General features: G+C 44.8%; 2 protein-coding genes, 2 non-coding genes and 2 pseudogenes across 4 annotated transcripts; 3 read left to right on the forward strand and 3 right to left on the reverse strand.

Annotated features, from left to right (window-relative positions):
* Positions 1 to 91741: 91741 nt before the first annotated feature.
* Positions 91742 to 395538, reverse strand: LOC126092680 (meteorin-like protein). Its single transcript, XM_049908402.1, has 4 exons — positions 395078 to 395538; positions 112365 to 112795; positions 101843 to 101899; positions 91742 to 96747 (listed from the first exon to the last, which is right to left on the reverse strand). The coding sequence occupies exons 1-4, from the start codon at positions 395536 to 395538 to the stop codon at positions 96437 to 96439; spliced, it is 1260 nt and encodes a 419-aa protein (XP_049764359.1). The 3' UTR covers positions 91742 to 96436.
* LOC126093139 (5S ribosomal RNA) lies at positions 171431 to 171548 on the reverse strand (annotated as a pseudogene).
* On the forward strand, positions 281432 to 281506 carry Trnas-cga (transfer RNA serine (anticodon CGA)). The gene has a single exon. It is a non-coding gene; the product is annotated as a tRNA-Ser (tRNA).
* Trnas-cga (transfer RNA serine (anticodon CGA)) lies at positions 281942 to 282016 on the forward strand. The gene has a single exon. It is a non-coding gene; the product is annotated as a tRNA-Ser (tRNA).
* Positions 371150 to 371267, forward strand: LOC126093179 (5S ribosomal RNA; annotated as a pseudogene).
* An 82234-nt stretch (positions 395539 to 477772) lies between the features above and the next one.
* Positions 477773 to 513748, reverse strand: LOC126092681 (uncharacterized). Its single transcript, XM_049908403.1, has 5 exons — positions 513621 to 513748; positions 505185 to 505287; positions 497280 to 497456; positions 495318 to 495408; positions 477773 to 478079 (listed from the first exon to the last, which is right to left on the reverse strand). The coding sequence occupies exons 2-5, from the start codon at positions 505207 to 505209 to the stop codon at positions 477773 to 477775; spliced, it is 600 nt and encodes a 199-aa protein (XP_049764360.1). The 5' UTR covers positions 505210 to 505287; positions 513621 to 513748.
* Positions 513749 to 535161: the final 21413 nt, after the last annotated feature.

Consider the following 535161-nt stretch of genomic DNA (forward strand, 5'->3'; position numbering starts at 1 on the left):
ACAAATAGCTGGATGTAACACTTCATACAGATATTGAGTGGTACGATTACATAGGTTCAGTCGCAGATGAAGAACTTGGCAGCCTGTTGAACATGGTCGGTTGTCGATGACTCTGGAGTTGTCGTCCGATGACGTCCCGTATGTGCTAGACTGGAGGCAGATCTGGTGATCGAGCAGGACAAGACAATATGTCGACAGTCTGTTGAGCATATGGCGAGCGTTATCCTGTTGGAAAACATCCCTTGGTATGCTGTTCATGAATGTCAGCACAACACGTCGAATCATCAGACCGACGCACAGATTTGCAGTCAGGATGCGTGGGATAACCACAGGAGGGCCCCTGCTATCATAAGAAATCACACTCCAAGACCATAATTCCACATGTAGCTCCAGAGTGTCTAGGCCGCAGACAGGTTGGTTTCAGGCGCTCACGTCGCCCGGTCCTTTCCAACAGACGACCATCACTGTCACCGAGGCAGAACCGGCTTTCATCAGAAAACAGAGGAGACCTCCGACCTCCAATGAGCTGTTGCTTGACACCACTGAAGCCGCAAATGGCGATGACTTGGGGTCAGTGGAATCCGCGCTACTGGGCATCTGGCTCGGAGGAGGAGGAGTAGCAGGTAAGAGGTTAGTGTTTAACATCCCGTCGACAACGAGGTTATTAGTGACGGGGCACAAGCTCGGGTTAGGGAAGGATGGGGAAGGAAATCGGTTGTCCCCTTGAGAGATGGCATGAGCCCCCTCTCATATTTCTATCTTACGATTCTCCTCTCTAATTGCATGCGGTGGAAAGTTGCTATTCCTTCACACGCAGACTTCCCACGCAGCGTCTCTCGTCACCCGGGTGGTCCGGTGACAGGCGGGCTCTGATGACTTTGAAAGGGTAAGCCGACAGGCGTGAGAGAGTCGAGTGAATGCTTTCCAGACGCCGACATTGTCAAGAGGCACGCCCGCAAGGGCCTGAAGTAGCGGCTGGGCTAGAGGTTCCGTTACTTCGCAGAAACTTAGCGATAACACTTTCTGGCGGGCTACCAGCGAGGCGTGGGAATGACTTGTGTACCCAGGCAGTTGTGGCGGGAAAATTCCCGCGCTTTCTGCAAAATCGTAACTGTGATTGGCTTACTCAGGGCATAGCTCCGTGACGTAGCAAAATCGGCGCAGAAATTGGCGCCAAGAATCTCCATTGGTGGAATGGTAGTGTTCCGGCAATGGAGTGGAATTTTCCGCCGGTTTTCGAGTTGCTGATTGGAACGGTTAACCACGGCCACTGTCGTGGGGGCGGGAATGTTCGGTGTTCGGTTTTGTACGGGTGCTCTTGTGGGTAGTCGGCTCTCGCCTTTCGGTCGAGGACGTCGAAGCAACCAACCATCGCCTCCGGTACGCCAGATCGTGTTCTGCCAATTAAGAAGACAGATTGGTAAGGTATGTCCGCAGCACCGGCAGACAGGGATTTTCCTAGGTGATAATCAGAGCTCAGCAGAGCGCGCCTGTTCGCCTTTTTCTAACTTTGTTCTGTCTTGGGTAGCAGCAATTAATGTTGGGTTGGCTATGTGTTTTCTCTAAGATTTGAGTTGCAAGTAATTGGCTGCACATACCACTTCATCATAATCCTCACAATCTAGTTTAGGGACAACTTCACATTCACAGCGCTTGTTTGAGTATCCAATTTGATGTATTGTAAATGTTTCATGTGTTTTTGTTTATTATTTTGTGTTTAGTCTTAATAAATCATATTGTTATTTTGGACAGAACTTTCATTCTGTTAATCGGTAGAGCAACCCTATCATTCCTCACTATGTTAATGAAACCTTCATTTATTTAACTTATTTATCAAATTAAATTATTGCAGGTGCCAAACTCTCTTCTGCTCCACTGGCAGGGTTGATTAGAGTCAGTTCGCGTATTTTTTTTATCCTTGTGCAACAGCAAAAGTCGGAGTTAGAATAGGGGGGGGGGCTTAGAGCATCATTTACATATGTAGATTCTAGAAGAATTTAGTGTTAAATACACTGCTAGCCCCGGCACCTCGCACCCTTTCAAAGGAGCCATCCCGGCAGTTGCCTGAAGCGATTTAGGGAAATCACGGAAAACCTAAACCAGGATGGCTGAAGGCGCGTTTGAACTGTTGTACTTCCGTATGCGAGTCCAGTGTGGCTTGCTCAGAGATGTTCTGAAGTGACCGATTTGTATCAGCTCATTGTTTCACTGTGGTGCCATCTGCTGCTTGAACTGCTGCTGCAGCCGCATTACGAACCGCCACAGCCATATGACGAACACAACGGCCTTCCCCGTCGGTACGGCCACGTGCCCATCCGGACCCCTGTCTTCTGGTGACCGTACCTTCCCGTGTCCAGCGCCGTCAGCATTCATGTACAGTGGCTACATTCCTGCCAAGTCTTTCTGCAGTATCGCGGAAGCAGCATGCAGCTTCTCATAGTCCACTTGTACCACCTCGTTCAAACTCAGTGAGGTGTTGATAATGCCGTCTGCGCCGTCTTAAAGACATTCTTGACTAACCTCAACTCACTAGGTCCAATCTCAAAGGTCACTAACGCTCACGACCGTCACTGTGCGTATTTAAACATACACTCCTGGAAATTGAAATAAGAACACCGTGAATTCATTGTCCCAGGAAGGGGAAACTTTATTGACACATTCCTGGGGTCAGATACATCACATGATCACACTGACAGAACCACAGGCACATAGACACAGGTAACAGAGCATGCACAATGTCGGCACTAGTACAGTGTATATCCACCTTTCGCAGCAATGCAGGCTGCTATTCTCCCATGGAGACGATCGTAGAGATGCTGGATGTAGTCCTGTGGAACGGCTTGCCATGCCATTTCCACCTGGCGCCTCAGTTGGACCAGCGTTCGTGCTGGACGTGCAGACCGCGTGAGACGACGCTTCATCCAGTCCCAAACATGCTCAATGGGGGACAGATCCGGAGATCTTGCTGGCCAGGGTACTTGACTTACACCTTCTAGAGCACGTTGGGTGGCACGGGATACATGCGGACGTGCATTGTCCTGTTGGAACAGCAAGTTCCCTTGCCGGTCTAGGACTGGTAGAACGACGGGTTCGATGACGGTTTGGATGTACCGTGCACTATTCAGTGTCCCCTCGACGATCACCAGTGGTGTACGGCCAGTGTAGGAGATCGCTCCCCACACCATGATGCCGGGTGTTGGCCCTGTGTGCCTCGGTCGTATGCAGTCCTGATTGTGGCGCTCACCTGCACGGCGCCAAACACGCATACGACCATCATTGGCACCAAGGCAGAAGCGACTCTCATCGCTGAAGACGACACGTCTCCATTCGTCCCTCCATTCACGCCTGTCGCGACACCACTGGAGGCGGGCTGCACGATGTTGGGCCGTGAGCGGAAGACGGCCTAACGGTGTGCGGGACCGTAGCCCAGCTTCATGGAGACGGTTGCGAATGGTCCTCGCCGATACCCCAGGAGCAACAGTGTCCCTAATTTGCTGGGAAGTGGCGGTGCGGTCCCCTACGGCACTGCGTAGGATCCTACGGTCTTGGCGTGCATCCGTGCGTCGCTGCGGTCCGGTCCCAGGTCGACGGGCACGTGCACCTTCCGCCGACCACTGGCGGCAACATCGATGTACTGTGGAGACCTCAGGCCCCACGTGTTGAGCAATTCGGCGGTACATCCACCCGGCCTCCCGCATGCCCACTATACGCCCTCGCTCAAAGTCCGTCAACTGCACATACGGTTCACGTCCACGCTGTCGCGGCATGCTACCAGTGTTAAAGACTGCGATGGAGCTCCGTATGCCACGGCAAACTGGCTGACACTGACGGCGGCGGTGCACAAATGCTGCGCAGCTAGCGCCATTCGACGGCCAACACCGCGGTTCCTGGTGTGTCCGCTGTGCCGTGCGTGTGATCATTGCTTGTACAGCCCTCTCGCAGTGTCCGGAGCAAGTATGGTGGGTCTGACACACCGGTGTCAATGTGTTCTTTTTTCCATTTCCAGGAGTGTACCTGATTTGCATCCTCATAGTGGCACTTTTAGATGTTGTCTAGAAACACACCTACCAACTTTTTCTTTATCTCGTACAATTCGTTCTTGGTGTAGTGATTTTTGTTCCGTAAGTATATGTTCTTCCCATTATACTGTACACAATTACTGGTTGTTCTTTGTATGTTGCAGCTTTAATGTCCAGTAGTGTTGCTAATTGGAAGAACCTGATACAATTGATACAGCTGATACAGTTACTACTCCGTCAGTAAATGAAATACAACAAGCAATAAAGAAATCAAAGAATAACAAGGCTTGTGGCGAGGACAAGATGTACGCTGAGTTATTAAATAATGGAGGCCCACAACTGGAATTAGAAATACAGGCGTTAATAGAAACAATTTGGGAGACAGAAACCGTTCCTGCAGATTGGAAAACTGCAATTGTTTGCCCCATATTTAAGAAGAATGATCCACTAGTTTGTGATAACTACAGAGGAATTGCCTTACTGGATGTCACCTACAAAATCTTATCGAGCTGCCTATTAAACAGGCTGATACCAATAACAGAAGAACCGATTGACGACTATCAATGCGGTTTCCGCAGAAATAGATCCACATTAGATCACTTATTCATCCTAAGAGAAGTAACTGAGAAAGCGTGGGAATTCAATGTATATGTCCACATATTATTCGTAGATTTTAAAAAGCCCTATGATAGCATACACCGACAGACACTCCTAGATATAATGAAGGAATTTAAAATACCATCAAAATTAATCAGATTAGTTAAAGTGTGTATAGACGAAACTTTATGTCGCATAAAGACACCGGTAGGAGAAACTGAAGATTTTAGGGTGTACACTGGACTGGGACAAGGGGATGCCATTTCACCTATTTTATTTAACCTTGTCCTAGAGAAGATTGATAGAGAATTTTCTAAAACCAGTCCACAAGGGATCCCGCTACAGGATGTGAACATTACAAGACTTGCCTATGCAGATGATGTAGCACTAATAAGTAATTCCAAAAGAGAATTAATCAGAATGATGCAAAATTGCTACAAAATTGCTGAGAAAACAGGATTACATGCTAATGAAGAAAAGACAGAATACCTGCCCGCAAGTAAGAAAACCAGAAAAGATGCACCTCTGACTGTAGATGGATTCAGTTTCAGGACTGTTGACCACTTCAAGTACCTAGGAAGCCTTTTTAGTAATAACAACAGAACAGATATAGAAATAGATATCAACAGCAAACAAGATACTTCTTAGTTTCATCAAAATTCTACGAAAAAGATCACTTAGCAGTAACTTCAAAATCGGCTTATATCAATCGACCATTATACCTGTGATGTTATATGGATGTGAAACATTAATATTTAGAAAGAAAGATGAAGAAAAACTGTTAATATTCGAAAGAAAAGTATAAAGAAAAAATTTTGGACCTGTATATGACGAAAATAACATGGAATGGAGAATAAGAAGTATTGAAGAATTAAGAGGGCTGTACAAATACCGTAACATCGTCAAGTACTCAAGAGGAGAAGGTTGAATTGGGCAGGCCATATAGCAAGAATGACAGAGAACAGACTACCTAGAATGGCATTCAGCAGAACAATAGATGGAACGAGAGGAAGAGGGAGACCCAGAATCAGATGGCGGGATAACATCCGGGAGGACACAACTGGGGTGAACAGCAACAGCAACTGGACAAACAGCGCATTGGAGAGTCAGAAGTGGAACAGGATCATAGAGCAGGCTATAGTCGATAAGGCCCTCGCCACATGTAAAGTAAAGTAAAAGTGTTGCTATGGCTAAAATGCATGTACTGTAAGATACTTGCGAGTTTGGTTGCAGCGTTGGATATGACGTGCCGCTGTGCCACATCGTCATTCAGAAGCCCGCGGCAGTGGTCGATGCCAGCGCCCATCGTCCGGGTAAACGGATACACGCCCCGTGGCGGAGAAGCCAGCCACGGGGGGTAGGTCGGACCTAACACGCGATGCGCGTGCAGCACCCCGGCATTACGGGGGAGGAAACTGACGGTCTCCAGGGGGTTGGGTGGCCGGCATTATGTAGCCGGAGCGATCCCCGGTCCAAATTGCCATCCCGCGCGGAGACAGCACCAACCCTTCCAGGCTGGGGGTGACCTGGATGCTCGCCCTTAAACGCAGAAAAGCTCCCCTAAACGCCGGGGCGCCACCCACGGCCTCTGGCAGTACCCGCCGTAATTCTCGGCGGACCGCTTATTTCGCACTTACCGGTCGTTTCCGTGGAGTCAAAATTAGCCCCGAAATGATACCGGCCCGCAGTAGAGCGACTAATGACATTCCATCAGTCGCCTGGGGACAAATATGCCGCGCGCAGGCCTTCGTGCAAACGTGTAGACGGAATGCGGCTGTGGTGCTTTTTGAAGTATATACAAACAAAACAAAAAAGAAAAGAAAGAAAAGGAAAAACCGTGGTTCATGGTTCCTGGATGTTGCCCTCTTTGCTCAAAAGTGGTCTTTCAGGAAAATACTGTTACTGACCTGATGATTCAGCCTACGAAACTACATTTGCGTCTGCATCCATATACATCTACAATAAGCTCCTTATGAGCTCTAATTTCAGTGATTTTTATGTTGTTATCATTCCATGAGGCGTATGTGGGAGAAAGCAATATGTTGCCCAATTGCTTTGTTTTTCGGACATATTCTACATCCTGGAGGACCTCCTCATTACGGATCTATTGGAATGAAAGTAAATCTAATGTAATCTGTTTTCGTTCTGTATCAGGTCGCATTGAAGGAAGACATCGACGCAATTCGGAGGTGGCCTGCTGGATGTGTTACCGATACGTTCGAACAAAACGTAAGTGTTACGGAGATGCTGCGGGAACTCAAATAGAAATCCCTGGAGGGAAGTTGGCGTTCTTTTCGGGAAACACTATCCAGAAAATTTAGATAACAGGCATTTTAAGCTGACTACCGAACGATTCTACTGCAGCCAACATACATAGCGCGCAAGGACCACGCAGATAAGATACGAGAAATTAGGGCCCATACGGAGGCGTATAGACAGTCGCTTTTCTTTCGCCCTATTTTCGACTGGAACAGAGGGGAATGGCAAGTAGTGGTACAGCGTACCCTCCGCCGCGTACTTTATGGTGGCTTGCAGATTGTTTATGTAGATGTAGATGTGTATGTAGATACATTCATCGGGATATGTGGATACTGTCTGCGACTTTTTTATTTTTTTATTTTTATTTTATTTTATTTTTTATTGTTATTTTATTTTATTTTATTTTTTATTTTTATTTTTATTTTTATTTTTTATTTATTTATTTATTTTTTGCGAATGGAGTTAGTGACTAAAAAGTAATAATTTCAAACGGCATGGCTGCTGTGGCAGTTTTTCATGCATCTCGGTGTTTATAATGTCATATCTCCTGGATTATGTCTCAAGCAATGATACATTTTTGGATGTACATTCAGTGGCGTATGTGAATACTGCCTACAAAATGTGTCGCGAATACAGTTAGTAATAAAAAAAGTAATAAATTAAAAGTCATGCTTGATGCTGCAGTTCTACAGCACGAACAGCCAAATTGTGGTAAGCGATAAAAGGTTTTTTCATTCATCATTTTGTGGTGATTGTCAGTGGGAAAAGTTTCTTAAGGGTTTGAAATTATGTGTAACGTTTGTTGCAAGTCACTAAGCGCTCTCGGTCTCAAATATTGGATAAATAAAGTCTGGATGTTCGCGGATCCTGAGCTATTTTTCATCTCCATCCCTTTCCGTCACCCCCAACCCCTTTGAGAGGGAGCTAGTTACTATCCCCATAGCCATTATTTCCGGATAGCAACCTAGTCTGGTTGAAGTCGGCCCAGTGGTTTAGGAGCAGATGCGGAACAGACATACATACATACGTTTTTATAATACGTATGGATTTTAACAGTGGAAGATATCGTTGCCTTTTTATAAAGTTACAGAATTTATCGTTGTTGGTTTACCTTCAACAGTCTGGTGCCCAAGAGGTCATCGAAACGACTGATAGCCGTGAAGTGTCACAGTGTGCCCTGACGAAAATGAAAAGTGTTCCTCTGTGAAGCAACAGTCCGATATTTATCAAACTATGTGGAACTTGTCACCAAGTAACTGTATTAAATGGTTTAATATTTGTTCCGTTCGTTACGAAAGTCCATCATCACCATTATGAGGAGTGACCCCTACAGGCGTGAACACGCTCTTATATTCGTTGCGGCCTCCACATGTCATCTCGACAAACTCCTTGTCATACCTGAAATACGTTGTGTTAGATCAGCTGCCTGGAGACCAGAGGAACAATGAGACCAGGCAGTCCAGTCTAGGATCCGTACGTTCTTCAAGACATTTGTGGTCAACTGCTTTACGAAATTCATTCACTAATGAAGACGGAATAAACATTCCAGAATTCGAATGAAGAACTGCCAAACGAGTAACTTACACGTAGGTATCGTCGGTGCAGCGAATCAGCTTAAATAATTTAATAAATGCGAGGCTTCTGGCCCAGACAGTATACCATTTAGATTCCTTTCAGACTATGCTGATACAATAGGTCCGTACTTAGCAGTCATATATAATCTCTCGCTCTCGAAAGACCCGTATGTAAAGACTGGAAAGCCGGCCGGAGTGGCTGTGCGGTTCTAGGCGCTACAGTCCGGAACCGCGAGACCCCTACGGTCGCAGGTTCGAATCCTGCCTCGGGCATGGATGTGTGTGATGTCCTTAGGTTAGTTAGGTTTAAGTAGTTCTAAGTTCTAGGGGACTGATGACCTCAGACGTTGAGTCCCATAGTGCTCAGAGCCTTTTTTTTTTTTTTTTTTAAGACTGGAAAGTTGGACAAGTCACATCAACACTCAAAAAAGGAAATAGGAGTAATCCGTTGAATTACAGACCCATATCACTAACGGCGATTTGCAGTAGGACTTTGGAGTATACAGTGTGTTTGAACGCCAGCTGGAGTGGCCGTGCGGTTCTAGGCGCTGCAGTCTGGAAGTGAGCGACCGCTACGGTCGCAGGTTCGAATCCTGGCTCGGGCATGAATGTGTGTGATGTGCTTATGTTAGTTACGTTTAATTAGTTCTAAGTTCTAGGCGACTGATGACCTCAGAAATTAAGTCGCATAGTGCTCAGAGCCATTTGAACCATTTCTGTGTTTGAACATTATGAATCCTCTTGAATAAAACGATAATTGACAAATAGCCAACACGGATTCAGAAAACATCGTCCTTGTGAAACACGACTAGCTCTTTATTCTCGTGAAGTGATGAGCGCTATCGACAGGAGACGTCAGATTGGTTCCATATTTTTAGATTTCCAGGAGATTGTAAACACTGTCCCTCACAAGCGATTTCTAATCAAATATCGTGCCTATGGACTATCGTCTCAGTTGCGCGACTGGATTCGTGATTTCCTGCCAGAAAGGTCACAGCTCGTAGTAACTGACGGAAAGTCATCGAGTAAAACCGAAGTAATATCGGGCATTCTCCACAGAAGTCTTATAGACGATTTGCTGTTCCTTCTCTACATAAACGATTTAGGTGACAATCTGAGCAGTCCTCTTAGATTCTTTGCAGATGATGTTGTCATTTACCGTTTAGTAAAATCACCAAATGATCAAACAAATTGCAAAATGATTTAGACAATATATCTGTACGGTGAGAAGACTACAATTAACATAATAATGAAGACGAAAGACGAAGTCATTCACAAGAGCAATCAAAGGAATCCACTAAATTTTAATTACGCGTCAAAATCAAACAAATCTAAGGCTGTTGATTGAACTAAATACTTAGGGGTTACAATTTAAAATAACGTAAATTGAAACTAACACGTAGATAACGTTGCGGGGAAAGAGAACCAGACTGATTTATTGGCAGAAGGCTTACAGGACGCAAGAGGTCTGCTAAAGACTACGCTTGTCTGTCCTCTTCTGGAGTATTGCTGGGCGGTGTGGGATCGGCATCAGTTGGGATTGACGGAGGACATCGACAATATTCGAAGAAGGGCAGCTCTTTTTGTATCATCGCGAGTTAAGGGGGAGAGTGTCATGGATATGATAAGCGAACTGGGGTGGAAGTCATTAAAACAAAGACGCTTTTCGTTGCGGCAGGATCTTCTCATGAAATTTCAACCATCAAATTTCTCCTCTGAATGCGAAAATATATAGTTGAAGCCCATCAACACAGGGAGAAATGATCAATTTAATAAATTAAGCGGAATCAGAGCCCGCACAGTGAGATTAAAGTGTTCGTTTTTCCGGCGCGCTATTCGAGAGCGGAACAGTAGAGAAACAGTTTGGTTCGGTGAACCCTCCCCCAGACACTTACTGAGAATTTCAAAGTAGTCATGTAGATGCAGTCAGAGGTGATGCATACCGTGGTGGGATAGGACATTTATTGCTCTGGTCATGAGCGGTATGGTAGTACTGTTTACTATAGTTGCCATATTCTGGCGAGCGTTCATCCTCGCTTAAACATCAACCAAATCAAATCCAATAGCTCTCCACTTCATGGCTCCAGAGGAACGCTGCTTCCCGTGACTTTCAACCAGATCGTCTACTCGTATGTTCGAGATGACTGGTGTTTGTGCTGTCCTCATCATTTCATCATCATTCATGAAAGTAGCACGATTGGACTGAGCAACGGTTGGGAATTCGTACGGACGCTGATAACCGCGCAGTTCGGCGCCCCACAAACGAAACCAAGCATCATCATCATCATCATACTCGTATGTTGGCCTGGATCTGATCGCCATAAACAGAAGCGATCTGTCGCTGAATACCACAAAATGCCGTTTAATATCCCACTTGACACTGGCTCTGTAAGTCTCGCAAGTCTCTGTGGTAGGATGTCCGCAGTGAACAAAGTATAACAAATCGAGATCTCAACCTGTTCCCACGGTTTCGTGGTGACCCCCTGCCCGGAGCTTCTGCCTCGATTTCAGCTGTCATCATTCGTCTATTCTTCAGTGGCAATCGAACAGTCCTACAGTCTTCTCATGGTGCAGTCCTTCTGCAAGGACCCATGTGAAGTCTTCTTGGCCTACTGTTACCTTGAGTCCATATCGTCACCTCTTGTCATGCAGTCATTATGCTGCAACCAAACGTCTATGTGATGTGTCGGTATGACGTCCGGATGACACACATTTAAACTGTCTGACCTTTCTAAAAGTCCGACAACAGCAAATGAAATGCACATGCACATCCTCTGAGTATGGCGTGTGTTGCGATTGTGTCGGATCAAAATATTCCCAAAAGATTTGCTAAGGGAATGAACTTGGATATCAGATTCTATTATGAAAAAAACTTAAGTTCTGACACTTCTCAACACTTTAGTGACTTGGAAGTAATTGATAGTATATAAATGTTGAAGTCTTAACTGTCATTATACTGAAGTTTGTACAGAAATGCGAGAAATTTTAGTTATTTAGTGAAATATTGCTACGTGCTGACTTACTTACGTGTATGTACGATACATACACTGAAGAGCCAAAGAAACTGGTACACCTGCCTAATATCGTGCAGGGGCCCCGCGAGCACGCAAAAGCGCTCCAACGCGACGTGGCATGGACTCGATTAATGTCTGAAGTAGTGCTAGAGGGAACTGACAGCATGAATCCTGCAGGGCTGTCCGTAAATCCGTAAGAGTACGAGGGGGTGGAAATCGCTTCTGAACAGCACATTGAAAGGTTTCCCAGATTTGCTCAGTAATGTTCATGTTTGGGGGGTGTGGTGGCCAGCCGAAGTGTTTAAGGGGCTCCGGAACGCCCTATACTTGCAATGTTAAAATAACGCTTATAAATTACATCTTTCCTCACAAAGTATGTGAGGTAGGAAGTTGAACTTTTTACAGATTATTTATTGGAATATGGGCTACAACTTAACACAGGGATTTTACAAAATTTTAGTTCAGTTATTAAAGATGATTTTTTTTCAATTGTAATGAAAATTCACAACATTTTTTTGCAATTTTTTATTTATATATTCAAAAATATACAGTTTTTTGGAAAAAGGCTGTGTTAAATTATGCAGAAGGTACTGTGTAACATTTACTGAAAGTTTGAAACAAATATGTTTGGAAGATCCTTAGAAAACATGTAATTAGTATGAGAAAATAAAAGTTTTGGGAATCGAGCGACAAAGATTGGATTAACTTTTTAGTGCATTCCAGGTCCATAGGATGAATTATCTTCATCCTCTGCAAACTCCTCCTCCAGCTTCCTCTTGTTCCTCCTCCTGTGTACTCTTGCTTGTATTTCTAGACTCTTTACAGCCCTGTCTGCAGCCCGAAGGCGTTCCTTGTCTAAAGCAAGCATCGGTCGTACCATGTTAGAACCTATCGTCATTATTGTTTACAGTAGTAACACATACCTTTGGCTTTCCAACATTTCTCCTTTTCTTAAAAGCCTTCAGAGGATTTCTAATAACTTTACTTTTAGTCATTATTATACTTCAACAAAACAGAGACTCAAGAAACAGAATTAATTACGAATATTTTCGAAATAACGACAGAGTAAATAAACATGAAACAATCGGCAATCACACCAGCGATATATATTGAACCATCACAGGTTAGCCACAACACATACTTTATCTCACATCACTAAAATGTACCTGATCAACACGGACGTTAATAATAACACCATTTGACAGCAGTTTAACAGCGCCACAGTGGGTCACGCCCATGTAGAACACATTTCAAAAAAAATTTAAAAATAGTTGTAGTCTTCGGAATTGAATAAATTATATATCTATTAAAAGGTAATAGTCTGCAGATTCAGAAAACGCAAAAAAGTAAAAATTGAACTTTTCATGATTTTGAGCCTTTCCGGAGCCCCTTAAGGGGGAGAGTGTCATGGATATGATAAGCGAACTGGGGTGGAAGTCATTAAAACAAAGACGCTTTTCGTTGCAGCAGGATCTTCTCATGAAATTTCAAGCATCAAATTTCTCCTCTGAATGCGAAAATATATATTTGAAGCCCATCAACACAGGGAGAAATGATCAATTTAATAAATTAAGCGGAATCAGAGCCCGCACAGTGAGATTAAAGTGTTCGTTTTTCCGGCGCGCTATTCGAGAGCGGAACAGTAGAGAAACAGTTTGGTTCGGTGAACCCTCCCCCAGACACTTACTGAGAATTTCAAAGTAGTCATGTAGATGCAGTCAGAGGTGATGCATACCGTGGTGGGATAGGACATTTATTGCTCTGGTCATGAGCGGTATGGTAGTACTGTTTACTATAGTTGCCATATTCTGGCGAGCGTTCATCCTCGCTTAAACATCAACCAAATCAAATCCAATAGCTCTCCACTTCATGGCTCCAGAGGAACGCTGCTTCCCGTGACTTTCAACCAGATCGTCTACTCGTATGTTCGAGATGACTGGTGTTTGTGCTGTCCTCATCATTTCATCATCATTCATGAAAGTAGCACGATTGGACTGAGCAACGGTTGGGAATTCGTACGGACGCTGATAACCGCGCAGTTCGGCGCCCCACAAACGAAACCAAGCATCATCATCATCATCATCATACTCGTATGTTGGCCTGGATCTGATCGCCATAAACAGAAGCGATCTGTCGCTGAATACCACAAAATGCCGTTTAATACCCCACTTGACACTGGCTCTGTAAGTCTCGCAAGTCTCTGTGGTAGGATGTCCGCAGTGAACAAAGTATAACAAATCGAGATCTCAACCTGTTCCCACGGTTTCGTGGTGACCCCCTGCCCGGAGCTTCTGCCTCGATTTCAGCTGTCATCATTCGTCTATTCTTCAGTGGCAATCGAACAGTCCTACAGTCTTCTCACGGTGCAGTCCTTCTGCAAGGACCCATGTGAAGTCTTCTTGGCCTACTGTTACATTGAGTCCATATCGTCACCTGTTGTCATGCAGTCATTATGCTGCAACCAAACCTCTATGTGATGTGTCGGTATGACGTCCGGATGACACACATTTAAACTGTCTGACCTTTCTAAAAGTCCGACAACAGCAAATGAAATGCACATGCACATCCTCTGCGTATGGTGTGTGTTGCGATTGTGTCGGATCAAAATATTCCCAAAAGATTTGCTAAGGGAATGAACTTGGATATCAGATTCTATTATGAAAAATCTTAAGTTCTGACACTTCTCAACACTTTAGTGATTTGGAAGTAATTGATAGTATATAAATGTTGAAGTCTTAACTGTCATTATACTGAAGTTTGTACAAAAATGCGAGAAATTTTAGTTATTTAGTGAAATATTGCTACGTGCTGATTTACTTACGTGTATGTACGATACATACACTGAAGAGCCAAAGAAACTGGTACACCTGCCTAATATCGTGCAGGGGCCCCGCGAGCACGCAAAAGTGCTCCAACGCGACGTGGCATGGACTCGATTAATGTCTGAAGTAGTGCTGGAGGGAACTGACACCATGAATCCTGCAGGGCTGTCCATAAATCCGTAAGAGTACGAGGGGGTGGAGATCGCTTCTGAACAGCACATTGAAAGGTTTCCCAGATTTGCTCAATAATGTTCATGTTTGGGGGGGTGTGGTGGCCAGCCGAAGTGTTTAAGGGGCTCCGGAACGCCCTATACTTGCAATGTTAAAATAACGCTTATAAATTACATCTTTCCTCACAAAGTATTTGAGATAGGAAGTTGAACTTTTTATAGATTATTTATTGGAATATGGGCTGCAAATTAACACAGGGATTTTAAAAAATTTTAGTTCAGTTATTAAAGATGATTTTTTTTCAATTGTAATGAAAATTCACAACATTTTTTTGCAATTTTTTATTTATATATTAAAAAATATACAGTTTTTTGGAAAAAGGCTGTGTTAAATTATGCAGAAGGTACTGTGTAACATTTACTGAAAGTTTGAAACAAATATGTTTGGAAGATCCTTAGAAAACATGTAATTAGTATGAGAAAATAAAAGTTTTGGGAATCGAGCGACAAAGATTGGATTAACTTTTTAGTGCATTCCAGGTCCATAGGATGGATTATCTTCATCCTCTGCAAACTCCTCCTCCAGCTTCCTCTTGTACCTCCTCCTGTTTACTCTTGCTTGTATTTCTAGACTCTTTACAGCCCTGTCTGCAGCCCGAAGGCGTTCCTTGTCTAAAGCAAGCATCGCTCGTACCATGTTAGAACCTATCTTCATTCCCATATTTCTAAATACCTTTGGCTTTCCAACATTTCTCCTTTTCTTAAAAGCCTTCAGAGGATTTCTAATAACTTTACTTTTACTCATTATTATACTTCAACAAAACAGAGACTCAAGAAACAGAATTAATTACGAATATTTTCGAGATAACGACAGAGTAAATAAATATGAAACAATCGACAATCACACCAGCGATATATATTGAACCATCACAGGTTAGCCACAACACATACTTTATCTCACATCACTAAAATGTACCTGATGAACACGGACGTTAATAATAACACCATTTGACAGCAGTTTAACAGCGCCACAGTCGGTCACGCCCATGTAGAACACATTTCAAAAAAAAATTTAAAAATAGTTGTAGTCTTCGGAATTGAATAAATTATATATCTATTAAAAGGTAATAGTCCGCAGATTCAGAAAACGCAAAAAAGTAAAAATTGAGCTTTTTATAATTTTGAGCCTTTCCGGAGCCCCTTAAGCACAGAAGAGTGTTCCTGGAGCTACTATGTAGAAATTCTGGACTTGTGGGGTGTCGCAATTTCCTGCTGGAATTTTTCAAGTCCGTCAGAATGCACAATGAACAGGAATGGCCGCAGGTTATCAGACACAATGCTTACGGAGGTGTCACCTGTCTTGAGTCCCGTATCACTCAAACTGCACGCGCCGCGCACAATTACAGAGCCCCCACCAGCTGGAATAGTCACCTGCTGACATGCAGTGCCCATGGATTCACGAGGTTGTCTCCATACCCGTACACGTTCCAACCGCCCCATACAATGTGGAACGAGACTCGTCCGTCCAGGAAACATGTTTCCAGTCATCAAGAGTCCAATGTCGGTGTTGACGGGTCCAGGCGACGCATAAAGCTTTGTATCGTGCTGTCATCAAGCGTACACGAATGGACCTTCGGCACTGAAAGCCCGTATCGATGATGTTTCGTTGAATGATTCGCACGCTGATGGCCCAGCACTGAAATCTGCAGCAGTTTGCAGAAGCGCAGCACTTCTGCCACGCTGAACGATTCTCTTCAGTCGTCGTTGCTCCCGTTCTTGCAGGATCTTTTTCCGGCCGCAGCGATGTCGGAGATCTCATGTTTTACCGAATTCCTGACATTCACGGTACACTCGTGAAATGGTCGTATGGGAACATCCCCACTTCGTCCGCACCTCGGAGATGTTGTGTCCCATCGCTCGTGCGCCGACTATAACACCACGTTCAAACTCACTTAAATCTTGATACTCTGCAGTAACCGATCTGAAAACTGCGCCAGATAAATGTTGTTTACGTATGCGTTGCCGACCGCAGCGCCGCATTCTGCCTATTTACATATCTCTGTATTTGAATAGGCATGCCTGTACCAGTATCTTTGGCGCTTCAGTGTATATTGCGAGATTCGTTAGTAGGGAGCTAGTTCTTGCATTCGGTCTGTTGTATGTTGATGGTCCTTTCGATAATGTATTTAAACGGAGGTGTGCTACAGTGATGGGAACTACAATTGCTAATTCGATCAAGCACAAGACTACTTATTGGTCATATAGTTGCTCGTGCAGTGTTTCTAAGGATCTGTGTTCTTCTGAGATATTGGATAAAATTCCTCTGCGCCTCTCCACGAATAGTTACAATATTTATTTATTTTATATATTCCTCCCGATTTTCTTGTGTACTGGGACTCAGTGGTGCCTGAAAGCTTTTACAGGCGTAATTACATGGACACTAGTAGGCTGCAGTTCCGCCAGATTGCACGATCTCCACCTGAAAAGTTCCAATAACGTTAAGAACACACACAGTTTTAGATTAGAGAGGCTGCAGTCCTGGATATGTTCTTAATACATTGTTTTATGACTTGTATAAAAATGTTATAAATCTGTAGAAGACAGTTTACTAATGTTCGTAACTAGCAGTTACTGAATGTTAAAAACGTATTTTTGCATTCTGATCTGCTCGAGGCTGAGAGTTGTGTACATTCTTAAACTCACAATTCATTTCCCGCGTAACGAACTTAAATGTGACGACCAAAATAGCACTGAAAATAGTAAAAATAACGCATACACGTACTCACACTATCCGTAGGAATTTCGTATTTTTCACTACTGAAAACACACTCCCTTAATTATGAAATCTTAATCATAACACCCCATAGTCGTAGAAATAACAAAGAATCAGTTCAGTACCTTCGAAATCACCCAGTGCTGCATTGACTGGAAGGTGAAAATCAATCGAAGAGGAGCCAAACAATCCTGCTCATTACCAAGCTCAAGCACCCAAAGAGCCAAGTCACAACTGATGGTGCGGACTAGAAATCGCAGTATAACTCAGTAAAATAGCTTGGACATACTACAAAGCAGAGATTGTCTTGGCAACCGCAAGTAACCAGTGTCGTCAACTAAGGTTGCAGCCCACGTTTGTACCGGTTCTTTAACAGCGACAGCCTATGCAAACCTACGATACAGAACTAACAATCTGGTTCAAATGGTTCAAATGGCTCTGAGCACTATGGGACTTAACATCTGAGGTCATCAGTCCCCTAGAACTTAGAACTATTTAAACCTAACTAATCTAAGGACATCAACACATCCATGCCTGAGGCAGGATTCGAACCTGCGACCGTAGCGGTCGCGCGGTTCCACACTGGAGCGCCTAGAACCGCTCAGCCATACCGGCCGGCTAACAATCTGGAGCCCCATCGTAATTCCTACCATCTTATATTATCCAGAAATGTAGTCAATGGCCACCAAAACTCATTTGAAACGACTACAAACCCTGGCAACTTGGTTTTCGGGTTGTAACAAATGCTCTCCACAATACACTGAAAAAGTCACATTAGGCTACACTAGGGCAACCATCGGTCTATCAAATCATTCAGAGAATCTCCATTAACTTTTTCACTTCAGTACTGAAAACGCTCTTGCTTAATGATGCGAGAAGTGGCAATTGGCACTAACAAAAGTGCGAGGTCGTCCACATGGGTACTAAAAGACATCCGAAAAATGTTGGGTATACGATAAATCGCACAAATCTTAAGGCTGTCAATTCGACTAAATACCTAGGAATTACAATTACGAGCAACTTAAATTGGAAAGACCACGTAGATAATATTGTGGGGAAGGCGAAACAAAGACTGCGCTTTTTTGGCACAACACTTAGAAGATGCGACAAACGCACTAAAGAGACAGCCTACATTACACTTGTCCGTCCTCTGCTGGAATATTGCTGCGCGGTGTAGGATCCTTACTAGGTAGGATTGACGGAGAACATCGAAAAAGTGCAAAGAAGGGCAGCTCGTTTCGTGTTATCGCGCAATAGGGGTGAGAGTGTCACTGGTATAATACGCGAGTTGGGGTGGCAGTCACTGACAGAGATCCATTTACGAAATTTCCATTACGAAATTCCATTTACGAAATTTCGATCAGCAACTTTCTCTTCTGAATGCGAAAATATTTTTTTGACACCCACCTACGTAGGGAGAAATGATCATCATAATAAAATAAGAGAAATCAGAGCTCTAACGGAAATATTTAGGTGTTCCTTTTCCCCACGCGCCATTCGAGAGTGGAATCGTAGAGAAGTGGTATGAAAATGGTTCGATGAACCCTCTGCCAGGCACTTCAGTGTGAATTGCAGAGTAACGATGTAGATGTAGATACACAGAAGCACCAAAGAAACTGGTATAGGCATGCGTATTTACCTACAAAGATATGTAAATACGCAGATGGCCCGAGATGAATTCTATCGAAAATTTATGGGACGTAATCGGGAGGTCGGGCCAACGGCGTTGGTAACACTGGTTCCCGTCAAATCACCGAAGTTCAGCGCTGTCGGTCTGGGCTAGAACTTGCATGGGTGAACATCCGATTTGTGAAGCGCTGTTGGCAAGCGGGATACACTCAGCCCTTGTGAGGCAAACAGAGGACCTACTTGACTGAGAAGTAGCGGCTCCGGTCTTTTAAATTGATATACGGCCAGGAGAGCTGTGTGCTGACCACAAGCCAGTCCACATCCGCATACACTGACGCGTGTGGGCTGAGGATGACACGGCGACCGATAGGTACACTTAGGTCCTCATGGCGTGTTCGGACGCAGTTTACTTTAAATTTTTTAATCGGGAGGTTACTTCGTGCAGGAAAGCCTGCAGCGACAACACTTTCGGTACTATGGATTGCTACAGGGGCAGCTCAGGTGATGTCATGCTGTTAGCAAAGGCACTTGCGTCTATCGTTTGTTGCCATAGCCCAGAAGAATGGAAAAAATTGCGGATGTGTTATATGACGATCAATTTGGCATAAAGAAAGGTAAATGCACAAGACAGGCAGATCTGATGCTGTGGTTGACAGTGGAAGAAAGGGTTTAGGAAAGTCAAGACACGTTCATAGGATTTGTCGATCTGGAAAAAGCGTTCGACAGTGTCAAATGGTGCAAGACGTTCGAAACTGTGAGGAAGATAGGAGAGAGAGAGGCGTAATATACAACATGTACAAGAGCCAAGAGGGAATAATAAGGATGGAACAGCAAGAACTAAGTGCTCGGAATAAAAAGGGTGTCAGACAGAGATGTCATCTTTCCCTTATACTGTTCATTCTATGCATCGAAGAATCAACGACAGAAATGAGAGAAAGTTTCAATAGTGGTGAAAGGATATCAGTGATAAGTTTCGCTGATGGCATTGCTATTCTCAGTGAAGGTGAAGAAGAATTACAGGATCTACTAAATGGAATGAACAGTATAAAGAGTACGGAATGTGGACTGAGAGTAAACCGAAGAGCAATGAGAAGTAGCACAAATGAGAACAGTGAGAAACTTAACATCAGGACAGATGGTCACTAAGTAGATTAAGGTAAGAAATTCTGCTACCTAGACAGCAAAATAACCCATGACGAGTGGAGCAAGGACATCAAAGCAGACTAGCACTCGCAAAAAGGGCATTCCTGGCCAAGAGAAGTCTACTAGTATCAAACAAAGGCCTTAATTTGAGCAAGAGATTTCTGGGAATGTACGTTTGGAGCACAACATTATATGGTAGTGCAAAATGGACTGTGGAAATACCGGAACAGAAGAGAATCGAAGCGTTTGCGATGTGGTGCTACAGACGGATGTTGAAAATTATGTAGATTGATAAGGTAAGGAATGAGGAGATTCTGTGCAGAATCGGAGAGAAAGGAATATATACACTCCTGGAAATTGAAATAAGAACACCGTGAATTCATTGTCCCACGAAGGGGAAACTTTATTGACACATTCCTGGGGTCAGATACATCACATGATCACACTGACAGAACCACAGGCACATAGACACAGGCAACAGAGCATGCACAATGTCGGCACTAGTACAGTGTATATCCACCTTTCGCAGCAATGCAGGCTGCTATTCTCCCATGGAGACGATCGTAGAGATGCTGGATGTAGTCCTGTGGAACGGCTTGCCATGCCATTTCCACCTGGCGCCTCAGTTGGACCAGCGTTCGTGCTGGACGTGCAGACCGCGTGAGACGACGCTTCATCCAGTCCCAAACATGCTCAATGGGGGACAGATCCGGAGATCTTGCTGGCCAAGGTAGTTGACTTACACCTTCTAGAGCACGTTGGGTGGCACGGGATACATGCGGACGTGCATTGTCCTGTTGGAACAGCAAGTTCCCTTGCCGGTCTAGGAATGGTAGAACGATGGGTTCGATGACGGTTTGGATGTACCGTGCACTATTCAGTGTCCCCTCGACGATCACCAGTGGTGTACGGCCAGTGTAGGAGATCGCTCCCCACACCATGATGCCGGGTGTTGGCCCTGTGTGCCTCGGTCGTATGCAGTCCTGATTGTGGCGCTCACCTGCACGGCGCCAAACACGCATACGACCATCATTGGCACCAAGGCAGAAGCGACTCTCATCGCTGAAGACGACACGTCTCCATTCGTCCCTCCATTCACGCCTGTCGCGACACCACTGAAGGCGGGCTGCACGATGTTGGGGAGTGAGCGGGACCGTAGCCCAGCTTCATGGAGACGGTTGCGAATGGTCCTCGCCGATACCCCAGGAGCAACAGTGTCCCTAATTTGCTGGGAAGTGGCGGTGCGGTCCCCTACGGCACTGCGTAGGATCCTACGGTCTTGGCGTGCATCCGTGCGTCGCTGCGGTCCGGTCCCAGGTCGACGGGCACGTGCACCTTCCGCCGACCACTGGCGACAACATCGATGTACTGTGGAGATCTCACGCCCCACGTGTTGAGCAATTCGGCGGTACATCCACCCGGCCTCCCGCATGCCCACTATACGCCCTCGCTCAAAGTCCGTCAACTGCACATACGGTTCACGTCCACGCTGTCGCGGCATGCTACCAGTGTTAAAGACTGCGATGGAGCTCCGTATGCCACGGCAAACTGGCTGACACTGACGGCGGCGGTGCACAAATGCTGCGCAGCTAGCGCCATTCGACGGCCAACACCGTGGTTCCTGGTGTGTCCGCTGTGCCGTGCGTGTGATCATTGCTTGTACAGCCCTCTCGCAGTGTCCGGAGCAAGTATGGTGGGTCTGACACACCGGTGTCAATGTGTTCTTTTTTCCATTTCCAGGAGTGTATATAGAAAACACTGACATGGAGAAAGGATGATAGGACATCTGTTAAGACATCAGGGAATAACTTAAATGTTGCGAGAGGGAGGTATAGAGGGTAAAAACTGTAGAGGAAAACAGATTTGAATAAATTCAGCAAGTAATTGAGGACGTAGGTTTCATGTGCTACTCTGAAACGAAGAGGTTGGCACAGGAGAGGAACTCAAGGCGGGTCGCATCAAACCAGTCAGAAGACTGATGAAAAAATAAATAAAATAAAATGAGACAGCACGGCTCTATATTTTTGCAGGAGACTCTCAACGACTTGTTGAGTCCGTGTCAGGTCGAGTTACTGCACTATGCCGGCTGAATGGAGGTGCGACAACGCTGTAGAAGGTATCTCATGACTTTTGTCACTTAGTTGTTAAGAATACTAAAAACTGGATCTCTTTGTTGCCCCTGCAGATCGTCAGATAGGCAACCTACAACTGGGACCGGTTGTCATGAGCCGGGGAGGCCGTGTAATAGTATAGAGACGTCTGGCTGAATGTACGAGGGGCGTTAAAAAAGTTGGTGCAAAGTCCGCGAGATGGCACCACCGGCGTGTATCGAGGTCATGTTTAGTTAGTAGCATCTTTGGAAAGAACGCACACCAAGTTTCAGTCATATGGGTCTATTTCTTTGTGTTTGGCATTCGTGTGAATCAAGGAAGTCGAGTGATTGTCAAAAAACGGACGAAAAAGAATTTCTTGCGGTGATTAAACATTATTTTATGGAAGGCAAAACACCTCAGGAGACTAAAGAGAAGCTTGATAAACATTACGGTGACTCCGCACCTTCGAATATAACAGTTTATAAGTGGTTTAAAAATTTTCGGAGTGGTCATATGGGCACAAGTGATGCTGAACGTTCTAGACGCCCTGTGGAGGTTATGACTCCAGAAATCATTGATAAAATCCATGATATGGTGATGGATTGCACAAGAGTTAAGGTGCGTGGGCATCTCGAATGAACGGGTACATAACATTTTGCATAAATATTTGGACATGAGAAAGCTATCCGCAGGGTGGGTTCCGCGATTGCTCACGCTTGACCAAAAACGGAATCGTGTGAAGCGTTGCAAGGATGGTTTGCAGCTGTTCAGGAAGAATCCGCAGGACTTTAAGCGTCGTTTCGTCACTATGGACGAAACATGGCTTCATTACTGTACTCCTGAGACAAAACAACAACCTAAACAATTGGTTACCACCAAGGGCGAATCTGCACCAAAAATGGGAAGGCCATTCCTTAGCCGGAAAGGTTATGGCGACTGTCTTTTGGGATTCGCAAGGGCTAATCCTCATCGACTATCTGGAAAAGGGTAAAACTATTACAGGTGCATATTATTCACTGGACCGTTTGAAAACAGAGCTGCAAGAAAAAACGCCGGCGATTGGACTGCAAAAAAGTCCTTTTCCATCACGACAATTAACCAGCACACACCTGAGCAGTTGGGGTCAGAAAATTAATGGAAATAGGATTTCAACTCGTTTCACATCCCCCCTATTCTCCAGACTTGGCTCGAGGGACTACTACACTACTGGCCATTAAAATAGCTACACCAAGAAAAAATGCAGATGATAAACGAGTATGCATTGGACAAATATATATACTAGACCTTACATGTGATTGCATTTTCACGCAATTTGTGTGCATAGATCCTGCGAAATCAGTACCCAGAACAACCACCTCTGGCCGTGATAACGGCCTTGATACTCCTGGGCATTGAGTCAAATAGAGCTTGGAAGGCGTGTACAGGTACAACTGCCCATGCAGTTTCAACACGATACCACAGTTCATCAAGAGTAGTCACTGGCGTATACTGTCGAACCACTTGCTCAGCCACCACTGACCAGACGTTTTCAATTGGTGAGAGCTCTGGAGAATGTGCTGGCCAGGGCACATTCTGTATCCAGAAAGGCCCCTACAACATGCGGTCGTGCATTATCCTGCTGAAATGTAGGGTTTCGCAGGGATCGAATGAAGGGTAGAGCCACGGGTCGTAACACATCTGAAATGTAACGTCCACTGCTCAAAGTGCCGTCAATGCGAACAAGAGGTGACCGAGACGTGTAACCAATGCCACCGCATACCATCACGCCGGGTGATACGCCAGTATGGCGATGACGAATACAGGCTTCCAACGTGCGTTCACCGCGATGTCGCCAAACGCGGATGCGACCATCATGATGCTGTAAACAGAACTTGGATTCGTCGGAAAAAATGACGTTTTGCCATTCGTGCACCCAGGTTCGTCGTTGAGTACACCATCGCAGGTGCTCCTGTATGTGATGCAGCGTCAAGGGTAACCGCAGCCAAGGTCTCCGAGCTGACAGTTCATGCTGCTGCAAACGTCATCGAACTGTTCGAGCAGATGGTTGTCTTGCAAACGTCCCCATCTGTTGACTCAGGGATCGGGACGTGGCTGCACGATCCCTTACAGTCATGCGGATAAGATACCTGTCATTTCGACTGCTAGTGATACGAGGCCGTTGGCATCCAGCACGGCGTTCCGTATTACCCTCCTGAAGCCACCGATTCCATATTCTGCTAACAATCATTGGATCTCGACCAACGCGACCAGCAATGTCGCGATACGATAAACCGCAATCGCGGTAGGCTACAATCGGACCTTTAGCAAAGTCGGAAACGTGATGGTACGCATTTTTCGTCCTTACACGAGGCACCACAACAACATTTCACCAAGCAACGCCGGTCAACTGCTGTTTGTGTATGAGAAATCGGTTGGAAACGTTCCTCATGTCAGGACGTTGTAGGTGTCGCCACCGGCGCAAACCTTGTGTGAATGCTCTGAAAAGCTAATCGTTTGCATATCATAGCATCTTCTTCCTGTCGGTTAAATTTCGCATCTGTAGCACGTCATCTTCGTGGTGTAGCAATTTTAATGGCCAGTAGTGTAATTGTTCCTCAATTTGAAGGAATGGCCGGCGGGACAATGTTTTTATTCAAACGAGGAGGTGGCTGCAGCAAGTAGTAGTTATTTTGCAGACTCGGACAATTCCTATTATTTGGAAGGGATCGACAAATGAGAACAGCGTTGGACGAAGTGTGTAAGTCTAAAAGGAAACTATGTCGAAAGATAAAAAAGGTTTGCCCCAAACACGTGAGCAGTTTTTATTTTTGCACGGATTTTTCAAACGCTCCTCGTGAGAGAGAGCAACGTGGCCCTGAGCTTGCGGGGATAAGGAAATCGATGAATAAAAGAGATAGTAGCGTGGTGCTGGAGTGGAGGCCTCTCGACCCAGCTCGAGCAGCCGGCGGGACGCCGCTGCGCCCTTAAAGCGGACCACTCGTCTCCACTCGCCGGTCTGGCCGCGGCGACGCGATCGATAGCCGCCGTCTGGCCCTGGCGCGTTGACCTGCTTCCTCGCGCCCTCCGCCACCCTTCCTGCCTCAGCTAGCGGGCGCTGCCTCGGCCCCGCGGCTCACCCGGAGCTGCGTGAGGACGACCCGCCCACAAAGAAAAGGCTGGCAGCACCTCCCGTGGAGTGGCGCGGGGGTATAGTGTATATCAAAGGGACACAGCAGTACATAGAGATGCTGTGCAACGCTATTCGGCGCTCCCTGCGGTGCAACGCCGTACTATTAGCCGTCGCGTTTTGGGAAGTCATTCCGCGGTTGTTTTGAGAGCGAGAGAGATCCTGTCAGGTTGGTTTTGTAAGCTAAAAAATTGCTGAATTTCTTTTCAGAATTGTGTTGTTGCGGGCTGAGAGTATACACTAACAAGCCAAAACATTATGATTGCTAACAAAGTCAGACAAATGAATTAAAAAATATTTGTCGAATAATGAAAACTGCAACACTGCATGTAATACAACCCGAAAGAGGCCCTCAATGGCTAAGTGCAAATAATCGTAGGTAACCTTCACAGTGCACAGCAAATGCTGAAAGTTCTCTGTTGGATTCCTTTCATGTTAATTTTTTAAAACTGCTGTCATTTACGGCATACATTCCTCCTCTAAGTTTACTGTGGTGTTTCTGACTATCTGGGAGGAGACTAAGCAGTGGAACGTGTTACTTTTACACACAAACAAGAACGATCTGTCACACTACTACACTTTAAACCACAGTTTATATGTAATTCATGTCACACAGTCTCATACGGAACCTACATCCGCTTTCTTTTATATACTGTGTATGATAAGATACTGTCATCCCCCTTCCCTTCTGTGTGAGATGATGAATGAGCAAATGTATTTCTAGTTGCATGCTCGATGGTAGCAGACAAGCCTGTCTGCTAGAGAACAGTAGGACCAATGTCGGAACAGGTAGCTACCCTTTCTAAAACCAAAGACGTTTCTATTCTTAGTATGGTCCTGTCCGTCCCTTGTCATGTTGGTATAGGAAGCTGCCTCTCTGGTGACTTCCGTTTGTATCTGTGAAGCACACTCAGTAGGGGCCCAGGCCAGTCTGTCCGCGGCGAGCGTCTGAAGTGGTAAGATCTCCGGCTAAGCGCGTCTCTGCTAAGTCCGTAGGACAATGTATTTCTTACGTTCAGCATGACTGAATATTTAATCACCTTTATTTCAGGTTTAGATCTAAAATATCTAATGTTATCTTCCATTGCAACGCAGTGTAATTCGAGTGTGAAGTTCAGAATATCTTCCAGTATTTGGTTTGTAACAATTTGTGAGTAAAGTGGAACAACGTGTTGACGGTCCGTAACTCTAACTAAGATCATCAATCTCAAATGCGAATGTGCGTGAGATTATAACGTCTCGTCTTGACAATATTTTCAATATAGCAACTTTTCTTTATGTTCAACCCACGTGGGGTGTACTTCGTGAGACCAGTATCACGTGCTTATACAATTGTTTGACCCATCAGTAAGACGATAGTAACCAGTTCGAGGTTTTTCTTTTGTAAATTGCGTTTCGGTCTAATTTATTTTAATTATCAAAATTATTGTAGAGTTACACTGTTTGTGTAAACCAAGTTGACCACATGAAGCATGTGGTGTAATCATCAAAGTAGCCCTCAGCTATTCTTTTCGGGAAGATTTCACAGAGAGTTAGTATGAATTTAGTATACCAGTGTGTGGTAATTTCATGACGGACAGGATTGCGCTACGAACGTAACTTCTTTGGGTGAAAATTGAATCGGTTGGTTGTGGTTGATTTCCTCTTACATGTGTTTCAACGTTCTTCGTGTGTTATTTTATGAATGCAGTGTTGTATGCAGTCTCCCAATCTTGGCTCCATATTTGATGTGTTCCGTAAGATTACAAACTCACATTTTCACAATCCTAAACAAGGCACCAGTTTAATTACGAATCATGTTTAATATGCTGAAATTTTAATGGAACAATGATCAATGTTAAAATAAATGTCCAAATATAAACTGATTTATTTCTTTTTATTCAAATTGTCTATATATATATATATATATATATATATATATATATATATATATATATATATATATATCACCGGTTATCGTAAGATGACTACTAAAAGAGTATAATTAATGTTAGTCTGGTGGGAATTTGGAATTTGGTAAGCTAGACTGGATACCTGGTGAAACAGTTGCACAGTAATGCAAGGTTAACTTCCCCAGATAGCGCACAGCTTTTAACCCGCTTTTATTGTCTTGAATATCAGCACCACTTTCAGAACAAATTAATGCATCAACATTACAATGCAATTTACAACAACTGTCAGTTTGTAACGTTCCCTTAGAAAAATTAATGAATGACTGTGCTGATAAACCTCCTACATTATTTGATTTTCAAACATCTGAGCAAAACTGAACGTAATCAGACATTACTCTCTTTACTTATTCTGATCAACACTAAACTGACACACAATATTTTTAGCGCAACGCAATCTGACTTTCAATAATCCCTACAAAAGAATGGCACTGACTAACATTAACCTATACCTTTCACAAATCACTTACCTCACAAAAATCTTCGTTACTCAAGCTACTGCAATACAGCGAGCGCCACTACTGCCAGCTAAATAAAAGATTATAACTACTGAAGGCACTAACTACTCATAAGCATAGTTAGCAAATGAAAGATTTTGATAAAGAACAAACAATGTATTTACCTTAACGATGTGCAAATGTCATAATATATATCAGTTCATGACATCCAGTCTTACAAATTTTCTGTCTCTGATGGACACACGTCCAGATCATCCGCTCTCAAAACTCCGCCATCTCTCTCCCCACATCCACCACCGCTGGCGGCTCACCTCCAATTGCGCAGCGCTACGCGTTGTTCACATACAACTGCCCAACACTACAATAGCGACTTCCAACAATGCAAACCAGCCAAAGACTGCACACAGCACAGTCAGTGATTTTCATACAGAGCTCTACGTAGCGTTACCAATATAAAAACCTAAACAGCCTACTTACAAGTTCATTAAACGACATTCCCTGTCTAAGTGAACCCTGGACACTGAGATACAGGGTGGTCCATTGATAGTGAACGGGCCAAATATCTCAATAAATAAGCATCAAACGAAAAAACTACGAAGAACGAAATTCGTCTAGGGTGAAACCAGATGGCGCTATGATGGGCCCGCTAGATGGCGCTGCCATAGGTCAAACGGATATCAACTGCGTTATTTTAAATAGGAAGTCCCATTTTTATTCCATATTCGTGTAGTACGTAAATAAATATGAATGTCTTAGTTGGACCACTTTTTTCGCTTTGTGATAGATGACGCTGTAATAGTCACAAACGTATAAGTACTTGGAATCACGTAACATTCCGCCAGTGCGGCGGTATTTGCTTCGTGATATATTATCCCTGTTAAAATGGACCGTTTACCAATTGCGGAAAAGGTCGATATCGTGTTGATGTATGGCTATTGTGATCAAAATGCCCAACGGACGTGTGCTATTTATGCTGCTCGGTATCCTGGACGACATCATCCAAGTGTCCGGACTGTTCGCCGGATAGTTACGTTATTTAAGGAAACGGAAGTGTTCAGCCACATGTGAAACGTCAACCACGACCGGCAACAAATGATGGTGCCCAAATAGGTGTTTTAGCTCCTGTCGCGGCTCATCCGCTCATAAGTAGCAGACAAATTGCGCGAGAATCGGGAATCTCAAAAACGTCGGTGTTGAGAATGCTACATTAACATCGATTGCACCCGTACCATATTTCTATGCACCAGGAATTGCATGGCGACCACTTTGAACGTCGTGCACAGTTCTGACACTGAGCACAAGAAAAATTACGGGACGATGACAGATTTTTTGCACGCGTTCTATTTAGCGACGAAGCGTCATTCACCAACAGCGGTAACGTAAACCGGCATAATACGCACTATTGGGCAACGGAAAATGCACGATGGCTGCGACAAGTGGAACATCAGTGACCTTGGCGGGTTAATGTATGGTGCGGCATTGTGGGAGGAAGGATAACTGGGCCCCATTTTATCGATGGCAATCTAAATGATGCAATGTATGCTGATTTCCTACGTAATATTCTACCGATGTTACTACTGCATGACAGAATGGCGATGTACTTCCAACATGATGGATGTCAGGCATATAGCTCGCGTGCGGTTGAAGCGGTATTGAATAGCATATTTCATGACAGGTGGATTAGCCGTCGAAGCACGCACGTACACCGGATCTGACGTCCCCGGATTTCTTTCTGTGGGGAAAGTTGAAGGATATTTGCTATCGTGATCCACCGACAGTGCCTGACAACATGCGTCAGCGCATTGTCAATGCATGTGCGAACATTACGGAAGGCGATCTACTCGCTGTTGAGAGGAATGTCGTTACATATATTGCCAAATGCATTGAGGTTGACGGACATCATTTTGAGCATTAATTGCATTAATGTGATATTTACAGGTAATCACGCTGTAACTGCATGCGTTCTCAGAAATGATAAGTTCACAAAGGTACATGTATAACATTGGAAGAACCGAAATAAAATGTTGAAACGTACCTACGTTCTGTATTTTAATTTAAAAAACCTACCTGTTATCAACTGTTCGTCTAAAATTGTGAGCCATATGTTTGTGACTATTACAGCGCCATCTATCACAAAACGAAAAAAGTGGTCCAACTAAAACATTAATATATCTTTACGTACTACACGAATGTGTAATAAAAAATGGGGTTTCCTATTTAACAAAACGCAGTTGATATCCGTTTGACGTATGGCAGTGCCATCTAGCGGGCCAACCATAGCGCCATCTGGTTTCCCCCTTCAAGCTAGACAAGTTTCGTTCTTTGTAGTTTTTTCGTTTGACGCTTATTTCGTGAGATATTTGGCCCGGTCACGACCAATGGACCACCCTGTATAACCACGTGGGCGAGAGCTGCTCTTCTGTCTTCCGAATAGGTTTCAGTCCGTTGTCGTCCGGTTATTGGCGGATTGTACTCAGCCGGCAATTGGCCGAGGCGAAGTCGATATCTTCATCCTCACCGCCGCCCGTGGCGCTGGTGGAACTCCCGAAGTGGCTAGTCTGTATGGCTCCGGTACCAGCTCGCATCTTTGTGCCTGTTGTGCTTTTACCCTGGCTGTGTCTTGTTCGGACGACACGGCAATGACTACAGCCCACAACGAGATTGTATGCTGCCTGTTGCCGCTGAAGGCAAGTGTGGCGGTAAGAGAAGTATACGAGCGGAGCAGAGACGAATGGGGAATCGTTCTGGCGACGATAAGTGGCGCAAATACGGAAATCCGCCGACTTAAGTCTGAAGCCAAAGCCTTGCAGACAAACAAAAATTACGCGAAGCGAAATGTAGTGTGAGGAGGGCTATTCGAGAGGCGTTCAATGAATTCGAAAGTAAAGTTCTATGAACTGACTTGGCAGAAAATCCTAAGAAATTTTGGTCCTATGTCAAAGCGGTAGGTGGATCAAAACAAAATGTCCAGACACTCTGTGACCAAAATGGTACTGAAACAGATGACGACAGACTGAAGACCGAAATACTAAATGTCTTTTTCCAAAGCTGTTTCACAGAGGAAGACTGCACTGTGGTTCCTTCTCTAGATTGTCGCACAGATGACAAAATGGTAGATATCGAAATAGACGACAGAGGGATAGAGAAACAATTAAAATCGCTCAAAAGAGGAAAGGCCTCTGGACCTGATGGGATACCAGTTCGATTTTACACAGAGTACGCGAAGGAACTTGCCCCCCTTCTTGCAACGGTGTACCGTAGGTCTCTAGAAGAGCGTAGCGTTCCAAAGGATTGGAAAAGGGCACAGGTCATCCCCGTTTTCAAGAAGGGACGTCGAACAGATGTGCAGAACTACAGACCTATACCTCTAACGTCGATCAGTTGTAGAATTTTGGAACACATATTATGTTCGAGTATAATGACTTTTCTGGAGACTAGAAATCTACTCTGTAGGAATTAGCATGGGTTTCGAAAAAGACGGTCATGTGAAACCCAGCTCGCGCTATTCGTCCACGAGACTCAGAGGGCCATAGACACGGGTTCACAGGTAGATGCCGTGTTTCTTGACTTCCGCAAGGCGTTCGATACAGTTCCCCACAGTCATTTAATGAACAAAGTAAGAGCTTTTCGACTATCAGACCAATTGTGTGATTGGATTGAGGAGTTCCTAGATAACAGGACGCAGCATGTCATTCTCAATGGAGAGAAGTCTTCCGAAGTAAGAGTGATTTCAGGTGTGCCGCAGGGGAGTGTCATAGGACCGTTGCTATTCACAATATACATAAATGACCTTGTGAATGACATCGGAAGTTCACTAAGGCTTTTTGCAGATGATGCTGTGGTGTATCGAGAGTTTGTAACAATGGAAAATTGTACTGAAATGCAGGATGATCTGCAGCGAATTGACGCATGGTGCAGGGAATGGCAATTGAATCTCAATGTAGACAAGTGTAATGTGCTGCGAATACACAGAAAGATAGATCCTTTATCATTTAGCTACAAAATAGCAGGTCAACAGCTGGAAGCAGTTAATACCATAAATTATCTGGAAGTACGCATTAGGAGTGATTTAAAATGGAATGATCATATAATGTTGATCGTCGGTAAAGCAGATGCCAGACTGAGATTCATTGGAAGAATCCTAAGGAAATGCAATCCGAAAACAAAGGAAGTAGGTTACAGTACGCTTGTTCGCCCACTGCTTGAATACTGCTCAGCTGTGTGGGATCCGTACCAGATAGGGTTGATAGAAGATATAGAGAAGATCCAACGGAGAGCAGCGCGCTTCGTTACAGGATCATTTAGTAATCGCGAAAGCGTTACGGAGATGATAGATAAACTCCAGTGGAAGACTCTGCAGGAGAGACGCTCAGTAGCTCGGTACGGGATTTTGTCAAAGTTTCGAGAACATACCTTCACCGAAGAGTCAAGCAGTATATTGCTCCCTCCTACGTATATCTCGCGAAGAGACCATGAGGATAAAATCATAGAGATTAGAGCCCACACAGAGAAATACCGACAATCCTTCTTTCCACGAACAATACGAGACTGGAATAGAAGGGAGAACCGATAGAGGTACTCAAGGTACTCTCCGCCACACACCGTCGGGTGGCTTGCGGAGTATGGATGTAGATGTAGATGTAGATGTAAGTGACTTCGACAAAAGCGAGATTGTTGTGGCCCAGTGGCTGGGAGCGACCTTCTCGGAAACGGCGAAGCCGGTCGGCTGTCCGTGTGCTGCTGTCGTGAGCATCCTTGGAAAATGGTTGAAGAGTGCTGAAAACACGAGTAGACGACAAGAGGTTGGACGTCCATAGCTCATCTGAATGTCAGTGGACGCCCCATGATAAGTAAACTAATGGCTCTGAACACTATGGGACTTAACATCTGAGGTCATCAGTCCCCTAGAACTTAGAACTACTTAAACCTAACTAACCTAAGGACATCACACACATCCATGCCCGAGGCAGGATTCGAACCTGCGACCGTAGCGGTCGCACGGTTCCAGACTGAAGCGCCTAGAACCGCTCAGCCACACCGGCTGGCACCTCAGTACATCAGTAGAATCGATGGCATTTGTAATGAAGCACCCGATTCAATGATTATGACAGTTTAGTGACACCCACGTTTCGAATGTTCCAGCACCTATCATGAACAAGCTGCTTGTTAATCCCGAGATGACAACATCCAAGCAGCCATGGCCTGCCACTCAGTGGGGCTTCACACTGGCTGCCTACTGCATCGCAGATACAAAAAATGAGAGTCTTCCAAAAACCAGCACATCTCACGGTACTTATTGCGTTAACATCATAATCACTGCTGCGTGAGAGGACCATCCGGTGTCTCTGTTCCTGATCGTCGCTGCATGCAGTTCTGGGTGCAATGGGCCTCCCTGTCATGTGGAGCCAGGATCAGCCTACTACACGGCTTCTGACATTCTGATTGGTCGCCACGAGTCATTGTCATCTTCCTGAGTGGGACCGGGATGCTGTAATGCATTGAAGGAGAGAGAGAGGGGGGGGGGAGGGGGAGGGCAGTCTGCAAGACCTCGGCCAGACTACTGGTGTAGCGACCTTCGTTATTAGCACAGCCGAGCCAACAACAGCAGTCAGCGGAATTCCTCCGTGTGGGTCGCACGTGGCGTCAGAAGACGCTGACGAGAAGACACAGAACTGAAAATCTGAATGAATAAATATTAATATATGAAGATGGTATCTGTTCTTTCGGACATATCAGTAAGAACAGATACCATCTTCATATATATACAGGGTTATTACAAATGATTGAAGCGATTTCACAGCTCTACAATAACTTTATTATTTGAGATATTTTCACAATGCTTTGCACACACATACAAAAACTCAAAAAGCTTTTTTAGGCATTCACAAATGTTTGATATGTGCCCCTTTAGTGATTCGGCAGACATCAAGCCGATAATCAAGTTCCTCCCACACTCGGCGCACCATGTCCCCATCAATGAGTTCGAAACGGTAAGGCTTCTGCTTTAGCCTTTTCCGTAAGATTTTCCAAACCGTCGGCTGTGGTACGTTTAGCTCCCTGCTTGCTTTATTCGTCGACTTCCGCGGGCTACGCGTGAAACTTGCCCGCACGCGTTCAACCGTTTCTTCGCTCACTGCAGGCCGACCCGTTGATTTCCCCTTACAGAGGCAGCCAGAAGCTTTAAACTGCGCATACCATCGCCGAATGGAGTTAGCAGTTGGTGGATCTTTCTTGAACTTCGTCCCGAAGTGTCGTTGCACTGTTATGACTGATTGATGTGAGTGCATTTCAAGCATGACATCGCCATTTTGTCTCACTGCGCTCTCGAGCGCTCTGGCGGCAGAAACCTGAGGTACGGCTTCAACTGAACAAAACTTTATGAGTTTTTCTACGTATCTGTAGTGTGTCGTGACCATATGTCAATGAATGGAGCTACAGTGAATTTATGAAATCGCTTCAATCATTTGTAATAGCCCTGTAGTTAAGGCTCACCGGCCATTTGACCATCTTCTTCTGTGCGGATGCACAAACAATGCCCGAACTCTTACGGCAATCGGCAGTAAAGCCGCGAGTAATGAGTACGATGGGCAGGGGCACTACGAATATATTGCGGGACAATAAGTTGCGAATGTGGGTAACACGGGAGGCGTCCCAGAGATAAGTCCCTGCAGTCGCACTATCCTCTGAGTCCTCGGGGGCTCAGATGGAGCCGGCACGGCAGCTCAGCGTGTTCGGTCAGAGTGTTTAGCTACCCTCCGTAATAAAAAAACTGAGTGAACGGATCAACGAACGACCTGAACGAGTGTCATCAGACGTCCGCCACGAACAAATTCAACGAACAATATAGAACAAAATGAGATTAAAAAAGCATGGATAGAGCGTCTGCCATGTAAGCAGGAGATCCCGGGTTAGAGTCCCGGTAGGGACACACATTTTCAACCGTTCCCGATGACTTATATCAACGCCTGTATGCAGCTAAGGGCATTCATTTCATTGTAATAAATATTAACTTACTAATCGTGTTTTATTAGCTCCGAAATACGTTTTACACCTTCCACAACACCATCGTGACACTGTAGACATGTCTTCGCTCGACATCCCCGCACACATGTGTCCACAGCAAATTCAATCGAAATCGAATCAGCGGTTAAATCGTGAAAACGTAACAGACAAAGTTATTTTCGCATTTGTAATATTAGTATGGATGATGGGCATTGACTCTGTGACCAGAAGATAGCAAACAGTTTAATGTGTCGCCACGAGTATAAATGTGAATGTCATATGGCACAGTTGGATCGAATATCCTGACACTGGGTCAGCCGCCTGTCGAAAAACGTGTTCTTCTTCCTCGTACAATGGCCCATCTCCTTGCGGAAAGGGAGACTGGGCTGGTATTCTTCGACAGTTGTTCAGACACATCACTGAAAGTGTCCCTAGCAGAGTTCAAGAGGTCATGAAGTCGAAGGGAGGGCGCACCCCATATTAAAGTTAAAAAATGGTTCAAATGGCTCTGAGCACTATGGGACTTAACATCTAAAGTCATCAGTCCCCTAGAACTTAGAATTACTTAAACCTAACTAACCTAAGGACATCACACACATCCATGCCCGTGGCAGGATTCGAACCTGCGACCGTAGCGTCCCGCGGTTCCAGACTGAAGCGCCTAGAACCGCTCGGCCACACCGGCCGGCCCATATTAAGGTCCTCTAATATGCGTCCGGATGCTTTTGATCAGATAGCCTATCTGCGCAAGTCTTTTTATAACATGTTTGGCGGTATGACCATAATATAAAACATGTAGAATACTTGGTACACGTAAGGGAGGACGTGCTGGCAATAATCCTGCCAGGGTAAATAAAATAAAAAATAATTCTATAAGTTTTCTAATATGACAAGAGAAAGTGATTCCGTTGAGCTATTATTTGACAGACGACCGGACTACGTCAAGGTTCTGATGTTAACTCTGGAAAGTGTGTGAGGTCGCCAGGGGTCAAACGTGAACGTCCCGACGGTGCGTCCTGTGCACTGCGAAGATTAAAATTCAGGAACGACTCTGTAGGGAAACTGCCGGCCGAGTTAAGCCGTTCTCTTCTTTTACTGCAGGAAGCGGCGACTCGGTAATCCGACGGGACGACCTCTCCGCTGATTGAAGGGGTGGCGGAGTTGAACGCCCAGCCGCCAGACGTCTGGCTGGGGACAACGACCGCAGCCGAGGGGCGGTGGGGGCGGCAGCGGGGGTGGTCGGTGAACCGCCTTCCCCCCTGGCTCCCTGCCCCCACCTTACCGACCACACCGACAGTGCCAGGCAGTCCTGCCGTCCTAACCTCGCAGTGCCTCGACAGTGGAACACGATAGGGTGGTTTTTATTTTTCAAGTCTGGTTCTTTCTTTGTATTGCTCCTTATTTTGGTTCTATTGTACAAAAAGAAATAAATTGTGCTTAAATTAGGCTTAATAGCAAAAGAGAATGGTGTGCTCCTGTGACTTCATTTTTGGTAAAAAAAAAAAAGAAAAAAAGAGCTGAAAGCTGTTCATATTTAGAGAAAAACATAGGCCATTCTCATAAGTAGTGATAACTTACCCCTGATATTTTCAAGACATGCAGCATATGTAGGCGTTCTAGTGAACCAGAAACATCTACATCTACATCTACTTGATTACTCTGCTATTCACAATAAAGTGCCTGGCAGAGGGTTCAATGAACCACCTTCATGCTGTCTCTCTACCAAATGGTTCAAATGGCTCTGAGCACTATGGGACTCAACATCTTAGGTCATAAGTCCCCTAGAACTTAGAACTACTTAAACCTAACTAACCTAAGGACATCACACACATCCATGCCCGAGGCAGGATTCGAACCTGCGACCGTAGTAGTTGCTCGGCTCCAGACTGTTAGGCTGCGTTCACACTGCCGGCCGGGCCGAGCCGAGCCTGGCCGGGCCGCCGCCCGCTTCGATATCAAACACATGGTTTGGAATTGCGGTGTTCACACTGGCGGCCGGGCCGCGCCGACACGGCGTGAGCCTCCCGGAGCCGAGCCGACGACATCCCGAGTGTTTAATATTGCCGGCGCGAGCCGACCGCAGGCGCGAGCCTGTGGAGCAGCAGTACAGCTTCTGCAGTACACGCATCACACGTCTCCCTTCTGCTTTCATCACAAGTGTGACTGCACACGTCTTTTATTTTAAGATGTTACCTCACATTTATTGTAATGATACATGCGAAATTACTTTTATTTCATTTATTTAATCTACATGCATTTACAACAATAGCTTGCCAGCGTTCGCGGCATTGCCGCCACTGAATAGTTCGCATTTACTTGTAAACGGAGGCAGATATGAGTGTCACTGAGGGACGGAAATGTGTCCCTACCAGATGACAATGCATTGTAAAGTCATGTTGTGGCACGTTACTATAAGCTGTTGTCTGTGACATCTTTTTGCGATGTTCTTACTTTAATGGATGCAGAATAACATATACATGACATTAACTTGTGTCCATCAATTTGGTATCAGAATTTCGGCTAGTATGACAGTAATGATGCAGTTTCCAGATTATGGAACGAAGTAACCAAGGAGTGTGTTTCAGATAGTACGCACAAATATAAATTATTTTCCTTTATAATTTTGTTTTATTTACAGTGAAATGAGATACAAAAAAATACAGTAAATAGCAAAGTAATTTCAATTCCAAAATTTATTTGAGAGGTTTTTTAATTATTTTAAGTTGCATTTTTAACGAAATATTCAACAAAAGTGTTCCTGACAGTTTTCGAACGTAATGTGGAATTTCTGTTGAATGTGGCACCAGCTGTCTGCATATCAGCATTGTTACAAAACTTTTCAGCTTCAACATTGCATCCTTCTCTGTCAATGACAATATTATGAAGTAGACAAATGCACTTGACTATGTGATCAGCTACGTCAACGGATGTTTCAATTTCCTTCCTCAGTAGTCTCCATTTATTGGTCATTATACCAAATGCACATTCAACAACTTTTCTTGCTCTGGAATGCATATCATTGTATAGAATCTTCTCGTTGTCCAAATTTCTGCGAGGAAAAGGTCTCATCAAATTCTCTAATAAGGGGTAAGCTTCATCTCCCAAAATGACGTACGGTAGTTCCTGACACATTCCTTCAAGTCTTGTTGGTGGCGGTAATAACAGCTCCCCATTTGTAAGTTTCTTATATAACATACTTTCTTTAAACACGCCTGCATCAGACTGTTTAACGTAGGCACCAACATCCACAGCTATAAATTTGTAATTTGCATCAGCAACTGCTTGGAGTACAATCGAATAATACTGTTTGTAATTGTAAAACATGCTGCCAGAAAGTTTAGGACATTGGACACGTATGTGCTTCCCGTCTATACATCCAACACAGTTTGGAAATCCCCATCTCGTATGCATTTCACTGGCAATTTCTTTAAATCGAGAAACAGTTGGCGTTGGTAAATGAATGGGGGAAAGTGACTCCCATATGGCCATACAAACGTCTTTCACCAACACTGATACGGTGGACACTCCTAATCGGAATGACGATGCTAGTGCATGAAAGGAGATGCCAGTGGACAGATACCTGAGAAAAAAAATCGTAAAATGTGTTACTCAAGTGTGGTGTTGGACGAAGTTTTTACAGTTTTGTTTGCACAGTAGATATTTACTTAGTCCATGTCATTTCATAGTTATACAACAATAAATAATTAAAGAGACATTTTCTTGCATCCTTCTATATTCTTTCAATTAAAATAATGAAATCGAAATGCAAAGACCTGAGAGACAGTTACAGAGAATAACTTGTATAACTTGGCAAAATAAGGTCATGTGATCCAGGGAATAGTATATTAAAATGCAATTCCACTCGGGCTTTGTTCTGTCATATGATTTTCCTAAGTTCCAAGAGCTATGCACAGTTCCTTACCAGTGGAAATAGAACCACTGAGTCAAAGGGCATATCAGTCTGTCTATCTTACAAGGTAATGAAAAGAATTCTGTGAGGTCATCAGTGGCTCCACATGATGAACCATCACCACTGCCAAGCGCTGCATCATGAAAAAAAAACGAAGAAAAAGTTGGAAAATTCTGAAGGAGTGTATCTGCGATTCTTCGTTGAAGGCACAGCAAGACATTACCCAAAATGACGAAGCTAATTACTTACTGATGATTCTCAGGAGTCCCATAAACTCTCTTCCCCTCAGAGGTAAGCGTTTGTGAAATTTAAAATACAAAAGCATGACTACAATTAATTGGAGGTAGTGAATGCTGCACAAAGTTCTACTGCAAACCAAAAAGTGTGTACTAACGAATCTTACCTTATCGTTATACACAATTTTTCTTCTGCTGTTATACTTCTGCGAAAATTTGTGTTCTGTTTCGAAATTTTGTCTTGAATGTTCTGCAGCACATACTGAAATGTATTATGATTCATTCTGTAATATGAATAAAATTTTTCAGGATAGTTTTTAAGTTCTTCATGTAAAGAAAAAAACTCTCCTAAATGTCTGTCGCTATTTATGGGATGAATCCATAACCTCCTAGTTCTTCTGTACTTCAAAACTCGACGAGTAACTGCAGAGTCAAAACAATACCAATAAAAGAGTGAAGACATTGTTCTACACGACAGCACACACTAGCCAAAGGCGAGCAACTGTCGACTGCAGCTGCGTTTTCTAGTGACTTGCTTGTCAGCTGTCGAAGGGTGGGGATTTTTTTTAATTTATTTATTTGGCCTTCGGCAACTAGCAGCCATTTAGCCAAAGAGTAGGGATTACCTTGACGGTGCAGCGCAGCCCGCCAAGGAAGGAAAAAAATAATGAAGAACAATGAAACGCACGTCTGTGTCGATCTACAGTAGTTTCATTAACTCTCCATTATTTTTTTTTTCTGTCAAAGTAGACAACGAGACTACAGAACTGCGCTTCAGTTTCTGCAGTAAACGTATCAGAAATCTCCAGTTTGTTTTTGTGATTAGTTTTACACCACTGATCACTAGTAATTAGTTTTTTTCTGTCCTGCATTATATGACTACATTAAACCAAGCTGTAACCGCTCGAACTCCGTGGCTTGCGGACGCGGCACTGACGCCACTGAATATCTCGCATTACTTGTGACCAGAGACAGATATCAGTGTCATTATCATTTCAAAAACTTTTTGGTACTTTTAGCTACATTTCATACGAAACAATGTATGGTCTAAAACGGATCTAACAGTAAGCTACCCGCTACATAACTTTTTCACTACAAGATCTGTAAATCAAGTGCACAACGTTGACAAATAGCATCATTTAACAATGACTGTTAAGAAATACGAAAAGATAAATGATTCAATACGAAGCTAAGATGTTACACTAGCACGTGTACAAAAATCAGATTTTTTAGCCGCATAATTTCTTCAAAATCGGCTGGGAAGCGTTACGAAACTAAGAAATCACGCGAAACGAAAAGTAGACTTTTTCTTTTTTCACGACGTAAGTAACGCTTTTAAGGAAAAAATGAGTTCATAAAACGATGTGGCGCAGTCTTATATACCTCTAAGAATTTTTAGAACATGAAAATCGGAGAAGTGGATTTTCCCCCATTCCGCCGACCCGGCTCGGCGCGGCGCGCAGTGTGAATGCCCTACACGTCGGCCTGAGCTGGCTAGGCACGAGCCGAGCCAGTACGCGTCAGCCCGGCCCGGCCCGGCCGGCAGTGTGAACGCAGCCTAACGCCTAGAACCGCACGGCCACTCCGGCCGGCGCAGCTCTGCAGATGAGTGGCTATTCATCTGAGTACTTCTAAGTACTACTAAGTTAGCTTACGTAAGATAATGAGATGATGGCCAAGCAACGTGGCAAATCAAATAGACCAAACAAAAAATGATCACAAAGTTTGTAGTTAAACAAAAACGAAAAAGTGAATTAATAAGTAGTATATAGTCGGTAAATGCAATGAGATAACTGAACAGTCTTGTAGCAAAGACGCCCATACTCGGGAGCAAGTGGAGCAGCCCCCCTCCCCCACTCTCAGTCAAAAGGAAAAAAATAAAAAAAAATATAGTGCGGTCAGGTGCTCTTCTTTCAAGAAAATTAAAAGTCGGTACTATGCATCGGAAATGGATCTTTTTAATGGTTACTTGTAAGTCGCCATTTGTCTTCCAAAATATTGAAAATACTCGTACTTCATGCCACCAAGTCTCCACCCCCTCCCCTTTCCATCCAGCTACAACCTATCCGCTCTTGCTCTGTAGGGATGTTTCAACCTACAATTTCAAAATGGATGTTTCAACCTACAATTTCAAAATCTGAATTTATAAGCCTAACTGCACGAGAAATTAATCGTTATACTTCCGGAGAGGGTGATCTTTGTAATATTTCGAAACAAAATAATGCATGTGAGATGTAATAAGCAGGTCTCAAAAAGTTACGCATCAGCAACCTATCCTGCTGTACGCAAGCACGCGCCCCGGTCTCTACACACGTACTGTTTTCAACTGAATCGTGCCATACTAACCTCGTGATGAAAGCTATTTTTATTATAGCAAATAAACTGTAGTGATCTCAAAAACAGTTGCAGCTGTATAACAGCGTGCAACTCTTCCAGACAAAGGCAGCCTTCAGAACACAGCACAGAGCCTCTTCAAGTTTTCCGCCCAGAGTCAGTCAGAACACCTAAAGTAGTGGCATCTTTCGTTCAAATCGAGCAGAACTACATGGCTGCACACCCGCGGACGAATCCTATTGGCCGAACCAAAAACACACTCCCAAAGACATACAGGGGTCTAGCGTAGGAGTCCTTGATATTAAAATTAAATACCTCGTAAATTAAGATCGACAGACGACTGTGAGCCGTGAGCGGCTCGCGGTCATGCCGTTTATTGCTCGTCATCTTGTTTTTATGGTTCTGTCACCTCTTTCTTATTCAATTTTTTTGGCGTAACTGAGTTGCTGGTTTGCTTGCTCGTGAGTGGCAGCGGCAGCGCTTATCGATAAGTGCACTGTCATACTATCTCTGGAGCAACCTTTAGTAGTTCAGGGTCGCCGTCTGTCGTGAGGTCAGTCGGGGACGGAACGCCAGTGACGCGCGGACAGCCAGTACTTGCCGACCGCTGGCCACACACATGAACTGTCCGACGGAAGGAAATTGGAGCGGGAACGACCGCCGGTTGGTCATTCGGTTGGTCTCTCATTGGGCGACGTGTATTTGGTCTTTTGACCGTTCCTGGGACTCGTCAGTTGGTCAGCTTGCCTGGTGTGGGTCGGTTCCTTCCTCGTGCAGAGATGTCGTCGCCGATGGTCAAGAGTTACCTGCGCATGGGAAGGTCCGAGCCAGTGTGCCCGAGTCGCCGTGTCTCCGAGTTCCGAACGGACATTGAGTTGAGTCGGGTTGGAGCTGCAGTCAGCTCCAGACAGCCAAGACTCGCCCCGTCCGCAGCTCGTGGTTGTGCGGTAGCGTTCTCGCTTCCCACGCCCGGGTTCCCGGGTTCGATTCCCGGCGGGGTCAGGGATTTTCTCTGCCTCGTGTTGACTTGGTGTTGTGTGATGTCCTTAGGTTAGTTAGGTTTAAGTAGTTCTAAGTTCTAGGGGACTGATGACCATAGATGTTAAGTCCCATAGTGCTGAGAGCCATTTGAACCAAGACTCGCCCGACTGCTGCCGACACTCATAACTTGAGTGGGGACGACCTTGGTTGGCCGTTCGGTTGGTCGTCTCATCGGACGACATGTATTTGGTCGCCGACTTCTTATGGAAACTCTGTGTGTGTGTGTGTGTGTGTGTGTGTGTGTGTGTGTGTGTGTGTGTGACTTGTCATTTCTCCTTGTTGTTTCACGGTGAATAGTTTTAGGATTGTCGAAGATCTTGGTGAAAGTGTTTATGTGGAACTGTGTGTAGCTTCTGTGATTTCCGCTGAGCAGATGAATGCTGTCTGAGTACTGGAGGAGCAAGTTGGCCGGTTGCGACAGAGCAGCGAGGAAGTCTCCACGGCGTAAGGTCAGGCCGGGGCCGCTGGCGGCATGTACGCGCGGTCGGAGATGTGTGGCACTAGCTGCCAGAGCTGCCAAGTTCGTCGCCCACCAAACCTGCATACTGGAGTTGAGTAATCAGTGAACCTGTTATGAAATCTCAACTGCTGTAACATCTCATCTTTGATTGCTGGTTGTTGCTTCCTGGGCTGTTCCCGCAAGCAGCAATGTGACTGTGTGCTGCAGTTGGCAAAATTTTGCAGCCGTCTTCTTCCTGTATGATGTTTAACTTTTGAAATGATTATAATTTATTAGTGAAGTGCGCCAGCGTTATCTTCTTCCTTGTGGCCGTTAACGTTCCGGTTTCCATGCCCTGGTCGTTAACATAGTTTTCCGACACTGTGTTTTCCTCGCTGTATTGATGCTGTCTGGCATGGCGTGTACTTCGACAGCTTGATGTTGTTCTCCCTTTTACTTTGAATGGTTATTGTGCCTTGACTGTGTTTAGACGCCAATTATTAACACATGGTCCTGCTGCAATCCTTGTCCTCGTTGATATTTTTGAGTGTCGTGCCATTGGTCGGGTGGAAGGGAATTGATTAGGCTGTTGCTTGGTTCTTCAGCCGTCCCTAGGTCGTGCCGCCATCCGATTATTTAGTGTTACGCTTGGCTGCCTGTCTCACCTAAAATGTTGTTACAGTTTCCTCCCCAGGCCAACCCTTGGAACACTTCTGAGCACCACTATTCTGTTGTTTGTGATTGTGATTTTCTTTTGTCGCAAGTACTGTGCCGGGCCTTCAGCCATGTATTAATTTTGTCTGCTCTATGTTTAGTATGTGGCCTTCAGCCGAACCTTATGTGAAGTGTTTTAAGATTAGGCCTTCAGACGTGTTTTATTTAAAATTCTTGTTTGCTCTGTATTTAGGCCTTAGCCGCGTTTGTTTTAAAATTTGTGGCTCTCAGGCGTAATGTGTAAATTCCTCTCTGTAAGGTTTCTCTTTAATTATCCTGAATTCTTAAATTGGCCTTCAGCTGTACTGTGTAAATGCTTATCTTAAAGTTTGTCTTTAACTATTTTTAATAATTGTTTGGGCCTTCAGCTGTCAAGATACTTCAAGTTTTATTAAGATGCTTGTCTTTAAAGATTGCCTTTTGAAATATTATTGGGCTTTCAGCCGATGAATTAATTTAAATTTTCCGACTATGGCTTTTGGACGAAATTGGTAAATGCTTCCTTTTTAAAGAACTTCCTTTGCTGATCTCAAATATTATTTGGGCCTTAGCCGAGAAGAAATTTTAATTTTACTTAAAGTAAGGCCTCCGGCCGTTTGTCTAAGTTCTTGTGCCTTAAAAGGAATTATTTAAGGATATTTTAATTTTATTAAGTAAGGCCTTCAGACGTTTCTCTAATTCCATGTGTTTAAAAAGGAATTGTTTAAACCTTATTATTGAGAAGTTACTTGGGCCCTCAGCCGTGAATTGATCCTTGTTGTTTTAAAGAGAAAACTGTGCATTGTGTTTTCGAGGAATCAAGTTCTGTGTTCTGGTGTAACTAACAGTAACTGATGTTGGTCGCTTTCCACAACCTGATCCCCTCTGTCATGCCAAACCAGATTACAGAGTGCAACAGAAAGTTTATTTATAGTGCAAGCTGTAAGAATTTTATAAAAGAAGTTGTACAGTAGTTCCGAAATACTTCGAAAAGGTGCTTACATATGGCAGTGTACGCTGCACAGATAGTACAGCATCAGCGTGCGTTTTCCTTTCTTTTTTTTTTTTTTTTTTTTTTTTTAATTCGTCCTCCGCAAGCAATCTTTTCAATCATATCACAATCTTTTCGAAATATCCGCCACTCGCAATATGGAAGGGACGCAAACGAACAATGAAATTTACCATCACATCCCGTGGTGGGTTCAGAAGCAGACAGATCGCCGTTTGAACGTCGTCTAGTGTGGTAGGGTGGCACAGGTAGACAGTGTCTGTCAATATGCCCCACAAAAAAGTAGTCACAGGGAATCAGATCGGGCGAACAGAGAAGCCGAATCATCCCTGCGCCAGGAAATTTCCAATAATCCAACACAAAGGCTCTATTTCCGAAGTACAGTATTCATGATGAAACGAAACATCTATTCGGTGCGATGTGGCTTGGCCCCATCTTTCAAGAACCACTCGGTGCCTAGTCGATTATCAAACGCTGTGTGGTGATAAATTGTTCCAAAATTGCAATGTAAAGTTCACTAGTAGTAGTTTCTCGCATAAAAAAAGGGCCAATAACGCCTCTTCTACATACCTCAGCCCAAACAGAAACCTTGCAAGATTACAGAGGTTTCGCTTCACACAGATCGTGATTTTTGGAACCTCAAAATCACCAGTTTTGTTTACTCACGACTCCAGTCAGATGAAAGTGTGTTGTGAACCAGAGGAGGCCAATATCATATCCTTCATTATCAATCACTGTAAGAATCTGATTTGCAAAGTCACAGCTCGTACAGGTGGTGGGTTTCGGTTTTGAATGGAAACACGTACAGGCTCCGTCTCAATATTTCTGCATGGAGCGAGTTTCAAACCAGTCTCTGCCTCAGTTCTTTGGGCGGATTTCCTTGGATTTAACTGAATAATTCCAGAAGCCATGGCAGCATTTTCAGGAGTAGCTAGAGTTTTATTGAGGCCTACATCCCCGCTCGGTCATCAGCCACGCTGCCTGTCCGTTGGAATTCGGCTAATGGTTTTCGCATTTGGCCCTTTTGGAACATTAAATCGTGTCTGAACACTACTCCCTGTCGCCGTAGGATTGTGTTCCAGCCTTCGGTATTTCAGTACCAGTAAAACACGTTGCTCAGTGGAAGACATGACTTCGACCTCTTCCTTCGGTACACTAATCCCCTCTCATGTTTCAACGGTGGAACTGATCGCTCTGAGCTGCAGCGCACTATTTACAGCCACGATTACAGCGTCATCTGTTAGCAGGTTTCCTGTTTCGAAACTTGTGTATAAAATCCTACAGTTTTCACAATAATATACCGTTTGTTGCACTCGGTCTATAGACTTCAGTTTTCGAGGTTTTGAAATCACGGAGTCTTTCGCTGGACACGCTGTAAGATTGCAACAGTGACCAGGCAAAGAGGTTGCTCCAGACCTGATCGAAACTGATCAGAGCAGATTCGCATCGAACATAACAGTTATAAGTATTGCAGCCCAGAGAAAACGAGATATGATATGAGGAAAATGGGCATGCTGAGTAAACAGACACATTTCAAACAGCTTAAAAGTTCCATTTATTTTTCTTATCTTGTGTGCTATAGTACAGAACTAGCTAATCATCGAACAACTACATTACTTTCAATTTAAGAATTAATACCATCTATAACACTTTTACGTACAACATCTATGCCGGAAATACAAGATGTTGGGAAATTCGTGTTAAAACTTCTAGGACTTGTGGAGGGGGAGTGAGTAGACAATACATCTACATCTACATGGATACTCTGCAAATCACATTTTAGTGCCTGGCAGGGTTCATCGAACCACCTTCGCAATTCTCTATTATTCCAACCTCGTATAGCGCGCGGAAAGAACGAACACCTATATCTTCCCGTACGAGCTCTGATTTCCCTTATTTTATCGTGGTTATCGTTTTTCCCTATGTAGGTCGGTGTCAACAAAATATTTTCGCATTCGGAGTAGAAAGTTGGTGATTGGAATTTTGTGAGAAGATTCCGTCGCAACGAAAAACGCGTTTCGTTCAATTATGTCCAGCCCAAATCCTGTATCATTTCTGTGACACTCTCTCCCATATTTCGCAATAATATAAAACGTGCTGCCCTTCTTTGAACTTTTTCGATGTACTCCGTTAGTCCTATCTGGTAAGGATCCTACACCGCGCAGCAGTATTCTTAAAAGAGGACGGACGAGCGTAGTGTAGGCAGTCTCCTTAGTAAATCTGTTACATTTTCTAAGTGTCCTTCCAATAAAACGCAGACTTTGGTTAATCTTCCCCACAACATTTTCTATGTGTTCCTTCCAATTTAAGTTGTTCGTTATTGTAATCCTAGGTATTTAGTTGAATTTACATCTTTTAGATTGGACTGATTTATCGTGTAACCGAAGTTTAACGAATTTCTTTTACCACTCATGTGGATGACCTCACACTTTTCGTTATTTAGGGTCAACCGCCAATTTTCGCACCATTCAGATATATTTTGTAAATCGTTTTGAAATTTGTTTTGATCTTCTAATGACGTTACTAGTCGATAAACGACAGCGTCATCTGCAAACAACCTAAGACGGCAGCTCAGATTGTCTCCCAAATCGTTTATGTGGATAAGGAACAGCAAAGGGCTATAACACTACCTTGGGGAACGCCAGAAGACATTTTTGTTTTTCTCCGTGACTTTCCGTCAGTTACTATGAACTGTGACCTCTCTGACAGGAAATCACAAATCCAGTCACATAACTGAGATGATATTCCATAAACGCGCAGTTTCACCACAAGCTGCTTGTGTGGTACAGTTTCAAAAGCCTTCCGGAAATCCATAAATGCGGCATCGATCTGAAACCCCTTGCCAATAGCATTCAACACTTCATGTGAATAAAGAGCTAGCTGTGTTTCACCGAAACGATGTTTTCTAAGCCCGTGTTGACTATGTGTCAATAGACAGTTTTCTTCGAGGTAATTCATAATGTTTGAACACAATATACGTTCCAACATCCTGCTGCATATCGACGTTAACGATATGGGCCTGTGATTTAGTGGGTTGCTCTTACTGCCTTTTTTGAATATTGATGTGACCTGAGCAACTTTCCAATCTTTGGGTACCGATCTTTCGTATGGCGAACGGATGTATATGATTGTTAAGTATGGAGCTAATGCATCAGTATACTCCAAAGGAACCTAATACACTCCTGGAAATGGAAAAAAGAACACATTGACACCGGTGTGTCAGACCCACCATACTTGCTCCGGACACTGCGAGAGGGCTGTACAAGCAATGATCACACGCACGGCACAGCGGACACACCAGGAACCGCGGTGTTGGCCGTCGAATGGCGCTAGCTGCGCAGCATTTGTGCACCGCCGCCGGCAGTGTCAGCCAGTTTGCCGTGGCATACGGAGCTCCATCGCAGTCTTTAACACTGGTAGCATGCCGCGACAGCGTGGACGTGAACCGTATGTGCAGTTGACGGACTTTGAGCGAGGGCGTATAGTGGGCATGTGGGAGGCCGGGTGGACGTACCGCCGAATTGCTCAACACGTGGGGCGTGAGGTCTCCACAGTACATCGATGTTGTCGCCAGTGGTCGGCGGAAGGTGCACGTGCCCGTCGACCTGGGACCGGACCGCAGCGACGCACGGATGCACGCCAAGACCGTAGGATCCTACGCAGTGCTGTAGGGGTCCGCACCGCCACTTCCCAGCAAATTAGGGACACTGTTGCTCCTGGGGTATCGGCGAGGACCATTCGCAACCGTCTCCATGAAGCTGGGCTACGGTCCCGCACACCGTTAGGCCGTCTTCCGCTCACGCCCCAACATCGTGCAGCCCGCCTCCAGTGGTGTCGCGACAGGCGTGAATGGAGGGACGAATGGAGACGTGTCGTCTTCAGCGATGAGAGTCGCTTCTGCCTTGGTGCCAATGATGGTCGTATACGTGTTTGGCGCCGTGCAGGTGAGCGCCACAATCAGGACTGCATACGACCGAGGCACACAGGGCCAACACCCGGCATCATGGTGTGGGGAGCGATCTCCTACACTGGCCGTACACCACTGGTGATCGTCGAGGGGACACTGAATAGTGCACGGTACATCCAAACCGTCATCGAACCCATCGTTCTACCATTCCTAGACCGGCAAGGGAACTTGCTGTTCCAACAGGACAATGCACGTCCGCATGTATCCCGTGCCACCCAACGTGCTCTAGAAGGTGTAAGTCAACTACCCTGGCCAGCAAGATCTCCGGATCTGTCCCCCATTGAGCATGATTGGGACTGGATGAAGCGTCGTCTCACGCGGTCTGCACGTCCAGCACGAACGCTGGTCCAACTGAGGCGCCAGGTGGAAATGGCATGGCAAGCCGTTCCACAGGACTACATCCAGCATCTCTACGATCGTCTCCATGGGAGAATAGCAGCCTGCATTGCTGCGAAAGGTGGATATACACTGTACTAGTGCCGACATTGTGCATGCTCTGTTGCCTGTGTCTATGTGCCTGTGGTTCTGTCAGTGTGATCATGTGATGTATCTGACCCCAGGAATGTGTCAATAAAGTTTCCCCTTCCTGGGACAATGAATTCACGGTGTTCTTATTTCAATTTCCGGGAGTGTAGGTAGTCTGGACCAGTCTGGACCAGATTACCTGGAATTCCGTGCTACAACAATTTCAAAACATTACCAAACGCGGCCACTTTTACAGGTAACGGATTGGACGTGACTCAGTACTTCACTTGTTATACAATACTAGTAATTAACAACCAAACATATCGCTCGTGTACTCGTTGACGGGTTCTCTTCAACGTGGTGCAGTGCGACCTCTTCCAGTTCGGGTATAAGGCGTCTCCTTGGAGCACCACAGTCACGCCTGCTGACTGCGAAGGTACCCTTTCTCGAATGCATTGCATAACTGTGACAAAAAGGGTGTGCGATCGAGTCAGACGTTGTAGAGAACGACCTTGATAAAGGCAACGAGCAGCTCTTCCATGACCATGAGCTTCGCCGTTGCAAACGTGTAGCCAACCTTGGTGCTCTAACACTCACAGACACGTGAATGAGGCTCGAACCATGTCAAAGAGGTGAGACGAACGTCAAATGTCATCAGCCGATCCAACGTAAGCACCTCCAACGACGACTAACCTGTTGCACACCTACGTAGCAAACATGTTTTAAAACGGCTGTAGCACAGAAACGGTACGTTCCTGGACATGGGTTCCTATTCCAAAGATTATGGACACACTGCCCTCTGCGAGTCCTGGAAGCTTGCAGCGGGAATTTCCGAATCCCTGTGTAATGATCTAACATTCTGCGTGGTGTCTGTTTGTTCTAAGTCGTGTCTCCCTACCACTTTCGGGCAACGACGCTCTGAGCGTGTATTTTAGGGATTTGACTAGTTTGAACCTGGGACCTGTTGCTGGTAATGAGACGCCAGACCACACATGACATGTAGAGTTCAGAAGAGTTCAGTGAGACTAGCGATGATATAATCAAATACTTAACGATTTCAGCGTCAACTCCACTGCGCTCCCTGTAAAAGAATCTTAATACTAACTAAATTTAGTGGAAGGGGTTCAAGGCTTTCCTATTTTTAGTTAGCTGGTAAAATAACGTCGAAAAAGCAGTTAAGTTTACCATTGGAAATTTTATTCTACTCACAAAACATTGTTTATAAATTGCACTATTGATAAAAGGAAATATTTTAATACAGGATGACAAAAACCAACTGCGTTCAACAAAAATGTCAACGAATATTCCCTGAGTGGGTTTCCAAATTCTACAATGGATCGAAGGATGACCTGTGTCACATCACATCTATAATCTAGGTTTAAATTAAGTTTCACAAAAGAGAAAACTATCAGAATGGTCTACAGTGACCCTCAATTATCTTTAATTACTTATCTAACTTGTCGTAAATTACAGTGGCTGATGTGGCTTCTCAATAATTATATAACAGAAAAATCATCGCGTTTCAGATTTTAACTTACGTAGCAAATGTGAATACCATGAGGTTCAATTGACGATCGACACTAGTATTACGTAAAAAGGGGACGTAATAGATGAGACTTCTGCAGTTCTGAGTGAAGCCTTATGCGTTCAAAAATGCGGCATCGCATGCGTTCATTACCTTGGCGGTGTTCGTCAGGGGGCAGCGGGCGGCACAGCTCCACGCACCTCGCCGTCTCGGAAGCAACTTTCTCCTAACTTCTCCTTACTACAATTTACCGAAGTTGGTTTTAAAAAATTATCTGGCTGTGTTTTCATCTGACCAATCAGGGTCTCAATGTTAACCTTAAGCTCCGCCTACAAAAATTCTGTCTATCCAATGAGAAACGTTATACTTTTCGTGGTGGGGCAATGTTTTTAACGTTTGCAACGTAACAGACACGCGAAAAAGTCTCACGCTAAAAGTTGCAGCTGGTGTGGCCCTTTTATCGTAAGATCTATACTGTTCTTCTGGAGGGCTCTATCTTTTAACATGGGCTGGGGGGTGGTCCTGGTGGTTGGCTGGCGACTTGGGTGTCCGTCCCTTATCGTAGGGCCTTCTAGCTTAACACGGTTCTGCTCTCGGCTTCTGTTCTCGTTTCTTCCCTCGGAACTGCGTCTGTTTCACGGTGGGAAGATATGATATGCATTTAGGCGTCCTTGTGTTAGTCTGTGGTATTCCATTTGCTCCCTCGTTGATCGTATTACTTTGGTTAATTTAATGTCAGGATTTATTCGGAGCTATGTGACATACTGTCGGATTTGCTTATCATGTCAGGGTTTTCATGGAAGGTGTTGGATTTGCCTGACACCTTACAATGTTAAAATCATATGCTCTGTTACACGTTCTTCAACTCAAATTTATCATGGAACTTTTTCAAATTGTTCCCTACACCCACTTTGCATGACTGATAGCATCTGGCACGTAGAAAAATACACCCCAAAATGGTGCTTCCCCAAGAATGATCACAGTTAATTTAAAAAATCAGCATATTTTTTGTAGTTCCATCCATTTTTGATAGAAAGCTACTAAATTTGGTATGGAGTTTCTCGGCTCCTGTCTTGGAATTTTTTCAACAAAATTTTTACTTCTCGCACTGGTACGGTGGTACTTGGTAGCACAATTGTATTAAATACTGCAAATTGTAAAATAAAACCGTAAAAGTCTGTTTGATGGATGTAGTTTGAATCCAGTTATTTTATGCGAGTAGTGTACCACTAAATACATTACCTCCTGGTAACAAACTGGAGATGAAGACATTGTACTTACTACGACCTCTGCCTTCCCTCGGAAATGAAAGACGAATGGGGTGGCTTCGGTCGCTCCGTAAGAAGGAAGTGCTCACTCGCTCTCTTCCTCTGACCTCTAAAATAACTGATGTAATGTCGTAAGAGTGACTCTGAGACCCCGAAGGGCACATTCAGCCACTTAACTGGTAAAGTTTTTCTGTCCCTCGCGCACAATGGCACCTATCGCTCGCGAAGTGACTGGCACCTGTCGATTGCGATGTGCGAGTGTTGTGTCTTTAATTGTATCTTGGAACTGTAGGTGACTGTAATGGGTGTGTGTAGTGTCGTGTCTGGTTTATGTTGTACGATGATGACGATGATGATGATGAGGAGGAGGAGGAGGAGGAGAGAAGGGAGAGGGTGAAATCGACTACTGCTCTCAAATAACATCGAGGGCCGCAGGCTTAGTCACCATTCGACGGACGGATCGTCAACAGTGGTACATCTGTCTAGAACTATATGTAGATCTGAACCCGATCGAACACATCTGGGACGCGACTTGGCGTGATTAAATGTGGCGTCAGAGCTCATTGCTCCCCCTCAACCACCACTCCACCCCCGCTCCCTGGAATTTACAGGAATTGTGAAATTAGGTGTGTGCAGATGTGGTGCTAGCTCCCTTCAGTGGCCTATTAAGGCCTCATTGCTTCCATGCTGCGAAGCGTCGCTGCTGTTATCGGTGCCAAAGGTGGACGTACCGGCTATTGGGTAGGTGATCATAATGTTCTGGCTGGTCAGTGTATATGTTCTCTCTTTCAACTAGGGAAATGTGCTTCAAAAATTAAAATGAAATAACATAGTACTGATTTTGAGAAATGGGGGTGTAAATTGGAGGAGAGGGATAAGATGATTGTTTATCCAGGAGAACGTAAATGAACACTAGCAGTGCAATATTTTGTCACGTTTGTGTAGTTTTGCAAGCCAAAAACATCAGAACCAAGTCAGGAGCACCTGTAAAATAGCCAAGCAGATGAAGATTCCAGAAGTACGCGTAAATCACACAAAACTGCTACCGCTGACGATATTTTAAACGAATAAAATGAAACGCAGTTTTTAGTAGTCACAAAGACGGATTTCAGTTACCTTTAACAGTGACAGAATGCCAAAGATCTTGCTGAAAGCTTCGCGAGGTAACCGCCCGGTCTGAGGTGCCATGCACGGTTCGCGCGTCTCCCCCCCCCCCCCCCCCCCCCCGTCGGAGGTTCGAGTCCTCCCTCTGGCATGGGTGTGTGTGTTGTGATTAGCGTAAGTTAGTTTAAGTTAGATTAAGTAGTGTGTAAGCGTAGGGACCAATGACCTCAGCAGTTTGTTCCCATAGAACTTACCACAAATTTCCAAATTTTTTCTCGCCGAAGTATAAACCAATATTACGACTGCACAAGATAAGAAGACAGTTTCCACTGAAGGAGTTACAGTTTCATAGGCCTAAAACTGAAAGATAACAATGATGATGTTGATAATGAAACAGTTCACGTGCCTAGGCACGTCACACAAGGATGACGTGGGTAGACAGTTAAAACTAAGCCAAAGGGGAAAGAATCACACAGGAAGAAGAAACTATTAAATATGAAACTGAATCTATTCTGAGAAAACAACATAGTCACGTGTTTTATGTTGTGTGAGGTTATTGGTTGGGTAGACACATAGGCAATAGGGAAGGGGACGAAAAGAAATAGAGGCTCTTTGAAATGTAAGCTAGGAACGGTAAGTTGGACAGGAAAGTTAGGAACGGTAAGTTGGACAGGGAAACTTGAGGAAACGTTAAAGAGAACTTGTCGAAGTAAACAAATATGGTTGAAAATAACAGTAGAAAAATTAGCTGTCCAACTAGAAGACCCTTATCAAGGGATGCATTGGAAAGAATGATGAAATGAAAAGGAAGAGTAGGGAAGTAAAGGTTCAAGATGATGAAGAAAGTGAAGGTACAAATACAATTGTGTAATAATAAGTACAGTGACACAAGACAAGAAAGATGAAGAAATATACTTATTTAAAGGCATGCATGTGGCTCAGAGCGCTAAATAACAAATAATGAAAAGTAATTTTCTGTTCACTGGCTTTTCCTACTCTAATGGCAACTTTAGAAGCCTCATAAAGCTAGTTCTTGCCTATCAATAGTGGCGGCGTACTTTATGTCTAACTTTAACTAACCGAAAAGCATTCAAATTGAGAGAATTTGAACTACGAGTGTGGAATTACTTCGAGTACAGTGCTGAACCATCAGGGGCATCTGCTGGATCAATATCAGTAGCGAAAAACTCAGTGTGTCCAATAACCAGCTTGACCCCATGTAATGCATCTCAGAAGCACGTGCTTCAACGCCAAACCAGACCCTTGCCACACTGAGGACAGGTAAGCTAGGGCGATGGGCCTCCCTTCATACGGATCTCGTAATCTCTGTCATTGACAGCTAGATGTATACCAAAAATTCACTGCCTTGTACTGATGTCACTTATTAATCATCCTAATTACTGAACATTTATGCAACAATGAACTCAAGTTTCATTCAAATGCATCAATTTAATTGAACATTTCATGACGTGTTCTGCCACATGATACGTAACTGTGACACTGAGATATCATGCCGGCCACTGTGGCCGAGCGGTTCTAGGCGCTTCAGTCCGGAATCGTGCTGCTGCTACGGTCACAGGTTCGAATCCTGCCTCGGGCATGGATGTGTGTGATGTCCTTAGGCTAGTTAGGTTTAAGTAGTTCTAAGTATAGGGGACTGATGATCTCAGACCTTAAGTCACATAGTGCTTAGAGCCATTTGAACCATTTTTTTATTGAGATATCATTTAGATCTACTGTATAATGTTGTACGCGAACACATTTTTGCGTACTTGTTCTGCGAAGTAATTGTTGAAGTATCTACATATACGTGATTACTCTGCTATTCACAATAAAGTGCCTGACAGAGGGTTCATTCTTTGGTAAGAAATGTTTATCACATCAAATAGGTCATTACGGTAATGTAATATTGTGCTAAAAGGTGGATTAGTCTCTGAAAGATATTAGCCACTGAATAATTCGAGAATAATATAGAGAGATAAGGGATGGACATTGGCTCTCCGTTGAAAAAATCGTCAGGTTTGGTCCTGAGGCAGGAATGAGCACTATACTTGGAATAACGAACGGCGGCAGCCCAGTTCAGGCTTGCTCTGCACATCTACATCACGCATTCTCCGAGAGTCAGCGAGCGCTCAGTAGTCAATGCGAGCGTCAAACGTGTTTGTAGCGAGTCATTTAGTGAATTTTTATGCCATTTGTTGCGAGTTGTCATCGCTGATGGTGGTGGTAAACGAGAAATTCTACATAAGCAAGCGAGAGACACAATTTTCACAATACACGCTTTCTTCAAGCACAAAGTATATGTACGCTCAAGATCCGTACAGAAATAACGGTGGGCAATAAGCGTTCTGTGCTGCTACTGGTTGACGCCGTGACGTCACTAAGGAACAGCGACTGTCCCAGAAACAGCCATGTAACGTGTGGGACGCGCACTTACGCGATGCATTTGTAGGACGTTTTAATTTCTAATGAAATAAATTGTGAATGAATGGAGCATTCTGACTGACTGATAATGAATTTACCCACCAAATTACTGATGATGGCACTGTGGAAGCACTGTCCGCTCTTTTTTTCTGCAGACGAGACTTTCAGTGCGACAACTACACTCCTGGAAATTGAAATAAGAACACCGTGAATTCATTGTCCCAGGAAGGGGAAACTTTATTGACACATTCCTGGGGTCAGATACATCACATGATCACACTGACAGAACCACAGGCACATAGACACAGGCAACAGAGCATGCACAATGTCGGCACTAGTACAGTGTATATCCACCTTTCGCAGCAATGCAGGCTGCTATTCTCCCATGGAGACGATCGTAGAGACGCTGGATGTAGTCCTGTGGAACGGCTTGCCATGCCATTTCCACCTGGCGCCTCAGTTGGACCAGCGTTCGTGCTGACGTGCAGACCGCGTGAGACGACGCTTCATCCAGTCCCAAACATGCTCAATGGGGGACAGATCCGGAGATCTTGCTGGCCAGGGTAGTTGACTTACACCTTCTAGAGCACGTTGGGTGGCACGGGATACATGCGGACGTGCATTGTCCTGTTGGAACCGCAAGTTCCCTTGCCGGTCTAGGAATGGTAGAACGATGGGTTCGATGACGGTTTGGATGTACCGTGCACTATTCAGTGTCCCCACGACGATCACCAGTGGTGTACGGCCAGTGTAGGAGATCACTCCCCACACCATGATGCCGGGTGTTGGCCCTGTGTGCCTCGGTCGTATGCAGTCCTGATTGTGGCGCTCACCTGCACGGCGCCAAACACGCATACGACAATCATTGGCACCAAGGCAGAAGCGACTCTCATCGCTGAAGACGACACGTCTCCATTCGTCCCTCCATTCACGCCTGTCGCGACACCACTGGAGGCGGGCTGCACGATGTTGGGGCGTGAGCGGAAGACGGCCTAACGGTGTGCGGGACCGTAGCCCAGCTTCATGGAGACGGTTGCGAATGGTCCTCGCCGATACCCCAGGAGCAACAGTGTCCCTAATTTGCTGGGAAGTGGCGGTGCGGTTCCCTACAGCACTGCGTAGGATCCTACGGTCTTGGCGTGCATCCGTGCGTCGCTGCGGTCCGGTCCCAGGTCGACGGACACGTGCACCTTCCGCCGACCACTGGCGACAACATCGACCCACTATACGCCCTCGCTCAAAGTCCGTCAACTGCACATACGGTTCACGTCCACGCTGTCGCGGCATGCTACCAGTGTTAAAGACTGCGATGGAGCTCCGTATGCCACAGCAAACTGGCTGACACTGACGGCGGCGGTGCACAAATGCTGCACAGCTAGCGCCATTCGACGGCCAACACCGCGGTTCCTGGTGTGTCCGCTGTGCCGTGCGTGTGATCATTGCTTGTACAGCCCTCTCGCAGTGTCCGGAGCAAGTATGGTGGGTCTGACACACCGGTGTCAATGTGTTCTTTTTTCCATTTCCAGGAGTGTATTTTGTACAGATCGCCATATTTCACTGACACTTAAACCTTGCAAAAGTGGTCAACAGATCGTCAAATACGGCAACACACTTCCTCAATTACACTGCTCTGCCACAGATGGCAGAAGGTTGAATATTTCAGCGTGAAACCGATCTCCAACCGTGCTGTATATCAACACATACCTTTTGAATGTAGTAAACACACAATTCGTATCCTGCGCCATACAAAATCACCACTGCTGCGTCTTGCATATAGCTATCGACCGCCTGACAGTCCTACATATACGGTGAAGACAGACAGCATAAGCACATGGACCTTATATAGTCTTCACAGCACTAGATATGTACTGCGAGCTCGGTAGGTCATCCTCTGTAGCCGACGGTCACAAGTCATCTGCCTACACACACACACACACACACACACACACACACACACACACACACACCGGCCCGATGCATGACCAGAGCACCCTAAGTGGACCGAGGTCACTTTCCGAACTGGTTTAGAAATGTTGGCTGGTTGTCCTGGTCACAAAGGCATTACTGCTTCTGGCCCCAACCTGCTTACTTGCTTAGTACACACATCTCCAGACTCTGTGTGTTTTCACATGGTTTACCAAAATACACTCCTGGAAATTGAAATAAGAACACCGTGAATTCATTGTCCCAGGAAGGGGAAACTTTATTGACACATTCCTGGGGTCAGATACATCACATAATCACACTGACAGAACCACAGGCACATAGACACAGGCAACAGAGCATGCACAATGTCGGCACTAGTACAGTGTATATCCACCTTTCGCAGCAATGCAGGCTGCTATTCTCCCATGGAGACGATCGTAGAGATGCTGGATGTAGTCCTGTGGAACGGCTTGCCATGCCATTTCCACCTGGCGCCTCAGTTGGACCAGCGTTCGTGCTGGACGTGCAGACCCCGTGAGACGACGCTTCATCCAGTCCCAAACACGCTCAATGGGGGACAGATCCGGAGATCTTGCTGGCCAGGGTAGTTGACTTACACCTTCTAGAGCACGTTGGGTGGCACGGGATACATGCGGACGTGCATTGTCCTGTTGGAACAGCAAGTTCCCTTGCCGGTCTAATAATGGTAGAACGATGGGTTCGATGACGGTTTGGATGTACCGTGCACTATTCAGTGTCCCCTCGACGATCACCAGTGGTGTACGGCCAGTGTAGGAGATCGCTCCCCACACCATGATGCCGGGTGTTGGCCCTGTGTGCCTCGGTCGTATGCAGTCCTGATTGTGGCGCTCACCTGCACGGCGCCAAACACGCATACGACCATCATTGGCACCAAGGCAGAAGCGACTCTCATCGCTGAAGACGACACGTCTCCATTCGTCCCTCCATTCACGCCTGTCGCGACACCACTGGAGGCGGGCTGCACGATGTTGGGGCGTGAGCGGAAGACGGCCTAACGGTGTGCGGGAGCGTAGCCCAGCTTCATGGAGACGGTTGCGAATGGTCCTCGCCGATACCCCAGGAGCAACAGTGTCCCTAATTTGCCGGGAAGTGGCGGTGCGGTCCCCTACGGCACTGCGTAGGATCCTATGGTCTTGGCGTGCATCCGTGCGTCGCTGCGGTCCGGTCCCAGGTCGACGGGCACGTGCACCTTCCGCCGACCACTGGCGACAACATCGATGTACTGTGGAGACCTCACGCCGCACGTGTTGAGCAATTCGGCGGTACGTCCACCTGGCCTCCCGCATGCCCACTATACGCCCTCGCTCAAAGTGCGTCAACTGCACATACGGTTCACGTCCACGCTGTCGCGGCATGCTACCAGTGTTAAAGACTGCGATGGAGCTCCGTATGCCACGGCAAACTGGCTGACACTGACGGCGGCGGTGCACAAATGCTGCGCAGCTAGCGCCATTCGACGGCCAACACCGCGGTTCCTGGTGTGTCCACTGTGCCGTGCGTGTGATCATTGGTTGTACAGCCCTCTCGCAGTGTCCGGAGCAAGTATGGTGGATCTGACACACCGGTGTCAATGTGTTCTTTTTTCCATTTCCAGGAGTGTATCATACCATTTTCGCGATACTTCTCGATATGAAGCACATGGCAATATCACTTGCATAGCAGTATCGCTTGGGCAGTATAATTCCGAAGATACAGACTGGGAATTATTTCTCTAGAAACCCGAAACTTAGCGAGGTGCATCGTGCTGTAAACCACTGAGAAACTAGAAAATTATCTCATCTGCGAAGACCTTTACATAAGAACTAGAAAAAATAGAGGAAACTGATATTTCCACTCGCGAATATCTATGTCAGCGATATAACAGATTCCAAATCATCCTTATAATTTACAAAGTCAGTGTTTCCCATGTCTACAGAATCATCAAACATGTCTTACACCCGTCTTTCACCTGCTACATGCACACAACATGCACCACAATCGATGATCTCTCGCCGGCCGGTGTAGCCGTGCAGTTCTAGGCGCTTCAGTCTGGAACCGCGTGACCGCTACGGTCGCAGGTTGGAATCCTGCTTCGGGCATGGATGTGAGTGATGTCCTTAGGTTAGTTAGGTTTAAGTAGTTCTAAGTTCTAGGGGACTGATGACCACAGATGTTAAGTCCCATAGGGCTCAGAGCCATTTTTTTCGATGATCTCTCAACTAAATAAAGTTGGGAAATGTGCGAAGCTGTCAACTGGACAATTTACATGGGAGGGAATAATGGTGCAGTGCAAACACACGTCCATATTTAATCTTCTCAAATTCCCACGAGTAACACATGTGATCATGAAGGCTGTCCAACACATAGCGAGTATTCAGTCGTCTAGAGGATGACATGGTTAACCAGGTACATTCCTGTACCCCAACAGGTCTTTCCATTTAGGGAGCTCCTGCCCTTACCTGGAAACGTGAACCATTCCCCCCACAGGCCGCCGCCGTTGTGCGCCACACACCCCCAGACTGAATTGTCCTAGGAAACCGGCCACATACATATTTGATCACTATACTTACAATTAAATATTACGATTGCAGTCTCAATTGGACAACATTCAATAATGAGCAAAGTACCGGAAATACTCCCTACTGACGACTGAGTCACTGGAAATAGAAATATCTGTACCATTGCTATGACTTGACAGTCTTCCAATTAGAAAAAAATCTTTCATTTCATTCGCTTTGCAGCTGTTGCAGTATTCCACATCAAATCCATATTTTCCCTTACAACAGTAAATAATCATTTTCTTCGCACATGTCAGAACACACATACACACACACACACACACACACACACACACACACACACACATTTTATAAGCCTGATGCTCAAGGCGAACGTATCACACATGCCCTACTACAAAGTACACTCCTGGAAATTGAAATAAGAACACCGTGAATTCATTGTCCCAGGAAGGGGAAACTTTATTGACACATTCCTGGGGTCAGATACATCACATGATAACACTGACAGAACCACAGGCACATAGACACAGGCAACAGAGCATGCACAATGTCGGCACTAGTACAGTGTATATCCACCTTTCGCAGCAATGCAGGCTGCTATTCTCCCATGGAGACGATCGTAGAGATGCTGGATGTAGTCCTGTGGAACGGCTTGCCATGCCATTTCCACCTGGCGCCTCAGTTGGACCAGCGTTCGTGCTGGACGTGCAGACCGCGTGAGACGACGCTTCATCCAGTCCCAAACATGCTCAATGGGGGACAGATCCAGAGATCTTGCTGGCCAGGGTAGTTGACTTACACCTTCTAGAGCACGTTGGGTGGCACGGGATACATGCGGACGTGCATTGTCCTGTTGGAACAGCAAGTTCCCTTGCCGGTCTAGGAATGGTAGAACGATGGGTTCGATGACGGTTTGGATGTACCGTGCACTATTCAGTGTCCCCTCGACGATCACCAGTGGTGTTCGGCCAGTGTAGGAGATCGCTCCCCACACCATGATGCCGCGTGTTGGCCCTGTGTGCCTCGGTCGTATGCAGTCCTGATTGTGGCGCTCACCTGCACGGCGCCAAACACGCATACGACCATCATTGGAACCAAGGCAGAAGCGACTCTCATCGCTGAAGAAGACACGTCTCCATTCGTCCCTCCATTCACGCCTGTCGCGACACCACTGGAGGCGGGCTGCACGATGTTGGGGCGTGAGTGGAAGACGGCCTAACGGTGTGCGGGACCATAGCCCAGCTTCATGGAGACGGTTGCGAATGGTCCTCGCCGATACCCCAGGAGCAACAGTGTCCCTAATTTGCTGGGAAGTGGCGGTGCGGTCCCCTACGGCACTGCATAGGATCCTACGGTCTTGGCGTGCATCCGTGCGTCGCTGCTGTCCGGTCCCAGGTCGACGGGCACGTGCACCTTCCGCCGACCACTGGCGACAACATCGATGTACTGTGGAGACCTCACGCCCCACGTGTTGAGCAATTCGGCGGTACGTCCACCCGGCCTCCCGCGTGCCCTCTATACACCCTCGCTCAAAGTCCGTCAACTGCACATACGGTTCACGTCCACGCTGTCGCGGCATGCTACCAGTGTTAAAGACTGCGATGGAGCTCCGTATGCCACGGCAAACTGGCTGACACTGACGGCGGCGGTGCACAAATGCTGCGCAGCTAGCGCCATTCGACGGCCAACACCGCGGTTCCTGGTGTGTCCGCTGTGTCGTGCGTGTGGTCATTGCTTGTACAGCCCTCTCGCAGTGTCCGGAGCAAGTATGGTGGGTCTGACACACCGGTGTCAATGTGTTCTTTTTTCCATTTCCAGGAGTGTATAATACTTCATCAATAACTGATATCTGGCAATACGAAACAATATTGAGTGAAAATTAGCGACGGGTGGACATGTTTTTCCTGCGATTAGTACCACTGTGTCTTAGAAAGAGAGGCGTAATCATTTTACAGAAACGCCAGATGTTAAAAACACAAGCGCAACGACCATGTTACTATCACAATCGGTCTTGGTTCTATAGGTGTTCACAAGTATCGCTAACGATATCCTTGTTAAAAATTATACAAGCCTTCCGAATGAAGTGGTTTTTCCAGACAAATACTGGTACACTGAATATAGACAATGGTCACAGGAGTGCATATTATCAGACCAACAGTGCAGTTACACGTCGCTGACGGGTTTAATGTTGTAATAAAATCATCGAATTTAGAAATTGTTCTGTACAAGAGCGTTGCGGAAATACTTCGTCAGTTTATGTGGGAATCCTTGGAGGGAAGAAGACGAACTTTTCGTGAAACGCTATGGAGGAAATGTGGAAACTAGCGGTTGTGACTGCAGAACGATTCTGCTCGCCCAATGTTCATGTCTCTGAGGCACATCAGAACCAAACAACGGACATTAGGGCTCATGTAGAAGTATACAGTCTATTATTGTCTTCTTGCTCCATTTCTGAGCCGAACAAGAAGTAGAACAATTAGCAACTGTACAACCCACCCCTTGCCTTGCACAGTTAATGTCTGACACGTTCGAGACTGTTTCTGATCTATTTTCCTACCACTGTTGCGTAAGGATGCTCTGCGAGTGTTTTCGGAATTTAGTGTTGAATCTACAGCCTGCAAGGTAGGAAGATCACGCATGCAGAGCTCATAAGAGTGCAGCAGAACAGACAGTGTTGTAATCAGACAGTGGTCTCAATGTCGGTCTGACTACACTCCCTGTAATGGAAACGTTGTCGCTAACAGAAATTAGTGTACGGGTTCAGGCGTACTATATATTAGCAAAAACTTAAAATCTTAGATTTTCGTTATCAAGGTTTATTTTTATTCTAAGTCTGACTTCATGACATAGCGTGTTAGCAGAATTACATGAAGGGTGGTAAAATATTGATAGTGGGTGTTCACAACAGTGACGCGAAATTCCTAACTATTATAAGGTCCTTTAATGGTAAGATGGTTGATGAGCATGTCTGGGAGTCGATAAAATACGAGGGCAGTTCAATAAGTAATGCAACACATTTTTTTTCTCGGCCAGTTTTGGTTGAAAAAACCGGAAATTTCGTGTGGAATATTTTCAAACATTCCCGCTTCGTCTCGTATAGTTTCATTGACTTCCGACACGTGGCAGCGCTGTACGGAGCTGTTAAAATGGCGTCTGTAACGGATGTGCGTTGCAAACAACGGGCAGTGATCGAGTTTCTTTTGGCGGAAAACCAGGGCATCTCAGATATTCATAGGCGCTTGCAGAATGTCTACGGTGATCTGGCATTGGACAAAAGCACGGTGAGTCGTTGGGCAAAGCGTGTGTCATTATCGCCGCAAGGTCAAGCAAGACTGTCTGATCTCCCGCGTGCGGGCCGGCCGTGCACAGCTGTGACTCCTGCAATGGCGGAGCGTGCGAACACACTCGTTCGAGATGATCGACAGATCACCATCAAACAACTCAGTGCTCAACTTGACATCTCTGTTGGTAGTGCTGTCACAATTGTTCACCAGTTGGGATATTCAAAGGATTTCCATATGTTTGGCCCAATGAAGGACGCAATCCGTGGGAGGCACTACGCGGATGATGAAGAAGTTATTGATGCAGTACGACGTTGGCTCCGACATCGACCAGTGGTATGGTACCGTGCAGGCATACAGGCCCTTATTTCAAGGTGGCGTAAGGCCGTAGCATTGAATGGAGATTACGTTGAAAAATAGTGTTGTGTAGCTAAAAGATTGGGGAATAACCTGGTGTATTTCAATGCTGAATAAAACAACCCCTGTTTCAGGAAAAAAATGTGTTGCATTACTTATTGAACTGCCCTCGTACAAACAAATTAAATACAATTGAGGCCAGAGAAATCAATTACGCTAAAATGCACAATGAAAGTACTTAAAATTGAATGTGGGTCGGTAAAGAGCAATCAAAAGGAAGTACGCAATTAAAACAATTCATAACTCTACAGTGACTGATCAGTCCTTTTCGTTAATCGGATATATCGCGTTTCTGCTTCAATCAAGCCCAATAATCGTGTATATGTTTAACTACAGTTCTTGGCTGAATGTACGAAAATTAGGAGAGATGGAGACGACCGCAGTTCTGAGTGTCAATTGAATATCACTTGCTAGCATAGCGTGTGTGCTTACCTTGTATCGGTGGTAGCAGTGGCGACTGTCGGAGCGAGCTGTGAATCTGAAAATCTATTCTAAATATCTCTTGGCTGTTAAACACCAGTCTGATGCATTTACTACGTCTTTGGTGAAGCCGATACTCCTATTTATTCCCTAGCTAAGTTAATTGCCATGGTACACGCTATATATATGGAATAGCACATACGTTGTTGCCCTCAAATCGCTCGCGAGAATTAACCCTCAATGCTTGGTGTGATTCTCCGTACTCAGAGACTTCGCAGTTTAACTCTTTACGAAAGACGTGCCTGTGAACAAGCGTTCACATAATGACTCGCAATCGTCTCAGCGCGGCGCAAGTCGCCTTGCTCAAACACTCAACAATTTTCCGCAAGAGAAGATGCGAATTACTCTGTCTGCAATTTGCTTAGATCAAAGCTGGTGGCCATGCGTTTTCCTTCTGGGCAATCAGGGAGTTTGTACTTGTTATATCTCCACCTACTAGAGTTTTTGTAGCCAATCACAGGCATCGTTTCTTTCATAGGGCAGAGTTTAACTTCTGCTATGTAATACTGAGAGAAACAGCTTTTTCATTCGTGCGAGTTTTTATGCAGATGGCTACAGTGAGTCGCCATTGTTCTGAGTTGGGTTTCTCCAGACATTTCTCTGAGCTCTCCGGCTGTGTTTCTGTAGAAAGGCTTTCCGAAGGGCCTTGTTAAAAGCAGGAACAAGGGCTGCTTTTGCCAGCGGCCTAAGCAGTGTCTGCGGTATCTCATTGTGTCTGCTAGGTGCCCTGAATCGAGGGTTTTAACTGTGACACAGCGTGTCATCGTAAATTCTCCTTTCCCTCAGAACTGCGTCTCCTAGCTCGGGTCGGAGAAATTACTTGTGTGCAATTACTAGTGTGAGTGTTAGTGGTTTATATTCGTGAAATGTCGGTTTGTTTTTCGCGTTGCTTTGCCTATCAATAAAATTCATGCATTACCATGTAATTATGTCGAGTTAATCGGAATTCTTTCAGGAATTCAAAATGAGGTGTTTTATTTGTTTGACTCCTTACACATGTTCTGATGTAGATACTTTGTAACGAAAGTATCAGTTGACTAAACCGATGGCAAAAGTTAACCATTGATGATGAGAATGTGTTTGAAATAGATGTATATTTTCGAAACGGAATATCTGTTTAATGAAACAACATAGAAATACACTTCTGGAAATTGAAATAAGAACACCGTGAATTCATTGTCCCAGGAAGGGGAAACTTTATTGACACATTCCTGGGGTCAGATACATCACATGATCACACTGACAGAACCACAGGCACATAGACACAGGCAACAGAGCATGCACAATGTCGGCACTAGTACAGTGTATATCCACCTTTCGCAGCAATGCAGGCTGCTATTCTCCCATGGAGACGATCGTAGAGATGCTGGATGTAGTCCTGTGGAACGGCTTGCCATGCCATTTCCACCTGGCGCCTCAATTGGACCAGCGTTCGTGCTGGACGTGCAGACCGCGTGAGACGACGCTTCATCCAGTCCCAAACATGCTCAATGGGGGACAGATCCGGAGATCTTGCTGGCCAGAGTAGTTGACTTACACCTTCTAGAGCACGTTGGGTAGCACGGGATACATGCGAACGTGCATTGTCCTGTTGGAACAGCAAGTTCCCTTGCCGGTCTAGGAATGGTAGAACGATGGGTTCGATGACGGTTTGGATGTACCGTGCACTATTCAGTGTCCCCTCGACGATCACCAGTGGTGTACGGCCAGTGTAGGAGATCGCTCCCCACACCATGATGCCGGGTGTTGGCCGTGTGTGCCTCGGTCGTATGCAGTCCTGATTGTGGCGCTCACCTGCACGGCGCCAAACACGCATACGACCATCATTGGCACCAAGGCAGAAGCGACTCTCATCGCTGAAGACGACACGTCTCCATTCGTCCCTCCATTCACGCCTGTCGCGACACCACTGGAGGCGGGCTGCACGATGTTGGGGCGTGAGCGGAAGACGGCCTAACGGTGTGCGGGATCGTAGCCCAGCTTCATGGAGACGGTTGCGAATGGTCCTCGCCGATACCCCAGGAGCAACAGTGTCCCTAATTTGCTGGGAAGTGGCGGTGCTGTCCCCTACGGCACTGCGTAGGATCCTACGGTCTTGGCGTGCATCCGTGCGTCGCTGCGGTCCGGTCCCAGGTCGACGGGCACGTGCACCTTCCGCCGACCACTGGCGACAACATCGATGTACTGTGGAGACCTCACGCCCCACGTGTTGAGCAATTCGGCGGTACGTCCACCCGGCCTCCCGCATGCCCACTATACGCCCTCGCTCAAAGTCCGTCAACTGCACATGCGGTTCACGTCCACGCTGTCGCGGCATTCTACCAGTGTTAAAGACTGCGATGGAGCTCCGTATGCCACGGCAAACTGGCTGACACTGACGGCGGTGGTGCACCAATGCTGCGCAGCTAGCGCCATTCGACGGCCAACACCGCGGTTCCTGGTGTGTCCGCTGTGCCGTGCGTGTGATCATTGCTTGTACAGCCCTCTCGCAGTGTCCGGAGCAAGTATGGTGGGTCTGACACACCGGTGTCAATGTGTTCTTTTTTCCATTTCCAGGAGTGTACAATTTTTGTGGGTAATAACTCAGCGGACGATAAAAAACGTAACAACAATTTATTTTGTTTCAGGATTGTATACAAACATGGCGTTATCGTGAGATCGATGGAAATGGATGCTAAAGTGTTACTGGCAAACGGAGAATGTGAAGTACAATGATGTTGGACGTTGAGTTTGGAACACCACCACTAACAAGGGTAACAATTACAAGAATCCGAGATATGTTTGACATGGAAGGAATGTTGCAGGATATGAAGAAAGGACCCTGCGGAAGAAAGAAATGTGCTCAATGTAGACTGGCTGTTTGGCACAGTAACTGGGGTTGCTCAACGAGGACCGAGATCAGGTTTGTTGTATTTTGGATGGCTGTGGAAAGTGGTCAGTACTCACTTGCAGCCAAGGATTGGCTTCCAAGGCGTTGAAGAATTACTGCTTCCCTCTGCCTTCATGGTAGCGGGCTTGCCTCTTAAAGAGTTCGCACATTCCTTATTTCGGCTGCGTTGATAATGGATGGTTGTTGTCATTGTTTACTTACTACCGGACATAGGCACACCAAACAAACAAAAAAGACACCTTTTCTTTCTTAAGTGTAACTAAAAGGCTTATTGTCATTCAGAAGACCGCTAATTCACTGAGCAAAACTCGGCTTTGGTCCTCACGTATAGATGATGCCTAGCTTAGATCAGTGACAGTTATTAGGGTGGTGCATAAGTTCGTAGTGCTTTCGTTTTGCATGTTGGTAGTCCGATTGCTATGTGTTTGTTTATTTATTTATTATCATTTTCATTTGTAGTTCAGTGTTCCTATTCGAGTTTACATACACTACTGGACATTAAAATTGCTACTCCAAGAAGCAATGCAGATGATAAATGGGTATTCATTGGACAAATATATTGTACTGGAACTGACACGTGATTACATTTTCACCAAATTTGGGTGCATAGATCATGAGAAATCAGTACCCAGAACGACCACCTCTGGCCGTAATAACGGCCTTGACACGCCTGGGCAAAGAGTCAAACAGAGCTTGGATGGCGTGTACAGGTACAGCTGCCCATGCAGCTTCAACAAGATACCACAATTCATCAAGAGTAGTGACTGGCGTATTTTGACGAGCCAGCTGCTCGGCCACCATTTACCAGACGTTTTCAATTGGTGAGACATCTGGAGAACGTGCTGGCCAGGGCAGCAGTCGAACATTTTCTGTATCCAGAAAGGCCCGTACAGGACCTGCAACATGTGGTCGTGCACTATCCTGCTGAAATGTAGGATTTCGCAGGGATCGAATGAAGGATAGAGTCACGGGTCGTAACATATCTGAAATGTAGCGTACACTGTTCGAAGTGCCGTCAATGCGAACAAGAGGTGACCGAGACGTGTAACCAATGGCACCCCATACCATCACGCTGGGTGATAAGCCAGTATGGTGATGACGAATAGTCTACACGCTTCCAATGTGCATTCACCGCGATGTCGCCAACACGGATGCGACCATCATGATGTTGTAAACGGAACCTGGATTCATCCGAAAAAATGACGTTTTGCCCTTCGTGCAACCAGGTTCGTCGTTGAGTACACCATCGCAGGCGCTCCTGTCTGTGATGCAGCGTCAGGGGTAACCGCAGCCATGGTCTCCGAGCTGATAGTCCGTGCTGCTGCAAACGTCGTCGAACTGTTCGTGCAGATGGTTGTTGTCTTCCAAACGTCCCCATCTGTTGACTCAGGGATCGAGACGTGGCTGCAGGATCAGTTACAGACATACGGATAAGATGCTTGTCATCTCGACTGCTAGTGATACGAGGCCGTTGGGATCCATAATGGCGTTCCGTATTACCCTCCTGAAACCACCGATTCCATATTCTGCTAACAGTCATTAGATCTCGACCAACGCGAGCAGCAATGTCGCGATACGATAAACCGCAATCGCGATAGGCTACAGTCCGACATTTATCAAAGTCGGAAACGTGATGGAACGCATTTCTCCTCCTTACACGAGGAATCACAATAACGTTTCTCCAGGCAACGCCCGTCAACTGCTGTTTGTGTATGAGAAATCGGTTGGAAACTTTCCTCATGTCAGCACGTTGTAGGTGTCGCCACCGGCGCCAACCTCGTGTGAATGCTCTGAAAAGCTAATCATCTGCATATCACAGAATCTTCTTCCTGTCGGTTAAATTTCGCGTCTGTAGCACGTCATCTTCGTCGTGTAGCAATTTTAATGGCCAGAAGTGTATTGTCATTTTGTCATTTGGAGATAGTGAGTGGAGCTGTGTATGCTAGAAAAGGGAGTGCCAAGTGGAGAAATGGTAACATTTTCGACATATTCTTCTACTCGCATTCAGTAGAAGGCTGACAGCAACGGAGGCAGCCGAAACATTTGCTCTGTGTATGGGAATAATGTTACTGGGCAGAGCACGGCAAGACAATGGTTTTCTCGTTTCAAGGAGGATCGTTTTTGCATTAGTGACTCTCCACGTTGAGGAACGCCTTCGGGGTTTGATAAAGATCGTTTAAACACATTAATCCACAATGCTCCATGTCAGTGTACTCTACAACTGGCAAATGTGATAAACTCTGATCATTCCACCGGCGTCCTACTATTCTTCTGAGTAGGCCGGGAGGCAGCAAAGACTCCTAACCGTATTTGGACGACGCAGACATTTAATAGCGAATTGCGGACTTGCCGAAGATCCCAAGTGTGGCTGTGGAATGGAACATACCAGGACCATATTTTAAGTTCTACATCTACATCTACATCCTTACTCCGCAAGCCACTTGACGGTGTGTAGCGGAGGGTACTTTGAGTACCTCTGTCGGTTCTCCCTTCTATTCCTGTCTCGTATTGTTCGTGGAAAGAAAGACTGTTTGTATGCCTCTGTGTGGGCTCTAATCTCTCTGATTTTAATCTCTTCGCGAGATATACGTAGGAAGGAACAATATACTGCTTGACTCCTCGGTGAAGGTATGTTCTCGAAACTTCAACAAAATCCCGTACCGAGCTACTGAGCGTCTCTCCTGCAGAGTCTTCCACTGGAGTTTATCTATCACCTCCGTAACGCTTTCGCGATTACTAATTGTTCCTGTAACGAAGCGCGCTGCCCTCCGTTAGATCTTCTCTCTCTCTTCTATCAACCCTGTCTGGTAGGGATCCCATACAGGTGAGCAATATTCAAACAGTGGGCGAACAAGTGTACTTTAACCTACTTCTTTTGTTATCGGATTGCATTTCCTTAGGATTCTTCCAATGAATCTCAGTTTGTCATCTGCTTTACCGACGATCAACTTTATATGGTCATTCCATTTTAAATCACTCCTAATACCTACTCCCAGATAATTCGCAGAATTAACTGCTTCCAGTAGCTGATCTGCTATACTGTAGGTAAATGATACAGGATCTTTCTTTCTATGTATTCGCAGCACATTACACTTGTCAACATTGAGATTCAATTCCCATTCCCTGCACCATGCGTCAATTCGTTGCAGATCCTCCTGCATTTCCGTACAATTTTCCATTGTTACAATCTCTCGACATACCACAGCATCATCCGCAAAAAGCCTCAGTGAACTTCCGATGTTATCCACAAGCTCATTTATGTACACTCCTGGAAATGGAAAAAAGAACACATTGACACTGGTGTGTCAGACCCACCATACTTGCTCCGGACACTGCGAGAGGGCTGTACAAGCAATGATCACACGCACGGCACAGCGGACACACCAGGAACCGCGGTGTTGGCCGTCGAATGGCGCTAGCTGCGCAGCATTTGTGCACCGCCGCCGTCAGTGTCAGCCAGTTTGCCGTGGCATACGGAGCTCCATCGCAGACTTTAACACTGGTAGTATGCCGCGACAGCGTGGACGTGAACCGTATGTGCAGTTGACGGACTTTGAGCGAGGGCGTATAGTGGGCATGCGGGAGGCCGGGTGGACGTACCGCCGAATTGCTCAACACGTGCGGCGTGAGGTCTCCACAGTACATCGATGTTGTCGCCAGTGGTCGGCGGAAGGTGCACGTGCCCGTCGACCTGGGACCGGACCGCAGCGACGCACGGATGCACGCCAAGACCGTAGGATCCTACGCAGTGCCGTAGGGGACCGCACCGCCACTTCCCAGCAAATTAGGGACACTGTTGCTCCTGGGGTATCGGCGAGGACCATTCGCAACCGTCTCCATGAAGCTGAGCTGCGGTCCCGCACACCGTTAGGCCGTCTTCCGCTCACGCCCCAACATCGTGCAGCCCGCCTCCAGTGGTGTCGCGACAGGCGTGAATGGAGGGACGAATGGAGACGTGTCGTCTTCAGCGATGAGAGTTGCTTCTGCCTTGGTGCCAATGATGGTCGTATGCGTGTTTGGCGCCGTGCAGGTGAGCGCCACAATCAGGACTGCATACGACCGAGGCACACAGGGCCAACACCCGGCATCATGGTGTGGGGAGCGATCTTCTACACTGGCCGTACACCACTGGTGATCGTCGAGGGGACACTGAATAGTGCACGGTACATCCAAACCGTCATCGAACCCATCGTTCTACCATTCCTAGACCGGCAAGGGAACTTGCTGTTCCAACAGGACAATGCACGCCCGCATGTATCCCGTGCCACCCAACGTGCTCTAGAAGGTGTAAGTCAACTACCCTGGCCAGCAAGATCTCCGGATCTGTCCCCCATTGAGCATGTTTGGGACTGGATGAAGCGTCGTCTCACGCGGTCTGCACGTCCAGCACGAACGCTGGTCCAACTGAGGCGCCAGGTGGAAATGGCATGGCAAGCCGTTCCACAGGACTACATCCAGCATCTCTACGATCGTCTCCATGGGAGAATAGCAGCCTGCATTGCTGCGAAAGGTGGATATACACTGTACTAGTGCCGACATTGTGCATGCTCTGTTGCCTGTGTCTATGTGCCTGTGGTTCTGTCAGTGTGATCATGTGATGTATCTGACCCCAGGAATGTGTCAATAAAGTTTCCCCTTCCTGGGACAATGAAGTCACGGTGTTCTTATTTCAATTTCCAGGAGTGTGTATCGTTTTCTTAACTCTACATTTGTATTTTACCAGTCTTTTCGCTTTGTGCTGCGTCAGTTTCTGTACTCGACGATCACCACTGAAATATTGGAAGGTGTCGACACATTTGTATGGGTGTCACAAATCACAAAAGAAGCTCTCTAGCATGCGATGCCAGGTCTTACTTGTTGGCATTGTCATCATGGAGTGGTACTTTTAACCGATGATGATGGCTGTGGTTACTGCATAAAGAGTGATAGAGGTACTCCTTTGCTGTCACACCTGGGACGGTACGGCAGTTCGATGATTGGTTGACTACCGACGATCGTCACCCAATATTGTGTTGTGACGCCTTGGTACTTCACACCTGGTTCAGTATGGCAATTTTTTTATGTGGTAGGGAGAATACTGTTCATTTTGCTGAATCTATTGCTAGATAATGTTGGTTGGTACTACTTAATATTCCGTTTGCCGTTTGCTTGTATTTGTTTGACGATTCAAGATTTATTTTTGGAGAGGTAGTTGTAGTAGTTGCCATGCTTCAAAGTTCATGGAAAGACGTTTATAGCAGTTTGCTTTGCAGGGTAGGAGAGAAAGGTTTCTTGCTGTCTTCTGCGCTTCTTCATCTTGCATCTTCTGTTCTTCTCTTTTTTCTTGCATTCCTCTGTTCTTCTTGAGCTAGGAATATGTGTATTTTAGTGTAGGAGTGATATAGCATTTGTAGGATCTGACTGCCTTTCCAAATGTTACTTGATGAGTTTGTAGATCTTACTAATTTTTTGTACCTTCATTGTCGTCTCGTCGTATTATGATTCTCCCCACGCTCTTCTGTTGTGTAGCAGTGTCGTGACATATGAAATGTCCATGCTGTGCGTTGTCCTCCTGAAGTCCAACCTGGTTGCAACCTGCATTTCTAGTGTGGCGTTGGCCTTCATGTTGTTGTTATTGCCATAAGTGCTTTCTCAACATGTCTGTACCCTCTCCGTCGCTATCTCGAAGCATCTGGTGTTAAGGGAGCTGGTGATTGGAGTTGGTGGCGATGTCCCTTTTTTCGTGTAGAGAAATTTTTTACAATGATTTGTTTTATACACACAACAAGAGAATTTGACTCTATACAATGCAATGTTTATAAAAATGAAGAAAATTATTATCTATTTCTCATATGATAATTTGATTAAAGCATATATCTATCATTTTTATAGCCTACCACTTCTTCATTCTTTTAATTGTTGTGTACCATTTATTGTTTGTGTGCATGTTGTAGTGTACTTGATACTACAAGAGATTGTTAGTGTGTATTGTGTCTCTTTTTCTTTTAATTAATGTGTTATTCTGTTGATCTATTAATTTAACTTTTATTTAGTGGTTAGTATAAGATAGAGTGGACGTTAGTTTGCATAACCTCTTCCGCATTTTTCAATTCAATCTTTACGTTTTGCAGTATTTGGTGGCCTAACTTCTACTTCTGGTTTCTCTTTGCTGTGTTGTTCTTGTCTCTGTGGACCATAATTTCCTCTGTAATTATTCGCGCCCTGGTCTCGCCAGTTGCTGTTTCTAACATCGCGACCTCTTCCAAAGTACCCTTGACTGTTGGCATTTTGATTCTGAAACCCATATCCGCCACTGTATGAGGGTCCATTACCGTTCCTATTTCGGTACCAATTATTCTGGTTATCGTTTCTAACCCAATTGTCTCCATTGTGCCACTGTCCTTGTCTGTTAAATTGCTTGAAATTAGTGGTGTTAGGATTACGATTAGCCGGCCGGTGTGGCCGTGCGGTTCTAGGCGCTTCGGTCTGGAACCGCGTGACCGCTACGGTCGCAGGTTCGAATCCTGCCTCGGGCATGGATGTGTGTGATGTCCTTAGGTTAGTTAGGTTTAAGTAGTTCTAAGTTCTAGGGGACTGATAACCTCAGAAGTTAAGTCCCATAGTGCTCAGAGCCATTTGAACCATTTTTGATTACGATTATTATTATTGGAATACTCGTTCCTAGTCCTCTCCTTTTGCTGTTCCCTTTCCTTTCTTTTTTCTTTTACCTCGTCTTCTTTAAACATAAATTCAAGTTCCCTTAAAACCTCTTTGAATTCTTCGGTTTTTCATTTTTTCCTACTGTCGCTTGTTGATACTTTACCGGTAATTTCATTCTACATAGACGTATCAGCTCTCCGTTACTGTATGGTTTGTCTAGGCATTGATTGTTTTTGTCCATTGTATCAAAGAATTTTACCACGCTTTTCTCTCCTGAGTTTTCATATGGTGTCATCTGAAGTAACTCGTATTTAATTATGTTTTGCGCCTTCTTAGACCAATGTCTTTCGAGAAATGCTGTTCTGAACTGTAGGGAAGACGTACAGGTAGCCGCGATCACCGCTGCTATTGTCCCTGACGTGTGTGCACAAATGAAGTCAAGTTTGTGAGCTACGCTCCAGTGGTTTGGTAAGCCTACTTGAAACTGATCGATGAATGTGCGTGCATGAAAGCTACCGCCTTCTTCCTTGAAATGTTGAAATTTTCTAACTGTAAGGAAGTGGTCTGTATCATATCTACTCATAAATCCGGTTTGTGGCTGATTCATGGACTCAAATGATCTGCCACTGCTTGTGTCGCGCGTGTTTATTCTCTGGTATTCTACTGCCTGTCTGCCTATTCTCGATTTCCTGACTCATATCCACGTCATATCGTATCATTGGTGAACAAAAGTGTTGTTCGTGTGTTTCTACTCTCGTCGTTCGCGGTATGGTACCTGTGCTGCTATTATGTTGTGTCATTGGATTTACTGGTTCAGTTGCCTGTCTTTCGATTGGTATCGGGTGAATGTATGTGTTCCGTTTTTCTAGATACTATGCCTAGTCCTGTGGCATGTCATGTACCACTTTAATCGGGGTTTTCTGTTTCGATTTCTGTGCGAGCATTACGTCTAGCCTTAGTTCTACTTGAATTTAGTTAGACGGCGCGTGTTCGTGTACTGAATTAATGCTTGGCGTGTCAGTTGTTTCGCTACAGGTGTAAGTGGTCTCTTTCTTTTCTTCGATAGTTTTTATCAACTCTGTTCGAAGCTTTTCAAACTGATCTTTGTTTTTAAGCTCTATTTTATTGATCCGCTGATCATATTTTTTTCAGTGCAACCTTTGCGACCTTGCTTTGAATTGCTTGTTCTTCCGAAATCTGTATTGCTGTTCGAGTGGCTTTTTTCGTAAATCGTTCCACCTTTTTGTCAACGTTTACTATGTCCAATTAGACCTTGTCCACGTCAGGGCGTATTTGCTGTTGATCTTGTGTTAGTACCTGAATTCTTTCTCTAGATTCTTTCGCGTCTTTGTCCGCAGCTCGTGGTCGTGCGGTAGCGTTCTCGCTTCCCGCGCCCGGGTTCACGGGTTCGATTCCCGCCGGGGTCAGGGATTTTCTCTGCCTCGTGATGACTGGGTGTTGTGTGATGTCCTTAGGTTAGTTAGGTTTAGGTAGTTCTAAGTTCTAGGGGACTGATGACCATAGCTGTTAAGTCCCATAGTGCTCAGAGCCATTTGAACCATTTTTCTTTCGCGTCTTTGTTTATCTGAGTGATTTGACTATCTATTCTGGCGATCCCTTCTTCCATCTGGATATTAACCTGTTGGATATGTGTCTTAATAGCCTGATTGTCTTGTTGAATCTGTGTCTTCACAGCCTGATTATCCTATTTCAATTCCTGATACTGTTTTGTCATCTGTGTATTAATAGCCTGATTTGTTTCGTTATCTGTGTATTAATATCCTAATTCTGTTTCGTCATACTAGCGTTCATTTTTTGTAACATCTACATGATCGCGTCCTGTCCTGTAACACTACCTTCTGCTGAACTATATATTCTCGATCTATTGTTTTCTGCTCGGTCAGTTACGTCGTTTACTGGGCTATGCTGTGGCGTTTCTAAGTTTGATAACTGCAATAACCCGTGCTGTCTGTGTTGAGGACTTGTTGCGTTTGTCATTGAACCATTACGTGGCGCTAACAACTCCGCATTCTGCCCTCTCTCTTGTGTATGTCTTGTGTTTGCAAGTACAGTTGCGTCTGTTACGGAACCTTTTCTTGGCGCTCGTAACTCCGCAAAATTCTGTGCCTGTTGGGGCATATTTAGAATGTGTACAAGACGTTCGACATATTCTAAATGTTCCCCCTCTTCCTCGCTGTCTACTTCTCTTTTAACGTTAGCTAACTGCCGGTTCATTGACTGTATTGACGCGTATTCTGTCCCTGAATATGCGGCAAACAAGCGCGTTTCCTTTGCTCGTTTCGCTTCTAATCTTTGCCGTTTCTTACGTGGGCTGTCTATTTCCGGCTCAGAATTTGCCCTACCTGGAATTTCATATTCTGGAAATTCGATGTTCTCGTCCCTTTGATTCCCATCTGTCTGATCTGTCTCAATTTTATTCCAGTCTAACTGAGCCTGCTGATTCTGCAGCTCCCCGACTGTCCTATTCTCTGATTCACCGTCTGTCCTATTCGCAGGTTCACCTTCTGTCCTATTCTCAATAAGTTCGTTTACTTGCTGTCTATCTGGTTGATTCTCCCCCATCTTGTCTACTTGCCGTCTCTCACGTAACCTTTTGGCTTGTGCCCTCGTTAACATGGAAATTCTTTCAACACACCACAACCCTATCTACAAAACTGTACGACCACTTACCAGTTGGTTGAACCAACAACAACAACAACGTCGTGACTTCTCGGCTAATGTTCTGTCTGCTCTTCTACAGTCTCCAATCTCCACCTGTGCGCTTGCAAAGGGAGAAAAATGTTATTTCTTAATTCTAACTTATATGATGCTGCGTCACACTGCGTCTCTGCGTCACTCTGCGTCTGTGCCTATTACCTGAAAATCCTATGCCCTAACACCTACACAAAAATCGTAAAAAAATGCAAAATTTTCCAACACAATAACACGCCCTTTTCCCTACAATTCTGCTTTCTTCACTATCTGTATCTATACTGATCCCAATCTTTGCAAATAGCTGTTTAATACATGAAAGAAAGTTCTTCAAAGTGCTACTGCTGCGACCTGCTGTACCTAACTATCCTGACACTTTCCTATTCTGGTAGCTTACCTGTTTTACCTATCCTGGCAGGGTCGCCATTATCTGTGTGCGTGCTATTCTGTCATTCTGCCCAATGGATTAATCTGAGATGTACCCTTTACCCTGTGGCTCCTGCAAGATGCAATTTCCACACCCACACTACTACAGAAGTCAGACAGACGCTCCTAACGTTCTAAAGAGAAATGTCTGAAAAACTTTCAACAATAAATATCTTCTGGAGTCATCTGCTGCAAGGAAATGACACAAAAATTCACAAAATTTCGTACGTAACTAGTGGGATACTTGGGTACTGTGTAACCTCCCCCTCACTTATCGACCTTAATGACAGTGAAAAATTAAACCGTGTGTACCTAATGGAAATTTGGGAAAAGCAATCGTCACCGAAGTTAATTTGTCGGTAAAGAGGGAGGAAAGGGTTACATCTAAATGAAAGGAAAAATGCAAATAAAACTGGTGGAAATTAATTTTGAAAAGGGGTAATAATAAAGAAAGTAAATGTGCGGCCATTACGTTAACAATTAACTAGCAGTAATTAGATATTTGAGATTTGGGGGAAATTACGGTCGCCAGTCCTAAGGACAATTACTATAGTAACTGAAAAAGAAAGGTTATTACACATATAATTAGCACTAGAAGCGTGGCAACTGAAGGTTGACACGTGTAGTGTGAAAACTAAAAGTTTGTCAGAAGAAATAAAGTTTGCTACACTCTGACTTAATTTAGCAAAAGAATTAATAAAACCGGAAAATCGAAAGTTAATTTAGTGACTGAAGTTAATAATGAGCTTTCTTTCTGAAGCACATCGAAATTCAGTAAAATACGGTTAGTCTTGGACTACCTCAACAATCATTTCAAAAGCTACTTGAATCTACGCAATTTAGAAATAAGGGATTTAACTTTGAACTTGAATTAAATGATTCTGAACAATTAACAATAGTAAAATTTAGTACATACTAAGCTGAGCTGCAGTCACAGGTAAGCTAAAATACAGTAACAAAACTCGCACTCTTAATTTGTGCTTGTGTAATCTAAATATTGTAGCCAGCTATGAATACCTTAACTGAACTTTGAAATTAAAGCAGTGAAATCGAATTTCAACGACACTCGGGCTCATTCCAGAAAAGGAAGGGACCGAAAAAGGAAGGACCTGCTTGGTAATGCAATTGGAACAATGAGCAACAAACGTTCATGCTAAGTTGCTGTAATTTTGTGATGCAACATTTTTAAAAGTTTGAAAAGCTGAAGTCTGCCATACAGTTCTAAAACTTTACGTGCTTCCAGTCTTCCTTGTTGGTTGATTGAAGGTTTGAAGCCATCGATAGAGGAGGTGGCGACAGTCACTCATTGTCGGCCGTCGCTGTTGCAGAAGCTGGATGTTGGCGCGCCTTCTTCTCGACACGGTCACCAGACGAAACGGGCTCTTGATGTGCGCCAGCTAATGCTTCCCGTCTGCGACACCATGTCAGAAACTATCATCGCAAGTCGAGCGCAATTACATGCTGCCACACCCCGAAAGTGCGGCAACTCGCGGGAGCGTCACACAACACACCTGCTCCAATGCACCACCCCAGCCAGACTCCCTCTGCTCTGCCCGCGCTCCACGCGGCAGAGTTAACGCTACCAAAGATCCTAAACATTTTCGTTCTCCACACGACCTATCGATGTATTCGTTCGATAGTATAGTTTTCCCTAGGCCAGACCCAGCGTAAAAATACAAATAATATTTACCAAACAACCAATTATACATCGCCATAAATGCATAAATATATATATACAAATAGTAAAACAATTACAATATATAAAGAGAAAGAAATGTCACATCTTGAGGTAACAAAACAAGGAAAAAAAATTATAGTACAATAGATGGAAATGGGAAGATATGCATTTCCAGCGTTACAACTGGAGTAGTGCTAGTTGGTGTAAGAGAAACATGAAACTAACGAAAATTATTATTTATTTTGCAAAAATTCTGAGAAATCACAATGGCACTTTTGGTTATGAACTGAACAAGTTATTTCTGGGTTCTTTTCGGAATGTGAAGTTACCTCTTAAGGACAGGATTCGCTAATGAAATTTCTATACAAAGTTTAAGATAGTTATTGACTTGGCAGAATGGCTGAGAGCCACGCCTACTCAACTTGAATAATTATCCACTAGAATGTTTCTAGGTGCAGTCGAGGCTGTCGTGTGTGAAATGCAGTGAAGTGTACTGTTGTGGAGGAAATATGGGGTTCACAAGAGCTGTAGCCCACAATACCATAAACTACGATGACTGCTGTCTGCGCCACTTGCTGCTGACAAATAAGATGACTCTCGTTCTATCTGGATTGACCTTCACCTATCAAACTCTCCCTACGCCTTGATGAAGTCAAGGAGTCCTATTCGCCCCTAGTCTAATTATTCATGTGGTACACCGGTCAGATAACCAGTCCATCATGATGCCACTCAAAAATTCGCTCACAGGAGTTTAACTATAACTCTGTCCATTCACACCGCACAATAAGTGTGGCGGCCAACACAGTGAACAATGCTTAATCGCAAGAACTCAATATAGAGTCGCACTCCGATTCGCTCTCAACAGAGGTGCTCTCTCTCCCAGTGAAGTACTGAGGAGAGACTTATTCCTTGCTCTTTGAGTACACGTTCGAGCACACACGCTCTCGTTATGTGTTCTCACTCCAAGAGTGGCAACGGAACGGCCCCTCTCCATCCCAAACGTGAAGCGGTATATCTTTCGGTCTCTTCCATTATTCCTTCAGCTCAAGGTGTCAGGAATATCGTCTGCCAATCAGGATTGCTCTTCTAAAACTGGAGAATGACGTTTCGTTTACAGTGACCAATCTGGAAATCTGTAGCATCGGCGTTTGGCGTTTGCTGTCTCCCTATGAAAATCTCTGGAACTGTGTTCTATGTTTGTAAAGAATGCGTAGGCTGGGCGCTCCCACACAATGTAGCGGAATTTGCTTTTAAGCCGAACATGGGGTCATTCTTCCTTTCACTCGGGCAAACCTTGTCAGCTCTACGGGCGGTTGCCTCAGCGTTTGGCGTTGACTCGTCCTCTGAAGGGACCGGCCTCCTGGCGTGTGGTCTGCCTCTCCCAAACAAAAAGCTCCTGTGACTGTCATGTCTGGAAAGTGTGTGTGTACGCCAGCCTCGACTATTTCAATCTCGGTGCGAATTGCGATTTACTAGTTATTTGCATATCATTTACATGAATTCATACAACATTGACTTTATCTTATCGAGTTTGGGTTCGAATGAAGCGTCTTGATGTGCAGAATATGATTGTGAGGGCGTAATATGCAAGCAATGAAGGTCAGGAGACCACGATGTCTTACACTGTTTTTAAAGATTAATCCCTTACTTCAGTTCTGAATTTTATGTAGCATATTTGTTTATTAACAGAGTTTACGATCACATTGAAGAACTAAAATTAAACTTTTCTGCAATGTATAAGTTTAGATCTTAGCAGCCAACCATTTGTTCTTTCCTAAAATTTCTTGATTCGAAATGATTTGGTGGATCGTTTTTCTGCAGATATGATGTATTTCTTCCGTTGTGATGTCTTGAATGTCAGTCGTATGTATTTGTTATTTAGCAGCAGCTTCTCTTCTCTATTCTAACTGATGTTTGTTAATGTTCAATTCGTTTAGATCCATTTATACTTCTTTAAAAAGAATTGTTTTTTGTCTTACTATTCCAAAAGTAGTAAGAAAATTGTTTCAGGAGTCTAGTGACGAAAAAATGCGACCCTTCTGTTTCGTATTGTATCAAAAATGGATTTACTTTCTTGGTCAACCACCGAATGGAGCAAGAGTTCCCGCTGGCCATTAACGTGGTATTTTTTATTGATAATCGTTCGGAATATTCTTCTATCAACTTTCTGCAATTTATCAGTTGTTGCTTGAATGTTTAGTTTAAGCAGTATTTCACTTGCATACGTTGTCTCCAGTTTTAACGACGGAGGATTAATGCCGAAGTTTAGCTTTTATTGAAAGAGTTCGTTTTTTGTAAATTGACCACGTAGTTCTCTACGCTCACTGTAGTTTTAATGCTCTACTATCTGTTGATGCCCTTTCATTGGCATTCCAAGTAATAATCTCACCAAAATATTTAAATTTTTTTACCACCTTAATTTTGGAGCACTGTGGAGTATAATATGGGGATGTGTCAGCTGGGAATGTGGACATCATTTCTGTTTTCTCAAAAGAACTTTGTGACTCCATATTTGTCGCTGATCATTGCAGTTCTTCTGTCTTTGCTTCTTCGGTACTGTTTTCTAACACCGCCAAATCAATTGCAAATGCAAGATAGTTACGTCGATGATTTTCTCCAGTATACAGTTAAACAGTAATGGGAGATAATCCATCGCCTTGTCGAAGGGCAGTTCGAATTCCATAAGTTCGGAAAATTCGTTTCTGAATCTTAATCCAGGTTTAGTATTTCGAGGAGTGACTGCAATGAGGTTGACGAGTTTCTGATGTAAACCAAATTCGGTAATGACAGACAGGAGAGACTGATGATGAATACTGTCATAGGCCTTTTTAAAATCGACTATGGTGATCCCTGGCTTCTTGTTCCTGACCCTTTGGTGTTTCACTATGTCATTTCATTTACCTAGCGTAAATATAAAAAATTACAAAAATCCGACTGCCTTCTGGTACCCTTGTTAGCCCTTTATGTGAATCAGCATTCTGCGTTACTAGAATATGCCCAAGTGATTTTGCAGAAACTAATAACCCAAACTGTAAGTTTTATTATGTAGCGTAAGTATGTTTAAATGCCTGTGTTTCCTGTTAAAGGACCATGTGTTAAATTTCGTCGATCATTTTGGATTTTTTCCTTTTAAATTGTTACAATATTTTAATTCGAGAAAACTGTGCCGAATTATACAAATTTGTATTGTTTAGCTGAAGTCTGAAAGAGTCTTGTAAGATTTCCTGGTATGTGATTTGTGGTTATGTAGCTTAAATATTCACTCTGTAGTTGTTTTAGATGTGACCGAGCAATGTCTGAGCTAAGGTGAAGCTAGTAGCCTTATGTCAATGCTTCATTGTTTCAGCTCTTTTGTGATTTACTGTTTTGAAAATTTGGAAATTTAACATCCGTTTTCAAACTGTAAATGAAATTAAAAAAAACAACATGAGCAAAATTTAAAATTTTATTTAAATGTTTTGAGGTGCTGTTCTAACTGTCTGAATCAATAACTGTCTTATGGTGGCTATTCTAATACTTGCTGCAACTAGACAAAATGGTTATTAACAGCTTTCTGACAGACGCAGAGGCCAATAAAGACTGTTACAGGTCTTTTTCATGTTTTATTCAGCACCTTACCACTCCACCCCACCCCTCGCCACAGATCCGAGTGGGACGGAAATCTGTACATCAGCAGACAGGATGATTTATTCAAGGAAAGAGCTTCGCAAATTGAGGAAGCCAATAACAAGTTGGTCCACCTATTGCCCTCATGCAAGGAGGCATTAATTGAGATTTGTTAGGTGTTCTCCAGAGGGATATCGCGCCAAATTTTATCATTAGCCCGTTTGATCGTCAAAATCCCAAACTGGTTGGAGGCCGCTGCCCAAAATACTCCAAACGCTCTCAATTGGGGAGAGGTCTGGTGACCTTGCTGGCCAAGGTAGGGTTTGGCAAGCACAAAGACAAGCAGCAGAAACTCTTGGCATGTCAGTCGGGATAGGTTTGCCATGAAGGACAACAAAACTGGTCATAGAATATTGTCCGCATACCGCTGTAATGTAAGGGCGCTGGAAATGACAACCAAAGGGATCCTGCTATGAAATAAAGTGGCACCCAAGTCTGTCACTCCTAGCTGTTGAGCCATATGACGGGCGACAGTCAGGTTGGTATCCCACTACTGTCTGGGGCGTTTCCAGACACTGGACAGGGACTTGTCACTGAAAACGGTTCTACTCCAATCAATAATTCCAGGCAGAATGTGTGCCCGACACCAATGCAAATGGGCTTTTTGATGGACAGAGGTCAACGGTAGTTGGCCCAAGGGGGTGCTCAACCTCCTTTCTGTGAGCCGCCTGTTAATGGTCTTTGTCTTCACTGAAGCACCAGTTGCACATCAGATCGATGGTAACGATGAACCCAAGGCTCTAGATACCTCTCTGGTGATTGTTCGGTCCTCACTTTCCGTCATCTCTCTAACTCAACCATTTCCTTCTTGACGCTGTGTTCGCCAGTCTTTCACTCATTCATTGTATAGATTGTCGAATAGCAGTATCGCTCTTATTCAGATGTCGAGAGATTCATTGGCGGCTCCAAGTGGTTTCTTTAATCCCAGCTACATGTCCTCTCTCAAATGCTGACTATTCCTTACGCGCCAGTCTGCGAGACATAATTAGTACCCAACTGAGTACGAAATTCGCATTGGCTTTGTGCTCTGGTATCAACATGTCCCCTTTTTATCATTCTTGTCAGCTGCGCGGTGAAATTCCGTTGCAGTGTCACACGTTCATCTACCGGCTGCCAAAGTTTACGATTTCACAGTTTTCCTCAGTACCTGTATGAATATCAGTTTTGTGAGCAATCTGCAGAACACCTTAGTGGTGCGTAGTTTTTGTTGTCTTAGAGTGTATATTTAAAGTGTTTTGTTGTTATTACTGAGTGGGTTCTACTGGAACACACACTAAACAACAAATGGCATATCAATTTTCTTTTTCCTTCTTCATGCCGATGTTACTTACATTCTCTCAGAATGAGCTCTGTTCCTACCCTCAGGCCGAGTGGTCCTTTTTTTCTATATTGCCATCATGAACTTTATACCTAAATATTGTCCTCTCAAAGATTTCCAGCTTTAATACATAAAATTCCAAAACCTGGTTGGTTCCGTTCTTTAATATGTGAATAGAATTTTACCGAGCGTTTATTGTTGGATCAGAATAAAAGTTGGTTAACTTTTTCAGTTTCCGTATTTTCTCTTAGCTTTTATGTGCCTTATTCAGTTCATTTTCGAGCTAAGGCTTTCTTGGCTGTTTTTCGTTCTCTTTTGTGTCTTTTTTAAGATTAATCTCTAGTTTTAAATGGTTTTTCTGCAAGTTTGATGGGTATTTCCATATCTCAAAACAATATCTTCTCTGCATCTTTTCAATGCGTTCGCCTAAACATATGAACTGCGATACCCTCTTCCCGTATTTAACCTCTAGAACTTTTTATTACAGTGTTTATTTGATGCATTTATTGCTGGTGACCTTGACATATGCCAATGCCCCAGTTTTGAATTCCTCAGTAGAATGTTCCAGTAGCTGTTTTATGTCCTTGCAGCGTTTTACAAGTCAACAAACGGTAACAATTCTATACAGTATCCTCTGTATTACAAATTACACATTTGGCGAATTATTTAAACAAAATCAATGGAAGTGATAACCATAACAAGGGTGACCTGTAATTGATCTTGTTGGCGCTCTTTCGCTCCATGGACGTTGTAGGACAATTTTTCTGCTATGTAAGGGGACTTTACACTTATTATTTCCAGTGTGCAGTGTCATACATTGTATATGATGTTTCTAAAACGTTCATTTATCAGTTTCTTTGCAGTGGTTTCTTCAGTGATGAATTATTTATTTGTTTTGTTGATGTAAGCTAGGTAGTCTCTCACCATGAGCTTTAGCATGGCATGCATTAAATGATTACTTCTTTTCCTTCCTTACAAAACGAGGTTTAATTCTGATGACAGTTACATTGTTGAATGTTCTTGTAAAGATCCTTTGTCTGCGCCTACATATGCATGTATGTAGCATATGCCACAAATATGTAGCATACTGCACTACAATCAGAAACGTGCCAATGTCAGTGAACCCTGGTCTGCAAAGCAATTGCTTGTGAGGTAACTATGAATTTCTTGTTCTTAGCTCTCACCAACTTCATTGTCTGCAAACATCATACCCCTTGTTCATTAAAAGCAACTGTATTTCCATCAATATCTCCAACAGTCCAACAGATTTTCAGGCCCATTACGATTTACCTAACTAAAACCTGGAGTGGCTGTGGGAAAAAAAAAATCCTTCAGGGACATATCTTCCCTGAAATAATTTTGCTTCTAGTTTAGTTTACATTCAATTGTGCTACTGTGTCTCAGTAATTACGATACACTCTTTACACTCCACATGTCACTTCTGTAAGGTCATGCTAGAGTGTACAGTATTTGACACTCGCTTCCACATTCCATTCGGATGAGAAATGACAAAAAAATTAAAAACCCTACTGCCCATATACCTCCGTATGTGTCCTCAAATCTCCTACCATTCCCTCGTGGTACTTAAGAGTGGAATGCAATTAATGCAGCAGAACAGTCACATTCTCAAATTTAAAAAATTAGAATATTATGGTGTAACATGAAATGTATTTCTGGCAGAATAGAGAAGGAAAAAAAGAAAAAAATGGTCTCAATGGGAAAGAGTCCTGTACTAATCTATCACTCATCATCCAACCTAAAACTATTTCTGTGTGATGTCCCACAGGGTTTCCTCTTAAGAGTCCCTCCTATTTCTTGTGTATACCAATGATCTTGCATAAGTAACAGGCCAACTGGAAGATCAATGAAACTTTCACGAACATTAATATATGGTTCCTAGCAAACTCTCAGTCATTAAACTCTGAAAAGATACACGATATGAAGTTCAGAATCTGTAAATGGTTCCCCCTCCCCATTTGTTTAAAATGTGTTTAGTGTGCTTTCTGGGGACTATAACTTGACAATTAATCCAACAGGAGGAATGCATACCACAGAACTGCAGAAGCACATAAACAAATTTTTATTTGAAATGTGGATGCTGTCAGATTCAGATGATGTCATAATAAGAAAGCTAGCATACTTCACTAGCTTTCATTGCATAATTTCATGTGGTATCATTTCTACATCTACATCTACATTTATACTCCGCAAGCCACCCAATGGTGTGTGGCGGAGGGCACTTTATGTGCCACTGTCATTACCTCCCTTTCCTGTTCCAGTCGCGTATGGTTCGCGGGAAGAACGACTGTCTGAAAGCCTCCGTGCGCGCTCTAATCTCTCTAATTTTACATTCGTGATCTTCTCGGGAGGTATAAGTAGGGGGAAGCAATATATTCGATACCTCATCCAGAAACGCACCCTCTCGAAACCTGGCGAGCAAGCTACACCGCGATGCAGAGCGCCTCTCTTGCAGAGTCTGCCACTTGAGTTTGTTAAACATCTCCGTAACGCTATCACGGTTACCAAATAACCCTGTGACGAAACGCGCCGTTCTTCTTTGGATCTTCTCTATCTCCTCCGTCAACCCGATCTGGTACGGATCCCACACTGATGAGCAATACTCAAGTATAGGTCGAACGAGTGTTTTGTAAGCCACCTCCTTTGTTGATGGACTACATTTTCTAAGGACTCTCCCAATGAATCTCAACCTGGTACCCGCCTTACCAACAATTAATTTTATATGATCATTCCACTTCAAATCGTTCCGCACGCATACTCCCAGATATTTTACAGAAGTAACTGCTACCAGTGTTTGTTCCGCTATCATATAATCATACAATAAAGGATCCTTCTTTCTATGTATTCGCAATACATTACATTTGTCTATGTTAAGGGTCAGTTGCCACTCCCTGCACCAAGTGCCTATCCGCTGCAGATCTTCCTGCATTTCGCTACAATTTTCTAATGCTGCAACTTCTCTGTATACTACAGCATCATCCGCGAAAAGCCGCATGGAACTTCCGACACTATCTACTAGGTCATTTATATATATTGTGAAAAGCAATGGTCCCATAACACTCCCCTGCGGCACGCCAGAGGTTACTTTAACGTCTGTAGACGTCTCTCCGTTGATAACAACATGCTGTGTTCTGTTTGCTAAAAACTCTTCAATCCAGCCACACAGCTGGTCTGATATTCCGTAGGCTCTTACTTTGGTTATCAGGCGACAGTGCGGAACTGTATCGAACGCCTTCCGGAAATCAAGAAAAATAGCATCTACCTGGGAGCCTGTATCTAATATTTTCTGGGTCTCATGAACAAATAAAGCGAGTTGGGTCTCACACGATTGCTGTTTCCGGAATCCATGTTGATTCCTACATAGTAGATTCTGAGTTTCCAAAAACGACATGATACTCGAGCAAAAAACATGTTCTAAAATTCTACAACAGATCGACGTCAGAGATATAGGTCTATAGTTTTCCGCATCTGCTCGACGACCCTTCTTGAAGACTGGGACTATCTGTGCTCTTTTCCAATCATTTGGAACCTTCCGTTCCTCTAGAGACTTGCGGTACACGGCTGTTAGAAGGGGGGCAAGTTCTTTCGCGTACTCTGTGTAGAATCGAATTGGTATCCCGTCAGGTCCAGTGGACTTTCCTCTGTTGAGTGATTCCAGTTGCTTTTCTATTCCTTGGACACTTATTTCGATGTCAGCCATTTTTTCGTTTGTGCGAGGATTTAGAGAAGGAACTGCAGTGCGGTCTTCCTCTGTGAAACAGCTTTGGAAAAAGGTGTTTAGTATTTCAGCTTTACGCTTGTCATCCTCTGTTTCAATGCCATCATCATCCCGGAGTGTCTGGACATGCTGTTTCGAGCCCCTTACTGATTTAACGTAAGACCAGAACTTCCTAGGATTTTCTGTCAAGTCGGAACCTAGTATTTTACTTTCGAATTCACTGAACGCTTCACGCATAGCCCTCCTTACGCTAACTTTGACATCGTTTAGCTTCTGTTTGTCTGAGAGGTTTTGGCTGCGTTTAAACTTGGAGTGAAGCTCTCTTTGCTTTCGCAGTAGTTTCCTAAATTTGTTGTTGTACCACGGTGGGTTTTTCCCGTCCCTCACAGTTTTACTCGGCACGTACCTGTCTAAAACGCATTTTACGATTGCCTTGAACTTTTTCCATAAACACTCAACATTGTCAGTGTCGGAACAGAAATTTTCGTTTTGATCTGTTAGGTAGTCTGAAATCTGCCTTCTATTACTCTTGCTAAACAGATAAACCCTCCTCCCTTTTTTTTATATTCCTATTAACTTCCATATTCAGGGATGCTGCAACGGCCTCGACACTTACAGAGTCGAAAAGTTCGGGTCTATTTGTTATCAGTAGGTCCAAGATGTTATCTCCACGAGTCGGCTCTCTGTTTAATTGCTCGAGGTAATTTTCGGATAGTGCACTCAGTATAATGTCACTCGATGCTCTGTCCCTACCACCCGTCCTAAACATCTGAGTGTCCCAGTCTATATCTGGTAAATTGAAATCTCCACCTAAGACTATAACATGCTGAGAAAATTTATGTGAAATGTATTCCAAATTTTCTCTCAGTTGTTCTGCCACTAATGCTGCTGAGTCTGGGGGTCGGTAAAAGGAGCCAATTGCTAACCTAGCTCGGTTGTTGAGTGTAACCTCCACCCATAATAATTCACAGGAACTATCCACTTCTACTTCACTACAGGATAAACTACTACTAACAGCGACGAACACTCCACCACCGGTTGCATGCAATCTATCCTTTCTAAACACAGTCTGTACCTTTGTAAAAATTTCGGCAGAATTTATCTCTGGCTTCAGTCAGCTTTCTGTACCTATAACGATTTCAGCTTCGGTGCTTTCTATCAGCGCTTGAAGTTCCGGTACTTTAGCAACGCAGCTTCGACAGTTTACAATTACAATACCGATTGCTGCTTGGTCCCCGCATGTCCTGACTTTGTCCCGCACCCGTTGAGGCTGTTGCCCTTTCTGTACTTGCCCGAGGCCATCTAACCTAAAAAACCGCCCAGCCCACGCCACACAACCCCTGCTACCCGTGTAGCCGCTTGTTGCGTGTAGTGGACTCCTGACCTATCCAGCGGAACCCGAAACCCCACCACCCTATGGCGCAAGTCGAGGAATCTGCAGCCCACACGGTCGCAGAACCGTCTCAGTCTCTGATTCAGACCCTCCACTCGGTTCTGTACCAAAGGTCCGCAGTCAGTCCTGTCGACGATGCTGCAGATGGTAAGCTATGCTTTCATCCCGCTAGCGAGACTGGCAGTCTTCACCAAATCAGATAGCCGCCGGAAGCCAGAGAGGATTTCCTCCGATTCATAGCGACACACATCATTGGTGCCGACATGAGCGACCACCTGCAGATGGGTGCACCCTGTACCCTTCATGGCATCCGGAAGGACCCTTTCCACATCTGGAATGACTCCCCCCGGTATGCACACGGAGTGCACTTTGGTTTTCTTCCCCTCCCTTGCTGCCATATCCCTAAGGGGCCCCATTACGCGCCTGACGTTGGAGCTCCCAACTACCAATAAGCCCACCCTCTGCGACTGCCCGGATCTTGCAGACTGAGGGGCAACCTCTGGAACAGGACAAGCAGCCATGTCAGGCTGAAGATCAGTATCAGCCTGAGACTGAATTATTTGTGGCATGAACTCAAAAATGTCCTGCAGAGCCTCTTTCATGGTACTAGTGGATCTAAACTGCTGCTTCCCAATGTACTTAATTCCTTAATAACATTTGCCATAAATAATATAATTATTTTTTAAACCAACAGCTCAATTCATGGAATCAATCCTAGAAATAGGAATAATCTTAAAAATACTTACATTGGCCCAGAAGGGTGTCAGATATTCAGAAACACATATTTTCAGTATCTAGCCAGCAGCCGCAAAAGGTATAACTTCCAATTGAGTCCATTTTAAGAGCAGCCTAAATGATTTACTGGGCTGTGGCTACTATTCCACTGTTGTTAGAACCAGTTGGTGTATACATTAATAATAATAATAATAATAATAATAATAATAATAATAATATCAAATAAACAGTATTATGTAGAATTTGATTTCTGCCAGTTTACAGTCCAATACTGCGATCATTGTAAATAAACTGATTTTCTGTTTGAAGATTTGCGGCTGCTGTAGCCTAAGTGTGTTGTCCATTAATGTTTAGTGGCAAGTTTGTTATTACCTCTTAAATGAAAATATTGTTATAATTTGGCCTATTCTACATCTATGAATACAATTCCATTTATAATCTGTGGAACCAATTTAAAGAAAAATGTTCTTTTTTTTCTTTTTTTGTAACATTATATTATGTATTCCTGTTTTACAACTCATTTTACATGCTTGAAGAACTTATTACAAATTTAAAGAACAAAAACTAATCCATATCTAATCTAATCTAGTCTTGAATTTACTCTGCATGTTATGCAACAATTCTTAATTAAATTCACTGCCAAGCTTTGCTGTATTTTTGAATATGCTAAACTGATTTATTATGATCTACAAGTTGACCTCTGATTTCTTCTGAGGACTAGTTAGTTTGACTTGATAAGGAATCAGAACACTGCAAAAAGTTCTCTAAAATAGGTTGCACTTTATCTTGTACATATTTTTCTTGACAAATTCATCACTTTTCCTACAATTACCTCAAGACATCAGTCTTCAATTTACCCTCCTTGCTGTTGACCTCATGTGTTCATATTTGAAATAAGACAAGTCCCATAACTTCTCACTAATGCTGTACTTTGGTACTGTCAGGTTCTATTGCTTGTTGGTATTATATTAGAAGGAGCTACTACACAGTAAAAAAGATGGAAATACTGATTACCTGATTGGAATCTAGAAAATGAGCAGACGTGCAACTGCAAGATGTACCTTCAAGATGACAAAGACACCTGTTGAAATAACATGAGCAGTAAACTGAACCATCATTCCAGAATGAGACTTTCACTCTGCAGTGGTGTGTGCGCTGACATGAAACCTACTGGCAGATAAAACCTGTGTGCTGGACCTGGAAACCTCATAACATTCCTTTGATACTGCACAACTCGTTTTGCATTTCCTTACACATATCTCCCTATGACAAATTTGTGTATAGTCACTATAGAATAGCATACATCGGCACATATTTTGGCAGTTACAATGGAAATGTAGTTATTTTTATTTTCAAATTTACCCATATTGTCATCAGCTTGTAAAGCCAGTTTAGTTACATGAGCATCAATAGTGTCTGGCATTCTGTAAGGAACACTGTTTAAAATAGCAACTTATTTATGCTTTTTAATCCAGTCTCCAGCCAACAGTAATGTTACTTAAAAAACCTGTTGACTTGTAAATGATGTCTTTAGCACTATTTTTAAGAAGACTACTTAACTCACAGAGTAGTTAATACTGAGCTATCTTTCCAATGAGATGTGTCTACCATTGGAATCTGCTACATATTTAGTTTAGAAATTTTATGTTGGCAATGCATTAACTGTGTTGGCTAATGAATAATTGTGATTATTGTTTTGTTTACAAAATGAACACTTTACAGTCAGTGCTGTTATGAATTAATAGTAAACAAACTGAGTTCCAACTAACCAGCAATTTTCAAACAGTGTGCCTGTGGATATACAACATTCGACCACACAATTGAGCAGCAAGACAGACATTCATGCACTTATTACATGTCCAAAATATACTTCAACACGAAATGTGCCCAAAATTATGTTACAAATGGTCACTGTCTGCAGGATACAATGTATGTGAGAACCACAAACTGTCTTTCACATGAATATTCTTCTTTTTCTTTTGTATTTTACCCCTGCTGTTTCATACTTCTCTTTTGTGTGTGTGAACTCTTTTATTGACTTGGCTAATATATATAATTTCAATATCAGATAAAATTATTGATACAGCTAGTTGCGTAAACAACTTTTATTTATTTTTGTTTAGTAATGACAGGCTAAGTCACTCACAATAAATTCTTGTTTTGGTCTTTTTTTGTCTTAAGCTTGCTGCAAACAAAGAATACTTTTCACCAGACATGTATGACTTTTACATGTTGTTGGAGCATCTTCTGAGGCCATTCTGGATATATCGCATATGTTATGTCCTCTACATTTTGCTATTTTTAAATTAAAAACAAACACGTAGTATATATACCATATTTCCAGAATGACCACAGAAAATGTTTATAAATGAAAAAGAAATGCATCTGGTGAAAAATGTTCTAGTTGCAATAGGCTTATGATGAGAAAAAATTCTGTGTATATATAATGGTTGCTGTGTTGTATGATCATGCTAAGAAACATATCTTGTTTTAATGGAAGAAGCACTAGCATTCCAAAATTTTTCCATTGAATAGATAGATAGTTCCTTCCTGTGATAAGCATCCTTGCCGACCTTATGCAGCATTTCATCTGTTTGTTTAGGAATATGACTGTTATTCATTTTAATCTGACCAAATACACATAAGTACCTGTACCATGCAGTATGAAAGGCTTTGAATACTTTGACTGTGAACTACTGTGAAGAGACAGTGTGTAATGATTGCACAGGAGTGATAAAGGTTTATGTCTCTGTCGCTTAAGCTAACTTGCTAAGATTCATTAAAATGGGATAGGTTGAAATATTTATTAAAGTAATAAAAGTAATTTTAACTCCTTTAAACTTTATTGCAGCCCAGTAATCTCTTTACAGTCACATGTGGAGCTTTGCAGTTATTCACTTTTCTACACTATAATGAATTTAAGATCTAGCAACAATGAACTGTCACTTTCTTGAAGAAGAGTTCAACAATAGAAATTAATCTGCAAAATTGCAACACAACTCATATTCTGCTTGAATATTTTTAAGCTGATTTTCTCAAGATGTGCGTTCTGAATGTTGAAAAATTAAATGCAGATAACAGATTTTGTTTATATCAAAGTATTTACTACACTATACTAAAGACTTTATACTCTTTAAAGGTTATTACAAGATAAAAAGAGTTCTAATATTAATGATAAAGATAATTTTCCAACAGTAACATTTATAACAATGACAATATAATTCTGAGACTTTCTTCTCAGACTGGAATCAGATGTGGATACTGTAATACTAGAAGACACTGACTCAGACTATCAGCCAAGAATAAAGTTGGAAATATTAGTTTGGATGTGTTTAGGGAACACTATGCTGCGCTACAGAGCTACTATGCAAGTGCATCTGAAACAAGTGCTCAGACCAGAAATATGTAAGGATGGTGGTAACAGATACATAAGCATAAAATATGTTTCAAAAATAGTTTCTAATACTCTGACTCTAATTTATCTGTGTAACATCACAATACCTTATATTGTTAAACTTCTCGAGATCCATTTTTATACAATGTACAAAAGAACATTTCATATACACAACTGGCCAATACTTTCTCTTATAATGGCACAGTGCATAAATTTTATACATCAGACTATTTACATTTTTACAGCCTTGTAATGTTATTGACAAATATTACACATTCCAAAATTATTAAAAATAGTCTGTTTACACAATATTACAGCTTACAATGTTATAACTGAAACAGTAAAAAAACTTAAGTGACTATGTAACTGTCAGTCACATCATTATACAGGAAACAATCAAGAGAGGAACATTCTACTTGACACAGCTCCATACACATACACCAGTGTCAAAATAACAACACATATTTTTGCCTGAAATTTTAAAAAATTTATTGGAATAAACCAGAAAGCAAATAATTATGGAAGGAGAAAAGTAAAGAATTTAATAACAAGGCCTACTTAGGGTAGGCATTTTGGCACGATGAATTCACAAGGAAGACATATGTTGAAGTATTAATTTATTAGTATAAAAATAAACCATTTAGAGAATACTTTAGCAGTGATATAGCTGGTTTTCTCATTTTCAAATGGAAAATAAAGTCATGTTAAAGTATTTACACAGTAATGGAAATAAAAATTATTTTACAAGAGAAAATTCCTTCTACTATTCTTGGCACTGCTCTTTCCCACATTAAGATGCTATAATGTTGCCTCTGTGTTTTATTACACTGGGAATTCTGAAGACCTCTCAAACATTTCCAGTGTAAATACCTCCAATATGAAGAATATATTAAAAAGACATGAATAAAAATAATTTTATTTTACAACAAGCATAGTAAAACCTATTAACATGGAAGTTGTCTACATCATACTGTAAAAAAACTATTATTGATGACACACACATTTTGGCCGCAGCTACAGCAGCCTTCATAGGTGTACAACATAACGTAGTACTGTATACAGACAACTTTCATGTTAGCTGAGTGTAGCCAGAGTAGCCTATGCAGTTATACAATAAAATCTTTTCAAACATGACTCAATTGAATGACTGGTAGGTTTTTGATGGAGGTTAAAAATTTGACCTCTCTTAACTAAGGGTGTGTCTGATCTGATTACAAATTTACTACAAATAATATTGCACTTTTAACAGGTTTAAAATAATATCTTTCATTGTGCATTCAAAATACATATTGCAACAATATAAGTGACACATTACATAGAAATTAGCATCACTGTCTACAGGACATGCTAGATTAGAACATAATGAAAGCCAATGGAAGAAACTGTTTTCCTACTCAAGATAATGATTTTGCTTCAGTTTACTTCTTAAATATTTATTGTCTTTGTAGCATTTGCTTGTCTTTTTCTTATTCCCACAATAATAAACTGCATTGCACACCCCTAAAATCAATGGATTGTTAAAAATAAGTCTTGGTAAGACAGCAACAGATTGTTTCTGATTCATATCCACATTATGCTTACAACACACATTTTTGTTATATTTTAGTAACGAACTGCATAATCAGTTTTATTGAATATGGAACTATGATACCCATCGAACAGAAACATGGACCACATATTTGATAACTGCTAATTATGTCTCACATTTGGAATGTAAATTTATGATGAAAGCAACAAACAGATTGTACCAAGGTCAAGAGCAAGCTATCAGTTACTAAGGAGGCATACTAGGGGTGGGCAATTTAGGAAAATGAGATAGGAAAACAGTTTTCTTGGAAACACATAACATACTTCCTAAGTTGCCAAATAATTATTGTTACTGTACTTGTTGCTCGTGAGTGAGTGCAAAAGATAATATTCAGGCCTACAACCAATCTCGTGTCCACAGCATGCTTAAGCAACATCAAGTTGTTACCATGTCTCAGATACACAAATTATAAGCAGGAAATCACAACACAAGGATATGGCATCTGAATTTTTCCTTCGGTCTCTAACACTTCTAACACCTACAACATAAAATATTTCTCTTACCCCTCAAACAATCCATTATGTACATCAAACTCTGCTTCCTCATAGGTTCAGTCTCATGTTTCATAATATAAAGTATATCACAACAATGTTCACAAATATTAACAGAACAACCTTTTTTCACACCCACAACAGTCAGTTATGTCTCAGTCCACTGCAGGCAATTGCACATAGAGTACAAGAACCAGATTTTATCACAGTCCTATAGTTTTACGGAACTAACACATTTCCACATATAACACAAGAATGCTCGATCATGGGTTTATTGTAACAAAATCAGTTTTTCTTCTGTCCAGCACACGCATGTATAGTCCTCAAGCACCGAACTGCTTATCATCTGCTTATTTCATTACTTGAGAAATGTCCATGTTTGAAGTACTGCTGCAGTTTGGTCCACAATTTAAAAGGTATAAAATAAAACCCATTCCTGCACTCAAGCCAGGAACACACATGATAATGTAGATGGTGTTGTGATATATAGATGGGTGAAAGTATTTGTGAGGAAATTTGCTACTGGCGCTGATAACACTTCTGTTTCTTGCATATGTATTACCTCCACTAGTAAATACTATTCATAAAACCAAAGTTAATAATCATCACTCACAGTGCAGAGTAAATTCAAGCATTTTTTATATAGGAATCCCTCTTTGCCTCTAGTAAATTTCTACAGAGTAACTTGTCCAGTTGGTTCCTCTATTTCAAATTGAATACCTATGCACCTGTGGAAATTCGTGTAACTGTCTTGTGGTACTCACTGTTACCAACATAATTGAATTGTCTCACCCCAGATGACTATTCTGAATCCAGTGCTGTTTCCAGTAGTATCAGGTAATGTATCAGTGAACAGTACAGTAGTGTTTGCATGTACTCTATGTTTTCATTAACTGTTATTGCACATCTTGTAGAGTTCAAACCTGTAAGTGAGGAGGCTGATGGCCTCTTGAAACCCTTTTACCTTATTTTACTAAAATGACATTCCACATTACATTCATCTGCCCTTCTTTGTAGGTGTTCTTGACTGCAATAAGTCAAAGCAAATCAGAGCAACAAACTGAATGAATTACTCTCTAACAAGTCATAAAAGCATTCATTGCCTCAAAACAGCAGACCATCACAGTCACTTTCGAAGCAGAGATTGGATTCATGCTATAGAATGTCACATCTTTTGCCAAGTGTGCTGCATCTTCATTTAGGACTGAGGAATCTATACCTCGTTTCTGAAGATGAGTGTGATGGAGGAGGAACATTGCTTGTACATGATGTCTGAATGGTGCTGGCAAATATCTATTGAGGTTAAAGTAGCACTTTGAAGTTGTTACTTCCAACGATAACATGGAGCAATTCTAAGATGCAGGAACTAATGAGGACTCATCTAGAGATAAAATGGACAGGACCTATTGACTCAGTTGCAGGCTTCAGTAGTTGGTTCCAGAGACTGATAGTCCAGAAGAAACAAGCAAGAGAGATTACAGCCCACTTGGAGCTTATTGGAGCAGCTGCTACACTAGTTTATTACCAACTAGCTGGTCTGGACAGAGCTATCTGCTGGGCCTAATGGGACTAGCTAGGAAAGACACATGCTTGGTACAGACACAGCTCGCTGGAGAGAATGCTGTACTGGCCCCAAAGTAATTAACTGTAGCGTATACAGTGCCAATCCATATAGATATAGCTTGAGACAATAGATAACTATGAGGATGCCACAGGAGCCAGGAATACAGTCTTGTCTTCAGCACATGGCCAGTTATCCCAGGATGCACGGGTCATGCACCTGAAATTAGCTCCAGAGGCTGCAGTGCTGATCCACTTCGATTTAGCAACAGATGGCGGTTGGTTCAGCTGGACACATCTGGACATGATGCCGTGCACGAACAACCTGAGCTAGCTAGAGAGGATGCAGTGTGTGGAGGCTGCCTCACGAGCTGTCAACCTGGCCCAGTCTTTAGCAAGTGGCGTCTGGTTTCAGACACAGATGATGCAGTGCCATTCCAGGTGGATTTAGTGGGAGAGGATGCGGTGCTGGTCCAGTTGAAGCTAGCTGGAGAGGATGCAGTGTGCCAAGGCTGCCCCGCGTGCTGTCAGCTCAGCCCAGTCTTCAAGGCGTGGTGCACAGACCAGTGCCAGTTCGCCCAGTTTCCGCCGGGCCATGACGACAAATTCGCCAACACCACGGCGCGCGCCACAGTGTGCTGGCATCTGCACTGTCACCTCAGACTCATCGGAGCTATCCATGTCGACACTGTTGTCTACTGTCGAATGGCGCAGCCGCTTTGTCAGCTTGACGTGCAGCCGCGAGACCTCTGCTTCCTCATCCAGCTCCACGCCCTTGATGATGCCACGTGCCACTGAAACAGAAAAGTCTTGTCAAGCAATTGCCAACTGTATTTTGATCCAGAGCAAAGGATGTCAAGGTAGTAGTGAGTTGGGTTATGGCATGGCAAATGTGACGTGGAGTTCGAATACTTGGTGTAAAAGGAAGACCACACTTATGGATGCACTCCTGATCATTCCTAAGCTAGGTTTATAGATTTGCAGATGGTTTGATGATGATGATGATGATGTTTGGTTTGTGGGGCGCTCAACTGCGTGGTTAGCAGCGCCCGTACAATTACCCAATCGTTGCTCAGTCCAATTTCGCCACTTTCCTGGATGATGATGAAATGATGAGGACAACACAAACACCCAGTCATCTCGAGGCAGGTGAAAATCCCTGACCCCGCCGGGAATCGAACCCGGGACCCCGTGCTCGGGAAGCGAGAACGCTACCGCGAGACCACGAGCGGCAGACATGGTTTGATGGGGGGGGGGGGGGCGTGGTACATATGACTTCAAAGATCTGATTTAGAAAATGTCCATTTGATAAGATACAGGGTTCTTAGAAAGTTGGAGGTAAGAAATGTAAATTTACAGTGAAGGCTTTATTGGCTCATTCTGAGGGTTGAAAAATTAAGTCCATGAAGCCTTCACAATAGCTTATGCATGTTATTCAGAATAAATGCGTTTGGTGCTGGATAAGCTGATGAATCAGTTCTCTCAAAGGCAGTTCTTTGAGTACTTACAAAATGTACTCGTTGGCAGGCAACTGGCAATACTTTGACAGGCTATGGAGGAAGTAGAGAGAACAGAAGGGAGGACTATAGGTCAGACTCCAGAGGTATTATGAACTGTTGGGAACTTCTAAGGTGGCTTCAGTTGAAACTGATGATTTTGCACACTTTGTTGATCAATTTTATATTTTTGTATTGTCTACAATTTTTATTTGGTACTGATATCCTTGTGTGGTTGGTTTTCCATGTGGATATGAATTTAGTGCAATTCCATCTATTCTAATTTGGAGAATTTGCTTATTCAGCGGGTCACCTGATGTGACAGATGAGATCAGGAATGCCCGAGCTTTGGCACCTCACTTTGTGGTGGGCTGCTATAGTGGTTAACTATGCAACCATGCTTCAGTATCGGTACCAGTGCCATTACTAATGTCCCATTCTTATCATAGCCTAGTTTTGGGATGGGTTACATTGGTGGTTGGCTTACATCAGGGTTAGATTTCATTTTGTTGTTATCTTTGCTCATTATATGTCACTTTTCTATATTTTACAAAGAAAGACTGGAAGAGCGATGTATGACCTGCTTCAGCCTGCAGATGGTGGGACAATACATGGCGAAAAAATAAATTAAATATAAGTTGTCAACATTAATATTCCACTGTTGATACTGTTCTTCACACAGAAGGAACACAAATTTGAAGGGAAAGTAAGGCATATTTAGTAGCCAATACGCAGAGGGTGAGAGCAGACAAAATATCACAACAAGGCTACAGGTGAAGGGAAGGTGTGAGTTGCAAGCAAACTACAGAAGTCACACCATATAGTATGCTGCACTAAATAAAGTACCAGATAATGTTATGGAGAAGATGTGAGAATGTACACTGCCAGTTTGATAAGATAAATGATTAAAACCAACATGATTATGAAGGAAATGAAACAGAAATTGTGTTTCATAAATATTAATTAATAAAATATGTAGTACAGTAGAAAAATTGGTTTTGGGCAGCTAACAGCAGACATATTTCGAGAAATGCATAACACAGTGCTGTAGAATATTTCTTATTTATAACGACCAGTTTTGGTCCTTCATCCAGGTAGATATATGAAGTATAATAAAGAAAAACAATGCAAAATGAGAAAAATGGTTCAAATGGCTCTGAGCACTGTGGGACTCAACTGCTGTGGTCATAAGTCCCCTAGAAGTCAGAACTACTTAAACCTGACTAACCTAAGGACATCACACACATCCATGCCCGAGACAGGATTCGAACCTGCGACCGTAGCGGTCGTGCGGTTCCAGACTGTAGCGCCTTTAACCGCTCGGCCACTCCGGCCGGCTGCAAAATGACAAATAGCAGGAGTGTACACAAGTAACTAATCATTTTTGTGTTGCAAAATAAAAGCTTCACATGTCGTACATTAGTCCAATAAAAGAGTAACTTCCTGAGTACAGTCCACTGATAGTGGGCATCCCACAAAACGAAATTTTCGAAAATGAAACACCGTGGCCCATTTAGTGGCAGAGAAATAACTGGATGCTATGATTCTATGTGTGACCAAAACATGTGTGGAAGATACATGACCACAGAGAATACATACCAAATACATAAATATGACAGTGCTTATTTCTATGTGTTAGTTGGCAAAGTTACATCTGTGTGTTTTCTTTGGTCATGTATCTGTCACCCTTGTTTTGGTCACACCTGGAATCTTAATTGTTTGGTCCCCTCCCCAAATCAACCAACCAACCTAGAATCTTAGCATCCAGTTATTCCTCTACCATTGAATGGGGCAACATTATTCGATTTTTCGAAAATTTTGTTCTGTGTGATATACACTACACTGCACTGTACTGTACTCTAGAAGTTCCTGTTTTTGTGGAATTACATATGACATGTTAAGCTTTTATTGTATTCTTTCGTAAATAACACAAAATGGTTGGTTATTTCATGTTGTTTTCTTATCCATTGTTTCTAGATCGTGTTTTAAAAAATGGCAAAAATGGTTCAAATGGTTGAGCACTATGGGACTTAACATATGAGGTCATCAGTCCCTAGAACTTAGAACTACTTAAACCTAACTAACCTAAGGACATCACACACATCCATGCCCGAGGCAGGATTCGAACCTGCGGTCGCGCGGTTCCAGACTGAAGCGCCTAGAACCGCTCGGCCACAACGGCCGGCTAACATGTTTTATTTTATGACTATACAGATACCTGGATGAGGGTTGAGCACCAAAATCGGTTGTATAATAAGTAAGGAATACAATACAACACTGTGTTATGCATTTCTCGAAACGTGGTACAGTAGCTAACAACACAGAGGAAACTGTACAAACATTCCATGGCTTCATTAAATGTCGATATAGTTCAAGCGAAAAATAAAGCACAATATATGTAACACTAAAAGTAATGGTATTCTGATAACAAAATATTTTGCATTTTTTTTTGTTTGTTAAATGTAACAATCCCTGCGTACCAAAAAAAGTTATCATTTCGTTCCTACACTAGTCTCACGTCAAAGTAAAGGGACACCATATAACTGTGGATGCAACATTGACCTATCACAAGACGATGACATAAGACGATAAAAACCGGTTCGTGATCCAATGAACAATATTTTTCAGAACAGTGGGTAGATGTTTCATTTTTAATAACATTCACTGTAGGTCCTTGCAGGTGTTCAGTTTGTTGTGACAACGACTGGTTCGCAATTGTGTTATTATGGCTCCAGGACCACATTTTCTCGGTAGCATTAAAAATGAAAAGGAGAGATTCTACATTTCAACTTACCACTGAAAGAAATCCGATGTACACGCACACATTTGGCAAGAAATGCAAGACGTTTCTGACAGAATGATCCACGGGGAATACTACATTTTCAGTTGGCCACCTGGTAAGATGTAAATGTGCTCGCGCGCCATCTACCGCATCTAATCGGTGCAACACAGTGTGCCATTCAGTTCTGTATATAACGTCGGCCAATGCAATTTAGTATTTGGGTGGTGTAGGAGTTCTGTCTTGGGCAAAGCGTTGTGGCTGTCCAACGCGTAGTGGGTTAAAGTAGAAACCGCAATTTCCGTATCGCAAAAAGAATGACAATTTTCAGCCGGACAAAATAATGTCTAGAGGCGTATTCAGTGGCCAGTGTGAAGCAGAAGGGATCTGAAATTACAGTTCGAACGCCGGAAAGTAGCCAACAGAGGCCACAGCAATCTGTCCATCGCCATTCCAGAATATAAAAAACAAGCGACAAGTGGCTCAACAGGTAAAGCCGGGAGATCAAGTGAGAAGGTGCAATTTCTGCAGAAGATTCATGAATACTAGACGCAATTATAACAAATATTGTGATATCTGATGGGGCCAACTTCCCTCCGAATGAGTTTGTCAATAAACAAAACTTCCAACGCTACTCCGACACAAACAGGCAGGTCATTCATGAAAAGGCCCTTGGTAACCCCCCCGCCCCCTTTTTTTCCGCACAGCAGCCGTCCAGTGAGCGTCAGTTCCGAGTGGTGCGTGGCCAAGGTTAATGATTCCTTTATTCTATAGCTGCAGGGACATCCCCGTTTGCACGCATATGGTTTCAATAAGACGGGGCTAAAGTTCATACGGCTACACTGAGACAGCACTTTCCACATCGAAGAGTCTTTCGATTCGGCGACATCTCATGCACGGCGCGATCACCTGATCTTTTAGTCCCTATTTTTTTCTGTATGGTCATCTCAAATACAACGTCTTTTCACGGAACACCGACGAGTCAAAAGGTGCAATCCGGGAAAAAATAGAGTCCACGCCTCAATAAATGTTTCAGAACGTAATGAGGAGCTTTCAAGAACGTCTTCAACAACCCATCGCCCATGATAGAAGTCGTTTGTGTGATGTACTTTTTAATAGATGAACTTATATCTTGGTTTTCTTTAATGGCAACGTGCGTAGATCTGTCATCAGTACGTTATATTGTTGTAAATGTACGCTAAAGCTCACAATAACCCAATTACTTCCTGTGGGCCAACCTGCACTCCAGGGGGTGACTATAAGGACGGTTTTCAATCTGAAAGACCAGATGAATATGTTGCAGTGAAAACATCGACTCACGGACTGGCAGAAAGGTCTGCAATTCTGCATCTTAAAAAAATTCGCATACCATTCGCCAAGAGACAAATTGTGGGCAGTTGGCAGCCTCTGACGACTCTTACGTATCTTCGAGTTAACGTTTTCAAACCTACTTATAACTTTGTCAGGAAATGGATCGGTTGCTAACAGAGCGAGCTCGATAACCACATCCCAGAGTACAGTATGTATCTGCCTGTTGTGAGTCTGGGTACAGCTGAAACATATTTCTGCAACTGCACTGTTACACTATGGAAACTCTTGGCTGTGACAACTTACCAAAATCGCTGGTGCAGAACGCAGTAGTCATCTCGTCTGGGGTACAGGGCCGGCACTCTGGAAAAACAAAAACAAAAGATATAATAACAGCCTGTGTTAGCTAACTAAATGAATGGCTTATTTCAGTAGTGGTACGAGTCCATTTTTGTTCATTACAGTACATTTCTGGTATCTCAACTGCAGATTTTTCAGCGCTCATTTAACTTTAAGACTCTGTATCTCAGAACGAACAAAAAAGGACTTGTATCACTATTGAAATAAGCCCTTCAAATGTAAAGCAATATAAGAATGAGGAAAGGTACGCCAAAAAGTCGTGCATGTAAGGGGGGTCCGCAGAAATTGGTCGATTTGTCAGACGAAAGGAAACTTGAAGTCATTATCTGATCAAAGGTATCCAGACACCTGTTCGTGGACATTAATACGGGTGTGACCACCCTTCCTCTTTATGCCAACCTGAACTCTGCTGGCGACTTTTCAGTTAGATTTCTGAATGTCTCTGGAGGAATGGCAGCCCATTCTTTCTCAAGAGCCGAAACCAGAAAAGGTAGGACGTTGGACGCTGAGGTCTGGAGCGAAGTCAACGTTCTGACTCTCCCCAAATGTCTTCCATTGGGTTAAGGTCGGAACTCTGGACAAGCCAGCCCATTTCAGGAAAGTCATTGTTGACAAACCATTGCTTCACAGATGCTGCTTCATGACAGGGTGCATTGTCATGCTGATACTATCAAGCATCGTCTCTCTATTGTACTAAGTAAAATTTTAATATCCTTCCGCATTTGGCGTTTCTTGAAGTGGACTAAGGAGTCCACACCCTACACACGAGAAACATCGCCATTGCGTACACAACCTCCTCCGCACTCCACGTAATGGAAGGTATCGTAGTCCAGGCATTTGCCAAACCCAAACCATTCCATCGGATTGCCGCAGGCTGTAGCCTGGTTCATCACTCCAAATCATTCGTTTCGAGTCATCTGCTGTCCAGTGGCGTCGCTCTTTCCTCACCTCAAGCACTGGCTATAGAAATGTGTGGTTTAGGAGTCTTCTCGACCATTGTATCCCATCCAACTCCCTACGCATGATCATTGTGGTAGCACTTTGGAAGTCACGCACGATTCCTCTGGCTGATTTCATGTCTTTCCCTCAACCATCCCCGCAATGCCCGACGGTCAGTGCCGATCAGCACAGAAGGTCTGCCTGGTGTTGATTTAGCTGCTCCTTTTCTCCCCCCTTTCCACTTCACAATCACACTACCAACAATCAACTAGGACAGCTTTAGAGGGGTTGAAATTTCTACTTTTGGGAAGTTAGTTTTACACTTCTGAACATTTAAGCAAGTTGCCAATATTTTAACCACTTGGAAATCTCATCAAAATCAGACTGAATACTTGTGCAGTTTCTGTCAGACAGTACTTCGTTATTAGTAACAGTATCGCCTGTGAAAAGTCTGAGGTTACTATTAATACTTTCTGCAAGGTCGTTAACATCCAGCACGAACAGCTATGGTTCTAACACACTTCCCTGGGGTACAACCGAAGTTACTTCTGCACCCGAAGTTACTTTGCACCTGTCGCTGATTCTCCATCCGAGATAACTTACGCCCTATGAGTGTAGCGGACACTGTGCTCTTTACAGTTGAACCAGAAATTTGCCTTTCGACCGGATACTCGAGCACGGCTCGCCTACACAGATCATTCTCTGCCGCTTCTACAGGAATTGACTCTCCACAGGCGCGAGGGATATTCATTGAGGGCTAGAGACACGGGAGGCACGTCGTATTGCGGGGACACAGTGCCGCTAGTCAGTGTGTTTGGGTGGCGGCAGCAGCAGGCGTCCTGTCCTGGGTAAACAGTTTACGCAGAGCGCGCTGAGTGAACGCCGTGGGAAGCGAGGCTGACTCGGGCACAGCCGTACCTACCGTATGTATGCCTGTTTGCCGCCTGTGCACCAAGTCGCGTTTTTGCCCTCGCCACAGCCACGGGCGTCTGCACTGCTGCCAGGGCCACGCAGCCGCTAGCACAGGCTTCGGGCGCGAAGCCCAGCAAATTAAGCGCGAGAATGGCGTACGTGTCTGCGGACCAACAAAATGCTGTTAATCCCGACCGATGCTGCCGTTGCCGCGACGGAGCGCAACGACCTTTCTTCCCCCTGTAACTGTTACACCTGCCTAATATCGAGCACGGCCCCGCGATGCACGCACAAGTGCCGCAACACGACGTGGCATGAACTCGACTAATGTCTAAAGTAGTGTCAAGGGAATTTACATCATTAATCCTGCAGGGCTGTCCATAAATCCGAGAGCAGTACGAAGGGGTGGAGATCTCTTATGAAGAGCACGTTGCAAGGCATCCAATATATGCTCAATAATGGTCATGTCTGGGGCGTTTGGTGGCCAGCGGAAGTGTTTAAACACAGGAGAGTGTTTCTGGAGCCACTCTGTAGCAATGTTGGATGTTTGGGGTGTCTCATTGTCCTGCTGGAATTGCCCAAGTCCGTCGGAATGCACAATGGACATGAATGGATGCAGGTGATAGAACAGGATGCTTACGTATGTGTCACCTTGTCAGAGTGTCCGCCCCGATAGCTGAGTGGCTGTAATGAAAAAAACTGAGTCAAAGGATCAACAACGAACTTGAACGGATGTCATGTGACGTCCGCAACGACCCCACACAACGATCAAGAACGGAAAAAAGTGGTCGCGTGAGGATTGCCGTCCTATGGGTGGCTGGGTCGGGGGTTTTCTCCGCTCAGGGACTTGGTGTTGTGCTATGTTCATCATAATTTCTTCCCTATTCGACGCGCATGTCGCCCAATGTGACATCGAATGTAATAAGACCTGCAACAAGGCGGCCAGACCTGTCTCGCAAGAGGCCTCCCGGCCAATGACGCCAAACGCTCATTTCCATTTACCTCTCAGGGGTCCCATATCACTTCAACTGCACACGCCCCGCACCATTACAGAGCCTCTACCAGCTCGAACAGTCCTCTGCTGACGCGCAGCGTCCACTGATTCATGAGGTTGTCTCCATACCATTACAAGTACATCTGCTCGAAACAATTTGAAACGAGACTCGTCCAACCAGACATGTTTCCCGTCATCAACAGTCCAATGTCGGTGCTGACGGGCCAAGTCGAGGCGTAAAGCTTGATGTAGTGCAGTCATTAAGGGTACAGGAGTGGGCCTTCGGCTCCAAAAACACATATCGATGTTGTTTCGTTGAATGGTTCGCACACTGACACTTGTTGATGGCCCAGCATTGAAATCTGCAGCAATTTGCGGAAGTGTTGCACTTCTGCCACTTTCTCTCTTCAGTCGTCGTTGGCCCCATTCTTGCAGGATGTTTTTCCGGCCGCTGCGATGTCTGAGATTTGATGTTTCACGGGAAACCTGATATTCACCGAATGCTAGTGAAGCGGTCGTACGGGAAAATCCCCCACTTCATCGCTACCTCTGAGATGCTGTGTCCCACCGCTCGTGCGCCGACCGTAACACCACGTTCAAATTCGCTTGAATCTTGGTAACATGGCATTGTGGCAGCAGTAACCGATCTAACAACTGCGCCAGACACGTGCCTTATACAGGCATTGCCGACCGCAGCGCCGTATTCTGCCTCTTTACATGTCTCTGTATTTAAATACTCATGCCTATACCAGTTTCTTTGGCGTTTTATTGCATATTAGTCCAGAGCCGTGATGAAGCTGTGAAATGATTTTATTCTGCTAGGCTGTTTCTTCTTCTTCTTCTTCTTCCTGCATGTATTAGGCGTTGCGTATGTTATGGCGCTACAAGTCCCTTGTAGGGGATCAGGGCAATAAGACATGTCGGCCTGCAGACGTGACACAATGGCATAAAGCAGCTGTGGTGTATGGACATCCGAATCACCACACGCTGAATAAAGTGAGAAACGCGACAGTAGTTGATTGGAGGTGTGTAGTGTAGTCCGAAAAGTGACAATGTTTCCTCTTTCCCAGTGATACAAGGCGTCGAATGCACCGACGGCCGAACGAGGGGTTTAGTTCGCAGTGTACGGAGGGAATAGTTCGGGCAGGAGGTGCTTCTGTGATGCTTGGCGGTTTTTTTTCTTACAATGACTTGGATCCACTCAGTCAGGTTACCGTGAACACGGCCCGTGATGCTTATTCCAACATTATCGATGAACCAGGGTTGGCCCTTGTTTTAAATCGTGATATAGAGTATACTGTGAATCCTGCCGCCTTCCAAGATGACAGCACTCCTGTTCTTACTCGGCTGCACGCATACGTTCTTGGCTTGGCAAAACTCAGGCACCCTCTCGCATTTCAACGGGTCCGCTGATCCACCCAATCTTGATCAGATATAAAATGTCTGGGATTATTTGGAACATCGGATGAAACCGAACAGTTAACATTCCTGCCTGTAAGTTGGTAGATCAGCGGGATCGAATCATCAATGAGTGGCTCCAATTGGAAGACACATTTAGACTCTTCCTCTTCGAGTTGATACAGTTATCTAGGCTAGAGATGGCGTCACCACGTATTAGCACCAGGCCTCCTGGAGCCGACTACCTTCATGTCATTTGTGCTAGAATCAAAATCAGTTATTAAAAATGCTATCGAGAATAAATTTCCTTTCATCACAGTAGTGAAAGATGCGCAATTTCGCAGGTCAGACACCGTCTGTTCGATTGTGCTATAGCTTTTCGGTCACAGATGGGCTAGCAGAAAGCTACTTTGTAGCTGCCTAGAAGAAAAAGAAATCGACCAAAAGATGACAGAGTTCATACGCCACGGAAACAAGCCCGTATGATGGCCTCAGTAATAGTGAAGCTGTAGGCACGGAAGCCAGGTACAGCTTACTTTCAGTCGAAACCACCAATTTGCCATTAAGGGACGCGTGCTTTCATTTTTCAGTCCTACTACGTCATGTCCGCTAGTGCGAAACAATAGCATGGATAAAGAAACTAGTAATATGCTGTGCATCATATACGGAAATTAAAATGATTTGCATTATGTAGGGGTTTTGAAGAAGATAATCTTTTATATGAATACAGATAGAAACTTACGGAGGGTTTCAACTTGAGCTTAGAGACTAAAAGCTTAGTTTGGCGCAGTTGTAAGCTGCCAGTTCAAACGCTTGCCTGTAGATGGCTCCCTGCACCACCTAACCTAGCTTGCTAGTTCATTACTACACTTGCGCCAAGTCGAGATAACACAACAACAAAAGATGTTTTGTGTTTTTCGCTTCCACAGGTGAAATTTCGTCACAGCTGTGCGCCTTGGTTTCCGACGTGAGCACGGCACTGCAGTTCCTACAGCATATGGTGCGCTCGGAACTGGCATTGCATCATTGGCCTCCAAGGCCGCCTCGTTCATTTCCGTGTCCGGCCAGCTTTTCCAGAAGGCAGTCACTCCAATGACCTTGTTATTTGCCTCGGTCACGTCCTGTGTCGTGCAAGGCTGTTCAATAGAGAAACTATGAGCAAGTAGCCCGTATTTTACATTGCTCCACACTCGCAGGACACGTTACCATCAGATGGAAGGGTGTCCCATTTTTGCATATTGGTCTGACTGATTGGTCTCCAAACAGGATAGAGTACATCATTACCTAAGACTAGCTGTTCCTTTGCAAAGATATCTGGCGGCAGCTTGTTCTTTTATTTGGTGACTCAGACTCTTAGAGCTCTTTCTGAATGTCAGAGGACAGACTAAAGCTTGATGTTCGTGCAGTACACGACTGCTCCTCAAAGACAGCGATGGCCATTCTGATAGTGGGTGAGCTACTCCAACAATGGGGTGGAAGTTGTCGACTGGTGTTGGCCTATTCAGACAGTCTCACTGACTTCAGTGTCATCCTGCTTGGTGAGAGCAGATGCAGTCCACACACGTGACGCCTTCCCAGCAGCTAGCACACACAAATGAAGGGCAGAAGTTCCCAGTTCGTGAGAACTAGCTCCTCAGGTAGCGGCTGTGGGCTTCCTCAAAACATTGTTCTTTCACCGTCCTCCAGTATGGTGTTATGACAATGTTTCTGTGATGAGTAATACTCTGATATAAAAATGTTGGAAGATGCTGAAGTCGCCTGTTTTGTCATGTGACGTCCAGTCAGCGTCCGGCTTCTCTATTCCGTATGTGAAATGTGCACATCTGGGTCTTATTGGGATTCGGCTTTAGATGAATGACCACATACTAAGGGCCAGGCGTATATAAATATGAAGTCAACTTTTCCTTTTATCTTAGGCGGCCACTGTTGTATCATCAGCGTAGATGAAATGCCTGGAGTGTTCTGTAATGGTGTGGCTGGTTTAAAGACTGAAAAGCACAGTACCGGGCATACTGCCTGGAAGCGAGCCTTTCTTTTATATGCGTCATCTGCTCTTCTTATCCTCGACAGAGACCTGAACTCTTCTATACTGCAGGAGAGTCGCTATGAGGACTGTTAATCGCTAATCACTAGCAAGGTGGTAAATTTTCTTCGGCAACTTGTAGTGGTTAACAGCGTAGTACGCAGGTGTTAAATAGACGAAGCAACTCCAGTCATTTGACCCTGTTCGAAACCACGCTCACAGAGATCGCTGATTTTCAGAATCCGACTGCACCACGATTTTCCAGATTGAAAACCAGCTTGCTGAGAAATGAACTTTCCTTCGATTATGCTGTTATGCCTGGTCTCAAAGTGTGTGAAGTTTTGTTTGTGCGTATTTCTGTGAGACTCCCATTGCGTGCCTCCTCATCCACTAACTTTGGGCTAACACCTACGTCGCGTACCGATAGCTGTAAATATAACAACTTGAGATGTGCCCGGAGAAGCACGGGACGTGTTTTACTATCACCAAGACGTCTGTCGAGGGGGCGGTGGAGGGCGCAGCGGAGGTTTGCGGAGAGCAAATCGACTCTATGATCGTAAACGTCGTTGTAAAACGTACCCCAAGGTTTTACATTCCTGAATATAAACTCGGTAAGTTCTGTTGAAAAGAAATTTTGTAGTCTACATCTACATTTATACTCCGCAAGCCACCCAACGGTGTGTGGCGGAGGGCACTCTACGTGCCACTGTCATTACCTCCCTTTCCTGTTCAAGTCGCGTATGGTTCGCGGGAAGAACGACTGTCTGAAAGCCTCCGTGCGCGCTATAATCTCTCTACTTTTACATTCGTGATCTGCTCGGGAGGTATAAGTAGGGGAAAGCAATATATTCGATACCTCATCCAGAAACGCACCCTCTCGAAACCTGGCGAGCAAGCTACACCGCGATGCAGAGCGCCTCTCTTGCAGAGTCTGCCACTTGAGTTTGTTAAACATCTCCGTAACGCTATCACGGTTACCAAATAACCCTGTGACGAAACGCGCCGCTCTTCTTTGGATCTTCTCTATCTCCTTCGTCAACCCGATCTGGTACGGATCCCACACTGATGCGCAATACTCAAGTATAGGTCGAACGAGTGTTTTGTAAGCCACCTCCTTTGTTGATGGACTACATTTTCTAAGGACTCTCCCAATGAATCTCAACCTGGTACCCGCCTTACCAACAATTAATTTTATATGATCATTCCACTTCAAATCGTTCCGCACGCATACTCCCAGATATTTTATAGAAGTAACTGCTACCAGTGTTTGTTCCGCTATCATATAATCATACAATAAAGGATCCTTCTTTCTATGTATTCGCAATACATTACATTTGTCTATGTTAAGGGTCAGCTGCCACTCCCTGCACCAAGTGCCTATCCGCTGCAGATCTTCCTGCATTTCGCTACAATTTTCTAATGCTGCAACTTCTCTGTATATTACAGCATCATCCGCGAAAAGCCGCATGGAACTTCCGACATTATCTACTAGGTCATTTATATATATTGTGAAAAGCAATGGTCCCATAACACTCCCCTGTGGCACGCCAGAGGTTACTTTAACGTCTGTAGACGTCTCTCCATTGATAACAACATGCTGTGTTCTGTTTGCTAAAAACTCTTCAGTCCAGCCACACGGCTGGTCTGATATTCCGTAGGCTCTTACTTTGTTCATCAGGCGACAGTGCGGAACTGTATCGAACGCCTTCTGGAAGTCAAGAAAAATAGCATCTACCTGGGAGCTGTATCTAATATTTTCTGGGTCTCATGAACAAATAAAGCGAGTTGGGTCTCACACGATCGCTGTTTCCGGAATCCATGTTGATTCCTACATAGTAGATTCTGGGTTTCCAAAAACGACATGATACTCGAGCAAAAAACATGTTCTAAAATTCTACAACAGATCGACGTCAGAGATATAGGTCTATAGTTTTGCGCATCTGCTCGACGTTAATATTCACCCCAACTTCCTATTACTCACTGAAGTAGGATATGCACAAGACGTGTTTGCAACGATCATTCGAAGCGAGAAGGTCAAGTAAAGATGGCGACAAAAATACATATCTGAAGAGCTATGACTGTTTCTTCATCTTCGATGAAGAACTCTTAGCCCTTTTAGAGCCCATATTTACTATAGTTTTTTGCTTCGAATGATAGGTCTTGTCACATCCCCGAATGCTGACCATTCCTTTTGGGATACCCTGTACTTGTGTCCTCAGATAAATGTTCTGAAACACTTTGTACAGGGCAGCACCCAAGGATATGTACAGTCCTTTACAAAAGCAGTATTGTGTGCATTTGTTTAAGCACGTGGTGGAGCGAAGAAGCTAGCTAAGTGGCCAGCACGGTAGAGGAGCTACTGATGCCGCTGGAGCTCGGTTCCCACAGTCGGCAGGAGTTGCATGGTGTGGCGTAGCGGCTGGACAACTTTTCCGAGCACGTCTGCCCGTCTGTATTCCCAGCACTCGTCTCCCGTCCAGCTAAGTCCCGGCTGCCCCGAGTGCCGATCTACCAGGAGTACAGAAAGATACGGCACAAGAACTGGACCCGCCAGGAATAGCGACCGGCTGCTCTTACACAATACGTGGAACTACCGCAATGGCGCGAACCGCCTCTTTTTTTTTTTTTTTTTTTTACCTGATCTACTGTCAACACAGTTCCTTCCGTCCTACCTATTCGCAATATAATTTGCGTATATAAAGTTTACGTGCCCTCAACTGCGTTGTAGTAGTATATCCCAAAACTAGAAGTTATTATCAAAAACAGCCCATAACATACTCTATTAGTAACGTGTGATAACTAATAAGCTTTGTGTGACTAATGGAACATTTTTTTTGAAAGCAGGTTGCTTTCATTCATAATTGCAAGACACCATATTAATCTCCATTCTTTTGGCTACCAAACGCTATTTTTGAACATAATCTCCGTTCAATGTCATTGCTTTACACCACCTTAGTGCGAGAGCTTGTACGCTCGCATGGTTCCACTCTAATGGTCAACATGGGAGCGAACGTCTTCCCACCGTCCACGTACAGCTTCTGGCTGGGCCCATCCTCCATTGCGCCGAACGGATGGAACTCGGAAGGTGAAAGGTCTTCGCCATAGGGTGCATAAGGAAGATCAGTAAAATGAAGTTTTGAGTTCCTCTCGGGCTAGCAGACTTTTTTTTGCGACGAACTCACTGAAGTCATTTCTCCAGATCTCTCACCAATTGAAGACGTCTGGTCAATGGTGGCCGAGCAACTGGCTCGTCACAATACGCCAGTCACTACTCTTGATGAACTGTGGTATCGTGTTGAAGCTGCATGGGCAGCAGTACCTGTAAACGCCATCCAAGCTCTGTTTGACTCAATGCCCAGGCGTATCAAGGCCGTTATTACGGCCAGAGGTGGTTGTTCTGGGTACTGATTTCTCAGGATCTGTGCACCGAAATTGCGTGAAAATGTCATCACATGTCAGTTCTAGTATAATACAGGGTGATTCAAAAAGAATACCACAACTTTAGGAATTTAAAACTCTGCAACGACAAAAGGCAGAGCTAAGCACTATCTGTCGGCGAATTAAGGGAGCTATAAAGTTTCATTTAGTTATACATTTGTTCGCTTGAGGCGCTGTAGACTAGGCGTCAGCGTCAGTTGATGCTAAGACAGAGCACTTCATCACTGGCCTCCAAGAAGCACTGATCTTACCACCTGCGATTTTTTCTTATGGGGGTATGTTAAGGATATGGTGTTTCGGCCACCTCTCCCAGCCACCATTGATGATTTGAAACGAGAAATAACAGCAGCTATCCAAACTGTTACGCCAGATATGCTACAGAGAGTGTGGAACGAGTCGGAGTATCGGGTTGATATTGCTCGAGTGTCTGGAGGGGGCCATATTGAACATCTCTGAACTTGTTCTTGAGTGAAAAAAAAAACCTTTTTAAATACTCTTTGTAATGATGTATAACAGAAGGTTATATTATGTTTCTTTCATTAAATACACATTTTTAAACTTGTGGTATTCTTTTTGAATCACCCTGTATATTTGACCAATGAATACCCGTTGATCATCTGATTTCTTCTTGGTGTAGCAAGTCGCGTGAGTTATACGTGGTTGCCTCATTCGTTGCTTCATGTCTGGGAAATAGGGTGACTTTGTGACTACCCTGTTGTTAGTGAAGAGGCGCCAGTTAGGAGAGTGGTAGGTGTGGGACTGACCTTCGAAGGGGTCGTAGGCGGCGGCGCCGCGCGGCAGCGGCTGCAGGTCGTAGACGAAGGCGGCGGCGGCGCGCGGGGGCGGCGCGCCCGGGGGCGGCGGGTCGGCCTCGACGTAGAGCGCGGCGCGGCCCCCGCGGCTGTTGAAGCAGCGCGCGGCGCGCGTCTCGCCGGGCACCAGCAGCGGCGCCAGCGCGCGCTCGCCCTCCAGGAAGACGCGCGCGCCCGCGAACTGCCGGCTCTGGTTGCGCCCGTGGTCGCGGTCGTGGTCGTGGCCCGGCTGCGCCCTGATGCAGCCGCGGAACTCGCGGCCGCCGCCGAGCCGCAGCACGACGCGCAGCGCGCCCCGCGGGTAGGACCAGCGCACGGCGCCCTCGCGGCACCGCAGGTACACCGGCGTCACCAGCCGGGAGCCGCCGCTGCCCGACAGCCCGCTGCGAACAGCACCGGACACACAGCGCGTCACTACTCGCTCATCAGCACGAGTCGATGCTAGCACGTACAGAGGGACCGCACGAATTTGCCTCATCGATTAAATTCGCACAATCGGTGTGTTGTAGGGCTGCTGACAAAATATAGATATATCGCTGCATCTACATATCGATTTTGTATACATAAGGTCATCTTAACATCGATATTTATACAAAGACGTATCGGCGTATATCGGCAATATTTTTCCCCGGTGCACCGATATCGAAATAGCAGTACTGAGTACCAATATTTTTATTTTAGATTAGTCGGCCGGGGTGGCCGTGCGGTTCTAAGCGCTGTAGTCTGGAACCGCGAGACCGCTACGGTCGCAGGTTCGAATCCTGCCTCGGGCATGGATGTGTGTGATGTCCTTAGGTTAGTTAGGTTTAACTAGTTCTAAGTTCTAGGGGACTAATGACCTCAGAAGTTGAGTCCCATAGTGCTCAGAGCCATTTGAACCATTTTTTGACTGATGACCTCAGAAGTTAAATCCCATAGTGCTCAGAGCCATTTGAACCATTTTATTTTAGATTACATTTCTTTCACAATTTTTCGGTAAATATTTGGAATTGTATTAGAGCATAATTTTACTTTCGTTGTATGGTCTTACTACTTTTTGAGTTTTCATCCAAAGTCTGTCACTTTGACTGTGTGAAGGTACCATAGGTGGCACGAAGTAGTAGTCTGGCTGCATCCTGGCAGGGGGAAGTGGGTGGGGTGGCCGTGTGATTGCAATATCAAGATTTCCAATATGAAGAAGTAGCAGCACCCCTGTTGTGTTAAAAAACAATTTTTAGCGCAGTTAGTGTGCTATTTCTTCACAATGGCATTTTTCAGAACCATTTCAAAGGGGGGGGGGGGGCGCTCTGAGCACTATGGGTCTTAACATCTGAGGTCATCAGTACCCTAGAACTTAGAACTACTTAAACCTAACTAACCTAAGGACATCACACACACCCATGCCCGAGGCAGGATTCGAACCTGCGACCGGATCGGTTGCGCGGTTCCAGACTGTAACGCCTAGAACCGCTCGGCCACCCCGGCCGGCTATCTAATAACAATAAATCGATACTTAAATATACACATCTAAAATCAGCAGTATATTTACAATGTGCAGGTGATATTTTTATAGGGCGATTCGTCGATATGCACCTACTTCTTTCGATATATCGACGGAAAATAACGATATACTTTGAAATATCGATACATCGGACTCCTTATATTTATAAAAGAATCAATGGTCCTAATATGTAGGACAAGACTAGGACTATAACATATGTGCACAAGAAGACGCAGTTCCCTGTCATTTTCATGAATATCGAATTTGAAAATTTTATGCGTGCTTATACACTATGTGTGGTCGTTTGTATGCGAGGAGTCTGCAGCCGAGCGATAAGCAATTAGTTTCAAAAGCGCGCGATCGAAGGATCGAATCTCACTGCCGATACACCTTTTTTTCCATTCTCATGTAATTCTAAGAACACTGATTTAATCGAACGTTATTGTGTATCCTTTTGTTGTTTCCGATCTCGTTACGAAAACTTCCTGTCCTTTTTTCAGGATAAATACTATAAAAATAATAAATGACTCATTAAGTATTGATAATGTCCATATACGTAATAGACTATGTCAGAATTACGTGGGAATGAAAAAGAATGCCGGACGGGATATTGGATCTGCAGACCTCGCGCTCTTTGTACTAGATGGTTACCCGCTCGGATACGAACTGCTTGAACATTTACGACCATATAAATAATATAAGCACGCGCAAAATCTTCAAACTCCAATTTCTCGAATACGGTTGAGAATTGTGTCTTCCTGTTTACATATCTGTTAGTCCTAGTCGTGCCCTACACATCCTGCCAGTATGAATCCGATTGGTGTGGGGAAGTTCCGTACGGTTCCCTGATTATAACGGAATATCCGTCTGACAAGCAGATGTAATTCACGTTTGTTCCGGCAGAGGCGCTGAAAATCGTCCTATGCTTCAGGCGATGAAAACTGCCCTAGCTTCTAGCCGGCTAGAAGAATCTCATTTAATATTTAGTCGTGGTGCAGTAGTGGTCGCATGTTTCGTTCTGCCGATTTACCCAAGAAAACGTGCTACCATTCCAGATCAACATCGCCCCAAAGGCAGATGTTCCAGTTAAGAGCAAATATTCACCCGCCTCACAGATTGAGGTTCCTGAATTCGCACTATTGCCCTTCACAGACGGATAATCCAACTTATTCTTTAAATTCTTTTAAACCCCATTTTCAGTTACCTGACTACGCTACAACGTAAATTCATACTTTATTGAGTTTGCTTAAAAGAATTTGTAGCAAATTACTTGGTTCATAAATCCACAACTTCCAAATTACTTATTTCTTAAAGGAATTTGGAAGATGATTGGGGGGATGTTTTCTGAAGACTGGCTCTGCAGTTGACTTCTGACGAAAACGATCTGCCAGTGGTAGAACACGACAGAGGTTCAGAAATACCCGAAAATGAATTGGATCGGAATATTTTGTATGAGGACAATATTGCTATTACTACCAAAGTCCATCAGCAGCGCCCAACTGAAAATGTGAGCAACCTCAATTCTGATGATGCTGATGTGCCAGATACGATAAACACGAAATGTGGCCTTCCATATTCACCACATGTTCGAAATTCGTCTGTTAGTTTATCTCAGGACTACGGAAGTAGGTCATAAAGATTTTTAATGAGTCGTAAGTAAGTCCATCATACATTTTCAACAGAAACTCATATAAAAAAAAGGCAAATGTGAGGTAATGTCAGAAAATGAGGTCAGGACTAGCCCAGGGACAACGTGGACTGAGAAAAGAGAAACAGACACACATATATGCACACAAGCGCGCGCGCGCCCTTCAGCTACTTATAAACTCCGAAAATACTGGAATATAATAGCTTTACGTGATCCGCTATGGTTCGATCGTACTTAATAATATACTGTTTTCATGTTTAAAGCCAATTTTTTTGAAACGTTTTTAGTAACCATCGATACTGAATGCACGAAGTAGCGACAACTATACCTCTGCTTTGATTTGTTATCCAGAAGAAACTTCTATGGTCGTTTACCCTTTTACATGTTTGCAATTAGCTGATTGTCATTTAGAGCTGTGCTTTCACGTCCCACACATCAACCTCCTCATTACAGGTATTTTTTAGTTCTTTTTATGTCCAGCGGTTCAGATGGGACTGTCCTAATGACATTGTCATATTGATATGGTATGACATGATACGTGAAAACTAGCAATGTTTGTTAGTATTACGTTATACCATCTCTTCTCTAAATGATTGTCCCCTGTGCATATTTGATTATTTCATACATTTTTGCTGTACAGAGATCCTGTGATGATTGCAATTAACCGCAATCGGTAGCGATGACAAAGGAAATACCGACAGCTGCATGCCATGCATTTTATATAAGTGACATTTCGTCATTCTCTCACTGAAGCAAGTGCACTGACAGAAGTATGTCAGCTGGCCTTCGTCCAGAAAATCTGTAAAAGTAGTTACGGGAGTATTATTTCTTTAACGACTATTTATAGGTTAAAAAAGTTGTGATAAGTGTAACAGAGGACAAGTATGGGTGAGCGCTAGAGGTCATCAAAGTGCAATGCTGTCGTTGTTTGTCTAAGGAATCCGCAGGGTGCGGCTCTGGAATGGGATTCTGCGACCCGTAGTGGACAGAGGGCAGAGATGTTCCACAGAGAGGTGTGGTGGCTGGTGTGTGTGTGAGAGGACAGGCGGCTCAAAGTCTGTTTGAGGACGCGTCGCCGCCGTATGTCCGCGGCTGTTTGCTCAAACAGAGTTTGAGAATGCGTCTGCTGCGACTCCGCCTTCCTCCTCTCACCAGCAGACACGCCACCGTCGACTGTCTCACGGAACGTCTGTGAGACTGTAGTCAGTGTCTCTCCTCCCCCCCCCCCTCTCTCTCTCTCTCCTCTCTCTCTCTAGCAAGCGTCTTTCCTTGATCTGGGCATTGAGAATGGGCGTCTTAGCTGCGCAACCGTGTGACCAATTACGTCATCACAATTTTCCTGGCGAAGCTCAAGGACTAAAACTTAATTCTACTTGCGTCAAGCGACAGGTTTATCTGGCGTCTATTCGCACAACATTAAATGTAGACTTAGGTTGAGGCCACAGTGACACCGAAAATGGCCAGCGAACATCATTGCCAAAGATTGGCCAAGAAGTTCGTCACATTCAGACCGATCTCCTCCGTCAGTTTCTTTTTTTTTTGGGGGGGGGGGGGGGAGGGAGACAGAAGGTGAGAGGGTGTGGGTGTTTCGGTGTCACAACACTTCTGTGCTTGGAGATGAGTCGGCTATTGCGACTTTTCATAGTAACACGACGATCAATCCCTGTGATTGAGCTGTATCTGTTTCGAGAAGAAGGTAGCGAATGCAGTATGCCCCTTCCTCAGTTACTGAAACAACCACACAATTTCTACGAATTTAAATATGACATGAAGAGAGAAACTTTGAATGACATACGGTTCTAGATGCTACAGTCTGGGGCCGCGCGACCGCTACGGTCGCAGGATCGAATCCTGCCTCGGTCATGGATGTGTGTGATGGAATCCTGCCTCGGGCATGAATGTGTGTGATGTCCTTAGGTTAGTTAGGCTTAACTAGTTCTAAGTTCTAGGGGACTGATGACATCAGAAGTTAAGTCCCATAGTGCTCAGAGCCATTTGAACCATTTTCTTGAATGAGATACTCGAGGTGAGTCTTGGTGATGTTAAAAAGGAAGATTACAAACACTGTGGACAGCTTCAAATAAATTCAGCAGAACAGACTATGGCAACTTGCAGTGACTGTCGCTTAGCGTATGTGCGAAAAGATAAATAAATTTCAAAATAAGGTACTGCGAATACCTAAGGCACTGAAAAGTAGAAACGCATAGCGTACATTGGCCAACTACCGCAAATAACAGAATTAATACCCTACTGGCATCAAGACATCAGTATGCAGGTAACAACAGTTACCACAACCCAAGACGGAAGGAAGGAAGACCGAGTTTGACGTCCCGTAGATATCAACGCATTAGAGGCGGAGGACAAGGTCGGATTGTGTGAAGGATGTGAGAAGAAAAGCGGCCGTGCGCTTTCAAATGAACCATCCCGGCATTTGCCTGGCCAGGTGCGGGTTTGAACCGTCGTCCTCCCGAATGCGAATCCATTGCGCAAACCATTGTGCTGCCTCGCTCGGTCACAACCGAAAAACGATTCACTATAGTAAATTAAAGCATCAAAATTAATGCACGCCACCTTTCTCACTTGAAGATACAATTATCTCAGATTATAATCTAAGCCTGGAGTATTCTGGCCTACGCTTTCGGCAGCACACCGATCGGCGCTAAGAAACATCGTATAGAGGGCTCTGAACTAGGCGCGCCTACGAAAAGAGAAGACCAAGACACGCCCCCAGGCTACGCGCCGTAACGCCCCCTGGGCAGTGTCCATATAGGCCACCGCCGCCGCCAACCAGTCTCAATCTCCATCTCCATCTCAGTACCCCAGTAGGTAGCATCGGGACTCAGTTCGCATTGCTCCTCAATACGTCGCACTTGCTCTAATCTTATACAGTGATATTAGTCGCCTCGGACCTTAGCCAGCTGTGAGGGAACGTTAGTCATTGTATATAGCTGTGATATGGACACGGACGAGATTCAAGAATTAGCACACGTAATTTGATTGCTGTTAACCACACAGCTTCAGCTTGGATATCATCGAAGTCAAGTATTTAGTTGGTTATTGTTAATAAAGTTTATTTTAACAACGTGTGCATTTTGTGTTGTAGTGAGAGGAAAAAGGCCACCCACCTGCCATACCACCCTCTCCTCATCCAGCTAGGAACCACAAAACATTGCAAGAGGCCACAGCCACAACAAAGTTTCTGATGAAAATTTTCCTTGGGTTGCAGATGACACGCGGCATTAAGTAGACATGAGGGTGAAATGGCTTGACAGCAACAAAACATACATATGAGGGTAATCCCAAAAGTAAGGTCTCCTATCTTTTTGTAAGTCCACAGACCTGTTTATTTATGCAATGGTTTACATCAGTTTACAGCTTGAACATTTAGTTATTTTTCGACATAATGACCATTTCTGTCGATGCATTTTTGCAGACGCTGTGGCAGTTTTTGTATGCCCATGTCATACCAGCTCGCCGCCATGCTGTTCAGAAATTTATGAACCTCTTCTTTCACTTCGTCGCCGGAGCTGAATCGCTGGGACCACAATTAACGCTGACAGGTACTGTGAGACTCTGACAAAACTCACACGGGCAATTCAGAATCGGAGAAGAGGAATGTTGAGCAAGGGCGTACACATTCTCCATGACAACGCTCACCCACACATCGCTCGGCAAACCGTTGCTCTCGTGCAACAGTTTCACTGGAACATAATCACCCACCCACCCTATAGTCCTGACCTGGCGCCCAATGACTATCACCTGTTCCCTAAGTTAAAAGAACATTTGGGCGGAAAGCGAATCAGCTCCCACAACGAGGTGTAAGAAGAGGTTCATAAATTTCTGAACAGCATGGCGGCGAGCTGGTATGACATGGGCATACAAAAACTGCCACAGCATCTACAAAAATGCATCGACAGAAATGGTCATTATGTCGAAAAATAGCTAAATGTTCAAGCTGTTAACTGATGTAAACCATTGTGGAAATAAACAGGTCTATGTACTTACTAAAAAGAAAAAAGAAAAAAAAACAGGAAACCTTACTTTTGGGGTTACCCTCTTAGTTTAATAGAAGGCACCGAACGTTGAATTAATTGTTATTAAATATTTAAGTTGTTCGGAAGTTGTCATTTTCAATAATGTACTATACATTTTGAGACCTGTCCCTGTTATATTTTTCATCCTCAAAATGCCATGAACTCTTCTTTCTAGTACTAAAACTTAAAACATTTCCCACAAACCATGTTTTGTATGTGGGAGCGTTGTCCGAGAAAAACTGAATTATTACGTCGAACGTCGTCAGTAGTCTCTATGTCCGATATATCTGATATCTGTTACATCGGAACTGCGCACGTATAAGCGTACTCGTTTTGAGAGATAGGCCGTCTTCGGCCTACGTCGTCGGCGGAACACCCAGACCTCGGTGCGCATGCCAACTAGCGGAAAGGTCAGGAACTAACATTGTTAAACGGGAATAAAACTTTACTGCATTCAATGCTGTATCAAACTTTTCTGTGATGTACTCAGCCTTTTCACAATTAAAGATTACTGTTGCGCAACTAATTTATGAACACCCTGTATATGTTCAAAGGTTGAGGAAACTGCGAGTAGTTACTTTTTTTATAATAATTTATTTGTCATTTACCTGTTTCAGGTTGATTTTTCCATCTTCAGACAAATTATGTGATAGTTTGGAAAGTGACAGCTTGGTTGCCAGTTGGCGAATCCACGGAATGCGTGAAAGCTGAAAGCTAGATGGAGTGTGTTGGGCTCCGCAGAAGTGTCACTACGTTCCACACCCGCGCAAATGCCCGTCCGCTCAACTGCCACAGACTCTTAGTATTCACCTGTGGCGGGATATCCTCAGAAGATCGGCGGCTCAGATCAGGTGTGTAGTGATTGACGGATTTGCTCGACTCGCTGCTTACGGAGCAAGAAGACGCACGGCCCACCTCAGTGCAGACCGGGATGCCCTGCCGTTAAAAGGAATATTGGCGGCGAGGAGGTCGTTACTGCAGTAAGAACTGTCGTAAAAGTGCCGGTGTGGCCCACGGCGTATCATCTTCCGCGAAACGGCGATCGGGCAAGAAGCGCCACACGGCGGGCCCTCCGCTTAACAGCTGACGCATTCTAGCGGCGGCTCCTGAGGACTCCGGGTGAAGAACAGGACAAGATGCAGCGCGGCAAATCACCACGCAGTCGGCTTCACTACAAAGGGGGGCGCCGCTGCAAGCAGCGACGGTAATCCACCGTGTCTGCCCGTCTGACTAACAGCACAGTGTTCTGCCGCCTGCTATGCCCTCACCGGCAGTTACGGCATGCACGTACAGGTCGCGGACAGAACTACGGAAATATCGTAAACGCATTACCATGACTAATAGGGAGTAGGAAAAACGTTGGCATTCAAAACAGCTTTCAGTCGACTCGAAATGGACAGAGGCAGGCCGCGCATGATTTTCAGGTAAGTTCACGCAACGATGTGAATAGCAGTAATGCACTCTTCTCTCCAAAGTCGACCACAGTGTCTCAATAATATTGAGATCTGGTGGTTGGCGTGAGCAAGGAAGAAGCGACAGCTCATCGTCGCTCTCACAAAACCAGTCCTGAATTACGCGAGCTGTGTCATATCGGGCCGTGACGTATTATAACACCGCCTCACCATTGGGGGACAAACTTTTACTACGAAATGGACCTGATCAGTCACAATGGTCACAGAATCGTCGGCAATAATGCAACCTTGCAGAGTAACCTTGGGGCCGATGGAATACCAAGATATGGATGCCCAAGTCGTCACCCAAACCGCGCCATGTTTCACTCTCGAGATGTACACTTGGCCAGAAGTTGGAAATAGTCTGCAGAGAGACTCATCCGCCCGAATGACTTCCTTCCATTGCTCCGTAGTCTAGGTTTCACGGTTTCGGCACAAGGATTTCCTTTCATGGGCATTTGCAGTACTGATGTGCGCTTTTGGAATTCCTCCTCGCTGTGCAATTCGCAGCTTATTGGTTGTCTTTCGTGTTCAAAATGGTTCAAATGGCTCTGAGCACTATGGGACTTAACATCTGAGGTCATCAGTCCCCTAGAACTTAGAACTACTTAAACATAACTAACCCAAGGACATCACACACATCCATGCACCAGGCAGGATTCGAACCTGCGACCGTAGCGGTCGCACGGTTCCAGACTGAAGCGGCTAGAACCGCTCGGCCACTACGGCTGGCTGTCCTTCGTCATGTCTTGATGTTGGTAAGTTTCGTGAGTGCGATATTCAGTTCTGTGCAGACTTTTGCAGGTGTCGCCGTCTTAGGTTTGGTCAAAATCCTCTTCAGTGGAAAAACTGTCAATGAAAAACTGTCAGTGAAAAACTGTCAAGGAAAAACTGTCAAGGAAAAACTGTCAAGGAAAAACTGTCAAGCAAACATGGGCTCTAAAATGCATAACTGAGCAGCTGTGAGTACTTGTTCATAGAGGAGAGTTTTCACACTATCTAAGATGAACAAGTGCTCATAGCTTTTAAGGTATGCGTTTTACAGCCCATGTACACTGTACACATTTCTTGTCTCGATCCGTACTACCACCTCTGATAGTTGTTTACCATACATTTTTAGTTAAGTATAGTACTGGTGCATGTACAGGGCTATTATAAATGATTGAAGCGATTTCATAAATTCACTGTAGCTCCATTCATTGACATATGGTCACGACACACTACAGATACATAGAAAAACTCATAAAGTTTTGTTCGGCTGAAGCCGCACTTCAGGTTTCTGCCGTCAGAGCGCTCGAGAGCGCAGTGAGACAAAATGGCGACAGGAGCCGAGAAAGCGTATGTCGTGCTTGAAATGCACTCACATCAGTCAGTCATAACAGTGCAACGAAAACTTCAGGACGAAGTTCAACAAAGATCCACCAACTGCTAACTCCATTCGGCGATGGTATGCGCAGTTTAAAGCTTCTGGATGCCTCTGTAAGGGGAAATCAACGGGTCGGTCTGCAGTGGGCGAAGAAACGGTGGAACGCGTGCGGGCAAGTTTCACGCGTAGCTCGCGGAAAATTGGCTCATGCCACAACCTGAGACCGACAGCGCCGACTTCATCTTTTAACAGGATGGTGCTCCACCGCACTTCCATCATGATGTTCGGCATTTCTTAAACAGGAGATTGGAAAACCGATGGATCGGTGGTGGTGGATATCATGATCAGCAATTCATGTCATGGCCTCCACGCTCTCCCGATTCAACCCGATGCGATTTCTTTCTGTGGGGTCATGTGAAAGATTCAGTGTTTAAACCTCCTCTACCAAGAAACGTGCCAGAACTGCGAGCTCGCATCAACGATGCTTTCGAACTCATTGATGGGGACATGCTGCGCCGAGTGTGGGAGGAACTTGATTATCGGCTTGATGTCTGCCGAATCACTAAAGGGGCACATATCGAACATTTGTGAATGCCTAAAAAAACTTTGAGTTTTTGTATGCGTGTGCATAGCATTGTGAAAAGATCTCAAATAATAAAGTTATTGTAGAGCTGTGAAATCGCTTCAATCATTTGTAATAACCCCGTATTTCACTGTCAGAGGTATCAGAATTATTTTCGCTTTTAACTTTCAACTCCTTTGTTTCCGAACTTGGCACCCTTACCTCAGAGTGATACATTTGTCCTCGAAAATTTGCATCATCATTACTCTGTATACACACACATTTGCAGGTGCCTGCACTTACAGCGCTGACGCTCTGTAGCGTCGTTGGTTGACGTTTCCAGACATGGGTTCCTATGTAAAACTTAATTACCAAGTGCCCTCTACAACCTCTGTAATTGTGTTACACCTTGTATACGTCGTCAGCGAGTTCAGCTCGCTTGGTGATGTGGCCTTTTCGAGTTGGCACGCCACTACACGCACAGGCAGGAGGGACCCCTTGGCAGACTGTGCCCAGCTGTGGAATGTAGAGGACACAGCCGGGCAGACCCAGAAAGGAAGAGTCTAGCCTGGCGGGGTGGGGTCTCGCCTCCTGCCCTGTGCTGGTCCGTGTCCCTCGTTAGGGGACACTGGCGTCCGCCGCTAATGAGGAGATACGGCGCTGGCAGCGGCGGCCTCCTCAAAGGGCGAGGCTGATGACCCCGGCCGGCCGGCGCACGGCGGCTGCCTGTGTCGGCGACGAGGCGGCAGTCGGCGCGTTGCTGCCCACATAGGGCAGCAAGTGCAGGGGTAGAGGGATTCGTGCCTCAGGCCGCCTGCCACAGACGTTACAGTTCCTCGAAGTGGGATCTACGTCTACTGTGAAGTGCGTGGTGGAGAGTACTTCCCACTGTGTCGCATAGGGCAGTGGTCGTCAGACTGGGGCCCACAGTTCTCGGCTCTTTATACTGCTTCTAGCAACTAATAGCAGAATCCAAAAACGTCAACTAAAGCTAAGAGCATCTTAGCACTTAGGACGGAACATCGGGCTGACAAGCTGACTGGTTTACGTTTGTTCCGCCAGAGAGGTTGAAAATAGTCTTATGGTTCCAGTCCTCTATGAGAGTCTCATTTGGTATCTAATCGTAGTGCAGTGAAGTTCACAAGCCTCGTCGTGCCAATTTACCGAGTAAAAATAGCTGTCTTTTTACACACACACCGCCGCGCTGGATTAGCCGAGCGGTCTAGGCGCTGCAGTCGTGGACTGTGCGGCTCGTCCCGGCGGAGGTTCGAGTCCTCCCTCGGGCATGGGTGTGTGTGTGTGTGTGTGTGTGTGTGTGTGTTCGTCCTCATGATAATTTAGGCTAAGTAGTGTGTAAGCTTAGGGTTCAAAATGGTTCAAATGGCTCTGAGCACTATGGGACTTAACATCTGAGGTCATCAGTCCCCTAGAACTTAGAACTACTTAAACCTAACTAACCTAAGGACATCACACACATCCATACCCGAGGCAGGATTCGAACCTGCGACCGTAGCAGTCGCGCGGTTCCGGACTGAAGCGCCTAGAACCGCTCGGCCACTAAGCTTAGGGACTGATGACCTTAGCAGGTAAGTCCCAAAAGTTTTCACACAAATTTGAACATTTTTTTTCTTTTTTACAACCACGCCGCCTGACAGGTAAGAGCAAGTATTTACCGTCTCATACACTTAAGGTTCCTGAACTCACACTATTACGCTGCAATGCAAAAGAATGGTTCAAATGCCTCTGAGCACTATAGGACTTAACATCTGAGGTCATCCCCCCCCCCCCCCCCACACACACAAAAGTATAAAGCAAAAAAGTTTGTCGCTTGCTACATTTTGGATGTTGGTTTGCTAAAACATTGGCGTCGATTGGCCAGAAACTTTGCACACGTTAGCGTCATGCACTACTGAAGTGAACTGCAAAATTATGTTGTACCACACAATTTAGGAGATATGGCGCTGCAGATATGAGAAGCGCGAAAAACCAACATTTCTTAAAACTTTAGCAAAACGTTTCACGCGGTGTCCCGGGGCCCGCATCGGACAGCGAAAGAGGTTTACTGTCTTCGGCCCGAAAAAAGCATGTTCTTGGAGAATTTTTTCTGGGGATGTGTTATAGATATCAATGTCGTATTTGGTAAAATTGTTTATTGATATTTCCTCTACAAACTGAATTTTTTCGACGCGAAATGTCGAAGAGCAAAGGCGGAAGTGTTGTCGGAACGAAGCAAAATTTCGATGTAGACCACGCGCGGCATGTCATAGGTCAGCCGGCTCGTCTGAAATCAAAATTTAGTTGACGTTAGCGAACTATATAAGATTCTTTAGGAGTTGTACCTCCCATAAGTTATTTGGACCATAGGAAACAAAATGGCGGCCATTTGAAAAAAAAAATTGGGTTTTTTTCATCGACTATTCGACTTCGTCGGCCAAGTAAAAATCATTTATAGTTGATGGATTGGAATAAAAGTGGTACAACTCCTAGACAATTTAGTTAGCATCATCGGAAACAAAGAATCATGCCAATCGGTTCAGTAGATAGTTACTATACTGCGCGATAAAAAAAAGTCATTTCGAGAAAAACGCGTTTGAAGTTTTTATTACATGTAAATGCAATATTATGCAACGTTCGTTCAATCTGCTATTCCGGGTCATAAACTAGTCCTTCCTCTTCCTCACAGAGGGCGTTCTGCTCGATCTGGGCCATCCTGCGCTGCTCCAGAGCCGCTCGTACGGCCGATGACAAGCAGTTTTCGGCCGCTTGAATCCGGTGGTCGTCGGAATGCTTAGCGAACTGCGTCGAATAAAGTCCCATGGTGACGTCCATCGTTGTCACGCTCTTCAAGATTGCTGAATACCCTTCGTTGAAGCTGCTCACTGCCAGGAAAGTCGCAATCTCCAGTGCCTTCGCACCAGAATGCAAACGCTTGGGGGGCTAACTTCTCAACATACGGGTACAAACTTCCATTTGAATTTTGTGTGTTTCCTCCCAAGCACCGGTACAATAAATCGTCCTCCGAAAGAAAAAAAAAAAAACTGGTGCGTGAAAAAGGCCGATATCAGGCAGGTGCATTTTTTTGTTGAACCGCGAATAACAAATATTTCCGTTCCGTATTCGAAAAAACCGTTTCAGGGGTGGATTCTAAATACTTTTATGGATCCAAAAACGCAATTTTAAAAAAATCGATTTTTTGATCAATTTCCGCATCTCTTAGAACGTAGCGTAACACTGCCTACTCAGTTGGCTGGTCGATTGCATATCTGTTCCCAGAATGAGATTTTCACTCTGCAGCGGAGTGTGCGCTGATATGACACTTCCTGGCACATTAAAACTGTGTGCCAGACGGAGACTCGAACTCGGGACCTTTGCCTTTCGCGGGCAAGTGCTCTACCAACTGAGCTACCCAAGCACGACTCACGCCCTGTCCTCACAGCTTTACTTCTGCCAGTACCTCGTCTCCTACCTTCCAAACTTTACAGAAGCTCTCCTGCGAACCTTGCAGAACTAGCACTCCTGAAAAGGTCCCGAGTTCGAGTCTCGGTCCGGCACACAGTTTTAATCTGCCAGGAAGTTTCATATCAGCGCACATTCCGCTGCAGAGTGAAAATCTCATTCTGGAAACATACCCCAGGCTGTGGCAAAGCCATGTCTCCGCGTTATCCTTTCTTTCAGGAGTGCTAGTTCTTCAACGTTCGCAGGAGAGCTTCTGTAAATTTGGAAGGTAGGAGACGAGGCACTGGCGGAAGTAAAGCTGTAAGTACGGGGCGTGAGTCGTGCTTGGGTAGCTCAGTCGGTAGAGGACTTTCCCGCGAAAGGCAAAGGTCCCGAGTTCGAGTCTCGGTCCGGCATACAGTTTTAATCTGCCAGGAAGTTGCATATCTGTTGTTTGCAGGCGTTGTCTACAACACAGCCTCGCAGTCAGCGCACTGACGTCGCTTGGACGCCAGACATAAAATCAGTCTCGCAACTTTTTGGAGGGACAGCGTAGTATCGTGTGATCAAACAATGCCAATGCCAGGAACGGAGACCGCCCGATGGGTACACGAACCGAGCAGCCAGAGGCGGAGGCGAGAGCCCGTGCGCGTGCCCGCGGTTAATGGCGGGCGCTGATGAGGGAAGGCCCGATCCTAAGGAGGCGATCGTGGCCGCCCCGGGTGTCGTTCAGTCCCGTTCCGTCCGGAGCTAATAGAGCACGGAGAATGGGCCGGCAGTGTGGGGGTGGGGGTCACCGCCGGACAACAGCGAGACCGGTTCCCGCAGGGAGGGGCCCGGACTACGGGCCAGAACAAAGCGGGAGGCCGCCCACGCCAAGGCTGCGGCATGGCGTCGCCCGCACGAGGAAGCGCGCGCCTCTGCTCTGCCCTGGTCTGGTCCAGTATAGGCCACGCAGCCTGTACGAAGGTACTGGAGCAGCTTACAGTTTCCCGCACAGGGAACGAGTTTGCTAGCGTTGACGTGCGGCCTCCGGGTTTTGTTCAAATGTGTGTGAAATCTTATGGGACTTAACTGCTAGGGTCATCAGTCCCTAAGCTTACACACTACGTAACCTAAATTATCCTAAAGACAAACACACACACCCATGCCCGTGGGAGGACTCGAACCTCCGCCGGGACCAGCTGCACAGTCCACGACTGCAGCGCCAAGACCGTTCGGCTAATCCCGCGCGGCCCGGGTTTTGTGACGTCACTTCCAGCTCCTCCTCGTTGAGAAGCTGTTTCGTCAAGTGAAACGCAAAGTTAGTTCTTCCACGTACAGTGGAACCAATAAGAAGCAAGAACGCTCCGTGCAGCACAACCACAAAGCAAGACGCCATACTGTATTTGTCGTGTTCAACCCATGTTTTATTTTATACGTTAAGCCGTCGGCACACAGACCGCGCTTTCGATCGTCAACGTTGAGCGTGCCGACTTAAACGCACCGCTGAACGCCCAGGAACGATGCGACCTGTCCGTACGGCACATGGGCCCCAACGTGGTATACGCGATCGCAACGGCAATTGGCTAAATCTGGATAATAAACCACACTCATTACGAAATGGACGGCATAAAACTTCTGTTCAAAATGGTTCAAATGGCTCTGAGCACTATGGGACTTAACATCTGAGGTCATCAGTCCCCTAAAACTTACAACTACTTAAACCTAACTAACCTAAGGACACCACACACATCCATGCCCGAGGCAGGATTCGAACCTGCGACTGTAGCGACCGCGCAGTTCCAGACTGAAGCGCCTAGAACCGCTCGGCTACGCCAGCCGGCTAAAATTTCTAAATTTCCTCCATTAAAACGTACATTTCCTTCCTGGTCCATCTGCTTCTGAGGTTTTTCTCTGTGTAGTCTACATAAATAAAAACTCCAATATCTGTGAACACTTTATAAGACGGAAAGGAAAGGAGATCGACTTAAAAATTCCATTACTAATAGTTATATCAGACTTTACAATAGTCCTGCGCTTGAGGTGAACATTATTTCATCATTCTCAATTTTTAGTACAACCCCAATGTCATTCTCACTTGATCGCACTTCCTATTCAGTATCAGAATCCACACAACAGATGAAACAAAAAACTTAAAACAAAAAAGGGCAAAATATCTTACTGCAAATAGTTAAAGCTGCCCTTTACATTAAAGCAATCTAACGAACTCACTCCTGAAGAAGACCGCGCTTATATTTACGTAACATCGAATATTATATTATATACTAATATTAAACTAATAAGGAAGTATCAAAATCTATTAAAAATGTGGAACATACCAAAAAAAATAAAGAAAGTAAAAAAAATAAAAATCCTAAACTGACCACCATGGTGTGATGACTACAGCATCTTACGATGTCCTGAGAGCTTCAATCGTACCTATGTTACTAACTGAAATTTAACTATGAAAACCTGATCATAGAACAATGCGTTTTTGATCGGTCCTCAATGTTCCGTTGCCTTCAAAAGGGACATACAATACGGTTCGCAAATTACAATAACTCTGACCGCGAATATGAACCGAACAGACGAGACACACAAGAAAGCGACGTAATAAAAACGTGTTAATAAATTTTTAGCGTGCCTGTGACCTACCTGTGAAGATCCTCTTAGCCCAACAAGATCCCCAGGCTCCGCAGAGATAACTCTGCAAAAGTGCCAGGCTTAAGTGCTGCAGCCCCACAGGTAACAGATATTAACAGCGGATCCTCATTTGCGATGTGGGCAGCAGCTGTTTACATCTATTTACATCTTCGTCAGTTCCCACCTTTCCTGTTCCAGTCGCGAATAGCCAACACGAAGGCGGGAAGACCAACTGTTTGCAAGCGTTAGTGAGAGCTCAAATCTCTGTAGTTTCACCTTCATGATCTTTTTTTGAGATACAAGCAGGAAAAGGAATATATTGATTGACTCTTCTAGCAACGTACGGGCTCCGAATTTTAATAGCAAACCATGCCATGAAACAAGGCTTCTTTTGAAGCATTTGCTACTGGAAATGGGTGAGCATCTCTGTAACGCTTACGCGCTGCTCTTCTTTGTATCTTCTCTACTTTATCAGTCCTATCTGGTTACAGTCCCAGACTAATTCGCAGTATACAAGTATCGGTCGAAAGAGGGTGCATTACACATTCCGAGCACTCTTCTACTGAATTTCAGTTTGGCATCTGCCTTTCCACTAATTAAACGTTGTTCGATCGTTCCACCTTAAATTGCTCCGCGCGGGCCGGCCGGAGTGGCCGAACGGTTCTAGGCGCTACAGTCTGGAACCGCGCGACCACTACGGTCGCAGGTTCGAATCCTGCCTCGGGCATGGATGTGTGTGATGTCCTTAGGTTAGTTAGGGGACTGATGACCACAGCTGTTAAGTCCCATAGTGCTCAGAGCCATTTCATTTCGACATGGTTCCTGCTATAACGCCACGGCTGGCTACGTGTTCCATTTCTATAGAAGGAGTGCGCTCGGCCAGTAGAAATTAATTTCCGACGTTAGCTGACGCCGGCACAGACCTCTGTTCCAGGGCATGTGCAGCAGACTTGCAAATTCAGAACTCGGCACTGGGCACAATCGATAGATCGTTCAGGTCATAGACACACTCATGACGTGGTTGCCTGTTGATTTACACGCAAGCAAGAATGGCGCACGCACAAGTAGTCAATTTTGACCAGAACGTCGCTCGTGCAAAGTGGGTTTTGTATTTGTGACAGCGATCTCTGTTAATGACACCCAGCGGAACAATGCCTCGTTTAGCTTTTACAAACTCGACATGGCAGCATGGAACGCAACGCAATGCGACTGATACGATAAATTTCTCCGCGTTCACCAGCGGTGGGTACAGAACGCCCAGCGGGCTGCCTATACACGCAGGCGAGTTCACTACTCCGCTCTGTTGCGCCCACTATGTCTGACTGCAAAGCTACGGCACTGAAGGCAGTCACCATCTAACTTTCCCGGCACTTCCGGAGTGATCGTGGGGGTATCAACAAGGTTTCCGGCACTGGACAACGTACCAAGAGGTACACACTAACACCTTAGCTCCAACAAGCGTATCTTGATTCACGTGCAACGCATTACCGTTTATGTAGATGTTTCCCGTTTGAACTGAGGTATCAACAAACTTTTAGAGTTGCCTATAGATCCGCGGTGTTTAACTGACCCGTCGCCGTACCGTGCTTCACAGATTCCAACGAAGGCGATCTCTTGGCGCCACCTCAGCCTAAAAATCTGGGGATTTTTGAGCTGGTGTCCTAGTTTAAAAGTTGCGCTCGGTCTGCGAAACGAATATATGAGAATGTACGCTGCAGTTCAGCACTGTATGGAAGAGAATCGTGCACTGCTGGGAAAACCGTAAAGGAGAGATTCTGTTTTTACATTTACCATTTTGTTTTGTGTATCAGAGAAAACATAAGTTTTCACTTTTAGATCTGTACGTAAGCGTGGAATAAGAGCCAGTTTGAACTTAAATTTACCAAGGAAAACAAGCAAAACCTCTAATCAGCATTATCTGTAAGAGATTACAATTTTAAAATAAATTTCTGGAGGAGATGAAATGCTAAAACGCATTTTTTTAAAAGGAAAGGCAGCCAAAACACACTTCATAAACAACGTCCGAATATACAACACAAAGTTACCTAAAGGACTCACAGTTGCGGTTAATAATGAACGGGCGAACTACAAAACCCTGTCGCATTACAATACAATGTCACAGTGTAATGATCATACGAGGAAATCGTGCGGCAAGATGTATATTTCATGATAGTAACGCCGGCCGCGGTGGTCTAGCGGTTCTGGCGCTGCAGTCCGGAACCGCGGGTCTGCTACGGTCGCAGGTTCGAATCCTGCCTCGGGCATGGGTGTGTGTGATGTCCTTAGGTTAGTTAGGTTTAAGTAGTTCTAAGTTCTAGGGGACTTATGACCTAAGATGTTGAGTCCCATAGTGCTCAGAGCCATGATAGTAACCTCTTGTCATTCTTTTGAGGTCAAGACCTCTCATCAAGGAGGGGCGCTGAATCAGTTCTTCCCACGGACTGAAGGAAAAAACGCGAAGACCCGAATGAGACAAAGTTGAATGTTTACAGGCCGGAAGTCAGTTTTCCGAACAGACTGGAGTTAATGTAAGAGGCACAGCGGCATGTTCGTGGGCCAGGATTCGCCACAGGGTGTGTCTAGTGTGTGCAGTGATGACGTGCAAAACTATTTTTATACAACAAATAACCTGGAGCAAATTGCGCATAAATAAAAGTACATGGGACCAATCGAATGAGGCAGTGCAGTTGTTAGGACACTGAAGTCGTATCCTCGAGGATAAGTTTGTTCTGTACAGCTATTCCGGTTTCAGATGCGGTGCTACAAATGGATATTGTAAATTCTGCGTCTCTGCAGAATTGGGGAGAAAGGAAATATGCGGAAAACAGTGATAACGAGAAGGGAGATGGTGATAGAACAAGTGATAAGACAGGGAATAACTTCCGTGGTACTAGAGGGACCAGTTGAGGGAAATCAGGTATTCTAATGCACACAATAAACAACAAATAAATACGCAGAGTGGAAGTGCTACACCAATATGATGAGAGATTAGCATAGCAGGAGAAACAATTACGTGCAGCATCGAACTATTAACACGATTGACTAGCAGAAAAATAAAAATGATGATGATGATGATGAAGATGATTGGTTTGGGCGGCGCTCAACTGCGCGGTTATCAGCGCCCGTACAAATTCCCAACCTTTGCTCAGCCCAAGATCGCCACTTTCATGAATGAGGATGAAATGATGAGGGCAACACAAACACCCAGTCATCTCGAGGCAGGTGGAAATCCGTGACCCCTCCGGGAATCGAACCCGGGACCCCGTGCTCGGGAAGCGAGAACGCGACAGCGAGACCGCGAGCTGCGGACAATTAAAAAAAAGCCTGCTTGCATCTGTCTACCAGGAGATACTCAGTTCAGTCACAAAAACTGGCCCGGAATACCGTAAGCTCGTATTTTGTTCACAAGGCAGCAGTGCGGAACTGTATCGAAGGAGAACCGGAAATCGAGTAACGCATTTTCAGTCCGGGTGCCTACCTGCCGTCTACCTGCCTCACAGAGCTCGTGGATGGACAGAATAAATCTAGCTTCACAGGACTGCTTGAGTGGAAATTTTCGCTGTCTAACAAGGTTTTAATACGCCTGTGTAGGAAGTGTTAAATAATTGGGCAGTGACGTCAGCAGCGTAGACGTCAACTTTTTTGCATCCGTCCAACGGCTCTCATAGATGACGGGAATGATCTGCGTCGCTTTGCAGTGAATTGGAACGCTTCGTTACTGCAGTGAGGTATGACACGCAGCTGCCAGCTAAGCAGAACGAAAACTATTAAGTTCCTGCTTACGGTAACATATGAACATTGTACAGTGTTAGTGATTTTCTGTCGTATTCCATTCGCGTATTAAGCGACGGGGAGATGAGTGGTTGTACGTCGCGTAATCTCTCTTAACTTCGCCCGTGATTCCTTCGGGGGATATACAGGGTGTCCATAAAGTCCCGTCATTTCAGATCATAACCTGCAAAATATTAGAGACAGATTGTCGTGGATTGTTCTGAAACAATTAGCAGCTCTCAAAGTTTTTTCCTCCTTTGTCCTTTCTTACAGATTTGACTCTGAGTGCTTGCAAATGGCGACAGACGAGGAGAGGGTGCAATGTGTCACGTAGTATGCAAAATCCAAATCTGTGACAACATTACAACGGAATTATTGACGCTAGTGTGGGAATACATCACCGGCAGAAACAAGAATAATGAGGCGGTTCATGAACTTTCAGAACGCAGTCATTGTCAAAGACCTCCTTCGAAGTGGATGTTCATGTACTTCAAGGCCGTGTCGACAGAACAAGCTGGTTTTTAATGCAACCGCCAGAGGTCAGTTCGTTGTGCACCAAGCGAATAAAAAAAAAAAAAAAAAAAAAAAAAAAAAGAAAAAAGGAGAGAGAGAGAGAGAGAGAAGAGTTCAAATGGCTGTGAGCACTACTGGACTCAACTTCTGAGGTCATCAGTCCCTTTTAACTTAGAACTACTTAAAGCTAACTAACCTATGGATATGACACACATCCATGCCCGAGGCAGGAGTCCAACCTGTGACCGTAGCGGTCGCGCGGCTCCAGATTAGAACCGCTCGGTCAACCTGGCCGGCCGCGCGAACACAGGAAGCAAGATTAGCTATGAAAATGTTACATGAGCTGTTACGCCTTTGTGTACGAAGGGCAAATGTTCCAAGCATTGGCGCCAAACGACCGTCCTCTGCTGTATGCATTCGCATATTCCATGCTGCCCTCCATAGATGCTGACAATGACTTCCTGAAATCGTACCGGTTTTCACAGGAAGTAACTGTCCATATTTCTGGACGCGCGAATCGCCTCAACATTATGATCTGGTGCTTCGAAAACCAGCACAACACCGTAAAGAGATCCGCGATAGCCAGAAGTGTAATGTTTCGTGTGGCCTAATGCGCGTTAGGGCGATAGGCTACTTTTTTTTTTTTTTCTTCGCACAGAAAATCAAAACGTGAAATGTTTACCTGTACATTAAACTGTACGAAATAAAATCGTCGTAATTTCTGAATGGTTTGCGTTAGGGTGCTCGAACTGCACGGTTGGTTGCGGGGCATGATGGGAATGACTATCGTTTGGTTCAGGAACGAAGCCCACTTTCATTTGGAAAAGTTCGGCAGTAAGCAAAACTGGCGCATTTTGGGGACTGAGAATCCGCATTGTGCGACCGAGAAGCCTCTCCACCCACAACTGGTGACTGTGTGGTGTGCAACGTCCAGTCACGGAATAATCGGTCCGATGTTTCTTGATGACACTGATTCCGAAAGGTACGTGAAGGTTTTGGAAGACAATTTCATCCCCATTATCCAATGTCACCTTGATTTCGACAAGATGTGGTTCATGCAAGACGGAGCTCGACCCCATCGAGGCAGTAGAGTGTTTGATGTCATGGAGGAGCATTCTGGGGCCCGCAGTCTGGCTTTCGGGTACCCACAGGCCACTGGCATGGGCCTCGATTGGTCGCCATATTCTACGCATCTGAAAACATGTAACTCATTTTTGTGAGGCTATATTAAAGATAAGGTGTATAGCAATGACCCCCAACACCATTTCTGAGCTGAAAACAGCCATTCAGGAGGTCATCGACAGCATCCACGTTCCGATACTTCAGCGCTTCATGCAGAATTTCGCAATTCGACCGCGCCACATCGTCGCCAATGATGGCAGGCACATCAAAGAAGTCGTAACCTAAATCCGAATATTTGTAGTGCCGTTTACATGTTAATGTGTGCGAGCTGTAGTTTATGAAAATAAACGAAAATTAATTACATAGTTCAATAACTACATCGCAGTAATCTGTTGTGAATTGGCAGGAGCCAATTCACGGAGTTTGGAGGAAGCCGAAAGGCACGCGATTAAGCTCACGCAGGCTGGCGTGATGTCTGGAACAGATCAGAGAAATAAGACTAGCAAAACAAGAGTAACTGGTAGAATACTTAACTTTAATCCATAATTGGAGTACATCGGTCTGATGGTTCATGCTTCATTAGATACATAGCAAAGGATAAATGGCGCCTTGCTAGGTCGTAGCAAAGGCTATGCTGAAGGCTATGCTAACATCGTCTCGGCAAATGAGAGCGTATTTGTCAGTGTAGCTTCGCTAGCAAAGTCGGCTGTACAACTGGGGCGAGTGCTAGGACGTGTCTCTAGACCTGCCGTGTGGCGGCGCTCGGTCTGCAATCACTGACAGTGGCGACACGCGGGTCCGTCGTATACTAGCGGACCGCGGCCGATTTAAAAGCTACCACCTAGCAAGTGTGGTGTCTGGCGGTGACACCACAATATCTGGTCCGACTTTCGATATGACCGATAAAACAGTACGGTAACTAGATAAAAATTGCTCGAACAGTCCACGGGTGTACTGCCGGTCCATAGTGTCCAACGGGCACAATATTTCGGCGATCAGACATGTCGCCATCGTCAGGTGCGCTGACGAACTGAGCTCCTGCGGGCGGGCGGCCGATTTAAATCCCCTCCCCCCGCGGGCCGCCCTCTTCGCCGTCCGCGCCCGCGCGCCGGCGGTCGCGAAGACGTGGGCGTCGGAATCTGTCGTAGCGTCGATGTGCTTGCTACGTCCGCCCTGGTCGCCAGTTCGTACTTCTTGCTGAGAGTCTTCTTAATTACACTCAGGAACTCAGTTAGTCAGCGCACCTGACGATGGTGACATGTCTGATCGCCGAAATACAGGATGATTCAAAAAGAATACCACAACTTTAAAAATGTGTATTTAATGAAAGAAACATAAATAACCTTCTGTTATACATCATTACAAAGAGTATTTAAAAAGGTTTTTTTCACTCAAAAACAAGTTCAGAGATGTTGAATATGGCCCCCTCCAGGCACTCGAGCAATATCAACCCGATACTCCAACTCGTTCCACACTCTCTGTAGCATATCAGGCGTAACAGTTTGCATAGCTGCTGTTATTTCTCGTTTCAAATCATCAATGGTGGCTGGGAGAGGTGGCCGAAACACCATATCCTTAACATACCCCCATAAGAAAAAATCGCAGGGGGTAAGATCAGGGCTTCTTGGAGCCAGTGATGAAGTGCTCTGTCACGGGCTGCCTGGCGGCCGATCCATCGCCTCGGGTAGTTGACGTTCAGGTAGTTACGGACAGATAAGTGCCAATGTGGTGGCGCTCCATCCTGCTGAAATATGAATTGTTGTGCTTCTTGTTCGAGCTGAGGGAACAGCCAATTCTCTAACATCTCCAGATACTGTAGTCCAGTTACAGTAGCACCTTCGAAGAAAAAGGGACCAAAAACTTTATAGGCTGAAATGGCACAGAAAACGTTCACCTTAGGCGAGTCACGTTCATACTGAGTTGTTTCCCGCGGATTCTCAGTGCCCCATACTTCGTTCGAAATGCACTGTCGATTCACTTCTGCCGTACTCAATAACACAAAAAGGTTTCTGTTGAGCGGTCGCCATCTTAGCATCAACTGACGCTGACGCCTAGTCAACAGCGCCTCAAGCGAACAAATGTACAACTAAATGAAACTTTATAGCTCCCTTAATTCGCCGACAGATAGTGCTTAGCTCTGCCTTTTGTCGTTGCAGAGTTTTAAATTCCTAAAGTTGTGGTATTCTTTTTGAATCACCCTGTATTGTGCCCGTTGGACACTATGAACCGGCAGTATACCCGTGGACTGTTCGAGCAACAAATACGCCGGGAGAAACTGAAGAATCACAGATAAAAATTACTTTAAAAACCTCAACACTTAATACTATGGTGTTCTTACTCCTTGTCATATGCACTATCTTGGAACATCCACATTTAAAGACAGCTGTCATAACACGAATCGGAAGTTTTGTACAAGTCTTCCACTGTTTCGTTACAATAATTTTTTTTACAGTTTTTCCTCGGACTCCTGCACCGCTGAGGGAGCGACGCGAAGAAGCGTCTGTACTGAGGCGGCGTGCTTGTGTGTTGTGGGCGGTGGCCGCGCATGCGCACAGAGGGCGCTTTGTGCTGTGTGGAGCTGCAGCTATGCCTGTAAGGACAGGGGTGGGCGCGCTGACGCGGCACTTATGACGTCTGGCCTGCGCTCTGCGCTCGCCGCTTTGTCTGCGAGGGTTGCCGGGTTTTCCTCTGCACCTCGATGCCTCTGCCGAAGAATTCTCAAAACAGGAAGACTTGAAACCTATTTTGAATACTTTTATATCACTATCGCGGTTACGCTGTTGGCGGTAGGTCACTGCAAACAGTAACAACACCTGGGAGTAAACTTCCGGAGCAACGCAACGTGAAGCAAATACATCAAACTAAATTCATTCGTCCGTAGTTGCTCTACAATTACTTACAGTACTGTGGGCACGACTACGCAACTACTAATGACGTACATCAATTCACTTCGTTCTAGAGACTGGGCAAACGATACTCGCGTTCGAAAGGATCCAGAATTTCCAAATAGGACTCTAATTTCCGACAAGCCGCAGCGCTCCATGCAGCCTGGAGAACCACCACCTGTCTCTAGAATGCTGGTGCCTGGCGCGTGCTGGAACAATCACGAGACAAATGACTCTCGCACAACTCAAGTGCCAGCGATGTAACAGAAATTACGAACTAAGACAGATGCGAATTACTGACACTGGCTGCGAGCGGGCGTAGATTGAAATCAATGGGGAAAGCTGAACATTTGTGCCGGACACAGTAGTCATCCCAACTGCCCGAACTACCCTAGCACGCCTCCCGTCATACCTGAATTCTCAACTTATCCAAACACTAATAACGTTGTGTCCCTTGCCCATTATCCTCATTACTCGCGGCATTTCGCCGATTCCTGTATGAGTTCGAGCCTGGTGCACATCCACACTGAAGAGACAATTGGCCGTCTTGGCCTCATATACAGGGTTATTACAAATGATTGAAGCGATTTCACAGCTCTACAATAACTTTATTATTTGAGATATTTTCACAATGCTTTGCACACACATACAAAAACTCAAAAAGTTTTTTAGGCATTCACAAATGTTCGATATGTGCCCCTTTAGTCATTCGGCAGACATCATGCCGATAATCAAGTTCCTCCCACACTCGGCGCAGCATGTCCCCATCAATGAGTTCGAAAGCATCGTTGATGCGAGCTCGCAGTTCTGGCACGTTTCTTGGTAGAGGAGGTTTAAACACTGAATCTTTCACATAACCCCACAGAAAGAAATCGCATGGGGTTAAGTCGGGAGAGCGTGGAGGCCATGACATGAATTGCTGATCATGATCTCCACCACGACCGATGCATCGGTTTTCCAATCTCCTGTTTAAGAAATGCCGAACATCATGATGGAAGTGCGGTGGAGCACCATCCTGTTGAAAGATGAAGTCGGCGCTGTCGGTCTCCAGTTGTGGCATGAGCCAATTTTCCGCGGGCTACGCGTGAAACTTGCCCGCACGCGTTCAACCTTTTCTTCACTCACTGCAGGCCGGCCCGTTGATTTCCCCTTACAGAGGCATCCTGAAGCTTTAAACTGCGCATACCATCGCCGAATGGAGTTAGCAGTTGGTGTATCTTTGTTGAACTTCGTCCTGAAGTGTCGTTGCACTGTTATGACTGACCGATGTGAGTGCATTTCAAGCACGACATACGCTTTCTCGGCTCCTGTCGCCATTTTGTCTCTGCGCTCTCGAGCGCTCTGACGGCAGAAACCTGAATGCGGCTTCAGCCGAACAAAACTTTATGAGTTTTTCTACTTATCTTTAGTGTGTCGTGACCATATGTCAATGAATGGAGCTACAGTGAATTTATGAAGTCGCTTCAATCATTTGTAATAGCCCTGTATATAATTACGAACTAGTTGGCCAACAAGTCATGGCTTTATTGATTGGCGACTCCATAGAGTGCTGTGTGCACAACGACCATATGACCCATGAAATTGGAAGGAAGTTCAGCGTTGGACGTAATTTTGATGCTTTAACATCGATTTAGCTGTTAATAAATCATAAGCGCTGACCTTCCTTCCAATTTTATTAGCCAAGGCTTTGTTTTAAAGTTCTACAATTTCCTGAAATAAGAGGCGAATCCTGAGGACGAGCGGCAGAGGAAGGGTGGGTGGTGAGGTGGTGTGTGGTTATACTATTGTAGCCCACCCTCCCTCCAGGACTATACCTGATGATTCTTCTTTACCTGTTTGCTACATACCTTTCAGACTTAACACACTCGAAAATTTTCTTGCTATTGAAGTCTGTATAATAATAAATTAAGAAAACGCATTCGCTTACTCTAGAGGATTTATTGATGGTACGGTGACTGAAAATGTCTGTGAGCTCAACCCATCCCTCCCTTCTCCCCATGCCCCACACAAAAATCCTGGATTAGACTGCGTGAAACACAGGAGTGTATTTAACAATTTGGAAATAAGAGTTCTCGTACACTATTGGTGAACATGGATACATAACCATTCACGATGATTTTTAAGTAAAGGAAACAGACAATTAGGGCGAAAATATTGTCTTCCAAAAGCTATTACTTGACTCAACCCTGTCAACACTTTACTCGTTTCCGAGAGACTGTAATCATTCACCAAACTTGTTCCAAACAAATATTTCAATCCCTGCTCACATATCCATCCGACCCGTCACTAAATTGCCGGTAGATCGAAAGATCGAGCAGAAACATATTCCTCCAGATCATCGATGTTTTAACCTAATGAAACGAGACGCGTAAGGTGAAACAGATACGCATTCTTTAAAGTGGCGCAGATAGATCCAAAATACTTCAAGCGCACCAACTTCCCCTTTCTACGAAATCTTTTTAATGATTTTTTATGGCATTTGAATATGGCGTTGATGGAAGGATCAGCAAGTGGTACTGACTACACTGCTCTTGTTTTCTGTCTCAGTTGGCGGTTAAATTTATTAGAGACTAGTTTCGATGCAATGTTCATTTTAAAATCATCGCCTTTAGTGAAGACTCCAAACTCCGTGGTTAAAAGAAGGTTGGAAAAGCAGCTGTGTGTTCAGAACTGGTCACCAAGAAATTTGAGTGTCAACACAGAATTACGACAGAAAATAAAAACAGAGAAAAAAACGTAAGTGTTTCACATTTCTGATAATACACCACTGATTTATTTATTCTCCTCTCGCTCCCTATGGGGCGATTGAATTGAGGAAAAGGAACACAGCGAACGCTTCTATTGCGCACTAGTATCACGCTTAAGGCCGTTCGCTTTATGCGTCAATTTATGTGGCTATCTTGTTAGGTTGGTCCAAGTTCCGTATAATATTGCATGACGATTCGCAAAGGAATATTTTATGTCTCATAAAATGAAATGTCTGTCAGAGTTGCAAGATTTAAGTTTGTGAGTTTATTTATTTCCGACCCAGGCGTTCATTTCAACCGGACTTTGGGGAGATTGACTGAGGTGAACTCCAGATGAAACACCTTGTTGTATTTTTTCCCTCCGCAGTCGACATCGATTCTTTTTCATTTTCATCCGCGATACGACTGTCCACGTGGGTCATTAACTTCTTTAGGGAAATATACAAGTGCTTTTTATTCCAGTCCAGCTCGTTTCAACAGACAAAAAGCGGATTCTTCCACTGATGAAGTTCAGTTTACGTTATTCCCGTCGACGGTTGTGATTTAAAACGCGGAGGGCCGTTCCGCGAAACCGGAATACTTTCATCTCCTTTTTTCCCTCCGTCTTTAATATGACGGCTGCAGCCACTTTAATTGATGTGTGACAGTATATTTTATGAGGTCGCTACAACGTAAACATGAAGTAACTATTATAGCGGCAGAGTCCGGCTGTTTTCATCAGCATTTTTCCTGTTTTTCAGAAGGAAAAACAAATTCAGTGCACAAATTGGAAAGAGAATCAATAAACATTCAAAAGCTTTTTTCCCCTTGAGTTTAAAGTACCGCATCTCTTTGTTGTGTGCTTATTAAGACATTACTATCAAATTAAAAGCTTTCATGGCCCGAAAAGATGATTTTTATAGTCAGAGCGCAGAAATATTTTCTCATTTAACTTTAATGAGTGCATTGTACAGAAACAATCGCTTCATTATTCTCTCCTTGTAAAAAGAGATATCTAGAATTACTGCGCTGTCTGGAAGTTATAGTTGTGTGTTCTAATTTTAGAATTACCACGGACACACACTGCGCTACAAGAACTGAGCTCTAAATGTATACTTTATATTTTAGTTTAGGAGATATTCAGTGGGGCAGAACAGAAGCAACATAAAATTGAAGCAGTGGTTGAAAAAGGAGTAAGACACTGCTGCAGCCTACCCCGAATTTTATTCGCTCAGTACGTTGAGCAGACGGCAAAGGAAACCTAGGAGACATTTGGAAAGAGAACTCAAGTTCAGGAACAAGAGGTAAAAAGTTTGGCGTTCGCCGTGGGTATCGTAATTTGTCGGAGACGGCAAAGGACTTAAAAGTGCTTGAATGGAATGGGGTAATGGCTCGAAAAGAGGTTGAAGATGGACGTCAACAAAAGTAACATCACACACGCAAACTCGTCGGAAATGAGCGAATTGTAATCTTCCACACCTTCTCACTCTATTTAGATAGTTATTAGAGGCCGAAAATTTAATTAGTAGCCATCGGGAATTACTTAGCTGGAGATGGAGAACATAAGTGATGGTGACCTAGGGAAGGTGAGAGGTGGAATTGTATGGCTAGTACAAATTTAAGGATCCTCTTTGGATCTTTCAATACAATTGGATAAACTGTTCATTTTAATAGATGATAGGATCGCCAAGTCTCTCTCTCTCCCTCCCTCTTCAAGCATTAATCCCCGCCCCTGATTTCTGGCGTCCCAAAGGTAGTGTTATAGGGCCTCTACTATTCCTTATTTATATAAAAGGTTTAGGAGACAATCTGAGTAGCCGTCTTATGTTGATTGCAGATGAAGATGCTGTTGTTTATCGTCTAGTAGTCATCAGAAGATGAAAACAAATTGCAAAACGATTTAGAAAAGAAACCTGTATGGTGAGAAAATTGGCAGTGAAAAGTTTGAGGTCCTCCAAATGTGTGCTAAAAGAAATGCATTAAACTTCGGTTACACGATGTATCAATCAAATCTGAAGGCCGTAAATTCAGGTAAATACCTAGGAATTGTAATTACGAGCAATTTAAGTTGAGAGAACATAATAGAAAATGTTGTAGGGAAGGCTTTCCTGGCCGAACGCTTATAAGATGCAACGCATCTACTAGAGAGACTGCCTACACTGCGCTTGTCCGTCCTCTTTTGGAGTACTGCTGCGCGGTCTGAGATCCTTTCCATATAGGATTAAAGGAGTACACCGAGAAAGTTCAAAGAAAGCAGCACGTTTTGTATTATCGAGAAATAGGGGAGAGAGTGTCACGGACATGGTACAGGAATTGGGGTGGATACCATTAAACCTAAGACGTTTCTCGTTGCGGCGAGATCTTCTTACGAAATTTCAATCACCAACTTTCTCCCCCGCTTACAACAGGATTTTGTTGATACCGCCCTACATATGGAGAAACGATGATAATAAAATGAGGTAAGTCAGAGCTCGCACAGGAAGACATAGGTGTTTTTTTTCCGCGCGCTGTTCGAGAGCGGAATAATAGAGAATTATGAAGATGGTTTGATAAAACCCTTGGCAGGCATTGATGTGTGATTTGCAGCCACGTAGACGTTTTTAAGCATGGCTGAGAAAATGTATGCTGGGAAGGTATCTCGCAGAGATGCGCTTCCTCCTTCCGATTCTCCGCCGAGAAAACGCTTCGGCTTCAACAACCCTAACGTCGACGTCGACCAGACATGCTGTGATCTCGCCCACATTAGTAACTCGTTCCTTCTGGCTGACAAGGGAACCTCCCCATCGCAGCCCCCTCAGATTTAGTTATAAGTTGGCACAGTGGATAGGCCTTGAAAAACTGAACACAGATCAGTCGAGAAAACAGGAAGAAGTTGTGTGGAACTATGAAAAAAATAAGCAAAATATACCAACTGAGTAGTCCATGCGCAAGATAGGCAACATCACGGACAGTGTGGGCTGAGGAGCGCCGTGGTCCCGTGGTTAGCGTGAGCAGCTGCGGAACGAGAGGTCTTTGGTTCAAGTCTTCCCTCCACTGAAGAGTTTAATTTTTTATTTTCAGACAATTATTATCTGTCCGTCCGTCCATGTGATGCGATCACTTTTTTGGGAGTGATAATAACATCCACAAGAAATCCTAAATCGGGCAAGGTAGAAGAATCTTTTTACCCGCCGGCCGCGGTGGTCTAGCGGTTCTAGGCGCTCAGTCCGGAACCGCGCGACTGCTGCGGTCGCAGGTTCGAATCCTGCCTCGGGCATGGATGTGTGTGATGTCCTTAGGTTAGTTAGGTTTAAGTAGTTCTAAGTTCTAGGGGACTGATCACCACAGCTGTTAAGTCCCATAGTGCTCAGAGCCATTTGAACCATCTTTTTACCCATTCGCCAAGTGTACAAGTTAGGTGGGTCGACAACATATTCCTGTCATGTGACGCACATGCCATCACCAGTGCCATATAGAATATATCAGACTTGTTTTCCTGCGGAGGAATCGGTTGACGTATGACCTTGCGATCAAATGTTTTCGGTTCCCATTGGAAAGGCACGTCCTTTCGTCTACTAATCGCACGATTTTGCGGTGCGGTCGCAAAACACAGACACTAAACTTATTACAGTGAACAGAGACGTCAATGAACGAACGGGCAGATCATAACTTTGCGAAAATAAAGAGAGTAAAGTTTTCACTCGAGGGAAGACTTGAACCTAGGACCTCTCGTTCCGCAACTGCTCACGCTAACCACGGGACCACGGCGGTCCTGAGCTCACACTATCCTTGATGTTGCCTCTCTTGCGCAAGGACTACTCAGTTTGTATATTTTTCTTATTTTTTTCGTAGTTCCAGACAACTTCTTACTGTATTCTCGATTGATCTGTGTTCAGTTTTTCAAGGCCTATCCACTGTGCCAACTTATAACTAAATCTGAGGGGGGTGCGATGGGGAGGTTCCCTTGTGAGTATCCTACACCACGGTGGAGTTCCCACCGCCGCACAGGGTTCTGCGCCGTTTGCTGCTCCCGAGTGCGATGTCTGCTGGGCCATCGTGTGTTTGGAAACGGCGACTCTATAGTCTCCCGTGGCTAGGGCAGTGCCTGGAGACAAAGAGTGGGGGAGGGTGGCTTCGGCATCTCGGCTCCGGTCCTGATAGGAGCCCCCGCGCCAACAGACGGCCTCGTAAAGGCGGTTTTACGGCGGCCTGATCTGTGCCGTGCCAGCTGGGGCGCCGGCCGAAGGTAAACAAACACGAGGCCACCACACGTGTGTTTGTGTCATCCAGGCGCCCGAGACACCACCACGCACTGCGTACAGTACACGGCTGAGCGCGCCCGCGGGGCTGTGGGAAAACGCACCGGCTCCTCCGAGGTGTGGCGGGCTGTGGCACAACCTGCAGGCCACCCACAAAACACCAGAAACGCAGACGGCTTCACCTGCTATATGGACGCGCACTACACCGGAGGCAGTTGCAACAGATACGAGGTACAATCATGTCACCCACTAAAACGTTAGTAACCAGACACTTTTCAAACGACAGAGTTTAATATTTAAATGCAAACATTTCACATTATCTTATACCGTGACTTACTCTGTATATAAAAGGCAATGTTCCGACTGAATAACTCACTGACTCATCAGCATGGAGCTCAAACCGCTAAGGATAGAAACTTGAAATCTGGTGAGGATGTAGAGTTTGTATTGTTGGTATAGTTTAGGAAGGGATTTTTTAGGGGGATGAGAGTTTTTTCTGAAAAGTAATAGTACAGAAATCTTGAACATAGACCTATGAAAATTGGTATTTTGTTTCTCGGTCAGAAATAAAGAAATACGTGTTTCATCATTTTTTGGAATTTAAACCCTATGGGGTTAAACTGTGGGAGACAGTTCTTTATTAAATAAATAATTAAGAACTACTAAGGCATTTTTAGGGTTTCTTCTATGAAAACTGGTATTTGACTTCTCGGATGAAAATAAAAAGAAATGTGTATTTCTGTGATTTTGGAAATTCAGCCCCTTAAGGGAGTGAAATAGCGGATACAAATGTTATGAAATTATTCTATTATGAAAGCCTCCTAGAAGCAAAAAAAATACGTGTTACGCTGCTTTTGTAAACTCAAACCCTAAGGGGGTGAAACAGTGCATGAAAATTTTTAAGAAAATATTTCGTTATTTTTAAAAAATTTTTAGCTAAATCTATGAAGACTGGTATTTCAGTTCACGGTTAGTTAGAAAAAAAAATGTGTGTCAGGGGATAAAAGTTTGATTGGTAATATCCCCACAAGAACGCAAAGCCATAATTAACAAAAACCTTTGATTCCAGCTACCAGAATCGCTTTTTGGTCAGAAGTTCGTTTGGAAATACCCTGCTTCAATGGCCTTTATTAGCGTGAAAAGTTTATGAAGTATTACAATTTGTAAACAATGTAAAAATTCGATTAAACAGAAGCAAAAGGAATCTGTGCGGACCACACACACCACGATAGTGAAGCAAAGGGCGCTAAGCTGGTTAGTAACACATGTGTGGCATATATTCTTTCGGATATGTCAAGAGAGAACAGACCCCACACATTCATGATTCCGCAGCTGTATATATACGTGATGAAAGAGAACGAACCGGAACTCTGATTTCACGCTTTATGCGAGCTGTCGCCGTAACGGTTTCGGCTATCCGTGCACGCTTCACGTCCAACAGCAAAGGGGGGGGGGGGGGCGCTACGGAAATAGTGTACGACATGTTGAAATCTGGACTGGATGCGAAGCGTGATCGGATAGCCGAAGCGCTTTAGGCGACCGCTCGCGTAAAGCAGGAAATTCAGTTTCGATTCCTGGTAGCTCAGATTTTTTCCCTTAATTATGGAAGTCTGGTACGGGGTCCCTTCAGCCTAGTGGGGAAAAATCAGGAGCTGCTCGAACAAAGAAGCAGCGGCATCATCCGAATTCATCTTCTGGCAACAACGGGTGGAGTGACTGGCTACATGCTAAGCTCACCTCCTACGATTATACATCGCTCCTCGTACTGCCTTTTAGGCAGCAGTCGGGCAGTCGGAATAGTCTAAGGCCTAATCGGTGAGTGGTGGTGTTCTGATGAGGAAGTCAAATGAGATACATTGTGTTTTGAGTCTCCTGACAAATGTGAAACTTGACTCTTATTAGAGCGTTCGATATTCCCACTTGTCATATGTATATTCAATCGGTAATAACGGACATAGCGGCTCAGCCACTCCAGAAGTTATCGCACCTGGACTGGTGTGTACACACCGCGCCAACGAACGACTGGATTCGGCGGAAAATTTGTCGCCAATGTGTTAGCTTTAGGCTTCTCATTCATGCCAAACGAAGGGCTTGCGACAAAGCGATTCGGCCCTGTGGGACCACAGTCGGCTCTGGTATCTTGCGTAGTTGCTCCCATTTCGTTACTGCTGTAAAACAGCGTTGCATTTAAGGTTTCATCAGCCGATGTTATGAAGGAAGAAGAGGATTTAGCAGTTCGGATATGCAGCATTTATTTTACTACAAGAAGCTCATCATCTTCATCATCATCATCATCATCATCATCATCAACTGAAGAAGCAGAAACGAAACTGGTGAACTACCTCTCTCTTAAAAAATTTGGGAGCAGTATGTTGGGACAAAATTTATGTCTGACTCAGAAGTGTATTGGAATAGGGGATATTACATAATTTTTTCCTAACACAAGCTACAGATTCCGAATTGTTCAAATGGTTCAAATGGCTCTGAGCACTATGGGACTTAACTTCTGAGATCATCAGTCGCCTAGAACTTAGAACTACTAAAACCTAACTAACCTAAGGACATCACACACATCCATGCCCGAGGCAGGATTCGAACCTGCGACCGTAGCGGTCGCGCGGTTCCAGACTGTAGCACCTAGAACCGCTCGGCCATCCCGGCCGGCTCCGAATTGTTGCTGAATATTGTAGGCCTTAATATTTCCAAAGATAACACCTCTTTTAGGAGAGCCGTACCTGCAGCATAAGGTTAATAGTCACTTCCAGTTTTGTTTGTTTCTCTTTGTCGTTCACGGCGAAAGCGTGTCAATAGAAACACAATTTTCTTTTTCAATTGGAGCATTTCACTTTGTAATAACCAAGTTATTTCCCTCCACGCGTCTAGTATTTTGAGTTTGTTTCTGTAATCGGAGTTCGTCGGGGCCCATAAACATCTCCGTCCACGACAAAACTCTTGTCAGCCTGAATGCTCTTTCCAGTATTTTTAAAGAAAATAAAAACCCATCCTCAGTGAGAGCAGGAGTTGCCTGCAGGGGAAACAGCGACTGATGAAATTAAGTTTTTCAGAACAGCTACAAGTCGCATGCAGTACGTTTTATTGACCGGTTTCTCTCTTCAATTTCGCAGACAATTACTGTCCTTTAAACGCCGGCCGGGGTGGCCGAGCGGTTCTAGGCGCTACAGTCTGGAACTGCGCGACCGCTACGGTCGTCGGTTCGAATCCTGCCTCGGGAATGGATGTGTGTGATGTCCTTAGGTTAGTTAGGTTTAATTAGTTCTAAGTTCTAGGGGACTGATGACCTCAGAAGTAAGTCCCATAGTGCTCAGAGCCATTTGAACCATTTTGTCCTTTAAACTGTAAATCCCGGTGTTTTTGATGATGCTCTTGTTCAATTAAAGATGCAAACCGGTCAATAAAACATGCTGAGGGCGACTTGTGGCTTTCCTGAAAAACTTAAATACACGTAACAAAAAGCTACTGAACCAACGAACGTATAACCCAGCGTTCACATTACAGGATGGGTCGCGAGGCCAAGCAACCGCCGACTCTTCAGTGTTGACGCCAGCAGGCCGAACCGCAACCACGGCCAAACGCCTCGTTAGCACCCATCTGCTGCCCGTACTCAGTAAGCAAATTTTGATCAACGAAGCGGTTGGCTGTTGTTCGTTGGTCGTAAGTGTGACTATTAGTCCCCCAGTGCTGTTGGTTCGTTTCTGCTTTTCTCGGACATCCATCTCAAACATCTCGTGCGCGCGCGCGCGTATGTGTGTGTGTGTGTGTGTGTGTGTGTGTGAGAGAGAGAGAGAGAGCGAGAGAGAGAGAGAGAGAGAGAGAGAGAGAGAGAGAGAGGGAGACCACTGTAATAACAGCCACTCTTGGGACTAGTTCAGAGTCCTTGTTTGGAACGTTGCTCTGGCTGAGCCGCCATCCGGTCGCCCACATCCGAAGGAAAATGAGATGAGGCAGAAGACCGTCGGCCAGAGAAGCCCCATCCCAATACCAATATAAGAGACCGCACCAAAACGCTTTTGCCAGTCTCCTACTCTCCCACCTCCCGAAATCCAATTACCGAGTCGCGCCAGGAGAGAAGGCGCGGGGACCCCTACCGGAAATCCGAAGCGAAAACAATCGCGCATGAGATGCGTAAACTTCCCGCTGCAGCGTGGGAAACGGCGGGATGGAACATCGCCTTCCATGATGGCTGCGGCGCCATTTATATATATTTTTTTCATTGTGTCCATCGCAGACGGCGCCGCAACTCTTGACTGTAGTATTTCTACAAGACACTGGGGAAAAGTATACATCTTCCGCCACAAATAGCGCCTTTATCCACGATGTATGACGCATTCTGAACTCTGGGGACTCCCAAATGTTCAAATGGCTCAGAGCACTATGGAATTTAACTTCTGAGGTCATCAGTCCCCTAGAACTTAGAACTACTTAAACCTTGGTTCAAATGGCTCTGAGTACTATGGGACTCAACTGCTGTGGTCATCAGTCCCCTACAACTTAGAACTACTAAACCTAACTAACCTAAAGACATCACACACATCCATGCCCGAGGCAGGATTCGAACCTGCGACCGTAGCGGTCGTGCGGTTCCAGACTGAAGCGCCTAGAACCGCTCGGCCACACCGGCCGGCGGGGACTCCCATTTGCAGGTTTCTATCAGTATTGGGCTGCCATTCCTATTGGATATCAAATTTTTTTGAATGTTAATCACTTGTGGCAGTGACTGTCATGAACTTGCACATAAACATCCTCTTTTGTTGTACGTCCCACTACTGAACACTTTCGATTTGTGTCAAAGAACAGGTAGTGGAACAGGTTTTATGGCACAACGTGACTCAAAGAAGGCATAGGTTGATAGGATGTATACAGCGTTGCGCAAGAAAGTTTACGGATTCATTCTGACATCAAAACACTAAAGGAGTTGATGTGAACATGGGGCCGAAGTCCTTCATTGGGTAGAAATGAACGGAACTCCCTGTAGTGGCTGCTGGCTATGTAATTTACCTCAAATCTCCTTTTTTAATCGGTTTCTTGTTTACGGTTGGTCATGGCATTTGTCTTGTTTCGCCTCATTACCGTTTCTTTTCTTTTAGACTAACTTCCATTAAAACGCATCACTGCGATGTATCCGCTGTCTGAAATAAGTTTTGCCCTAGACGTACGCTTGCGACAGACATGCTCATTTGAGAAGAGAGTTGCAGGTGGTTGCAGACCGCGCTATGTACGAACTCGTGGGCTTCAACAACGGGTTCTTCGACTGTGGATGAAACTGTATTAGCTAGTGCAACGAGCAATGAGAGGCACACAGCGATGACTGGTAATCCCATTAGTTTTTATACCTCTTTCATATCCAAATTTCGGTTATAAATAGGCATCTTCAGTTCATTTGAGTTACAATCCAACAAACTCGCGGTAGTACATGTCACCATACGATTTTACTGGTCTATGGGCAAGAGTTTCCTTCTGCCTGAACACCAAGCTACATTTACTCTGCAAATCACATATCCGTGTAATATTACCATTCACGTTGGGTAGAAATAATAAAGGTGTTGCAATGAATTGCCACCTATTTGCAGAAGATTGTGCCATGTTATCGGAAAGGACGGCAAATGAAGCAATGGAGCCGGCCGAAGTGGCCGAGCGGTTCTAGGCGCTACAGTCTGGAACCGCGCGACCGCTACGGTCGCAGGTTCGAATCCTGCCTCGGGCATGGAAGTGTGTGATGTCCTTAGGTTAGTTAGGTTTAAGTAGTTGTAAGTCCTAGGGGACTGATGACCTCGGAAGTTAAGTCCCATAGTGCTCAGAGCCATTTAAACCATTTTTGAAGCAATGGAAGTCATTTTCGACAACGAGAAATAAAATTTATGACGAAACTAGAAAAAAAAGCAAGCAAGAAAGAAAGACAGAAAGCGCTCCGAACTGTTCTTCCTCCTCCCCCAGGTCTCCTTCTGTCAGCCGCTCCACTCGTCTGAAGGCGATTCGTTTCAGTATTTCGCAACCATGCCTTATTAAACTTGTCGCTCGGCAAAATACCTGTGACAACCTAGCTCCTTTGGTAACGGAATTACTAAATTCTTCTTTTAAGTCTGGGGAATGAATACCAACAAGGTAGCCAAGATGTTTAAAGAATACATTAAAATTTATTTACCATGAAGGAACCAAGTAGTGCATTATCTTCTATATTCCGGGGAGGAGACTCGCGACTTCTCCATACGCACAAACAAGACAAATCAGTTTTCATACTGGCAGCAAACTCGTTGACAAACTTGGACGGCACGGCAAGTAGATGCTCGCTTGTTCCCGGGTTCCCAGTCGACCAGCCAAGTCACATCTCCAAATAGGGCAGACGAAGGGAGTTAATGAGCGCCGTGTTTCATATTTTTACTGCCTGTCCGGCCCTGGTCGTCGTCAGACTGACCCAGCCCAATCAGGAGCGGGGGCCGTGGAGCCACACATAAAACTGGGAGATTTACGGCGCACGGAATCACTTTCCAGGCGGCATGCAGATAAGGGGAGGAAGATTCCGAACACTCCAGAGGAGCAACAGGCTGTTCGTTGCTCAACAGCGTCCAGATGAGGGCTGGGTCATGTCCTAGATATAACATTCGGCGACATTATACCAGTCCACAACACTCTGAAATCATTAGTGGATCACCATTGTTATAACAGTCTTGTTGCCTTAGGCATGTTGTATAACCCAAACCAGAAATTATGACTGTCACAGACAGTGTTGAGTAAACGAGAACACTGAATTAAGAAGAGATTCTGGTCAAGAGGCACGAAAAAATCTGAAGTTAAGAAATTTTTTAAACCTCTCCTATCCCATAATAAATTAAAAATGGCGGCTGCAGCCCGTGTCGAAGTATGAGCTTCGTGGTGCGTCCTGGTTTCCGCGAAGCGTTGTACAACCTCTGGTATTTCACAAACCCACAAAAATAGAAAATTCCTAAATCAGAATGGATCTGAGGGGCCAGCACAATAGGGTTTTGAAAAATATCCCAAAAATGGTACCTACTTGAAAAACACGTCAATTTCTTACCATGCTTTTCTCAGTTCAAGTATTTTTTAAAATATCTGAAGACCACACACACAAAGAGGCTCTCGCTATGGCCCCCAAATTTACTTATCTTCCATTTAAAAAATTAAATGAATCGGTTAATCTGTCGAGGCCCTAGAGTGCTTCGAGCGCTGAACAAATATTTTGAGAAAAACGCATTCAAAGTTTGGAGTAAGAGAATTCGTTTTAAAACTTATGGTTAATCTGCGATTCCAGGACAACAGAGGCATCCTTCCTCATTCTCAAAAATGCTCTGATTCTGAAACTCGTGCCGTGTTTCTTCCAATCCTGATTTTTTTAAACAAACTCAGCGGCCACGAGTTTCCTGTCAGTTAACTCCGTTACGTTTTTACCGTTCGCCTCTGTGACAATTGCTAACAAATTTATGGCTATACAGAGTGAACAATAATACACTACTGGCCATTAAAATTGCTACACCACGAAGACGATGTGCTACAGACGCGAAATTTAACCGACAGGAAGAAGATGTTGTGATATGAAAATGATTAGCTTTTCAGAGCATTCACGCAAGGTTGGCGCCGGTGGCGACACCTACAACGTCCTGACATCAGGAAAGTTTCCAACTGATTTCTCATACACAAACAGCAGTTGACCGGCGTTGTGATGCCTCGTGTAAGGAGGAGAAATGCGTACCGTCACGTTCCCGACTTTGATAAAGGTCGGATTGTAGCCTACCGCGATTGCGGTTTATCGTATCGCGACATTGCTGCTCGCGTTCGTCGAGATCCAATCACTGTTAGCAGAATATGGAATCGGTGGGTTCACGAAGGTAATACGGAAAGCCATGCTGGATCCCAACGGCCTCGTATCACTAGCAGTCGGGATGACAGGCATCTTGCCCGCATGGCTGTAACGGATCGTGCAGCCACGTCTCGATCCCTGAATCAACAGATGGAGACGTTTGCAAGAGAACAACCATCAGCACGAAACAGTTCGACGACGTTTCTAGCAGCATGGATTATCAGCTCGGAGACCATGGCTGCGGTTAATCTTGACGCTGAATCACAGACTGGAGCGCCTGCGATGGTGTACTCAACGACGAACCTGGGTGCACGAATGGCTAAACGTCATGTTTTCGACTGAATTCAGGTTCTGTTTACAGCATCATGATGGTCGCATCCGTGTTTGGTGCCATCGCGGTGAACGCACAATGAAAGCGTGTATTCGTCATCGCCATACTGGCGTATCACCCGGCGTGATGGTATGGCGTGCCATTGGTTACACGTCTCGGTCACCACTTCTTCGCACTGAGGGCACTTTGAACAGTGGACGTAACATTTCAGATGTGTTACGACCCGTGGCTCTACTCTTCATTCGATCCATGCGAAACCGTACATTTCAGCAGGATAATGCACGACCGCATGTTGCAGGTCCTGCACGGGCCTTTCTGGACACAGAAAATGTTCGACTGCTGCCCTGGACAGCACATTCTCCAGATCTCTCACCAATTGAAAACGTCTGGTCAATGGTGGCCGAGCAACTGGCTCGTCACAGTACGCCAGTCACTACCCTTGATTAACTGTGGTATCGTGTTGAAGCTGCATGGGCAGCTATAACTGTACACGCCATCCAAGCTCTGTTTGACTCAATGCCTAGGCGTATCAAGACCGTTATTACGGCCAGAGGTGGTTGTTCTGGGTACTGATTTCTCAGGATCTATGCACCCAAACTGCGTGAAAATATAATCTCATGTGAGTTCTAGTACAATATATTTGTCCAATGAATACCCATTTATCATCTGCATTTGTTCTCGGTGTAGCAATTTTGATGGCCAGTAGTGTAATACATATATACTGCAGGGAAAGATTCCTCACTTGAAATCGAGAAAAACGGTCCTGTGAACATGCTTCCGGAAATGCATCTTTGCCACGTTAGATGGTGCTGACGAATGAGAGTCCCTCTGACGAAGTGCCGTGAGTTCCCTGTGTGTTGCAGGCTGTGTGACTGACGCAACGTAATGAAAGCAGCAGAATGGGCCGGTATTCGTGCCGGGAACAAGCCGAGATTGCGCTTGTGCACAGCCTAGCAGATGGAAACGGTCGGGAGGCAGCACGGCCATAACGAAACAAGTACCCACACAGACACCAACCTTATCATATATTATATCAAGCTCTTTTTGGGCGTTCGTGTGATCGTGGATCCTTTCAGACAGACGAACATACAGAGATGCGGTGGACTGTGCGTACACCAGATCTGGAAGACCGGATTCTACAGGATACTGAGCCGAACCTTAGTACATGCTCGAGGCAAGTGGCCCGCCAACATGGTATAAGCCACAGTGCAGTAATGTGTATCCTACATGACAACCGCTACTATCCCTATCATCTCCAACATACAGGGAACACACGGCACGTCGCCAGATGAACTGTCATTCGTCGGCACCATCTACCGTGGCAACGATGCATTTGCGGACACATGTTCATAGGACCGTTTTTCCTCCATTTCCATTCAGGAATCCGTCCCTGCAGTTTGCCTGTTTTATTAATGTTCATCCTGCATATGTTGCTATCGCAACAGTTCCAAGAAACTACTCCAGGCGAGTGTAAAATGAATGTGCGCAACGGAAAATAATAAACGCTAAAATGAAGATTTGGCCCTGTCTGACTACCCCCTGAAGCAGATCTTAGGACCTCTTAATGGACTTTAACATATAATTTACAATCTAAACATAAATGAATGATGAAGGCAACTAACCCTACTAAATGATAATCGTTGTTCCCGCTTATATATTTATTGTAGATTTAAAAAAAGTTTATAAAAATGGTTCAGATGGCTCTGAGCACTATGGGACTCAACTGCTGTGGTCATCAGTCCCCTAGAACTTAGAACTACTTAAACCTAACTAACCTAAGGACATCACAAACATCTATGCCCGAGGCAGGATTCGAACCTGCGACCGTAGCGGCCACGCGGTTCCAAACTGAAGCGCTTAGAACCGCACGGCCACACTGGCCGGCAAAAACCTTTATATTACAAAGTTTACATTTCCTAAGTAAAATTACGTACTAATCAGTAGCCCAACTCTGCCCCTTACTATGACTGCGCGATCTAATATCAATAACGCGCAATGACTGACGTCATCTATGTACCAAACACTAGAAAACACTACTTTCAAAGATGATCTACGGTGGTGTGGAACCTCAGTGGAAATAAACTAACGTGATCACAGCTGTTTAGCTTTTTAACCCTGATAAGCCGAAGCAGTTTGCGGTATCACCGTATGTACTGCATCCGGTGAGTCGAAGTGATGGTTCTCGTACTCGTATGCGACGATGGAAGAACTCCAGCCACAAATAAACTCTTTCAAACACTAGGACGGCAGGAGCTGGTCCTCTGACTAATATACTCTAATACTGTCTTCTCCCAGCCACAAAGACGGAGTTCAGATAACGTCTCAACGAAAGTTAGGCAGAGGAAGTGCTCTCAATTGCTGAAAGCTGCGTACTCACCGACAACTTCCAACCCGGAGGTGAAGTCCAGAATCGTATAGGTTCGCAACAGTACAGTGCCTAAATGTTCTAACTATAAACTCCCCGGAGAGCAAAGACAGCAAGTCCGTCCGCACCAACAAAGCTGATACCGAGCGACCGTCACACACGGGCGCTCACAACGGAAGACCTCGTCTCTCCACCGCTGGCTTCCTAGCAAGGCTCAGCTCCCCACCATCGTAATTCCGAAAACGAATCACACTCCCAGAACCACGGAATATTCTCCCTCTCTACAGATTCTTCCGAACACCGACCAACCATATTTTAGTCTTTTTATGTCCAGCGCGGAAAGTTTGAGAATAAAAACCTATATTCGTACAATGGTACGCTTCTGAGTAAAAATCCTGCGTGGTGCCCCTTCTTCGTTCCCCTCACCTGTGTCCAAGATCTGCAGAGGGTTCGAAAGTATTATCCGGTTATCCTTCCGGTCCTACTACAATAGCGGCCGAATCGCCCGGTCGCCCCTGTATTGTGTATTTGCACTCAGGTGTCCAGACTGTCCGTCCTGGCACTTCATGTGTGGGCCTTCCACCCAGGGCTTGAATTCCGCCTCCCACTTCATTTCCACTGTCGTTCCAACCTCTACTAGTATAGGCAATCACTCATTCCGCCGTTCTGATAATACACACACTCCGTCACCTTTCATGCAATAAGCGTTAACAATTATTTACAAGGTGTACGTGACAATGTCAGTCTCCTTTATGTATTCATATATATGATATACAACCTATCACATGATACCTAATTGTGTTTGTAGATCACGGAAAAATATGTGGATGGGTGCTTGTAAGGTGCAAAATTATAGCCACCTTACACAGTGTTTCGGTACCACTTTCCAAATGCACACACATATATATCGCGTATTGGCACCGGTGCATCTTTTAAGTATACATTCACTGGACAGACATCCGTACAATGGACGAATCTTTTCTTGAACTAGTTCACCGAGCTGCTACAGCTGCCTACATTTCGATCGGCGCTTGGTTTCAATCAAACCGTGTAACTTCTTAACACTTTCACAACCAAGAAATCCTTTTGCAGCTACAATCTGTAGACTTCAGGGAGAATATTATATAAAAAAAATCCATCTTTTCCTAGGTCTCCATCAGAACCTCCCCTATCGCAGGCGTAGTGTGGCGGATGTGTCGTCCCTAGTCAGGCTGTAGAACAGGCCTCTTCACGCAGACAGCTCTTTCTTGACAGCGGTCCTCCCCAGGGCAGTGGAGAGCGGAGCGGAGAACGCTGGGCTGTGTCGCCCCCCGCAGTAACCGGACCCGCCACGTGCTCACGCGCACACACACACACACACACACACACACACACACACACACACACACACACACGCACGCACGCACGCACGCACACACACCGATATATGGGGGCGCATTCTGTGCGCCGTCTCTGGCCGTAATACACGAGAAAGAGCTCGCCCCCGTACAAAATCCGCTCTTCCTGTTACTCGGAATCACTTGGCTCTAGTAAGGAAGATTTACCGGCCTGTCGCTTTACTTATCGACGAGAGAGATAAGTTACGTGACTAGTAAATCTCTCTTCAGCATAAAACTTTACGTAGTAAGGAAAAAAAACATATAAAGTAAGATTTAGTTCAGCTGTCCGTGGTGAGAAGATGGTAAAAATCTTATGTTAACATTACATCGCACACATCGCAACCCGGCAAGAAAAGTGACAAGACAAAGAAAGGCAATTTTTAGTTATGTCGAAGAAAATTACGTATTAAGGACCCCGATGTGCACAGAAAATGCCACACCTCTATCTCGCGTTATGTCAGCTTCAGGGAAGTTGTGTCAGTTTCGTTGTGGTCATTCAAGAACAGAGGCACTTTCTGTGCTGTGAAGTTTCATGTGTAAGGTAAGCTGAATGTAATTTTTAATATGACTAATTATTAGGACGTCTGTGTTTATGCAGTGTCTGGATTCAGACATGCATGCATGCATGTCTAAAGGAAAAGAAAAGACTGTTTGGACGATTGCAGCTGTTTTAGATATTACGAAGTTTCGTACTTGGCAGTGTACAGGAAAACAATGGAAATTTCTTCTATGATGAAAGTTCGTACTGAATACTTTTTCTTTGCGAAACTTATTCCTACGCTGTATAAGCCCATATACGATTCTATGTCTTCATAAGTTGGGTTCCTTAAATTGTACCTAACTGATGTTGCTTATTCAACTGTATTAATTTCCATAAATTATAATTTTGCATAAACAGTTTAGACAAGAAGAGACAAAGCTTTTGAAATGTGGTGCTCCAGAAGAATGCTACCCATCTAGAGTAGATCACATAACTAAGGAGGAGGTACTGAATAGAACTGGCGAGAAGAGAAATTTGTGGCACAACCTGACTAGGAGGGATCGGCTGGTACGACACATTCTGAGGCAACTAAGGATCACGAGTTTAGTACTGGAAGGAAGCGTGTGGGGTCAAAATCGTAGAGGGATACCAAGAGATGAATACAATAAGCAGATTCAAAAGGATGTAGGTTGCAGTAGTTAGAGATTAAAAGGCTCGCACAGATGGAGCAGTATGGAGAGCTGCATCAAACCAGTCTTTGGACTCAAGACCACTACCACCACAATAACAACATTTTTTCTAATAAAGCAATTTCAACTTTTTTCTCGGTTTTTATTCTAATTTAAATACGATTTTGCCTGATGGAGCTTCGAGTGTTATATTGTTTTACAGCAAGAGAAAACAATAATATTCGGCGCGGAAAAGTTGTAGAAGTATTAGATTAGGGGTCGTGACAAAAAGAAAAATGTTTTTAGAAAAGGAAAAAAAAGTGAAAATTCAAAGAACTAATTAATAATTACCTTATAACACTTCACATACAAGAACAGAACTACATGTCCTTATTACTGTTGTATAGAATGTAATGAAATTTACTGCAGAAAATACTTTCTTGAAATTGAAACGAGGCATACTATTTCAACATAAGTTTTACTGAATTGTGTAACTCGATATTTCTCACGTACTGCGTTTTTGAGTTTTGTTACTTCTCTTGTCGGGATGCAATATGCTAAGGATCTTCTGATAAACAATGCACTAACGTCTGACCATGGTTAACTCACACTGCACTTCGTTACAGTCCCGTAGCTATTCGGCCTCTCTCGAAACTGCTGCGCCGCTCGTTAACTGCCTCAAAGAACCAAAAACACTGCCTGGCAGGACAGGTCCGCGCGTCGTACAAAGCAGCTTCCTATCGCACGCAGAACTCCTTTTTCGCCACCTACGGCGAGTCCCTGTTAAGAACGAAGTAGAGTGTGGAAAGTACCGGAGACTTCCCGGATGTCGAAGAACATGGTAATTTAATAAACGCTTCACGGAGTTCTTGCCGCGTCAGATTCGTATTCAGTCAGCTCTCCACGATTTCCTCCCTACTGATCGTCAGGCGATGTCAGGAGCCGTTAGATACATTAGTTAGTTGGCCTAATTATGTCACAGACTTCGCGGAGTAACAGGACTTCGATATGCCACTATAGATTATACCGACATCGACGATGGAGTATCATAGGTAGCGATAGTGATTTCGTTGGATGGTGGATGCTTCAGCTGATTTCTCGGTTGCCTTTCGGCACCAAGCGTCCATTTCCATCCGCCAATAAGCGTATAGCTACTGTCTCGGTTAAAGCACTTGTCACACATCTGATATGAACAGATCTTTGTTGACAGAACCCCCACTAGGTAGATGCATGGAATAGTATTTAGTTTTCATCTAAACTAATCATATGTTTGTCCAAGAGGCTGTGTTCGGTAACAGCAGATTCGTCGAAATAGCGATATTTAATGTGGTTTCGGTGATCTGTACAGTGTCCTCAAACCTTTCGTATTGACTGACGAACTTAATGACCTGCTCCCAGATTTGCAAGGTATTTTATAACGTCTAGCAATGTCGAGATTGAGGCTATTTTGTACTGGCCGCAGTATTTACATAATTCTGTTGGGTGATCGGAAAATGGATGGAAAACGTATCTGCCGAGGACACTGCCTATTTCGTTTGTTGTAGCTCCGAAGAAAGAAATGAATTCTACAGGCTAATCAGTTTTTTTATGTGTGTCTCTGAGTTTTTGTTTCTTGCAAATGTGAAACTTCCTCTTAGAAAAATTGCCATATGAAACTTCCCCTTAGAAAATTTGTACAGGACTGTGCTTAAACTGACATAGAATATTTTTAGCGCAGCGCAATCTGACTTTCAAAAATCCCTACAAAAGAATGGCCCTGACTAACATTAACCTATACCTTTCACAAATCACTTACCTCACAAAAATCTTCGTTACTCAAGCTACAGGAATACAGCGAGCGCCACTACTGCCAGCTAAATAACAGATTCAAACTACGGACGGCACTAACTACTAGTAGGCATAGTTAGCAAATGAAAGATTTTAATAGAGAACAAACAATGTATTTACCTTAATAGTCATCAAAAGTCATAATATATACAGCAGTTCATGACATCCATTTTTACAAATTTCAAAACTCCGCCATTTCTCTCCCCACATCCACCACTGCTGGCGGCTCACCTCCAACTGCCCAACACTACAATGGCAGACAACAATGCAAACTAGCCACAGACTGCACACAGCACAGCCAGTGATTTTCACACAGAGCGCTACGTAACGTTGCCAATAAGAAAACATAAACAGCCTACTTACAAATGGGTAGCACAGTTTTTCGACTGCTGAAGCCGTTCTTCCGGAACACGTTTCGCAATACAATTCTGTGATTCTTTTCTCCAGGAATGTCGTCGCGGAAAACTACGTCGTCGTAACAAGATATTAACCTACAATTCAGTCGTCTGGAGTTTTTGAACGTGGACGCAAATCGCAAAACCGATAGAAGGTGACTATGCACGATTGGTTGCAATCGATGTTTCTTACAAGGAGCGACTATACGGTAATGAATCTCGACGGCGTTAGAACTGAGGAACACGTTAGCTTTCAACGAGCAACAGATGCGGCTGATCACCGTGGTGCCACGCAGCCGTGAAAGCTTCACGGCGCGATGGAAATGGCGGCCATTACGGTTAACTCTTAAACGAGAAGAAGAGGACAGCTAACGCTTACTGCTGTTGGTACCGTAACACTCGCTGCCACAGCACAGCGTTCACTCTTAGTGGCGGCGGCAAGCTCTGAGTTTCCAGCAAACGACGACAAGGTTCGCGTTAAACTCCGCATTTGATGGCTGCCTTGGCACCGAAGGAGCAAGTCTCTCGTGTAGTTGCCGTCTCTGGTTTAACGGCACAGTTGCTAGATCTGGCTATGGCTATTAACACTGAGTGAAGCGGAAGTACAAATTGTGGAAGTTTCGCCAAAGCGGATGATTAACATTTCCTGACCAAATGTAGGTGACAAACTCAAACAGATGGGACGCCCAACAAAACGGTAGTGTGGCCCGTGAAAATGGAGTTGTAGCTACGAAAGGCATTAGATTAGAAAAAAGAAAGGGCAATATTGTAACTGAGCAAATCACCCTGTTCCAACAGGCAGGGGGAAAGGCTGGATTACAATATTCTTTCGAATACTCGTAGCGAATATTGAAAATTCTTCAAAATTTCTAAGCGTATGATACTGTAGAATTAGCAGAGTGGATAAATTTGTACATAGGGAAAATAATGCAGCCAAACGTTCTAGTTAAAGAAGCAAACAGAAATAGAGCCCACAAAATGGAAATGGTTTATCAACTGACGACGGACGTTTACAATAAAGAAATCATTCTCGATAAGAACAAAAATCGAACAATAGAACATTGTCATACAACCGCAGTTCCTTTATGCAACGGAATGCTTAGTCCTCTACACGCATGGAGAAACTGGAGAGTTGGAGACAGAGCAAAGGAAGGTACTACGGAAAATACTCTATCCCACGAAGCTTGGCAGTACATATATGAGAAGAAGTAATGAAGAAATGTACACCAAAACTGCAAACTTATATGATTCTCTCAGGGAAAGTAGAATATCGTTTTATGGTCACTTGATCCGAATGAACCTGCGAAGACTGACTAACAAAATATTTCACCGTTTCGACAAAAATCCTAAATCGCGAATCAGCTGGTTCAGGGGAGTAAAAGGACCTACCACGAATCAGCGTTACAAGAGGGGATACCCAAAAGGCCAACTTTTCGAAACATGCTTAGAATTTTCGGAGGGGGGATGGGGGGGAGGGTGTTGGGTGGTGAGTTCACGAGAGGTTCATAAAGCTTTTGACTGTAACGACAGATGAAACAAGAAAAGAACACTTAATCGTGAGTGAACGACGTCAAGGGATCGATAAATGGCGAAAATTTAAGAACGGAGATCATGACTGATGAGGGGTACTGCTAACGGAAGTTTTCCCTCGCTGTATTTTCGAGTGGAACAACAAAGAAAACTATACTAGTGGTACTCAGTACCCTGCGCCACACGCCGTACGGTGTCTTGCGGAGTATGTATGTGGATGTAGAATTAAGGGAAAGCTATATACAAAATGGATGGAGATGGGCATTTTTTCTTTGAGTGCAATAATTATGAAATTCAATGTTCATGAACGGTGGTCATTAACAAACATCATAAATTTTGTTGTTTTGTGTTTGGTCAACCCAGAAGTACTGAATAAAATGCAGATATATGCTCAAACTCGAAAAACCGTGGGAAGTTGTCAGGAGACGGTAAGCAGTCTCCCGACGTGCCACTGTTTATCTTAATGAAACCATTCTTACGACAGGCGCACAGACATCAAACTCGACGTAATTAGCAATTTGCTAACTACGGGAAGTTGTGTCGCCAGTACGAGATGAAGAAGCGGAGGCAGTAAATGGCTTCTGTATACATTCCAGAGCTTAGTTTGGCGTGTGTGAAAGTAAACGGAAATCTGGCTAGAAGATTTACTACAGATAAATTGTCCTTTAATATACCTAACAAATGAAAGCCGTTTGCACTACATATGCTGTCAACCAAACTGTCTAGTGGAAAACTGTACGCATTTCGAATAAACACGAGGACCAGTCGTTCCAAACTCAAACTGAATTCCCTGAAAATGTTAAAAATGGATCAAGTACAAATATTGTTATAAGGAAGGTTAGAACTGAACGTCTCGTCGGCGCCGAAGTTGTTGGCGACAAAGCTGTAAGCTGACACTGAGGAAGGAAATCGGCCGTGTCCTTCCAAAGGAACCCGTCTGGCAGTCGCTGTGAGTGATTCAGGGCAATTACAGGAAACCTAAATCTGAATATGAATGGCAGCACGGGGATCTAATCCGCCGTTCTCCCGGATACGGATCAAGTTTCTTGCCAGTGCGCCAATTCGCGCGGTGAAAGCTCAGTAAGAATTAGGGGAAAACACAACAGCGGTTTGAAAGGAATAGTGGTGTTAGTAATTTTGTCAGATTTACTTTACTTTTGTGTTTCATCAACACTGTTTTCACTGAGAGAGAGAGAGACGGGGGGGGGCGGGAGAGGGAGGGAGGGAGGGAGGGAGGGAGGGAGTGGGGGAGAGAGAGAGAGAGAGAGGGGGGGGGGGAGGAAGACACACTGTAGCAAAGTAACTCATGTAACAGAGTCACACTTCAACCTCTGATCTGAAGACTATGGAAGAGTCTGTCAATTACCGCTATTTCCTTAAGATGCGGAGCCTGTGAGGAAAAAAAATTACCAGTTAATGTTTCGATAACAGATATCATCATCATGCCACTTCCGCGATAGCCAGCTTACCACAAGGGGTATCAGCGGAAGTAGCCGGAGCTGTGGGCTCGAGATTCCGGCCGCAGAGGGCGCCTAGAGAGACCGATAAACAGAGTCACGAGTGACTCGGGAGAGCTCCGACATCCGCACGATGACCATTCATACACAGCTGGCTGATTTGGGAAACCTTGAGGAACAGGGACCCCAATTACACTCACGGAAGAATCGACCAGCTAGGAAAGGCAGCATGCGTTTGTTACAAACCCTTCAATCGACGCATTATAAATTTTTCCACTCACATGGTATATTTATCAGCTTGCACTTTTCCACATGCTATACTGCGAACTATGGATGAAGGCAAATTGGCAGATTCCATATTCCTAGACTTCCGGAAAGTGTCTGACACGGTGCCCCATGGCAGGCTGTTAAAGCACGAGCATATCGAATAGGTTCACAGATATGCAAGTTGTTCGACTATTTGGCGAGTTATAAATCCAGTATGTTGTCTTGGACGGCAAATGTCCATCAGAGACAAGTTTATCATTACGATGTGCCCTAGCAGAGTGCCATGGGACCGTTATTGTTCTCTACATAAATAAATAATTTGGCGGACAGGGTGACCAGCAATATGTGGTTGTTTGCTGATGATGATGTTGTGCACGGTAAGGTAACGAAGGTGAGTCAGCATAGGAGGATACAAGATGACTTAAACATAATTTCTACACTCCTGGAAATTGAAATAAGAACACCGTGAATTCATTGTCCCAGGAAGGGGAAACTTTATTGACACATTCCTGGGTTCAGATACATCACATGATCACACTGACAGAACCACAGGCACATAGACACAGGCAACAGAGCATCCACAATGTCGGCACTAGTACAGTGTATATCCACCTTTCGCAGCAATGCAGGCTGCTATTCTCCCATGGAGACGATCGTAGAGATGCTGGATGTAGTCCTGTGGAACGGCTTGCCATGCCATTTCCACCTGGCGCCTCAGTTGGACCAGCGTTCGTGCTGGACGTGCAGACCGCGTGAGACGACGCTTCATCCAGTCCCAAACATGCTCAGTGGGGGACAGATCCGGAGATCTTGCTGGCCAGGGTAGTTGACTTACACCTTCTACAGCACGTTGGGTGGCACGGGATACATGCGGACGTGCATTGTCCTGTTGGAACAGCAAGTTCCCTTGCCGGTCTAGGAATGGTAGAACGATGGGTTCGATGACGGTTTGGATGTACCGTGCACTATTCAGTGTCCCCTCGACGATCACCAGTGGTGTACGGCCAGTGTAGGAGATCGCTCCCCACACCATGATGCCGGGTGTTGGCCCTGTGTGCCTCGGTCGTATGCAGTCCTGATTGTGGCGCTCACCTGCACGGCGCCAAACACGCATACGACCATCATTGGCACCAAGGCAGAAGCGACTCTCATCGCTGAAGACGACACGTCTCCATTCGTCCCTCCATTCACGCCTGTCGCGACACCACTGGAGGCGGGCTGCACGATGTTGGGGCGTGAGAGGAAGACGGCCTAAAGGTGTGCGGGACCGTAGCCCAGCTTCATGGAGACGGTTGCGAATGGTCCTCGCCGATAGCCCAGGAGCAACAGTGTCCCTAATTTGCTGGGAAGTGGCGGTGCGGTCCCCTACGGCACTGCGTAGGATCCTACGGTCTTGGCGTGCATCCGTGCGTCGCTGCGGTCCGGTCCCAGGTCGACGGGCACGTGCACCTTCCGCCGACCACTGGCGACAACATCGATGTACTGTGGAGACCTCACGCCCCACGTGTTGAGCAATTCGGCGGTACGTCCACCCGGCCTCCCGCATGCCCACTATACGCCCTCGCTCAAAGTCCGTCAACTGCACATACGGTTCACGTCCACGCTGTCGCGGCATGCTACCAGTGTTAAAGACTGCGATGGAGCTCCGTATGCCACGGCAAACTGGCTGACACTGACGGCGGTGGTGCACAAATGCTGCGCAGCTAGCGCCATTCGACGGCCAACACCGCGGTTCCTGGTGTGTCCGCTGTGCCGTGCGTGTGATCATTGCTTGTACAGCCCTCTCGCAGTGTCCGGAGCAAGTATGGTGGGTCTGACACACCGGTGTTAATGTGTTCTTTTTTCCATTTCCAGGAGTGTATATGGCGTGATAAATGGCAGCAAGCTCTAAATGTCAAAAAATGTAAATTATTTTGTATGAGTAGGAAAAACAAAACCGTAATGTTTGAAAACAGCATTAGTAGTGTGTCCTGCTTCACACAGTGAGATCTTTTTAAATATCTGGGCGTAGCGGTGCAAAGCGATGAAGCGAGCATCTGAGGATTGCGGTAGGAAGGGTCAATGATCGACTTCCGTTTACTTGGAGAATTGTAGGAAAGTGTGGTTCGTCTGTAAAGGAGACCGCATGGAGGTCGCTAGTATGACCTTTTCTTGAGTAATGCTGTAGTATTTGGGATCCATACAAGGTCGGATTGAAGGAAGACGTCGAGGAAATTCACAGGCGGACAGCAAGATTTGTTACTGGTGGGTTAGAACAACACATAGGTCTTACAACGAAGCTACGTGAACTCAACTGGGAATCCCCAGAGGAAAGGCGACATTCTTTTCGAAGAACGGATATGATGTGCGATTTAGGGTGACAACATCGAAACACTCTTCTCACGAAATTTCAATCGTCAACTTTCTCCTCCGAATGCGCAGATATTCTGCTGATGCCGACCAACACAGGAAGAAACGATCCTCATCATAAAATAATGGAAATCAGAGCTGACACGAAATGATACATGTGTTATAGGTGTTATTTTTTCCCGTGCGCTGTTCGACAGTTGAAAAACAGGTGGTTCGACGAACACTGTGCCAGACACTTGCGTGTGACCTGCAGAGTAGCCATGTAGATGTAAATGCGTCGCTGCGGATGGAATTTTTCAACCAGTAAACTCAGGAGTTGGTAATAAAAATGTGTTTGTACTTTGCGTTACCGGTGGTGCCAAGTGCGAAGTAACAGCCGCATCGTTGTTTCGCTAGATTTTATGCCAGCACACGCCACTCGGCACATATGGGCTTCCGATGTACACACAAAACGTTTATTTTCCACCGGCCGAGGAGTCAACGGCCGCAGCTAGTGTTTGTGTTGTTTGTGCCGGTATGTGTGTGTGAGTGAGCGCGAGGCCTGATTTGCATACCCGCCGGCAGAGGCAGCACTATCAGTCAGCGTCGACAAACAAGAGCTGCTTTATGCTTTCATGGCGACCCTGTGACGCACGAACGCCTCTTGTCTGGCGCACAGAAAAGAGAGAGACTGTGACTGCTGCGCTGCGCTGCTTCGTTATTTTCCTTTTCCGTCAGCGCCGGGCGCCGAAAGAGTAAACAGACGATAGTGGCGTCTGGGCTGCAAGGTCCGGCCAGCGCATTCCTCACAGCCAGGTGGTAAGGGCAGTCGCCGGCGAACGGTACGTTCACTGGGGTTACCGATCGATTTCGACGTCAGGGAATCACACAACGTCTCAAGGCCATTTTGGACGTTTATGTGATCATGAGTCCTTTCAGATAGACGAAAGTGCAGGGAGGCGGCAACCTGTGCGTACACAAGATTTGGGTGATCGGGTTCTACAGGTGATACGAACACTAGTACAAGTTTCTGGCAAGAGACCCACGAACATGGCGTAGGATGAAGTACGATTACGTGTATCCTGAATGGCAACCACTACCATCCCTACCAACCGCAACAAGTGCAATGATTGTCAGCAGCGGGTTTCCCTCTACGGGAAGGATTTTGTTGATGGTTTTTGCACCAGACCATCAAAATTATAGGAGTTCTGTCATCGGCCCTCTACACCAACGAAGCCACCTTTAGCAGAACTGGTATCATCCATTGTAATCTGGGGGCTACAGACAATCAACGGGGAATGGCTGAGGCGTCGCATCAGCATCGGTTCAGCGTCAATGTAGGGGCAGGGATTCTTGGCAACGACACACACAGACCAATTATTATTTGTAAGTGTGTGTGTGTGTGTGTGTGTGTGTGTGTGTGTGTGTGTGTGTATGCGCGCGCGCGCGTCACGGTAGTGGATCGAAATGGCGTGACGTACACGCTCATGGCGATGCAGAACGCCGTGCTCTCGGAAAACACCCCTGCATTTGTCCAGACTCCATATCTGTCTCTCGCCAAATAATACGAAATGCAGGGAGACCTACGGAGGTTGGATGACCGGGCAGGGCTAGCAGTTAACACTGAACGTGAATAAACGTATTGGCACACATAGGCGAACAGATCCACTACGGTTCGATTACACTACTGTCAAATAACAGAACAGCAAGTAGCGCAAAATATCTAGAAGTGAGTATCCGGAGCAACCTAAAGCGGAATGACCACGTCAAACAAACAGTAGGAAAAACAATATGCAATTCACTGGTAGAGTCTTAAGGTAATGCAATTCGCCCAGGAAAGGAGTAGATTTCAGAACACTCGATCTATTGATTCTCGAGCATTGCTCATCGGTCTGGATGTCTTAACCAACTTGGATTAATATGAGAGACAGACAAGTTCCAATGGGAAATGACGCTTCTGGTCGCGGGATCGCAAACTACAATGGCAGACGCTGGAAGATAGGTGCTGTGCTTCACTGAAACGTTGACTGTCAATCCGAGAGCGTACATTCCAGGAAAAGTTGGGCAACGTATTTCCTCCCACATACGTCTCGCTAAATGACCACGACACGAAAACTGGACAACTTAGAGCTTATATGGTGGCTAATCGACAATCATTCTACGCAGTTTGTCAATTGCTGCAACAAGTAGTCGTCTTGTTAAAATGTTGCTTTTTTTGCTATATACATGTTTATAACTTTTTATTACCGTTCCTGGGAATCCAATAACGTCGAAATATCTGTAACGTTTGATCATTTGATCATATTCCTCGCAGACTTCTTTTGGTGGACTATTAAATAGAAATGTAATAATGAACTGAGGCGGGCGGAGTGACCGAGCGGTTCTAGGCACTACAGCCTGGAACCGCGAGACCGTTACGGTCGCAGGTTCAGGTTCGAACCCTGCCTCGGGCATGGATGTGTGTGATGTCCTTAGGTTAGTTAGGTTTAAGTAGTTGTAAGTCTAGGGGACTGATGACCTCATAAGTCCCATAGCGCTCAGAGCCATTTGAACCATTTTTAATGAACTGAACAGAGCCCACCCTCTTACAAGAACACGATTTCTTGTTTTGTTTAAACCCCTACCGTATTTCACCACAACTGTGGCACTTTCAGTAGGTTTTCTTTCTTTTCTTCTTTTACATTGTGTGTGCCCTATGCCTGCCAAGAGAAAGAAACGAAAAAACCACCGGAAATGTCACAACTGTGAAGAAATATGTTTAAGGATTTTTTTAAAAAAAAAATTGTGTTCTTGCATGAAGTAGGGCCTTTTATAGTTCATTGTTACTTTGTGCAAGCACAGTAATGTAACCAACTACTCCATTACGATAAGAAGAAATACAATAATTCAGCGAAACTTTTACTCCAGAAGTCGCAGCAATAATGCAGCTGAACTAAACATCGGGACTGCCACTTGACCACGGAACAAATAGTCAGAAACGCGTCGTAAATTAAACAAAACTTACAGTTTAGTGACTGGCTACGTCGTGTTTCTGTTTGTATTTTAAATAGATGGTCACGGAAGCAGCCTGACGGTGGTTTGTTGTTCAGCCACATGGATCCTGGCTTTGGTGTCTTCTTCTCTATGTTGCGAGCTAACGTCGCAGGCGTGTTTTACAACGAGAAAGTCTTCCATTCTGACATCAATGGTAGGTATCCTGTGCGGCGCAGTTTGTACAGCCTGACTGACTTTCTTACCCGTGGCCACGATGGCCTCGATGGAGAGCTTAGGTGTGCCGACACATGCTGCCGCTAGCCAATCAATATCTGACATGTTAACGAAGACCCTCTCCACCAGGGCTCGGGCATAAACACAAGACATCTCTCAATTATCGCCTCCCGGATTAAGGCGCGGACCCCAGAACACTTCAGCTAATACCTAGCGGTACTTGCCCACTCACTGCGGCTCTCTCGGTCACGTCAGAGACGTGTCCGCCGTTAAGATAGCTCTGTTTTAATTACGGAGGCTCGTAACGGGACGAAGTGCTCATCCGTCCTGATAGACAAATAAAGCGAGATTACACAGGAATGTCGCCGCTTCCGTGCCGGCGTACAAGTTAACACAACCCCGCCGATCTCCTACGGGCTAAGTCTCTGGTTTATGTGCGTGCTGGGACTCAGTGAGCGGTTGTTATAAGCCTCAACTGCGTCCTCAAATTACGAGGCGTTTGAATTTATCGAGTAACAGGAGTAGTGAACTAACAGCAAAATTCAGGGTAAGACGTAACAAAAAAAGATTACACAGAAACTAAGTTATTTCAATAAGAAATTAATGATTACCATTGGCAGTACATTTTTTATACCGAGGTCTTTACTGTTACTCTTGGCAAGGATAGCGCCATGTTGAACCAAATGGGAAGCCTTCGTAGTTTAAAGCTTAAGTGGCTCTTAATGCACATCAGAAAAGTCGACACATTTACGGGGTCAAAATTCAAATATTTCTGGAACACTGAATGTACTGAACACACGTTTTTATGAGTCATATCGCGCAAAAGATGTCTGCATAGTGGTTCATACATCTTTCATTCAGGACTGTCTCGAGTCCACTGAATGGACTTCAGACAGCTGACTGGTTTCAAACTTTTAAGCTTCCCATCGTATCACTAATCTTACTTCGTATTAATTGTAGTTTCACAGTAGTACAATCACGAACATTACTCCAATCACATGCTACGCTGGTATAACAACAACAGCAACAAAGTGACAAATTTAAACGTTTTCCTAGCAACAAGGTACACGACGCAGACTGAACACGTCCGCCAACGCCGTGGCCACTGGCGAAGTGATGTTGCATCCGCCGCCAGTAGTCTGGGAATGCAAGCCCCCATTGTTAAGGGAAGCCGTGCTGTACCAACCTGTGGTTCCAGCAATTTCAACGCTCAACGATAACAGGCGCAATTCCATAACAAACCCAGAAGAGACTGCGGTTTCCACCCAACGTCTTTAGAGTCATCATCAGAATCAGTATCCTGCCACGATAGTAACACGTCATGCATCTAGGGCCCGTCTTTGTCCCTAGAAATAAATTTGTGTTGGTTTCAAGTGACCAAGATGGGCTTATCTGCGATCAAGGCCACTGTGAACAGGAAGTCTTTTTCAAAATAAATCGTATCATCCAATTTGACAACACGAAATTTAATCGGTACTGAGTTACGGTCAACCGTCTCGTTGTGTCTCTGCCGCAAAATGAAGCAACTGTCAAGTGAAAGTATGTTCTTTAACGGCATTCGATGTGAGAGTGTTGCAAAAGTTACAAATCTCAGAATTTGCAGCGATATATTTCGTTGGAAAGGGGTATGGAATATTGGAAATCTGATGCTGTACAAATCGTGGGTTGAGTGGCTATAGGTGAACACCTGCCTGCCCCTCCTCTTCTTGCCGATTTTTATGTATGAGGTATAGTTTGTGAACTACTGCCTTCGTTTGTTATAAACTGAACAATTTTGTACTCAATAAGAACTAAATGAAAAAATTACAAGTTATTTAAAAATAATGTTTTCACAAAATTTTACAACATTTATGTAGAATTATTTTAATTAATATAGCAACCAGCCACTTTGCAACGTGTTTTTATTGAAGCAGTCTTCAGTTACCGTAATATATATTTAAGTCTTCAATCATAGTTACAACATTGATAGCAAACTCGAGGTTGTAGCTGCCCTGTGCAAAATAACAATTTTGTTTAGCTACTATACTTTACGAGTTGGAAATTTACGATGTACTGATTTCGATGTCTTACATATGTACGGACTGAAGACTCAAAAAATTGCGCTAACTGAAGATGTATGAAAGCCCGAAACGCTTATTAGCTTAAACAGATAAGCTTGACAGAGTGGCTGGTTGCTGTAACTATTAAAATAATATAACCCACCGCCACAGAGCTGAACAGCCAATAAAATAGACAAATTGTTATTTATGTAAAAACTTGTGTAAAGTAAATCTAAATACCCTACTTCCGTCTGCAGCTACATGAACGCCTAGACTGTCTGCTTATAAATTCAATGTCTGTTGCTCTACAACACAATTGGCGTGAAGACTTACATTAACGAGTCGTGGAGTGTGTTGTGAGGGGTGGTGGTGGGTAGTGTTTAACGTCCCGTCGACAACGAGGTCATTAGAGACGGAGCGCAAGGTCGGGTTAGGGAAGGATTGGGAAGGAAATCGGCCGTGCCCTTTCAAAGGAACCATCCCGGCATTTGCCTGAAACGATTTAGGGAAATCACGGAAAACCTAAATCAGGATGGCTGGAGACGGGATTGAACCGTCGTCCTCCCGAATGCGAGTCCAGTGTGCTAACCACTGCGCCACCTCGCTCGGTGGAGTGTGTTGTGAAAGAGGGTCATGTTTGCGCTATCGTAGGGAGTTTTATTTCTGTGGAAATTGGTGAATAACTATAAAATAGTTGCTTGTTCACTGTGAAAAAATACAGAGGACAAAAACATACGGTAACTTGTATTATTTAGAAGAAAAAGCTACCTAGATAATCCACACTAAAGGTTGCATGAAATTTCTGCTACTGAAAGCTTGGGCCAACAATCATATCTGAAGAATACAATAAACTAAACTAAAACTAAACTCCTCCCGAACAGGCCATGAAAGCCCAACGGTACTGACTGGCTGCCGTGTCATCCTCAGCTCACAGGCGTCACTGGATGCGGGTATGGAGTGGTATGTGGTCAGTACACCACTCTCCCGGCCGTATGTCAGTTTCCGCGACCGAAGCCGCTACTTCTCAATCAAGTAGCTCCTGAGTTTGCTCCCCACGTGCCAACAGCGCTCGGCAGACAGGATGGTCACCCATCCAAGTGCTAGCCCAGCCCGACAGCTCTTAACTTCGGTGATCTGACGGGAACCGGTGTTACCACTGCGGCAAAGCCGTTGGCACTAAGAACACAACGAAGCAACCAAACAACATGTTAAGCACCCGATTTTATAATTTATTAGTGCAGACATGACTACTTTCATTACTTTAAGCAAAAGGACAAATCTGTAAAGTTCGTACATCACTGGAATAATAACCCCCACTGAAAGAGCACGTCTGTACGACAGGGAGGAAGGATGGAAGGAAGATTGTGGTTTAACGTCCCGTCGAACATCAAGGTGATTAGAGACTGAGTACGAGCTCTAAATGTTTCAAGGATGGGGAAAGAAATCGGTCGTCCCATTTGAAAGGAACCATCCTGGCATTTTATTGTGTACATAGTTCCGCGTAGTCAGCGCGTACACAACTTTCCCACTAGAGCGCACCCCGCTAAGCACAACAGCGCAGGTGCAGCGCTCGTCCATCTCCGCACTGCGAGATGGCGCTGCCTTAGAGACGGACCAAATTGTGCTTCCGCCGATCCGCGTATTAATATGTAATGCAGCCAATGAGATTGCTGCAAACGTAGAACCTTTTCTTCTCGCGGATCACACTCGCGCAGTGATACCTGAACGCGCGAGGCATTAAACGAGTGTAGAGACCTCCGATTAGTCAGTCTGCATTAGTCTGCATTTGTCTGCACCAGTCTGTACAAGTCTGCATTTGTCTGCACTAGTCTATAGTCAAGTTTCAGTCTGCGCCTAATAAGATTATCACATTCCTGTACATAGCCATGAAGATAAATGTATAGACACTTTTGTCAAGTATCAGAGATATGTGCGAATAAGATTAACATACCAATACCAAGGGAACTTCAGATTGTCAATTGTAAATAGCATCCAGAACCAAGTTAAGTAATTTTTATGCTTGTTATTATTTTAATAAATGTGTGTGAAAATTAACCAAGTTCTGTTTAAAGTTGTTCACCGTCAATCTGCTACTCTAAGCGTGCAAGTGGCATTTCTATCGTCTGACCTAACGGCAGAAGATAAACACGCCACGATAAGACCACGAGACACATTGCTGACACTCACCTACTTCGTTAGAGCGATAACTCAAATAATCTGATGGTGTGTGTACTGAAGGTCTTACAGTAGGCACACCACACATTTGCTAGAGCAATTAAGGAAAATCACGGTAAACTCTAAACAGGAAGGCCGGACACGGATTTAAACCATCGTCCTCCCGAATTCGAGTCCAGCGGGGTAACCAATGCGCCACTTTGTTCGTCCCGCTCAATTGGCTGAATTCCTTTATTTGCTCTCCTTTCCAGTGATGCATTTTAATGAGTTCTGACACCTTCCTTGCTTAGACTACTGAGTGCAATCGTATCTCCTACTGAGGAGAATTGTCTCTTCTTGCAGTACAACCTTACAGAAAGCTACTGAACACGGTGAATCACTGGAATTCAAGTGCCCCGAAGGACGGCGAAAATCAGAAACAGGGCCGGAGAACGCTTCCGTAACGGCTGGGAGGTCCCGCGCGTTACGGATGTGGAGAGAGAGATCCAGGCGGCCGTGTTGTTGGTTGCTTCTCGGCGGGATACGGACTGGAAGCCCTCGGGTGCTCCTCAGTCCCCGCTATCTGCTGCCCGCCATCGGCCTGCGCCGTCGATACGCTATCGGCGCCATCCATCACCGCCGTAATTGCAGCGAGAACAACAGGTGAGGCATCGCAATTGGGTGCTCGTGTGCGCGCGCAGCGGCCGGCCCCCAGGGTGGGGGAAATACTCCAGAAGGTGGCTGGCAGCGTGGCACGAGCTGGAATCTCGAAACCGGCTCCTGGCTACAGCCGTCCATGGTCGTCATGCCAATTACGCGCAACGGTACAAGGCAGCGTCCAGTGTGGAAACGTGGAAAATGAGCCACGACTACTCTGAGATGGGGTGGCGTTGGCGAGGAGAGGACGCGCGAAGTGAAGGAGTCACGACAAGCCTTTCATCTGCTGCAAACCGGTGCTTCGCGTCAGTGCTTAGTCAGACCTGACGTGGCAGTCCATTATTCGTATTACCATTTAAATATACGACAGTAAATAGGTAAATAAAATAAAGGCATCCATGCATATTATGAAAATGTATATATGTATATTCCACATCTCCTCCTAAACCACTGGACCGATTTCACCCAAACTTTGTGTTGTGTACATAGTTCCGCGTAGTCAGCGCGTACACAACTTTCCTACTAGAGCGCGCCCCGCTAAGCACAACAGGGCAGGCGCAGCGCTCGTCCGTCTCCGCACTACGAGATGGCGCTGCCATAGAGACGGACCAAATTCTGCTTCCGCCGAACCGCGTATTAATATGTAACGCAGCCAATGAGATTGCTGCTAACGTAGAACCTTTTCTCCTCGCGGATCACACTCGCGCAGTGATACCTGAACATGTGAGGTATTATAACGAGTGTACAGACCTCCAATTAGTCAGTCTGCATTAGTCTGTAGTCAAGTTTCAGTCTGCACCTAACAAGATTATCATATTCCTGTACATAGCTAAGAAGAGAAATGTATAGACACTTAGTCAAGTATCAGAGATATGTGAGGATAAGATTAACGTACCAAGACCAAAGGAACTTCAGATTGTCAGTTGTAAACAGCATCCAGAATCAAGTTACATAATATCTATGATTTTTATTATTTTAATAAATGTGTGTGAAAATTAATTAAGTTCTGTTTAAAGTTGTTCACCGTCAATCTGCTACTCTAAGCGTGCAAGTGGCATTTCTATCATCTGACCTAACGGCAGAAGATAAACACGCCACGATAAGACCACGAGACATATTGCTGACACTCGCCTACTTCGTTAGAGCGACAAGTCAAGTAATCTGATGGTGTGTGTACCGAAGGTCTTACAGTACGCACACCACACTTTGTACAAAATGGCTCTGAGCACTATGCGACTTAACTTCTGAGGTCGTCAGTCGCCTAGAACTTGGAACTAATTAAACCTAACTAACCTAAGAACATCACACACATCCATGCCCGAGGCAGGATTCGAACCTGCGACCGTAGCGGTCGCTCGGTTCCAGACTGTAGCGCCTAGAATCGCACGGCCACTCCGGCCGGCACACTTTGTACACATATATATATACCTTACTGTCAGCCGACAATCGCTGTGGGGTAAGAACGCCTATCTAACGAAGAGGATGGGAGGAGACGCGTGAATTCCCACACTTACTTCATCCAGTATTTGAGACTGAAAGCACTTAGCGACTTTCTACAAACTTTACGCATACACTACGTGATCAAAAGTATCCGTGCACCTGGCTGAAAATGACTTACAAGGTCGTGGTGCCCTCAGTCGGGGATGCTGGAATTCAGTATGGTGTTAGCCAACCCTTAGTCTTGATGAGAACTTCCACTCTCGCAGGTATACGTTCAATCAGGTGCTGAACTCCGTTTCTTGGGGAATGGCAGCCCGTTCTTTACGGAGTGCTGCACGGAGGAGAGATATCGATGTCGGTCGGCGAGGCCTGCCACGAAGGCTGCGTTCCAAAACATCCCAAAGGTGTTGTGTAGGATTCAGGTCAGGACTCAGTGGAGGGCAGTCCATTACAGGGATGTTATTGTCGTGTAACCACTCCGCCACAGGCCGTGCACTATGAACAGGTGTTCGATCGTGTTGGAAGATGCAACCGCCATCCCCGAATTAATCTTCAACAGTGGGAAGCAAGAAGATGCTTAAAATATCTATGTTGGCCTGTGCTGTGGCAGTGCCACGCAAAACAAGGGGTGCAAGCACCTCCATGAAAAACACGACCACACCAGAGTACCACCGCCTCCGAATTTTACTGGGGGCGCTACACACGCTGGCAGATGACGTTCACCCGGCATTCGCCATACCCGCACCCTGCCATCGGATCGCCACTTTGTGTAATGTCATTCGTCACTGCACACAACGTTTTTCCACTGTTCAATCGTCCAATGTTTACGCTAGTTACAGCAAACGAGACGTCGTTTGGCATTTACTGGCGTGATGTGTGGCTTGTGAGTAGCCGCTCGACCATGAAATCCAAGTTTTCTTACCTCCTGTCTTAACTACCAGAGTACTTGCAGTGGATCCTGATCCAGTTTGAAATTCCTGTGTGATGGTCTGGATAGTTGTCTGCCTATTACACATTACGACCCTCTTCAACTGTCGGCGGTCTCTGTCAGTCAACAGACGAGGTCGGCCTGTACGCTTTCGTAATGTGCGTGTCCCTTCACGTTTGCACTTCACTATCACATCGGAAACAGGGACCTAGGGATGTTTAGGAGTGTGGAAATCTCGCGTACAGACGTATGACACGAGTGACAGCCAATCATCTGCCCACGTTCGAAGTCCTCGAGTTCCGCGGAGCGCCCCATTCTCCTCTCTCACAATGTCTAACGACTACTGAGGTCGCTGATATGGAGTACCTGGCAATAGGTGGGAGCAAAATGCAACTAATATGAAAAACGTCTGTATTTGAGGGTATCAGGATACTTTTGATCACATAGTTTAATTTCTAATCTTTAGGGAAATTTCTAGCCTTTAGGGACATTTTTTTCTCGCTGACGACCCCTACAAAATGATGAAAGGAAAAATCTTTATCGCTTACTTTTCCGCTGTTCATGCAGTAAAAGTATCGCACGTGGCCTAACGTTGTAATTTATTACTACTTTAACACTGACCATCCAGGTATACTGAGTAATTTGAATAGAGAAACTTATCAGTCGGACTACATTATGATACAATAAAGGTTTAGGAACTGTCTGAAGAATCCCAGAACTTTCACAGGAGCAGAAACAAAATTCAGACCACAACCTCGTAGTGGGAGAAATACACGTGAAGTTGAAGTAACTGTCGAGAGGTAAGACAAAATAATAATTAAATGTGGAGATACTCAAGAAGAGAGGTAAGGTTTCAAGAGATGGAAGCCAGGTTTATGGAAAAAATGGGAGAGAGCTAGAAAGAAAGAATGACTAAATGAAAAATGGATAAAAATGAGGGAAGGACTCATGGACTCTGCCAAAGCTGTGCTATGAATTAAAGTGTCCAAAAGTATGAAGAAAGAATCGGTAATGGAAAACACTTTGAAAAGGATGGAAGAAAGGAGAAAGTGGAAATTTTGGAAAATAAAGAATGCAAAAAGAGAAACAAGAAAGTGAATAATGAATTAAGAAGAGAAACTGAAGAACCAAGAGAAAGATGGATGGATGGGAAATGCGAGGAAACAAAATGAAAACAGAGGGAAAGTATGAAATGATGTACAGGTAAGCTAGGGAGATTGTCCGCTTTCTTTTACTTCCAAAAACTAACACGGAAATGGAAAGAGTGGGCCGCGCGACAGCTGTGGAACCACAGGAAATTTTGAGCAGATGGCAAGGAAATTTAGAATGTATGTATAAGATGGATTAAATACTAAGTGAAATCAAGCCTGCAGAGGAGGAATGTGCGCCGGAAGATGGAAACGGGTGCAGCATCATTCAAGTAGAAGTAGAAAAGGCTCAGAAAGAGATGAGGAATCTGAAGGCGACGAAGGGGAATGGCATGACGACTTTCTTGCAACGGTAATGATAGCAACTGAGAAAAAGAGAAACACCAAAAAATGTGAGGAGCGTAGTACTATTAGCCTAATTTCTCATGCAACTAAAGCATTGCCGAGAGTGCTGAAAAGACGGTTATATGGTAAGTTGGATAGATGGGGTTGAGAGATACAGTTCAGATTTTGAAGACGAAAGCGAACAAGAGACGCTATTGGCCAGTTAAGAATCATACGGGAAAGGTATATCGAGAAACGTTGAGAAATTTATGTAATTTTTGTTGATCTGAAAAAAGTATCTTTCGAAATGGTACCATGCAACGAGCTGATGGATATCTTGAGGAGGAGGGGGGAGTAGACTGGAAAGAAAGGTGACTAGTACAGAGCCTATATTCACAACAGAAAGGAAGAATAAGGATTGGAAATGAAATGTCTGTAGGATAGTGCACTGGAAGGGGCATTCGACAAGGTGTTTACCTCTCCCCTTTATTGTTCAACTTTTACCTAGAAGAGGGGACAGGTCTGCAATTGTAACATTTACTTAAATTGCATTCTTGTGTCATAGGAAATTATGAACTGTAAAGACTGTTTAGTCAAATTTGTGAACAAGAAAATCTCTAAATACGGATATATACGTTAAGAAATAATGACGAAAAATTTGCACTGCAGCTGGTTTCTGAAACTAGTAAGCTGGTACTACTGAAGCCACATCTTCAATTAGCTTGTACACTCCAGACTGCCAAAAAACATCGTCCCCACGTGAAAGCATTTTAGTATCTTCGCGAAAATCGCGGTGTACTGCGTTTACGACCAAAATGTTGCCCCAAGTTGCCTCTCGCAGCTTGTTTCGGTAGAACCCTACCTGCAGTTTTCAATTACGAGACAGCGCCTCAGTAGGAGAGAACCGCCCCGTCTGAAATTACACCACGGCTAATTTATTTTGTCCCCTTTCCCAATTTTCGAGCCACTCCTTTTTAGGACCAGCAGCGGCAAGGAACTGTCCCCCGTCCCCCTCCCCCAGGCGCTGTCCCGAGGACACAAAATGTAACCTGAGACGAGGAGGTGGACAGGCGTATGAGGTGATCAAATTTTAGGGCCTTATCTGCATTTAAATGGACGCCCAACTTTCGAGGCGTTCCTTTTGCTGCCGCCTAGAAGGCATGGGACGGTAAACCGGGTCAGTAATGAGGAACTGCCGAAGGTTTATTACGGCGGTCCCAAGGTAAGAAAGATCCGGCGGCGAAAAAACGAGAGTCGCTACGGCGTTGCGCGCATGAGTGACACACACACATACACATATACACACACACACACACACACACACACACACACACACACACACACACCGCAAGAGAATACATTTCGAGTGCTCACACGTAAGTGTGAAAACTTCGAGTAACACGCAACGAAGGCTAATTCTTGCGCGCGTGAATTGAGAGCAATTGCATCACTCTATGGAGGAGAGACTCACGTAATAAACAGATGTTTTACGGAAGAAGCAGTTGCATCGGTTTTTCGTGGTGGTTTCATCTGATGGATTTACAGTGTTTTCGCCCAACATTTATGGGGTATAGCAACAGTGAAAAAATATACGTGCGTTAAACAATTATGTCAATTACTGTAGCATGTGTGTGAGAGTTTAAGAAGTGGAAATAAAATGTACTTTTTGATCATATTGAAGCACCAGACACGGGTTCCCAGGTAGATGCCGTGCTTCTTGACTTCCGCAAGGCTTTAGATACAGCTCCCCACAGTCGTTTAATGAACAAAGTAAGAGCTTTTTGACTATCAGACCAATTGCATGATTGGGTTGAAGAGTTCCTAGATAACAGAACGCAGCATGTCATTCTCAATGGAGAGAAGTCTTCCGAAGTAAGAGTGATTTCAGGTGTGCCGCAGGGGAGTGTCATAGGACCGTTGCTATTCACAATATACATAAATGACCTGGTGGATGACATCGGAAGTTCACTGAGGCTTTTTGCAGATGATGCTGTGGTGTACCGAAAGGTTGTAACAATGGAAAGTTGTACTGAAATGCAGGAGGATCTGCAGCGAATTGACGCATGGTGCAGGGAATGGCAATTGAATCTCAATGTAGACAAGTGTAATGTGCTGCGAATATACAGAAAGATAGATCCTTTATCATTTAGCTACAAAATAGCAGGTCAGCAACTGGAAGCAGTTAATACCATAAATTATCTGGGAGTACGCATTAGGAGTGATTTAAAATGGAATGATCATATAATGTTGATCGTCGGTAAAGCAGATGCCAGACTGAGATTCATTGGAAGAATCCTAAGGAAATGCAATCCGAAAACAAAGGAAGTAGGTTACAGTACGCTTGTTCGCCCACTGCTTGAATACTGCTCAGCAGTGTGGGATCCGTACCAGATAGGGTTGATAGAAGAGATAGAGAAGATCCAACGGAGAGCAGCGCGCTTCGTTACAGGATCATTTAGTAATCGCGAAAGCGTTACGGAGATGATAGATAAACTCCAGTGGAAGACTCTGCAGGAGAGACGCTCAGTAGCTCGGTACGGGCTTTTATTGAAGTTTCGAGAACATACCTACACCGAAGAGTCAAGCAGTATATTGCTCCCTCCTACGTATATCTCGCGAAGAGACCATGAGGATAAAATCAGAGAGATTAGAACCCACACAGAGGCTTACCGACAATCCTTCTTTCCACGAACAATACGAGACTGGAATAGAAGGGAGAACCAATAGAGGTACTGAAGGTACCCTCCGCCACACACCGTCAGGTGGCTTGCGGAGTATGGATGTAGGTGTAGATGTAGATGTAGCAATCAAGTGTAGAGTTTAATATATCGTCTACGTCGTCATTACTATAAGCAGAATAATGACGCCATCTGGCAGTGATGGGGCAAAGAGCATATCGAAGAAACCTTCTGGAGTGGTTTTGGCAAACCACAGGGAAGAAATGTGTGTGAATATCTAAGGAAACAAACTGCTGAGGCCATCGTTCCCTAGACTTACACACTACTTAAACTAACTTATGCTAAGAGTAACACACACACACCCATGCCCGAGGGAGGACTAACCTCCGGTGGACGGGGCCGCGCAATCCGTGACATAGCGCCTCTGACCGCACGGCCACTCTGCGCGGTAAAACCACAGGGAACCTTAGTGGGTGTATTAGCTGTTGTATGGACGGGGTTGCTTCAGAATACTAGGCCGAAGATTCATTCTGTTTGCCACATAACTCAGTATACAGTTACGAGCCCATACCGAACGAAATCTTCTAGAATTAAGTATAGGTTTCGATGCATAACCTGAAGCGCGATCTTCACATACGAAAGGAATGAAGATTAGGAGTCTAAGGTCCCATCTACATCGAGGTTATCAGAGACGAAGCACAAGCTGGGATTAAGGAAGGATAGATAACAAAATCGGTCATATCTTACGAAGGAACTGTCCTGGACTGCCGGACTGGGATTTGAACCGTTCTCCTCCCGAATGTGAATCCGATCACATACGGTATCGTCAAGTGAACACAATACCGAGCAGCACTGCATCCACCTCACAACACATGTCCGAAGTGACTTACGTGGGATTGTAGGCGATTCGTATGGTTGAATTTTCTCATTTTGTGAGAACTGAATGGCGATCTGTTAAACTGTTAACCATTCAACAGCCAAGATTGCATAAAATATTTATTTATTTAAGACAACAGGTTTCAACAGACTATGCTGTCATCTTCAGATCACAAAATCTTTTGTAAATTCATTTTACGCTGACCTCACGCACAAGATCTCAAGTGGATAAAAATAGCACACTATAAAAGGCTTGTCATCGCTAAAATATTTAAAAACAGAGTACCTTTTGCAACAGAGAAAGTCTACATACATATTACACATAGCTGCTTCTTGCATCATACAAACACAGTACAGAATAGCACAACTGTTTACAAATTCTGGAGACATTCTAAACAGTGCGAATCCACCTTGAAAGATTTATTTGCAATGCCTCTGCGATGAGTAATGCTTTGTCCAGTAGGCTCGAAATTAATTGACAGCATGCTAGAGAAGCTTAGGCAGTACATGGATGAAAGTACGTAACATTTGCCGGTATAATATTACATTTTTAACTAGTTGTATAAATAAATGGCCGAAGTGGGAAAGGCAGACTCCTTCGGAACGCACTTCATATCATTCTGCTATCGCTAAGAAGATACAGTTTAGTTGGGTAGAGGTACGCCATCTGCTCGATCTTTGCGTGGCATGGAGTAAATCTCTGTCTGTGATCATCCCCGGTCAGTATTCTGTACTGACAGCTACTGACAAAGTGCTGTCTTGCAGCGTAAAACACACTGTGTGGAACAGATCAGAACGTATTTACGAGGTCTGGTGTAACAGATAATTAAAGCTCAACTTCTCTCTTCAAATTCTTAGTGACACGAACATAAGTACAGGAGGAAATTTTTTTTCCGCATAGGGAAGGAGGAAGTCGTACGCGAAGGCCGTATCGGCCAAGGAAAAACACAAGAAAGTAACCATCTGAAAAACACGCAACTGTCGTCTGCTGCAATTTAATCGACAGTCGATACTCCACGCGTTGCAGGCTACCTCCAATCAGAGATCTCGGCGTCACGCCCGAATCATTCGCCGCTGCCAAACTGCCACAACAACTGGTCAAGTCAATTCCAATTCCTTGTCCGGCTTACTTTTTCGTTGTCTTTGGATCCCCAATCACGGGTCTGGCACATGCATTTCGTATTTCATCACACGTGATAACCCCCCCCCCCCCCCCACACACACACATGAAATTCACACAAATTCACACATTTCACATGCAGCACTAACCAGACACTACTGGGTACGTCCGCAAAAAACGCGATACAGTGTCACATGTACAGTTATCATAATCATAGCGATCGGCTTACAATAGGTAAGCTTCGCACGGCATTGCGTGAGGCAGAATTTTTAAAGGCTGCAATTCATCATTGCGACTGTCTTATCACAGTCATAAGTTCGCGTCACACTGTTGTCTTGTAGCGTGTAGGTTAGGGTATAACCCTGACAGATGAAAGGTCACAAGATCGACTGCTGCGAAATGTTTTTGTTCCAAAAGTTTGATTATTTTTGCTGAGTTATTTGGTTTGAATGAAATTTCTTTGCCGCGTCATTTATCATCATCTTACTGACTTTTTTATTTGCTCTTACTTTTTTATCATTCCTTTTCGTTTGGAAACTGGCTGCGTCGCCTGTAATATGCAACCAAGTGCAAACCAGGACTGCTTATCGGTAGGTAAAGCTGCAGCTCGTGTGTCAGTATGAGGATAGTTTCAGGCAACTAAGTGAGTGATTACAGTTTGCTTTTAGCACTGGAATTGAATTTTTTCTGTCTTGAGTTTGCTCGTGGAGGTTAGCTTTAATCGTCGTGAACAAAGCGATCGTGATTTTAGTTCAAAAATGGTTCAAATAGCTCTGAGCACTATGGGACTTAACATCTGTGGCCATCAGTCCCCTAGAACTTAGAACTAGTTAAACCTAACTAACCTAAGGACATCACACACATCCATGCCCGAGGCAGGATTCGAACCTGCGACCGTAGCGGTAACGCGGTTCCAGACTAAAGCGCCTAGAACCGCACGGCCACACCGGCCGGCCGTGATTTTAGTTCCGTCATTGATTGTCGACTGCCGTTTTCTCGGATACACTGCACATCACGTGGTTGTGGTTAGCTTAGGACGTACGTTTAAATTAACAGCTACAAAACATGTTTGTCTGTCGCAGTTCAGCCATTGGTCACTTAAACTCAGCTGTATACATATCATCTCGCACTTCCGACATACTTCAAGGCTGCTGCTTACAATATTGCTTCACGCCACACATCAAGAGCATTTTGTTTTTGTATCACCTATAACGCAGCAGAAGCCGTCAGCCCACGTGGCAATACTGTAGCGGCAAGTGGCATTCGTCAATTGCCAAGTAATTTTAATCGAACTTTAGTGAAATATTCTGCGAGGTAACGTGTCGAGAAAAAGAGTTCCTTTCTCTTGTCAGCTGTAGCAACCCGAAAAAAAGTTAATTTTATGGTAAATGTGAAGGGATTAGATAGCAAGGCCTTAGTGTGTCGTAATGAAAAGAATGCCGCAGAGAAAGCAAGTAGGCCAAGTTCCGATAGGCCAGAAAGGTGGGCTGACGTAACAGTCGTTGGCTAGGCGTTCCAGACGGCAATGGAAACCACCTCGTCACTGGCGTAGTCACTTAAGGGCCAGGGATGGTGGGGGGTCTTATTGCTGCAACCTCTCTCTTCTTAGCACTGCTCCCTTCATTTATGGATCATTTTAAGTTTTTACAAGTTATAGAATATCTTGTGACTACGTACGCTTTCCTGGCATAATAAGTCTAGAAAGTCTCTTCGGGCTTGCTGCCGGATCCTAAAATCAACCTGACTCAATATTTCGGCGATCCAACTGGTCGCCACATTCAGGAGAACGCTGCATCTGCTGATGAGTGCCACATTCTCCTGAAGATGGCGACCAGTTTGATCGCCGAAATATCGAGTCAAGTTGATTTTAGAATCCGGCCGCAAACCCGAAAAGACTTTATAGAATATCTTATTATCCTCTGATTTCATCACTTCGCATGTTTTGACACACTTTTTCTCTCTCTGTACCACATACTAGTCACAACACTTTTTTTTCACTTTATTTCATCAAACCTTCACTGAATGTCTTTGAATGAATCTGAACTTCGCAGACAAAATCTCTGAGGTTGTTCAACGATACCCTCTGATTGTATTGATACCAGGAGCCTCTGATCTTCAGTGGCACGTCCGAGAGTAATTGCATTTCATTTGATTTCTGAAAAAAATCAGTAAAACTGAACACGAAAGCCCCCGTAGACGATCAAACAACTCGTAAAAGTGCACGAGTTTGTCAGTTTATGTGGCAGTGTGTCGCTTTTTACGACGTGGTTGTCAAACTCGGACTCTGTTTAACGCGTCTGAAAGAAATTTCGGTTGACATCTGACGTGACAAACAAGCTTGGCCGTTTACGCATGCGTTTGTCAACCAATAAGCAGTTGCTTGCCGGAGTATTATAGCTTTGAGGTACCTGCAGGTAGAGTATATTTCGAAGATATGAAATTTATATCCTGCGTTGTACTTCGTGCGTTCCCCTCGGATGCCAAAATACTTCGCTGCACAATGCGCACAGCTTGACAGTTTCTACAAACGTGAGGTTAAATTTGACAAAAGTCGTTGGTCAGTCTGCGCACTAGCTTGACAAACACCGAATTTGACGAACAGGTTTGATGGTTTTCAGGGGCTTTTAACGTGTAAGTGGCGGAAATGAGGATGCTGAGGTGGATGCGTGGGGTAAGAAGGAAGGACACAATTAGAAATGAATCTGTTAGAGGAGCTGTGAAAGTGGGACCCATGGGGATAAAGATACAAGAGAACAGACTAAGGTGGTACGGCCACTTACAGAGAAAAGGGGAAGAGTGTATCGGAAACAGAGTAGAAGATATAAAGATTGAAGGAGCGAGAAGGAGAGGAAGACCGAAGATGAGGTGGGAGGATAAGATATCCGGGGACCTAAGGGAGAAAGGATGGAAGAAGGAAGAGGCAATGGATAGAGAACTATGGAGGAGAAGGATCCAGAAGAGCAACGCCGACCGTACGTGACGTGGGACAAGGCGACGATAAAGAAAAAGAAGAAAAAGAAGAAGAAGAAGAAGAAGAAGAAGAGCGGCTTTTAACGAATCACAATAGCGTCCGTCGTAAATGACTAATGCCGGCTGGAGTGACCGAGCGGTTCTAGGCGCTTTAGTCTGGAACCGTGCGACAGTGACGGTCGCAGGTTCGAATCCTGCCTAGGGGATGGATGTGTGTGATGTCCTTAGGTTAGTTAGGTTTAAGTAGTTCTAAGTTCTAGGGGACTGATGACCTCAGATGTTAAGTCCCATAGTGCTCAGAGCCATAAATGACTAATGTAGTTGGGGTAGAATAGCGGAACGGCCACGGTGAGGAGAACAGACGACGAAACTGGTTACCTGTTGCTCTGGTAACTGTCCTCTAAACAAGTAGGCATTCATCACTTTTTTTTTATCTTGGTATGGTTAGAAAATATGACGTAGGCCCTCCAGTCACAGATTGACTTGAAGGGAACGTCCACCGGAGATTTTTTTTTTTGTAAGTGAATGGATGAAATTACGTGTTCTATCATCTCTGGCGTCATAACACTCGTCAACCTCGGTTTATTCCAACAAGGAACTGTATTATGGAGGTGTGCTCGTTTAATTGGATACGCCAGAGTAGCTTCGCGCGAGAAAAGCAGGATTTCTGACCCACATCAGCTGTTCATTGTTCGGAGAATAGCCCAGAGGAGTACCGGGCCGCGATGACTTGAGACTACAGTGGGCGCCTGGCCGCATAGCCCGTAAATCTGGCGGCAGGCGGCAGAGGCGGCGGCAGCACGTGGAGCGCGTCCTCTCGCCTGCCCTGTCCGCCCTTTACGACACGATCCTAAATTAGGGCCGGCACCTCGGTAAATTACCGACCCCCGCTGCCCCCTCTACACTTCCTGTGCACTTTCACCGGCACTGGCCGCTCCAGCGGCGAGCGCAAGGCCGCGTCCTCCATACTGCGTATGACAAGGCGGTAGAAGGGAACTCCCTACTGTAGCTGACCACCGCAGGCCGCAGTCACATTCAGAACTATGTAACCGCCTCTGCACTACCCCGCTGCTAGTTCTACACTACTGGCCATTAAAATTGCTACACCAATAAGAAAAGCAGATGATAAACGGGTACTCATTGGTCAAATAGAACTGACATGTGATTACATTTTCACCCAATTTGGGTGCATAGATCCTGATAAATCAATACCCAGAAAAACCACCTACGGCCGTAATAACGGCCTTGATACGCCTGAGCACAGAGTCAAACAGAGCTTGGATGGCGTGTACAGCTACAGCTGCCCATGCAGCTTCAACACCATACCACAGTTCATCAAGAGTAGTGACTGGCGTATTGTGAAGAGCCAATTGCTCGGCCACCATCGACCAGACGTTTTCAATTGGTGAGACATCTGGGGAATGTGCTGGACAGGACAGCAGTCGAACATTTTCTGTATCCAGAAAGGCCCCTGCAACTTGCGGTCGTGCATTATGCTGCTGAAATGTAGGGTTTCGCAGGGATCGAATAAAGAGTAGAGCCACGCGTCGTAACACGACTGAAATGTAACGTCCACTGTTCAAAGTGCCGTCAATGCGAACAAGAGGTGACCGAGACGTGGAAGCAATGGCACCCCGTACCATCACGCCTGGTGATACGCCAGTATGGTGATGACGAATACACGCTTCGAATGTGCGTTCACAGCGATATCGCCTAACACGGATGCGACCATCATGATGCTGTAAAAAGAACCCGGATTCATCCGAAAAAAATGACGTTTTGCCATTCGTGCACGCAGGTTCGTCGTTGAGTACACCATCGCAGGCGCTGCTGTCTGATGCAGCCTCAAGGGTAACTGCAGCCATGGTCTCCGAGCTGATGGTCAATGCTGCTGCAAACGTCGACGAACTGTTGGTGCAGATGGTTGTCGTCTTGCACACGTTCCATGACTCAGGGATCTAGACGTGGCTGCACGATCCGTTACAGCCATGCGGATAAGATGCCTGTCATCTCGACTGCTACTGATGTCAGGTCGCTGGGATCCATCATGGGGTTCCGTATTACCCCCCTGAACCCACCGATTCCATATTCTGCTAACAGTCATTGGATCTCGACCAACGCGAGAAGCAATGTCGCGATACGATAAACCGCAATCGCGGTAGGCTACAATCCGACCTTTATCAAAGTCGGAAACGTGACGGTACGCATTTCTCCTCCTTACACGAGGCATCACAGCAACGTTTCACCAGGCAACGCCCGTCAAGTGCTGTTTGTGTATGAGAAATCGGTTGGAAACTTTCCTCATGTCAGCACGTTGTAGGTGCGGCCACCGGCGCCAGCCTTGTGTGAATGCTCTGAAAAGCTAATCATTTGCATATCACAGCATCTTCTTCCTGTCGGTTGAATTTCCGCCTGTCGCACGTCATCTTCGTGGAGTAGCAATTTTAAAGGCCAGTAGTGTATAAGGTTTCAGATGTAGTCCAAATGTCAGGTCAGGAGTTCAAATACAGGCTGAGGCCAAAATTATAAAACACACCTCGAACACAAAACATTGACATGCCTGGTACACTGAAGGAAAACCGTTTGCATTCGAAACAGCTTCCAGTCGTTTAGGGATGGATGAATACAGATCCTGGATGGAATTGCGAAGGATTTTATACTTTTTTTCCTGTAAAACTGCGAAAATATCAAATAACGATGAAGCAGTTGGACAATGATCGTGCAGGCTTCTCTCCAAAGTAGACCACAAGGATTCGATAATACTGAGATGTAGTGACTGTGGTCGCCAGAGAAGATGCGAAAGCTCACTCTTGTGCCCAAAAAACCAGTTCTGGACGATATGAGCTGTGGTAACAGGGGCTCTGTCGTCTTTGAACTCATCACCACCACTGGGGAACATACACTGCACATGGGATGGACCCGATCACCCAAAATGGTCACATTACCCTTGGCAGTAATGTGACCATGCAGATTAACCAAGCGGCCTACAAAATACCATAATCACATAAATAGCTACTCAAAATATCACAACCGAACCTACACCATATTTCACTCTCGGGACGTAAACTCGGCCAGAAGTCGAAAACACTATGAAATAAAACTCATCCGCCCAAATAACTTTCTTCCACCGCTCTGTAGTCCAGGTTTTGCGGCTTCGGCACCGCATTTTCCTCTGACGGGCATCTGCATTACTGATGAGTGGTTTTGGAGCTCCGGCTCGCCCAGCTTTTCCGAGCTTACGGAAGTTTCTTGGTGTTATGGTTCGCGGGTGCGACACTCAATTCTGCAGTGACTGTAGCAGCTGCCCTCTTCTTTGCCGTCACCATCCTCTTCAATGACCGACCGTCACGCTCACTCGACATAATTGTTGGTAAGGCGGGTGCCAGGTTGAGATTCATTGGGAGAGTCCTTAGAAAATGTGGTCCATCAACAAAGGAGGTGGCTTACAAAACACTCGTTCGACCTATACTCGAGTGTTGCTCATCAGTGTGGAATCCGTACCAGGTCGGGTTGACAGAGGAGATAGAGATGATCCAAAGAAGAGCGGCGCGTTTCGTCACAGGGTTATTTGGTAAGCGTGATAGCGTTACGGAGACGTTCAGCAAACTCCAGTAGCAGACTCTGCAAGAGAGGCGCTCTGCATCGTGGTGTAGGTTGCTGTCCAGGTTTCGAGAGGGTGCGTTTCTGGATGAGGTATCGAATATATTGCTTCCCCCTACTTATACCTCCCGAGGAGATCACGAATGTAAAATTAGAGAGATTAGAGCGCGCACGGAGGCTTTCCGGGAGTCGTTCTTCCCGCGAACCATACGCGACTGGAACAGGAAAGGGAGGTAATGACAGTGGCACGTTAAGTGCCCTCCGCCACACGCCATTGGGTGGCTTGCGGAGTATAAATGTAGATGTAGATACACTTTCGTCCGCTTTGTGGTTTAGCGCTTTCCCTGTATGCCGTATAAATCTGTGGTGCGGTGCCTTTTGGAACGCCATACACTTCTGCTCCCTTGCTTGCGGAAGCACGCATCATACGAGCACCAACAATTTGGCGACATTCGAATACTCTTAGCCCCTACATAATGCATTCCCAGCTACACAGAACGCTGTTCTGATCACAACTGACTCTTGCAACGTGTTGAGGACGTTATCGCACAGGTGACATTCGAGACCAAATACAACAGCACAACCTGCAGGCTTGGAAAGCATCTGCATTTACCTTCAAGCATTCATTTCTTGCCGTGTCCATGTATTTGTCAGACCCTTATGTAACGCGTTCGCATCGAAATTAAGAGATATCCAACAGAATCTCTCTGGCATAAAATATTTGTCCTCTCAGTTTGAAGCACTATTAACAGATGCAGAAGGGATCACTTAATAACTGCTGTTGTTGTCTTATGTCGAATGATTAGTTTCATGGAGTCCTCCACGCTCATGTACCCTGTGCATGTTAATACCGCTGCATAAACTACTACAACCTCCATTCATTTGTATCTGCAGACTGTATTCAGGCAACAAACTGACCGTAATGTCTGAAGGTACGTCGTATCAACAGACCTTTTCACGCTGTGCGAAAAATTTCTTTTCTCCCAAATTCGATTCAGTAGCTCCCCATTATTTACGCAACCTACCCATCAAATATCCAGCAGTCTTCTGAGCCACCTTATTTCAAAAGTATCTATTCTCTTCTTGTATGGACAGTTTATAATCCACTTTCCAAATGTACTTACGGCTGCTCCCGGCGGAGGTTCGAATCCTCCCTTGGGCATGGGTGTGTGTGTTTGTCCTTAGGATAATTTAGGTTAAGTAGTGTGTAAGCTTAGGGACTGATGACCTTAGCAGTTAAGTCCCATAAGATTTCACACACATTTTAAAAAATAAAAAAATGTACTTAAGGCTACACTGCTAACAAATACTCTCAAAAATACTAAATTCATATTCAGTGTTAACAAATTCCCCTTTCTCATAAACTCTTGTTATTGCCAGTCTATATTTTATATCCTTTCTACTGAGGCTACTGTCAGCTACTTAATTGACCAAACAGAAAATTCATCTACTTTTAGTGTCTTATTCCCTAATGTATTCCATAAAAATCATCTGATTAAATTTATACTGCAATCTGTTACTCTTATTTTAATTCTGTTGATGCTCACTTTACAGTCTCTCTTCAAGACTATCCACCCCGTTCAGCCAATCTTCCAAGTCCTTTGCCATCTCTGACAGAATTACAACGCCATCAGGAAAGTCAAAGGCTTCCTTGTTTCCTCTCGATCTAAGAAACCACTGTCTACATTTCACGGCAAACAGAAGTCTTATTACATGTCGGTACTCGTTATGTACAATTAATAATGTTCTCTATTTCGGGATCTTGCAATTGCCTGTTCACGCTACTGGAGCTGCACTTGACAGTCGACTTCTACAAAATATTTTTCCTCGGTTCCTACCCTTTCATCTTCCATCAGTTGTACCACAGCGAGCGGAGTGAGGTCTTCCAAAGCGAGACAGCCCGCGCACTTCTTCAGGAGCTGGCCTCCCTTGGTACAGCGTCCTAACTGTTCCGTCGCCGTAAAATGAGAACAAATAAGGATGTCGAAGCGCGGCAACATACATTACCAGACTTCAAGGCGTTCTGCGGTGGCGGTCCTCACCTGCAATAGAAAGACAGTATGTAGAGCGACGCACATTTAACGGTGACGCGAGAAGAATGATTAATGCTACACTTACAATTACAAGACACAAGAGAAGCTTACAAAACTACTTGGATAGCAGTCTCGCTCAAACTCAACAAAGCGTGTAATATGTTATATGAAGCACATCTAATAGTTTGAACGCACCGCAATCAGGAGCAAAGAGAGTACTTGATGGATTTTAAGGGAAGAATAAATTGGGCAGATACTGCTTGGAAGATGATGATAATAAATGAAATAACAGCTCGATAAAAAATTCCCCTGACAAGCGGGATGAGCCATACGAAATTTTGTTAAAGGAACTGTTGCAATGCATTATTATTATTATTATTATTATTATTATTATTATTACCATCGCATCAAAAACCATAAAATTCAGTTATTTACGAATTTTGAACGTATCTACAAAATGCTTGCAACGTACACAGGATATCTTCACATCATACGGATTCTGAGACCCAGAATCAGCAATCTTTGATCTCTCTGGCATGTGCTGAAACTGGGTCATTCATTGTGCAAGTTACAAGGAAGCTACTTCGTCGAAGATCCGTCTGCTTGCAACATGATATCACAGAGGATTGGGCGTTCCCTGGGGAATGGCAGAATCTTTAACCACTAGAAAAAAAGGGCCAAACTGATTGTTTCAAGGCCAGATATGACTGTAACCTGCACTTTAGACGAACCAAGCTGAGTATCCAATCTCATCTGCTTGGTTTTTCTGGCTTCCAAGATCTAAATTTTTTACTAAACTATAATAATGACAATATATGATAGTATACCTAGTACCCAGTGAGAGCATAGTAATTTGAGATTCATAAATGAGTTTAGTCCCATTTCATTTCATTACCCATTACATATTGCTTGCCAACATAGTTGCAGTGATATAATTAGTAACTCAGAAAACGGAAGTATGAATTATTGTTAATTGAAAAGGTTCATACAGTACGACCTTACATATTTAGTGAGCGGTAGGAGACATCATTTTAAAGTACATATTTCCAAATTTTTCCAAAGGTATCTAAAATGTCGCAAACTAATCATCTTCAGAATTAATTAACATTTTAGACCACTGCTAACTTCAATTAAAAAGTATGTCAGAATTACTGTTAGATTATGTACTTCGGCGTTATAATTTTGTTGATATATTTTTGAAAGTTCAATATTTTGAGGGTCATAGAATATTTTATCTAAAATGGATGCCGTCAATAATGAGTAGTGTGAAACATGTTGTTCATTGGTGAAACTATATGTAGATGTAGCACCTATGACGTTAGGCAGTCTGGTGCTGAGAGTAAAGCGAGCAGCACCTATGTGTCTTGTCGTGAGCTATATGCCGTATTCCGGTAATTAACACTCTGAAATATTCTCATATACTGCGTATATGGTAGTTCATTTTCTTCAATCGTTGGTTTAATTCATGACTTCTGTGACAGTAATTACTAATTAATTCTGAGTGAGAACTTATTGGAGAAGAACAGTGATTATTGACTTCTGTGAACAATGACTGGTTAGGATGGCAGTGTTGACGGACTTTTTGATTATTTTTGTGCACTATCTCAATTTTAACGAGTTCATTAAACGTGATATGGTGAACTGATACGTTAAAATTTCGCCACATGTGAATCGTTTTGAACCACTGGACTGTGTTGTGATTGCTGCAGGAGGACAATTTATTGACCTATGAACTAGTGTAGAGGTAACAACCTGCTTTCCCTTAATTCGAACTACATGTGAGATCCGAATCTGCTCACATAAGTGAACACTTTACACCAAGGGTACAATAAAAGTGTTTTATATCTGCCTCTTCTGTCGACGTCATATTGCAATACTCTTAGAGCATCAGGAGAACTAACATCTTTCAGTCAGTTTTGGAGCCAGCGCAGCTGCCTAGAATAACAGAAGAGCCTTATGCAGAAGAAATCAGGTTTTTTCCTACACACTGCACTGCTGGTACGGAAGAAATAACGCTGAATTTTTTGTTACGCTGTGTGTCTTACTGTTGGCATCCGCCTCCGAATGTTAGTGGCTGACAGAGATGGTTGGTTGGTTGTTTGGAGGAAGAGACCAAACATCGAGGTCATCGGTCTCATCGGATTAGGGAAGGACGGGGAAGGAAGTCGGCCGTGTCCTTTGAGAGGAACCATCCCGGTATGTACCTGGAGCGATTTAGGGAAATCACGGAAAACCTAAATCAGGATGGTCGGACGCGGGACTGAACCGTCGTCCTCCCGAACGCGAGTCCAATGTGCTAACCACTACGCCACCTCGCTCGGTGGCTGACAGAGATTTTATGTTGGTGAGAGGATTGAAACGGCGTGCACTCAGCCTCGTGATGCCAGCTGAGGAACTATTTGAGTGAGAAATAACATCTCCAAGATCAGGCTCCCACGCCCCTCCATATCGCATGCAATGACACCAGTGGGCAGAGGATGACACGGCGGTCGGACGGTCTGTCTCGATGGGAAGCTTTGCATGTCTTAGCCGTAATCAAATCCTGGCAGCCACAGGGATTTGAATCTGGGATGTTCAGATATCTGTCGGCGTCAGCTTGCGAGTACAGCACTTCGTGAGATTATAGTAACCTATGGGCGTGGGCCAGATGCGGAAAGGGTTGAGTTAGCTGTGATCTGTTTGCACACTGGGTTCGCCAGACACTGTCCATACACACGCCAGCGCCGCCCACGCACGGGTTTTGTAGTCTCCTGTTCCATATACGCTGCACCCCGCTGTTTACCCTTACCGCACTCTGTACGTAAACAAGGGGAAGCGGATAGGCTGAATGCTGCGCTATTAAAGCACAGAGCAGCCTGCAGGGAAGCCAAACAAAAATAATAAAAAAAAAGAGAAAGCACTCCAGGGGCCGAGCGCCATCTAGGGTGTCTGTCTCTCTGGCGATGTGTGACGTCATAAGAGGGGGGAAAGACTACCAGACAGATTCCATTCCACGCCACACGGCCTTCAGGGGGCGCCGACATGCGTGCTGTACCTCCAACCCCAGTACACAGCGGCTTGATCGCATTACCGTGAACCTCCTAACAGTTCTCATGATCCTCATTTCATACCTCCGCTGCATTTCTGCGACGATATTAATCACCTATGGTGACTTGACGCGTTAAAAGTGGGTGACTCATAAATATTTTATTTACTGATGAAACCTCACTGATTCCGCCTTCAGATGGCTAGACCTTTTTTTGTCAGATCCGATAGGTAAAGAGGAGAAAAATTTCTTAGAAAGCCAACTGCGTGACATATCACGAGAAGTTGACTATATATATATATATATATATATATATATATATATATATATATATATATATATATATATATATATATTCTCCCTGGCGAGATACAAGGGAGATTTTTTTTTTTTTTTATTTGCTAGCATAGACTTTTGATTCGCTGTCTAGATACTGCAGCAGGTCATGTAATAACTATTACTAGCATGTTCAGTTTGATAGTATTGTGTTCAACTAAGGGATGAAATTATCCAGCTAAGCGATTTTACTGAGTTTGTAGACTACAATTACGTGTCTTATGGAACTATGATAGCAAATTATCGGTAAATCAGCGATTCTTTCAAGAATGGAACTGCGATATGTAAAGCGGCTTCAAAGGTCTGATTACTTTAAAAATGAGTTACTATGTTATAAATTTGTAGTAAACGAGAATAATTTTAGAAACGGTTTGAAATTATGTTTCAAGTTTATTCGAAGTTACTAAGTGCTCTCATTCTGAAATACTGTATGAATAAAGTAAGGGTGTTTGCGCGCCCTCAATTACACTGCCTCAAGACCAACACAAAGTTTGTAACTGTAGCACCTGTCTTATTGTGTTGAACTTTTAACGTAGGATTATACGTCTTAATTAGTTGATTACGGCAGCATTTTAAATTTCAGTCAATAATTAGGCGAAAAATTAAAAATCGAATTCCCCTGCAACTGGCAAATGATGTAAAAAATGTTGTAAACGCTTTAATTTCTTCGTAATGTCACCATATGGGCCAGTTTCAACTTCATCGAGAGAAATGTTCCCTTCTTTCCAGAGGTCTATCTACGCGGTTTTGCCATTTGCTTTTTGTAATTCCAGTCCACAGCCTAACGTTAGGTTCCATAACCGGTTCCGTCGTGATCTCATACTTTTTCCCAAGTCTCAACTTGTCTGACAAACGCTCGACTGGAAAAAGACACACTCCGACCCGCTTACTGCCACTGTCTGCATAGTTATAAAACGAAGCCGCGTGAATGGTCACCTTCCGTATATTTATATCAGCTGGCAGCGCCCCCTGTTTCTTGGTTTATCAGCTGAATAGTACACGGAAACGCTTGAAAAATTAAAGACTGTTCAAGTATGTGATTGAACTGTTGCTATGCTTTTATTTACCACATTAATATCGCATCTAGGGTCAGAAACTGGTAAGTTGTGATTATCTATAAACTATTATTGTTGATAAAAAGTTTCCAATTACAATGGATCTCACAATCTTAGCTCAAAACAATTTTGTAATTCCGATTGTGCTACAGAATGCACATTGTTTCTTTACCAAAAGTTGGGTATTGGAAGGCAGATTATACAAACAATATTTGTTTCGCGAGCACTAATTTAAAAATGAGCTTCAAAATCTATATCTACATCCACACCCCGCAAGCCACCTGACGGTGTGTGGCGGAGGGTACCTTGAGTACCTCTATTGGTTCTCCCATCTATTCCAGTCTCGTATTGTTCGAGGAAAGAAATATTTGTCGGTACGCCTCTGTGTGGGCTCTAATCTCTCTGATTTTATCCTCATGGTCTCTTCGCGAGATATACGTTGGAGGGAGCAATATACTCCTTGACTCCTCGGTGTAGGTATGTTCTCGAAACCTCAACAAAAGCCCGTACCGAGCTACTGAGCGTCTGTTCTGCAGAGTCTCCCACTGGAGTTTATCTATCATCTCCGTAACGCTTTCGCGATTACTAAATGATCTTGTACCGAAGCGCGCTGCTCTCCGTTAGATCTTCTCTATCTCTTCTATCAACCCTATTTGGTACGGATCCCACACTTGTTAGCAGTATTCAAGCAGTGGGCGAACAAGTGTACTGTAACCTACTTCCTTTGTTTTCGGATTGCATTTCCTTAGGATTCTTCCAATGAATCTCAGTCTGGCATCTGATTTACCGACGATCAACTTTATATGATCATTCCATTTTAAATCATTCCTAATGCCTACTCCCAGATAATTTATGGAATTAACTGCTTCCAGTTGCTACCTGCTATATTGTAGCTAAATGATAAAGGATCTTTCCTTCTATGTATTGGCAGCACATTACACTTGTCTACATTGAGATTCAATTGCCATTCCCTGGACCATACGTCAATTCGTTGCAGATCCTCCTGCATTTCAGTACAATTTTCCATTGTTACAACCTCCCGCTATACTACAGCATCATCCGCAAAAAGCCTCAGTGAACTTCCGATGTTATCCACTAGGTCATTTATGTATATTGTGAATAGCAACGGTCCTACGACAGTCCCCTGCGGCACACATGAAACCACTCTTACTTCGGAAGACTTCTCTCCATTGAGAATGACATGCTAAGTTCTGTTATCTAGGAACTCTTCAACCCAATCACACAATTGGTCTGATAGTCGATAAGCTCTTACTTTGTTCATTAAACGACTGTGGGGAACTGTATCGAAAGCCTTGCGGAAGTCAAGAAACACGGCATCTACCTGGGAACCCGTGTCTGGTGCTTCAATATGATCAAAAAGTACATTTTATTTCCACTTCTTAAACTCTCACACACATGCTGCAGTAACTGACATAATTGTTTAACGCACGTATATTTTTTCACTCTTGCTATACGCCATAAATGTTGGGCGAAAACACTGTAAATCCATCAGATGATGGGTACCCGAGTGACAACTGCAACAATAACAGTAATACAAAGGAATTTTCCCAAACAAACTTGCCTGCTTGAGGATTACTTCAACAACCCTTAAAAGGAGACTGCCTGTTGATGGAACTGAATCCAAGCAGCTTACGTAATGCCTGCTGTCTGGGACTGATGCGGTGATAAGGAAATGTGCTGTTTTATCTGCCTGTGGCGGTGAGAGCCTCAACTTGAAGGAGAGACGAGAGGTAGCGAGTCTCCAGGGCAGTGTGTGTGTGTGTGTGTGTGTGTGTGTGTGTGAGACGTAGCGCAGACCCCGGGCTGTGTCCCTTCTGTCTTCGGGCCTCGCCCCGCCACGGGTTGGGGAAGGCAGCCCTGAGTTGCCACAGGCCGAGCCCGCTTATCGCACCAGCTCAGCTCTGCTCAGTTCAAGGGTCACGTGGCAGGCAAAGTCTCCTCCGTCCGCCTGATAGCCTCTGTTATTACTCCCACACACTCCCGCCGACAGATACACAAGGAGGGGGTGTAAACCACACTGCAGCAGGGAAGGCATTTCAGTGAAACATTTGGAGCAAAGCGAACAACAAGTGTAAAAGCACTTCAAGTGGTGGCAGGGTCGACCACACGACACGCTAAAGCTCATCGCCTCTCAGATAACTTAAAATTACTCTGCTGATCGCGAAATCTTTATTGCCATCCAGTCTAAACGTGGTTATATGCTTCAAAATTCCAGTTTTGTTAAATTTTCTTTCAAAAACTATGTGGTAACCTTTTGTCACTAACACTAGGTCCCAATGATTTTTTTTTTTTTTCGAATTAAAGGACATAAAAATCTCTGTTATCATCTTGAAAGTATAGCAACAGAAGAAACTGCTAGAATGAGAACAGCGAGCATGTGAAATAGGAATATAACAGGAATGTCTAAGAGAGAAAAAAAGGCAAAACCGTCGTTAGCATGTAAGTAGGCTGTTTAGGTTTTTACGTTGGTAACGCCACATAGTGGTCTATATGAAAATCACTGACTGTGCTGTGTGAAGTCTGTGGCTGGTTCGCATTGTTGGAATATTTGTTATTGTAGTGTTGGGCAGTTGGATGTGAACAGCGCGTAGCGTTGCGCAGTTGGAGGTGAGCCGCCAGCAGTGGTGGATGTGGGGAGAGACATGGCAGAATTTTGAGAGCGGACGATCTGGACGTCTGCCCATCAGAAAGAGTAAATTTGTAGCATTGGATATCATGAACTGATATATATATATATATATATATATATATATATATATATATATATATATATATATGAGGTAAATACATTGTTTGTCCCCTATCAAAATCTTTCATTTGTTAACTATGAATATCAGTAGTTAGTGGCTTCAGTAGTCAGAATCTTTTATTCAGCTGGTGGTATTGGCGCACGTTGTATTGCAGTTGTCTGAGTAACAAAGATTTTTGTGAGGTAAGTGATTCATGAAAGGTATAGGTTATTGTTAGTCAGGGCCATTCTTTTGTAGGGATTATTGAAAGTTTGCGTTGCGCTACAAAAATGGCTCTGAGCGCTATGGGACTTAACAGCTGAGGTCATCAGTCCCCTAGAACTTGGAACTACGTAAACCTAACTAGCCTAAGGACAACACACACATCCATGCCCGAGGCAGGATTCGAACCTGAGACCGTAGCGGTCGCGCGGTTCCAGACTGAAGCGCCTAGAACCGCTCGGCCACCCCAGCCGGCTGCGCTACAAATTTTGTGTGTCAGTTTAGTGTTGGTCAGAATAAGTAAAGCGAGAAAAGTCTGAGTACGTTCAGTTCAGCTGAGCTGTTTGAAAATCAAATAACGTAAGAGGTTTATCAGGACAGTAATTCATAAATTTTTCTAAGGGGAGGTTTCAAGTACTTTGACACTGTGTCACAAAAAGCTCAGCAATAACAATGGTTACTTAAGAACTACTTCATACAATCGAAATGGGTCTGCTCTATCAGGCAAGACGCGGCTGTCCACTAAATCGTGTCATTAATGTCATTATTCAGGAGAGGTATCTCATACCTCCTGACAACATTTCCACTGTTGCCACAGCTGGACGTAACCTAGAAACCAATGTGGGATTAAAGGGACCAGACTGCTACGGTCATCGGTCAGAAACCAATGGCGGGCCGGCCGCGGTGGTCTAGCGGTTCTGGCGCTGCAGTCCGGAACCGCGGGACTGCTACGGTCGCAGGTTCGAATCCTGCCTCGGGCATGGGTGTGTGTGATGTCCTTAGGTTAGTTAGGTTTAAGTAGTTCTAAGTTCTAGGGGACTTATGACCTCAGATGTTAAGTCCCATAGTGCTCAGAGCCATTTGAACCAATGGCGGGAGGCTATATGGACAGAGATGGCGATACGACATTAACGACTGCGTGAAATTTGTTGGTCTCATCTCAAAAGACACAACAATAAGATGAAGGTGGCGTTCGAAGGTCTAAAGAAACGAAAACAGCTATGACGATTATTGTAATGAAGAAAAAAGGGGAGGAGAATTAGCCAAAAAATGAAAATGAGAAAGAAGAGGTGATTGCAACAAGGCAAAGAGAGGGAGGAAAGAGAATGATGAGTGAACGAAAAACAGCAAGATGAAGAATAACGGGAAGCTGAGAAATAAGAAGTGGGCGAATAAAAGATGGGGACTTTTGCAAACCCTCGTCGCCACTTTTGTAAAGGCTTCCTCGCTACGGTTGTGGAGGTCGAGTTGCCGCTGTTTTAACGGAAGGACGAGTTTGGCAGTTCGTGATACGGTTTCTGGTGCAATAAAGCGCTAAGACAATTTCTCCCCACTACTATCACACAGTAACAGCATAGGAGAACGAAGGTCACATAAAGTCACACAAATGAGCTAAAAAGATTTACTTGTCTTTGTGACTTGTCGGACACTGAGGTCTGCAGCATTGCATGTAATATAACGCAAAAAAGTTCTTCAATCGATAAGTGCAAATAATCGTGGGTAAACCAAGTGCAAATAATCGTCGGTAAACTTCACAGTACATAGCAAACGCAATTCACAACAACTGTGTGTTGTTCACTTTTAAGAGTTCGTTAAAGGTCGTTTCCTGTCTAAGCCTGGACGATGATCTATAACCAAGTGGGCGACGGCTGCTCTTCTATCTCCAGGTAGGCTTCCGTCCGTTGTCGTCCGGCCATTGGCGGACTGAACTCGGCCGGCAGTTGCCCGAGGCGCCGCACGTGGCGCTAGTGGAGTTCGCGCAAGTGCCGAGTCTCTATGCCACTCGCACCAGCTCGCATCTTTGCGCCTGTGGGGCTTTTGCCCTGGCTGTGCCTTGGCTCAAATGGTTCAAATGGCTCTGAGCACTATGCGACTTAACTTCTGAGGTAATCAATCGCCTAGAACTTAGAACTAATTAAACCTAATTAACCTAAGGACATCACACACATCCATGCCCGGGGCAGGATTCGAACCTGCGACCGTAGCGGTCGCTCGGTTCCAGACTGTAGCGCCTAGAACCGCACGGCCACTGCGGCCTGCGCTGTGCCTTGTTCGGACGAGAAAACAGACAGGAAACAAGCAGAATAAGCTAAGGAAGAGGACAAATGATAGGTGGTACAGGGAGAATAAGAAGCACATTCGAAAGAGGACGAGGAAATAGAATAGTTAGGCCAGGTGAATAGACTCTTACTTCAATGTTACTAGAACGTTGCTGCTCTCAGATGTGGCTTCAGCAGTACACGACCGCCAGCAAAATCATCTACATCTACGACTGCATCGTTACTCTGCAATTCACAGTTAAGTGCCTGGCAGAAGGTTCATCGAACCATTTTCATACTACTTCTGTACCATTTCACTCTCGAATGGCGCGTGGGAAAAAGGAACACCTAAATCTTTCCTTTCGAGCTCTGATTTATTTTATTATGATGGTCATTTCTCTCGAAGTAGGTGGGTGTCAAAATATTTTCGCTTTCGGAAGAGAAAGTTGGTGATTGAAATTTCGTAAATAAATCTCGCCGCAGAGAAAACAGCCTTTGTTTCAGTGACTGCCACCCCAACTCGCGTATCATATCAATGACACTCTCACCCCTATTGTGCGATAACAAGAAACGAGCTGCCCTTCTTTGCACTTTTTCGATGTCCTCCGTCAATCCTATCTGGTAAGGATCCCATACCGCGCAGCAATATTCCAGCATGGGACGGACAAGTGTAATGCAGGCCGTCTCTTTAGTGGGGTTGTCGCATCTTCTAACTGTTCTTCCAACTAAGCGCAGTCTTTGTTTCGCCTTCCCACTGTGGTCTTTACAATTTAAGTTGCTCGTAATTGTAATTCATAGGTATTTAGTCGAACTGACAGCCCTTAGATTTGTGCGATATATCGTATACCCAAAATTTATCGGATTTCTTTTAATACCATGTGGATGATCTCGTACTTTTCTTTGTTTAGTACTAATTGCCACTTTTCGCGCCATACAGAAATTCTCTCTAGATCATTTTGTAATTGGAACTGATCGTCTGATGATTTTACTAGACGGTAAATTACAGCATCATCTGCAAACAGTGTAAGGGGCCTGCACAGATTATCAGCCATATCATTTATGTAAATCAGGAACAGCAGAGGCGCTATCACACTACCTTGCGGAATGCCACATATCACTTCTGTTCTACTCGATGATTTATCGTCTATCACTACGAACTGTGGCCTCTCGGAGAGGAAATCACGAATCCAGTCACACAACTGAGACGATACTCCATATGCACGCAATTTGATTGACAGTCGCTTGTGAGGAACGATATGAAAAGCCTTCTGGAAATCTAGGAATATGAAATCGATCTGAGATCCCTTTTCGACAGCACTCATTACTTCATGGCAATAAAGAGCTAGCTGTGTTGAATAAGAACGATATTTTCTGAATCCGTGTTGGCTATGTATCAGTAAGTATTTTCTTCAAGGTGATTCATAATGTTGGAGTACAGTACATGCTCAAAAATCCTACTGCAACTTGAGGTCAGTGATATGAGTCTGTAATTCAATGGGTTCCAGTGTCCAGATTTTCTAGTCAATCGTGACTTTTCACAGTTAGTTCCTCCACCCCTACCCTCCCCCCTCCTTCCTTTAGGCCGGTATTACACTATCAAATTTCTTTGTCAAAGATTTGATCAAAGATGTGATCCAATATTCCGTCCAATATATTTGACAAAGATCTTTGACGTAGCGCTAGAGGGGGTATTACACTTCATCAAATTTTTCGTCAAAGTTCAAGATGGCTGACAACAACTTGGTATTAACCGCAGCAGTTCTACGTACTCCAATTGCATCGTGTGCACATGCGGAAAAGACGTGGGGGGAAAAATGGAACCATACATACGAGGTTGAAAGTCTTAAAAGTCCTGGGGTTACAACTTGATAATAAATTCAGTTGGGAGGAGCACACCACAGAACTGCAGAAAGGCCTTAACAAATCTGTATTTGCAATTCGAGTGTTAGCAGACATAGGCAACATAAAAATGAAAAAGCTTGCATACTTTCATTCCATAATGTCATATGGGATAATATTTTGGGGTAAATCTTGAAGTCAAACAAGTTGTCAAGGTCCAAAAGCGTGTAATACATATTATTTGTGGAGTAAATTCACGGACCTCCTGCAGAAACCTCTTCAAAGAACTGGGTATACTAACTACTGCCTCTCAGTATATTTACTTCTTAATGAAATTTGTCGTAAATAATACATCTCTTTTTCCAACAAACAACTCAGTTCACACATACAATACCAGGAACAAAAATGATCTGCACAAGGACTTAAAAGCACTTACTTTAGTTCAAAAAGGGGTCCACTACTCAGGAACACTCATCTTCAATAATTTGCCAGGAAACATAAAAAATTTAGTTAGAAATAAAGATCAGTTTAAAAGGAGCCTGAAAGACTTAGTACTGGCTAACTCCTTCTACTCCATTGGCGAAATTTTTAATAGAAACAAATGATGTATTTATTCATACTATTAGTATTGTTATTTCAGCTTAAAAAAATCGACATGTTCCACATCCACGAGGCTCTCCTCAGCACGGAACTATGGAACGAAAAAGTAATCTAATCTGGGTGAAGCCGTGGGTTTTACGACGACACGATGAAAGCATTCAACAAAACTTGTTACGTGAGCTTACAGTGGAAGACGTCAAGTCATACACCAATTACTTAAGAATGGATGAGCATACATTTCTGTATGTGCTCAATGAAGTGTATCCTCATATCACAAAGCACAATATTCACTTAAGAACTCCTACATCTTCAGAAGACAGGCTCACTGTAACACTCCAATTCCTTGCTACAGGAGAGGGTTATGTTAGGTTAGGTTAGGTTAGGTCGGGTCAGGTCAGGTCAGGTCTCCAATCTCCTTAATCTATTTTTGTATTCAGGGTGCCTCACGTTGTAAAGCTCCCCACCAGCTTCATACATCTCTATTAATTTTGTAGTTGTCGGCACACATCAATTGTATTAACCGCCAATGTTTATAAAAACACTACAGACGACACAACGCTGCAGCGATGCTAGCGCTCCATGTGGTAACATGTCACATTGCAGTGAACAGAAGACAAGCGGTTTCTTTGATCAAATATACAGCGAGGCCCTAGATTTGATCAAATATTGGACGACATTTGACAAAGTCCCTATTACACTATCAAATATCTTTGACAAAGATATTGGACAAAGATATTGGACAAAGAAATTTGATAGTGTAATACCGGCCTTACCAACAGTTCTCCCGTTAACGCGTCACGCAGTGTGGCGTGCTGTGCGCACAAAGGCGGGGCAGTCGAGTCTCCCATCTGAATTGCCCCGCTAGCTGTAAACGAGGAGCTACCGCCTTGGGCTAGGCTGTTTTTATTGGTGCCATAAGCGATGCCCGTTTCTAACTTGGGCCCGTCCCTACCGCGTCTCAACAAAAACGCAGGTTTATCGGTGAGCTGCCTGCCGAAACGTTTCTGCTGTTCCACTGACCGCCTCAGCGCAACTGTCGACACAGGAACCCACTTTGCAGCGGCGCTATGCTCGCTCATGGCTTTGCCTTCGCACCTCCAGCCAGGAAAGCGACGCCAAGGGAAAGACTGTACCTTACAACTTGCAGGAAAGCTCATTTAATCCTAATATTTTTGTTTTCTCTCAGTTTTATAAGGTACTCTTTATACAAACGGAAGTGTTGATGTTAACTGTCTTCAAATGGCTCTGAGCACTATGGGACTTAACATCTGAGGTCATCAGTCCCCCAGAACTTAGAACTACTTGAACCTAACTAATCTAGGGCATCACACACATCCATGCCCGAGGCAGGATTCGAACCTGCGACAGTAGCGGTAGCGCGGTTCCAGACTGAAGCGTCTAGGGCCGCTCGGCCACTCCGGCCGGCTAACTGTCTTCCCTTGAACGAACATATAGGAGACAGATAAATGAAATCCGAACACCTGCCACAATGGAACCATGGAATGGCTACCTTCAAAAGTAATCACCACACGCGTTAACATACGTATCATCCTGCGAGACTGGACGATCAGTTCCTGTTTCGTAGAATGCGGTAGGCCGGTGAAAAATACACAACCGCACCCACTCTTCCATCTTCTCGTCAGACTGAAACCGGAGTCCACGCATGTCTTTTTTCAGGTAGCAAAAGATGTACTCAGCTAAGCAGGAGGACAGAAATGTAATAACGCTATGACTGAGACGTACACACGGTAAGGTCGTTTGAGAGGTATATAACACACTGAGGTGACAGAAGTCATGGGATAGCGATATGTACACATACAGACGGCGGTAGTATAACGTACACAAGGTATGAAAGTGCATTGCATTGGAGGGTTCGTCATTTGTACCTAGGTGCTTTATGTGAAAACGTTTCCGCACGATGGGAATTAAACTTTGAATGCGGGAAGAGTGTTTCAGCTGGACTCGTCGGAGATTCCCTTGCGGAAATATTTAGGGATTCGGTACTCCGATATCCACAGTGTCAAGAGCGTGCCGAGAATACCGTATTTCAGGCATTATCTCTCACCACGGACAACGCAGTGGCTGACGGCCTTCACTTAACGACCGAAAGCGGTGTTTGCATATAGTTTGTCAGTGCTAACAGGCAAGCAACACGGTGTGAAATAAACGCAAAAAACAAAGTGGGACGTACGACGAACGTCTCTATTAGGGCAATTCGTCGAAATTTTACGTTAATGGGCTATGGCAGACGACCTGGACTCGTGACCATATCGGTTGGACCCAGGACGACTGGAAAACTGTGGCCTGATCAGATGAGTCCCGATTTCAGTTGCTAAGGCCTGACAGGAGAGTGTAGTGCAGACCCCAAGAAGCCATGGACCCAAGTTGCCAACAAGGCACTGTGCAAGCTGATGGTAGCTCGATAAAGGTGCGGGCTGTGTTTACATTGAATGGACTGGATCCTCTGGTCCAACTGAACCGGTCACTGACTGGTAATGAACATGTTCAAAAATGGTTCTGAGCACTATGCGACTTAACTTCTGAGGTCATCAGTCGCCTAGAACTTACAACTAATTAAACCTAACTAACCTAAGGACATCACACACATCCATGCCCGAGGCAGGATTCGAACCTGCGACCGTAGTTCGAATCCTGCCTCGGGCATGGATGTGTGTGATGTCCTTAGGTTAGATAGGTTTAAGTAGGGGACTGATGACCTCAGATGTTAAGTCCCATAGTGCTCAGAGCCATTTGAACCATTTCTGCAGTGGACCTCCAACGAGTTGTTGAGTCCATACCAAGTCGACTGACTACACTAAACCGGTCAAAAGGAGCTCCAACACGATATTAGGAGGTGGCCTTCGTCACCTCAGCGTGTAGTCTATTCGTGCTTCCACCCGGCCTACGACAAGTAACGACTTTGTCCTTCTTTGCTCAGTCGTTAACATGCAATCACATGGAATTAATGGTGTCACTGGCAGTTCTCAACTGTCCATCGTGGCCGCCAATGACGCCGGTAGCGTACCCGTGTGCCTTAACCGACCAGAAGCTGAGGAAGGCTCGTTGCGTGCTTGATAGTTCCCTGGTGAAGTGCCACCGGGATTGGGGCGCCGGTTCCCAACGTGAATGGGGATCCCGAACAAACAGCGGTTAGCATTTCTCTTAATTAGAAGACCTAATATTTGCCGTGGCGCCACAGAGAGAATGGAGCGCCCGCGTGGAGGGCTCTGCAAACAGGCGCTTATGGCTCGGTTAGCGGAGCGGTGGCACACACACACACACACACACACACACACACACACACACACACCGCCTGGCCTCACCTCAGACTGGTAGGTTACCTACGGTCAGGCACACGCTCCTCACGCAAGAGCGGCTGACCGTGTCCCCATCCTTCAGGCTCACAAGCCAGATATAGAACATAGGCGGTAGGAACTGCGAATGTCGATGTATTTACAAAATATCCGTAGCTCCATGTATCGATATTTAGAAACGTATCGTTTTCGCGCATGGACATATCGCAAAAAGGTTATCGATATATCGGTGGGAGCTATCGATATACAGGACAGAAGAAAGATCGGCTATACATTGTACAGCCAGTTTTAGAACTATACTTTTAAGAAGAGAAATTTGTTAACATCGAGTATAGATTTAAGTGTCAGGAAGTCGTTTCTGAAAGTATTTGTATGGAGTGTAGCCATGTATGGAAGTGAAACGTGGACGATAAATAGTTTGGACAAGAGGAGAATAGAAGATTTCGAAATGTGGTGCTGCAGAAATATGCTGAAGATTAGATAGGTAGGTCACATAACTAATGAGGAGGTATTGAATAGACTTGGGGAGGAGCTTGTGGCACAAATTGACAAGAAGAAGGGACCGGTTGGTAGGACATGTTCTGAGGAATAAAGGGATCAGAAATTTACCGTTAGAGGGCAGCGTGATCCCCCTTAGAGCAAGAATTGAAAGGAAAACGATAGAACGATACACGTTCCCACTTAGCGATAACTACTTTGCTAACAATGATAACTGCAGGTAACTGGCACAATAAAAGGTGACCGATGAGTCGGTCGGTCGGTTTCGTCACATATCGGAATTGTCTGGAATGCTTCACGTCGACTTCCCCGCTTTTTCATTTCTGCAAACGTCCGCCCTTGGTAGCTGAGGCCGGCCGGGGTGGCCTAGCGGTTCTAGGCGCTACAGTCTGGAACTGCGCGACCACTACGGTTGCAGTTTCGAATCCTGCCTCGGGCATGGATGTGTGTGATGTCCTTAGGTTAGTTAGGTTTAAGTAGTTCTAAGTTCTAGGGGACTGATGACCTCAGCAGTTAAATCCCATAGTGCTCAGAGCCATTTGAACCATTTTTTAGACTTTTGTTCACCAGTTTTAGCAACTGTTTTTGAGGAATGCCAATTTGTCGTTTACCCATCACCATGAGCGATGACAACTCGCAGCAAATTGAATAAAAACCACACATTATTTTTCAACTCAGCCTACCTTTTTCTGAACAAATATCGTACAGGGATGAATAAGGTATCGTTAGAAAGGTATTTTTAACCAGTTCCTGACACTACATGCCGATTTCGCGCAAGAACTATATTTTGAGATAAAACAAAATTTTAACCATCATAGGCAAAAAGCTCATATGTTGACAGTGAACTGTAGTGATCCAAGTGAGATTTTTTTTTTTTTTTTTAGCTTTTCGCATTGACGCATGGGACAAAACAAATTTTCATGCCACATTCATCCAACTACAAAAACCACTGTTTTCTGCTAGAACGTCTCACCCCCATTTTAAAATTGTTACTGAAAACTATATCCCCCCATACTGATCCAAGTGAGAAATGAACGAAGTGCAAAATATTATTATGATTGTGACTTATAGTTCGAAGTTCGTCTAACATGTCATATTAAAGTGAAAATAAGTGCTTACTTTTGTAGAATTACGTCTGCACAAATATTTCACACAACTGATTATTGAGTAATTTTTTACTTATAGCAGAAAATATTACTTATGTCCAAGTCAGCTGTCTCACGTCCGGTTTTTATTCCTTCTTCTTCTTCAGTTTCGACAGTGTTTACATTCTCTTCGGGTTCGACAAAACAGTAAAATATAAACCAACTGATCTGAAACCTAGCGAATCAGATTTGCAGGAACTTCTGTGAAGCCTCCGAAGTTACATACCTGCACAAGCGAGGGTAGCAAAACCAATAGCATACAAAATGATGCAGGACATTAAAAAAAATGTTAAATTTGTTCCACCAGTTCATCATCCGTTCTATCAATTCTGCGTGAACCCGGAAGATCGAGTGATGAAGCCCAGGACGATGAAAACATGCTACCCTCCGGCTTCCGAGTTGAGTAAGTCTGATTACGTCCTTAGATCTCCAGTGCTCGACGTAACGTAGCTGCAATTTCATTATTTTTTGTGCCAAAGTGATCCAAGTGAATTGTTTAATGCAGAAACCATACTTTTTGACCTTCCAATCAAAAGATTTCAGTACCTTTTTAGAAATTTATTGTCATATTAGTCAACATTTTATTGCTCAAATGTGTGTGAAATCTTATGGGACGTAAGTGTTAAGGTCATCAGTCCCTAAACTTACACACTACTTAACCTAAATTATCCTAAGGACAAACACACACACACACACACACACACACACACACACACATGCCCGAGGGAGGACTCGAACCTCCGCCGTCATCAGCCGCACAGTAGATGACTGCAGCGCCTCAGACCGTTCGGCAACATTTTATTAAAGATGAAAACATAAAAATGACCCGTTTCCTTAAAACAAACACTAACGCGTTCCCTAGTTTTATCGAAATGTTGAGAATGGCACTTCCATCAGTATGGCTCTAACATCGCCAAGTAATACTATTACCTACAGCTCGGACACGGACTGCAGTGAACCTATTGCCCGTTGGTAGAACATCACTCTCTGCCTTCAAATTACCGGAACCCGTCCTCGAAACCTCAGTGTAATCTATGAGACGAACACTGTATGCCACCAGATACTGTCTCAGGCGCCTGCAATGTCAACCGTGGTTGCAACTGCGTATTTCTGGACGTAGTTGTTGACCAGGCTGAGCGCCTGATTGATGGCCCGTTTCCAAATCCGATCCAGCACTTGTTAGCGCGTCACTGCTGCAGCAGTGCGTGCGTGTTGCCTGAGCAGGAAGGGAATGCGTTGCCAACAGCTCTGGCTGGAAGTCGCTGGCGCGCTGTCAAACGCGGCCGCGAGCCCGCAAGGTCGCCCGTCTCCACCACACCTGCCCGCACTCGTCTGCTGCTGAAGCCGTCGGCACACGGACCGTGCTGTCGAACGTCAACGTTGAGCGTGCCGAGTTCAACGTGCTGCTGAACGCTCAGACATGATACGACTTGTGCATACGGTGTGCGTGGGCCCCAACGTGGTATACGCGATCACAACGCGCTCCAGCGGCAGTTGCGGGATGTTTCCCGTCCGTAAGTCACACCGTTTACTAAACGGGCGCGCGCTAAATTCCCACGTTAGCTCTATTAAAACGCACATTTCCTCCATCGCCCACGAAAAGTGAAGTACAATGTCCAATCAATAAGGGCACAGGCTTATAAAAGTTCCATTACAAACAGTGCTTTACAAATGTCCAATACTTCTCCACAAGTGACACCAAGTCTATGACGAAATTGACTGCGTTCACAAGAAACCCACAATTGCGACAAGAAACAGCTAGATGCCAGTAATACCGGGGTGAGAGACCTGCGGGACCACAGCTGTCAACATATTGAAAATCATGAAGAGCGTGAGTGGTTCCGAAATTATAATTGTGATACTGCTGGCACAGAACTCGACAGGAGACTGTGGGTCAAACTGAACAGAGATCGCAGTAGGCATGGACGATGCGCAGACTATTTACAAATGCGATGCTGCAGAGTCTCCAGTTTGTGACTGTGGGGCTCCGAACCAGACAATAAAGCACATTACAAGTGAATGCCCCCTGAGTTCCTACCAGGGGATTTGGAGCGACCTCATGAAAGCTGATGATACGCTCTTATATGGATGAGGTTCAAATGGTTCAAATGGCTCAAATGGCTCTGAGCACTATGGGACGTAACTTCTGAGGTCATCTGTCCCCTAGAATTGAGAACTACTTAAACCTAACTAACCTAAGGACATCACACACATCCATGTCCGAGGCAGGATTCAAACCTGCGACCGTAGCGGTCACGCGGTACCAGACTGTAGCGCGTAGAACCGCTCGACCACCCCGGCCGGCTATGTGGATGAGGAACTTATGTTATCATTTATTTAGTTTCATACGAAAGTTGGAACTTAAATAGTGGCAACTGTTTATTCACTACCGATACAAAGGAGTTACATCTTTGCATGGCCGACCACGGTGGCCACGCGGTTTAGGCGCTTCAGTCCGGAACCGCGCTACTGCTACGGTCGCAGGTTCGAATCCTCCCTCGGGCATGGATGTGTGTGATGTCCTTAGGTTAGTTAGGTTTAAGTAGTTCTAAGTTCTAGGGGACTGATGACCTCAGATGTTAAGTCCCATAGTGCTCAGAGCCATTTGAACCATCTTTGCATGTGTTACTGTCCTTCAAAGTAGTCGCCAGCGATGTGTAGAACGCGTTGCCAGTGATGTGGAAGGCATAGTATACCGTTAGCAAAGCCTGTTCTGTTGACGGTGCGAATGGAGCTGCCTACGGCCTGTCGAATCTCTGGAACAGTTCTGAAGCGAATGCCACGAAGTGGTTCCTTCATCTTCGGAATCAAATCAAAGTCACAAGACTTAAGTCCGGGGAGTATGGTGGATGGCACAGTACTTGCCAGTCCCATCGACCGAACTGGGCAGCCACAGTTTGCGCTGTATGCGCCCGGGCATTGTCGTGCAAAATGATGCGTCGGTTGCGCAGAAAGTGTCGCCGCTTCTTTCGCAAAGCTTGTCGCAGATGGTGCTCCAAAAACGAACAAAAACGATCAATCTTGATCCAGCACCGTTGTTTCTGTTTCTAAAACATAGTGACACCGTTACGTTGGACCGTTTGCTCACAAGTGACTGTTTCCCACGATTGCGCGCACGCCCGTGACGTGGGACGGTCGAGTCCATTTGCTCGGAGGTAAGGTAGGTATGTCTACAATGTGCGCTATCAGCGACAATAGCAGATTCCATTGCATAGTGTCTCCACAGCTATATTGCCACTATTTAAGTTCCAACTACGTATGTAGTTTTGTATTTTCATATTCCTGTTATGTATAGTACTACTAATGTTGAAACGTCCCCTTTGAACATTTATACAAGACTGTGCTTAAACTGACACACAATATTTTTTAGCGCAACGCAATCTGACTTTCAGAAATCCCTAAAAATGAATGGCCCTGACTAACATTAACCTGTACCTTTCACAAATCACTTACCTCACCAAAAATCTTCGTTACTCGAATTACTGCAATACAGCGAGCGCCACTACTGCCAGCTAAATAAAAGATTCAAACTACTGAAGGCACTAACTACTGATAGGCATAGTTAGTAAATGAAAGATCTTAATAGAGAACAAACAATGTATTTACCTTAATAATCATAATATATATGCCATCCAGTATTACAAATTTCAAGTCTCCGCCATTTCTCTCCCCACATCCACCACTGCTGGCGGTTCACCTCTAACTACGCAACGCTACGCGCTGTTCACATCCAGCTGCCGCTGCCCAACACTACAATGGCAGACAACAATGCAAACTAGCTACTGCACACAGCACAGCCAGTGATTTTCATACCGAGCGCTACGTAACGTTGCCGATAAGAAAACATAAACAGCCTACTTACAATGTTATATACCTGTATTATTAAACTGAACGCACGTGAACCATGCGAATAAATAAATAAAAAGGTAACAGCATGGTGTGGTGTAGCTGCGTGTGTGGCGAGCGTCGGCTCACAAGGATAATAGTGACCGTGCGGGGCTGTTAGAGGGCTTTTTAAGGAAACGACCTGGCGAGTCGAGAGGAGCTGGTCACTATTTATCAAAGTCGGGCGGACAGTAGAGGACCGCGCCTCACGCGCCTTGCCCTGGCACGGGCTGCTCGCGGAACAATGGGACCGCGGCTTATTCAAATGGACAGAGGCCTGAAAATAAAAAGGCCAGGGCGGGCACTCCACAAACAAAATCCAGGCGCACTAGCACGGCCCAGAGCGTCAGGGGCTGCCTCTGTGTGTGTGTGTGTGTGTGTGTGTGTGTGTGTGCAGGGGGAGGAAGGGGGTGTGCTTGTAGTGCTCGGCGATGTGAGCTGCGCCTTTGTGTTGAATATGTATGCGGGTGGCCGCGAACGCGTGGGGGGTGGGGGGTGACCATGAATTATGTATCGGGGGTGGCGGCCCCGTTGTTATTGAGACATGATGATGCAGCGGGCGCGCAGGAATTCGGGACACGCTCGCCTCGCCTCGGAATCGCGATGCCGTCTACCTGTGACCACCCGTCGCTTAATTTACTCCTCCACTTCACGTTATTTCCTTTGGCTCGCCATAAAATATACCTTTTTTTGGCAACAGGTTGCACGTACCTGAACGTGACACAGTGGCTTCAAGGGTGTCGCACTGGAAGTTCCCGCATGGTATTCTACAATGGATGGAGGCAACAGGCAGATTCCCAATGCCTAGATTTCCGGTAAGCGTTTGACACGGTGACCCACTGCAGCCGGCTGACGAAGGTGCGAGCATACGGAATAGGTTTCCACATATGTCAGTAGCTGAAGAACTGCTGAATTAATGCAACCCATTACGTTACCTAAATAAAATCATCTCGCTTTTCAGGCCGCGTCAATTCGAATAAAATTTCTGAGTTTTTAATGTCCAGTTCCGCCATTGTCCATCAGGAGTAAAACTATTGATTGCGGGGGCTGGCACGATTTCCCTCTTATATAGCTACAGTTACGGCCACTGGCACCAGTCAGAGAGGGCCGAAATGACGCGTGCTCGAAAGGTCAGTTGGGCAGCTCATAGCAGCTCCGGCCCGTCGCCACCTTTGAAACAGTCGCTCCTGCCTCCCTACAAGCGTTAAGCGTCCATCGTTGTTTCCTTTCGACATCCAAAGCCAACCCTCGCGCCCTACTCAGTGTGTAGCCCTGGTCTGTTGAAATTATTATTGTTTATTCTAATCTCGGCCTCCCTCTGTGTTGACGCATGAGCCAAAACTCTCGTGTTCTCAAACACTATTTTTGTTTCCGTTTTCAGGCGGTGCTCAGCTACGACCGACTTGTCGATCTCCCTTTGCTTAATATTTGTCTTATGCTCGATACAACGCTCTGCGAATTGTCTGGCTCATTCAGATGCTGCCGCACTCCCAAGGGAAACCGTGCTTACCGCGCACAGGAAGAGCTACAGCGTCTTTAACAGGGCGCAACGTATCCCGTATCCTGTAGGGGGCGGGGGGGTCGCAACACTGGCCTCAATCCACGTCTCTGCAGCACACGTCGTAAGTTGCTGCTCGTCGCCCCGCAGTACGGCAGGAAAGCCGCCGGCTTGGCTTCTTCTGACAGAAGGATATCGTTAGGAGTTCCCCAGAGAAGTGTGATAGGACAGCTGTTCTCTATGTACAGAAATTATGTGACAGATTGGATGGGCGGTATTCTGCGGGTGTTCGCTGATGATGTCGTGGTGTACGGAATGTCATCGTTGAGTGACTGCAGGAGTATACAAGATGACTTGAAACGTCCCCTTAGAAAAATTTATACAAGACTGTGCTTAAACTGACACACAATATTTTTAGCGCAACGCAATCTGACTTTCAAAAATCCCTACAAAAGAATGGCCTTGACTAACATTAACCTATACGTTTCACAAATCACTTACCTCACCAAAATCTTGGTTACTCAAGCTACAGCAATACAGCGAGCGCCACTACTGCCAGCTAAATAACAGATTCAAAATACGGAAGGCACTAACTACTAGTTGGCATAGTTAGCAAATGAAAGATTTTAATAGGGAACAAACAATGTATTTGCCTTAATAATCATAATATATATAGCAGTTAATGCCATCCAGTATTACAAATTTCAAAACTCCGCCATCTCTCTCCCCACATCCACCACTGCTGGCGGCTCACCTCCAACTGCGCAACGCTACACGCTGTTCACATCCAGCTGCCGCTGCCCAACACTACAATGGCAGACAACAATGCAAACTAGCCACAGACTGCACACAGCACAGCCAGTGATTTTCATACAGAGCGCTACGTAACGTTGCCAATAAGAAAACATGAACAGCCTACTTACAGACTTAAACAAAATTTCTCGTTTGTGTTATGAATGCCAGGTTTCTTTAAACGCAGAAAAATGTGACTTAATTCTGATGAGTACGAAAAACATTCCTTTAACGTTCGAATACAGCATTCGTCCGATGCAGCTTTACACAGTCACATGGATTGTACATCTAGGCGTTACGTTGCAAAGCGATATGAAATGTAATGACCACATCAGGTTGGTGGCGGGAAGGCGAATGATCTAGTCAGTCTTACTGGAGAATTTGGAGAAAGTGTAGCTCATCCATAAAGGAGACGGCGAACAGAACGGTAGTGCGAGCCATTCTTGAGTACTGTTAGAGTGTTTGTGATCCCCACCAGGTCGGATTGGAAGATGACATCGAAGTAATGATAGGCGTGTTGCTACATTTGTTACCAGTGCGTTCGACCAGCACACAACTATTACGCAGATGTTTCGTGAACTCAATGGGAATTCCTGGAGGGAAGACGACGATCTTTTGGCGAGGAACTGTTGCGTAAATTTAGAGAATCGGATTTAAGGCCGACTGCAAAACGACTCTGCTGCCGCCAACGTACGTTTCGCGTAAGGGCAATGACAATAAGATACGAGAAATAGGGCTCGTACTGTAGCTTTTGGACAGTCGTTTTTCTCTCGCTCGATTTACGAATGGAACAGGAAAGGAAGTGACTACTGGGGTACGGTGCACCATCCGGCATCCACCGTACCTTGGTTTGCTGACAGTGAGTGAGTGAGTGAGTGAGTGAGAGTGTGTATGTAGAGAGAGCGGAAGATTTCCTTCTGGCACCCATGTCCGACAATGAATTTTGTGTTTGAAAATATCAGCGTCATCTCGCCGAAATGTGGCACTCATACCGTAAAATTATATTGATGATTTACGTTGGACAATAAAAACCGCAAAGAGCCGAACTGGTAAAAGCAGTGAAAGCTGTACATTCAGGAGATCATAACCGCCCAGTATCAGAATTATAGCTCAAATTTTCGCACGGGACCGATTGCTGGAGCTCATATATTAAATTTTTTTTATTCTTCAAAATATGAGGGTGTACACACACACTATATATATATATATATATATATATATATATATATATATATATATACTTCACACATAGGCCTAGCCATAGCATTTTCCAGTCGCAAAATTTTGAAGTAAGTAACTTTTCTACATCAAGTTCTTCATGGTTACACACGTGAAACTGTGAGAAAAAAGTGCAATAAAAAAACATAAAAACTCAGCAAAATCACAGCATGGGATAAAACGGTACCTCACAAAACTTTGTTTTCCATATTTGTAAATACCGTCTCAAAAACTTAAACTTTATATGTGTACAAGTAGAGAAGAGCATTCTTCTTGTTTAACAGAAAGAAAATATAAAAAATCACCGATGATGCTGAATCTTCAGCGAAACATGTCTGGGAAATAGCAGAAACTATAAAACTGTTTTTCTCAAGGCGGACCACCTCCAGAAACTAATCTCCTTTTTATAGATGTCCATGTTACTGCATGGACAAGGACCTCAGCTGATGATATATGTGAGAAGAAGTACCATCACAGATTTATCTTGAAAATGTCTTTATTCTATCACACGGCTAGTTTCGGCCGCACATTACCGCCATCCTCAAGCCCCACCACTCTCAAAATGGTATTTGATTTCCTTGGCGTGTTAACAGTGGGATACTTGTTGGAGACAACGCTGTGTAGGGTATAGACTCTTTATGAAAGGTAGCCCACGTTTGTTAGTAACATGGATCCCACAGTAAATGTGCTAAGTAAATCAAATACTCTTTTGGGAGTGGTAGGGCATGAGGATGGCGGTAATGTGCTGCCGAAACTTGTCGTGTGATATAATAAAGACACAGCTGTGCTGGTACTTTGTCTCAAATGTATTTCTCTTGCTACTGTCAGCCTGCATTGTGCATCATCTACTCCAGTTACTTGGCTCATGAAATAGAAAAACTGATATACGAGTACTATTAATGTATTGGCTCCTAATCTAATTCCTTCAGCATCACCTGATTCAATTCGATTGCATTCTATTACCCTGATTTTGATTTTGTGGATATTCATGTTATAATCTCTCTCCAAAACATTACCCATTCCGTTCAATTGATCTTCCAAAGCCTTTGCAGTATCTGACAGAAGTCTACTATCATCGGCAAACCTCGAAGGTTTCAGTTGGTTGGTTGGTTGTTTCGGGGAAGGAGACCAGACAGCGAGGTCATCGGTCTCATCGGATGAGGGAAGGACGGGGAAGGAAGTCGGCCGTGCCCTTTGAAAGGAACCATCCCGGCATTTGCCTGGAGCGATTTAGGGAAATCACGAAGGTTTCAGTTCAAGTAGCGAAATTTCTATTCACTTAGTAGTTGTGGCACCTGTGTAAGGGGAAACGAGGCATGTGGTATTTGATCCAGTACCGGGAACATTTCTTAGGAGTTCTACATCTACATCTACATTTATACTCCGCAAGCCACCCAACGGTGTGTGGCGGAGGGCACTTTACGTGCCACTGTCATTATCTCCCTTTCCTGTTCCAGTCGCGTATGGTTCGCGGGAAGAACGACTGTCTGAAAGCCTCCGTGCGCGCTCTAATCTCTCTAATTTTACATTCGTGATCTCCTCGGGAGGTATAAGTAGGGGGAAGCAATATATTCGATACCTCATCCAGAAACGCACCCTCACGAAACCTGGCGAGCAAGCTACACCGCGATGCAGAGCGCCTCTCTTGCAGAGTCTGCCACTTGAGTTTGTTAAACATCTCCTTAACGCTATCACGGTTACCAAATAACCCTGTGACGAAACGCGCCGCTCTTCTTTGGATCTTCTCTATCTCCTCCGTCAACCCGATCTGGTACGGATCCCACACTGATGAGCAATACTCAAGTATAGGTCGAACGAGTGTTTTGTAAGCCACCTCCTTTGTTGATGGACTACATTTTCTAAGGACTCTCCCAATGAATCTCAACCTGGTACCCGCCTTACCAACAATTAATTTTATATGATCATTCCACTTCAAATCGTTCCGCACGCATACTCCCAGATATTTTACAGAAGTAACTGCTACCAGTGTTTGTTCCGCTATCATATAATCATACAATAAAGGATCCTTCTTTCTATGTATTCGCAATACATTACATTTGTCTATATTAAGGGTCAGTTGCCACTCCCTGCACCAAGTGCCTATCCGCTGCAGATCTTCCTGCATTTCGCTACAATTTTCTAATGCTGCAACTTCTCTGTATACTACAGCATCATCCGCGAAAAGCCGCATGGAACTTCCGACACTATCTACTAGGTCATTTATATATATTGTGAAAAGCAATGGTCCCATAACACTCCCCTGTGGCACGCCAGAGGTTACTTTAATGTCTGTAGACGTCTCTCCCGATCGTCGGAAACTCTTCAAATTTTCAAATGTGTGTGAAATCTTATGGGAGTTAACTGCTAAGGTCGTCAGTCCCTAAGCTTACACACTACTTAACCTAAATTACCCTAAGGACAAACACATACACCCATGCCCGAGGGAGGACTCGAACCTCCGCTGGGACCAGCCGCGCTGCAGCACCTTTAGACCGATCCCGCACGGGGAAAGCCCTTCGGTATGGGCGCCAGCAGGAAACGAAGTTCCGGGTTTCTGAACTCCAAAGCAGAGTGGAGACAGCGGGACGAATGTTTCGCGTATCGGCGCCACCTTCCCAAAACTCGCCGCTCTGAGAAGCGGCATGCGATGAGACCGCTAAGATGCCCTCCGCCACGCACCGCCAGCCGCGCAGCCGGCGTGGCGCTGAGAACGGATCCGCTGTTCAGTTCCGGAGAGCAGTGGTCAGCTTCAAAGCGGAAGCGGTCGCCGAGTCACCGCGAGCCAAGCGTCCGAGGCGAGCTCGAATGCCCGCTCCGCTGGACCTGTGTGGCGACGCCGGCGTCCACAAGTTTCCGCGCTGTTTGTGGAGCTTGTATTTGTAGGCGCGGTGTAAGCGCAGCCTAGCAGAGCGCTTTATTTGACTGCGAACAGCGCGCGACATCTCAGATCCATTGTGTGTATACCGCGTGTACAGGTACAGGGATCCACAAAAATGGTTCAAATGGCTCTGAGCACTATGGGACTTAACATCTATGGTCATCAGTCCCCTAGAACTTAAAACTACTTAAACCTAACTAACCTAAGGACAGCACACAACACCCAGCCATCACGAGGCAGAGAAAATCCCTGACCCCGCCGGGAATCGAACCCGGGAACCCGGGCGTGGGAAGCGAGAACGCTACCGCACGACCACGAGATGCGGGCAGGGATCCACATCGCCATTCATAAAGAATAGTACACGGAACCGAGGAAACAAACTCTTCCTTTTTGTGAGCCTCGTAACTTTCATCTAAAAAGTAGGAAGTGTGGCCAGTTTCCTCTCTGTCGGACAGTAAAGCAAATGCTCATATCTTCTCCAAATTAGCTTCTCTCTCTTTCCGTTTCTCAATTACTTACGCGACTTACTTCATCCCCTTCCTTCATTTACTGTCGTCTGTTACATATCTGATTGTTTGCCTCTCCTACCTCTACGCTCATTGTCGCCGGTACCCACACTTTAAAATGTTCAAATGCGTGTGAAATGTTATGGAACTTAACTGCTAAGGTCATCAGTCCCTAGTCCGCCCCCGGTAGCTGAGTGGTCAGCGCGACAGACTGTGAATCCTAAGGGCCCGGGTTCGATTCCCGGCTGGGTCGGGAATTTTCTCCGCTCAGGGACTGGGCGTTGTCCTAATGATCATCATTTCATCCCCACCGACGCGCAAGTCACCGAAGTGGCGTCAAATCGAAAGACGGGAGGCCCTCGTCACACGACAGTAATTAACCAGTCCCTAAGCTTACACACTACTTAACCTAAATTATCCTAAGGACAAACACACACACACCCATGCCCGAGGGAGGACTCGAACCTCCGCCGGGACCAGCCGCATAGTCCATGACTGCAGCGCCTTAACCACACTTTACATCTTATGTATCTGTAATCTGTCTTTATCGTTGTTCTTTTCATGGACTGATATGAAATGTTTCTTTTCCTGCTGCAGCTGTTTCCACTGGTTATGTATTGTTATTTACAAGTGTAGTTCCGCCACAATTCGCCGCCTGCCCTGTTTAACAAACGTCCGACATCTGTAATGAGGGGTGGCCGGCCTACCCCACGACGTCTGGACGTGGTTTAACCCTCATCTGTCCACGTGACGAAGACACTCACCACAGCACTCCTCGAACACCCGATGGATCAGTGAAATGCTCGTGTCGAGCTTCCGGGCCATCACAATATGCCCTCGGTCAAATCCAGACAGATCGCGCGCCTTCTCCGGCCTACACACGGACAGCACGCTCAATTATACAGGGTGATTCAAAAAGAATACCACAACTTTAGGAATTTAAAACTCTGTAACGACAAAAGGCAGAGCTAAGCACTATCTGTCGGCGAATTAAGGGAGCTATAAAGTTTCATTTAGTTGTACATTTGTTCGCTTGAGGCGCTGTTGACTAGGCGTCAGCGTCAGTTGATGCTAAGATGGCGACCGCTCAACAGAAAGCTTTTTGTGTTATTGAGTACGGCAGAAGTGAATCGACGACAGTTGTTCAGCGTGCATTTCGAACGAAGTATGGTGTTAAACCTCCTGATAGGTGGTGTATTAAACGTTGGTATAAACAGTTTACAGAGAATGGGTGCTTGTGCAAAGGGACGGCCGAGAACGAGTGATGAAAATGTAGCACGCATCCAGCAAGCATTTGTTCGCAGCCCAGGAAAATCGACTCGCAGAGCTAGCAGAGAGCTGCAAATTCCACAATCAACTGTATGGAGTCAAATACCCGAGGCGATGGATCGGCCGCCAGGCAGCCTGTGACAGAGCACTTCATCACTGGCCTCCAAGAAGCCCTGATCTTAGCCCCTGCGATTTTTTCTTATGGGGGTATGTTAAGGATATGGTGTTTCGGCCACCTCTCCCAGCCACGATTGATGATTTGAAACGAGAAATAACAGCAGCTATCCAAACTGTTACGCCTGATATGCTACAGAGAGTGTGGAACGAGTTGGAGTATAGGGTTGATATTGCTCGATTGTCTGGAGGGGGCCATATTGAACATCTCTGAACTTGTTTTTGATTGAAAAAAAACCTTTTTAAATACTCTTTGTAATGATGAATAACAGAAGGTTATATTATGTTTCTTTCATTAAATACACATTTTTAAAGTTGTGGTATTCTTTTTGAATCACCCTGTACTACACGCACCGCACGTGTGTCTGACTCACAGGCATTCTTCGCCAGGTGACGCTGCTATCAGCTGGACGGGTTTGTATCGATAGTGTTCTTTTTTCCTAGTGAAGCTGTTCCCAGTGTTATAGTTATTTACAAGTGTTTCAAGAAGACTTGCCCTCAAACAGAATACAACACGTGTGTCGTTATCAAAGTAAAATACGTGCAATGCCTGGTTAGAGGTGCGAGAGGGGTTCAGACTAATCTTGCCTGGCTAGGTAAGTAAATAAAACCTTACGCCAGTTGAGTATGTGGCGGATTTGAGAAATCTGCTCTCGCTATACGGATGCTCTGCGAAAGAATTATCGTTCTTTCTTTCTTTACTTCTAGCTGCTGCTGTTTTTCATCCAGTAGTGAGCTGTAACTGCCGCAAATATAAAGAGTCGTTAATTTTTAAGGTTCGTGACAAAATAAATAATATTTTATGTTCAACATCAAAAAAGGGTTTTTTATTTCATACAATTATAATAGTTTCTCTTTAACATTTTGGGTATATGCTTTTTCAATAAGACTAAAATAATGTTCAACCAAGACATCGAAGAGAAAATTGTTCAAATCGACAACTAAGCCAGAAACGATTGGCGAGTTTCTTTCGTATACAGGACACTTAGGCTGTATGAGCAACGAAACAAAGAACACAAGTGTAGAAAAGGTTTGGCGTGCTTTCGGTAAACTGAACAGGATTTTTAAAATTCGAACTTAAGATGTATCAGAGAAGAAAAATTGACAATCAGACACTCTTATTTCCGGCAAGGAGAAGTCAAATGGATCAGTGAACAGCCTTGAATAACACACTCAACTATGCCTGTACTTATTAGAAAACTGTGGTGGGCGCGACACCTGGCCAGGCGAATAGATGATGGATGAACCAAGGAGGGTGTCTGTTGGATTCCGATAAAGAAGAAACAATGACAACGACGCCGTAACGGAACCTCGGCAAATAATTTTAGGAAACGTACAGGACGAAATGGCTGCTTACAGACTTTAATCGTCGGAAAAAAAATCAGGGCGAGGGCTTCATTCAAAAGAGCACGTCAAATGGCTGACAGTAACAAGACAGAAATGTTTCCATGACGTCACGGAATACCCTTGATTAATAGTGGGACATTCCACTGAAGTGTCCCCTCTGCGCTCAAAGCTTTCTGGAGCACGACAATATGCCGGGGACTGTGGTGAATATCCCTTCCTCTCCCCTCCCCTTCCCTTCCCGGGCTGCGATTAGTAACAGCTCGCTGACAGTGCCGGGCGATTTTTGCACTCGTCCCAAGGAATATGTTTTTCCCAGATTGACTGATCGATTGATTGATCGGTTGCTTTGGACGAGGGGACCAAACAGTTCTATCGTTGGTTCCATCGGATTAGGGAAGGATAGGGAACGGATGTCGGCCGTGCATTTTTGAAGGAACCATCCATGAACCATGCCTGAAAAAAATTAGGGAAATCTCGGAAAATATAAATCAGGATGGCCGGAAGCGGGTCTGAAGCGTCCTCCTCTCGAATCCCAGTCCAGTGAGTTTGCCATTGCGCAACCTCGCTCGGTATGATTTTCACAGACCGACAATTCTGAGCACCTGAAATCCTTCTCGACGCTGAAATAGCGGTCGAATAACTGACACCCAGACGACTGGACTGGTCAACGCGAAACTGTCAGACACACTACGGCAAATGGAACACATTGAAACGGCAAGAGGGGGATTTACATATGGTAATCCCATCCTTCGAAAATCTCCCTCCTTCATATCTCCTTTTGTGTTACCATGGATGACATATATTGATCTCATTTGTGCTAAGACTGCACTATTATGCTACATGCCTCATCGCTTCGACCTCAATGGAACGCGAAGTTCCAAATAATGTTCACCAACCTGCAGTTTTCTATTAGCAATTGTCCCCTGCGCAGCAAACAGCACGTAGATCGTGAGTCAGTTATCTTGAGGCTGTAATGAAATGTTAGCGAGAAAGTAGTATCGTAAAGGATTTAAATTTTTGAGTTTGTTTAAGAGTGATGCCATTCGCGTTTTTTTAGCACAACACGTGAAACTGCACAATCATAGCCCACTTTACCAATCACAAATAATTTCCATTCTTCACACTTTGACAAAGAACAAAATAATTAACTGTGGTTCTGCGTAATTATTGTCAAACTAGATCTCAACTACATGTCCAAAAAGTCAGAGGCTGCTAACTAAGTTCTTAACCAATACAGACGCCGGGAGACAACGAATGTGTCCTCCGATACTGCCGAACCAGCTTTGCCCTTACAGCCAAACCACTTCGCCCTCCATCCAACTTAGGCGCGATCGAAACATCTCCGAAGTGCTTCTTCTGCCTTTCGTTTAGCAATTCTTTATTATTCTGCCGGTAATAAACACTCTCACAGATGAAACTACCTGGCAGATTAAAACTGTGTGCCGGACCGAGACTCGAACTCAAGACCTTTGCCTTTCGCGGTCAAGTGCTCAACCAACAGAGCTACCCAAGCACGACTCACGCCCCGTCCTCACAACTTTACTTCTGCCACTACCTCGTCTCCTACCTTCCAAACTTAATCTGCCAGGAAGTTTCATATCAGCGCACACTCCGCTGCAGAGTGAAAATCTCATGCTCTCAGAGATGCTTTTACAAGAAATGCAAGTAAATTCACTGTTTAGTTTTCCTAATTAAAAAAAATGGTTCAAATGACTCTGAGCACTATGGGACTTAACATCTGTGGTCATCAGTCCCCTAGAACTTAGAACTACTTAAACCTAACTAACCTAAAGACATCCCACACATCCATGCCCGAGGCAGGATTCTAACCTGCGACCGTAGCAGTCGCGCGGTTCCGGACTGAGCGCCTAGAACCGCGAGACCACCGCGGCCGGCCTAATTTAACAGTAGAAGCTTATCATTTTGGTCGCTGTTCCCGAACACAGTAGACAACCGCAGAGAACGATTACAATTTAGGCTGTCTTTCTCCCTGTGCTTGTACCAAATAAACCATCTTTCATCGGTACCTCACATCACATTACGTCATTCTCCCACAGATGCCCTCTCGAGTGCTACAAGAAGAACTGTGGTGTGCGTACTGTAAGACCTTCGGTACACACACCATTAGATTATTTGACTTGTCGCTCTAACTTAGTAAGCGAGTGTCAGCAATATGTCTCGCGGTCTTATTGTGGCGTGTTTATCTTCTGCCGTTAGGTCAGACGATAGAAATGCCACTTGCACGCTTAGAGTAGCAGATTGACGGTGACCAACTTTAAACAGAACTTGATTAATTTTCACACACATTTATTAAAATAATAAATAACATAGACATTACGTAACTTGATTCTGGATGCTGTTTACAATTGACAATCTGAAGTTCCTTTGGTCTTGGTACGGTAATCTTATTCTCACATATCTCTGATACTTGACAAAGTGTCTATACATTTCTCTTCATGGCTATGTACAGGAATGTGGTAAGCTTATTAGGCGCAGAATGAAACTTGTCTACAGACTAATGCAGACTGACTAATCGGAGGTCTGTACACTCGTTATAATACCTCGTGCGTTCAGATATCACTGCGCGAGTGTGATCCGCGAGGACAAAAGGTTCTACGTTAGCAGCAATCTCACTGGCTGCGTTACATATTAATACGCGGATCGGCGGAAGCAGAATTTGGTCCGTCTCTAAGACAGCGCCATCTCGTGCGGAGACGGACGAGCGCTGCGCCTGCGCTGTTGTGCTTAGCGGGGCGCGCTCTTGTGGGAAAGTTGTGTACGCGCAGACTACGCGGAACTATGTACACAACAAGCTGAATACGTTGGCTGTCAAGTTAGAAGTATTACAACAGGCTACGGAGAGGCCACTCCGGTAGACACAGGGCGCGCGTGTCGAGTCGGAGCAGTGGCCGGTCCTCGCTCCAGATGGGCGGACGCATTCCTCGGCGGCGGCCTTCGGAGCATTCGTAAGGCGGCTGGCGCCAGCCCGTGCATGCAAATCGCGCTGTCGCCAGTGCTGCAACCGTTCCAGCTGGCCGAGCGCGACGGCACGCGGTGTCTGGTGGACTGGCGCTCGCAGCGCCACGCGACTCGCATGCGCTTACGCCTAACAGACCACCGACCGACCGAACGTCGCTCTCCACCTGTAGCGTACACGCGTCTTACTGCGACCGCACCCACTCGCGTGTTAGGGCCCAATTCAGGAGGTGAGGCCTGACATCCTCGTGCAGGCAGCTGGAGCGATTTACATTACATTGATCAGCCAGAACGTTGTGACCACTTACCTAATAATCCGTCCGCCTTCGGCACGGGTAACAGCGGCGACGCGTCGTGGCATAGAACAATGTGGCCTTAGTAGCCTGTGTTGAGAACGGCAATACATACAAATAATAGAAAATATAATTCTAAATTTTCCACCCGCCGCCCCACGAAGTCACCTAATTCCTTTAAATTTAGGGGAAACGCGCGATGAGCTCTGAATCCACGATCTGACGCATCCCAGATGTGTTCGATCGGGTTCAGATGCGGCGAGTTGACGGACCAGCGCAACAATTGGAGGGAGTGGGCACCACTTGTGCACACCAAGCTGTAGGGAAGCAGCCTACTCACGTCATATAAAATTCATATGCTTTCCATTGTGTGCCAGCCTGCTCCGTTGTAACCAGCTATGACGTCACAAATGTTGCGCAATAAATAAATTAAATAATCGGAAATGTTAATAGCATGTCAGGAGTGATGCAAAAATAATTACGTATTAAGTTTCAGTTTAGTAACTTTGACAGTTTTAGAAATTTGGACATTTTACGTAAAAATCACCGGCGCAACAGGAAGGAGCTAAAAACTTCAAAATTTATATTCAGATTCCTTTTTCATTGTAATTTAATGCTAACAGCATGCTGGTTCTCACAAAGTAATATTTTGGTTGAAATTCATGATTTTCTGTTTTTTTGCCCTAAAAGTTCGGAAGCAAGATATATTAACTAAGTGGTTAGATAAAGCTAGGATGTTTAGACCTACGTAGGCTGGAGATATGCTATAATAACAAAGATGTGAGAACTTTCAAAAAGGTAGCTACAAAACTATAGCATCTCTCGAAAGAGCAAGTTCAGAGCTCATCTATTGCGTGCAGTACAACTAAAATAATTGTCTCGCCAAAAATATTTAACCTAGCCACATTAGAATATTATTATAGACACTTATCTGTGTGCTGATTGCACAATTAAATCGAGAGCTTTATTGGCCTTCAGCGAGTGAAGAAATTGATTATTTAGTAACTTGATGTGGTGTTCTGCTAGCCCAGCGGCTAGTGGGTAAGGCAAATGTTGTCGGCTGCTCCCTTGGCGGTTCGCACCGCGGCTATATAAATAAGAGCGTACTAGCTAGAGTAATGCCCCAGTTCTCTTCTAGATTCGTATCAGTGCGCACTCCGTGTCGGAAGCCGCATCGCGTTTGTGCATTTGCAATCAACAGCATTGGATGCAGTACTATGTAACTCGGTATGCACGTTATAATGAGTTCGCATTGGGGTAAAGATTTAATAACGGAACGACTCCAGTGGTTTATTCTCAGTTTGCGTATGTCATATTTTCAAGTGTAGTCGCAGGACAGACTTTCTACCATTACTAGCGTGGCGTTTGATGAGTATTAACATCAAATTTTGGCGAGCATTCACTTTGAACATTTAAATCGATAACGATTATTGAACAGTTTCGTTATCTAGGGATAATAGGGTCCGCGCAAGAGACTCTGAACAGCTCTGGTAGTATAATAGTTGATATGAGTCACCATTTGTCTGGAATTTTACGCTTTATCGTTTTCAGAATATAGAGAAAATGGTTACAGTAAACTGCATTTTCTACGAATCCCAGACATCCTAAATCCTCAGAGTAATGAACTTCAATAATAAATAATTTTTATTCTCCATCAGAGTGGGCACAGTGAACTCTAATTACAGGCACCACGTTATTGCTAATCACTTTTTGGTTGCCAACATTGTAGTTAGAGAGCCTGTGTTGAGAACGGAAATACATACAAATAATAATAATAATAATCATCATCATCATCATTTAAGACTGATTATGCCTTTCAGCGTTCAGTCTGGAGCATAGCCCCCCTTATACAGTTCCTCCATGAGCCCCTATTCAGTGCTAACATTGGTGTGATGTTAAGCCTATTACTTCAAAATCATTCTTAACCGAATCCAGGTACATTCTCCTCGGTCTGCCCCGACTCCTCCTACCCTCTACTGCTGAATCCATGAGTCTCTTGGGTAACCTTGCTTCTCCCATGCGTGTAACATGACCCCACCATCTAAGCCTGTTCGCCCTGACTGCTACATCTATAGAGTTCATTCCCAGTTTTTCTTTGATTTCCTCATTGTGGACACCCTCCTGCCATTGTTCCCATCTACTAGTACCTGCAATCATCCTAGCTACTTTCATATCCGTAACCTCAACCTTGTTGATAAGGTAACCTGAATCCACCCAGCTTTCGCTCCCATACAACAAAGTTGGTCGAAAGATTGAACGGTGCACAGATAACTTAGTCTTGGTACTGACTTCCTTCTTGCAGAAGAGAGTAGATCGTAGCTGAGCGCTCACTGCATTAGCTTTGCTACACCTCGCTTCCAGTTCTTACATACAAATAATAGAAAATATAATTCTAAATTTTCCACCCGCCGCCCCACGAAGTCACCTAAATTCCTTTAAATTTAGGGGAAACGCGCGATGAGCTCTGAATCCACGTTCTTACGCATCCCAGATGTGTTCGATAGGGTTCAGATGTGGCGAGTTGACGGACCAGCTCAACAACTGGAAATCACCGCTGTATATCTCGAACAGTTCCATCACACTCGCCGCCTTGTGACATGGTCCATTATCTTACTGAAAAATGCCATTGCCTTCCGGAAACTTGATCTTCGTGAAAGTGTGTACGTGGTCTGCAACGATATGAAACTTCCTGGCAGATTAAAACCTGTAAGTAGGCTGTTTAGGTTTTTATGTTGGTAACGCCACGTAGCGCTCTGTATGAAAATCACTGACTGTGCTGCGTGCGGCCTGTGGCTGGTTTGCATCATTGTTGGAATTTGCTATTGTAGTGTTGGGCAGTTGGCTGCCAACAGCGCGTAGCGATGGGCAGTTGGAGGTGAGTCGCCAGCAGTGATGGATGTGGGGAGAGAGATGGTAGAATTTTAAGAGCGCACGATCTGGACGTGTGTCCATCAGAGACAGTAAATTTATGAGACTGGATGTCATGAACTTATATATATATATATGAGGTAAATACATTGTTTGTCCTCTATCAAAATCTTTGATTTGTTAACTATGAATATCAGTAGTTAGTGCCTTCAGTAGTTAGAATCTTTTATTTAGCTGGCAGTAGTGGCGCTCGCTGTATTACAGTAGTTCGAGTAACGAAGATTTTTGTGAGGTAAGTGATTCATGGAAGGTATAGGTTAATGTTAGTCAGGGCCATTCTTTTGTAGGGATTTTTGAAAGTCAGATTGCGCTGCGCTAAAAATATTGTGTGTCAGTTTAGTGTTGATCAGAATAAGTAAAGAGAGAAATGTCCGAGTACGTTCAGTTCTGCTCAGCTGTTTGAAGATCAAATGATGTAAGAGGTTTATCAGCACAGTCATTCATAAATTTTTCTAAGGGGACGTTTCAAACCGTGTACGGGACCTTCGCCTTTCGCGGGCAAGTGGCCTACCATCTGCGCTACCCAAGCACGACTCACGGCCCGCCCCACGGCTTCATATCTGCCAGTACTTTGTCTACTACCTTTCAAACTTCCTGAGTCGTGCTGGGTAACTTAGACGGTAGGGCACTTGCCCACGAAAGGCAAAGGTCCCGAGATCGAGTCTCGGTCCGGCACACGGTTTTAATCTGCCAGGAAGTTTGATATCAGCGCACACTCCGCTGCAGAGTGAAAATCCCATTCCAGTGTACGATACTTTTTGACAGCTCCACAGCACCCACGGATCCCCGTGTGAATGTTCCCCAGAGCATAACGGAGCCGCCGCCAGCTGATCTCCGTCCCGTAGTACAGGTGTCAACGAGCTGTTCCCCTAGAAGACTATGGATTAGCGCCCTCGTATCAGCAAGATGATGACGGTATGCGGATTCATCAATCACAGAACGCTCTGCCACTGCACCAACGTCTAGTACCTGTGGCCTCGTGCTCATTCCCGTTGTAGCTGCCGATGTCACGGAGTTAACATGGATCGTCGGATGCGGAGGCCCATCGTTAGAGCTGTTCTGTGCACTGTGTGTTCAGACGCACTTGTACTGTGCCCAGCATTTAAATCTCATGCTAGTTTCGCCACTGTTCGCCGCCTGTCCTTTTTTACCAGTCTGTCCAGCCTACCTCGTCCGACATTGCCCAAACCCACGGTGTCTGGGCGCGGTTTCACCCTGGTTTCGCCACTTGCTGAAGACACCAACCACAGCGCTCCTCGAACACCGACAAGTCTTTCAGTTTCCGGAATGCTCGTGCCAAGTCCCAGGGCTATCACTATCTGCCTTGCATCAAGCTCCGATAGATCACGCGCCTTCCCCATACTACACAGGGACAACACGCAGCACTGACACCACTCCCCTCTGAAATGATGCACAGGGCTCGATATACGCTCGTCAGCCAGAACATTATGACGTACTATCGACATAAACCCGTCTAGGCGATAGGTGCGTGACCTGGCGAAGGAGCACGGAGAGCTGTGGTGGGTGCCTGCCGACTTCACAACTTCGGACCTTAAACGTCGGGTGCCAAATGATTTAAACGAGAATATGGGTAGACTCCCCCCCCATGAACCATGGACCTTGCCGTTGGTGGGGAGGCTTGCGTGCCTCAGCGATACAGATGGCCGTACCGTAGGTGCAACCACAACGGAGGGGTATCTGTTGAGAGGCCAGACAAACGTGTGGTTCCTGAAGAGGGGCAGCAGCCTTTTCAGTAGTTGCAGGGGCAACAGTCTGGATGATTGACTGATCTGGCCTTGTAACATTAACCAAAACGGCCTTGCTGTGCTGGTACTGCGAACGGCTGAAAGCAAGGGGAAACTACAGCCGTAATTTTTCCCGAGGACATGCAGCTCTACTGTATGATTAAATGATGATGGCGTCCTCTTGGGTAAAATATTCCGGAGGTAAAATAGTCCCCCATTCGGATCTCCGGGCGGGGACTACTCAAGAGGACGTCGTTATCAGGAGAAAGAAAACTGGCGTTCTACGGATCGGAGCGTGGAATGTCAGATCACTTAATCGGGCAGGTAGGTTAGAAAATTTAAAAAGGGAGATGGATAGGTTAAAGTTAGATATAGTGGGAATTAGTGAAGTTCGGTGGCAGGAGGAACAAGACTTTTGGTCAGGTGATTACAGGGTTATAAATACAAAATCAAATAGGGGTAATGCAGGAGTAGGTTTAATAATGAATAAAAAAATAGGAGTGCGGGTTAGCTACTACAAACAGCATAGTGAACGCATTATTGTGGCCAAGATAGACACAAAGCCCATGCCTACTACAGTAGTACAAGCTTATATGCCAACTAGCTCTGCAGATGATGAAGAAATAGATGAAATGTATGACGAGATAAAAGAAATTATTCAGGTAGTGAAGGGAGACGAGAATTTAATAGTCATGGGTGACTGGAATTCGTCAGTAGGAAAAGGGAGAGAAGGAAACATAGTAGGTGAATATGGATTGGGGGGAAGGAATGAAAGAGGAAGCCGCCTTGTAGAATTTTGCACAGAGCATAACTTAATCATAGCTAACACTTGGTTCAAGAATCATGAAAGGAGGCTGTATACATGGAAGAAGCCTGGAGATACTGACAGGTTTCAGATAGATTATATAATGGTAAGACAGAGATTTAGGAACCAGGTTTTAAATTGTAAGACATTTCCTGGGGCAGATGTAGATTCTGACCACAATCTATTGGTTATGAACTGCAGATTGAAACTGAAGAAACTGCAAAAAGGTGGGAATTTAAGGAGATGGGACCTGGATAAACTGAAAGAACCAGAGGTTGTAGAGAGTTTCAGGGAAAGCATTAGGGAACAATTGACAGGAATGGGGGAAAGAAATACAGTAGAAGAAGAATGGGTAGCTCTGAGGGATGAAGTAGTGAAGGCAGCAGAGGATCAAGTAGGTAAAAAGACGAGGGCTAATAGAAATCCTTGGGTAACAGAAGAAATATTGAATTTAATTGATGAAAGGAGAAAATATAAAAATGCAGTAAATGAAGCAGGCAAAAAGGAATACAAACGTCTCAAAAATGAAATTGACAGGAAGTGCAAAATGGCTAAGCAGGGATGGCTAGAGGACAAATGTAAGGATGTAGAGGCTTGTCTCACTAGGGGTAAGATAGATACTGCCTACAGGAAAATTAAAGAGACCTTTGGAGAGAAGAGAACCACTTGTATGAATATCAAGAGCTCAGATGGCAACCCAGTTCTAAGCAAAGAAGGGAAAGCAGAAAGGTGGAAGGAGTATATAGAGGGTTTATACAAGGGCGATGTACTTGAGGACACTATTATGGAAATGGAAGAGGATGTAGATGAAGATGAAATGGGAGATAAGATACTGCGTGAAGAGTTTGACAGAGCACTGAAAGACCTGAGTCAAAACAAGGCCCCGGGAGTAGACAACATTCCATTAGAACTACTGATGGCCTCGGGAGAGCCTGTCATGACAAAACTCTACCATCTGGTGAGCACGATGTATGAGACAGGCGAAGTACCCTCAGACTTTAAGAAGAATATAATAATTCCAATCCCAAAGAAAGCAGGTGTTGACAGATGTGAAAGTTACCGAACTATCAGTTTAATAAGTCACAGCTGCAAAATACTAACGCGAATTCTTTACAGACGAATGGAAAAACTGGTAGAAGCCGACCTCGGGGAAGATCAGTTTGGATTCCGTAGAAATGTTGGAACACGTGAGGCAATACTGACCTTACGACTTATCTTGGAAGAAAGATTAAGAAAAGGCAAACCTACGTTTCTAGCATTTGTAGACTTAGAGAAAGCTTTTGACAATGTTGACTGGAATACTCTCTTTCAAATTCTGAAGGTGGCAGGGGTAAAATACAGGGAGCGAAAGGCTATTTACAATTTGTACAGAAACCAGATGGCAGTTATAAGAGTCGAGGGGCATGAAAGGGAAGCAGTGGTTGGGAAAGGAGTGAGACAGGGTTGTAGCCTCTCCCCGATGTTATTCAATCTGTATATTGAGCAAGCAGTAAAGGAAACAAAAGAAAAATTCGGAGTAGGTATTAAAATTCATGGAGAAGAAGTAAAAACTTTGAGGTTCGCCGATGACATTGTAATTCTATCAGAGACAGCAAAGGACTTGGAAGAGCAGTTGAACGGAATGGACAGTGTCTTGAAAGGAGGATATAAGATGAACATCAACAAAAGCAAAACGAGGATAATGGAATGTAGTCAAATTAAGTCGGGTGATGCTGAGGGAATTAGATTAGGAAATGAGACACTAAAAGTAGTAATGGAGTTTTGCTATTTAGGGAGTAAAATAACCGATGATGGTCGAAGTAGAGAGGATATAAAATGTAGACTGGCAATGGCAAGGAAAGCGTTTCTCAAGAAGAGAAATTTGTTAACATCGAATATAGATTTAGGTGTCAGGAAGTCGTTTCTGAAAGTATTTGTATGGAGTGTAGCCATGTATGGAAGTGAGACATGGACGATAACTAGTTTAGACAAGAAGAGAATAGAAGCTTTTGAAATGTGGTGCTACAGAAGAATGCTGAAGATAAGGTGGGTAGATCACGTAACTAATGAGGAGGTATTGAATAGGATTGGGGAGAAGAGAAGTTTGTGGCACAACTTGACTAGAAGAAGGGATCGGTTGGTAGGACATGTTCTGAGGCATCGAGGGATCACAAATTTAGCATTGGAGGGCAGCGTGGAGGGCAAAAATCGTAGAGGGAGACCAAGAGATCAATACACCAAGCAGATTCAGAAGGATGTAGGTTGCAGTAGGTACTGGGAGATGAAGAAGCTTGCACAGGATAGAGTAGCATGGAGAGCTGCATCAAACCAGTCTCAGGACTGAAGACCACAACAACAACAACATGGGTAGACTGGCAAGATGCGATGGTGCTCGGGGCTAGGTCGGGTTCCCAGTTTCGACCGCAAGCGGGGACAAAACGCGCCTAACCGCAACCAGGTGGCATTCCTGTGGTCAGTCGGGGGAGGGCCAGACCACAGCACGTGCATTCTCTCTCTCTCTCTCTCTCTCTCTCTCTCTCTCTCTCTCTCTCTCTGTGTGTGTGTGTGTCGTGTGTGTGTGTGGGGGGGGGCGGAGGAAGGGGGGGGATGGATATGTAGCGTCTGACAGTTCTTTGTAGCAAGAGAATAACTTTAACGAAACACACAGATAACCATAAAAACCAGAGCATACTGTAACAAAGTGTTTATACACTGATAAAATGGTTCAAATGCCTCTAAGCACTATGGGACTTAACATCTGAGGTCATCAGTCCCCTAGACTTAGACCTACTTAAACCTAACTAACCCGAGGACATCACACACACCCATGCCCGAGGCAGGATTCGAACCTGCGACCGTAGCAGCAGCTCGGTTCCGCACTGAAGCGCCTAGAACCGCTCGGTCACTGCGGCCTGGCTACACTGATCAGCCTAATCGTTATGACCACCTACCTAATAGCCAGTCCTCTGTTTTCCAATTCGTGGAGCCGGCCGCGGTGGTCTCGCGGTTCTAGGTGCGCAGTCCGGAACCGTGTGACTGCTACGGTCGCAGGTTCGAATCCTGCCTCGGGCATGGATGTGTGTGATGTCCTTAGGTTTAAGTATTTCTAAGTTCTAGGGGACTGATGACCACAGCTGTTAAGTCCCATAGTCCTCAGAGCCTCCAATTCGTGAATAATTTCTTGAAGAGAGAAATTTATGTATGTACCTATAGTAGGGGCAATTTTTCCATTAGTAAATAGAAATAAAATTAAACATCCCCTGACGATGCTGTAACTTCAGCGAAATATATGTGGATAAAAGGTTGTTTGCTCAAGGCGAATCACATCCTATAACAAATTTTTACAACGTGTAACAGGAACACGTGCTTGTATTTTTATATGTGGTACATTTATGCACACATCAGTGTTATGGTTATTTTTTCTCAGCGTCTTCCCGCAAACACCTCACATAATTTACTAACTGATGCCGGCCGGTGTGGCCGTGCGGTTCTAGGCGCTTCAGTCCGGAACCGCTCTGCTGCTACGGTCGCAGTTTCGCTTCCTGCTTCGGTCATGGATGTGTGTGATGTCCTTAGGTTGGTTAGGTCTAAGTAGTTCCAAGTTCTAGGGGACTGATGACCTCAGAAGTTAAAGTTCCATAGTGCTCAGAGCCATTTGAACCACTTTTTTACTACCTGCTGTTTTCTGCGCGGTCGTAACTACACCACTAGCTGGACTACCCCCGTCAGTACAGGGTGAACAGTAATAAAACCGACGAATTGCAGGGGCGGATTCCTGACTGGAAATGGAGAAAATGAAGGCCCTATGAACAAGTGTCTGGAAATGCATCATTGCCACGGTAGAGGGCGCTGACCAAGTGGCGTGCGTTTCTTGTATGTTGCAGGCTGTGTGAGTGATGCAGAGTGCTACGAGCGGCAGAGTGGTATGGTGTTCATGTCGGGAAAAAGTCGAGATGGTGTTTGTGTACGGCCAAGCAGATGGAAACGGTCGAGAGACAACACGGCTATACCAAACTAAGTACCCTCGCAAACACCAACCACACCACACATATTTCAAGCCCTTTTTTGCGTCTGTATGATCATGGGTATTTTCAGATGGTGGACTCTACGTACACCAGATATGGAGGACTAGGTTCTACAGTATATTGGTTCGATGGTTCAAATGGCTCTGAGCACTATGGGACTTAACTGCTACGGTCATCAGTCCCCTAGAACTTAGAACTACTTAAACCTAACTAACCTAAGGACAGCACACAGTATATTGAGACGAACCCTAGTACAAGCCGCAAACAGCATCTCGGCCTGTTCTCGACATGAATTTCAGACCACTCTGCTACTTACAGAACGCTGCAACAATCTCTCAGCCTGCAACACACAAGGAACACACGGCACTAGTTCAACAAACTCTGATTAGTCAGCGGCATCTACCGTGGCAACGACGCATTTCTGGACACGTCTTCATAGGACATTTTCCCCCTCTACTTCCAGTCAGAAATCTGTCCCTGCAGTATGTCAGTTTTATTAAAGTTCACCCTATATATTCTAATCAACCATTTTGCGTCCACACTTCAACACCTCACCAGCTGCCCGGGGGAAAGTAAGCATTAATGGCTAGTACATTACTAGCTATTAAAATTTCTACACCAAGAAGAAATGCAGATGATAAACGGGTATTCATTGGACAAATATATTACACTAGAACTGACATGTGATTATATTTTCACGCAATTTGAATGCATAGATCCTGAAAAATCAGTACCCAGAACAACCACCTCAAGCGGTAATAACGGCCTTGATACGCCAAGGCATTGAGTCAAACAGAGCTTGGATGGCGTGTACAGGTTCAGCTGCCCACGCAGCTTCAACACGATACCACAGTTCATCAAGAGTAGTGACTGGCGTATTGTGACGAGACAGTTGCTCGTCCACCACTGACCAGAGGTTTTCAATTGGTGAGAGATCTGGAGAACGTGCTGGCCAGGGCAGCAGTCGAACATTTTCTGTATCCAGAAAGGCCTGTACAGGACCTGCAACATGCGGTCATGCATTATCCTGCTGAAATGTAGGGTTTCGCAGGGATCGAATAAAGGGTAGAGCCACGGGTCGTAACACATCTGAAATGTAACGTCCAATGTTCAAAGAGCCATCAATGCCAACAAGAGGTGACCGAGACGTGCACCCCATACCATCACGCCGGGCGATACGCCAGTATGGCGATGATGCTGTAAACAGAACTTGCATTCATTCAAAAAAATGACTTTTGCCATTCGTGCACCCAGGTTCGTCGTTGAGTACACCATAGCAAGCGCTCCTGTCTGTGATGCAGCGTCAAGGGTAACCGCAGCCACGGTCTCCGAGCTGACAGTTCATGCTGCTGCAAACGTCGTCGAAGTGTTCGTGCAGATGGTTGTTGTCTTGCAAACGTCCCCATCTGTTGACTCAGGGATCGAGACGTGGCTGAGCGACCGTTACAGCCATGCGGATAAGATGCCTGTCATCTCGACTGCTAGTAATACGAGGCCGTTGGGATCCAGCACGGCGTTCCGTATTACCCTCCTGAACCCAGCGATTCCATATTCTGCTAACAGTCATTGGATCTCGACCAACGCGAGCAGCAATGTCGCGATACGATAAACCGCAATCGCGATAGGCTGCAATCCGACCTTTATCAAAGTCGGAAACGTGCTGGTACGCATTTCTCCTCTTTACAAGAGGCATCACAACAACGTTTCACCAGGCAACGCCGGTCAACTGCTGTTTGTGTATGAGAAATCGGTTGGAAACTTTCCTCATGTCAGCACGTTGTAGGCGTCGCCACCGGCGCCAACCGTGTGTGAATGCTCTGAAAAGCTAATCATTTGCATATCACAGCATCTTCTTCGTGTCGGTTAAATTTCGTGTCTGTAGCACATCTTCGTGGTGTAGCACTTTTAATGGCCAGTAGTATACTTTGAAGTACGACCGAACCTGAAAACGTACGACTCGTAATAGAATTATTACCCTGTAAATGTTGATGCAATGTTGTTCAGTACACGATCCTCCGTCACCAATAGAAATATCCACTCTCATATCCGTTACACCTTGCATGTAGAGAAACACGGAGAAGAGCTTCAACCTGAACAAGGTCAAGAACTCAAAAAATGGTTCAAATGGCTCTGAGCACTATGGGACTTAACATCTTAGGTCATCAGTCCCCTAGAACTTAGAACTACTTAAACCTAACTAATCTAAGGACATCACACACATCCATGCCCGAGGCAGGATTCGAACCTGCGATCGTAGCAGTCGCGCGGCTCCGGACTGAGCGCCTAGAACCGCTAGACCACCGCGGCCGGCGGTCAAGAACTGTCTGACACTAATAACCCCCTCTCTCTCCTTCCATTCCCCCCCCCCCCCCCATACACACACAAGTAGTAATAATAATATGATTTTCCTGTGACCTTGGACCTGTACTCGTCAAGTCGAGTGTTACAAATAATACCCCGTATCCTCTACGCTTGCAGTTTGACGTGTCGTAGCTGCGCCGTGGTCGAACTGCGTTGCCAGCCAGTCGGCAAGCAGAAGCAGTCACTTATTCAGACGATCGTTCGCTGCGTTTCTTTGGAGACGCGTCCGCGTGCGGACGGCCTTTATACTGTCCGGTGGAGCGACGCGCGCGGTTCGCTGACGCATCGTCGCGCCACAGCAGACCGAGGCGAGACGCGACCGCTCGGCCGCGCGCGGATAAAGGCGTGCCCGTCATTAGCCGCCGGGTCTGCGCCTCGGAGCGATACACACTCAGCGCCTGCCTGCTTTTAGTTTCGTTTCTCGCCGCGCTGCGTTCTCCCTTTATGCGGGGGCGTCGGTCGGAGGGACTCGGCAGGTCCGAAGTGAATTGATTAGTGCGGGGGAGGGAGGCCGCACCGGCTCACGGCCGCCAGAGCTGAACACGCGCCGTCGCAGCGCCACGCCGCGCCCAACACGGCAGAACGGGGCAGAACACGGGGCCACAAAAACGACCGTACGGCCCCGAGCAGAGAAGGGAACGGACGAGGAGGATGGCGGGGGCGGGGAGGGGGCGGAGGAGGGAAAGGAAAGGAAACGGCGACCTGGAGGCGAGGTCTGGCCCCTCACAGACACAAACACAGACGGCCGCAGGCGCCGCCGCCGTCGTCATTAGCCCCGCTGCACCGACACTGGCTGGTATCGCACACCGGGTCCAGTAAGTTCTGCTCGCAGCAGCGACATCTATCAAGTTCTGTACTCTAGAGATGGGAAAACTGAAACACGTAACTGTTCGGAAACAAATGAAACAGTACATTGTAATATTCCGATATCCTGTTTCGAAACAGTGAAACAGTTTGTATTTTGTAATCTAATAGACCTACACACTTTATCGTCTTGAACGTCTACTGTATAAGTATGCTCATATAAACACAATTGAGGCGCGAGAGCGCTAATCATATCGCAGAAAGTATGAAACTATCACTTAGGCGTCTTGGTAGTTTCGTATTTCCTGCAGCAAATGCGCTGCTTTCGTGTCGTGTGACTTTCATACTTTTCAATTGGCTGAGGACAGCCATAGCTGAAGACAGAAGAACCACCACGAACGGAACTGGAGGTGAGAGCAAACTGCAGAAACAACGGATATTCTACTGGCATTCCCACATTCCGTTAGTATGGGTAATATACCCACCCTGCTAATTTCCATCTACACAAAGACAATCATTGTGGACAATAGGCACAGTGACTACAGACTCACAAATAACGCCAAATACATAAAAGGGAAGCAGTGGTAGAGAAGTGAGTGGGACTGTGTTACAGCCTATACCCGGAGGTTATTCTATCTGCACATTTAACAAGCAGTAAAGGATACCAAAGAAAAATATGGAGAAGGAATTAAAGTTCAGGGAGAAGGAATTTAAAAAAATTACGTTCGCCGATTACACTTATTCCGTCAGAGCAGAAAAGTATCTTGGAAGGAGAATATAAGATGATTAACAGAAGGAAAACTAGGGTAACGGAATGTAGTGCCATTAAATCAGGCGATGCTCAGGGAATTAGATTAGGAAGTGAGACAATCGAAGTAGTGGATGAGTTTTGCTATTTAGTCAGAAAAATAACCGATGCTGACTGGAGTAAAGAAGATATAAAATTTAGTCTGGAAGAGAAATTTGCTAACAGCTATTATAGATTTAAGCGTTAGGAAGTCTTTTCTGAAGTTATTTATCCGACGTGCAGCCATGTCTGGAAGTGGAACATGGACAATGAACAGTGTAGACAAGGAGAGAATAGAAGCTTTGGAAATGTGGTGCTACAGGGGAGTGCTGAAGATCAGATGAGTGGAATATGCAACTAGTGAGGTATCGAACAGAATTGGGGAGGAAAAGAAATTTGTGAAAAAAATTTGACTAAACTTAAGCACTGGTTGATAGGATACGTTTTGAGACCTCAAGAGATCACCAGTTTGTTATTTTGAGGGAAGCGCGATTGTTAAAATTGTAGAGGGAGACCAAGTGATGAACACAGCTAGCAGATTCAGAGATGTTGGTTGCAGTAGTTATTCGGAGATGAAGGGCCTCCATTGATAGCTGCAGCATACCACTCTTCTGACTGAAGACTGGGACAACTTGCACAAATGTTGATAGCGCTACTCCTGTCTACTGTGAACAGTTGTGCTGACGTAACAATCATTATGCAAATCTTAGCATGCAGTATACTTTGTGACAATATGACGCGTTGCTGCTGTCTTCATGGCGTTCTAATATCAGAGACCGTCAATGTTAGACACGTGAACTGATTTAAGTCCACATTTAAGATCTTCTGACAGTGGGCCTGCCGGCCGGTGTGGTCGTGCGGTTCTAGGCGCTTCAGTCCGGAACCGCGTAACTGCTACGGTCGCAGGTTCGAATCCTGCCTCGGGCATGGATGTGTGTGATGTCCTTAGGTTAGTTAGGTTTGAGTAGTCCTAAGTCTAGGGGACTGATGACCTAAGATGTTAAGTCCCGTAGTGCTCAGAGCCCTTTTTGAACAGTGGGCCTGTGCCTACTTCTGTCTGAACTCGCCCAGGCTTCTGTGACTTTGTTATACTTTTGCGGATATCGAAAGTGTTGACGATTCTGCGGAACCCAAGACACTTTAGTTAGTTTTTCTTTTACATTCGTCCGTTTCGTGAACTCACAACCGAAATGTAACATTCCAACCCAACCTGTAACTCTGGATAAGCTATTGATTAGTCAGTTACAGCAACAAGGGTTATTTCATTTTCGTTGGATTCGCCAAACTCAAACTATCGTCTTTCAACCCAAAGTAGACCTCGGGCTGTCATCGCAACCACCTGCTAAAAGCCCCGTATCCCAGCCTGAGTCACCGGCTCCACAGAAACGTGTCACCGCAGAAGTGTTCCAATGCAGCTCGCGGGATTCTACCGGGAATAGACCAGCCACCGAAGGGTCACCAAGAAAGATCAGATCGTCTGCTACAGTGTAACTGCACGCCGAAGGCTGCAGGAAGACGACCAGGCAAGCGCCTGGGAGCAAATGAGAACATTTGCAGCGGGGTTGTCGGGGCCGGTACGGCTGGTTTTTGTGGGGGTGTCAGGGTCGCATGTATCAGACGGCGCCCACCCTCACCCCCACTCCATCTCCCCTCCCCTCCCCTCCTCTCACTACACACACGTGCAACCCGACTCCCCGCAGAAATCCCTCCGCCCGCCGCCTCGTGACAAATGTGTGTGGCGCTGGCGTGTAACTCAGCGGGGTGTCTGCCAGCATTCTTCCCCCGGTACGTTTATGATAATTGTGTAATAGGGAAACGGCGCTGCCTGCTGCGAGATGAACCCCTCTCCTCCTCCATATATAAAGAGGGTGAGCATCGCAGAATTCCGCGTCGGCCCACGTTGCCTGCTGGTGTTACAGCTGAAATGCTCGCTGCTTAAATTCATTGGGAAAATAGCACATTGTGCCTCTAATCTAACCAAGGTTAGAACCGGTACCGGTATTTTATTTTATTTTTTATTTATTTATTGTTCTGTGGGACCAAATTAAGGAGAAGTCTCCATGGTCATGGAACGAGTCAATACATGAAATTGCAACACGATAATAGAAACAGATAAAACGAAATATAAGTAACATATTCAGGCGACAATTCGTAAGTTTAAATAAAGAAAATCAACAATGTAACACTGGAATTTGCTTAATTTTTCAGCTCTTCCAGGAGCTCCTCGACAGAATAGAAAGAGTGAGCCATGAGGAAACTCTTCAGTTTAGATTCCACATGCAGATTTGATTTGTGCCTAGTATTAACTGAGTGAAAGCTGCTAACTCTTGGGAATAAGCTAATATTGCTAACAACAAACGTCATTAAAGAAAATATATACTGTGAGGGCAATGTCAGAATTCCCAGGCTATTGAACAGGGGCCGACAAGAGGTTCTCGAACTTACACCACACACAGCTCGAACAGCCCGTTTTTGAGCCAAAAATACCCCAAAAAATAATACCATATGACATAAGCGTATGAAAATATGCGAAGTAGACTACTTTTCGTGTTGAACAGTCACTTATTTCAGATACTGTTCTAATGGTAAATAAACCAGCATTTACTTTCTGAACAAGATCTGAATATGGGCTTTCCACAACAGCTTACTATCTATCCGAACGCCTAGGAACTTTAACTGTGCCGTCTCGCTTATAATAGGCCCATTCTGTCTGATCAAAATATCGGTTCTTGTTGAATTTTGAGTTAGAAACTGTAAAAACTGAGTCTTACTGTGATTTAGCATCTTATTATTTTCCACAAGCCACGAACTTATTTCATGAACTACATTATTTGATACTGTTTCAATATTACACCCAAGATCCTTCACTACCAAGCTGGTGTCATCAGCAAACAGAAATATTTTTGAATCACCTGTAATACTAGAAGGCGTATCATTTATATAAATAAGAAACAGCAGTGGCCCCAGCACCGACCCTTGGGGAACGCCCCACTTAACAGTGCCCCATTGGGACTGAACATCACTATCACTCTCAATATTGCGGAGAATTACCTTCTGCTTTCTGTTCTTACAGTAAATTCTGAATAACAGGTATTTGTCGGTATTTGTTTGGTCTCAGTTACAACAGGTCTCTTTAATTTTTTACTAACAACCGGTTAAAAAACAGGAATATCAACTTGCCATAGCAGCAGTACTAAAAGTTTTGTTTTTTAAATAAAACGTTTCCATAAAACTAGAAAAATTTCTGTTCTTTGTAACACTGTATTATTGTTGAAATTGGGAAACGTGATCAGCACTAATTTAGTAACAACAACTATCGTTAGAAACAACGAACAAACGTATGACAAAGAATCGGTACAGCATTGCAGAGACAATAACGTACCTGCTACGGTGTGGTGTGTCCCATTAGACGGCATGCGTGAACGTTCCGTCTGCAACACTTCCCTCAACCTGGGATGACCAGCCCTAGCCTCGATACGATAATTCGGGTGCTATCGGCCAAGCGAAGATCATGCAGCGATTGTGCGGTGCCTGCTGCACTTCTAGGGTGTTCGCAGCAATCGACCAATGATATTACTCAGTTTGTCGAAACTTTAACACTGAAGTAAACACTGCGCTATGTATTCCTCTGTGTTTCTCGTTACTCCAATGGAACGTAAATGACGCCCTGTCGAGTAGACTAGCGCGCCTACGAGTATTACGGTGCGTTTGCCCATTTTTCACAGCTCACAAATGGCCTTACTTGGCCAATGAAATGCATAATAGCGACAGTAAATCAAACGGAAACTTGCATTCTGCTTATTTAGTGCCTAGACAAGACCGAAGGGGCACACGAAAATTATTAGGAAACAAACTATTTGTCATCTTCAGTACGAATACTTGCATCCCGTGCAAGCTTCCATCTCCTAATAACTACTGCAAACTACATCCTTCTGAACCCGCTTACTGTATTCATCTCTTGGTCTCCCTCTACGATTTTAACCCCCCCCCCCCCCCCCCCACACACACACACACTGAAACCGGTGATCGCTTGATGTCTCAGAATGTGTCCTATCAACCGTGCCACGAGTTTCTGTCCACAGTTCTATTCAATATTTCCTCATTAGTTACGTGATCTACCCACCCAATCTTCAGCGTTCTTCTGTAGCACCACATTTTAAAAGTTTCTTTTCTCTTCTTGTCCGAACTGTATATCGTCAATGTTTCATTTTCGTACAGGGCTACACTGTTAGGCAAGCACCTTCACTAGTCTCCCGAACACACAGATTTATATACTTATATGGATATGGTGTCTGTTCTTTCGCATGACCTCCTTCTTCTTTGTAGATGCTCACATATTCCTCGAACTCTTACGAGACTAGGTAAGAATGTCTTCCACAAGTAATGAGTGTGTTGGGGTGGGACACTACGAATGTAGTGTGTGTCCACAAGATGAGAATGTGAGTCTCGCGGGAGGCATGCGCGAGATAGTCCTGCAGTCGCGCTATCCTCTGCGCCCTCGGTGGCTCAGATGGACAGAGCGTCTGCCATGTAAGCAGGAGATCCCGGGTTGAAGTCCCAGTCGGGGCATACTTTTTCACCTGTCCCCGTTGATATCAACGCCCTTCAGCAGCTGAACGTATTAATATGTAACTCTAATGTCACACAGATTTATATTCAATGCTAACAAATTTGTCCATTTCGCAAACGCAATTCTTGCTACTGCTATTCTAGTCTTTTACTTAGACCTTACTGCCCAAATAGTAAAACTGATCTACTTACGGTGTCTCATTTCCTAATCTAATTCCGTCAGCATCGCCTCATTTAATTCGGCTACATTCCATTCCCTGTTTTCAGTTTTTTTTTTTTTAAATCTTGTAATCTCTTTTCAGAGCGCCCTCCATTTCGTTCAACTGCTCTTCCACCTTTGCCATCTCTGACTGAGTAACATGTCATCGGCAAACCTCAGACTTTTCATTTTTTCCTTCTTCCTTACCTGTAATCTCCCTGCCCCCTCTCATGTGTCTCCTTGGTCTCCTTTACTATGTGATCAATGTACAGACTAAAGAACAACCCTGTCCAGATAATGACAAGAAGTTCAAAATGGGTAAGTAAGAATTGCTAGGTTGTAAAAACATGTGTAACTAGGGGCAAGATGAGTGCTGCCTAGAGGAAAATTAAAGAGATCTTACTAGAAATGAGAAGCTACTGTACGAACATCAATACCAAGCCTGTGCTAAGCAAAGAAGCGAAAGGTTATAGGCGGAAGGAGTATATATGAGGGCTATACAACGGAATATAAAAGTAAAGGCTATATTTGTAAGTAGTACTATAACGTTGGCTAGCCACGCAGTCTAACACGCTGCTTCCCAAGCGGGAAGGCGTGCCGGTCCTCGGCACGAATCCGTCCGGCCGATTAGTGTCCCTGTGGATGGTTTTTAAGGCGGTTTTCCATCTGTCACGGCGAATGCGGGTGGACTGGGTACCCTTATTCAGCCTCAGTTATACTATGTCGGCGACTGCTGCGCAAACACTGTCTCTACGCACGCGTACACTATAAGTACTCCACCACGCAAACACTGGGGTTACACTCGTCAGGTAAGAAACGTTCCCGGGATGGGGGGGAGGGGGTCCACTCGGGGCCGAACTGCACAATAACCCTGGGTTTGGTGTGGGGCGGCGGTGGGTTGTGTGCACTGCTGTGGCCTGTTCTGGGGTTGTGAACCACTGACGGATACAAAGGCAGGACGAAGCTTCTCCGTCGTTTCTAGCTCCCCGCTTTAAATACAGAATACGTTATTGTGCTGCCAGGAAAAACGGTATGTCCCGTAACAAAATGCGTGTAACTAAACAGTTTTCTCTTACTTTATAGGCGACTATGTGAAACATTATTGATTGCAAAAAACATTCAGTTAGGTATTCTTTTTATTCTTATGCACACAACAAATATAATCAACGTAGCATCTGAAGAAGAATGGCACGAATAACAACAATATGGAAACAAATAAAACAGGAAGAAATGACAACAGTTTTTTCTCATTCACACAATGACGATCTCTACAAATACAGCTGGGCAAACAACTGCATTCCATCCCTCCGTTAAATTTCGAGTCAGGCAATATCGAATGGTCTGTTTATATTGACCCGATTTTATCGCACGAGTGTGCCGCGTGCCTGCATTAATTTACTTTTGAAGGTATCGGTGCGTGCCATTGCGTGACGACACGCCCGGAAGAACCAGCCTCGCGTGTTGGAAGCCGCGCCACCAACTCCGTGCACATTTTTGCACTCGGCCGCTCACTGGTGTGATCACGGGAGCGTTAAGTGATGTCGCGCTTCTTTTCCTTTCAACTCTTACACAGAAAAAAAATTATGATTAACTAGCGGCAGGGCAACGAAGTGATTGACGGATGTGCATAGGGGTCGCCAGGGAACGTATTGCCGGTTCGCCGTTCCCGCACTTTTACTGTTACGGTGGCAACAATACCTGTGATATTGCCTCCTGGCATAGTTCACACATTCCGGGTCAGCACTGTAATGAACTTGTCTTGCACGATCCTAATGGCATCGACACTTTATTGCGTATATTCACTGCTAGCTTGATTCAACACTCAGCTGCATGAGCGCTAATCACATAACCAGTTGTTATCGCAGAGGCTATGTTACAATTCTCGTCCGCAACCGACTATCGTGATCCTCACCTGAGACAGCAGATCGATACTACAACAGCGAGCTCAACGCACAGCGTGTTAAGTACATTCTCAGTTTGTTGGCGTGGTATGTTGTAAAGTAATGCATCCTTCGCCGTGTAACCTGATACTAATCATAGATTCGCATCTTCATGTCTGAATTTCTTGCTCCAACACTTGTGGCAGGGTCCTCCCGATAATAGTCCCATCTCTAACTGCTACGCTTACATCTGTACTCCCACAAGCCACCACTACGCGTGTGGAAGAGGATACTGTGGTGTCACCGCCAGACACCACACTTGCTAGGTGGTAGCCTTTAAATCGGCCGCGGTCCGCTAGTATACGTCGGACCCGCGTGTCGCCACTGTCAGTGATTGCAGACCGAGCGCCGCCACACGGCAGGTCTAGTGAGACGTCCTAGCACTCGCCCCAGTTGTACAGCAGACTTGCTAGCGAAGCTACACTGACAAATACGCTCTCATTTGCCGAGACAATAGTTAGCATAGCTTTCAGCTACGTCATTTGCTACGACCTAGCAAGGCGCCATGACCAGTTTATATTGAGATTATATAATGTATCAACAAGAGCGATGTTCACCAATTGTGGATTAAAGTTAAGTATTCTACCAGTTACTCTTGTTTGGCTAGTCATATTTCTCTGACCTGTTCCAGACCTCACGCCAGCCTGCGTGAGCTTAAACGCGTGCTATTCGGCTACAAGTCATAGTGGATTGGCTGTCGGGTCAGTCCACTACAGATACTTATAGCACCTCTTGCTTTTCCCTCTTCCCTGCCCCATTCACGGGTTGGTACATGAGAACAACTGCCGATAAAGCTCTGTATAAGATCTAATTGCCAGCCGCTGTCGCCCAGCGGTTCTAGGCGCTTCAGTCCGCTGCTGCTTCGGTCGCAGGTTTCAATCCTGCCTCTGGCATGGATGTGTATGTGATGTCCTTAGGTTAGTTAGGTTTAAGTAGTTGTAAATCTACGGGACTGATGACCTCGGATGTTAAGTTCCACAATGCTTAGACCCATTTGAACCAAGGTCTAATTTCTGATATCGTTTTCTATTTCCGTTCACGTCATTTCGTGACGCGTATGCAAGAATAAGTAGTAAGTTGCCCGACTCTACTGGGGACACACGGTCTCCGAATTCCAACAGTAACGCCGATTTGCGATCCACCCTGAAAACGTGGCGCTCATCGACGAAACTCTCTCTCTCTCTCTCTCTCTCTCTCTCTCTCTCTCTCTCTCTCTCTCTCTCTCTGTGTGTGTGTGTGTGTGTGTGTGTGTGTGTGTCAACTCAACCCAATAAGCGTCCCAGACTGACGAACGATACTCAAGGATTGGTGGAGCAAATGCTTGTTAAGGCACTTCTTTCGCGGATTTGTCCGCCCCCGGTAGCTGAATGGTGAGCGTGACGGACTGTCAGTCCTCTGGGCCTGAGTTCGATTCCTAGCTGGGCTTCCCTACAGTTTGTTCTATGTTGTCGTTTAACTTTTGGTCATTCCGGGCGGTTTGCTCATCGGTATTTTTTACGGTGGTTATTATTTCCAGTGATTTGTCGACGACAGTGAAATTAACGGTACTGGGTCCCTTCGCCTATTTACACGCAGTATGTTACATTCGTTTACGTACAGTCTCAACTGACAATTCTAGCACGAATCGGCAATCCTTTGTGTGTCTTTTTGCATTTCGATGCAGTCTCCTGGACTTGGAACCTTCCCTCACAGAACAGCATTGTCCCCGATTAACCTCTCGGAGCCTCAACGTTGTTGCCTAAATCAGGAGTATAACCTGTACGCAGTAACTGCCCTTCAGTGCTCCCGAAATTACCTTTATGTATCTCTATTTCGGCTGCCTTGTACCAGCCCTACGGACACATCGCGCCCCGAAGCTCACAGTCTCTCTTAGCGAGTGGGAGCTTGTTATAGTTGTTTCGGACATAACCCTCCCTCTCGCTGGAAACTTAAGTTCACACTGTTTTGTAGACGTCCGTTTCTAGTGGTCGCAGCAGGTAAAACACATTTAATCTTGTCCAGCTGCCTAAGGTACATCGCCAGGTTGGAGAGATGCGGATATTACTAACGACGATCGGAATGTTAGCTAGCAAATTTTCTTAATCTAGTTTCACTTATTAGTAGCACTTAAAAAGGCATGCTGAAAAGTAATTCCTCCAAATTTTTTATGTGAAAACTCTTAGAGCTTTTTAAATAATATTTTATTCTTCACGTCATCCGCCCCGAGAGCTGAGTGGTCAGTGTGACGGATTGCCATCCAAGGGGACCGGATTCGATTCCCGGCCGGGTCGGAGATTTTTTCCGCTCAGGGACTGGGTTTTGTGTTGTCTTCGACATCATTTCATCCCCATCCGGCGCGCAGGTCACACAACGTGGCATCGAATGTAGTAAGACCTGCACCAAGGCAGCCGGATCTGCCCCGCAAGGGGCCTCCCGTACAATGACGCCAAACGCTCATTTCCATTTCGTCTTTTTTTTTTTTTAATTCTTCATGTCTACGTATTTGCATCCCACTGCCGCTAGAAGGCTGCGAACAGAAGCGTCTAACATGGCGGTGTTTAACGTAACTATGTCGGTGAGTGAGAAACGTGGCCGGCCGAAGTGGCCGTGCGGTTAAAGGCGCTGCAGTCTGGAACCGCAAGACCGCTACGGTCGCAGGTTCGAATCCTGCCTCGGGCATGGATGTTTGTGATGTCCTTAGGTTAGTTAGGTTTAACTAGTTCTAAGTTCTAGGGGACTAATGACCTCAGCAGTTAAGTCCCATAGTGCTCAGAGCCATTTTTGAGAAACGTGTTGTAATCGAGCTTCTAACTGGTGAAGAGTTCTTCGGCACATGGAGCCCCGTCTCCTCTCCTGCAGCGTGACAATTCCAAACCACGCATCAACGCAGAGACATCTGCAAAATCCGATGCCTTGGGTTCACTGTCATCGATCACCATACATCTAGCCCCGACTTGACCGCATCCGATTTTCACCAGTTTCCAAAACTTAAAGACACCTTCGATGACTTCACTTTGACAGTGATGAAGCGGTGCAAGAAGAGGCGAGGTTATGGCTCCGCCAACGAAGTCGAACACTGTACAGCGACGGTATCAAACTAGTCTCTCGTTGGGAGAAATGTGTTCGTGGCCAGGATGAATAAGTTGAGAAATAAATATGTAGAAATGAAAAAGATAAAACTAGTTTTATTTAAAATCGTTACGACTTTCAACACGAATAATTCGGAATCCTCACTATTCAACACGGCCTCGTAGTAAAATAAACGTTCACGTATCATAAAAAAAGCGCACTACGTCCTGTTACAGTGAGTCTTAAAAATTACTTCTGTGTTCCCAGAATGAAGTTTTCACTCTGCAGCGGAAGTAAAATTGTGAGAACGGGTCGTGAGTCGTGCTTGGGTAGCTCAGTTGGTGGTGCATTTGCCCGCGAAAGGCAAAGGCCCCGACTTCGACTCTCGGTCCGGCACATAATTTTAATCTGCCAGGAAGTTACTTCTGTTCTGCACCATTTCATCTTAACGTGATCGACACGCTTCCTCTCGATGCAGAAGTGACCGGGTGTGTGCGTGTGCGAGTATACGTGTGTGTGTGTGTGTGTGTGTGTGTGTGTGTGTGTGTGTACGCACGCGCGCTCAGTCCAAACAGTTCTAGTACAGCGGGGCGCAGTTGTGCGCAACGAACACAGCTGAACTGAATGTAATAATGTAAACTCATGCGAACAACTGACAATGAACAATAATCAACTAACGTGCGGTAGCGTTCTCGCTTCCCGCGCCTGGGTTCGATTCCCGGCGGGGTCAGGGATTTTCTCTGCCTCGTGATGACTGGGTGTTGTGTGACGTCCTTAGGTTAGTTAGGTTTAAGTAGTTCTAAGTTATAGGGAACTGATGACCTCAGATGTTGAGTCCCATGGTGCTCAGAGTCATTTGAACCATTTTGCTCAGAGCCATTTGAACCATTTTTTGAATGATCAACTAAACATCTAAGACATGTCAAGGAAATATACCTCACAAGCTATCGCCTCGTTTCGGGTGGACGGGGGTTCAAATGGTTCCAATGGCTCTGAGCACTATGGGACTTAACTTCTGAGGTCATCAGTCCCCTAGAACTTAGAACTACTTAAACCTAGCTAACCTAAGGACATCACACACATCCATGCCCGAGGCAGCATTCGAACCTGCGACCACAGCGGTCACGCGGTTCCAAACTGAAGCGCTTAGAACCGCACGGCGGTGGACGGGAGCGAAGAGTTGATGCGAAAACACCACGACACTCATTCCATAACAACAGTTTAAAAATTAGATAAAAAATCCTGTACCGCTTCTCTAAAGTGAAGCGTATCGTTGTTCCTCTAAATGACCTCAGAAATGTTTCCAAGTTAACACTTTGCCTACCGCACGTCTCCTACAAATTTATTCGCTTGTCGCCGGCAGCGCTAATTCGGATTATTTGGCTTGTCGCCGGCTGTCTTTGACATTATCAGGAGATTATAAATTGTTACGTTTTACGTATCTCATCGTTAGTTCTCATAAGTTTTCAACCCTATTCCCCTACTTTCATGTAATTTCGAAGATATATATACGTAAATACAAAATTTGTTTCATATATTTGATTATTTGCATTGTCTTTGGTACTTGGTATTTCTCTTCCATATGATATGCAGCAAAATAGTCTCCAAGATGTAACGCAACGCCACGAGAGTTGCATATTAAGTTTGTTGTTGCTTTTGGAACATACGTGGCAGTTTCTTCGTTTTCTTTTATTCCTTTCGGAAATACGTAGGCCTATTAGTTGGTGTTGCTTTTTGTGACCGGAAAGTCTGTCAGCCGAATCATGATGAGATGTACGCGATGTAGTGGCAACCTCCAAGTTTTGCTCCGCGCATTCATCGTAAATAATCGTATCGTCTCTTTCGTCTCCCATGATGAAAGGGCGCAAGTGCTTATAAAAACGCCGGCCGGAGTGGCCAAGCGGTTAAAGGCGCTACAGTCTGGAATCGCGCGACCGCTACGGTCGCAGGTTCGAATCCTGCCTCGGGCATGGATGTGTGTGATGTCCTTGGGTTAGTTAGGTTTAAGTAGTTCTAAGTTCTAGGGGACTTATGACCACAACAGTTGAGTCCCATAGTGCTCAGAGCCATTTGGACTTATAAAAACAAAAACAAAAAATGTTGACGTGTGTAACTTATTGTTACCTAAACAAAACAACAGAATGCAAAAGATACTAAAGTGCTGTCGCCGGTCACTGTGCGATACTATGCTGACGAAACCACTGTGGTGTCGCCGGACGGCACAGTGCTAACTAGCAAGAAGGTCGTTGTGGATCTGTTGCTCTGCAGCACTTCCGCGTGTGGAAGGCAATGCAGCGGCGCGCACTTCCGCCCGGAATGCACCGCCGAGCTCTGGTTGAAGGCTGCCGCGCCCTCAGGAATGCGACAGCTTCACTGCGCATGCGCGAGCTGGCAACAGGCACGAGACCTCGATACGGCCTTTGTTGCGACCGCACATAGCGTTCGTATTTCTGGCGAGAGTGCGTTAGTGCAACACACTGCGGAGCGCCGAACTTGATTATTACAGCAGCTGCAATTCAGAATATCCAAGGATGCCTTTATGGGTACAAAGTAGCTAACCAAACTTTGACGTAACTTCAGCGACGTCAGCGCAAGGTCGTTGCTACTCACAGAACTACGATGGCTCATCTACATCTATACACCGCAAGACACCATATGGTGGGTGCCGGAGGGTACTTTAGTATTTTCCCTCATCCTCTGTGCCCTTAGTCTAATTTCTACATGTTTCTAGTCGTTTTCATTTCGCGAGACGTGTGTGGCTGTCAATAAAATGTCCGTGTCCAGTAAAGACTGCACTGATCAACTTTCGGGTTGGCAACAACGTGACTCGTCTGTGGTTTCTGACACGGATATTAACACTTTAAAAAAATGCTTAATGCTATGCTAGTAGAGACCCCATTTCTACTAGAGTGGTTGTCACGAAAATTAGTCACCTAAAGATCACAACCGCTTGCTGCAGTCCTCCGACGCCAAGTGCTTTGATTCGCCCGCTTCATAGCTTTGTTGCCGCTGTGTTTCCGTGCGATATACAGTGTTCATGTGCGGTTTCAGTGTTCCGTGGAAAGGTACAATGGCCTGTGTTTGGCAGTGAGCGAAATGCAGGATCAATGGACTACATACACTGCAACTTCAGTCCTGTGGGCGTAAACGGCCGAAAGACATTCGAAAACAATCTCGGCGACAAAGCATTCGAACACAAAGTAAAATTGTCGTGTCGAACTTACTGAAGACTTTTTTACTGATCTGGCCAACAGTGTAGAAGCCACGAATAATATAAATTTTACGCAAGTTTATAAAATGACGACGCAACTGTATCCCGTATTAATCGACAGAATCTCTAGATATGAGCACGTGTTTTGATCCTCCAAGAAAGGCACATGTATGAAATCGTTAAGTAAGGAATTTGGCGATTTGTCAAAAAGTTACTGCGTAAAACTTTACTTCGATATTACGACAGAGGACAGCATCCGACGTCTTTAAAAACACAGAGTAATCCCCGTGAAAAAATAATTATTCTGGTTTAGAGACCGCAGTTCTTTGCCTTCTGACTTCATTTTGTTCTTGATTCAAAAAGTATAACGATTGCATTCCATTAAAATTTTTCGTTTCTCAGAGACACTGAAGCTGCAAAGAGGAAGTTTTATGTAAAACGTTCTTACTGCAAACTGAGGACAAAAGTGCAGTAGTATACTTCGATAAAACATGCATTTCACAAAACCACAAGCAAAAACATATATCGCCGGCCGGAGTGGTCGAGCTGTTCTAGGCGCTACAGTCTGGAACCGCGTGACCGCTACGGTCGCAGGTTCGAATCCTGCCTCGGGCATGGATGTGTGTGATGTCCTTAGGTTAGTTAGGTTTAAGTAGTTCTAAGTTGTAGGTGACTGATGACCTCAGATGTTAAGTGCCATAGTGCTCAGAGCCAGAGCCAAAAACACATCGCTCGTCTTCAATGGAAGTACCTATAGTTACTTTTGTACCGCGTGTATCGGCGGTGACGAAAGGTCAGCAACAGTTGCAATAAAAAACCTTTTAAGGAGGTACTGCATATTCTCGCTCGTATGAAGGCGAGCCGTCGGGACTAAAATCCTGTCGGCGGAATGTAAGTAATCGCGGGCCGTCGGGCTCAGAGTGTCTTTAAAACTAAAGGGGTCCATACGTGACATAATTCAGTAATGATGTCTGAGATGTTAATAAAACTGTGCAGTTAATTTGGTAACAACTTTCTCACTGAACGTTTCTACAGGGTCCACCAGAACGCAGACTCATCAGCGACTACATTTTTCGTTATACAGGCGGATCAGTTTCACACCCCTGATTCTTTTTAGTTTTCATGATAAAATATGTATCACAAGCATCTATAAACTTTGATATTGTTCAAATATTATATTCAGCCCAATATGTCAGTGATTCAGTTTTCTTCATTGGCTGAAGTAAAAAAAAATGTATATATTTTTTTTTAATTTTTTAAGTTCTCATTTTCTTCGTAGCAGCTGGAAAAAATTTTCTTTTGAAAAATGGAGAAACCTTTTTTTTCTGAATTTTTCTAACATTTGAAAAAAAATACGACGCTGTAGGACGATGAGATGACTTTGAGGTGACTATTTTCATGACGGCTGCTGAAGTAGAGATCCCGTTTCGACGTCTGTAGTTTGTTCCAGTGTCTTACGACAAATGATTTCGAGGGCTGGAGCTGTTCGGTTTGTCCTCAGAAGGCGCCAGATTCCATTCGCCAGCAGGGTGGCTGAGGCAGAATGGGGGTGGGGAGAGAGACCACCCCGTCGCGCCGGACTGCGGCAACAGGAAGAAAGACACAGGGGGTGGCGAGCGGCCAGGCACAAAAACCACGGCCCAGCGGCTGGGACACATCTGTGGAGGTGCGGGGTGGGGGTAGTTCCACAGGTCTGCCACACTGGTCCGCTCTCCCCTCTCCAAATCGCAGCAACAACAAAAAGATGATTAAAATCACTCCGCAACAGCCTGCCGCCACCATAAAACACGCTCTCTCTCTTCGGCGTGTGTCATTATAAACGGCGCAAAATTTCAGGTGGACGATGATTAGCTGGCCGACTGGAAGGGAGGAAGGGAGCCGGGGAACGAGGTTTCGCAGCGTTATCTCAGATACTTTCGAAGTAACTAAGAACGAAATCAACACGCTCTCCCGAGAAGTGACTTCAGTGCCCCGCCCATACTGAAAAATACAGCTGCAGTGATTGTCATATGGCTCACAAAACTTAGCAGTGTTGTCAAGTTTCATCCAACGTTTTCTGCCCACCTGCTTTACGTACATCGTAAACGAGAACCACAGCAAGTTCACTCAGATGACGAACGTGGCATTACAAGTTAACTTCTGCCAAATCAACTAATAATAAATCGCCCCGCGGGATGGCCGCGCTTCGCCGGAGATTCGAGTCCTCCCTCTGGCGCGTGTGTGTGTGTTCTTAGTATTAGTTAGCTTAAGTAAAGTCTAAGGGACCGATCACCTCAGCAGTTTAGTGCCTTAGGGATTCACGCACATTTGAACAATAAATTGTGACTAGTATTTGTCAGTGTGTAGTATTAGCCCACTTTAATTACTTTTTACATGTGTTCCAGTGTAAAAGTAACTACTCTGAAAACAACCTAATGCTGCTCCTTTAAAAGTAACCAGTTTTTACCTACTGCTGTACACACAAGTCGATGTATAGTAACTTCACTGATTTCAGATAACCCTATCGCCCATATATACAGGGTGTCCCAGGAGGAATGATCAGTATTCAGGGATATTACACGAAACTTGATATGGACATATGCCCTATTCCGAATGGTTTCCAAGATAAAACACATTTTCTGTACTTTTATTTTTGGGTCTGTGGTACGCATGTATCTGTCTTATCCACCCAGCCTCTTCGACGTTTTATTCTAACCAAACGTACCTCGTTGTTTTCAACCTTTTGCTGAGGATCTCCTTCTGCCATTAAGCTAGACAGTTGAACGCGCAGTTATCCATGGCGTTTGAGAAAAGTAGTACGAGGGACTGGAACTGCATCCCTTAACTGTGTTTGTACACGCGTCGGCTAAAATGTCACACATCCACACTAATGCAGAATATGCAGATATGGTGTATGTTTACGGTTCCTGCTAATCTGCTATGTTTAAGAATACTGTTGGCGCTTTCCGACAGGTGGGATTCCTGATCGTTGTGTGTTTACCAGAGTTTTCAGCACACTGCGTGAGACAGGTATTCTTCCAAATTTCAATTTTTCTTCTGAACGTGTTATTCAACAACGTGTGCAGGAACAGCAACACTTTATTGAAATGGTGCAGCGTAGTCCTGCCACCAGCATACGGCGAATTTCTGCATATATCAATGTTTACAAGAGTGTACATCACGAATGCGTATTTTACAATTGGTACTTTGTAAAACGCATGTTGTACATTATTACGTGTTTGTTTTTGTATTATTCAACACTGCGGCCGGCCGCGGTGGTCTAGCGGTTCTGGCGCTGCAGTCCGGAACCGCGGGTCTGCTACGGTCGCAGGTTCGAATCCCGCCTCGGGCATGGGTGTGTGTGATGTCCTTAGGTTGGTTAGGTTTAAGTAGTTCTAAGTTCTAGGGGACTTATGACCTCAGATGTTGAGTCCCATAGTGCTCAGAGCCATTTGAACCAACACTGCGTCATGTTTGAACAACATTACATTACAGAAATCTTTCGGAATACGGCAATTGTCCATATGAACCTTTCTGCTTCAGATGATCTTTCCTGTCACGTCCCTGAATACTGGGTTTTCTTCCTGGGACACCCTGTATACTGCCAAAGTTAAAAGTCTGTATAATGTGAAAGTTAGTGTTAGCCCAAACTGACATCTCCAAGTCCATTTAGTCCATGTAAATCAGGTGATGCTGAGGGAATTACATTAGGAAATAAGAGACTAATAATAGTACCATTTTGCTATTTTTGTAGCAAAGTAACTAATGATGGACGGAGTAGAGGGTATAGAACGCAGACCGGATACAGCAGCGAAAGCATTTCTGAAAAATGTTAAAATGGAAAATAAATTTAATCTATAAGAATATTTAGGCACCAAGGAATCTTGGTCAATTTGATATTGGAAGAATGTGTAGAGAACGAAAATTGTAAAGGGAGTCCGAAGGTTCAATACAGTAAGCAGATTAAAACTGACATAGGTTGTGGCAATTACTGGACTATGAGGCGACCTGCACAGAACATACTGACGTGGACACCTTCGGTAAATTAGTCTGTGGGTTGAACAACAACAGCGTGTGCAGAAGAGGGAACATTGTGAAGAAGGCAACACCGGTAGAAGGCACGCAGACAGCTGAAGCGTCCCGTAAAATCCCTGTAGTCTTCAGCAAGCGCGTTTTCGAAATTCTTCCTGCCACGCCTAGCCATCAGCCGCCCACGTCTAGACAGAGGCTGAATGGTCCCTGGAGGACCACAGAGAGGCCGCACAGAAGCCAGCAGCAGCGGGAGGGGCAGCCAGAGAGGGAGGGAGGGAGGGGAGGAGGAAGAAGCGATCACTCCCTCCGCTACCGTCCCTTCCTGTTCTGCATTGTGCTGCGCCGTCCAACACAATGGCGGCGTGTCGGACGCTGCATTCCACGACCCGTGTCAGAGCTGCCCACAGGACTCACCGAAGGACTCTTTCCATCCACTTGTCGTGTCCACAATGTCTCAAGGGGACGCGTTCCGCGTTCTTCGTCGGTGCCTTTTTCCATCCAAATACGATTTTGTCGTTTTCCTGTGTGCATCATCAGTACTCTGTCTTTTATAGTTGAAAGTTCGTGAACAATCACGGGCTTTTCTTAGCGGATCTCCATTGTTCCCGGTCTTCTGCATCTTAAAGTAGCCGGCTCTACCATCGCCTCGGTGGTATTCCCTCCAATCTGTTTCCTTCAACTTTGTCTTGGATGGTCACCTTGTCCAAGTTATCTTCTTTTCGTCGAACTTTGTTACTACCCACTGCAGCATTCGCAGAAAAAAGAAATATTGGACAAATCTTCTCCACCCTGAATTCTTGAAGGATTGATTTGTTGCTTCGTTTGCCCGTCCATGACATTCTCGGAAACCACCTGTACATCTACATCTCGAAAGCATAAACTCTTTTGCGGTTCCCTTCTGTTACTGTCCAAGTTTCAGGCCCCCATAAAAAACTGGCAACACCACAAATTTCAGCACTATTAATGCAGCAAGTCTGGTTATGAGTAGTCTTCTCCAAATCCCTGTCAGATTCGATGCAGGATCCCTACCCACAACAATTCTACGCCTTATTAACCGGCAGATGTAATACAGAAATGTGGCTCTACCTTGTGCAAACGCAATCCTTGTTTTAATACCTGTACATGTTTTGTAGAAGTCTCATTTATTCTCTTACTATTGCACACTGATGTTCAAGTGGCTGTCTGACATTTTCAGTGCAACTGAAATTTTCTCCAGTTTGTTATTTTTCGCAAATTTCGATTTTTCAAGTTTCTTCGGGGTGGTTGAGCCGATCTGCACAACACACATTGTTTTTCTGTGTAGATTCACAGACTTTCTAAAGCCCTGAAAGCAGGAACACAGAAGTGATCGAATTCGTCATAGTCTGATAGTACGTCAGTAGCTGGCGGACACTCACCTCCGTCAGCTGTCATGATCTTGGTCTTTTTCTAAGTCACTGAAACCCAAGTTTCACACTTTCTCTCTCGACTCTTTCTTTCATTTCCACCTGTGATTCTGCGCACGGCGTGGTGTCATCAGAGTATCTTAAATGATTCTTGGTTCTCTAATTCGGACACCACCCTCCCAGACATGAAGACTTCTTCTGATAACATATTCTCTATACATGTTAATAAAAGCTAGTGATAGAATGCACCACTTTCGAAATCCTTTTTAGGTCAAAAGATTGAAGTTGCTTACTGTCTTGTTGTCAGGGTAGAGTTACTGATAAAGGTAATAAGATGATAAGGAACACTCATTTCTGCTAGTACATTCTAACAGCCTTTACTGATAGCACATTCCACAGGCGTTTCCCTGCAACAAAGTCGAAATTATTAATAGAAACCAGGAACAAACGGGGTACTGAATTCTCTAGATTTTCTCAATTACCTATCTGATCTCAAAAAGTGGTCAAATGTGTGTGAAATCTTATGGGACTTAACTGCTAACGTCATCAGTCCCTAAGCTTACACACTACTTAACCTAAATTATCCTAAGGACAAACACACACATCCATGCCCGAGGGAGGACTCGAACCTCCGCCGGGACCAGCCGCATAACTGATAATCTGCTCCCGTATTCCTTTATTATACACAAATATAATAATGTTCTGCATTCTAGGCGGTGTCTGTAAGACTGGAATTTAGGACTGCCTATTTCATCTACAAAATAAAATAGTCACTGTACTGAACTACTTCGTAACGGTGATTGAGGACGACCACCAGGGTGTACTCAAATTATACTTCCGAATTTACGTAATATCAAAGCCCACTAAAGAAAATAGTTTCGTACTTACAAGTCGAGTATTTCAGTATGGCTTAATGATGATATCTTCTTGGGTAAAATATTTCCGTAGGAATATTCAGATGTCTGGCCGAGGACCATTTGGGGAGGTGGTCTCAGAAAAAGAATCTAGAGCTCTGAAATTCAGTGCGTTCGATTAAAAGAAGGCATTGGTTTACAAGACACATCTTAAGCACGGATGAGTAAATTTAGAGTAATGATATTCGAGAGTGGCTCTTCAGTAGTCGTAGAAGTAGTAGTAGCAATAGTAGTACTGTTGGCTCCAACACAGAGCTAGCGTAGGGTTAGAAAGAGCGGGTACGGAACACCTGACACTGCCATGAAATATGCTCTTCCAGCTAATGAACAGTAACTTGCAGGGTAAATTGCATAGTGCCAACACTCTAAGACCACGGGCCTGTAATGAATTCCGACACCCAGTGAAGTACAGAGGCAGGATAACAAGGTAGTTAGCTACTGTTTCAGCACAAGGTAATGAACAAGGATGGCCAGCCAGCAGTTTATAGCCGGCTGCCGGCAGGCTGAGACTGCCAGCCACGCGGTTTTTCTTTCCACAAAGGCCGTCCCCGGACAATGGGCTCTCGCTCACTCAGCTGTGCTAGCTACCTGCCGGACACGTGCGCCAGCCGAAGCGGAGGCGGGAAGGCGGGAAGCACGTCTGCCGGCCGCATATGGAGCTGGCTGGCTCCACGGCCGCCCAGAGGCGGCAGCCAGAGGAAATGTTCCATTCCTCTGTACGTGAACCAACTCTCAATTCGATCCTTCCGATGCGTCATGCTTCACGGTAATGTCAGCGTGAAGTCCGTTCCGAAGTTGACAACGGTATAGACACTTATGATCGGTTCACAGCAGTTACAGTATTTCCACAACATTACAGTCCTGCAACGTCTTTGCCATTTCTTTATGGGTGAATCAGAGCAAAGTACACTACTGGCCATTAAAATTGCTACACCACGTGCTACAGACGCGAAATTTAACCGACAGGGAGAAGGTGATATGCAAATGATAAGCTTTTCAGAGCATTCACACAAGGTTGGCGCCGGTGACGACACCTACAACGTGCTAACATAAGGAAAGTTTCCAACCGATTTCTCATACACAAACAGCAGTTGACCGGCGTTGCCTGGTAAAACGTTGTGACGCCTCGTGTAAGGAGGACAAATGCGTACCATCTCGTTTCCGACTTTGATAAAGGTCGGATTGTAGCCTGTCGCGATTGCAGTTTATCGTATCGCGACATTGCTGCTCGCGTTGGTTGAGATCCAATGACTGTTAGCAGAATATGGAATCGGTGGTTTTAGGAGGGTAATACGGAACGCCGTGCTGGATCCCAACGGCCTCGTATCACTACTAGCAGTCGAGATGACAGGCATCTTATCCGCGTGGCTGTAACGGATCGTGCAGCCACGTCTCGATCCTTGAGTCAACAGATGGGGACATTTGCAAGACAACAACCATCTGCACGAACACTTCCACGAGGTTTGCAGCAGCATGGATTATCAGCTCGAAGACCATGGCTGCGGTTATCTTTGACGCTGCATCACAGACAGGAGCGTCTGCGATGGTGTACTCAACGACGAACCTGGGTGCACGAATGGCAAAACGTCATTTTTTCGGATGAATCCAGGTTATGTTTACAGCATCATGATGGTCGCATCCGTGTTTGGCGACATCGCGGTGAACGCACATTGGAAGTGTGTATTCGTCATCGCCATACTGGCGTATCACCCGGCGTGATGGTATGGGGTGCCAGTGGTTACACGTCTTGGTCACCTCTTGTTCGCATTGACGGCGAACAGTGGACGTTACATTTCAGATGTGTTACGACCCGTGGCTCTACCCTTCATTCGATCCCTTGCGAAACCCTATATATCTGCAGGATAACGCACGACCGCATGTTTCAGGTCCTGTATGGGCCTTTCTGGATACAGAAAATGTTCTACTGCTGTCCTTATCCAGCACATTCTCCAGATATCTCACCAATTGAAAACGTCTGGTCAATGGTGGCCGAGCAACTGGCTCGTCACAATACGCCAGTAACTACTCTTGATGAACTGTGGTATCGCGTTGAAGCTACACGGCCAGCTGTACTTGTACACGCCGTCCAAGCTCTGTTTGACTCAATGCCCAGGCGTATCAAGGCCGTTATTACGGCCAGAGGTGGTTGTTCTTGGTACTGATTTCTCAGGATCTATGCACTCAAATTGCGTGAAGATGGTATCACATGTCAGTTCTAGTATAATATATCTGTCCAATGAATACCCGTTTATCATCTGCATTTCTTCTTGGCGTAGCAATTTTAATGGCCAGTAGTGTAGTAAAAAACGGCAGTGTTCATTATGGACTGTCCATCGCAGACCTCTGTTCACCCTCGTGCTGCTGGTGAAAGAGAAGGAAGTACAGAGCTAATGGAAAACCCGTAATGGTTTTCAGAGGTTCGTGGCTGGTTAGACAAAACAGTTTTCTGCTTCTGGCTGGTACGCGTTGGGTGATCACAGTATCGACACAGCCACGGTCGTCGTCATCAACCGTACTTCATTCTGTATGGAAAGGGTTTTCAGAAACTGCTACATGTTACGAAATTTGTCAAGAACTTAAATTATTAAATGAAGCAAAATGTTTCGTGGTTCTCTTCAGGCTACAGGGGCAATAGAAAAAACAAGATGCAATGAGCCATAGCAATAGAGTAAACTGGACATACGACAAGAAGGCAGTTATTTTATATGAAGAAATATCACCGACATAATAGACCAAGACCGATCAGATCAACGGTAATATCTACGTCTACTTCTGTTAAATGCTTTTGACTTGCCACTGTAGCTTGACGATGTCTGCATATCGACACATACGTCGCTTCCTTAAATAACAGAAGTGGCCAACAAACTTTCCGACTGATAGCGGCCTTTGAAATAAGCTTTTAAATTTTTGAAACAATCACGATCGCTAACCGTCAACATGGCCTGAAATTTTACTTCACTCTGTTTGGATCTTAAATCGGTTTTGAGGCACGCACATATGATATGCCTCTTAGCGGACGGTGGTTTTGTGTCGTCTTACACTAGTACCGGAAAGTTTATGTCAATTAAAGCACTGACAAATATTTAGAAAATTTCTATATATTTGTATAGGCTATGCGTGATGACAGCATACAGCAAGCTAATTATATTCATTTTCGTAAAGAAGAGAAGTGTATTTGTATGCCTTTCGTTATCCGCGACAGGGTTTTCAGCGATGTGTTCCAACAGTGCACAAGATAAACGTGGTACTTACTGACGAAAGTCAGCTGGGCATACGTGATGTAACTCTAACGTCCATGCAAAGACGCGGAGGCAAAGTATCTGAACACGTGAAGGGGGCAAATAAAAGGTCTTCGGAATAAAACAAAAATGTTTCTAATAGGGTAAGACGCCACTTTACCAGCGCTACGTCACTGACCGTTTAGAACAGGATGGAATATTTGAAGAACACGTTGATCTAAGATAATAAGACAGCAATAGAATGGACGTTATAGTGACATACGAAGCCCAGTGCTAGCGTTGCTGCTAATGTCGCAGTACCAAGTTGCGTGTCAGTAACCACTGAAGTGTCATTGGAAAATGCAGAAATGTATTCTTTTCAGCCATTTAAAACTTTTGCTTTGAACAACTCCAATTTTATGGACTGAACACTGTTTGGAGCATCTTTGCCAGAATTAGTTATCTTCAAAATACAAATAGAAGAGAAAGCTACAGAGTGCATCGCTTCAGGTAATGCTTCAGTTCACAGTGTAGGCGAAGAAACAGAAAAAAAGTCGTGGGCTGTCTTGTACAGACAAGGCGAAAAGGGCGAAAACGATTCTGACTGCGGAATTGGTATGGCGATCTTCGTATTCGCCTGAAATGCTTTTGGGGAAAAGCAAGGGTGTGTGGATGGCTTCCCCAGTCAAATACGTATCCGTTCATTTGCCCGACAAGCTGTTTAGTGCTACGAATAATTAAGTAACGGGGATTTTCAAGTTTCTGTATTTCCCTGGGAGACGTGAACTAGGCTGCTGCTAGTTGGTTATTGAGCCTCGGACTGTGGTTTCCCTAGCTGCTGGACCCGCGCGCCAAGCGGAAGAGGCCGCTGCTATGTACTCGACGGATGAAGAGCCAGCCCCCCACCCCTCCACGGCCTGTCGACCGACCGGGTCCAGGCGAGTATAGTTTGCCGCCGCGGGCGAGGTCTGCGAGCACCGCTGTATACGGCTCTGGTCCTGGCCCGCTTCTACCTGCTGCAGGAATGCCCGAGCCTCTCCACAACAACAAACACGTAGTGTGGCGCGCCCCGGTTTGAGCGGCCACAACAGCCGCTCTCCTAACCTGTCCACACGACTTTTCTTGGTCGAACGTCACTTGACGCCCACTTACGTACGTACCGACATACCGAGCTGGGATAACAACATTACTCCTAGGTACCACGATTTGTGTCGTAGCGTGCTTTATTGGTCTTTCATCTACAATTGTGTGCGATTTCCAGGAGATCCAGTTCATTATCTGACTGCCGCTATGGCTGTTGCTCATATACCAATACCCAGGAGGCATGTGTAGCTTAGAGAATGCTACGGATGTGAAGGCTGTTCTTCAAAGAACATCTTCTGAACTGACAAACTGAAGACTCGTAGCAACACCCTCCATACGTTATGAGGAACCACCTGGGTATCCTCAGTAACCACACTTCGTTCTTCAGCACTGACTTTGGTGTACAGAAGTAACGAATACCGTGCACCTGTCTGGATGAAGAGACACTAGACAAAACTTGCCGACACAGAACTCAATACTAGCATGTGCATAGTATCGTGGTCTATCAGATCTACCCCAGTTCATTGGTTTCTCGTGTTAAGCGGTATTATGCCACCTGATTTGCACAGATATACGGCCCTTGACGGAATTCTACAAGACGTGTAGGAATCCTGATCTAGTCACGACAAAGGAGCCGCCACTTTTAAAATCTTCGATAACGCCGTCTGACTCTGCGTGACCTGAGACATGGCTACCAGAGGTTCTTGACTCCTTGAAAAAAAATAGGAAGCTCGGTGGGAAACAGTAACATATGAGCGTCTGCAGATCATTATTTCAGTTGCTAAGCTGTCTAGTGGGTCTCACAGTAAAGGGACATCCTCCTTTAGCACTAGTTTTCCTCAACAGTAGTAGTCGATACCAGTAATCGTGGTCTGGAAAGACTTTAGGACAATGGACAGTAGCAACAACAAGGAAGGAGGGATCTCCTATCACGCATAAGACCAGGAATGTCCTGAATCGAACGCTAAAGGGCCATGGCATATTAAACGATGCAATACAGATGGTGACTCCACTGCAGACTATACATCACATTGCCAGCGACTGTCGGATTCGAGCATATCAGTAGTGAAGAAAATTTCATGCTGGCAAAACCAGAGGCTATACACTAGATTGAAGAACTGGACAGTCAGCTAACCAGTCTTCAAGGACTACAACACCACAAATGTATCTCAGTAACAAGCTTTAAATCTCTACTGGTATTGGTCACATATTGGCCACTTTAAAAACCACAAACCTTAAGTAGCAGATTGTCGACAAAAATGGTTCAAATGGCTCTGAGCACTATGGGACTCAACATCTTAGGTCATAAGTCCCCTAGAACGTAGAACTACTTAAACCTAACTAACCTAAGGACATCACACACACCCATACCCGAAGCAGGATTCGAACCTGCGACCCTAGCAGTCCCGCGGTTCCAGACTGCAGCGCCAGAACCGCACGGCCACCGCGGCCGGCGATTGTCGACAGAGTGTATATAATTTGTGCTGTCACCAAGCCGGTGAAGAAATAAAGATAACTGTATAATGCTGTAAGACTTGTCAGTCAGTTTCCTCCATAAAGATTGTCATAGTAGTTCCACCCCTGCTTCACTCAACGATCAATGCTAGGTAGTGTTATGCCAGTCAAAGGGAACGATTGTCAAAACAGGACTGATCTTAGAAATCCCACGGAATGATTTTGTTCGTCTACATTTTTTCTTCAATTTGCGTAATTTCACACTGACGCGGTGGGGCCTGGGGGGAACGAAAACTAAATTGTATCGCGAAGGAATAATCTATCGTAGCGTGTTAGTGCGAGACAGGTTTTCAGCTTTTATTTCCTTACGCTGCGACAGTTTTCCATCTGGTGCATCACCTCAGTTCAGCTGCAGTGCCTGAGCATTTCACTACGACAGGCGTGATTTTTAAGCTCCGCAGGAATATTGGAACGATATGCAGTAGCTGCACAGTGGCACGGGAAACCGTGTCGAAACGTTACTAGCAGCGGAAGGAAAGAACGCATATTTTTCTAGGCTCAAAGGTGTCGTACTATGAAGGTGGACTCACTAACAGATATCTGCGAGCTCAGTCGTTTCTTATCTTCAGCGGCCGTACACTCCAACTGACAAGAACGAGTCTAGCTTTTAAGTGTATTACACGGTACACATGTCTTTCTCTCTCAGTCCCTGACAGTAGACTTCCTACGACACAGCGAGGCTCCGAGTCGTGAACCTATCACGATCGTATAAGAGGCGTGCAGCGGAGAAGCCTGTGTCAGCCAGAGACTGGTTCTATTCAGATACGGGTCAGGGCGCTGGCGGACGCTCATTAAGGTTTCTCTCTGGACCAGGGCGTGGTCGTGGTCGGTGAAAGCGGGCAGTGGTTTCATTGCTGGCCGAGCAGTGTGCACTTCCTGAGTGGGCGTTTGCAGCCGAGCACGTCCCCTCGCTGCAGTCTGGCCCCGTGCACTGTGCTACCACCACCCAGCTCTCTACTGAGGCTCCAACTAGAGCAAGCTAAAATATGGAACAGTGGGGAGGTATCGGATAATTGAACAGCAGGTCAAGACCAACTACTCAGAACATTTAAGGTTTCTTATAAAGGTTCCAAGAAAATGCAATGCATCAGAAAGGCACGACCATGTGTCCAGAACATAAATCGCTCGTCCCAAAAACATATACAGGGCTATTACAAATGATTGAAGCGATTTAATAAATTCACTGTAGCTCCATTCATTGACATATGGTCACGACACACTACAGATACGTAGAAAAACTCAAAGTTTCGTTCGGCTGAAGCCGCACTTCAGGTTTCTGCCGCCAGAGCGCTCGAGAGCGCAGTGAGACAAAGTGGCGACAGGAGCCGAGAAAGCGTATGTCGTGCTTGAAATGCACTCACATCAGTCAGTCATAACAGTGCAACGACACTTCAGGACGAAGTTCAACAAAGATCCACCAACTGCTAACTCCATTCGGCGATGGTATGCGCAGTTTAAAGCTTCTGCATGCCTCTGTAAGGGGAAATCAACGGGTCGGCCTGCAGTGAGCGAAGAAACGGTTGAACGCGTGCGGGCAAGTTTCACGCGTAGCCCGCGGAAAATTGGCTCATGCAAGAACTGGAGACCCACAGCGCCGACTTCATCTTTCAACAGGATGGTGCTCCACCGCACTTCCATCATGATGTTCGGCATTTCTTAAACAGGAGATTGGAAAACCGATTGTTCGGTCGTGGTGGAGATCATGATCAGCAATTCATGTCATGGCCTCCACGCTCTCCCGACTTAACCCCATGCGATTTCTTTCTGTGGGGTTATGTGAAAGATTCAGTGTTTAAACCTCCTCTGCCAAGAAACGTGCCTGAACTGCGAGCTCGCATCAACGATGCTTTCGAACTCATTGATGGGGACATGCTGCGCCGAGTGTGGGAGGAACTTGATTATCGGCTTGATGTCTGACGAATCACTAAAGGGGGACATATCGAACATTTGTCAATGCCTAAAAAAACTTTTTGAGTTTTTGTATGTGTGTGCAAAGCATTGTGAAAATATCTCAAATAATAAAGTTATTGTGGAGCTGTGAAATCGCTTCAATCATTTGTAATAACCCTGTATATGAGCCACGGCATGCAAAACTGCGCCTCTTACCAAAAGAGACATGCTGAAATGATGAACTTTCCTTTTGGCTTTTCACAATGTTATCATACAACATCAACGATCATTATAATTTAGAGCTTATTTTGCCTAAAAAAATTCACATCAAGAGGTCAGCAATATTTTGTTTCTTCAAGTTACCAAAGCTCCTGTCGTACACCTTGAATAGGTGATTATTCAGATGTCTCTCGTGGTAAAACGAGCAGTGTTCCCTTGCGCGAATGACTTAACCCACGGTTTTTGGGACCGATGATTTATAATATAAGCACATTCTCGTGCGGTTCCAAGTTTTCGGGGTCACGCACTGCCCTGTGCGTGTACATGAAGTTAACGCGGTTTCAGAACTGATTCTGAACGGTCATCTACGCATATTTTTTTCAGTTTAAAGTGTTCATGAAGATCTGTTTGCCACAAATTGTTCAACGGAATCAACACGAGTGTGGCGTAGATGTAAGAGAGAACCTGATGGATATCTCCCAGCAACCGTCAAGTTAACTCTCAAGTTCGGAAAAAAGCAACTCCAGTACGGTCGTCGTTAGCAGTAGAGCGATGTGATGTTCTGTGTAACCTTCCTGTGCGGGCATCATAACCTATATGATGAACAGGATGGACAATGTATTCAGAGCTTGAGAGATTTAAGTGTGAGATAAAGGAGCAAATGGTTTCAGCGCCTTCAACGTACACTCAATGTCTGATAATGAAACTAACGTACATTTATGGCTATGACAGATGATGTAATACGGGTCGTTACCATAGACGTATGATTCATCCATCCCTCGGTAGAAATGCACCAAGTACACTGATGAGCTAAAACGGTATGACCGCCTAATTAATAGCTTGTCTGTCCGTCTTTGGAACGAAATACATCAATGATTCTACGGGTCCTACAGTTTGTTGGTAGGTTTGCGAAGGTACGTGGCACATGTTGTGGGGAAGGCTAACCAAAGACTGCATTTTATTGGCAGGACACTTAGAAAATGTAACAGACGTACTAAGGAGACTACCTACACTGCGCTTGTCCGTCCTCTTTTAGAATACTGCTGCGCGGTGTGGGATCCTTACCAGACAGGACTGACTGAGTACATCGAAAAAGTTCAAAGAAAGGCAGCACGTTTTGTATTATCGCGAAATATGGGAGAGAGTGTCACAGAACTAATACAGGATTTGGGCTGGACATCATTAAAAGAAACGCGTTTTTCGTTGCGACGGAAACTTCTCACGAAATGCCAATCACCAACTTTCTCCTCCGAATGCGAAAATATTTTTGATGACACCGACTTACATAGGGAGAAACGATCACCAAGATAAAATAAGGGAGATCAGAGCTCGTGCGGAAAGATACAGGTGTTCATTCTTCCCGCGCGCTATACTAGATTGGAATAATAGAGAATTGTGAAGGTGGTTAGATGAACCCTCTGCCAGGCACTTGAATGTGATTTGCAGAGTAGCTGTGAAGATGTAGATGTAGGGGATGGTCTGCTGCTGAGCTCCATGTTCAACACGATGCCGACTACAGTAGCACGTGAATATTCGACCTGCTTTGCCGTTTTCGAAACACTCGTTTACAGGCTCTGCGTAGTAATAATTTGCCCTTTGTGAAAGTTTTCAACGGAGTTCCTCATTTCCAAACCATATCTTCTCTAGGGTGTTCCCGTCTCCCTGTCTGCTCCGCTTAAACACTTTTGTTAGCGCGTCACGTGCCTGCAACGCCACGAGGCGGCATCCAATGTCGCAGTCATAATGTTTTGACGTATCAGTGCATTATGTTGATGTGATAATAGTTGAAAGAGTCACGAACATTTGCAGAACCTGTAAAGCCTTTTGCAGACTCATTCATTCACCTGGTGACTCTCTTTATGGCCAAGACGTAATTCAGCCACTGCGTGAGACAACTTCTACACAGAGAAGTTATACGACTAGAGTCGCTTTCCATTCTGCCGCGCTGTTTTTGTATCTCAGACGCTTTGTAGTTATACAATATCTATCTCCAGTTTTTGAGAGTGGACAATTCCCCACTTTCGTCACTTTGCGCACAATTCTCTCTCCATCTCACTGCACTAGCAGACCTCGCCCACGGAGTGCTACTGTCGCTGCACGCCGTACAGCATGGCACGCTCCCCCTTCACCACCGCTCTGCTTACACAATCACCAGCCGAGCATTAACTGCCTGCCCGGCCGGCCCGTTGGCGGTCACTACTTTCACTCCAGCGCTTTAACGCTCCAGATATCTCCACGCGTCTAAATTGCCTCCCGGTCGTTATGGACACCGGCGCTGGGACCACAGCAGCACGTTTCTCTCCCCTTTCCCCGTGTAGCAACACCCATTTTATATATTTTTTTCGATACGACAGCCGTGAAAGCTGACAACTTTTGCACTGAACGACCAACTAACCCTTATGCGCAGTCAACATCTCCTGCTTTCTCATCTCACGCTGCACTGACTGACCTTCATTCACCCATGTCTTCTTATCATCCGTGGAGACTGCTGTGTGACGGCACGAGATGGAGTTTTCCTCTGTTTCTCCTGCGCTATTTGAAGATAGTTCAGGTTGATACTGTATGCCTCGTAAAAGATAAATTTTTTCCTCAAACCGAGGGTTAGTTGAACACTACAGCGCTTTGCTACACTGATCGTACTGAAGGTGCTATATCCTTGTCTCCCACTGAGCTGTAATTCATTTACCAGGCGGTCATTAGGGAAGGCACAGTTCAACGTGGTCCCTCAACTACGATGCAGTTGGGCGGTTTTTACATGTACAAATCGTTATCAGAAGTCAAATAAGCTGAACATTCGTCAATGAGGCGTTAAGGCATACAACGCATGTTGATATCTCCGCGCTTGTCTGCACACAGCCAGAAGAGGTGCCAGTAAAATCTGGGAATGTGATGAAAATTACAAACTTCATCGATGTATATTGCAGTAGGCGGACATTATTTACTAGTTTCGAATCCCGTGAGCTTCCCTGAGACAACTATCAGGATAACACTTAGTTAACAATTTTGAGTAAAAGCAGTTTTAGAACTTTCTTTCAGATACAAATGAAAGAGTGTTTGCAATTTGTAGCTGTGTATTCGGCATAGTTCAGGTATTCGTCTAATGCTATTCCTACACGAAGATCAGAAATCTGCCCCATGTGAAGACTAAAGACAGGAATCATTCCCAAAATTTAGAGACGAGAAGTCTAGAACCATCAGCCAAAATAGCTTGTGTTTTTTTGGATAAAGTGAACTTTTACCCCTGTATTTTTTACACACTGCCATAAAATACACCGAGCGAGGTGGCGCAGTCGTTAGGACACTGGTCTCGCATTCTATAGGATGACGGTTCAAATCCTCGTCTGGCCATCCTGATTTAGGTTTTCCGTGATTTTCTCAAATTGCTTCAGGCAAATGCCGGGATGTTTCCTTTGAAAGAGCACCCCCGACTTCCTTCCCCATCCTTCCCTAATCCGATGGGACCGATGACTTCACTGTTTGGTCCCCTTCTCCGAATCAATCAATCAACCAACTAACCATAATGCACACGCGTCAGCAATGATATTCTCGCTAAATCTTAAGTTAACTGGTTTCGTACTGAACTGCAATCGGAGGTCGTTAACATACATGTGATATGACGGATTTGCTCTTCCTGTCTATTTTCGCTCCGATGTAAACACGCAACCCTTTCTGAAACGTGCATGGGTTGTCAGCTTCCATCTTTTTTCCAATATTTTGGGCTAATCTGGAGGGAACTGCTTTTTGTGCAGCGAAAGTTAAAGAGGTGAAGGAAAATTTTAGATTGAGAAGAAATAACCATCATGCTCACTAAATCAGATATCTGACTTCCGGAGGCCATTCGTGTAAAGCAACTGACGATCGGAATGCCGATATTTGACCTGTGTAGCGAAACCGATTCAGGCCTTAACGTGTAATCACGACAGCGAAAAACGATTTCGGAACTTCGGTGTCCGCCTTCCAAAAGTCGTGTCGCGTGTAAACACAGCAAGTGGTGCGGTAGACACGACGGGCGACAGAACTGGTGTGGGTTGGGGGTGGCGTCTGCTACCTCGGCGCCGGCCCATAGTGCGTGTCTGCCTGAGCCCTGCAGGTGCGCCTTTACCTGTTCGGGCCTTCCCCCCACACAAGGCGGGCAACCTTACCTGTCTGTGGATGCGAGCGCGCCAAAACCGCTGCCCGCCGGTCTTTTGTGCTCACACAGGACAAACAACGCCGCACTTTGGCCTCTTGTATTTCAACCCGGACTCCCCTCACACCGCGGTAACGAGATAAATCCCAAGGGTTCCTTTGACTGGAGGTCTCTTAGCACTTACCTGAGTTTATAACAAGCGTCACACAAAGCACTGTCATTAACGTAGGATGAAATACCGCAGCTTATTTCTGACAGCAGAGCTTTACAGAAAAAAAAAATGACCACTTCTAAATGTATCGCCGGATCTCTCTTTGTTTCCAGCCAACTCTCCTCCCTGCGCCTAACTACTCAGTAGACTGGGACACAAAACTCCTGTGAATTTATTTACGCTTGTGTTGTTGTCATTTGTTTTTCCAACATTGCAGGTCCACAGCTTCAAATAATCTTTGACGTGATTTAACGTGTTTGGAAAACAAACAAAAATATCTCTAATGTTTATCATTCCTCACCACAAAATGAAGGCCTTCTGTCCCGTTTCAACACGGCGTATACAGTGTTGCCACCGTACTAATTATTATCAAATATCTGAAACTGCCGTCACTGGCCTAAATCACAGGACTGTCGACATTCAGTTGAGGCGGATTCTTTTGTTATGGCGGGTTCTGACGTCATTCCTGTGCCGTCAAACAAGGCCTTCGTCAGAGAACAAGGTATCTTAAAAATCAAATGAATATTTCTACACTTTTCCAATGATGCTGAGGGCCAATTTTCCGTATGATTCACTGGATCAAAACAGTATTTACGGACTCTCACAGATTGTTCTCCTTGCACGCATCAGAGCTGACACGCAGATAGACGAGCTAAACATAAAAAAACGAACATCACTATAAAAATGTCAATATTAAAACTAAACAATACTTTATCTATATGTACAGTATGTCAGATGATAGCATTTACACCACAGATTGCAAATGGACTTAGATTTTTCTAACTCTTAAAAATGGATGAATTTTTATCAATGATTTCATAAATATTTCATTTGGATGGACAAAATTATCTGCGTGAAGGTATTCCGACCTTTTACATGCACTGTTGTACTTAAGTGACTTCAGAATGGTCTTCGAAGGAAGTGTCGAAAAGTAGGTTGGAAGAAAAAATGCCAAATACGAAAACTTGAATCACGCGAAGAAAGCCGACGGAAACCAGGAGTATCTGTATATATGCATGGAGACAGCCGCACAATTTCAAGCAACTTCATGTGGTACACGAAAGTGTGGTGTGTTGCATCAGAACCGACTTTCATAGCGAGAAAGTTTAGGTAATGATGAACAGTCGGGGCTCACTACTGAAACAGCCAGCCAGGAACAGGCCCAGCGCTCTTTTTTCTCGCAATGATACGAGAAGAGCCACCGCTATGGTATCCATGCGCGAGCACAGCAGGATGCGACACATTTAACTCAAATTCTCTCGTGTTTGTTATCTCCTGCAGAGTTCCGGTCTGGGGCAATGAAAATGTGAAGTATCCTTTAGCTTTCGTTCTCATAATGCTTTCATCTAAATTCAATAGCAGGAAAGTTTTCAGCACGTCGGCAATCCGGTAACGTCGTCAGAAAACGCATTCCGCAAACTTCCCGTACATCTTTTTCAGTATCTGTTGCTGCAAATGAAACTGAAATGAGAACATAGTGCAGTTCCTCGAGATTACACTCATGCCAGTTCCATCTCTGCGCATAGAATACTTTGCCGGTTTCAGAGAGATGGATGAAACGTAAAGATTACGAAGTGTGTTCTGTGCGGGACGTGGTAACGTCTCCACGTGTTTCCACTGAAGTGTCAATCCTGACGCGGGCAGGAGAGAAGATGCACTTTCCGTTTTCATACTTGCTGGTATGTGGTAACACCGATCTCTTAACAGCGAGTTAATAGTTGCAGAGCAGAGGTCTGCTGCAAACTCTATAGAAATTGTGAGCATATTCGGAAGTTATAGGGGGGGGAACTTTCTCAACGAGTGGCCGAGATAAGTATCTGAAATTTCACGAACATAGTGCAAAATTGTTATATAATGGGTAAGCAAAGGAATTAACGAAAAACAAAGATCCATACGACAGATAAATGAAAATGGTGTGTGTAATGTTTAGCGCTAGTCAGACCTTTTGTTCCTTTTTCTTTTAGACCAGAAAGGTGAGCGTCTTCTTCAGGTCCGCCTTAAGACAGTTGATGTATGAAACAAGTAAGAAAGAAGACGCAGACTTAAAATTAGTATCAATTTAGTGTGAGTCAATATCGCCCTCATAGTGCTTGCAGGTTAAATACATCATGCCTAATAACTATAATCGAATAACGAATCGAGATGCTTCTATTGAAGATGATTGGAGCAGTGTGGCCAACGCTGTAATGCCTCAGAGGAATTCAGTGAAGACGAACGTGCAGAGTCTCAGGAACTTTAATTCTAAAATCCAACTCGAAGGCGACTAGTCATGGTTTGTACTGTGCAAAAGGTGGTTGCACGAAAATTGTTCAGGTTACAACAAAATGTATGCCCTTTGTGAAAGAAACAAAAAGAAAATACAGCAAAAAGTACAGTTATACGAAAGTAGAACAACACTTCATATCTTGTAATTCCTTGGTTTGTTTATTTACCTGTTTATGAACAAATGGTTCAAATGGCTCTGAGCACTATGGGACTTAACTTCTGAGGTCATCAGTCCCCTAGAACTTAGAACTACTTAAACCTAACTAACCTAAGGGCATCACACACATCCATGCCCGAGGCAGGATTCGAACCTGCGACCGTAGCGGTCCCGCGGTTCCAGACTGTAGCGCCTTTAACCGCATGGCCACCCCGGCCGGCGTTTATGAACAACTTCATTTAGTACCGTGATGTGATCTAATTCACTTCAACTCTCCGATCTTTTTGCAAACCAAAGATCGATTGCGAGCAGTCGATGTATTCCTATACGATAAAGCGAGAAGAGATGTCGCATACTTCGAAAACACTGTCGAAAGCCTGTAAAAAGAAGTTTGGCACGCATTTCTCGTCTTCGGGAAAAAGACCACTACTGCAAATACATCAATGCCATTGGAATTTTAAACAGTTTGTAGAAAGACTGTAGTTTTCCAACTGTGCTCTTGAGGTAGAGAAGATGGTGCACCATGGGTAGGAGAGTTGTCACATGATCGTACTCTGGAACTTCGTGGATCACATCACGATATGATGCGTTTATACAAACTGCGTGTTATTCTGACCCGTTCGATGTTTCGAGTAGCTTGAAATTGTATTAAAAGCTTCTTAAGCCAGTTCCAAACCAGTAGGCTAGATTTACGAGGGTGAGTCAAATGAAAACCTTAAACTTTTCAACATAATCTCCCCCACGCTCAATGCAAGTCCTCCAGCGCTTACAAAGTGCATAAATTCCTTTAGAAAAAAATTCTTTTGGATGTCCGCGCAGCCACTCACGCACCGCGTGGCCTACCTCTTCATCGGAACGGAACTTCTTTCCTCCCATTGCGTCATTCAGTGCCACTCGGTGGTTTTCCTTCACTACGGCTTCAACAGCTGCAATGTTGTATGGAGTTACAACTCGTTGTGCCTGACCTGGACGAGGAGCGTCTTCCACTGAAGTCACACCATTTGCGGACTTCCTACTCCATTCGTAGACTTGCTGCTGTGACAAACATGCATCACCGTACTGAACCTTCATTCGTCGATGAATTTCAATAGGTTTCTCACCTTCACTACGCAAAACCCGAATAACAGAACGCTTTTCTTCCCTGGTGCAAGTCGCAAGTGGGGCGGCCTCCTTTATAGTGATAATACGACGGTATGTGTGCATCTGCACTATGCTGCCACCTACAGGCCATTCTGCACAGAGTTTTTAGCACGCTTACCAACTTACAGGATAACGGCGCGAAATTTCGATTTGTTATTACAAATATAAGGTTTTCATTTGACTCAACCTCGTATAATTAAATGAACCAGTTCCAAAGAACGATCATGAGGCAACTCTCCTACCCATGGTGCGCCATCTTACCTACCCCAAAAGGACAGTTGGAAAAACACAGTCTTTCTACAAACTGTTTAAAGTTCCAATGTCACTCATGTATTTACAAAAGAAAATCCTTTTCCCGAAAACGAGAAATGTGTACCAAAATATATATATATATACACTCCTGGAAATGGAAAAAAGAACACATTGACACCGGTATGTCAGACCCACCATACTTGCTCCGGACACTGCGAGAGGGCTGTACAAGCAATGATTACACGCACGGCACAAGCGGACACATCAGGAACCGCGGTGTTGGCCGTCGAATGGCGCTAGCTGCGCAGCATTTGTGCACCGCCGCCGTCAGTGTCAGCCAGTTTGCCGTGGCATACGGAGCTCCATCGCAGTCTTTAACACTGGTAGCATGCCGCGACAGCGTGGACGTGAACCGTATGTGCAGTTGACGGACTTTGAGCGAGGGCGTATAGTGGGCATGCGGGAGGCCGGGTGGACGTACCGCCGAATTGCTCAACACGTGGGGCGTGAGGTCTCCACAGTACATCGATGTTGTCGCCAGTGGTCGGCGGAAGGTGCACGTGCCCGTCGACCTGGGACCGGACCGCAGCGACGCACGGATGCACGCCAAGACCGTAGGATCCTACGCAGTGCCGTAGGGGACCGCACCGCCACTTCCCAGCAAATTAGGGACACTGTTGCTCCTGGGGTATCGGCGAGGACCATTCTCAACCGTCTCCATGAAGCTGGGCTACGGTCCCGCACACCGTTAGGCCGTCTTCCGCTCACGCCCCAACATCGTGCAGCCCGCCTCCAGTGGTGTCGCGACAGGCGTGAATGGAGGGACGAATGGAGACGTGTCGTCTTCAGCGATGAGAGTCGCTTCTGCCTTGGTGCCAATGATGGTCGTATGCGTGTTTGGCGCCGTGCAGGTGAGCGCCACAATGAGGACTGCATACGACCGAGGCACACAGGGCCAACACCCGGCATCATGGTGTGGGGAGCGATCTCCTACACTGGCCGTACACCACTGGTGATCGTCGAGGGGACACTGAATAGTGCACGGTACAACCAAACCGTCATCGAACCCATCGTTCTACCATTCCTAGACCGGCAAGGGAACTTGCTGTTCCAACAGGACAATGAACGTCCGCATGTATCCCGTGCCACCCAACGTGCTCTAGAAGGTGTAAGTCAACTACCCTGGCCAGCAAGATCTCCGGATCTGTCCCCCATTGAGCATGTTTGGGACTGGATGAAGCGTCGTCTCACGCGGTCTGCACGTCCAGCACGAACGCTGGTCCAACTGAGGCGCCAGGTGGAAATGGCATGGCAAGCCGTTCCACAGGACTACATCCAGCATCTCTACGATCGTCTCCATGGGAGAATAGCAGCCTGCATTGTTGCGAAAGGTGGATATACACTGTACTAGTGCCGACATTGTGCATGCTCTGTTGCCTGTGTCTATGTGCCTGTGGTTCTGTCAGTGTGATCATGTGATGTATCTGACCCCAGGAATGTGTCAATAAAGTTTCCCCTTCCTGGGACAATGAATTCACGGTGTTCTTATTTCAATTTCCAGGAGTGTATATATTACGGGATTTAGACAATGTTTTGGAAGTACGCGTCATCTCTTCTCGCTTTGTCCTATAGTAACATATCGACTGCTCGCAATCAAACTTTGGTTTACAATCAGATCCGAGACTTGAAGTTCATTAGATCGCATCACGGCAGCGCCACAGGTGTCGTAGTGTTATCGACAGACGACATGGAGATGTCTCCAGCCTCGCGCGTTGTTACGAAACGCTTGACGTCGCGCCTGGCTGTTGGGTTGGCGCTCAGCGTGGCGCGTCCCACCCGGGCATAATTCAGGCGGTTAAGCCCTAATAGGGCAGCCGAGCTGACGAAGCGGACGCCGTCTCCGGTGACACCACAGCGGCAGCAGCAGCAGCCGTCCAAACACACGGCACGGCTCGAGCCGTAGCCACGCCAAACACGTCCCACTGCACGCGTCGCTCTCTGAGCTACTAACACACGCACTACACAGACACTCACACTCGGAGCGTGAGCAGCGTACGAAACCCATCTCACTCTGTTCGTGTACGAGACCTAGAGGACAGTACGCATCGGTGCCGTACAGCTCGCTCGGCTGAAGGTCCATGCCTAAGGTCACACCAGTGTTCAGGAAAGGAAGTAGGAGTAATCCGAGGAATTATGAACTCATATCACTGACGCTGATTTGCAGTAGGATTTTGGAATGTAAGCTGTGTTCAAAAACTATGAATTACCTTCAGGAATACTATCCGTTGATACACAGTCAGCACGGATTCAGAAGATATTGTTCTTGTGACACACACCTAGCTCCTTGTTCTCACGAAATAATCTGTACTTTAGACAGGACATCTAAAAATGATTCCGTATTTCTAGATTTCCAGAAGCGTTCTGATACGGTTCCTCACAAGCGATTTCTATCAAATTCCGTGCCTATGGACTGTCGTGTCAGTTGTGCGACTGGTTGCTCGATTTCCTGCCAGACAGAGCACTGTTCGTAAACATTGACGGAAAGTCATCGAGTAAACCGGAAGCGACATCTGACATTCTCCAAGATAGTGTTATAGGCCCTCTGCTGTTTCTGATCTACATAAGCCATTTAGGAGATAATCCGAACAGCTGTCTTATATTCTTTGCGAATGATGCTGCCCTTTGTCGTCTAGTGAAGTCATCAGATGATCAAACCCAGATGCAAAATGATTTAGACAGGATTCTGTATGATCCGAAAAGTGGAAACTGAACCTAAATAATAAAGTGTGTGAGGTTATCCACACTAGTACTAAAAGGAATCTGTTTAATTTCGGTTACACGATGAATCACACAAATCTAAAGGGTGTCAGTTCAGCCAAATACCTAGGAATTACAATTAAGAAGAACGTGAATTGGAAGAATCATATTCAAAACACTGTACTGAAAGCAAATGAAAAACTGCCGGCCGGCCGCTGTGACCGAGCGCTTCTGGGCGCATTAGTCTGGAACCGCGCGACCGCTACGGTCGCAGGTTCGAATCCTGCCTCGGGCATGGATGTGTGTGATGTCGCTAGGTTAGTTCGCTTTAAGTATTTCTAAGTTCTAGGGGACTGATGAGCTCAGATGTTAAGTTTCATAGTGCTCAGACCCATTTGAACCATCTAAAAGACTGCGAACGTTGGCACAACATTTAGAAGACGCGATAGGTGTACTAAAGAGAGTGACAACACTACGCTTTTCCGTCCTCTGGTAGGACATACAAGGGCCATCAACAGATCTGGAAGACACGAAAATGCCGCGTATTTGTCAGAGACAGCGACATCAGCAAGTGGATCCTTACTAGATAGGAATGAAGGAGGACAACGAAGAAGTTGGAAGTAGAGAAGTTCGTTTTGTATTATAGGGAAACAGTGGAGAGAGTGTTACGGATATACACGCGAGTTGGTGTGGCTGTCATTAAAACAAAGGCCTTTTTTCGTTGCGGTTATAGTTTAAATGCACCTACTATAGAGGCCCGGCGAGGACTGTAATTATTTTAAGGCAGTGAAACTTGGTAGATACTGTGATGCTGTACTGCGGAACTGATTGATGCTCAAAAAACAAAAAAATTAGATTGAAGTATGGACGTTAGGTGCAAATCTGGTGTTGTTTATGGAAGAAAGACGTACAGAAATGTTTCTGTATGTCATGGTTTGGGAACATGGCGTGGCAAGAAAATGTCAAGTAAGTGAGAAAGGCTTGGTGGTGTTGATATGATTATTAACCGTGACTTACACAGTTTGTTAAATATGAGCACCTGTAACGTCGACAGGATGATGTACAGCGCCAGATTTGCACCTGGTGGCCAATATTGTAACGTATTTTTTTCAGCGTAAATCTGTTCCGCATTAATGTATTAGAATATCTATCAAGTTCGCTGCCCTGCGATAACAGCAGCCCATGCTAAACCTCCACTAATAGTTGTACTTTGCCGGCCGGTGTGGCCGTGCGGTTGTAGGTGCTTCAGTCTGGAACCGCGTAACCGCTACGGTCGCAGGTTCGAATCCTGCCTCGGGCATGGATGTGTGTGATGTCCTTAGGTTAGTTAGGTTTAAGTAGTTCTAAGTTCTAGGGGACTGATGACCACAGATGTTAAGTCCAATATTGCTCAGAGCCATTTGAATAGTTGTACTTTAATTATAACCACCTGGTACCAGTCTTTAGTTTGCAACCCATTAGAAGACGAAGTTATAACAGAAAAACCAGACTTGCAACTATCGCATCACACCGCCGCCACCAACACCACCACATTTCTTACTGTCTTAATTAAACATTCGGTTAAAGGCTTTTCCTATTATCAGAACCATCACACTTCCGACACTAGTATGTCACAAAAAGTCATTGATATCGGACATTTATTTTTGGTACTGATGGAACGAAAACAGCCAAATTCAAATATTCCTCCTATTTTTCTATCCACTATTCCCAAATCTGCGTGTGCGCCGTTGCTGCATATTGTATCCACAGATAATTCTGTCATTAAAGACAAAGATTCTAAACGCACAGCTATCTCGACATACTTTCCCTTACCCAATTTCTTTGGCTACCGTACGTTCTCTCTCTCTCTCTCTCTCTCTCTCTCTTTCTCCCCCCCCCCCCCTTTCACGTTTCTGCTTTTTGTGTTCCATTTGCAATTCGCACCTAGATTCTGGCTACCCAAGTCGGACTTCTGAAGTAAATCGCAAACGGTCCTGGAACTTTTTAACAAAGAAAGCCTGAATTCCAGAGGTATGAAACAAGAAATTAATTATTTTTCGGCCCTCGCGCTGGACAGAGGGCCGGACCCATTCCGACGGGCCTCGTTAACGAATAATTAAATTACACGTCGAAACAATTACCATACGTAGTCGTCCACTTACTGCGTTCTACACCTGCCTCTTCTTCGGAGAAGCACAAATGAATTTACTCTTATTTTTCGACATATATTATGAAATAAGTTTTACCTTAAAGGGCGATTCAGTTACTTAATACTTTTATTAGAAGTTATAAAGAGGGGGGAGAATGGGGGATCTAACCAGCTTAGGCGAGGCTGGCGCCGACATGCGGAGCTCCAATTACCTCATTAAAGGCAGCGGGTCCCGACTTTTCTATGCAGCCTCTTTAAGAGGCTAATGAGGGAGGAGGTGGAGGCATCTCGTGCCCAAGGGAGCCCTTGTTAGCGAAGGCAAAGTACGCAGGTCAGTTAACAGGGTCCACGGTGCTGCAAGCGTCGCGTGGCCATGACTAAAGAACTGCACGAATTCAGAGGGAGGAGGTCGTGCTGAAGGTACGTCTCGCCTGTTGTAAGACGTAAACAATTAGGTGCTGATACTATGCACTGTGCGCAGTCAAATTTTTAGTCCACCCCGGAAAAAAGTTACTAAGTTAACTTTTTGTTTGTGTGGTAGTAAATGTCTTCAAGTTCTGGCACAAATTGAAACCGCATTACCGTAGCACACTACTGGAAGCGCCACAACAGAATGAAGCAGTCTCCTGAAAAAGTTGAGATGGCCATTGTGTTTTGAATTCTCTAGCGGCGTGCTACGGTACTTCGGTTTCAGTTTGTACCAGAACTGCACATGTATATCTGCAAACAAACAATTTTATTTAATAATAATTTTTGTGATACGATAATTAAAACTGTATGACTACTTATCGTAAACGATGTTGAGTGTAGTGTACGAATTTCTTCAACAAAAGGAGGCATATATTTTCTTATAAGCGCCACGTGTGTTCAATTCAGTATTGTGCCACCTTTGACGCACCTATTTTCATTTAATTTGAGCCATGGTGTGTCTTCATAAATAGCACTCCCCCCCGACCCCGGAAAAAAAAAAATGAGGACTGGTGTACGGTTACCAGACGCCTGGAAATTCCCGGACATGTCTTACATTTTAAGCATCTGTTCGGCACATGGGGGGGGGGGGGAATTTCTGAAGTCACTAATGTCTTCCTTTTTCAGAAACAAGCAATGACCGTTAGAAAATGGATTCGCAACTGGGAGAACAGGAATAAATAATAGGTTATAAGCTGCAACAGCAGCTCGCTATGAGAACATGGCTTCAGTCAAAGAGTGCATTAGTAACACTGAACGAGAGATGTGGCAACGCAACATTTGTACTCAGAAACAAAGCAAAGCAATGCTTTACTCTCAGTCTTCGACTTGCATTTTGGTTATAGATGGATAAACACGTAAGAAGTTATCGGTTAAATCACAGTAGAGCTGTTAAAAACATGTTGTACTCTTCAGTCCTGAGACTGGTTTGATGCAGCTCTCCATGCTACTCTATCCTGTGCAAGCTGCTTCATCTCCCAGTACCTACTCCAACCTACATCCTTCTGAATCTGTTTAGCGTATTCATCTCTTGGTCTCCCTCTAAGATTTTTATCCTCCATGCTGCCCTCCAATACTAAATTGGTGATCCCTTGATGCCTCAGAACATGTCCTACCAACCGATTCCTCCTTCTAGTCAAGTTGTGCCACAAACTCATACCGAAACGAAAATGCAAATTCAGTGATGCATTGTCATTGAAGTGTACCTGTTTCAAGGCAGGAAGAAGTGAAAATGAAGCACAATGCTTTCTTAATTGTCCCCAAGCAACCTCTTTGCTGCACTTAAGTGCAAGATCATAATATTGCTACATTATTTCTGTATTGAACGAAAATGTCTTACACTTTTGTAAGATGTCCTACATTTTTCACCGCTGTGTCCTACATTTCTGTGAAATAATCTGGTACCCCTAAACTAGTGTATCTTCTTCTACGGAGTAAAATTACATCAAATGGAAGATCAATTGAGGATACTGAAAGCCGAATATACCAGGCAAAGACTGCTTTCAACAAGAGAAAAAACCTTTTCACATCTAACTGTACAGAGAAACATTCCAGGGAAAGCTCTCACAAAGGACGTTTGTTTTGAGTTTTATGCTGTACGAAAGTGGAACACGCACATTCGCCGGGTCTGACAGCTCCTGTTGGATGCGTCTGATTTTCTCCAGCGCACCCCATTACCTGAAACACCGCACGTCCAGCAAATTAAGGCGTCGTTAGTGTATTGTATGGGCGGTGTAAATGGAATGCTGTAAAGACGCCATCACGTGCTGGCCACTGAGAAATAATAGCCTTCGAGATGCGGTGCTATCGCAGAATGCTAAAAATTCCCTGGGTAGCCAAGATATTAAATGCGACGGCGTGACAAGACGTCTCGGCCAACGACTCACCGTGCTTTTGTTCACTGCCAGGTCTCCGTAAACGTTCTGCAAGCGCCTATGAATAACTGCGAGGCTCTGGTTTCCCACTAAAAGAAACGATGACAGCTCTCTGCTTGGAACAGATCTTTGTTACTGACGCCATTTTGAAGACCAGGAATAGTGCCACCATCTATCGGAACTTCATGAAACTATAGGCGCTGAAGCGGGAATGTTTGTAACATCCACGTGATAAATTTTACCTACAGTGCGACGAGAGTAAATTATGCCTCTAACAGTTACAAACTGTTATCTATCCGACGTATGAAAAAAACAGTGAAATAAAACGATAATAAATATTAATTATTTGTATAATATTTTATGATGCAATTGGACATATCGATGTGTACCATACAAAGACAATGATAATTGTAAATTCCTTTTATGATCTGCGTTTGTCTTCCTTTATTTTTACCTTTTGTTGGTTGCCTTTTGTATGTTGCGGACGCAAGACACATATCAGACTGAGGTCTGTTAAGAAATTGTAATTATTTGTTAATTTTACTTGAGAATAGAGTTCATTATTATTATAAATATGAGTGAATAATTATTTGTAAGTTTAATTCCTCTCTCAATAAGCATTATCTGTGTTAATTATTTCTTTCCGCTGCAAGGGGCGCAGCCATTGATGATAGCGATTTGTATCGCGATTTTATTTGTGTTTCTTACGAAAGTATCAAAGGTTTGCTTGATGAAAATTAGTCTAAATAATGCACAATATGAAAGTGAAGTTTAATAAGCATTTCAAATACTTATCCTGTTAAAAGGAAATTTACTCTAACAATGGAAAGTCTCTAACAGTTGTCTGCCGCCATCTTAACAATTATCTCAGCGGCAAATTCAAATTACCCAACTCAGCAGACATAAATGCCGAAGGTAATAAAAATGTGCACCGGTCGTCCCGAACTCATTTTAATGACAATAATTCGAATCAGACTGGTTCTTTAAAAATAGTGCTCATAGCACGATCCATGTATCTTTTTTTGCTAATGTATGGAGCCGAAATTAATTACGCACGAGTTGCGAAGAATGTTATTTCAGGTAACATATGTCAGTGTTGTGCGCGGCTGGTATTCGGTGATTTTAATGATCATTTTGCTGAAGACAACTGTTTCCATCATAATCAATAGTTGTACGGCATCTGTTGTATGAACTGTGATTCAGTGACACTTACGCAACTTACAGACAACAGAATGTGATTTTCATTCTGCAGCGGAGTGTGCGCTGATATGAAACTTCCTGGCAGATTAAAACTGTGTGCCGGGCCGAGACTCGAACTCGGGACCTTTGCCTTTCGCGGGCAAGTGCTCTACGAACTGAGCTACCCAAGCACGACTCACGCCCCGTCCTCACAGCTTTACTTCTGCCTGTACCTCGCCTCCTACCTTCCAAACTTGAGGACGGGGCCTGAGTGATGCTTGGGTAGCTCAGTTGGTAGAGCACTTGCCCGCGAAAGGCAAAGGTCCCGAGTTCGAGTCTCGGCCCGGCACACAGTTTTAATCTGCCAGGAAGTTTCATATCAGCGCACACTCCGCTGCAGAGTGAAAATCTCATTCTGGAAACATCCCCCAGGCTGTGGCTAAGCCATGTCTCCGCAGTATGCCGGCCGCGGTGGTCTCGCGGTTCTAGGCGCGCAGTCCGGAGCCGCGCGACTGCTACAGTCGCAGGTTCGAATCCTGTCTCGGGCATGGATGTGTGTGATGTCCTTAGGTTAGTTAGGTTTAAGTAGTTCTCAGTTCTAGGGGACTGATGACCACAGCTGTTAAGTCCCATAGTGCTCAGAGCCATTTGAACCATTTTTGAATCTCCGCAGTATCCTTTCTTTCAGGAGTGCTAGTTCTGCATGGTTCGCAGGAGAGCTTCTGTAAAGTTTGGAAGGTAGGAGGCGAGGTACTGGTAAAGCTGTGATGACGGCGCGTGAGTCGTGCTTGGGTAGCTCAGTTGGTAGAGCACTTGCCCGCGAAAGGCAAAGGTCCCGAGTTCGATTCTCGGCCCGGCACACAGTTTTAATCTGCCAGGGAGTTTTATTACAGACAACACTTTAACACAACGTTAACTTGGAGTTCTTTAGCAACTTGACCAAATTTTTAGCCGGCAGAAGAAAAAATTATTTAGTAGTTACTCACTGTAATGAAATAAGATTATCATTTTCCATTTACAAATTAATTAAATACCAAACCACTGAATAACACAGCGAGCGCCACATGTTCCACTACGTCCCACAACAAATTCCGCATTTTTTTCAACAGAAACTGACCACGGAAAAAAATGTGTTGCATTACTTATCGAACGCCCTTCGTACTTTCTCGGTGGCCAGCATGCGACGGCGTTATTTACAGCGTTTCACTAACACCATCCACATAACACGCTAACTACGCCTCAACTAGTTGGACGCGCGGTGTTTTCAGGTAATGGGGCGCGCTCGAGAAAATGAGACGCGGCCAACAGGTGCTGTCAGCAGCGGGCGACAAGCAGAGACTCGATAATTGGCCGCTGCGCGGCGCTGGCATCGGCCTAACGAGACTCGGCCGCAGTGGGCGTCGGCTCGTTACGGCGCTGCTCGCTGCTACGGTAGGGACACGCCGCAGCACGGCGCTCGGGCCGCTACCGGGTCGGCCGGCCGGGCAGCGGCGACGTTTTTCTGTCGCCCAGCCAGGCGAGCCGGGCGGGGGCGAGGACGAGGCGCGATCTCGGCCGGCGATACCGGCTCGTTACACACCGCGCTGGCCGCAGCTTTCCCCCGGCACGGCACGTGTGTCGCTGCCCGGCTGGCACCGCCTGCCGCCGCTGATCACACGGCGCGAGCGAAAGCGCCGGTCACCAAACACTGTGCGACCACTTCCAAAAAGATCGCGACCGCCGAATGGTAACACACGCTGTCTGACGACGCAAGCATCCGGACACCCCTATATAATGCGGAACCGTGTGAATACATTTACCAGTCAGTTGTACACAACAAAAATAACATTGGTAATTACTGCGCAAACAGCTCTGTCCATGACCATGCAACAAGAGATAGACTCGACTTAAATTTACCGAGAAAAAATAAACAAGACTCAAAACAGCATTTTCTACCAAGGAATAAAACTGTGCAATAAATTACCAAAAGAGATTAAAGAAATTGCCAAAATACACTTATTTAAAAAGGCAGCTGAAAAGTACCTGTTATGCAATACATTTTATACGTTGAAGGATTACGTAGCTAAAACAGAGTAGGGGTTTGATAAAAAATGTTATACAAATAAATAATAATGATTGTAAAATATCCACCATTCTACATAACAGCTTCACTTTATGTTTTTTCCTTCTTTCTCCTTTCTAGAAATACTTACCCCCAAGCTATGCATAGCACAATACTAACACCTCTTCCTCTTTCTGAGCTCAACATCTCACTCATTATGGACGGATGCTGACTCATTTTTTCAGGATAGCAAACGGGAAGTTGCGGTACAGAAAATGCTCCAGAGATCACCAGTGTGTGTGTGTGTGTGTGTGTGTGTGTGTGTGTGTGTGTGTAGTGATTGTAGTGTTATGAAACAATGTGTGTATAGTGTGTGCAGTGACTTATAGTGAGATACGAGTGAACAATGTGGCATTACATTATTTAATAAGTTATTTGTAAAAAAAGTATTGTACACCAGGAGTAAATCTAATGATTGTCTCTAACTAGAAGTCTGTAAATATATGTGTATACGAATTAGCTTATTTTAAATTGATCTAAATCTGTAAATACTTTGACATGTCCTATATCCTTGTAAAAAGATATGTACGGATGAATAAAACTACTACTACTACTACTACTATTAGACCCTCGTATTTGAATTTTTTGGCCAGTGTTGTGTATGTTTAGCGTTAAATGAGAAATGTTACGGATGGGAAGAACCGACTACTTAAAACTGTACCGGTATTTTAGTGGTGAATAAACAGTATTTTTCGGTATTCGTTTCGTCTCGGTTCTAACAGGTGTCTCTTTATTTTTTACTAGCAAAGCCGGCAATGATTCCCTATTGCTTAGTTTGCATGGAAATTGCCCATCTTCTCAGGCTCTCTCTCTCCCCATGCATATCCCCCCTTCTCTCTCTCTGTCCATCTCCTTCCACCTCTCTCTCTCTCTCTCTCTCTCTCTCTCTATAGCCATTTCCGTGTGAATGTGAAGTAGCTCCTCCTCCCCTCTCTCTGATGTTTGTTTTATCACTATGACAATGCTCTCTCTCGCAGAGCAGTTTTTGTGAGGCGATGGTTTGTAGACAACAGTATTTATGAAATGGATTAGTCTGCGTGGAGACTCGATCTGGATACAACTTTATACCTTTGTGATGAGTAAGGACTTCGACCCGGACCTTGTCTGGCTTCGGCTCTTTCAGAATCTGCCGCGATTTCTCCACAGACACTAATATACTGCCTTGTAAGTGTCCCCAGCAGAATTCAAGGTAACAAAGGTGGAGGATCAACACATCCCATATTTATGTCCATTAACAGATGTTCGGACACTATCAGACAGTGTACATACTCCGTAAGCTACCACACGAAGCCTGGGTCGAGGACACCTTGTTCTATTACTAGTTTTTCCTTTTCCTGTTACATACTAAATGGGAACGAAGGGAAACGACTGTCTATACGCTTCCGCACGAGCACTGACTTCCTTTATCTTCGCTGTTCGTTAGTGGCGGTAGGCAGACTCACCAGTTGTTGCAAATGTTCTCGCTCCAAAATTTCTCAACACATTTTCGCGAAGAGAACGCCACCTTCCTTCCAGGGATTCGCATTTCCGTTCACAAAGTATTTCAATTAACACCCGCGCGTTGATCTAGCCAACAAGTAGCAAATCTAGCAGCACGCCTCTGAATTGCTTCAATGTCTTCCTTTAATCGGAATTTGAGGGATCCAAAACCCTACAGCAGTACGTTACAACCCTCCCAACAAATCGAAGTCTACTATTCGTCTTCCATACAACCGACCTTGCGTGTTCGTTCCACTTTGCAGTGTTACGCATACATATTTAAGCGATGTGACCCGTACTTGATTCAAACATTACGAGGTTGTTTTTGTTTCTCCTCTGCATTAACTTACGTTTTCCTACATTCAGAGCAAGCTGCCATTCATCACACCAAACAAAAATTCTGTCCTATCACATTTTGTCCTCCTACTGTCACTCAATGACGACACTTTCTCCATAGACTGCAGCAGGAGCATCAGCAGATTGCCGCTCACACCATCAGTCGGTTCATTTATTTGTATGGAGAACAAGAACCGTCCTACCGAACTTGCCTGTCGGCGGTATCCTCGTGTACGGTAACACTCACCGTTCATGACGATCTATCTGATTATAGTGCTTAAACGGTATTCCAGCAAATCGCATATCTCAGAACCTATTCCGCATTCTCGGATCTTCGTCAAGAGTTTGAAGTGTGGCACCGAGTCGAATGCTTTCCGGAAATACGAGAATATGGAATCTGACTCTTGCCCTTCATCCATGGTTCGTTGGATATCATGCGACAAAATGGGAAGCTTCGTTTCTCATGAGCGATGCTTCAATATGTATCCTCATCACACAGCCTCTAGCTTTGTTCCAGAAGTTCCACACATTCTTCGCGAGACTGGACTCGAGCAATTTAGCGGACTGGTCCAGATGAGACAGGATGCCAGGCTGTTCGTCAGACCAGGAACGCAAGCGTGTAGCTATGTGGTCACCACCTCAGTTACCTTTGAAGACGGAGGGCCCATTTATCTAACAGACTGACCCGAATAAGTGTGGCTTCCTGCGCAAACTGTGGGCTTTCACGTCCCATCCCAGGTGAAGCTGACAAGAAGAGCATCTGGCTAAAGAAATACAAAAAAAAGGAAAATTCTGAAAAAGAAGCTACTGATCCATCATCTGAAGCCATCTCGAAGAACGCACGTATCAGTACTACACACTGTTCTTTATCAAGAATAAACCTGATGTAAACATTACATCATGTGATCTTCGGCGTTTGTCTGATCTCATGGATTTCATTTCACGTGGAGCGGAAACCAACCTGTGTCCAGTATAGTCAAGTACGATCATTATGATACCTTTTATACTGTGCCACATGGACACAGACTGAGCGATAGTACGGGACAAGCTTTAGCGGCGCATTGAACTTTAACAACACTGGCCAGCCAGCTGTTCAACTAACCTGCGATGATGTGAGCAGTTGCACTTCAGACGTAGAAAGAGACGGACAGAGAAACAGTACAGCTTCGAATGTCATTTAATTTTTAAAGAGAATGTAATAATATTCAGCAAAACTCCAGCACTACAGCACGATTCTTAGGTGACGAGACGGAACGCACAAAGTGCTTTCGTTCTCACCTAACATAGTATTCTAATTACAAGCAAGAGTGATGACAGTCCTTAACTTAAACACAGGGTAATTTTCCTGAACGAGCTATGTGTGATGCAAAAGCATACTGCAGTATGTTTACTACTGAAACCATTGAAGGTATTAATTGCAGTTGGTCGTCTGTCGATCTCTTAGCTCCTTTCTTATCCAAATCCGAGAAATATATATAAGTTCGTTATAGAGTCGATCGCCGGCCGCTGTGGCCGAGCGGTTCTAGGTGCTTCAATCCGGAACCGCGCGACCGCTACGGTCGCAGGTTCGACTCCTGTCTCGGGCATGGATGTGTGTGATGTCCTTAGGTTGGTTAGGTTTAAGTAGTTCTAAGTTCTAGGGGACTGAAGACTACAGTCATAGTGCTCAGAGCCATTTGAACCATTTGAAGATAAGTAGAACCTACTTCCAAGAGCGTAACAACTACTAGTGTACTAGTGTACGTGTGCTACTGCTTCTGACCAATCATCGCGTTCGTTTTTATTTACACCAGGTTGGTTCAAATGGCTCTGAGCACTATGGGACTCAACTGCTGTGGTCATAAGTTCCCTAGAACTTAGAACTACTTAAACCTAACTAACCTAAGGACATCAAACACATCCATGCCCGAGACAGGATTCGAACCTGCGACCGTAGCGGTCGTGCGGTTCCAGACTGTAGCGCCTTTAACCGCTCGGCCACTCCGGCCGGCATTTACACCAGGTTTATTCTTAAGATGAACAGAGTACAGTTCCCATTAGTTTCCAACACAGTTGTCGGAAAATGGAAAACGATTTTTAGTTGACTGTTCTTTTTAACAATTCCCTTTCCGCCGTCGCAACTCCACCCCCCACCTGCAGGAAATTAGATCTCAATTCCTTGCAGGTGCTGCGTTTGAAAAGTCGTGGAATATTTCTCGGGTCGTCGCTCTAGCAGGAAGTGCGCGCGTTAGCATGGACTAATACGCACGCGCACACGCACAGACACACACACACACACACACACACACACACACACACACACACACAAACGCGCGCGCAATGGATAGGCGTGCATGACGAATTAAAAGGTAAGTCAAATGTTGGCGCACACACACACACACACACACACACACACACACACACAAACACGCGCGCAGTGGATAGGCGTGCATGATGAATTAAAAGGTAAGTCAAATGTTGGCGCACACAAACACACACACACACACACACACACACACACACACACACACATACACACAAACACGCGCGCAGTGGATAGGCGTGCATGACGAATTAAAAGGTAAGTCAAATGTTGGCGCCTTGTTCGCAGCAGTATCACAAGAGCGCCGTGAAGACAATAGGGCTTCGCTTGCAGCAGTCAGCTCTCACTTTAGACAATCGCTTTGCTGAGGCGCAATGTTGCACTGCGTGCTGTGCTGAGGTTCGTTATCCGCTGCAGGTTAACGACTCTCAGCACCAAAGTACGTCCGACCGTCTGAAAACTGCTGCTCATTTCGCACGGAACGGTGTCAGCGGGGTTACCGACACTGTCCGTATGTATCGCTAAATACTTAGTGGCAATGACCTACAACCGCCAGCAGCTGCAGTAGAGAACGTTTGAATGCTAGGGACCGTACCGAACAGCTCTATCAATATCTGCTATTTCACTTTTCCGTAGCTACAGTAGTGTCTTCTTGATTGACAAACAATTTCGGTCTGGCTTACGCAACCGTAGCTTTTAATATTGACACGAATGTGTTCCTCCCGATCTGAAGCAAGTGCTTGCTGTTCGCCAAAAGGTAAAGATACCGGAGGTACATTACTGATCCACGAGGACGAACGAGCGAAGCGGAGAGACCATTGTAGAATTTGAGGACCTAGAGAAAGCCTCGAGCAGCGAAAGAAGCTGTTCTAAATCTTTAGACGAGAGCTAAAACTAACAAACAGTCTTCTGTCACCACGAAAGCCACGTGGAAATTAAGAAGTAAAAATCAAAAGGGAAAGAGCGTGTAAATGAGGGCAGATTTGTGGCTCACCGTCACTACGGCTAAACTTGAAGGAAAAAACTGAAAGGACGGAAAAACAAAACATTAGAAACGCAGACAGGAAGATAACTCAGTAATAAACTAAGATTCGAAGAGTCCTTCCGAGAGAAAGACAGAACGCGAGGAAGAAATGGTTCAAATGGCTCTGAGCACTATGGGACTCAACTGCTGTGGTCATAAGTCCCCTAGAACTTAGAACTACTTAAACCTAACTAACCTAAGGACATCACACACATCCATGCCCGAGGCAGGATTCGAACCTGCGACCGTAGCGGCCGTGCGGTTCCAGACTGTAGCGCCTTTAACCGCTCGGCCACTCCAGCCGGCAACGCGAGGAAGATTTCGTATACCTTTCAAACGATATATACAGGATTAATCGCATGTAAATACTGGTTTACAATGAATGAAGTTTAAAAAAAGCTTCATTTATCAGAAATCAGAACAGATTCTTGCCAGATACGAAAACTGGGATGTAAATATTAGCAGACGCAGTGAGAAAGCCGGCCGAACGGTTCTAGGCGCTACAGTCTGGAACCGCGCGACCACTACGGTCGCAGGTTCGAATCCTGCCTAGGGCACAGATGTGTGTGATGTCCTTAGATTAGTTAGGTTTAAGTAGTTCTAAGTTCTAGAGGACTGATGACCTCAGAAGTCCCATAGTGCTCAGAGCCATTTGAACCATTTTGAAGTGAGAAAGCTTCTCGATTTAATAAGACACATTGCTTAAGATATTTGTGGAAGGACGACGAAACATCTTTACGTCCGTCAACCAGTGCTAAAGTGGGACCTACACTTTATGTTTAACTCCGAAACGGAGCTCAATTCGCCAATTTTCATACTCATAACGTTCACAGATGTGAAACGAAAAATAACTATTACTGAACAAACTTAAAAAATCTAAAATACCATAATCTATTCTACGACTCTACTAGGCACTAATCACTGAAGTTTCGATATTTTGGCTTCAGCCCTCACGTGCTATAACACGAAAATGTATCTATTTGTTACACTCAGGTTAAATGAGTGACCCAGTGATGTTGCTGTTCTCAATGTTTGGCTACGTTTTTCGTCATAGGGTGCCAGATTTTTAAGCTGAAATAAAATATAACAAATCAATGCAGGGACGTATTGCAGTGAAATTTACAATATTGAGTCACTCAGGTTGGTTTATTATTTGAACAAGTAGTTTATTTTTCTTCAGTATATTCACTGAACACTTAAAATGCAGTCTAAGGGCCTCTTACGTAAGGGCGACCATTAGTAACTGATGCTACAGCTCTTCACCATAAAATTCGTATGTCGCGATCACGGTACTCGACAGTCTGTTCACAATTCACAAAATACACTCTTGTCTGCTGTCCTAAACCACTATACTGCGCTCCACTTGATCGGTTTCGAACTTCGCTACACGCATACTTGTACCCTAACGTGGCTACCAACCCACTGCCCCAGATGCTTGGCACGTCTTGCTCTTAGCGTCGCTCAGAACCACCTCCCTGTCAACGAAGATGGCCGCCCTATGCACCCTCGAAACGACTTCGTAGCTCAAAACAATGCTTGACAAAAATTACGAATATTCTAAAACTAAACACAAAAACATATATAACATAGAAAAATATGGAACTTTTCCGGGCAATAATAATTTAAAAGTCCAATTTTTTTTATCTGCCAACGTTTCTTCACAAATAATGTTTTTGTGGCGTGATTTTTCATACTAAACATAAATAAACAAATAAAAATACATACTTGATTACTCATCTATCTCTTTAAACTTTAGAATGCTGCCGCTTGATTCGTCTCTTTAAATTTATTTATTACCAAAAACACATTTTCTCTCAGTCGAATCCCATATTCCGACCTCTCATTCAAAAATAGTGCACACTATGCTAAATCGGTTATGATTTCTGGATGCAGCTCTAATAGCCGAATCCGTAGACACTTTGTTTATATTAATCGGCCAAAGCATTGCCGCGATATTAGCCTTTGAACACTCATAAATTTACAATTTTTAAGACAACAATAACTTTTAAACTATTGTATATTTTTGTGGCGCGTCTAGATAATTTAGCTTTACTTATTTTTCTGTCCATTAGTGCCAACTCGCATCTCCGTGTCACTCCTAGTTTTTGTTTTTATCAATTTTTCTCTGGCACATAAAATTTCTCCCAGCGTGCAAAAACACGGTCACATGCGCCCCCGCCCAGCGTCCGCTCGGGTTTTTCCGAGGCCGCTCGCGACGGCCCCGTAGCAACCGGCAGCCACGAGCTCGGCGGCGGGAAACTGCCGCTCCAATCTCACCTCACAGCTCTCTGCGCTCACACTTCACTAAGAGGTATAATACATTAAAAGCTTAACATAATAAGTCAAATATAAAATTAGAAGTGGATTTGTCTTGAGACATCATGACTCACAGCGCGCAAATTACACTACTGGGTTATTACAAATGATTGAAGCGATTTCACAGCTCTACAATAACTTTATTATTTCAGATATTTTCAAAATGCTTTGCACACACATATAAAAACTCAAAAAGTTTTTTTAGGCATTGACAAATGTTCGATATGTGCCCCTTTAGTGATTCGGCAGACATCAAGCCGATAATCAAGTTTCTCCCACACTCGGCGCAGCATGTCCCCATCAATGAGTTCGAAAGCATCGTTGATGCGAGCTCGAAGTTCTGTCACGTTTCTTGGTAGAGGAGGTTTAAACACTGAATCTTTCACATAACCCCACAGAAAGAAATCGCATTGGGTTAAGTCGGGAGAGCGTGGAGGCCATGACATGAATTGCTGATCATGATCTCCACCACGACCGATCCATCGGTTTTCCAATCTCCTGTTTAAGAAATGCCGAACATCATGATGGAAGTGCGGTGGAACACCACCCTGTTGAAAGATGAAGTCGGCGCTGTCGGTCTCCAGTTGTGGCATGAGCCAATTTTCCGCGGGCTGCGCGTGAAACTTGCCCGCACGCGTTCAACCGTTTCTTCGCTCACTGCAGGCCGATCCGTTGATTTCCCTTTACAGAGGCATCCAGAAGCTTTAAGCTGCGCATACCATCGCCGAATGGAGTTAGCAGTTGGTGGATCTTTGTTGAACTTGGTCGTGAAGTGTCGTTGCACTGTTATGACTGACTGATGTGAGTGCATTTCAAGCACGACATACGCTTTCTCGGCTCCTGTCGCCATTTTGTCTCACTGCGCTCTCGAGCGCTCTGACGGCAGAAACCTGAAGTGCGGCTTCAGCCGAACGAAACTTTATGAGTTTTTCTACGTATCTGTAGTGTGTCGTGACCATATGTCAATGAATGGAGCTACAGTGAATTTATCAAATCGCTTCAATCATTTGTAATAGCCCTGTATATTCACATAATTTTTGAGAATGACAGCACTTAGTGACTTCAAAAAAACTTTACACATAATTTCAGAATGTTTAGAATTTTTTTTTCTGCCACATCCTACAAAATAATGAATGGAAAAAGTTTTATCGTTTACTACATTTTCGCTGTTGATGTGGTGTAAGTTTAGCATCAGGCACGATTTTTATTTACTAACACTATTCGCACCACTTTCTGTCGAGAGCATCCAAGTATACCACAGAGTGTACCTACAGAATGACATCCTTGTACGGCTTGTAGCTCAAGGAATATGACATCATAAATACAATTACGGCTTTGCGTCTTCAGCCGTAAAGGTTTTACAAGCTTGACGTGAAATATTTAACACACTAATTCACTTGTATAGCAATCAGATGTTTGTAGATGTTTTGTACATGGTAATTCTATTCTTTAAAGAGCAGGGGATGAGCCACCCAACCACTACTTCAGTAACAACTGATTAGCAAATGAGGAGGAAGTACTCAAAAATGGTTCAAATGGCTCTGAGCACTATGGGACTTAACTTCTGAGGTCATCAGTCCCCTAGAACTTAGAACTACTTAAACCTAACTGACCTAAGGACATCACACACATGCATGCCCGAGTCAGGATTCGAACCTGCGACCGTAGCAGTCGCGCGGTTCCAGACTGTAGAGCCTAGTACCGCACGGCCACTACGGCCGGCGGAAGTACTCTGAAGTGAAATGTGGAGCACAGAAAATGCTGTGAAAGCGATGCTGGGAGCATTTCCAGTGAAGTTCTGATGAAACATGTTAGTTATCGAGTTGGCAGGTAAAGCAAAAAAAGACATACTAGAAAGAAGAAAGGCGACTGTGGACAATTTCTTATTGGGGCTGTGGCATTATTGACGACTATATAATTTTTGAAACAGGATGTCACATTAATAAGGTAAAAACTGCTAACTACATTGATTGCTCTTCAGCAAAATCTTTCTTTTGCTAACCATATGCCTCCTAGTAGTTAGAGCCTATAGTAGTTACAATCTTTTTTTGTTTAGCTGGCTGTAATTGTTGTAGTTCGTGTTATGAAGATTTTCTGCGAGGTAAGTAACTTATGAAAAGGTTTGAGTTATTGTTAGGATTTCTTCCAATTCAGGGCCATTCTTCTGAGTTAATTATTTGAAGTCATGTTGTGACTGTAGAGCAATCAGACTGCGTCGGGTTTGTATATTGCGGGTTATAAACAAATAGGTTAAGTTTGAGTTGTCATTATCAGGGAAAATTCCGTAGGTCAGTGTTGAAATGATAAAAATAAGTAGAGAGACACTAGCAGAAGTTTCACTCGGCAGTTTAAGTAAACGCTAAGAAGTTTCACCCACTCAGTTATTCCAGTGATCAAACACAAAGAAGTTTCAAAATTGGTGGCAGCCATCTACCAGTGGCTCCTCACCACTGCTTCAGCCACTTTGCCCATGGAGGACAATGCGAGTCGTATCGCCAGATGGCGTATCTCTAGCGGCGGAGTGCACTTCCACGAACGCTACGTCAGCGCGCCGCGAGCGAATGCGTCAGCAAAACGCATTGTTCCTGCATCACTGCAGGCGAACTTACGGAGCCTGTTTCATAGACACGAACGAGCTGTAGCGCGCATCACCTTGTGCTGGTGTTTTTCTATTTCAAGCTGACCTAGAAAATGTGTCGGTGCTTGCTTGTCGCTCCAATAGCGTCCGGTAAAATAGTGGATCGCCACCGGCTAGAAATTCTGTGTAACCAAAGATCTTGAAAACTGGCTATATTTTAGTAAGAACTTCGATGGAAGGTAACGCCTCGAAAGCCAATAAATAAACAAAATAAAATTAAAATGCAAGGAGAATCGCTCCTCTGATCCTATGCATTTCATAATGCCTATAAAACAACATAACTAATGAGGAAGTATTGAATAGGATTGGGGAGAAGTTTGTGGCACAACTTGACCAGAAGAAGGGATCGGTTGGTAGGACATGTTCTGAGGCATCAAGGGATCACCAATTTAGTGTTGGAGGGCAGCGTGGAGGGTAAAAATCGTAGGGGGAGACCAAGAGATGAATACACTAAGCAGATTCAGAAGGATGTAGATTGCAGTAGGTAGTGGGAGATGAAGAAGCTTGCACAGGATAGAGTAGCATGGAAAGCTGCATCAAACTAGTCTCAGGACTGAAGACCACAACAACAACAACATAAAACTTACATTCTTATGAAAATGTGTACATTGATTTTTCATGCCACCTGCCTTGTAAGAAAACTTGTGCGATTCGGACCTCAGTGGCAACTTTGTTCGAATTCGCCATTTCTGTTATCTATGAGTTTCAAGTGGCTGTGAAGTAGGAATGACTGTATTGTATTTCCGGAAGTGTTTCTTCGTTTCACTTGAACTAATAAATAAGGTGGCGTCTCTTTTTTTTCTTAATACAAAGACTTCGAACCTTATTGTACTGACAGCAGTAGCAATCCCAAAAGCCACACAGAATTTCTCTAGTTGAAATAACATGTCCGAAGCCACGGCCTACGGAGAAGAATTCCAATAGGGACAACGACACAGTGGTAGCAGATATACGGTAAACATGCCTCTTCTCGAGCGAGGAGTAAAATGCAGAGTGCCGGCTGAATTTATTTACTCTTGCACTTCTCCAATGCAGCCCTCCATATGCAACCTCACGTAATGGGCAACTTACTGTGTTGGCGTATTTAGATGCAGTAATTGTGCTCGAAACAGCTTCTTATGAATCTTTTTCCGGCTGCTACGACTGAATGTTTGGACGTTTCCTATGGTTTCTTTTTATATAAAGCCCCTTCGCCTTTCTGCAATCATTGCTGCCACAGGGTGTGGAAGATAAAGAACTGGCCAAGAATATATTTTACGCGCTTTAAGGTACGCAAGCCAACTTACATGATCAGCCCTCCGTAAGGATGATTCAAGATAGGTAGCTTAAAATATCTACCGGCCCAATTTTATTTTTTCTGTACCGTACGTCTTTCTTGAATCTGTTTTTCTTCCTGGGTAGCAAGGTTCGTTCACCTTAGTTTAGTTTTTTGAGTGTTTCGTGGTCGCGTTAACTCGCCGCGAGGTGCAACTTGTCAGTAGATTATCACGCAACATGTATTTTCTGTGTGAAAATATGACCATACGCTGGTCATTTACATTTATGGATTTTTATCTGTTAATCTGTAACAAAATTCTGTAAATGTAACGCCATCACATACGTACCATTTACTTCAACAAACTATTCTCGAAGTTCAAAGTGTAGCCATTCACATCTACTGCGCACAGGATCAGCTTTGTTATTACGTATTTATTTTCATATTATGGTCATCAAGCTAGCACACACAAAATTTCGTTTAACATCCACTTCACTGGCTCTTCCCTTTCGGCGACCACTGATAAGTCGTCAGCGAACCACACTATGCCGACTTTCTATCCATGACAATTCCATCATGGACATAATCCTTCATTTCCTATCGCTGTCTCTTCTACATACAAAGTAAATATCACGTTGGAATAATAAACGACCCTGTCTGACATTTTTATTTGCTTTGCGTTGTGTGCTAAGGCAAGGTAGCAGGTTAACTGTAAGAGAAACAGACTAGCAGAACAAGAACGCCACATTGAAAATGTCTCATCTTCATCGAAGGAGCCGCGGTGGTAGTCTCCCAATGACAGGGCTGTTGGCCGGGAAGAAGCCATGATGCGGATGCCCTGTTTCGTGAGACGTCGATCCATTAGGAGTAAGGACATCAGAAAGTGCGCAATGAGTGAGTGACTTTCGTGTCATTCGAAAGGCTCGTGCCTGCGGAAAGCAACAATTTGCGACTAGAAAAACAGCGCAGTCTCGCTTCGACAGAGCCAATAATTGCAGCGGTTAAGAACTGGAAACGACCTGCTCTGTATAACGGTCCGAGCGCTGTAATAATATGTCCCAAGCCAGGAAACTACCACCTCCCACTGCTTTCTCGCCAGACTGCAGAAATGTGGCAGTTACAGCTTTTCTCCTAGCCGTACAAACATACAGGCCTTCGCGAGAAAAATAACTCTTCCGGAAAAATGGCCAAGTGACCTGCTTGCAAATATTAAGACGTTTCTTCTATCACTGCCCTTCCTGTCGTCTTTAGTGCATTTACATATCTGTCTTCCTAAGAACTGCTTTAAAATGTAGCACTGTTAACTACCTCCCTGACCTTGCAGCTGTGAATTTAAAAGCTATCTCCAGGTAAATACGATAGGGTTTTAATTTGAACAATTATATATGCAAAACTAGATGTATATATATGGTACAGTGGAAATATGCCAATGTCTCATCAGTCTGCTGTCTGCCTGCGCGCGCGCGTTTGTGTGTGTGTGTGTATGTGTGTGTGTGAGAGAGAGAGAGAGAGAGAGAGAGAGAGAGAGAGAGAAAGAGAGAAAGAGAGAGGGGGGGAGTAGGGCGTGGCAGTAGTTACCAAGAAGCAAATTTTCTAGTAACCGCGTTTCTGTAATACGTCTGAACACAAAAACAGCTTTATTTGCTTTACGTAACGTGATACGATTGAAGACTTAACTGTACGTATTACGCATAGCGTATTACGATAATGAAACGTGGAAAAACTCTGGATCAGAAATCGACTTTGTTGATGGTGGTGGTGGTGATGATGATGATGTAAGTTATGAGAATTGACTAGAAAGAATAAGCGAGGAGAGGAGTTTTTTGTGTTTTACGGATATATGTCTGACATCGTACTTCAAGGAAAGAGTGACACTGTCGACCGAACGTGTAGAATGAGAGGAAAGAACTGACGAGTATAATAGGATGTCGAATGTGGGATGAGATACAATTCTTAATTACCACATGGAATTAAGGGAAGCACGACGACATGAAAGCAGGTGATCCGTAAATTTCTTTCCTCCCCCATTCAATTCAGTAGGTCTTCATTACTTGCCCGATCTAGCGACATAATCTTCGGAATTGTTCTGTAGCACCACACTTCAAAAGCTATTATCTTCTTAATAGTTACTATTAAAATCAGTCTTGATCACAAATCTATTTGTTCTGGCAACCGGTTTCGACCACGCCTGTGGTCATCTTCGGACCAAAATACTGTATGAGCAGGAGCCTCCTTCTGGTGGTACATGAGATATTCCAGATCTTCACGGTCACGAAAAATACAAAGGCAAGCCAGTAATGCCGAGAAAAAAGTCTTCTGTGTCCTTCAAATTTTAAATCCGTAGACCTTTCGCTAATGTATCTCGCCCCGTTGTAATTACGGTGAGTTAAAACTCTTAGGTGTTTTATGGAAGTGACTGCTTCCGGTGATAGTCCTACAGTCAAGGAATAATACAATAATGGGACCTTCAAACAGTGTTAGCTATATGTTACATTTATTTATGTTTTCCGTTCGACTGCTACTCCTAGTTATTTGCCGCTTTTCACAATATGAAACATATCTTTTTGATCTTTGGTGCTTAAAGTAGAGCGGACGCCAGATAAACATTATGAGGTATCATGAACAGAATGACTTTCTCCATGCCAAAAAAATGGTTCAAATGGCTCTGAGCACTATGGGACTTAACTTCTGAGGTCGTCAGTCCCCTAGAACTTAGAACTAAGTAAACCTAACTAACCTAAGGACATCACACACATCTATGCCCGAGGCAGGAGTCGAACCTGCGACTGTAGCGGTCGCGCGGTTCCAGACTGTAGCGCCTAGAACCGCTCGGCCACCCCGGCCGGCGGTGCAAAGAATGACAACTTGCTTTAAATGGTCAAAAATATAAAATTATGCACATCACAAGACGACAAAACGTAGTATCCTTTGACTATAATATCAATGAGCACTGTTGGAATTGGTGATCTCATACAAATACCTGGGTGTGATACTTTGTAGGGATATGAAATGGATTTATCATATAGGCTCAGTCGTAGTCAAAGCAGGTGCTAGACTTCGGTAGATCGGTGGAATATTTGTGAAGTACAATAAGTCTACAAAGGAGATTGCTTCTAAATCACTCGTGCGACCTGTTCTAGAATACTGCTGAAGTGTGTGGGACCCATACGAAATAGGACTAACAGGGGATATTGAATGTACACGGAGTAGGTCAATATGAATGGTCACAGGTTTGTTTGAACCGTGGGAGAATGTCGCAGAGTTGCTGAAGGACCAGAACTGGTTGATTCTTGAAGATAAGACGCAAACTATCGAAAGTAAGTCTGTTAACAAAATTTCAAGAACTGGCTTTGACTGACGAGTCTAGGAATATACGACGAGCCTCATTGTATCGCTCACATAGGGATCGTGAGATAAAACAATAGTTACTGCACGCTCAGAGGCATTCGAACAATCATTCTTCACGCGCTCCATACGTGAACGAAACCGCAATAATTGGTACAATGGGACGTACCGTCTACCGTGCACTTCACGGTGGATTACAGAGTATGGGTGTAGATGTAGATGAAAGAGGGTACAAACGGAAGGAGGCGAGCAGTTGGAAGTCGCGGCGAACTGGGGAACCGTTTCGTGTGTTACGTTTAACGAGCGGTCATCAATCAGGGCACTCCTCGTTTCGGGCGCCCATCTCCGACTGCCGAACCGTCGGTCGGTCGCGCAGCGAGATCGATGGTCTGGTCGGCATTCCACGATACGTGTGTGTGTGTGTGTGTGTGTGTGTGTGTGTGTGTGTGTGTGTGTGTATGTCTATGTGTGAGTGAGCGCGCGCGCCCGCGTTCTCCACTGTTCGTCTCTCGTCCCCCGAGGCTGCCAGACTTATGACGTGAGGGGTGCAGTCAGGCAGGGAGAGCCAATCAGCGGTCAGCCCCGGGCGCTGGCCTCCTCAGCGGTCTAATTGGGCCGTTTAGGGGGCCCTCTGTCCGACCGACCCGCCGCCCCTTACTACAGACTCGGCTAGATTACACAGGCGTTACTGCGGACAGCGAGCAAGGTATGTCGGCATCCCCTGGGCCACGAATTAATGACCCGGAGCTGGTCGCCGCTCAGTGGCCTTCCATGCTTCTCGACAGAATGGCTCCGGCAGCGTGTCGGCAGCTCTGGTGGTTTTTAAGGCGCGTTTCTACAGGTACGAATTAGTAACACGTGGATCCCCCACCAGTCCCTCACACGCAAGTTAGCGTTTCCACACGCCGCGCTTGGAAACGCTACTTATCTAACTTTGAAGATGCCGACAAATGTAGTTACTCGTACGGGACTAAAGCACCTTCTAGCCGATATGTTTGCAATGACGTCGACATGGAAAAAACGGACCCACAGGTGGGTATGTAGCAGGAATCGTTTGAGGCCATCCCAGACGCTAAAAAGAGAGCTATCTGCCGATGACGTCGAAACGACGATGGAAAACAATTTTCGAACGGGTAAACATTTTTAAATCCTTTTACTTGTAGCATCTTTCTCCTCCGGTAATCACGGAGTGTAAGCCACACTATAGGTCTCCTACAACTGACTGGCTAAATCCGAGGATATAACATCTTGCTTGCTTAATAAAGCATAGTTGTGCCAAAAACAAAATTTCGAGGGGAGAACAGATTTACCTTCTGGACAAATACTACTATGTTTTATTGCCGAGTCAGTTTTGTGTATTATCTCCATACTTCGTCGATTTTCTTCCGGGAGGTGGGGAGGGAGGGGACAGGGGAGGGGACAGGAGGGGGAGAGGGGGAGGGAGGGAGAGAGAGAGAGAGAGAGATATCCGTGGCGCGTGCTGCGATGGGGTCAGCATGCATCTGACGGACACATCTGCGACGTGTCGTGGTGTGGATGGCCACCCACCGTGGCGTGGCTTCTCTGATCCCACACATACCCCCTCCCACGTGTGACACGAGCCACTGCCCATGCAGGCAGGCGGTGCGTCGGAGCTGGTTGCTGCAGTCGTCGACACTGGACAATAAACAACATGTGTGGACAGTAATTTAACTCGATCACGCGGCAGCTACACGCCAATAAGCAGGCGTGTCTCCCTGAACAACGACCTTGTGGATCTATTTTCAGGTGTACACCGTTCTTTAACGATTAACTTAGATGTTCCATAAAGTTAGATTGCAGCCAGATGACGTCGACTTCGTGCCACGATATTTTCGGCTAGCAACCATTCAGCAGTTTTCAGGTGAAAGTTTTAGACTGAAGATTACTACTCCACGTTCCTACCTTTATATAAAAAAAAGTCGGAGGGCTGGAATCTAGAGAATACCTTGCTAGTGTGCCGAAGCCTACATTGATCAGAGCACACACACACACACACACACACACACACACACACACACACACACATTACGTGATACATGCGTTGAACATTATCTCCACAAACGCTTTTAGCAGCTTAGTAAGTTAACAATTGCCGAGCATTGTTTTTCCAGACGACATCCTATGGGTAAGTCGGTCACGGAAATCTTGGCCCCTGATAGATCCTTCTGTGATGCGGTTGTTATGGAATTAGTGGAGATATGTTAGGCTGAAGATCTTATTAATCGTGATGGCGTCTTTCAGCTGGATAAGGCGTGAGACATGGTGATTTCTTTGGTATCTTCAAAAAGAAAACATTCCGTCCCTAGTGTCACGTCAGAGGAGAATTAACTTTCCTAATCTGACATCTTAATTTTAACTGTACGAGTTCCCTTTCCGATGCAGGGCGTGCATTTAGTGTCATCATTACATATGCACGAGCGCGCTCGCTCTCTGTGGAACCGACCGAGCTGGTGCAGTGCGAGGTCACTGGATTCGCGTTTGGGAGGACAATGCTTCAAACACGCGTTCGGCCATCGCGATTTAAGTTTGCGTGATTTCACTAAATCGCTTCATGCAAATGCCGGGATGGTTCCTTTGAAAGGGCACGGCCAACTTCCTTCTCCATCCTTCACTAATCCAAGCTTGTGCTTCGTCTCTAGTGACCTCGTTGTCGACGGGACGTTAAAACTAATTTCCTTCTCCTCTACAGATGGAGCAGTCTTCGAAGATGGGACTAAAGTCGATAGAGGTCGCTCATGTAGCAGCTCTCCATGCCCATGCGCCTCAGTGCCTATTATGGTATAAAGTTAACGACGTAAGCTAGCGATCTCCAGTCTAAAACACCTGAAGATGGCTAAATGGTTGTGACCCGGAAGTACTGTGGCAAGGAGTCGACATAATCCCACTGCAATCCCGGAACTTTGTGGAACACTCTTCACGCCGGAAAAACATTATGAATCAACTTACATGCTGGGAGGCAAGATCGTACAACTGAGCACAGATGGAAGATGTTGTTGTTGTTGTTGTTGTTGTGGTCTTCAGTCCTGACACTGGTTTGATGCAGCTCTCCATGCTTCTCTATCCTGTGCAAGCTTCTTCATCTCCCAGTACCTACTGCATCCTACATCCTTCTGAATCTGCTTAGTGTATTCATCTCTTGGTCTCCCCCTACGATTTTTACCCTCCACGCTGCCCTCCAATACTAAATTGGTGACCCCTTGATGCCTCAGAACATGTCCTACCAACCGATCCCTTCTTCTGGTCAAGTTGTGCCACAAACTTCTCTTCTCCCCAATCCTACTCAATACTTCCTCATTAGTTATGTGATCTACCCATCTAATCTTCAGCATTCTTCTGTAGCACCACATTTCAAAAGCTTCTATTCTCTTCTTGTCCAAACTATTTACCGTCCATGTTTCACTTCCATACGTGGCTACGCTCCATACAAATACTTTCAGAAATGACTTCTTGACACTTAAATCTATACTCGATGTTAACAAATTTCTTTTCTTCAGAAACGCTTTCCTTGCCATTGCCAGTCTACATTTTATATCCTCTCTACTTCGACCATCATCAGTTATTTTGCTCCCCAAATAGCAAAACTCCTTTACTACTTTAAGTGTCTCATTTCCTAATCTAATACCCTCAACATCACCCGACTTAGTTCGACTACATTCCATTATCCTCGTTTTGCTTTTGTTTACGTTCATCTTATATCCTCCCTTCAAGACACCATCCATTCCGCTTTACAGGATCCCATGTGACACAGTAAAACACATGTTTTTCGACTGTTTCGACATGTTCGCTAAAAAAACGTGTAGTACAGTAGCAGTTAAATTAACACTACTGTAACCTAAAACAATTTTACGATTTACTGCGAATCTAAAACTAATATTCAATTGGGTGGGAGGAGTTACTCAGCAAAGTTTCAAAAACAATGGTCAGTTATAAAAAGGAATAATATAATAAGCCTCAAAATATGTCCTCCTGAGCTCGATAACGGATTTTGTGGTGTGTTGCATCGGGTCACACACGTATCCTATTAATCGGTAACCAACGTAAGTTACGAGCTCCTAACGGACTACACATAGCAAGGAAAGGGTAAGCTGTCCGCGGCCCCCCTAAGTACTGATCGTTAAAAAGTCGATACCATTCGGAAATTTCGTATCGACCGTTCTCCGTTTCACACTGCTGCCACCCACAGCGACCCCGAAGTTGTGAAACTGTAACTGGCTGATGAAATGATGTTGTGGTATCTGTGCGAGTGGATGACTAACTGATGAACAATAGTAACTGAACTTATATTTAAATGCGTTCTGAAACACGAAGTACGTTCGCAAATGTTTACTAAACGTTTTGAAAGTCTTCTCTTCTACTCATTGCATTGAATTACAACAGCCTTAATTTAGTTTCATATTATTTGCTACAAAAATATGCAGCATTTGAAAATGTCCGTCTTCGAAATGCGTATTCCTGAAGCCATGTTACTTCCGTGTCAAAATTTACATCTTAGCAGCAGACCGGTATAAGTGATGTACGCACATGAAATGTCAGTACCGGAATGCAAGCAACTGAACATTCACCCCTCTCACATTCTCTAACCCGGCAGCGCGCTATTTACCCCTCTGCCCCTGACGTAAGCAAGCAACTTTACTTAGCTAACGGCCGAATTCAGCAACGTCATTTAAAATCGAAATATTGCCGTCGCTAAGAATTTTTTTATATTATTGAGGAGGAAAAGGCATTTTTAAGAAGTTGTTAATGTTAGTCGTGCATTTTGGTTTACACTGTTAGTTGTTAGATGCATGTGTTGTTGTTGTTGTTGTTGTCTTCAGTCCGAAGACTTGTTTGATGCAGCTCTCCATGCTACTCTATTCTGTCCGAGCCTCTTCATCTCCTTATAACAATTACAACCTACGTCCTTCTGAATCTGCTTACTGTATTCATCTCATCGTCCCCCTCTAGAATTTTTACCCCCACACTCCCCCCCCCCCCCCCCCCCAGCACTAAATCGGTGATCCTTTCATGTTTCAGAATGTGTCCTATGAACAGATCCCTCCTTTTGGTCAAGTCGTGCCACAAATTTCTTGTCTCTCCAATTCTGACCAGTACCTCCTCATTAGTTACATGATATACTCATCTGATCTTCAGCATTCTTTCAAAAGCTTCTATTCTCTTCTTGTCGAAACTGTTTATCGTCCATGTTTCACTTCCATACATGGCCTACGCTCCACACAAATATCTTCAGGAAAGACTTATATTCGATGTTAATAAATTTCTCTTCTTCGGAAATGCTTTTCTTGCCATTGCCAATCTACATTTTACATCATCTCTGGTTCGGCCGTGATCAGTCATATTGCTACCCAAATAACAAAACTATTCTACTTCTTTAAAGTTTCTCGTTTCCTAATATAATTTTCCCAGCGTCACCTGATTCAATTCTATTATATTACATTATTCTTGTTTTGCTTTTGATGAATTTCATCTTATATATTCCTTTCAAGACGCTGTCAATTCCGTTCAACTGCATATGTTTATAAAATACGGCTGACAACCGTGGGCGGGGACTGGGTACATGTCGTCGTCGTCATCGTCATCATCATCATCATCATCATCATCATCATCATCATCATCATCATAACCGCGGGCCGCACCAACACTTGACTCGGCCCGCATGCGGCACGTGGACCACAGTTCGGCGACCAATGCATTAAATGACTAACTTTGGAGCACTGTGATCTAATCAGGAAATGTACGCAACCTCAAAAGTGTGAAATGTTATGGGACTTAACTGCTAAGGTCACCAGTCCCTAAGCTTACACACTATTTAAGCTCAATTATCCTAAGGACAAACACACACACCCATGCCCGAGGGAGGACTCGAACCTCGGCCAGGACCAGCCGCACAGTCCATGACTGCAGCGCCTGAGACCGCTCGGCTAATCCCGCGCGGCACGCAACCTCCACTGCTGCGCAATTCTTGTGATTAAATGTCTTCCCTCGTCTGGTTTGGAACTGGCGACCACTGCGCTTTCAACGTGTATCAGCGACCCCGGTTACCGAGGGGGGAATTGTAAAGGCAATGGCGGAAACCTGTATAAGATATTGTCCATCGAGTATACGAGACGAAACGCGGTAAAATAATGGAACTGCAAAGGCAGCAGACAAGACAGGGAGAGGGAAAAATGTACTGCCTTCCGTGGCCATAAATGACCCCCTGAAACAAGATGAAAAAAAACAGAGGCTCTTTTTCCCCTTACGCGGAATGAACAAATAGCCGCTGGATGCGACGACAAAATTGCATTCTGCACTCGATGCTGCCTCTTGTCCGCGGAGTCCACAAGTCAAGTGCCCCACAGTATTACCAAACAATGACAGCTTAAAGGCACGAGTCCCCGCTAACAAATAGGGCCGGTGGACGCGAACGCGCAGAAAAACGGAAAAGTTAAATAAGTAGGCGAGTTTCGGCGTATTGTTTTGGGGGCCCCGTTCTTTGTTTTTCCCTGATGCCAGAGGCCCGTCTGTCCCCCACGGATGGGACTGCGCCCGCATGCGGGATGACCGGCGAGCATTGTGTAGGAGTGTAGAGTGTAGGAGTGTGGTGTCGCCGCTTCCTGCGGCCGCCATTGTGCCATTGTGGGGGCCGCGTGAGGCGCATGCGCGCCCGTGCGCTAATGACGCGCCGGCTGGCATTCCTCTCTCCCCACAGCACGTGCCCTTCATCCGCCCGGAATATGCCTACAGGTACGTCCTCGACCACTTCCTTCCAGACGAGACTCATCCTGTGAGGGAAAATGACCCATCTCTTGCGTAATCACCACTACCATCGTTGCAAGTCCAGCACTACCATTCAACCGTGGTAATACAGTAAATTCGAGTGTGTCACGTTAATCGAAGCTGTGCTGACACGCTACTGCAATAAATTGAACAGAATCATTCCGTTTAGATGGGGCTCCGAAAATCGGATTTCGTAAACAGTTCATGATCGATTCTGGAAATCCGTTTCTAGTCGCCGGTTTTTCAATTTCGCAATGAATTTTCGCTCCCACGTGAAGGAGGAGGAGGAGGAGGAGGAGATTAGTGTTTAACGTCCCGTCGACAACGAGGTAATTAGAGACGGAGCGCAAGCTCGGGTGAGGGAAGGATGGGGAAGGAAATCGGCCGTGCCCTTTCAAAGGAACCATCCCGGCATTTGCCTGAAGCGATTTAGGGAAATCACGGAAAACCTAAATCAGGATGGCCGGAGACGGGATTGAACCGTCGTCCTCCCGAATGCGAGTCCAGTGTGCTAACCACTGCGCCACCTCGCTCGGTACACGTGAAGGCAACCGGTTTTGAAACGTGCTTGGGCTGTCAGGTCTCTTTTTGCTTTTTTAAAATTTTCGACTAATATGAACGCAGAGGCTTTTTGTACAGTGAAGGATACGCAGAAATATTGGTTAAAAACAGTCTTTGTTGCAATGTTAGTTTTTTTGTTTTTCAACTAGGCATTTCACCTTATTTAGGCATCTTCAGGTTGATCTTCATTTGATATTTCTTAGAACGATCCTTTAGACAGTGTAGCCAAAGGGCATCGTCGAATACATCAGACCAACATCGCCTTCGTTGAACTCAGTAAAAACTTTTCTAGATGGTCGCGAGTGACTCCAAGACCTGCATAACGCGTTCCCGTTCACAGGGACGAGTAACAGAATAAGATGGGGCTCAGGTAGTACAAAGTCTTATGACTATGTACTGTAGTACTAACATTTTAAGTTTGATAATGCCAATATCTGGCATGTTTTAGTTTTATATTGTGGCATTTCTGGAGAAGGCTACATTATTATAGCTGAAACCTAGGTAAAGTTTCTTTACTTATGCAACTGGAGGCTGTATTTTAGTTGTGAGGGCATTTTACTAGCGCGGAAGAATGGGAAGAAGTCGAATTAGACGCTTTATGGCAACAGAAGAATGGCTTGAAAGAAAACAATTTTAAAAATTATCGAAGATTCTTCGAGAAGAAAGGCAAACCTACTTTTACACCATTTGTAGTTTTAGAGCAAGTTTTTGTCTCGAAATTCTGAGGATAGCTGGGATATAATCAAGGTAGCGAATTATTAGTTGCAACGTGTACAGAAACTACACTGCAGTTTCAAGAGTTGACGAGCGTGAAAAGGAAGTAGTAGTTAAGTCAGGATTGTAACCTATCCCAATGTTATGGAATATGTAGATTTAGCAAGCAGTAAACGGCACTACGAAAAAATTTGTAATGGATATTAAAGTTCAGCGAGAAGAAGTATGAGGAATATCAACGAAAGAGTAATGGAATATAGTCGAATTAAATCGGATGATGCTGTGGGAATTCGATCACAAGAAAGTGGTGGATGAATTATGTCATCAGGGCAGCAGGATGTCTGAAGTACAGAAAATATAAAATGAGACTGGTAATATTAAGAACATTTATGATAATGAGATATTAATTAACATCGGATGCAATTTTTAGTGATAGGAACTCTTTTTTTGAAGGTGTGTATGTGGATTGTAGCTTTGTAAGGTAAAACGTAGATGATCAGTAAAGAAAAGAACAGGATCGATATTTCTGAAATGAGACCCGACAGAAAGATTCTGAAGATTAGATGGGGAGATCATATAACTAATGTGCTGGTACTTAATCTAACTAGGGGAAAAGAAATTTATGACACAACTTGAGTAAAAACAAGGACGTGTTTCGTGGGACGCTCTTGACACATCACGCATTCGTCTATTCGTAACAGAGGCAAGTGTGAGCGGTAAAATTTTTAGAGAGAGATCAAGGCTGGACTAAAATAAACAGTTTTAAATGGATGTAGGTTGCCGTACTTACGCAGAGCTGAGTTTTCGGACTAAAAATCAGAACTACATACTGTTACTGTGCCATAAACATACATAATTTATAACGTGCTTGAGTTGCTGGTGATGCACGAACGTAGATGCAAAGCGTATTGCGAGAAACAAAACGTGCCTCCTGGTGATTCTTTCTGTTTTGATCTCAAACAATCAATTCCTCATAAGAATGGCGGAACGCGTGGTGTGTCATGCAGTACAGATTTGTGATGGTACCAAATAGCGCACAGTGTGGGCTGCCCAAGCTTTGGTGTTCTATCCACACAGTCTCGACGAAACCGGGATTTGTCGGTAAGGTTGAACCACAGAGGCGCCATCGGATTTTGCCGAGGCTGCTGCGTCGGGTTTTGGTTCCCAACGACCTCTAAATTGGACTAGTGGACAGGACCGGCTCGGCGGTCGTAAATCAGAGACCAATTCCCACACTGTGCCAGCAACAGCAGACACGGAGAGAGGAAGGGGGGGGGGGGGGAGAGAGAGAGAGAGAGAGAAAGAGTTAAAAAGAAAAGAGTGGAAAGTCGCTGTGTACTCAGACAGGGCAGACAGAAAGAGCAAATCTAGTGGGCAGTGCAAGGTTCCAGACGTTTATCGACGCGGTTCTGTGCGACTGCGCGATATTTAACGTCGCTATAATGTCCGCCCCTGTAATAATCCATAGCGACTCTCGACAGCTTCGTTTTGTACCGAAGCACAAGTCCTGGGGTGAGCATTCATCATGCTACCAGCTCGTTACCAGTCGATGAGCACAAGCGAAAGGGAAAAAGGAGAGCGAGTGGGCGAGAGGGAAAAGCAAAGCGGAAAAAATAAAGAAAAGGAGTTCACGAAGAATCAGGGACAGCCTCCGGCGCCGACTACAGAACCGGACTAGACGGACGCGGCGTGCTGACAACACGGCCTGCTGGCGAAGCGAAGCAAAGCAACAAAAGCCAGCCAGTTTTCTACGCTGGACTGAATAAGAACAGTGATTTTAATCAGCTGCCTTCTAGGTTGCAACACAGATGTAGTCTCTCACTCACACACTGCAGAAATTTCTAATCACAGCTCTACATCTACATATACGTAATCCTAAACTCTGTCCACATGTCCTTACTTCATATAGGGAGGCAATCATTGCAGCCGGCCGGAGTGGCCGTGCGTTTCTAGGCCCTACAGTCTGGAGCCGAGCGACCGCTCCGGTCGCAGATTCGAATCCTGTCTCGGGCATGGATGTGTGTGATTTCCTTAGGTTAGTTAGGTTTAATTAGTTCTAAGTTCTAGGCGACTGATGACCTCAGAAGTTAAGTCGCATAGTGCTCAGAGCGATTTGAATCAATTATTGCACTATATAAAAAGAAACCTAAATTAGTTACAAACTAAGGCGTGTACACACTTTATTCAGCATGTAAACATCACTACAGATATTCGGATTTAGGTTGTGACATGTTCGATACGCCTGCCATCATTGGCGATGATGTGGCGCAGACGAATAGCGGAATTCTGCATGACCCGCTGAAGCGTCGGAACGTCGATGCTGTCCATGACCTCCAGAATGGCTGTTTTCAGCTCAGCAAGGGTTTTGGGGTTATTGCTGTACACTTTGTCTTTGATATAGCCCCACAAAAAGGAGTTGCACGTGTTCATATCTGGAGAATATGGCGGCCAATCGAGGCCCAGTTCAGAGGCCTCTGGGTACGCCGGTGCCAGAATGCGGTTCCAAATGTGTCCCCTCCAGGACATCAAACACACTCCTGCTTCGATGGGGTCGAGCTCCGTCTTGGGTGAACCTCGTCTTGTCGAAATCAAGGTCACTTTGGATAACGGGGATGACATTATCTTCGAAGACCTTCACATACGATTCTATAGTCACCGTACCATCAAGGAATATCGCGCCGATTAGTCCGCGACTGGACACTGCCACCAGTTGAGGGTGAAGAGACTTCTCGATCGCGAAATGCGGTTTCTCAGTCCCCCGAGTGACCCAAATTTGCTTAGTGACGAACCCACCCGAATGAAAGTGGGCTTCGTCGCTAAACCAAACCACATTCACATCCAAGTCATGTTCGTCTATTCCGCGGACAATTGTGTTGGTGAAACAACCGCTGTTCCGTGACCCTGGGGCTTAATAGCTGATGATTTTCAATTTTGAATGGGAAGTGATGCAGGTCTTCAACTACAATTTGTCGCAATGTCTCCCGGTTGATTCCACCTGTTGTGCAGCTCGTCTGATCAATTTCCTGGGGCTGGTTTGAAACACAGCGTCTCCTCGATGTTTACAGGCGTTTTCACCCTTTCTGGACGACCACCATTGCCAACACTGTCATCACTAACACTATCCGTTCTCTCAAACTTGCGAATCAAATTCTTGATCGTTAGCACACTTGGACCGGTTGTCTTCAGCTTGAACTCGGTATCAAACTCCCTTTGAGGCGCAGTTGAGGTGTTACTGCTCCCCTAGTAGGTCTTCACGAGAGCTATACGCTCAGGCACGCTGGGCCGTGACACTTTCACGTGGAAATGGCTAACAAGAAGGTGCGTGCGCATGCGCATACTAATTTCCATCATGTCCCGCGGCCAACCGCTCAGTTTGAACGTCCTAACGCAAACCGTTCAGAAGTTATGACGATTTTATTTCATATAGTTCAATGATTGTCACCCTGTATTCTGAAAGGTGGTGCTATGGAGCCTCATGCTTCATTCTTGTCACTGAATTATTCTTCGCAAACAGCTAAACACTTAACATTTTGCTACCTTGCAACTTTTTACCCTAAACCCCACTGGATTTTATTTTTATTTTGCGAGTTGATTACAGCTCTTTAGGTAGTTTCATATCCAGGCATTTCGATCCTTGCATAAAGCTTCTTTAAAATTTCTTCATTGCATATCCTCCTCCACTTGCTTTTTCCATTCTCACAGGGTATTCCTCTTTTTATCTTCTATGGAGGTTGTCAACATAGTACTTTTCCGATCATTGTTCATTCTCTCATCTGATCACATCACGTGCGCATACCATTTTACACGCCGTTTTCCCACCTCTTCGGCAGTGTACGTTTGCTTCCTGATTTGTTTATTTGGGACCCCTCTCCTGTCTTAAAACCCTACAACTCCTTCTCGAAAAATTCATTTGCATGGTTTTTGCCTTTTTTTGCTACTTCCAGAATTCCACCCCATGTAAAGAAATGCTTGTATTACTGATTTATATAACACTCTTTTCGTCTTTTTCTTAATTTTATCTTCATCCCGTCTAAACCCGCAAAGAACCTTAAAGTAAGCATCGAGCTTACTTAGCGTAAATACTCAGCAACTAATGCTTGAGCGGAACCAAATATGTGTAATGTGTACGTTGAGAATTAGCCTATTAAATTAGTTTCACGAAAGAAATTTCGAGGTGTGTGTGTGTGTGTGTGTGTGTGTGTGTGTGTGTGTGTGTGTTGGGTGCGGGGGTTGGGGGGGGGGGGGAAGGGGGATGTTAAAGGCAAGATACATTACTTGCTGTCGCGGATGCTCCAATAAGTGGAAATACCGCTTCTGTTCTAGACGTACATTCTACGAAATTAATATAAACTGAGAGAAACAGAAGTGAACCAAGGCCAATGTTGCAACATGCCAGTTTTTAGTTCGCAGTTTCCCGCGGCACGTTTTCGAAAGAAGAGCTGGGATTTAGCGACACACGGACAAGGTGGGCCCCACACACGGAGACACATCTGATTGTAGCCCCAGAGCACATCTCTTGTTGTATGCGGTTGCCCTCTCGTCCGCATTCTTTTTGCAACGCGTTATTAACTTGCTGTAGACGTGCACAGCTAGATATTGTTCCCACACTAAGAAGACTACAGGTGGCGTTTATGACATCTGGTGCGCTAAGTGCGAGGGAGGGGAGAGGGTTGGTCTGTTGTTCGGTGTGGGAACCTTTGTAAACGTATTGCGTGATGGGTAGCAAGGGGCAAACGCCGTATTTTAGAAGCCAATGATACCGCGGTTTATTAATTATTTATAACATGAGACAGTAATTAGACTGATCGAATAATGTGAATATGAACAACAATTTTTTATGTATTTTGACAGTGCAGCAGACAATATACCTATATACGATGTGTGAGATATTAGACAATATACGTATCTTCTCTGTATCCGCTGACCGCAGTCGAATGACCACAAATGGCAGGATACAGCAGAGAGAATGATGTATATCATCGAATTGTAACAGTACTGATTAATCTGTGTCATCAGTCACCCAACTGGTGTCTTGCACCCCACCACGACTGCTTTCCTCTGGCGTCAACCTCGTCTGACATCTTCCGTTATTTGTCAGATGTGTTCCAGTGTGTCTTTGCCTAGTGTCTGCCTTTCCATATAGTTCCGACATGGTTTGATATGTTGTAGGATTTTTGCCAGTTAACTTGTCGCATTTTTCACCTCTGGCAATCATTTGTTGAGCTGATGTTAAAACTATAGGCACTCAATAACTAGCCGATTAAATCCGAGCGTGGTGGCGGCGTTTAACATCTTGTTTGCTTAATAAACCGCTGCGAAGATGAAACCAATTTTTGAGGTGAGCGCAGATTTACCTTTTGGATAAATACTACACAGATTTATTTCACCGTCAGTTTTGAATACAATGTCACTATTTCGTCTATTCTCGTCAAGAGTTATCCGTAGGCTGCGTAGTTCTTTCGCATGTATTTTGCCTAATTGTATAATGGAGACGTCGCGAAGGCATATGCTGCCGGAGACTATGCCGATGTCGATGATGCAGAAACAATAGTAGCGATGTTGATTTCTTTCGATGATAGGTAACTCAGCTTTTTTGTGCGAGTGAACGTTTCTATAAACGACAAAGAGTGTCCTGGTTAAAGTATTTGTTGCACATTCTAATCTCCACAACTTCTTTGATAGGATAAGAAGGTGCGTGGCAGAAGATTTCCGTTCCATCATGCATAGTTGTATGTTTGTTCAGTGTGTTTAATGAAACCGATATTTTGAACTTTTAGTGATGCATGGGCACGTACTCTTTTGGTGAAAGGCTACTGATGAATAATCTGTGTTATCCACCACCTAACGAAATCAACATAGCCACCAATGTTCCTCCGATATGCACATCGACATAATTTCTGGTAGCATACAGAAGTTCAAGGATTTCTGTCATGGCTCCTAAATGTATCACACGACCTATACACAATAACTCTTTACGACAGAGGAACTCATCGAGAGCTTGAGAATAAATATAAATCTGAAAGTCTTGTATGATGGCTGTTTTATAATGGGAATATTGTTGGTCGTAATTTATGATACTCAAAGATTTCACACCTGGTAGGCACGTTATTTGCGGTGACCTGCACAGTATGTGAGACTGATGACGGATTGTATCCCCGAATACGCGTGTGGTAAATAAATACTTTTGAAATAACAGCTCGTGGTGCAACAAGATGGTATTGATCAAGAACGTATAAATCTGACGCGACAAGAAATACGTGAAGTATTCATCCAAAGATGCGCTGGGCGAAAAACTACATTCTCTGATTTATCTGTTGTTAAGTTGGTTTGTTTACAGGCCCTTTTGACCAAGACAGCTCGTCCGAAGTCGCCTTACAATCCGTGTCGCCCCCTTCTGGAAGGAGAAAACTACGCTTCGTCGGCTGCAACTGTTCCTCACACATCTCTCCGTCCAATCAAGAGAGACTTGGTCGCGCCCTAAGCAGTAAATAGAAACGACCAACTGTGTGTGTGTGTGTGTGTGTGTGTGTGTGTGTGCGTGCGTGTGTGTGTGTGTGTGTGTGTGTGTGGAACGAGTTCTCGAGAAGGGCAGTGTTACGTTTAGAAGAGCCAGTAAAGGAATTGGTGCGCTGCCCTCATTACTGGCAGCGGAATTGGTTTGTTAGGGACGGTGGTGATCGGAACGAGATGAGGAAGTGTCCGGTAGCGAGGTGTGGGGGCAGCAAGGTCGTAATCTCGCTAGAGGCAGCAGCCCCATTGTACAGGGAGGAGCCCAGAAGCGGCGGCTGCAGGCTGTGTGTGTGTGTGTGTGTGTGTGTGTGTGCGCGCGGGGTGGGGGAGCGAACAAACGGAGCAACGCGGCGACAATCAGCTCGGAATGTGGGCGCTGCGTCGGATCGTGCTCGGCGGCTAACGAACTGCCAACGGGGACGAATCGACTCTAAATTCACTCGCCGCCTACGCCCAGTTTCTCAGTAACTGGTACTGGTGACCCGGTACAGCGATTTGCTCAGGTCGGTGTAACATGCCAACGGCTTCAATGGATTACATGCGTTTGTGCGAGCGCGTGCACCCTTTAATGGCCACTTTTCTACAGAAGCGAACACGAGCGAACGTAAAACGGCGTATGAAAAGGCCTCGACTCTAGTGTCAACGATGGCGCACCTACGTAAACAGCACTCGGTCGCACGTGGTTCCCGTTACCAGGCGTTCGCTCGTGTTCAGCTGGTTGTGGGTTTTTCCGCGAACCATCAAACGAAGTTCGCGTCCTCTCCCACTTCGGCAATACCGGTGCAGACAGCTTTCGTCTACTTTTGTCGTTCTTGGGATTGGATGGTTGTATGGGCACATCCCGGAAGCCAATGAAACTAAAAAAAGGTTTCGTGATCGTTGTTCAAATGGCTCTGAGCACTATGGGACTTAACATTTGAGGTCATCAGTCCCCTATGCTTAGAATTACTTAAACCTAACTAACCTAAGTACATCACATACTTAGAACTAGTTACGCCTAACTAACCTAAGGATACCACACACATCCATGCACGAGGCAGGATTCGAACCTGCGACCGTAGCAGCAGCGCGGTTCCGGACTGAAGGGCCTAGAACCGCTCGGCCACAAAGGCCGGCCGTGATTGTTGTCATGAATTGCGTAAACGATGCAGTGGTCTGAAAAGAATGTTATGTTGCTGATGAAAGAGCATAGGTATCATACGTGCTTGTGAGCTCGAAGAGATCCACGGCGCAGATGCCCAAGGGAAAGAAATATAACTGGTGGAACACTAAGCACTGAAAGGTACTACAGGGGACGTGAGAAAGACGATAAATTCGTTAGATGTTTCCATCAGCCGGGAACGGAGTCAATAAGTTTCTTAATTCCTTTTATTTAAAAAAGGTACAATGAATTTCCCTGGAAGTAAACATCTGTGGATATGTGTATTATGCTGACTAAAATTAAAAATTTATGGGGAACCTAATCATTCTCGTTGCTTACGTTCATGGTATCTGGAATTACACCGATGAGCTAACATCGATTGTTACTGATCTTTTATGATAAAAATAGGTTACTCGCGATGACGCTACATGCTCTTTAAGTGTTCATTGACATCTACGCACATACTCCTCAAGCCATCATATGGTGCGTGACAGGGTACCTTGTAGTACTGGTAGTCACTCCCATTCCTGTTTCACTCGCAAATGAAGCGAGGGATATGAAACAAATGCTTCAACGCCTCCGTACAAACCCTGGATTCTGGTGTCTTCGTAGTCCTTATGACAAGAGTAATTTCGCGGCAGTTGGATCACTCTACAGTCAGCCGCAGATGCCCGTTCTCTGAAGTTTCTCGACAGCCCTTGGCGGAAAGGACGTAGTCTTTCCTATAGAGAATCCTAGTCACGAAACACCTCCGTAACACTTGCGTGTTAATTGAAGTTACCAGTACAAATCTAGCAGCTAACCTCTCACGTGCTTCGATGTCTTCGTATAATTTGCCGACGTTATGTACTCGTTCCATTCCATGTCGCTTGGACATCGATCAGTTGTACAATGGAATGACGACAATGAAAATTTGTGCTAGACAAGGACTCTTAAAACGTATTTCCCCACATATCGCGTGTGAGAAATCAGGGTTCGAGTCGCGGTCCGGCACACATTTTTACTGTCGTCATTCCATTATACAACTGATGGTTGTCCATACTCGCAAGTGGAAATACATTTCTTGTATTTCATAACGGCTATAGTCGTCGCAGTGCCTCTCCGACGGATCGCACATCTGAACAGAGGCACCGAAATTTCTTTTCCTATCCATCTGGATTCACTTAAATTTTTCTACGTTTGCGGCAAGGTTCTAATCATCACACCAAATAAAAATTTTGTCGAAGCCATCCTGTATCGCCCCCACAACCGCTCAACGAACGAAAATGGTTCAAATTTTGTCGAAGCCATCCTGTATCGCCCCCACAACCGCTCAACGAACGAAAATGGTTCAAATGGCTCTGAGCACTATGGGACTTAACATCTTAGGTCATTAGTCCCCTAGAACTTAGAAATAATTAAACCGAACTAACCTAAGTACATCACACACATCCATGTCCTAGGCAGGATTCGAACCTACGACAAACTTTCCTGCACACTGCAGCGTCATCAGCAAACAGCCGCAGAGATTGCTGCTCACCCTTTCCGTGACATCGTTTACGAACACTTATCAGCCAAAAGATTTTAACAACCGACGTACTATCGATATAAGCCCGTCCGGCGATAGCAGGGTCAAAAAAATGGTTCAAATGGCTCTGAGCACTATGGGACTCAACATCTTAGGTCATAAGTCCCCTAGAACTTGTTGTTGTTGTGGTCTTCAGTCCTGAGACTGGTTTGATGCAGCTCTCCATGCTACTCTATCCTGTGCAAGCTTCTTCATCTCCCAGTACCTACTGCAACATACATCCTTCTGAATCTGCTTAGTGTATTCATCTCTTGGTCTCCCCCTACGATTTTTACCCTCCACGCTGCCCTCCAATACTAAATTGGTGATCCCTTGATGCCTCAGAACATGTCCTACTAACCGATCCCTTCTTCTGGTCAAGTTGTGCCACAAACTTCTCTTCTCCCCAATCCTATTCAATACTTCCTCATTAGTTATGTGATCTACCCATCTAATCTTCAGCATTCTTCTGTAGCACCACATTTCGAAAGCTTCTATTCTCTTCTTGTCCAAACTATTTACCGTCCAGGTTTCACTTCCATACATGGCTACACTCCATACAAATACTTTCAGAAATGACTTCCTGACACTTAAATCTATACTCGATGTTAACAAATTTCTCTTCTTCAGAAACGCTTTCCTTGCCATTGCCAGTGTACATTTTATGTCCTCTCTACTTCGACCATCATCAGTTATTTTGCTCCCCAAATAGCAAAACTCCTTTACTACTTTAAGTGTCTCATTTCCTAATCTAATTCCCTCAGCATCACCCGACTTAATTCGTCTACATTCCATTATCCTCGTTTTGCTTTTGTTGATGTTCATCTTATATCCTCCTTTCAAGACACTGTCCATTCCGTTCAACTGCACTTCCAGGTCCTTTGCTGTCTGACAGAATTAGAACTACTTAAACCTAACTAACCTAAGGACATCACACACACCCATGCCCGAGGCAGGATTTGAACCTGCGACCGTAGCAGTCCCGCGGTTCCGGACTGCAGCGCCAGAACCGCTAGACCACCGCGGCCGGCTAGCAGGGTCACCTGGCGAGTATCAGTGAGCGGTGCGGTCCGTGTGTAGAATGGAAGAGCGCACGGTCCGAGTTCGACCGAGAGCAGATAGTCACAACACGGAGGCTCGACACTAGCATTTCAGAAACTGCGCGACTTGTAGGGTGTTCGAGGAGTGTTGTGGCGAGTGTCTAGAGCGCGTGGCGAAACCGAGGTGAAAACACGTCCAGAAGTCATGAGGTTGCTCGGCCACCCCTCATTACAGAAATCGGACGTCGTACGCTGAGCAGACTGGTAAAACAGGTCAGACGGCGAACTATGGCGGAAATAACATCAGAATTTAATGTTGGGCGTAGTACAAGTGTGTCTTAACACACAGTGCACCGACCACGTAAGCCCCTTCAATGACAATGTTTTCCGATGGCAGTGGTATTTTTCGATAAGATAATGCGCCTTGTCACAGGAGTGTGATGTAGTAGTTCGAGGGACACTGTGGCGAGTTCCAACTGATGTGCTGCACCCCCCCCCCCTTTCCAATTCGCCAGATCTGAACCGGATCGAACACTTCTTGGATATGATTCAGTGTGGCCTCAGAGCTCATCGCCCTCCTCCCCGAAAATTAGGCGGCTTGTGTGCGCGCAGATGTGGTACCAATTCCCTCCAGCGGCTTACCAAAGCCCCACTGCTTCCACGCCACGACGCGTCACCGCTGTTATCCGTGCCAGAGGTGGGCTTACCGGCTATTAGGTAGGTGGCATAATATTTTGGCTGATCAGTGTAATAAGAGCGGTTCTATCACCCTTCCCTACGGCACTCCTGACGACTTCCTTGCCTCCGATGCGGAGGTGTACGAGACGCGTGTGCCAGCAAGACGGAGTCAAAGGAAGGCCTCGGCGCTTGTTGGTGACGTCACGTCAGTTACGCACGGCGAACGTCAGGTCTGTTGCAGGCAGAAACGCCTGGGCGTGGTTATCACTACAAATCTCTTATTTTTGGAGAAACTGTTTGGTATTGTTTTGGATTCTGCAGTTTTATTTAGATGAAAGATTTTCTTAGTATCGTAAAGCTACAAATGAAGATCATAGTTCTGTATTACTGAATCCTGCCGAAACAAACTTAAATCAATATCAGAAGATGCTTTGCCCCATTGCAAGCTTGGGAAATTTTACATTCAAGTAACTATACTTACTTCATCCACTTTGCTATCGAAACTTACCCCAACCCCCTTACAATGAAATCGTTTCTTTTGTTTATTTATTCATTTATTTATTTTCGTTGGACATTGTCACTAGAAATGTGAACTAATTTACATGTGTAAATGTTCGACTGTTGCCAGTCATTAGATTACAGTCGTTTTCAACGAAAGGAATTCTTAACAGGAAACAAAATAGCTTCATACATCGAAAATACTGCTGAGCTTAAACTTTTTTAAACATGCACATTAGAAAACATAAATATTCCCCTCTTGCAACTGAAAGGAGAAACTTTATAAGATAAAAAAATTTATATGATAAAACAAGTATCTCTCTTTTGCCTCTTCTTCTGTCCCCCACCCCCTCGCCCAACGTGTACAATCGCAAGATATTTCATTAACATTCAGTGCTCCTCACCCCATAGTCAACCAAGATACCTAAAGAAGAGCACCAACATGTTCACAGTTTCTTGTAAAAGCAACCCAGTACAAACGTAACTTCCTCAGATTTACAAATAAGGTAAAGAAGCACGAATTCTGTTGCTGCTGGACCATGAAGTTGTTTTTGTATGTCAATCCTTAAAAGAGGTGGAAATTTAAGTTCAGGAGTACACTATTTGTTAAGAAGTGTAATGAATTGCACAATTATTTGATTGCAGAAATCTCTCAGAACAATGTGTGTTGGTCAACTACCGCCAATAGTTCCACATTTTCCTGTGTCAGAGAGGGAGACACCACCATTACGAGTATGCTTGCAACAGACCTGGCGTTCGCCGTGCCTATCTGACGTGACGTCACCAACACGCGCCGAGGCCTTCCTTAGAGTCGGTGTTGGTGCCGGCCGCCACCCGTACCCCTGGACGGCGTAGTTTTCCGGTGCGGCTAGCTGGACGCCGCCAGGTGTGCTCGGTATTGGCGATCCGCGCGCAGCACCCGCCGCCACGCACCGCCGCCGGCCTTGGGTCGGCCTCGCGGCGCCCGTGGCACGTGCCACTGCCCGCTATCCAGTCACCTCCCCTCCCTCCCTCCACACAGGATATACGTCACAGCGTGTCGTGCGCCACTGCCGTCCGGTAAGGCCCGCGGGGTTCCTGCCGCGCCAAACACGACAGGTTCACTACATGCGCACCCTACCAACATCGTTTTACACGAGCGACATTCCGGGCAAAAATCGCCTGCTCGTTGCATCTGCGCGTCACGCACTTGCGCATAGCTCGGTAGCCAATCAAGCCGCGAGTGCCAATCACCTCACGACACGATGTTTTTCTGGAGATACAGGGGTGGCTCATTTCTGACAGACATTTGAAACTGTTACGACCAGGTGAAACTATAATCGTGACGCAATGACTGTGGGTTCTTCCATTTGCAGTATCATTGCCACAGATACTACTACAACGCCGCACCAACACAAGGTGTCCGCCGCTCGTGGTCTCGCGGTAGCGTTCTCGCTTCCCGAGCACGGGGTCCCGGGTTCGATTCCCGGCGGGGTCAGGGATTTTCACCTGCCTCGAGATGACTGGGTGTTTGTGTTGTCCTCATCATTTCATCATCATCCAGGAAAGTGGCGAAATTGGACTGAGCAAAGATTGGGTAATTGTACGGGCGTTGATAACCACGCAGTTGAGCACCCCACAAACCAAACATCATCATCACACCAACACAAGGTTGGCAGCCCGTCGTCTGCCGAGCACACAGAGCATAGAATGATCCTTCTATGCTCTGTGGCCGAGCACAGCGCACTCTAGTGGGCTGTGCAGCTCGACGGAACTGGAGTGTGCCTCGTTCACTTCTTTGCTAGATTTCAACCTAGGCAGACGCACTTTCATACTCGGTTCAAAACTGGTTCAAATGGCTCTGAGCACTATGGGACTTAACTTCTGAGGTCATCAGTCCCCTAGAACTTAGAACTACTTAAACCTAACTAACCTAAGGACATCACTCACATCCATGCCCGAGGCAGGATTCGAACCTGCGACCGTAGCGGTTGCGCGGTTCCAGACTGTAGCGCCTAGAACCGCTCGGCCACTCCGGCCGGCTTCCTAATCGGCCCTCAGCCAGTTCTGTGATGTTTGCATTGATTCTCTGAGGAGGGCCCATCAGGCTTAGTCCCTGAGAATATGTTGTATTAGTTCATGGTATTCCATGTAACAAGACTGTCTGTTCATAGCCGCAGCTGCAGTCCTACAAACTACTGAAGATAAGTAATTTCATTGTACTATGTGTTTCTTGAGTAATAATCCTTCTCTCTAACAGTGTGCTGTACCGCATATTATTGCAATCTGGACTTCTTCAGCTGCTATCAACTCGGCCTCCTACTTATTTGCATTTAGTAACGAGCTGAAAACACCCACGCGTTTTGTGCCTCTAAACAGTGAGGGACAATGTCATTGTTCTGGGAGATGGCTTATCTGAACTAGAACAAAAAGAAACATGGGTTCACTTAATTCATGAGTGAGAAAAATATTTACTTAACTTTATACAATCCATTGCCACACGAGGCTTGATAATTTAAAACTGTCTCTAACTATTATATCATCACCTTAAGGAAGGAAGATTGGATGTAACGTCCCTTCGACATCGAATTCATTAGAGACGGATCACAAACTAATATTGTGCCAAGGATGGGGAAGAAAATCGGCCGTGCCCTTTCAAATTAACCATACCGCCATTTGCCTGGAGCGATTCCGGGAAATCACGAGAAACTGAAATATGGATGACCGGACCCGGGTTTGAATCGTCGTCTTCCCGAATGCGAGTCTAGTGTGCTAACTGCGCCATCTCGCTCAGTGAAACGATTATTTACACTAATTAACAAACTGTTCTCTTGAAGTACAATGTTCAACATTTACACAAGTATATTACTGTCTCAGATTTGACTCCAATCCTACTCGATTATGCTAACCGCTTCAGCTGAAGTCACGAACTGGGGGCAGGGCGCTTCCAAGCTTGACTCTATATTGACGTCTATGCGAGGGCGCTGCTACGCACAGAGAGGGGGCGTATCTTCTTTAGCCTGTCCCATTCGTCGTGGCGGAATGCAGTGAGACGTCGCTAATGACTGTGGTGGGGAACTGCGACCTTTGGGTAACATCTCAGCAACGACCTTCGAAATACCTCTGCTGCACTGGCACTGGATAATGCAGACTGTGGCTGCTACAACGACGAGGAAAAACAAGTTTACAGTTTTAGAAGGACATATTGTACGAAGATATCTTTTCCACAGTGCGAGGACTTATCCCTTGGCTACAGTATCCTACTACTGGGTGTTAAAAGCAATCTAACAGTAGTAGCAGCAGTAGTAGTAGTAGTGCGTTGCAGTTCCCCACGTATTTTGCTTGCCACCCAACCTCTCCAATCTGCATCCCGCAACACGTCTTAATCCTTTCTTTGAAATTCTCGTCCACTTTCTGCAGCCACTGAACAACACAGAGTCGAATTCATGCACTACCATCCTGTCTGGGCGTCTGTCTACCTCTATCGTAGTATAAGAAACTCCCTTCTTGTGATGGTTCTATGTCCCACACAGGACATAAGACGACAGTCCGTGGTACGGTTGTCTTGTTGATTTCACCGTAAGGAAGTACTGGTCTTGCTCACATCAAAGCACATTATTGTGAGTGATTTGATGTCGTATTGTTTCAGTTAATGTAAGCTGGTATTAATAATGCACTATGTAAATAACCAGATCAGTTACGATGAATAAATCGTCACGGGACTCCGAAGTCCAATTTGCGTTTCGTACAAAAATTAAAACAAATACATGAATTATAGTGCACTACTCTGTCTTTAATTGTTTTGGTAATATTCCCCCTAAATGTTATATTCTTCGAGACAGCTTTTCACAGTATCGGTAGAAAAAGCTTCAGCAATCAGATCGAGGCGTGTTCTTTCGATTTTTTTCCTTCCTTCCCTTTAATTACATATTGCGCGACGATTCGTGTTATAAAATGTGCCTAACCATTCCCTGTCATTTATTTATTATTCAATTTTTCTCGTGAACTTGTTGCAGGACTACATTAGTAACAGTGCTGATCAAGAATGTCCTGTAAAACTACGTTTTAAAGGCTTCTAATCTTTCATTTCTGTGTCGCCCACTGTTCGTGTTTCATACCTTTATAGAACTGTGGTGCAAACGTTAATTTTTCCATGAATCTTTTTTCGAACTTCTAGATTGTTCTTTCTGGCAGCAGTTTCTTTTTATGCTAAATTGCACTGGCCTTTGCAATCCTTACTACTGTGTTTTTGTCATTTACTCTTAGGTGACTCGCCCTTTGCATGTTTCAACTATACGTCCGCTTTTGGAGCCATCACAAGTGGAAAGACGTCACTCTGACTTTCTGGGAACAGCGAGACGTCTGGAGACGAACGACGTTTTTATTTACTGATGGAGCGTTATATCAATATCTCAAGTTACGGAGAAAACTATCTGGTCGAAGAAGCAATGCCGCGAGTCAAAATGGTTCAAATGGCTCTGAGCACTATGGGACTTAACATCCATGGTCATCAGTCCCCTAGAACTTAGAACTACTTAAACCTAACTAACCTAAGGACAGCACACAACACCCAGCCATCACGAGGCAGAGAAAATCTCTGACCCCGCCGGGAATCGAACCCGGAAACCCGGGCGTGGGAAGCGAGAACGCTACCGCACGACCACGAGATGCGGGCGCCGCGAGTCACCTCACCAAGAATTTCCTGTAGCAAGAACACTGCTTGACCCCAGTACGTATCCTATACAGCAAACCAGAACGCCTTCCCATTCGCCCTAGACACCGTTGCCATAAGTATCACTGGAGCTCACAGTAGACACAAGAAGCTGTGGCAGATGATTAGCCTGTCACATGAGTAGCAGCAGAGCTGTGAGGGAAGTGCCGCTGCGAGCAGAAAAACGAGAGCGAGGCCGGCGAAAGGAGCAAGTGTCTGGAGAACCGGGACCAGCATCCGCTGAAAGGTGTCCAGGCCCTGGAGAAAGGCTCCAGTTTCCGACAGGGACGCTGCCGCTGCAGAACCCGCCAAGTGCTGCACGGACAATTTCTGCTGGGGGCTCATTCGTGACTACGGCAGCCATTCTGGCGTCGCCTACGCGAGAACAACAGGTGTTCTGACGCGGTGCAGGTGCAAAGCAAATACAGGTGCTCGCTAGGCGGACGTCTCGCGGCCTCCAACGAGTGTCGGCTGCCTTACGTCATCAGCTCGTGCTAATACGAGGAAGCTATTCAGCCACTGTCCTTTCCTCTTGTCAGGCTGACGTTTGGGATAAGAATAAAGTAGCCAGGTGACACTCCCCACGATAAAAAAAAGGCAACGCGAGTACATCTTACGCTGTCAGCGCTCAGGTGCTGTGTGAAGCCTTCTCCCATAACCTCCCAGGGACGTCCGTCCCTCGTTGGCCACATCGCTCCTCGAAAAGTTTTCAGTGAGTCCTCCGAAATCGCATTTTTTGCGCTCTCGATCCTTTTGAATCAAGGTCCTTTCATTATGTTGGAAATTTGCTGTATTTGATATCTTTTCTTCTCATGGCCATTTTAATTTGAGAGCATTTACATTTGTTCATTTTGTTAATGACATTTCTTTTACGTCTTTGTAAAGCAAGGCTTAGAAGCCAACCACAAAAATTCCACGTACGTCGAAGTAATGCACTCTGGGCCTTAAGAACAGATACTTTCAGAACCTGAAATAATTCGAGACAGCCACTCAAAATTTCTGGACACTGACTGAATAGTTGCGGGAAAGAAGGCTGCTATCTCCCCGTGCACAACCCACACTGTGCTGTTCACTTAAATGATGTACCAAAAGTGCTACTGTCGACGACTGCGAAAATTACTGAAACGACCTTCACTAGGTTGCGTAGTAACTAGTAGCCTATTGTTAATACTGTATGTGCTAGATAGACATCACCGATTTCTTTGTTACGTGTTTTAACGTATTATTGTGTTTTGTATTACCACTAATCCACTTAATTTCTCTCGTGGTGTTGGATTCTTTGTTTCACAGTACACCAGACGGCTGTAGTCAACAGCTCTGAAATATTAACATTAGGAAATGGAATTTTAATCCGAAACTTACTTGGAGTAAAAGAAATTGTCGAATATAGACTAATAAGTGTTTTCTCTTGTCTAATATTTCTTAAATTTGGAAGTCGATATTTCTTTCTTCGATTTATATCAGCAAGCTTCTTTTCCAGTCTTCGGTTACCCCTTTTTCTCTCTATTTGTTTGTGTAAAACCAAGGGATGCCACGGCAGGAACGACACAGGAGTGATATTTCTTTTTCCTTTAACGCAGAGAGGTATATCAGCCTCCAGGGAAAATCCTACTCTCTAATACAGTACTTTATTGTCACACCTAGTTTATAAGGAGTAAGAACACTGAACCAATGCCCTAAAATCCACTGCATACATTGCCCTTTACAGACACCCCCAACATTGAGATTTTCACTCTGCAGCGGAGTGTGCGCTGATATGAAACTTCCTGGCAGATTAAAACTGTGTGCCGGAACGAGACTCGAACTCGGGACCTTTGCCTTTCGCGGGCTGTAGCCCAAGGCTGTGCAATGTTCATGCCCTGTTTATTTCTTTCTACGCCTAAACTTCCTACTTCTTTGCAGATTAGCAGCCAAGTCTTTTGTTTGAGACGATAAACCAGTCATTTTTCTCGCAAAATGCGATTTCTTATTCCAGAGTCCAACATTTAATTTTCTGTCATGCACACGTTCGTTCACCGCATTTTCACACAGGTTCAGTGCTCAGGTTTACAGTTTCACTTTCGTCATACACTGATGTTGAACTTCCTAGCTTTTCACTCGCACACGAATTAATGACAGTTTTTGGTTTTTTAGATGCAGGAGACCAAGTAAAATGGTTTGTTGGTTTTCTGCTCATCTCTCACCTCCAACTTAACTTTCAACTTACAACGAAAGACAGGACACACTGTAAACTTTCACACAACCGACAAGAACGGAACAGCAAATGCAAACGAATAAAGAACAACAAAACAAAGATGGCAAGGATCATGGTAGCTGGACCGTAGAGACATCTATCGTTAGTTTGACGTTTTAGCGTACGCATATCTGTTTAGCATTACCGTCGCCCACTATTAGCGGACAAGGGCACTACACGCTTGTCGAACTAGCTGCCAGCGATTCAGTTGTCGAGAACGGTTGCCGCAGCTTCGAAATGCTTGAAACAGTCAATGACATCGCTTTTCCCACCAATAACTGCACTGGCATCGTTCGTACTGCAATTACCAACACGAAAAAATGAAATAAAAAATTTACGTCCGTGAATAAATCTTTGGCGCTCTTCCAAGTTCTCAGTCGACGAAAAAGTTTAGGGGTACGCATCCCCCAGCGTTCCCCCAGAAAAACAGCACTGGGGATGAGGGCGAAACGGTGCTGACAGGGCGGCTCAGCAGTGGCAGATTCCGGTACGGTTCCTCGCATACATGCTTGCCTACCTGCTGCCCGACACTCAGATATAATATATAGTGACGCGGAAGTGGCTGGACTTCCCAGGTGCTACAAAAAGCGGCCCCGTCAGGATATCGCGCCGTCATCAGAGCGGCTAATGGCGGCCCTGACTGACGCCCGGACCAGATAGCGTGACGTCACGGCACGCTGGCCGGCCGGAGCGGTCCATTAGCAGCGGCCCCGCCTACCTCAGCTCCCGACTTCAGCCGGGACGTTCAGGAGGCAGATAGGTGAGTCCACTCCACTCCACTCCACTCAGCCACTCTGCCGGGGGTCACGGAGGAAGGCCGCTGCCTTCTGGAGCGCAGGCAACATCCGGCCCCAGCTACCTACCAGGTCGTAGGGTACAGGTAGTGGCCGTACGCCCACCTGAGAACACCCAGGGCCCCATCCCCACGCCAATGTCGCGGCGCGCTTGCCTCTGCAGATCGGAGCACTGGTGCACGCGAGCGGTCATGAACTAGCTAGCGGCATTCACAAATGTCGTCGATCTGCTTACAGGCAGACATGTGCCATTCGTAAACTTCAAAGGTCGCAAGACCGTCCTCTGTGGCACAGGGGATACTCCCTTTGTCAGACAAGTTCCAGGACAGGATTTTTTATTTCTGAGTTTGCAATGCTAAAGCGAAACAAATGTTTTTACGGTACCTCGTATGTGTGCGTCCTTGAAATGACATTGGCCATGTTTCCGCTTAAACTCACTTGGTGGCAGGGCTGTGATAGCAACACACTGGGTTCTAGGTGCATTAGTTAAGGTGAAATAATGGAAGTTGATTGCAAGCGAAGAATGGACGTTACGCTCTGCGTACCTAACTAGGTCTACTTTGAGTCTTAGGGTCGATTCCACAATGCCACGTCTTGAAGGCAATAACATCTCGATCGGCGAAGGATTCCAGTCCAGGGAGGGACGCGTTTTCACAACGAACAATAGTTAGGGTAAACCAACCACTACCATTATTTCCAGTAGCGAAGTCCAGGGTGGAATTAACTCTGAAGCACCGGAAAAATATAGGTCCATTTAAGATTACTGCTTGAGCTGTTCCATTGCCTCCAAGTTTATTCTCGAGGCTAATAATATGTTTGTAGACAGGCATGCGGTGGCTGCAGGGTTAATTTTACACGTGATGTCGCTACTGGAAATTCTGGTAGTGGTTGGTTTACCGTAGCCAATGTGCGATGTGAAAATGCTTCACTTCCTGGACTTGAATCTTTCGCCGATCGAGATGTCTTCGCCTACATGACCTGGCATTGCGGAATTGATCCGAAGACGCAAAGTAGACGTAGTTATGTAAATGAAATGTGGACAGTGATTAAGCGGGCGTATGCAGGCGAGGCACTTTCATGAAGTCACTTTTTCGAGTGGCACAAAACGTTTTTCGTGAAGGAAGAGAATCAGCGCAAGACGATCCCAGAGCTGGTCGTCCGTCTACAGTAGATACCGACGCAAACGTGGAGCGCCATTGCAAGAACACAGTCATGTAACTGTGTATGCGATATCGGAAGATCTTAATTCGATTTGTGATGTATCTCACAAGATTTTACGCGAGGATTTAGAGAAACGGAAACTTAACGCAAAACTTGTCCCTGACAACAAGCGAACAGAGGGAGGAAGGACAACGAATTTCTGCCTAACTATAGTATAGAGCCAGACGTGATCCCATATTTCTTTCAAAGATTACTGCAGGGGACGGAAGTTAGTGCTACCAGATGTCCCTCACACGAAGCGTCAAAAGTGATGAATGGCGGAGTCAAGGATCACCAGCCTCGAAGAAAGTTCAAATGGTTCAAATGGCTCTGAGCACTACGGGACTTAACATCTGAGGTCATCAATCCCCTATAACTTAGAACTACTTAAACCTAACTAACCTAAGGACATCACACACATCCATGGCCGAGGCAGGATTCGAACCTGCGACAGTAGCGGTTGCGCGGTTCCGGACTGTAACGCCTAGAACCGCTCGGCCATCTCGAAGAAAGTCAAACGACAACTTTCGAGAACAAAGAGAATGTTCCTCCATGTCAAACATTGAACCAAACTCTCTACACTGAAGTATTGAAATGTTTACGACTAGTTATTCGACGTCGCCGCCCTGGTTTGTGGTATTCTCAGGACTGATTCATATTGCATGACAATGCAAGACCCCCTAACGCTTTATCTGTTTCTAGTATTTGGCCGAACATTCTCTTACTGCTAACCCACAACCGCCATACTTGCCCGACATCTTTCCTTGCGACAGTTTGTTTCATTCTCCAATGAAAAGGCGGCTGAAAGAAAAGCATCAGGATACCGCAGGCATCCAACGGGCTTTCGCGAAAGAGCTTACAAGCATCACAGTTGAAAATTCCCCTGTTTAGTCCCAAGACCTCCAGAAACAATGGCAACTGTGTATATATAGTCAAGGGGGCTTCTTCGATAGGAACTTGGATCATTACTTAGTTAAGTTTTCTATTTTTTCTAAAACCTATCCTGGGACTTTTCTGACAAAGGGAGCGTTAACGTCAGTGTCTGCAGCTTCCTCACCATTCAGGACAGCGCGCTCCGTCCTGTCAATGAGTTGATGTTTTTCGTTGCGCACTATTCGTGAACACAGCTGGCGAACGTCTTCCATGTCAGGGGAGAGACTTCTGCTCCAGCCCAGGCACCCTCTGCACTGGCAGACAGAAATACGAGTTTTTTTTTTTAGGAATTTGAAAGCAGTTATTCGTTATATGGCTCTAGCCACCTTTTTGGAAGATCTATGAAATAATTTTTATTATCAAATTATGCGCCTCTTTTACATTATCAGGATCACTGTAGATAAATTTTCGGTTATCCACACAGCTAAACATTACCGATCCCATCTTTTTTGCGTACTGCCACTTCATAAAATCTTTGTTTTACTACCTAAGCCGCTTAAGCAGTATTAAGACTATATAAATTATATTCTGCGTCCTCGGTTAAACGACTGTTACCGCTCTTTCAGACAGTTGTCTATTCAAAAACCAGTTTCTCCCTTACGCACAGCTCTTGGCCTCACAAGAACGGAAACTGTTCAACAGTTTACACGGTACGTTACCATAGCAGCGTCAGTGCCCAACTTGCCTTCTCTCTTGTCCTCCTACGATTAAATTAGCATACCTGAAAGAGAAAGAAATACATATTAATTTTCCGGCAAATTAAACACAGTGTGCAGATAATATAGTTTGTGTTCTAAAGTTTATTTGAGAATAACTTCACTTCTATTTCAGCATCACATAAAAATAAACAGAATTGTGTTCATACTGCACATGTTGATTTCCTTTTAGTAGTTCAGTAGCACAAACCTCTTTGTTATTCATTTCCTTTGCAATATAAATCAAATAATGAAATGTAACCTTTTTCCTTGACAACTTTTCGTATGTGAATCATTAATATATGAGTAAGCCGCAAGCCAGTTTAACTTCGGTGCTGACATTCATCTGACAATTGCATATGGAGCCGAAAACCTGCATCTGCTTAAATAATAATTGCAGAACATTCGTAAAGTGTTTCCTTTTGCTTTTATTGTCATGTTTTAAAAATCCTAGGCTGATAGTAATATCGCTCGAATCAATTTGGAAAAGTGACTATGTCCATTTATGAATCGTTCGATGTCGCCGGCCGCGGTGGTCTAGCGGTTCTGGCGCTGCAGTCCGGAACCGCGGGACTGCTACGGTCGCAGGTTCGAATCCTGCCTCGGGCATGGGTGTGTGTGATGTCCTTAGGTTAGTTAGGTTTAAGTAGTTCTAAGTTCTAGGGGACTTATGACCTAAGATGTTGCGTCCCATAGTGCTCAGAGCCATTTTTTTCGTTCGATGTCACATTTGGTCGTTTCTGCGAGGTTCGCGGTTTTCGCAGCGGAGCTTTCTTTGTAATCGCATTTACCGTTATTACTGTTTTTTATCCTTTTCGATAATTGTGAGACCATTCGGTACGCTTTTTATGCAAAAATATATGTGCTACGGAAAACTAGATATCCTGATACCTATTACGATCAATTCAAATAAAAATAAATAACCTGATGTATCTTGTGAAGTGAAAATAATTAAATGAAACTACTGCATTAATAAAAAGTTTCACCGTTGCACCGAACAGTTATCTGAATTTAAGTATCCCTGTTTGGTGTTGTTGACGCGTCGTTACGGCGTGTAAGGAAAATTAGAAATTTTTGCTAAGTTCTATGGGCCCAAAGTGCTGAGATTTCGGTCCCTAAGCTTACACACCGCTCAATCTAACAAACTAACTTAGCTAAGGACAAAACACACACACACACACACACACACACACACATGCCCGAGGGAGGGCTCTAACCTGCGACGGGGCGAACTGCGCGAACTGTGACAAGGCGCCTTACACCGCGTCGCTACAACCGCACGGCGGCATGTAAGGAAGCAGTTTTATGTTTCTGCTGTTTAAAGTGTCACACATATTTAACCCAGACTGTTCGAAGTTTGAACTGTTGCAAACATCTGAGAACGAAAAGTGTGGTTTGTGAAGAAATAATTGTTTTTGCAAGTGTCTGATTGGATGTCAGTACTATAAATGAACCAGATAAAAACGAAAAATGCATTTAAGTCGTAACTGAAAAACAGGGGTCCGTCGTTTTAGAAAGTATAGATTCTTTATTTCAGACCCTGCTAAGTGGAGACTGACATTTTATATAACTTCTACCCAATTGGAGTTTCTTGCGCTGAGAAGTGATTCATTAAAATTTCATGCTGTAAATGGTCTGAACTGTTGGTACTACAGAGACCAAACTACGAGGTCCAATCTATATGCGTGAAGCCGGCAAGAGTTCTCAGAGAGGAAGGGCATACGAGACAAAACCTGGTGAACGCGACTGCAATCGAGAATCAGTAAAACTACTAGACAGAAGGAAGTAAAAGTGAGAGAGGGATAAGAGGGTGAAGGTGGTTTTTTTGTTGGTGCTTTAGGGTTCAAAAAAGTTGAGGTCATAAGAGCCCGTGTCGTAACAAAATGGTCAACTACAATATGAATCTGAAGTACTCAGAGCCTAAACGATTTGAGTAGAGAGATAGCTAAAAACGATCACTTCCCCTTTTTGTTCCCATGTAGAGAAGACCAGTGTTAATGCCACAGTCACACAATGTTCCTATGTCCACCAACACAGCGAACATCTGAAGGACAAAACAGCTAAGAAGCCTAGGTGGTCGGGACTGCAGCCTTGTCAGCAGCATCGGTAGCTTCATTCCCCGATACTCAGATGTGACCAGAGACCCACATGAACATAACGTTGGTTCCATCATCGGCGAAATGGCTCTTAGCACTATGAGACTTAACACCTGAGGTCATCAGTCCCCTAGAACTTAGAACTACTTAAACCTAACTAACCTGAGGGCATCACACACATCCGTGCCCGAGGCAGCATTCGAACCTGCAACCGTAGCAGTCGCGCGGTTCCGGACTGAAGCGCCTAGAACCGCTCGCCCACCGTGGCCGGCCATCATCGGCGAGCGAGTGGAGACATTCTTGGATTTGTTGTATTAAGGGCTGGTTTGTGTACGCCACACACAGGCTATGGAGGAACATAATACACAACTGAGAAGCCTGTGACGTCGGATGTACTGGGTGGCCAGGCAAAAATCGAGCCCTGTTTTAATAGCAGTTATCTGAAATGTTCGTTGCCAACGACAAAGACGCACCCCACACCATGGTCGGTCATAGAGACATCAGTGTAGACGAAGGTGCTGTCGCCGGCCGGAGTGGCCGTGCGGTTCTGCGCGCTGCAGTCTGGAGCCGAGCGACCGCTACGGTCGCAGGTTCGAATCCTGCCTCGGGCATGGATGTGTGTGATGTCCTTACGTTAGTTAGGTTAAATTAGTTGTAAGTTCTAGGCGACTGATGACCTCAGAAGTTGAGTCGCATAGTGCTCAGAACCATTTGAACCATTTTGAAGGTGCTGTCTCCGAGATGCCCGCAAAGTTCGAGAAACTTATAGCGATGGGTCGAACCAAGAGCAGTGTCCAAGTCCAGGATGAACGTGGATCTCTACTCGAAGCCAAAGTGCTGAAGGGATCTCGCACACCGGGAACAAGGCAGGTAAAATTAGGTTAAGCTTCCGATGCCGCATACGAAAGCGAAGTTTGAGAGGCAACAAAGAAGTTGCGGTTGCCTCGTACTAGTATCAACGGAGTCGTCAAAAAATACGCAGTGGATAGATGGACGGACATAGAACAATCGGCCCGCGTGAAGGTGGGTGAGTTACTGTAATTTTAGTCGATCATTGTTAATAATAGAATTGTGTGGAATAGTTATAATTTACTGCCAGAGAATTCATCTTGTGTTGAACACTTTCTGGGAGCTTTAAGTGGGGTAGGACGTCAAACGGGACGACTTGGAGCAGGAGAGACACCATAGGAATTTTTAATTTCCACTGTCTATACTTTTAAAAATAAATTCATACAACTTTGTCAGAAGGACCACTTATAGTGGTGGAAGTTCAAAAATATAAGAAAATAATTTATTTTTTTACATTTGTATTTCACCTTTTTTTCACTTACCATTGGCTGCTTTTGTTGCTATAGGTACACTTTCCTTCGTAAGGGAGATTCTTCGATGAATTTTGCACAGCATAGAAAGCATACTTAGAGGTGTATGAAACTCTATAATTTTCCATCTCTATTAAAAACTGTGGTAAAAATTGAGATAATTAACTATTAAATTTGAGTTTTTTCTAAACATGAAGTTTAAAATGTAACAGCACATTCATTTTTTCATAAATTAAATAATTTCTAGAGTTTCAGACACCTGTAAGTATGGTTTGTATGCTGTGCAAAATTCATCGAAGAATCTCTCTTACTTATGAAGAAACGTGGACCAATAGTCACAAACGCAGCCAATAGAAGTGAAAAAATGATGAACTTTCACATGTAAAAAAAATTATTTTGTTTTTTTTTTTTTACTTCCACTGCTATGATTGTGAATCCTGAATCCTCCCTGGTCATGTTGACAAAGTTTTATGAATTTATTCGTAAAAGTATAGACAGTGGAAATTAAAATGTCCTGTGGTGTCTCTCCTGCTACGGAGACGGCCCGTTTGACGTGCTACCCCCCTTAAACCATTTTGCTGGGCTTCGTCTCCACTGGGCAAATGGGATACCTGCCGAGTGTGGCCTCTTACGCCGCGGCCTCACAGCTGGAAGAGGAACGGAAGGGAAGCCTCAGGAGTGGCCTCAGGCGGCAGGCAGAAGGACTCCTGAAGAGTGTGACGGATGCGCGACCACGCGCGGTGCCGAGCCGCGTCTGGAATTAATACACTGGAGGACAGAGCCACAGGGCCACCCGGCAGACCGCGCGTCTCGCAAACAGGTGTGGCGCGCCGCGCCGAGCGCTGGCCAAGAGCCGTCCTTCACCGTCCGCGGCATTTTTATTTAAATGAGCAGCCGGGACGAGACACGACAGCTCCCGCCGTCCTCTAGACACGGCGCTGCCGGACCTTCAGCCAAAGCCGCCACCGTCGCTTCTGACAGGCAGGCTCTTTTCGTTCCGGAAGCACAAAGAGCGGGACCCGTGAGTCCTACCATCCGGAAAGTCTTACATACTGACTGCTGGCCTTGAAAAATTTGCAATTCAGTGGGGGAAGCACGCAGTTTCAGGCAAGGAGGCACAAAATTAGAGGCTAGTTGCCTCATACTGCAATCAAATGTACAACATACTTAGATAGTTATTTCCGTACGATATCAGCTCGAACGCGTAGAGCAGTTAAGAGTAACGCCATTTACGTGCTGTACTTTGTCTGAATGTGGTTCTGTGGAACACTCAAGTGAGAACTGCACAGTGGCCACGTGGATGTGGTTGCACACTACCTGACCACGAGCACCCGGACACAACTACACTACTGGCCATTAAAATTGCTGCAACACGAAGATGACGTGCTACAGACGCGAAATTTAACCGACAGGAAGAAGATGCTGTGATATGCAAATGATTAGCTTTGCGGACCATTCACACAAGGCTGGCGCCGGTGGCGACACCTACAACTTGCTGACATGAGGAAACTTTCCAACCGATTTCTCATACACAAACAGCATTTGACCGGCGTTGCCTGGTGAAACGTTGTTGTGATGCCTCGTGCAAGGAGAAGAAATGCGTACCATCACGTTTCCGACTTTGATAATGGTCGGGATCCAATGACTGGAATCGGTGGGTTCAGGAGGGTAATACGAAACGCCGTGCTGGATCCCAACGGCCTAGTATCACTAACAGTCGAGACGACAGGCATCTTATCCGCATGGCTGTAAGGGATCGTGCAGCCACGTCTCGATCCCCGAGTCAGCAGATGGGGACGTTTGCAAGAGAACAACCATCTGCACGAACAGTTCGACGATGTTTCCAGCAGCACGGACAATCAGCTCGGAGACCACGGCTGCGGTTAACCTTGACGCTGCATCACAGACAAGAGCCCCTGCGATGTTGTATTCAACGACGAACCTGTGTGCACGAATGGCAAAACGTCATTATTTGGGATGAATCCAGGTTCTGTTTACAGCATCATGATGGTCGCATCCGTGTTTGGCGACATCGCGGTGAACGCACATTGGAAGCGTGTATTCGTCATCGCCATACTGGCGTATCACCCGGCGTGATGGTATGACGTGCCAGTGGTTACACGTCTCGGTCACCTCTTGTTAGCATTGACGGCACTTTGAACAGTGGACGTTACATTTCAGATGTGTTACAACCCGTGGCTCTACCCTTCATTCGATCCCTGCGAAACCCTACATTTCAGCAGGATAATGCACGACCGCATGTTTCAGGTCCTGTACAGGCCTTTCTGGATACAGAAAATGTTCGACTGCTGCCCTGGCCAGCACATTCTCCAGATCTCTCACCAACTGAAAACGTCTGGTCAATGGTGGCCGAGCAACTGGCTCGTCACAATACGCCAGTCACTACTCTTGATGAACTGTGGTATCGTGTTGAAGCTGCATGGGCAGCTGTACCTGTACATGCCATGCAAGCTCTGTTTGACTCAATGCCCAGGCGTATCAAGGCCGTTATTACGGCCAGAGGTGGTTGTTCTGGGTACTGATTTCTCAGGATGTGTGGACTCAAATTGCGTGAAAATGTAATCGCATGTCAGTTCTAGTATAATATATTTGTCCAACTAATACTCATTTATCATCTGCATTTCTTCTTGGTGTAGCAATTTTAAAGGCCAGTAGTGTATGTAGTGAGGAATTGACCGTTAGGTGTCATGAGAGGTTGACCCGCCAGTACATATGGAAGCAGGCAATGTGTTGTGTTCAGTTGAGAATAGGGAAGATGTAACAGGAGAATGGGTCGGTCAGTAGCGCCCTGTGATTTCGATCGTGTGCTAGTTACTGGATGTCAGCAGAGGAACAGCCGGCCGTTGTGGCCAAGCGGTTATAGGCGCTACAGTTTGGAACCGCTACGGTCGCAGGTTCGAATCCTGCCTCGGTCATGGATGTGTGTGATGTCCTTAGGTTAGTTAGGTTTAAGTAGTTCTAAGTTCTAGGGGACTGATGACCATAGACGTTAAGTCTCACAGTGCTCAGAGCCATTTGAACCATTTTTGTCTGTGAGGAAATTGGCTGTAGACAGTAACGTTAAAGAAATAAACACTAGCCTATCCAGAGCCCGACCGGAACCCATTGAAACGCCTTTCAGATGAGCTAGAACGTCGGGTTCGCACCAGATCACAATGTCCAACATCACTACCTTCTTTTGAGAAAGATCGTGCTACCATTCGTCCACAGATATTCAGACCTTATTCAGCGTTTTCCTTGAACACCAAGCCGTCAGTGGCGAAGGGTTGACACACGCCACACTAATGTGCACTAATAGGATATAATTTTCATCAGAGAATGTAGCTGCATATACCGAAGGATTACGCAGTGTGTCTCTAATTCAGGAATCGCATTTGAATGTTGACAGTTTGTGAGAAGATCATGTTATGCCTCGTCTAGGAGAAGGAACAACGGCATCGTGGTGACCTGTGGAGACTCCGGGTCACCGTTATACGACATTGCAGCTAGCATTGGTTGAGATCCCACGACTATCATGCTAATATGGTAGGCGATACTGACATGTAGGATCTCAACGGCACCACGCGACTAGTGCCCGAGAGAACAAACAAATTATTCGCTCGCCTTGTGGATCGGACTGCCACGTCACGTACCTTAGAACCAGGTAATACCATCACGGCGAACTTTATTGCGGCTTCCCTTGATGCGACTGCAACAGACAGAGGGGCGCAGCGACAGCATTGTGTCCAACGACAATACTGGATGTTTAGTCTTCATAGAGTTCATTATTAACAACACTGCGCTCTTCAGTGGAACATACCGGCTATGCCACTGCAGTGATCTTATTGCATTACAGCCCATTGTCTAGACAAATTAATGCCATTATGATGCTTTTAACGTAGTTACCGTAAACGTAAGCACCTCTCACGGATGAGGTCTTTGACCAATTTAGACTGGCCGACTGCTACTTGACAGGGAGTACGAGGAGCGATCTAAGATAGTGGGATGTGTGGTCTGCATGTAGCCAATCCCTACAGCTGCTGCCTGTATATGAATTCGGATGATGCCGCTGCTTCTTTATTCAAGTAGCTCCTCATTTGGCCTCAGGTGTCGTCTACATACGTTAAAGTAACCTCTGGCGTGACACAGGGGAGTGTTATGGGACCATTGCTTTTCACAATATATATAAATGACCTAGTAGATAGTGTCGGAAGTTCCATGCGGCTTTTCGCGGATGATGCTGTAGTATACAGAGAAGTTGCAGCATTATAAAATTGCAGCGAAATGCACGAAGATCTGCAGCGGATAGGCACTTGGTGCAGGGAGTGGCAACTGACCCTTAACATAGACAAATGTAATGTATTGCGAATACATAGAAAGAAGGATCCTTTATTGTATGATTATATGATAGCGGAACAAACACTGATAGCAGTTACTTCTGTAGAATATCTGGGAGTATGCGTACGGAACGATTTGAAGTGGAATGATCATATAAAATTAATTGTTGGTAAGGCGGGTACCAGGTTGAGATTCATTGGGAGAGTCCTTAGAAAATGTAGTCCATCAACAAAGGAGGTGGCTTACAAAACACTCGTTCGACCTTTAGTTGAGTATTGCTCGTCAGTGTGGGATCCGTACCAGGTCGGGTTGATAGAGGAGGTAGAGAAGGTCCAAAGAAGAGCGGCGCGTTTCGTCACAGGGTTATTTGATAAGCATGATAGCGTTACGGAGATGTTTAGCAAACTCAAGTGGCAGACTCTGCAAGAGAGGCGCTCTGCATCGCGGTGTAGCTTGCTGTCCAGGTTTCGAGAGGGTGCGTTTCTGGATGAGGTATCGAATATATTGCTTCCTCCTACTTATACCTCCTGCGGAGATCACGAATGTAAAATTAGAGAGATTCGAGCGCGCACGGAGGCTTTCCGGCAGTCGTTCTTCCCGCGAACCATACGCGACTGGAACAGGTAACGGAGGTAATGACAGTGGCACGGTAAGTGCCCTCCGCCACACACCGTTGGGTGGCTTGCGGAGTATAAATGTAGACGTAGATGTAGAGGTTGTAACCTCCCCACAAAAATTTTGAAAAGGAACAATAATTAAATATTAATGGGAATCGTGTTAAACGGAACCTCCCAGCAAATTCTTACAAGACAATACAAATATTAATGTGAACAGAGCCAACTGTGATTTCCCAGCAAAAATTAAAAAGAAAAGTCTATGTGAAATATGGAGTTTCAGTCTTCGATCGCTATTCTTTATTTTCAATTACCGGTTGAAATTTACTTTACTTATGACAGTGAACAGTGTGTTCTGTACGGACAAGTTACTCTGTAACTACAACATATGATCTGAAGATGGGCAGCTAGCCCGAAACCGGTAATTGAAAATAAAGAATAGCGATCGAAGACTGAAACTCCATATTTCACTTATTGAACGATCGCGGAATTCCCAGTGAGACAACTATGTCTAGTTTTGAGAAAAGTCTATGATAATGAAAACGTGCCAAAAGTTATTTCCCCACATGATTACTGAATAATGATGACCCAAATGTTGTTGAGCTCCCACAAAACACCGTTAAATTGAAATAAAAGCGACTGTACCTTCGCTACAAAAATATTGAAAAATAATGGCCCAATGTAAACTCGACACAAAAATTGAGAAATGAACATTCAATTGTAATGATTTTTTTTCTTTTTAATAACGATTGTTTTGAAAACAGAATTATTATTGGGGCATTTCTTGAACAAATTGATTATAATTACAATACATTATTAGCTGAGCACAATGCTGCTTCATTACCTTATTTAACAATATACCTCGTCCTGAATCGTGACCAGAGACCCATGTCGACCGCCGCCGACTCCGACCGAGTACATCTCGCAACTGCTAACTCGCAACTAAACTACATGCTCTCGCGAGTCGCTACGTACCACACTGCGTCCAACTCGGAACTGCACACTCGCGCGGTTAAGCGCAGACTAGCAACGATAAATAACTCTCTGGTCAGAGCTCCTGTCATGCCTCGCCATCGCTGTACTGAATACATACGTGTTTCAAGGTTGAGCGCAATCCGATCCAGACCTCGTTACCTGAGAAAAAATTGAGGAGTTACTGGGAATCGAACCCGTGTCACTTCCGCACCAAAGGCACTGGCGCTAACCATTCCGAGTACGAAGGCGGTGTTGCTCGTTAACATCACAGAAAATATGTTTCAAATGTGGCCAGGCATGGATAAGGATTAAAGGTTTTACGTGGGATAAAGTAAGTTTAAATACAGACAATTGCACATATTCGTAGCTTGTTGGCGAAAATCCACATCAGCGCACTTCCGACTTCGAGGTATTTGAAGAATGTTGGTCTATTCCAAGTCGCCTACCATGCTCTGTGAGAGAGTATCAACTTGTTTTTCGCCCGCCTACGAAATATGTGATGTCTGAAGCCGCAGCAGAGTCGTCCACCTGACGGTCGCTGGTTCCTGACAAAACCAACCCCACCCCCCACCCCACCCCCACTTCCGCCCTGCCGCTCTCCTCCTGCGCGCTAATTTAATTTGACGCCAATTTTCCGGCCCGCCGCGTATGCAAATTTTAATGGCCGGCAGCCCGGGTGAAGAAAGTGAGCAGGCAGACAGGCCGCTCTGCTGTCTTCTGCGGGCTTTCGCTACCTGTGCTGTCGAAGGGCGTGGAGCACAGCACAAAGCTACGGACGCCTTTCGCCCGAAACGGCCGAGCAGAACGGTTGCGAAACGGGCGCCGCAACTATTTCTGGCGCCCACTTAGCCTCTTTCCAGCACCAGAAGCCAGTGCTGCACACCACCACCACCATGCGCACCCTGTGCAGGCAGCCGAGAAATACAGAAGCTAGCTCATTAAGCAGTTTACAACACGTTCAGAGACATCAAGGAATCCCAACTTCAGGCGGTTCACAGAGAGAGTCTTCGACTAGTGCTCCAGTCTGACCACGTGTACTCACTAAGAATGAATATTTTATATTGTTAAAATTAAGTTGACGTATTGGCCAGCCTCGGGAAACGTTTCCGAAGGCAGTCTCCGACTAGCGAATAAGTTTCCGTGTCAACGTAGTTTGTGTGTGCAACTTCGAACTGTCACTAAATTCGTGGGGAGTTAATGGCTCAATCTTGAAATATTGCTCGATAGATGAGGACTAGAATCTGCGGACTTGCATTCAAGTATTGCGGATAGATTGTTAATGAGTGCTGTTCTTCCTTTTACTTTCCGATTAAAAATAAGATGTCACTATCTCAAGAGTTTCATTTAAAGTCACATTTTCTCGCTTGGCATTACATAATTCGCAGTCGATTGTATGCTTGTACGAAGCTACGACTTACACGACGTACTTTAATCTGCTTGTAGTCCTTTCAAACGGACAAACTGACAGGAAAACTACAGTTTTTCAACCTCAATTTTCATCCTTTAGCACTGGCTATTCGTAACGTCCAAATAATGGTATGATCCTCGACACAACATGATTTTTCGGCAGAGTTTCAAAAAATTTCAATCAATGGAAGAATATAGGCGATTTTTCGTAGTAGTCCACTACTTACCACATTTCGAGAAAGCAGCAAATTGGCTGGCCGGAGTGGCCCAGCGGTTCTAGGCGCTTCAGACTAGAACCGCGCGACCGCTACGGTCGCAGGTTCGAATCCTGCATCGGGCATGGATGTGTGTGCCGTCCTTAGGTTAGTTAGGTTTAAGTAGTTCTAAGTTCTAGGGGACTGATGACCTCAGAAGTTAAGTCCCATAATGCTCAGAGCCATTTGAACCAATTGAGCAGCAAATTGTGGACGCCCTGATTTTTCTTTTATTTGCTTATTTTATTTAATATTTCGAGTCTCCGTACCTTGAAACTGACAGAATGTTTCACTCTTTGTTTAATTTATAATTTTTACTAGAGGAATAAAAATCGAATGACTGGAACACTCTTGATAATTCTGAAGGTGGCAGGGATAAAATATAGAGAGAGAAGAGCTGTTTGGGAATGAGACAAGGTTGTTGCCTATTGCCGCCGTTAATCGATCTGTACATTGAGGAACCAAAGAAAAAATTGGAGGAGGGATTTAAGTTTGGGAAGAAGAAAAAAAATTGCGAATTTGCCGATGACACTGTCAGAGACAGCAAAGGACTTGGAAGAGTAGTTGAACGAAACGGATGGTGTCTTGAAAGGAGGATAAGAAATGAACATAAACGAAAGCAAAACGAGGATCATGGAATGCAGTGAAATTAAATCAGGTGATCCTGAGGGAATCTGATTATGACAGGAGACACTTAAAGCACTAGATGACTTTTGCTAGTAGGGCAGTAGAATAAGGGATGGTGGCCGAAGTAGAGGGGATAAAAATGTAGACTGCAAATGGCAAGAAAAATGGAGTGGAGCCACGTACGGAAGTGAAACATGGACGAAAGACAGTTTAGATAACATGAGTCTTTGGGATCTGGTGCTACAGAAGAATCCTGAAGATTAGACGGTTACATCACGTATTTAATGTACAGGTAGTGAACAGAAGAGGAATTTGTGGCACAACGTGATCAGAAGAAGGGACCGCATGATAGGATACATTCTGAGACTTCAAGGGATTACCAACTTAGTATTGGAGGGAAGTGTGGGTGCTAAATATCGTGGAGGGAGACCAAGGGATGAATACAGTAAGCAAATTCAGAAGAGATTAAGTTGCAGAAGTATTCGGAGATCCGACTTGCGCAGGATAGCATTGAGAGCTGCATTAAACCAGCCTTCGGCCAAAAAAAATCTATTATTTTGAGCGGTTTTCACGGTCCGTTATTTCAGAAACAGGTTATTTTGAGCGGTTTTAACAATCCGGTTAAACTGGCGAACCCCTGAAACAGAAAAATTGTTCGTTTCAGCGACAACCATCATGCATACCTTGCAATAGCGTAAAATGCGATGAGAGAGTAAGACAACGTAAATCTGTTACTCGTCTCTCTCTCTCTCTCTCTCTCTCTCTCTCTCTCTCTCTCTCACTCTCTCTCTCGTGCGTGTGTTTGCTTCTGTAGGCTGGTGCTGTTGCAGCGAGACCTCCACCGGGGGCCGGTTTCGCAAGCGATCAATGGCAGTGAGTGCGGGCGGGCGGAGACTGTTCATTCCGTGAGCGACTGGCTGGCCACGGCACGGCAGACGCCGCTTGCCGTTAGGTTACGGCCGCGCGTGAGGTCGGCAGGGTCACGCCAGGTCGCGGTCGTGCTCGCGTGTTGTTATTACTGCCCACAACACAGCTGGCCGCTCCGGCAACCTTACCTCAGACTACGTTCCGTCCCGGCTCTCTGGCAGCTCTGCGGCGTTCCGCCTCCAATTCTATAGGCACCGCGCTTACGTAATACACCGCGCAACAGAATTCAAGGATTACTTTTTCGAAAGCCATAACAGTTTCCGTCCAACGCGTAAGTTGGAAATTTGACTCAAAGGTGCCTACAGCCTTCCCCTGTAATGGTGCAAAAGCTCGGCGCCCTGCGACGTCACTCTCGGACAAAGTGTCAACGCCTGCGAAAAAGAAAATGCCCGAGGTCGAAAATTCACGTGGCGTGTAATGTGGGTTAATGATGTCATATTGGCACCAAATTTGACCACAATTCGGCACGACACCACCGCAGACGCGTCACACCACAGGTTGTCAATAACGCCGTCCTATTGCTCATCACACTGCGAACTGTCGTTTTCGAGGAGGAGGAAGAGGGAGTGGAGGACATTAGTGCTTAACGTCCCTTCGGCAATGTGGTCATAAGAGACGCAACACAAGCTCTGACTACTACAAGGATGGGGGGATTACGTCAAGGATGGGGGGGATTATGTCAAGGATGGGGTTCACATGGCTCTGAGCACTATGGGACTTAACATCTGTGGTCACCAGTCCCCTAGAACTTAGAACTACTTAAACCTAACTAACCTGAGGACATCACACACATCCATGCCCGAGGCAGGATTCGAAACTGCGACCGTAGCGGTCACGCGGTTCGAGACTGAAGCGCCTAGAACCGCACGGCCACATCGGCCGGCTCAAGGATGGGTGGGGATTATGTCAAGGAGGGGGGGATTATGTCAAGGACGGGGGGATTATGTCAAGGATGAGAGGATTATGTCAAGGATGGGGAAGGAAATAGGCCGTCCCCTTTCAAACGGAACCATTCCGGCATTTGTCTGAAGAGATTCAGGGAAGTCACGGAAAACCTAAATCAGGATGGCCTGACGTGGGTTTGAACTGCCATCCTTCCGAATGCGACTCCAGTGTGCTTACCACACCGCCACATCGCTCGGTTGTCGTTTTCGACCGAAAAATGTGTGGGAATCTACGGTCAAGGGGAAAGGGTTGTTTCATTACGCCCTTTACGCCACCTCATTAAGGCTCTTGGTTTCGATTCAGAGCAGAGGTGTGTCTGCGTATGGAAGGAGTGAAATATGCGTAAGATGGATTGTGACTCGCGACGACCTTCCATTTGGCGACACTAAAGAGGGACGGGTGACAACACTTTATGAATCCAACTAAAAGAACAGCTGTTTTATAGACACTAGTTGCTTCGAAAAAATGACGCCTGGCTTTCTTATGTTTGAAAATCGGTTGAGGTCTAAAACGCAAACGTGAAAACGGCTTTCAAAATCCGATAATCGTGTTCAGTAGTGTCGAGTGCAAATGTGACACGTGTGTGTGTGTGTGTGTGTGTGTGTGTGTGTGTGTGTGTGTGTGTGTTCGGGCGCTGGCGGATGGGTTGGGGTGTGGTGGGGGGGAAGGGGGGCGAGAAGGGGCAGACAACACCAGACTTGCCCGCACAGCAAACGCGGGAGAACGGTCCCAGTTTTTATAGACTCGCTGTTCAGTCCCCGTCGGTTTGAGCCACGGACAGCGCAGGTGTGAGCAGGCTGCAGCGACTGGGCGATGCGGCCACCCTCCCTGCAGCGATAACAGCCCTGAAAAAAACACGCCGGACCGGCACCGAAACGTCGTGTTTCGAATCAGTTAATGTCGCCCGGCGGAACTGGACGAGGGGGATTACGTTCCATTACATTAGCGTCGCTGGCACGTACGAGTGAACCAAAGGCGGGCGGGAATTTAATTTCATAATGACAAAACACAGTCCGGAAAAAAACGTCCGGACACTGTAGAGGCTAAGCTGCATACCAGAGCAGTCTTGCACCGACAGAAAGCAGCACCGGAGCGCTACCCGCTAGCCATTGACTTAGCCACACACAGTCATATCTGCTGTCAAAGTGTGTAAACATATATAACATGTAACACACACACACACACACACACACACACACTTCTTGACAGATGTCAATCATTGGAATTTTGTTTTTTATAATACGTTTTGGAGCTCCATATAAAAGACAGAATCTGGCTGAACGCGAGAATCTACGCATCATTAGACTGTCGTATAAAAATACTACCTCGCACTTTGCGAGTCATACAAGCAATGTCGGCAGCGGCCCACATCATGGTGTACGGTAGGGCTTAGGTGGATGTCTTCCTACTGGACATAAGTCCGAAACTGGCCGCCATTTAAATAGAAACAAACTTCTGTACAACTTTGACGGTTTTGTAATTTGATTGCATATTACTGAATTTCTATTGTCGTGTGAGGCTGAAAAACATTAACTCTAACCAATTAAATTTTATAACGGGTAACCTATAATTAACCATCTGAGTACCAGTGGTTTCTGCCTGTAACCATCATTTTATCATTTTAATGACTAGTGCTTTTCGTATGAAACTACCGATGCTATTGCAAGACAGAGACATTTCTCATACAATGAGGTACTCTCACGAATGTAATGCACTGTAGCGGTCACCTTAAGTTCAAAGCAAGAGCAGGAGCGGAGATCGTGTACGTGACTATAGGAGATCGTGACTTTTTTGTAGTCATCATATAGATGAGATAATTGGCAGTGAAGGTAAGTATGTCGTACTGTAAATTCAAGTTTGTAGGGCTACTTTGTGGGTGGCATCGGAATGAAACCATTGGAGCAGTATGTACTTTTATTTGAAAATAGCGAACCTGGCAATGCTTGTCAAATGGTAAATATGTATGGGAATTGGATGTACATCCCAAAATTCCTTGGCCCCTCTCTCTCTCTCTCTGCCCATCTTCTCAATGCACCCCCTCTCTCTCTCTCTCTCTCTCTCTCTCTCTCTCTGTACATCACCTCCTCCCCGTCCCTGTTTCCACCGGAACGGACAGTAGCTCCGTGCATTAGCTTCTGCGCTCATCTCTCTGTGCACCACCTCCCTCTGTCTATATTCATTTTCTCCTCAGTGATCAGTGAACTCTCGTGTAAAGATTTGAAGTAAATAGTCCTGACAACTACAAACGCAACAAAGATAAAATCAACCAAATCTGTCGAGCCATTCTTAATTGCTCATGCTTCATACATGAGGCAACTGATGTTATTCCGACTTTCTGCTGGATCTTCAAAAAAAAAAAAAAAATCCTATCATACGAACTTGGTCCTGACGATAACGAAAATAACAACAAAAATCAACCAAATCGGTCAAGCCGTTCTCAGGTTGTGATCCTCCATACAAGCGGGAATTTATTTTTATTTATAAACGTTTATTAAATTATAGTCCCATATTTGCTTGTTGTTTAGGTCTATAATTTGTTTTAGACGTTATGGGTTCACCGAAGTTCCGAGAAGAGGGATTGTATCTAGGAAAAATGCGGAAGTGTTTTCAAATATATCTCATGAAACGGTGAGTGGTTAGAAACTTTATGTTCCCGCGGCTCCTCCTTCAAACAATTGATTGTTTACTTACTACCAATTTCTTCTTGTATTTGTTGCTTATTATTATGATAATGGTCAATTTTGTGATTTTTTTATGTTGTTAAAATGCTAAGCTAATTCCGGTTCAAATCAATATTTAGTGAAAATGAAAGCAAATGTGATGCGCCCTGTTTACATAGTGGGCTTCCGTAACTCAGTGTTTACAATGTCTGGCTGTTACGCGGACGACTGGTATTCGATTCCCGGCACTGCCAGGGATTTTTCGTTGGTGGGGGGATTGGAAAGGGGTACACTCAACCTCATGATGCCAATTGGGGAGCAAGTTGAGAGGTGGCTGCTCCCAGTTCAAGGAAGCCAAGAGAGCGGTATTTGACTCCACACTCCTCCATACCGTATCCGAATGGCGCCCATGCCAGAAGATGGCCAGTCGGTTAGTCCGTCCTGGTTGTCCCATCTGGAGTAGAACGCGGAGTTTTGCTTGCTTTTTCTTTGCTATTTACACTGCTGCTACTACCAGAGGTACCAACAAACTTAACAATTCAATGCACATCTTCAATTTTCGTTGCAGGCTTTACGCAGAATCTCTCGGTGATTTGTAAAAAAAAATGATTCAAGAATTTTTTCCCCGTTAGAGGCTCTCACAATTGAGTGAATCTTTCCGAGTTCCCCAACTTTGCCAGTCAACTCAATTCCCTTGACAATTTTCCAATTTTTCTGAGTTTTCCGAACGAGCCGCCAATTTGCTGGCGTCTTTACTGATGGCATGTTTCGATGCATGCTGAGATACGACCTCCGCACGATACAAGATACCAAAGAAGAAAATGTAACAGAACCTATATGTGACAAAAACTCGATGCGACCGTGTGTGTAGTATAATGTACAAGGCGCTAAGCCGAATCACACTTCGAGGGCAGACCCTCCGCTGACGACAGTTGGTATTTATTCCCTCCCTTCCTCTACTCCTTGTCCGCTGAGTGCCGTCCATTTGCATTCCGGTGCGGCGATAACTGCCGTCATATCACACGCCCCTCCTGAGTGCCTCATCGACTCGTCGCGCCTCACTTTCACGAGGTACGACCGTGCTCGCGCCGCACGGCGACACACCACACCACCACTACTTTAAGGGGCTTCGGAAAGGCTCAAAATCATGAAAAGTTCAATTTTTACTTTTTTGCGTTTTCTGAATCTGCAGACTATTACCTTTTAATAGATATATAATTTATTCAATTCCGAAGACTACAACTATTTTTAAAATTTTTTTGAAATGTGTTCTACATGGGCGTGACCCACTGTGGCGCTGTTAAACTGCTGTCAAATGGTGTTATTATTAACGTCCGTGTTCATCAGGTACATTTTAGTGATGTGAGATAAAGTATGTGTTGTGGCTAACCTGTGATGGTTCAATATATATCGCTGGTGTGATTGTCGATTGTTTCATGTTTATTTACTCTGTCGTTATCTCGAAAATATTCGTAATTAATTCTGTTTCTTGAGTCTCTGTTTTGTTGAAGTATAATAATGAGTAAAAGTAAAGTTGCTGTTGCGACTTTCAATGATGGCAACACTGTAAGGTGCAAGGTATTTAGAAATATGGGAATGAAGATAGGTTCTAACATGGTACGAGCGATGCTTGCTTTAGACAAGGAACGCCTTCGGGCTGCAGACAGGGCTGTAAAGAGTCTAGAAATACAAGCAAGAGTAAACAGGAGGAGGAACAAGAGGAAGCTGGAGGAGGAGTTTGCAGAGGATGAAGATAATCCATCCTATGGACCTGGAATGCACTAAAAAGTTAATCCAATCTTTGTCGCTCGATTCCCAAAACTTTTATTTTCTCATACTAATTACATGTTTTCTAAGGATCTTCCAAACATATTTGTTTCAAACTTTCAGTAAATGTTACACAGTACCTTCTGCATAATTTAACACAGCCTTTTTCCAAAAAACTGTATATTTTTGAATATATAAATAAAAAATTGCAAAAAAATGTTGTGAATTTTCATTACAATTGAAAAAAAATCATCTTTAATAACTGAACTAAAATTTTGTAAAATCCCTGTGTTAAGTTGTAGCCCATATTCCAATAAATAATCTGTAAAAAGTTCAACTTCCTACCTCAAATACTTTGTGAGAAAAGATGTAATTTATAAGCGTTATTTTAACATTGCAAGTATAGGGCGTTCCGGAGCCCCTTAAGGGCCAGAATCACTTCCAGATTTAATGTCTGCCTCAACACCGTTCGAGAAGCGGCGGGATCTGCCAAGGGTCCATATCTATAGCGACGTAAAACACACCTTCGCTCTGGAAAGGAGAGCCGAGTTGCTCACAAAAAACTGGAGCTCTGATCTTCAACCAACGGCAGAGACGCCTCTGCTCTGTGGACGATACTGCAACTATTTCAGAATATAATGTAAGCGACTGCCACATATCTAGTCTGAAAACTTGCAATACTGTAGGCGCTATGTAATGCAGCTGTCTTCAGAAGTTGCTGTGTTTGTTTACGAAACTTGTTTTTCTCTATGCACTTACACATGAACCGTGCAGCAACGCAGCTTGTGTTAGAATTCAAATGACACGAAATAAGGTAACTGTATGGTGTGAAACTTGGCAACGGACCCTGAATAATGAGAAGCGTGAGGTCATCCACATGAGTGTTAAAAGGAATCCGCTAAACTTCAGCTACAAGATAAAATCGATCAAATCTAAAGGCAAATGGATCAAATGGCTTTAAGCACTATGGGATATAACATCTGAGGTCATCAGTCCCCTAGACTTAGAACTAGTTACGCCTAACTAACCTAAGGATACCACACACATCCATGCACGAGGCAGGATTCGAACCTGCGACCGTAGCAGCAGCGCAGTTCCGGACTGAAGCGCCTAGAACCGCTCGGCCACAATGGCCGGCATCTAAAGGCAGTAAATGCAATTAAATACATAGGAATTATATCTACGAAAAACTCAAATTGGAAAGAACACATGGTAAATGTCGTGGGGAAGACTAACCAGGGACAGCGTTTTATTGGCAGGGCACTTAGAAGATGCAGCTGGTCTGCTTAAGACAATGCCTACTCTACGCTTGTCCGTCCTCTTGCAGTACCGCTGCGCAGTGTGGGATCTTTCTCAGATAGTATTAACGGAATACATCGAGAAAGTTCAAAGAAGGCCAGCACGTTTTGTATCATCGAGAAATAGGGGAGAGTGACAGGGACATGATACGGGAGCTCGGATGGAATTCATTTAAAAAAATGCATTTCTCGTTATGGCGGGATCTCCTCAGGAAACTTCAATCACCAACTTTATCCTCCGAATGCGAAAATATTTTGTCGACGCCGACCTATATCGGGAGAAACGAGCGTCATAATAAAACAAAATAAAACAAAAACAAAAAAAAGGGGGGGGGGTAATCTGATCTCGCACGGAAAGCTATAGGTGTTCGTTTCTTCCCTCGTTGTTCGAGAGTGGAGTGACAGAATTATTGTCAAGGTGGTCCCATGAACCCTCTGACAGGCAATTAAGTGTGATTTGGAGAGTAGCCCTGTAGATGCATATGTGCTTAACATCAACTGAAGCCCGCATCTCGTGGTCGTGCGGTAGCGTTCTCGATTCCCGGCGGGGTCAGGGATTTTCTCTGCCTCGTGATGGCTGGGTGTTGTGTGCTGTCCTTAGGTTGGTTAGGTTTAAGTAGTTCTAAGTTCTAGGGGACTTATGACCACAGCAGTTGAGTCCCATAGTGCTCAGAGCCATTTGAACCATGAACTGAATTCGTCAACGGTTCTTGAACAATACAGAACACGGTGGCGAGACAAAGCATAGCAGGAACTTGCCCGACTTTCATATGGATACAGTTTGTGAGAACTGCCAGACACCAATTTCGAAGCCGTTGCGTTGCGTGTTACCGGATCAAGGGTTTCACTCACAAAATGCTCGCCCTTTCCCAGGATCGCCGTTAAGAGCACACGCGTGTATATGTGTGTTTCCCTGTGAGCGGAGGGGGGAGGAGAGGCTGACAGTAAATCAATTAACCTGCCACACCTGGGAAAACCTATCTGGGAACCGCTCTCAAGCGGGAAAAAGCCGAATGAAACTCACGCCTCCATTTGCCGTAAGGCCGACGCACGGAATACTTGGCGCCAGCCGTATAGGCAACTCAGCAGCGCGCTGTTTTTGCGATGACGTAAGGAGAAGAAACCTGCGGCACGCTCTCCGTTTTCTGATAGGCGGAACACTGTCTGCCTACTCGATATCCGTGTAGACTAGATCCTTTGATCGAAGTAAAGGACGCATTTTCACTATATGGAACAAGCTAAGCTCGATTTTTGTTTGTCTGACATACATGGGCTGGATAACAAGTAACAGCAACACTGTTAGAGTTCACACCAGACTTTATTGACAGCTGTTCACCGTATTAGATGCCCTCCATATAATCTCCCCCGCACCTCAATCACCTTCCCCAACACAGGTGGAAGGCGTCTTATACCATCAGCGCGTTCACCTCTGTCAGTGCCTCGTAAGGGTGGCCCTATGGCATGGATGATATCCTCATGTGTTTTAGTGTATGCCACGAGGAGGGTCCTCAATTTTAGAGAACATTTCGTAATCGGACGGACTCATATCGCGCGAAGACGGCGGATGTTCCAGTATGCCCCACCCTCCAAAAAATGGTTCAAATGGCTCTGAGCACTATGGGACTTAACATCTATGGTCATCAGTCCCCGAGAACTTAGAACTACTTAAACCTAACTAACCTAAGGACAGCACACAAGACCCAGTCATCACGAGACAGAGAAAATCCCTGACCCCGCCGAGAATCGAACCCGGGAACCCGGGCGCGGGAAGCGAGAACGCTACCGCACGACCACGAGCTGCGGACGCAGAACTAACACATGGATATCTTAAGACACAAAAACCATCACTTCGGACCCCAGTATTTGTCCTAATTCTCCGAAGCCTAAGTAACGGCTATCCATGTGAGGTCTACCAGTGTTGACCGTTCGATGCCAAGGGAAGTCGGAATGAAGATAATTAATCCATTTTAAAAACAGTTTGAAAATAACCGGATATGTGACCATTTAATCCCAACGTATCCTCCAAGCGAATTCCCCTCGCGGCCTGAAAAAGGGTGTTATGCCTAGGTCCCAAAGCTCACATGAATATGGGTCGCTTCAGGCTAGTTATTTAGTCAAGTGGTACGCGAGTTTGTAACGAAATATGTGTGGATAACATTGTTTAGCCAAGAAGCTTAGTAAATGGTGTCCGTTAAGTCCCGCTGTTATTTCAAAAAATCATAACCTGGAATCTTAAATACCGTGGTTTGTTGTAAAATGTTCAGCAGCTCTAAAAGTTTCTCTCTTTTGTCCTTCGTAGCATATTCGATTTTGAGTGCATCATAATGACGAGAGATCAGGAGGAGACAGAGTGTGTCATATGGGACGCAGAATCCAAATGTCTATCAACGGTACTGCAGAAAATGCTGAACTACCGACGCAAGTATGAGAGGGCATCACCGCAAAAACAAGCGTAATGACGTGTCTCAAAAACTTCAGAGAGACTGTCAGCGTCCCTTCGCATGGTCCCCGGGCCATTACACTTCTTTCTACAAGGTTGCTTCAAACATTATGTGTACACAACACCAGTCAATGACATTTCTACCCTTCGTTCAGGAAGCAATGAAACTGTTGTGTCTAGACAAGACAGCCTAGACACAATGAGAGGAAGCCGAAAGGCACGCACTTAAACTCACACAGGCTGGCGTGAGGTCTGAAACAGGATACGTAATGAATGCTATAAAGAAAAGTACGTAGCTTCTGGAATACTGAACTTTAATTCACATTTGTCGAACATCGCTCTTCATGATACATTAATAGAATCTCAATATCAATTGAATATGGCGCCTTGCTAAGTCGCAGCAAATGTAGCTGAAGGCTATGCTAACTATCGTCTCGGCAAATGAGAGCGTAATTCTCAGTGAACCATGGCTAGCAACGTCGGCTGTACAACTGGGACGAGTGCTAGTACGTCTCTCTAGACCTGACGTGTGGCGGCGCTCGGTCTGCCATCACTGACAGTGGCGACACGCGGGTCCGTCGTATATTAGCGGACCGCGGCCGATTTTAAAGGCTACCACCTAGCAAGTGTGGTGTCTGGCGGTGACACCACAGAAACAATCAGGATTATTGATGCTGCAGTGCTGACCAGTACATAGACACAACTTGTAATATCGTCTTGATGTTCTACGAGCCTCGAGTGGGAACATGCACTGACATTGTGGTGAAAAAAACAGAGCCGCTACACGTTTCAGAGTTATTTTCTGAAATGATAGCGGTATTTTATGGACATCCTTTATAATGGTTTAGGCGTCCAAACCAATTAAGTCGGAGAGTGGCTAGTCAAGCTGCTTTCCCCATCGCTACTCAACACGGGACTGGTGTGAAGATATCTATAGTAGATTGCATTAGTGGTCCGTTCTCTCCATTCAGTCACCTCTTTCTTGTTGGATCGGTAACATAATTTGTTGACTTGATAACAGAACATTCAGGTTCTGTTACTGCTTACACAAAATGCTTGAGGAACGTTGCTTGTGAAAAAATTTCCACAATCATTGAGCTCGAAAGGGCGGTGGGAAAACTGGTGTTTGAGGATTATAAAACCAAAACCATAAATTTGGAAATACAAAACCACATTATGTCCTTATTCGAAGTAAGTGTGTGAGTGTCCACAGACTGAACTCTGTAACAAAACGGTACAACACCGCCAGTATTTTTGTTACTATAGTTGTTGTTCTCTTAGACCAATATCGGTACTCACTTTTTTTTTCCAACAGAAAAATAACCCAAATTTCTGACCGTATTCTTTTTGTCTTCAACTGCGGTTTCTCTTAGACCAATATCGGTACTCACTTTTTTTTCCCAACAGAAAAATAACCCAAATTTCTGACCGTATTCTTTTTGTCTTCAACTGCGGTTTCTCTAGAAAGCTCATCTTCATATGCATCAGTACTTCTGAAATTCACACGTAAGTGCTTGAGCGAGGGTTCATCGATCCGCCTTCAGACTGTTTGTCTATATTTCTACTCTCTAACAGCACGAGGCGAAAGCTAACGCTTAAATCGTTGCGTGAAAGCTCAGATTTATTTTATCAGAATGATCATTTCTTCCTGTGTACGTGGGCATCATCAAAATTATTTCGCATTTGGCGGAGAAAGTTGGGGATTGAAATTTCGTGAAAAGATTTCAACGAAAGAAAAAATGTCTTTGCTTTAATGAGTGTCACTCCAACCTGCGTATGGCATCTGTAACAGCTTTTCCCTGTTTTCGGGTACTGGACAATGGGGTGCGCAAGCGTAGTGCTTTTACTAGATCTGTTTCATTTTCTAACTGTTCTTCCAATAAAACGCAGTCTTTGGTTCGCCTTCTGCATCACATTTTCCATGTGATATTCCAATTAAAGTTTTTCATTATTGTAACCCGTAGGTATTTGCTTATACTGACAACCTTTAAATTTTTGTGATTCATTGTGTAACCAAAATTTTACGGAATTCTTTTTGTACGCATGTGATTGACGTCAGATTTCTTGTTTAAAGTCAATTACCACTTTATGCACCATACAAATATCTTCTCTAAATCATTTTGCAATTGGTTTCGATTGTCTGATGACTTTTACTAGCCCATAAACGACAGCATCATCTGCAAAAATTCTAAGACTGTCTACAGATTACGAACAGCAGTGGGCCTCTACACTTCCTTGGGGAAAATCCAGATATTATTTTCGTCTTACTCAACAACGTCCCAATAGTTTGTACGTACTGTGACCGTTCTGATAGGAAATTACGAACCCAGTCGCACAACTGCGACGATACTCCACAGGGAAACAACATGATTAGAAGCCGCTTGTGAGGAACGATAAGAAAAGTCTTCTGGATATCTCCAAATATGGAATCAATGTGAGCTCGCCGGCCGGAGTGTCCGACCGGTTAAAGGCGCTCCAGTCTGGAACCGCACGACCGCTACGGTCGCAGGTTCGCATCCTGCAAGTAGTTCTAAGTTCTAGGGGACTTAACGACCACAGCAGTAGTTGAGTCCCATAGTGCTCAGAGCCATTTGAACCATTTTTGAATGTGAGCTCCCCTGTCAATAGCATTCATTACTGCGTGTGAATTAAAAACCAGTTGCGTTTCACAAGAACAATATCCTGAAACGATGCTCACTGTCAGTCGAACGTTTTCTTCGAAGTAATTCATAATGTTCGAACACAGTATATGTATCAAAATCCTACTTCAAATCTACGTCAGCGATATGGGTCTGTTGTCTTATTTCCTTTTTTTAGTATGTGTACCTGTCCAATCCTCAGTTAATGTATCTTACGTGCCGGCCGCGGTGGTCTAGCGGTTCTAGGCGCTCAGTCCTGAACCGCGCGACTACTACGGTCGCAGGTTCGAATCCTGCCTCGGGCATGGATGTGTGTGATGCCCTTAGGTTATTTAGGTTTAAGTAGTTCTAAGTTCTAGGGGACTGATGACCTCAGATGTTAAGTCCCATAGTGCTCAGAGCCATTTGAACCATTTTTTTTTTTGTTTTAATCTTTCGTCGAGTGAGCAACTGTACATGATAAATAAGCACGGAGCTACTCTATCAGCGCAATCTAAAAAATTGGCTCTGAGCAGTATGGGACTTAACTTCTGAGGTCATCAGTCCCTTAGAACTTAGAAATACTTAAACCTAACTAACCTAAGGACATCACGCACATCCACACCCGAGGCAGGATTCGAACCTGCGACGTAGCGGTCGCGCGGTTCCATATTGGCGCCTAGAAACGCTCGGCCACTCTGGTCGGCCGTAATCTAAAAGGAACGTAATTAGTATGCAATCTCGTCTTTATTAACTGACGTAATCTGTTTCGCTACACAGGGAGTTAAGTAGTTACTGATGGTATCAGCCGTTCTTGATTCGAGTTATGGAATACCAACTTCGTCTCCTTTGGCACTGAATGATCGATCTAAATCTTCGACTAATCCAGTTTCGCACCAATTCTCTCTTCTTGACGGTTTTAATCACTTCTAGGATAGGTTCTGCTTGACAGTTTTAATCACTTCTAGGATAGGTTCTGCAACTCGACTTGTTGCCCCAACAGCAAGGCAGACAAGCAGCTACCACCAGGGAATCACGTCACTGGCACAGCACGTGGAACGTGCCTTCTGTCGCTGACCGTGGTCCACGTACGCAGCATGGATGCTGGCTGCATCTGCGGAGCAGTCAGCGAGCGTAATCAGAGCCTCGCGCCGTGGGCAGTGTACAGCTACGCACATTCTGGCACGCGCCAAGCTGTGCGATCACCTTGCACGTGCGCCACGCGTGTCCTCAGCGAGTCGGCGCACACGCCCACACGTGGCCGCTACCAGCGTTCCTAATCTTGCCTCCTCCCACACAGTTACTCCTATACAGTCCTACGACGCAGCTGACTAGCTGTGTTGTTTGTGGTCTTCAACTCTCCCCGCTACACTATCCTGAGCAAGCCTTTCTCCATGTAACTACACTGCAACTTACATCCATTCGAACTTGTCTAGTGTATTCAAGCCTTGCACTCTCCCCCCCTCCCCCTCTCTTCCCACAACTTTTACCCCCATCTCACTCTCCCATCATTGCCTAACTGACGATTCCTTGATGCCTCAGGATTTGTGTGTCCTGTTGACGGATGCTTTTCCGTAGAGTTGTGCCGTAAACTTCATTTCTCCCCAGTTCAGTTAGGTACCTCCTCAATTATCCCATATACCCATCTAGTTCTCATCATTCTACTGTAGCACCCCATCTGAACAGCTAAAAGCTGCATTTCGTCTACAATTTTTGTGCCTGATGTCAATCTAATTCTCTCAGCACCACAATTTAATTCAACTACATTCCATTACCCTTGTTTTTTTGTTGATATTCATCTTATAACATCTCTTCAAGATACTATGCATTCCCTTCAGCTGACCATCCAGGTCCACCTCCACCTCCAGCAGAACTACACTGTCATCGGCAAACATCAACGTGTTTATTTCTTCGTCTTCAATATTAATTCTCTCTGCAAAATTATTATTAGTTACCTCTACTCCTGGCTCAAGGTTTATATTGAATTACATCGGGGATTGGCTACAACCCTGTTTCACTCTTCCCTCCTTTCAACTACTGCTTCCTTTTGTGTCCTAATCTTTCTAACAGTGGTCTGGTTTTTGTCCATAGTGCAGATAAGCTTTCGGGCTCCCTGTGTTTTATCTGTGTTACCCTCAGAATTTCACAGAATGTATTCTACTCAACATTATCTAAAGCTTCCTCTGAGACTGCAAATGTAGATTTGCCTTGTATCACTTATTACTACAACAGGTCATGCTTGGCAAAACTAGAAGAAAAGTTTCCTCTAATGATTTGTCCGGAAACCAACACCTGTAGAGATTTAGGACAATCTGTCCTCTCAATCCTGCCCCTCTGTTACATGGAAGTAGACGCCATAAGAGCAGTGTTTCTTTTGGTTACCACGCATTCTGACATATCCTTCAGCCCTCCTTCGCAACGAATCACGCTCTCTCAAATATACCTCGCTCCATTCTGACAAGGTCACACGCTCCTATAATGCCTTCACATTGTCCATGGATTGGGCACACATTAATGGTTTTAAATGTCCTCCCAAGTCAGAAACCCGAGTTGAGTTCCTGTTAACGGGCAGGTCATGCTACCGAACCAGTCCATAATGAAATCACTGATGATCTGGTAACGTAAATCGCGGTCAGCACAACCTCAGCTGACTGATGTAGCGGATCGTTGCACTGCTATGACTGGTTTCACCGCTGTCTTAAATATCCAGCGAACTATAACCATTCGACGATGCACAGTGAACTGCAGCAGTAGAACGGACCACATCACGGAACACTGTATCACTCGTCACAAGTAAAACGACCCATATCTCAACAAATGGTTCAAATGGCTCAGAGCACTATCGGACTTAACATCTGACGTCATCAGTCGCCTAGACTTAGAACTACTGAAACCTAACTAACCTAAGGACATCGCACACATCCATGCCCGAGGCAGGATTCGATCTTGCGACCGTAGCAGCAGCGCGGTTCCAGACTGAAGCGTCTAAAACCGCTCGGCCACAGCGGCCGGCTATACCTCAGCAGGCGCTGGTTTCCAAGTATATGATTAAAGCAACTTTGCTTCTAGTTTTCACCAATAGTACCTCCTATAGGAATATGTGCCTCTCTACTGCCTTGGGCTCTCCAAACCAAGGCGTACAGTGGCATGGCGGCATTGTGCGCGGTCGCGAAGTCAACAGGCGAGTGTTGGCGGCTGGTGGCTTGGCTGCCAGTTATCTCATCTGTGCGGGAAGTGGCGCCGTTTCCGCTCGCATCTGTTCAGCTCCGTTCCGTTCGGTCACGTTGCGTTCCCACAGTGCGGGCGCAGCAGCTGTCGCCACAACAATTGGCTCTGGTTCAATTGGCTCTGAGCACTATGGGACTCAACTGCTGTGGTCATCAGTACCCTAGAACTGAGAACTAATTAAACCTAACTAACCTAAGGACATCACACACATCCATGCCCGAGGCAGGATTCGAACCTGCGACCGTAGCAGCAGCGCGGCTCCGGACTGGAGCGCCTAGAACCGCACGACCACCGCGGCCGGCTGTCGCCACAACACTCACTTCACTACTGATACTTCGCGGCTGCCATGGGGTGTTGACAATTCCCCGTTCAAAACGCCGAAGGGAGTTAGATCGAAATTAATTAGCTGAATGCAAATAATTTTGCGTCAGCTGTATTAGGTACAGGTGTTCTACCTGATGGTGACCTGTGAAAATTTGTGCCGGACCAGGATTCGAAATGGGGTGTGCCGCTCATTACGAGCGTCGACTAAATCGTCCGTTTGCTTCCCGTTACAAGGAAAGTGATTTTTAAATCGGAATTTTACTTTCGCTCTTGATAGAGCGGTCTCAAATTAGTGCAGTACGATATACGTTTTATCGCTGTGTATTGACAGACAATAAACCACGAAGAATAACCAATACCCCAGAAGCGACACCATTGCCCTGGCTCGTGTTGACTGCTGCCACCATACAGGAACGCTACACATTCGCTGCTGCAGTGCTGTTTATTCTTCCTAATTTAATGTCCGTGTTAACACATATCGATAAAACTGATATTGCACTGAACTAGTTTGGGACCGTTATGTCGAATGTGCACGTAAAATTCCGTTTTGAAATTAGATCTGTTTGTAACGGGGAACAAACCGACGCTTTTCGTCTAAGATGGTCGTCGCATGAGAGACGTAATGAGCAGCGTCTTTAGCTACACATTGCAAGAACAAAATTGGAAGCATCTGCCGAAACACCAGAGAGAATGCGCCAAAGGATCCACAGGACATACACCCGAATTATGTTATGCGCGCGCTTTGTTTGTGTGTGTGTGTGTGTGTGTGTGTGTGTGTGTGAGAGAGAGAGAGAGAGAGAGAGAGAGAGAGAGAGAGATTTGGGGGCGCGGGGGTTATGAATGAAACACACATAAAGGGTGGTCAGAAACAGTATGGGAAGCTTGTAAGGGTGTTCCACGAGAGGTTGTGCTCAGAAATAACTGCTGAGAGAAAGATTTGATACGTTGCGCCGTTTCCGAGTTGTTCAGGATAGAAGTTAGCCAATGAAGTCATCACCCGCTAAAAATTCAAGCAGCCTGCTGGAGGCGGTGTCGCAAAACGTGTGCCTCGTTTGGTTTCCTCAAACCGAGGAAACGAAGCTTTTGCCTGCCAGGCTTAAATTTATCACTTCCGAGAAAGGCACGTTTTAACTGTTAATGAGAGTTTCAAGACGTGCTAACTCTCATACCCACAGAAATCCGTACGTTGTGGCATTTTAGCGCGTGCAAGCGCTTGAATTTTCTCGTGCAACGACCTGACTGGCTCACGTCAACGCTACATAATCCGGACACGGCGCAACATATAGAATTTTTTTTCTTAATTATTTCTCAGCAAAAGCTTCACTGCAACACTCTTACAAGCTTTTCGGCCTGCTTCTGACCACACTTTATATATAAGGTGATTCCGCTGCCCCTACCATTGGGTTTTATGCAACCCGCAGCGGCTTCAAAATCCACACGCGAGATTTTCATATTATCTCGCTCGCTCTGGGTAAACTACTGGTCCTACACAAAAAAAAGGACAGAACTTTTCTGTAGGATATTATACATAGTTAAATTCTGAAATGGCTTACATTTTCGCAAGAGGCCGTAGTTTTCGAATTATTCAAGAAAAACGCACAAACGTGACCTTCAATAGCGATTTTGTTGAATAACTGTAAAACCATGGCATCCAATGAAAACTTATTCCAGTGCAAAATTTGACCACATTAAACTTCCTACACGGTGGCTACTCAAACTTCATTTTAAAACAATCACAATTCCAGCTATGGGTAACAAGATGGCATTATGAGAAATTGAAGAGTGCTTTGGGGAGGGGGGGGGGGGCAGCATCTTACAATAACGAGTTTTCCTTCCTCTTGGCTGAGATTGCAGTTTTTGAACATCGATACTTGATATGGAATAATATTCCTGTAGTTAAAATATTAAGTATTTTAAAATTTGGGATTTGTAAAACCAAAATTAATCTCCAACGCTAGGTTAAAGACACAGAATTCCCTGAGATTTTTATAAAATTCCACCACATTTCCCTTATTTTTTTCAGGGAAAATGTAATTTCTTGAGAATTCCAGGTTTTTCAGAACAGTCGCCTTCCTGTTCTATAAAAAGGTGGTGATTTTTGCTGTGTAAGGAATAGTTTACGCGTAGTGAGCGAGAGAACATGAAAATGTCGCTCGTGGTTTTTGAAGGTGTTGTGGGTTGCATAAAACCCAGAGGTAGGAGCACCGCAATGACACTTCGTATGTACACACTTGACCACATCTGCACGTGCGCCAACTTTTCCACCATACTTTATTAAACTGGCGACTGTGTACTGTGGAGTAGAGCTAGCGAGCAGTGATATGGGACCCTCCAGTGCGGCCGTGAGCGCGTGCTGTTTGTCGACGCTGGAGTCCAGCCGCGGCCGGTCGCCGGAGCAGAGCAGAGGCCTGGAGCGTGAGCGAGTAGTAGGGAGGGGGCGTGTAATTGGCGGCACGTCTCGGCCCGGCCGGGCGCTGCGCCCAGGAACCGGTTGGCGGCCGGCGGTCGCCGGCGCTGTGGGCACGGGCACGCCCTGCTCCTGCTCTGCCGTGCTCAGCCTTCGCCTCGCCTTTCTCACGGCGCCCGCGCACACGTGCCACAGCTGCGGCCACAGGCCCGCCGGCAAGTGGTCGTGGCGGGAGGTGCTGGTCGCGAACGTCACCCCAGCCAGATTCGAGTTAAAGGGGTCAAACTGCTACGTCATCAGTCGCTTCATCCTATACGCCTCGAACCAGGAATAATCCTCGGTAGAAGGGTTGTTGTTGTTGTGGTCTTCAGTCCTGAGACGGGTTTGATGCAGCTCTCCATGCTACTCTATCCTGTGCAAGCTTCTTCATCTCCCAGTACCTACTGCAACCTACATCCTTCTGAATCTGCTTAGTGTATTCATCTCTTGGTCTCCCCCTACGATTTTTACCCTCCACGCTGCCCTCCAATACTAAATTGGTGATCCCTTGATGCCTCAGAACATGTCCTACCAACCGATCCCTTCTTCTGGTCAAGTTGTGCCACAAACTTCTCTTCTCCCCAATCCTATTCAATACTTCCTCATTAGTTATGTGATCTACCCATCTAATCTTCAGCATTCTTCGGTAGCACCACTTTTCGAAAGCTTCTATTCTCTTCTTGTCCAAACTACTTACCGTCCATGTTTCACTTCCATACATGGCTACACTCCATACAAATACTTTCAGAAATGACTTCCTGACACTTAAATCTATACTCGATGTTAACAAATTTCTCTTCTTCAGAAACGCTTTCCTTTCCATTGCCAGTCTACATTTTATATCCTCTCTACTTCGACCGTCATCAGTTATTTTGCTCCCCAAATAGCAAAACTCCTTTACTACTTTAAGTGTCTCATTTACTAATCTAATTCCCTCAGCATCATCCGACTTAATTCGACTACATTCCATTATTCTCGTTTTGTTTTTGTTGATGTTCATCTTATATCTTCCCTTCAAGACACCATCCATTCCGTTCAACTGCTCTTCCAATTACTTTGCTGTCTGAAAGAATTATAATGTCATCGGCGAATCTCAAAGTTTTTATTTCTTCTCCATGGATTTTAATACCTACCCCGAATTTTTCTTTTGTTTCCTTTACTGCTTGCTCAATATACAGATTGAATAACATCGGGGAGAGGCTACAACCCTGTCTCACTCCCTTCCCAACCACTGCTTCCCTTTCATGTCACTCGACTCTTATAACTGCCATCTGGTTTCTGTATAAAGTGTAAATAGCCTTTCGTTCCCTGTATTTTACCCCTGCCACCTTTAGAATTTGAAAGAGAGTATTCCAGTCAACATTGTCAAAAGCTTTCTCTAAGTCTACAAATGCTAGAAGGGTATAAAATGCAAATCCTGGGAAGCCCGATTGCAAACAAGATACAATGAGACAGACAAAATGAAGGAGAAGTACGAGGGGAGTGAGAGGCGGTAAGGTGAGCGAGCGCTCTACCCAGTGTCTCGACCTGAACCCAGTTCGGACTGTCCTGACCAGAGGGCCCAACTGAACCCAATGCAACACCTCTGGGACGAGTTAGAAAGTTGGTTTCGCTCCAGACTCCATCGTTAAACATAACTACCGTCTCCAGTTTCGGCTCTTGAGGAAGAATGGGCTGCTATCCTCCACATACCTTCAGATACCTTATAAAAGTGTCCTGAGCAGAGTCCAATCCGTCATGAACGCCAAGAATGCACACCCTGCTTTTTAATATCCATTGATAGGTGTCTAGATACTACTGATCAGGTATTTATGTAGAGTATGTGGGGGACAATGAAGATATTTCCGAAACTATCCGTCACTAGTCACGTTTTCGTATGTTGTTACTGACCTCCGTTCCTCCGTTGTGCACTGCAGTGGTTGTACAGTGGCTGCTGTCGTGGCTGTGGAGAAATGAGTATTTCAGGTGGTCGCCATCACACCGTGGTGCTCACCAGGACATCTGTGCCTTCCACATCAGATTGTTCTATAGGGTTGCCGTACTTTTACCGATATCCTATAATGTCAGTATATCTTTTCGAATGTTCAGTACATATTGAAACAGCAAGTACCGCATTGATCCGTAGGCCAGCATAATCGCTTTCACAACTGAGTTACATGACGTAGTAACGGCAGGGGAACAAATAATCAAAAACAATAATCCGTTTATAGTGACGAAGTGCGTAAACAACGAATGTTTGTGTGAGCGATCAGTGTGACCAGCAAAAAATGACTTATCTGAAGAAAGAAATCGGCAAGAAAAAATATCTACATCCATTGATACAATAATTAACCAACACGAAAACTAACTTCCCATCAGAAATCCCAAATTCTTTCAAGTGATCAAGCAAGAAAGTTTCCGGACATCACAGACTGGACATATTAACCGGAAAAGAAGAAGGCACGGCAGCGTTCATACCACGATTTCAACTAAACTTACTATTCACATTCGAAAGGCGCCGCATTCCGTTAAGATAGCATATTGTACATTCCAGTGTTATGGAGAGAATTTAAAAGAATTGTTTGTGGCGCGGACAACTATACGTAGCGTGTCCGCGTGTTGGACAACCACAAAACTTAACTGCTCAGTTAAACACATATTACTACACAATTAGGACTATATACTGCATTACTAATATCTGCTGCTACTTGCCGCCTTGAAATAGAGTAAGATGCGACGACAGACTAATGCAACGTAAATGGTCAAATCTCTCTCTCTCTCTCTCTCTCTCTCTCTCTCTCTCTCTCTCCGACAGATAGCTCGCCGGAGGTCAACAACACTCGCGCCTCGCCGGTCTTATCGGCTCCCGTGGTGATAGCGACCGACACAATGCCGCTACAGCAAGTGCTTCCAAACCTGAAACCAACAACTGACCGGGTGTAGGTGTGCCCGCTACTGCTTCAAACGGACACAGTTTCCTATCCAACATTTGCATCGTTAGAAGAGATTCTCAGCTGCTATCCTTTGTAACACGTCATGGTCAAGACAAGAAATCAATGCGACGTACGGTGACAGCACTATCAGCCATAAGTCTTTACAACCACAACTGTTCAGGGAACTGCTACTTGATTGCGAATAGTACCGGAAACCAATAGTACGGATCCTTCATCGCTACTGAATAGTAATTTTACACCATGTAGAAACAGTACCATTACACCAAATCTTTGTTGTGTGTGTGTGTGTGTGTGTGTGTGTGTTGTCCTTAGCGTAAGTTAGTTTAAGTTACATTAAGTAGTGCGTAAGCCTAGAGACCGATGACATCAGCAATTTGGTCCCATAGTCCTTACCACAAATTTCCAATTTTCGAAATGAAACCACTGCTGCAGTATGTTTTTGCTTGTTATTTGGGACTTATTTGTTTTAGCAGTATAAGTTCGCGGAGGTTTCGAAATGTGCCAATGTCCCTGGGAAAAATGAAAAATTTGGTTTCATACGTATGTCATGAAATGATGAGCGGTTGAAAACTGTGTATCCCAGTGCTTCCAAAGTGAAACCACCTCCTTAAATTAATTGTTTACTTTATGCCACTGTCTCCCTATATTAGTTGCTTACTATGAAGGTAAAGGTCAATATTGTGAATATTTTAAACAATTTTTTTGTATTATTGAGACTCAAAGAGTTAAGCAAATGAGGTTCCAGGACAAATCAACAAGAAAAATGACTACAGCCCTCTGGATAATGGAGAGGAAGGAACACCACTGCCATAGGATCCGCAACTACTAACACAACTGACTAACACAATAGCTGAATGTCGTGGTATTTAATTGACCTATACGAAACTAGAATAGAAAACTTCAAATTTCGGATCCTTTAATTTTCCTCTTATGTAAAAAAAATACTAATAAAAAATCGGAAGTTCAGTGTAATCCAGAATACATACTTAAACGTCTGACAGAAATTATATTGCTGTGCATTGAATAGGTTTTGCATACAGGAGGAAATTTGGTGTAGAATTAACACGGGAGTCGTACCCATCACGCACCGGTTCCTTGAATTTCAGCGTCCACTCACCTCACGTAATACTGACAATTCCGCGAGCTTCCGACTACGCCATATCTGCACGTCGCGGACGCCGGCTAAAACGTGGGGAGATTCGTGTCTCGCCTTTTGTACAGACACGTGTTAACGGCGCAAAATGTTGCGGCAGCGCCCGGTTTGCGGAAAGAAAACAATCTGGTCTGGTCGGGTCCACGAAAAACACGAACCGGAAACCGCGAGACCGGCGGCCGGCAGTTGGGTCCAAACAGCAGGCGGGAGCCGAAAAAGCAAACACTGGCGCAGCCTCTCGTTCCGGGAATGTCGTAGCGGACTCGCCGAGCGCCCGCTACTGACGGCTGAGGAACGACTCTCTGGTCTCGCACTCGCTACCAAAGCGACGGAAATCTGGACTGCGGCGCTACTGTCGTGGGCACTGCACACCACTACTTGTGAGACAAGTGGCTCTACATCTGCGCTCCTCAAGTTACTTTACGGTGTGCGGAGGAGGGAATTTTACCTTCGTGGTCTCTTCGCAGGTATACTTTCGAGGAAATAGTACAATGCTCGACTGTTCTATGATTTCGCAATATGAACAGTAAAGCACACCCTACGGAGAACGGCAGCTTCTGTCGCTAGAGACTGATGAACATCTGCATGACGCTACCACCTACTGGACGAACATATAACGAAACGTGCTGCTCGCCTTACGGTCTTCTCTATACGGGGTGCCCAAGGATGAATGATCAACATTGTGATATGACAAGAACTACCATATGAAGCAAAAACCTTCGTATGAACATATGCCCTATTCCGAATATCCGAGACCGAACAATTTAACGTACATTGATATCTATTTTGTATATTATTCAGTTCATTACCAGGTTTAAATGCGCAGAACAGTACACGTTACAACATGCGTTTTACAAAGTATCAATTGATAAGTACGTATTTTTATTACAATCACATCTAACCATTGTCGTGCAAGCCACATTAAAAACGTTGTGCAGTTCACAATCAATGTTCGAATATTCGACTGGCAACTTCAATTTCGTTTCAGCAATCTTGGGAGAACATGTGTCGCTCGTCTGGGTGCCTCTGCAAGTTTCCTAATGAGGGCAGCAGCGTCCAAGATGCGACCAAGCAGTTCATCTCGCGTATTTGTGTTTGTGAAATTTTATGGGACTTAACTACTAAGGTCATTAGTCCCTAAGCTTACACACTACTTAACCTAAATTATCCTAAGGACAAACACACACCCACGCCCGAGGGAGGACTCTAACCTCCGCCGGGACCAGCCGCACAGTCCACGACTGTAGCGCCTTTGACCGCTCGGCTAATCCCGCGCGGCTCGCGTATTCGGCTATTGTTTGTACACCTAGATTTCATCCAGTCCCACCAACAAAAATCTAATGGTGCAAGGTCTGGGGATCTTGGTGGTCAATTAGTTATAGAACCACGACAAATCCAGCGATAAGGGCTAGTGCGGTTGACATGTTCTCTCACACGTCTCGTAAAATATGGAAGGGGTCCGTCAGGCTGTAAGTACATTTGCAGTCCGTGTGGCCAAAGGGAAACGTAGTCAAATTGCTCAAACAAATGTAAAAAAGAAGTATGGCTCTTCTAAAATACAACCTATCAACACGCTCAAAAACCAATGAAAATTTAGTTTCAAATGAGCATTTCTGTCACATATCTGAATATTGAGCATCCGTTGCTGGGACACCACGTACATAATTCTGTCACACAGCAAAGGACTTGGGAAAAAAAAAAAAAAAGTTCAAATGGCTCTGAGCACTATGGGACTTAACATCTTAGGTCATCAGTCCCCTAGAACTTAGAACCTTAAACCTATCTAACCTAAGGACATCACACACACCCATGCCCGAGGCAGGATTCGAACCTGCGACCGTAGCGGTCGCGCGGTTACAGGCTGAAACGCCTTAGAACCGCTCGGCCACACCGGCCGGCTTTTGCAAGAGCAATTGGAATGGCGTGGATAGTGTCTTGAAATGAGGCTGTAACGTGAACATCGACAAGACTAAAAAAGTGTAATGGAATGTGATCTGAGTACATCTTGCGTTTCTGAGGGAATTATGTTAAGGAAGTGAGACGCAAGACTAGTAGATGAGTTTTGTTACTCTGTGAGCAAAGTAATTGAAGTTAGTCAAAGCAGAGAGGATAGATAGGCAATGGCAAGAAAATCGAAATAAATGGTTGTAGCTCCATCATAAATTGCACTGACAATCATTTATTTCAGTTACAAAACGAGTTGCAGGCCGATTTTTCACCTGCAGCTTGCTGCAAGTTCGTAAGCAAGGAAATCACTTTTAAAAAGAGGATGCTGTTAACCAAAGCAAAGTACAGCTCTACCGTCTGGTCTCTGACGTGCAAATCGGGTGCGACCGACCGCCGTGTCATCCTAAACAGTTCTCCCGTCCGTTGTCGGCCGTTGAATCTGCTAATTTCTCAATCATGTAGCTCCTCGACTGGCATCACGGGGCTGAGAGACCCCATACCAGTCCTTCCACCAAGAAAAGGATGGCAATGATGATGATGAGCGTTTGGCGTCATTGGCCGGGAGGCCCCTCGCGGGGCAGGTCCGGCCGCCTTGGCGCAGGTCTTATTACATTCGGCGCCACATTGGGCGACCTGCACGCCGGATGGGGATGAAATGATGATGAACACAACACAACACCCAGTCCCTGAGCGGAGAAAATCTCCGACCCAGCCGGGAATCGAACCCGGGCCCGGAGGACGGCAATCCGTCACGCTGACCACTCAGCTACTGGGGCGGACATAGGATGGCAATGAACCACGCTCACTACTCAGCTACGGAGGCGGAGAATATGTCTAACAGAAAGTCTTTTCTGAGTGTATTTGTCTAGAGTGTAGCCTTGCACAGAGGTTAAACGTAGACGGTAATCTGTTCAGGCAAGAGAGAGAATGTAAGTTTTCAGATGTGGCGCTGGAAAAAAAAAGAACCTCGAGATTATATGAGCAAATCGTGTAACGAAATGCGGCAGCAAGTTGGTGGAAGAAGACATTTACCACACAATATGAATAAAATAAGAGTTTGTCGATCGGGCACATCCTGAGGCTTCGAGGGTTTGTATGGTAATGTATGAAAGTGTGGAGGGTAAAAATTTTAGTAGAGCAGCTAGTCTTTGACACAGTAAGCTGTTCAAATGAATGCGGATTGCGGTAAGTCTGCGGATATGGGAAAGGTTTCTTGAGGATAGACTAGCGTGTAGGGCTGCAGCATATCTTTCGAAGTGAAGACCACAATAACACGAAAATGGCTGTTAACACAACAGTCATTCTACCCTCAGATATTAGAATCGACGGTAAGGGTTACTCGCACGATCCTGTAAACCAGCATTCTTTTGTGTAAGATTTTTTTATTTCTCTTTCTACAATTTGTAATTGTTGTCGAAAGGCGCATTGTCTCTTCACAGCAATGTTCGGTTTCACGGTTAAGGTTTTGTCTAGTAGTAATTACTTCAAGTTAATGAGCAACGCTTTTACCTGTAAAGTATCATCAAATACTTTACGGGTGATTCCTTCTTGGGCACAAATATTACTCTCATTATTAGGTTGATTAGTGCATCCTAAATCACCGACGGAACACAAGTCTTCAACTTATAATCCGTAGATATATGCAACACTTCACTTTCTAAATCCCTTTTATAATCCGAATCAATAAAATATACTAAGCAGACACGTGCATTCCAACTGAAAACGAAACCTTTACAGGCGTTAGTCCGTTTTCGTTTCGCCTCATCGTTTTTAGGAAATATAGGAAGCTTAATTCCCAACACACTCACTTGTCTGCTTTGGATAGTCAACTGACGACCGCGCAGCAAACTAATATTTTTCAGTTAAAATCTTACTCTAAAAAAATCCCTCAGTACACTGATAACTACGGCGTAACTCTGTAATATATCGCAAGTCATTAATAAATTTTCATACTGCTGTAAAAAGCCTCGTTTTCGCCCGCAAATGCAATTATGACAATGTTTTATGGCAAATGCGTGGTACTCAGCGCTGGTTGTGCTCACTGTGACGTCAGCGGCACGGCTTGCTACTGTGCAAACACCTCGTGATCCCTACCGTGTATTCTAGTATCCGTGGTTCTAAGAATCGTGCTATTCTTTACACATTCCGGCAAGAGAGCACAATGGGCATTGCACGGTCGCAAAAATATGATTTAAGCCGTTCAGAGGCGAAGGTCCAGAGTAGGTGGCCAGCGCGTGAAATGCGCTGAGGGGATCACGGGCGAATGGTAAAATGAAACGAAAGGTTACCCCAGACCGGGAACGCATAGGATGTCTACAGAACCCTTGTGATAGCGACGACACGAGCAAATCCCAAAATTGGGAAGCAAACAAGATGTGCGCGCGACATAGGGCTTGGGATGAGCATCGGCGACCCCTGATCTCACACACACACACACACACACACACACACACACACACACAGCCAGCCTACGCGCCCATTACGAACGCGGCGGCTCGGTGCAAAGTCCGCAAAGGATTGCGAGGCACCATACCCTCAACATTGTGTCCTGCACCGGACAAAGGGCAGCCGAAGGCCGCCAGGGAGGCCAAACCCTGCCCTGCAAGGGCGGGGGCCACGGTTTGCTTTGTGTTCTTTGGCGCGCTGCAGATAAGATAGCGCGCAAGCCGAAGCTCGTCTGGCGCAAACAGAAACGCCTCACTCCTTTCCGCAAAACGGGTTCCTCCTCTTCCTGTGTGTGCTTTGCCGTTTTTTGCGATACCCGCCCGTCAAGAACGACATTACAACGCCCACTGCCGCCTTTTACTCACTGAAAGGTCCCACATCACGTCGGCAAAACTATGCTAACAACGAATGTCAGTTTTACTGCGCGAAATTACTCAGACGGAAACCCCATAGGCCCGTAAAACAGAATCCACCTGCATATAAACCTACACAAAATAAGCTAATTTTTCTGTCTGTCGCTTGCTGTTTCCTTTACTTCAAAATTACCCGTTTCGGACAACGTCGCACATGATCTGAAGATGGGCGGTATTGGCCGAAACTCATAATTTTTTATTAAAGAAACAGATCGACAGACAAAAGTAAATCTATTATTTCAGTAAATAATCAGTCGTAAATGATGATGATGATGATGATGATGATGAAGAAGCAACCAGCTACTTTGTTATGCACTTTTACCCAAGCGAAAGCGTTTCGGACTTTCACCTGTCTGCAATTGGCGTAATACATTTGTGACTCTTCATTCAGTAGATAGTTACAACATCGACAGCAAACTGGATGCTGCAGCTGCTTGTGCAGAATAATTTTGTTTATCCACTACACTTCACGATTATTTCGCACAGGGCAGCTGCAGCATCCAGTTTGCTGTCGATGTTTTAACTATGTACTGACTGAAGACTCAAATATGTATTATGCTAACTGAAGATGGCTGAATGCTCGAAACGTGTTTTAGCTTAAATAAAAATACATAGAAAGGTAGCCGGTTGCTGTATTTACTAGAATAATATACCCCACAGCCCCAGAGCTCAACAGCGAGTAAAATGGATAAATTAAAATATACCTGTTTTGTATGAAGAAGCATCGCGGATAATTCCACTGTGACGAATAGTCCAGTTTTTATAAACCGAAGTTTTATGAACTGAGATTTTTTAAGTGTGCAATGTACACAGAGACAATCAAACATCGCAACAGAACTCAGACATATGAAGTTGACGGATCCCATTCCTAGGCACGGCAATGAAGTGGTAGTCTTCTCCAGGTTTTCCTACAGCTGCAACCATTAGAAGAGCACGGCATATTCTGATACGTTAATATTGCCAGATCGTCGTCTTCTAAGGAAGCCACATTTCAATGAGGTATCTAAACAAAGTTTGACACTGTACCGAAGATTTCCTGTCAGTCTGGACGCGGTGTGTTTCCCTGGATGGACAGTCGTCTACGGACGAATATTTGGTATGACTCGGCAGATAATAGGGAAGTGGTTCATGTTGTAAGTAAATGACTTCGGGGACAGTACCTATACTGTTCGCAGAAGAGCTTCTGTGAAGTTTGGAAGGTAGGAGACGAGGTACTGGCAGAACTGAAGCTGTGAGGACAGGTCGTGAGTCGTGCTTGGAAAGCTCAGATGGTAGAGCACTTGTCCGAGAAAGGCAAAGGTCCCGATTTCGAGTCTCGTTCCGGCACACAGTTTTAATCTGCCAGGAAGTTTCACCTACACTGTTGTGGTTTGATGCAGCTCTTCTTGCTACTCCATCCTGCACAAGCCTCATCATCTCCGAACCGAATAACTACTGAGCTTACATTTTTCTCAACTTGCTTACATTTGACAAATCTTGGTCGTCCTCTTACACCCCCTCCCCCCCCCCCCCCCCCCACACACACACTTCCCTCCAGTACTCGACTGGCGAACCCTTGATAACTCATGATGTAACCTATCAACCGAGCCCTTGCTTTAGTCAAATTGTGCTACAAATTTTTCTTCTCACTTCTGTTCAGTACCTCCTCATTCGTTACGCGATCTACACATCTGATTGCAGCATTCTTCTACAGATTTTAAAAGCTTCTATTCTCTGAATTGTTTATCTTCCACATTTCACGTCCATACAAGACTACACTGCAGACTGGAAAGACTTGCTAACGCTTAAATCCATATTTTATGTTAACAGATTTCTCTTCTTCAGAAACGTTTGCGTTTCATTGGAAGTCTGTACTTCGGCAATCAGTTATTTTGCACCGCAAATAGCAAAACAAATCCATTACTTTTAGTATCTCATTTTCTTATCTGATTACCTCAGCACCCACTGATTTAAATTGACTATATTCCATTACCCTAGATTTGCGTTTGTTAACGTTTATCTTATATCCTCCTTTCAACACACTGTGCATTCAGTTCAGCTGCTCTGACAACCGAATGGTATTCGTTTAGTTATTGATGTATTTCACGTTTTTCGCTGGTTGTTATATAAGGTTAAAATTGCAACAGTACCCAGTTAGATTTCGCAAAAACCCCAGCCTGTTACAGAGACTGGGAATCATTACTGTACAGAAACCCAGATACGTGCAGTTCACGAAAAGTAAAAAGCATGTTGAGTCACGCTTGTCATACAAACAAATGTTAGTAAGAATGAGTATAGATAGGAAACTTTACGACCAAATACTATCGGTTATACGTAAAGCAACCGGGGGCTACAGGATTCATTGCTAGCGTAGTGGGAACTGCAGTTTATCTACAAGAATGATTGCATGCGTAACAGGTACAGCTTATTCTTTAATACTATTGAGTGGACCTACATCAGGTCAGACGAACCGAGGGCTTTGGGCATGCACAACAGAGGGCGAAGCGACTGGCCACAGGCTTGACGGGTTGGCAAGCGAGTAAACAGGAATGTTGAAAAAACTTAAAATGACGACCCTGGAAGTACAATGTCGTAAATATGACGAGAATCTGTTTCAAAATTTCAGCATCCTGGCTTAAAATTAGGCAAATTACAGCTCGCAGAGGCGCGAATAAAGAGTCTTTCTTCCTCTGTTCCATTAATGAATCGAACTGTAACAAATCTCAATGAATCGTACACTCCGCCATGCACTTCATATAGTGGATCGCGGAGGATAGAAGTAGGTGTACAGTGATTTCAATAGGCAGCGCTGCACGCGCCGTGTTAACTGTTGCTTGGTCTATGAATTGGAGAGCCACACAATTTCTTACCGACTGAACGCCTCTTGACCATATACCGCGACACACGACCGGCGAATAAAAAGCTGTGGAGGCAGTGTTGGCTCCGCTACGGAAACCTGCAGACGCGTCTTCCCCGTACGGAGTTGGCACATCGCTGTCTGCCGATGCTACTTTTAAGGGTCTGTCGATACTCGCCTCTCGTATAGATCCGCAATAATCTTATAGAGCCGGCCGGGGTGGCCGAGCCGTTCTAGGGGCTTCAGTCTGGAACCGCGCGACCGCTACGGTCGCAGGTTCGAATCCTGCCTCGGGCATGGATGTGTGTGATGTGTTTAGGTTAGTTAGGTTTAAGTAGTTATAAGTTCTAGGGGACTGATGACCTCAGAAGTTACGTCCCTTAGTGCTCAGAGCCATTTGAACCAATCTTATAGATGCAGGGTAACAACGCCACGAGGAGTGTTGGCACGTAGCACCGACAGGCGAGAGCTAAACCGCGATCTTACTCGATGGCACGGCAGGCTGACTGTTCAAATGTGTCTCTGCATACTACGATCAGTTTTGTCTTTTCTTTGTGGACCGGACGGCAGCGATACGCACGAGACTGTAGCGTATTCCCAGATTCCTCGCACAATACAGATTCTCAAAATCTTTCGCGCGATCTTACTACGGCTCAAATTTCACTCCCGACTTTCTTGCTGGTCCACGTTTACTGGAACGTTCGTGCTTCCAGTGTCGTATAGTTGGACCTGTGGCAGTTTTGACTATTAATTATGAAACACTTGAATGCTTTTATAAATCATATCTCCCTGCATGCACTGCGCTGTGGCTTACAGTGTGTAGATGTAGATAAATGGAGCACACTATAATAATGTGCGCTACTGACGGTATGTCCATGAATTATGTGAGCTGAAAAAAAAAATGGTTCAAATGGCTCTGAGCACTATGGGACTTAACATCTGAGGTCATCAGTCCCCTAGAACTTAGAACTACTTAAACCTAACTAACCTAAGAACATGACATACATCCATGCCCGAGGCAGGATTCGAACCTGCGACCGTAGCAGCCGCGCGGTTCCGGACTGAAGCGCCTAGAACCGCTTGGCCACCGCAGCCGGCTATGTGAGCTGAGAATAGGGGGGAGGTGCCTGGCAAAATCTCACTAAATCTTATTTAAATGGGGCCAATGAAATCTCTCGCCAACGGCCTTGCCACAGTGGTAACACCGGCTCCCGTCAGATCACCGAAGTTAAGCGCTGTCTGGCTGGGCTAGCACTTGGATGGGTGACCATCCGGTCTGCCGAGCGCTGTTGGCAAGCGGGGTACACTCAGCCCTTGTGAGGCAAACTGAGGAGCTACTTGATTGAGAAGTAGCATCTCCGGTATCGGAAACCGACATACGGCCGGGAGAGCGGTGTGCTGACCACATGCCCTTCTATATCCGCATCCAGTGACGCCTGTGGGCTGAGGATGACACGGCGGCCGGTCGGTTCCGTTCGGCCTTCATGACCTGTTCGGGAGGGGTTTAGTTTTAGTTTAATGAAATCTCGTGTTAATTTTTTAGTTCAGAGAATATACGTTATAACAACAGATGAAGTTTTGTCTTATATAATTAATACCAAGCATACACAATATTAAAGTGCGCACCAATGTCTATGGCCTCTCTGAACTGAACTGAATTCTTTACATATACGTATGCCCAGGATGCTCGGACTAGATTTCGTTTGGGGAGTTCTCTGCCGAGCCGGTAGGAATCAAGCATTTCAGTGATTCATTAGTGGTATTCTATGTTAAGCGACATACCTAAGAGAAAGCACGCATTCGAGAAATAAGTTAAACGTTTGTGGAAGAAAGCTTATCTAAAGTTCACCGACAATAATTCTCTTGGCGATTATGTTAATCAAGAGCTTGATTCGTACGGTTGAAGGAAAGTACAAACAATTATGTCTTTCATCTGCGAAGTAATAAAGTTTAAATTGCATTTAATGTGTAAAATGTATCATATAAAGGTCTTTTTGAGGTATTAGTGAAAACGGATTAACAGTTTCTGTGGAGCCATTTTGTGCACCTTTCTCCGTTCTGTCCGTCGGAATACTACTCAAGGTAGACTTAAAAAAAAAAAGTCAATTTTAAACACGTATTGAAACGATGTTAGGTTGGTTTAAAAGAGGGGGAAAGGGAGCAGACTATGAGGTCATCAGTCGCTTGTTCCCAATAAAACAATGCCGCAAGTGTGAGAATAAAATAGACGAGACATATAACACAAAACGGAAAGAAAGGAAAGACCACTAGAACGAAGGAAAGGCAACGAACACTAAAAGGAACAAAAAGAGGAAAAGATAACAACAGAGAGATGCAAGAAACAGTGAAACGATGTTTATTACACTTTATAAATAAAACTATTATTTAAGTGTTTTAATCGATATTTAACACAAATAAAAATTATTTAATTTTTGTTTATATCTCACTACGGGGTAACCATCACGTGATGGAGGGGGGTCCGACCACATGTCACTAAATCTCACCACCAACGTGCGGAGGGAAGGGGTGGGGCCCAGATTACAAAAGAACTCACATAATTAATGGACGTCCCCTGATAAAAAGCAGCGCCACAGCTTCAATCAAGTTGGAGCAGATTGTTTATGAATGACTGCGCGATTCATTTTTGCGTCGTCGTCGTCGTCTTTGCTGCTATTTAGTAACTGGCTGGCGTGTTGCAGGTTGTGTGATGGCGGTGCGGTGACCGTACCGGAAGCAACTGGACTGAGCGTTGCCCCGGAAAGCTGCAGTTGGCCGCATTAGACGCAGCGGCTAGGCTAATGAGGAAGTGGCCGGTACAGCACCACCGCCACACGACCACAGCAGTAGACGCCACGTCGGTCTTTGCATCGCGAGTGGAAACGCCGCCGTAGCGCAGAACCAAGTCTCGCCCGCAAACGCAGCGCGACACCTGGTTCGGCGCTGCTAGCTGCGGGAGAGGTAGCTGTGTTTTAATACGAGTCGAACTGTCCGAACAACGTACGTCACAGTTCGGAAAATCTCGCGTCTTGTTCCGTCTTTTGATCGGCCTGCGATCTAGTAACTACTGTTGGTACTATCACAACGCTCTACCTTAACGTTTTTAATGCGCTATGGATTTTAATACAAAAACTATTTGTGAAACGCGGATAGAGTCATGCGTAACAACGGCAACTAATAATAATAAAAAAAAGATTGCAATCACTATTCTGTTCAATTCCCCAACTTCCGCTCGTCTCGCCGTCTAGTGACATGTGATAGTACTATCTCCACGACGGGTCTCGTTGCTACAATTCGATCTCGCGATAGAAGTTACCATCACTTTATTGCGATATATTTTGTCTGCTCGGCATTTAATTCTTGTCTAATTACCTTAACTGTTTTGTGCTGAATGTTGGCGTCTTACGTTCAAACTGATTAAAACCTGGTAACGTTTTTTATCTATTACCTTCATGAGTGAACAGGGGACTAAATTATTCATTTGCATCCTCTGATCGACAAATAAAAAATTATACTCGTTTCAGTTAAGTAATATTTTTTGGAGGACAACGTTTTAGTCTTTCTTTCACCGCTTAAAAATTAGCACAAATTTCCATATATCCATACATACTGGTACTGTATGATAAGCCATAAATTTGTTCAAACCAGTAGTTTTTGGTAGGGCTTAAATGCTATTCTCTCCGGTGTTTCGCGAAATTATCGAATTTTAAACAGACCATAGCTTTTTGTTGTGCCTATTTTGTATCTCCCTTGCACTCGCGCCGCGCGAGTCAAATTTCATGTGATAGTTCGAACAAGTCGGATATTGTGTCGAACGCTGTGCCGTATCGCTTAATTTCGAACCTGTTCGGACGCAAGTATAGTCTGCCCAGCCCTAGTTGACGGGAAGTCCTGTTAGACGGAGCTAAAACTGTCATACGTGGGATAGTATGTCTTCCCCGTTACACATAATTGGAAAATAGACAACGCTTTTTTTTTACTTTCTTTAAAAACAGCAAGCAAAAAGTTATCTGCTACTTGTCCAGAAACCAAACTGCAGTTGCAACAGTCTGAGGTCCTGAAAGGGAAGCAGCAGGCGAGAAGGCAACAAGGCAGGGTTATAGCCTCTACACGGTATAATTCAAACTGGACATTAGTAAAGTGTAAAGGAAGCCTGCGAGATATTCGGAAAGGGAATTAAACATCTGGGAAATGAAACAAACTTTCAGGTTTGCTGGTAACTCTCTAATTCTAACAGAGTAAACAACTTTGAAAGCCTGTTGAAGACAATGGATACCGTCCTGAAACGCGGTTATGCGCAGAACATGAACTAAAGTAAAACACGAGTAACAGAAGATAGTCTAATTAAATCACGCGACTCTGTTCCAGTTTATAGTTACTAGATGGCTAAGAGAGCCAACCTGTTGGAGTTACAGATTGCATAACTGATTCCACGGCAACAAAAATATTATTTCCAGTATTATTTTCATATGATTATCATCAAATTTAGAAATTTAAATGCTGTCATAACCTGCACATGAAGAGGTATAATCTTACCGAAACGTGTAGCGTAATAAGTGAAGTAACAATCTTAGAGGCCGGCCGGTGTGATGGAGCGGTTCTAGGCGCTTCAGTCTGGAACCGCGCGACCGCTAAGGTCGGAGGTTCGAGTCCTGTCTCGGGCATGGATGTGTGTGATGTCCTTAGGTTAGTTAGGTTTAAGTAGTTCTAAGTTCTAGGGGACTGATGACCTCAGCAGTTAGGTCCCATAGTGCTCAGAGCCATTTGATCAATCATAGAAATTGTGTATGTGTCTTGAGGCAAGATAATTCATTCCCTATCTGATAAAGCGATAACACAGCAACTTCTAATAAACTTTATACGAAGTTTCAAAGTTTCTCTCGCTAGTATCTCCTACGAAACAAAGAAAGAAACAAAGTTAATCGTCTGCAACATTTTCGCTCTTCACACAGTAAACCTTCATCAGGCATGACGTTTTAATTCACTATTTTCTTAAAACTAACTCATGGCGGAAACGGAGAAGATGTGTAATGCAGACTGGCAATAGCAGGAAAAATGGTTCTGAAAAAGAAGTATTTGTTAACCTCGAATGTAAATTTTATGTGTTTTTTGTACTATTTATTTGGAGTGTAGCCTTTCATGCAAGTGAAACTTCGACAAAACAATTCCGAGGAGAAGAGAAAGGAAGCTTCTGAAGAGTGGTGCTACAGAAGAATCCTATAGATTAGATGGGTAGTTCGAAGGACAAATGAGGGAGGTACTGAACCCATTGTGGCAGAAAATCTAAGGCAAAAGACTAGAGGGTTTGAAGCTATTTTCAATCGCCCTGAAGTGCTGCATAGGATAGTTGTCGCGAAAAAGTCGCCGCAACTTAAGACTTTAAACGCCAGGTGCCAATTAATGTAAATGAGATTGTAGTCGGCAGCAGTTTTAGTGTGCGAGCGGCGGTCATTGTGTCGGAGGCCACGTTCGTTCAAGGTCCGCAGTTGCCGGCGGTCGCCTGCTTGCCTTTCACGGAAACCGGCGGCCCCTTCTTCGCCTTTTCTTGCCGGCGGCACTTGCAACTGCCTTCTAGGCTGACGCGCCTGCAAAACCCGCGTCCGCGCTGTCTGCTGTTCTCCGCCGTTCTGGGAGCCTCGGACGCCCGTGATTCACCCGCTGTCCGCCAGGTGTCCCTGCAGGTGGCCGGGGGTCGAGACCACGCAACGCTTCTGCGTTGACTCACGCTCTGCGTGCCGGCACGCACTCGTTTCCTCACAATGGCCACATTGTCACGCTCCCGGCGACCAGTTCCGACACGTTTCTCCCCGCTTGTGGAAATACGTCTGCCGAACGCGATAAGCGCAGGAGTGTTATCTGCAAATATTTAGTTTTGCGCTCGATTGCGTGGGCCAGGGTTGCGAGCCTACAGGTTCACTATTGATATGGTAAATATTAACTCAATAGTTACAGATAACCTGCCAGTAAACTACTTCTACACTTTGTAAATAAAAAACTAGCCACAGTTCCATTAGAGATGGAATGTATTTCCATTCCTCCCCTTTTGAACTGAGATACGACACTGAACGAACCCGCCAGGGTAGTCGAGAGTGCTAACGCGCTGCTTCCTGGACTCGGGTAGGCGCGCTGGCCCGGATCGAATCCGCCCGGATGATTAACGACGAGGTCCGATGTGCCGGCCAGCCTGGATGTGGTTTTTAGGCGGTTTTCCACATCCTGCTAGGTGAATACCGGGCTAGTCCCCATGTTCCGCCTCAGTTCCACGGCTTGCAGACATCTGAACACATTCGCACTATTCCATGGATTGCACTCGACGCAGACAGTTGGGGTACACTAATTACGTACCGGGGGGGGGGGGGGGGGGGGTACAGGGTGGCGGCAGGAAAGGCATCCGGCCACCCCTTAAACATTAACATGCCAAATCCGAGTAACAATGGCTGACCCTGCATAGCTGCGGGACAAGGCTCAAGCGATAGATAGATATAACACTGAACAACGGTCGAATTTCGTGTACCTAACACGATCACGTCATTGTGCAATGTGAAAAAAAGAGAAATAAAACGGTTACTGACAAAAATCGTGATCCACTGTGCCACACTATGAAGTCTCATTCTGACTTACTAACTAGGCATATGTTTATTGCCACAGTGGTCTACGATTACTTTGCAAAGAATGTATTACCAAAAAAAATGGTTCAAATGGCTCTGAGCACTATGGGACTTAACATCGTTGGTCATCAGTCCCCTAGAACTTAGAACTATTTAAACCTAACTAACCTAAGGACAGCACACAACACCCAGCCATCACGAGGCAGAGAAAATCCCTTACCCCGCCGGGAATCGAACCCGGGAACCCGGGCGTGGGAAGCGAGAACGCTACCGCACGACCACGAGATGCTATTACCATTTTGATGTTCGTTATTAAAGTCTGCCATTTTCAGTGCACCCGCAGTAGTTCAACCTTGAGAATAAACCAGCTGGATCGGAAAATTTGGAAATCTGTGGTAAATTTCTATGGGACCGAACTACTGAGGTCATCGGTCCCTAGGCTTACACACTATTTAATCTAACTAACTTACGCTAAGCACAACACACACAACCATGCCGGAGGGAGGACTCGAACCTCCGACAGGGGGAGTCACGCGCATCGTGAAAGACACCTCAGACCGCAGGGCTATCCAGCACGGCAGCTGGTTCGGAACCAGCCGCCGAACATATGTACTGCAACTGTGACGCATTTGTTAATAAACGTCTCGTGAATATAGTAAACTGTTACTGGTCCTGTATCAACAAAATGTTGGAACTCAAAACATATATAAATAAAAAAATTAGATTGCACTTTGAGCTTTCCTGATGTTTCGGCTCTTAGGAACACGCTTTTTCTTTTTCTGCATCTGAGTTGTTTTTTGCACTTCAGTCTTATAAAAATTTCACACATTATTGAGATTTTACAGTGACTCCTCATTCAGCGGCGTTCTTTTGCTTGTTTGGGTTGTGAGCGGTGACAACCGTGTCAATATATTGTCTCACTGTTTTAAGTACGCTTTACGAGTGTCTCAGAACGGGGGGAGAGGGCAGAGAATGTTTCTGCAATTCAGGCGTTCCCATAACCCACTTCCACGTCCTCCCACTGCTCTTGCCATAATCTCGTCTCCCTCTGCAGCCCCCTCCACGTCAAACAGCCCTCACTCACCCTCAGTAACTGCCCCATTCACATCTCCTACAATAAACACACACAAAATGCAGTCAGCGTGCAAACGGGACCGCTTACAAAACAACTGCGGGTTCCTCAGCTAGAGCCAGCCGCTGTGGAGGAACAGTTCTAGGCACGTCAGTCCGGAACCGCGCTGCTGCTACGGTCGCAGGTTCGAATCCTGCGACGAGAATGGATGTGTGTGATGTCCTTAGGTTAGTTAGGTTTAAATAGTTCCAAGTCTAGGGGACTGATGATGTCAGATGTTAAGTTCCATACTGCTAATAGACATTTGAACCTCTGCTGGAGTATTGCTGACGTGTGTAGGACTCATATTAGACGGGACTAGTGGAGGGCATCGAACGTAATCAAAGGAGAGAGGAAGAGTCACAGGTTTTACTCACAACACACCGTCACCGAAATTGTGAGAAACCCGAACTGTCAGATGCTTGAAGAACGTCGCTCCGAAAGCCAGCTAGCAATGTTTAAGGAACCAACATTAAGCAAAGGATCTGGAGTACACTTCAACCGTCTATGTGTCGTTCCCGTGGTCTGCGAAGGCCGGATTAGGCCAACTGCTGCTCGTACAGAGACATCCAAGTAGAGTTGCGATCTACGCTAACTACGGTTCGGTCGCTTTGGAACGATACACAATTGACTTAGTAAATGGTAGGATTACATGTCGTGTTGGTAGGCAGAGAATCATAAATGAATGTGTGAGACAGAAACTTGGAGCTCGCGACTTCTCTTCGTTTTTTGTTTTACACGTAATTTGAACCTCACATCGTTCAGTGTGTTAGGCTACTGTGATTCTATACTCTTACAAAATGTATATCGCATTTTTATATGTAATAATAATAAACAGCGCTTTTACATAAACGAAAGCAATTATTTTTGATGCAGGTACAGTTAATATACACAACATAAAAACCTATATTGTTACTACTGTTGTTATTTTTTGTACTGAACAGAAGATTCATCATCGTAACCAGAGGCAAGAGTCTTCTGTCATTATTGAAAAGTGCGAAAGTGTTATGAATAACAGAAACATGTAAGAAAGTATCTAAGTGACGTCTATTAGGGCTTTTGTTTTGTGTTTCTTATTATTTTACCTTTTTTGAGTAAAATGCTATGTCTAGTACTACGATAAATCTGATTTTTTTATTTTTACTACAGTATGCCCCTGTTTCATGTTACAAGTCAAAAATTTTCAATTAAAACCTGTATTGACAGTTTCAACACTTTATTTCTAAGTAATCGACAGGAGGTTAACTATGTAGAACAAAAATGTTCTCTACGTTATGTTATCTTTCATACATCCTCACTCAGTTTCTAGACGGCTCACCGCTTCTGTTTTCTAGGGGACTCTAGTACAACACTGATTGCATACGTAAACAAAGCGACAGAAATTAGGTGCGCCCGACAGGTATGCAACACGCCTAACATACGTGTAACGCGGTCACAATCTGAACTGGCCAAAGCTACTAGGAAAACTGCGGCATTCTACTTTTGATGGTCTACGGTAGTTTTACAACTCTACATAGAAGCAATCATTCTTCAGCGGCTGCATACGCGACTGGAACGGGAGGAACACTTAGCATGTGGTATAATGGTGTGTACCCTAAGGCGCGCACTTAAGTGGCGCATATTGATGTAGAATTTAACGATGCAACGAACATTAAGACGTGTAGTAAAGAGACCAGCTGCATGCAGTAAGCGCGGCCACGGTCAGCCACAACTCCGAGCGTCCGCTGGAGCTGGTCCTAGCCAAGCGTTTCAGCGACAGGAGGGGGCTGCTTTCAGCGCCGGAAGGTAGGAGTGCATTCGGGCGATACGAGGGCGCGGGCATTGCGGGTGCACCGCGCGACGGGGCGGAGATAAGCAGAGCTCGGTAAACAGGTGTCCGCCACAGACCTGACAACGCCGCAGCAGCAGCGCATATAAGGAAGTGGAGCAGCCAGTCTTGCTCGCTCATGACGACGCGGCCGCCGCTTAAGGACGAAACGAGCCGCCGAACGGCGTACACACGCGCCGGCCGCTGTTAACGCTCACACAAAGGAAGCGTCCGTCTCTCGCAGCCTATAAGGCGCTCACCAGCACCCCTTTTCTCAAAAACAGATCGTCTTACGTGTTGACAAACAAGACAGGGTATAAAAAGAAAAAGTATTCCGTATTTTCAGAGGTGGTAGTACGCACCAGAATAATAAATGTTTAGTAAAAATGGGCTCTGAAACGTGAACCTGCAGAACTATGAGCACTTGTTCGATTGAGGATGTGTGTTTCACAGTAGCGTAGATGAACAACTGGTCCATGACTCCTCAGGTACCCATGTTAAAGCCTGTGTTTACCGAATACTTTTTCCTTGTTTTGGTCCATACTACCACCTCTGGAAGTTGCCTATCCTACAGTACTAGCAACAACAGTACCATTACATGTATTCCACTGTCAAAGGCATCAGAAGAGTTTTCGCTTATAATTTTCGACTATTTCGTTTCCCGTGCAGGGAGCCATACCTGAAATTGATACATTTATCCTTCTCCATGACCATATAAAGATTGTATCATCATCACGGAATCATACTGTAGATATATACGCGATCTGTAGCATCGTTGGTTGACGTTTCCGGACATGGGTGCCTATGCAAAACTTGATCCACTAAGGCCACTCTAAAACCTCTAGATGTATGTAACATGAATTTTGGAACATTATGTATATGTCGTATAAGACATTTCGACCATACACGATTTAGGGATCATCAATTATCTAGTGAACAGGTTACCAAGATTGTTAAGTGTTAAAATATTAACTACATTTTACCGGTGATCCTCAAACGACGATAAATGAGATCAATCGGAGAAACAGGTACATGCAAGGAAATTAGAGCTGTTCTCAATCCTACGGATGGAACCTCGAACATTTGTGTTGGTAGTTGGGCAGTTACTAACGTACCCACAGTAATATAACAGTATCTTTGTGAAACAACTGAATATGGCTCCATACCTACGTATAAGCCTACGAATCCAAAGGATCTAGGCGGTTTGTCACTTAATGCTTGTTTCTCGCCCGGCAATGATGATGCATATGTGAAAAATACCAAGCACCACCATTTTTTGGCGCCCACATAAGTTGTACGTATCCCTGCAAATGGTTCAGGTAAGCAAGGGAACATCCCCTACAACAACACGTAGAAGTCCATTCTCACTTTCAAAACAGTCTTTATGTGAAGCATGAAAACGCTCCTCTCTTGAGAGGTAGAGAATGTTTTTATATTCACGCAAAACAGTAGAACGACATGAAGTCAGGAAAGAGTTTAGCAGTAGTAAAATATTTTTTTTCGTGTATGATTTTGAATTTGAAGTAAAATTAGCAGTGTATATTTGCGTTTTAAAGCATTCGGTTCCGCAACGACAAATTACGGAAAGGAATCTGGTAGTTTCTGTTGCGATTCTACGTAGTCGTGCGGCTGGCGTCGAGAGTTGACCTGAGAACGAAACACACCTGGAACAACTTTGCACCAATGCCGCAACGCACAAGTCACCCCTATAAACATTTTAATCTTTGCACTATGCTGTATCAGTCTTAAGGTTACACTTAGTTATTAAAAAAAAAGCTTCAATGTAACTGGACTCACATTCGGGAGAACGACGGTTCAATCCCGCGTCCGGCCATCCTGATTTAGGTTTTCCGTGATTTCCCTAAATCGCTCCAGGCAAATGCCGGGATGGTTCCTTTCAAAGGGCACGGCCGACTTCGTTCCCCGTCCTTCCCTAATCCGATGAGACCGATGACGTCGCTGTCTGGTCTCCTTCCCCAAAATAACCACCCTTCAATGTAAATAATACCGACACGAAAACGACGCTTCATTTCTTCTGGCACAAAATTTCCAGAATTAAATACTGGTTTCAATCAGCGGAAACGGTGACACCCCAACGAGTACTGAAGCCATATCAGACGTACCCAGTCGGCGCATACGTCTCACTTGTATCCTATTCTCGTGACCCTATTAGGCAATCTTCAGATAGTACGAATAAAGAACTAACGCATGCGACACACCTTCGTTTCAACTTAAAAAAATATGAGATTAAAATTGTGAAAATACCTGGGGAGGAATTTTGTGAAACATTTTTAACTTGTGACCATAATCTTATACCTCTTGTTTTTGTTATAAAAATACTTTCTTGCTCAATCTTCAGTCTGGTTCGATGTGGTGCGACATAATTTCCTCTCCTGCTACTAGTTCGCCTCACATTACTTCAATTTTTTTGTTCTATATATTTTAATCTCTGCTTTTCCTACAATAATTACCGTCTTCGGGTCCCCCTAGTACCTCTGCATGCGCCTTTATTCTATCTCTTCTTCTATTCACCGTTTTCCACATCTTTTTTGTGAACGATATTGCTTATCAACCCACGAAATTTTCAATATCCTTCTGTAACGTCACCTGTCTAGCTCTTCTATTCTTCCTCGCTTTATCCGGCAACAAATCTTACGCAAGTACAATAAATTCTAGGCAGCGGACGTAACGCCTCATCGAAAATTGCTTAGGAAAGGCACTGGTTTCAATCGGTCTGACGTACGTACATATGTTTACCCTGTAGGTAATTTGAAAGCGATTCGGTACTAAGTGGGTGGCAGTATAGAAGGAAGCCCCGAGCGTCGGAGATCCAATTCCGCTCCCCGCGGGGTATCTCCACGAGCGCTGCTCCGGTCGATGGCCCTGGAGATAAAAGTAGCAATCAGTTCCAGCGCTGGCTGGACAGGCCCTCTCGCCGACACGACAATGCCGGTGCTTCCAGACGCAGTTACCCGATCCAGCCCAACTGCCTACGTCGACGGTTCCAGATCGCTGACCCCCTCCTACCACATCCCCCTCCTCAATCGTTGAGAACAGCAAACCACCACCTGTGCACGTGTGAGTTATGGTAATCTAGGCACCGTGATTGCCCTGTTGTCCTGCCGGCGAACCACCTGCTGTATCTGAAATACACTGCTATGACGTCATCGCCACTCCTCCCTCTCCCTTCTCCCGCCGTACGAAGCCATAAACATTGTAATCGAACTGCTTCACGACTGGATTTAAGACTTCCTTGTGAGCAGTACTTCTTACGACGTTCTCAAACGGAGATAAGTCTCAAAAGATGGCTGTAACGTCGGAAATTCCTCAAGCAACTCCCAGTTACTGTTGTAGCCAGAGAAGTGACGAATCTACAAAATTGCAGCAGAGTGCAAGAACACATGCAGAGGTTCTACATTTCTTCAAGGACCGCTGCATAAAACAATAGTAGCGAACACTCGGAAATGTGTGAAAAGATCCATTATTGTTAGATTACACCAGTAACAGCCCGGAAGAATCTCAAATGAATCTGTCTCCTAAGCGTTTCAAGCTAAAGCTGCCACGGAAGTGGTAGTGAGGAGATTTACAGGAAGAATCCGTAAGTTACTACGAACGCGGTAGCTTACAAAACTCTCCTCAGACTCTGTTCTGGATGTCGCTCGTCAGTGGAATAGCGTTACCGGGTAGGATTAATAGGTGGGAATAGCGTTACCGGGTAGGATTAATAGGTGGGACAGGAACTCTGTAACGCGGGTAGGTATACAGATGGCTTGAGGACAGAAGTATAACAGGAAACACTGCACCGAATAACACTTCTTTCTGATATATATGAAGATAGTAACTGTTCTCGAAGGAACAAATACCATTGATGACCGTGCAGCATCTCTAGAATAAATGATAATTAATTGAAACCCTCAGCTGCCGACAGGTGTTGTTGATATACCTCGATGGGGACAGTTGAAAATGTGTGCCACGATCGGGACTCGAACCGGGGATCTCCTGCTTGCATGGCAGACGCTCTATCCATCTGAGCCACCGAGGACACAGATGAATAGCGCGGACTGCAGGGACTTTTCCCTTGCACGCTTACCGTGAGACCCACATTCCCAACTGTCCACAATTCTACATATGTAATGTACCTAACAGATATTTGCACATCCAGTCATTACTCGCGCACACTTTAGAGATCCTGGGTTCGAGTCCCGGTCGGGGCACACATTTTCAGCTGTCCCCATCGAGGTATGTCAACAACACCTCTCAGCAACTGAGGGTTTCTATTAATTATCATTTATTCTAGAGAAACTACGCGGTCATAATGGTATCTGTTCTTTCGAGAACAGTTACTATCTTCATATATGTAGTTAAAGGATACCCAGCCACTGACCTTCGTCTGTGCGAATGCGCACAGGTTGGCCGAACTCTTACGGGAATCGCTAAAGTGTGTGCGAGTAATGAGTGGATGGGCAGATATTTATTACGTACATTACATTTGTAGAACTGTGGACAGTTGGGAACGTGAGTCTTACGGGAAGCGTGAAGGGATAAGTCCTTGCAGTCGCGCTATTCATCTGTGTCCTCGGTGGCTCAGATGGATAGAGCATCTGTCATAAGCAGGAGATCCCGTGTTCGAGTCCCGGTCGGGACACACATTTTCAGCTGTCCCCATCAAGGTAGATCAACAACACCTGCCGGCAGCTAAGGGTTTCAATTAATTACCACACTTCTTTCTGAAGCAAAAACTTTTTTTCTGTAAATAATTATTGTTTAATCGATCTTCAGGAGAAGTAAAGAATCAGAGTTAGTTTGAAAAATTTTCGGGAAGGAGTTAGCTTATAAACCCCTCATTCGACTAATACTGGTCGTCAGTTTGGAATCCGTGTCAGATAAAACTGGCAGAGGAAACAGAATATCTCAAGAAGAGCAACGTGTTTAGGTACATGGTCAGTTCGCAAACGCCAATGCGTCATGGAGATGCCTATTAACCAACTGCAGAGGCAGACGCTACAAGAGAAGCGCTGTGCACCACGGTGTGGCTTAGTGTTAAAATTTAGAGATCACGCGTTCCTTTAAGAGTCGACCAATATATTCCTGTCTTCAACGTATGTCTCGCGGGAAGACCATGAAGGCAAAATCAGGCAAAAACTGAAATGATCGTACGGCATTACATCTACATCCATACTCAGCAAGCCACCTGACGGTGTGTGGCGGAAGGTACCTTGAGTACCTCTATCGGTTCTCCCTTCTATTCCAGTCTTGTATTGATCGTGGAAAGAAGGATTGTCGGTATGCCTCTGTGTGGGCTCTAATCTCTCTGATTTTATCCTCATGGTCTCTTAGCGACATATACGTATGAGGGAGCAATATACTGCTTGACTCTTCGGTGAAGGTATGTTCTCGAAACTTCAACAAAAGCCCGTACCGAGCTACTGAGCGTATCTCCTGCAGAGTCTTCCACTGGAGTTTATCTATCATCTCCGTAACGCTTTCGCGATTACTAAATGATCCTGTAACGAAGCGCGCTGCTCTCCGTTGGATCTTCTCTATCTCTTCTATCAAACCTATCTGGTACGGATCCCACACTGCTGAGCAGTATTCAAGCAGTGAGCGAACAAGCGTACTGTAACCTACTTCCTTTGTTTTCGGACTGCATTGCCTTAGGATTCTTCCAATGAATCTCAGTCTGGCATCTGCTTTACCAACGATCAACTTTATATGATCATTCCATTTTAAATCACTCCTAATGCGTACTCCCAGATAATTTATGGAATTAACTGCTTCCAGTTGCTGACCTGCTATTTTGTAGCTAAATGATAAATGATCTATCTTTCTATGTATTCGCAGCACATTACACTTGTCTACATTGAGATTCAATTGCCATTCCCTGCACCATGCGTCAATTCGCTGCATTACTGAGCGGAAGACCCTCATCTAGGGTAGCAGGATTGGAGGCTTTTAATAACAGAGAGATTACTGCTTATCGCACCTCTCAAGTACGCGAGGTGTACAACCGAGACATGTGTCGTTCGTACTACACGTCTAATATGCCATTTGTATTGAGGACCTGGAGTCACAGTAAATTATCGATTAGAAATGACACGGAAACTTGCCGACGAACTTCCTTCCGGCGGTCCATTCGCGACCGCAACAAGAAATGTGGAAGTGACAGTGACACAGGAAGTACTCTACAGATGATTCAAATGGCTCTGAGCATTATGGGACTTATCATCTGAGGTCATCACTCCCCCAGACTTAGAACTACTTAAACCTTATTAACCTAAGGACATCACATACATCCATGCCCGAGGCAGGATTCCAACCTGCTCGGCCACAGCGGCCGGCGGAAGTACTCTCGGCCACACACCGCAAGATGGCTTGTGGAGTGTAGATGCAGATGAGGTCTTCACTTCCGATCGACGACGTGGTCTTTAAGAGGCGGAGCACAAACTAGGATTCAAAAAGAAAATCGACCGTGATCTTTTGCAAATTAACTGTCCTGTTATTGTCAGAGCATTTTGAGGAGACGACGAGCAAACTAAACCCGGTTGGCGGGACTGCAGTCCGAACGGTGGGCCTTCCTGTTGAGTCCGCTGCGCCAAATAGCCGCACCGTCAGTTCGACAGAAACAGGGCGGTGTGAAACTTGCGATAATCGATAACGAAGGGCACATCGCAATATGTAACTCTCAAAACGCACCTACCTGCAGGAATAATTATTTTGCTGATAGAAGGGTACGGCGGTGCGGATATGAACGGGCATATCTGCGAATGTCCGTAGTAACGATTATTTTGTGTCTAAAAGCTAGAAGACAATGTGAGAATTACGATTTTCGTCTGCTTTTCGATTGCAATCTATTGATAATAATGATTGTTTTTAAAAAGGAAAACGGTTCGTAATGTTCAGCAAAATTGTATTTATTTGGTCACGAACCGACTTTCCACTTGTCAGGCCATCTTCAGGTGTCAACTGACTGTCGCAAACAGAGGTGAACATGATGTGCGACGTACACAGATGTTATTGTACAGTAGATACAAAAATGACAGACTATATAGTAAAGTATTGTATTAGCTGGAGAAAGGGGGGGAAACAAGGTTGTTATATCGAGACACATACACTGTAGAGGCAAAGAAACTGGTACAGCAGGCCGCGGTGGCCGAGCGGTGCTAGGCGCTTCAGTCTGGAACCGCGCGTCTGCTACGGTCGCAGGTTCGAATCCTGCCTCGGGCATGGATGTGTGTGATGTCCTTAGGTTAGTTAGGTTTAAGTAGTTCTAAGTTCTAGGGGACTGATGTTCTCAGCAGCTAAATCCCATAGTGCTTACAGCCATTTGAGCCATATTGAAACTGGTACACCTGCCTAAGATCGTACAGGGCCCCAGCAAGCACGAAGAAGTGTCGCAACACGACGTGGCACTGACCCCAATAATGTCTGACGTAATGCTGGGGGATACTGACACCGTGAATCCCGAGGGGCTGTGTATAAATTCGTACGAGTACGAGCGGGTGGGCATCTCTTCTGAACATCACGTTACAACGCATCCCAGATACGTTCAATGATGTTAATGTTTGGGGAGTCTGGTGGGAAGCGGAAGTGTTTACACTCAGAAGAGTGTTCCTAGAGTCTCATTCCGTAACAATTCTGGACGTGTACGGTGTCGCATTGTCCTGCTCGTATTGCCCAAGTTCGTCGGAATGCACAATGGACATGAATGGATGCAGGTGATCAGACAGGATGCTTACGTACCTGTCACCTGTCAGATGCGTATCTAGACGTATCAGGTGTCCCATATCACTCGACTGCATACGCCCTACACGATTACAGAGCCTCCACCAGCTGGCCGGCCGCGGTGGCCGAGCGGTTCTAGGCGCTCAGTCGGGAACCGCGCGACTGCTACGGTCCCAGGTTCGAATCCTGCCTCGGGCATGGATGTGTGTAATGTCCTTAGGTTCGTTAGGTTTAAGTAGTTCTAAGTTCTAGGGGACTGATGACCGCAGATGTTAAGTCCCATAGTGCTCAGAGCCATTTTCCACCAGCTTGAACAGTCCACTGCTGAAATAAGGGTCCATGGATTCATGAGGTTGTCTCCATACCCGCACAAGTCCATCCGCTCGATACAATTGTAAACGGGACTCGTCCGACAAGGCAACATGTTTCCAGTCAACAATCCAATGTCTGAGTTGATGCGACAAGGCGAGGCGTAAAGCTTTGGGTCGTGCAGTCATCAAGGGCACACGAGTGGGCCTTCGGCTGCGAAATCCCACATCGATGATGTTTCGTTGAATGTTCCAAACGCTGACACTTGTTGATGGCCCAGCTTCGAAATTTGCAGAAATTTGCGGAAGGGTTGCACTTCCGTCACGTAGAAAGATCTCCTCAGTTGACATTGGTCCCGTTCCTGTAGTATCTTTTTCCGGCCGCGTCGATGTCGGAGATTTGACGTTTTACCGGATTCCTAATATTCACGGTACATTCGTGAAATGGTCGTACGGTAAAATCCCCACTTCACTGCTTCTTCGGGGATACTGTGTCCCATTGCTCGTGATCTCTTCAATCTTGATAACCTGCCATTGTAGCAGCTGTAACCGATCTCATAACTGCACTAGACATGTTGTCTTATACCGGGTGGTCCACTGATCGTGACCGGGCCAAATATTTCACCAAATAAGCGTCAAACGAAAAAACTACAAAGAACGAAACTTGTCTAGCTTGAAGGGGGAAACCAGATGGCGCTATGGTTGGCCCGCTAGATGGCGCTGCCATAGGTCAGACGGATATCAGCTGCGTTTTTTAAAAATAGGAACCCCCATTTTTTATTACATACTCATGTAGTACGTAAAGAAATATGGATGTTTTAGTTGGACCACCTTTTTCGCTTTGTGATAGATGGCTCTAATAGTCACAAACAACTGGATCACAATTTTAGAGGAACAGCTGGTAACAGGTAGTTTGTTAAATTAAAATACACATCGTAGGTACGTTTGAACATTTTCTTTAGGTTGTTCCAATGTGATACATGTACCTTTGTGAACTTATTTCTGAGAACGCATACTGTTACAGCGTGATTTCCTGTAAATACCACATTAATGCAATAGCTGCTCAAAATGATGTCCGTCAACCTCAATGCATTTGGCAATACGTGTAACGACAACAACGAGTAGTTCGCCTTCCGTAATATTCGCACATGCATTGACAATGCGCTGACGCATGTTGTCAGGCGTTGTCGGTGGATCACGATAGCAAACATCCTTCAACTTTCCCCACAGACAGAAATCCGGGGACGTCAGATCCGGTGAACGTGCGGGCCGTGGTATGGTGCTTCGACGACCAGTCCAGCTGTCATGAAGTATGCTATTCAGTACCGTTTCAACCGCACGCGAGCTATGTGACGGACATCCATCATGGTCGAAGTATATCGCCATTTTCTCATGCAGTGAAACATCTTGTAGTAACATCGGTAGAACATTACGTAGGAAATGAGCATACATTGCACCATTTAGATTGCCATCGATAAGATGGGGGCCAATTAACCTTCCTCCCATAATGCCGTACCATACAATAACGCGCCAAGGTCGCTCATGTTCCACTTGTCGCAGCCATCGTGGATTTTCCGTTGCTCAATAGTGCATATTATGCCGGTTTACGTTATCGCTGTTGGTGAATGACGCTTCGTCGCTAAATAGAACGCGTGCAAAAAATCTGTCATCGTCCCGTAATTACTCTTGTGCCCAGTGGCAGAACTGTACACGACGTTCAAAGTTGTCGCTATGCAATTCCTGGTGCATAGAAATATGGTTGATTGATTCTCAACACCGACGTTTTTGAGATTCTCGTGCAATTTGTCTGCTACTGATGTGCGGATTAGCCGCGACAGCAGCTAAAACATCTTTGGCATCATCATTTTTTGCAGGTCGTGGGTGACGTTTCAAATGTGGTTGAACACTTCCTGTTTCCTTAAATAACGTAACCATCCGGCGAACGGTCCGGTCACTTGGATGATGTCGTGCAGGATACCGAGCAGCATACATAGCACACGCCCGTTGGGCATTTTGATCACAGTAGCCATACATCAACACGATATCGACCTTTTCCGCAATTGGTAGACGGTCCATTTTAACACGGGTAATGTATCACGAAGCAAATACCTTCCGCACTGGCGGAATGTTACGTGATGCCACGTATTTATACGTTTGTGACTATTACAGCGCCATCTATCGCAAAGCGAAAAAGTGGTCCAACTAAAAGACTCATATTTCTTTACGTTCTACACGAATATGTAGTAAAAATGGGGGTTCCTCTTTAAAAAAAACGCAGCTGGTATCCGTCTGACCTATGGCAGCGCCGTCTAGCGGGCCAATCAACGCGCCATCTTGTTTCCCCCTTCAAGCTAGACAAGTTTCGTACTTTGTAGTTTTTTCGTTTGACGCTTATTTGGTGAGATATTTGGCCCGGTCACGATCAATGGACCACCCTGTATAGGCGTTGGCTACCCCAGCGCCATATTCTGCCTGTTAACATATCCCTGCATTTGAATGCACATGTGTAGACCTGTTTTTTTTCGCGCTTCTGTGTATAACACATGATGAGAAATGTAACCACAGCCATGGTCTCCGAATTGATAGTCCATGCTGCTGCAAACGTCGTCAAACTGTCCGTGCAGATGGTTGTTGTCTTGCAAACGTCCCCATCTGCTGACTCAGGGATCGAGACATGGCTGCACGATCCGTTACAACCATGCGGATAAGACGCCTGTCATCTCGACTGCTAGCGATACGAGGCCGTTGGGATCCAGTACGGCGTTCCGTTTTACCCTCCTGAACTCACCGATTCCATATTCTGCTAAGAGTCATTGGATCTCGACCGACGCGAGCAGCAGTGTCGCGATACGATAAACCGCAATCGCGATAGGTTACAATCCGACCTTTATCAAAGTCGGAAACGTGATGGTACGCATTTCTCCTCCTTACACGAGGCATCACAACAACGTTACACCAGGCAACGCCGGTCAACTGCTCTTTGTGTATAAGCAATCGGTTGAAAACTTTCCTCATGTCAACACGTTATAGGTGTCGCCACCGGCGCCATAGTGTGTGTGATTCAGCCTGTTGAGACCGAGACAGGCAAGCAGGCAGCCCGGCGTGGACTGTCGCCGCTGGCGCTGCTTTTAAGAGCGGCCTCAGCCCGAACCGTGGTGGCTTTCTTGTGCTTCGCGGGACCACCGGCGGGGCGCGTTCCGCGAAAGCCCGCCAGAGCGCCGCCCGGTCGGGCGCAGCGAACGCAATCAACGCTGCGGCTGCGGCGGCGGCGGCGACCTTGCCCCGGCGCTCATAATGGACTGTGCTGCTCCGAACGCGCCACGGCGCGACGGCAAATTGACTTCCAGTCCCGGCGGCGGGCCGCGAGGTCCTCTCTACTGTCTCGTCCCGGCTTTTGTGGCTCATCCCTCACTCCTCCTCCCCACCACAACGCCTTCTGCGCCGTCACCCTGCCCCGGACTCCGTCGTATCGGCTGCACGCGATGCGTCCAAGCCACCGTGTCGCACTGCATTGACGCGGTTCGTCCGGCCACTTCTCGGCTTCTTGTTTCACTCCCGACAACTGTAGCACCCAAATGTCCAGCGACGCAAAAAAAAAAAAGCTACAAATCCGTCCTCCCGCGGGACGTGAAAGCGAACGTGAAGCCGGTCGCCTGTTTCACTCTCCTCTCTAATCCACTACCAGTATATCTACATCATCAATCTGCTATTCACAATAAAGTGCCTGGCAGAGGGTTCAATGAACCACTTTCAAGCTATCTCTCTACCGTTCCACTCTCGAACGGCACGCGGGAAAAACGAACACTTAAATCTTTCTGAGCGAGCCCTGATTTCTCTTATTTTATCGTGATAATCATTTCTCCCTATGTAGGTGGGTGCCAACAGAATGTTTTCGCAATCGGAGGAGAAAACTGGTGATTGAAATTTCATGACAAGATCCCGTCGCAACGAAAAACGCCTTTGTTTTAATTATTGCCACTCCAATTCACGTATCGTGTCTGTGACACTATCTCCCCTATTTCGCGATAATACAGTTCATTCCCTGGCTCTACAATGCGTCGGATCTTTCACCACATCGCTTCATGTAAATAGTGAAAAAACTCCAAAACTTGCACTTTTAGTTACGTTGTCTCTAAGGAAACGTGTGTGTCAGGTATGCTCAAACCTTCTTAGGCTTGAAATCTACTACATGTAATTTAGTCCATTTAGAGTCTTTTGTTTTTTATATCATCAGTCTGCTGACTAGTTTGATGTCGCCCGCCATGAACTCCTCCCTGTTCCAACCTCTTCATCTCACCGCTACGGTCGCAGGCTCGAATCCTGCCACGCGCATGGATGTGTGTGATGTCCTTAGGTTAGTTAGGTTTAAGTAGTTTTGAGTTCTAGGGGACTGATAACCTCAGAAGTTAAGTCCCATAGTGCTCAGAGCCATTTGAACCTTGCGTATATATCTAATGCCACATACGGCACGCAATCCTACCAACAAACTGTCGGACCCCTGATACGCAGATTCAGTGATGTATTTGAGCTATATATTTACGCTGCATTACGGTGATAAATCAAATCCTGTATCACTTTGAGGTGATCCATGGATGAATAAATAAGTCAATGTGGATGTGTACAGCTCAATAGAGTAATGCCTAACGAAGTCTTGTGTTTTTCCGGCAATGCATGGCAAATGGGTGAAGATGAGCAGGTTAAGACTACGTTCACCCTGTTTAGAAACGAATGGGCAGCAGGCTATTTATATGCAGCATCTTGTTCACAAATTGAAACATGTGCCATATAAAAAACTTGGAAAATACTATGGGCCAACATAAAAATTTCTGTTTCAGTGTGCCTTACCAGACATATCGGAAATGTTCAAAATATCATACACTGCACTTTTTTAAAGAGTTACCTACTAACAAATAACTAGTGTCGTTGATTTTGTAAACATGTAAAAATGATAACTTTGTCCACCAACATTAGACCAACTTACGTGAAGAAGTAATGGGTGTAGTAAAAATTAAACAGCGAATACATGAGAGTTAACAAATTATTAAGAGTAATACAGTGTATACAACTCTGTAACCAATCGGAAATGCTGCCCCTGTTGCCAGCAACAGAGCTTACCATATGCCAACATAATTGATAAATGATTCAGGTTAGGCCAAGAATAATTGAGACAAGTCAGTTACAAATTTCTGCGGCGTTACTTCGAATCAATTCATGCCTGAAAAATTCAGGGTAACTGAAATTTATAGGTAACTGTCCGTTATATACAACTGCAACGTAGCCCACCGACAACGCTCCAACGTGCTAGATTTTCGACTCCCTGTAATCTAATAAATATTGAATTACACGAACTTTCTGGGCGAGGTGAATTTAAAGAATCGCCGAACTTCAGTATAAGTGACAACACTGGCATAACCATTACAAACAGGAAAACAAAGCCTCCTCCGTTTATATCAACACGCTGGAATGAGGCACGAGCTGTGATCGTTCGATGATCATAAATTGGAATAAAATGGCCGTCTATCTCTCGTCACAGTTTCAAAATATATACCATGGTATGTTTACCTAACGAGGGCGCCTAAACAAGAGCATGAACACAGGCAGCTCGTTGCCCAATACGTTCATAAGCAACTTGAAAATCAGAATAAAAATAGTGGAATACAGTTTTGGAATCGAAGCGAATGACACAGTTGCTCACTTATTACTCCTTTTCCTAGCATAAGCAAACTGCTCACGTGAACCTGGTTCCTCGAACGTGAGTCACTGTAATGACAGATGTGCTCGCCTGATGACCGGAATCAATTGAGCACAGATTATAAACAGAACGAGGGGGCAGAGGGACTGCGCACATTAAAATTCCGAACCCTATTGCGTACCGCGCCGGACCGTAAAAAAACCTCTAGGAGCGTCGTCACCAACAGGAAATGGCCTTCATTTCTTTTATTAGCGTTTTCAGCTCTCCACGACGAACTGACCATGAAGAGAAAACAAATGGACCCGTACTTCCTGCTGCCTCGTTTCAGTATCATTTCAAGGAACGGTTGTCTGTTTCTGATGCAGAGCGCTGCAGGACAGTCATGAAACTAAACGCCGTACAATTAGAGACTATCACGCCCGAGTAAACATATGACTATCATAAAAGCGGGAAAGGCTGAACAGGGCTACCTTGACGGTTGCTAACGAGACTACAAAACCACCAAGGAAAGGTGGTGAGAACCGATGACAGGCTGGCAACAGACGACACTAGGCGCGGGATGTTGTCAGGTGCAGAAACGTAGACAGGGTACACCAAGTTTACAAATGCATATGCTTGGTATATTTTCATGACTGCTCGTTTAAGATAAGCATAAAACCGGAACTAAGTATTTCGGGGCTTTGCTGCATGATCAGATAGCCAGTACAATGTCGAAACATCTCCATCACTGCCCAACTTCCGCGAGAACGTTACACCCGAACTCAATGCACTCAGATACAACATCTCTGTGAAAGATGTAACCGCTGAAAGTCTTCACCTAAAATTCAGTGCTCCTGGGTCTTTAACGCTGCCTCCCCAGGAGCAGTGACTCCTAATACCGCCAAAAATAAACTAATTTAATGACCACTTAAATTGTGTTCTTTTTTATAACTCAAAGGTCACTTTGCAACGCGCATTAATGGAAGTACTCAAACATCACGAAGTACGAAGGCAAGCGTAACGTTGCTTTTATCTGCATAAAAGAAAAGTAAAAAGTGACAGGAATTAAGAGCCTGCGTCAAATGTTGTACGATGGTCTACTGAAACATTATCTTTGATCAGGGCACGCCTATGAAAAGGTTAAAACTTACGTGGTGGCACCCTCTTGCTATTTCTTTGTGATTTATGTACACAATATGCATCCAGATACTCACTGGGAGACTTCTGCGTTACCTGTTATAGGCTTTCTGAATTTATCTAAATAGTTGAGAGGAGTTGTAACGGAGATCGTTAAATATGGCGGTAACGTAAATATTATACTACGCCACGGATCAGTCTGTTACCGCGATCATCATTTGGTATTAACATCCGTTGACTTCGCCAATTCACCTGATTCTCGCCTTCCAACCTAATCTAGACCATTGGCCTACGCTTCTAATCAGTCTGCCCCCACAACCATGATTTCATGGGGTGGCGGAGGGAGGCGCGAGTGATTTAACATCATACTCTAGCCCATTACACAACTAGCGGACTCTGGCACTGTTCCATAAAGTCCAATTTAACTGGTGACAAATCTCATGCAAAGCACGATTGTCCACTTCGCCTTCAAACAAACCGTGCACGTCGGTGGCATGTCCTGATGTGTATCTCAGGTTCGCAGTAGTATCAAGAAACAAATCACACACACGCGGTGGACGTACCACTGCCAGAGATGCACTTTTTTTCCATGCAGTGTCGAAGCTCGTAGCCCCACGCGAAGAACGCGCCCTGCCGAGAAATCGCGCCGCTACACTGGTTGGGTTGAGGACTCCCGAGCGCCAGGTAAACAAACACGGCCACGGAAGCAGGCGCACGTGGTTCCTTGGAGCGCGACGCACCTACCTTCCAGTCCAGTCGCACTGCTCCCCCATGACGGTGGTGGGCGCGCCGATGCCGCCCGATGTGAACATCAGCAGCAGTGCCAGAGCGGCTGTCGCCGCGGCGGACGACGGCGATGACGACCAGACCGTCGACGCGGCGCGCTGGCGTCCCCGTCCCGCGCCTCTACCACGGGGCAGAATCCGCATGGTGTCCGCGCCGGCGGTGCATGACTCGTTCGCACCGGCGCGCAGCAGCAACCCCTCACCACGCACGCACACGGCGCCAGACACTTCGCGCGAAGCTAACCGTGACGCACTGAGAGACGCCCCGCATCTACAACCCGCGCCCGTTCTATCCGCAGGTCGGACAGCGACTGGCGCGACACGCAGCCTCGCGGCCCGGCTCGGGCGGGAGTCGCGGAGGTGCTGCCGCCGCGCGGCGCCCCGCGGGAACTCCCCTATCTGCCCGGGGTCCGAGTTCATTGGTCACAAACAGCCTCAGTTAAGCATACAGCTCGACCGCTGCCGGAGCCGACTCAGCGCCGTCACAAATATTTGTCTTGTCGGCGGTAGCAAGTGCTCACTGGAAACTGCTGCGTTCTTTTTTACTCCAAAGGTTAAGTTTTCAGCTGTACGTGCAGTTACATCCACTCTCGATGTGAGAGACCTTGTCGGTTCCGGGAATTGGAAAGTTGCTGGCCGGCCGCGGTGGTCTAGCGGTTCTAGGCGCTCAGTTCGGAACCGCGCGACTGCTACGGTCGCAGGTTCGAATCCTGCCTCGGGCATGGATGTGTCTGATGTCCTTATGTTAGTTAGGTTTAAGTAGTTCTAAGTTCTAGGGGACTGATGACCACAGATTTTAAGTCCCATAGTGCTCAGAGCCATTTGAACCATTTTTTGGAAGTTGCTGTTCTGTGGGTGTAGGACCCCTCATGGACTTTATTTATTATGGACCGCGGCCGGCATAAACTTTACAAAATTTACATAATTGTGCCGTATTCAATTCGAATGTAAGAACCAATCCACAAAATACATTTACGTATAAGTTATTTTGTATGATGTTACCGTCTTACAAATGATGGATACCCACCAGTATCAGACAGTTCATTGTGTTCGTTAGGTTCCATTACATCACATTGGTCCTCTAACGAGTCAGACCATAGTTAACGGAATGCTGATTAGAAAGTTAAAAACAAGGGCATTAAGCAATTAGCAAAACACGGAAAAATTTTTGGTCAGTAAGTAATATAGAGAGAACTGGCGTGCAAAATAGAAAGTGTATGCCACAAGGAAACTTTTCAACTTGGGTTTGGAAACTTGACGTTTATCTCTTAGTTTCTTCACTCCTGCTATATGCCTACTGGAAATTAAAGCTGCTGAATGGTGCACGCCTTTCTGCACAATATTTGCGAAAGTTTAATATAGAAAGGAATTATAGACCTTGGCTGTGAGTGGGTGTTGATTGAAATCAATGAAGAAAATTGAAAATTTGGACTGGACTGAGAATCAAACCCAGGTCTCATGGTGACTATGACTTTTGTTTTTGTTTTAGCAGGCCGCGATGTCTCAGTTATTTTTTAACAAAAAATTGATCTGCCTTTTCCATGACTCGTCTCCGAAAAAAAGAAGACAATATTACACTTGTGAACAGATCCATCAGGCGTTGATACTCCGCGGACGCCGCCGTCTCATCTTCATGGCATGTCTTCCCGTAATACCGTGTAGGTGCCGTTATCTATTCATCTCCTACATGAGAATGTATCAGATTTATCCTCTGCCATGTATAATGCAGCTACGGGGCGGAACGCGGAAGACACTCCACAAGAAGTTCGAAAAGTACTAGCTGTACTTACGGTTCTTCACAACTGCACAATGAAGATTGTTCAGATAGTTCCAAAAATCCGTGAGTCGTATGACTGAACCTCCAAACAAACAATGAATCGCGTGGACCTCTGATCCACGTGACAGTGTCGTGTTTCGTCCTCGGGTAACAAACAGCGTCTGGGTAGAGGACAGTGTGTGAATCGGCATAAGCGAGCGACATCCTTAAAAGGAGAGCCAAAATTTGACGCACAAACTACTAGATCTCTTCCGCCGGCCCACAACGTAGCCAGTGTCCGTCTGTATCCCGAAAGTTGCAGTTCACGCATAGAGGTGAATCTGCAATATGGATCCTATGGAGTTTCTCTCGAGAAATCTGTTTTCTGTTCACCGTCATGTAGCACGTCGAATGTACGTCTGAATATAGCGTTACCGCGTTGGCAGTGCGCCATACTACGTTCTAATGCACGGTGGGATATGTCAGTTCGACGATATTAGGTGACTGGCGGCGAAGTAGCGTGCGATAGTTGTCACTGGTCGTTGGCATCCGAGAGACAGGAAGAACGTCCCGCAGGTATCTATACTCCAGATAAAACCTCCAAAAGTAGGAAAATGGCGTCGGTGTCTCAGTAAGCACCACGGGATGATGGTGCCAGAGCCTCCATCAGTAAGCCCGTGAGGATGGTCGGACATCGCCGCAAAAGCTTCATGTGGATACTAACGTATAGACACACGACTCCATCACGAACACAGACAAAGCCTGTTCAACAGCTGTGTGTGAAAAACGCGTTCTCTTTTTAATTTCATTCTTATAAGCCAATAAATTTTTTGATAATAACATTTTGGATACCATGGATTTTATCAGAACTGCGATGTAATTTCACATGTTAATGTCCCTACGCAGATTTTGAACAAAAAAGAAAATAAGTTGTAAGTAGGCTGTTTAGGTTTCCTTATTGGTAACGCCACGTAGCGCTCTGTATGAAAATCACTGGCTGTGCTGTGTGCAGTCTGTGGCTGGTTTGCATTGTTGTCTACCATTGTAGCGTTGGGCAGTTGGCTGTTAACAGCGCGTAGCGTTGCGCAGTTGGAGGTTAACCGCCAGCAGTGGTGGATGTGGGGAGAGAAATGGCGGAGTTTTGAAATTTGTAAGACTGGATGTCATGAACTGCTATATATATTATGACTTTTGAACACTATTAAGGTAAATACATTGTTTGTTCTCTATCAAAATCTTTCATTTGCTAACTATGCCTATCAGTAGTTAGTGCCTTTAGTAGTTTGAATCTTTTATTTAGCTGGCAGTAGTGGCGCTCGCTGTATTGCAGTAGTTCGAGTAACGAAGATTTTTGTGAGGTAAGTGATTTGTGAAAGGTATAGGTTTATGTTAGTCAGGGCCATTCTTTTGTAGGGATTTTTGAAAGTCAGATTGCGTTGCGCCAAAAATATTGTGTGTCAGTTTAAGCACAGTCATGTATAATTTTTCTAAGGGGAGGTTTCAAAGTCTTTAGCAAAAGTAATAAGTAGTAGTGAGGTCTTACGTCAAAGCGGTAGGTGGATCAAAACAAAATGTCCAGACACTCTGTGACCAAAAGGTACTGAAACAGAGGATGACAGACTAAAGGCCGAAATACTAAATGTCTTTTCCCAAAGCTGTTTCACAGAAGAAGACTGCACTGTAGTTCCTTCTCTAGATTGTCGCACAGATGACAAAATGGTAGATATAGAAATAGATGACAGAGGGATAGAAAAACAATTAAAAACGCGCAAAAGAGGGAAGGCCGCTGGACCTGATCGAAAGATTGGAAAAGGGCACATGTCATCCCCGTTTTCAGGAGGGGACGTCGAATAGATGTGCAGAACTGTAGACCTATATCTCTAACGTCGATCAATTGTAGAATTTTGGAATACGTATTATGTTCGGGTATAATGACATTTCTGGAGACTAGAAATCTACTCTGTAGGAATCAGCATGGGTTTCTAAAAAGACGATCGTGTGAAACCCAGCTCGCACTATTCGTCCACGAGACTCAGAGGGCCATAGACACGGGTTTCCAGGTAGATGCCGGGTTCCTTGACTTCCGCAAGGCGTTCTATACAGTTCCCCACAGTCGTTTAATGAACAAAGTAAGAGCATATGGACTATCAGACCAGTTGTGTTATTGGATTGAAGAGTTCCTAGATAACAGGACGTAGCATGTCATTCTCAATGGAGAGAAGTCTTCCGGAGAAGTCTTCCGAAGTAAGAGTGATTTCAGGTGTGCCGCAGAGGAGTGTCGTAGGACCGTTGCTACTCACAATATACATAAATGACCTTGTGGATGACATCGGAAGTTCACTGAGGCTTTTTGCGGATGATGCTGTAGTATATCGAGATGTTGTAACAATGGAAAATTGCAATGAAATGCAGGAGGATGTGCAACGAACTGACGCATGGTGCAGGGAATGGCAATTGAATCTCAATGTAGACAAGTGTAATGTGCTGCGAATACATAGAAAGAAAGATCCTTTATCATTTAGCTACAATATAGCAGGTCAGCAACTGGAAGCAGTTAATTCCATAAATTATCTGGGAGTACACATTAGGAGTGATTTAAAATGGAATGATCATATAAAGTTGATCGTTGGTAAAGCAGATGCCAGACTGAGATTCATTGGAAGAATCCTAAGAAAACGCAATCCGAAAACAAAGGAAGTAGGTTACAGTACACTTGTTCGCCCACTGCTTGAATACTGCTCGCCAGTGTGGGATCCGTACCAGATAGGGTTGATAGAAGAGATGGAGAAGATCCACGGAGAGCAGCGCGCTTCGTTATAGGATCATTTAGTAATCCCAAAAGCGTTGCTGAGATGATAGATAAACTCCAGTGGAAGAGTCTGCAAGAGAGACGCTCAGTAGCTTGGTACGGGCTTTTGTTGAAGTTTCGAGAACATACCTTCACCGAGGAGTCAAGCAGTATATTTCTCCCTCCTACGTATATCTCGCGAAGAGACTATGAGGATAAAATCAGAGAGATTAGAGCCCACGCAGAGGCGTACCGACAATCCTTCTTTCCACGAACAATACGAGACTGGAATAGAAGGGAGAACCGATAGAGGTACTCAAGGTACACTTTGCCACACACCGTCAGGTGGCTTGCGGAGTATGGGTGTAGATGTAGATGTAGATGAGGCCGCCGTGAAGTATTGCATTAGGAGGCGCAGGCCGGCAGCGAAAGGGTGGCGACGTTTGGATCGCAATAACATTAAGGGGATTGCGAGACGACTATTTCACATGGGGGCCAACGAGCTTCCTCTCACCGATTTGATTCATATTGATAGGGTGTGTAGGGCACTAGCACTTCAACATACGTAAACAGCTAGATGCAACTCTCAACTGTTTTCGAGAGAATCGAGTTTGGAAATTTTAGGCTTATTTATACGCTTTGTATGATCATTCGGATGCCTAGACTACGCTGCCGATCTTGTAAACACTTAGTTTAATAATCGTGGGATCTCTGGATCAAGTCCCGTTGCGGGTGCTTTTTTTGTTTTTTTTTTCATTACCACGTAATTTTAAAAAAAGATTTACACTGATCAGCCAGAACATTATGACCACCGACCTACTATCGGCATAAACCTGCCCAGGCGTTACCAGAGTCATCTGGCGAGGAATAATTGCTAGTCAGATACACACACGTTGCATGTTATATCAGTGAGCGTGCTGTCCGTGTGTAGAATGGGGAAGGCGCGCGATCTATCTGAGTTTGGCAAAGGGCAGATTGTGGTGGTTCGGAGGCTCGGCCGAGCATTTCGCAAACTGAACGACTTGTCGGGTGTTCGAGGCGTCCTGTGGTGAGTGTCTTCCAACAAGTGACGAAACCAATGTGAGACCACGTCCAGACGTCACGGGGTTGGGCGGGCACCATCATTACAGAAGTCGGACGTCGTTGGCTGGGCAGACTGGTAAAACAGGGCAGGCGGCCAACTGTGGTGGAACTAACGTCAGACTTTAACGTTGGGCAGAGTACACGTGTGTCTCAACACACAGTGCACCGAACCAACACCGACTCAAAGGAAGGCCTCGGCGCTTGTTGGTGACGTCACGTCAGCTAGGCACGGCGAACGCCAGGTCTGTTGCAGGCAGAAACGCCTGGGCGTGCTTATCACTATAAATCTCTTATTTTTGGACAAAATGTTTGGTATTGTTTTGGATTCTGCAGTTTTATCTAGATGAAAGATTTTCTTACTATCGTAAAGCTACAAATGAAGATCATAGTTCTTTATTACTGAATCCTGTGAAAACAAACGTAGATCAATATGAGAAGATGCTTTGCCCCATTGCAAGATTCGGAAATTTTACATTCAAGTAACTATATTTACTTAATCCATTTTGTTATCGAAACTTAGCCCAATCCCCTTAAATTAACTCGTTTCTTTTATTTATTTATTTATTTTCGTTTGATATCGTCACTGGAAATGTTAACTAATTTACATGTGTAAATGTTCAACTGTTGCCAGTCATTAGATTACAGTCGTTTTCAACGAAAGGAGTTCTAAACAGGAAACAAAATAGCTTCATACATCGAAAATACTGCTGAGCTTAAACTTTTTTAAACATGCACAATAGAAAAGATAAATATTCCTCTCTTGCAACTGAAAGGAGAAACTTTATAAGATAAAAAATTTTTATATGATACAACAAGTATCTCTCTTTTGCCTCGGTCGCAGGTTCGAATCCTGCCTCGGGCATGGGTGTGTGTGATGTCCTTAGGTTAGTTAGGTTTAAGTAGTTCTAAGTTCTAGGGGACTTATGACCTAAGATGTTGAGTCCCATAGTGCTCAGAGCCATTTGAACCATTTTTTTTCTTTTGCCTCTTCTTCTGTCCCCCACCCCCTCTCCCAAAGTGTACAATCGCAAGATATTTCATTAACATTCAGTGCTCCTCACCCCATAGTCAACCAAGATACCTAAGGAAGAGCACCAATATGTTCACAGTTTTTTGTAAAAGCAACCCAGTACAAACGTAATTTCCTCAGATTTACAAATAAGGTAAAGAAGCACGAATTCTGTTGCCGCTGGACCATGAAGTTGTTTTTGTATGTCAATCCTTAAAACAGGTGGAAATTTAAGTTCAGGAGTACACTATTTGTTAAGAAGTGTAATGAACTGCACAATTAATTGATTGCAGAAATCTCTCAGAACAATGTGTGTTGGTCAACTACCGCCAATAGTTTCATATTTTCCTGTGTCAGAGAGGGAGACACCTCCATTATGAGTATGCCTGCAACAGACCTGGCGTTCGCCGTGCCTAGCTGACGTGACGTCGCCAACAAGCGCCGAGACCTTCCTTTGAGTCGGTGTTGACCGAACACTCGGAGCCGTGGCTACTGGCGCTAGTTATGCTCCACTTGCGTCGCTGATGTCGACACTCGGTCTTGTATCTCAGACTGTTCGGCCTTGGATTTTCCGGCTTGGCGTGTGGCCGGCTCTCTCTCCGGTCGGCGTTCAACGAGGCAACTTGTTTTGAAGGCAGACCCTCGTCTCTATCCGCTGTGCTTCGGCCTCGCCGTCCTCGCCGTTTTGCCGCGCGCCGGGCGTACGGTGTTGATTAGTTGACGCGCTTACGTGCAAAACGATGGCGCGTCCGTCATTCTCATGCTGGACACCTCCTCGTCGCGCAACTGCAAGCATTAAGTTACACATGATTCATATTTTGCTTTTAACCTGTGACGATTTGTGAAACTTACGGTGGCATGTTGCATCTGCCGGAGATCAGTTAAGGATGGTTCTGAATAAGAGAGTGTTATACTGAAGCTACCAAGCCTAAGGCTTTGATGTGTTGTTTCTGCGGAGCGGAGTCTAATTATTTTGACAAATGCAAAAGGGAATAGAGTTTTACTGCTTGTTTTAAAGGTTTCTTGCAGTGTAATTTTAATTGTTCTTTTATTCGGTAATTGTCTCAGTTTGATTTTCAGTTATGTTACAGATAGTCGCGTATTTAGTAAGCCGTGCATGGTCTTGAAAAAGGCGAATCACGAGTTGAATTTCTCTGCCGCGTGAATTATTTGCTGTTACGGAAGTGGTCTGGCATGTGGGGCAGATGGGGTTTGTCGCCTTGGCGGGCAGGCTGAGATCGTGTGTGCGTTCGGTGTGTTTACTGCCTTGGCTTGCAGCCTGATCATCTTCTCAATTGTTCGGCAGTTGCTTTCTACTCGTTTGTTCGGAGTACCACCGTCTATAAACCGCACTTCCATCCTTTAGTTAAATATCCGGCCTGTCCGCTGGGACGGACGAGATCTTTTCATAAGTAACTCAAGGTGAACCATTAGTGTTGTGTAAATTTTGGTTACTTAAGCATGAACTTAATAGTGTGCTTACGGTGGTGACTGTCTGTGATCAGATGGTTCAAATGGCTCTGAGCACTATGGGACTTAATAATATCTGAGGTCATCAATCCCCTAGACTTAGAACTAGTTAAACCTAACTTCAGGACAGCACACACATCCATGCCCGAGGCAGGATTCGAACCTGCGACCGTTGCAGCAGCACGGTTCCGGACGGAAGCGCCTAGAACCGCTCGGTCGCAGCTGTCTGTGATTCTTTGCAATCAGATCTAATTATTATTTTTAAAATGCTGTTTGTTATATTAATTCATCATCCAGTCACATAGTTTTCTAAGTTTGGTGAAGGACAAGCGCCCGAAATTTAAAGACTTGATTTTTGGTAAGTCCATTTTGTATTTTGTATTTTTGTTTATGAGGACAAGGGTCCGAATTTTTATATTGTTATTCTGCTTCTGTAATTCTGTAATAATGAAATTTGTTCATTAGTTGAAATTAATATTATGTACCAACCACGAGTGTGTCCATCAGCAAAGATCCGTAGTTTGTAACCTCCCCACGTAAAATTTGTTCACCACAACCTCTCAACAGAAAAAGTGAACATAAATATATTCACGCCAAGTGTAACCTCCCCACTGAAATATTAATTAAATGAATTTTAAATATTGTAACCTCTGAACAAAATTGGTTCCCATTTATAGTCTCCGTGCAGAAATGCATTCACATTTAATGTAACCACAAAATTCAGTTCCTCAACACGGAAATAATAAAAAAAATCAGTAACCTGGTAAATTTTATGACGGCAGCAACGCTGCGCCACGGCCCTGTACTCTGAATAAAAAAGCAAAAAATTCTTACCTCAATAAAAACTGCGAATATATCTGCTCTTACATAAAAAATTTCCGGCACAGCTCCGTGCAATGCTGGCCTATGCTTTGTGATTCATGAAAGGAAAGATGATCCACTGGATAAAATCTTTAAATTGAAATGAATGCTTCTTTTTTTTAAAAAAAAAAATACTTTATACACTCCTGGAAATTGAAATAAGAACACCGTGAATTCATTGTCCCAGGAAGGGGAAACTTTATTGACACATTCCTGGGGTCAGATACATCACATGATCACACTGACAGAACCACAGGCACATAGACACAGGCAACAGAGCATGCACAATGTCGGCACTAGTACAGTGTATATCCACCTTTTGCAGCAATGCAGGCTGCTATTCTCCCATGGAGACGATCGTAGAGATGCTGGATGTAGTCCTGTGGAACGGCTTGCCATGCCATTTCCACCTGGCGCCTCAGTTGGACCAGCGTTCGTGCTGGACGTGCAGACCGCGTGAGACGACGCTTCATCCAGTCCCAAACATGCTCAATGGGGGACAGATCCGGAGATCTTGCTGGCCAGGGTAGTTGACTTACACCTTCTAGAGCACGTTGGGTGGCACGGGATACATGCGGACGTGCATTGTCCTGTTGGAACAGCAAGTTCCCTTGCCGGTCTAGGAATGGTAGAACGATGGGTTCGATGACGGTTTGGATGTACCGTGCACTATTCAGTGTCCCCTCGACGATCACCAGTGGTGTACGGCCAGTGTAGGAGATCGCTCCCCACACCATGATGGCGGGTGTTGGCCCTGTGTGCCTCGGTCGTATGCAGTCCTGATTGTGGCGCTCACCTGCACGGCGCCAAACACGCATACGACCATCATTGGCACCAAGGCAGAAGCGACTCTCATCGCTGAAGACGACACGTCTCCATTCGTCCCTCCATTCACGCCTGTCGCGACACCACTGGAGGCGGGCTGCACGATGCTGGGGCGTGAGCGGAAGACGGCCTAACGGTGTGCGGGACCGTAGCCCAGCTTCATGGAGACGATTGCGAATGGTCCTCGCCGATACCCCAGGAGAAACAGTGTCCCTAATTTGCTGGGAAGTGGCGGTGCGGTCCCCTACGGCACTGCGTAGGATCCTACGGTGTTGGCGTGCATCTGTGCGTCGCTGCGGTCCGGTCCCAGGTCGACGGGCACGTGCACCTTCCGCCGACCACTGGCAACAACATCGATGTACTGTGGAGACCTCACGCCCCACGTGTTGAGCAATTCGGCGGTACGTCCACCCGGCCTCCCGCATGCCCACTATACGCCCTCGCTCAAAGTCCGTCAACTGCACATACGGTTCACGTCCACGCTGTCGCGGCATGCTACCAGTGTTAAAGACTGCGATGGAGCTCCGTATGCCACGGCAAACTGGCTGACACTGACGGCGGCGGTGCACAAATGCTGCGCAGCTAGCGCCATTCGACGGCCAACACCGCGGTTCCTGGTGTGTCCGCTGTGCCGTGCGTGTGATCATTGCTTGTACAGCCCTCTCGCAGTGTCCGGAGCAAGTATGGTGGGTCTGACACACCGGTGTCAATGTGTTCTTTTTTCCATTTCCAGGAGTGTATTATAAAAATTATTATTGGGGCATTTTTTTAAAGAAATTGGATGACAGTTAACATACATTACTAGATATGCGCAAGGCTGCTTCTTTACCTTCTACAATAATACTCATCGTCCAGAGTCCCGACCAGAGCAGACTGCCGACACGCGCAGACTACCGTCGACTACTGCCGACTAGCGACAAGCAACAACTAACGACATATTGCTCTCTGGTCAGAGACTCTCCTAAGTCTTGCCTGTTGCAGGCAGCGCATACATCGCATGCCTCTTACAAGTTCCTGTCTCCTTTGAGTAGATGTGGTTAAATTGCAATTTTGGTTTCTCTAGCACGTAACCTGAGCAGTCACACAGCTCACTCCTAACGATGAGCCTCCACACACTCATGCATGTCAATGTCAACACCACGACATTGAAATTACGACTTGAACGGGCATTTGACCATCGGCACTGGACACAGGCGCAGTGGCAGAGCGTTACATGGTCTGATGAATCCACATGCCGTCTTCATCATGAGAGTGCGAATCCGTCGTCTTCTAGGGGAACAGCACCTTGACATCTGTACTGTGGTACGGAGACAAGCTGGCAACGGCTCCATTATGCTCTAGGGAACATTCACGAGGGCATCCATGGGTCCAGTGGATGGAGCTCGTGCAAGGCACCACGACAACCAAGGGGTATTGTACATTGGTTGCAGACAACGTGCACTTTTTCATGACGATCACGCTTCCCGACATCAGTGGCATTTTTCATCAAGATAATGCAACGTATCACAAGGCAAGGATTGTAATGCAGTCGTTCGAGGAACACAGTGGTGAGTTCCAATTGATGTGTCGGCCCCCGATCGAACACATCTGGCATGTGATTGCACGTGGCGTCAGAGCTCATCACACCCTGCCCGGAATTTACGGGAATTAGGTGACTTTTGTGTGCAGACGTGGTGCCAACTCCCTGCAGCGACCTACGGAGGCCTTAATGCTTGCTTGCCACGACGCGTCGCCGTTGTTATCCGTGGCAAATGTGGACATCCGGCTATTAGGTAGGTGGTCATAATGTACTCGCTGATTAGTGTATTATGACTGTGCATTTTACCAGCACCTGTTGTTGTCGTGGTCTTCAGTTCAGAGACTGGTTTGATGCAGCTCTCCATGCTTCTCTATCCTGTACAAGCTTCTTCATCTCCCAGTACTTCTGAATTTGCTTAGTGTATTCATCTCTTGGTCTCCCTCTACGATTTTTAACCTCCACGCTGCCCTCCATTACTAAAATGGTGATCCCTTGATGCCTCAGAACATGTTCCTCTAACCGATCCCATCTTCTAGTCAAGTAGTGCCACAAAATTCCTTCTCCCCCAATTCTATTCAATACCTCCTCATTACTTACGTGATCTACCCATCTAACCTTCAGCATTCTTCTGTAGCACCACATTTCGAAAGCTTCTATTCTCTTTTTGTCTAAACTATTTATCGTCCACGTTTCACTTCCATACATGGCTACACTCCATACAAATACTTTCAGAAACGACTTCCTAACACTTAAATCAATACTCGATGTTAACAAATATCTCTTCCTCAGAAACGCTTTCCTTGCCATTGCCAGTCTACATTTTATATCCTCTCTACTTCGACCATTATCAGTTATTTTGCTCCCCAAATAGCAAAACTCCTTTACTACTTTAAGTGTCTCATTTCCTAATCTAATCCCCTCAGCATCACCCGACTTAATTCGACTACATTTCATTATCCTCGTTTTGCTTTTTTTGATGTTCATCTTATATCCTCCTTTCAAGACACTGTCCATTCAGTTCAACTGCTCTTACAAGCCCTTTGCTGTTTCTGACAGAATTACAATGTCATCGGCGAATCTCAGAGATTTTATTTCTTCTCCATGAATTTTAATACCTACTCCGAACTTTTCTTTTGTTTCCTTTACTGCTTGCTCAATATACAGATTGAATAGCATCGGGGAGAGGCTACACCTCTGTCTCACTCCCTTCTCAACCACTGCTTCCCTTTCATGCCCCTCGACTCTTACAACTGCCATCTGGTTTCTGTACAAATTGTAAGTAGCCTTTCGCTCCCTGTATTTGAGCCCTGCCACCTTCAGGATTTGAAAGAGTGTATTCAAGTCAACATTGTCAAAAGCTTTCTCTAAGTCTACAAATGCTAGAAACGTAGGTTTACCTTTCCTTAATCTACCTTCTCAGATGAGTCGTAGGGTCAGTAGGTCGGCTTCTACCAGTTTTTCCATTCGTCTGTACAGAATGATAGTTCGGTATTTTTCACATCTGTCAACGCCTGCTTTCTTTGGGATTGGAATTATTATATTCTTCTTGAAGTCTGAGAGTATTTCGCCTATCTGACACATCTCACCAGACGATAGAATTCAGGGCTGGCTCTCCCAAGGCTATCAATAGTTCTAATGGAATGTTGTCTACCCCGGGGCCTTGTTTCGACTTAGGTCTTTTAGTGCTCTGTCAAACTTCCATCTCATCTACGTCCTCTTCCATTTCCATAATATTGTCCTCAAGTGCATCACCCTTGTATAGATCCTCTATATACTCCTTGCACCTTTCTGCTTTCCCTTCATTGCTTATAACTAGGTTTCCATCTGAGCTCTTGATATTCATACAAGTGGTTTTCTTTTCTCCAAAGGTCTCTTTAATTTTACTGTAGGCAGTATCTATCTTATCCCTAGTGATATATGCCTCTACATCCTTACATTTGTCCTCTAGCCACCCCTGCTTAGCCATTTTGCACTTCCTGTCGATATCATTTTTGAGACGTTTTTATTCCTTTTTGCCTGTTTCATAACCAGCATCTAATGAATCATTTATTATTTTCATAACCTTCATCCCGAAAAAAAGAGGAAAACAATGTTTTCATAAGGAGATACATGAGAACTTTCAATCAAATCAGTGCAGTCATTTTATTTAGATTACCGTAACTTCATTTGTTACCAGTATAGCCTGTAATCTATGGAGCACTGCACGAATCAGCAACATAGTGATCGCAGAAAAATGGTAAACAATAATTATTGCATTATCGACATATGTAGTGAACGCCGGATTTTTGCATGTGCATAGTCTTTTCTATCGCGAAGAAAACTTGGTTTATAACCATAAACAGTTCTTGGTTAGTACATAATTCGCAGCATACTATGCATATCGAAGCCTTTCACCAAATACGGCTTCAGACAGATGATGGTTACGATTGATTGAATTTTACACAACCTTTTTAGGTTCTTACAATGCGTATAAAGTAACGAGTAAACGTAGCAAGACTTCCCAGCGCAGTGCATTTTGGAGGAACTGCTTTAATACTACATTTGGCAGAAGATCTCCATATTGAAAAGTTCCTTGCGTTGTGAGAGCTGTCTGCTGTTCAGTTTGTCATCTTAACGGTGAAACTGACTTTGTCAGGAACTATCCTTTTCACGAAAAATGAAAAAACAGTTTCAAAATATTGGAAGAAGCAATGATAATAGAGTTTATCAACGTCCACAGTAGAATTCATAGTGGAAGTTCTTGTCAAAGGTCGGGTGGTGAATTCGTTACACTCCTGAGATATGAAAGAATACGAAAAGTGTCATCCAAACATTTCAGAACACCTCAGTATACATTTGCTCGACGAAATCAAACGATTTCCAGACACTTCAGAACACATCGGTATACATTTGCTCGAGGAAATCAAACGATTTCGAGACATTTCAGAACACGTCGATATACATTTGCTCGAGGAAATCAAACAATTTTCAGAAGAGCGTCTTTTTATTTATCCTTCATATCATGTTTTGTTGCTAAGAGCAAAATAAGATCGATTTTTTTTTTCAAATAACTCTCACCCTTCTACGATTGAAATAATTTTCATTAGAACACTTCATGTATTTACTTTCTTGTTTCTGGCTAGTGTAGACTTTTCTTTATTACATGTAAACATCTTTTTTGTTTCATAAACTTCGTCTGTCTTGTAAGAGGACACTAGTAGGAAAAAATATCAAAACCTTGTGTAATTTTTCGAAGGGCCACGAAAATAAAGCAAACAACTCAAAGATTTAGAGGACACGAAAGTACAAAATGCATTCCATAATAGAAGAGATTTAACTGCTCTTCTTCTGAAAATTGAGTTAAATTATTATGACTGAATAACGTGTAGTTACCTGAATGGAAACTTTTGGGCGAGAGAAGTAGTTTTCCCAACATTTTTTCACAATTATCTCTCACTCTTCCAGGTATAAAATTAATTACTCCACCTGGAATAAAATCTCTGTGGCTCTGCAGAATTCCTGGTATCGTTGACTCTGAAAATTCTTAAAACAATCAGAGGCACAACCGTACGCTGTGGGGAAGCCGTCTTGGATGCTATGACGTACTCACTCTGCAGCATGGGAATTAGTGTCCAAGTTGTGTATCAATTTCGATATGGTCCACAGTTTAATCCAGGCTGTTCCAACTCGCCGGCTCCGTTGTGAGCCGCGGAGCGCTCCCTGCTCCAGGGAGTCGTGTCGCTCGCTGTGACCATTCAAGTGGGCCGCCACGTGGCACGGCTGGCTGAGGCAGGCGGCAAGGCAAGCGTTTTCATGTGCCAGCTGCGTCTTACAAGATCGACAACCTCATACTCTTAGCTGCTAAGACGTGGTGACATGCTACACCAGGAAATACGATGTTCGGGAAATAAATAAGAAACAACTGTTTTACAAGAAATTGCATACTAAATTTATTGGCCTCTGTAGCTTGACATTTTATTTTCATTACAAGATCGGAAATATCAGGCGTCAAAGTGTTCGCAGCGTTAATGCGGAGGATGGGCTTCATTGTTGCAGCCTGAAGAAACGATCGTTCCTTACTATTTACTCTTTTCATTGCTGAGAAAACCTGCTCACAACAATACGTAGATCCAAAAAGACACATGATCTGAGAGGCATTGTTGTAAAGCTTGGAAAATGTTCTTTGCTGTAAGGAACGATACCATCGTGACAGATCCAACGTGTTGTAGTACCTCTCTTTCAACAAAGTTGAACTTTGCAAATCAATAATCTCTAATTGAAGTGACGATGACAAGCATCGGGAGAAACTGAGAAACGAGTGCTGAACACCTTAAGTTCCATTTCCAAACTAGTGAGGTCTCGGAATCGTGTTTCAAACGACGTGATGAGCTGCTTTAACTTTGCTTGGTAATCGCCGAAAGTAGTAACTTCCGGTATTTTTAAAGAAGCAAGACGATTGAAGAACGTTAAATGTTCATTACTCATGTGCCTCTCAAATAAACGTAAATTTTCCATGAACGCTTTGATCTGGTCGTGCATGTCAACGATTAGCTGCCCTTTGCCCTGCAATGACAGATTTAATTTATTCAGATGCATAGTTCAGCTAGGCACGCCAGGTCTGATATCCATTTTATATCTTTCAGACAACGCATTTCTTCCCCTTTCATTTCGAGAAAACGGGATATTTCCTCACGAATGGCGAAGAAAACATCAAGAACTTTTCCCCGACTCAGAAAACGAACTGCACTGTGGTAAGGTATATCCCCATACTCCGCTTCCATATCTTTCAGGAATCCATGATTCATACCGTGACGCCGCACAAAATTCACGCACTTCACGACATCTTTCATTAGCCACCTAGCTCTACTGTTTCAGCACACAGTGCCTCTTGGTGAATAAAAAAATGAAGAGTCAAAATGTCTTTCCCGAATTCGTCCCTGAGTTTATTTTTCAAACGAGAAGCAAATCCTTGGTGACGCCCGATCATTTGTGGTGCACCGTATGTAGCTACAGAATGGAGCTTATCCCACGTAAAATTCATATTGTCCACTGCTTCACAAACAGCTTCAAAAATGTCACGTCCTGTTGCGGTGTAATCGAGTTGTACCTCATCCAAGAGTTCTTCAGCTAAGCACAGTCCTATATATCGGTGCTTTCTTCAAGCGCTAGCGAAAATGCAACAAAGCTCTCCGCCTTTTTCCTGATCTGTGTTTCTGAATCCGCTGCCATGTTCAGGATTCGACGAGACATTGTCTGCTTCGATAGGCAAACCCCTACAATTGCCTGCACCTCCCTTGGAAACAAACATTCTGCAACTGCTACCATGCACGATTTTACGAGTGGTCCCACCGAAAACGGCTTGCCACTCGTCGCAATTATGTGAGCGACCCTGCAGCTTGCTCGAACTGCGGATTCAGTAGTGTTTTCTCCGCTCTCATTCACCTGAAAATTATAAACGCATTACAGAACACGAACTATGTTGCATATTTTGATACCCTCCGTATTACGAAACCGTTTTTAAACTTACGTCTCCTGGTATGTCGTTCTTAAGCCTGGCTACCAATTCTCTGCGTGCAACGCCTTCTACCTGATCGTAGACGCGTATAATGTCGTCGTATATTGTACCTCTTCGCAGAATTAAATACTTTATGACATACAAGACAGTGAGGACGACCATCCCTCTCAATGAATATAAAGGTATCTTCCAATAGAGGTACAGGGCTCCCGCGGCTAGTCATAGCTGTCATTGAACACGGATTATTGCGTCAGTTGCGGCTGCATGCGGCCAGGGGGCAGTGAGTTCGCTTTCCCCCTCCACGCGGGCTCCGAGCTGCCGCAGTGAGCGCTCTGGAGCGCTCCGGCTCCCTGGAGCTCGGTTGGAACAGCCTGGCTTAATCTCTTAAAATAGGTAGAGCATAATTGACCCTGGTGCAGGCTCTACTGATTTCCCAGGATACAAAGTTCCTACGAGTTACGACGCACCAAATAATGTTCCGAGCCACAAAGAAGAGAGAATTTTAAATAACCAGGGAACTGAACGTGGCTTTCCTATTCATGAAACCATAACTTTCCATAGACGATTTTCCTAGTTACATTGCAGTATACATCATACTCTTGTATGAGGTGAAATCTTATAATAATTCACTAAATTACATTCGGTATTCAAGATGGCAGTTTACAACAATGCCTTTAATTACAATTCCACTGCTTTGCCACTCTTTGAAATTCTCAATCAGAAGTAGTCAGTCGACATGTAATGTTCCGCATTCTATCCACAGAGTTTCTACATCACGAATCATAGATGATCTGTCTGTCGCAGTCCCAAGGAGTCTTTGAGCCATATAAACGACTTCCTCGGTTATACATGAACATTTGAGCTACATGATGAGAAATGAAGGATCAGAGGTGATACTACAGGGAGCTCGGCGAGGAAAGATTTAGCGCATGCCGCCACAGTCACCTGATTCTGCGCATGTGCAGTGCGCAGCATAATCGGATATTTAGAATCCCACTTTCGGTGCAGTCTGTAGATCGTTGACATAATAGACATACTGGCGTCGCGCTTGGTTGCTGATTGACATACAGGCACGGAAGGTGCATGCGCTTTCAGTAGTAGAATTTGCTCGGAAAACCGCTTGTTTACAACGGGATTTATAGGTGACGTGACTAGCTGCCGGGTTCTAGTGAAAGAAATGCGCACCAGAGACGTATAAATAAGAATGAATTTTGAGGAAGGGGGCACCTCTCGTCGCCGGAGTCTAGAAGCACCACTACGGAGCCATGCCTGGGCTGGGCAGCGGGGCAACTGGGCTCCGCCAGTTGCATGCACGGGCTCAGGCCTTCGCTGCACGAGCCGCCACCGGCACAAATTCCTTCACAGGGTTTGGTGCCAGAATAGGGCAACCTGTCGTCCTTGCCTGCTGATGCTAACGCTGACTTCCTAGTCCACTTGATGCCTTAAGCCGTCGGCACACGGGCCGTGCTGTCGAACGTTAACGTTGAGCATGCCAAGTTCAACGTGCTGTTGAACGCTCAGGAACGATGCGACTTGTGCATACGGTACGTTGGCCCCAACGTGGTATACCCGATCGCAACGCACTCCAGCGGCAGTTGAGGGATGCTTCTAGCTCGTAAATCACACTGTTTACTCAACAGGCGCCCTTAAAAGTCCCACGTTAGCTCCATTAGAACGCACATTTCCTCCATCGTCCACGAAAAGGAAAGTACAAATTCCAATGAATAAGGGCACAGGCTTATAAAAGTTCCATTACAAACAGTGCATTACAAATTTGGAATACTTCTCCGCATGAGATAAACATTACTTCATCATTCCCACATTTTAGCAAAACCCCAAGGTCAGTCTTACTTGATCACTGTTCCTACCCAGTAGCAGAATCTTTGCAACGCGTGAATTACGAAGCGTAAAAGAAAAAGGAGCAAAATAGCTTTACCTAAGTAGCGCAAGGTGTCCTGTAGATCAAGCCAATCGAACAAAGTCATCCCTAAAAAAAAAGGTGAACTTGTATTTACATAACATCAAATATTATAGTCTATACTTATATTAAACTAATAATAAAGTATCAGAACCTAATAAAAACGCGAATGTTACGAAAAAAAATTGGTTGTGCCAGGACGCGAACCACCGCCCCAACAAAAAACTCATTATAAGGCAGCGACGCTATTCATTACGCTAAACCAACATCACGGCCTGTATGGAAAATCGTAGTATTTTACCATTTGCTATAAACCTTTATCGTAGTTATGTTACTAACTGAAATTTAATTATAACAAATTGTACCAAGAACAATGAGTTTCGGGTTGATCTTCAGTGTGTCGCTGCCTTCAAATAGCCTACTCTCATTATACGCAAGTTACAATAATTCTTTTGCCACGAATATGATGTTTCTCGTTATTTTATTGGAACGAATCACACAGTTAACAACGGGTTTTGCAGGATTTTCAATTTTCTGGTGCTCGAAACGGTATATATACATATAGGCTTGAAATGCCTATGGCCAATATGGCCAATATGGCTCCTCACAACTCTGTACTGAAGGGAGACGGCGTGCGTGTGACGTAGGTGGCGTTGCGCCATCTCATTGGTCAACGCTCAGACGCACGCTCAGAATATCTGACATGCCAGATATTGCTCTGCACGTTCGGAAAAACTCCCGAACGTGCTACTCCACGCTATGACGTCAGAAACTCGGCACGCTCAACGCTCAACGTTCGGATGCACGGTCCGTGTGCCGACGGCTTTAGCACCAGCCGTCGCGCAGCTTATGTCAAAGGGCAGTGAGTCGAATCCTGCGCACAGTCCCCTTCACAGAAGAAATTTAAATTCATTTGCTTGAATGGGACTAAAAATAATAATGTGCTCGTTAATGTTAACACTAAGCATGTATACATATGCAGTGAACTGACTCGTTCCTCATACGAAGCCAAAGAAACCGGTTCAACTGCCTAATACCGTATAGAAGTGCCGCAACGCGACGTGATATGGACTCAACTAATGTCTGAAGTAGTGCGGAAGGGAACTAACACCATGAGTCCTGCAGGGCTGTCCATAAATCCGTAACAGTACGAAGGGGTGGAGATCCCATTCGAACAGCACGTTGCAAGGCATCCTAGATATGGTCAATAATGTTCATGTCTGGGGAGTTTAGTGGCCAGCGGAAGTGTTTAAACTCAGAAGTGTGTTGCTGAAGCCACTCTGTAGCAAGTAGCAATTCTGGACGTGTGGAGTGTCACATTGTATTGCTGCAATTGCCCAAGTCCGTCGGAATGCACAATGTACATGAATGTATGCAGGTGATCAAAGAGGATGCCACCTGTCAGAGGTCAGCTTCGTATCTAGACGTATCAGGGGTCCCATATCGTTCCAACTGCACATGCCCTACACCATTATAGAGCCTTCTCCAGCTCGAACAATCCCCTGCTGACATGCAGGGTCCATGTATTCATGAGGTTGTCTCCGTAACCGTACACGTCCATCCGCTCGATAGAATTTGAAACGAGACTCGTCCGACCAGGCAACATATCTCCAGTCAATAGTCCAATGTCGGTGTTGACGGGCCCAGGCGAGGCGTAAAAGCTTTGTTCCGTGCAGTCATAAGGGTACACGAGTGGGCCTTGGACTCCGAAAGCCCACATCGATGATGTTTTGTTGAATGGTTCGCACGCTGACATTTGTTGATGACCCAGCATTGAAATCTGCAGCAATTTGAGGAAGGGTTGCACTTCTCTCAGGCTGAACGGTTCTCTTCAGTCGTCTTTGGTTTCATTCTTGCAGGATCTTTTTCGGGCCGCAGCGATGTCGGAGATTTGGTGTTTAAGCGGATTCCTGATATTCACGGTACACTCGTGAAATTGTCGTACGGAAAAATCCCCACTTCGTCGCTGCCTTGGAGATGCTGTGCCCCATCGTTCGTGGGTCGACTATAACAACACGTTCAAACTCACTTAAATCTTGATAACCTGTCTTTGTGACAGCAGTAACCGATCTAACAACTGCGCCACACATTTGTTGTCCTATATAGACGTTGCCGGCCGCAGCGCCTGTTTACATATCTCTGTATTTTAATACGCATGACAGTACCATTTTCTTTGACGCTTCAGTGTAATTTACATACAAGAATCATTCAAATGATGTATGGAACATGTAACTAGCTAACTAGTTTTATTTTGTATAGAGTCATCTGTCTAATTTGAGCCTTGTTGTTTGATTATTTGGCAACCCAGTGAGCTGATTTGTTGCTGTAGGTGAGTGCGCCCTATTTGTTTTTTTTTTTTTTTTATAATGCTTCTTGTTCAGATGTTTTGCGTCTGTTTGTGTTCTGCGTTTTTAGTTGTATCTGTATTTGTACCACATACATGACTGAGCTTACACTAAAGCGAGATGAAGCCTTTTTCTGTTACAGAATGTACAATATTTTTTATTCACATCAAGAGTGTTGTGTAGGTACGTCTTCCAACTCTGTGATTTGCAAATAACAATTCAGTGCTCAGTTTCCAGTAGCGATGGCCCTGCTCACATGTAGTCTCTTTCTTTATACAGGTCTAATTAACTGATGTTAAGATCCTAATGGAAACTGATCTTTGATCTGGATGAAGAAGGTAAATGCGCCCCATACCTTTATCCCTGAAGGATTTCCAATATCTAACTGCCAGGATACGTGAATAAATTTAAAATATAGTGTAGAAAGTTTGCAGCACCTACAGCAGAATTCGAAATTGCCGACCAGAAGACATAAAACAAGGTGGAGGAACAGGGGAATATTTGATAAAGGGTGGCACTGTGCGTTTTATAAAGCAAAATTTACACACTTTACAGAGGTATCAAAAAGCGGAATGAACAAAACTAAATAACTCAATTTACATACACAGTCCTCCTTCCCCATCCGCCCGACATACGTGATCATCGTTTACCCATAATATTTTCGGAAACTGTTCGTTAAATATAACTAAACGATAGAATAAAATAACAAATCGGTGTTGACAGCAGAATGTAAGATAATGAAAGTACTGCAATATAAATATAACATCAGGAAAGCGGAAAAAAGCAATAGTTTCATTTCCCGTCTATCATTTTCGAGCGCATATGACACGAGTTGTTATAGCGCCCTGAAACAAAACAAACAAGCGTCTATCATTTTGATAAATATATGTAGCATAATACTGAAAAATTATGCATAACTGCAGATGACAAACTAGAGTAAAATATCAGCTCTACTGCAAATATCAGATAGCCCAACTTGTATTTATCGCGAATCTCCCTCCCAGCGCAAAGTCCCAAGCGACTGGAAAAAAGCGCGGGTGACTACTGTCTATAAGAAGAGCAAGAGACCGGCCAGAAAAATTGCAGGCAAATATCCCTAACTTCTGTTTGCTACACATTCCTTGAACATATTCTCAGTTCGAATACAATAAATTTTTTGAGACCAAGAAGCTTATGTCCACCAATCAGCACGGTTTTAGGAAGCATCGCTCGTGCGAAACTCTGCTTGCCATTTTCTCACGTGATATACTGCGGACTATGCACGAAGGGCAGGCAACGGCCTTGCCGCAGTGGATACACCGGTTCCCGTCAGATTACCGAAGTTCAGCGCTGGTTGACCATCTGGGCCGCCATGCACTGTTGCCATTTGTCGGGGTGCACTCAGCCTCGTGATGCCAATTGAGGAGCTACTCGACCGATTGTAGCGGCTCCGGTCAAAGAAAACCATCATGACAACCGAGAGAGCGGTGTGCTGACCACACGCCCCTCCTATCCACATCCTCAACTGAGGATGACACGGCGGTCGGATGGTCCCGACGGGCCACTTGTGGCCTGCAGACGGAGTGCTGTTGCTGCATGGATGAAGGGCAACAGGCAGATTGCATAGTTCTAGGTTTCCGGAAAGCATTTGACACGGTGCCCTGCTGCAGTCTGTTAAAGAAGGTACGAGCAAATGGAATAGTTTCACAGATTTGTGAGTGGCTCGAAGACTTCTATAAGAACCCAGTATGTTCTCCGCGACGGCGAACGTTCATCAGAGACAAAGGAATCGTCAGAAGTACCCCACGGAAGTGTGATAGGACTGCTATTATTATCTACATACATAAAAGATTTGGCGGACAGGACGGGTTGCAATCTACGGTTGTCTGCTGATGATTCTGCAGTGTACGGTAAGGTGTCGAAGTTGAGTGAGTATAGGAGGATACGTGACAACTTAGACAAAATTTCTAGTTGGTGTGATGCATGGCAGCTTAAGCGTAAATGATGAAAAATGTAAGTTAATGCGGATGAGTGCGAAAAACAAACGCGCGATGTTCGGATACAGTATTACTAGTGTCCTGTTTGACACAGTCAAATCGTTTAAATTGTAAGTAGGCTGTTTAGGTTCTTACATTGATAACGCCGCCGCCACTTAGCACACTCTGTACGAAAATCACTGGCTCTGCTGTGTGCACTCTGTGGCTAGTTTGCATTGTTGTCTGCCATTGTAGTGTTGGGCAGCTGGACGTGAACAGCGCGTAGCGTTGCGCAGTTGGAGGTGAGCTGCCAGCAGTAGTGGATGTGGGGAGAGAAATGGCGCAGATTTGAAATTTGTAAGACTGGATGGCATGAACTGCTATATATATATTATGATTATTAAGCTGGCAGTAGTGGCGCTCGCTGTATTGCAGTAGTTCGTGTAACGAAGATTTTTGGTGAGGTAAGTGATTTGTGAAAGGTATAGGTTAATGTTAGTCAGGGCCATTCTTTTGTAGGGATTTTGGAAGTCAAATTGCGTTGCGCTAAAAATATTGTGTGTCAGTTTAAGCACAGTCATGTATAATTGTTCATAAGGGGACGTTTCAAAATATCTGGGCGTAATGTCGCAGAGCGGTATGAAATGGAACGAGCATGTGAGAACTGTGGTAATAGAGGCGAATGGTAGACTTCGGTTCATTGGGAGAGTTTTAGGAAAGTGTGGTTCACCTGTGAAGGAGACTAGGAGGACGGTAGTGCGACCTAGTCTCGAGTACTGCTCGAGTGTTTGGAATCCGTACCAGGTCGGATTAAAGGAAGACATCGAAGCAGTTCAAAGCGAGCTGCTAGATTTGTTACTGGGAGGTTCGAAGAACACGCAGGTGTTGCGGATATGGTTCGGGAACGCAAATGGGAATTCCTCGAGGGAAGGAGACATTCTTTTCAAGGAACACTGCTGAGAAAATTTAGAGAAGCGGCATTTGAAGCCGATTGCAGAACGGTTCTACTGCCGCCGACAAACATTTCGCGTAAGGACAATGAAGATGAGATACGAGAAATTAGAGCCCATAAGGAGGCATGTAGATAGTCGTTTTTCACTCGCACTGTTTATTAGTGGCTCAGGAAAGGAAACGCCTAGTAGTGGTACGGGGTACCATCCGCACACTCCTACGGTGGACTGTGCAGTATCTACAGGGGACAGGCAAAATAATGTAAACAGTGGTAGTAATGGGATGGTTGTGTTTGACGGTCAACAACGCAAGTAAGGCACGTGTCGCGCTGGACTGTGCGTGTTCAGTACGGACTGGGCATCAGAGCAGGTTGTTTACGAGTAGTTGCATTCAGAGGCCGAGGTCGACGTGCAATGAAAGACCTAACAGAGTTAGAAATGGGGCAGATTGTGGGGGCCCGATTAGACTGAGCATCAGTAACCAAGACAGCCAGTTTCAGCAACAACTGTTTCAACAGTCATGACAGCCTGCACAAAACATGGAAAGACATCATCGTGTAAACGTAATAGCGATCGCAAATCAAAACTAAATGACACAGATCGTCGTACGTTAACACGAATTGTGTCAAAACAAAACTACGGCGGCTAAAGTGACTGCAGAGCTCAATAACCATCTTCGAGACCCCGTATCTATCGACACTGTCTGCCGAGAACTCCACAAAGCGAATATTCATGGACGAGCTGCTATACCGAAACCATTAGTGAATACAACCAACGCAAAGAAGCGTGGAATATGGTTGAGCATAAATCCTGGACGGCTGATCAGTGGAAACACGTCATATGGTCCGACGAGGGAACGTTTTCGTTATTTCCAACTTGGGGCTGGGTTTACGTCTGGAGAACGCCAAAAGAAGCCTACAATCCAATTGATCCCAGCCGTTAAGCATTGAGGTGGAAGTGTGATGGTGTGGGCAGCCATATCATGATATTTTGCTCGTCTCATCACTACGTTTTAGGTGATCAAATGCACTCCATGATTCAAATGTTGTTCCCCAACAATAATGCCATATTTCAGGACGATAATATACCCATTCATACAGCCAAGACAGTACACTCGTGGTATGAGGAGCATGCAACTGAGCTGCAGCGTCTTTCCTGGCCAACTCAGTCCCCGGGACTTCAACATTGTTGAAACCTTGTGGGCGGTATTGCAGCGCCGACTCCGGAATAGGTTTCCGCTTCCCTTGTCACTACAAGAGTTAGAAGATGTTCTGACCGAACAGTGGCATAACATTCCCCTGGAGATTATACAATCATTATATGACAGTATTCCAAGATCAATCGCAGTTGTATTATGGACAAATGGGGGTCCAACCCCGTATTAATACACCATCCCCGAATAAGTACAGGTGATCTCATTATTTTGCCTATCTCCTGTATGTAGATGTAGCTGTAGACATCTGTGTTGTTCCTCGGAACCGTTTTCAGACTTTGGCCTGTAGCCAGCCCTGTAATAGAAGTTTTATATAGTTCTCTGTTCCTAATCATCTTGTGATGCAGTTCTTCTTGTTGTCTCCGTTCTTGCTAAGAAAATGGGATGAGAAGTTCCGCCTTATGCAAGACACCTTTTTCCTTTTGTTTCACCAGTACATGTTTCAGCACTTTTGTTCTATCGTCAGTGGGTTCTATTTTTTATTTTTAACTGTAAATTTGTTGTTAACATATTAACATTTGTGTTGTTTACAACATTATGTAAAAGTTGCGTTTATAGCTTAATTGGCGAAAAGTGGGTGTAAGCATAAGTAACATACCTTACATGATGTTATTGTCCATTTATTTTGGTAGCTGTTCTGCTACACACTATACAACTTGTCATCTGCGAACAGCAAAAAGTAATTTATTTTCTGCTTGTTATGCATTTACGAACGGAAATAAGACTGTATCACGTTTTCTTTCTGTAACTTACAGCTTTGAAGTTGTGGTGCGTTCTCCTGTGTTGTTGGAGAAGTAAATAGGCTTACTTCTTTGCCAGTGTTCGCGTGGCAATGCACTTTTTCCGATTACTCAAAACATAGGCGGAGTTTTCGCTGCCATTACGTGTTGTTGTGGCTGTGTGGCGTTCATTTGTTTCGTAGCGTGTTCTGCTGGGTGAGGCGCGCGGGTTTGAATTGTATTTGGTGTTAGTGGTGTGTGGTTTGTGTGGGTTTACGTGTGTGTGATGTGCGTGTGTTGAGTACTAGGGCAGAGAGAGAGAGAGAGAGAGGGGGGGGAGTTTTTTTTTTTTTGTGGTGTGGGTGCTACTTGTATAGTTCTTCTATTGTGGCGAAGAGGGTTTGTTGCACAGTGATGTGGATTCATTGAGTACTTTCTTTCCTTGGGCTATTGATTTTTGGATGTGGTAGTTTTCTTCTATAGTTAATTTTTGGTATAGGTTGCTGCTAGTTTTTAGGATGTGAAGGTCAGTTTCAATGTTTGTTGGGTGGTGGTTGTGTGCTACCAGGTGGTCTGCAAATGTTGAGTGTGTGCTATTGCTTTTCAGTGCTCTGAGGTGTTCATTATATCTGGTTCTGAAGGTCCTACATGTTTGGCCTGCATATACAGATTGACAGCAGTTGCAAGTAAGTTGGTAGATGCCGGACTGGCTGTATTTGTCAGTGTTCTCTATTCCATTTTAAAATGATAACATTAATGTGTGCTGCAGTCTGCTTCTGGAATTACAGAAGTTGCTCCGGAGAAGTAAGTTTTTCTAAATGAAAAACTGTTCCATGCTACGATGTGGACATGCACATATTCAGTTAAGACTGAAAAGTGTTGCAATCGAGGAAATTTTGCCAGTGTGTATTTAATAGTCTACGTGTTACATTATTACTCTACCACTTACCGATAATCAGTAGGTGAAATCAAATAAAGAAGTATTTCCAAGAAACAATTACAAGTTAAAAACTTTTTGAAATAGAATCGACTGGCAGCTAACACAAATTTCCATTTTAGAAACAGGGAAAATTGTTAAGACATTAAAGAAACTCAGTTCATTAGCAAATATAACGTGTTCCATGATAAAGGGTCCTACTTTTTGAAGGTACAACTTGGTACACGATTGATAAAGTACAGCTTTGCTGCCCACAAGTTAGGCAACTAGTTTTAAAAATATACAGAATTTTACTCACTATAAATCTCTGTAACTGATGAATTGATGATATTCTCAAAATAACTTTAGTGTATCATAGAGTAGTTAAATATGTAGAAATCTTAAGATTTACAAACGTTGCGCAAAACACAACCTCATATCTCACAACAGAAAAAAGTATAAAACGCCAAAAACTGCTTATGGCGGTCTCTAGTGCGCATTCAACCACTAGACTGAAGCACCGACCAGAAAACGTCATGTGTTCTTAGGTACACTAATCTTGAGGTAGAATATTCTCAACTTTTGATACTACGGTATGTATTCTTTCTGTTAATAATTTTGTAAATTTAAGTACCATAATTTCAAAACTGTGCTCATTGTCATGCAAAAGTTCTTTATATGTTAATTAACAGAAAATACATGAACGCACTGACGATGGTGAAACTTCATCGAAGAATGTTGAGTGTTAAACAAAAAGAATTTGTGTTTCTCAAGGCAGAACCGTACTTTCACAATTTTGTGTTAGGAAACAAACGCGGACAAAATGTGAGCTGTAACCATAGAATGAATATTTAGTGACTTGGATGATTACAGACCTAAATCACATTACAAATTCAATTATAAAATTCTAAGCTAGAATCATGGAACCAAATTCGAGTATTTTAAACCAAGCAACGAAGATTGCCCCGTCGATGACGATGTCATTAGAGACGGAGTACAAGCTCGGATTGGGGAAGGATGGGGAGGGAAATCGGTCGTACTCTTTCAGAGGAACAACACCAGCATTCGCCTTAAGCGATTTAGGGAAAACCATGGAATATTTAAATGTGGATGGTCTGGCGGGGATATGAACCGCCATTCTCTCGCTTACGAGACGATTGTGCTAACCACTGCATGTATTTTCAAGAAAAAATAAATTACTTAAGGAACCACATAAAAGGAACTTAAAAAAGTGAGGCAGGAAAAAGAAATCAGAAAAATTAGGATTTGTTTCGAAAGATAATAGTAAACTGAGAGAAGATAGTTCCAAAAATGTAGATACTTTCAGTAACGTTTTTATGTAAGTATCCTTGATGGATAGATTACAGGTCGCTAGAAAAAATACAAAACAAGTTTAATACATTTCAACTCATGTTTTTTCCGAATATTAATCATCTTATGCAGTTTTGACAAACAGAGCAGATACTTTTACAAGACAGAACTCTCCGACATAGTACTGTTTGACACAATGATTGAAATCTCTAGGCAAATCGCTCGTTTGTAGCAGGATAGATAAATGTGACAGATTTTCTGATGATATTGCTCTCTAGATTGCCAACGATATATCGCTGGTGTTTGTGGAGCTTAAAGAATTCGTCATCGACTAGACTGCTTGCTGTCTGAACTCAGGGGTAACACAACGACCCTCTACAAATAATACAAATTACTTATCACCGGCATGAAACACAGCATTATACACTGAGGACCATATAGTTCGATCGGTAAAGCTGGCCGGCCGTTGTGGCCGAGCGGTTCCAGGCGCTTCAGTCCGGAACTGCGCTGCTGCTACGGTCGCAGGTTCGAATCCTGCCTCGAGCATGGATGTGTGTGATGTCCTTAGGTTAGTTAGGTTTAAGTAGTTCTAAGTTCTAGTGGACTGATGACCTCAGATGCTAAGTCCCATAGTGCTTAGAGCCATTTGAACCATTTTTGATGAAGCTGGCAGCGAGGGGATTGAAAACATTAACAATACGAATTCCAGTGACCTCTATCGATTCAGAATTACGGGTACGAGATGCCACGAAAAAGTGGGCGTACTGTACAGAGAAAGAGGATGCTAAGTCCACTGCCACAAACTCGATAGCGCTAACGCACCTTGATTAATTATACGTAAATTGCCTTTCGTGCCGCTAATAGATGCCTGATAAATAATATGCGGGTTAATTTTCTGACAAAAATACACTTTCTTGCATACTATAAAGCATCAGAAATTCTTAAAGAAACGTTCCATTTCTTATGATACGGGCATCGAAAACGTGTGTTTCAGGACACCATGGCGATACACTCAAATTTCCTAAGATTATCTGCCGACCGCTGTGGCCGAGCGGTTCTAGGCGCTTCCGTCTGGAACCGCGCTACCGATATGTTTGTAGGTTCGAATCCTGCCTCGAGCATGGATGTGTTTGATGTCCGTAGGTTAGTTAGGTTTAAGTAGTTCTAAGTTCTAGGGGACTGATGACCTCAGATGTTAAGTCCCATAGTGCTCAGAGCCACTAGAACCATTTTAAGATTAGCTACACAAGCCAGTTACAGTTACAGTTGGCACGACAAAGCTATACGGGAATGTAAAATTTGTAATATTCCGATTTCGTTGCAATTACAAGAGCCGTAAGTTCGTGCTTCTCTGACACAGACTGCCCCAGACTCACCGGGATTAACAGTCTCGATGAGTTGTTTATAAAATCATCTTCATATTAATTACACATACAGGACAGTGAGACTTTATATTTGCGTACGCAGAAAAATGTAGTCGATTTATATTCTAGGTGCTACGTATTGGTATAATTCAGACGCTTGTCGACGGCTTACCTTCTGATGGCTGTCGTTGCTCTGTGTTCTTGCTACATAAGATAATGGTGAAACGAAACGTCGTGTGGCTAGGGCTTTTGAGTTGGCGCCACTTCGGTGACTTGCTTGTCGATAGGGATGATATGATGAAGAAGACAACACAACACCCAGTCCCTGAGCGGAGAAAATCTCCGACCCAGCCGGGAATCGAACCCGGGCCCCTTTGCACAGCATTCGGCCGAGCTGACCACACAGCCATCGGGGCGGACAAGATTATGGTGATCTGGCGACGGAAAAACACGTGCTGTTCGTTAATTGTCTCGTCTTTAATCTTGCTAAGCAACTGCATGCGTCGCTGCAGGGACCCCTGTATTGTTGAGAATGACGTCACATCGTGATTTGTCGTTGAAGAAATTATCGAGCTGTAACAGCAACGGCGCAGCTAACCTGGAGTGACCGTGAAAATGCCAACGAGGATAAGGCGACCCTCTCGACCGAAAAAAAGAAAGGAAAAATTAAGCGTAAAATAGAAAAAAAAAGTAAAATCCAACGATTAAGAGATTTCTTTCGCTATGTTAAAATAATCAAAGACTGTTTTGGAAATTATTCTGAGGCAAAGATATGCGATTCATTTAGCTCTTTTACCCAGATCAAATATCACTCTACTTTAGGACTCTGATAGGAACTGAATCTATACAACGGAGGGGCCTAGACGTGAGTAAATGTTTCGAACAAGACCATGACGGAGTATCTGTTGCGAGTGACGTATACACTGGCGAACAAAATAGAATCAATTCACAATTTAAATCCAGTCTTTCGAGGTGCTGTAGTGGCTAACAGGCCAATCAAGAAGCAGCCCTGTGTTCAGAAACATCAGAAAACTTCTACTGATTTTTCGCTTACACCCCTACTACAATGGTAGAATTCTAAAACTTATCTCATGAGTAATTCCAAGGTAACGCTAAAGGCACTAGATCCAACATGTTGGGTTGCCAGATACGATACCATCTACACACCTAAAGAGAGATTCACTGATATTCTTAAAGCCCTAACAAACATAATTATTATGAGTAAGAAATGTAACGAACCATACATATTAAAATCATAACAGAATACTGCAGCGTTGTTACCCTTTTACCATTCATTGTACACTGATGAGCCAAAACATTATTGATGACTCTCGATCTTACACCTTAGTCGAGTCCATCAACATGAGGTGGCAAAGATGAGGTAGCCAAGGAGGTGGAAACGTGGGTTCTACTATGACAAGACTGCTTGGTAGCTACAACAGGAAAACTCAGTTAGTAGGAGTACAAATACACTCCTGGAAATGGAAAAAAGAACACATTGACACCGGTGTGTCAGACCCACCATACTTGCTCCGGACACTGCGAGAGGGCTGTACAAGCAATGATCACACGCACGGCACAGCGGACATACCAGGAACCGCGGTGTTGGCCGTCGAATGGCGCTAGCTGCGCAGCATTTGTGCACCGCCGCCGTCAGTGTCAGCCAGTTTGCCGTGGCATACGGAGCTCCATCGCAGTCTTTAACACTGGTAGCATGCCGCGACAGCGTGGACGTGAACCGTATGTGCAGTTGACGGACTTTGAGCGAGGGCGTATAGTGGGCATGCGGGAGGCCGGGTGGACGTACCGCCGAATTGCTCAACACGTGGGGCGTGAGGTCTCCACAGTACATCGATGTTGTCGCCAGTGGTCGGCGGAAGGTGCACGTGCCCGTCGACCTGGGACCGGACCGCAGCGACGCACGGATGCACGCCAAGACCGTAGGATCCTACGCAGTGCCGTAGGGGACCGCACCGCCACTTCCCAGCAAATTAGGGACACTGTTGCTCCTGGGGTATCGGCGAGGACCATTCGCAACCGTCTCCATGAAGCTGGGCTACGGTCCCGCACACCGTTAGGCCGTCTTCCGCTCACGCCCCAACATCGTGCAGCCCGCCTCCAGTGGTGTCGCGACAGGCGTGAATGGAGGGACGAATGGAGACGTGTCGTCTTCAGCGATGAGAGTCGCTTCTGCCTTGGTGCCAATGATGGTCGTATGCGTGTTTGGCGCCGTGCAGGTGAGCGCCACAATCAGGACTGCATACGACCGAGGCACACAGGGCCAACACCCGGCATCATGGTGTGGGGAGCGATCTCCTACACTGGCCGTACACCACTGGTGATCGTCGAGGGGACACTGAATAGTGCACGGTACATCCAAACCGTCATCGAACCCATCGTTCTACCATTCCTAGACCGGCAAGGGAACTTGCTGTTCCAACAGGACAATGCACGTCCGCATGTACCCCGGTCACCCAACGTGCTCTAGAAGGTGTAAGTCAACTACCCTGGCCAGCAAGATCTCCGGATCTGTCCCCCATTGAGCATGTTTGGGACTGGATGAAGCGTCGTCTCACGCGGTCTGCACGTCCAGCACGAACGCTGGTCCAACTGAGGCGCCAGGTGGAAATGGCATGGCAAGCCGTTCCACAGGACTACATCCAGCATCTCTACGATCGTCTCCATGGGAGAATAGCAGCCTGCATTGCTGCGAAAGGTGGATATACACTGTACTAGTGCCGACATTGTGCATGTTCTGTTGCCTGTGTCTATGTGCCTGTGGTTCTGTCAGTGTGTTCATGTGATGTATCTGACCCCAGTAATGTGTCAATAAAGTTTCCCCTTCCTGGGACAATGAATTCACGGTGTTCTTATTTCAATTTCCAGGAGTGTATAAGAAAGTATTTATTACTTAACTTTGGTGTAGTACATGATCAGTTGGTTGACAATTATAGAAGACGCGACTAGACTAAGCGTCTGTAGAATGACATAATTTACAAGTCACAGTTCTTACAGTGACGAATTAATCTCTCGTAATCTTGAACGTCGAATCCGGTGAATTTGAAGACTAACTTGGAACGGAGCTACAAAGACGTGACGGCAGCAATGACTGAACTGTAGACGATGACTAACATCGGCGCTGTCTGACCACTGAGCGCGGCCACGAACTGTAGACTGGCACAACTGCACTACTCTCCCGCTGCACATGAAGTGGCCTTGTTGCACCTCGCTGCATGCGTACGTACTGCGACTGGCTGTGCACTCTTTGTCTAAAACTGCAGTTCTTCTGTTCCGTTTATCGAGAGAATCGCAGCAGGTGGATCGATCTCTCAGACGGCGGTGTGGTCGTATGACTGACGACATCACAATTATGACCACCTGTTTCATATCGTGTTGTCCAACTTTCGAACACAGTACAGCAGCGATTGTGCGTGACTTGGGGTCGACAAGTCTTTAATAGGTTTCCGAAGGTATATGGTAGCATATGTCAACGCACAGATCATGCAGTTCCAGTATATTACAGGCTGGTGATTTTTCGGTGCAGAGTTGACGCATCCCAGATTTTTTATTTTGGTTTCATATTGTCACGTAGAAGAAGGTGTAAGTAGATGAATGACGAATACTGACTTCACTTAACGAAGGTTTATTCAGCACTTGCACATACAAGAGTGCGGAGCGAACTGCCTCCAGCCAGAACACATACAGTATATATACAGCTACAGAACATTCCACTACAATGATTCTTGATATTTGTGGATACTTCTAGAATGTACTCGAACCAAATATAGAAATTAAAATTTTACAGTCCAGGTGAGTTTTGAACTCACGACACTGCATGCAATAGTTTAGTATCATAACCACTACACCACACTGCTACTCACCGAATTTTGCGAGAATACCAAGTGAACTTGATGCTCAAGACATCAGCTTGCGTTCACTGTCATGCTGCTCAGATCACTTCAGCACGATTCTGACCGTGTGATACGGACAGTCAAGTTCCTGGAAGATACCAACGTCATTGTGGAAGACATCATCCTTTAAGGACGGAGGTAGCTGCGGTACTGTTTGTGTAGTCCACAGCTGTCAGGATGCCTTCGATAACTACCACAGGTCTCATGGACGTCCACGTAACTTTCCTTCCTAGCGCTACTCTGCTCCCGACGATCTGTAACCCTGGCGCGACATATGTATCGTATAGCCTTTCGCCTGGATGAAGACGTATCTGAACACGACCACCGTTCTGTTGTTTATATGAAAAGTGATTTTTCTCACCAAGCGACACTTTTCATTGGTTTGTGGTCGAGAATCGATTATCCCGCGTTTACTGCAATCGTGATTGATTTTATACCTGGGTCAACTTGACAAAACGTAGAGGTCGTCTGCTGCAGAGCCCCTTGTTCAACAATGTGCCCTGAACGGTGAGCTCCAAAACACTTACGCCTGCAGTGAAATTGTAAGATGTCTTCAGAACTCCCATAGATAGCTGCCAATCCCACTTTACAGAGCGGACAAGCCTCCGAGCTCTAAGATTCGTGATGAGGCATGGACGTTCCACACCTACTTATACATCTACCTTGATACTCTGCAAATCACACTTAAGTACCTGGCAGAGGATTTGTTGAACCACCTTCACAATAATTCTCTATTATTCCGATCTCGACCAGCGCGTGGAAAAAACGAAGACCTATATCTTTCCGTGCGAGCTCTGATTTCCCTTATTTTATTATGATGATTGTTTCTCCCTATGTAAGCTGGCGTCAACAGAATATTTTCCCATTCGGAGGAGAAATTAGTGATTGAAATTTCGTGACAAGATTCCGCCGCAACGAAAAACGCCTTTATTTTAATGATGTCCGCACCAAATGCCACATCACGTCAGTGACACTCTCTCTCTTTTTCCGCGATAAAACTAAACGTGCCGCTCTTCTTTGAACATTCTCGATGCACTCCTTTAATCTTACCTGATAAGGATCCCGGACCGCACAGCAGTACTCCAAAAGAAGACGGACAAGCGTAGTGTAGGCAATCTCTTTAGTAGATCTGTTACATTTTCTAAGTGTACTGCCAATAAAAATGCAGTCCTTGGTTTGCCATCCCCACAACATTTTCTATGCATTCTTTCCAATTTAAGTTCTTCGTAATTGTAATTCCTTGATATTTAGTTGAATTTACGGTCATTATTTTCGACTGATTTATAGTGTAACCGAAGTTTAACGGATTGCTTTTAGTACCCGTGTGGATGATTTCACACTTTTCATTTTTTAGGATCAACTGACAATTTTCGCACCGTACAGATATCTTTTCTAAATGGTTTTGCAATTTCTTCTGATCTTCTGATGATTTTAGCAGACGATAATCGACAGCATCGTTTGCAAACAACCTAAGACGGCTGCTCAGAAATTATCGTAAATCGTTTATATAGATAAGGAACAACGGAGGGCATATAAAACTACCTTGGTGAGTGCCAGAACGGTTGTATGTGATTGTTAAGAATGGAGCTATTCCATCAGCATACTCTACCTTATTGCATACTCTACCCTATTGCATACTCTACCCCATTGCATTCCAGGACAAGCAACTCTGAGACTTTTTTCTTTCCCTCAGCAGACGTGGACGCGTTACACACCTGTATTGAAATATTAGTAGAAAGAAAACGGTACGTTTCCGGACATGGGTTTCCATTCAAAATATTAACTACTAACTCCCCTTTACAAATCCTAGAAGTTTGAAAAAAGAATTTCTGAACACCCTGTATATTACCTCTTGTTTGTCATTCTTCATTTGTTTTCCTGCTCAAATAGCAAAATTCATATACTATTTGTAATGACTCATTTCCTAAGCATTACGTTCTTTGCCTAAACTAAATTCCATTACCCCTCTTTTATTTTTCTTGATGTTCATCGTATAACCTTTCTTCAAGACACTACCCATTCTTTTCAATTACTCATCCTCGTTCTTTACCGTCTCTGAGAGAATTATGATTTCACAGAAAAAAATCAAAGTTTTTTGAAACTTCCTGGCAGATTGAAACTGTGCGCCACAGCGAGATTGGAACTCGGGATCTTTGCCTTTTACAGGAAACTGCTGTACCAAATTCTTTTTTTGTATTTTTTTAGGGATCTTCCTGGTGCCCAAGGGAGTGGTGGGAGCAAAGTGGGCAGGAGTTCGCAATCCGAGTCCTGGCTACCATGTCCCGTTCCCACACTCCAGGAACCAACGAAAGCGTAGGGAACATGGAGTAGTGGTAAAATGAACATCAATGGTTCATTTATTTATTTTACTTTTTTGCTAAATGAACTTTAATACCACCGAGAATAGCAGGAAACCGGCATCTCGAGGAGGAGAGCGTAGCAAGACTCAGGCTCATTGAGGCTATCGGCGTATAGTTTTTCCGAGAAGAACATTGCGATGACCAGAGAATACATCAGTTGTAAGTGTGGAAGAGGTAGGGATGAACTCTTCATGACAGGAATACCCCGGTTCTGTGACAGGTTAAGGTGGACACTCAAAAACAAACCGGCGAAAAACTGTCTGTGTTTTGGATTGCGGACAAATGCACAATGGCGTTCGTTAAGGAACTGCCAAAAATCAAGGATACCTTCCTCGCCATCAGCAAACAAGTAGTGTACTGCCTGTCCACAAATCAACATATCTGATGAGGAGTCTTACGGGTAATTAGGCACAACATCTGATGCGCCCAATAACCCAACACCTCTTGCCGATCTGTACAATAAACGATTCTCGTCTCGTCTGTATCCAAAACATCACAGGCGACACACAGCGGGGTGTCTGTGAGGTGAATCCCCTGAAGGCGTGACCGTCATACTTATTTCCCATTGACGTAAGGTACCATGCAGACTGTCCGTCAGTGTAAAGATAACGAACACACACACACCGTCAAATGGCACGCCAGTCGACTTGGGGATGCTTCGACTCAACCACATTCGGTGAGAGGATGAGGGTCTCGCACTTTAACAGCAAGCCCTGCCCAAAAAATGAACCCAATGCCGCTAGCATGCTGCGGGCCATGGATGACGGAATAGGAAATGTCTGTGCCACGTGGGGGATACGTGACGCAAAATATACAGTTACATATTGTGTCCCCTGCGGAAGGCCGAGTGTTCGTAAACGGTGATCTAAGACCCAAGCTCGTAATTGGGAAAGTAGGCGCAGACAATTGAGGGCAGTCTTGCGCCATATATTACTTGTGAAATCGAGGCCTAAACTTAGGACAGTATCAGCTACACACAAAGGAGCAGCGCTGTCAGCAGGAAGACCCGCACCTGTAGCCATGGCGCTCGATTTGCGGACGTTAAGGCAGCTACCAGAAGCTTCGCTGTGACTCCCTGACCCCAGCACCGCAACGAAGAACGATGACGAGATCGTCTGCATAAGCAGTGCAGCTGAGTAAGCGGTCATCACCGAGAGACATCCCAGAGAGGCGTTGACGGAGGCCAGAGAGGCGTTGACGGAGACCGCAGAGCAACGGTTCCAAGACGAAAGAATACAACATGCAGAGAGCGGGCAGCCTTGAAGCACTGATCGACGAGTCGAGATGGGGGGAGTGAAACGGCCATTGTAGAGTATACGAGACGTAGCTCCACGAAGGAGATGCATTACGACATCGACGGTAGAATAAGGGTAGCCCGTATCGTGGAGCAACCGTTGCAGGTAGTCGTGTTCGACCCGATCGAACGACTGGCTGAAGTCAAGACCTGCCAAACGTCCAGGCATACGACCACGCGGTCTACATCTACATCTACATCTACATTTATACTTCGCAAGCCACCCAACGGTGTGCGGCGGAGGGCACTTTACGTGCCATTGTCATTACCTCCCTTTTCTGTTCCAGTAGCGTATCGTTCGCGGGAAGAACGACTGCCGGAAAGCCTCCGTGCGCGCTCGAGTCTCTCTAATTTTACGTTCGTGATCTCCTTGGGAGGTATAAGTAGGGGGAAGCAATATATTCGATACCTCACCGAGAAACGCACCCTTTCGAAACCTGGACAGCAAGCTACACCGCGATGCAGAGCGCCTTTCTTGCAGAGTCTGCCACTTGAGTTTGTTAAACATCTCCGTAACGCTATCACTGTTACCAAATAACCCTGTGACGAATCGCGCCGCTCTTCTTTGGATCTTCTCTATCTCCTCCGTCAACCCGATCTGGTACGGAAGCCACACTGATTAGCAATACTCAAGTATAGGTCGAACGAGTGTTTTGTAAGCCACCTCCTTTGTTGATGGACTACATTTTCTAAGGACTCTCCCAATGAATCTCAACCTGGTACCCGCCTTACCAACAGTTAATTGTATATGATCATTCCACTTCAAATCGTTCCGCACGCATACTCCCAAATATTTTACAAAAGTAACTGCTACCGGTGTTTGTTCCGCTATCATATAATCATACAATAAAGGATCCTTCTTTCTATGTATTCGCAATACATTACATTTGTCTATGTTAAGGGTCAGTTGCCACTCCCTGCAGCCTGCTACAATTTTCTAATGCTGCAACTTCTCTGTATACTACAGCATCATCCGTCCATACTGGCGCCAGAAGGGGACGAAATGTCCGGTAAAACACCAGTGGGAGGCCTTTAGGGCCAGGCGACCTGTACGTAGAACCTGCCCGGATTGCATCATGCACTTTATCCTCTGTGCCGTTAGCAAGCAGCATACAGCATATCATGGACTAAGCCAGTTTGCGGCCTACGCGAATAGCATTGACAATGGCTGTGGCTATGCGATAATTCTGCAAATCTGCCATCGCCAGGAGAATGGGCGAGTCAGACACGGGTGAAGTGCGGGGAACTCCCTGTTAAGCCCCCGTGGAAGGGCACGCCATTATGCCGGGGAGGGAGCCCACCCCACCATGGGGGTTCCCTCGCTCTGTGCACCTTCAGAAAGTCCATCCTCAGCCCAGGAGACAGACGTCTCATTGGACCGGTTCAATGGAACGCTATCAGAGGTGCAGCGACAGGTAGCGTCAGACACAGCAAGGGAGGAAACCGCATTAGAAGAAGGTGGAGGGAGGTCGGTGTCCGAAGGTGGACGCTGACTGGAGATTGGGGCGGGGGAGGACGTCGCATTGTCAGATGTCAGGGCGTCAGAGGACAGCGCACCATCAGTAGCGGGGTCGTCATCCTGTGTACACCTCCGATGGAGGCAGTCATCAGAAAGAGTACGGCGTTCTCTATTCCGTTTCCTCGTCGACCGTTGCTTCCTGACATCTGTTCTGCGCCGGATTGAGGGCGGCTATCGTCCGATATGTGGCAGACGGGAGAAAAGTAGAGGTCAGTACAGCTTCATGATCACCAAACATGGCGTCGGGACAAACAGCCTGTGGCTGCTGACAGTCATCTTTTATTTGTATTGCCTCCAGGAAGGGGTGTAGGAGAGGCAGGCGAAACGTCCATCGCGTCGTCGAGAGGAGTTGATTCCAGTACCAACTGATTCAGAGGGGTCGCAGTAGGCAGCATCGCCGCAGGCGCATAAGACAGATGTAACACAATGGGCGCCGCAGGAAGAACGACCTCTTGTAACCTCCCCCTCACTTATCGACCTTAATGACAGTGAAAAATTAAACCGCGTGTACCTAATGGAAATTTGGGAAAAGCAATCGTCACCGAGGTTAATTTGCCAGTAAAGAGGGAGGAAAGGGTTACATCTAAATGAAAGGAAAAATGCTAATGAATCTGGTGGAAATTAATTTTGGAAAAGGGGTAAAGTTAATAAAGAAAGTAAATGTGCGGCCGTTACGTTAACAATCAACTAGCGGTAATTAGATATTTGAGATTTGGGGGAAATTACGGTCGCCAGTCCTAAGGAAAATTACTATAGTAACTGAAAAAGAAACATTATTACACATATAATTAGCACTAGAAGCGTGGCAACTGAAGGTTGACAAGTGTAGTGTGAAAACTGAAAGTTTGTCAGAAGTAATAAATTTCGCTACACTCTGACTTAATTTAGCAAAAGAATTAATAAAACAGGAAAATCGAAAGTTAATTTAGTGACTGAAGTTAATAGTGAGCTTTCTTTCTGAAGCACATTGAAATTCAGTAAAATACGGTTAGTCTTGGACTACCTCAACAATCATTTCAAAAGCTACTTGAATCTACGCAATTTAGAAATAAGAGATTTAATTTTGAACTTGAATTAAATGATTCTGAACAATTAACAATAGTAAAATTTAGTACGTACCAAGCTGAGCTGCAGTCACAGGGAAGCTAAAATACGGTAACAAAACTCGCACTCTTAATTCGTGCTTGTGTAATCTAAATATTGTAGCCAGCTATGAATACTTTAACTGAACTTTGAAATTAAAGCAGTGAAATGCTATAATATTACTTTAATGCTGGCGTTTGAATTTCAACGACACTCGGGTTCATTCCGGAAAAGGAAGGGACCCTGCTTGGTAATGCAATTGGGACAATGAGCAACAAAAGTTCATGCTAAGTAGCTGTAATTTTGTGATGCAACAATTTTAAAACTTGGAAGAGCTGAGGTCTGCCATACAGTTCTAAAACTTTACGTGCTTCCAGTCTTCCTTGTTGGTTGATTGAAGGTTTGAAGCCGTCGATCGAGGAGGTGGCGACAGTCACTCATTGTTGGCCGTCGCTGTTGCAGAAGCTGGATGTTGGCGCGCCTTCTTCTCGACACGGTCACCAGACGAAACGGGCTCTTGATGTGCGCCAGCTAATGCTTCCCGTCCGCGACACCATGTCAGAAACTATCATCGCAAGTCGAGCGCAATTACATGCTGCCAAACCTTTGAAAGCGCGGCAACTCGCGGGAGCTTCACACAACACTCCTGCTCCACTCGCTACTCCAGCCAGACTCCCCCTCTGCCCGCGCTCCACGCGACAGAGTTAACACTACCAAAGATCCTAAACACTCTGGTTCTCCATACGACCTATCGACGTATTCGTTCGATAGCAGTTTTCCCTAGGCAAGACCCAGCGTAAAAATACAAATAATATTTACGAAACAAACAAACATAAATGCATAAATATATATATATATATATACAAACAGTAAAACAATTACAATATATAAAGAGACAGAAATGCCATATCTTGAGGTAACAAAGTAAGGGAAAAAAAATTATAGTACAATAGATGGAAATAGGAGGATATACATTTCCGGCGTTACACTCTCCGATTGGCATCTGAACGAGTCGACTTCGGAGGCATTCAGAACGGACATGGCCTTCCCGGGCGCAACCTGATCACGTCCCCAGCTGGCCATCGCACATCACGACAGTCCTGCAGTCGGCAATAACCGAGTAGGAAGGCACGTGTTTCCGTAGTTCAGTTTTTATCTGACGGACACCATTGATGACACAGTATGTCTCGAACGTTTTCCACGTTTCGGCAACGTGACTGACGACATTGCCGTAAGGTTAAAGGCAGCCACCACAATGTCCGACGACACCTAAAACGGGAGTTCGAAAAACCGCTACTTTCAGAGGCCAAAACCAGCTTGATCAACCACGACAGTCCCTTTGTGCCCGTCAGAGTATCGGAACTTGAGAGTATTAGCTTGGCACCGCACAATTTCGGCGCACGGTTCCTCATTCGCCAGCTGTATGTACGCAGTAGTACTGAGGATCGAAAAATGAATTCCGAGAACATCTTGTGGCGAGAAACGCATTTCAGCCCGCATAAAACGTTCTACTTCACACGCCTTCGCTCGTCAGTGATCTAATGGAAAAGTTAATTTAATTGTGACTTGGCGGTAAGAAAACGCCATGATGGTCGCTGAAGTCGGACTCTGAGACAACCGCTACGCGGAAATAAACAAACGCGCGCTCGCTCGCAAGCAGGGCAACAGGCGACACGCAAACAATGCGTGCGCGCCTCACCGCTGCCGAAGGCAGACCGCCAACCGAGCTACTCACCGCTTTACATCCGCCAGTACCTCGTCTCCTACCTTCCAAACTTCACAGAAGTTCTGTAGCAGAATCTGCGGGACTGGCGCTCCTGGAAGAAAAGGATGTTGCTTAGCCACAGCCTGGGGAACGTTTCTATGGTACCGGCCGCTATGCGATAGGCCGCACTTTCTAAAACCAGTTACACCCCCGCGTTTCCTACAGCCGCCACCTCGGCAGAGGACGCTGCCACGAACGATTATGCGGCTGCCAATGAGATGCAAGCATCCGCTCTCCGGAGCTCCAGCGTTGGGCATAACTTAACTCGAACATTCATGCTCTGAGCCCTTTTCGCGTGTTTGCCTGTTGAATAACATTTACAGACTTTTATAGCGGCCAGAGCTCAATATCTTCTGAATAGTTATTGTATTGAAGACAGACTGATTTGTAAAGCTGCCGTGTCTGTATGTCTCAACATTCAAAGCTACTATTATTGGCCGACGCTGTAAATACAGCAACAAAGTTGTGTGTTATTTTTACTGTTTTATGTTAGATGTAGAATAAATTAATACGTGAATTCTATTTTCATGAACAGCATCTGTTTCCTCGCTCATGTATCCACTAAAGCACCGCACAGCACGCATGGAAGCTATAACAGTTTCCTGACTGAATTTTTCAGTCGAAAGCGGAGTAGGTGCTGATATTAAACTAGCTGCCAGACTGAAATTGTGTACCGAACCGAGACTCGCACTCAGGACGTTACACTCTCGCTGGAAAGTGCTCTTCGAGCTGAGCTAACCAAGCAAGTTCAGAGGGAAAAATTTATTCTGGAAACATGCCCCAGGCTGTAGATAAGGCATGTCTCTGCAATATCCTTTTTTTCCATGGGTGCTAGTTTCGCAAGTACCGCTGTACATCTTCCGTGAAGTTTGGAAAGTAGGAGTACAGGTCCTGAGTCGTGCCTGGGTAGCTCAGCACTGAGTGAATGGACCAACGAAGAGCCTGAACGGGTGTCATCGGTCGTCCGCCCCGAACGAATTCAACGAAAAATATACAACAAAAAAGAGATAAAAAAGTTCTGTAGAGCAAGGCGAAAACAACTAGATGTAGTACTTGCACGTTGAATGAGAAGGTCCCAAACAAGTTTCAAGGACTTATTCCCCTGGAAGACGACGAATTCGCTCCGTCCTATCGGCATGACGAAGAAGGTATCGGGATTCCTCAGTCCGATGTTAGTTCCGCCATTGTTCGCCGCCTGTCCTGTTTTACCAGTCTGCCCAGCATACGAGTGGCAACGGCCTTGCCGCAGTGGATACACCTGTTCCCGTGAGATCACCGAAGTTAAGCACTGTCGGGCGTGGCCGGCGCTTGGATGGGTGACCATCCAACCGCCATGCGCTGTTGCCATTTTTCGGGGGTGCACTCAGCCTCGTGGTGCCAATTGAGGAGCTACTCGACCGAATAGTAGCGGCTCCGGTCAAAGAAAACCATCATACCGACCGGGAGAGCGGTGTGCTGACCACACGCCCCTCCTATCCGCATCCTCATCTGAGGATTTTACGGCGGTCGGATGGTCCCGATGGGCCACTTGTGGCCTGAAGACGGAGTGCTGCCAGCATACGACATCCGATATCTGTAATGAGGGATGGCAACCCAACACAACGACGTCTGGACGTAGTTTGACCTTGGTTTCACCACGTGTTGAAGACATACAGCACAGCACTCCTGGAATATCCGATTAGTAGAGCAAATTCCGTAATGTTCACGCCGAGCCTCCGGGCCATCGCAGTGCGCCCTCGGTCAAACTCTGATAGATCACGCGCTTTCCCCATTCTACACACGGACAACATGCTCACTGATACTACATGCATCGTGCGTGTGTCTGACTACACTCATGCTCAAAGATTAAGGATAATGCTGATACATGGTGAAACAACGCTCTGGTGGGCGGTTTGCGGGTTTAAATCACCTCAGGGGTATGACCATACGGTGCATTTGACCTGCGGTCGTCGCACGGTGGCGCTGGCAGCATTCAACATAAGCAGAGGTGTGTTGGTGCATGTCAGACTACGGTGCAGCGAGTAAGTGTGCAGACGTTTTCAGAGGTGCTAACGGTGATTGTGTGTTGAAAATGGCTCAAAGAACACATATTGATGACGTTATGAGTGGTAGAATACTAGGGCGACTGGAGGCTGGTCAAACACAGCAGGTTGTAGCACGGGCCCACCGTCTGCCACAAAGTGTGATCTCAAGATTATGGCAACGATTCCAGCAGACAGGAAACGTGTCCAGGCGCTACAGTATGTGACATCCACAGTGTACGACACCACAAGAAGACCGATATCTCACCATCAGTGCACGCAGACGGCCACGGAGTACTGCAGGTAGCCTTGCTCGGGACCTTACTGCAGCTACTGCAACAGTTTTCTCCACATACACAGTCTACAGACGACTGAACAGACATGGTTCATTCGCCTGGAGACCTGCAAGGTGCATTCCACTGACCCCTGGTCACAGGGGAGCCCGTAAAGCCTGGTGTCAAGAACACAGTACATGGTCTTTGGAACAGTGGTCCCAGGTTATGTTTATGGACGAGTCCATGTATAGTCTGAACAGTGGTTTTCATCTGGCGTGAACCAGGAACCATATACGAAGCCCTTAATGTCCTTGAAAGGGACATGTATTGAGGTCGTGGTGTGATGGTGTGGGGTGGGATAAGGATTGGTGCACGTACACTCCTGCATGTCATTGACAGAAGAACTGTAACAGGTCAAGTGTATCGGGACGTCATTTTGCACCAGTATGTCCGCCTTTTCAGGGGTGCAATGGGTTCCACCTTCCTCCTGATGGGTGATAACGCACGGCCCCACAGAGTTGCCATCGTGGAGGAGTACCTTGAAACAGAAGATATCAGGCGAATGGAGTGGCCTGCCTGTTTTCCAGACTTAAACCCCATAGAGAACGTCTGGGATGCTCTCCTCCGACGTATGGCTGCATGTCTTCCAACCCCTACGACACTTCAGGAGCTCCGACTGGCACTGGTGCAAGAATGGGAGGCTATACCCCAGCAGCTGCTCGACCACCTGATCCAGAGTATGCCAACCCGTTGTGCGGTCCGTGTACAAGTGCATGGTGATCATATCCCATATTGATGTCGGGGTACATGCGCAGGAAACAGTGGCGTTTTGTAGCACATGTGTTTCGGGACGGTTTTCTCAACTTAACACCAATACCGTGGACTTACAGATCTGTGTCGTGTGTGTTCCCTGTGTGCCTATGCTCTTAGCCCCAATTTTGTGCAGTGCCACGTTGTGTGGCACCACATTCTGCAGTTATCCTTATTTTATGAGCATGAATGTGGCAGTCATTCCCTGCCAGGTGACATTGCTATCGCCTGGACAGGTTTACATCGAGACCCTCCGCCTCTCACTTTAAGGTGGCCTGCTCTCTACAGTTGTAGATATAGAAAACTATTTTACCTTCTTTTCCTATTCCGCTTTATACTTGCCGTCTGTCTGGTTCTGGTCTCAAGACTTCTCCACTGCGTCACTGCTTACGGCGTTGAGGCCACAGAAGCTGTAAAACTCAGGGCCGGCCAGCTATATGGCTCCTATACGCCTGGCCCCGCTGCTGCTGGTCGGCTTTTAACGCGCAGAAGGGGAGACGTTGTTTACGGGAGAGGAGACATAAAACTGTGCGTGCCGCGCCACCCGCCAGGCGTCTCGTGTTGGGAACACAGCACGGCTGCGCAGGTAACGGCGTGACGCGCGTAAACCTATTAGTGCTTTTCTCTGGCGCCAGCTGTATCTGCGTTCACCTCGCTGCTATCGTTTCCCGCCTGGTTTATTGTTTTACTTTACTAACGTGGCGTCTAAGGCTGACAAAAAAAGTGACGCACCCAAGAGGAGAAGAGGAAACGGAATGAAACTTCACGGGTTGTGATGGTATCTGATGTTATTTCAGTTATTACAGAATCGAGTCAAATTTACATAAAAATTTGCAGTAAAAGCTCACTTACCAGTATGATGTTACACGTCCTCCAACCTGAATACATGCACTGATTCGTGTCACAAACCCGTTGTGACGTCTACTGAGAACAGCTGGGGCTGGGGCTTGACGGACTTCACGTCCAAGCTTGTCGCGCACATCCTGACAGGTTCGATGCCTTTTTCTTTTTTTGCATGTTGCCTCTCATTTTCATCAAATGTATTAATGAATTATATCAATTCGCGTTGCGGACGGGCCGAATAAGGTTATTCTGATGAGAGTATTTGTACTGAGAGCTCAAATTCCTTTTCACTTCATTGCTATGCATGTTGGGAACTACACTACTGGCCATTAAAATTGCTACACCACGAAGATGACGTGCTACAGACGCTAAATTTAACCGACAGGAAGAAGATGCTGTGATTTGCAAATGATTAGCTTTTCAGAGCATTCACACAACGTTGGCGCCGGTGGCGACACCTACAACGTGCTGACATGAGGAAAGTTTCCAACCGATTTCTCATGCACAAATAGCAGTTGACCGGCGTTGCCTGGTGAAACGTTATTGTGATGTCTCGTGTAAGGAGGAGAAATGCGTACCACAACGTTTTCGACTTTGATAAGGGTCGGATTGTAGCCTATCGCGATTGCGGTTTATCGTATCGCGACATTGCTGCTCGGGTTGGTCGAGATCCAATGACTGTTACCAGAATATGGAATCGGTGGGTTCAGGAGGGTAATACGGAACGCCGTGCTGAATCCCAACGGCCTCGTATCACTAGCAGTCGAGATGACAGGCATCTTATCCGCATGGCTGTAACGGATCGTGCAGCCACGTCTCGATCCCTGAGTCAACAGATGGGGACGTTTGCAAGACAACAACCATCTGCACGAGCAGTTCGACGACGTTTCAAATGGTTCAAATGGCTCTGAGCACTATGGCACTCAACATCTTAGGTCATAAGTCCCCTAGAACTTAGAACTACTTAAACCTAACCAACCTAAGGACATCACACACACCCATGCCCGAGGCAGGATTCGAACTTGCGACCGTAGCAGTCCCGCGGTTCCGGACCGCAGCGCCAGAACCGCTAGACCACCGCGGCCGGCTCGACGACGTTTGCAGCAGCATGGACTATCAGCTCGGAGACCATGGCTGCAGTTACCCTTGACGCTGCATCACAGATAGGAGCGCCTGCGATGGTGTACTCAACGACGAACCTGGGTGCACGAATGGCAAAACGTCATTTTTTCGGATGAATCCAGGTTCTGTTTACAGCATCATGATGGTCGCATCCGTGTTTCGTGACATTGCGGTGAACGCACACTGGAAGCGTGTTTTCGTCATCGCCATACTGGCGTATCACCGGCGTGATGGTATGGGATGCCATTGGTTACTCGTCCCGGTCACCTCTTGTTCGCATTGACGGCACTTTGAACAGTGGACGTTACATTTCAGATGTGTTACGACCCGTGGCTCTACGAAACCTTACATTTCAGCAGGATAATGCACAACCGAACGTTGCAGGTCCTGTACGGGCCTTTCTGGATACAGAAAATGTTCGACTGCTGCCCTGGCCAGCACATTCTCCGTATCTCTCACCAACTGAAAACGTCTGGTCAATGGTGGCCGAGCAACTGGCTCGTCACAATACGCCAGTCACTACTCTTGATGAATTATGGTATCGTGTTGAAGCTGCACGTGCAGCTGTACCTGTACACGCCATCCAAGCTCTGTTTGACTCAATGCCCAGGCGATTAGCCGGCCGAAGTGGCCGTGCGGTTAAAGGCGCTGCAGTCTGGAACCGCAAGACCGCTACGGTCGCAGGTTCGAATTCTGCCTCGGGCATGGATGTTTGTGATGTCCTTAGGTTAGTTAGGTTTAACTAGTTCTATGTTCTAGGGGACTAATGACCTCAGAAGTTGAGTCCCATAGTGCTCAGAGCCATTTGAGCCAATGCCCAGGCGTATGAAGGCCGTTATTAAGGCCCGAGGTGGTTGTTGTGGGTACTGATTCCTCAGGATCTATGCACTCAAATTGCGTGAAAATGTAATCACATGTCAGTTCTAGTATAATATATTTGTCCAATGAATACCCGTTTATCATCTGCATTTCTTCTTGGTGTAGCAATTTTAATGGCCAGTAGTGTATGTGTGGCCTTGCTTTTAGTTTTCTCTGTTACTTCCCTGTGTGGCTTGTTGCGAGATGAGCTCCGGAGGACGCGACACAACGCATTTTCGTGGGGTCTGCTCTTCCGTGAACAGGGAGAGGGTCGGACACAATGGGCTCTGTCGAGTTTCGCCTGTTGTACGGAGGACGAAACGACCTGCGAGCCATCTTAGAGTCGCTGCAGTTAATGTGTATATCGTACCGGCGCGTCTGGAACGCAGACTGCTGGCGCCGACAGACTGTATTGTCTTCATGAATCTGAGAATAGTTGTGGAGGGTGCACTGCTGGGTGCGACTGTCTGGCGCTGGATGGCTGGTGGTCTTGGCATGGTGTTTTTGTAGGCGGTGAAACGGCATGTTCAGTGACCCCAGGTAAATAGCAGAGGGATGATTGGTCAACTTACACTGGCGCCAGTTGACGTCATGAAGCCCTCCTCGAAATTGCAGGGAACAGTCGCTATTGATGCGAATTATGTCCTGAGATAGTGTGGGGGAGTTCTGGAATCAGCACTGAATGCTGATTTGCGGCTTTTCGAAGGTAGTGAGGATCTGAATAACGTTGACTTCGCTCTTGTGTTGCGCGTCCACATGGCATTTGGGATCTGATCTTGGTCGGAATTGGACGGTCTTGTGAATCAGTCGCACTTTTTCAGAATCGTTGTGGAGCATGACTTCGGTCATACTCCAGCTTCATTCTGCGACTTAAGACCCAGATTCCTACTCTGGGTTTTCGCACCCGTACTGACAGGGCGAGTTTAAGTGGTTTTGCTGTGTCTCTTCCTGGAGATGCATCCTCGTGCATCCAGGAGCTTCTCTGCTTTGGCCACGCGAGCAGAACGTAGGATTCTCAGACAGCATTCGAGGCCACGGTTTGAAACAGAGTTGCTGCACAGCAGGAGTCGGCGCCTACATCATCAAAACGCTGCCTACCGACGGCGTGCTTCAGGTTTCAGGACTGGTAAAGTATTTTGCCGTCCCGGCATTGTAGGACCTATCATTTTTAAACTGAATTAGACAGCAGCATGTGCGCTCGCTTTGGTACAAGTCCACTTTCTTTGTTTCTCCATGTGTTCCCATTTGAACTCTCACTACTAATCGCGATACTGCATTATGGTCGGGGGAGTAATATTTGATTCATTAGGACCTCCAGTCATTATCGTCAATCTATTGTACTGGAGAAGAGAAAGGGCCCATTGTTCTCCAGCCAACTCGTATTCTCATAATAGTTCAGAATACCCTATCCTTTAGCCTACTGTTTGTATCGACAGTCAAATACCTTTGTGTTCCGATTTATAATAAATCTCATTGTAATATTTAATCCACATATCATTTCGTAGATAGATGCAGAATCCCGTTTCCTATCGTTTATTGCGATAAAATTCCTTTTTTTACTGAGTTGGTTACGATATTTATTAAATTATTGTGAGTGTGCACTCCTTATTTTACCATCTAGAAGAGTCCACCATCAATTCCTTTCTTTACCGTTGCGCACATAATGAATTAGGTGGTAGATAAGGAGGGGGTCGAGGGAATGTCTAGTTCTCGTGCAAATTTCGCCAGAATTAAAGATGTACAAATTCTTCTCCACTGTGGCACCTTCTAATCTATCGGAGACAGATCTGGGGATCTTGGTGGCCACGGAAGTATCTCAGCGTCTCGCAGATAGTTCATAGAGAAACGAGCCGTGTAAGGACGAGCATTGTCCTGTTGAAAAATGGCACCATGACACTGCTGCATGAGAGGTAGCATATGAGGACGCAGAATGTCCCTTCATCAATACTAGCCGCGATCTGAAGTCATACTCGATGGATCCCCATGCCTCGATTCCAAGACTAACACCGGAGTGCCTTTCCAAAACATTGGAGGGATGGGACTCTACCAAGGTTGTGATGTTAAGACAGCTTCTGCATGTGACGGTAATTCCCTTGTTTGGCTTCGGCTGGTCTCCGAGCACTGGCACGGGAAGACACGGAATGTCGCAGGGAGCTTATTTCTTGTTCTCAGATGGCACTCGCAGATGTAAAGGGGCTACGATGTGCTTGTCAACAGAACAGTGATCCTCCCTGGTAGAGGACAGACGTGGTCAACCAGAATCTCGACGAAGAGTGTACTTACTCTAACTTTCGCTTGTTTCCAATATCTGCATCTACATCTACATCCACATGGTTACTTTGAAAATCACATTTAAGTGCCTGGCAGAGGGTTCATCGAACCACCTTCACAATTCTCTATTATTTCAATCTCGTATAGCGCGCGGAAAGAACGAACGCCTATATCTTTCCGTATGAGCTCTAATTTCCCTTATTTTATCGTGGTGGTCGTTTCTCCCTATGTAGGTCGGTGTCAACAAAATATTTTCGCATTCGGAGGAGAAAGCTGGTGATTGGAATTTCGGGAGAAGATTCTGTCGCAACGAAAAACGCCTTTCTTTTAATGATGTCCAACCCAAATCCTGTATCATTTCAGTGACACTCTCTCCCATATTTCGCGATAATACAAATCGCGCTGCCCTTCTTTGAACTTTTTTCGGTGTACTCCGTCAACCCTATCTCGTAAGGATCCCAAATCGCACAGCAGTATTCTAAAATAGCACGGACAAGCGTAGTGTAGGCAGTCTCCTTAGCAGATCTGTAACATTTTCTAAGTGTCCTACCAGTAAAACGCATTCTTTGGTTAGCCTTCCCCACAACATTTTCTATGTGTTCCTTCCACTTTAAACTGTTCGTAATTGTAATTCCTAGGTGTTTAGTTGAATTCACGGCCTTTAGATTTCACTGATATTATAGCGTAACCAAAGTTTAACGGATTGCTTTCAGCACTTGTGTGGATGATCACGCATTTTTCATTATTTAGGGTCAACTGCTAAGTTTTGCACTTTACAGATATCTTTTCTAAATCGTTTTGCAATTTGTTTTGATCTTCTGATGACTTTATTAGTGTGGTGTGCGTACTGTAAGACCTACGGTACACACACCATCAGATTATTTGATTTGTCGCTCTAGCGAAGTAGGAGGGTGTCAGCAATATGTCTCATGGTCTTATCGTGGCGTGTTTATCTTCTGCCGTTAGGTCAGACGATAGAAATGCCACTTGTACGCTTAGAATAGCAGATTGACGATGACCAACTTTAAACAGAACTTGATTAATTTTCACACACATTTATTAAAATAATAACAATCATAAACCTTACTTAACTCGATTCTGGATGCTATTTACAATTGACAATCTGTAGTTGCTTTGGTCTTGGTACGTTAAACTTATTCTCACATATCTCTGATACTTGACAAAGTGTCTATACATTTCTCTTCATGGCTATGTACAGGAATATGATAATCTTATTAGGCGCAGACTCAAACTTGACTGCAGACAAATGCAGACAAACGTAGACTGACTAATCGGAGGTCTGTACACTCGTTATAATACCTCGAGCGTTCAGGTATCACTGCGCGAGTGTGATCCGCGAGGAGAAAAGATTCTACGTTAGCAGCAATCTCATTGGCTGCATTACATATTAATACGCGGATCGGCGGAAGCAGAATTTGGTCCGTTTCTGGCAACGCCATCTCGTAGTGCGCAGATGGACGAGCGTTGCGCCTGCGCTGTTGTGCTTAGCGGGGCGCGCTCTAGTTGGAAAGGTGTGTACGCGCTGACTACGCGGGACTATGTACACAACAATTAGTCGATAAACGACAGCGTCATCTGCAAACAACCTAAGACGGCTGTTCAGATTGTCTCCCAAATCGTTTATATAGATAAGGAGCAGCAAAGGGCCCATAACACTACCTTTGGGAACGCCATAAAGCACCTCTGTTTTACTCGATGACTTTCCGTCAGTTATTACGAACTGTGACCTCTCTGACAGGAAATCACAAATCCAGTCACATAACTGAGACGATATTCCATAGACATGCAATTTCACTACAAGCCGCTTGTGTGGTGAGGATCAAAAGCCTTCCAGAAACCCAGAAATATGGAATCAATCTGAAATACCTTGTCAATAGCACTCAACACTTCATGCGAATAAAGAGCTAGTTGTGTTTCACAGGAACGATGTTTTATAAATCCATGTTGACTGTGTGTCAATAGACTGTTTTCTTCGAGGGAATTCATGTCCACGTAAATGATATGGGCCTGTAATTTAGTGGATTACTCTTACTATATTTTATGAATAATGGTGTGACCTGTGCAATCTTCCAGTCTTTGGGTACTGGTGTTTCGTCGTGCGAACGGTTGGATATGATTGTTAAGTGTGGAGCTATTGCATCAACATACTATGAAAGGAACCTAATTGGTATACAGTCTGGACCAAAACACTTGCTTATATTAAGTGATTTAATTTCCTTCACTACTCCGAGGTTATTTACTTGTATGTTACTCATGTTGGCAGCTATTCTTGATTCGAATTCCAACCTGTTGCGCCAAGGAAGGGCGCGCGTGACTGGCAGCTGCTTGTCATTTACGATGTCCTTTTTATTTTTTCCAGTTGTACTCTTCATTCTCTCTCTCTCTCTCTCTCTCTCCCCTTCTCTCTCTTTCTCTGTCCCTACGTCATCTCTTTGTAATAATACGTACGTTATAATCTGTGTCAAATCTTTGAATATTACTGAAGAGTGATTATTGATAGCAAAATTATTACTAAATGTATGAAACACTTAGCATGTGTTTCTCGATAATAAGTGTCTTTTTAAATGATAAACCGTTTTCAGTGAAAAGAACGTTTTATTGTCATATGTAATGAAATTTGAGACCGACTGTAGTTTTCTATTCTGCTCCTTTCTTTATATACTTTCGCATGACTGCATTGCTATGAAGAAAAAACAAGAACACTAACGTAAAAAGGTTGAATTAAAAGGAATCAATGCCGAAGACGCTGGAATCGTTAGATTCCGTTACTAGTCGAATCCTAGAAAATCGGAGATTCTTGAACTCGTTGAATCAAATTCGGCACATGAGTCATCCTTAATTAAAATCATTATGGATAAACTTTTTCAAATATAATATTTTTGCAGTCGTATAGTATAAGTAAAAATACTACCTACAGGCTACCTACTAAATATAAACTACACTTTATTTCAAGATTTACTTTTAAACCTGAGGTTTTTTTTTGTCGAACAAGGAAGTGCCGTATCATCATTACTGTCTGTAACAGTAATGGACAAGATCATAAAATCTATCAAGAAAACATACAAAATGCCCAGGTTTTTGCTGATGATTTGGTAGTATGGGGAGAGACAAGCACAATCACAGAAGAAACTTAATGATTGGAACAACACATTCAAAAATTTCGTACTAAAAATAAGTGGAACAAAGACAGCATAAATGGCCATCATCAGACAAGGGACAACCTCAAATATATTTCTAGAAGGAGAGACAGTAGAATCTGTGAAGCATGACCTCGAAATACTGCGCTATTATGCAGGAAATACTCAGGAGGACAGAGAAAGCATTCAGTTTTTACACTCAACTTAGAAATCTCCTCTGGGATGATAGAATTCCACGAAAAGCAAAAGCGACCATGTACCACACCTATTTTGTACCAGTCCTTACACATCGTTTATAAACATGTACCCTACTGAACAAGGACATCAGAAGAATTCAGGCAACAAAAATGACATCCATTAGATCTATGAACCAAACAACTAGAAAGGACTAAATCAGGAATGAGATGAACGAAAAAGTAGCTGGTATTGAGGTTCCTGTTACCATTGTCATAAAGAAACGCAGGCTTCAGTGGTATGGTCACATAATGAGAACGAAGAGACAAAGACCTGCCAAAAGGTAAGTCAGCCTCAGCCTCGTAGGGAGAAGACTACGGGGAAGACCAAGAAAACTTTGGATAGGGGCGGTAAGATCAGATGTGGAGCAGAAAGGACACAAATGGGAAGCTGTCCTGGAACAGAAGGTGTATGAAGACGGAAGGAGATGGGAGTGCATGTACACCACACAAGGGAAACTGGAGTTGGAAAACGTAATAGTGATGATGTACTACCCCAAAAATTGACCTCAATAAAATGTATAGTTACCTTACAGTTCAATTTATTACGCCTAATAACTCTTCCCTAACTCTCAAGCAGCTTTTTCAAATTGGTTACCCAACCACTCCAGAAGCAGAGTTGCAAAACTCCTTTTCCAATGTAAAATATCAGTTTAAACTTTTTTATAGGTGCCGCTTATCAACTAACCTTTAAAATGCATAAATGCTCGGCCATTTATGAATTTTGGGCATTTGCTCAGGCATTTATTTGCATATTTTCCCCAACTTATAAATTCCCAGTCATTTTACATCAGTAGTGACAACATCAACACATTGATCTTTCGTTGGGAGAAATGTGTTCATTGCCAGGATGACAATATGAGAAATAAATATGTTGATATGATGGGAGATGTAGAATATTAATAACATTTGTTTTACTTAAAAACTTCAAGAATGTTCATATTAAAAATTCGGAGGCTTACTTTTCCGCACGCCCTTATATACAGGGCGGACATTAATAAAACCGAGAAAGTGCAGGGGCAGGTTCCTGACTGGAAATGGAAGGAGAAGGGCCCTGTGAACATGTGACTGGAAATGCATCGTTGCCACGGTAGACGGTGCTGACGAATGACAGTTCCTCTGACCACATACCGTAAGTTCCCTGTGTGTTGCAGTAGCGATTGTCATAATCATACTTTGGATTACACCATGTTGGCAGGCCACTTACCTGGAACTTGTATTAGGGGTTGTCTCGATATCCTGTAGAACCTGGTCCTTCTAACAACCCTACCACAACAAAGGTCAAAATTTAATAATGATTGTGGTGTTGCTCACGCTGCTAAATACTGCATTGTCGGGCAACAACAATGTTATTATGTGGCAGGTGTCATTAGAGCACAGTTAATAAAGTCATTTCACGTAATAATGAATAAACTAGGCACTCATCTTTTCGTGTTTCCCACGCTGGTCTCATTGTAAAATCATTGCTCAATCGTCGAAAATCTAGGTGGTGATGATTCCAAGCTCGGATGCAAAGAGGCCTAGGTTTTATTCTGCTATATTCAAAAGTTTTGTAGATGCGCTTCACAGACGATTCTTGAAGATTAAACCTTTCAAAGTTAGCACAATGGTGGTGTAAAAAAAATAATCAGCAGTCTAAATTTAAGTTACACTTCCTTTTAATTGCTTTTATTGCAATATCACAAACCATCACTTCACAATACAAAACATACTTGAAAACATCTACCTCACAGTCACTGTTAAAGTTCACATTTTATAAGCTGACTACAATATGCGTCTTTCCAACATGACGTCCAAGACTTGACTTTTTCAAGGTCTGACTCTCTGACAACTAATAATCGCTTACGCGCCCAAAAATCGAGAGTTACAAGTACGTCAAAGATCATAGTGACAAAAGAACGAATACACATAAGAATAATATCATTGCAACATAAACATATCGATGTGTCAAAGTACCTCTACATTAATGAAATCAAATCTGAATGTTGTCTCAGAAACATGTTAACTACTTTACAGAAACACAGTAGAATATTGCTGGTATCGAGAGGTTCAAGTGAGCTGCCGTAATGGTTACGTAATTCAAGTGCCATTACATCCTCCCTATCTGGTGTACACACAGTCCGCTGCCTCCCTGCAAGTTCGTCTGTCTGAAAGGACCCATGATCACACAAACGTCTGTAAAGGGCTTGAAATGTTGTGTGGTGTCTGTGAGGGTACTGGTTTTGGTATAGCCGCGCTGTCTCTCGACCGTTTCAGTCTGCTAGGCCGTACACAAACACCATCTCTCTGTACACCAACACCACCTCAGCTTGTTCCCGACATGAATACCGGACCATTCTGCTGCTTACAGTACGCTGCGTCAATCAGACTGCCTGCAACACAGGCACGCTACGTGGTCAGAGGGACTGTCGTTCGTCAGCTCCATCTACTGTGGCAATTATGCCTTTCCAGATAAATGTTCATGGGATCCTTTTTCCTCTATTTCCGTCCCTGCAGTTTGTTGGTTTTATTAATGTTCCCTTTGTATATGTGAGGCACAGAGGCGCTGGCTAGCCTTCTCAGATAGGAGCGAATCAAGTACACATCGACAGCTCATGACAGTACTTCCCCTCGACTGCGTCCGCAGCTCGTGGTTGTGCGGTAGCGTTCTCGCTTCCCACGCCCGGGTTCCCGGGTTCGATTCCCGGCGGGGTCAGGGATTTTCTCTGCCTCGTGATGACTGGGTGTTGTGTGATGTCCCTAGGTTAGTTAGGTTTAAGTAGTTCTAAGTTCTAGGGGACTGATGACCATAGATGTTAAGTCCCATAGTGCTCAGAGCCATTTGAACCGTCGACTGGCTCTGTGATTACCTGTTGGCATGCGTCTGGCTGTGGTATCGATAGATCCCGGGCGACGGGACAGTGGCGTTCCACAGCGTGATTCATGTGGACCGAAGAAGTTATTAAATTTGAGGCTCCAACTCACATATTTTTAAGTTTGTGTTAAATATAGTGCTTGTCTATGCTGTTCCCATCTTATGCCAGTGAGTGTAATTATTTCACAGTGTAAATTCAGCAACGTGTTATGAATAGATTTTTTCGTCATTATTTACAAGTGCACTATAATACCATAATATCATACTCCTATAAAGCAATATTACGAGGTGCATTCAAGTTCTAAGGCCTCCGATTTTTTTTCTCCAGACTGGAAAGAGATAGAAACATGCACATTATTTTAAAATGAGGCCGCGTTCATTGTCAATACGTCCCAGAGATGGCAGCACCGTACGGCAGATGGAATTTTACCGCCAGCGGCGAGAATGAGAACTGTTTTAAATACTTAAAATGGCGACGTTTTCCTTACTTGAACAGCGTGCAATCATTCGTTTTCTGAATTTGCGTGGTGTGAAACCAGTTGAAATTCATCGACAGTTGAAGGAGACATGTGGTGATGGAGTTATGGATGTGTCGAAAGTGCGTTCGTGGGTGCGACAGTTTAATGAAGGCAGAACATCATGTGACAACAAACCGAAACAACCTCGGGCTCGCACAAGCCGGTCTGACGACATGATCGGGAAAGTGGAGAGAATTGTTTTGGGAGATCGCCGAATGACTGTTGAACAGATCGCCTCCAGAGTTGGCATTTCTGTGGGTTCTGTGCACACAATCCTGCATGACGACCTGAAAATGCGAAAAGTGTCATCCAGGTGGGTGCCACGAATGCTGACAGACGACCACATTGCTGCCCGTGTGGCGTGTTGCCAAGCAATGTTGACGCGCAACGACAGCATGAATGGGACTTTCTTTTCATCGGTTGTGACAATGGATGAGACGTGGATGCCATTTTTCAATCCAGAAACAAAGCGCCAGTCAGCTCAATGGAAGCACACAGATTCACCGCCACCAAAAAAATTTCGGGTAACTGCCAGTGCTGAAAAAATGATGGTGTCCATGTTCTGGGACAGCGAGGGCGTAATCCTTAACCATTGCGTTCCAAAGGGCACTACGGTAACAGGTGCATCCTACGAAAATGTTTTGAAGAACAAATTCCTTCCTGCACTGCAACAAAAACGTCCGGGAAGGGCTGCGCGCGTGCTGTTTCACCAAGACAACTCACCCGCACATCGAGCTAACGTTACGCAACAGTTTCTTCGTGATAACAACTTTGAAGTGATTCCTCATGCTTCCTACTCACCTGACCTGGCTCCTAGTGACTTTTGGCTTTTTCCAACAATGAAAGAAACTCTCCGTGGCCGCATATTCACCAGCCGTGCTGCTATTGCCTCAGCGATTTTCCAGTGGTCAAAACAGACTCCTAAAGAAGCCTTCACCGCTGCCATGGAATCATGGCGTAAGGGTTGTGAAAAATGTGTACGTCTGCAGGGCGATTACGTCGAGAAGTAACGCCAGTTTCATCGATTTCGGGTGAGTAGTTAATTAGCAAAAAAATCGGAGGCCTAAGAACTTGAATGCACCTCGTATAGTGACGTCATACGCTAATAGTGCAGCGACTATTCCTTCGTACACATGATATATATTTGTTGCACTATGATTATATGTTTAACGTGGGATTGGATGTATTTATTTAAACACCACATTGTGCTAAATGTTCATATAAAAACGGCGTAATGAATGATTGCCTATACTAGTAGAGGTTGGAACGCCAGTGGAGATGAAACGGCAGGCAGAACTCAAGCTCTGGGTGGAAGGCCCGCACAGGTGTTGGTCCTGCTTAAAAACAGGAAGTAGCTCGACGGACGTCGTGGCACCTGAGCTCTGGAGCACAAAAGGGTGACGGCCCGCCGCTATTGTAGTAGGGGCCAGAAGGATAACTGTATAATACTTCCGAACGCTGAAAGTCTTGGACGCAGGTGAGAGGCACGAAGAAGCGGCACCTCTGAAACCACGCAGACTGGGTTATTTCCAAAGATTTTTACTCAGAAGCGTACGATTGTGCGAGTATAGGTTTTTCCGCGCAAACTTTCCGCGCTGGACGACTAAAGACTAAAATATGGTCGGTGGGTGTTCGGAAGAATCTGCAGAGAGGGACAATATCCCGTGGTTTCGGGAATATGATTCGTTTTCGGAATTACGATGGTGGGGAGCCGAGCCTTGCTGGGAAGCCAGCGCTGGAGAGACGTGGTCTTCCGTTGTGAGCGCCCGTGTGTGACGGTCGCTCGATATCAGCTTTCGTTGGCACAGACGGACTTGCTGGCTTTGCTCTCAGGACAGTTCATAGTTAGAACAATTAGGCACTGTACTGTACGATTCTGGGCTTCACCTCTGGATTGGAAGTCGTCGCTGAGTATGCAGCGTTCAGTAATTGAGAGCACTTCCTTTGCCTATACTTACGTTGAGACGTTATCTGAACTCCGTCCTTGTGGCTGGGAGATCGCGTTTCTCGCCTGTAGAACGCAGAGAGGAGAAGACAGTATTAGAGTATATTAGTCAGAGGACCGCCTTCTACCGTCGTAGTGTTTGAAAGAGTTTATTTGTGGCTGTAGTTCTTCCGTCGTTGCAGACGAGTACGAGAACCATCACTTCGACTCACCGGATGCAGTACATACGGTAATACCGCAAACTGCTTCGGCTTATTAGGGCTTTAAAAGCTAAACAGCTATGATAACGTTAATTTATTTCCACTGAGGTTCCACACCACCGTAGATCATTTTTAAAAGTAGTGTCTTCTAGAGCTTGGTATGTAGATGATGTCAGTCATTTTGCATTATTGATATTAGACCGCGCACTCATAATAAGGGGCAGAGTTGGACAATTGATTAGTATATTACTTAGGAAGTGGAAACTTTGTAATATAAAGGTTTTCCGTTGCGCACATTCATTTTACACCCACCTGGAGTAGCATCTTAGAGTGTCTTTGGTTGACTAGCTTGAAAAGTGGGAAAAAAATGTACAAGATTGTATCGAATGGTAAATAGCGTTACAGGGATGGATGTGTTCACACGTTACATTGTTTGCAGAAGATATGTATCAGGAGTGTATTTGTTGTTAAATAATAGCAATGTATTTGATTAAATATCACACCGTGCTAATTGTTTAATGTGGGATATCTATGTATCTGTCTGAATATCGTTGTGTGCTAACTGTTTGTTTTTTAAAATCAGTTATTTACGTGTAGCTTGGAATAGGAACATGGGTATTTGGAGAAAAGCAGTGAAAAATTATAAATATCAATGGGAAGTGCATATCTGTAGGAGTGCTTACATAAATGTCAAGTTGTAATTAATTTATAGTAATCCAGCAGTGCCCCAATCACACAGTGTAGTGTCAAAGCCTGTCAGCTCATAAAGTTTGTTAATGTTTTCCTGCTGTTCTCCACGACAGGCTATGACATCATAAAATTACAACAATTCAGCTGCACCGCAATGACACATCTTGATTACAAAGTGTTTTACCCCATAAATTATGGTAATATATCCCGCCATTTTCTGAAGTAGTATAACTACAGTGTTGACGATCATTCCACTATCGTGCGCGCAGCACAAATAACGAAACACACACAACTAGAATAATAATAAAATGGGGGTGGAGGGAGAATTTGATTTAAATCTTCCTGTTGGTTTGGAGAGAGAGAGAGAGAGAGAGAGAGAGAGAGAGAGAGAGAGAGAGAGAGATAGAGAAGGGCGAGGGGAGGGGGGAGGGTGGCCTTCCCTTAGAACACTATCTGTGACTGAACTGGCACAGTGATAGTTGACCGTCATTTTCCTGCATTTTTAATCTCACACAGTTGCCCGAGAGCTGTAGGCAGTGTGTCGCATTGAATGTACCAAACAAGTGCCCTAAAAGCGTGGGTGGGCCACAAAGAGAAGTGACAGGTATCAGGTTACACAGTGCTCTTGAAAGTACCTAGCACATTTGCCCAAGATTCGTGGATAGAGCAGTGAGAGTTCCCAGAACTGTGGGCGTGACCTTGAGATGAAAGCGTTATCTGGGCTCTTACCGGCACAACTGCACTGAAGCGCCAAAGAAACTGTTATGGGCATACATATTCAGATACAGAGACATGTAAACAGGCAGAATACGGTGCTGCGGTCGGCAGCGCCTGTAGAAGACAAATGCCTCGCGCAGTTGTTAGATCGGTTACTGCTGCTACAATGGCAGGTTATGAAGATTTAAGTGAGTTTGAACGTGGTGTTATAGTCGGCGCATGAGCGATGGGACACAGCATCTCTGGGGTAGCGATGACGTGGGAATTTTCCCGTTCGACCATTTGACGAGTGTACTGTAAATATCAGGAATCCGGTAAAACGTCAAATATCCGACATCGGTGCGGCCGGAAAAAGATCCTGCAAGAACGGGACCAACGACGACTGAAGAGAATCGTTCAGCGTAACAGAAGTGCAACCCTTCCGCAAATTGCTGCAGATTTCAGTGCTGGGTCATCAACAAGTGTCAGCGTGCGAACCATTCACCGGAACATAATCGAAATCGGCTTTCGGAGCCGAAGGCCCACTCGTGAACCCTTGACGCCTCGGCCAGCTGGTGTGGCCGAGCAGTTCTAGGCGCTACAGTCTGGAACCGCACGACCGCTAAGGTCGCAGGTTAGAATCCTGCCTCTGGCATGTTTGTGTGTGATGTCCTTAGGTTAGTTAGGTTTAAGTAGTTCTAAGTGCTAGGGGACTGATGACCTGAGAAGTTAAGTCCCATAGTGCTCAGAGCCATTTGAACCGTTTTACGCCTCGCCTAAGCCCGTCAACACCGGCATTGGACTGCTGATGACTGGAAACATGCTGCCTAGTCAGATGAGTCTCTGATGCGACTCTAGATACGACTCTGACAGATGACACGTACATAGGCGTCCTGTTTGATCACCTGCATCCATTCATACCCCTTGTGCATTCCGGTGGAGTGGGCAATTCCACCGGGACAATGCGATACCCCACACGTCCAGAATTGCTACAGTGGGCTTCAGGAACACTTTTTTGAGTTCAAACATTTTTGATGGCCACCAAACTTCCCAGACATGAACATTACTGAGGATATCTGGTATGCCTTGCAACGTGCTGTTCAGAGGAGATCTCTACTCTCTCGTACTCTTACGGATTAGCGAACATCCCTGCAGGATTCATGGTGTCACTTCCCTCCAGCTGTACTTCAGACATCAGTCGAGTCCATGCCACGTGATGTTGCGGCACTTCTGAGTACTGGCGGGGGTTCTACCCGAATTATGCAGGTGTACCAGTTTCTTTGATTCTTCAGTGTGTATTAATTTTCAAATCAGATTTTACAACGTGGCATCAAAAGTTGATTTTATGTAGGCGAATGGATTTAGTACTCATCACCAATATGAAGATGAGATTCTTACATTCCATAACTGGCATCAGTTAGAGGTACAGAGCAAGAAGCGAATAAATGCATAAACAAGGTCATGAAGAAGAAACGATACAAATGTACCATCTAAATGACAACAGTACATTATTGAAAAGGAGGAACGGGGTGCCAAGTATTGGCTCTGAGCACTATGGGACGTAACATCTTAGGTCATCAGTCCCCTAGAACTTAGAACTACTTAAACCTATCTGACCTAAGGACATCACACAACACCCAGCCATCACGAGGCAGAGAAAATCCCCGGCCCCGCCGGGAATCGAACCCGGGAACCCGGGTGTGGGAAGCGAGAACGCTACCGCACGACCACGAGATGCGGGTTGCCAAGTAACGTACGACAGTATCAAATCCAAGAAAGGAAAGGGTTTAGGATGATTTCATTGTCGACGGATTGAACACATCATCGTCTACAACAGAGTATATTTGCCGTATCTCGTTTATTTCGTTACCCTTAGTATAAGGAGGGGTGTCACAGAACGTTAGCGCTCGTAAATTTTTGGAATGTCAGGCAATGTTGAAGGGAAGTAGATGGTACAGTGTAAGCAAGCCAGCCGCTGATAATGACGTTGTTCAGTCAACACAAAGAATGTCTAAGCTCAGTTTCTGAGACGAAATTTTGGACGCTTAGGCATAGTCTATCATTTTATCAGACAGAGACAGAGAAGGAATTTTCCAAGTCATCATGAACTGCTAGAGTCTGTGCGAAGTTTCCAGAGGCTTCGCTGGTGTCGTGTGCGTACATGGGCACACGTCACAATTAAGAGAGGGGGCCTCACGGCTACAGAAGATTAAGGGATCAGTGATCAGCTAGATGGTGGGTTCAACGAGAATCTGGACTCAGAGGAGTACAGACTAGAGATGGGAAAAGTCGTTCAACCTTGGGAACCAGTTCACTGGAGATCGCTCTTTTTTGGGAACCGTTCATTTTTACTCGTTCACCGTTCATTGTGCTTGGTATATGGTTCTTATGAAAAATTGAAAAGTAGTAGCATAGGTGACTGAAGACGGAATGCGCCAAGAGGGAGCACTTGCCTCCCCCCTGAAGTACGAGTTTTTATTCAGAACAGAATTCTCACATACTTGTAATTTTTGTGATTCTGCAAAACATCTCGTTTAGCCAGCTGCAGCGTTATGTGGCTGATCGCAGTGAAATAATATAAGATGGCACAAACTGATCGCCAATTACGCACGATTTGTTGACCGCTACGAGCAAAACAGATAAAATGTAATAATTAGGCAGTGAAGAACTAACAAATAAGCTAATGCAAGTAACATCGAAACAATAGATGATGATTGGTAAGCGACAATGAGCAATCTGGTGCTCGGGGCCGATTTTTCGTGCGCCACGCTGTACCACTGTAATAATATTGCAGAAGTTATCATACTCTCTTTGCAAAATGTGACACCATACATTCGATTACGAAGCGCGGGCTTCATTCGGTTGTAAGTCGGTCTGCCTTCCACAACAATGAACATGCTCTTTCACCTTGGATAAAAAAAAAGGACGGAAAATGGCCACTCGTGTGTGCTGTGCCGACGTCCTTTACATGTGCAATAACAAAAAATCTTACCTTTTTACAAGTATGTCTTCTGCTGTTTATCGAAATAGTGAAGTAAGCTGATACGTCGTTTTGTTACCTGAAAAGATGTCTGTGTTACATACCACGTAATTTTTATGTAATTTACGTAATTATAAAATACATTTTAATTACCGGTCGTGGACGCTGAATAGAATACGAAAAGAACCGGACGTTCAGAGTTCAAAAAAGTTTTAAAACAGATCTAGAATGGGCGTGCGAAGCGAACGAAACGAGCAACAACAACTCGATACTGAACTATGAGCAGTCGGCAGCGGAACTGCGACGAGTGGCGACGCGACGAAGCACGAGTGCGAGACCGAGACCGAGACAGACGGGAACGGGACCGAGGCTGGAACGAGACCGGCCGACGTTCCCTTTGCGGGAACGAGACCGACTGCTTCCCGTTCCCGGCAACTATAGGTAGAAAGCTGCGTCCGAAGTGAACTATGAAAGACCGTTCCTTAGAATTCGTTCCTCGCTCATTCCGTTTATCTTGGTGAACCGTTCCTTGGGACCCGTTAGTTCGCGAACGACCCATCTCTAGTACAGACAGGATCAGACAGAGACAAAATGCAACAGCGTTGCGACAACTACTGAGCAGTCTCGTTTGGATATAGCAGCATCGATGGCAGGATGCTGTGGTAAATTGACTGAATCTCTGAATTATTTGCTGTTTGTTCTGTGTTATAAGCAGTTAGTCAGCGAAGTTGTATCCATAAGAAACAGTTAACAAGTGGAATTGTCTCCTACGCTAGAGATAAAAGGGTTTTTCTGGACGCCCCCCCCCTCACCCCACTTCAAATGTAACTTCATATCAGTTAGAGTCACGTATTAGCTATACAGGGTGGTCCATTGATCGTGACCGGGCCAAATACCTCACGAAATAAGCGTCAAATGAAAAAACTACAAAGAACGAAATTTGCCTAGCTTGAAGGGGCAAACCAGATGGTGGTATGTTTGGCCAGCTAGATGGCGCTGCCATAGGTCAAACGGATATCAACTGCGTTTTTAAAAATAGGAACCCTCTTTTTTTATTACATATTCGTGTAGTACGTAAAGAAATATGAATGTTTTAGTCGGACCACTTTTTTTTGCTTTTTGATAGATGGCGCTGTAATAGTCACAAACCTATGGCTCTCAATTTTAGACGAACAGTTAGTAACAGGTAGGTTTTTTAAATTTTAAATAAAAATTTCACATGTGGCTGAACACTTCCTATTTCCTTAAATAACCTAACTATCCGGCAAACGGTCCGGACCCTTGGATTATGTCGTCCAGCATACCGAGCAGCATACATAGCACACGCCCGTTGGACATTTTGATCACAATAGCCATACATCAACACGATATTGACCTTTTCCGCAATTGGTAAACGGTCCATTTTAACACGGGTAATGTATCACGAAGTAGGTACAGTCCGCACTGGCGGAATGTTACGTGATACCACGTACTTATACGTTTGTGACTATTACAGCGCCATCTATCATAAAGCGAAAAAAGTGGTCCAACTAAAACATTCATATTTCTTTACGTACTACACGAAAATGTAATAAAAAATGGGGGTTCCTATTTAAAAAAGCGCAGTTGATATCCGTTTGACCTATGACAGCGCCATCTAGCGGGTCAACCATAGCGCCATCTGGTTTCTCCCTTCAAGCTAGACGAGTTTCGTTCTTTGTAGTTTTTTTTCGTTTGATGCTTATTTCGTGAGATATTTGGCCCGGTCACTATCAATGGACCACCCTGTATATACCTAATTGACATCCATCCGATCTAACACTCATCCCACCGCTCACAAACATCCGCCTTCACCTCCGTCGTGATTAGAAGGAATCACCCCCTGTCGCCTTCAGTAGGCTCCGACAGTATCAACAGCTGCCTTCCAGGTCCTAATTGTAATCAGTAAGGCAGATAATCGTCAATCCACTAGACAGTGGAGCAGGGGAGATAAACTTCAGACTAATCAGTCTGCGCGCTAGAAAATCAAGTCTGTGGGTCAGAAGATACCCAGTGCTGCTAATGAATGATGCGATCGTTTCATTGTAGCGATATCTTTTGAGGCGCCTCCTTTCTACTTATCTAATGGAATAATACAGTAGACGTGCTGCAGTGAAAGTGAATAGCACCTGGGCCACAACCTACTGTACATGTACCTACGGCTGGCGGCATGGCACGTGATTGCTTCCACTACACCGCAGTCCGTAACAGCTCGCTCGACTGGTTCCAGTTTTTGCCACCGACAGAGACATATCAAACGGACAATAGCCTAATACTTCTCGTGTGCACCTCACGTCAGTCGTAATGAGCAGTGCAGTGGCAAAACGGCAGTCACAGTACTTGTAATAATACGGAAGTCTGCACGTACTTTGCAATCCGCACTGTGACCAGTTACAGCAAAGTGATGCTGTTGGCTGGTGCGCTGTGATGTCTGTACCACCTGAATGATGGACAACAATGGTCTTGAGGCACAAACTAAACAATCGCTGCCTCCAAATTCTTGTCTTCTGCATCGTCCGCAACGTTGTAGTAAAGCAAAAAGTTTCGACTGATCTGTACGTGATTAAGGGTTACTCTGTTATTTTTCAGAACGTACAATACAGTCGCTGAAAATTACAGCCATGAATAAAATTGTTATTTACTTATTTCTGGTTATAAACCTTCAGTCACTTACTGTGTCGGTTTCTGAAACAGGGAGTTGTCAGACCACCAAAGATTTTATTATTTCATTTGAAGACGCCTGCATAAGAAGCGTAATACCATTCTTCACAGTATCCTCCTACATAAATTCAAGTTTTGAGGGATTAACAGCCATAGCAAACCAATGGACAGTGTCATATCTAACCGAAAGAATGCAAGAACTTCTACTTACCAATTCATCGAGTACATTCCGGGACGTAATTCTTACTGGAGAGAAATCAAGTATGGGGGTTCCCAACGCTCAGTCTTAGGTCCACTGTTGTTCCTCATACCTGTAAATGATTTTCCGTCTAATAAAGAACATGCGGGGCTGGTTCGTTTTGCAGGTGACACTAGTACTGAATCAACCCACACATGGGGAAGAAATAATAAATAGGGTGCAAACTTTAAAATTCCTACGTAAGAAACGAGAATTTAAACTGGAAAAGCTCATTTTGGAGCTCCTAAAAAATTGGTTCAGTCGCATTTGCACATAGAATTATTGCAAATCTTGAGAAGACACGAATCAGTAAGTTCACATATTTTGCCTATTTTCGTTCAACAGTGTCATATGGAATAATGTTCTGGGATAACTCATATTTAAGAAAGAAATTCTTTATTTCTCAAAAACATGCTGTAAGAATAATATGTGGTGCTGACCCGCAATCATCTTGTAGACATCTGTTTACGGTGTTGTGCATTCTCAATTCTGCTTCACAGTATATCTGTTCCCTCATGAAGCTTGTTGTAAATAATCCACTACAGTTCTAAAGGATCAATAATGTATTTAATGATAATATCAGAAGGAAAAATGACATTCATTACTCCACATTAATGTTGAATTTAGCACAAAATGGACTGCACAGTGTTGAACTAAAATTTTTGATCACTTACTCAGTGATATACAGTTTCTAACAGATAGCGAAGTCAAATTTGGAAAAATACTGAAAAAGTTCCTCCTAGAAAAATCCTTCTATTACGCAGGCAAATTCCTGTTATTGTAAAGTGTAGAAGATGGTGGATAGAAATTTCTAACGCACATCTGTATCATAACATGTAAGCTTTCACGGCCGGCGCCTTCATTAATTAAAATTTCCGGGCTGAATTGCCGTGGTCCACATATGAAACTGCTTCTCCTTCCTGACGTTTCGTTGCCTACTGCGGGCAACATCTGAGGTGAGTCTGCGACTGGCTGCGAGGCGCTGGAGTTCCCGCTTGTATAGAGTGCTTAGATGGCGCCACCACTCGTCACGTGCTTTCGACTTTAAAACTATCTCTGGCTAGTGCCACCTCCCTCGATTATAGGTAATCGATAGTCACTTCGTTGGTATAGAGTCGACCGCCATATCTTGTCTAGTTTTAATCCTTCTTCTTTTTTATTAAAATTATTTTCGTGCTTGTAGATCTCTATAGCTTCTCTATACATGCAGGTATAATAATGTGAAGTCCTAGCTATCACGTTTGTCTCACTAAATTTTATTTCGTGATCACCGTCTTTGAAAACGTGTTCCGCTACAGCTGGTTTGTCAATTTGTCCCAATCTACAGTTCCTTTTCCTTTTGTGTTCCGTTAGGCGGGTATTAACACTCCTTTTAGTTGTTCCAATATAAACCATGCCACAGCTACACGGAATTTTATACACACCTGGGGTAGCTAAGGGGTGTCGTGCGTCTTTCACCAATCTTAAACTTTCGCCAATTTTCTTGGTATATCGAAAGATTGTCTCTACTTGAAATTTGGCCAAAACTTTCCCAATACGGTCCGTGTTGTTATGAATAAATGGAAGAAAAACTTTTCCAGCCGACGGTTCTTGCTGTCGTGTATTTTCGGACACTTTTGTTCTAGGATGGAGTGCTCGATCTGTTTCGTTGTCAGTGTACCCATTTCTCTTGAAAGCCGTTCGCAAATGGCTTAATTCCTCTTGCAAATAAATTGGCTCACAGATGTTATTAGCCCTGTCCACTAAAGTTTTTATGACTCCTCTCTTCTGCCTAGGATGATGACTCGAATTCTTATGTAGGTAACGATCGGTGTGTGTGTCTTTCCTATAAACCTTGTGCCCTAAAGTCCCACCTGCCCGTTTAATAACCAATACATCCAAAAAATTTAGTTGCCCATTACTCACTTTCTCCATACGGAATTGTATCTTTGGATTGAAACTGTTTACGTGCACCAAAAAAATCACTCAATTCCTCTTCGGCATGATTCCATATCACAAAGGTGTCATCCACGTATCGATAACATTTCAAAGGGATTTTTTTTGGCCCACTGCAGCACTTGTTGTTCGAAAAATTCCACAAATAGATTAGCAATAGCAGGGCTCACAGGGCTACCCATGGCCACCCAGTCAATTTGTTCATAAAAATCGTTGTTATATTGAAAATAAGTCGAGGATAGACAATGTCGAAACAAAGCTATTATATCAGTAGGAAACATATCAGCTATGTAAGAAAGAGCTTCGTCAACGGGGACCTTGGTGAACAGGGATACTACATCGCAACTGACAAGGATGTCACTTGGACTAACTGTGATCTCCCTCAGTTTTTCGAAAAAATGCATGGAATTTTTGATATGAGTGTCAGTTTTACCTATATACGGTTGCAACAAAGAAGCAAGATATCTAGACAGCTCTTGAGTAGGAGCCCCAATGGCGCTTACTATCGGTCTCAATCGGACATTGGGCTTGTGTATCTTAGGTAACCCATACAGTCTAGGAGGGTGAGCTTCCGTTTTGCAAAGGTATTTTTTATCTTCTGTAGGAATGGAAGAGCTTTTTATTAATCGCTGGGCAGCACTTAACACTTTCGTTGTAGGGTCCTTTTTCAGTTTTTTGTAGGTGGTAGTATCCAAGAGGTCACTGATCTTTCTATGATAATCCTCACTCTTCGGCACGACAGTAGCATTACCCTCATCGGCAGTAAGTACAATAACATTCCAATAATATTCATGTCCTTATTGATCTCCCTTAATGCCTTCCTTTCTCCTAGGGATAAGTTACTGCTGGGTGGCTTGGCTTTACGTAATATGCTGGCTGTTTCCATCCTGATTTCATCGGCAGAATGACGAATCCCTGCTTCTTTATTGGCAACAATATCTTCCGTGGGAATCTGTGATGGAGTGATAGCAAAATTTCCCCCCTTCGAGAGAAAAGAGACTTGCTCCTTGGATAGTTCTTTGCCAGACAAGTTGATAACTGTATGGGAATTGTCTGTAGTCAATGTTTCCGGTTTTTCTAAATGCTCAAACTTCTTCTTATGCCTATTAGAAGACACTTCTACGCTAAGTTCCATAGATCTAAATGTTAATCTATCCACCTTATTCCAGTCACCCAACCGCATAGTATTGCTAATACGTAAATGAAAATTTAACAGTTGACTACTAGTTACCGCGAGTCCTCGACGTGTTTGATAGATCTGCTCCCGCAGCATCGCCAATTCCATGCGTAAATAAATACGGTTCGCTTGCGCTGTATGAACATTCTTTTCGCCTTCAAAAACTTCGGAACTGTCCCAGTGTCAAGACAACTTAGCAATAAAGTGAGTGAACAAAGTTGTTAATAAAAAAGAAGAAGGATTGAAACTAGACAAGAAATGGCGGTCGACTCTGTACCAACGAAGTGACTATCGATTACCTATAATAGAGAGAGGTGGCACTAGCCAGAGATAGTTTTAAAGTCGAAAGCACGTGACGAGTGGTGGCGCCATCTAAGCGCTCTATATACACGTAAGTGGGACCTCCAGCGCCTAGCAGCCAGTCGCCGACTCACCTCAGAAGATGTTGCCCGCAGTAGGCAACGAAACGTCAGGAGGAGAAGAAGTTTTATATGTGGACCACGGCAATTCAACCCCGAAGTTTTAATTAATGCACATCTGTATGTTAAAAAAAAGGGAGAGAATGTGTTGTGAATGTAAAATGAGTAGTTCCATATCATTACGATTTATCGTGCAAAAGATCCATGGAAGATGAAACTAACTAAATTCGCATAAGATTCCTTGTTTACAGTCTTTCTTGTGGTTTCGTTTTTGTAAACCGTTAATAAATCGAATTATTTCGTGTGCCTAACATTTCTACCACTGTAACATATTATCATTTCGGACCGCGCTTGTTTTTCGTCGTTTCTGTGGCTGTTGTGTACGCCAGAGAAAGAGGCTTTCTCCAGGCTCCAAATAATGGGCAGGCTTTCCCCTAAACCTTCTAAATAGGTAGCGTTCTGGACAAAGGCAGGCCGTCTCAGGGTCGAGTGATTTTCCGGTGACGGCCAGTGTTTTCCGACATCCGTTGCAAAGAAATTTCTAAAAGTCCTGCCACTCGGGATAGCAGCGTGGTCCTGGACGCCTTACCACGGTTAGCGCGCCTTCCCCTTATAGCATTCCCAGTGAAATACTAAGAAAAGACTTACAAAAACAGTATTTATAAAGAAGAGACATTTAAAAATTGAATAATAAGTGGACACCAGCCGCTCAGGCGAACATACATTTTTCTCATATGGCCGTATTATAATAATTTCTCTGTGTAAGTTTCGAGGGGAAAGAAATACAACAAAATGATCTAAAGAGACGACAAGATGCGCTCTTTTGTTAATTTTTTTAGTCGTCTTCACTTGTCTTGGTTGCGTGTAGACGGACATCTTGCGACTGCTGGCAAATGTAAGCATATTTGTACTAATTAAGTAGATCATATATTAATTTAATATTATTGTTCACTTTTAATTTGTGAGAGGTGATCCCGATTTCATGTCCGCCTACCTTGAATTAGCCTGCATTCGAGTAATTTAGAGTGCAACAATCGCAGCGGCCGATGCAGCCAACGACGGCATTACGTGGCGATATTAACTTATAAAAATTAGCGGAAGCGAAAAACTCGCCCGCCATTAACATAATATACATTTTTCTCCACAGCCGCCCGGTGTTGCAGAAAATACGTATCTTTAAGATTCTTATTTTCAGTTCCACAGCCGAGAGCCAGAGCCAGGACTCCCACTACAATGCAATGGTTAACGAAGGTAAGACAAAATACACTGGCACGTGTGTGGGCCGCAGTTGTAATTAATAACTAAAGATTTTTTTGCTTTAAAGTGAACTGACTAGCCGAGGAAATTAATATGAAAAGTTTATTCCACTGTTCAACTTATATGCTCATGTTTTACGATTCAGCGAGTCTAACGTTCATTAACGTAACAAATAATTTGCACTGAAGATTAATATTGTCAAAAAAGTGAACTTCACAAAAACATTTAATTGTAAATCAAACATGGTTGAAATATCATTTTGATTAAGGCCCACCACGTAAGTCGGCAACAATCACCATTACCAATCAATTTCCGTAGTAAATACAGGGCTATTACAAATGATTGAAGCGATTTCATAAATTCACTGTAGCTCCATTCATTGACATATGGTCACGACACACTACAGATACGTAGAAAAACTCATAAAGTTTCGTTCGGCTGAAGCCGCACTTCAGGTTTCTGCCGCCAGAGCGCTCGAGAGCGCAGTGAGACAAAATGGCGACAGAAGCCGAGAAAGCGTATGTCGCGCATGAAATGCACTCACATCAGTCAGCCATAACAGTGCAACGACACTTCAGGACGAAGTTCAACAAAGATCCACCAACTGCTAACTTCATTCGGCGATGGTATGCGCAGTTTAAAGCTTCTGGATGCCTCTGTAAGGGGAAATCATGGGGTCGGCCTGCAGTGAGCGAAGAAACGGTTGAACACGTGCGGGCAAGTTTCACGCGTAGCCCGCGGAAAATTGGCTCATGCCACAACTGGAGACCGACAGCGCCGACTTCATCTTTCAACAGGATGGTGCTCCACCGCACTTCCATCATGATGTTCGGCATTTCTTAAACAGGAGATTCGAAAACCGATGGATCGGTCGCGGTGGAGATCATGATCAGCAATTTATGTCATGGCTTCCACGCTCTCCCGACTTAACCCCATGCGATTTCTTTCTGTGGGGTTATGTGAAAGATTCAGTGTTTAAACCTCCTATACCAAGAAACGTGCCAGAACTGCGAGCTCGCATCAACGATGCTTTCGAACTCATTGATGGGGACATGCTGCGCCGAGTGTGGGAGGAACTTGATTATCGGCTTGATGTCTGCCGAATCACTAAAGGGGCACATATCGAACATTTGTGAATGCCTAAAAAAACTTTTTGAGTTTTTGTACGTGTGTGCAAAGCATTTTGAAAATATCTCAAATAATAAAGTTATTGTAGAGCTGTGAAATCGTTTCAATCATTTGTAATAACCCTGTAATAAATTAAATTACGATGGCCGACGGGCGCGAGCCTGCCGCTCGGGGTAGCAGCGCGGTCTTGGACGCCTTGTCACGGTTCGCGCGCCTTCCCCTGTCGGAGGTTCGAGTCCTCCCTCGGGCACGGTTGTGTGTATTGTCCTTAGCGTAAGTTAGTTTAAGTTAGATTAAGTAGTGTGTAATCTTAGGGAGCGATGACCTCAGCAGTTTCGTCCCATACAACTTACCTCAAGTTTCCAAATTTCTAAAAGTCCTTCCGTTAAGCAGCACCTTACACAAGCACTATATGCGAGAGCAGAAAGTGGCCAAAGTGAGTACTCCAATTCCGACCCAGATTCTGGCTGGCTGGAAGGCAGGAATCTTAAATACAGACCCTAGTACAAATGGTTCAAATGGCTCTAAGCACTATGGGATACCTGGTAATATCGTGTCGGACCTCCTTTTGTCCAGAAACGCGACGTAGCATGGACTCAAAAAATCGCTGGAAATCCCCTGCAGAAATATTGAGTCATGCTGCCTCTACAGCTGTCCACAATCGCGAAAGTGTTGCCGCTGCAGGATTTTGTGCTCGAACTGACCTGTCGATTATGTACCACAAATGTTCGATGGGATTCATCTGGGGCGATTTGGGTTGCCAGACCATCGGCTCGAATTATCCCGACCGTTCTTCGAACCAATCACGAACAACTGTGGTCTGGTAAGGCGACGCATTGTCGTCCATAAAAATTCTACCAACATTTGGAAACACGAAGCCCATGAATGGCTGAAAATGGTCCCCATGTAGCCTAACATAACCAATTCCAGTCAATAACAGTCTCGGAGCAGAGGGCCCAGTCTATTCCATATACACTCCTGGAAATGGAAAATAGAACACATTGACACCGGTGTGTCAGACCCACCATACTTGCTCCGGACACTGCGAGAGGGCTGTACAAGCAATGATCACACGCACGGCACAGCGGACACACCAGGAACCGCGGTGTTGGCCGTCGAATGGCGCTAGCTGCGCAGCATTTGTGCACCGCCGCCGTCAGTGTCAGCCAGTTTGCCGTGGCATACGGAGCTCCATCGCAGTCTTTAACACTGGTAGCATGCCGCGACAGCGTGGACGTGAACCGTATGTGCAGTTGACGGACTTTGAGCGAGGGCGTATAGTGGGCATGCGGGAGGCCGGGTGGACGTACCGCCGAATTGCTCAACACGTGGGGCGTGAGGTCTCCACAGTACATCGATGTTGTCGCCAGTGGTCGGCGGAAGGTGCACGTGCCCGTCGACCTGGGACCGGACCGCAGCGACGCACGGATGCACGCCAAGACCGTAGGATCCTACGCAGTGCCGTAGGGGACCGCACCGCCACTTCCCAGCAAATTAGGGACACTGTTGCTCCTGGGGTATCGGCGAGGACCATTCGCAACCGTCTCCATGAAGCTGGGCTACGGTCCCGCACACCGTTAGGCCGTCTTCCGCTCACGCCCCAACATCGTGCAGCCCGCCTCCAGTGGTGTCGCGACAGGCGTGAATGGAGGGACGAATGGAGACGTGTCGTCTTCAGCGATGAGAGTCGCTTCTGCCTTGGTGCCAATGATGGTCGTATGCGTGTTTGGCGCCGTGCAGGTGAGCGCCACAATCAGGTCTGCATACGACCGAGGCACACAGGGCCAACACCCGGCATCATGGTGTGGGGAGCGATCTCCTACACTGGCCGTACACCACTTGTGATCGTCGAGGGGGCACTGAATAGTGCACGGTACATCCAAATCGTCATCGAACCCATCGTTCTACCATTCCTAGACCGGCAAGGGAACTTGCTGTTCCAACAGGACAATGCACGTCCGCATGTATCCCGTGCCACCCAACGTGCTCTAGAAGGTGTAAGTCAACTACCCTGGCCAGCAAGATCTCCGGATCTGTTCCCCATTGAGCATGTTTGGGACTGGATGAAGCGTCGTCTCACGCGGTCTGCACGTCCAGCACGAACGCTGGTCCAACTGAGGCGCCAGGTGGAATAGGCATGGCAAGCCGTTCCACAGGACTACATCCAGCATCTCTACGATCGTCTCCATGGGAGAATAGCAGCCTGCATTGCTGCGAAAGGTGGATATACACTGTACTAGTGCCGACATTGTGCATGCTCTGTTGCCTGTGTCTATGTGCCTGTGGTTCTGTCAGTGTGATCATGTGATGTATCTGACCCCAGGAATGTGTCAATAAAGTTTCCCCTGCCTGGGACAATGAATTCACGGTGTTCTTATTTCAATTTCCAGGAGTGTAGACACTGCCCACACAATTATTGGGCCATTGCCAGCTTGCACAGTGCCTTGTTTACAACTAGGGTCCATGCCTTCGTGGGGTCGCGCGACTGTTATGTTCAAATGGCTCTGAGCACTATGGGACTCAACTGCTGAGGTCATCAGTCCCCTAGAACTTAGAACTACTTAAACCTAACTAACCTAAGGACATCACAAACATCCATGCCCGAGGCACGATTCGAACCTGCGACCGTAGCGGTCTTGCGGTTCCAGACTGCAGCGCCTTTAACCGCACGGCCACTTCGGCCGGCGACTGTTATGTCTGTTTATGACAATATCACCTGAAACTTTGTCACTGGAGCAAAATTGTCATGTTTTTATTCTTTATAAACTTTCTGGTAGACGTTGCCGGAAATGTGACCTATTCCTAAAAAAGACTTTATATGCACAATAAAAATACGTTTTTCTACACTACAATATCTGGATTCGTGAGCAAATTGTTGTAAAATTCACTTTAAAGCACAGGAAAAAAAATAACTTGTCATTAAACGCCGGACCCTAGTCATGAAAAAATTTCATTAACTGATGAAATTTCATATTTTTTCTTCTGATACATACATTTACCAGAAGCAGAACTGTACGACCTAGGCGTTTAAATTCCATTCAGGTGGCAGAAGGGTAGTCAGGACGTGTGAGTATTCTGGAAAATCACGGAGGAAAGACAGTGGATGTGAGGGATAAAATGGTATACTTTCTGCAGTTGCGAGTACAGTGGGGGCGCCCCAGGTTAATGGACCATCACTCATTTAGGAGGGCCTTGGGGCAGATCGGTGATGGGCCGGAATCCGGAAATCATTAGAAAGAGAGAGAGATTAGGAAATTGCAAGCCCAAGACAGGAGAGTGGTTTTGTTATTTGGGCGAAAAAATAAGTGACACCCATAGACAGAGGACATAAAAAGCAGACTGGAAACTGCAGTTACAGATTTTCTGAAAAAGATTAATTTTTAATATCCAGCATATATTTAAGAAATAGGAAGTTATTGCTGAAAATCATCAGTGTGACATGGAAGTGAAATACGAATGGTAAACAGTACAGACGAGAAGACAAGGGAATATTTTGAAATGTGGTGCTATAGAAGAATTCTGAAGATTAGAATGGATAACTAATGAACAGACACTGAATCGAAGAGCGGAAAAATAATTTGTAGCGAAATTTGACTAAAAGAGGAAACAGGTTTATAGGACACGGAGTAGAATTTAGTCGATGTGTGTGGGGCCCTAAAAATTCAAGAGCCAGACCAAGACCCTAGTACAAATGGTTCAAATGGCTCTAAGCACTATGGGATTTAACATCTGAGGTCATCAGTCCCCCTAGACTTAGAACTACTTAAACCTAACTAAGGACAGCACACACATCCATGCCCGAGGCAGGATTCGAAACTGCGACCATAGCAGCAGCGCGGTTCCGGACAGAAGCGCCTAGAACCGCTCCGCCACAGCGACCGGCAATCCTAATAGTCGAGCACGTTAAAATAGGTGTACGTTGTAGTAGTTATGCAGAGATCAATGGGTTTACAAGGGATAGATTAGTGTGGAGAATTGTATCAATCAGTCTTCGGATTGCAGAGTGCAGCAAGAACACCTTCGTCGTTGCCTGATGCATGTAATCCAAAGTTGTTCACAGTTGTTATGCTGCAGGACTACGTTTCAGTAGAATTCTTGTGGTGAAAATTACGGTTCGGTGGTTTTGATACACTGCATAAATGACCTAGTAAATGCTATGATTACCGGTAGTACTGGTAGTATCAGTAAGGAAAGATACATAAATGAATGTGTAAGTGAGAAACTGGGAACTGCCAACTTCCCTTTTCACATTATTCAGTGATAGTTCAACATGCCACATTGGTCATGATGAAAAATGTTCTCTTGAGTACAAACAATATATATATATATATATATATATATATATATATATATATATATATATATATATACAATTTTTGTTGTTACTTGTTCTCTTGAGATGTATATATATATATATATATATATTTATATTTATATTTATATTTGTTGTTACTTTGTACTCAAGAGAACATTTTTCATCATGACAAAGGCAAGAGTTTCTTGTCATTACTGATAAATGCGGAAGTTGTTTATGAATAACAGAAAATAAGTTCAACGAAGTATCAGGGCAATGTCCGATATATTTGTGTTTTGCCTTTTTTAAAATTTTTATCTTTTTGTTGAGAAAATTGCGTTTTGTAGTACTACATGATAAATCAACGTTGTTTTTTTAAATTTTTGCTGCAATATCCCTCTGTTTCATGTTACAAACCAACCAATTTTCGAATAAAACTGGAAGTAAACATTGACAATTTCAGTTTTACTATTTATTTTTAAGTAATAGACAGGATGATGACTTTCTAGAGCAAAAATGGTCTGTAGGTTAGCCAGTTCTTTGTACATCCCCACTCAGTTTCTAGATGGTACACCGCTATGGGTTTTTAGGGGAGTAAGACACTGACTGCATACGTAAAGAAGAGATCGTTACCAGGTAGTGCCTGACAGCTATGCAGCACACCTAACATATGGGTAACACAGGTATGGCCTTAACTTACCAAAGCTTCTAGTAAAACTACCGTAGTCTTGTGATAATCTGCAACAGACTATAGTAGTTTAGCAATTGCAGTTATCAGTCAGCATGAGCAGTCCTGTGGGTACTCCCACATAAGTTTGTTCAAAACATCAGTGTTAGCAGATAATGTTTTTTACTTTTTGTTGTTAGAAACCGTTCAAATACTCTTTCTCTAAGTGATGTGGTAACTTTTCCGTCAATAATAACGTTGTATGTTTCAACAGCATGCTTGTAATCCATACGTGGTCTCCTCCCACACTGAACGAAAAATGAAAATAAAAAGAAAATGCGAAGCTAGACAAATGGTAGAGGTCCAGTGATAGCACCTGTATGCTGTTGTGGTAGATGATTTCTTCTCACATAGTTCAGCGGGCAAGCAATAAATATTTATTGTGCATCGCTTTGAATGCAAGACCTAGACTGTTACCACTACAATCCCTCACTACGCAAACTCTATGAGAGGCTAAAGGTCGTGGCGAGCCAATGCATGTGATGTCAGTCGTTGGCAAATTAAAACGTAAGAGATTTTCTTATTCCTTATGCCACAAACTTCAACAATATAATTTATAGTGCTTTAGTACTGTATGTTTTAACCATGTACTACGTTCAGTATTGCCCATTGCATAAAAATGTTATGGTAGCATAACGATATATCCTGTAATAATGTAAGATATTGCATTATGTATAATACTGTCCGTTGCCTAAAGTTGTAGCGTAACATGAGCGAAAAGTACTCAGTTTAACAGTCTTTCAAAAACTCCATTTAACCGCCATCCTGATTTAGGTTTTCCGTGATTTCCGTAAATCGCTCCAGGCAAATGCCGGGATGGTTCCTTTGAAAGGACACGGCCGGCTTCCTTCCCCGTCCTTCCCTAATCCGATGAGACCGATGACCTCGCAGTTTGGTCTCTTCCCCCAAAACAACCCCAACCCAACCCCTCCATTTAACCGATAATATTGTGTAGTTTAGTTACTTATTGTGCTTAACATTGTACACTGTGTAAAGTGTAATTTCAACATTAACCAAAAAAGTCTGGTGCACAACATTCTAGGCAAGTGATTCTATCTTCGCCTATAATGTTTGGTTAGCTGCGAACTAGTGTCCCTTCCAGGCACTAGTCAATTGTTTCCCGAAGATGGCCTAATAAACAGAAAACTAGTTTGAAATAAACAAAAATCAGTGGAACAAGATCAGTGTACTTGTTACTGAACCTTAAATATGGAACTGTCTTGCCAAAAAGTAACAGAAGAATCCATAAATAAGCTTTCATAGTTTCTACGGCAAATAGTAAAGGAGTTTTGCTATTTGGGGAGCAAAATAACTGATGATGGTCGAAGTAGAGAGGATATAAAATGTAGACTGGCAATGGCAAGGAAAGAGTTTCTGAATAAGAGAAATTTGTTAACATCGAGTATAGATTTAAGTGTCAGGAAGTCATTTTTGAAAGTATTTGTATGGAGTGTAGCCATGTATGGAAGTGAAACACGGACGATAAATAGTTTGGACAAGAAGAGAATAGAAGCTTTTGAAATGTGGTGCTACAGAAGAATGCTGAAGATTAGATGGGTAGATCACATAACTAATGAGGAAGTATTGAATAGGATTGGGGAGAAGAGAAGTTTGTGGCACAACTTGACTAGAAGAAGGGATCGGTTGGTAGGACATGTTCTGAGGCATCAAGGGATCACCAATTTAGTATTGTAGGGCAGCGTGGAGGGTAAATATCATAGAGGGATACCAAGAGATGAATACACTAAGCAGATTCAGAAGGATGTAGATTGTGGTAGGTACTGGGAGATGAAGAAGCTTGCACAGGATAGAGTAGCATGGAGAGCTGCATCAAACCAGTCTCAGGACTGAAGACCACAACAACGACGGCAAGCTGTATTTTGTCACTTGTCCATATATCATTCACGTGGAAAAATACCCTTTCACTAGCAGAATCAGTACGAAGTAGGCAGAAAAGAATCTCCACTAACTTGAGTAAATTTGAGAATGACACATAATTCTGGCTGAAATCGGAAATCATTTCAACCCATCTTTGACCTGGCAAACTGTTGTTAGCAGTCCACTCACTGATTTTTTCGCTGGTTACAAACTATTTGACAATGACATACTCTTCAAACATTTCACTGTCTACAAACTGAACACATGGCACGGTTTTGATAACTAGAGAAGTGGTTCTTTCACTGTTGTCCCATAAAGGTGTTTGATTTAATGTAAGCCAACTGCAGGACTCCAAGTTCTGGAAACTTTTTTCAGTTCCTTTCTCTAGCAGTTTCATAAAAAGGATAATACAGCGGTATGAAAACTGTTTACCTCTGCAGGAAGCAGACCTATTTCTGTTTCCAGAGTTTCAAGAATTGTTGGAAGAAAGTAGTCTTCAATTTTGGACTGCAAAATCGTTTTCAACTTACTAACACAATCACTCACTTCAAAAAGAATAACTGTCTGTTCTTCAAATTTTTTAACTGCTGCATTAAATGATGAAGGTTGACTGTGAACAAAGTATAATCGCACTTCATAAAAATTGTTTTGTAAGAAGTTTTGAGGCAACATTAGAACGGTGCCGCCAAACTGCAGCACTAACTACTGACTGCAACGTTCAAATGGCTCTGAGCACTATGGGACTTAACTGCTGTGGTCATAAGTCCCCTAGAACTTAGAACTACTTAAACCTAACTAACCTAAGGACAGCACACAACACCCAGCCATCACGAGGCAGAGAAAATCCCTGACCCCGCCGGGAATCGAACCCGGGAACCCGGGCGTGGGAAGCGAGAACGCTACCGCACGACCACGAGGTGCGGGCTGACTGCAACGTGTTCAGTTGGATATTTGCACATGAGTGTACGATGGATTCTCGAAGTTCGTCCAATGTGCGTGGCTTTTGTTGATAAACGACGTCCTTTAGTGTTCCCCACAGGTAAAAGTCCAGAGGAGTTAGGTCTGGGGAACGTGGTGGATACTCCACAGCACCTCTACGGCCTATACAACTTCCTGGTAGATTTTCGTCGAGATACGCCTTAACACGATTTTGGTAGTGAACTGGGGCACCATCGTATTGAAAGTAAAATCTTCCGTCTCCATGCAAGTCTAGGATTGCAGGTAAAATGGATGTCTGAAGCTTCTGAAGGTACACCTCATCGGCAATTGTGCCGTCAAAGAAGAATGGCCCAATCAAGACCCGGTAAGACAGCCCATATCACACATTTACTCTTGACATATTCACAGCTTTGTCTACATGGACGTTCGGATTTTCGGCGCCCCAGTAAATGCAATTGTGGTGATTTACTGTACCACTGAGTTGAACTGTGCCTCATCAGACCACACAATATTCTCTGCAAACTCTTCATCGTTGCGCACCATGTTAGTAAACCACTCGGAGTACTCCATTCCACGATCTGGGTCGTCCTCGTTCATTGCGTGTAGCAATCGTGGGATGTAGCACTTCCACTTTGCTGTATTCAAAATTCGCCGAACACTTGAGCGACTCACTCGAGTTTCACAGGCACACTGTCTCACAGACTTTTGTGGTGAGCGAGTGAATTGTTGTAACACACGACGGGAGTTAGCTGGATTTGTTACTATTACAGGTCGTCCAGATCGTTGTTTGTGTACATCTTTAACGCAGCCTTCGGCTTCAAATTTGTCTCGAATGCGACGAAACGTTAAACGTGTCGGTGGCTCTGTATGACACTCATTTCGCCATTGCCGTTGAACCTCATTAATGTTTTCGCACTTAAAATACCACTTCAAAACTGACTTCCTTTCATCGAATGTAAGCCTTGTGCCAGACCTGTTTACTCGAGTAACTAGATGCAAGTAAGAATAAAACACTGACTATCTGGCGACTGTCATCTGACAAAACAAAACAATGCAATACAACGCTTGTGTGGCGATTGCCGGAACTACAAACTATTACACTACCAAAGATGAGACAACTCCGTCAATTAGTTTGCCAGTTATGGACTTTTAAACAGTGGATACATTTTTGGACTCCTCTCTATGTTACCTAGACAAATGTACTCCCGAAATTGCATTAGTCTACATTAATTATTTTTTAGTGTTGCGATTTTTTCCCGTCAGTGTGCTATAAGCCCATGCGTGTTGCACCAGCAACCAACCCACGTTCAAAGGTGGTCAAGTAACAATGTGCTGACTATACACATGTGTCTGACTGACTGCCCAGATATCATAAATACACTCGCCCTATACCCAGTATCTATCCGTAATGATCTGCCATCGCACACGGTTCTTATTCAAGTGGGGCAGGCCATCCTGTGACATTTGGCCTCACAGTTTACTGTGCCTGCGTTCTGACACACACACAGCACATTGTACCTTTTCATTGTCCTTTCTTCGGGTGTACTACGAGAGTACTAAAATGGCTGAAAGACGACGAGTTTGCATGGTTGCAGGAAATTTACTGACAGATACACTACTGGCCATTAAGACTGCTACACCACGAAGATGACGTGCTACAGACGCGAAATTTAACCGACAGGAAGAAGATGCTATGATATGCAAATGATTAGCTTTTCAGAGCATTCACAGAAGGTTGGCGCCGGTGGCAACACATACAACGTGCTGTCATGAGGAAAGTTTCCAACCGATTTCTCATACACAAACAGCAGTTGACCGGCGTTGCCTGGTGAAACGTTGTTGTGATGCCTCTTGTAAGGAGGAGAAATGCGTACCATCACGTTTCCGACTTTGATAAAGGTCGGATTGTAGCCTATCGCGATTGCGGATTATCATATTGCGACATTGCTGTTCGCGTTGGTCGAGATCCAGTGACTGTTAGCAGAATATGGAATCGGTGGGTTCAGGAGGGTAATACGGAACGCCGTGCTGGATCCCAACGGCCTCGTATCACTAGTAGTTGAGATGACAGGCATCTTATCCGCATGGCTGTAACGGATCGTGCAGCCACGTCTCGATCCCTGAGTCAACGGATGGGGACGTTTGCAAGACAACAACCATCTGCACGAGCAGTTCGACGACGTTTTCAGCAGCATGGACTATCAGCTCGGAAACCATGGCTGCAGTTACCCTTAACGCTGCATCTCAGACAGGAGCGCCTGCGATGGTGTACTCAACGACGAACCTGGGTGCACGAATGGCAAAACGTCTTTTTTTTCGGATGAATCCATGTTCTGTTTACAGCATCATGATGGTCGCATCCTTATTTGGCGACATCGCTGTGAACGCACATTGGAAGCGTGTATTCGTCATCGCCATACTGCCGTATCAGCCGGCGTGATGATATGGGGAGCTATTGGTTACACGTCTCGGTCACCTCTTGTTCGCATTGACTGCGGACGTTAAATTTCAGATGTGTTACGACCCGTGGCTCTACGCTTCACTCGATCCCTGCGAAACCCTGCATTTCAGCAGGATAATGCACGACCGCATGTTGCAGGTCCTGTACGGGCCTTTCTGGATACAGAAAATGTTCGACTGCTGCCCTGGCCAGCACATTCTCCAGCTCTCTCATCAACTGAAAACGTCTGGTCAATGATGGCCGAGCAACTGGCTCGTCACAATACGCCAGTCACTACTCTTGATGAACTGTGGTATCGTGTTGAAGCTGCACGGGCAGGTGTACCTGTACACGCCATCCAAGCTCTGTTTGATTCAATGCCCAGGCGTACGAAGGGCGTTATTACGGCCCGAGGTGGTTGTTGTGGGTACTGATTCCTCAGGATCTATGCCCCCAAATTGCGTGAAAATGTAATCACATGTCAGTTCTAGCATAATATATTTGTCCAACGAACAACCGTTTATCATCTGCATTTCTTCTTGGTGTAGCAATTTCAATAGCCAGTAGTGTATGAACAAAGTAGTAGGGTAGAGTAGCGTCTCGTATATTCTGTTTCAGAGTTAACAGGAAGTTGCGCCTCGTTAGGCGCCGTCCGTGGTGAAGCCGATGTCCATGTGGTGGTCCTCGATCAGCCCCGCCACGGACCTTTTCGGGGGCCCTGACAAGGGCCCGGACTTGCCGTGGCTGTGCGCCAGCAGTCCAGCCAGAGACGTGGTTGGGGGCCCCGCCCACTGGGGCTCATCCCCGCGTTGTTCCTTCGCCAGCTCCTCTGCCGACTCCTTTGGGGGCGCCGTGCAGGGACAGATCTGGTCCTGGCAGCCGCAGAGGTTGCGCTCGTCCGGCAGGCAGTCGATCATCGCCAGGAACTCGTTCAGCAGCCGCCTGTATCTGCAGAGAAGAAGAAAACGCTGTGCGCTGTACGCAACCAACAGTGTACTTCTATCGGCCGTCACGAAAATAGGCACCTCGAAGTCACCTCGCCGTCCTACAGCATTGCCAATTCATGACAATTTCAAATATTAGCAGAATTTCCGAAAAGATACTGGACATCGCTGTTGTTAGTCTAGAATATAATGGCATATTTTCCAAAACAAAATTAGTGCCTTGAGGGTATATTTGTTCTGTCATCGCAACTACAAAAATGCGTGTTTTTTTCACCAGACGCGTTCCGCTTTATTGAGGTAAAGCATCATCAGGGGTCTGTAATTAAATTATTTACTTTTTGATTTGCTTTTATATCGAAAAACAGTCCGTTAAGAATATGTTGATTTGTACTTACGAACTATTTTTCGATCTAAAAACAAATCGATATATAAATAATTTAATTACAGACCACTGATGATGCTTTACCTCAATAAAGCGAAACGCGTCTCGTGAAAAAAAAAATCACGCATTTTTGTAGCTGCAATGACAGAACAAAAATACCCTTAAGAGTTGTAAAGGAGCTACGCACTATGGCCACACAAATGAAGAATTTAAAATTAATGTTATCTACTATGGAAAACAAAGAACTAACATTTTCACCAAAAATATATCTATTCAAAAAAAGCAGATAAAAATTCGCTTGACTTCTTGCTGAGTGACAATGTCCACTCCTTCCAGATTAACAATGTAAGTGTAGATCAGATATGCCTTGAATTCAAAGGAATAGTATCGATAGCAGTTGAGTGGTTTGTACCAAATAAGTTAACAAATGACAGAGCTGATCCCCCGTGGTATACAAAACAGGACATAACACTGTTGCTGAAACAACGAAAAAGGCGTGCCAAATTTAAACGAACACAAGATTCTCAAGATTGGTCATAATTTACATAAGGTCGAAATTTAGTGCGGCCTTCAATGAGAGATGCTTGTAATGGTTTCTGCAACGAAGCTTTGGCGCCGAACCTTGAAAAAAATCCGAAGAGATTCTGGTCGCGCGTAACGAATGCTAGCGGCAAGACACAAACAATGCCTTGTCTGCGTGACAGCAATGAAATACTGCCGATGACAGTGCTGCTGAAGCACAGCCTTCCGAAGTTCCTTCAGAAAAGTAGACGAAGTAAATATTCTAGAATTCGAATCAAGAACAGCTGCCAATATGAGCAACTTATAGTCCGTTGAAAATTAGTTGCGACTTTTGACGTTTTGCTCACCGGAGGGCACATGACGCCGTTGCCTAGGTAACACCAATGGCGAGCCAGCTTTCCCTACCACGCCGCGAGCAGTTCGGTTGGTAAAGCACCCTGTTGCCACGCCGTGGATGTCGTGCCGCGCTTAGATGCCCTACGTATATTAGCTCTCGTTGTAAAGTGATATTGTTTGGTGCTGAAGTGTTCTGCAGTAATCACGTATTGAACTAGTGTCTTGTGTTTACGTCTCATTAATAAAAACAGTGTAGCACATTTGAACACGAGATTCAGAATAAAATTGGCCGTCCGAGCATGTTCATCGGGTATGAAGATAATGCTGTTCTGCGTAATATTCCTCTGAATTCTCATTCGAATGAGCATTGCGCCGTACCACTCCGATGTGATAGATAAAGCTTCAACAATGGAGGAAAGCGATTATTTTGCTCTGGATACAAAGAAATGTTCCGTTGGATAAAGGTGAACATACTTTGCGTAACCCGGAATTAACGGAAGTTTTGTAAAAGATAAAAACTCTACGCTGCTAGGTCGACGAACTGGATGACCCCAAAGGGCACAGTTTAATCAGGCTCATTTAAATCTGACTGAGAATATATAAGCCTAGATTAAAAGTAATGTGGCTGAGGAGACCTGTATTCACGAAGGATTATGACAGGTTTTGATTAATACTAACTTCTCTTGTGCCATATCTAAACACATCAGAGCTTACAAATATTCATCTCACTACCATTGTAATGCAGTTGAAATTGTTACAGAGTCCTAAAACAGTGTGTTATTAAACTAACAACTGAGTGTAAGACAGGTCATTAGGTACGAGAAAGCCCATTCTCGTTATTAAACTAAACTTGTAATTTCTTCACTTATATTGTTGCACAGCCCACAGCAAACCTCGTGTCACCAGCTATTGATAGTCCTTAAATGTTATATTATTTCATCCAAAAAACTGTAGTTGCTTGAATATCGCGTTAAGTATGGTCAAACGACGATTCTCCAGAGTGAACTACTTTTTTAAATGCCAAATGTAAAACTTCGGCTTTACTTTTGCAATCTTCTACTGCCACAACAGTCTCGTCAACGAGTGACTGGATAGAAGCGTTAGACGCACTTAGCGATTTTACGTAGGACCAGATTTTTCTAGGGATTTCAGGCAGATCTTCTGCCAAGGTATGACTGTGGTAGCTGTTGTATGCTTCCCGCATCAATCTTTTTATAGACACACGAATTTCTAATAAGTTTTGCCTGTCGTCATTTGCGCGTTCTCTTTTGAACCAAGAGTGCGACAGCTTTTGCTTCCTCAGCATGTTTCGAACTTCGTTGTTAAAATACGGTAGAACTTTTCCTTCGTTAATCCGCTTACTCTGCGCATACTTCTCCAGAACATCTTTTTAAACTTTAACCATAATTCCTCTACGCTTATCGTACTGGAGCTAAATGATGTCAGTTCATTGTATAAGTGGGATGATAACAACTGTCTAGCTGCTCTTTCCAGCAGACGTATTCTCCCAGCCTTCTTGATTGATTTATTAACTTTAGTAACCAAAGTAGTATGATGACATCATGGTCAATAATCCATGTCTCTATACTGATGACGTCGATCAGGTCAGGCCAGTTTGTAGCTACAAGATCTAAAATATTTCAATTGTCGGTAGCCTGTCGAACTAGCTGCTCGATACAGTTTTCGGAATACGTTGAAAGATCTCTGTTAGATTCCTTTCATGCTATTTTCCTCGATCTATTGTTGTTTATGTCATACATCCCACCACTAAATTTACTGTTCAAAATGGTTCAAATGGCTCTGAGCACTATGGGACTTAACATCTGAGGTCATCAGTCCCCTAGAACTTAGAACTACTTAAAGCTAACTAACCTAAGGACATCATACACATCCATGCCCGAGGCAGCATTCGAACCTGCGACCGTAGCAGCAGCGCGGTTCCAGACTGAAGCACCTAGAACCGCTCGACCACACAAATTTACTGTGGTATTTCTAAATTTATCTGGAAGGAGACTGAGCAGTGGAATATGTTACATTCACACATAAACACGAACAACTTGTCGTACAACACTTTCAAACACATTTTTATATGTAATTCCTGTCATACAGTTTCATATGGAACTCACAGCCATCCCCTTTACATAGTGTATAAGATGTCTTAAGATATTGTCATCTCCTTCCCTTCTGGTGTGAAAGGACGAATGAGTGAGTGTATTTGTAGTTGCATGCTCGGCGGTAACAGAGAAATCTGTCTGTTAGAGAACAATAGGACCAACGTATGAGTAGGTAGCTACGATTTCTAATGCAAAGAGGTTTATCTCCTTGGTGTGGTCCTGTCCGTCCCTTGTCAAGTTGGTACAGGAAGCTGCCTCTCTAGTCGCTTCCTATGGTATCTGTGGGACACCCTCGGAAGGGGCCCACGCTACTGAGACTGCGGCCAGTTTCTGAAGTGGTAAGATTGCCGGCTAAGCGCGTGTCTAGTCAATCCGAAGGACAATGGAATTCTTAAGTTCAGCCTAACTGAAAAAATAATCACTTTTGTTACAAGCCAACATCGAAAATGTTTTTATATTATTTTAAATCGAGACGCACTGCAGTTTCAGTGTTAGTTTCAGAATGTATTGCGGTAGTGGCTTTGTCCCCGCTCGAATAAAGGAAAGTGTAAGAACGTGGAGACGAGGAGTAATTGTAATTAAGATCATCGCTCTTTAGTGTGAACGTGCTTGTGATTGTAAGCTTTCCTCTCGATAAAATTTTTCGAATTACTAAGTTTTCTTTATCTTCAACCCACACGTGGTGCGTGCTTTGTGGTACCAGTATCACGTGCTCGTAAAATTGTTTGACCCATCAAGTCAGTACTATGGCGTTAGTAACGCAGTTCCGAAGTTTCTCTTGTAACTAATGTTTCGATTTAATTTTTTTATTATTAAAAATATTGTGGAATTACACATTTCTGTAAATCTAGTTGACCACGTGGGGCATGTGGTGTAGTAACAAAACTGGCCCTCAGCTACTCTTTTGGATAATATTTCGGGTATTCAAACGTAATTAATCGGTACGACGAGCATTTCTTCCTGTTTCACATTCTTTTTGAAAGATTTCGTAGACCATTTGGTAAGGTTGTGGATATATCGAATCACGTTTTCTTTGTATAAACTTACTATACCAGTCTGTGGTTATCCATTAGGAACAGGCCTACGGTACGAGCGGAATTTGTCTCAAATAGTATATATTGGTTGTGGTTCTTTTCCTTTTGTGTACCCTTCAACGATCTTTGAGTGTTAGTTTTGAATGCGATATTGCACCCTGTTTCCTATTCTTTGTTTCTTACTATTTTTTTGTTTCCTGTTCTCAGAAAGTCACGTTTTCCTAACAGTAAATAAGGCACCAACTTTGAGTCAGGCTAAGCATGCTGTATGTTTCGTTGAACACTAATAAACTTTAAAATAAATATCAAAGTTTGAACGTCCTTTATTTTTCTTTAATTTAATTTTCCCTATCGTCTGTTTAGTTAAAATTACAATTAAAATTTTATAAAAATGAGCTGATAGTATGCGTGACTATTCCGTAAACTGTAAATTCATAACAGTACTAAAAATTTGTCAGTCACGCACGGATACTTTCCACACTAGGTGCAAAGGGTTTTTACAAACACTAGGCTCATTATAAAGTGTTCAAAAGACTGTCTGTCTGTACCCCCTGTAATGAAACCATACACGTCCCAGTACATGTTCGGCAGGTTCAAGCTGTCTCCCATTAATATTGCATCATCTGGGTGTTTCGGCGCTACTGACCGTAGACTTTCTTTCAATGACTCTACAATTATGAACGGTTGTGTAATCTGTGCGTGTAACACAAGTAGTTTGATCACGTGAGTCCTTCCTGCGCTCTGTGAGGGTGTACGCGGCTGTACAGGCGATGTGGCTTTCACAGGCACTGCTTACGTAATCCGTTTCTTAGTCACTGGAGTCCCCAATAATTCTCCTGACATATCGAACGCCTTCATCTTTCCATAACTGCGATACAACATTAAATACGTCTATCATCTTGAGCGTACTTTCGCATACCACTAAATCTTTCTCCATCTTCTTGTTCATTCGCGCCTTATGACTTGCATCTTATACAAAACTACTCTGCATTCAAGAGGAGATTAAATCTTTACCTGGTATCATCGGAATTGCTTACCTCTCGCTATCACACAGATTTATTTCTGTCTGTTTCAGGTAACCAATATCTACGTCACATTGTAAAGTAACCATGCTTTTCTCGTCTCTTTCTCTTTTCTTCCTTCTGTTTCATCTGCTAATCTTACACTATTATTTCTTGCTCTTCCTCTGACCAGTTAACTCTCCTCCACACTCATTTCTTCTATACTGTTGCCACATATTCTATTAGAGACGTTCCACACATTCGAGAAGAACATAAAGAAGGGACTGGTTAATAAAATGTTAATAAGAGTAACATTTGGTAATTTTGAGTGTTATTGTTACCATTATGTACTGCTCCTACACTACACAAATTGTAATGTTGAGCTCACTCAGGATCTCTGTTAAGATGCGAGAGAGGGTCTGTGAGCCCCAACATTTCCACGTGAAATAAATAAAGAAATGAATAAAACAGGAGAAATTGAAAATTCTCTGTCAAAATATCAACTCTCAAAATAACTCTTTCTTCCACGTATTGTGAATCGTAAGCAGATAGCAAAGATATTCTGTACCAAATGAACGATTACTGGATGCACCACAGTCTTTGACTTGCTGAGAAAGTGTGTCTGACAAGAGATACTTTGGGAACAGAGGTGCGAGCCAGTAGTAAGCCAATGCGGCCGCGTGGTCTCATCGTTGTGTCCCGTCTGAACTACACAACGCGGTCTGGTCTGTTCCTCCCTGCCTTTCTGCCTGGTCTTCCATGAATGGGTCTGTCAGTTAGTCCACTTTTTTGTTCTGGACAATTGATGTAGTGACCTGCTTTTAAGTTCCTTTATGTTATTCATTGTCATGTAACGAGTTATAAAGGTATGGTGAGATTTCAGCTACCACTTTGGTAACTTACCGTGGCACTTGCTTGCAGCATTTACAGGTCTTTAATGTACCTTTACATGTGTTTAAACTTAACGTTCCTTTCAGTGAAGTAATTAGTTTTCGATCAACACAGTACAGAAACGCGTTTTCTGTAATTCGTCTGAATAGTAGACGTTCTGAATTTCTATATTTTACTTCTTGACCTTTTAAATATTATTTCTTAAATTAAGTTTTAATTTATTTTCTTTTGTTTGCAGCTGTTGGTATGTAGATTTTCGCATGCAGACTACACATAATGGACTTTTCAAGTTTTAATTACTTAAATAGATGTCCAAAATAGTGTGTGATGGTATCACAACGAATAAATAGAAAATACTGTAAGCTGTAAGACACGTAGCACAATGTTTCGTACGAGAGCCATTTGTAGTGGATACCATATTTTTTGAGTGTAATCCGTAATTAGATATGTAAGTCAGAGACTATGTTCGATCATGACGTTTGAATTTTAAACAAAGTTTCGTAGGACAGGCCTTAAGTGCGTTTGAAATTGGATTAGAGTGTCTAGTTAGTAAATATGTCAGGCCATGATATTTGTGTTGCCCCCCCATGAACCATGGACCTTGCCGTTGATGGGGAGGCTTGCGTGCCTCAACGATACAGATAGCCGTACCGTAGGTGCAACCACAACGGAGGGGTATCTGTTGAGAGGCCAGACAAACGTGTGGTTCCTGAAGAGGGGCAGCAGTCTTTTCAGTAGTTGCAGGGACAACAGTCTGGATGATTGACTGATCTGGCCTTGTAACACTAACCAAAATGGCCTTGCTGTTCTGGTACTGCGAACGGCTGAAACCAAGGGGAAATTACAGCCGTAATTTTTCCCGAGGGCATGCAGCTTTACTGTATGATTAAATGATCTCTTGGGTAAAATATTCCGGAGGTAAAATAGTCCCCGATTCGGATCTCCGGACGGGTACTACTCAAGAGGACGTTGTTATCAGGAGAAAGAAAACTGGCGTTCTACGGATCGGAGCGTGGAATGTCAGATCCCTTAATCGGGCAGGTAGGTTAGAAAATTTAAAAAGGGAAATGGATAGGTTAAAGTCAGATATAGTGGGAATTAGTGAAGTTCGGTGGCAGGAGGAACAAGACTTTTGGTCAGGTGAATGCAGGGTTATAAATACAAAATCAAATAGGGGTAATGTAGAAGTAGGTTTAATAATGAATAAAAAAATAGGAGTACGGCTAAGCTATTACAAACAGCATAGTGAACGCATTATTGGGGCCAAGATAGACACGAAGTCCACGCCTACTACAGTAGTACAAGTTTATATGCCAAGTACCTCTGCAGATGACGAAGAAATTGATGAAATGTGTGATGAGATAAAAGAAATTATTCAGGTAGTGAAGGGAGACGAAAATTTAATAGTCATGGGTGACTGGAATTCAAGAGTAGGAAAAGGGAGAGAAGGAAACATAGTAGGTGAATATGGATTGGGGCTAAGAAATGAAAGAGGAAGCCGTCTGGTAGAATTTGGCACAGAGCATAACTTAATCATAGGTAACACCTGGTTCAAGAATCATGAAAGAAGGTTGTATACATGGAAGAACCCTGGAGATACTAAAAGGTATCAGATAGATTATATAATGGTAAGACAGAGATTTAGGAACGAGGTTTTAAATTGTACGACATTTCCAGGGGCAGATGTGGACTCTGACCACAATGTAGTGGTTACGAACTGTAGATTAAAACTGAAGAAACTGCAAAAAGGTGGGAATTTAAGGAGATGGGACCTGGATAAACTGACTAAACCATAGGTTGTACAGAGTTTCAGGGAGAGCATAAGGGAACAATTGACAGGAATGGGGGAAAGAAATACAGTAGAAGAAGAATGGGTAGCTTTGCGGGATGAAATAGTGAAGGCAGCAGAGGATCAAGTAGGTAAAAAGATGAGGGCTAGTAGAAACCCTTGGGTAACAGAAGAAATATTGAAATTAATTGATGAAAGGAGAAAATATAAAAATGCAGTAAATGAAGCAGGCAAAAAGGAATACAAAAGTCTCAAAAATGAGATCGACAAGAAGTGCAAAATGGCTAAGCATGGATGGATAGAGGACAAATGTAAGGATGTAGATGCGTATCTCACTAGGGGTAAGATAGATACTGCCTATAGGAAAATTAAAGAGACCTGTGGAGAAAGGAGAACCACTTGCATGAATATCAAGAGCTTTGATGGAAACAATGTTCTAAGCAAAGAAGGGAAAGCAGAAAGTTGGAAGGAGTATATAGAGGGTCTATACAAAGGCGATGTACTTGAGGACAATATTATGGAAATGGAAGAGGATGTAGGTGAAGATGAAATGGGAGATATGATACTGCGTGAAAAGTTTGACACAGCACTGAAAGACCTGAGTCGAAACAAGGCCCCCGGAGTGGACAACATTCCATTAGAACTACTGACAGCCTCGGGAGAGCCAGTCCTGACAAAACTGTACCATCTGGTGAGCAAGATGTATGAGAGAGGCGAAATACCCTCAGACTTCAAGAAGAATATAATAATTCCAAAAAAATAAAGACCCTATTTGTCGTTCGTGCGGGCCGCCATTTGCCTTGCCTTGCACCGAGCTGCCCTGCCGGCACACCTACGCACGCAAAATTTTAAAGAATGGAACATATCTCCGTTACCTTTCGCTCGCCATATTATTGACGATATTCTCTGAATAGTAAATTTTGACTAAGCGATGGGTATCCTTGTGGTCTTTTAAAGTTGTTGCACCTAATGAAATGGAAATGAGCGTTTGGCTTCATTGGCCGGGAGGCCCCTTGCGCGGCAGGTCCGGCCGCCTTGGTGCAGGTCTCACTACATTCGACGCAACACTGGGCGACCTGCACGCCGGGTAGGGATGAAATGATGATGAAGACAACACAACACCCAGTCCCTGAGTGGAGAAAATCTCCGGCCCAGCAGGGAGTCGAACCCGGGCCCGTAGGACGTCCATTCGTCACGCTGATCACTCAGCTATCGGGGCGGACGTTGCACCAAATGACGCGGCTTTAGGCCGCGAGACGGGTTGTGCTTTAATAAAAAACAATTTTACAATCTGTCAGCAAAGTTCTTCCTAACATCATGCCTTTCAACAGCTGCGCTTGTTCGGAATATAAAATAGTTGGTCTCCTATTTTAATTAGATGCCCTCATTGGCCATACATGCGCACTTTACCATGAAATGCCTGTGTTACGTTGAAATACGTAACGGGTACAAGCGATACTAGAATTTGTATTTGTGTAATACTTGTACATTTTTGTTGTCATTCACTGTATTGATTCAGGTTTACTAAATGTACTTAGACTCATCCATATTTAAAACGCGGCACACCCATTGGCTGTGGACGTGAGCTTGTACTACGTCTGTTCAAAAAATTTCGGAACATTCGTAATTTCATGCCAGTTGTGGGTTGGTGCGAAATGTAACCGGCAACACATCTGTGTTTAATGCGTAACTGCCGGAAGTTTCATTGTTGTATGTCTGTCAGTTATTGTTCAGTGCTGTATTGAGAAGCAAGTTGTGTCGCACAGGTTGTGAATTTCGAGATGGCAGAGTCAGAGGAGCAATGCGTCTGCATTATATTTTGTGTGAAACTGAAGAAAACCTCTACAGAGACACACAAAATGACGCAGGAAGCCTACGGTGATGAATGCTTAATCTGTAATCGGTGTTACGAATGGTTCACACGGTTTAACAACGGCCGGACGGAAGTTAAAGATGACCCTCCTTCAGGGTGCCCTTCGACGCCTACCGACCACACTCACTTCAGGAACATCTACAGGGCTATTACAAATGATTGAAGCGATTTCATAAATTCACTGTAGCTCCATTCATTGACATAAGGTCACGACACACTACATATACGTAGAAAAACTCATAAAGTTTTGTTCGGCTGAAGCCGCACTTCAGGTTTCTGCCGTCAGAGCTCTCGAGAGCGCAGTGAGACAAAATGGCGACAGGAGCCGAGAAAGCGTATGTCGTGCTTGAAATGCACTCACATCAGTCAGTCATAACAGTGCAACGACACTTCAGGACGAAGTTCAACAAAGATCCACCAACTGCTAACTCTATTCGGCGATGGTATGCGTAGTTTAAAGCTTCTGGATGCCTCTGTAAGGGGAAATCAACGGGTTGGCCTGCAGTGAGCGAAGAAACGGTTGAACGCGTGCGGGCAAGTTTCACGCGTAGCCCGCGGAAAATTGGCTCATGCCAGAACTGGAGACCGACAGCGCCGACTTCATCTTTCAACAGGATGGTGCTCCACCGCACTTCCATCATGATGTTCGGTATTTCTTAAACAGGAGATTGGAAAACCGATGGATCGGTCGTGGTGGAGATCATGATCAGCAATTCATGTCATGGCCTCCACGCTCTCCCGACTTAACCCCATGCGATTTCTTTCTGTGGGGTTATGTGAAAGATTCAGTGTTTAAACCTCCCCTACCAGGAAACGTGCCAGAACTGCGAGCTCGCATCAACGATGCTTTCGAACTCATCGGTGGGGACATGCTGCGCCGAGTGTGGGAGGAACTTGATTTTCGGCTTGATGTCTGCCGAATCACTAAAGGGGCACATATCGAACATTTGTGAATGCCTAAAAAAACTTTTTGAGTTTTTGTATGTGTGTCCAAAGCATTGTGAAAATATCTCAAATAATAAAGTTATTGTAGAGCTGTGAAATCGCTTCAGTCATTTGTAATAACCCTGTACTAAATTATGCGTGCCGATTGAAGACTGACTGTCCGAGATATTGCAGAAGAATGTAACGTTTCAGTTGGTTCAATTCTTGCCATGCCAAAACAGTAGATGCCGCTCTTAATGATACTTGTCGTATCATCACCGGGTGCCTGAAGCCTACTCTTCTGGATAAACTGTACAGCCTCGCGGGAATTGCACCCCCCGACATCCGCTGATAGGTAGAAGCAAAAAGTGAGAAGAAAAAAATGAGAAACTTCTGAAGCTCACCCCCTATATTGCTATCAACCAGCAAACCCACGACTAAAAGCCAGAAAGAGCTTCCTCAGATCTACCGGGGCTCTAGTTGAGACACCACAGCAATGCCGAATTGAACTATGGCGTGCAAGGCTTACCAGTACTGTGGGATGGATTACACCGAGCGAAAGACTACCACCCGGCTACACAGAGAATTGGAGTACATGGAGATCCCTCAACAGACTACGCTCGGGTGTCACGAAATGTAAGAGCAATTTGACTAAATGGGTTTTCCTAGAGCAGCCGCCACTCTGAGAGTGTGCACACGACCTTCCACCTGCTCCAGTGTACCCAATGTCCAGCAACATGCACAGCAGAAGACCTGCTATATGCAACGCCAGATGCAATAGAGGTCGCTAACGTCTGGGCGGCAAAAGTGTAAATAATTATGTTGTAAATATATACACACATGACGTGTAAATATGGCTCTGAGCACTATGGGACTATGGTCATCAGTCCCCTAGAACTTAGAACTACTTAAACCTAACTAACCTAAGGACAGCACACAACACCCAGCCATCACGAGGCAGAGAAAATCCCTGACCCCGCCGGGAATCGAACCCGGGAACCCGGGCGTGGGAAGTGAGAACGCTACCGCACGACCACGAGATGCGGGCTGACGTGTAAATATTGTACATTATTTTATACATCGTAAATGCTTCTGACACGAATAAATAAATAAATGTCATGAACTCCTGGCACAGTATCTTGCAATGCATCGTATCGCTGCCAAGTTCGTTCCACGGCTCATGAGTCAGTACTAGAAAGAACTTTGCCTAGCAATCTGTAAAACATTTTTGATCGCGCAAGTGAGAACGAGATGTTTCTTAAGAGAATCGTAACTGGTGATGAGACGTGGGTCTACGATTATGATGTTGAGACCAAGTTCAGTCTCCGCAAAGGGTCGAATGGTTCAAATGGCTCTGAGCACTATGGGACTTAACATCTATGGTCATCAGTCCCCTAGAACTTAGAACTACTTAAACCTAACTAACCTAAGGACATCACACACATCCATGCCCGAGGCAGGATTCAAACCTGCGACCGTATCAGTCGCGCAGTTCCGGACTGAGCGCCTAGAACCGCTAGACAACCGCGGCCGGCGCAAAGGGTCGGGAAAGGTTCTCAATGACTAAAAAAAGCTCGTCAGGTGAGGTCAAACGTTAAAACCATGCTGATAATTTTCTTTGACTTCGAAGGATTGGTTCACCATGAATTCATGCCACAGGGACAAACTGTTAATCAATGGTACTACTGGGATGTGTTGCGACGCCTGCAAGAAAATGTGATAAGGAAGCGACCTGCAATGTGGCGAGATAATTCACGGCTCTTGCATCACGATAACGCATCCGCACATCCATCCCTGTTTATAAGTGACTATTGCGCAATAAACGACATCACTGTCCTGCCTCATCCTCCGTACGCTCCTGACTTGGCTGTTGTGGACCTTTTTCTTATTTCCAAAGTGGAAAACCGCATTGAGAGGACAAATTTGCAACTTCAGACGAGACGAAGGAAAATTCGCAGACGGCGCTTCGCGCGATCCAGAAAAAGATGTTCCAAGACTGCTTCCGGAAGTGGAAACGGCGTTGGGAGCGAAGTTTCAATTGTGAGGGAGAGTATTTCGAAGGAGACCATGCACAATAACTAAAAGAAAAACGTAGAAAAATTTTTTGGACGAACTTCCTGAATTTTTCGAACAGACCTGGTACCATGGCGCGACGCTAGCGCCATCGAAAGTTTCGTGGTGCTGTTGGATATGTGTACCTCCAGTAAGATTTTGAATTGGTAACGGCCATGTGTGGATTGTGGCATACATTCTGCAACCATTTATTAAGCATGAGTTGCCACTTTGATATTTAGTATTGAGATCAGGCACAGTCAGTACAGGTATATGAGAACGAAATCTTTCGCGACGGCACTGATATGTAAAACATTCTCGATTTTCTTGACGCAGCAAGTAAACCGAGAATGTTTTACATATCAGTGAATTTATGTTTGTATTTAAATAATTACTCTGTTACATTTGAACTTATTGCTGTTCCGGTTTTGTATTCTCTGTCCACTGACAACAATGTACTGCTTTTTTGTAGTCTCAGTTGGCCTGGCATGAAAATGAACCTGTAAGGTTCGAAACCAGTTGCCTAACATAAATAGTGCAACCGTTGACAGAATCGTATGGATTCTTAAAGGTTTTGAATACATCACACTCTCGTTTATTAAAATTGATCTCGAATTCTTCATTGTTCAATACTGTCTCATGTGGTAGCCCTGTATTCCTCATGGAGCAGGTGTGGACAACTGTGCTCTTTCTTGTTTCAAAGGTTATACTAGAGATAATTGCAAACTGAACTGAAGCTTCAATGATTTATTGCATTTCCATGTCAGTGATCAAATGGCTCTGAGCACTATGGGACTCAACATCTTAGGCCATAAGTCCCCTAGAACTTAGAACTACTTAAACCTAACTAACCTAAGGACATCACACACACCCATGCCCGAGGCAGGATTCGAACCTGCGACCGTAGCAGTCTCGCGGTTCCGGACTGCAGCGCCAGAACCGCTAGACCACCGCGGCCGGCGGCATGTCAGTGATGAATTCGTGTTTAAAAATATGGCTACTTACGTGGCACTGTATACTTTTTGTACTCTGCGGTTAACTCTCATTCGTATTCTACCTTCAGTAGGAACCTTAGTCGATGCGAGGCACAACTGCAATCACTTTTAGTTTTTTTTTAGAACTGCTATCAGCCGAAACCTTTCGTTGTGCTTTGCGTGCGTTTTACAGTAGATTAGAAGGTGAGTGACGGAGTGGAGATTCTGAGACTGCTTGTTATTTATCATGTAATATTGGACGAGACTGCCTTAGAACTTTATATTACAGGTTTTGTACAGAAAGATGTTAGGTTGTCAGACGCATGCCCACTAGAAACGATGACCTCCAAGGTGGATCATACATACATTCTCCGTAATCAAATTGCGATTGTAGCAATGATCATAAAATTCTTTCAGATATTCATTTATGCCCACAGTTCTTTCCGTTGCGCAAATTAACCGGTAACTACTTCTGAATATGTTCTTGAAATGCGGCCACTTTGCATTGTAAATCATTCTTGGGTCAGAACTTTATGTAGATAGGGGTAATTACTCTCGGTATTTTTCTGAAGATATATTTTCGTGTACTGACAGGAATACGCCAAGTGTAGTTGGCTTACAACTTTGAGCGTATAGGAAAAAACAAATGGACTGCGAATGGCCGCTTGTTTGAAAATTTTAAATGTGAGACGCTCGAGGAAAGACGCGGGACACCTCACGAGGATTGCCCTAGAAAACTGCAGGAACCCTCTTTTGAGACTTAAACTAACGAATAACCCTCGGATTTCTACATATCTATCCCGTAGAGACAGATGAAATTAGGCGAGTAACAACTTCAACACATGCGTGATACCACCTGCTCTTCCTGTGGTCCATTGGTGAATGAAATGAGAAGAAAGCTAAGTGTATCGTACATTAAAATGTAACCCTGCTGAGGACTTGATAGTGATTTACAGTGTATAGATATAGATGTTGAACTTCAAAACACTTGTGTTCTTCTGAGAAGGTAACGTGGAACCTGTACATCACCGCAACTGATTGACTTCCAATGAAGATGTAGGCAGTACAATTGGATATACGTGACAGACTGGCAATTACAATCGTTTCCAGCTGGAAACCTTTTAAATGTGACAGTACGATCCATACAGCCAATTATACACTGTCCAGTCACATTAATGTGACCGCCTGTCAAAATTCCGAATAGCCACTTTTCAGGGTGGATCGTTGCGAGTTAGAGGTAGAGAGTCAATGAGGTTTCGGAAGGTACCGACAGGGATAATGAGCCATGCCGACTCCAGTCCCATGACCATCCGGGATAGGTTTCTGGGTTTGGTTTAAATCCGCAGAAATTGGAAATTTGAGGTAAGGTCTTAAGGGACCAAACTGCTGAGGACATCGGTCCATAAGCCTACACACTACTACCTAATCTAACTCAAACCAACGTACGCTAAGGATGACACACACAGCCATTCCCGAGGGAGGACTCGCACCTCCGACGGGAGGATAAATCAGGAAAGTTTGTTTGCCAAGGAAGTACAGTAAACCCATCCTGGTGGTCTCTGAACCATGCTGGTACACTGCGAGCTGTGTGACACATTGCGTTGTCCTGCTGGTAGATGCCATCGCTCCGAGGAAAAAACAAACTTCATGGAGGAGTGGACATGGTCGCCAAGGATAGATGCATAGTTATGTTGATCCATAGTGCTTCCCAGAATGAGGACATCATCGAGGGAATGCCACGAAAACATTCTCCAACACAGGTGCATGAACCAGTTGCCTGCTGCGGAGGCGTATACGCTGCAACGTTCGCTCAACGGTCGTTGAGGAGGCAGTGTTGGTTATCCTTTGGTTCATCTAGGCGGTCAGCTGCTCAACGGTTGGACGTCTATTCGGCTGTAGACTACTCCGCAGCCGTCATCCACCTGTCATCTATGGTCCGTGGTGCACCATTATTACCTCGGTGCCGGTTTTGGATAGCGCCAATATTTCATCCACGGTATGATTCAACCAAGGCGGTACGTGAACAGTTTGAAAACTTAGCCGTTTCGGAAATCTTTCCCGATCCATTTTTTGTTCCTACAAGTAAGGGGCGATGTAACATCGCAATAGGTGTCGTTAAATGATTAAAAATTAGTGCCAAAACAAATCTTCATTCTATCTGATGTACAAAAATCAAAATTAAATCAATCTTTTATGCAACTAATTAATCTCAGCCCCAACAACCGCCAGCCTGTAGAAACAATACGGGTTGACATATTTCTTTTTTCATTCTTACGTGCACGTCCTGTGTGCTTATTTCCGTTTTTCACCCTTCCTGAAAGTGTGTGGTCAAGTGTGAGTGATTTGAATTTAGTAACAGTTTCAAAACTGAGCAGTGACCACGTGTTCCCCTGATCTCCCCCCCCCCCCCCCCCCACTGGACTCTGCACATTAAGGCCAACGTGAGAAACACATAGGATCGTTTATATATCATGAATGTTTTGTTCATCTGTTAAATACAAAAATAATACTGCCATCATGCTAAAGATTAGTCAAAATAGAGATTTTGTCATTTGAAGCTAACTTCCGTTATCGTTAATTTATTTCTCGACATGTCGGAAAAGAGTGTCATATTAGTAGCATTTAATTGATACGCTCCCCAAATCTAAAGTTCTTGGCACAAGATTAGTTCACAGCACGTAGTTTTCTCTGACTGCCCAAAGAATATCACAGGGTTATCCGTTGCGAACTTAATGAATACATTCAGTAACGGGATGGGCCTAAACCTTAATCAAACAACGGGCAAAATAATCAGAGAAGGTTACGTCTCAGAAGAGAGATAAGAATGTGCACAAGATATTCTATCACAGCAGGCTGGAACAAAAAGAAATAATAAAAAAGAAGTTCCTGCTAGAAAAACTAAGCAACCGGCCCGAAAGCCAATGATTATGCCTTTTCGACACCAGATATATCTCTCCGTTTCCACATAACGACAACGACTGCACTGTTATCCCCATACCCTGCCCCCGCGGCCCGCTTTACATACCGTCCACTGCCAGTGTTGCCACCGAATGGTTATTGCATGTTGACTTCGAACACAGGCGGTGGTCACTTTAATGTGTATGTAGGAGAGGTGATTGGTAGCAGAAGATTCAATGATTACCAGAAAAATAAGCCAACTGCGGAATAAGGGAAAAGGAATGTCATTGAGGATTGAGCGATCTTGCAGAAAATCTTCCGTACCTAGTTCCCACATTCTCCATTACACACCATGTCAGTGTGTTAAGAGTCACACGAGGCAATTACTATATGTGCGCAGTCTTAGTGGTTAAGAAGTTAAGCATAATATTCCTATTGATACGTGTGCTTACGCTTCATCCACGAATGTATCCATGGTGATGAGTCCGTCTTCGGTGGTGGGAGGATGCCTGTCGTATTCGCCGAGGTTCAGCATTTTCATACCTGTGGACAGACAATCATGGACGTGTCTGGTTATCATTCATTGCAGGCGAGAAATTTTAGAAATGAAATTCTCCTTAGAAAATTACTCGATGGGCTCTAAATATCAACAACTTTCATTTCAATGTATTTTATTAAAAAAAAGTAGGTATCACAACTAACAAAGATATGTTTTCAGAGTCAATATCATAGATGCATTACTGTCTGTATCTCAGAGCGCGTCCAGGTGACTCCACAGATACACCAGAACCTTGTAGGACACTGTGGGAAAATCTGTTTCGTTTCAGTAGCAGGTTTGATTCGATAGCTGTTACCAGTACAAACACGATTAGCATTGTCAGTACACTGAAGTTATCGGAAAGCATCGATACCAACGATATCGCAAGTAATTGATTGCTTACTGCATACATTTTAATTTTCACGAAGCTAACAGCAAAAGATTATTACTTCCCCCGTCGCAAACCGATTCTGCCGATATCAATACTTATTTCTTATGAGACCACGAAATTCAGTTAGTATCAAAACAAAAGTATCGGTACTTACTAGTAATGATAACATTGGAACGTCTCTACCTGCAATATTCGACGTTATTTTCCTCTCCTGAACAGACAAAGTGCTTCTATCAACGTTGCTAACATGTACTGTGGACAGCATGTAGAGAGAACTATTATGCAGTAATAGGTTATATGTCGTGCTTCAGCGATTTAAAATTTATTATGTAATTGAAATTGCATGTTGTGAAGCAATAGATAGCTTTGTTATGAAATAGGGTTTCTATTAAACACGGTAAATGACGATTTTCGGGAGAAACCGTTTGTTATCTTATCTTTGTGGTCTTTCCGCGAAATGTAAGTTGTCGGTAGTAAAATTGTACTGCAGTCAGCCTCAAATGCTGGTTTTCTAAATTTACTCAGTAGCGATTCACGAAAAGAACGCCTCCTTTCCTCCAGAGACTCTCACCCGAGTTCCTGAAGCACTTCCGTAACACTCGCGTGATGATCAAACCTACCAGTAACAAATCTAGCAGCCCGCCTCTGAATTGCTTCTATGACCTCCCTCAATCCGACCTGATAGGGATCCCAAACGCTCGAGCAATACTCAAGAATATGTGGTATTAGTGTTTTATAAGCGGTGCCCTTTACAGATGAACCACATCTTCCCAAAATTCTACCAATGAACCGAAGACGACTATCCGCCTTCCCCACAACTGCCATTACATGCTTGTCCCACCTCATATCGCTCTGTAATGTTACGCCCAAATATTTAATCGACGTGACTGTGTCAAGCACTACACTACTAATGGAGTATTCAAACATTATAGGATTCTTTTTCCTATTCATCTGCATTAATTTACACTTATCTATATTCAGAGTTAGCTGCTATTCTTTACACCAATCACAAATCCTGTCCAAGTCATCTTGTATCCTCCTACAGTCACTCAACGACGACACCTTCCCGTACACCACAGCATCATCAGCAAACAGCCACACATTGCTATCCACCCTATCCAAAAGATCATTTATGTAGATAGAAAACAACAGCGGACCTACCACACTTCCCTGGGGCACTCCAGATGATACCCTCACTTCCGATGAACACTCACCATCGAGGACAACGTACTGGGTTCTATTACTTAAGAAGTCTTCGAGCCACTCACATACTTTGGAACCAATCCCATATGCTCGTACCTTAGGTAGGAGTCTGCAGTGGGGCACCGAGTCAAACGCTTTCCGGAAGTGAAGGAATTTTCAACCAGGTGTCCGGATACTTTTGATCATGGAGATTTGCTTCTGTACACGCATTCAAGATTTACTTGTACAGGTGTAAGAACGCAGATACGGTTGCCTGTTTGTATACGGACGAGTGTGACTGACCTACGTGGTACTGGCTGATGGAGATGACCTCTGCCTGCTGGGGGTCGAGCGCCCTGAAGACGGCCACGACGTGGCAGCGGTCCCAGAGCAGGCGTGGCTGCAGGTGCTCACTGGGCAGCGACGCGCGGTACTCCACCAGGTGCTCCATCAGCTCCACCAGGAACTCGCGGGGGTACACTGCGGGCAGCCACAGGAGACCGCGTCAGTAGCTATCCTCCAGCGGCCGAACCTAGCGTACAACGTTCAGACACTGATGCCAAAGTGTCGCGTTAAACTTGATCCTGACAAAATCCAAGCTATACTATACTGAGAAACAGACCTTACACTGAGGTGACAAAAGTCGTGGGATAGCAATATGCACATATGCAGATGATGGTAATATCGCATACACAAAGTACACTACTGGCCATTCAAATAGCTACACCACGAAGATGGCGAGCAACAGACGTGAAATTTAACCGACAGGAAGAAGATACTGTGACATGCAAATGATTAGTTTTTCAGAGCATTCACACAAGGTTGGCGCCGGTGGCGTCACCTACAACGTGCTGACATGAAGAAAGTTTCCAACCGATTTCTCGTACACAAACAGCAGTTGACCACCGTTGACCACAGTTGCCTGGTGAAACGTTGTTGTAATGCCTCGTGTAAGGAGAAGAAATGCGTTCCATCACGCTTCCGACTTTGATAAAGGTCGGATTGTAGCCTATCGCGATTGCGGTTTATCGTATCGCGACTTTGCTGCTCGCGTTGGTAGAGATCCAATGACTGTTGGCAGAATATGGAATCGTTGGGTTCAGGAGGGTAATACGGAACGCCGTGCTGGATCCCAACGGCCTCGTATAACTAGCAGTCGAGATCACAGGCATCTTATCCGCATGGCTGTAACGGATCGTGCAGCCACGTCTCGATCCCTGAGTCAGCAGATGGGGACATTTGCAAGACAACAACCATCTGCACGAACAGTTCGACGACGTTTGCAGCAGCATGGACTATCAGCTCGGAGACCATGGTTGCGGTTACCCTTGACGCTGCATTACAGACAGGAGCGCCTGCGATGGTGTACTCCACGACGAACCTGAGTACACGATTGACAAAACGTCATTTTTTCGGATGAATCCAGTTCTGTTTACAGCATGATGATGGTCGCATCCTTGTTTGGCGACATCGCGGTGAACGCACATTCGAAGCGTGTATTCGTCATCGCCATACTGACGTATCACCCGGCGTGGTGGTATGGGGTGCCATTGGTTACACGTCTGGGGCACCTCTTGTGCGCATTGACGGCACTTTGAAGTGTGGACGTTACATTTCAGATGTGTTACGACCCGTGGCTCTACCCTTCATTCGATCCCTGTGAAACCGTACATTTCAGCAGGATAATGCACGACCGCATGTTGCAGGTCGTGTACGGGCCTTTCTGGATACAGAAAATGTTCGACTGCTGCCCTGACCAGCACATTCTCCAGGTGTCTCACCAACTGAAAACGTCTGGTCAGTGGTGGCCGAGCAACTGGCTCGTCACAATACGCCACTCACTACTCCTGATGGACTGTGGTATCATGTTCAGGCTGCATGGGCAGCTGTACCTGAGCACGTTACCCAAGCTCTGTTTAATTCAATGCCCAGGCGTATGAAGGCCGTTATTACGGCCAGAGGTGGTTGTTCTGGGTAGTGATTTCTCAGGATCTATGCACCCAAGCTGCGTGAAATGTAATCATATGTCAGTTTTAGTATAATATATTTGTGCAATGAATACACGTTTATCATCTGCATTTCTTCTCGGTGTAGCAGTTTTAATGGCCAGTAGTGTATAAAGGGCACCGCATTGGTGGAGCTGTCATTTTTTTCAGGTGATTCGCGTGAAAATGTTTCCGACTTGATTATACCGCACGTCAGGAATCAAAAAGTTCTGAACGCCGTATTGTAGTTGGAGCTAGACGCATGGGATATTCAGTTTCGGAAATCGTTAGGGAATTCAATATTCCGAGATCCACAGGCTCAAGAGTGTGCTGAGAATGTCAAATTTCAGGCATTATCCATCATCGCAGACAACGCAGTGGCTGACGGCCTTCACATAACGACCGAGAGCAGCTGCCTTTGCGTAGAGTCGTCAGTGCTAATAGATAAGCATCAGTGCGTGAAAAAACAGCAGAAATCAATGTGGGACGTACGACGAACGCAACCGTTAAGACAGCGCGACGAAACATGATCGATAATGGGCTGTGGCAGCAGACGACCTAAGTGAGTGTCTTTGCCAGCAGCACATCACTTCCTACGGGCCTCTCCTGGGCTCGTGACCATATCGGTTGGACCCTAGACGACCTGATCAGGTGATTCCCGATTTCAGATGGTATGGTTGCATTGCGTTGCAGACCCCTCGAAGCCATGGACCCAAATTGTCAACAAGGCACGGTGCAGTCTGGTGGTGGCTCTATAACGATGTGGACTGTGTTTATAAGAACGGAAATAGGTTCTCTGGTCCCATTGAACTATCGTTGACTGAAAATGGCTATGTTCGGCTATTTGAAGACCATTTACAGGTATTTATGGACTTCATTTTTATGGACGACAATGCGCCACGTCACAGGACCTCAGGGGTTCGCTATTGGTTTCCCTACCTGATAATAATATTCCAGAAAATGAATCTTATACACTTAACTTGATATTTTTTATTTATTCTGTCACACTTAGTTTCGAAACTACAGTCACACAATTAAATACTCATCATCATACAGTTATAATAGTTGCAAACAGACCATAAAATATGGAAATGCAGGACAACCATACGAAATGCTCTAGCGAAAGATTTATATTTTTACTTCAATAACAGTTAACTGGCCATAAGATATGAACAGGAATGACCGTATTTTTGATAGGCAAAGGAAAGAAGGAAGGCTACGATTTATCTTCCTATCAACAAGGAGGTTATTGAACCTATTTCGAAAGGCCACAAAAAGGAAGTCGGCCTTGTGCTTAAAATTAAAAAAATATTTTAAAAAAATATTATATTCGCTTTAAGAGGTTTAGAGAAGCCACGGAGAATGATGTTACCACTCAGCCACCTCGTTCGCTAAAACGATCAATTTTGGTGTACGTATAAAATAGCGATGACCTAGGCACGCCGGGCAATAAAAATTGCCACGCCGAAGATATCGCGCTAATACTGTGTAACGCTGCACTTAGGCTCCATAATGGTCTCATTTCAACTGGGAATAGAACCTACAAATTTCTTGGGGTTCTAGATATCCAACTGAAGCCACTAATTGCTGGTTAGATTCCAGAGGCCGGCCGGTGTGGCCGAGCGGTTCTAGGCGCTTCAGTCTGGAACCGCGCGACCGCTACGGTCGCACGTTCGAATCCTGCCTCGGGCATGGATGTGTGTGATGTCCTTAGGTTAGTTAGTTTAAGTAGTTCTAAGTTCCAGGGGACTGATGACCTCAGATGTTACGTCCTATGGTATTCAGAGCCATTTGAGCCATTTTTTAGATTCCAGAGAGTTGCCAATCTGGGGGATGATGAGTGCTATGTTTCCAAATAGCCCCAGACGTTTTCGATGAGATTAGAAAACGGTGATTTAGTCTACGTGCAGCTGCGTAGCTGACTGCTCTTAAAAGCTGAAACGGGTGCTTGCAATGCTGTGAACACAACTATCGTCATCTTGGAAAACGGGAGCGTCCACAGCGAACTGATCATGAAGCTGCACAAGAAAGGACAATACATGGCCAGCGAGAATGTTGCAGTGATCATCCTGTTTCGCGTTCACTGTAACCTGAGTAAGTGGGTCTAAGTCATGGTAGGAAAAGAATCCCCAGCATGTAACAGAACCACCTCCAGTTGAAGTATACCCTCCACACATTGTGTGATAAACGCCGGGTAGGACCGTCGATACACTAGAGTCGTTGCATAATTTAAAAAGATACAAATTTACAATCCTGAAGTCAGCTCATGTTGAGTTTCTCATTTGTATGGGTAGCCCAGTGAAGGTGTGCAGTGTGATGTGCCACTATGAACACTGGCGTTTTGTGAGGTGCCCAACACAAAATGTCCATCGCTTGCGACTTGCTTGGATACTAGTCTGAGACGAATCTGCATTCAGTGACAGCAGCAGTTCCTTGTCGGGCTCGGAACCGATTGTCATTGACCAACTGGTGACACTCGTCTCCAGTCCTGGTCATTTAGAATCTTGTTAACGACCACCTTTATTATATCATGTTACACTGCTGCGAATGGTACACTATTCCCTGTAAACACGTAGGACACACCGTGTTGAGACACCAACAAATCGGGCAACTTCGTTGAAGGCACGGTCGTGGGCACGTCCAACCACGTCTTTCATGTTATTGTGTCACATCTCTACGTCGACCCATCTTACAACATTGATTTCTTACAACCAACGCCGTTACTTAGGTCATCAACGGAGGTTAACATGACCGAGTGGTACCATTTTGCACCATCTAGAACGATCCAAAGCGGCTTCCACTTGCATCAGTCTCCAAAAATGCCTTTATTTTTGGAAGAGCTTGCAGCATTTGGAAAATAACAGTAATGATATCGTCTCAAAACAACAAGGTGTCTGTCTCAGTGCAGTTCTGGGAAGGAAGGCTGTACGGCTTAATATAACCCTCCGCCCGAAACCCCAGGTTGCCGACGACATGAATTACTGCCCAGTTCGTACTGCGCTGTTGGTCACGAAACTGAAGGATCAAGGATAGGAAATAACTTTACATCTCACCTGTAGACAGTACAGTGGGAAGGAAACGACGTTAAATTTGGAGTACATAGGTGCAGAGTTTAGTAGAAGGAGTTGTTACCTCTGGCAGCAACATTGGCTCTAACACGGCTAAAACTGACCTTCGATGAACATATGACCACGCCATTCCTTGTTGATTTAATTCTGTATCAGATTTCGTTTATCGTAGTGCCTGGTAACTGGTGGTATGCCAGAGCATACGTTACGGTAGAATTATACCACTTGCATTTAGGGCCAGAGGTTAGTATACCGCACGGTAGCGACGTCAAAATGACGTGCCGCTTGATGCAGCAGACGGCATATTGATTTTGGTGTATTTAGCTGTTTTCCACTATAACTTGCTGGATGCCATTTCAAGGTGACGGCGCATTGAAGATTTATCACAAGCACATTATCCTTATAACTAAATATCAGTTAATGACGCTCCCATGATGTAAGTCTTCAAGAGATACTATGATTGCCGACACATAACACGCAAACCGCATGTTTTCAGCCTACTGCAGTGGATTACAAGAGTCGAAAAAAGTAGGTTCGCGTCCTGCTGCATACTAATTTTTCGTCTTATCGTTTCTAATACATTCTGGGACTTCCTTATACAGAGGGGTCCAAAAAAATGTATCCACTGTTAAAAGTCCATAACTGGCAAACTAATTGACGGAGTTGTCTCATCTTTGGTAGTGTAATAGTTTGTAGTGCCGGCAATCGCCACACAAACATTGTATTGCTTTGTTTTGTTTTGTCAAAACACAGTCGCCAGATAGTCAGTGTTTTGTTCTTAATTGCACCTAGTTACTCGAGTAAACATGGCTGGCGCAAGGCTTACATTCGATGAAAGGAAGTCAGTTTTGAAGTGGTATTTTAAGGACGAAAACATTAATGAGGTTCAACGGCAATGGTGAAATGAGTATCAAACAGAGCCACTGACACGTTTAACGATTCGTCGCATTCGAGACAAATTTGGAGCCAAAGGCTGTGTTAAAGATGTACACAAACAACGACCTGGACGACCTGTAACAGTAACAAGTCCAGCTAACTCCCGTCGTGTGTTACAACAATTCACTCGCTCACCACAGAAATCTGTGAGACAGTGTGCCCGTGAAACTGGAGTGAGTAGCTCAAGTGTTCGGCGAATTTTGAAGACAGCAAAGTGGAAGTGCTACATCCCACGATTCCTACACGCAATGAACGAGGACGACCCAGATTGTAGAATGGAGTACTGCGAGTGGTTTACCAACATGGTGCGCAACGATGAAGTGTTTTCAGAGATGATTGTGTGGTCTGATGAGGCACAGTTCAAACTCAGTGGTACAGTAAATCACCACAATTGCATCTACTGGGTCCGCAGCTCGTGGTCGTGCGGTAGCGTTCTCGCTTCCCACGCCCGGGTTCCCGGGTTCGATTCCCGGCGGGGTCAGGGATTTTCTCTGCCTCGTGATGACTGGGTGTTGTGTGACGTCCTTAGGTTAATTAGGTTTAAGTAGTTCTAAGTTCTAGGGGACTGATGACCATAGATGTTAAGTCCCATTGTGCTCAGAGCCATTTGAACCATTTTTTTGCATCTACTGGGCCGCCGAAAATCCGAACGCCCAACTAGACAAAGCCGTGAATTTGCCAGGAGTAAATGTGTGGTGTGGGTTGTCTTACCGGGGCTTGATTGCGCCATTCTTCTTTGACGGCACAATTGCCGATGAGGTGTACCTTCAGAAGCTTCAGACTTCCATTTTACCTGCCATCCGAGATTTGTATGGAGACGGAAGAGTTTACTTTCAACAAGATGGTGCCCCAGCCCACTACCAAAATCGTGTTAGGGCGTATCTCGACGAAAATCTAGCAGTAAGATGGATAGGCCGTAGAGGTGCTGTGGAGTATCCACAACGCTGCCCAGACCTAACTCCTCTGGACTTTTATCTGTGGGGGACACTAAAGGACGTCGTTTATCGACAAAAGCCACGCGCATTGGATGAACTTCGAGAATCCATCGTACGTTCATGTGCAAATATCCAACTGAACACGTTGCAGTCAGTAGCTCGTGCTGCAGTCCGGCGTCGTCGTTTATGTGTGGATGTTAATGGTGACCATTTCGAACACCTACAGTGATATTTTTAAGTTGGACTTTAAGCTACACTTCACCAAAAATGAGACAACTCCGTCAATTAGTTTACAAGTTATGGACTTTTAAACAGTGGATACATTTTTTTTGGACACCTCTGTATATCCGAGTATGTTCTGCAATGTTCGATGTTACTTACATGTAAGTGCGTGCTTTCTGACAAATAAGTTTCTTCGTTATGTCTGATTAGAAAACTAAAGATAATAGAAATGTTTAGTTGTTATTTCCGAATATGTGCAGAGGCCCATCGTTAGAGTGTTCCGTGCACTGTATGTTCACACACACCTGTATTCTGTCCAAAATGTGAGTCTGATGTTAGTTCCGCCACAATTCGTCGCGTGCCCTGTTTAGCCAGTCTACCCAGCCTACGACGTCCGACATCTACAATGAGGGGTGGCCGCCACACCCCACGACGTATGGATGTGGTTTCACCTTGGTTTCGCCAAGTGTTGAAGATTTTTGCCACAGCACTCGTAGAACTGCTGACACGTCGTGCTGTTTCCTAAATGCTCGTGCCAAGTTTAAGGGCCTTTACTCAGATAGATCGCGTGCCTTCCCCATTCTACACATGGACAGTACACTCACTGATACTACATTCGCCGTGAGAGTGTCTGACTAGCAGTCATTCCTCACCAGTTTACGCTGCTATCGCCAGGACGGGTTTATATGGACAGTAGGTAAGTGGCCATAATCTTCTGGCTGTTCAGCGTTTAGAAAGCAGATGGCGTTACTGTTACCTACTTTTTGTGTGGTTGCGTCCAAAAGTTGATCATTTGGGTATCCAAGTACTTCTCACCAATTTATTGAATTATGCGATGATCGTACTGCAGTTTTAATGGCCATCAGTATATTACAGCTATGATCGTTGAGACTAGACAGGGGATACAAGTGTAACGACTTTACGAACTTAACTATCAGAGGAACACTGCTGCTGTTTGATCCAATGTTGGTGATTGCCCCTTTTTGTGTTTTAAACAAATCGTGTGCAGAATGCATACCACAGTAAAATACCACAGTAAAATACAAAAGCGCTGCAGCTCACCAGGTTTCTTGACGAGTGTCTGCATGAGGAGGTAGCGCAGTAGTTCCCAGATGTGCTTCCGTCTCAAGTAGGTCCGCAAATCCTCGCTCGCTGCATCCAGGCTCTGGAAACAGTGATATGCCACCCGCATCAATACCATTCTACAACAGTCTGAAATTTCCAAGCGACTATTGACAAAACTAATTCTACAGTGGCATATTTTCACCATATTACCCATTTTACTCCACATTCTCGAAAACGGTTTATTTAATCATCATTCATTTACAGATTTACTTTGTGTAGGCTTTTTATGATCTGTTCTGGAGTTTCATAGGCGTATCTGATACGGTACCAGATATCTATCAGAGGGTTGGATCACACACTGTATTAATCTGTATCTGAGGTAACTGTATTCAAACATGAGTTTGCATCAAGAACTACGTGAGACGTTCTTCCAATCAATGGGCACCGTTTTTCACCAAAAAACCATTTATAAATGGATTTATAGTGAAAAACAAAAAGAGAAACGGTGACCATTAGTTCGAAGGACATTCCACGTGATTCTTGATACATACACATGTTGGAATACAGCTGCCTAAGCTATAGGTTAATATACACACAACAAAAAAGTTTTGCATTACCCAGAATCCCAGAACTCCTGAAGATGACTGTGGATATTGTATCAAAGACACAGTCCTTTTGAATGTTAAGAGATGTCACTAAACCAGCCCAAAGATGTAAACAACCATGCCTGAGCAGCGCCTATTAGACGGAGGGGGTCCGACAGCCGATAAGTTCCAGTCATTCCACCAGGAAGGAGGTACACGGCTCGTGTTATCTGTAGTTCAACCATGGCTAGACGGTCAATACCGCGGTTCGACCGCGTCCGCATTGTTACTTTGCACCAGGAAGTGCTCTCAGCGTGGTAAGTGTCCAGGCGTCTCGGAGTGAACCAAAGCGATGTTGTTCGGACATGGATGAGGTACAGAGAGACATGAACTGTCGATGACATGCTCCGTTCAGGGCGTCCAAGGGCTACTACTACAGTGGTTGACCGCTACCTACGGATTATGGAACCCTGACAGCAAGGCCACTATGTTGAATAATGCAGCCACAGAACGTCATGTCATGACTGTGCGCAGTTGGCTGCATGATGCGCAACGTCACTCCCGACGTTCATAGCGAGGTCCATCTTTACAACCACGACACCATGCAGCGCGGTACAGATGAGCCTAACAACATGCCGAATGGACCGCCCAGGATTGGCATTACATTCTCTTCACCGATGAGTGTCGCATATGCCTTCAACCAAACAATCGTCAGAGACTTGTTTGGAGGCAACCCAGTCAGGCTGAACGCAATAGACACACTGTCCAGCGTGTGCAGCAAGGTGGAGGTGCCCTGCTGTTTTTGGGGCCGAGTACGCCGCTGGTGGTCATGGAAGGCGTCGTAACGGCTGTATGATACGTGAATGCCATCCTCCGACTGATAGTGCAACCATATCGGCAGCATATTGGCGAGCTATTCGTTTTCATGGACGACATTCGCGACCCCATCGTGCACATCTTGTGAATGACTTCCTTCAGGATAATGACATCGCTCGACTAGAGTGTCCAGCATTTTCTCCAGACATGAACCCTATCTAATATGCCTGGGATGGATTGAAAAGGTCAGTTTATGGACGATGTGACTCACCAACCCTTCTGAGGGATCTACGCCGAATCGCCGTTGAGAAGTGGGACAATCTGGACCAACAGTGCCTTGATGAACTTGTGGATAGTATGCCACGACGAATACAGGCATGCATCAGTGCAAGAGGACGTGCTACTGGGTATTAAAGGTACCGGTGTGTACCGAAATCTGGACCACCACCTCTGATGATCTCGCTGTGTGGTGGTACAACAGGCAATGTGTGATTTTTCAGGAGCCATAAAAAGGGCGGAAATGATGTTTATGTTGATCTCTATTCCAATTTTCCGCACAGGTTCCGGAACTCTCGAAACCTAGGTGATGCAAAAATTTTTTTGATGTGTGAATATATTATCCCACAGCTTAGTGAAGCAATCAAATCTTGGATATCTCATATTCCAAAGCATATTTCTACCATAGTTTCGTATTAAAATGTGCTGTTGAATAGAGGACCAACGGCCTTACTGCATGGTGATACCGGTTCATGTCAGATCACCGAAGTTAAGTGTTGTCAAGCTTGGTTAGCTCTTGGATGGGTGACCGTCCCGTTCTGCCGAGCGCTGTTGGCAAGTAGGGCGCACTCAGGCTTTCTCACGCCAGTTGAGGAGCTGCTTGGCTGAGAAGTAGCGGCTCCGGTCACGAAAACTGACACGAACTGGGAGGGCGGTGTGCTGACCACATGCCCCTTCGTATCCGCATTCAGAAACTCATATCGTCTCAGGATGACACGGCGGTTGGTCGGTACCGGCGGGACTTTCTACGGTAATGCGGACGGAGTTTAGTTTAGCTGAGTAGAGGAATAAAATGTTTCCATGTAATGGGAGGTCTTTTTTACCTTTCTTGTTCTTCCTTTACATAGATGTGAAAGTTAATAATGTAAAGTAAAAATATGCACATACTGGATACTTTGTAGTTGAGCGGTATGTAAATGAACGAACAGCATCTGAAAGCAATGTCAACGAAAAAAAATTTTCACGTTATTCTGTAACCTTGACAAATCTTCATCCAAAAATTCGCTCCCATATCTTTTTTATGCTTCATTATTGGTTGATGGTGAAACTTATATTCCTCCAAAAAATCTATCGAGATGACTTGTGGTACGTTAAGGACATTATTTACTTACTCATTTAATGCTTAGTAACGGTCAATAGTCATTTGATTTTGGATTTGTCATTAATAGTTTCCAGCTGGCGCTGTTTTCATTTGTTGCAATTTTTCGTAAGTTAGTAAGTGATGGCACTTCACTAACGGGCTTTCTTATTACATAAAGATACATGGGCGATGGATACCCAACAGTTCCGTAGTAGCACTCAGAAAGGCAATCGTAATCTGCAATTAGTGATGCTCTGTTTCGTTTCATGGATAGTGCTACAGCAATTGCAGGAAAGAAACGAAGTATTATTTCACTGGATACTACCTCATGTTGAAATTTATGGTAATTATGTGGCGTATGTATTCACAGAGCTAGGTCTCTCACTACAACGACGAGAAATATACAACACTGTCACACTGCTCTACAAAAGCACTAATAAATGACAATTTCCGGAAATATCGAATAAATATCTTACACTGTAGACTGAAACTAAAAGTAAAAAAAAAGGTGAAAATTACAGATCAATACAGTAATTTTCGTTGGTTGAAAGATCGTGAAACTGAACATCACAGTGGTTCATTTTGCCGCCAATTCTACAGGATTCTGCGGCTGTGCAGTTGCAGCCACTCAACTTCAAGATGGTGAATGACTAACAGTACTGAAATGAAGTGGTTCTCAATGAAAATTTTAGTGAACTTGTGCAAACTGCGCTCACCGGTCATCAGCCAGATTTTAAACAGCTTGCAGCAAAAATTAACACCTGAAAAAGCACGTCACAAAAGTAACTTCACATTCTTTGTTGTCTTTCCTGTTCTTTGGCCTCTCTTCCGCAGTCGCAATTTTTCAAGTAATATGAGATACATATCGTCTTTCGCGACTGTAATAAAAATCTTATTTAGACCAGATGCTTTTCGCCTGATTTTAAAGCATCTTCAGGGTACACTGTAAAAACCACCGCTGAAGATTCTTCAAAATAAAGCGAAATTGTATAGTCTAAGTAAGACTTTTATTGCAATCGCAAAAGAGTGTTGTGTGATGAAATGTTGTTCAGTGATGTTACTTTCAAAATAAAAAAATAAATGTTTCTGCGCTAAACCAAACAAAATACTAGTCTCTAACCATGCGCCGTTCTTCGTATCAGTCTCATAGGTCTGCAGTTCGTATAGCTAACGTCGGTGGTCACGCTTGATCTATAGAGACTTGCTGCGGGGATCGTAAAATATTGGTATAGCCCACAAAAATTTATAATGGGTGTGTCCCGTAAGTTTAAAAAGGAATATTTACTAGACACAGAAGGCATGTCTTAAATACCCGTTAGACAGATGTAGAGATAACGTGTTCTGCGCCGACCTGGCGACTCTCTCTTTTCGTATACAAGGTGCTGAGGTTGACGCCGTGACCCTTGATTTGATACTGTTCCATATTTTTCTATACTTAACAAAATACGGGCTTACCAAGTATTGGACCAGATTAGTGAATAAGCTAACTTCGAGGGAGCCCCAAGCGAGTGCTATAGAGCCACTACTACTGACAATTTATATGAATGATGTAAAGGATAACATTGGAGGCTATTGTCTGTAGGACGGTTACAACGCCAGAAGACTTTAGAGAAATGCCCTACATCGGTGAAGTTGTACAGAAACTCGAAATTTCGCGCGAACTTCAATGCGAGATGTTTTCAGTAGTTTCGACAAAGAAATCCTGTCTAGAGATCTGGCAGAAAACCCATAGAGATCCTAGCCATATGTAAAGTACACCAGCGGCAAGGCGCAATCAATAACTTCACTGCGCGATAACAATGGCGATGTCACGGATGACAAGGCTACTAAGCAGCGTCACTAAACACATTTTTCTGAAATTGCTCAACCAAGGTAGACGAAGTAAAGCAATTCGTATGAAGAACAGTTACCAACATGAGAAACTTAGAAGTGGATATCTTCGGTGTAGCAAAGCAACTTAAATCACTTAATAAAGGCAAGGCCTCTTGTGCAGATTGTACACCAGTCAGGTGCCTTTCAGGCTATGCTGATGCAATAGCTCCACACTTAACAAGCACATACAACCACTAGCTCGTCGAAAAACCCGTACCTAAAGACTGGAAAGTTGCACCGATGACACCAATACCCTTGAAAGGAAATAGGAGCAATCCGCTGAATTACAGACCCTTATCTCTAATGTCGATTTGCAGTAGGATCCTGGAACATACACTGTGTTCGAACATTATAAATTACCTCGAAGAAAACAATTTATTGAGTCAGCATGGATTCAGAAAATAATCTTGTGAAACAAAACTCTCTCTTCATTCTCACGAAGTAATGATTGATATCGACCGGGGATGTCAAACTGATTTAATATTTTTAGATTTCTAGAAGGCTTTTGACACCGTTCCTCACAAGCGACATCTAATCAAATTGCGTTCCTGTGGAGTATCGGCTCAGTGCTGCGACTAGATTCGTGAGATCGTGTCTGGAACGTCACAATTCGTAGTAATTGACGGAATGTCATCGAGTAAAACAAAAGTAATGTCTGGCGTTTCCTAAAGAAGTTTTATAGGCCTTCTGCTGTTCCTGATCTATATAAACGATTTCGGAGACAATGTGGGCAGCCCTCTTAGATTTCTTGCAGAGGATGCTGTCATTTACCGTATTGTAAGGTCATCAAATGATCAAAATCAATTGAAAAATGATTTAGGCTGTGTAATTACTGCCATTCTAATATGGTATGATTGCGCAGTACGACACCTATTACAGTCAACTTGGGACGAATACACAAAGAAAATACGGAAAAACTAATTCCTCCTTATTAGGATTCTCAAAATCAAAGAAGCCGCTCCGAAATACGCATATAACAAGCACAGAGTTGAATGAAACACTTGCCGTGAATTGAATGCACTAAATTCGCAACATAGCGGAGAAATTATAATTTACAAGCTAAGTTCGAAAGTAAGGACAATAAAAACTGTAACACATACTGCAGTTTGGTTGTGGCAAAAGATACTCATTTATTTTCACTTTTATGACATTGTCAGTATAAGTGTACTTTTCCTGCATAATTTGCAGCGTAAAGGGAACGGTTTGATTCGTTATCATTTGCGGTTCGTTCCTCCAAATGGGATTACAAAGTTCCCAAGGAAGAACTGTGAGCGGCTGTTGTTTCTTTCAGCTAGTATGGAATTTCGAGTAAACAAAAGTATACGTCATCACTCTCCCCTAGTATTATTTTTAAGCGGCCACTAGACCGCCAATAACACTGCACGGTAATATTGTGCAATGTTGCTGACATTATTCCAACACTGCTCAATAATATTGTGGTTCGGAATGATGATAAAGACACTGCTGTTGTGATAATTGCTCTCCTTTGTTCCAAGTAGAAAAAAAGGTGATAAAAAATTGGGTCAAGGAGCGTCAAAGACCACTCACGAAAACTTATTGAGAAAATTGAGGTTAAAGAAGAAGGAAAAAAAAAAAGGTTTTGTGTGTTGATTGTCCAACATGTGATACAGTACTGGAAATGATTGTGGACATACATAGGCGTCCAAATACATAGACGCTTGCTTTCCTCTCCCCACCTCCCCATCTTGAAATCTGGATTACGGTGTTTCTATCCATTACAAAATTGTTATAAACATCTAGAAGTTATTTCCCGCGTATCCGCTAAATCTCTCGTTTAGCCAAATGTAGCACTGCAGTGAGACAATACTGTGCCTATAGCAGCTGCTGTTTGTTATTTCAAGTACGGTATCGAAGTAATGCACGCGTTAACAAATACCGAGGGGATAAACATCATTTCTCTTGGATATGGTTTTTGTATTACCTATAAAATTTAGTTCTTGAGGTATGATACGTCTCAAAACTGACCAACTCATTTATATCAAAAACAGAAATTTAAGCCTTGCATCCCCCTCACAGCCCACACACCCCCGGTTATACATCTGCAGACGCTCAATTTCCATAAATAAAAAGCAATATACGTAATTCCACAAAGTCATCGTTTACCTATTACGCTACAATACCTTGGAGTCTTTAAATTTACAGGTACGTAATTAGGGAAAAGAGTCACGCAATAACACGTGCACTAAACCATTATTCGGGTATGTAATATACACATAGGCCTACACATAAATGCCTGTATACACTTTTATTCATAGTTTTGCATTAATTATGTTTTTAAATGTCGTCCTTCGTGGCGCCGTGTTTTCTGAGCAACAAATAATACGATTCATTCTTAACGTTTTTGTTCTTGTAGTCACCAGCCGTAATATCCCACAATGCTAGCAGTTATTTATTTATACATTTCGGTGCACTTTAATCGTAACGCCCCTCTGTATTGTATTGAACTCACTTTCAACACCATAACAACTAACAGTGAACACAATGATATCCACAACCTGTAGCACGCAAGACACTGTCAACGATATTGTCAATCCTGCCCATAGACGGTACAATATTTTAGGGCAGCGCAAAATATTCAAATGCTTTTGATGTTGTCAATATTATTGCGCAACATCTCAATCTCGCGCCTAGACGTTCAATATTATTATTATTACACTTCAGGAAAAATCATGCAATATTATTGACCGCCTGGGGGCACTTCAGGACCTACGCTCTATTACCGACCACATTTGCTTTATGTCCATATAAGTAATTAATTTTCTTACCTCTGGGTCCTTAATTAATGGATCAACCATTTTAGAGCGCACTTAGTTAAGAAATACCACTATAAACGTCAATTTCACAGTTATACTATATGTTTCACGAAAAAAACGCGTTTGCAAAGGAACGAATATTACCGGTGCAATACAAATGTAGTAATGTTCTTTGCTGTTGACAAAAAAACTTTCTTTATTCCTTGAAATTTAACATCGAACACTTCCATGTCACCAATTTTCGGAGGTCGAAAAACACTTTTTGAGATATTTTTCAGTCCTAGAAGTGACTACGTTGTCAGATTTATTTCTTTTAACTTGTGGAATTCATATACAACGGATTCTGGTACAGTACGCCTTCTTTACTTTTTCATACCATATAGAGGAAATTTGCAACCATTTTATTGCTTAGTCAGTTCTGGATATCAATTATGGGATTTATCCTCTATGTAAATGTGATGTCGTAGTGATGTTCACGACAAAGACAGGCTTAATGTATCTGTCCGCGCTATAGGTCCTGTGCACGTCTCTTTACATGTGCGTAACTACTATAAACTATATATATTTGGATCTGCTTTCTGCAAACTCTCAGGTTTTCTCGGTGTGATAGGATAATGATGTAGCTTCAGGTTTTCAGATGAGTTGTTTATTTCACTTTTCCACGGAAAAATGGAATCAACAACTCGGATGAACACTCGAAAGCACACCATTAATCTTCTTACTGCAATCAAGCTTTTCCCTCTACATTTTTTTCCGATACCAAAACGATTATTTCTTCATGTCATGACGTTACCTTTCAACCGATCCCTTCTTTTAGTCAACTTTTGTAATACAATTCTTTCCTCCCCACTTTTATTCAGTACTTTTCATTAATTACATGATTTACCCATCTAATCTCCAGCTTCTTCTGCGGTGCAATGTTTCTGACGATTGTATTCCCCTCCTATCTCCAGTGTTTATCGGCCACTTTTCGCTTCTGTACATGGCTACATGTCAGACAAATACTTTCCGAAAGAACACATATATTTACCTATGATAGTGAATGCAGGCCGAAACAATGTATTAAAATTTTAATTAATTACTGTGGCCTGTATTCATTGCCATAGATAAGGTAGAGACTCTGGAACATAATTTCGTATGACTAATTTTTACACTGAATAGCAAAAAACGGATTTTTTTTCTTCAGAAAAGCTTCTCTTGCAAGTCTGTGTTAATATTCTATTTGCGTTTGCCATGATCAGTTATTTTGCTGAAAAACCAGAAATACTCTTCTTGTACTTTCGGTATATCATTTCCGAATCCAATTCCCTCAGTGTCGCCTTATTTAATACGACAACGCTCCATTACCCTTACTTTATTTTGGGTTGATGTTCATCTTATAAAGATGTAGACATGGTAATGTCGCACGTGAGTTTCCTTGGCAACCAACCGACGAACCGCGATGTATTTCCGGAAAGATCGAAGTAAATAACAGTAACATGTAGATTATATGACATTTTGAGAAAACGGGACTTCTGCCGGATGTTCGCGTCGTTCTCGCATGATATTTCGACGGCGTAACACGCTGTCTTCTACAGGTGCTACCCGAGAAAGGTCCTTGGGCGAATAGAGTCCAATATTTATGCCTGTAAGATACTGGGCACTCCCTAGTCGGTCCGCGCCGCGTCGGTGCTCCCATCCACGGTCTGCGCCGGCCAGACGGGTCTCCCATGTCCCTCTCTGGTCGCTGGTTTTCCCACTGTCGTCAGCGCCGGACTCGCTCGGCCGCTCTCTGGGGTCGCGGTCACCATCTGTAGTGTCTGGTGCTCTGTATCCTGACTGTTTCCTTGGTCTCCACTTCTATTTCTTGCTGGGCGCTTCGTAGCTGGTCCACGCCGCGTCCAGTGTCTCGTTCGCGGTCCGCGCCCGCTTGGCCCGTCTCCCATGGTCCCCTCTGGTCGCTGGTGTTCCGAACGCCGTCCGCGCCCGACTTGGACGTCCTCTAAGGTCGTGGTAGTCATCTCGAGAGTGTCAGGACAAATCTGTAGTGTCTGGTGCTCTGTCTCGTGACTGTTTTCTCGATCCCCACTCCTGTTCCTGGTGATATTTCGATGTGTTTTGCGTTGAGCTTTCAGAAGTTCAAGAGCTAGATCCCATGCCTTGCTCACCTGGTATCCAGCGTCACGGTTGATGAGATTCTCCGTGATCTTAATCTCGATGGACTCTTTTATGACTCTGTCCCAATATTTAGGGGTCTGTGTGACAATCTTGGTGTCATTGTGGTTCATCGAGTGACCGAGCTCAAGACAGTGTTATGCTGTGGCTGATTTAGTTGCGTGTCTGATTCTGGTGTACCGCTGATGTTCTTTACACCTGATGTCCACAGTCCTGGTGGTCTGGCCGATGTATGACATCCCACACTCGCATAGTATGTTGTAAATGCCTGGCTTCTGTAACCCCAGGTCATCCTTTACGTTCCCTAACCTTTTCCCAATCTCAGTGGGTGGGCAAAATACACTCTTGATGTCATGTTTCATTAGAATTCTGCTGATCTTAGCAGAGATAGGGCCTGCATGTGGCAAGTATGCCACCCTCTTCGTCTCTTTTGGTTCTTCTACTGGATCCTGTGATTCACTGGAAGGTCGAAGTGCCTTCTGGATGTCTCTAGATGAGAATCCATTCTTGCTGAACACCGACTGTAAGTGTTCTATTTCCATTGCCAAACTGTCGGCGTCTGACAGAGTACGTGCTCTGTGGACTAGAGTTCTGAGCACTCCGTTCTTCTGTGCCAGATGGTGGCAGCTGTTGGTTTGCAAGTATAATTCAGAGTGTGTCGGTTTGCGGTAAACACTGTCCCTAAATGTGCCATCAGACTTCCTCTTGACTAATACATCCAGGAATGGGAGTTGTTCATCCTTCTCCAGTGCCATTGTGAATGTTGTATTCGGGTGGCGTGAATTTAGATGTTCCAGAAAATCATCTAGCTTCTCCCTGCCATGGGTCCAAATGACAAAGGTGTCATCCACATATCTAAAAAAAAGCACTTAGGTTGACATGTGACCGATGTAAGTGCCTCCTCTTCAAATCTTTCCACGAATATGTTGGTAAACACTGGTGATAGAGGGCTGCCCATTGTCACCCTTTCTATTTGCTCATAGAATTGACCCCCATATAGGAAGTACGTTGAGGTTAGTACATGCCTGATCGAACCTCTCCAATAAGATTGAGTGAGTCATTCAGTGGTACTCGTGTGAAGAGAGACACCACATCGAAACTGATTATTTTGACAGAGTTGACTATGCGAAGTTGCCTCAGCCGTTGTAGGAAGTCCTCTGAATTCCGAATGTGGTGCACATATTTGCCCACATGTGGTGTCAGCATCTTCGTTTGGTATTTTGCAGTAGGATAGGTGACAGCGCGGATATTGCTGAGAATAGGTCGAAGAGGAACCCCATTCTTGTGAACTTTGGGGAGTCCAAACAGCCTAAGTGGGACTGGTGCTTTGGAACGCAGCTGTTTGATGACTAGTTCAGGCAGGCCCGTCTCCTTCAGCAGAGCCCCGGTCTTTTTGTCCACTTTGTCCGTGAGGTCACTTCCGATTGGTTTGTTTGTAGGATCCTCCAGAAGTTGTTGCACTTTTCTGTTATGATCTGTCTTCTTTAGGATGACTATGAAATTCCCCTAGTCTGCTGGCATCACCACAATGCTGTCACCCTCAAGAAGTTGCCTGAGTGCCAACCTTTCATCGGTTGAGATGTTGGCTCTGGGTGGCTTGATCTTGTTGAGCACCCTGCACGTCTCTCTACAGATCTCTTCAGCCACACTGGATGGTAGCGTGTTGGTTGCTTGCTCAACTGCACTCATGAAAGCTGCGACAGGCACGTTCCTGGGTGTCACTGAAAAGTTGAGGCCCTTGCTGAGTACTTGTAATGTGGTCTTATCGAGCTGCTTGTTATTCATGTTGACCACTGCACGCTTGTCCCCATTCTGTTGCTCCTTGTTGTTGAGGCGCTCAAACTTGGCTAATTGGCATGCCATTGACTTCTTCCTGATGCATTCTGCTAGAGACTAGGAGGTGCCATCAACCTGGTCACAATCTTGATTGGTCAGGGAAACTGCTGTGGAAAGATGGAGATACAGCAGCTAACTGGACGTCACATCTAGTCGGTGGCGCATGTCATGCACTCTCTCCCTTAGCAGCGCGAGGCTAGCTCGGTGTTTGATCTTGTTTCCCGTTCTGCGAATAACATGGTGCTTGAACCTGGCGGATACTGGAAGCACCCTCTCCCCCCCCCCACCCCCACCCCTCTCGGCATCTCAGCAGGAAACTGGGAGAACTCAGCATTCTCCATTTCCATTGTCGAAGCTAGTCAAGCTTCTTGATGTTTTTTTCTGTTTCTGATGAAGCGTAGAAGCGATGCAACTGTGAATTACATGTAGGTTACTGATATTCCATCTTTTTGCAGACGTTTGCAAAGATGTAGACGTAATTGTAGTTGTAGACATTCATTTCATGAAGCTTACGGGTGTATTCTAACTAAAGATGTTGACCATTACGGAAAATTTCGCAGCTTTGTTGGGGAAAAACGTCTGCGAAGGGAATGCCATTTCCTTTTGCGAAGAGAAAATTTTGGTAGCGTGAAACTGAATATAAGGTTCGTGGAGCTGCAAACCGGTTTTCTCTTGTAATTCTCGTTGTGAAAAGTTCATTAAAATGTTAATAAGTCCATTACACGCTAATTTGTTTGTTTCTTGACCGCACGCTTTGATCTGCAACTTGGTAATTCCGAAAAATTGCACGGACAACCTTATTTTTAAACATACCGTATGAAGGCACTCTGTTTCACAAGAACTGAGACGTCACAAAGCCCTTTTAAAGAAAAATTTAGGGATGAAGCAGATGGAACCAGTGAAAGTCCTAGTTTTGGTAATAAGTAGAAAAAGAGAGCTATGTGACGCTTTGGTTTTATGACCTCACACCGACTAGTTACCTTGTGGGGTGCACCAAAGAATTTGTACGAAAATATTGTCCCTTCGGGTAAACTACAAGTTGCGGCAAAAAAGGGCTGTTTTAAGTAGACTACCTAAGTAGAATGGTATTACTGGCAACAATGAATGTTTGTCACATGTTTCAGGCAGGTACATCATTTGCTGAGATGAAGTGCTGTAGTGGGCCTGAACATGCTGTCACAGTGAAAGCCTTTGACAAAAACGGTGATTGTGTTGCTGCAGCTGGACGGTAATACTACCGTCATTTCAGCCTTAGACTGAATGATCCTGTGTCATCGGCACATGAAATCAGGTTATGGGTGAAAAACTTTGAAGCAACAGAAAGACCCCTAAAGCTGAAACAGCCAGAAAGTCCCAGTAGCTGACGCTTAGAACAGCGAGTAGAGAAGGTGCAAAATGTTGTAACCCACAGTGCAAAGTGTTCTGTGAAACACCTTGTGTCAGTAGTGGGAATGTCCAGTCGTATTGTGCACAGAATTTTATGGAATGATTTAAGGGGGGTAGAGCGTCAAACGGGCCGACTTGGAGCTGGAGAGGCACCACGCGACATTTCAATTTCCACTGACTATACTTTTACAAATAAATTCATAAAACTTTGTCAGCATGACCAGGAAGGATTCAGAATTTACACTCATAGCAGTGGAAGTTCTAAAACATAACGAAGTAATTTTTTTACGTGTGAAATTTCATCATTTTTTCACTTACTAATGGCAGCATTTGTTGCTATATGTACACATTTCTTCATAAGTAAGAGAGATTGTACGATGAATTTTACACAGCATACAAACCATACTGAAAGGTGTATGAAACTCTGAAATTTTCCGAATATATTAAAAACTGTGGTAAAAATTGAGGTAATTAACTATAAAATTTGTGATTTTTCTAAACATTAAGTTTAAAATATAACAGTTCATTCGTTTTTTCATAAATTAAATAAATTCTAGAGTTTCATACACCTGTGAGTATGGTATGTATACTGTGCAAAATTCATCGAAGAATATCTCTAACTTACGAAGAAAAGTGTACCTATAGCAACAAATGGAGCCATTAGTAAGTGAAAAAATGATGAAATTTCGCACGTAAAAAAGAAATTATTTTGTTATGTTTTCGAACTTCCACTGCAATGAGTGTGAATCCTGAATCCTTTCTGGTGATGCTGACAAAGTTTTATGAATTTATTTGTAAAAGTATAGACAGTGGAAATTAAAATGTCCTGAGATGCCTCTCCTGCTCCAAGTCGGCCCGTTTGACGTCCTACCCCCATTAACGTTGCAACAGCTCAAGATACAAGTAAATGAAAGTGACTGTGAAAAGCGAGTGACTCTGTCTGTTGAACTGTTGACTAAAATTAGCGATAATGAAGGCTTCTTAAATTTTCTACGGGTGAGTAGCGAGACACATTTACATATCAGAGGTGACGTCAACAAATGAAACTGCCGTTGCTGGTGCGAGCACACAAACTTCATCAACGCCACTTACACAGCCAGAATCTCACAGCGTAATGCGCTGTCTCTTAAATGGGGCTAATCGGCCTTTTCTTTTTTTCTTTTTTTGAGGATGATCACGGACGAGGAAACACAGTCACCTCTGAGCGGTTGACACATTCCTCGAACTTGAAGTTGAGCAGTTTCCTCCAAATGGGTATTGGTTTCAGCAAGATTGTGCTACGTCTCATTCAGCTCAAATTTCAGTGGAAGGAGTCCTCGTAGCATTTGGTAACCACATCATTACAAGGAATGAGGACATTTTGTGGCCTCGCAGATCTCCCGACTTATCGGCCTGTGATTACTTTCTTTGGGGGTTCCTGAAACATTGGGTTTATGCTACATATCTACACACAACTGCGGAACAGAAAGGCACCATTCGTGCAGAAATCAGAAACATTCGTATACAAATACTTGAACGTGTCGTGTTCCTGTGAAACGACTTCCTTTTTGTTATTAATCCTGGTATGCAACGTACTAACACTGCTCCAAAGAAGAACTGAGCTTTCTGCATTAACAAATCTGATATGGGCAAGTTCGTTAGATAAATAGGCTGACGGTTATCATCTCATACGAGGAAATTAATAATTTGTGCACGTTATGGCACAAAATCAGAGTTACTGACGAGTAAAAACTAAGTTGGCGTGAACTCGCTACAATCATTTTGTTCAACTTAAAATATATTTGTAAAGGCTCTCTCTCTCTCTCTCTCTATTCGTTTAGTCGGTTCCGACTCTTCGTGACCCCATGAACCAAATCACGCCACTTTTTCCTGTCTTGCACTTTCTCCCGTAGGTCTTCCAGGTTGGAACACATTGCTTCTGTGATACCATCGATCCATCTCATCCTCTGACGTCCTCTTCTTCTAGTTCCTTCAATCTTCCCCAGCATTAATGTTTTTTCCAGCGAGGCATGCCTTCGCATTGTGTGTCCAAAGTAGGTCAGCTTTTGTTTTAACATTAGACCTTCCAGGGAGAAAACTGGTTTTATTTGCTCCAATACTGATCTGTTGGTTCAATATTGGAGCAAATAAAACCAGTTTTCTCCCTGGAAGGTCTAATGTTAAAACAAAAGCTGACCTACTAGTCAGTAGTAGTTGTGTTCGTGGTCATGATCGTGGTAGTAAATCGTAATACAACAGGAACTGCAGTTTGACTGCTATAAACTTGAAACTTCCGGGCAGATTAAAACTGTGTGCCGGACCGTCACTCGAACTCGGTACCTTTGCCTTTCGCGGGCAAGTGCTCTACCAACTGAGCTATCCAAGCAGGATTCATGCCCAGTCCTCACAGCTTTCCTTCTGCCAGTATCTCGTCTCATACCTTCCAAACTTCACAGAGGCTCAAACCTTCGCAGGAGAGCTAAGCTGGTCGCAGGTTGTGTTCCAAAAATGAACAACATAGAGACAGAAGTGATGACACTTTCTGCAGGACCTGACCATCATTTTGCAGGACAATGCTCAAGCACGTACAGTGCAAGCTGTTACTGATTTGTTTGACTGATGGGACTACTAAGTGCTATACCACCTACTGCACACCCCTGGCTTAAGCCTTCTAAACTGAAGGAAACACTTCATGGCATTCGCTTCAGAACTGCTACAAATTCGTCGGGCAATAGACCGCGCCGCTCGAACTGCCAACACAACTGGCACTGCTAAGAGTATCCTACGACTTCCACATCGCTGGCGACGGGTTATACACAGTGCTGGTGACTACTCTGAAGGTCAATAAAACTTTGAAACACGTATCTATTTTGTAGGAGCTGTAAATAAATAATTGCCTCCCCTCGTACTTATGACTACAAATACCTTATCTATAATTAAAACGTTTCCACTAACAACATTGCTAAGGTGGGGCGTCACGAGGTTAAAATCAGTTAGACTAGTAAACATACAAACGCACTGAAGGTACAGTATAAGGTTGGCGTAAGCTCTTCATAGCAGCACCCTTCGCTGACGCGGTTTACTTGAACGGCTCTTCAGTCATCGCCTGTACTTCGGCTGTGATTGCGTGTTTTACTGTAAGGGGAAAGACGGCCAAAGTGACCATTACGGGCACAGCTGCCATATGAATTTGTGAATTCGTGCAGTGCTGCAATCGTCGTAAACGCACGTAGGTGTCACTCGAATCCGTCACACTTTACGCTTAGTCATTTGAACCACCCAGCATATCGCGTCGTCTCGCAGTCAGTTTTTATACGATTTGCAGACCCTCAGATACAAGGTAAGTTATTATGTGCACGATTGCTTTACTAGAGGCCGCCAGCAACTAAAAACAACTTTTGTAGGCGACAAACTGCCTATTGGCTTCAGTCTCGGGTTTTTCGGCCGACGTTCATCTATTAGATGAACGTCGGCCGAAGAACCCGAGACTGAAGCCAACAGGAAGTTTGTCAACAAGTGGCCACGAAAGAATTAACAATTTTGTTTTGTAGGCGAGTTCAATCACCAGCCCATGGCCAGTATACCTGTCTTGAATTAAATTTTTTTCCTTCCATTTTCATTCTTATTTATGTGAAGAAATATTGAATACTGGCAAAAAGAGGGTATCTGGAGGCTTTCAGTCATATTTACCTCAAAACAAGAAAGGAAATTTAGGACCATCTACTGTTGGTGAAACAATTTTTCGGCATGACAGTTAAGACGATGCGATGTGCAGCATTTGAACTGTCCGAAAGGAATAATCTAACGCATAATTTTAATAAGAAGTTCACAAGTGTTGAAAATTGGTGAACTGCTGGTTTCGGGAAAAAGTTTCCTATTTTGCCCAGGATATGTAATATGGGTCCACAAACTGTGTGTGGCTATTGCTGAGGACGAAAATGACTGACTGTGCGAAAGCTGTGATTCAGGTTTTATGAATCACTTTAATTCAGTAATGATGAATTTTTCTTAAATAATAAATAAAAGGTATATTACCCTAATTATTTTTTACTCTCAACATGTAATTTATAATTCAATGAGTTCTTGTTGATCTCCATGGACTTCTTCAAGCGAAAAACTGGTTGTCATAATTTATGCAGCCGTTTTCAGCTGCGAGGCCATTATGAACTGTCCAGTTGGGCACAACGCCAAATCGGAAATTTTTCAGATTATTGATTATTTTTTCCTTTTGTCCAGTGGGAATGGAAATTGGAGGCAATTGGAAAGCTAGTCTGACTATACAGTCAGTGATTTTGCAGTCTCTAGATCTACTGAAACTTAACCAAAAAAATAAATAAATAAAAGGTTGCCAAATCTTAGGGTGGCCATATCCCCGTCCTTCCACTGTACGTGATTTTTAATTTCATGGCGGACCAGCATATGCATGCTGTTAGTTTGAACGTTCTAGTTTTATATATGGCATCTGCAGTCGTAAGTACTGTAAGTGGCATCCTTCACATATAAGGCGAAGAACAGATCATTGTGACCGTATCTGTTGTCGCAGAGTTTTTATGACCAAATACAAATATTACATACAAAATGCAGAAAAAGTTCCTCCTATTAAGGTCTGAGTATGGTAGACGACGTCTAATGGAACAAAATTTTCCATATAACTACAGATCAGATATACACCGTTGTGGAGCTACTGCCGTAAAAGAACTGCTAATAACCAACAAGAGTGGCGGAAGTGTGTCCGGCCAATGACCGTGTTTTGAGGACGCGACAATCATTCGCACCATACCAGGAATTCTTGGAACGGTGCTCATGTCATTTCCTCGACGATATCAACTTTGTAACGATGTTGGCGGGAGGAATTTCGAGTATTTCGTATAAATAATGAGTTTAAAAACTAATTAAAATTTAATTTCTGTTTTCTTCTCATTATTGTCGTAGTTCACACGTAATGATTTACGGTACTGGTGATCTGCCACTCTCTGTAGAACGGTAAAAAAATTACGACACGTTGCCTTTAAAATTCATCATTAATAACTCCTCATCTTTCAGAACCGCATGTCGACTACCTTACTGCAGTGGCTGTTTTTGCACTACACATTACTATCTCAACAAATTAAAGGCATTACGGTACTTTAGCTGAAGCTGGTCTGGCAGTCAAGCTTTACCCAGTAAACATGAGAGTGTATTGGCGTCGAACGCAGCCACTCATTGGATACGAATGTAAAGTTTTCCTAGACGTAACTGATGAGCTGATATAATTATCTTCAGCCAGTTTAATCGGTAACTGCGTTCTTCACCATAACAGATACTACCTGCGGTAAATGAGTTCCACAGCAGCCCCTTCGCACAATCCTCGCTGATTGAGTGTTGTCCCGACCTAGGGATGCCTGGAAAATTTTGTTCGTTCCATGTTCCCTTAACAGCAAGTGGTTTTATTCTTTCACACTGTGTAGCGTAATTTATGTTCTGTTCAGCCGCTGCTTTCACTTTTAATTGCAGACGATGTACTGAAGATCTAATATTGTTTTCGTAAAAAAAAGCTTGTTAATATTGTACTTGAGCTGGTGTAGAAAAAATAGTCAGAGAGCGAAACACTAAGATCCATAATGGAATCCAAATAGGAACAAAAGACAAAGGCATTAAAGTCAATTGTCTAGCCTCTGCAGATGATATGGTCCCACTAGCCGAGACCTGGGAAGAAGCCAAGAAACAGGCTCCCGAACTACAAAAAGAAGCTGAAAAAGGGGGTGTCAAAATCTCTTTTGGAAAGACCAAGATAATCACGAACTAAATAAAATCCTCTAGAACATTTTAAAGCGTGAGAACAAAAAATATAAATCGTCAAACGATTTAACATCTTGGAGAATGGACCATCTGGAACGCCCTCGAGAAAAAGGTAGTGGAATATACACTGAAGCGTCAAAGAAACTGGTACAGGCATGCATATTCAAGTACAGATATACGTCAACAGGCAGTTTACGGCGGTGCGGTCGGCAACGCCTGTGTAAGAAAAGTTTCTGCTGCAGTTGTTAGATCGGTTACTGTTGCTACAATGTCAGATTATCAAGATTTAAGTCAGTTTGGACGTGGTGTTATAATCAGCGCACGAGCGATGAGACATAGCATCCCCGAGGTAGCGATGAAGTGGGGATTTCCAGTACGATCATTTCACGAGTGTACCGTGAATATCAGGAATCCGCTAAAACATCAAATCTCCGACGTCGCTGCTGCCGGAAAAGACCCAACGACGACTGAAGAGAATCGTTCAACGTGACAGAAGTGCAACCGTTCCGCAAATTGCTGCAAATTTCAGTGCTGGGCCACCAACAAGTATCAGTTTGTGAACCACTCGCGTACCCTTAATGATTGCACGACACAAAGCTTTACGCCTCGCCTGGGCCTTTCAGTACCGACATTGGACTGTTGATGACTGGAAACATGTCGCCTGGTCGGATGAGTCTCGTTTCAAATTGTATGAGTGGACGGACGTGTACGGGTACGGAATCAACCTCACGAATCCATGGATCCTGCATGGCAGCGGGGGATAGTTCAAGCTGATGGAGGCTCTGTAATGGTGTGAGGCGTGTGCAGTTGGAGTGATATGGGACCGCTGATACGTCTAGATACGACTCTGACAGGTGACACGTACAAAAGCATCCTGTCTGATCACCTGCATCCTTTCATGTCCATCGTGCACTCCGACGGGCTTGGGCAATTCCAGCAGGACAATGCGACACCCCACACGTCCGGAACTGCTACAGAGTGGCTCCAGGAACACTCTTCTGAGTGTAAACACTTCCGCTGGACACCAAACACCGTAGACATGAACATTACTGCGCATATCTGGGATGCCTTGCAATGCGCTGTTCAGAAGAGATCTCCAACCCCTCACACCCTTACGGTTTTATGGAGAGCCGTCCAGCTTTCATGGTGTCAGTTCCCTCCAGCACTACTTCAGACGTTAGTCGAGTCCATGACACGTAGTGTTGCGAAACTTCTGCTTGCTTGCGGGGGTCGTTTACGATATTAGGTAGATGTACCAGTTCCTTTGGATCTTCGGTGTAGAAGAAGTAAGGTTCAACTGTCCTTCCAACTCACTAGAAACACATGTAACGAAAAGTTCCGCTCATGGAATGCAAAAATAAGAAATTACAATAATCAAGCAGGAAGCCCTTTATGCAGCCGAAACACTGTCCACCACCTACCATGATCCAGTTGAAAGGCTGGAGCTCAAAGAAAGAAAGATATTAAGAAAAAATACTTGGACCCAGATTGCACAAAAAAATCTAGTAAAGAATGAAAACTTTTACCTAGCTACTGAAAAACTGCTAGACACAATGAGGAAAAGAAGAATTGATTTTTATGGACGTATCCACGGAATGAACCGAAATAGATTAACAAAAAAATATTTGAGCACTTCGCAAAAAAAAAAAAAAAAAAAAAAATTGGCTTACGGAAACAGAGAAGGACTTACGAGAACTCCAAATCAGAGAAAGTTTGCTTACAGGTAAATGTCCCCCCAAAAATAACCAATGACAAGAAAGAGAGGTTCCAAGTCAAAATGAAAACCAAACGAAAAATCGAAATCTCTGAAGAAGAAAGTAAAGCAAAATCAGAGAGAATGAAACAATTTTGGGCAAATAGAAAGGTATAGAACATTAAAAATTGATTGATTTAACGTACCCCAAAGTAGGGCGAAACGAAAGAAGAAAAAGTGTACTCGGGAATATCTTAAAGTAATAGTGCGAAAATAAAATAATAATTTACAGCTATAGGTGGTATGGAGTAATTTGAAAAATCGTTACAGCCATGGAGAGGATTCGAGTTAAATTGTAGAACAAGTTTACTAAAGCAACAGAGGATTTCGTAGGTGTGGGATGAACGCTAGGATTAAGAAACAAATGAATCGCGAGTAAAACGCGTGCTCCTACAAGCGGGGCTAGGAGCGCGGCTGCAGTCGGCGCGCCGCGTGACGTCACAGAGTGGCGGTCAGCGGCCTTGCTCGGCGCGCTGGCTGACCCCGGCGCTCCGCGATTCGGCACAAGCGGCGCCGGGCGGCCATTACCCATCCGCCACGAGCCGCGGGCAGCCGGAACAGCGCCGCGCGGCGTGCGTGGCCTGCCGGGCTAAACACTGGCCGGACGCAGGACGACTTCCCCGGGACGAGCCGGTTCTAAGCACGCCGGACAAAAACCCAGTCGGCGAATTCTCTGCTGCTTTCATCTCGGGATATTCGGCCTTCGGTGCCGTCCGAAGAACGAGTTACCGCGACAAAGTTGGCACCCTACGACGGAACCAGAAGTAAGCGCAGTCCCTGCCAGGCGCAGCAACGAATGAGAGACGTCAGCATAGACATATGTTCACTAGTTTCCATACGCCACCGCTGCTGAAAACTGGCTTACGTGAGAGCGGAGTGCCAGTCAACCCCTCTCTGCAGTCATCAGCAAAGGCGACGGCACCGAGCGGGGTGGCGCAGTGGTTAGACACTGGACTCGCATTCGGGAGGACGACGGTTCAATCCCGCGTCCGGCCATCCTGATTTAGGTTTTCCGTGATTTCACTAAATTACTTCAGGCAAATGCCGGGATGGTTCCTCTGAAAGGGCACGGCCGACTTCCTTCCCCATCCTTCCCTAATCCGATGAGACCGATGACCACGCTGTCTGGTCTCCTTCCCCAAAACCAACCAACCAACCAAAGGCGACAGCCGGCAGTGCGCGAATTGTGTTAGACAGAACTATTTATGAAATTTATAGTCAATTGTACAATGAGAGAAGCGGTTGTTGTGCTGTACTGGATCAAGTGTTACCTTTGTTAATCAACTGTAAACTACAAAAATTTTAAAATTTTTCTATAAAACTTTTTAAAACTTTAAAATTTTTCTATATAGTGTCTCACTCGCACTTAACAATAAAAATTATGTACGAAGATGCTGAACCAATGCTGATGGACAGCTCAACCATTCCCGGTTGAGCCCACAGACGACGATTATGCAGACTGATGTTGCCAGTTCTGGTAAAGGTTGCTTCGTTGGTAAAGAGAGATGATGACAGAAATCCCATACTTGTGATGGTCTGGTGCAAAGACCATCCACAAAATCCTTTCCGTAGAGGAAATCCGCTGCTGATAATCGTTGCACTTGTTCAGGTGACAGGGATATGGTTCAAATGGCTCTGAGCACTGTGGGACTTAACATCTGAGGTCATCAGTCCCCTAGAACTTAGAACTATTTAAACCTAACTAACCTAAGGACATCACACACATCCATGCCTGAGGCAGGATTCGAACCTGCGACTGTAGCGTGATACGGATAGTAACAGGTGTCATGCAGGACTCATATAATCGTACTTTGCCTACACCATGATGACAAGTCATTTGCCTGGAAGTTGTACTAGGATTGGTCTCAATATCCTGTAGAACCCAGTCCTCCAGATCTGGTATACACACAGTCTGCCCCCTCCTTGCACATTGGTACGATTACACAAATTCCCAAAACAGGCTACAAATGTCTGATGTGGGTGTTGTCTGTGAGGGTACTTGTTTTGAGGTAACCATGAGTGAAGCACCTATGAATACTACTCATTCTAGACGCAAGTGTGCAGTCTCACAGTCACCAGCTTCGAGGAGGTACACACCAGTCTCTGAGTCTAGTTGATCAACCAGCGGCCACCCAAAGACTGTGCCAATGGCAGCTGCAAGCCTGCCCCCTGTGCTGATCCTGATGCTGCTGCCGTAGCGCCCACCAGTTGGTAGGCCACCTGCGAGCCTACTTCAGACACTGCTGGCCTTTTATCCTGGTGGTCTACAGTTCGAGCCTGGAGACATGCAGTATCTCCTTGCTGTCCCCTCCGCTTGTGTGGGTAGGCAAGGCTGCTGTGAGCTGTCTAATCCATGATGGGTCTGCAGCTTGATTCTGTGCACTTTGGCATGCCCCATCCTGCCCGCCCACACTGTTGCACACGCACTCTGTTAGAGACCTTGCTGGGTCACTGGCCTCATCGTTTCTCTGGGCGAGTTGCCAGTGCCAACAGCCTGTTTGACAACAGCACGTTTTCACTGGCTGTGGGCGGACTGTGCCTTGGAGGTGTTGGCCTCTTTAACTTTCTTCACGACTACCGTAGTTTTCCTGACCAATCCAAAAATGACGATGCGTAGGCCTTAAAACAGACATTTACCCACCATCCATTGCCACCCCACCCAGGGTGGTGAACTGCTGCCTTCCTTACCTCTGACCACCTAGTACCGCCACCCACTGTAGAGGCCAAACACTCCCAGCCTCTACAGGGTGAACATTAATAAAATCGACAAACTGCAGGAACGGCTTCCTGATTGGGAATGGAGAAAAAAGTCCTATGAAAATGAGTCTAGAAATGCTTCGTTGCAACGGCAGGTGGAGCTGACGAATGAAATTTCCTCTGACAAGGTATAGCACAGTACAGGCTGTGTGATTGACACGCATTCTGTAAACAGCAGAATGGTCTGATATTCATGTACGGAAGAAGCCGAGATAGTGTTTGTGTACGGTCGAGAGGCAGCACGACTATACCAAAACAAGTAGTCTCACAGACACCATCCACATCTCACAACATTTATAGACCTTTTTTGGTTTTTATGTGATCCTTACAGACAAACAAACATGCAGGGAGGTGGCGAACTGTGCATACGCCAGATCTGAAGGATCGGGTTCTACAGGATAGTGAGACGAACCCTAGTACAAGCTCCAGGCAAGTGTCCCGCCAACATGGTGTAAACCAAAGTACAATTATGTGTATCCTGCATGACAACCGCTACTATCCCTATCTCCTGCAATGAGTACAAGCATTATCAGCAGCGGATTTCCCTCTACGGGAAGGACTACGTCGATGGTTTCTGTAGCAGACCAGCACAATCACGGGATATGTGTCATCAATCCTCTTCACCGACAAAGCAACCTTCACCAGAACTGGCGTCATCAGTCTGCATAATCGTCATCTGTGGGCTAAAGACATGCTCGGTGAAATGTTGAGGTGTCTCATTATCAGTTCAGCATTGATGTGTGGGCAGGGATTCTTGGCGGCTAAGTACTTGGACCGGTGTTGGAGGTGTTGGCCCCTTTAACTTTCTTCACGACTACCGTAGTTTTCCTGAGCAATCCATAAGTGATTTAACAATGCTGTTTTCGTGACGATGCATAGGTCTTGAAACAGACATTTACGCACCATCCATTGCCACCCCACCCAGGGTGGTGAACTGCTGCCTTCCTTACCTCTGACACCCTAGTACCAACACCCACTGTAGAGGCCAAACTCCCCCAGCCTCTATAGGGTGAACAGTAATAAAAGCAACAAACTGCAGGAACGGATTCTTGACTGGGAATGGAGAAAAAAGGTCCTATGAACATGAGTCTGGAAATGCTTCGTTGTCACGGTAGGTGGCGCAGAAAAATGATAGTTCCTCTGACAATGTATAGCACGGTGCAGGCTGTGTGCTTGACGCGCATACTGTAAACAGCGGAATGGTCTGGTATTCATGTAGGGAAGAAGCCGAGATAGTGTTTCCGTATCGTCGAGAGGCAGCATGGCTATACCAAAACAAGTAGCCTCACAGACACCATCCACATCACACAACATTTATAGCCCCTTTTTGGGTTTTTGTGTGATCATGGGTCCTTGCACACAGACAAACGTGCAGGGAGGTGGCGAACTGTGCGTACATCAGATTTGGAGGGTCAGGTTCTACAGGATAGTGAGACGAACTCTCGTACAAGCTCCAGGCAAGTGTCCCGCCAACATGGTGTAAACCAAAGTACGATTATGTGTATCCTGCATGACAACCGCTACTATCCCTATCTCCTGCAATGAGTACAAGCATTATCAGCAGCGGATTTCCCTCTATAGGAAGGATTTTGTCGTTTATTTTTGAAATAGACCATCACAATCACGGGATATGTGTCATCAATTCTCTTCACCGACAAAGCAACCTTCACCAGAACTTCCGTCATCAGTCTGCATAGTCGTCATCTGTGGGCTAAAGGCAATGCTCGGTGAAATGTTGAGGTGTCTCGACATTATCAGTTCAGCATCGGTGTGTGGGCAGGTATTCTTGGCGACTACGTACTTGGACCGGTTATTATCCACAACGCCTTGACAGAGGAACATATCTGGACATCCTGTGGAATACTCTGTCTGGGCTGTTTGAGAATGTGCCTTTCGCAATACGATAGGTTTTATGGTGTCTGCAGGACGGAGCATCACTCCGTTTCCGCATTTCAGTTTGCTGACACATCAACAGCATCTTCCCTGGGCGTTGGCCAGTATGTGCAGACCATGTAGCATGGCCTGCTAGATCACCACACTTAAACCCCCAGCATTTTTATCTCGGGGAGCATCTGAAAGCGTTGTGTATGCTGAGCCAGTTCCTGAGGTGCAGACCCTTCAACAACTTGTTCATGACGCCTTGGACGATATTTGGAGAGAGGCCGGAAAGTGCGAATGAGTGCGGCAACACATGATATAAAGTGTGAATGCGTCCGTTGCCTCCCATGGAGGCCACTCTGAATATCTGTTGTGATGTGGATGCGATACAGTTCCTTGCTGTGCTCTGGGACGATTTGACGTCATTGCATGTACGTCGTCTGTTTCCAGAGGACCTTTTTTCCTCCACTTGCAGTCAGGAAACCGTCCCTGCAGTTTGTCAGTTTCATTACTGTTTACCCTGTGTGATAAATTTCATCTGAATCTGCGGATTGCTGTATTGCATCTTCATGGGTTACAATTATGATGACCAGTAATATACTTACGGTAGTTGAAAACAATGACTAAATGTATAGCGAATGATATAAATTTATGTTATGTGGTATCGTCCAAAGAACGAGCTACCAAAGCAAGGTTTGCACCTCACACAGAAACCACAGAAGAGTATAGTCGTTGCAAGCTGCAGCGACGAATGAGAAACGCCGGTGTAACCACGCCTCCAAGAGCTTCGCTACGTCACTGCAATCGATGGTCTAGTTACGACTGAGCAGAGGAATGCTCGGCTCAGTTTGCAGTCAACGATCAAGATGACAGCATCGCCTAAGGTAGGCCGCCAGTGTATTAAATGTCTTAGGCAGAACTTTAATGTGAACATTTTGTAAATTATACTCCAAATTCCCCTGGAAATGTATTATACCAAGTTAACTAAATCTTCGTGTCTATAATAAAGTGAAATAATTTTTTATGTGCTATATTTCCACTCAATCTCCTGCCGGAGCAAAGCGAGTATGTTTTCGTCGGGCACAACATGGTGCAAGTAGGCTGTAGTGGTTTCGGTAAAAATAATAAGCTTTTCTAAACCAAGTTCCTGTCGTCACACCAGGCACCTCTGACCCCTTTGTTCCCGTTAACATAGCCATACCTACCGTAGCTGCTCGAGGAGAAAGTACGAGGGAAGATCTGAAAGTAACACACAATAATTTTATTACCAAAAAGTTTAATAGGTAACAAAACAAAAAAAAAATCACAAATGAACTACACCTTTTGCCTACTTTGCTACATAGTCACCAACGTTCTCAACATGTTTCTCCAATCGCGGTACCAGTTTCAAAATGCCTCTTTCGTAGAAATCCGTTTCCTTGGGGTATCGCCATCTACGGACTGCTGAATTCACTTCCGCATCTATCGTAAAGCGTTGATCGGCCAGAAATTTCTTCAAGGGACCAAACAGATGAAATTCCGGTTGTGCAAGGTCTGGGCTGTATGGTGGATGCTGGAGCACCTCCCACACAATCTTGGTGTTTTACTCATTAAGAGGAGCAGCAACACGGGGGCGAGCATTGTAATGAAGAAGTTTGACATCGTCAGAATTAATGTTGTGGTGTTTGCCACGAAGGGCACAATGCAACTTAGCTAGAGTTTTAATGTAGGCTGCAGCACTCACAGTGATCCAATGTGCAGCAAAGTCCACCAAAAACACACCATGCATATCCTAAAACACAGTCACAAGCACATTTGTAGCAGACTGAGTCACTTTGAATTTCTTTTGTGCTGGGTAACCAGCACTTTTCCATTCCATTGAGATCTGTTTGGTTTCGGGCGTGTTGTGATACGCCCACAACTCATCACCAGTGATGATTCATTTAAGAAACTCGTGCCCTTCTGCAGCTTAACACGTTAATTGATCCAAGCTTGTCATCATTCTCTGGTCCCTGTGGTTGTCTGTCACGTTCTTACGCATCCAGCGAGCGCTAATTTTAAGAAATTTCTATGTGTCATGAACAATATTGTACACTGCACCATAGGAAATGTTGAACTGCTGCGATAAGGTTCGCAGCTGCACACGCTGGTCAATCAAAATTGCTGCGCTGATGGCTCCGACATTCTGCAGGGTTGGAGCCGTTACCGGCCACTCGGAAGTTGCGAATCACTAACGGTCACACGGCCTTCTTGGAAGAATGCACACCACCCGGACACATCGCTACGATCCGTACAATCGCCCCCATAAACGCCATGCATGTACCTGTGAGTTTCACTCGGTTTATGCTCTTTGGCCCACAAATAACGAACTACACTTCACTGGTCTTCACAAGTTTGCTCCGTAGTTCTACATCTACATCTACATCTACATCCATACTCCGCAAGCCACCTGACGGTGTGTGGCGGAGGGTACCTTCAGTACCTCTATCGGTTCTCCCTTCTATTCCAGTCTCGCATTGTTCGTGGAAATAAGGATTGTCGGTATGCCTCTGTGTGGGCTCTAATCTCTCTGATTTTATCCTCATGGTCTCTTCGCGAGATATACGTAGAAGGGAGCAATATACTGCTTGACTCTTCGGTGAAGGTATGTTCTCGAAACTTTATCAAAAGCCCGTACCGAGCTACTGAGCGTCTCTCCTGCAGAGTCTTCCACTGGAGTTTATCTATCATCTCCGTAACGCTTTCGCGATTACTAAATGATCCTGTAACGAAGCGCGCTGCTCTCCGTTGGATCTTCTCTATGTCTTGTATCAACCCTATCTGGTACGGATCCCACACTGCTGAGCAGTATTCAAGCGGTGGGCGAACAAGCGTACTGTAACCTACTTCCTTTGTTTTCGGATTGCATTTCCTGAGGATTCTTCCAATGAATCTCAGTCTGGCATCTGCTTTACCGACAATCAACATTATATGATCATTCCATTTTAAATCACTCCTAATGCGTACTCCCAGATAATTTATGGTATTAACTGCTTCCAGTTGCTGACCTGCTATTTTGTAGCTAAATGATAAAGGATCTATCTTTCTGTGTATTCGCAGCACATTACACTTGTCTACATTGAGATTCAGTTGCCATTCCCTGCACCATGCGTCAATTCGCTGCAGCTCCTCCTGCATTTCAGTACAATTTTCCATTGTTACAACCTCTCGATACACCACAGCATCATCTGCAAAAAGCCTCAGTGAACTTCCGATGTCATCCACCAGGTCATTTATGTATATTGTGAATAGCAACGGTCCTATGACACTCCCCTGCGGCACACCTGAAATCACTCTTACTTCGGAAGACTTCTCTCCATTGAGAATGACATGCTGCGTCCTGTTATCTAGGAACTCCTCAAGCCAATCACACAATTGGTCTGATAGTCCATATGCTCTTACTTTGTTCATTAAACGACTGTGGGGAACTGTATCGAACGCCTTGCGGAAGTCAAGAAACACGGCATCTACCTGGGAACCCGTGTCTATGGCCCTCTGAGTCTCGTGGACGAATAGCGCAAGCTGGGTTTCACATGACCGTCTTTTTCGAAACCCATGCTGATTCCTACAGAGTAGATTTCTAGTCTCCAGAAAAGTCATTATACTCGAACACAATACGTGTTCCAAAATTCTACAACTGATCGACGTTAGAGATATAGGTCTATAGTTCATGCCTCTCTCGCCAGAGCGGCACATGAAAACAAAATTTCCTCTGTGGGGCAAACTTCAAACTTCACTCATGCTCAAAAATTAAGGATAACTGCAGAATGTGGTGCCACACAAAGTGGCACTACACAAAACTGGTGCTAATAGCATAGGCACATATGGAACACACATGACACATATCTGTTAGTCCACAGTATTGGTGATAAGTTGAGAAAACCGTACCGAAACACATGTGCTACAAACTGTCACTGTTTGCTGCGCATGTACCCTGACATCAATATGGGCATGATCAGCATGCACACGTACTCAGGCCGCACAAGGCGTTGGCATACTCTGGATCAGGTGGCCGAGTAGCTGCAGGGGTATAGCCTCCCAGTGCCTGTCGGAGCTCCTGAAGTGTCCTAGGGGTTTAAAGACGTGCAGCAATACGTCGATCGAGAGCATCCCAGACGTGCTCGATGGGGTTTAGGTCTGGAGAACAGATAGGCCACTCCATTCGACCGATATCTTCTCTTTTAAGGTACTCCTCCACAATGGCACCTCGGTGGGGCCGAGCGTTATCATCCATCAGGAGGAAGGTGGGCCCACTGCACCCCTGGAAAGGCGGACATACTGATGCAAAATGATGTACCGATACAACTGACCTGTTACGGTTCCTCTGTCACAGACATGCAGGGGTGTATGTGGACCAATCACAATCCCACCCCACACCATCAAACCACGACCTCCAAACAGGTCCCTTTCAAGGACATTAAGGGGTTGGTATCTGGTTTCTGGTTCACGCCAGATGAAAACCCGGCGGGAATCACTGTTCAGATTGTGATTTCCCTAAATCACTCCAGGCAAATTCCGGGATGGTTCCTCTGAAAGGGCACGGCCGACTTCCTTCCCAATTCTTCCCTAATCCGATGAGACCGATGACCACGCTGTCTGGTCTCCTTCCCCAAACGAACCAACCAACGACTGTTCAGATTATACCTGGACGTCCTCGAACATAATCTGGGACCACTGTTCCAATGACCATGTGCTGTGTTCTTGACACGGTGCTTTATGGGCTCTCCTGAGACCAGGGGTCAATGGAATGCACTTTGCAGGTCCCCAGGCGAATAAACCATCTCTATTCAGTCATCTGCAGACTGTGTGTCTGGAGACAACAGTTCCAGTGGCTGCAGTAAGGTCCCGAGCAAGGCTACCTGCAGTATTACGTGGCCGTCTGCGGGCACTGATGGTGAGATATCGGTCTTCTTGTGGTGTTGTACACTGTGGACCTCCCGTACTGTAGCGCCTGGACCCGTTTCCTGTCTGCTGGAACAGCTGTCATAACCTTGAGATCACACTTTGTGGCACACGGAGGGCCCGTGCTACG

The sequence above is a fragment of the Schistocerca cancellata genome, chromosome 7 (assembly GCF_023864275.1).
Source record: "Schistocerca cancellata isolate TAMUIC-IGC-003103 chromosome 7, iqSchCanc2.1, whole genome shotgun sequence".
Classification (NCBI taxonomy): domain Eukaryota; kingdom Metazoa; phylum Arthropoda; class Insecta; order Orthoptera; family Acrididae; genus Schistocerca; species Schistocerca cancellata.

What these genes read in the sequence shown, in the direction of transcription:
- LOC126092680 (XM_049908402.1), bottom strand. Translation starts at nt 395,538, where the DNA reads ATGAACTCGGACCCCGGGCAGATAGGGGAGTTCCCGCGGGGCGCCGCG. An exon ending in CAGTGCGACTGGACTGGAAG is followed by an intron (nt 112,796 to 395,077) that starts GTAGGTGCGTCG and finishes TGCTGTTCGCAG; the next exon opens with CGGGCTGTCGGGCAGCGGCG. An exon ending in CGCCTACGACCCCTTCGAAG is followed by an intron (nt 101,900 to 112,364) that starts GTCAGTCCCACA and finishes TTGTTTTTCCAG; the next exon opens with AGTGCCGGCCCTGTACCCCA.
- LOC126092681 (XM_049908403.1), bottom strand. Translation starts at nt 505,209, where the DNA reads ATGCAGACACTCGTCAAGAAACCTG. An exon ending in CATCAGCCAGTACCACGTAG is followed by an intron (nt 495,409 to 497,279) that starts GTCAGTCACACT and finishes GTCTGTCCACAG; the next exon opens with GTATGAAAATGCTGAACCTC. An exon ending in GATACATTCGTGGATGAAGC is followed by an intron (nt 478,080 to 495,317) that starts GTAAGCACACGT and finishes TCTTCTCTGCAG; the next exon opens with ATACAGGCGGCTGCTGAACG.